The sequence below is a fragment of the Vidua macroura genome, chromosome 1, assembly GCF_024509145.1.
Source record: "Vidua macroura isolate BioBank_ID:100142 chromosome 1, ASM2450914v1, whole genome shotgun sequence".
NCBI lineage: Eukaryota > Metazoa > Chordata > Aves > Passeriformes > Viduidae > Vidua > Vidua macroura.
The window spans coordinates 44,813,089-45,389,804 of record NC_071571.1 but is presented as its reverse complement, the minus strand read 5'-3'; the positions used below and the strand labels follow the sequence as shown (position 1 = coordinate 45,389,804).

The 576,716-nt window shown below is 39.4% G+C and overlaps 4 protein-coding genes across 13 annotated transcripts; 2 read left to right on the top strand and 2 right to left on the bottom strand.

Annotated features, from left to right (window-relative positions):
• Positions 1–114,918: 114,918 nt before the first annotated feature.
• On the top strand, positions 114,919–137,138 carry CTNNB1 (catenin beta 1). Of its 2 annotated transcripts, none has more exons than XM_053974444.1 (16): positions 114,919–114,951; positions 128,879–128,939; positions 129,195–129,422; positions 129,557–129,810; positions 129,890–130,128; positions 130,213–130,414; positions 130,709–130,853; positions 131,334–131,437; positions 131,523–131,861; positions 132,122–132,280; positions 133,195–133,314; positions 133,467–133,617; positions 133,707–133,828; positions 135,036–135,096; positions 135,852–136,072; positions 136,364–137,138. In XM_053974444.1, the coding sequence occupies exons 2-15, from the start codon at positions 128,927–128,929 to the stop codon at positions 136,058–136,060; spliced, it is 2,346 nt and encodes a 781-aa protein (XP_053830419.1). In that variant the 5' UTR covers positions 114,919–114,951; positions 128,879–128,926; the 3' UTR covers positions 136,061–136,072; positions 136,364–137,138. The 2 variants fall into 2 exon arrangements, with proteins under 2 accessions (XP_053830419.1, XP_053830411.1); XM_053974436.1 differs by lacking the exon at positions 114,919–114,951 and adding an exon at positions 115,513–115,691.
• Positions 137,139–137,690: 552 nt separating this feature from the next.
• ULK4 (unc-51 like kinase 4) lies at positions 137,691–344,534 on the bottom strand. Of its 7 annotated transcripts, XR_008436500.1 has the most exons (37): positions 344,376–344,534; positions 342,065–342,164; positions 340,875–341,014; positions 339,424–339,583; positions 337,814–337,915; positions 336,906–336,989; positions 336,196–336,271; positions 335,480–335,575; positions 333,584–333,708; positions 333,396–333,465; positions 330,990–331,089; positions 330,441–330,545; positions 328,310–328,370; positions 326,210–326,391; positions 324,751–324,797; positions 323,854–323,932; positions 312,094–312,201; positions 309,274–309,357; positions 304,055–304,216; positions 297,042–297,224; positions 292,081–292,208; positions 284,915–285,048; positions 282,829–282,950; positions 282,455–282,511; positions 279,383–279,434; positions 279,198–279,292; positions 270,494–270,545; positions 270,250–270,394; positions 265,227–265,319; positions 255,341–255,389; positions 234,786–234,936; positions 234,471–234,697; positions 233,987–234,122; positions 232,695–232,812; positions 231,977–232,066; positions 230,544–230,623; positions 226,694–226,781 (listed from the first exon to the last, which is right to left on the bottom strand). XR_008436500.1 is itself a non-coding variant. In XM_053974409.1 (36 exons), exons 1-36 carry the CDS (start codon positions 344,511–344,513, stop codon positions 138,943–138,945), a joined length of 3,861 nt encoding a protein of 1,286 aa, XP_053830384.1. In that variant the 5' UTR covers positions 344,514–344,534; the 3' UTR covers positions 137,691–138,942. The 7 variants fall into 7 exon arrangements, 5 of the variants coding, with proteins under 5 accessions (XP_053830384.1, XP_053830364.1, XP_053830377.1 ...); XM_053974409.1 differs by lacking the exons at positions 230,544–230,623; positions 231,977–232,066; positions 232,695–232,812; ... (1 more) ...; positions 234,471–234,697; positions 234,786–234,936 and adding exons at positions 137,691–139,027; positions 141,976–142,064; positions 192,303–192,488; positions 200,452–200,550; positions 203,820–203,986 and having other exon boundaries at positions 226,676–226,781; XR_008436501.1 differs by lacking the exons at positions 226,694–226,781; positions 230,544–230,623 and adding an exon at positions 231,802–231,859.
• Positions 344,535–354,507: 9,973 nt separating this feature from the next.
• TRAK1 (trafficking kinesin protein 1) lies at positions 354,508–481,516 on the top strand. Of its 3 annotated transcripts, none has more exons than XM_053974772.1 (17): positions 354,508–355,007; positions 400,988–401,280; positions 416,449–416,643; positions 441,716–441,792; positions 445,000–445,116; positions 450,747–450,847; positions 451,631–451,739; positions 453,526–453,604; positions 453,996–454,126; positions 454,632–454,706; positions 455,939–456,076; positions 457,702–457,778; positions 459,793–460,029; positions 461,004–461,320; positions 465,524–465,739; positions 474,495–474,597; positions 478,539–481,516. In XM_053974772.1, the coding sequence occupies exons 1-17, from the start codon at positions 354,781–354,783 to the stop codon at positions 479,335–479,337; spliced, it is 3,291 nt and encodes a 1,096-aa protein (XP_053830747.1). In that variant the 5' UTR covers positions 354,508–354,780; the 3' UTR covers positions 479,338–481,516. The 3 variants fall into 3 exon arrangements, with proteins under 3 accessions (XP_053830747.1, XP_053830739.1, XP_053830755.1); XM_053974764.1 differs by having other exon boundaries at positions 465,524–465,853; XM_053974780.1 differs by lacking the exon at positions 354,508–355,007 and adding an exon at positions 355,369–355,573 and having other exon boundaries at positions 465,524–465,853.
• A 4,998-nt stretch (positions 481,517–486,514) lies between these two features.
• CCK (cholecystokinin) lies at positions 486,515–492,984 on the bottom strand. The gene is made up of 3 exons (XM_053985436.1): positions 492,821–492,984; positions 491,046–491,303; positions 486,515–486,894 (listed from the first exon to the last, which is right to left on the bottom strand). The coding sequence occupies exons 2-3, from the start codon at positions 491,299–491,301 to the stop codon at positions 486,758–486,760; spliced, it is 393 nt and encodes a 130-aa protein (XP_053841411.1). The 5' UTR covers positions 491,302–491,303; positions 492,821–492,984; the 3' UTR covers positions 486,515–486,757.
• Between the last annotated feature and the right edge of the window lie 83,732 nt (positions 492,985–576,716).

Below are 576,716 nucleotides of genomic sequence, written 5' to 3'. Positions count from 1 at the left end.
AAAGAAGAAATCCTGCTGATTCTTCATTAAAGTTGTTTTTTTCCTTTCTTTGTCAGTTTTATGAAGACTCTTTGAGCATTAATGCAAATTCTTCGCCCTTTGCAAAGGTGAACAAAATTGATCTCAAGTAATCTGCATGAGTTTAGTTATTTAAATAAAACCGAAAAGGAATGAACTTGTGCCACTTGGCAGAGGCTGTGTTTCTCCTCTTCTCTGAGTCACATTTTTGAAAATATGCTAGCTTGGATTCTCAGCTCTCCATCTGAGAGGCAGAGAAGAAACAGAGGTTAGAGAATGGGAAAAGAAGCACTATTTTTGACATTGAAAATTCACTTCTAGAGACACTATTCCTTGTTTACTACTTCTAGTCCTGAAGATAACCAGGAATGTGCAGTGTCCTAGGAGAATAGGATTGCTGTGTGTCTCTGGTCACATCTCTTCCTTGGTATCCCTTATGTTTTTTGAAATTCCCACTAAGGAAAGGAAATCTGCCTTCCCCTTAATCTTGCAAAGGTTTCTCTTTTCCACTCTAAAACCCTCAAATCCATTTAAATTGGTTTCAGGGAAAGGGGCAGGAGTATACCCTAGTCATCTATCCCACTGCTGGCCTGAACTTACAGGCAAACACAAAACATCTGCTGCAGTCCAGGCAGTGCAGCATTTTTAACCTTCTGCTGTAGGAACTCTGAAAGCAGGATTTGTATCCAGAGGTCACCAGCTGATGAATGGTGGCTGTTTCCTTCTTGTTTACTCTGTGACTACCTTCTGAAGTTAATCACCATTCGACAGACATGGGCAAATGAATCTTTCCCCATCTCAACAGCCTTGTGTTCTCCTTTAGTGTAGGTTTCTGTGACTCAGCAGCTGAAGGAAAACAGTGAAGTACTTCTTTAGGTTTTCCTACAAATCACCCCATCACAGAGAGGCATTTGACCACCCACAGCAGAGTAGGAGCTGGTCCCCTTCGCAGAAGCCCCTTGTCTGCATGCTGGCTTCACTGCCTTTAGCTGAACTCCTCAAAGGAGAGTTTTATAGACAAGTGCATCAATATCGACCAGATCAGCCTTAATTTAACAACCATTCCTCCACAGCAAGGAGAAAATGCTACCTCCCTGATTCCCCCATGCCTGCTCCTGCCATGTCAGGGACCTCCTCCATCTCCAGTGAGAACCTGCTGGCTGCAGCAGTGCAGGAGCTTTCACCTATTTTATCTAGCACAGACCAACCTCCACCTCCTGCCTTTGCTTTATTTCCTCATAAGAGTCACAAAACTTTTGTTGACCTTCCTTTTTGCCCCTGAAGAAAGGTTAACAGCCCTTGGGGCTTTTTGTTTTTCCTTCCACTTCAAAAGTCAGCTTAGTTTTAATGATAAAAATAAACAAGACCATTGAAATGTCCCCATGGATCCAAGCCTGGTTTAACTCAGCAGAAGGGCACTTCCCCTCCTTTCTTTTGTCCATTAGGCCTGCCACTGAAACCTATACTTGAATTTCAATGCTTTTTTTATATGGGCATGATTTATCTCCAACTTTATCCTGCTAAGTTTGCTTCTCAAGCTCATTCTTTATTGCATCACAATAAAAGCATTATACAACTCATGGCTCCCTACAAAAAAAAGTTTCTCAGAGCAGTTAACACAAGAAGTCATTAATGAATGTTACAGAAAATACTTGTATTTTCTGTGTATATACAGTTTGTATACTGTGTTGTTTTAATGACCTGTAAATAAAAAGCTGTATATTTCTCTACAGCTCGATCTAGAGCTATACATAGTAATGCCCATTCACCAAGAACCAGCCCTGTCAAGTGTGTGACAGATTGACATATACACAAATTCATTCTTATTTGAAATATCCAAATAAAAGTGCCTTCTGTACTTTCTGCAGAATATTCTACCTTGAAACGGGTCCAGGTAGTTTCACTGTAGATGCAGATGAATTTCCTGCCATTTGTATCACTGCTTAAATGTATTATTAATTCAGAATGATTGATTTGATGTTCTGTCCACGTTGCTAAAATGCTACTGTCTGTCTGTCTGTTAATCTGTTTTGGCATCTTACAGAGACAGACCTATAGAAAACACTTTTTGTTTCTGTTGAAGTAGTGACAAGAAAAGAAATAATAAAAAAGTAACTGCTTGATCTTTGAATTCATATGCATAAAAAAATCTATACCACTGAGATGACTGAATAGCCAAAAGGACAGATTTTTATATTCTGCCAGTGGTGTGCTAGAAGCACGGTACATTTGTTTCTGCCTGATTAGTGGGATGCTGGGGCTGGGGAGCCAGGAGGAGACGTCGCAGCAGAGGAAGGAGATGCTCTCTGTAAGATCATGACCTCCATTCCAGTGTCATTTCACACCTCAGGCAGTGATCCTGTTACATCTCATAAGCGAAGCAAGGTCAGCCCTGGTCAGGCTAAGCGCTTGAATAGGAAACTTCTAAAGAAAAGCTCAGGCACTGTGGAAAGCAGGGCTGGTGGCTGGGTAGGTGACATTATTCTGTTGAAGTTGGTACAAAAGATGTGTTCTTTTGAGAAGCCTCTGTGCATCTGTTGTGGCTCTGCTCCAGCAGCTAAAGGCACTGCCTCTCAGGTGAGCCAGACCCAGAGGCTGCAGCAGCTGAAGTTATTAACAGCATTTCTTCCTGTTTCCCGCTGGAGCAGAGGTGCTAACCCCACTGGCTACCCAAGCTCCACACTGGGTGATTACAGGTGTCTCCAGAGCTCCCCGCTGCAGTTCCCATACCAGAGGTCACACTTCGCCCTACTGCTTTGGCAAGCTGGCCCAGGCAGCATTGCTGGCAGAATCTATCCCCAGGCAACCTGCAGCTTAGGAGGAGGCAAACTGAACATATGTGCTGGGAAAGAAAACTCTTCTGTTTTGGAAAGGTGCTTACTCATGAAAGGGAAATAATGAAAAGCCAAGAAATGCTCATGTGAAAATCTACTTGGTGCCACCAGTTCTCCTGATCTCTTTCCTTGTGTTCCCAGTCATAGTTTGTCTTCTCTTCTGAGGAGTCTTGACTCATCTGAGACACAAGCCTCTGTGATCCCCACTGTCTGCTGCAAGAAAGAGTGTTACACCCCTCGTGTCCTGGCAGAAAGCTCCTTCTGCTGTTACGGGGTGAATGTATCCTATTGCTGTAGTTTTTGAGAACAACATCAGGATTCTGGAAAGAGAGGAGGACAACTGTGTTGTGCTTTGCTCGTTGAATGAGATGCAGGACACACTGCTAGGGAAACCAGATGAGAAAAAAACTCTCCCCAAACCCACAACTCCAATGCCAACTACGCTTGGAAGTGTGCAGCTATGTGGTACCATGCTTAGAGAGATGACTAATTTGGGTATTTAATGAACATGTAAAAACCTTCTCAGCCTTATTAGAGTGGTCTACATTTTAATGCTGCATTTCATGCCTGAAAGTGCTCTGCTTTCTGTGAATCTTCTGAAGTTGAAGGTGTATTCTAACCCCACTTTCCATCTCTCGGTTACAAAACAAGTGGTGAGATGAACACCGTCAATGTCCTAAAACTAAAAGGAATTCAGGCTAGCAAAACTAGAACTAGCCAAAAAATTTTGCCTGGTCTTCAGATTAAAGGCTTGTTACCTCTGTTCAGTGTAAAGAAGTCCTTCAGAAGACAAGGGCTCATTGCTGCTTCTCATTGCTGGTGTGGGCACTCCTCTGCCAGCTTGCCCTGTAACTGAATGTGCTCAGATCCAAGCAGTCGGGCACAGCCGTGGGTGCCTCTGGCTGCAGGCACAGCACAGATGGCAACATTGCTATTATGGACCTAAAGTCTGAAACCTTTGACTTCATGAGCATTTCAGACCTAGCTCAGGCTCCCTGGCTAGTGTCTGGAGAGGTTCTTAACAGCCCCACCGCTGGCACAACAAACAAACAGTCAAAAACAACCCAAAATTCCACTTGAGGGTCTCTAAAAATACTCTTTGTATTTGACGTCTGCTTTCCAGGTTGTCTATAACATGCCATGCCCCAAAATGGCATTAGGTGAACAATAGTCATTTTCTGTGATAGATACTCTCTCAAGTCCCCTACATTTGTGTTTCTTGCTGTTGTGATTCTTCACCTGCTGCCCTTTATCTAGCAAAGAGAGGTGAGTTCAAAGACTGCTGTAGAGGTCTGTTATGGTTTTAATGATGAGGTGAAGTTGGAAGGTCTTGTGTATTATGAACTTAATAGGGCATTCTTCTCATTTACGCTGACATCCTTTACATGCAGTTGTGAAAAGGAAAAGGTATGGACAACTGATCACAAGCAATTGATTTATAAAGAAATAAATGCCCCTTAGCTGTAAGAGAAGGTCTAATAAGGGAAACAAATATTTAATAAGCCCATATAATGCCACTGGAGTCACAATGACCTTACATCCTCATTGTCTTCTCCTGCTTGCTTTACTTTGCTCTATGAAGCTATCAGACAAAAAATGATTATGACAATAAATAACAGAGCTGTGTGAATAACTGAGATTTTTATTTTCCCTGGCTATGCTGAGAAATCATGAGAAAAATTCATTTGCAGCTGTCCTGCAATTAAATCTTTCCAACATTTTTTGGCAATCAATTTAAGTCAACTGCAGCATTTTCTTCAGCCTCAGATTAATTTTTTTCTCTGACTTAAGCATCTACAAGATTTTTTAATTACAAAATAAATTGAAAGAAGTATCAGAAGTGGCAGAAGTTAGCAGAACAGAAGTGGCACTAATTTTTTCTCAATACCAGAATGAAAGCTTTAGATTGTTTTTACTGAATTTTGTTTTGCAGCAGAACAAGTCCACTGAAATTTTCAAACAATTTTATTTTCACCAAATCACTTGTTTTCTCTGAGGAAAAGGTATTGCTATGAAGGGATTTGTCACTCAATACTTGTATTCCCAGTGTTAATGCTGTAGCTGTTTATTCCAGGCACTCCATGCTCCTGTAGAAAACCCAGAGTGATATGCATGAGACTGATACAGACACAGCAGGGAATTTTATTATGGGAAATTTTGGACAGGTATGGCTCTTTCTTTTGGGGTTTTGGGGCGAATCTGTAGAAATAAAACTGATGCCTGAAGGACCAAAACCACCCAATTTTTCTTTTGATGAACTTCTCGTGGTTTTGAGATTAAAGTACCACACAACTTCCACCACAGATATTTTCTGCAACAATTCCAAAGAGCTAAACATTTTGAGACAGGGGTATAAATCCATCTGTGCCTGCTTTCAACACAGACTGGGACACACTATTTTAACATTATGCTAGAAGTCAGACAATGCATTTGGGTTGGTCAGGAAACAGAGTCCTAGAGCTCCAGTTAGCATTGCCAGACAAAAATAAGTAGCTGAGTAGCTACAAGTTACAGAGGAAACAGTTTAATACATGCATTTTGTTCCAGGAAATGATGTCCAGCTATTGTAAATGGGAAGTGGTGAAACCCAATGGGGAGTGCAACAGAGGGTTTGTACAACTCCCCCAGTGCCTTCTGAATGAACTTGGCTGCTCACCTCCCCTCTGCTTCCACTCTCCCCTGCTTATTCCCGCAACACCCTGTCACGAGTGGACCTGAGACACTGAGACACAAAACAACTTTGTGAAAGTCATGCTGAAAACCAGGAATACAGCTGTCCCCTGGGCTTTCTCATTGTAGGCTGGCATGAGGAGACCTGTTCTTTTCAGCAAGATTTTGGGTCTTCCACACTGAATAAATAAGATTATTTAGGACTGCCTGCTTATTTGGCTTATTTGTCCTTTTACAAACCGGTAGGGAAGGAAAAAAAAAAAACCAAAAAAACCCTCACAACCAGCAGTTTGCCTTTTTCTTTTCAAAGGTGCTTCCTGCAATAAGAGCTGCCAGGTCTTTGTCTTCACTTACATATTCCTACTTGTAGTAGGTAGGCTGCCCCACTGTTTTGGTAAAGTAAATGTCAAGTTGAGGAGGGGCAGACAGACAGGCAAGTGAATTGAAGGGTTAATGCCTGAGCAGCTGTTTGATAGCATTAATGCATTATGACTGCAATAGAGTAACCTTTGAAGAGGGTCATCAGGAGCTCAGCCACGTAGGAAAAAACACAGCTGGACTTAGTATACCATACCAATTAATCTGGAAATGTCTGAAACAGCAGCTACCAAATGAGAAGAGGGAGGGAATGGGAGAATGGGGCTGCTTCTGTAGTGAAGACTTCAGCAGCTCTCCTGGAGTAAGAGCTGAGCCAATCCAGGGCTAAGCAGCCACCCATGCAAGGAGAACAGCCATGATAAAATTGTTAATTTGTGTCACAAAATAGGCAAATTTGCAAAAAGCGTGTCTGTCTCCTTGCGGTCACCATACTTAACATAAAGATATGTTTCTGAGCCTGAGGAAGAAGCAGAGCCCTGTGACAAAGTGATGCAGAGCCATGAAGAGAGTATTCTCTTTCCCTATGGACATTTTTTTAGATGCATTACTGGGCAAGGAAACCTGGCAGCCAGGCAGGCACTGAAATTTGCCGTAACTTTGTTCACAGTGGGACACACGCTCACGCTGACCAGCAGCCGATGGATCCACCTCTTGGTGTGCCTGAAACAGAGCTTTTCATGTTCAAAGGGGACAGAAGGTTTGAAGGTTTGGAAGCTGGTGCAGGGTATGAAGGTGCCTGCCTCTGATCTTCATATGCTTCAGTTCTTCCAGGAAAACCCAAGCCAATTGCTGTTTTAACAGGCTATTTAATTTTAAAACCTCCCCGATACCCATTATTAGGCCAGCATGATTTTCAACACAGAAAAGTTTTGTGCCATGTGAAGAGAAAGTAAGGAAACATGAGGAGGACCCTTGCATGTACTAAAAATAGCATGGGGAGCACCACCAAGGAAGTCACTTCACAGGAGATAGGAATTGAGTGGTTTCCACTCTGTGAGGCTTTGCTGAGCCCAACTAATTAATGTTTGTAAAACACTTTGAAGAGGAAAAGCACCGATTTATCGCTAAGTTTAATTATTTGGATCAAGTTACCTTAGACTATCGCTAGCTACCTTCAAACACCACCAAACTCTTCCCTCTAAATCGTGAGCAAGCTGAAGGCAGAGTTTCGGAAGTCAAAATCACAGCAGTACTTTGCGATGACGGCTCTTGTGGATGGAGGGTGGGCTTAATATATACACCTTGACTTTGACTTTACTGGGTCTGGGGTTCTCAGACACATTTAAAGAAGGGTTCCTGTTGAGTTCCTAATGAATTTCAGGTGCCTTTAAATTTACAGTGAATAATTAGGGTTTTTTAAGGCTGGCAATTAGAAGGAAACCAATTTTGGACAGAATCGCATTTACACTGCACAATCACGTTTCTAATACATGTGATTAGCACCAGTGATAGAACATGAACTCTTGATAATAGTGTGCGTGCTAGCTGGCAACAGATCTTAAACACATGAATACAAACGCAGATGTAGATGTACCAACTGGAGGAAATGCAAGGAAAATAATCACTTAAACAGCATATTCCACTTTAGGGAAGAGAAAGGCTTTAAATAGACAGGAATAAAATCTTTGGGTAGCTCATCAGGTGAGATAAATGAACATGATGCCTTAGACTGCAAACTTCACTTCAAAATGGACCAATATTGTTCACACTCATATAGCTAATATTCTCTCTTTCCTTTTCCAGATGAAGTAGTTAAAAGATTCCTTGTCAGATTACTACACCTGTCTTTGGAAGTGAGGCATTTTTCTTCTTCAAATAGCATCCCCAGGGGACATTTAATTCTGAATGATTTTCTCATTAAAAATATGGTTCTACTCATGAGAAACAGAATGTCCTAGTAAAATAGGGCATGTCAGGGTCAGAGATTTATGGGTTCAGCACCACGATTGAAATCTTGATTACTGAATAGAAGTATCTACAGAATTAATGATAATTTTGGGATCTCCCTCATCTCAGTAGGATGCTGCTCATCATTTTCTGATGATTAAATAGGAAAGTGTTCCTCATCACTTGTAAACTCTAATCACAAGCACAACATTAGCTCTAAGGATGAAAAAACATCATCAGACATAGATAACTCAGGGGTTTGCACAAATTGAACTTGGAAATAGTTCAGGAAATACTGTTTGCTGCATCCTCTCTGCACCTCCTGATTTAGCTGTAGACTAGAAAGCTGAAACATGGAGGTCTTCCCTAAATCTACCGTTTTCTCAGGAATATCCTAGGTGACTTCGCAAGATTTCCAAGCTAGTGTTTAGCTCAGCAAGGTTAACACGCACACAGTACAGAAGCTCTGGAAATTTTTGGCCCCTTCTCCTGCCATTTTCAAGAGACAGCACCCAGGGATGTTTGCCATGAAAGGTGCTTTTAGGGAAAAAGCTGTTTGCACCCACAGCACTCACGCACCTGTGAGCAGCTGCTCACTGGCAATTGACAGTCAGATCTGACCTTCTGCTTTTAGAAGGAGATTCAAAGGGTCTGACAGGGAAGCCTCCCTGAAACAAAGAAGGAAATTTGTGCACAGGAGCCAATATTTGTTATTTTCCTTCTTTAAGGAAGACCCTCTTCTGCAACACCATGGAGAGGATTCCAGTTAGGGAACTGAGACTGGATATTTTTTTTAATGCATACAGATTGTGACAGGGGTCTGCTCCAGCAGTGATGCACTTCTGCCATGGGCAATGGATCCATACATGTGCATTTTTTTTACCTCCTTTTTATCTGCAGTGCAGGTTTCCATTACACATTCTGCACTTGTTTCACACACACACAATTCCTGTAGAAATCAATGGAAGTCCTGTGTGCAGAAAAGCCACAGAAAGTGCAACAGAGATTTGCACCATGGATTAAGAGATTTTCAGCCCTGATCAAAGAAGAATTTTGTCCGAGGTTTGTAAAGCACTTTTGAATCCTTCTTGATGAAAGGTGCTATAAAAATGTAAAGCTGCTGTTGTTGTTAATGTTCCCTTGGCACACAACAGGAGGAAAGATGCTGAAATTAAAGTCACATATATTAATATTGATTAAGAAATAAGCAAATTCTTCAAGAATTTGATCTGCCTTTCATTATGTGCACTTGATCTTCCATTTTCAAACAGGGCATAGTTATGTCCTGGAAAATCATAGCCTTGAACTCCACCAAACCAGAACTACAGATTATATATTATTATATATAATTTTGGGAATCTGTCTGGAATACACCATAAAGCAGGAATAAAAGAAAAACTGTAAGGACATTTGTATTTGTCAGTGTCTCCCCAGACAGAGCCCCGAGGATATGATATTCTTAGAATAAAGCTTTCATTTCACAGCGCATCAGTGGGAAAATTAACAAGCTCTCCTCGTGCTGTTCCATAATTCATTTTCTTTGTTTTAGATATTGAGCTGAGTTGGTACAGTAACTTAAATAGATAGGGGAGATTTTAAGCACAGATTTGGATTCTGGCTGGTTTGGGTTATTTAGTTTTGCTTTGCTTTTTTCCTCCTTTATCCTGCAACTTCCTGGTATCTAAATAAGAAGTTGCCTCAATTTATTTTAGCACTTGCCTTTTAAATGGAAAGTGCCAAATGCTGCTATAATAATTTAAAATACATCAGAGCAGGCTCCCTTCAGTTAGTCTAAGGGGTGTAAGCTGCATCTCCTGCAGCACCACAAGCAGTGTTCAATCCTCAGAGAGAGGCTGTTTGTCTCCACCAGTGATAATAGGAGCCCAAGATACCACAAAACTCAAAGAGAAGTTCCTTGGGGAGAGATCAACCACCACTTTTGCTCCACCTGAACCTCAATTAACAGCAGGCAATTACCTTGAAAGACGGCAATTTTTGCTGTAGTTTTCTGGAAATGCATAGTTACATTTTTGCAGAAAATCACAAAAATACTTCTGAAGCAAAAGCGATATTCCTGACTCTTTTCTACCAAGGAACTCCTTCTGTCCTTAGAAGTCCTGTGACTCCGGAAACCAAAAGGGGAGGCCATTGCAAAGCTAACTTTTCTCATTGAGAAAACTGCTTGAACAGCAAAAACATCCAAAAATGTGAGAAAAATCTTATTCTTTCCTCCAGCTCTACTCATTCAGGTGTTGAGGAAAAGGAAACTCCAGCATAAAACTCCAGTTTGAATGTTTAAATATGTATTAATAATAACAGGAAGGGTGGAGAAGGTGCTGTGGTCCCCAAAGCTCCAACACTGCTTCAGTAGCATCACTCCTTGCAAGCCCTTCTGCCTGCATAAGAGCAAAGATCAGCATGTGGCTTCTCTCAAACATCCCCCGCCAGGTGCTTGCCTACTTGCCAATGAAAGCTCTTGTCATTTTAGGAAAAGATTACCTACATCCTTGCCCCTCAACAAAAAAAAAAAAAAAAAAAAAAAAAAAAAAAAAAAAAAAAAAAAAAGTAAATTCTGGGGGAAAGTGTGATACACCTGGTACACAGTAGCCTACTGGGGACTCAAGCAGCTTTGGCTTGGTTCTGACCTTGCTCCTTGGCTATGCCTGCACAGCCTTTCAGAAAATTCAATCCTCTAAAAGAACTGTCCTGTCCTGCTCAGCCACGAACAGCAACTGAGCTAGAAGGACGTAGTCTGAGGTGCTACCTGTCATAAAATAGAGTCCAAAACAGAATTATAATTTCATACTTTTAATGGTCTGGTAGCTGAAGGGAGGCATTGACCTCAATGCCTTACCACCCTTATGCAAAATTTTGTTAGCACTTAGTGAAAACTAACATTAGTGGCCAAATGTATAGAAAATATCTTTGTTGCGAACAAAATGCTCAGTTGCAGTTGAGACTAATGACAAAATTAAATGCATTCTTAGGGCATCTGTAGTGGGAAAGCCATCCCTGTTCCCCACAGATAACCTCAAAGACTTCCTTGCTGCATCCCCTTTTCCATCTGCTTGCTGTTGGTAGTACATCCCAGTGTCAGGCTGCTGGGTTTATAAGATGGCAATCTGAAACTGGATGAAGCCCATGTCACTCTGATGTGAGGAAATTCATTCAGCTGGTAGTTTTCAATAAGAAGTGATGCTATCTGGTCCAGAGAGATCTCTTTGCCTATGCCCATCTATACAGTGGCATTATTGCAACACAAATAATAGTGGAGGCAGTGCGTGGTGAAAATGTATCTTCCCTAGAATAAGCTTCCCCCTTATCACAGCTAGTAATGCAACTGTATTATTCTGGCTTTTGGAAGTGATAAGCCTGTTCTTGCAAAAAAGCAACTGCCCTTAGTTCCCAAGGGCTTCTGGCATCAGCTGGCATTGTTCAGTGCTCTGTAAGAGTGAAGCTCTGTGGGAGCTATCCCAAGGGAGGATGAGGATGCTCTGATGATGGTAACCCCCCTGGGTATCTGGCTGCAATACTGCTCATCCAGAGGGTCATGACCACAGTGTGATCCCAGTCCATGGTGGGGTTTGCTGTGTGCAGGATCTGGTTCTTCCCCATCCTGCCTCAGTCTACAGTGCACATTTCTTACTCTACAGCCATGTAGAGGACAGACAATAGCCTCTACTGTCTGATACCTGTGCTTATATAACTGTGCATACTTTGAGTGTTTGCATAAATGTTTCAGAACCCCATTAAATTACTAAAAACAAACAAACTCCAAAAGTTAGAGAAAGATGAAGAAAAAATACTGCACTGAAATTTTCAAGTTCAATGAATCTGCTTTGTGCAACAATCACAACTAGCCAATCACAAGCCCAGTATTCCCTTTGATCCATATAAAATGTATTTTTAATTTCACCAGGCTGCTGCTCACTTTTATTTGAAAGGATATTTGAAAGACTCTCTGGGAGTTACCGGAATCCCTAGTTTTGCTACCTTTGTCATGTCACTTCTTAATTTTCTCTTCTGTAAAATACAGTCTGGTCCTCCTGAATCCTTCCATATAGTGACCTTTCCTTGTCTCTGAACATTATCATCACCTTCTAGGTGTCTCTCTGACAGCCTGATTCTTTTACAATGCAGGAATGAGTGTAGCCAGACGTGAACAATAGTACTGAAGCCAGCATGTCCCTACATTTACAAATAACATTATAGTGTTTCTGATTACAAAATATTTATTGCAGCCTCTACTACAAAGCCATGTCTCTGCCTATACTGGCAAGGCTCTACCAGCAGCCTTATTTAAACAGGGGCTATTGGGACTGCCAGTTATTTTTGAGCAGAAGAGATGACAGCACCACAAAGCATCCATGACTTGATTGCTGGAATATCTCCTGTTAGTGAATGGTTCTTGTTCAGTGCTGGCTTCTCACTCAGAGCTTTGTGTTCCCCTCACCAGATGGATGTTGGCAGATGGCAACACTGTTTTGCTGTTTAATTATTTAAAATGCTGCATACAAATCTACCTTTGGCATTCAACAATAGAACAGGGTGTTTGTTGTCCATATTCTATCTTTGATAGGCTGTTTCATATTTCCTTCTTTATAAGACTGTGGAGATGATTCTGGTTTGGGTACTTACACACATTCCCTGTTCTGCGGTGGGTCTCCCATGCAGGGGGTTTCACACTTGCTGTTTTGGACTGGGGCTACCTGAGAGACAGTACCTGGCCGTAAATCAAAAGGACAGTCCATCATTTTCACTTACACAGCCACAGAATCCTGCAGGTTGGAAAAGACCTCTGAGATCATTGAGTCTGACCTTTGACTAAACACCGTCTTATGGACCAGATCATGGCACTGAGTGACATGTTCAGTCTTTCCTTAAACATCTCCAGGGACTCCACCACCTCCCTAAATAGCTCATTCCCAAGTCTAGTCACCATTTCTCTGAAGAAATTCTTCAAGATGTCCAACCTGAATCTCTCCTAGCACAGCTTGAGGCTTCATCCTCCTGTTGCTGGCTGCCTGGGAGAAGATGCTGACTCCCACCTGGCTACACCCTCCTTTCAGGGAGTTGTAGAGAGTGATAAGGTTACCCCTAAGCATTCTTTTCTCCAGGCTAAACAACCCCAGCTCCCTCAGCTGCTCCTCATGTAACTCTCCAGACCCTTCACCACCTTGGTTGCCCTCCCCTGGACTTGCTCCAGCACCTCAGTGTCTTTCTTGAAGTGGAGGGCCCAGAACTGGGTGAATTACTATATGTGTGGCCTCACCAGTGCTGAGTACAGAGGGAAAATGTGGTTTTGTGTTCATCTGAAAGGTCTCTTTGTCTTTAATCACCAAGGGACAGAAATGTGTCTTTTCAAGAAGAGCAGGAAACAATTTTTAGTAGTAGATGTTATTAAAAATTGTTGATATTTGAAGCTGTTGGAAGAGTTGGAAGTGATGCCAGTTTGTTACTGACCTTGGACTGGGCACTGTGCACCCTGGTTCTCAGGGCCACCTTCAGCAGAACTGGAAGCACAAGTCTGGACCATAATCTCTAACAGGAGGGAAGGAGCTTGTCATCAACACTGGAAGTGACGTGCTTTGATTTTTTCTGAATTGAGTTACTATTTTTACAAATTTTTGAGCTTCTGTCATCTCCATCTAGTCACTAGCCACTAGCATTAAGTTTTTGCCAGTTAAAAAATTGCTATAAGCCTCTTGTTTTCTTGGCTTGAGGGTTTTGTGAGACTGCAGAATGTCAACAGAGCCTGTAAAACTTAGGTCTCAAATTGTTCTCCACTTACAACAGTCCACAGGATCACGACCCATTCTGAATCACACCTTGATTTCATGTAGCCCCCAAACTGCCAACTGCCTGATCCAGATCAGGCGTGTCCCAGTGCTTGTGCTGTTGCCTGCATGATGAGCCACTCCCAGGATTCAGGTCTTGGCACACTGGTCTGTGCAGAGGCAGCTCTGCATGAAAGGGCTCAGATCCTCGGGGTAAAGGACCTCTTGTGCTCAGGGTGTTTTGGTTCAGGGAAGGAAGAATGACTGGGGAAATGGGAGGGGAGGAGCATTTCAAAGCATCACATCCTGCTAATTGGCCAATGGTCCAGTGAGGAATGAGAAGAGAGGAGATTATTATGTGCTACTGTGAGGCATTAGTGTTGGGGAAAGAACCCCTTGGAACAGCTTTTATGGCAAAACCCCAGAAGTTAAGGAGGAGAACTCCAGTTATCCTGTAGATTATTTTAAAAGGAAAAGCAGCAACAACAAACACATTAATACAACTTAGTGAGATAATAGCTACCCCAAGCTGCACTTATTGGAAACAATTGGCAGAGCCTGGAATATAAGGAATCACTTCCTGCAGCAATTTCCTTTTATTAAAAAAGCATTTAGAGCATTTACAGGCTTTTCATTTCTTAAGGATCTATTTTTAACTCTGTGTTCTCCTTAAAGACGCAGCTCAGTCCAGCTGAATGCATGGCTAGGCCAGGTGGAATTAGCTCAGAGCACAGATGTTTGCTATCCCAGCAGAGGCTTTTACCCAGAAGATGCTACTGAAATCTTCTTAAAGCAAGAAAATTCAGGCAAACCACCCTGCTTTCCAACCTAGGCACAGAATCACAGAATTACAGAATGAGTAAAGGTGGAAGGGACCACAGTGGATCATCTGGTCCAATTTCTCTGCTCAAGCAAGGCCATCCTAGAGCAATTCAGGTGGAACTCCTGTGGTAAAATTTCTGTCCATATCTGCAACAGCAAGGTCAATTCAAACACATAGGTATGGAAATTCAGTCCTTCAAAAACGCAACTACTTAAATGTTGCATCCTCATTTCCAACACAATTGGAAATAGTTAAATCTTCAAGGTCCATTCAACTTCAAAACATCACCGAAATAAAAATCATAACCACCTCAACTGAAGGCCTGGTATTCATTACCTGTTGGGGCTACCAACAGCAATTGTGAGTTGGCTTATTTTTATTTGTTTATTTAATAGTGCCTTGGTCCAACACAGAGATTTAAAAAAAAGTTTTCTTCTGAAATACTTGAAATGAATTTTAATTTCTGTTTTGTTTTCTCATGTGAGGAAAAAAAAAAAAAAGTGATTTGGGTCAAAATTTTGGTCAACTAAAAATAAAACATTTTCATTGTAGAAACAGCAGGCTACATATATTTTGATTTAAGTAGCCTTCCAGCCTAAGCATGAGTTTGAAACAAAAATAAATTGAACATCCCCTTTAGCTAATGTGGAGACAAGACAATTTGTTCTGGTATTCCCCCTTTTGTTTTGAAGAGGGACAAACTGAAACACTCTTGATATGTGACACAGTTGCACAAATGTTTCTGCCCAAGCTTTGATTTTTTGTTATGAAGAGAAACATTTGCCCAGCTCCAGCTTCAAGACTTTAAAGAACAGAGGTCCATTCTCTCTCTTTCCTGCATGGATCATCTCTTGTGGGTTATTTCTCTAAAAAAGCAAGCCTTTGGTTATCAACAGCAGGATGGGATGAGGTGTGCATTCCTCTGCAAAGGGACTCCTTTCTGCACCTCCACTTGTCCCCAGAAGCATCCCCATGCCAGCTGGGCAGAGAAAGGGCTGCCAGGACAAGGTGGTAGTGCTCAGAGGGGACAGAGGAGTGTCCTGTGGAGTGCCTGTATAAGCCAGTGTTCCATGGCCCTGCTACAGCAGCATTGCACCCTCTGCCTCTTCTGTGGTAGGGCTGAGGGGGGTTCCATCAACACTGCACTGGTGAGGAGCGAGGGCCATCAGCCAGCAGGACCTTCCCCTGCCACAGCTGGGACTCTTCTCCACCTGCATCCGAGTCTTGCTCCATGGAGGTCCCGAACCTTCTCTCTTGCTCTCTCCCAGGAAGGAACAGAGACCCAAGTACAACTTAGGTAGGAGAGGCCCAGCAACACGCACTGAGTCATTTCCCAGCTATGATATGAACTATCACAGGAGCCGGCCCAGCTGTGAGGGTGGAAAGAGGAATCAGAGACTGCAAGGCACACAAACACAGCACCTGGATAGTGCTGGAACAGCATTGCCAGGTCACTCTTTTAGGGTGTGTGCTACTCCAAAGAAAAGTTGGGTTGTTTTTTTTTTTTTTCTCATCAAAGATGAACTTTCCTTTGTGTAAAGTTTTGGTGTAACTTTAAAATTGTTGATTTGGTATCTTGAAAAAAAGTTGATCTGATATCTATTAGGATGGACAGTTTTTAGCTACCCTACTTTAGCTCAAACTGCCTCTCCTACTTCTCAAATCAGTGTCATTTAGAGAGGGAGATTATCCAAGTGGTGAAGAAGGGAATGAGAAGTCTAGTAACATGTTCATTTTATTGTCAACAGCACAACACTGTTCCCATCTTTACAGTCATAACTGGTCAGCTTTCCAGTGCGTGTGCCCAATTACAACTTGTAAGAAGCCATGTGTCTCATAAAGAATTCAGTTAATTTTCAATATTTTCTAAAGTCCTGTTAATGAACAATGCACTTTTTACAGGTCTTTCATCAAGGAGTTAATAATCAAATGAAGGTTCTCTTTTCATCAGTTTCTAAGTGATGCTCCATTCGATTGAAGAAGATCAAAAATGATCAGAAAATAAAAAGGAAGTCTTAAAGGCAGTCTTTGTACAACACTTTAACTGTCTCATTCCTGTTATTTCAGAAGTATTTCACTGGGTTTCTTTCAGGCTTAAAAAAATATAAAATTCTTGTGAAGTGCCAGTACTTGCCTTCTTCTTAATTTAATTTTAGAAACACTTGTGTTAATGGTGGGCAACATACCACTGCCAGATAGTAGTCCAGGCCTAAGTGAAAGCAACACCAAGGATAGCAAACCTATTCAGATTCTGCCATTGTCTACTATACCACCTATGGTCCTAATCTTACATCCTACCCCATGCCAGCCTGCAGGGTGCCATCCCACGGTGACCCTGACCCATTCACTGGCACTCCATCAGCTGCTGCATTGCTGGGGACTGGGTGCAGGTAGCTTCTGGGGCTCTGCAGGCCAAGGGAGGTGGGGAGAGAAGACAGCTCTCATGCAGAAGTTCCTTTATCTTTAGTGTAGGACAAGAATATTGTCCTTCTGTGTTTAGTTTTACCTGAAAATTTCCTCTTTTCTTCAATGGTCTCTTGAAAGCCCTCTGTATAAATTTTCTATCCCTGGCTCATTTTGCCTTTTTCCATTTGCTAAGCCCTGACTGACTGCTTTTAATTAGAAATGGGCAAATTTCCTGTGAAGATATGAGATGCTGCTTCCCTGAACCCAGCTCAAACATGCACCTGCTTTGCTGAGCTCTTCACAGCACAGCTTCACCCTTTCGTCCCCTCTGCCATTGTCCCCTCTCTGTCAGGGGAACCAGGCACCTCATGCATGCACTCCCCTCTCCCACCCTTCCATCTCACCAGGGTTCACTCCCTGTCTGCATCCCACTCTCACTGCAGCATCCATAGCAAAACCCGGTATAATTCTCCTGTTGCCACCAAAAGAAGCCCCCTCTCTGAAATTCCCTGCAGTAGTTAAATGCTGGGCCCTTGTCCCCTGGCAGGGATTTGCTTCATAGCGGGTCATTAATCTGTGGAAGCTAATAATGAGTATTTGTTGCAAGCTGGCATAACTAATTGAGACACTGGATGCTGTCATCCAAACACCCAAATTATAATTTCTGTACAGCCAGAAATGTAGCCCTGCCTTTCCCTTGCAGAGAGGAAAAATGAGGCAGTACGGGACCAAACACGTTGCCATCTTGAGCTATTCCGTCCTGTGGTTTGTTCCCCTGAAGTGAGTGCTGGCATTTAAGGGAGGTTTCAATCCAGGAGTAATTTGGGTTTCCAGAACTCAGTATTTCATAGCTTGTAATCATCCTACGTAGTGAAGCCTGCAGAGAATCAGAAACTTATGCATTTAATTTTAGACCAAGTTTATCAAAGCACTGGTCTTTAAGGGAAGCACTGTACTTTTGGGCAAACTCAGAACACTCAAAAAAGGGACATTTTATTGCAGGTGTTTTGCACGCTACCTTTGTCAGGATCAAGTATGATGAAAAAGGGGATAGCTAAACAGGGATTGACACTATCACACATTTTACAAGATGCTTGATCCCACTGTTCTAAGGACCAGTTATCTTAAGATCTGATTCTTAAAATTGGTTATCTCTTCAGCAGGATGTATAAATAGATCAGCAGAAGAACCAGCTAATGACGCACTCTTGTAAATTAAATGGAATTTGTTACGAATATGATTCATTGAAACTTTCCTAACAAATCAATTTGTTTCAATCACACTATAATTCAATAATAATATTTAGCATTTGTGTGGTGCTTTCAACAGCTCATGAACTTTCCAAGCATTCATTGTCTGTGTTTCACAATGATATTGTGAGCTGCTGAGTTGGGCTGTCTCTCCTTTAGGTGAGAACACTGACACCCAAAGAGCTTAAGGAAATGTTTTAGCCTCTTGAAAATGTTGAAATTGAAATTACTGTTTTACCTTTTTTGGTATATGTCCTGAGACATGGTGCACAGTGGTGGCTTGGAGTCCTGAGCATCCATGATGGTTTTGGTCTGTCATGGTAGAGCTAGCATTTAAAAATCACCCCCTTCTGTTGCAGAGCTTGACATCCCCTGTTTGGAAGCTTTGCTCACCACTGTGGTTCTTACACAATACGATCCTTCTTTCTGCCTTCCCCCATTTAAAGACTGAACTCTGGAAACCCAGTGTCACTGTGTCTGCACTCAGGGACAGTCCCCCTTGCTGCACCCCACGGACAGATCCTGCTCTGACCCTAACCTGCCCCCTTTGTCCCCTCTTCAATGACAAGTTCACATATTCCTTTGGCAGCTCACATCTGTCCAACTGCTGTGAATTTCAGCTTGAGCTGCTCATCAGATGAATCCTACAGATTCCTACAGAATCCAAATGAATCCTACAGAAAATTGAAGCATTGCATACCACATACAAGCAGGCCAGAATAAGGGCTTAGCTTTCAGGTAGTCTATGCCTACAAAATGGACATGGATGTCATACAGGGATTTTTAAAAGCAAGGAAGCAGAAAAGCTACCTAATGGTTACTCATTTCTAGTTCAGAAATCTGAAAATACCCCAAAGGCTTCTGTAGGACCTATGAAACTTTGCTTTAAGCAAGATGACAAAAGGTGAGCTACTTCTGGATGTAAAGGCACAATTAAGACAAGCTTTGTCCCACTCCCATCTCCTGTGTTCACCTATGAAATGATGTGTGAGAGGTGGCTACTGGAGTGCTGGTTGTTGACCCCTGTGCTGTATCTGACAGCACCATACGAAGAGGAGCACATGAACCTGGTTACATACACAACTGTGGGAATCTCATCTGGGTTTCTATTTACTACTGTGCAGCGCTGTAAGCCTAGAAGACCTGTTGCAGTGCTCCAACTACCATATCATAAATGAGCCGAATCTCATCTCTTCTCTGAAATCAGGATGTGGCCTTTCACAGAGCACACTATTAAATTATAGAACTCACAATGCTGCAGAGGCCAAAAGAAAAATCGTCTCCATGATCTGTTAAAAAAAAATGGAAGAAATTGTCACCAAGGGCCACAATGGTGTGGATAGGTTCTGTAGCTCAGGGTCTCACTAAATGCCAGACTTCCAGAAGCTGGATCTTGGTAGTGGAAAAAGGTCTTTTGTATATGCCCATTTACTTATTACATTCTTCAGGTGCTTGCTAGAGGTTGTTGTCACAGACAGAATGCTGAGGCAGACACACCTCAGGTCTGCCCCTGAATAGCTGTTCTTGTGTTATGTTTTCCATAAGGATTTGGGTGGAATCCTGGCTAAAATGGGGCTATGACTCTAAGAAACTGATGGTAATGATGTCTGTAGAGTAGAGAAAGAAAAGCTGTCAGTGTGCAAATAATAATTTATGAATCATCATTCACTGTGTCACATGAGAGGAAAAAAACAGAGGTTTATTGCCCATTTTGATTTAATTTTTAAGAAATCCTAGTCCCACCTCTCTAGTTTTCTGCCAATGCATATGGTCATCTTCAGTCAATAAAGGCTGGTGTTTCCATACACGAGTAAGGCTCTACCTGGAAGTACCTAAGGACTAAAACTCACATAGAAATCTTGATTACCATGTTTACCCCCTTACCCAGTATCTACCATTTTGAATTGCTGATGCACAGCATTGCTGGCTGCCCTTGGTTTCTTGTCTTCTTGCTTGCATCCTCTGTGCTGAGCACAGTATCACTTAGAGTAGAAAAACATGTTTGGCTCCCTGCTTATGGCAAAACACTGAACTGATGTCTGGTGCTTCCCACTGAGACCTTTTCACTATAAACTTCACAGTCAAATAAGTCACCTTGATGCCAATATTTGTCTCGGTTCCCTGATGCAATGCATAAATCATACTGCTGTTCCTTATCAGCTTGTAGCGCTTGCTTAATGGGTAGCTCTGCTGCTTCAGCAGGGAATTAACCAGAACAAAATTACAGTGATAAAGTAAAGAGAGCAAGCATCCATCACTGGGTCAATTAGTAATGTTAAAAAGGAAGCTCTGAAATAATTCAAACAGTAAAACATTGGTTCTTGTGCACATGTTCAAAACTGTTGGTTGGTGAGTATGAGGGAAAGAACAAATAATCAAGGATATGTTCTTTTTTTAGATACATGCCAAAAACCTCCCTTTAATAACAGTATCTCTCATGGCTGTAGCAGCTTTTATCTCTAAACTCTTTAGATGATATCTGCAGTCACTTTCAGTGAAGCTGGATTTGAAGCCTACTCTCAGTTCTTATCAACCGTGGACAAAGCTCGACGTGCTGACACCAAACAGGCAGACCTTTGAGTTCAAACTCCCAACCATAAGTCACTCCTCACACACTCACCAAAGAGAAGTCAGACCCCATTTGCACTCCTTGAAGCAGCAAGAGGCTTCCCAGGCAGTGGGACTTATCAGGGCCATGGCCAGGCAGCCAGGGACAGCTCTTTGCAGAGCTCCTGAGGGCCCATCAGGCCTTGGTGTGCTGCAAACTGGCTGGAGTTCAAAGCCTGTGAAACAACACCAGCTCCTGCTTCACACAAATCCAGCTAGAGAGCTCTAAATAGGCCTAAAATGGTGTTTTATAGTCACTGACGAGGATTTCTCTTACATGGAACCTTCATCATTTTGTTAGAAGGATTCAGAGTGACAATTTTATTCCAAGGGTACAGGTGACAGCATGCTCCATCAGTCAGCATCGTGATGCTAGAAGGCAAGGGAACGGTCAGCCAAGAGCAGCAACATCTCCTGGAAATGCCCTGCCCACCCCCTGCCTCACTGCAAGAGCAATGGACATCGCTGACATCAGTGGGGAGCTCAGCCTGTGTGTGTCAGCAGCTCTGGGAAGGAGCAGATCATTGACATAGTTTTGGTTGCAATAACCTTCTGGGGGAAAAGAGGTGACTTACATAAATGTAAAACAAAGAAAATCAGCTGTCACACTGTCACCACAAAGGTACAGATAAGCAGGAGGCTCCCTAAACTTTCTCCAGCACAAAAACCATTGGAATTGCCCCCTTTGTTGAACAGTTATTTTCCACAACACTTCATTAATGTTTTAATTCAGAACTCTCTACACTCCCAGACCCTTTAAGTATATAAATGACCTGAAATTTAATTGCTAATTTAGTAGACTATAAGAAAAAAATCAGGAGTTTAATTTCCAAGCTACTCCATGGTTATTATTCATTGTCCAAAAGCATCATTAACACAGCATCAAGACTGACACAGCAATGCCATGTACATTCCCAAAACATCAAATGCACTTACAGTTAAATGGCTGGAAACCAGGAAAGAGTGAGTTACAGCAAAATCAATGCATACTCTGGAAACAAGCTAGATCCACAACTGCTGTAAATTAGCGTGGCTCCAGTGACTGTAAGAGAGTTACCCCAGTGTATGCCAGCTGAGGGGCTGGTGTCTGTTTTTTCCATTTCTGGACATCTGTATGAGATGAAAAATACCTGAAACACTATAGTCTCTAAATGTCTAGCAACTTTAAAATGAAATGAATCAAGTTGTTGGTTATGTCATAGTGGCAATTACAGAGTGGTTTGGGATCAGGTCTTTGTCAGCAGTAGTGAAAATGAGCAAACAAAACCATTGAGTGCTCCTATAAATAGCTTCAGAAAAAAGAATACAGTATCCTTGTTGAAACATCAACTTTTGAAATACTTACGAATTGTCAATATTGCTCCTAAAGATGCCAGATGTGCCAGAGATGGAGTCAAGCATCCTAAGTCTACTAGAAAAAAATCAAATTAGAAACTAACCTGAGAAAACCTGGGCAGTCTCTGCAAATACAATGTGCAATATATATCACTGCTTGCTGCAGAAGAAAAATTAAAAAGGCAATTATTACTTAGAGGTTCAAGTAAAAATATATTTAACCAGACATTCTGGACACACAGGCAACAATTTTAGTCACGTCTACCCAGTGAATTACTTGAGCAGGACTATGAAGATCCTGGTTATCCTCACGGACCACCCCATGGCAACAGGGATATCGTGGCCACTAACCTTGCAGATACAGCAGCATACTACCAGCACCAACCACCAGTCCATGAGGAGATGCAAACTAGTCCTCTCAGAAGCTCAGGGAGTTCATAAAAAACCTGCTAATTCCTGCATGTTCAAAAATGCCTTAGCATCACCTGATATTTTTAATTCATTTTCTTAATAAAATTCCAGGTGGTTTGCTGCAGCACAGCACTTGAGGAATGTTTCCTAACAAAGCCATGAGGAAATGATAGGGAAACCATACTTTCTTCCTTGTTTTGAATACATGCATTCATTTTATTGCAAAACTTCCTGCTATGGTTTCAGAGCTGCTCTTTGAGTGGCAGTTTTTAGCCCTCTCTGTTTTACTTTTGTCTCTGCTGAGACTAGCACTTTAAAGTCCAGGGCCAGGTTTAGGCAGAGGCTGCGAGGATGGACAAGAGGCTGGGGAGAGCCCTGGGAACCCTGAGGAGCAGAGTTCATGGGCCTTTGCAAGGGCTCTTTTCACTCCTAGCTTGCTCTGGGACAAGCTAGGCAACTCCTAGTTATCAAAGATATGATGAAGAAATTGTCCTTTCTCATTCTACAGCCTGTCTTATTTTCTTTTTTTTTTCGCCTTTCATTTAAATTGCTGTTTTCTACAGTTTCCTTTTGGTGTGTCTTTAATCTTAATTTTAAATGCCAGCTTTTTTTTCTTTTCCCCTGTAACTCCTTACTTTATAGCCTTCCCAAGTCAGTAGCAGCCTAAATTTAATGAATTCCTGAAGGTCAGATGAGTGTTTAGAGACCCATAGTTTGTGATGTAAAGTGAGGACTGGGGAATAGCTTCCATGGTACCCCTGCCACTGCAGTTGGCAGTAATCAGCAAACATCTAATCAATGGGAACAGTAGCACATTCATGGGCAAAAGATATTATCTTGGCATATAAATAATGAAAGCCTCTAAAGTACTCCCAGATGTTGGAAACAAGATTCCTTCTGGGCATGTGAAGAATTTGCTTAGAGGAAAACAGAGGAGCCACACAGAAGTAGAGGGCTGTTTCAGTCTGATGAAGTTCTGTTTATGAGAAAGCTCTGCTAAAAAAAAAAAAAAAAAAAAAGAAAAGAAATACCTATATGGCTTGAATCAGCCAAAGCTGACCTCTCATCTGCCAGATACCTGTAAAGCAGACAATTGGTTTTATCTAGGGTAGATCTGCTAGATTGTCTTTCAAACAAAAGAGACCCTGCTTTCTTACTATTGCCAAATATTCAGTTTACAATCAGGTTTTCAATGTGTCCTGGAATCCAAGCTTCCCTGAGAAAAATGAGCTTTTTGATCTCATAATGACAACTTATTCCATGAGATAAGGCTACAAGAAAAGGAGAAAGAACAATTAAAACTAATTCTTTCTCATGAGAAAATGCTTTAATTCACAGTTGAAGCAAGTAAAAATTTTTAATTCTAATAACTAATGTTTTGACTTTTTAAAGAAAATCAAAATTCACAGAAGGTTTTCAGAGTTGTGACAAGTTTTCCTAGCCTTTTGGCTCTCAAGGTATAGTCCATTTACACAGATCTCTTTCTTCCTTGCTAGGGACACTAGCCTTGCTGCTCCAGTACAGCTGCTCACTGGAGTATATTACTCTTGGCAGAATGGACCAACAGCCTCTGAATGCTCTGACCACAAGTGATACTTGCAAACACAATCCTTATGTTGCCAGCCAAGTAGTTTTAACAGATCTCATTTAATCTGCAAATGTAGAAATTGTTATCAGTGCAAAGTCAGTGTAAGGTATCAGCGAGAAAAAATGAACTATTGTTTAATCTTGTTGTACAACATAAAAATAAAAGCCAGCCAGGGATGTCTCTCCAGGCCCTCATGGACAGAGCTTGCCTCAAAGACCTTACCAAGTCAATGATCATTTTACCAAAACCTGCTCAATATCATGTGCCAGGATGGGTACATTCCTCAAGCAATGTGACTTAGCTTTAAATGCCTCTTCATGTTTATGTCTCAACAAAACCACCATAATCTTCACAAATACAGTGGCAGGGGTTTGTTAAAGCACAACCTTTGTTTCTATAAACTAAAATGTTGCTATACAGCATTGATGAATATCTAAAGTTGTTGATTTTTGTCAGTCTCTTTCCATGCTGGAGGACAATGAAACAATGGGAGCTGCCTCTTTTTCTCTCAAAACCATAGAGAAAGGGTTCATCTGTCAGATGAAATACAGAACCACAACAGAAAGCAAGCTCACCAAGCAATGAGTGTGGGAAGGGGCAGGACTCAAACCAGCAAAGTGCAGTGCCTAACATGATGGGGACAAAACCCCTGATGGATACCACATTCTGGGCACTGTTACCACAATGAACATGATCCTAATGCCACATGTGAGAGAACTGACTGGAGCCTTTGCAGTTTTTAGAGATCTCTGTGGTTCTCGCACTTCCAGTAGTCGGGGCGTTACAAGGCACACCCTCAAACAGAGACTGTGACCAGACCCTGCACAGATGGATGTACAATCCTTTATCTCTTCTGGAAACTTCAGTGGCTCCAGCAAAGCAAACTTAGAATTCTGAAAGACTTTTCTGGACTGGGGTTTGATTTGGAATGGCAACTCCATTTTGTCACCTCCTAGTGTCAACCTCTCATTCATCTCATAGTAACCAAGGAATCATTAGCAACTACCAAATCTCTGCTTTCTCCCAAGCAGCAGATACCTAAAGTAACAGAAAAAATACAATTCTGTCAAATATAAATAAATCCCAAAAATTCAAGCCATTGTGAACAGATGGTTCTGGCATGGGGCTAATTTCTATGGTAACCTCTTGGTAGTGCCTTCCTGTAGGGCTCTGGGCAAGTTACTTAAACCTCTTTGTCCTTGTTTTTTTGACTTCCATAGTCACAATACTTGTCTCATAAAAGAGGCATGTGCTCTAAACAGTATTTAGAAAGTGCCAGGAGGCTCTCTGAAGGAATGTAATTGTGAATTAATGAGTGTATTGTCAGCACCTCCTTCAAAATTCTCTGGATCTAAGTCAAGCTTTATATACCCCATCACAGGAGCCTCAATGCATGCTGCCCCATGGAAGAAATGACTGTCATCAGTACACTGCCAATTATTTGACATGCAGAAGAATAAACACTAGGTAATGGTGTAATGCTTGGGAATGTGTCACAAGCATATTTCCTTTGCTGGAATAATCTGTAGGTGGCAAGAGGGCCTCAAAAATAGTTCAAAGACACTCAGGCACAAGACTTGGGGTTGTGGTTTGTATTTTTCCCAGCCTGAACTCTCATGACCTGGAGTGCAGAGGACAACCTCTGACAGCAACATGAGGAGTGCCCTGGCCCTGAGGTCACTCAGAGCAGACGTGAGGGGATTAGATACTGCCTCTGTTTGTGCTTCAGCCTCCATCGGCACACCTGGGGCTCGTCTCTGGCTTGGGGATGCACAGCCAAGCCTTACCCTTGCCATATACCAGTCTGAGTTTGGGGTTTGCCTCAACCATCCTTGTTGCAGTGGAAAAGAAGGGGTGGGATTTGTGCTTCCTTTCCAAGCGGCTTTAATCCTGGCAACAGGACGTCCTGGCCAGCCTGGCAAGCTGATGAAATATTCCCCAATTCCTTGTCTACTGCTGAAACAACAGCACTTCACTACCACACAGAAAAACAACAATAACAACAGCAAAAAACAAATTTAAAAAACTCGGCAGATTGATTTAGCTGTATCAGCCAGTAATTTATTTATTAGAGAAATTACTATAAGCCATACTGCAAATGAACTTTTGGCTTAGGTAGGAGAATTTCACTGTACAGCTGTACTAGAAGTCCTTTTCCCACACCTGTGAATACACACACATTTTGTGCAGCTGGGGACATGTTATGGATCTGAGCTGAAAGGACACCAGAGCTGTGGTTGTGAATGTAGTTTTGACATAAAAATTGGTCATTTTGAAGGAATTTTCTCTGAAGAGCCTGTTCAGTCTATCTCTGCCCCCCACCCAGCACATTGTGCTTGTAAGGAGAAGATACGGGTGAAGCCGTTTCAGAAAAAAAGCCCTGACTTTTGTGTACTTCCATTTCTTTTATACTGCTGGATAATTTGATGTGACACATGGAAAAAAATATAGTGTTTTATCAGCTCTGTGTTCAAGCAGGTGGTGCTGTATTTTGTATAAAGGACAGTGCTTAATTTAAGATTTCTACCATAGCAGCAATTCTAAATGACAGCATTTGTATTAAAAGAGCTGCTCTTCCCAGCAGCACTGTAATAAAAATACTGAAACAGTAGTGATATTATTATAGATCTGCTCCAGTAACAAAAGTTCTACTGTAAGAAAATCTCTGATTTAGAAAAATTCTTGCCGCCTTTTGTCAGTGATAAATGTTCCCTTGGTTTCCATACCGGCGCAATTTAATCCTCATGATTTGAAGGGCTCGCAGGAAAGCAGCTGTGTACAGTAAAAGCCCAACATGTTGTAAAAGCTTCAGTGAGAGCAAAGGTGATAAAATGGGTCCAGGAGCAGTATTCAGGGTGACAGTGCTGGGAAACCAGCTGGGAGCCAGGATGTGCTTACCAAAAGCCCTTTATGTGCACTGTGTGTGAGCACACCTGTGTGTGTTTGTGTGTGTCTGTGTGTGTCTGTGTGTGTGTTTCCAGCAGCAAGAGAGACATCCTCCCACTTCTCCCCAGGCCCCAGGCAGAGGATGCAGTGCCCCTCTGCAGGGCAGATCCCTTTTGCCTGGGGGAGGAGTTTAATTCACTGCTTGCATGAATCAGAGGAGAGCAAACATTCTATTAGTCTGCCCCTGAAGCCAACAGCTTTCCCATCACCGGTGATTCAGCAGTAAGGACTGGCATGGCTTCATCCCTTCCCCCCCCATCCACTCCATCCTGCCTGTGGCAGGGGCAAGGACAGGGCTGATACTGACCTCTCTCCGGTAAGATGGATTGAGAGGTCCTCTGCCCACAGACTGCATGGAAATGCTTTTCAGAAAACCATCCAAGATGAGAAATGACTGACCTCTGTCCCGTTCCATCGATGGTAACATACTCAGACATACTCCGTGCAATCAGAAGCCACAACAAAGTCATTAGTGTTCTGCTGTGTGTTGCAATAGGACTTAGAGTGGTTCCAACCAAAGTGACTCTGTGAGTCCAAGCACGTTTCTGGTGGGCTGGACGAGGGGCTGGGAGAGGCATTTTGTGCCAAAGTTCATTCATCCTTTCTCCTTGTAATGCATCTAAGTGATTTTTTAATTACACTAATGTTTTTCTCTCATGACATTGTCTCACAGGTCACCTTGCTCTCCAATTACTGCTCATGTAAGGAAGTGCTTCTTGACACTGCCCTCAATTTTTTTTTCACTTTATTTCCACTTGTACTTAGCTGTGGTGGAATGAAAGTACAATCTACAGCTGAAATTAATTTAGAATTTTTTTAAGAAAACCCATTTCTCTCTATTTTATTTTTTTTTTTTTTCATTTGGATCCCTATATTACCCTCACAAGCTTCATGTCTTAGTTTTCAAATTACCATTCCCAATTATTTCCTGAATCTGTCTGGTGCTATAGTGTTTTCCTTATAATATGGTGACCAGGAATTGATGAGTAAATGGTTTCATATTCCTCTGATGATATTTTGAGCACCAGTCTGTACAGGAAACAGTCTTTCTTTTGAATTAAGTGCTGCTGGTGGTCTACCTGAGATCTTCTGTGGCTGAGAGCTAAGTTTAGACACACACTGCAGGGTGGTGAGGAGAAAATTTAAACAAAGGCTGCATGACCAGACTCAGAAGTGGGTGCAGGACACCACAGGTCACTCAGCTCTTCTCGTCTGTCACCGTGCTCAGTGTTCACCTGGTGCTTGAGAGGGACTTCATGGAGGTAAGAATCAAAATGAATTATGCAGAATTTATCCTTATGGATATTTAATATCTGCCCTATCCCAGAAATTTTATGTTCTATATTCCCTGGTCACCCTAGAGTTCACACGAGAAGGCAGCTCTGAAGGATATGAGGGTCAGGGCAGGCTGCAGAAGTGGTTGCCATACACAGGTATGATTTTGATCCTTCCTGTCCACACCTCAGGGAGAAGAGGATAGGGAGGAAAGAGCAGGACTCTCCATCTCATCTCAGGCCACCTGGGGTTCTTCTCAAAAGGGTAGTCTGATGGTCAGTTCATCAGATGGCATCCCAAGGAGTTCTCTTATCCTCTTGATGACTCCTGAGCTGCAGAGCAGGTTAGACTTGCTTCAGCATGGAGGAAAATTGGCCAACACTAATTAAAAGTGCGTGTCAGCTCACACAGAAGCTCCACATTATTAGTTTAAATGAAAATACTTTCCATGGACAGCCTTGCATACCGTAGTACAAACTACTGCATGCAATTAGCTTGCAGAAAAACCCGCAACATGCCAAAGGAAATATCAGGCAGGAAAACAGCAGCGTCCGTGCCCTTCCTCAATAGGAAGAGGTGCGTCCTGTGAACCAGGTTGCCTTTCTGCTGACACAGGAATAGCAGAAGCTGGGAAGGCTCCAAGCCCAGGCCAGCCTGGATATACACAATGGATGTATGCAATCCTGGCTGACCATGCGGGATCTCTCTCCTTGCAGAAAACCTGAAATCACAGCCCTCTTGTTATAAATGGCCCAGCCCCTTCCCAGCTGAATAGCCAAGTTCACTTGTAGTCAATCAGGTGTATTCAAGGTCGGGTTAGCTATGTCCATGTCATTTCTGATGCATGTTTGTCTGAGCTGCTTGTAAGCATCTTACACACTACAGACTGCACCCCGTGCCCAGACAATCCACTCCCACACCTACAGCAGCTCTGCTATAACAAACCACTTTCTAATACCTAGATTAAACTGTCCTTGCTGCAATTTAAAACCATTTCTTCTTGTTCTACCTGCCATGGCAGTGGAGCACAATGGTTTTTTTCTCAGCTTTTCAGCACAAGTCATGTTTTCAAGACCATTGATTATGAAATCTGTCCTCTTTCTCCATTTTTTCACATCTTTCTTGAAGTGCCATGCTCAAACCTGGACAAAGTATTTCTTTAGTACTGAGGAAAAATGAACTTTGCATTTATTACATCTAATCTAATTTATTGCCCGTGTTTTGATTTGGGGAAATGTCTCATTTGTGATTTTTTTAAACCTTGGGCTGGATAACACTGCCTAGCACTGCTAGAAAGAGTACAAGAGTGTGAAGAAGAGGCAAGACCTGAGAAGAACAAAACCATATCCCATCGACCCATTACCATGCATCTTCTGTAAAGATCAGCTTCCACCCCCAACTTACTGAGCACAAAGTTTGCTCCTTCTTGCAGGGACAACAGTCATGCCAAGGCAATAGGAAGCAAGCCATAGTTTGAGAGAATTTATCTAAAGCAAATAGATGCTGTGAGACCTAAATAAGTAGTATTTGACCCACACTGCTGCCTCTGCTGTACAAGAGATTTACTGTGTAGCTATTGTGGCTGTAGCCTCCCCACATGATATGTAAATACACAGAAATGGTAGCAAAGGGGACTGTATGAACCCATGGACCTCCCATTCAGCCAAAGGCTGCCTCCAAGATCATTTCTAGGTGGACAAAGTCCTCAAAGAGAAGGCAAATGTCAATTCCAGTTCTGTGGTAGGCTCTTATATGCATGTTCTCATCCCAACATACTGTATCCTTCCTAAACATCTTGATAGCAGAAGATTTTTCTCCTCCAGTTCACAGACTATTGACTGCCAATTTATGTGTGTCTGAACAGAGATGTATCTGACTCAGCTTGTCTCCAGAAAACTTCTCTACTTTAATATCAAATTATTGCCCAGTCTCATTGTACATACAATAACACGAGTGTTAGCCTTCTTAGGTGGAACACACTACAGGTGACACATACCAAATACCTAGCCATTCTTATGTCACGAAGCAGTCACCCAGGATTTTCTCTTAAGTGAAACTGCATACAAATGCAAATAAATCCATGATACTTTAAAAAACGAAACAACAACAAGAAGAAAACCCCAAACAAAACAGCCCCTTCCCCCCAAAAAAACCCCCAAACAAACAAACAAACAAAACCAAAGAACAAAAACAAACAAACAAAAAAAAAAAACCAAAAGCACCAAAAAAAAAAAAAAAAAAAAAACAAAACACCAAAAGCCAACAAGACAAAACACTGAAGACAATAGTATTCAGGTCTTTATGTCCTTTTTCTCTGTTTTACATGCCAGTACAATCTGGGGACATAGTCTACAGCAATTACTAAGGGCATTAGAACAGCTGCTTTATAGCAGTGGATGGTTTATGAGTACTTGTGCAAAGCACTGCAGATAAAATGAATATGCCACTTGACTTGCAGATTATCCCCATACCTGGTTAGAGCAAGGTGACCCATGCAGGTTACTATGATCAGTATAGTAGTCTTATGGCAAAGTTATGTATGTACAGCAGCTCCCACATAAAACAAATTCTTCCCATGTTGCCCATGTAATTCAGCTGCCTTTAATTCTAAATTGCCACTTTCATGAACAAAATGGAATAGCATTTCTGTGGGTAGTGGATGTTTTTCTGCTTTTCATCACAAATAAAACAACAGGCCACCATTTTTGCTGAGTGAGCTGTTTCCTTGCATAGCCAAGTGTCCATGTTTTCATTGGCAGGGCTACATTGCAGATTTTAGGAGCCACAAGGAGCAAATCATACTTTAGACTCTGTAACATAAGCGTTAAATAGTTCTGTGCTGAAACACACTGTGGGTGCAATTAGATGCCTTTGCCATGCCCCAAAAAAGTAAACACAGATCTTGGCTGCTCACCTAAGCCCATGAGTAAGCCTGCACAGATTGGGGTTATTCATGTGGGGCAGCTCTGGAGCACAAGCCAAGCCAGGAACAATTCAGGGTCTCACACAAATTTGGCAGGGCAGAAGATGGGTCAGCCCTGCTCCCCGCCCTCTCAACAACAGGATCAGCAATGGCTTGTGGCCTCATTTCCCAGCCTGAGGAAGGGCTCCTCTTGGCTGGACTGGTGCAAACCCTCATACTAATGAAGAACACAGCTCCTGGAGTTGCACTGACTACACAGGAAGTTTGCAGTGATGTGTAGTGGTGGCACCTGCCAAATCAAATGTATGACACACTGTGGATGTCCTTGCTATCACTTCAGTCAACCTGCTGTGTTTACTTGCAGGCACCTCACATGGTTTGATGAATTTGTTTCTTAGCCTATTTCACAGGCAGCTCAGATGGGAATTATAAAAATTTCCTGAAATGTGCTTGTTCAGAGACAATATTTCATGAACTTTAAATTACTGCCACTGAGATCAGAGTTGCTTGTAATCTCAAAATGTAAATTCATGTTTTGAGGATCCTCAGGTTCTTGTTTTCCTAAAAGAGGCCTGTTTTCTAGAGGTTTGAACTTCTTCCTACCCAAAAGTAGCCCTGCTGCTGCTTGGCAATCCAAAGTTTTCAGGCATCTTAAACTATTTTAGCTGCAATATTGATTTTGCTGGGAAGGCATCTACAAGGATTTTCCCTCAACTCCCTTCCCCCATTCAGGCACTGCCTTCTCTTTTTTGTATGCTTCGTTTTAGAACGAAGCATTCAACAAATGTTTTAGGTGTGTTGTCATAGTTATTCTTATCTCCTTCCTCAGCAGAGGGAAATCACATATAAACCTTTCCAGCCTCACTCCCCTTTGCTTAGATTAACAAAGTGACCAGTACGTCACTGCTCTCGGTGATAAGCTTTGCTGCAGTTCAGGGCAGAGTAAAACACTCCTTCCATGAGAGCATTATCAGAGCGAGAGCCTGGTGGTGTATTACACAGTTTCTTTGTCTGACTGTAATGCTGTTTCGACATGAGTCAGTTTCTGGCACTGAGTCACCTACAAGCAGTGGAGACTCCTACCAAAAAAAACACATATATTTTGCTTAACACTGAAGCTATGCCATTGGCTCTTGGGATTTTGTCCCCAGCCTCACATGGTCTGGGTTAGTTTCAGATTTTTTTTGAAAGAGACAGTTATCCCAATTTCTTTTCTTTGGAGCTTGTGACATTTCACCAGTCCAAATAGGCTGTCACATTCCATTGCTTCTAAGGAGGTGGAAAAGAACTTCTGCTGGAGGGCCTGCCTGCTGTGCTAGTGCAGGCTGTGTACAAACAATGCTGCCCATGGTAGACAAGCTGGGCATCCCCCTCCATCCCATAGACACCATGTCTCTTGCTGCCCTATCATCATCAGACAGGTCTGCTTCACTCTCCTCTTCCACTTCTCTCTTTCCTTTAATTTTGTGCCACAAATTCAGACTTTGGACTGTGAGACAAGCTGTGCATTCAAAAGTGTTGGTTATCATTGTCCACAGAAGAATGTTCTGCCCAAGAAAAATTCAGATTGAAATAGAAATAGGAACAGAAATCTCTTACCCAGGATTATCTTACAGGACCCTTCTTCTGTCATTGGTGTTCAGCTCTTCAGCCTGTTATCCACCATCGCCAGCTTAGACCAAGCTTCAGCTTATGTTCAGGATTTCATTTGGGTGTTTCCCCTTTCATGTCTTCCCCTTATTTACATACTTATCTCTTTGCACATTCCATGGCCATCACCTCATTGAGCCAGGCAGCAGTTTGGCCCTTGGGAATACCTAGCAGTTGCTGGGCAGCCATAAGGGAGGTGGGACACATGTGAATCTCATCAAAGCTGCTGGCTATACTCCTGCTCAGCCTGTAGAGTCATTCATTATCCTTTTCCTCATGTCTCTAAAAAGGATATTTGAATAGTGCCAGATATTCCTCATGACTGTTCAATTTCCTGAGCATGGGTGCCCAGGTGTGTTTCCACAGGACCCACTTCCTCAAGTGGGGAGATCTCCCCATACATTCAGTATCCCAGCCTCACAAGACTTCTTTGAACAACTAACCTTTCCCCCATCCTCACCTGAGACTTCCAGTGTGAACCATGGGTGCTGAGCCCAGACCTGGTCAGCCTTTTGCACAGAGCAGGGACAAAGCCCATGGCTTCCACCATGTCCAAGTGTGAGCCACAGCCTTCAGAAGTCCAGGGATCAGCATCAACATGGTGAAGATAGTGTGCAAAGGTTATCTCACATCTTATGGGCACTGCCATCTGGCAGGGATGCACACATAGGAGATTAAACATGTAAAACCTGGCAGCAGCAGCAGCAACAACAACAACCATTTCCATAATAGTTCTTTTTTTTTTTTTTTTTTGAAGGAAAATACATTGGCCGTCTAATTTGGATTCATAAAGGAAACCTATTAATGAAAGGCTTCAAAGAACTGTCTCAGAACTTTTAATCAGTAGTTGCGTTTTAGCATGGAAAGAAAAAGCAGAGGGGGCTGGGTGGTGGGCTGTTTTGTTGTCGTTGGTTTTGTAGTTTTTTGTTTAAAGCATCAGACTATTTGAAAGCAGACTGGGTGAGGGAGCCCAGCGGGGAGTCTCTTCTCGCCCACCTGGAGAAGAGGCCCCCTGAATGCTTGTTTTCATTAGCATGGGCCTCTCTGGCTCTTCAAAACCCTTTCCACCCGTTGCCAAGGCAACCCGGAGCCGTATTGCGGCACATGGGTGTTGTGCATCAACTGGTGTGTTGCACTTAACTGAAATAAATAACCAAATAAACATGGAAAATGGCCACAGGCCAAATAAGGGCACTGTCTTTTATCATGGACATCTAACATTTATAGGGATTTCAAACACTCTACTAGGCGTATCGGCAGAAAGGTAGTTGATCAAAAAAGGAAAATGCATGTGCACGCACAGACAGTTCATTTCATCGTTTCATTTTAATGGGTCTTCTTGCTTGAATAAGGTGAAAGGAATCGGGTCTAGAGCGTGCAAGAGAGCCCTCAGTTACATTTTCATGCCATTTGATGGCTCTCAGCTGGGCCTGGCCTTTCCGAAGAGCTTGGCTCCTACTTCAGCATCAGCATCACCATCAGCAGCTGTTTTCCCATCAGGCCTGGACACATGCAGGCTACAGGAGGAGCTTCTGAGCACTGCAAAGACAGTCTCCACAGCAGGGGCTGTAAGTGTAGCTTTCAGGATCCAGCTGCTCCTGGACCCCCACCTGAGTCATTTATACTGCAGTGTTATCCACCACAGCTGCGGGTAGGTGAGTAAAAACCATGGGCTTTGGTTTCCAACCAACCTTGTGGAGAAGGAGGGTGCCTGGGGAGATACCACAGACTGCATTTGTGATTGAGGATCAGCCCCTGAAGTCGTGCTTTATGGGGCGTGAGGGGAATGGTTTCCACCACTACCTGCATAAGGTCCCTGGCACTGAGGGGTAACAGCTGCAACGTCCCTTCACAGTATCCCAGAACGGCCAAGGAAAAACAGTGTCCCCAGGAATATCTGTAACTAGTCCTGCTAAGTACAGCTGCAAAAATTGTTTTCATTTAGACTCAGGAAGGGAGGTGCTGACTGCAACTTCTCACAGGGGAACAGGGAAGGGAGTGGGGTAGGAAGCTTGGCAAGGAACAGCGTCCATTGCCCAGTACCACACTGTACCATGCCATACTGTGCTGTGCCGTGCCGTGCTGTGCTAGCAGTTGTCAGAGTAGGAGCTGGCAGCAGAAGCTTTGCAGAGGCAAGACAGTGAGCTATGTGCAGATCCTACATGCTGGTAGGTGCAGGTGTGAGTCAGGGGAAGCCAGTAGGGAGGAGATATGAGGGCTGCCATTCCTCAGAAAGGGCCACAGTACATTCCAGTAGTCTCCCATTGGAAAGAGAACAATGCAGCTCGTGCTTCCATCAATGTGTCTGAGAGGTGAAGAATTGCAAACTCTGTGGGGACTAATTGAATGATTTCTGAACATCATCCTGGTGATTGAATGTAGACCCAGAGCCAGATGCATGTCCAGAGTCAGTGCTCAATTAATCCCTGTCTTTAGCTAACACCTTCTGCCTCACAGTTTTGAAACAAAACAGTTTTGAAACATGGTGTGATACCACACCAGCCATTTTGCTTCTTCTTGCTTCACCTTGGAAACCCTGCTTGCACCTTTTCCAGGGTAAGTCCCTCTTCTCCAGCACACAGGACCCAAATACCTGTGATTGCCCTTTTTCCTGAGTACCCTCTGTCCTTTTGCTCCCTTGGGAGACTTATGCTGCCAAATGCAGTGTGAAAGCTGTTTGTTCCACCTGGGATCTGCATTTTAAGCACATGCACAGGCCATACTATGAAACTGAGGAAATTTTGACTCTGTGTGTGTGTGTGGTGTTTGCCCAACAGCTACGGCAACCCAGGGTGTCACCCTTCAGCACTTCCCATGTATCCTGTGGTGAATGGCAATGTACATCAAAAGGCTTCCTCCAGCCCCTCATCCCTCAGCACAGCCCATGGTTTTCCCTGCTGCTCTTGCAGCTCCCCTGGCATGCAACAGCATGGCAGCTCTGTTATTTTAAGCTCCCAAATATTATTACAACACAGACCTTCCAGATGCAAATATCCAAAAGTATTATGGTACAGAATGTATGGACATGGATGTACTCGGATGTTGGTGGTTGCACATGTATGTATAGACAGGTGTGTATGCACTTTATATGTTGCACTTAATATTTTTCTGTTCAATAGACACAGATGTATTTATATCTGCTTTACATATTTATGTTCAGTACACAAAATATCTTTAAAATATATATGTACCTATCAGACATACAAAACATACCAAGTATTTGTTAAGGGCTAAGTCTTCAGATTATTTGATTCTAGTTTATATTTCATTTAATTTTACTTCTTAAGTGAGCTGTAACCTGTTTATTTAGGACTTTCAAATATGTAGCTATATATAACTATGATTGCTGAAATAAATGTAAACATCATTAAAAAATGCATCACAATGCATCACAGTGCAAGCTGTCTAACTGCTGCAGTCAAAAATACACAAATGGAAAGGATGATCAATCATGGGTGTATTGCAAAAAAATATTTACTTATACAGCTATGAGAAACTGTCTTGGTGCTCAGATGCACCTGAATCAGACCCTGACAAATGCATCTCATGTAAGCCAAAGACTGAAAAATGCTTTTCCAATGAGGACTCTGACATTTTTACAAAACTCTCAGCACATTTAAAACCTAAGCCCTCAGAAACAGAAGGAGCACAAGGAAAGTGCTGTGGGAGGAGCTACAGCATGCACCCTATTTAGTGACCATTTTGGGTTTGGTTTTGGTATCGGTGTTTCACCCACATCACCTGAATTAATTCAAAACTGTGTTAGGAAAAATAGGGAAAATCTCCCACTGACATGTATGATAACACCTATTTGGGATTGATACCACAGCCACACATTTGTGGCACGCTTCTGGTGTAGTGCCCATTACTGAGTGGAAAAGTTGTGTCATAGTCTCTCATATAGCCTGATTTTCAGGATTTGGCACTGATTTGCTGAGGGTTTCCCAGTTCATGCCTGAAGACAGGGAACAGCCTGCAGCCAAGGGCATCTGTATCCTGAAAGGTAGAGGAATGTAGACCTGACCCCACACAGGAAGTGAAATTTGGGTCATGGGAGCTTGCAGTCCCACAGGCAGAGCAGAGAATTAAACCCTACAGGTGTTCAAAACAAAAGACTAAAACTTCTGAGCTGCCACAAGAAGCAGGATTGCCCAGATCCTCAAATGGTGAAAACTGTTGCAAAACACACTAACTGCACCAGAGTTTCACTGATCTGCACCAGCTGGGGACATGGTACAGTGAAAGAGAATAGACTTATAATATATGTAATGGGGTACACCTCATCCTCTTCCCCAGCTAACATCTATCAGGTTCAGCAAGGCTGTGGTAATACACATTAGAGGATGTCCAGTGTGATCTATGGAGTAGTTTAAATTGCATCAGACTTAAGGTGGCCTCTCACATTGCTCTCAATGGGGAAACTCAATAATTCTGAGCTGCTGTGGCTCTGAAAAATTGTGCCCATAAATCTCTTTCTCATATGGCTCATCGTGTATCCAAGGATGATCATGGCACAACTGTATTGAATATGCACCCTACAAAGTGTGTGTGGTTCAAAGAAGCAGACTTTGTTTTTTACACATGATACAGAAGCGTTTCAGTTCACCTTTAAGGAACAAGCTCCATCTCACCAATCTGTTTTTCTGGTAGTACACCTGTTAGGAAGGAAAAGGCATATGGATCTGCTCTGAGGAAAAGCAATCTCCTCTTGGTGAGCTCAGGTCCTGGAGCCTGAGAGCACCAATTCTTTCCCCCATGAGATGAAGCCCAGTTCAGCAACGAGGAAGAGCAGAAGTCCTATGCGCCACTTCAGCTTTATCTAAACTCGAGTGTGGGAACAGGCAGGGGGAAGAGGAGGAAGCCATATGTCAGCTGTCTGTGAAAGTATCAAATTAAGCTGATAAGTAATCTTTGCTCCATGAGGAGTGTGCTGTTGGTCTAATTAAGCCTCATTTTGAGATTAGGCACAAGTGAAGAATTGCAGGGCTTGGCAGTTTATTTGCTGATCGCTCCCTGGTTGTGTTTTCCAGGCATTTTATAGGTGGTAGGATGAGTATTCTCCATTTCACATGGCTGAGGTAGTATTTCCCTGGAATGGGAAAATTAACCTCAAAATCCAGTTAATCTCAACTAGAAGGGAAAAAACATTCGTCAAAGACCCAAACCCACCAAAACAAATCCAAATCACAGCCTTTGTGGCTCTGAGGAGGGTCCAAGGGGTAAAAAATAGCTTCCTGTGATTTCAACAAGCCATGGTTGCAGTCCTGCTTTCCTCACCCCCTGGACATCACCCTGTCATTGATGAAATCAATGACAAGTTTAAGGATTAGGACACTCTGACCAGCAATGTACTTAAATATTCAAACATCCGAACAATCCCTTTGAATTCAATGGCAGCACTCAGGGAGTTAAAAATAAGCATGCTGTTAAGTGCCTTCATCAGATCAAGGTCTAATTATTTACTCCATGTGAGTAGTTCCAGAGGAGTTCCTGTCTTTGCTGTTGGGGTTGCTAAACTTAAGAAAAATAGCCTACAATTCCAATTTATGTAGTGGCAAAATGAAGTTCTCATAAAATCTTTTTGTGCAATAAAACCTGTGTCAAACAGATTAAAATAAAATGGCAAAGACAAATTTCCTAAAAGAAAATAAATCTTCTATAGACAAAGAAATTTTGACAGAGACCTTAGGGATGATTTCAAGCTACATTTTCAGGCAAATCTTGTCTTTTGGGAACTTTAATTTGCAGACTTTTTGAAAGTCTGTTGCTACTTCTGAATGGATTTGATATGGCGTATCAATGAGGAAGCAAAAATGAATACAAAATGAAATGCAGAGTCTCCACATTAGTTTCTGAATATTGCTTCTGTCATTTCAGGACAATTTGTCCCCATAAATCAAGTTCTCCAAAGCCTTCTGCTGCATATTATGTGCCTAATTATTTAAAGCAAACTTTAAGGAAAACAACGCTTTTGTACCCCCCGTTTCATCTGGTCACCTCTGGCCCAAACTGGCAATCACAGTAGTGAAAAATCTCAGCTGAACAAGTGTGTTAAAGTGCTTCTTTGAGTGTTTAGATCAAGATTCCCGAGTTTGGTTCTAACTGAATGTTTTCCAATATCTTTTGTAGCCTGTGAAATCTGGGGTGAAGTCCTCAGAAGGAGGTACAGAGGAACCTTCAGCGGAATATCAGAGGAAGGATCAAGCTCCTCCAAGAGCCCCAGTACTACTTGCTTCTGGTTGAATTGGAAATGCTCTAAGGACAGGGTCTTACCTACTGAGCAGCGCTTTCAGTAATGGTCCCAAGCATGTGCCTGAAAGGGAAGGGTGGAGGCAAGAGTGAAATGTCCTTAAGAGTTAATGAAATCTTTCCTTTAAGTAACTGAGATGAGCATTTGACTTATATTTGGTTCTTTCTTGGCTGGAGGCTTCCAACCAAAGCCAGTTTGTCCTATCCTCACATGTCAGGGCCAGGATTCATCTCGCAGCATGTCAGGCACTTGCTTTGCAACAGCTGGGGTGAAACACAGGCTCTCCTGAGGGTGATTCACATCACAGGTGGGCTGAGGTGCCCTCGGGATGTGCCTGCCCTGTCTATAATGGCAACCAAGGGCTGACAGCACTCCAAACTTAGCCACCTCAGCTACATGCCTACAGCACAGTAGGACGAATCTGGGCTTATACATATATTTTCCTCCCTTCAGGTAAAATTCCACTTTGCATTGACCTTCTGCACTGTTCCTCTCTCAAAAGCAGTCTCCAGGGCAGCATAAGGGCTCACAGAGCAAATAGACACTGCATTGACCCTGCAGACTTTTGCCATTTGTGCCCCTCCCTTGGGGGCTTCAGAGGTGTCTTCCAGGGTTTGCATCCTTTCCTTGAGATGCTGGCACTATTAATATTCCTGATCATAAACTCCAGAGAAATACAAACAAAGCTCCTTCACTCCAAGAATAGCTCCAGTGCTAAATATAGGGGATTTTTATGAATCTATTTGCCACTTCCATTAGTCAGGGCAGAAATACATCATTGTAAGACGCCTAAGCATTTTGTCATTGCTCACTGGCTGTATCAAAACCTAGTCTAAGCAGTTATCACTGTATTTCGATTAATATTATAACAACCACTGGCTAATCACAGAGTCAGCAGTGAAAACTGCTGTAATCGTTATCTTTCTGGCTAAGTAACTTCCCCATTATTTGTTGTATACTGCAGATTTTGGCACGTTGGGGGGTTCTTTTTTTCTTCTAATGTTAAATGTGAGATTTTATCCTCAAAGGAGTGATTATCTCGGAGCAAAATTGGCAAGGTTAAACACTATCTATAAAAAACATTCAGCAGCGTGCCATGAAATGAATTACACAATATATCACTCATCTACCTGGCTTTTGTGTTTGTTCAGTCTGGGTGAGTATTTTATATTAGGCTTCTTTTTCATGAAGGTAAGAATGACCTTGGTCATTAGAAAGCGAAGATACATTGAACTGGATAGAATCAACACAGTTCCATTTCATTTAGTCCCCTCTAAAATTGAAAGAGAAATACAGATTGAATTTATTTTACTATATATTGCCTCATTTGAACTTTAGTAAAGCACTAGCCACTAAGGAAAGCCCTTTTCCCACCTCCCTTCCATAATCTCTTACAGATGGCATGTTAAGGAAATTGCCTTGACTTTATTGATTCCTTGCTATAAGGTTCAACTAACAGCTGGTGTGTTACTCGAGAAATATATGCTGTACTGTAGTTACAGGAATGTAGCTCTTTGACCTGGCAGCTCTGTGTACCTGTACAACAACAACAACAAAAAAAAAACCACCAAAAAAAACCACCAAAAAACAAAAAAAAAACCCCCCAAAAAAACCAAAAACCAAAAAAAAAAAAAAAAAAAACAAAAAAAAAATCAAACCCTTGACATTTTAAAATTCCAAATTGGTATATTTTTTCCCTCTTAGACATTAGTAGTTCTTATCTTTAGGGCCGTATTTTAAAAAGCAGCATCATAACAATCTGAGTTTTTTACAGAATAGAGGAAAACAGTATCCTGCCAAGAGGGAAGGACACAGGCAGAAAACTAGCTGCTATATTCTGCCAGGTCACCATAATTTTCCATTTCTTTCTTTCCAGAAATATTTATTTTGCGGATATTATCAAAAGGCCAATGTGTGATGCTGCATGCTACTGTCCTCTCACAGCTCAATAATTCATCAGCTGGAGCTTCAGACGTCTCCAGATTTAAATTTCCTGTTCAAGTGAAGTGATCAATGTGCACCCTTTCTTCTCTTTATTTCGATTTTAAGATTAATTGGTGTCTTAAAAATTCTGGCGAGTAGTTTCATCTGGCATGAACCACTCTAGTTCTAGTGGAGCCTAGAGTCCACCCATTTCTACCAGCTTAGCAGCTGGCCCTCTGAATGTGAAAATCTACATTATCACCTGTTTTATAGGTGATAATTGCTGCCTAAGTACTGCAAGAGCAGGATATTAGCACTAGTTCTGAGAAACTTCACAGCAGGTCAAATTCATCCCTCCACTGAGGAGCTGGTGGCACATCTTCCAACACATATAAACTCCCAAGGTTTTCCTCAACTCCATTACTCCCCTCTATTCTTTGTCTCCTCACCATAATGACCCTTTTCCGGCTTCCTGGGCGGCTTCAGGTTGCATTACAGAAATGAAAACCTGACTGGGAAGCTATTGATGAAGCAGAATGAAAGCATGAAGCACCCAACCTGAAACTCCCACAAGACTTCTGAAAATCAGTGTAAATTATGTGTCTCTTTTGGCCCAAATATTTCAGAGAGAGTGAGTTTTTGTTTGCTTGCTTTTTTAAGTTGCGGGAAGTGTAGAGTTGCATACAGTGTAATATAACCTTTAAATATTTCTTGTTCTCATGATCCTACATGGTTCCCCACAATATTTGCTGGTGCTCCCCTGGAATCACTCCATCATGGGATATCTCCGCTCCCATTAAAAAAAAATACATAATTATATTTCATCACTGGAGGGTTCAAAGATTGAAATCTTTAAAGTTTTACACTGTTTCTGCCTGTCTGCCGCACATTACATTTTAAATTAAGTTCATCTTCCTGTGGATGCTTGTTTTAGCTCACAATTTTTCGACATGTTGGCTAAATTTTCAGAAGAGTGCTTAACAGGGACTGATGCAATGCATGGAGCTTGTAGTGAAATGGGCTGTAGGGCTGGGAAGGAGCAGACATTGTGAGCCACACTCCTATGTGTCAATAGCTTGGTGTTTGTCATATGCTACTTTGGTGGGGTCCAAAACCACTCTCTGGGAGGATTTCAGTGGGGTGGATTACAGTTCAACGTTGCATAGGTATATTTCCATTGGACATGTCTTCACAAAATAAATATAATATATTAGTGGTATAAGATCTCCTAAGGGCCTGATATGGAATTCTTCCATTCATCAGTCAAATGGTGTTGCTAGTACAAAGTGTGGCTGATCTAGCCTACTGTCAGGGTCAAATTCAAAGGCAGTATAATATACAGCAGTGTAATTCAGATGTCTTGGCCTCATTCCTCACCTCTGCTGCAGAGCTCAGCACTGCAGAGCTCACTAGCACCAGCAGGGAGAGGCTTCCTATTTTGGATATAAAGCTGTTTTCACCCCCATTAATTCCCTCTACCATGTATTAATCCTAGGCCGAGGAAAAGTTTTGCAGCCATTTGATCAGGTGCTCCCTTGCTGCTCCAAGGCAAATCTTGGGTAGTTCCCAAGAACAGTCTGTACTCTGTGACCTTCTGCCATACCTGAAGTTTAAGCTGAGAACTTCTGTTGGCTCTGCTGATTTCACTAGCAAAATCCAAGATGAGAAAGAAAACCTTCAAGGTCAGCATGTGTCTGTCCTCACTCAACAACTTCCTTTCCTTCTACCCGGCTTCCATCTTTGTCCTCCCCAATTGCTCTAGGGCTTGAGTGCCTCACACTGGTACAGGTTTCTTTTCATCCCTTCCCACAGAGCAAAATGTTATTGCTTTAATTCTGCTGGTTGAGTAACTGATCTACAGTGAGATGAAACAACTCCCTGCAAGCCCTATAATAAGTCAGTAGCGGAGCAGGTCCCAGGCTCAGCTCCTGTGCCGCCCCTGCCTCCCAGCCTTCTCTATAGACCAGCTGCATACAGCCCTACCAGGCTGCTCCACCACAGCTTCATCTCACTGAAATCTCTGCATATGAGGGCATACCCCAATTAGTTTCCCTTTTCTTCTGCCAGCACCAGTGGAAGTCTCTCCATGACATTATAAAAGAAAGGATTCTTTTGAAACACTTTTTAAAGCTGCCTCAGACACTATGACACTGCCTGAAGGTAGAAGAAGGATTCACAATTTTGTCACCCCAGGGGCCCAAAACCAGAGGCCACTGTGGCACCTTCATGTCACCTTATTGCAAGACCTCTGTGGTCCCTCTCCAGCACAGCAAATGCCAAATAGTAGGAGCCTGGCTGGTTAAGGTTATATTACATTGTTGGCAACTCTACACTTCTCTCAACTTAAAAAAAAACATTTTGCCTTCCACTTTTATTTTATCTCTGCCTATTTGTGATGTTTAAATGTTATATGACATTGCACCAAAATTCTGCCAGTGTGGCTTTGTTCCCCTCCTTCCACAAACCCCGGCAGATTTTGAAGAACAAGGAACCCAACTCTGAGAGCTGGAGCTGCTGCAGGCTGTGATATTCATGTGGCATTAGATCATGTTAACGTTAGGTATAATCCAGTACAAATCCTCTTAGTGTCACTGGCACTGTAAGGGCTGTAATAATTGCTCATAGCTTAAAACAATTTTGCAGCTTTTCTTCACCTCCATGAGTCGGTTCCAATTAGAGGAAGGGAACTTTCTAAACCTGCAGAGTTTCTATTTAGGACACAGCCCTGTCCTGACAACACGCTGTCAGACCTGCCGAGCAGACAGGAAAACGTCCACTGTATTACAGAGACGTGACAAAAACAGAGGGAGAGGAGGAATATGTGTGCTCCAGTTTCTTTCAGTCTCTCAGAAGCACCTCCTCAGGAGTTTTTATTTTGCCTGACACCGCACTGGCGGGGCCACACGGCCTCCTTCTGCACCTCCTGTTTTTCAAATAATGTTCCTATTTCAGAAAGTTGGAGGAAAGAGAGAGGAGAGAAAGGAGAGCAAATCAAGTGGCAGCAAGGCTGTAAAAATGCCTTCGACTGGAGGGGAGGAAGGATTTTGACTAGCATGAACAGCCCCATGGCCCAGAGGCAAGAGGAACATGGTATGGAGAAGACAGTGGCCAGTCACAATGGCCTTGTGCTCCCCCACACGGCAAGGTGATGTGGGGTCACCCTAAGGGGAGCCAAGCACCAGGGCTGTGGCCAGAAAGGTGGTTGTGTGTGGGATGCACACACTGGTCAGCAAACCCACCACTACAAGGACAAAGACTTGGCCCCTCTGCCCTGTTGGCAACAACATCTCTCCATCCCACCTCTCCTGTCCCTAGTGCTCACAGCTGCATGTGTCCCATATCCACGGGTGAGCAATGGCAGGAGCAGAATGGCTCACCTGCTCCAGGCTTGCCAGGAACTGGCTGCCTGTGCATTGTAAGCAAGAGAATGTTTCTTACCAGGCTGTTTAGCTGCCAGGGTCCCTGATGCCATCAGTGTTTTCCCAGGAGTGAACAGGTACAAGCACTGGCTTTATGTGAAGGATCAGACAGCTAGAGAGAGCACCTGCCATATCTGGGTCTGCCTCCAGGATAACAAGGGATATCTCCTGTTGCCACATCCTTGTTTTCCAAGGAGCTCATCAAAACAGCTTCCCATGCTCATAAAAGAGTTGGCAGAAGGAATGACCATAAATATGACCCCATCACTGGCCAAATACACTCTTTCAGAGAGTTCAATCTGAGGCCAGCTTTGCAGTAGAAAGCTTGAAGTACATGGGAGCTGAAGCTTTGTTCCAGGCTGAAGGGGTGGTGTTTGAAATTGATGTGCCTCCTGAGAGCCTGGAAAACAGCAATGTGCCAAGATATAAGCTGGTTAAGTTATACACAAGGGTGGGAGCCAATATAGCAAAATGGGAAAACTCTTTGTCCTCCAATGGTTTCCCCCACTTTTTGCTGCAAGTGTCTACTTTCTCTCTCTCTCTCTCTGCTTTGCCTCAAATAGCTGAAATAGCTCTGCACCAATTTGGTTAACTCAGAGCAGGAATGGTTTTGCCAAGGTGAGCTGATTCAGTCTGGTGAAAGGTCCAGTTATGGGGGAGCTCATGCACCTGGCAGCAGGGATAGACAGAGTGAGGAAGTGGAGTGGGACACAGTGGGGCAAAACTCCCCATCCAGCAGAAACAAGGGTTTAGAGTGGCTCAGCCAGAACACATGCACAGGACAAGAAATGCACAAGTGAGCAGGTACAAAGTAAGTAAATAAAGACTCAGGGGTGTGAAATCTAAGAATAAACTGAAGATTTTTGCTTTCTTTTCTTCCTTCCTCCCTTCCTATCCACCCACCCATGGTAACAGAAACACATAAGAGGAAATGAATTTCAGGAACCAGGTCTGGAGAGGAAGACGCACTCCTTGCTGCCTCCTGTTATGCTTGGCTCGAGTTGAACGGACACACCTGGCCTTCCAAACAGGCACTATTTATATACCTCCTTCCCCACAGTGCTGTGTTCCTCTCCCCACTTCTCCCCCCACCTTGTCTGCTGGCAGCCTGCCAGGGCAGGGTGGAGAAGAGACCCCGGTGCTGTGCGGAGCAGGCGATGGCTGGCCTCAGGGAGGCCACTTTCTGCTGCTAGCACATGAAGCAGTCAGTGCATACATCACCTCCCAGCACTGGCTGAGCCTTTCCTTCTCCAGTGCTCCTGGTGCACAGATGTAGCTGGTGTAGCTAAGCTGCACCTTCTTTCCCTCTCTCAGCTGCACTGGGAGCATCAGAAGGGGACCTGATTTGTAAGTGCTTCCTGCTTGCAGCAACTCTCCCAAAGCTCTGCTTCCCTCATTTCCCTGGTGCTGGAACTTGTCCCCAGCACATGGTACCTTTCACCCTCAGGTGGTTTAGAGCAAAAGTAAACCTCTCCAGAGGAGATATTGGGATTTGGATACCCCAGATTGGGGGTATCATGCTGGTTTCAATGTAATGCAGCAAAACTGGAGCAGGTAACTTCATGAAAAAAAAAAAAAAAAAAAAAAAAAAGGGAGTTAGACCTGGAAATACTAGCTAAATGTGGCCTGTGGGATAGGAACAGAAGAGAAGGAAGTCAATAGGCATGGTCAGCTTCATTTCTCCTTGCAAAAGAAACTGGCCAAGTGGAAGTAAAATCTAGTTTACCTATACTACTACATCTACTTTCCTGATGGTAACAGAAGCCAGGTTTAGAGGTTTTTCATGACCAGGAACTGCAGTGGAGACATTCATCAAGAAATGGAGCTAGTCCTTCACATTGAGTTTGTGCCCCATTCTCAGCTTCCCTAAGATTTCAGAACAAAGTTGGCTAAAGCTGTTTCAGCCTCTGCATTGCAGCTGGTCCAGCATCAGGACTTTGCTGGTGAATCTGCAAATCCTGCTTGATATAGCAACCAAGAAAATTACCATGGGGGAAATTAGAGTGTGAACCTGCCAAGCCAGCAGCTAGTCAGCAGTATGTGCCCATTCCTACCCTATAGTACCTGCAAGGTGACCTCTCCATCAGTGGAGGAGAGCAGTTCAGTTTAATAAGCCAAACTAGATGTTTCAATCACCTTGCCTTCCTTAGCAGTGATATCTAGCACTAAAATGAGAGCATGAAGAATAAGCCAGTAAATTAAAATGACCCAGCTCTATGATGTTGAGAAAATCTGCAGTGGAGCTCTGACTTGCTGACATGCAGAGCGTCCTCAGCTCCCAGTAGCCTCTCTGGGTGTCTGAAAGCATGCCATGATAGACAACAAATTACTGGTTTCTTTCTGCACATCTCTGGAGATTTTCCAAGAATTCCTGCAGGACTTTGTTGACTTTACAACACAAAAGTTCACTGTTGAGGAAACCAGCGATTCGTTCTGGGAAGAGTTTGCTTCCATAAGATTTGTTAGTAAGGGGGAAGGGAGGCTGAAGATGGCCATGTAGGGAGACAGTTACTTGGGTTTGAAACATATCTGTTTACATGAGCAGGCAGAGTGCCAAGCAAGGATGTCCTCATATTCTCCTGGAATTTAATCTTTTTCTTGTGAAATGCATCCTTCCCTCCTGGCTCCCAGCACATCCTCAGCCATTGGGTATGAGATGACAACCCAGAGGATGCTCCCTCCCCTGGTTTCTCACAATCTCAGCTCCATCCTCAGCCCCTTTCAACATATTTTACACAAGGGAAAGTCACACATTAAAAACATTTTTTTAAAGCAGCTCTGTCATTTATACCAAAACACACATGCTGATAAATGTGGAATGATCCTTTCCCTATGCAACATGCATTCAAATTCACTTGATAGAAACAAATATGCTTAGACCTCTGCAAATGGGAGAAAGCTGCCTCTGAAATTATTTCCATTTTCAAGGTCAGTAAGCAAAGAGTCGGTCCATGTTCCTTGGAGACAGCCTCCAATCAGAGAAAACGGTTCCCCTGTCAGCCAGCTGTTATCTGCATAGTCCTTCTCTGCCATTTGATGTGCCACGGGCTCCCTGTCACTTGACTGTGAGATATTTTCATCATTCCTCTAGATGACACCCTTCGCGTTCCCTCTTCCCTGGTGCAGAAATCCCAACATCTAATAGCAGCAGGGGATTAGGATGCATCTAAACCAGCTCAGGCTCTTCCTTGTACTGTTACCACAATGCTATTTCCCCAGAACATATTTCCTATATATCTTACAGCCTCTTTAGCACTTTTTGCTGCAAATAAATACATTGATTGTAATAGCCACTTGAATTTGACCCAGAGGGGACTGATTAGGTTCTTAATGAGCTATGCAGGGCACATTCTCTATTGGCTAAATCTTGAGGTGCTTACTCAGGCAAATCACCACAGAGGCTGAGGCTGTGTAAAACAATTCCAGAAGTGGCCCCTTCAAATTAACTAGAAGACTAAGCATCATTTGTTTCAGCACCAAGAAAGGAAAACCATCCTAGCTCACTGGCTGATTTGCAGCCTCTGATCTCTCTTTCCTGAAGCCTCCTGCCCTAATTGTGAAGGAAAAGTTGAGGAAGCACAGACAGAGATTCTAGCATCATGTCCCCCCAGCTGCCAGTGTCTCCCACAGCTTAACTCCATGCAGGTTTGAAGGTGATGCGAAGTAGTTTCAAGAAAAGAAACTCCTCCCCATGCATCCCTTGGAAAATCCCAGAGTGAGCAGGGTGCCCACAGCAGCCTGTCCTGAGAAGAGTGACAGAACACCTATCTGGCTTTTTGGGAACGAAAAGCTGCATGAACACCCTGGCCCTGCTGTGGAGAAGTGTGTGTACCTGTGTATGTATAGGTTGGCATGTGCATCCCATGGGAATGAAACCGTAACTTCCTGGGTTGCCAAGCACTGGAATAGGCTGTCCAGGGAAGCAGGTGAGTCAACATCCTTGGAGAGAGCTTGGGTCTGTTTTCTCCACATAAAGAGAAGGCTGGATTACAGGGTGGCTTTTATGCTTTCCAGGGTATGATTACACCACACGTTTTCAATGTATTAGAGGCAACTCCCTGATGTGCTTATTTGGCCCTGGGTCCCCTGCCAGTTTCCATGTAGTGAGAATCATCTCCAAACCCCCCAACACCATGAAGTGACTCACCAAAGGCATCTATCCTCCTTCAGAACAGGGAAACTATGATATTGCAAGGGACTGTCTCCCTTGTGTATCTGATTCAAGAACCAATGGGAAAGGCAGCTTCTTATATTTACAGGCCTGGAAATATATGTAAATATGGAAACAGACAAATATCTCACTTCTCTTACAGAACTGTTTTAATATTGATAGATACCAGGTAGAAAATATTTCTCTTAAGTTAGATCACACAGTATTTCTATTAATATTATAACATATTTATATCTATATCTATATTTTCCACGTCTGGATAACTATAGCTGAATAGCTTGCACATAGAGCAGAAGTAACCTCTCTACATGTTATAATTCTACATGTGGTATAAACATGACAGATGTACTATAATACAGTATAAATCCGTTTAACACCATGTATAGTCTGGGCCTGATTGTCAATTGTCATATATAGCAAAGTGTGATCTTCACAGCTAACACAAGTAGAAGTGTCATGGAAAAGAGCAGTGTGAATAAAAAGGACAAATGTAATGTATGAAATATGAAATATATGAATATGGCCATGGGACACTCAATACAATTGCTGTGCTGGGTGCTCCTCACTGTGACAACCACTGCTGATAAAGCCACAGCATTCCTTGAAGCCAATGAGGCTGCTTAAAGCAACCGTAACACTGGGACTGTCTCAGAAATGCACAGGAAACTAGAAGAGATATTAATATATTGTAATGCAACTAGAGACACAAGCATTACTGTAGTAGCAGTGATCTTAATAATCCTAATACTGTCCCAAAGAGAAAAAGGAGAGATAAAGCTCTCTCCTGTCTGTTTCTTGGCAACAGAAAGCAATAGATGGTCTGAAAAGTGAGAATGAGACTGGTTTCTCTTACTTCTTCTTGCATGTTGCAATTTCCAAAGAGTACCTGCTAAGTCTGCCTGGGCTTTGCAATTTGTTGTATGAAAACAGCAACTATTTCCTCATGTACTTACTTTCCTTCGTTATTTGACCAGTTCAACCAAATCCTGCATTACTGAAAATTCAGATGAGTTCTGGTCAAGTGATAAAAACAAATAAATGAGTCTATAAATACTATTGAGAGTAAAGGAGCCAAATTTATATCTCTTGGATTTCTAGGAAGTCACATTTATTACTGGTTTTGAATTCTCAGAAACCTGTTAGCATTGGTGGGAATGCTCACAAACCCTGATCATCTTGTTGATTTCTGCAGGATTGCTGGTTGTGTTTAGTGAATAAACACATTGTGAAAATGCTCAGTTCAGCCCTCCAGTAACAGAAACAGGACTCTGTGACTTGTGTGTTCACTCATGGGCTAAGAGGACCATACTTTATCTCAGCTGTTGAAGGCTTGGTGCAAGTGCTCTGCTGACAGCTTGATGCATATTCTTATGTGCCATAATAATCTTGTCTTTCTTTGTTTTGGTGCCACATCAGATGATTAATGTAATACCAACGTAATCAATGACAATTCAAACAAGTGGAGGAATTAATCCAGAGTCTCCCATGACTGAAATCATGACTGGCTCACAAATGTTTTGTGTCAAAATGGAAAAATCCACTCTCAGCCTTAGCTGAAAAAACAAGCCTTGCTAGAATTCAAAATGAGTTCCTTCTTTTCAGACCCCAGCAATAAATAAGTCCCCTTCTCCCACCTCAGAAAGACCTATCTTTCTACATCATTCTTGGTTTTAAAGAGTTTGACTCATGAGCTAATGTGACTTCAGGATAAAGATGGAGGATATTTAGCTATTCTTTTTTTTTCTCTAGAAAAATTTTCTGTGGGTCACTGCAGCTTTAATTCAGAATTGTATTGACTGATTTCTTTCTGCATCCTAAGGAGTTGCTAAGCAACATGGATTCTCTCTTGCCATGCATTTGTCAAGACAGAGAAAAGTGGGAAGAAATAGGAAAAGATTTACCTCTTCTAATATATCTATCAAACAAGAGAGTATCACTTATTTCAGTATCACCCAGACTTAAAATATTGATATATTATTGAATTCCTGAGTGCTGTAGCTGGTTCTAGAGTCTCAGTTCAAAACCAGTGAAGGTCTGATTTTTGTTCTCATTGATAAGCCACTGTTGAATGATGACTTTCACGCATTAGAGCATCTTTAGCGTATGGCTCATAAATCTGCTCATAAATTAGAAATAGGCAGTGGTCTGTCATGCCAAATTCTTAGGTTGTACTTCTCATGGGGAGCAAAGGGTTAGGAAATGAAGGCTTGGCTGTACTCAGCCTGAAGGTCTCTGAGATCTTCAGAAAAGGCAAGTCATTCCAGGCAGTCAGCACAGCCTGAATGCTACAATTTAGCCCTTACAGACTCTGAACTTATGGCTTGTGAGCCACTGTAATAACATGATCAGTCAGAGAGGGTATGGCAATGCTGTGATGATCACCATGCGCTGTACCCTATATATTCAACGTAGTGGTTCCATGGCCATGCTGCTTGAAAGGCCAGTCAGAAGCCTTCATGTGGTCACCAAACATACTGAAAAAAACCCATATATTCAATTTTGATGTCTCCAAGACAGTGGTCACCAAATTTTATGGATGTTCTTATTTTCCTTGCTCTTTGGCAAAACGATTCTTTGCTGGTGGTTCTTCACTACACTGCATGTTTCGTGTCTACCTCACCTCAGAAAGGAGAGCTGGTATTTGCCTCCTAGTTCTCTTGCTCTTTCAGAGTTGTACTGCAAATAACTTGGAATACAGAGAAGTGAAGCCAAATTTTGCAATACACTGCACTAAGGAAAATTAAGAAAAAAAATACATTGATCTTTATGTCTTGATGTTATGTATAGTCAATGGAGCCATTCCTTATTCACTGAGAACAGAATTTGTGCCTCTTTGCTGCACTTGAAAGCCAGATTTTTTTTCCTCAGAAACATCTATTTGTAACTTCAGTTGACAACACATACCTGAGGGCTCTCAAAGTGGGCAGCAGATAAGCATTATTGATTGACTTTACCCCTGTTGTTTGTTATACAGTAAGCTCTGCTTCTCCTAAATAGCCTTTGGAGGGGCAAGACCAGCAACTCCATTTGCTTATTCTGAAATTAAGATCACAGTAATGTTTGGAATACTGTAATGAAAAGTTGTAAAAATCTGTTTGCATTTCATAAACTTTGTCAAATGGTGTATGTGGTACACTCTGTTTTGTGGGACACTTTAACTGCAATATTTGTAGTGTGGCTTCAGAAATGCATTTATATTATTAAATTTGTTTATCTTGAATGTATTTATAGCTCTTAATGTCTGTCTCCTGTTGCTATTCTCACATTTATTGTCAGACACAGGGGTAAAAAACATTTGATTATATACTGTGGGTTTTAATTATGTACCAGGAGACGATGGTGTATATGGCTGTATAATCACAAATGTGTACACTGAGTCCCTAACTATAGAAATTAACCTAAAGCAAGTCAGGAAAAGGAAGAATACAATCCCATGTGCAGATTCAAAAGAACTTGAAGTGCTTCCACTAGCCCACCCCACAGCATGATGGATGAGACAGAGATCCATCTTTCTTTGGTCAATTCAGTGAGTATTTCCAAATTGTCTGGAATTCTTCAAGGTGCAGAAAACTCCACCAAATTCGTCAATCTCAGTTGGACTGTAGACAGGTTGAGTGAGTCTGTAGCACAATCACTGCACACTGGAAATTCCCGTCAATCAATAAATAACAAAACTTCTCAGGTCTGAAAATATGAATACAATTTCTACAATCTCAGTTCTTATTCTTATCTTGAAAAATCAATATGATATGCAACTCCAAACTCTACTGAATATACAATTCAATTTACAGGTCTGGTGCAAATTTCTGTGCTTATGAGCCACTCTATTCTCAGTAGGTTTGAATACTCATATGAACAAGCCCTCCAAAAGTGATTTTGGGACCAGGATCTATTTATTAAAAATTATGAAATCTCATTTTTTCCTTATTTTTTCAATTGTACTGTCTTGGGCTGTAGTGTGCTGGTAATGTGTCTGAGTCACAGCCTCTGTGTATATATATGTATTTATATATAGCTCATAGTATTTATAGCTGTGAATCTTGAGTCTGGTACAGCAACGCAGTGAACAAAGCAAATTGGAAAAGCACTTTTCTTAAGCAATAAGAAGACATGCTATCAGTGCCTTTCTGCACAATTACTGCCTGCCCCAGGCACTGCTCTAAGGCACAGAGTCAAAGGTTGGCTTTCTCAACCACTCAATAAATACTTTAAATTTCATTCTTATTGCTACTTTGACATGAAAAAGGGAGGAGAGGGGGTAGAATTAATAGGTATGCATTCATTAGAAGTTGTCACTGGAATTCTTTACCTGCTCAGATCATCCTACATTTGAGAACCTCAGAGATATTTACAAATGCTATTGAATCATGTCTCACCACACCCGTGAGACTTACAAGCCTGATCTTTAAGCCAACAGTTGTCTTTCCGTGAATGTGCCTGGACTTTGGCTCAGTCACTCATTTTTAAAAGCATCTGCATTTTTACAGACAAAAAATTAGTGGGGAGGTTAATTGAGTTTGCCAGGTTCTCACAGCAAGCTGTACCAGCTGGGAAGAGCTGTATCCTGACTTCTGGTCTGAACTTCATGGCTGGGTTGATATTTGCCACCTCTCCTAGGAAAACAGACTAGGAAAATAATCTGGTCCAAAATCATACTAAAAGTCCCTTTTCCCCAAGCTATTTCTTTGAGACCCCTTATCTGCTGATGTATTTGAAGAGAACCAATTTTCTGTACTGCAGTTTAAACACATTAGTGGAGATATCTGTCAGCACTCCCTATTTCCTGAGACACAAGTCACTATTATGAGGAGCTGTTGCCAGCCAGTAAGAACAATGCTCTGTTCAGTCATCCTATGTCAAATGTGAAAGCTGAAGTAATTTTTCCAATACTTGAAAACAAACAAAAGCAGCCAAACTTGGTAGACACAGGATGGAAGATTTCAACTTCAAATGATTTGAAAGAAATGGATGAAATTGTTACCTTTGACAACAAAACAGGGAAAGAGAAACTGCTTTGCAACAATACTGGTAATATCTGGTAGTGCTTGCACACTAGGAACAGCACACCACAATGAAAAAGAAATATTCATTAAAACATTTAACATGCCCTATTCTTTGCACATCACATTTACTGTCTTCTTTTTCCCTCTCTTCATAAATTCCAGAATATACAATAATGCAATGATCGTATCTTATTCACTATGGATGCAGACCTAAACCACAACCTCTTATTCTGTTCCAAGCAGAACAACTCTGCATAAAGTTTCCTGGAGCATGGCTGTATCCCAGACAAGTGCTTTGAGTACACCATGGTTTAGCATCAGGGTGAGAAAGAGTGGCTGGTATAAAACATTTGCTGCTTCCCAGTGACCAAAGCGCCCTCTGATACTTCCCTGAAAACTCAAAGAGAAGTTTCTATCCTGAAAATAAACTGATTGGTAGATTAAAAAAAAAAAAAAATCTGTTTCATTTTGGTGCTTCAGAATGCTAAGCCAGATTTCTCAGTATAAAACCTGCTATGGAGCTACTGCCATAATAGACTCAGAATGAACATATCTCCCAGTTCAGTTCACTATAATTCTTCCCTTTTAAACCTTTCAAAACCACAGATGTGTGTGTAGCTGATGAATGTGTACTTTTTGCTTTTTGCAGAGGGACTTGCAACATTTTTAGGATGCAATGCCCTTTGCTGTCACAGAGTAAGGAGCTTTCCTGCATGGAATATATCCTCTAAGCCGAGTTAAAGACAAATCCAGAGGTAAGAGCCTCAAAGCAGCCCCTTTGCTGGACAGCAGAGTCTCCACCAGCAGTTGGTATGCAGTGGTGTGGCTCCATGGCCTTCTGTGCTGCTGGCACAGGGGCAGGGGCTGCCTTTGAGTCACCAGCTGACTGTGACATTCCTTGCTGTCTCTGCACCAGGTTGTCATTCCACCAGCTTATCTGAGTAATGCCACTATGAAAACGTTTTATGAAGATCATTCACAAGGTACAATAGCTGCCTTAGACCTGCATTTTGGTAACAAAAATCTCATTATTTACATAACAGTCTGTTTTAAATGCACCAAGACATACATATATGTGTGTGTATATTTCTATGCATATGTGCATCTGGAGGTACAACATCTGCACCCATGAGGGTAAGTATTTTGGGGTGCAGTCCAAGTTGAAATGCATTAGCCATGTGTCTCTACTGTCTTTTATGTGTGCCTGCAGCTGCAGCCTTGTGCAGGAGTTGCTTTGGTTGCTCTATTATGTCTAGGGTTTGACCACTGTGCGAGGCTGGACCCAAAGTCCTTTGAAGTCAGTGGGAATATTTTCATGGAAGCTGCTGGTCTTCTGGTTTGCTTGATGTGGCTTTGCAATCAGAACTGACATGGAGAAGGGGAGGGCCACTCCACAGCCACCAGGGCGGATGTCACCTCAAACCACAGCCAACAGCACAAGGAGACTGAAGGAATGATTGCCATGGAAATTTCCCAAGAGGCAGAGCGGGTTTTTTCCAGAGTTCTGGTCTAAGGGATTTACTGTAACAATAACCTGGGGGAAAAAAATAGTTCCTGCATTTGTGAAGAAGGAAAAAGCTGAGGAAAGAAATGCTGGCTCCTCTTCATCTCTCTCTGTGGTGGAAATAACCTCTGATTTTGCTCTGTGACCTTCCCATGAACTTCCTTTGAAATCGTAATTCACCTGATATCTACAGTGACTGCTGCCTTCCACCTCTGACCTCTCAAGAGGGCAGAGATGTCAAATTTTTCCTCTCTCTTGGTCTATAGGGATGCATCAATCTTTTTAGGGACTATGGGTGTTCCTCACCCAACACTTCTATGCAGCTGGAGCACTGGTATAAAGGGTGGGAGAAGCCATCTGGTGTACAGTCCCCCTGCAAGTTGAGCCACCTCCCCAGAGCTCCTCCTCTGCAGGGAGCACCAGGAAATTACTGGCAAAAATCAGTGCAGGTGGTTCTTGGTTCTGCCAATATACAATCTACAGTTCTTCTGTCAGCACTGGAGAACAGAATCTGCACACTGAAAAAATACATCATTATTACACATATTTTTTGTTTAAATCACTGCCTTTCTGTCTGGCCAGAACTGGCAGTGGAAGAGATAGAGAAGAAAACATTTCCCCTCTGACTATGGGAATTTCCCTGTTTTTATCCAAAATCATTGTAATAAATTGGAATGTGGAGGGAGGTGGATTCTTATCTCATGCAAAACCACCTCATCCTTTGGCTTCATTGGAGTGGCAAGAGTTCACATCCTCTGAGGATGCTGTTTGAGCTTGGCTGATCTTATGGCCAGAGCGGATCCCCTGGCACAGCAGATGAAAGAGCCTCTTTTAATGGCTGATGTGGGTGAGCTGCCATGCCCTGCCTTGCCATCTGGGCACAAGCTACAGGTGGGAATGTCCGTGCCCTTCCCCTCTGACATCAGGAAACCAGAGGAGGATTATGTGCAGCAAAACTTTGCTCTTGGCTTATTACACTGATGAGTTACACTTGTGATTTGGTGCAAACCTACACTGTTTGCTCTCAGATGGCCTTAAAATGCTTCAGGCCTCCAATTTACAGGAGCAGCAACAAAATGTTGTCAATATTGGTGGCATTCAGCTGCCATTCTGATGCCAGCTGCTGTGTGTGGATCTCAGTGAAAACATGGAATTTTGGGTGCCTCAACTTCCCTGAGAAAGTGGTTGGTATATCATGATGGATGATATGTCACGATATTGTGATAGGTGACAATAGCAGCCATACTGCCTACTCTCGGTGTCAATGCAATGGACAGCAATGATGAGGATAAGCTGATAAGGGGAAGTTTGGGTATAAGGAATGTAACCTGGCTAAGTTCTTAGTTAGGTGCATAAGCTAAGGTCATAGTAGAAGTGTGGAATATTTCAGAAAATAAGAAAATAAACCTGATAGGAGAGTTCTCTCAGCTACTTCCTTGGCAGCTTTAGGAACTGGAGAATTTCTATCTGCCCCTGTCTGCCCTCACAGGATGCAACGGGGTCTTACAATAGAAACAAGTACAGATTGATCAACATAGTCCTCTGCATTTTCACTCTGTATAGCCTCATTATCTTTTAACCCTGCTGTATTTCTGATTTAACAATGGATCCAGAGGATGACTTTCATACCTCACACCACCTCCTTGCCCTGGCTTTCAGTTTGCCCCAATAACTCTGCCAAGCATTCTGGAGAAAAGGGGTATCTGTGCAGCAGTGAGGGTCCCAGGAGGACACATTCCCCCTGGATCTGCAGCACCTACTCCTGTGGTCAGCCCTCACTCATGCTGGCAGTCTCAGCAGCCTCGTTGTGCTCACTCACTAATTGCAGTTCACCCCATAAGGATTTAGCCTTGTCACCAAATTTACTACAATTCTGGAGGGCCAATGACTGAGACAATTGTTTTGTTTTGTGGGTGGCTTCAATAATGCCTCATACTGGTTGCAGAGATTCAGGCTATTAGGAGCTGGCCCTACCTGGTTTGTAATGGTTGGGTGGAAGAGACAGTATGAACTAACTCACTCCCAGAGTGCATTTAGTGCATCACACCACATTATCTCCCATTTTCAGCCATTTGTTGTTGAAACCTTTTCTCAGGTAGTTCATTAAATATTAATATGAAAGGTCCCAGAAATCTCTCCTATTCTCCTTTACTGAAAGAAATAAAACAAAATTATTAAAGTGCTTCTCTTCAACCAGTGTTTTCTTTTGCAAGAGAAATATTTTATCTAGCCACTGAGACAATAATTTCTGTTTTCAAAAACAGGAAGAAAAGTATAAACAATGTGCAGCCAGAACAAATAATAGAGGGGTTTTGCCAGCTACATTCTGAAATGCACATACACAGTATCTGTGAACAAAACTGCTACAGGTCCTGATTCCTGACATTCAGGGCTGTCACACCATTTATTTTAGGCTTAAGATTTATGACACATTAGTGATGATAAATACCTACTGCTAGATCTAAGCAGTCTCAGGATCTCCTGCAATTTGGAAACCGTCCCCAGTGTTTATTGCAGAACAGAAGCCGGAGCGGTGGACACAGTACATGGGGAAGCAAACTCTCCTTTCTATCCTTGCAGATCTTTGTCACGCTTCCCACTGGTAGGAGTGGAACTTCTGCACATGCAGTGCAGTGCAGAGTCTGCAGTGGAAAAAGACAGAAGGATTTCCCTGAAGAAAAGCACTTCAGGACTTTGGTGCACAGGCTTTAGCAGATCCTGATGCAGGGGTGTGGGATGTCTCAGCCCTCGGCTGTCCCCAGCCCTCTGCAAGGAGGTACTGGCCCCACAGCAGCATCTGCACATCAGCCCCCGTGCCTGCATCCAAGCCACCCAGGTTCAGCCCTAGCATGTGAGAGCAAACTCCTGAGGAGGGTGAGTTTGTGGAGCTGAGAGAATGAGAGCAGCGGTGGGACTGGTGTTAACTGTGTCAGGGCAGTGATACAGGCAGAAGGGCAGGTACAAGAGGCAGGGTTGAAGACATTGCTGTCTCATCACTGCGTGCCAGTCCAGACCCTCACGCATTCTTCCTTCTGCTGAATTTGGCTGTAGCATAAGTTTTTTATTCAGATAGGGCTGCTTGCGTTTTCTGGGGCATGGCTCACTCTTAGATTTATGGAAAGGGCCAAATGCAGGAGGACAGGCTGGTGGGAAAAGCCAGTGATGTCTAAATAGGTGCTTGCTGCTCAGTCTCCCCAGTGGTGCATGTGGTAGCCTGTAAGAACCCTCTCTGTTTAGATCAAACTGCTTTAAGTGATGTGCCCTCTCTGGCCCTTCCTTGCCCTATACATGAGGCACATTGTATCATATTTGTAGTAACACTGGCTTGAAGCCTAGTAACCCGTAATGGGGCTTGGCATCATAAGGACATCCCTTAGTAGTGCTGGCATTGGTTAGACCCAGCCCTAAAAGAAAATCACAACTCCACACAAAATGGGCAAATGCAAAACAGTGTGATGATTCAGGATAAGAATATGTTCTCATCTCTTCAGTGGGTAATTTTCTTCTTTGTTTCTGTTTACCTGCCCCAGGAATGCATAGGCTGTCCCAGCAAACCCTGGTCACACTGGGAGGGAGCAGTGTCTCTCAGAGCACTTCAGTGCCTGTTGCCGCCACACAACATGCAGCCTGTCACCCAGGGGGTATTTGCCCTGCCACTGAGTGGGGACATTGGCGCTGGTTTAGGGACATCTCTTACAGAATTTCCTGACAGACAGTACTCACAGTGGCATTGCCGTTAGCTCCTGGGAAAGAGATGGAGGGGTGACCATCAGAGGCACACAAGGCCATTCAGTGGTCACAGCTCAGGGGAACAATTGGGGCAACTAATTTGAGATGAAGACGTTTTGGTTTGGTGTAAATGACAGAGAAAGAAAGAAAGGATATTTGGAAGTAAGAATTAAAAAATAAAAGTGAGGAAAAAGGCCTCCTCGGATTATTGTTTAAAGCTGAAGTGATCCTGGAGGCATGAAAACTATGAAAAGGTGAGTGAGCGCTCCTCCCATGCTCAATGGAAAATTGATCCTTGTTCTCAGCTATCAGTTGTGTATCCATAAGAAATATTGACTCACACCCTTCCGCAGGACTTACATAAGTGCTCCAAACACGTCTGTTTGCAGACATTATGATCTGTGTCTTTGACTCTCTGTACCAGTCTCATTATAAATGATGAGCCAATAAATACTCTTGGAAAAGTTTTTACGATGCCTCTGTTGACATTTGGGAGCTTCAAAGAATCACATAGGGCTGCCTTCAATCTATGTGCACTGTTCTTCATTGATTAGGTGAGCTCATTGATTTTGAGCAAGATCAAAGGTAGAAGACAACTACTGGAGAGGTTAAATATGGAGAAGACCTACTAAACCCATTTGCCAGTTACTTGCTATAGACATTGCTTTTCCAGTAAAGCAGCCAAAAGAAAAATATCACTTACACTTTTATGGGATTCCAGAAATGGTCTGAACATGTAATGACAGGGTGTCTTCTTCCAGCCCTGGCCCTTAAGCCCTGGCTGCTCCCAGGGTTAAAAATTTTCTTTTGCAGTTTGTTCTGCTACTGGTCACAGATTACTTCATTCATGGGATGCCACCATCTCTGGTCCTGCTTCTCTCTTGGTTTGGGCTGCCCATCTGAGCATGATTTTACTGATCCCCTATTGAAGAGGAACCCTCAGCTTGCAGGAAACAGGCATGTTCACAGGGAAAAAACAGCAGTCCTATTGGACTAAACCAAAAGGGTCTTATGAGAGTGTTCCTAACAATGGCCAGCACCAGATGAATTGAAGAAGCACACAGAAAGGGTAAATAAAAAAATATGAGCTTTTCCTCATGGCATCTGGCAGTCTGTAGACACCTCCTGACCTGCTGCCTGTGTCAGGAACTTTGAAAATGAAAAATTTGATGGAGTTTTACCCATGAGTCTGTCTGATTTTTGAAATAATTTGTAGTAATTGTTCAGCCCAAATAAGTGAGATGCATTTTGCCATCACATTGCAGTCCAGGCTCCTTTCCAGTCTGTGGCCACTCAGTATCCAATATTTTTTGAGCACCATCGCTGAGTGGGTTTTTTTAGCTAACATCTGCATTTGGGGCTATTTTCTTCAGCTCTATTAACTAGCATTTTTTGAAATGAACATCCTTAATTGGATCAATTTGAAAGGATATTACTCTTCTGTCCATTTATTCAATCTTCCATTCTCCCCACTGGGGTTCACAACCCTTCTGAATCTGAGTGCTGTCAATGAATACAAATAATATAGAGTACGCATATGATCTCAGATCATTAGTGAGAATGTTAAATAAGTTCAGGTCTAATACTGATCTCTGGAGCACCTAACTTTTCAGCTATTCCCCATCTAACCATGCTGATGAGCAACAATGCCTTATACAGCTAGGCAAATGAGGTTTTGGCTTACTGCCAATCCCAAAAAATCAGGAGAAAGCAAGAGAGGAGTTGGTTTCAGTCATGCTGAAAAGGAAAGAAAATCAACACTTTCTGGTGAGTCAAAAAAACACCTATATTCAGTTTGGATCAGATGGGTTTTTTTCTTACTTGATTGACATAGTGGTTTTACTTTTGTTTAAAACATTATCAAGTGTTTTAAAACTTGCTTAGCTGCACATTAAGAGGAAGATTCTAAACAAAAAAATAGTTCTGAATGAGAAAATAAAAAAGCTTTTCCCCAAGTAGTCAGATGTTGGATTTTTAAAATGTGGTTACTTTTGCAAGACCAAAAAGTTTAGGACATCTCAGTCAGTAAGTACAACCCGTAAATTCCAAATGGAAAAATCTAAATTTTTCATCCTGTCTAATTGTGGCCTGCTAGAAAAAGAATTTTTTTTTTTTTTGTTTAAAAATGTCATCCATTTCTGATCATCTTATACCAGATTTTCATTTCTTTTCAGTTTTAATGTTCGTGGCATGCAAATGGGACAGCTAACTACAGTGATTTTTCTGAGTTGTGAACCATTATTGCTTGCTGTTATAATTAATAGCATTTACTGTAGAAACATCTGAGAGCACTTTTCTGTGGACCAAGGGCCCTGTGGCTCTGGGCTCAGAAGAAGCACAGGAGAGTGGGCAGATGCTTCCACCAAGAGAATGAAGCTGGACACAGGCTACAGTAGGCTGCAACACACAAAAAGTTGAGCACTGGGATGGCAGCAGTTTGGTACTTTTTCCTACCTTATAGTTTGTTTCCATTGGATATAGTTAGCAGGGACAAAGTACTTGGAAAAAAGTAAAGAATGAAGGATAGTTAGAGTGTCTGTGTCAAGACAGAGGCTGCTGAGAGATGCAGGTATAAACTGAAGATGAGCTCAAAATCCTTGAGGTACTCTGAGTCTCTGCTTATTTTTGTCTTCATGTCTAGTGATATAAAATATGCTATATTACTACTGGTTTTGTATGAATATGTACTACATATTTTGTATGAAACATATAATTAAAATTTTAAAAAAAATAAAGCTGATGATATTGACTCACTTTCTGCCCAATCTGTGAATTGATTTTGACTGTATCTTTGGGCTAATGTCCTCTTCTGGCCTGGTGTTAGACAGCTTTATTTTAGCTCTGAGCTTTTGGCCCTTTGGTCCCTGTTCTTAGTGAGAGCCTGAGGATCAGAGCTAAATGAGCTTTCCTCAGCGTGGGAGTTAGCTGTGGGATAGAGAAATCAGCGGTGGCTGTACAGCAGCACTCTGCTCCTCATTATGCAGCACTACCAGGCTGCTCCAGGCTGCTCTCCCCCCTCTGGGGCAGAACGTGGCCCTGAGCCCCTTCAAGATGAGATGTGGCCTGAGCTGCTATCTCCTCTCACTCTCCTCGTCCTACTGCAGTCCCCTTTTTGCCAGCAGTGGAGGACAGCCCTCCTGCACAGGTATGACAGCTTACAGACTTGCAGTCTCAGAGCAAACAAAATCTAGGACACCTGTGTCTTTGTGTAAACTCATTTCTCCCTCAGCGGATGTGAGCGAACCCAGTCTTCCCAATTACTCATCCCTTCACATTATCCCTGCCCTCTCTGTAAAGTTTCCTCCTTGTTTTTCTCTGATGCCCCAGTTAAGAGGTAATGGGGTATAAAGCTTCAGGCAGAAAAAAGGAGAAAGGATGCTGGAGCGCTGTCCCAAATGGCAGACCAGAGCCTGCTGATTATACCCAGCCTGAGAGTCCTCAGTACGTGCGTGTGGAGGAAGGGGAGAAGGGGGATGCTTATTAGACCGAATGGGAGTTCTGTGCGCCGAAGAGGAGCGCTCTGCGGCCCTGAGGATGTAAGGAAGATTTGCTAACTTTGCTTTATAGTATTTATGCAGATAAGGAAGACTCTCAGTCTCCAATCATAAATCGGTATTATACAGTATACTCCCAAAGGCCATAATTACTTCCAGAAGCAGAAATTTGAATGACCCAGATAATTAGTTCAGTGCAGCTGGTCCAAAAATTATTTACATAAAAGCCAGTTTTACTTGAGGGGGAAGAAAAACAACCTTGCTACCAAAAGCAAATGACCCAGTTAGATTCATGCAATGAGTATGAGGAGACAGAGCACGAGTAGCGACGCAGTGGCCTGTGCCATCACTTCTTCCCTCTTGTTTTCAGAGGACAAACACTGACACAACGAGCCTGTCCATAGACAAACATACAGGAAGGCAGTGAAGATAGAGGAAAACTGCATGAATTTGACTTTACACTTTCTGTGAGAGTCTGTCTCGGGGAGATGTGAAGGTCCATGGCATCCAGGGGAAACCATTTCACTTGCAAGATGCAGGCACCAAGAGGCAAGGAGTAGCACAGCTCTGCTCCAGGCACTGGGGCAGCTAGCATCAGTCCTTCCATGCAGGGTACTGATACAACTGGAAACTAATAATCGTGATTATCTGGGTTAATTTTTAACCAAAACCTCTCTCCAGCTTAGCACATATCTGGGCAGCAGCAGGGGTGTCCAGGAAGGGAATGCCCAGCAGCAATGTGGTTGACTTCTCCAGAGGGCCAGTACTGATATTTCAGAGGTTTCCCTCCAAACTGCTAGGTTAAAAAGCAAAGAAAGGGTATGCTTTTAGAAAGGGTTTAATTTTAAAAGCATTTGAGTGATTCAATCCTTTGCTGGTGACTGTGAGCCCTTTTAGCATGCACTAATGGGCACACAAACCACTGCCGGGTTAACCACTGCCGTTTATTTACAGTTGTGTCCCGTGTGGAGAAACCTGAGTCTCAGCTCTGCAGTGCTCTGACCCCATTCCCAGGGCCAGATCCTCTGTCCCTGCCAGCACTTTTACCCTGCAGCCAATAAGGATGGTGGCTAACCCTTTCACAGATGTCCTGTTGCCACACTGTGGGGGTCACCCCCACAAGCACTTTGGAGATGGGCTGGTTCTGCTTCTCATTGACTGGGACATCCTCTCCTCTGGCCACCAGTGAATCAACATGTGCTGCCACAAGCATAGCAGGACACAGAGGTGCAGGTAAGTGTGAAGAAGAAGGAAACCTGAGCTGTAAATCCCCATTTATTGTGTCCTTTTATCTTTGCCATCTTTTCAATCGGGCTGTGGTCACCACAGAATCCGAATGTTGCTCCACAACAAAAATATGCCAGGAAACGTATCTGTCTTCCTCAGTGTGACAAAGGCAATCTACTGGCATCACCACTTCTTAGCACTCTCTCAAAGCCTAAGTGGTTTTCTGCTTGTGGTTCTCAGAAAGTTTGCTCACCCTCAGAACAGAGCTCTTATCCCCCAAAAGCAACTAGAAGACAAGCAAAATCTGTGAGTAACAGAATTGGATGACAATGATCTTTTGTATTCAAGAGAGAGCACAAACACAGTTACTTAAAAAAAAAGAGGCTAAATTGTTCTTCTAAAATGTAGAGTGTACAAATAATAACAGTAAATTGCTGTGCATCTCACCAGCACCCCATTGCTGTTTGGTATTGCCATGGATAGCACTTGTTACTTAACAGCATAGTAAATAATCAGATAACATCCTCATAACACCCCTGGATCCAATTCACCTTCCACTTACACAGCTTTTATGCTCGTATGTGCCCATTGCCTTAATGGGGTTAATCTTGATTTACAGTGTAAATTGAAAGGTGAACTAGAGACCACAGAAGGCAAGTTGGAGAGGATATGATTTGCTGCAGGCTGCATCCTGATTGCAGTAACACTCACCTGGGGTGGCAGGATATCTCTACCAAGCTTAAGAGCTTCACCATTGCCAGGATAGAGGCAATAGAAATTCAGGCCCTGCCATTCTTTGTTTACAATGAATATGCACATCTTGCACAGCACAATGTGCCAGCAGGTTCCTTTCCCCTTCCCTCACCCCACCCTCTCCCCATTTGTCTCAGGGACAGCAGGAACATTCCTCTTACATAGCCTGATCCCCTGGGGGTCTTTAATTCTGCCCCTTGCTTAAAGGCAGGGCACACGAAGTTCTGGAGAAGCATATTGCAGCGCAGAATCCTATGAGGTGGACATGAGCTGACCTTTTGAGGTGGGCATTCAGAAAAGAGTTTACTTGAAGGTTGATGTAAACCCTGTTGCATTCCTTTTTACCTGTGCTGCAAAGTCCAACAGAAGTCAGCCTCATCCATCAAACTGGAGCTTGCTCTGGTACGTGGCTCTCATGCTCCTGACCCCAAAAGGCTTAGCACAGGCCACCAGTATGGACACCTTGCACCTCATATAAAAGCTTGGGATCAGCAGATGCCAGATTCTAGAGAAAAAAATGTTCGTGAACAGAAGGTAGGGTAGCTTCTGGCAGTATCAGGGATGAGGAAGGGGTCTTCAGGAGCATTTGGGTGAGCAAGCACTGCTATTCTCCCCAAGCCATCCCAATTTTCCACTTGCTGTTTGTGGGTCTGTTTGTGGACATCTGCTGGGGTGTGTGTATTTGCATGAAAATTTGTATCTCAACACCTGAGAAGCAACCAGCTCTTCAGATGCTATCAGGCAACAGCAAATGAGCTCAGCAGAAGCACAGCAGCCCCCACCAGCAGCAGAACTGGTCCTCCAAGATGTCCCTCCTGGCGAAATAACACAGCTTGGTCTTTTGGAAGCAGCACTGTTGGTAAATATACCCTTGTTTATATTTCTGATACACGAGGGGAAAATTTCCTCTCCTGGCTCCTCCTTGCCCCATGCAGCAGGGCATGTTCGCAGCAGAAGAGGGCACGTGGGACAGGATGCAGGATATGCTCCCATACCACGGTCCCAGCCCTCCCACCACACTCTCATCCCCTGCCAGGGCTGCTGATGGAAAACCCTTCTCTCAGTGGGCTAAGCTGGCTCCCAGTCAGGGCAACAATTCCACTGCTGTAACAGGTATTCCCAAAATTAATCAGTCAATCCAAATTTCACACTAAGCAGGTCCTGAAAGCTAGGGCAAGTTTGGTGACTGCTGTGTGCCAGGACCCATGCTGGGGGCTGGTGAGTGCACGGGGCACCCAGATGGATGCAGGAGCAGATCTGGACCCTGCATTCACTCCAATTGCAGAGATAGAGAGCAGTGGATGCTTTGGGGCAGCTGCTTCCCTGATAAAATTCCTCCTGTCATGCAGCAGAAATAAATTCGCTCCTCTGGGCCAGCTGGTCCTCAACATGGGAAGTTCAGGAACCTCCCTGAGGTACAAACAGACATTTCCAGCCACAACAAAATATACATAAGCATTTTAAAAGATCACTTTAAAATTCCAGCTCTCCACCTCAGCTGCTTGCCACCATCTGATTTCTAAATGAGCAGGATTTCTCTTGTGTTCAGCTTCATACATATATATATATATATATACACATATAAGCATGCCCACCTCGTACACAAAGTACTCCTCATCTTCAAGTCAGTCTCACCTGAGTACAGAATTAGATCCTGTCCCCACTTCATAAACTTGCCCTCTCTGTTAGTTTATATAAAACCATTTCAATCCTGAAGGAGCTGGCATCTCACATTCCTGCCTTCTGAATGTACAGAGCAGAGGAGTAAGGAACAAAACAGTGGGGGTGAGAGGGGATGTTCTGATTCTGCTCAGTAACATGAAACATCATGGAGTTAAATACCCACAACATATTCGGTGTTAATGTTTAATATTACTGGGAACTTGTCACCTCCACTTACCATCTTGGAGCTGCCATTCTCTCGCAGACTCCCACATCTGAGCTCTAGTCCTAACATGCTTTCACATTATGTACTAGAAGGGAAAAAAAAAAGAAAAGCCAAGAAGTAGGGAGAGTCAGTTACTTTGTTTCAGCTACAAAGCTGGGTAGGGATTTTTTCCCTTTTCTCTTTGCAGGAATAAAATTACTCACATGGCAGAGCTCCTGAGCTGCTCCTTTTCAGAGGTTACCTCTTCTATTCACCCCTTCTATAATGTCTGTGAGATGCCTTTGGATATAGGCAGATTTGTTTTGCTGCGCTGGGTAACCAGTCTCATCCCCACTCTTATCCACCATTACTAGCCAGAACCTACGCAGCTATTCTGCAGACTCAGGAGCACAAAAATTGGGTGATCTGGGAACAGAACAGTTCCTAAAATAACATGAATTAAGACTTTGCCTGCCACACTTTAAAAACGACTTGAGGCTGATTTGCCTCATGAGGGTCCTCTTGAAAAATGCATGGATGCTGTTTCACAAAGCCCGTTTCCAACCCAGGGATTATTTCTTGGTGCAGCTTGGTGCCATCCCAAATGTTTCTCTTTCACCACTGGAAACTCAGGCACCACAAAAACAAGAAGTCAAACCTCTTCATGATCAGTGGAAATGCTCTGCATCACACTGCAAACAGAATCAGGCCATCCTGCCTGTCTCTCTGGTTTCTGTAAAATGACTTATTATCCCTCTAGGCTGAGTGGTTAATGAAAATTCAAACTCTTCTAGCTTATTCCAGTTAGGGGGAAAGATGGGTGATGCAATCAGGTATCTCTGCTGCAGTTGTGTTTATTTGGAAGGCTCTACAAAACCCTGCTTCTTTAAGCACTGGAGGAGCCAAAATAACAGCAAAAAAAATATTATTTTCTCAACCTCCTTTTGTCGCAACCTCCACCCAAAACTGATGCCAATATTCTGCCAAAACCATCAGACTCTGTTCAAACTTTCTTCTGCTTTTTTTATTTTTTTTTTCACTCTGTTATTCCCTCTACACCTTTAGCTTTTTTTCCCTACAGCAAAAAGCATGTTCACCACACCCCTGAAACAACACTCGGCCGAGGCACTGCTGTGCAGAGAAGACAAATCCCTAAAAAACACCCGGGCTGCCTTTTGCAGAGAGCTGGAGAGGGGGAGGTGACACATGCTTAATGCCTCTTACAGCTGTGTTAAATGAAAGATGCCTCTAGACTGTCTTTCTCACAAAGGCTTAACCCAGCTGTAACATCCCCCACATTTGTGTAATTCTCGCAGCCAAAACTTTTGGCTAAAGAGCAAACAAACAAGCAAACAAAACCAGGTAAACTTAGATTTTTGCAGCATTTAGTGACCGGGTCCATTAGGTTTATAACAATTGCTCAGGGATGTGCTGTCATGGCTCTGAGCTTGCAAACAAGCCGTGGCTGCGGGAGGATTGTAAACTACCTCTGCTGTTTCCATGCCTTTCGGCATCACTTTTGTTTTGAGCACAATCCAAGTGCCACTTCACTACTGATCATTTGGATACAAACCTGCAAAACATCCAGAGGGGTCAGACTAAATCACCCAGAAAACTGTCTCTGGCAGCCAGTGAGAGCAGATGCTTCAGGAAATGTGCAAGAAAAGGGCAAATTCAGATTCATCCTTCTTCTGCCATAGGCTTCCAGCCTCTGACAAACTGAACTGAAGGATGTCTTTGTATTGTTGCATTTAACATCCCTCAAGAGTCTTTTCTGATCTCAATCTGTCCAAGCACTTTTTGATTGCATTTTGATTTTGGCCTTCATGGCATCCTCTAGCCATGAGGCTTCATGGTTTAATTGTGTGTGATTGTTCATGGTTTAATTGTTAGAAATTTGCTAGAAATTTTTGTCACCCGAAAACAAACCCACCCTGAGTTTTGGACACAAAATAAAATACTGGGAAATAGTAAATGCCCATTCTTTGTTCATCTTCTCTCTGATGTAAATAGTTGCATTTCTGTTTATCATGTTTAATCAATCTTACCTTCTCAAATTTATGCAATAAACTGTCAAACCTGTTTATAGCTTTGTCATCTAAATATCTTGTGGCAATGAGTTCCCAGTGTAAGGCTCTGCTGGTGATTTCTTTCAATTTGTTTTAAACCCACTCATTAATTCACTGGGTATCCCATTTGCACTGTCAAGAATAGTAAGTAATCCTTCTCTTTATACCTTCTCCAGCCATTTGTGCCTTCATAGCAGCACGCTGCTGTAGTCCACCTTGGCCCCAGACATCTCTCTCTAGACTGTAGTGTCCTGGTCTCTTTAATAATAGATTGCTGCTAAACTTAACCATTGCTGCTGGAAGAAGTGGTGAGTGTAAAGGCAGCTTCTGTGGCTGTTCTCAGGGTTTCTTTTTCCTGCCTAGCTGACCTTAGACATAATGTCTTTCTGGAGAGTATTTAGGTCATGGGAATGTAAGATAGAGGAAAAAATGGGAAAGCCTATGTAAAGAAAGTATATTCTAAAACATTTTGGGAAGAGGAGGAAGTGAACTTTATTTGCAACTTTAAGAAACAAGATGTGAGAAATGTATTCTTTAATGACGTTCAAAAGTAGCACATACAGGTTTTGCCAGGCACTCATCTGAAATAATCACCAATCATTTTTTTATTAATGAACTTGGATCAGAAACTTGGATCAGTTATACTATACTTAAGGGAGCTGCTGATTGCTCTTCTGCTTGCATATCTTTAAAGCAAGTGAAAAGAAAAGTGGTAAGTATCAATATCACTGACTTGCAAACAAAAAGGAAGGTCAGGATGGAGAACTTTGCACAGGAACATACAGAGAGTATACAGTGTAGATGCAAAAGCTATTCATGTTTCCAGGTAGACAGAGAGACTACATATCAAATATTACACAGTGACTCAAAATATTTTTATATTTATCTGGACTAATTGGGAAGAAAAATCCATAGGACTATGAGTTCTGATATAAAAGTACTTCCATGGAAGTGTCTACAGAAAACTACTTCTGAAAGGATAAGCAGCACCAAGAGCATTTTGCATATAATTCCAAAAGTATTTCACTCTTTATTGCTAGAAAGGGTATTTTACTGTGGTTTCTTTTCAATTTTTTGCCAAAATTTCCAGATCTTGAGATAAAATGTAGCGAAATCTTATTCTGACAATTTTTAGGAGTCATCTAGGCTAATATATCCTAATTTATGCTAACTCACTAGGGAAACTGATGGTGTTTATGGCTGTTTCTGAATCAGTTGTTACAAAAACGTTAAGATTGTACACAGGAGTTTGAATGAGCAAGGAAATTTCTGCCTTGTTGGAGCCCTATAACTCAGTTACAACTGATCTATGATTGACACAAGATTGCCTTGAATTCCTTGGTTTGTAGTTGCCAGTTTCACAGTTTTGATGAATATCCATGGATTCATGTTTTCTTCATGAGCTGCTCAGAGTCATATTCTCTCGAGTATTTGATCATTCAATATTTAGGGCCTGAATTCCTGTGCAACACCGGGTATGGCTTCCCAGCTGTGTGATGCCAGGAATTTTTAGCCAAAGAAATAGAGGCTTGAAGAAACTACCTAAGCTCCCTCAACAAAGAGAGAGAGACCTCCAGCAGCCACTTTATCCCAATTTAAACGACATACCTGTGGGAGGTGGCTTAAAGTGCTGTGAGGCTTTGCTTCTCTCAGCTCACTGCAAAACTACCCCATCATTTCACACAAGGGATGTGAAGGAGATTTCTCACTTAGATTGTCCCCAAGGGTATGGGGTTAGGCAGATTTATTCAAAACAGTCCAAAGTGCTGAATGCTTCCCATTTACTTAGGCTTGTTAACTTAGGATGGCTGGGACTTGGCTTACAGTCATGATTCTCCTACTTCAGTTCAAGGGCAGAGAGGCATAGCTGATGGTCTCAAAACAAAGCATATTCATGGAAGAGATTGAAGCAGATGTTTTTTGTCTGGCATTTGTATGGTCCGCATTGGTTGCTACAACTGGGCTGGCACAGAAAAACTTGGGCCGTGAGCCTGATGGTTGGGTGGGTTGGCCTAAATGAAAATACACCAATCTTCAATCTGAGCAGCAGAGTTTGTCCACAGATATGTCAGCACTCATGTGACAGCACTGGTGGGAATAGAAGCACAGATCAGACCTTTAAACCCTAAGACCCTTAAGAGCTTAAAGTTATTTATGCTGTGCATATATTCTTAGTTCAAATTGGGAGGCACTCACTTTATCTTTCTCTGGCCCATACATTTTCTTTCCTTCTTGAGAAATGGTGAATATTGCCTATAAGAGGCAAACATTTGAGGTTTTTGAGACCTGCATGTATATGATAGCCCAATTTTCTGAGGAGAAAAAAAAAAAAAAAGGTGGGGGTTGAACAACTCCAATTGGAAGGCTGAAGAGAAAGCTAAAAGAGATGAAAAGAAGGCCTTACTGAACATTAGTGCTGTGCAGGAGGAGAGCTCTGGCACACTCATGTTGGTAGGCAGTGACTGCCCCTATTTGCCAATGCTAATATGTCATGAGGAGAGAAATGTGTCCCTTCACAAATCCTAGTGCGTCAGTGATGCATTTGAAACATACTCATCACCAGAGGACAAGTAAGAGAAGCACTTTGTTTTGCAGCCACAAATGAGATAAAACATAGCAAAAGGTTGCCAACAAAGCAAGCTCTGTGGTGAACTGTAGCTGCTCCATGGAAGATCTGGGAAAAATATGGGAACTCTTAAAATAGGAACTAAAGGGAGAAAAACTCTACCAGAAGGAATTACCATTAATTTGGGAATTACTGGTAGCACTCTGGAGGGGAAGACCTGGAGGAGGATGAGGAAGGGTTTATTGAGGCCATTGAATGAGCAGAGGGGACAGTGTCATGAGAAGAAGATGGGCTGGAGATCCATGATTTTGCCTCTCCTGTAGGTTACAGGATGTTCCTGGGGAGGCCAGAGGCACCTTCCCACACACCAGGAAATGTGCTGCTGCACTTTGGGAATGGGATGGGGTAAGTGCATGCCATGTCAGCCCTCCTCTTCCTTCTCCTCTAGGGTGTGCTACAGTTGCTTTTGCACACAGGGTTCAAGAACTGTGGATCCACTTTTAGGGTGCTTTCCTTCACAATTTAGGCTCACATAGCCTGCCTGAGTGCCCATCTGTGAGTCTTCCCTGGTAACTCTTGAAGCCCTCTGTTTTCAGGCACATTGACAATTAGGTGAGTTTTCAGAAATATCCCTACAGGTTTTGTGAAAATAAAGGACTAGGTAGAGAAGAGAGCCCCTCTTTGCTTATCCTCTGCAGGACTGACTACAAGAGCTCGGCTGCTATTAGGCATCAGAAACCCACATGGCTGAGTCCCTTCCTGGGCTTCATTGCTTCTGCTCTGCAGGAACTCACTCACGTATTAAGTGAATTTTCTTGTCCTTCCCTTTATAAAGCTAGTGCTCCACTCTAACAGGGATAATGACATATTTCGCCTGAAATGCAATGCTTATGAGAGCCTAGTTTGAAATAAAGATTATAAAAATGTAATGTCTAGCAATTGTAATATCATCCATGGAGTGGAAGAGAAAGAGACAAACAGATATATGGGCAGGCAGACAGGTAGGTTTCTTAATTGAACTTTCTGCTTGGCTGTATTTCCTTTAGGCAAGAACCACAAGTGACTAACAATAAAGGACCATAAGGAGGAAGACATCTTTTTTTTAACAAATTTAACTTAGCACAGACAGGCTTTTACCCTTGCATCAGCCTATACTGAAAATCCCTAAATAATTCAAAGCATTCAAACAGTCTAACATTAGGAAAGTAGTATTCTCCCCACAAGTGCTTAAAAGTAGAAAACAAGGTGGCAATATTTTCCTCTTTTAAAATACTAATAATATTTCATTCCTCTTCTCCAGAGCACTTAATATCCTATATAAATCAATACCTACCTCACTATCTATCAATAAATGAATAATTACATTTCTGCCTATTCCCAGATGCTCTGAAACCATTCATTCTAGTAATTTAATCACAAAGCTGTTATTGCAGAGGAAATTCATGCGGACGTGAATACATAAAGCCAAAAATAGAGAGCTAAGCTGAGAACTTCACCATAATAGCAGTCTCTTCCAAAGCAAGCTGCTGCTCATTTTCCCAGGACATGTAGTAGGTATCTCTTCACTTTTCAAAACAATAACTGGCACTGTAAAGCTCAGTCAAGCAAAACAAAACTTCACTCACTTTGCTTTTCCACAGCCAACATTTGAATGCAACAGGGAGTCCCTGCTGGTCTGATCAGGAACTCTCTTTCCCTGTCAAAGGACCTGGGGTCCCAAAATGTCCTCACACTGGAACCTCCATTTGAAAGGGAATTGTGTAACAAGACCCATCTGTCTCTATAGAAAAACACGTTCATCTCAAATCAGTGCTCTTCTTTTGTGCTTTTTTGAATGACTGTACATCTGGGAAAACTGAAAATATTCATCTTCACCTCACGAAAGTTTTGGTTTACCCACAACAACAGCATCACTCGTTCCAGTTTATTCACTGTCCTTTTGATGCCATGTGCCTGCTGTTAGGAGACCAGAGATATGCACATTAGAAGCAGGGGTTGAGGGGGGAAGTGTACACGTACAGACAACATGTAAGATTCAGAGGAAGAGTCTAGATTTGATGTAAGAGTGGTGGTTTCTCATTCACTGACATTAGAAGAGTTTTCCTACAATACCTTGGTGATCGCCTTGGAGATGACTAAATTAGGCTATGTCCGAGTCAAAATACTTAACAGGTATTGGCTGTATAAACCTCCCTCCCACCTCAATCAAATAAATATGTGCTTTCTGTCTGTGAGAAGCATCAGACGACTTGCCAGAGTTCAGAAAGCAACGTATGTTCTCCCAGCTCCCCATCCTATGCAAACCTGTTCTTCCTTCCAGACTGGCTGGGTATGTTTACCATGTCTCTACCTTTGTTTTTGCTCACCTTCCATCCCTACAGGGAGCCCTCGAGCATGTATTTATTTGCACTTTGAACCTGTGTTTGCTTGCACGGCTGTGCTTTAGCCCAAGCTGGGCCCTGATTGCTTTAGGGGAGCCAGGGACGAGATCGCCTGAGTGTCAGTAAAGCTTCAGTGCCTTTGCCCACAATTCCCCCACTCACCTCGGCACACCGGGTTCTCCTGCAGTTGATAGCAACAAGAGGAAAGAACCCTCCAGCAGTTCAGAGCAAAGGATGTGCAGCACAGATGCCCACAGGCAAGTGCAAAACAGTGTGATCAGACTAATGTGGACTGAACATAGCTTTCAACAGCAGAAACAGCAAAAGCCTTGATGCGTATTCTAATGTATACCATGGATGTTTCTGAATGTATAGATGGTTAGTATGCCGAATTTAGCTTTGGGAGGTGTCTTGAATCCTATAAATGTAGGTTACAAAAAATATTGACAGATGTATGTATGTATTTGTATAAATACAGATGTCTGGGTCTTTGTGAAAAATAACAGCCTAGGATGGCTGGATGGATAGCTGACTAACTAGCTTGCTATATACATCCTTGAACTGTAAAGAAAAGAAAAAAGAAAAGCCTTTAAGCTACACTCATCTTTTAACACCAGCTTGACTTGTAAACCCCTAAGTACACTAGGAGGGCTGCAGCCATCTCATGTTCCACCAGCTTTCCTTTTCATGGAGCGCGTGGCCCCAGATCCTGCTCTGCAGGTCTCAACTCTCCCAATACAGCAGGGGGGTGTGGTGGATCAATTGGGTAGCTTGGTCCTCCGTTATTTGGCTTTAACCTGAGAAGCAATGGCAAGCTTTGGTGGGTATGCTTTGAATGGTAGCCAGGTAAAGAGGAACTAATGTTAATGCAAAAGCCAGGAAAGGCTTGGCAATGTCTTTTTCTAGTTTCTGTGGTATCCACATTAACACATATTTTTCAAGGGTGAGCCTGAACACATCCTGTTCCTGTCACTCAGTTCCTGCACTCACAGGCAGGTGAGCAACAGCCCTTGCGTCCCAACAATGTCTGTTCAGACATTATCTCACTCTGAAGATAGAACTGGACAAGAAGGTCCTTTCTGACCTAAGCTATTCACCAGTGCTAAGTTCAAATAGGTGGATATTTGTGGCACCTCTCAATCCCAACATGGAGGGTGCCCTGCTAATTTTGAGTCATGGTGGGATACCTGTGACTCAGCAGAGAATTAACATCCAATTTGCAAGGAAGGAATTCTCCTGATATGAGGAGATTCCTGAACAGCTCAGGCCAGCTCTCTTCCCTGCCATCAGTGTCCACATGGATGAAAAAAGAACAAAGAAAATTTGGGGCACAACTGAAGCTTCACTACTCTTCTTTGGGAGCATGTGGCAGCTCCCATCTGTGCTGAGTCCAGGCTACAAGACCAGGAGAGCCACCATGGCTTTGCGAGGCCATAGTGCTGCTCCAGCTGCAGAGGGCAGTTTGGCAGGGGAGACACACCTGGCCTGTTGTCAGGAGCTGGGAGTTGATCCCAGTTCAGAAATCACCACACTGCACAGATCTGTCTGCTTGTGGGATTTGTGCTAGCTTGATGAAAGGGTTGGCTCCTATCCTCAGTTGAACTCTCATGGTTCAAAGTTGCGCTGGCTCTTTTCTGTATCCTTTGGGGTGAAAAATGTCTTGCAGCTGCTGCTTATAATTCCTTCCCCTATGTTTCAACATTCTCCAGATGAATGTCACCCGAAGCAGTGCTCCAAGAGACTGCAATCATGATTGCCAATAGCCAACATCCAAACTAAAAATAAAAAGCCACAGCATGGGACTGAGACACAAGCAATACATCCTCTGGCAAAAATCACCAATCGCTGGAAAGAAAAGGACTCACTCCTCCAGTCCTATTTTCTGTATGCTTAGAGAAGCTTCCACCTATAACCATCTTCTTCTGATATCATCAAGAAATCAAGATGGCTTCTAGAAAGCACTAAGTGAGTTGACCTTTCCTCTTGCCAAGTGTCCATGTTTAAGATCAGTGAAATTTTTGGTTGGTCAGAAAAGATGGTGGAGGGAAAGACCAGATTTTTCTGCGAAACTTGTATTTGCCCCTTGGAGGAATGTAGGAACTTATTTTTGGCCCCAGAGCCAGCCTTTTTTTTCCCCTGATGCTTTCAACAGCCACATTTTGTGGTGATTCATTACACTGAAAAAATCCCACTACAGAAAGGAAGGAAACCTAAGGAAAATATTTTCTGGGAGAGAGACACAGTTCCTGCCTTGCTTCCTCCCGGTGGCTGCAGCCCAGAAGGGAGGAAGAACTGGATGACAATGTCTGCAGGAGCACTGGTGTGTGGATGAGGAAGGGGCGGGAAGCAGAGCCCCAGGGCTGCCTTTTCCCTGTGGAGGTGCTCAGTGCAGTGGGTGTTTTGGGGGACACAGCCAAGCCGTGCTGCAGGAGAGGGACCCACCGGCTGCGCACCTCGGTAGCAGGCAACATCAGCTCCAAGCCTTCAGGTTGCCCTGCCTTATACCACATGTGCCACATTGCCAGCCTGGCAGAAAGAAAGTATGACAAGCTTGCAAGGCTTCCCAATTAGCTCTCCAAAACAGCTCAGGAATTGATACCTCAGGGTTTTGCCTAGCGCATTAAGTTTTGTGTATTGTGACTGAGAGGGGCTGTAATATTTATTTCCCTTCTTTCTGATTAGTGTTTAACACAAAAGGAGAATCTGTTCATTTGTCAGGCTGACCTTGCTCAGAATGGAGTTTAGAGACCAATCCTTTACACGCTGCCAGTAGCACATATACTTTGGCTAAGTGAAAGAGTTTTACGGCAGTTGATCCACCAGTTCACTGCAGTGTTAAGGCTGATCTTAGCCCTGAATTTTGCACACAGTAATCTCAAAAGAAAAAGACACTCAAAAAAATAATGTGACACTCTTACCCTTGTGAAAATACATAAAAAGCCATATCTTTGAACAGCAGTGGTGAGATGTTTTGTTTGCACTCATTTACCCCATGCCTGGAAGACATGAATTCTCAATCACTATTGCTACACAGTCTTAAATGTGAAATAAAGTGCTTCATGTGAATAATAGTAATAATTGTTTCAAACCAGACACTAAATCCCCAGCTGAGAAAGGAAAGAAAACTGCCTTTGAAATTAAAAAAATGGCTCAAGAGGGAAGGAGAAAGATTCTAGCTCTTGTTTTCCATCTTCACAAGTCTCCTGAGCTCTCCATCCCAGTCTGGACAGTCCTGAGCAGATCATTATCCTGACATCTTGCTCCTTGGGGGAACCACAAATCCTGGCACATTCTCATTCAATTGAAAGGATCCCCAGTTAATACCTGGGCTGGTTTGGCAACTTGTGGCCCACTGTTTTTTAAGAGGTTGCAGAGCTAGAAATAGGATATTTCAGGGGAGGACTTTTCTGCCAAGAGCAAGTAGCTGATGCAATATTATCTGATTCAATATTAGAAAGAATGAAGTCTTATTAAAGACATTCCCTTATTAAAAAATCAGAATTTTTACTTAGCATTTCCTCTCTGAGCTGTGAAGTGATAAGTATGAGAAAGAAGTGTCTAATATCTCAAGTCAAGACTCCTTACCACCTTCAGCCTTCTGTTCCCTCAGAGGTTTACACAGGTCCATGCATTTGAAGACATGCCTCCTGGGAAAAAACTTAAGATAATATTTGCAAAGTCTATAACTGCTTTACAGGGGTCTCCCTTTTCACTTGTGATAAGACAAGGGGATTTCAGGCAGAAGCAAGAGAAGAAAAAAGTTTTAGATGTACGTTAGGGAAGGAGCAGAAAAACTTTTATTTAGCTGATGTAGTGAAAACACCTCTTCCCCTTGATCATTGATGCACAGTACCCACAAAGAGCTTTCCTGCATATACTGCTGGCGAGAAGCATTGAGATTTCACGTTTGCAGGCTGGTGGGGCCCGTATGAGCCACAGGAAACCACAGACTTAGCTTTTGGTTTAAAAAAATCATGGTCATTTTCTTGAAGGTGTGGGAATTTCCATTAACTTTGCTGGCTAGATCAACACCATTGCAAGGAGGTAGAAGGGAAATATTGAGTCCTTTCCCACCATTCCCATTGGAGGCAGCATCTGAAAAACTTTTCTCTCCCAAGCACAGCACACACAGGATTTGAGAAGATCCCATTTCCAAAGAAATCCTAGAAGAAAAAAATGAAAATCAATAAAAAACAAAAGAAACAATATCCAAGATGCACATCTGACAGGTATTGCATGCTCAGAGCCAACAGAGTGCTTAGACTTTTATCTCTTATTTGTGCTCATAGGCTGATACAAGCAGAGAGAAATAGAAGCCTCTCTGAACCAAAAACACACAGAACAAACTCACAAGAAGAAAAATGGTTTCCATTGTCTCTAGGCCTGCATATTTAGTGACACTGTAGGCACACATATCATTAGTTCAACCCCCAAGAACACAGCACCTGTGCCCAAGGCCCTGCTAAGCCTGCCCCTACCCTCACAAAACAGCATCACACTGGTGTTCCATTGACCCAACCCACCCCTGCTGAAATTTCAGGCAAAAACTCTTGGATGGACCATCCTATGAGGCAGGGAAGTATCTTGCACAGCTAATGTGAGTTCTGGCAGACCATTCTGCTTGGGCTATTCTGATGGGAATCAGAGGATAACACATTCTAAAAATCAGATTTGGGTGCAATGGTTTTCACAACCAAGAGGATGTTGCTCCACAAAAATAGCTTACTATGTATAAATGCTCCAAAATAAGGGTCTGTTCATGATACAACTGCTGCTAATATTTTAAGCAGATTGGCTATTGCCAGACTATGTGATTATCAAATCTTAAAACAACCAGTGTTTCTAGTCATAATTTATCCTAGAACACGGTTATCAACTCATATCTATGCCCTATTTACCTTAGAATTTGAAATCATATACGCAAACTCCCCAGCTAAAAGCCAGGCGTCAGCATACATTAAAACACCTTCATCCTGTCTGGAATATTCTGCAGCTCTTTAACAGCATGGCAGTGACATGGCAGCTTCTGACCTGAGAGAGCTGAGGGCTGAAGCAGCACAGGTGAGATGTGCTTTACACAACTGCAGCAGGTTTCCCCAGATACTGCAGCACATCTTCCAGGCTTCTTTCTCCCATAAAGGCACAATGGAGGGGACAGGCTGTGCTTGTGCCCACTTTCAGTAGGCCAGGTGAAATGCAGAAATTCTAGTGACAAGAGGAGGAGCTGCCAGAGTAGCAGGAAATTCCACTTTCCCAAGTGACTCCTAATTAGCATCATTTCTGGAGGCAGAGAAACTAATCCCAGGGTACAGGAGTGAACTGATTATTGAAGGAAGAGATTGTCTAATCCTGGTTGGCCACTCTTTTCCCTGCTCTAGAATATACTTATCACATGCTGGCATAATCAGGCTCTGTATTTGTCACTCAGAAACAAACCAGGTGGGGCTCAGAGAAGCACTTCTGCCCAGTTGTGTTGTTTGATGGGCCATCCGTGCACAAATATCGGTGGTTTCATATAAATAAAAATATAGGTGCCACAGGGGAGTACTGCTCTGCTTAGGAAATACACCCCTACGAGTGCCCCAAATGCCCGCTCATGATGTATCTGCAGCCAACAGCTCGGTCAGGCTGAATACATCTTAATGCTGTCAGATAGCATGATTATCACATCTCAGAGATCACGTTTGCCTCCCTAGGCCAGGGATTATCAGCCCAGCGAGCCCATCATTACCACACTTTTAGGGGGCTGTTCCTTTTCTTCAAAGCTCTCTCCCTGTCTCTCACAGATGCCATAAAGTCTGCGCCTGCAGGTGGGGCAGCGGGAGGTGTTTCCCATGGCCCTACCCCGCCGCTTGGAAACACCCTTGCCTTCCCACCCCTCGCAGCTCTGAAGCGCTCCCTAACACAGCCCTGGTCCCTCCTGTCAGTGCTGCTCTGAGCAAGGCAGCCCCAGCCCCGGCCGCGGCTTCCCCGGCCCCTTAGACCCCGCCGACAGCATCTCCTGGCACGGCGCTTCCAGCGGCACCAGCGTATGAGGAAAAGCGCGGCGTGAGCCCTTCTGTGAGGCGGAGAAAGGCTCGGGAGGCTGCAAGCGTAACCAAAGGAGTCTGTGTACGTCTTATCTGGGATGGCAGAATGCCGCCTTTATGAGCGGAGCCCTGCATTATCAGAAAAGAGGCTATTTTCGGCTTCTTAGCTCACCCTCTGGAGCAGTGGGTGACCGATGCTGCAGGAGCTCATTTAGGAGTCAGGAGATAGAGCAGAGCAGCCGGGCATTTCTGGGAACGCGGGGTCAGCCTGCATCCGCACCCGCTTCTCTGCATGCTTCCAGCAGCCGAGCAGAGCAGGCGCCCTGGAATAAGGCAGGTGCCATTAAATCACGATAATTTAAAGCTTTTTTAGCCTAACTAGCTAAGTTACTTTTTTTTTTCCCTCCCTGCACCAGAGAAGAGAGTGAATGCAATGGGGATAAATAGACATAGAAGATATTATTTTAATACCAGGATTATTTTAACAAATTAAATTCTGCTCAAAAAGTTAAATAATTTACCTTGTTTCTATGCATAATACTCTAATAAATACACTATTACAGAGTAATTTGTTTTTTGACAACAGGAAACAGCTGATAAAAGAAAGCCTCTTTTGTTTGGGGTTTACAGACCATTTCCCATGTGTTATGTTTGCTTTGGCTGTCTTTCTGGCATCCGCTGGTAGAGATGAGAATGAGAGGAAAGCAAGGGTGTTGCTCAAAACACAGGACCCCCAAACGTTTTTGCTCCTGTTGTCCCCTTCATAAGTGCAGCAAAATTATTTCTAAACACTTTTCCTCACCCACAAAGTTTTTTTTTAAGGTAACTGTGTGAGACAGCTGTCCCAGAAGAGCTCCAGAAACTCTCTGGAAATGTATCACAAACTTCCCAGGAACACACAGGCTAGGAAGTCCATAGTCTGGAGACAGGGGGGCAAAAAAAATAGAGAATAGCCTAAATAAACCAGAATGCAATTGCTCCCATGTGATACTATGTAATTCTTTTGTGCTCAGCTGGTGAATTTATTTCCTAAAGAAAGCACTCCTCCATGACTGTCACACTTGTGTCACTGCCTGTCTAACCTCCCTTTCCCTACCTGAAGAGTGAGCTTCCATCTGGTTTGGGTTGTGCACGTCCGTGCTCTGCTGCATGGCTGGAGGGGCCTTGCAGATGCCCCCTCATAGCACCTCAGGTAAGAAACCGCTTCCTGTGTGCTGAGGTTGTACCTCTGCCCTCTGCTCCAGCGTTGGGCAAACAAGGCAGCCCAGTGCCTGGGGAGCCTGGAGTCCATTGCCTCAGACAGGGCTCAGAAAGGCAAGGAAGAAGGATTTCTTGTGTTTTCTTAATTATGGGCAAAGATGCTTTGAGAGTACTTCCTGTGTTCTTCTTACCTGAGGAACAGCCTGCTGTGGTGTTGGTTTTGTTCTTTCTTTTCCTCTAGAGAACCTTCCAGAGGTCTCAGAGATGGGAAAAAGCAGGATATCGAATCTTCTCTGCCCAGTTATCCTTAGAGCCTGAAAGAAAGGCTCATGTAAGCTTTTCTGTGCTTCCTGGCTCTCAAGCAGGTCCTGCAAAAGCTTTGACCTTCCCATGAAGGCAGGAACCACCAAAAGGTGCTGTCAGAACACTTTTGTTTTCCAGGCTTTAGGGATTTTGAATATTGTGATGCAGTGATAAAGTAACTGCACCATGTATTTAAAATTGTCTGAGATTTCCACTGTAGACCTTAAACACAGTGCTAAATAGGGCAAGCAAAAATAGCTGTTACTTTGACAAGTGCTTATTTAAAGCTTGTTTTGTCAGCATTGCTGCCCTGGTTATGACAGGGAAGTTGTCTAGAAATTGCATAATTACCAATATTAAAGGAAAAGCAAAACAGCACCACACAATTCAATAATAGAGCAGGTCACGTTTGCCATGGCTGTTGCAGTGTCTATTAAGCTGCAGCAGCTCCATCTCAACCCATGGCCTCAGGAAAATGCTCTGCTGCCGCTGCTCCGTGTCTGCCCTCAGCCCAGGAGATTGCTCTGCTCTGGGCACTCAGATGGCCACAATGGAGAGTCAATAAGGACCCTATTTTCTTGCTCATCCTCGTGCTGCTTAGAGAGAGCAATGTTACTGCCTTTGCTGCTCATTCTCCAGGTGTCCAGAACCTGTCACCAGAATCTCAGTGGACTCCAATATAATAGGACTGGGGACTGGAGATCGAGGGGGGAAACAGCCCAAAAAACATTAGGTGCTCCTTTTTGCACATAAGAAAATTTGCAACAAGTTCAGCACCTGAACCTCTGTGGAACAAAGAAAATATTCAGTGTTCTTTCTCTCTGTTCCCTTCCTCTTGCTTTGTCTTTCCTCATAGTGGAAAAGAGGTGAGAGAAGATGATCAGCTCAGAGATGCTTTTTTAGAGGCTTGATTTCTGATTTTGTGTTGCTTACATAGCACTCATAGTCCTTCTGACGTCCGGGGCATTTTCAGAGGGCTTTTCCTTCTATTTTCCATGAGCTCAGCAGGTCACTTGAAGGGCCTATCTGTGTGATTGGTGTATCGGTGCAACAGTAGAAGGAAGCTTTGCAGCAAGCTCCATGCTGCCTTTTCCCCACCTCCTTTCCTCCCAAGGTTTATTGTGCACCAGAGCAAGTTTCTCCTCACCAAAGCGTGTTAGACCTGTCCCACTTATCTGAACGTGAGCTTGGTATCGACATGCTCTGCACTTTGGTCCAGCTCCTTTGCTTTCAGGAAAAAACATAGGGAAATTGAGCACTGAGATCTGGCCTGCTGGTGAGGATCCTCTCACTGCTGCTTGCCCAGTGTCTTGCCTGGGAAGAGCAAAAGTAGGCACCCTGGAAGTGACAGCTTTACATTTAACATCCACCGGTAAAAAACCTGCTTTAAGTGACTTAGTCAGTGTGCCACATCCAGATGCAGTGGCGAGAGCAAATGTGCCATCCCATAGTCAGACTCCTAAGACACCATGTAATCCTCTCCCTTCTTGTAACCTGCTGCCTCATGGGTGGCACATTTTTGTTTTCTAGCTGTAGGAGCACTTGCGGTGAGGACCCTACAGCCAAGGACTTTCTTTACAATACAGTCTTCATTAATTTTAACAGCACAGACACTCTCTGCACTACATGAGCATGGGGACTTAGGGAAAAAAAATTAGCATCATCATTTAATTAAAGATGGATCATAATAATAAAATCTTCTCAAAGGGACTGGTGTGGGATTATGAAGAAAACTTTAATTGTGAAGTTCTTCCTATTTGACTTTCAGTCTCTGATTTTTCAATCACAACACAATCGTTTTAACAGTTTTGGGATGTAATTTCCTGTTTAAAAAAATTTAGGAAAGATTGAAGTGTTATCTTCAGCTTCACTGATGCCTATACATGCCATCAGTAGTTGGAATCTCTTCTATTCAAGACTGTTCTCACTTGACCTAAAGGATTAACTGGCTGCAATGACAGGTCACATTCTAGCCTGCTCATTGCGGACCAAATATCAGAGGAGTTTTGGCTAAAGTACTCTCCTCTGTGGTGAGGATGTACTAACTAGCAAATGCTAGAAATCAAATTTTAGTAAATTTAAAGTAAATTTTCTTTCGCTGACAATATAATGGTACCAGACTTTCAGTTCTTGCTTCAAATGAGGGGTACTGCCAATGCTTTTTAAAGATAAAGTTGCCAACCTTTTCTTTTCCCATAGGTGAAAATCCTTTTCTTTCATTATATCTGGGAGAGCTGAAATGTTTCAGCTGAAACTGCCAATAGAAGAAAAACCCAAAAAACACCCCAACAAACAAAACAAACCCCAACAGCAAGAACAAAACAAACCCCAACAGTGAGAACAAAACAAATAAAAAACCAGAACCAAACCAAACAAACAAACTAACCAGCCAACAAACCATGCTTCAGAAGACATGCTGAACACTCAAAGTTTAACAAAAGTTACACAAAACCGAAAACAGGACCTTCTAATCCAAAACACTGTATGCCTTTAATAATCCATAGTGATCCCTGGTTGCTGTTGGTGTACCTTGGCAGGCAGAGGATCATCATCCTCACTTCTTTCAGCAAAGCCTTTTAGACCTACTGGTGAAAACTAACAAACTGCCATCATCACCAGTCCCACTGACAGTGATTATTAATACCATCTGGAAGAAAAGCAGGGCTTTGTTCACACACAGGATTTCCTAACAATGAACCTGTGTGCAACATCCCATACGTAAGAGCAGAGCTTCCCCTTTCTCCTGGGCCGACAGCCACGCTGCAGCCCAGGCTCTGTCCCATGGGCAGCACTTGCTGGGTAGCTGAAGGTGCTCTAAAAGGTGCTTCAGCTCTGCTGTGCCAGGCACGTAGGCAGGGCTCAGCCCTCCTACTGCCAGGTGCTCTGAGCACCCCTTCGGTGCTGGATGCAGGTGGGAGGGAGCCAGGTCCCTCTGCCTCTGCTGGCATCCTACAACTGGATACCAGTGAAGATGTAAAATGCTGCCACTTGCACTTGTCTAGTAAAAAAACATAAAAGCAGGTGCAAATAATACTCTATTTTTTTTTTGGTACAAAGCACCTGGAGAGCAAACAGTCATTTGTCTGTAAATTATTAACAAACATGTTTCCAACAAAGGTGATCCAAGTATTTTTATTTTCGTAGCTACACAGATCCCTAGTTTTCTTTACAGTGCTTTTAAATTCAACAAAACAGAGGAAAACTGCTTAAGTTCAAAGTTATTGATGTTATTGTCCATTTATTGTCATGAAGCCGAATACTGAATATTATGAAACAGCTCAGGAATGCTGGACATAAAGGGAGATTTCCTTTTCCCCTCCTTCAGCTGAAATATCTTTTGGCAATAAATCCCCGCCGGAAATGTGCTTTCCCTGATTCCCCAGCTTAATTAGCTCAAACAATGTAAGATATGTAACACTGACCACCATGGGAAACCTGATAACAAAGGGCAGTGATACAATACAAGCCTTTCAAACAGATGCAGCCAGTACCCTGCTAAGACAAAAGTGGATTCAGTGTGGTGTCAAACCTTTTCTTCCTTCTCTGCTGCAGGAGACACCAGCACTATGGTGAGACAAGTTAATCTTAGCCGTGTTTTTTCCCCAGTAATGATCTAAAATTGCCAATTCCTCCATAGTATACAGGTCACACATTAGTATTTTCATAAAGAAAGAGACAAGAACTAATGCTGCAGCTCCTTGGCACTCAGGATGCATTTGCTGCTCTTGCCGTAGAACTATGAGAAAACTGACCCCAAAACTGGCTGCTCGTGTGGAACCAAGCAGCGCTCCTGGTTGGCGTGACTGTGTGCCCTTATATGCTCCTCTCTGAGAGAGCTGAGGCTGCAGCTTCCTCTGGATTTCTTTGCTGGGCTGTGTCCTCAGCAGCCCTACCCCTCTGTCCTTGCTGAGCACTCAGTCCTAGCCCTGCATCATCCTTCAGCAATGGTTTGTGCAATGGACAGTAAGCAAGAAGGATGTGCTGACTAAGCAAGAAGGCTGTGAATATCCTTCTTCCTTGTGCTTTTCCTCACTGCTTTATTGCTAATGGAGTGAATTTTCCAGGACCAACCCCTGCCCAGGCCTGGGGTACTGCAGTAGTTGCAAAGCTGAAGGAAAAGTGGAAGATCAGGAGCATGAGCAGTGGGTGAGCAAGGATGATGGCACTGCAAATAGAAATACAGCCTCTCCTGCAGACAGGCAGAACTGGCACCCCACCTAGGGCAGAACAAAACTGATGTAGAGTTGGGGTCTGCGTTGGTGCCCATAGCATGGATGGTCCCAGCATGCGGTAAAGCTGTTCTCCCCTGGTATTGTTAAAGATGCCAGAGGAGGAAAATTGCAATAGGCTTTTGCTTATTTTTCCATTTATAGTTTATAATTTTTGAGTTCAGACATATTTATAGATTTCTTTTCTTTTATACTTGTAGTAGAAGCGTACCACAGTCTTACCACTTCTGCTCCCCAAAATACTCAGAGGACACCAGAGAACTGGCAGTATTATAATGTCACAGAGACACATGTAGGAAAGTGCAGCAAACACAGGAACAGGGATTTTTTTAATCAGAGTGTTTGCATTTGCTGCTTTTTTTGGTTTTGTCATTAGCTGTGTAACTCAAATGCCTTCCAGGAGAACAGCGAAATTATTTTGGCCAGGTCCACCCAGCAGAGCTCTATTGACTCAGCAATGTCCATCGGGGACATGAAACCGGTCGGAAAGCCAGCCTCCATCCATGGCCAATGCTCCAGGGCCAGACAGGGATGTGCTTTACTGGCCCAACTTGTTTCACTCGCGCACAGGTTCAGAACTGCACTGCTGCTGAGTGCATGTGCCCTACCAAGGCAGACCTTCCCAAACACATCCGGCTCTTCTGAACAGCTGAGAAGAAAGAAATCTTTCTAAATCCAGAAAGATTCTTTCAGGAGGGCTTCTAGACAAAACAGATAAATGGCAAATCCAACCAGTGCAGGGCCTAATGGCTTACATATTCTTTGTATACTATCGAATGGAGTTAAGAAAGCCCAACAGCCACCTCTTGATCTTCTTTGTTTGTTGTGAATAACCAAAGGTCATGGGCTCACTTTTCTTCTGTGGGTTGCCTTTGAAGTGCAGGTGTCATCAGCGCTCTGCAGGGCCCCAAGTAGAAGGTCCCATTTGATCCAAGTCCGTAGGTGGTTGGTTCTTTTTGGCCTCTCTGGTTTCACAAGGCAAGTTGCAATCTGACTGATCTGTTAAACAAATTAGATTCATCCCTCTGGCTCTGCTAAAACTCAAGTGTAGCTCTCAGCTGGGTAAAGCACAGACACTCCAGCTTTATTTATATTAATGTAATTATAGATAGACCTATATTGTAATGGCCAACTTGCACCGTAGGCAGAATAAACAAATGCCTCTTTGGTGATCAGTGCATCATGCAGTTTTTTTAATTATAGCCTGCATGCTCACTATAGACCATACCTAGAAAATGTGGCAGTCTTAATTGTCAGAGATGGTAAATGTTGCTCATTTTCCAATATATTAAAGCAAGAGAGTCTACAGAGTATGAAATTATTTTATATGCCAGGCATGAAAATATTTCATGCTGCTATTATTAAATCTCAGTCCCACAAAAGTCATTGGCAAAATTGCCAGTAACCAGGAGAGACAGCACTGTGGTCTAGGAGGCTATGTTTGCATATGTAGTGAGCAAATGGGAGAAGCCTAAGGCAAGGAAAAGAAATATCAGGAATGTACAGGAGATCACAAAATCTACCATGTCAATAGTGAGTGCTCGGCAGCCACACATGGCCTGCATCTTGTTCTCCAAATGAGTCCCATACATGACTGCAGCATCACTTATAAAAAGATCTCACTTCATGGAGTCTTATTAAATACTGTTTACTAGGCACAGCTGTGCTTAATTTCTGCCTATATGGCCCTTGGTTTCAGCAGAGATTTTGAAGATGTTCCCATTATCACCACAACTCTGGAAACAAAACTTACATGAGAAAGCAAAGATGCAGAGCTCCTTCATCAACTTTTCCAGGCAAGCAACCCACTACACTGGCAGGAGAATAACACCAAAGCCCTGTTTTTATGCAGAAGAGCTGGTGTGAACATTTTCTTTGGTTTGCTTCCAGAGGGGATAACAGTCTTCCTGGGATTTGGGCCTGATTGTTCACTGTTTTCTCAAAAAGTGCTCCCCCAGGGCTCTGGCAGAGTTTGGTTTGTAACTTCTGAGACCCTGCCCCTGGAGATCTGCCAAGCCTCTGCATTTGAGTGATACATGCTCCCATTTAATGGGAATCTACTGCCCCTGTCCCAAATACACGCTCAGTTTCAGGCAGGGGGTACTACTCTTTCTTGGAAGATTTCTGCTTCACAGGCACACAGCTGTTGCCTCTGAGCAGCCACAGGGCTGTGGGATGCATCAGTTCCACCGGGCATGTGGCAGAGGCCTGGATGCCTCTCACACAGCAGAACCTCTGCATCCTATTGCTCGCATATGGGGTAGCTCTGAACCTCAGGGCCAGTGAGTTCATCTGGGCCCAGCCTGTCTGGAGCTGGTGAAGCAGCCAACCCTCCAAAACCCTGCGCAGCACTCTGTCAGTGTCACCAGACTTCCCGTGTGCTTGGCATGACGACTCAATTAAACCAAGATTTTCAGTCTGTTGCCTGGTGTTTCATTGGCTCAGTTTCACTTAAACGACATCTCCATAAGGTCAGCTCAGGAAGGGAAGGAAACACGAGCCAGAAAAAAAAGAGTGGCTGCTTAGGCCACTTTTGCCAACCTAATAGAAATGTGCACATGGCAAATTCACCCCTGCCTAATTCAGCTGGTTGCACAAAGTGGAAAATGTCAAGGAAGATTTCGGATACCTGTAGATATTATGGTTAAAAAAAAGGCAAGAAATAGGTTCCTAATCTAATAAACACATATCAGTATTTAGCCACTAAATTACATGATGTGGTTTTGCATTCAGAGGAATATAAATTGTTTTCTTCTTGAAGCTTGCAGCTGGTTAAAGGAAGACAAACACATTGAGTCATTTTAACTGACTTGTGTTATTGGGGAAAACACAATATTTCAGTACTTACGCACTTAAATTTACAGAGGCTAGTCAAGATAAAGATCTGTTGCAGGCTTACAAATAATCTTTCTGGAGATACACACATCTTCACCTGATATACTTCCGAACTTTATTTACCATGCAGCCAGAAAAAACACTTTGCTTGCTGGAAAAGTGCAGACAGCACCAAACTTGCACAAAAACATCTTCTCTGGTGGCACTACCATGGCACTGGTGCTGGAGGAGGCAGTGGCTGGTGTACTTAGGAAAGAAGGCCTCTCTAAAACCAAGTTACCTATCTGAATTTTTTCTTTCTCTGTCTTTCCTCTCAAAGGGATTCCTAAGGTTTCATGTGAGCTATGCCTATGGATTGGCTTCTTTCCCATGAGAAAGCCTCATCCTGTCCCTCTAAGTTTATGGTCCATCCCTAAGAATTTGCTGGGCTTAAACTCAAGAGAGGGCCCAATAGGACTGACACAACATCAAGGAATATGCTCCACTGGTATGCCAAGGAGTCAGTCCAAAGTCACTGGGCTGAACATCTCCAATCTTTCCAAACATCAGACTACAAATTATGTGGCTCGTGGCTGTGCTATATATACATATATGCATGTTTAGCTATTTTCTGTTACTGCCAACTTCCATGTCTTTTAATAACAAAGTCTTCCACTCTGAAGGGCAATCGATTGTCACAGAAATTATTTTCAATGTGCTCAATTTGTTTGTACCTGTCTCTGGGTAACTCCAGGACTCCATTTATACTGCTACCACTGTGTTTTCAAAATTAAGTCTTTTCTCATGAATGTGGCAGAAGGACAAAATCAATCTGCCTCCTATCACACTGTGTGAATAAATCTGAGGCTGTAGAATGATGCCAGACTGTGTATTTACAACAACATTTAAGCATTTTCTTAGCTCTCTTGAAATTCAAGCATGTGCTTAAAACCCTTTGCACTATTGCATTTTTCAAGGTCAAAATATTGACAGGGAAAGTGGCCAGAGAGCTGTACTCATGTAACAGGTCTTACATATGACTCTAAAAATTTTGGTAGATCAAAAAGCCTTTCACTAATTTGTTTTAACTGATGAACTAAATAATGCTATTCCTTTTGTCAGCTGACATTCTGAATAACTCATGAGCCCAAGATAGATGGGATGATGAGAAAAATGAAGAACGCAGTTGATGAGATTCAGGGCCCTCGACATGTAAGTTGCTCCATGCAAGCAAAATGTTAAACCCTAATGATATTTCAGTATGGACTGTACAAGCCCCTCTTCCCCGGAGCAGGTCTGAAACCATCACAGGATTCACTGCCTTATGGCATTGTATTCATGCCAGCAGAGAGTAACCTTAAATAAAATAGGGTACTCATTCTCACTCATTGAGTAAATATTGTTATTACCTTCCAGCTGTTTGTTACCACCCATCTGCCAGGCTACCATCTCCTGACAACAAAGTTGACGGGAGGGAGCTGGTGTCTGAGTCTCAGCCATTATAATTTAGCCACTGCACAGTCTGGCACCTTAGCATGAACCCTCCCAGCTTGGTGGCTTGAGCCAAATAGACAACGAGGCACAGCCTGGTGTGGCTGAGGGGTGGGTACAGCCTATCCACTATTACTTCTGTCCAGAGGGGTAATTGATGTCAACGTCCCCTTCTTATGTAGGGGAACAAATACATGTGAAAGGCAATGGAAGAGTTCTGTGCTGTACTTGCAGCCCCTGCCACTCAGATAAATAAATGCAAGTGTGACTGTGGGCCCTACCACAGCTCCCAGCAAGTAACATCCCACTCCTCCCTGCTGGGTGCCCAGCCCTGTCCACACCAGTGGAGCAAGCATCTGTGGGCTCCTAGCAGAGCTCTGCTACCCACCACAGCACCAGCTGCTGAAGGCACAGCCAAACTTGCACCAGCAGTGGAGACTGCACTGCTGCTATTTTACCCTAAATCCCTCCATTCCAGATGTGTCTGTTCCCATCAGGCCTTTCTCCCATGCTCACCCACCCACAACATCCATGGTAGCACTCAGTCATGTTTCCAGGCTCAAGGCTTGCCCTTCAAGGAGACTTCTGCCAATTGCTTCAAAAAATACAAACTCAAAGTTCTACCGAGTTTTGGATGCTGCCATACTTTCTGGAGCCACTACTAAAGAGTGGTTTAGAGGATTCTTATTACGGAACCCACATTTGGATTTTAAATGTTCTTTCCATTTTCCCAGCTCAACTTTGGAGTTTTATTATTATAGTTTTATTATTGTAGTATGTTTTTAAATTATTCTTGTTCACCATTACTTAGCTGTATTGGCTACTAGGTTAATCACTGCCTGGAAACTTCTGTCTTAGATCTGGTCTGGATAAATATCAAAAGGTTTTTGGATACTTTTCCAAAAGTTTTGAATATGCAAAATTGTCTATATTCCTGGAAAGGAATGGAAGTTAACATATGAAAGGGGAAGAAACAGACAAAGCAGGTCAAATTAAAGGACAGACTCTAGTACCTCCCATCTCTGGGAGAATTTCCTTAAAACTGAGACACAGCATCCTAGTGATTCTGTTTCTGCATAGCTTGTGTTAATTTACAGTGTTTGTGTTGTACCATTAGCCTTTGCTATCAGGCTTTCTGTAGTGGTCAGTGTTACATATCTCAAGCCATGTGAGCTAATTAAGTCAGGAACCGCAATTTTTAGAGCAGTATCATCATCTCAGACTCTGGCTGTGCTTACAGAAAAAGAAAACTAAATTCACTTTTGAAACTGGGTCTGATTTAAGTCTTTACCCAGACATCTGTGTGAGGCCTCCTGAACAGAAAGATCTGGGGAAGGAGGAAGACCTTTGGTGGGAATCTTAGAACAAAATACCTGTTGATGATCAGTGCTTTTCAGGATATCTCAAGTAACTCCCCTGGAAGAAAGCTAAATGGCAGTGTCAAAAGTGCTGTAGATAACAGCCACTTGTGTGTCCCTCCGTGGCCAGTGAGATGCCTCCATCTCCACCTTGGTGGACCCCGATGCAGTTGCACAGGACACCTGCACAGGGTAGCTGGGGTAAAGGAACAACTCTCCCCTTAGTACCCCACTTGGGCCTGGAATGGATTTGAGTTTGGATTTGAATGGATTTGGTCGTGCCAATGGCACACCAGATCGTCTTAAACACAACATTGTCATGGTAGAGTGGACCCCAGCAGAGCACTTGGCTGAGAATACAGGGATAGCACATGAAATGCTGAAGACTCTTAAGACAAAGAAAACCAAGTCTGAGAAAATCTTACATGTTTTGTCTTGAGCTTTTGTAAAGATGGGGGTGTGAGATGCGCTGGATCAACCCAGAAAGTAGATTTATTTGTAACAGTGAAAACTCTTACAACTAAATCTCTCTGTCTGTCTGGGGAATACCAACTTTAGCAACAGCTGAAGGAAGAAAGGGATGGGTCTTCATGCCATGGAGAGAGTCGCTCTCTGGAGATCCCCTGTTACAGTTGATGAAGTTACACAGAACTGTTCTGAGAAAATTTATGCCCAATTCTGTCCATTCACTACAGCTATAGAAGAACATTTGGACTTGAATCAACTTTTTGAAGAGCCATTTTTTGAATCATTCGGGTATTGTATCAGTTTTGCTTTCTGTAGAAGAAAAAGGCCCTTGAAGACTGGCAGTTTAAAATCATTTCGCACAAACCCACACCTTTTGGCAAAAAAAGTTTGCACCACAAATTTACCAAGGTCTAGCATGATCTAAGTGTAATTGTGCAATTTCCTTGTAAATTCTGGATTTATCTTAATTATTTCTGCATAGGAATGCCAAGCAATTAGCAGCACCATCCACTAAAGTATAAATGTTTATTTCACAAAATGCTCAAGCAAAACTGACATCAATTAACCATTTCAAATATTCCATAGCTTTTCTAGCTTTTTTTTTTTCCTGCCACACACACATATTTGATTCTTAATGCTGGGAAATGCTCCATACCAAGCAATGTGCACGCAGAGATTATAAACAGTTACTGTGTCATTTGCCTGCTGATACACAGTTAATTCTGCAGCCTCTTTCAAGTGAATTTACACCCTTCCATCTTCATGTAATGGCTTTGCATAAGAACTTAGGACACGTATCAGTTTGATTACATTAGAAAATGTAATCCAATCTGATGAATTAATCTGAAGTAGAGGAAATTTTGATGCCAGGACCTCCTCTGCCTTCTAAAACAGAGCTGAAATGTGGATTATTTGTGTTTCAATATATCCAGGCAAAGCAACAAACTGTGTTCAACTTCACACAGACAACTTTAATGAATTTTCCCTCTAGGTACAACTGAGTGGAGAATTTTTCCATGTGTAACAGACACTTTTTTTTTTTCTGCAGCAGTTTTGTAACTGACAGCATCTTTGTAAGCGATTTTAATTTTTTCAAGAACAGGACAGAATTGCTTCACCCATTAGTGAATGTATAGTTCAATTGGATTAATTTTTCAGTTTACATCAGTGGCAAATGTAGTTTAAAATAATTTGCATATAGCCAAATAGAGCATTCTGAGTTGAGAATGAATTGTAATTACTAAAGTTTTCTCCCAGTCAATCTTACACCCATCTTACAGAGTACTCCCATACTTGTTTTCTTTAAGACTTAATTATTGTACACCCTAAATATGCCATCTTCTAATTCTCATTTGGCTATGAATAAAAGTTTAAAGTATTTACTTTCTGCATTACTAAAGAGAAGATTCTCAATTTCTCAGCTGTATATTTACAAAAATATTTGATCTTAAATAATATATTATACATTAAGCTGTAATGAATAAAATTGCCATTATTTCTGCTGCTGATGAGAGAGGTGGAATTTAAATTCAGACATGTTAGTAATTTTAAATTCCTTCCTCCCCCTTGAAAATCAATGAAAATGAAATCCATAACTTATAATCCACATTTAGAATTGTACTTAATAGCTGATGACATATGATATGACCTATGGGAAGAAAATAACAGGACTCTCAACTTGAAGAAATTTGAACGTAGACATCTAGGGAAAATAATCCAAAACTCTGTTATTTCTCAGAAGGGAAAATGAGGAAAGTAATGCTGAAAGAAGCCTGAGGGTGATAGTAGAGAGTGAATTAAATGTGACTGAGCAAAAAAAAGAGAAAGGGAAATTTTTGGCTGCAAATTCAAAGACATCACCTCCTAGAAGAGGGAAAAAAAGATTCCACTCCATATGGCTTTGGTGTGACCACACTAGGAATACTAAATTCACTCCTGGGTACCTTATTAACATCTAAAAGGGCAGGTTCAGTGGAGAGCAACAATAGTGTCTAAGGGATTGTCTGGGCTGACTTTATGGAAAGATTAAAATAGTTTAGGGGTGGATTGGGGCACCTTTTATTCCCGTGGAGTAGCACTTTAATTTTTATTCCATCCTTGTCCCCTACATTTTAACAGGCCTACTTACAAAGCAAAATATTCTGGGCAAGTGTGTAAAAGTCTGGCCCTAAAGGTGTAAGCATTGGCTAAGCAATGAATGGGAAGTTCCAATAGACATCTGTGTATGTCAGAAGGGTTAGTAAAACCAGTGGGCATAACTTGCAACAGGATGATATTTGCAATGACAAAAATGAAAAAGAAAGAATGAAAATTTATTAACAGGTCTTTTAGGGTACTGATTACTCTCATAAATTAAATGATGCATCTCTTGATACATTTAAAACTATGCTTGCAAAGCACAAATGATTGCACTTAAGAGAATAATCCTGCTCTGGACAGGAGATGGACTGGATGGCTTAGTGGGTCTGTCTCTTTGTACTTACACTGTCTCAGAAATCTTAACAAGAGATAGGGTGTTACAAGACACTTAGTAATAAATATGCCCTGCTGTCTAATGCAGTATTTGGCCAAAGCCCAGATAATTCCTGAAGTACACCTCAGGGCATCATAATGACTCTAGTGCTAAATATCTTACAGCCTCACCTCTGCATAGCTGGAGCAGTGAAACATTACATAGTGTAAACAATAAATCAGTCAGTATTCCTAAGCTGCAGTCTCTGTTTGTAGTGTTGGGGATACTATTTGGATTTGCTAGAAATGGTGTTTAGATCAGTTTTGTGCAGGGTTTAAGACTACTCCCTGGAACTGCTGCTTTCAGAGTTTCCCTTCCACGCCCTCTTCGTGTAGCATCTTCCCCTTCCTCCTTATTCAGGCCCAGGACTTCCATCAGGAGATGGATCATCACCACTTCAGTCAGGAAAAGAAGTTCAAATCCTCTGGCTGGCAGGCAGACGTGGCACCCTCTGACACTGCAGACACTCAGCAGTGACTGTAGGTGTTGGTCAAAGAGAGCTCCTGCACCGAGCCCCGGCAGCCCCAGTGCACTCACTGCAGGACACTCATCACCTCCCCCAGAAAGCCCTCTCTCCTCCAGCACTCAGAAGGCTTGTTAGTACTTTCTGCTTTTTGGCAGAATGGTTTGTTTTACCTTCATAGATAGTTCAATCTCTATTGATTTCAAGCAATTGGTTCTCCATGCTGTGCAGACTTTGTTATAAATTACTGATCGGGGATGTGAGCTGGTTTGGCTCCCCATCTGGTGCATTTAGCAGCGATTTTCAGTGTACACTTCTCCCGTTACTCTTGTCCAGCCCCCACACAGCAGCAGAGCTAACTTAAGCACAAGGCAGAGGTGAGCTTCCACTCTGGTCCATTGGCTGGGGAAGGAGGTGCAGTTGCCTTGTTGCAGGTGGCAACAGATCTCTTGTTATCTTGGATATTAGACTCTCATAGAGGCACTTGCCCAGTGCAATGGTCTGATCTTGAAAAAGAAAGAGCTTTTCCCTGGAGCTCCTCAGGCAGCTGATCACCCTTTCAGAGAGGCCCACTGGGATTTTTCATTACTATTTAGAAACCAAAATTATGCAGACTGGACCTTAGTTTAATATTGTATGAGGTATTGTATTAGGTAAGTGCATTGTCATCCTCCTGCGACAAACATTACATCATCTTTTTAACTAGTAATATTTTTAATGTATATATTTTTCTAGGCAACAGACTGATAAAGTTTTTGGCCTTTTGAAGTCATACAAAATATTTACCAGCTTTGCTATCTGAGCACTACAAAGGCAGCCAGCCCCATGAACATGAAATGGTTCACATTCACTTCAAGTGGTGCTCTGTGTGCCCATTACACACACACGCATACACACACATATATATATGGGTATATACAGAAAATTACATACAAAGGCCTGCTATAGAGAAGGAGTGTATATGTATAAAATCATTATAAGTACTTGTCTCTCACACAATTCTCAGTGTGTCTGAGTGCCAGAAACTAGACATGACATTCCAGACTGGAATGATGCAAGGAAGAAATATATTGCATTTATGGAAATCATTCATTTTCCTTGTCTGGGAACCTCTTGAATATAAATAATATTTTCATTTATAAATTTCAAAGTGCTGTCCTAAGAATGGGTAAGAATCATTATCTTCGTTTGACAGCTGGAGAAACAAAGAGCAGACTGTTTTATGCAGCAGTCTAAGGTCACATGGAGCAAATGAAGTCAAACCTCATCTCCCCAGCCTGACTTTCCCTTGAGAGAGCACACCAGCGAGCACACCACTCACAACTTTATCAGCTGAAACTCTTCAGTGGGTATGCTAATAGTATTGGCAACCCTGAGCCTTCACAGATCATGACTGAGCTTTCAAAGGATCAAGAAATTTGCTTTAAATGCATAAGATTAAAACCTCCAAATAAATAAACTTGTGTTTCTTATACTTGTCTTCTGTTATCTGAGACTTTGGAGTATGCTAAGGAAATAGTTTCCAGGTATTTCTACCACCAGAAGATCCAGATTTCTTTCCTTAAAAAAAGAGGTGGGGGTGGGGAGTTGGGAGGGGGAAGGGCAGTAGTAAACAAACAGCTCTTAATACTGTAGACAAAATCTGGAGAGCTCTCAAAACAATGCAGACATTATACCTGTTTCTGGCACACACTGAAGGCTGCTCTCTTTATTAAGCGATCTCCCCACCCTACTCTAACCTAAAAGCAGATCTTGTTTTCAGATCCCAGTGATGACTCCAGGGAATGATCAACGTCCATTACCACAGTCTGGATCCTCCAGACCTTTTTGAAAGTGCAACAGCTTGGAGTAGAGCTCAGACTAACCCAAGAGCTGATGTGGCCAGGGCACAGCAACTCAGAGCAGGGCACACCCCAGCTTTCTTTTGCAATCAGAACCATTCTTCTTCCAGTATAAGACAAGTTATGATTTTCAGATTGGTAATGTGGGACCAAAGCTGCCACACAGAAAGATGGTCCAGCCTGAGCTCATTCCTCCTGCTGAAATTTGCTGGTGGGTTAAATCCATGCTGTGAAGCTTTACATCAGATACCATTTATCGGCATCCTTCTTAATTTATGTCAGATGAAATTCACAACTCTGAAGCAGTGATGTTCAGTTGAAGGGTTTTTTCCCCTCTTAAGACCTGTCTTTTTCAAATGTCTCCAAATTAGACAATCACTAGGGGCACTGATAGTTGTTTTCCTTTTAAGTCAGAGGCACTATTTGCTTTTTCAGTTCCTCAGTTGTTTTATCTCTTATTATGTTGAATCATTTTGAAAGCTATATCTTCCATTTAAAAGTCATATCCCATTATCTAGGAGGGAATTTGAAAAGGTCAGTGTTAAAAGAAAACACAAGCTAAAACAACCCCAACACTCAAGCCTTCAACACTAACTAACCCATAGGATATTGAAGGTTAATTAGACTTTAAGAAAATGTGCAGGCAATACATGTGGCGTGCTGCTGATAAAATGACATTGCTTATAATGAATTAAATTATTATAGAACCTCAGTGAGGCACTAGTCATGGGCAAACCACTGGAAAAATTTTAATATTTCTTCAGGCTGGGATCTCTTCTAGCTAATAAACAAAACAATACAATGTATTCTTGTGTGTGGTCTTCAACAATTCCAGTTCAGTTTTACTCAATCTTAATGCACTTGCATATATGTTGCACAAAATAACAACTGTATTATATGACAGCCTGGAGATACCGGGTGGTCTCTCAAGAGTGTGAATTAGCAGTGGGGTTGAATTAGTTGCGGGGTTTTTTATGGGGAGCCCAAGATATCCCAATTGTTTCTCCATGTCTGCCAGCATTGAGGTATTGAAACAGACACAGTAAGTACTGGGTAGAAGCACATACAGACATTTGAAAAACTGAAATCAAGTTAAACGTTATTCAGCTTTCATTCCTCTCTCAAAGTGTTAAAATTGCATGCTGTTACACACTTGCTGGAGCATGGAAAATGAAGTATATATTTGGCTGGATCTCATTTTTAGCAGAAAAGATCTAAGTGTGTGCCCTGTATATAATATGGGCATATAATGTTCTCTGCTAATAAATAAATCAATCTGATCTGAGAACTCAGTTCTTTTTCCGATAACTTGTTGGCAGACTCTGGTAAATGCAATTGCTCAGATTTCTTCATGCTGTAACCCTTGAAAATGTTACAAACGCTTTTACAGCAGTAAGTCTGAAGACATAGCAGCACACAGAATCCATATTGCTAACACATAAACAGCCTTTACCATCTGCAGAGCCTTCAATCAACTCCATTATATTCCTCTCAAAGACAGACACGAAATGCATTTGACATTATCATCGTTTCATTAGCTAAAATTTCACTCAGACAACTCTCACCTTTAGAGGAAAAACTCAGATCTCATCTATTTGACTTTGCTGTTTCTGACAATTCAGACATCCAGACAAATGAAAATCTTATATTTGAAATAAGTGGAAGGAGAAGGACTCAGGCAAATAAAGAATAATTAATTCTACAAACTTTAGTTTGATAGCACGTGGATACACTACGACATACGCTTCTTGAGAACCTGCTGGGGAGCAAAAGTCACAGATACGCACAGATGTGTAATCACAACATGAACACAGTTCTGCAAAATGCTTCATCAAAAGGAGCAGGCAACATGGAGTCATCACAACCTTAATTCAATCTCTTGAAAATAATGCATTAAAATGTCTTAAACCAGATAAGACATTCAGTTGATCATTAAACTTATTCCATCTGTTTGGGGTTGTAGCCCTGACTGACTCCCTCTGAATAGAAATTGATGCGTGAAAGCATCACAGAGAGAGTTCTGTCTGTACCATGATTAAAACACACAGAGAGATATCTGTTCAGAGTGTTACACAAAATAAAAACACCTTTTCTTCCTTTTGCGTACCTTCGAAACACATCCCTCTTTTAACCCAAGCCCTTAAAAGGGTCTCCTTGTCACTGCAAAACTGAAGAAAACACTGGAAGTTGGAGCACATCTTTTAACAGTTTCCAGGCAATGTGTTTCAGCCTGGAGCAAAGAAGGGTCTGGTAAGCTGCCTTCCATCTTCTCAACTATTCTTATCTCTAGTTCTGTTTCTAAGGTCAGTACAAAACACACAGAAGTGATTATGCAGGAACTAGCTCTGAGGGATTACACTATTTGTCAAAGTAGTAACAGTGAATTCAATATGTGTAAATCTCTTCTCCCTGTGCAGTAGAGCTGTGCTCTGGAATACCAGTGGGATACAGATAGGAGTCATTTCCTAGGCAGTTTACCTTTGGGGGAAGTTTGTAGTTGATATAATAAGAAACCCATTTATTTAAGAACCCACAAGTTGCAAGGGACAGTCCCATGGGCCCTTTCTGCCAACAAAACCAGCTGATTTACCTTGCATTTTTATCAGTGACCTGGAAAAAAAAATTAAATCCTTTCTAAGAAATTTTGCAGATGACAAAAAGACCGGGGGTTAAGAGAGAAGAGAGGTCACTGATGCGGGCCGAGCTATCAGTAAGCCAACAGCATATTTTCTAATCCACCCCAATACAAAGATGCAAAGCAGCTGTGACTGTAGTAGGTCATTACAGAATATGACTCTGTCCTGGAAAGCAAGGACAGACTGATCATGGAGAATCCCCAGTCCTTAAGGAGTTGTATTGGCCAAAAGACCAAGTCTTTAACACACAGGTGAGAGAACTTTGGGATAAGGAGGCTCTCTCCTGGGATATCCAAGGGCACTTAACAGCTGCCAGAATGTGGGCTCCCAGTGAGGAAGACCAACCTTCTATCCTGTGGTGTCCCAGAGGCTGCCATGTGGATGTGTGAGTCTGGTCAACAAGCCAAACAGCTTTAGCCCACCACATCACCTTATAAGTGTTTCAGGCACAGTCTACATGCAGCCAGTTCACCCCATCCTGGTGTCTGTGGGCTAGAAGGGTGTTAATAAGCTGTAAAGCAGAGTAGGTGCAGAAAATTTTCCTCATGTAGTAGAAGGCCAACACTTTATCATGGGGAAAACGAAGGATTGGATTTGATCAGCCTGTAAGAACAGAACTTCACACAGCACTGGGCTGTGTGGTACAGAACATGGAGGTTGACACCACCCAGAAGCTGCAAGTTGAAACTGGGCAAGTTCAGACTAGACTTTAGAAGTGCTGATGTTTGACTACTAGAAGAACCTCCCAAATGTTTTGCTGGGTTCCCTGGCCCTAGCAATTTTTAAATTTGAGATTAGATTCCTTTTAGAAGAGCATCAGATATGCTAAGCACAGCAATATCTTTGTATTCCTAGCCCACAATTTGATGAAGCTTTCTCTGATTTTTCCTTTCTCTTCCTCCATCCTTCCTAAAATTTGATTTAGCGGGGGCACCCCCATAGGAGCATCAGAGATGTTTTGTTGACTTTCTTTCCAAGTGGATGTTTCAGAAGACAGTCATAGGCTATGCTAGGTGAGGTGACAAAGGAATTCAAATCCCATGTGATACTTTATTACTGGGCATGATAAGGATTTCAGGCAGGGCTGAATGGAGAAATCAAGCCAGCTTTCTTCCTTCATACAGACCAGGATTAAATCTGGCACTTTCCACTTGAACAACGATGTATATTTTGCAAATATTTTTTAGATGAGAGCAAGAGTGCAAACATGCAATGGTCTGAGGGCCCCTCTAGAATGGGAAGTGTCATTTGGGGCTGGGGATCCAACAGAGGTTCACCTAATAAAATCAGCTGGGGATGTTAGTGTATATAGGAATTTAGTTGTCTGTATATGACTATATGAGGCTATAAATAGGCTTTTGGAAAGCTTGGAAGCTTACACAGTTATTGCTTGTTATTTTAAAATGTTAGTGTGGGTTTCAAGCTCATGAAAGAAACGCAATTTCTGGTGAAGACATGTCTAGCCGCACAAAGGAGGAGCAAGAAATTCAGGTTCTTCCATCCCTCTCAGCCTTGCCATGGAGGAAAGACCAGCTCCTGGTAAGTTTTGGGTTTTATGAACAATTTAGCCCTCAGGGCCCTCCAATGGTCTGAGCCAACTTGGATGCCTCCTTTGTGATACAGATATATGTTACCAGGCACTCATTTATTTTTCCTTATTTTCCTCCTTATTCTTAAAAAAAAAAAAAAAAGTGCTGTAGCACAGAATTTGCTTCAGATTGTCTAATGCTCCCAGGGACATTTACAAGACCTTCCACCACACCTGTAGTTACTGCATCTCACTGGAAGGACTCGAGGGAGATACTTCGGCAAAATACATTTCTTCAAATGTGCCTCTATGCATTGGATGGTGAGATTATCACTTTAGGGCTGGTGGTTTCTAAAGAATTTGACTTGTGACTCTTAGCAGGTTCACTCACCATCTGAGTGCCCCCTCCCAGCAGCACACAACTAGAGCCCAAATGGTTCCAGCCTGCCTCTGCAGATTCTGTGTCTTACTGTGAAATGTTTTCACATTAATTCCAGCTAGGAGGGAAAAAATCAAGCTGTTCAGGAAAATATGCTTTATTTTATCTTTACTTTAGCTTTTATCATTAGAAAAGGGCATACATTTGTTTCTGGGCTGGATGAGTCAGACGGAGCCGATGACCATTAGCACTCCATTAAAACACTGAAGTAAAAAAAAGCCACAACAGCTTCTTGTAAACATCTGATTTTTAAAAAGTCACACACCAGTGGTTAGGAGTTGACAGAAATTATTAGCAATAAGCTCTTTTGCATAGAAATAGGTTTATTACCATCTTTTCCAACCTAAACAATTCTATCATTCTATGCACTTACAGCAGCTGGCATGAGCGTGGCATGGTGTCAGCAAAGACCACCTCTCCACCTGATCCTAGGAAAAATACCAGCAAGCTAGGGTGTATTCTCTTCTCAATCCCTGCATAACATACTCCCATTGACCCCTGCAGGAGTTTTGTGCATGTGCATGTGTGCAAAATATGGTCCAAAAAATGAAAATCAGTCAATTTTGCCTTTTCAGCTGGCAGACCTGTGAGCAAGGATGGGCCTGCCTTTAAAAGACTGGGGTAGAAGGGCTGTATTTTGCTACATCACTGAAAGCTAATAGAGGCTACCCAACAAGGAAAGAATAAATTAATCACAAGTCACAGCCATATGAAGTTCTTGGGTAAAATCACATTTGTTAGAGGGTGTAGTGGTTTCTTTTGGGGTTTCTTTGTTTGTTTTTTAAAATCAACAGAAACTTGCTCTCTGCATGATACACTGCCTGCTCCTAGGTCTGCCCACACTCAGATTTCAAAGCACATTTGAGGCTTGTTGAGCGCTTGTTTTGTTTGGTTGCTTTTTTTGGTCAAGGACTTTTCCGTATGATTACACTCTAAAAGTGTGCCATAGATTACATGGTCCATAACCAGGTTACAAGGAGAGAACACAGGTCTGCATTTAGGAAAACATCTTTAGTCCCAATAGGAGCAGCTTCAAACATTCAGCCTACAAACTTTTGCATTATTGACTCGGTTAAATGTAGGGACAATTCCTGCAAATGTCACAGGGAACACGTGTCACAGGGAACAATGTCGCAGGGATGTTCACAGGGGAATAAAATTGCTCATAATTAAATTTAAAAGTGAAGCAAAAGAACCTGAAACAGACCCTGAAAGTTTGCAGGATTGGGCTTCAGGTATGAAAAACACAATGTTGAAAACTTGGTGCAACAAAAAAATCTAGTAATTTTTGCATTTATTCTAAAAGACCAAATCACGTCTGATTTTGTCAACTCTTTGGTTAAAAGAGGGTGAAAAATACTGACTATAAAGGAGGTGAATGAAATGGCCTGTGAGGCTTTATAGGTAATTCAAAAATCACTATTGAAACAATGATCCCCTCACAGTTGAAAATATTGACCTTTGCTGAAGAAATTCACAAGCCCTGAACACAGTGCTTGCTGCTTAGTCCAATTTCAAGTCAATTGAAGGAAGCAAAATACAAAGAGAAAGGTCATATTGACTTAGTATAACAATCTTAATGAATCTTGGCCCTCTGTTTTGCACTTCCAGTGGAAATATGAACTCAGTGGCTCATTCCCTTCCTCTCTCTTCTGATTCCAAAAATGCAGGTAGAACGAATAAGCTTTTGCTCAGCTTGATCCCCCAACGGCAACATGTCTCTGTTTAAACAGCCTCCTTATTTTCAGAAAAAACATTTACTAAAAGGAGCTGTTGTTGACAAGAAAAGTCACTCATATTTGAATATTAAACATTTCCAGCACTGTAAGTATTAAGGGAAAGGTAAGTAATTCAAGAGTCACAATCAATAAGGAAGAGACCATGAAGGATTGCTGTACAGGAAATATTTCTCTGCCTCCCAATAGCATTTGTTCTGTACTAAACCAGAGTATTTTTGGGGACTTCTGTTGCTTATAGGTGTACCAGTCATGGACCAGCACTCAGCTGAGTAAGGTACTGTATAAATGCAGAACAGAAAGATGAATCCAAGCCAAGAGCTCAGAGATGGATGCAGGGGGAATAGAAGGAAACAGCGACATTCTAATATTTGAGTCCTTATTTCAGATAAACAGTGACAGGCACAATGACAAAAATTTTTTGCATTTTTTTTAAAGCTGCTGCTTCCTCTGTCAGCCCCAACCCTGCCATCCCCCAAGCCTAAACGAAATAAATCAGTCTGTTAATAATGACTGAGCTGCACTGGCAGTCAAGGTCAGAACTCTAGTGAAAGACAAATGGTTAAAGTTTACTAAGCAGTTACAAACCACCAAAAACAGGTCTTAAAATGGGAAGTGTCAGGCAAGCCCTTAATAACAGGTAATACTACCAGCCCCACCCATAATTATGGTACTTGTCTCCCCACCCTCTGAATGTCACTCGTTTCCATCAATTGCAGGCTTCTCAGAGCACAGACAGTGCCTTGGCAATGTCTGCACACTGCCTTGCAAAAATGGGGTGATGGTTTTTATCAGAGCTTCTCAAAAGCTGCAGCAATACATGTATTAAACAATAACAGCACAAATAATAGCAATAATAACAAAACAGGAGTATCAGCTCTGTGCACATCCAGCTATGCCGATGCTATCATATCCCTGTACCATTTCAGGCAACCTTGAAAGACTGCGTGTAGATGCATTGAAAGGAATACATTTACAGAACATCACATAGTCCCCATTAGGAGATTTTTATGATCACATTACTCTGTGCTTTGTCTTCAAACGGAGACTTTGCTGGCTTTTCCACCCATAAGCAAGAAAAAAATACATGCCACACTCATTATCAGTCTCTTGGTTCAGATTTTCTCTCTGATGTACAGCTGCTTCGTTTTGTTTTTCAGTTCCAACAAGACGTATTATTGTCACCTTTTCCATAACAATTTCCTTATACTCCTGAAATTAGGCGACAGTCAAGGATAGTACTATGAGCCTGAAACTGGTACATACTAAGAAACATTTTAGATGTGAAGAAATAGTTAAATATTTTTGTTAAGTCGTTATTTTACACATTTGCTACCATTTGGGTTAGACAGGTTTTTTTAAATTGTATCAGATAATTATATTATCTTACTCACAAGCCTTGTAATTTGTTTCCTCTGTTTAGGGGGACCTTGACTGAATGCAAATCACATTGAAACTTCTACACTTGCTGATTTGATACAGGGTGCTTTTTAAACATCTGACTCAATGTTCAAGAAAGAATTTTTTAAAAGATATATGGGATGAATTTTCAAATAAATAGGGGGTTGTGAAGCAAATTAGGGAAGATTTTGAGAGACTTAGTGCCTCAGTGAACAAGCTCCTGTGTATTTGTAATAATATAACTCACAAGTCACAGTAAATCAAATGTGGTGCTTTGATTTGTGAAAATATGCAAGAATAGCCTTTTAACTATCTGATCAGCTCCATACTGAGCCCTCACACTACCAAAAGGTCAGAATCCAAAAGGGTTAAGTATTGACTGACAAGAGGATGAAAGGGAAAGCAACAGAATGTAGGTGTATAAAGGTCTGGAGGGACATTCCTAAAAGTCAGAATCAGTTTTTACACTTCATGCACAGGACCAGATATGAATTTCAAATAATGAATAGATTCAGATCATCTGTACTTTCCAAAAACGTGAAACTCATATTCATCTGTGCCCATGCCAAAAATTTCTCTTTTCTTTTCTTGTTCAAGCCTCCATTATTTTGAAAATTCATGCCAAAAAATCATTATTTTTACTCTTTTTCACCTGTTTCCACCTGTTCAGAACATCATACCCTCTCCTGTCTTTGACCATATAATTTGTACAGTCATTTACTGAATTACGCAACCTAAGAGTTTACAAAATGAAACACGGATTAAATTTGCTAGTCATCTGGTGTGAAAATTTGTTAAAAAGAAATGGGTTTGAAAGCAAAAAAATTCTCAGGTGCTGGCTATTTCCAGCACCACCAAAAAATTCTTTGGATCCTAAAGGCAACAAGCAGGTTAGTGAGTTACATAAATGGAGAATGTGCCCCTGCCTCTCAGTTCAGCTACAGCAGAGCCTTAAAAGGGACTATTGCCCTGTTAAAGGATCTTCCATGGTGGCAGTGGCAGGATGAGAGACTCACAGGGTGAGGGGCTGACTACAAAAGGCCCTTGGCGATTTGTGTTCCACTTTCCTTGTTCTAGGGGCAGGATGTTTCCATAAGAGAGAGTTTGCTGGCAACCTGATCCTCCCTGGAGTGATGGAGATCTTCAAAGGAGATGTGTCGGCAACCGATGTCCCCTCTCCCCCTGTTGGGTTTTTCCCCTTCACACTGTGGATCTCTCCCACAACAGGCCTCCTGATCAGCTCCTTCTTCTTTCCACAGCACAAGCTCAGCCATATTCAAGTCTCTTAGCAGCATGTACCACATCAGGAAGCCTCACCATGTTGTTTATGTGGCAGAATGGCTCCACTGTGCAGTGGTATTAACCAGCTTCAAAAAAATAATAATTTGAGAAGTTGTGTGGCTTCTAAATGGGAGCAAGAACCTGATGGTTGAGAAAGGCAATGGCACACAGAGCAAGACTAGGAAGACAAAGGAAGAAGCTTATGAGGTGAAAATACCTACTAACCCAGCCTTTTGACTTAGGGCTTCCCAGAAACTATAGAACCTTTGTCTCTGTCCCACAGGATTTCACATGCACCAGAGATAAATAATTCTGTTGGCAAAGTTGGCAGAGCCCTTTCCCCACTCCTGCTCTAGAGGTTTTGGTGCCCAGAGCTAAAAGCTTCACCCAAAGACACTTCCCAAGCCATCCCTCTGTACTACAGGAAATCTGATGCAAAGAAAGAGATCCTGCCTTGTCCAGCCCTGCAGAGGGGTGAAAGAAGAGCTCAGAAATTGTAAAGCCATGTCCCAGCTCAAAACCCTTCAGCCATAGAGCACCCATGGCCTGAGATATGGCACAGACCTCTCCGGACTGGCAAGTGAGCTGGCTCAGGATGGGTTGCAGGGACCCCTGGGCACACAAAGCAGTACCTCCACATGCTGTCTCCCTTCCAGCCCTGTGGATGTTGCCTGACAAATTATAGCTAGTGATGCTGCTGTAAATGGCAGTATCTCTGGGAATGGCTTCATTCAAATCACACTTCTCTGGCAGTACACAGGGAGAAAGGTAGGTGGAAGAAAAAAGGCAGAGCCAGCTCAGTAGCAAATATTGACACAAAACAATAACAAAACATTATTGTACAAACCCAAACAGTGAACAGGTGAATCTGTGGATGAGTATAGCCCAGGAAAGGGCTTCAGACTCATGCATTCATGTTCACATTTCTAGTGCTCAAGAATATGCTTGCAGAAATGGAACCAGCATAAGAACAGGTTGCAGAAACTTAGAGGAGGTAAATAAAAAAAAAGTCATTTATAATTATGCAGGAGGGTAGATATTACCAGATATAATAAAGCAGTAATGCAATTGCTCAGTTTGGTGCTTGTTTGTTTGTTAGTTTTTAATGAGGATACTCCTGCTGGCACCCCTTAACTCTCAACAAATGCTCTCTCGATTAGGTGCTCAGCATCAGCAAGGATTAGGCTCACACTCAACATTCACAGCAAAGCTTAATCTTGAGTCACATTAGCTCATGAACAAAAAATAATCTCTACTTTGTTACAGTCATATATACTGCAATACAAAGTTGACAGTGACACTGACAACATTGTACATGTTGTCCTACAATTAACTACCTGCATTTCTCCTCTTCTTCATTGTTGTTCTTTGCTGAATGGTTTGTGATGGAAAATCAACAGCTTGTTGTACCTTCTCTCCCCCTTCATTTAATTCATCAGGTTGCATGTGCTTTCTTAATGAAGCTAGCCATGATTTCCACTATGTAGTGTTTTGTTATGTGAAGTTGTTCTCCAACACTTGCATTTCTGCTGGGTAGGCCTAGGTCAACCATCGTTTCTGAGTTTTCCTGCTGAAGCCGTCTTCCTTCCAAGCAAGCCGTCTTACTTGGCAGAGAGCAAATTTGCAAAAGCACCTGCTAGCTCGAGCAAGGGAGGGTATGGAGTACTCCACTAGCTGCCTAAATAACCCAAAAACCTGTCCCTCAGTCCTGCTTCAGACCTCCAGTTTTGATTTGTATTTTCCTACCCTGTGTGATGTGGTCCTGATAACCCCAGCCAGGCAGTGCTTGGGTACTTCCAGCAGCATGAAGCAGCTAGACAGATGCACAAGTTATGAAATATTGATCCAATTCTCCCACTGAAATCACCTACCAGCAAAATATGGATATCCTTTGAGAACATGAATAGCACAGTGACTCTTAAAATACCAGGAATCAGAGGGAGAGAGCCTAAAGAACCACTCATTTGTGGCACCAGCTTTACTTAGGAGAAAGGAGACACTGACTGGGCTGTGGAAATACCTGCAAGGAAGTTTGTGAAAGCACATTTTCACCCTGTGCTTCATATGCAGAAAAGCTATACTATTTATTTACTTGGATGATGACTGGGAGACACATTAGCATGAACTATTATGGAGATGAATGCCTCAATTTTAGGAATTCATATCCCAGTTGTTACTCTGAGAAAATTGCTATGGACATAGACGGAAGCGGAGCCCAACTAATAACTTAAAAATCAGATCTCTGGAGTAGACATGAAAAAGCTGCAGAAAACGAAGCAGGAGTTTGATGCAAAAGCAGCCTTAAAACCAGAACTATTTTCACTAGCGTGGTATATACATCTTTGCTTAACTGATTATATGTTTTCTTCATTGGGCAAAAGGGATTTGAGACATGCAAATTCTAGCTTAGGCGTGAGTTGTGTAACGTCACATTTGCTCATGAGTAATCCCATTGACCTCCCCAGGCCGCCTCATGCGAGCAGGCGCTCCTCACCACCGCTGCGGGATTTCAGTGCATTTCTGCATCTGCACCACCCTCCCGGGCAGCACCGCGCCCGCCCGGCTTCGGCACCGGGGCTTCGTCAGGCTCCTCTGAGCGCCACAATGCCGCGCCGAAGCGCCGGGGAGAAGTGTCCTGTGTGAGGCATTAGTTTGATTAGTTCTCTTAGGATATGCACGATACTTGTTTTTTTCATGATCGTAGAAAGAACGTTTCAAGGTTACTCTGTGAGAATAATCAATCTTTTAAAACACACAAGTTCTCTAATTACATTTGCAAGAAAACAAAAAAAAAAAAAAACAAAACAAACAAAAAAAAAAACCAAAAAAAAACAGAAAAAAAAAAGCGGTGCGTGTGCTGTGGCAATGAAAAAAGCTAGTAAAGTCAGCACAGCTGAGCCCCTAATTTTGTATTTTCACCTAGTTTCAGATAATTAGGTCTCTGAACAGTAAAAAAAAAAAAAAAGGGGGGGGAAGATAAAGAAGCACGTGGTTAATTTTTACAACACGGTGCCCAAATGAAAAGAGACCACTTGGCTTCATCTAACTTCCCATCTTCGTAGTCTGGAGAATGCTGCAACACACTACTGGTACATGCCTGGAAGGTAACTAGTAACTGGCTTCCATAAACACTACATTTACCAGAAGAAAAAAAAAAAAAAAAACAGTAAAAATCCCTGCTTAGTTCACTGCTCATTATACAAGCCAAATTGCAAAGAGATTTTTTTTTTCTCTGCAATGAAGTAAATGGAAGAGCCAACACACACAAATATGCATCTGTTACTAATGAGATGTTTACAGCCCCTGCCTTGCCAATTGCACGTACGTAATACCTCGCTTCGTCCTTACCTATAGAGCTCTGGTTAAGAGACAATAGGTGCAAATTAATGTCTAAACAGACATTATCTCTTCAAGCCTGGACATTACTTGAAGCCTCCTTAAGTATTTTTAAATGCCACAGCTTTCTACTAAGGTTTTAAAACCCTTTCTTCCACTCTTTGCTGATGGTAAAAATGTTCGGGGGACAGGACAAGATATTTATAATAACAGGACATTTTGCTCTGCACTTTGTTTTAGCATGCGGGGGGAATAATAATTGTATTCAGACTTGAAATGGCTTGGGTTACGCAGTTCAGAGCACAAGCACCTGCAGCAAATTAATTTGTTGTAGCACATTTATTATCTCATAGCTTCTATTTAGGCTGCAGCTGTTGCTATTATGTTAATAATGTTTTTTATCACCACTGTATACAACAGGTTATGGTAATAGAGAAATTTTGGGGCGTGGGGTGTTGGTTTGGTCTTTTTAAAAATTTTATTTCTCAGAAAGAAAAAAGATGGGGAGAATATAACACATATGCATTGATCAGGCATTTAGCCTTCTGTTTATTAGCTGATTTGAAAGAGAATGGGCAAGAGAAATTAGAAAAGAGTAACAATAGACAAAGATGGCGCGTGCAGAATTTGTGAAAGCAAAAAAGAAGAAGAGATGGAAAAAAAGAAAGAAAGAAAGACCGAACACTGCAGTGCTGGGGTGGTGAGTGTTCGGGTGGGGGCGGGGAAAATGCTGCAGTTTTCGTGAAATAATAAGGTGGAAAAAAAGGCATACAAAGAGTAGGTTTTTCATTGTCTGTAAAATATAAACACAGATGAATTCTGTCTTTGGTTTGTTCATGCTTTTCACTCTGCACAGCAGGGATGTTCTTAAGAAGTTGCCCTCTGCGAAATTTCACTAAATGGAAACCGTGGACCCTGCATGATGCGATTATAATCACACCAGCCATTCTTTTTACATAATTTTTTGTTTAAAATCCAGTAATGCTTCTTGTTTTTAAAACATATATCTATATCTATACATGCATCTGAAACAGTGCTGGTTTACGTCCCCCCAGCAAAGTGCAAGCTGAAGCTATAACTGGCTGTATCCCATCCGCAAATCTCCATGGACTCAAAAACAATATGAAAATTTTTAGCTGACAAGAACATGTCTGCTGCCTGCAGTCACTGCAATAGCTCACCATGTTGCCTACTAACCAAAAGATCAAAAATTATCGATTTCATGGCGCTGCGTGCTTGGGATAGAAAAGCTACTTTAAAATTTGCATTATTTAAGAAATGAATTAAGAGAAAAGACTCATGTTTTAGAGCACTTTGGAATGTAAAAATGGCTTTATGTTTTAATCTTATCAATGATTTACTATAATTCTATTATTTTTAGCAGCTGGGGTCTGGAAATGATTTTTTTTTTGCCGATGAATTTAGGATTTTGCCGCAGTATACATCTGCAGTCCCAGAATCCTCTGGTAAGATAATCCCTCCTGCGATGGGGAAACGCCTTTAACCTTTTCGTGAATGAAAAATATGCAACCATTTTGAAATAAAAAGGGGGAAAGAATGATGATTTCTAAGAGCTGGAATGAAATTTACTGCGAATTGAAAGAGCAAGGAAAGGAAAACATACTGTAATCGCGTTGTGGCGTTGGAGTGTCTAGCTGTTGTCTCCATCGCTCCTACCCTTTCTCCAACAGTGTCCGTAAATATGCCTGGAGTATGGTGTCACCCATATCTCACGCGGGTGAGAAATCGAGAACCAAGGTGCTCAGAAACGCAGCGCTTCCTTGCCATAACTGCACAAATGTTACAACCACAACCTCCATGCTGCAGGCTTTAAGGAAAATTTTGATTATCGGTCATTGAAATTCATTTGACCAGTGGATTTGTAAGATGACCAGGCTGCATTAGGGGAGCCAAGCCTCTAGAAAGCATGAGGTGTTTACAGCTGCTCGGGGCTTTCAGCTAGAAAGGGAGAGGGAATTTTTCTGCGGCATAAGGAAATTCTGAAGCCCTAATCCATGCACAGCCTTGTTGAAATAAAACTAGTACTCTGATCGTCTCATATTTTCAGACTGCACAGTAATTAAGAAAGAGTGGTCTGAACTGAAAAATTGTGTCTTAATGATTTACTATCTTATGTTTTAAGATTATATATTAGAGCCAATTACTCGAAATAAGGAAATCTGGCCTAAAGCTATTGAAAGAAAAATGCAAAATTATAGATCAGCTACCTTCTTAAAGACAGCTTCCTGTATGAGTAACAGCTATGTATTTAGAGTATTGACAATTAAAGGGTTACAACTCTCGGAAACCAGGGGTTTCATGTGGACAGAGTTTGATTAGGGAAGAAGGAGGTCGGTGTCACACCTCTGCAACTGGTATTGTTTTTTCCTGTGATTTTGGATGCCTTTTCTGCCAGGGTACCTCAACACAACCATTGCAATTGTTTTAAATGAGGAGTGTGAGACCCATAACCATTAAGAGACAGACAAACAGAAATTTTAAAGGAAAACTTAGGTGCTGCCATAGATGCGATGATGACAACGTTTTGATCAGTATTGGGGATTTTTGCTCACACGATAATGTATTAAATTTTGAATATAAAGCCATCTTGATATTTGTTTGGCTAGTAGTAACTAAAATATATGCATTGAGAAATACAATGCTTCATGTTTAATCAGTTCCATTGCTTAATATGCCAGTAATCAGATACTCTGATGAGTAATGCCTCAGCTACTAAATCAGCTGGAGACTTTAATCTTAGTTTCTGAAATATACCTGATAAATAAACTGTTGTAGGAATTCATGCATACTGAATTAAATAAGGAAGTTTTAAGACATGTTGCATTTATTCAAAATGAACAGGAAGGGAAATAACAACTTTTGTTTAAAAATCAAATTGGGGGCCAATGAATTCTATTTCTGATGCTTGCAGCAACATTTATAGAAAACCACAATTTATGTCATTTGAACCAGTTAACAAGATTTTTTGATCACTATCTTCTGTACTAATTTATTACTAATTTTGGAGTCTTTCTTTCCTTCAAAATCACCTAGATACACATGCACTTTTTTTTGCATAATTTTTGAGAAAAGTAAAATCTCACCATTATTTTTATTTTGAATAATTCTGTTTTTCTTTGTTGATAAAGAACATTTTTTCCCACTGAAACTGAGCCTGAATGGCATAGCTATTTACTTTAGCAGAGTAAAAACCTTGATGCGTATTAATAAAACGTAGGTCTCAAGTATGAGGCAGAAGTTACATTGATTAGTCCTGTGTCTCTAAGAGTGCTTAAATATCGCAAGCATCCCCCTCTCTTTTCCCCTTCGCTCCTGTATGAAAGTGAGACTATGTGACTTTTTTAATACACTACAACCTCACTTGGCTGGAAGAGGACTCCTTTTATTTTTTTCTTTCTGGTTAAGAGGATCAGAATGATGTATCTTTTTGCTGACAAGTGAATATATATTTAGTCAGCATCTGAAAAAAAATATCTAGTTGATTCTTGAATATGTTCCTAGAGCATGCACAGTTAGAAGCCAATTATGCATACATTTTTAAGGTCCATATGGGAAATCAAAGATTCAGGCCCAGAGCCCTAGATATTTCTGTAATTGGTAATTTTGCTTTGTCCTCATATTAGTACCATGGCTACTCATTTGTTACTATGTTCCTTATAAACATAGTTAAACACCAGGATTTCAGAAGGAAAGGTGACCATCTAAGTTTATATTTAACTGTTTCTTATTTTTAATTAAGGGGCTTCCTACTTTTTACCGTACTATAAGTTCACTCTACAAAAGCAGTGCTAAGGATGAAAAAAAAAAAAGAGTTAACAAAAAGATTTAAATCATTATCTTTTAAAATTCAACCATGAAGCTCTCCTTTGCACTGAGGATTTCTTACTGCAAGGATACACAATGGACATGTTAGGAGACTGCTTGACCTCTTAAAAAAAAATATGTCTGCAGCATATTCTTCTAGTAAACTGCCACCAAAACAAACCTATTAAAGTACAAAAGAGCTCAGGGGAAACTTCTGAAGCTGCACAGACACACTCAGTGCTTCTTGGGGAGGAAAGGAAAAAAAAGTAGAAGAGGAAGAATAATAACTGGACTGTTTGGGAATTTACTGATGAAGCCCCGCACTGTAATATTCCATATAACAATTACTCTTCTTGTTTTGATCATGGAACTTGACACACTGTATTTTAGAAAAATTAGGAATATAAAATGTATTTTAGAAACATTTTTATAATTGAGAAAACACTGACAAGTTAATTGTCATTTCAATTCGGCTATTAAGGTACTTGTTTTTCTGAAGTACGGATTTGGGGATTTTTTTAAGGTACAATTTTAGAAAATGTTTAGCTGCCTAATAGCTAAAAATTGCAAAGCTGATATGAACCAAATTTCTATAAGCAATGTGACTAGATGCAAAAAGTATCCTAACCACTTTGCAGTGAAACAGAGATTCAAATTACAACAACCCATGCAGAAGTAAAGCATCCAAAAATCAGCAAGAGTTAATAATTAGGAACTAAAGGCCTTATAAAATTTATATATATATATATATATATAAGTTGTATGTTTTAAACCTGTTTTTAAAAGGTCTAGTTCCAGTTGTCCTCATCAGGTCAAACAGAAAAGCGGTCCACAGTTCAGTTCAGGGGCCAGAAGCAGAGACATGGACTGTACCCCTCCTGCTCCTGCAAAATCCAGGCTCCAAAAGCCCCATCCCTGCAGACCTCAGGGGGTGGGATGGCACACAAAGACGCTCTGAAAGGTATCTGGGACCATGCAATGCATCAAGGGCATTTGACTGATTCTACTGTTGTTATCAAGTACCCAATGGAATTGCTTATAGTGAATTTGGCAATAATGCCCTATAGAAACAGCACTTTGAACTTACATAGTACCTTTGATCCAGGGATCTAAAAGGAGGGGTTTGTCAGTATTACTATTCCCATTTTACAGAGGGTGAAACCGAGGCAGAGCAGATTTTCTCAAGGTTGTAGAAGAAGGCAGCTGAGAAAGGAAGGTGGACAAAGAAATTAACTCTTCCCTCCACACCCTTTTCTCTTTTTTTATTGCTCGACAATCTTCAATAATACTTTCTCTGGCTCTTATCTTAAATTGGAATAAAATTTCTGGTGTCAAGAACAAGGTCCTTCTGCTCATAGCTGTACCAAATAACTCCCCAAGAAGGTGATGAACACTCACAGTCCACTGGCCTGATCTGGCAGAATTTTCTTTGCCAGCTCCTGCCAACAGTTGCCCTCATTCTTGCCCCTCTTTTGACCAGTATTGTCAAAATGAGCAACTGTCCTAAAAGAAAACAGGAAAGCTGCATTTCTCGATTCTCCAACTTCAGGGTTGTCCAAGTAGCATTTCTTTTCTTTACTAGTGGGCACCAAAGGTTGCCCACAGCAGAGGGAGGCTGGTGGGTGAATGACTGCTATGCTCTGCAGTGGCAGGCATAGTGGGAGGAAAATAGGATTTTTTTTATTACCACTGCCTTTCCAATGTCATATGAGTAGTGACAGCTAACCCACCCTTGGAACCCCTCTCCTGCACTTGCCTCACTGGATTGTGGCCCCCTTGTCACCCATGCCAGTTCCACCTTGTCTCTTGTATGCAGCAAGCCTTACATTATCCTGCCAGCAAGCCCCCAGCCCAGGAGAAATCCCCTGTTTTAAAAAGCTCCAAATTCAAAAGAAAGCAGCTTACGTGAAAATCAAGCAGCACTGTGAAAGAAGTTCCTTTAGTCTAACACTACATCTGACTGAATATATCAACGGGAAAAACCAAATCTTTAATTGCAACTTTCTAACTAGAAACTTAGAGCCTGTTTAAAACAGGATTATCAGTGGAAAAAAACAGGTATAAAGGTAACCCCTCTGTGAACCGCACATCTCCCCGCTGCAAAAGCTGCAGAAACTGGAGGCTGTTGGGGGACAAGAGACTGGAAGAAGCAAAACAAGAATTCAATCTCCCACATCAGCCCGTGCCAAAGCAAATTTATTCTCCGAAGGGAACAAAATAATATCCATCTTTCACTCTGGCAACGGATGTTTTCCATAACCACGTTGTATATACGGTCCTTGTTTCATGTGGAGGGAGGTGTGAATGTATTTTTTCCTCCTGGTATGTTAAACACAGACTTTGCCATTGCAAGACGGTGCACGCAAAAAGTCTGTAAAACATTCTGCTGTGCAAGCCCCAGCACGCCGAGAAGAGGCCGCCGCGGACGTGCCTTCACACGCCGCGCAAAAACCTTGTGCAATTCGTATTTTCCTGTTTTTTACGAATCACTAAAGAAGCGACGGGAGGAGGAGGTGGGGGGGGGGGGGTGGGGGGAAGGGAAGGTCTCTTCTCCCATTTAGGGAAAAAAAAAAAAAATTGCATAACGAGATACTTTCTTTGGCAACTGCTTCCTGACAAATATTTACAAGGGCAGAGAGGGAGCGCGTTTCCGCCGACGTGAGCGGGGCCCGCCGCCACCTTCCCGGGCTGCCCCGGGCTCCGGGCTGAGCCCCGGGCCGGGCCGATCCCCGGGCCGGGTTCGGCGGCTGCCCCATCTCAGCGCCAGGGCCGATTTTCCGCAGTCGCCCGAGCGTCTCCCGGACGTGGCGACGCGGGCGTTTGGGAACACGGAGTTTCGCTACAGTTGGTGCCGTGCACTAAAGAAAAAAAAAAAAAAACAAAACAAAAAAAAAAAAAAAACAAACCAAAAAAACCCAAAACCTCAGGCAACTAAACTCCAAATTAACGGGGGAGGGGGGGAGATTTGGAAAGGAGTAGGAGAGAGAGAGTCACACTCGCCTTTTGCCCCCACCCCCCCCCCTTCCCTTCCCAAAGCGGGACCCCGGGTTGATCCCCTCAGTCGTATCCCCTCCCCCGCCGCCTCTACACCCCTCAGGGCAGCAGCAACTTCGTTCGCAAGCCGGGAACTGGGATCCTTCTTTCCCACCTCCGGAATAAGGTGTCTCCGCCGTGCTCCCCCTGCCCCGGCCAGCCCTGCCCAGCCCTACCCAGCGCCGCCCGGCCCGGCCTTCCCCTGTATCGAGCCGCTTCCCCGCTCCCTGTCTCCCTCCGCCCTGGGAGCCGGGCACTATTTCTCCTCCTCCCTCTGCCTGCCCTGAGCGCCGGGCGCCTATGGAATGCCGCGCGCGGGGCCCGGCCGCGGCGGCAGGATACACAGCCGGGCCCGCCGCTCGCTATAAGAACCTCCTTGTGAGCGACGCCATTTTAAGCCTCTCGCTCAGTTCAGCGCTGGGAGCAGTGGCGGCGGCGGCGCTCGGGGGACACGAACACCGCCGCCCCGTACGGTAGCCACCCGGGAGTCAGCGGCGGGGGCACCGCCGTGAGCGAGGAGGAGGCGGGGGGTCGAGGAAGGAAAGACGGACCGGACCAGGATCGCCCGGGCAGCAGCAGCAGCAGCCGCCGCCGCCGGAGCCCGGGGGGACCCTGCGCTCTCCCTTCCTCCAACGTTAGTGCCGCTTTCTCCGGCGGGAACTTGGGGCAAACCCGGGCCGGGCACCCCCGCGGCCGTGAGGGGGTCCAGGGTGTGCCCGGCGGGAAGGACGGGGCTGGGGGAGGGGGAGAGCGGGGGTGGGAGAGAGGTGGGGGGGCAGGAAAGGAAGAGAGAGAGGGCTCTTGTTTTTGGGAGGTCCGGACAGCTGCGTGGCTGCAGGAGCGGCAGCTGCAGCTCCCGAGGTGTCTCTTGGGAAGCTCGTCCTGGGGCGAGGGGGTGGCTGCTCTGGTCTGCGGGAGAAGGCAAGTCCATGCGCCCGGCTCTGTTCTCATTTGCAGCTGAGCCCGGAGTACTTTAATGACCCTTTATTATTATTATTTTAGAGGTTCTTCCCCCTCCGTTTTTAGGGAAATACTAACTCGCTGGTGGGTTGCAGATCCGCTTTGGCGATAGGAGGGGGAAGAGAGCAGGGTACGGGTTTATTTGTACGGAATATAATTAATCACGGTCACTGCAGTCAGCGGGAGATAACTAATCTGTTGCCTTGTGGGGTTTCGCTTTTAGTGGCATTGCATATTTGCTGGAGAGGCTGTGCTGCTGCTTCTGGGTGTCACCGAAATGAAGCTTTCCTGGAGCTGGGAGCAATCAAATTAAGTTTAACACCCACCTTACCAGGGTGTTGTAGGGAACGACTTGGGCTGCGGGCGGTGTTGGGGCTCCCACGCTGCGAGGGGAAGCGCCCGCTGCTTCCCGTGGCCGGCTGGGGGGACCACGGCGGCTCCAGCTTCCCGAAGTACCGCGTTCCTGAGGTGTGGGGATCAACTCGCGGTTACTCCCAGAACTATCTAGGGCACTTATTTCTCTAGGAACAGGGTCTCCCGGTGTGTTGTTTTGTGGTTTGTTGTTTGGTTTAGTTTGTTTTTGGTTTTTTTTAAACAAAGCTTAGTTCGTCTCTATCGTGCATGATTAGCTGCTCCTAGAGCAGCAAATTTTCTTAAATTTAGCAAAACCTTGCATTTTTCCCTAGTTAAAACTCGATGTAGGACGTTGGGCGATTTCTTTTTGTGTCTCTTTCCAAAAACCTCTGAAAATTATCCTAACTGGAAAGAAAAGACAGAATGTTTGAGGGTACCACGGGCTACTTACTTGTGACTTTAGGAATAGCAGTGTTGATCTTTGTAATCAGCTACTTCTTGATCTCTTTCTCATGGAGCAGCCATTGTTCTGACACTCTGTATATTCCAGACATCTGTGGTCCTCCCATCCCCCAAAGTATGCAAGTGGTGAATGGAAAGAGGCTGGGCTGGTATGCTGAGGTCGACGGACGGAAATCAAGGAGGGGTTTTAGTAAAACAGGATCTTTATGTGCTGAGACTATAGTAAAGGCAAAGACGAGAGAACTAGCTTGAAAGAGTGTCGGGGTTTTATTGATCTAAGTTTGGACACACCAGTCAGCAACTTCCTAGTTATGGTTTTGATTCTGAATGAGAAAAAGGTACTGCTGCAAGGATCAAAAAAAAAAAAAAAAAGCCTAAGCGGCAAAACTTATTGGTGTGTATTGGCCCAAGTTATAATGTGGATTTCAGTACCTAACAGTCCAGGAACCTAATGTTGATCTTGCACTTTTGATAAAAAGGTGCTGACAGCTGCAGGTATGTGACTGCTGTGTCGTTTGTCTAATGGCTGGTACTGTTGCAAATGAGGCTGCTTAGGTATTCAGGCAAGAGTTTGAGTCTCTCTAAATTCAACTGTTCAGTTCAAAATTACACTGAATGTCTCAGTATAATTGAGTGTTCTGGAGTTGTTCTAAAGAAATGTCATATTTGCTTATCTGGTAGTTCAGATATTTTCTATTTAGGTGTAAACTGATATCCAGGGGAATGTTCACTTTAGTCTGTATGGCTAATCATTTCACAAGGTCTAGGGGAGAAATAAGTAAAAATACCATGTTGGAAAGGACAATGCCATGCATGGTAGCTTCTAGGAGCAAGGATTTAATACAAAGTAAAGCTTGATTGGAAAAATCAGTTCTTCAAATGCTGTGTTACAGCCTTATCAACCCAAGCTTCCTTTTTCTTGCCTAAGCTATAAATAGAGTGGGCTCTTAGCATGGTGTATGTCTACTCTGGACACCGGCATTTTGCTCTGACTGTGGTGTATCACTAAGTGGCTTACCAAACCTTGGCTGTGAAACCTGGTTGCCCTTTAGACGTAATGATTTTTTTTTTCTGAAACATCTGTCCATCTGTAGTGACTCTACATCTGAATTAGCATCCTGAAATACCATGTTCTGAAGAGTTAAACTTGAGTTTTTGGGGATGTTAAGGCAAGAGGTTAGTACTAGTGGTGTTCTGATTTTGCAGTGTTTTCAGGAGTAGAAAGAATGGAGCAGGAAATATGGCTGCTGGAGGCTTCTGTCTCAGAAATTGAAGTCTGAATGTGCTGTCTGAAACTCCTGGATAAGGATGTTTCTGCAGAGTATTGTCTAGTAGGCAGACTGGTATGCAAATACATCAGTAATCAAAATCACTTACCTTAATTCATAGTTAAACTGGTAATGCTGGGGTTGTGGTGATCATGCAGTTGCCTGCAGCAAAACTCGTTCTGTGACTGTGGTAGCCTGCATACCATGGCAGGAAAATCAGGACTGACCTTACCTATCTTGAACATCATACTTTACAAAGCCTGATAAAACCTGTGAGAAACTGCAGGCAGCTGTGACTTGCTTCTGTGTCCTCAGAGCATGCACTTGCAAACTCTGAGCCCAGTGCCTTGCTGGCTGACTGGGTGGGAATCTAGAAATGGTAAACTCGTTGACAGGAAGTATTGTGTGTAATTCTTCTTTTCTCTTTAGATAAAATTATTTTCCTGGAAGGGCAACATTTCTGATTTTCCAGTTAAGCATCAATTGAATTGGCTAGACTTGCCAACGTAAGGCAGCCTGACACTGGTTAACTTTTAATATCTGTTTCTAGCACTTGATTCCATGGTAAAACTTGCTGTAGTCTGTGATCAGGCTTTAGCCTAGAAGGGCAATGTGTTAAACTATGTAGCCTGTGCTGCCTCTCATGAGAAGAAAGGAGCCAAAAAAATTATTTCAGTTTTTGGGGGTTTGTGCTTTTCTTTTTTCACTGACAGGTAACTTCAAGTGCAAGGGAGAGAACTAATAGAAGTCTAATTCTGGCATTTCTGTCTGTGTGGAACACCAAGTAGATGAGGTGAACAGGTGAAACATACCTGTAGCTTAGCCTCACCTTCTAAGTCTGTTTACTCTGATGTGAAAGCAAATTCATCCTGTGCTTTCGTTGCCTTGGGAAGTAGGAGTGCACATGTTACTTTACAGCAGAACTTTTTGTTCATGTTCCAAGTTGACTTTAGGAAACAATGTACATTGGCTGGATTGGTATTGCAGAAGTGAAGTGCTTGCTCTGTTACTTAATACTAAATTAACTCTGGAGCCTTGTTTGAGGACTGATGTGGAAGGGTGAAAGAGTTAATCTCATATTCTGTGTTGCTGCTTTTAAAAAACAGTATGAGGTAGCTGGATTTTGCTGGAGTTGGCAAATGCACTGTACATGTATTTGCTGGAACCAGCATTTCTGGGCTGATTTACTGCGCTAAATAGACTTGTATAAATTGGAGAAGTTTGCCAACTCTGCAGCAACTGTAGCAAGTAGTTCTGTATTGTCCTGGCAACAATTCAGGTGCCCTCCAGTGGCCAGAAATCTTAACATCCTAAAGGCACCGCTAAATGCGGCTCCCTTATCAGTTTGCCTTAATTAAGAGAGAGTTGAAGAAATGTCTTTTAGTGTCAGACTTCATTAGGATGTTTGTTGTTTAAACAGTCCTTTTTGGAGTATTGGTGTGACTTATTGTAAATACGGCGTTATTCTGACAGACAAGCAAAGACAGCCACTTTCAGATTCATAAGTACTTTGTCAGTGTAATTATGACTAATCACTCTGGTTTTTTAAACTGTAGAGATTAATGTTTAACATCTAAATTCAGGGATGACTATGTGGTTTCAATCTAAGAAGAAACTGGATTATGGGTAGATACTTCCTTGTCTGGAAGAGAGATGGTTTGCTAAGTTGTTCTGTGTTGGTGTGGAAGTGAATGTTTCAAGTTATACACAAACAAGCCAGAAAGGTATTTCTGTAACAGTGTCTGTTCTTAGTGATGCACGTGATTGTGTTAAATGACTGCAGAACCATTGTCCTTTTGATACACAAAACCATGTGGGCAGGGAAACTTGAGGGCTGGCAATGGTTTTGTCCCTGAACTTTGAGAACTTTAAATGAAATGTGGTATAATATTTGTCTGAATTATCATATGTTGCTTCTAAATGATCACAATGGCAACTTTTTTTCATGTAACTAGGTAAGACTAAAGAATGAATTTTGATCCTGTCTACTGCCAGCTGTCTACTACAGTCACCTTACTCAGTGATAAGTATGGGTACATGGACCAAAAGCTGTAAACCACTGCATATTTATGGAGTCCTGCTGGCAGACTAAACCTTGGATAGAAACACTGGCTCATCCCTAACCAAGGAAGATGGGAGTATGCATAATGTACATATCTGTGTCGTGCAAATAAAAGGTGGGAGCTCTCTAAGCTGTGATAAAACTCCTCTCAATGTTTTGACCAGCCATGAGGATACTCAAACTTAGTGAATGCTGTACAAAGCCCTAGTGGGAAGTGTGTGCCAGTGACCCAAAGATCCCAAATGCATTGCTGAACAGAAGTGATTAGTAACTGTTTTGACTGTTACTAATCACTTCTGTTAAACACCACAAACTGTTTATTTGTTTGTGGTAATGATACTTAGTTGGTCAAAATAATTAAGACAGAGTAATTGGGTTGATAATCTTGTTATGACTTAATGCAAGTTCATTAACTTGAAAGTGTCATACCAGTCCTCTAATACTGAGCTACAAACTGCTGTCATGGGATTGATATGTATATTGTGTGAGGAAGTTCATTACTTTTCTTCTCAAGTTGGATGTGTAACAGCAGAGTTGTATTTGAAGCAGTTTGCATATCATAATGTTTAACATTATGATCAGCTCCCGTCTTGGACAGTCAGGAAGATACTTAGGTGCTTGAGGTCTATTTTGCCAACTAATAAAGTTTCTGATAGTGCTGTGGTATACTTGCTGATGAAAAGCTCTCTTAAATCATTACTTTCAAACGTGACCTGATGATTTGTCAACTTGAACGCAGCTGCTGCTTATACCTCTTAAAAGCAACCAGAAGTTTCTAGAAGAACAAATAAATACATAGGACAGAGTGTTTTGTTTGCAGATCCTGTTAGAAGCTGCTGGTATAGTTGCCTGTGATTTTGAATGTAAAGGATTGGGTTGACAGACCCAATCCTCTTGTAACTCCTGAATGTTCTCTAGGTAAAGGGTGAAATAACTGTGCTGTAGATCCAAATACTTAATTTCTGAAGTGACAAGATCCAGTGCTGTGAAATTTCAGCTCCTGCAGCATGATTTTAATTAAGAGTATGTGACTCTGTGAAGAGGTGCTTTCTTTACATTGCATAGGATGCCCAGCCATGTGCCTCTGGCCAGCATCAAGCAAAATTATGTAGGGTACTGCTGATAAGAAATTATGTTGGTAGGTAGCTTCTACCAAATCCGTTTAGACATATCTGTGTCCCATCAGTCTGTAATTCTGCCAGAGTTTCTCTAGAATGTCTGTCCTACAGAGTGAAGTTCTGTGCATCTCCTTTCTTTCAAAAGGAAAACATTTATATAATATTGCCAGCTTCATGCTTGGAGAGGCTTCCTAGCAGGTTCTATTGTTTCAGAGTTCATCTTCTGGAATGATAGTGCAGATTGGTGCCAGGATAAAAACTTTTATTTCTTTTTTAATAACTTTCCTGATGTGCTTGTTCTGAATTCTCCTCCAGGTTCTCATTTTGTACTTTAGTTATCTGAGGTATTTGTTGGCTGATAGTGGCTCTCAGACCACTGATAGCTCTTGCTTTATTGAGAATTCTAATGGGTTGTTTTTAAAAGGGTACTTAAACCTTAGTGCCCGTGAAGACCCTGATGAATTGCACAAGCTGTTAGTGCCTTCATGCTGTGTTAGTTGCTCAGAGCACAGCACGGACAGGGCTGCAGCTGGAAGAGACCCATCTGCCTGTGAAATCTCTGACATCTACTTCTGATACTTTTTGTTACCTGAACTGTCAGTCTGTGTAAAGTTGCTCTTCAGCAATTGATTAAAAATGCCCACATTCTGGGTGGCTTTTTCTACTTTAGGTGAGCAAAGCAAAATGTGGCTCTTGCTACACTTACATTATAGTCTCAAGTGCACTTGAAATGTAATAGTTGCTGAACATTGCCAGCTAGGTAGGAGGAGGTATGATTATTTACTAGTCTGCTTTCTCTTTTAGGAGGAAGAGAAAGGTAAAACAGGTGTGTGTCCTGTAGTGCTTCAGAGGTGAAGTCTGGCAGACTGGAACTTTACAGCTGTTGTAAAGTTCTTGTGGCCCCTTTCCCTACTCACTCACATTTGCTTAAGACTGTATTGACTCCAAAACAAGCTTCACTTTTTTGGAACTTAAGTTAACGTAAGTCTTTCCTTCACTAGACATTTTTTGAGGAACATGTTCTCTTTTTAAATACAGCTAACCTAGTGTTCAAGTCTAGTCAAGGCTACCAGACTACCTGCATTTCAGTTGTAATCAACTTGGAGAACTGTAGCAAGAAGGAAATATTTACATGTTGTTTGCTTTAGCCAACGGGCATGTGAATAGAAACTCTGTACTCTTGGCCTTAGATTGCTGACATAACTGAAAATAGAGAGGCAACACGTTATTTTGTGTGTGGCATGAAGTGAACTCTTATTTAAAAACAAACCAAAAAAAAAACCCTTACCAAAGCTAGTGTAGGGAGGTTTTTCTGCCTTTATTACAGAAAGGAATTTTTAGGTAATTTCTAAGGCAGAAGACAAAGGCTGAGAAGCCAGGACAATTGATGTAATAGCAATCTGGAATGCCTGAAGGAAAAAGGAAATAATGAATTGGAAACGAAGCAACAAAGAAGAGTGGCTGAAATAGAGGTGACTTGCAGTGAGTGTTGGCAGATCTGCACCCCTCTCCCACTTTAAATCTGTGGATTATCTGAGCTAGTTTGTTGCCTTTTCCAGCATGTCTTAAGGATGCCGAAGGCTTAGAAATTGGAACATTTTAATTGAGGTCAGTAAAGCAGATATTCATATTTCTTAATTTCCTCAAGTTTGTTAGGAAAAACAAACCTTAGACTTTCAGTCTTAATAATAAGAGAAATTAAAGACTATTTTAACACTATTGCATATTCTGGGTTCAGAGTCTAATTTATTATGGTATGATTAGCTAAATCTAAGATAGAATGTATTGTTGTTTGCAAGGCATCTTCTAACTTTCTGCAGGCATCGGTAGAATATGTTGTCTGAAGTATTCCTGCTTGGATAAATTTGAGCTGGATGGATTACACAGGACAGAGTTTATCACTGGAAAGAAGAGAAATACTTTACTAAGCAAGAATAGCTTAGTGGTTGGAGGCAGTGATGCTAACAAATGTTGCTTGGAGGAGCAACCAGAGCAGTTTTGCCACAAGGTATAGTTAATAAATGTTTGTTCAGTAGCACTCTAGGATCAGTAAGATGGATTTCAGTGTGGGCGCATGCCGTGGCATTCAGGTCAAGATTACTGGTAGCTCTTAGTTTTCAGTGGAACTTCTGAAATAGTTCAAGTTGCTACATCTTGGCACAACACTTAAATATAGTAATACTGCTTAATCTCTTGCCATGGCACTTCTTCTGAAGTAGTAGTGAAGGCTACAGATGAATGTTTCTACCATGTAAACAACAACAAAAAAAAGTAGAAAAGTTTTAAAGCTGTGAAAGCCTATAGTTTTTTTCCCCTGTTAGAGGAAAAAGACTGTGTGATTTGACTTGTTTCCTTTTGATATTACACACTAAGTTTCTTCCACTAGGTTAAGGTGTCTTGTCATAAGCCACCTGAAGATATTTTTACATAGTATTAGAAATTACCCCATTAAAAGCAGAAAGTAGCCTGACGTTAATATGAAATACATGAAGTTTTATACTCCTGTTCCTAGTACTGATAATAAGGTATAAACCTTATTTTTTCTGTCTTTAAACAAAGCAATGCACCACTTGGATATTTTTAATGTGATAACTCACAGCCTATAGCCATTATTCAAGAGCCACTTTGCAGTGAGTTTCATAGTAGCTTTTGTCCTTTCAAGTCCTTAAAGCACTGGTGTACAAAAGTCAGTATTGGTGGGTGACTAATTTCCCCAATAGTCAAGGCCTTCTAATACTTGCATATAACTAACTTCAAAATAATCTACACTCACTCTATGTGGCTGTATCTTTTAGAGGGGACAAGGTGGCTGAGGACTGCAACTGCTACTATGGGAGACAAAATATGGGAATGCTCTTCAGTATTTGTTTATTGGATATAGAAATACATTCGAGGAAAACTGTTGTTTGTAATCCTCTGTGGTATCTTTGTACAAGAAAAATAAATCTTTTAAAAGTGCAGCCTTCAGAGTGAAATTCCAGCACATGCTGTACCTATTTTCAAATAAAGTGTCTTCTGTTTTTTGGTTTTTTTTTTTTTTTTTTTTTCAAAAAAATTGTAAACTCCAGCTGTCATTCCTACCACAAGCTTCTAACATTCCTTAAAATACACAACACCAAAACTGTCCTTCCAGGAATTCTTACCAGTCTTACAGAGGCATCTGGTACATGAAGGACCTCCAAAATTACCTACAGAGGTACTTTTACCAGAGCTCAATACAGCCAGATTAAAATTCTCAGTTTTCTTTAAAACCTGTGGGTGGATATGGGAGGAGAGAATTTTATCCACATTTGGATAAGGAATAATTAGAAGTTTACAACAGTTTGGATCATGTCTTCGTAAGATGAAGATCAGTAGAAGTAGGTCTCTGTTGCAAGAGTGTTTGTATCTGGGGCTTAGGTTAGACCAAAAATTGCTTAGAGACAGTTCAGCCACTCCTGCCTAAAGTGTCTTTATACCATGAAAGCTTTTTTCCTGATGTTTCCACTGTCAGTATTGTCCTGCTTGGATAATTCCTCCTCCCCCACATTTTGTTTTCTAGAAAACAGGCTTCCAGGGGAAGATAAAGGGTTGTTTTGTTTTGATTTGCTTTTTAATTCCTTAATTGGATGTATTTTTCAAATTCCCAACTTGAAAACTGAGGTTAATTAGGAAGCTTCTGCTGCATTAAGAACTGAAATACAAGGACTTGGGTCATAGAAATGAGTGCTCTCTGGTGTTACCAGCTGTGGAACTACTGTTGCCTGTATATTTTGGCTATGGATTTTTGTCATTGGCAAGCAGCTAAGACCAGTTATAAAATCAGACCTAAAGGATACTTTCAGTAACACCTTTGGAATTGTTGCAATGACTTCAGAGCATTTGGAGAAAAACTGTTTTTCAGTACAGATACTTCTCTTCCTTTGTGTGTAGGTGATACACATTTTTAACTGCTGTGACTGTCAGAAAATGAAGATCTACTTGTTCTGGGTAGTTTAAAGGTGCAGTTGCTTGGCCTGTCCCAGGTGAGACAGAGACAAAAAACAGGGTAACATGGTCAGGAGGGGTGTTTGTGTGCAGCAGTTCACGGTGTTAGGATGGATCAGTGTGGATTTCTTGTGCAAGTTTTAATAACATGCTGCTCCCAAACAACGTATTTATGGCATTCTTGCAGACTTTGACTTGCTTTATAAAAGTGGCAGGGGTGGGGAGGGAGCTGCTTATCAGATCAGTCAGGTGTAGTTTGAGTCAGTCTTAAAGAGAATTGTTCAGACTTCAGAACTACTGTAGGCTTGTTGACTTTACTGGCATATGCCTAACTATTCTCCAGAATCAGAAATTAATATCTAATAAAAACACATGATAAGAAATAATACTAATACTTCCCTCATTCCTTTTAAAAATCAAGAAAATTGAATTGTCTTCTGTGCTAGTTTGAAATTAGAAGGCTCATGTGCCTTCTAAGCTTGCAGATGCCATATAATACAGCCTAGTGCAAGGTCTTGAATTGATCTTCACATGAGTTGTTTAATACATAGTCTAAAAAACCCTAACCTTCATTTAAACCTAAAGCTGATAATGCTTGCTGAGCAAGTGGAGAGTCTCATGGGGCAGGAAGAGCTTTTTGAGAAGAGTTGAGTCCCATAACTCCTAGCAGTACATTTATGTGAACTGTATAAAGTAATATTTATCAGAATTCCCACTTCTGAGTGCCTGCTAGCCTTCAAAAATTGTGAAGCTTGCAGCTATGCTGAAGTTTTTTTGTGAAGTATACAAACAAATTCTGTCTCATCCTGATGGTTGAGCTGTGTTTGACTGACCTTGTACTGATCCATTTTGTCAAGAAAATGAGCAGCACAAGTGTTTGTACCGAGCCTGGTGGTGTTGCTGCCTTTGTAAATGTGTTGGTTAATCTTGAGAGTGACAAACGGGAAGACAAAGTCAGCAGCATGCCTGGACTCAGTTTACCTCTTTGTAAAATAAAAAAAGAATGTGAATGAAAAGATGAGAGACTATTTAGGTGCAGAAAACCTAAAACCAAACCCTGGCTACTTTGGTTTGGCAGTTAGTTTGAACTTTTAGGATTAAACACAATTCCCTATCTAAATAATAAAAAAAAGCTACCAAGAATTGCTGGGGGGCTACAGGTGTATGAAATGCAGGTCAGGATGTTGGAAGTTGCAGCTAGCAAGCTGATCAAGGGTCAGCATTCCAAAGACTGAATGTCACTGGTAATGCATTTCTGAACACTTTGTATTCTTGATTGCTATTTTGTAGATGTTCTTCAGTGTTGTTTTGGAACAGTGCTGCTGTTCACTGACTACTCTGGTCTGTTGGATTTTACCTAATGGTAGAACTGCTCTTCTGATCTCTTCACCCTGCTGAAATTGAAACAGCAATTTCAGAGTGCAGGTGCTATAGGCCAGTTGCCTTCATTGATGCAGAATTCAACAGTGGAGAAAATCATAAATGTTCTTCCCAACCCCCTTATTGCGTGTGGAAATCTCAGGTGGTAGTAAATGTCTCAAAGCATAGTCACTGCTCTTAACATAGTGGTAGATGAAACAGTCAACTTCAAAACCAGTTTGGTGATCCTTTTTTAATCATAGTCCTGATGGGAGGAGATGGGAAAATTTATGATAAAAATAATTTTTTTTTGTGCTAAACATATTGAAAATTTCACGTAGCAGCTAGAACATGCCAAATTTTGTATTGAAAGTGTCACATCTGACTTAGAATGAGGACTACAGGGAGCAAAGATAAAATTTTTACTGTTACTGCTATTCCCTTTCTGTTTGGAATGTGTTAATGGAACTCACAAAGTAATGCAGAAGACCTGCAAAGAGCTATCAAGCTTTTGTATAGGCACTTTCTCAACTTAGCTACTCATTAGAATTTTTTAATCAATGGTGAACTGACAGTGAGACTTAAGTTTTTCTTTCCCCTTGCCAGTACTACTCTCAAACTCCTAACAGCATGTTGCAAGAATCCATGGGTAAGGGCCTGGAAAGAGTCTCTGTATTTTCAGCACATCCTCCATGCCCATTGTCAAGAGCAGACTCTGAGCTGGCCAGTCTCTTCCAGGCTGTGGAGAAGGACCAGTTTAGTGTTTCCAGCTGCACAGCAGGATGCTTATTGTATGTTGTGTAATGTCTTATATCAGCTTAATGCTGTTTATCTGCTGCAGATGCAGATCTACTGCCTGTTTTAAAAGAGCCAGGGAAGGGTTGCTGCCAAAAGTTGTGGGAGTGCAGTCAGGACAAACAGCACTGGCATTTGTACAGCCAAGCAACAAGATTGCTCAGGAGCTGCTGGAGTATCTTGCAGCTGGCTCAGAGTCAGTGAAATATAAGCTTGTCCCACCTATCCAGTGAGACTTTTAAAATTGCAGGCCTGCCCTCTGTTTAATTATGATTTTCACAAAGGTGCTCCTGAAGGAAACTCTTAAACTGGGAAATCTGTCTTTACACAAATCCAGTGTCAGGTGGACTTTGTTCTCCTGATGCAGCACTGCAGACCTGTCCTTTCAGGGATTAGTGTACTGCCTTTACTTCATTGTGCAGGAATGTTTGGATCGGCACAGCTCTAACACCTAACAGCACAGTGAAAGCTGATTGCTGCAAGAGATGGTTTTGCTCCCTGCACAAGCTACCACTACAAATGCCTCTGCTTGGCTGGCTCCCAGAATAGGCTGTCACCAGCTCTGTGTCTGTGCTGGAAACAGTGTGGGACTGTGGGGGGAAGGGGAGCAAATGAAACAAAAGTGACATGTTGTGGAGCTGTAGCCTCAAATTTCTCTTTCTGGGTTAATGAAGAGACAAGTACGGATTTATGGTACAAATACTTTTAAACTGATTGATGATATGGAATGGAGGTTCATAGTGAAAATCTGTATAGGGCATTTGATCATATTTCAGCCTCCTTGCCCCCAGTTGTCTTGGTTTTCTGTGTATACAATAAAAGTGAGTTTGGGGACTCAATGTGTTTTCAACTGAAGGACAGCTTTTTTTTTTTTTAAATAAGACTGGTTCAATTTTTAGTTTTAACTTCAAGGAAGAATTTTTTGTAGGAAGAAGCCTTTATTCTTATGGCACAGGGAGGGAATAAAGGAGGAGGTGCAGTTATAACTCTTTAGGTAGTCTTTGTGCAGAATGATCATTTCAACTTTCCCCATGAAAATTCATGTTGTCGCCCTGTATCAGACAGTTTTTCCTAGTATCTTCTAATTAGTTTATCTTTGAGGGAAGTGAGGAAGTGTGACATTAAGCCATTGTCTTTGTGGCATTTCCAAACTCTGGAATTTAATGTCTGGACTTCATCTTATGGAAAGATAGAGGAATGAAAAGTACCTCTATCATGGTCAGTCTTCAATTCCTGTTCTCTTGCAGCTCTAAGAGAATATCTTACACATAACCTGACAGAAGTCTGGGTGATACATTGTGTTCTTTTGCATGTCTGTCCATGGGGGTTTGCTAATTAGCATTTGAGTATACTCACTGTAGTAATGAAATGGCAAGGTGTGCCAAGTCTTAGTTTGCAATTCCAGTCTTCTAATGTGAAATCCTGTCTTACTAGCTCTGAGTAGTGTTTAATAAGTTCTAACCTTGCTCTTTTTTAGGATCTCTGAAAGGGTGCAAGAAAGAGTTCTGGGAGCATAACAAGGAACATGGCAACTCAAGGTATATAATGCATTACAATTTCTGTTACTAGAATCTAGAAGACTCCTCATCCCTCTCTTTTTAACTTTTCAATGTCACTTAGGTTTACATTAGCTCAACATAAAGCCTCAGTTTAAAGTTGCTGCTCACTTGCAGTGCAGAGGAAGTTTTTTATAACAGCTTATTTTAATGTAAAATCTCTGTCATCTCTTGCAGGATTAATACATGCTGGAATAATTGAACTAAACTTAATTGTTCACCAATGATTTCTTACAGCTGACTTGATGGAGCTGGATATGGCAATGGAGCCAGACAGAAAAGCAGCGGTCAGTCATTGGCAGCAGCAATCATATCTGGACTCTGGTATTCATTCTGGTGCCACAACAACTGCTCCCTCTTTGAGTGGCAAGGGAAATCCTGAAGAAGAAGATGTGGACACAACACAAGTGCTGTATGAGTGGGAACAGGGATTCTCTCAGTCCTTCACCCAGGAGCAAGTTGCGGGTAAGTTCTTTTTTATTACACCGGTTTGCTTGGACAAGCACTTTAATAATACAGAAACCTAATTACTCAATTACTGCCAATCTGGATTATGAGCTTTTTATCCCTAGTTTGAGATTATCATGACTTATTTTCAGATATTGATGGCCAGTATGCAATGACTAGAGCTCAGAGGGTGCGTGCAGCTATGTTCCCTGAAACCCTGGATGAAGGAATGCAGATCCCATCCACGCAGTTTGATGCAGCTCATCCAACTAACGTGCAGCGCCTAGCTGAGCCATCCCAGATGTTAAAACATGCTGTTGTTAATTTGATAAACTACCAAGATGATGCTGAACTTGCAACTCGTGCAATCCCAGAACTGACCAAACTCTTGAATGATGAGGACCAGGTAAGTATTTTCTTTGCTGGCTTTTGGGGCACCTTCAATGACCTTAAAACTAAAAGCTTTATTCAAATACTTGTGTTAGGTGGTGGTGAACAAGGCTGCAGTTATGGTTCATCAGCTGTCCAAAAAGGAAGCATCTCGCCATGCCATTATGAGATCTCCCCAGATGGTGTCTGCCATCGTACGTACCATGCAAAACACAAATGACGTGGAGACAGCCCGGTGTACTGCAGGGACACTACACAACCTCTCACATCACCGTGAAGGCTTGTTGGCAATCTTCAAATCAGGAGGCATCCCTGCTTTGGTTAAAATGCTGGGGTATGTGCACTACTGAGGCAGTACTTGTGTTTTGCAATTGGGTCTGCTAGGAGCAGGTACTCATGAGGATTTCCCCTTCTTTAGGTCCCCAGTGGACTCTGTGCTGTTCTATGCCATTACAACTCTTCACAATCTCCTGTTACATCAGGAAGGAGCCAAGATGGCTGTCCGTCTCGCTGGTGGGCTGCAGAAAATGGTCGCCTTGCTCAACAAGACAAACGTCAAATTCTTGGCCATCACAACAGATTGCCTTCAGATTTTAGCATATGGCAATCAAGAAAGTAAGGTAGGTGCCTCTGGTGCTGAAGAAGTTAAAATGAGCAAGCTTGTGATGAATGGCCTGACAGTTCTTGTGTACTGACCTCCTGAATCTGACCTTGCAAGAGTGGAGGGATACAGGAATTATCTTGTGGAAATGCTGCTGTGCTTATAGTGAGACTATAAAACTCACAGTCCGCATAAGCAGATGGGAATGTTTTTTTAGGGAACTGTAACCATGAGGAGTGTAAGCCAGCAACATTTACTACCTGCTGATATGTGTAGGAAGTGACAGACAAATATTATTTTTGCTGTCTTTCAGCTGATTATTCTGGCAAGTGGTGGACCCCAAGCTTTAGTAAACATAATGAGGACCTATACTTATGAGAAACTATTGTGGACCACAAGTAGGGTGCTAAAGGTGTTGTCAGTCTGCTCCAGCAACAAACCTGCTATTGTTGAGGCTGGTAAGTACATTGTCCTCATTCTAACTTAAAAATCTGCATAGTACTTTGGGATCAGTTCATTCCATCAAGAACAGAAACTGCCAGCATCAAAAAATTAACTTGGGTTGGTCCTTAAGTCCATAACCAGGTTTGGAGGCCTTTAGTATACGGAAGTATAAAAGGGTGGCTGTTTTTAGTAACTCCACTGTGTTGTTAACTGGGTGGCGTTAGTAGCTGAGTGTTGTCAGGATGCATCCCTGAGAATATGCACACATTTAAAAGGCCCAGTGTCGCATAGGGAATTTCAGAGGGTTGTTATTTTCCTATGTGAAGAAGGGCTAGGCCCCCAGCCATATTGTGATATTGACAAGAAGGATCCAAAAGCTTGTGAGATTTTGTACTTAGATGTCAAGGAAGAAAAGGATCTGACTGCTCACAAGGTGAGCATCAGAGTGTGGTATCAAATCTGAGTAATGGTGTCGAATCTGTACCATCTTCCAGGTGGGATGCAAGCTTTGGGGCTCCACCTCACAGATCCAAGCCAGCGTCTTGTCCAGAACTGTCTCTGGACTCTGAGAAATCTGTCAGATGCTGCAACAAAGCAGGTAAAGGGCTTGTCTGAGGGATCAAGAGCAAAAGTCAACATAGTGAAAAAGAAGACTTAACTTTTTCTTCTCTCTTTTTCTGCAGGAGGGCATGGAAGGCCTTCTAGGAACTCTAGTTCAGCTATTAGGATCAGATGACATTAATGTTGTGACTTGTGCCGCTGGCATCCTTTCTAACCTTACCTGCAACAATTACAAGAACAAGATGATGGTGTGCCAGGTCGGTGGCATCGAGGCTCTGGTGCGCACAGTCCTCCGGGCTGGAGACAGGGAAGACATCACGGAACCTGCGATTTGTGCGCTCCGTCACCTCACCAGCAGACACCAAGAAGCAGAGATGGCTCAAAATGCAGTTCGTCTCCATTACGGACTTCCAGTGGTGGTAAAGCTGTTGCACCCACCCTCACACTGGCCTTTGATCAAGGTAAGTAATGGTTAAAAGTTGGCAGAACTGAAACTAAAAACCCTTGCTCTTTAAAATGTAACTTTAAAAGTGAAAAATTCTTTGTTTCCAGAGTGTTGGGGGGATACATTTTGTCTGCTGGAGAAGTTGCTCCACTTGAGCAACTTAGTGTTTTCTCTTAGAGATTTAAACATTTGAGATGAACTGGTTAAAAAAAGAAGTCACTAACAGCAAACACACCTGTCCTGCTCTTTTATTCCTCACTTGTTCCTTACCTGCAGGCTACTGTTGGCTTGATCCGCAACCTGGCTCTGTGTCCTGCAAACCACGCCCCACTGCGTGAACAAGGTGCTATTCCAAGGCTAGTGCAGTTGCTGGTTAGAGCACACCAGGATACCCAGCGGCGCACTTCCATGGGCGGGACACAACAGCAGTTCGTGGTGAGTGTCCTCCCTGACACTGCATCTCTCAAAGCTCTCTCCAGCTCCTCGTTTGTCAGTGCTGTAGTGCTTGGGCTAAAGAACTGTTGTCTTATTTGCTCTAGTTCACATTATTATCTGTGCGCTGATAGCTCTGTTTTGGCAGATCTGAGATTTTTCTTAAATCAGGATGCCAAAACAAACCTTGGTTCTTATTTTAATAACATCTTGAGCATTTAATTCTAAGTGTTAGAGCTCACAGAAATTCTGGTACTGCCTGCTCTGGCAAGGCAAGTAATTGTCAGCTAAGAAACCAGAAGTCCCCCCTCCTCAGAAGAAGAATGGCTTTAGGAATGCTGTCACAGCTTATTGCATATTTGCAAGGGTGCTTAGACCTGTAAAAGTACTGAGAAGTTGTGCAGGCTCCATACTTGTTACCTCTTTTGGTTCCAGGTCAGTGTAACAAGATCAGTCTCAATTGGGTTATTTTTATCGTGTTAAACACATTAACAAAGGTGGGGGCGGTGCTTAGCACAGCAAATGGAAGCAGCATCTACTAGTACAGGAGTGTAGTTAATTCATGCAGAGGCAGAAAGGGACCTCTTGCTACTGGTAACTGCTGTTTCCAGCTTAGTAACTGCCAGGCTAATCCAGGTTGTAGAAAAAGAGATGGTGTTTTCAGAGGGGTTGTTCATAATAAAAGCCACTGAATCATTCCACTGGGATGCTTCACTACTGAATTTGGGAGGGTACACTGGGTTGACTCATAGCAGGGGGATGCTAAGTTTGAAGGCCAGCACTTGGGGGAAGGGGGTGAGTGTAGGGGATGAGTTTGGATGATTAGCTGGAACTGCTGATTGGCTTTTTGACAGTCACTTAAGAAGAGAGTATACAATATCTCCAATTCAAAAAATGCCTTTTCTCTCCCTAACCAGGAGGGTGTGCGTATGGAAGAAATTGTTGAGGGCTGCACTGGAGCCCTGCACATTCTTGCACGTGATGTTCATAATCGAATTGTAATCAGGGGTCTAAATACCATTCCACTATTTGTGCAGGTAAGTGAGAGCTCAAGACAGCACTATAATACATATGAGGAAAAGAAATAAAACAGCTCTTACACTTCCTAGATAGAGCTGCTAAGTCAGAGTGTGCTGAAGAGCTCATTTCAAGTGGAAGAGCTAAAAGAGCCCTCATGTTTTGGTTGCAGTTGTTGTACTCTCCCATCGAGAATATCCAGAGAGTAGCTGCTGGTGTACTCTGTGAACTGGCTCAAGACAAGGAGGCAGCTGAAGCAATCGAAGCTGAAGGTGCAACTGCTCCTTTAACAGAACTGCTTCATTCTAGGAATGAGGGTGTTGGTAAGTGAACTTAAGGCTGGTTTCATACTTGTGCTAGAAGAGTTGATGGACGTCTTGACCTCTACTAAAATCACTCTTCCTTTTGGCAGCAACCTACGCAGCTGCAGTGCTGTTCAGAATGTCTGAGGACAAACCACAGGACTATAAGAAGCGACTTTCAGTTGAGCTGACAAGCTCCCTGTTCCGGACCGAGCCAATGGCTTGGAACGAGGTGAGTTCTGTGATCTATGTGAACAGTTCCCTGCGGAGAGCTCACTTCTTTGTTCTCCCTCCTTCCACCAGTGAAGTGTAGATGCCATCAGTGATACAGGCCCAGCTTTACACAGCTGTGTGGTGGCTGTACCTTCCTTACTCTCTCTTTGTGTTCATGTGCAGTGAACCTGTGGTAAGCAGCCTTCAAGCTGCTTTTTCACTGGCAGAGAGGAAGAATCTGTTCGCTGCTGCTGAAGTGTGTAATGCTCATTATGCTTGCTAGTGTGCAAAGCTGTATACAAGAACTTTGTACTTTTCTGTGTTGCTTGTCAAAACCTAATGAACTCTGGATGCAAAAATAGAAACATTAGTGATATGAGGGAAGCATAAATATAAAACATATCCTGTGAGGCTTCTATCAAGCCAACAATGCAGGATTAGTAATCTTGGGCTGGTAATGCAACTCCCTCAAGTCCTGAGAACTGAGATTTCAGACTTGAATATGTTTGCAGGCTCATTATCACACATGGCTTTTTTTTTTTTTTTCATTTTAAATGGACTACACAGTAAATTGAGACTGAAGTTTATCTGTGTGCATGGGATACAGGGAAGGCTTCACTCATTCTTTGTCTTCCCACAAATTCTTGAGATTCAGGAGCCTAACTTGTCTTGTCTTGTATGTATCTACTACACAGGGGGCAGTAGCCTTTAATTTGTACTATTTCAGATGTTACTTTTCTGTTTTCCTAAAATCTCTATCTACCACAAGAATACATGGGGGGAGAGCTAAAATGGAATATCTCTTTGAGATTGGAGTTAGGCAATTGCTCTGCAGGCAGGCAATTACTTCTGTAATTGAACAAATGGGAGAGGTTCCTTCAGAACTCTTAAAAGCTCTGTTGCTGCCTTGGGAATATCTGACTTGCAGGATCTGGACAGGTGTACCTACCTGAGGAGTGTTTCTAGACCCACCCCATCTTCTTCACTCCCAGGTAGAACCCTCCTTCCAGTGATCTGTGGATTCCTAAATCTGGCTATTACATGTTGGATGCAGATACTTAGCTAAAAAGGCATTTCATGTTGACAGCAGTGCTGCAGTGCTCACTGCAGAGGAATTGTTCAAAGGGATTTGGGGCAAGCTTCACAACTTTTTAAACTCAGAATTACTGGTGCTGACCAAAAGACCCGATGTTAAAACTGTTTTGTAATTCTTTGTGTACACATAGACAGCGGATCTCGGACTGGATATTGGTGCCCAGGGAGAGCCTCTTGGATACCGCCCAGATGGTACGTGTCCTCTGTTCCCCTTGACTAAACTTTCAATTGGATGAAGTCAAGTCATAGATTTTAAAGGAGAACTGCAAATGAGTGAAGAGTGAATTTTCTCTTCAGCGAGGTATTGCAAACTGACAGGCAGATGGGGAACTGCCAGTTCAAATAACCCGTTTCTGCAACACCACTGGCAGCACTGAAATGGGAGCCGTATGAACATGCAAAACCAGTGTCTCTTGTCTGAGTCCTGTGGGAACACCTCCTGCTGAGCTGTTGTTTCCAGAAATCTTTTCCATTCCTTACAAATGGACTTGACAATTCCAATAGTGCAGTTTTTCTTTAAAACAACAAAGCTGGTATTGAATGCATTAGTCTGTGAGTGTCTATAGATTTGAACACAAGCGTATCCCTAAGGATTCTGAGCTATTTTTGACTAGTCTTTCAGAAGCAAGTCTACAGTCTTGGAGCCTGGTTTTGCTGCAATATTGTTGAATTTTAGTACTGTTGATTGTGCAGACTAATGGCTTGGCTGGAATCTGCTCGTGCTTCTGACTGCAGTGTGCTTTGTCTGCAGAATCCTACTGGAAAGCTTTTCCAAACAATGGAATAGCTGTTAAGGGCAGGCACCAGATTGTGTTGAACTTGGCTGAACTAGAAAACAATTAGATGGCTACACGATCTCCTCACACACTGATACTTGCAGCTTCTGATGCATCTAACATCTGTTAACATTATGCTTTTTTTCCCTCTGCCACCTTTAACTTTCTTAGATCCTAGCTACCGTTCTTTCCACTCTGGCGGATACGGTCAGGATGCCTTGGGTATGGACCCTATGATGGAACATGAAATGGGTGGCCACCACCCTGGTGCTGACTACCCAGTTGATGGTCTGCCAGATCTTGGTCATGCCCAGGACCTTATGGATGGGCTGCCTCCAGGTGACAGTAATCAGTTGGCCTGGTTCGATACTGACCTGTAAATCATCCTTTAGGTAAGAAGCTCCAACCTTGAATTTAAAAACAAAACAAAAAGAGAAAAACAGCTGACTGGACCGAGGACTTGGTTGGCAGGGAGGGATTGACTCGACTGGGTCCCAGTGTGCCACAATAATGAATAAATGCTCTGGAAACACACAATGAGCACACTCCAAACTGACTTCTGCCATGAAGTGTGGAAGTAATTAACTGTAACGTCTTGTGCACCGGCTTCATGCAGTCTTGATGTGTTACAACAGCCCTTTACAACTCAGGAGCACTGACACCTGTGTTTTTTCTCTTTGCAGCTGTATCATCTGAGTGAACTTGCATTGATTGGCCTGTAGAGTTGCTGAGAGGGCTCGAGGGGTGGGCTAGTATCTCAGAAAGTGCCTGACACACTAACCAAGCTGAGTTTCCTATGGGAACAATTGAAGTAAACTTTTTGTTCTGGTCCTTTTTGGTCGAGGAGTAATAATACAAATGGATTTTGGGAGTGATTCAAGAAACGAAGAATGCACAAGAATGAATTGCAAGATGGAATTTATCAAACCCTAGCCTTGCTTGTTAAAAATTTATTATTTTTTTTAAATCTCTGTAATGGTACTGACCTTGCTTGCTTTGGAAGTAGCCTTTCTTTTTGCAGTAATTGTTGTTAGTTTTTTTTAAAGTCTCTCGTAGTATTAAGTTATAGTGAATATGCTACAGCAGTTTCTAATTTTTAAGGATTGAGTAAAGGTGTAGAACACTAATTCATAATCGCTCTAACTGTATTCTGAATAAAGTGTAACATTGTGTAGCCTTTTTGTATAAAAAAACTAGACAAATAGAAATGGTCCAATTAGTTTCCTTTTTAATATGCTTAAAATAAGCAGGTGGATCTATTTCATGTTTTTGATCAAAAACTTTATCTGGGATACGTCTGGGTAGGGGCCAGTAAAAACTGTTTATTTGGAACCTTGTATTGGACAGTTTACCAGTTGCCTTTTATCCCAAAGTTATTGTAGCCTGCTGTGATACAGATGCTTCATGAGAAAAATGCAGTTATAAAATGGTTCAAAATTAAAGTAAACTTTTAATTCATTCTGTGTCAAATTATTTCAGATCACAAAATATATTTGTGTGTTAAGAAATAGTCCTGGACTTGCACAACCACTTTAGTGGAGGGAGACAAGAATAATTTGCCTCTTTGATCCCACTCTGGCATAGTTACCCTTCATAGCCTGGAGGTTTCCTGCTGCAGCCCTCTGAGGCACCATTCTGCCCCTGCCTTGCTTTGGCAGGGTCCTTAGCATGGGGCAGGTCTAGCTAGATGTGAGGCAACTCCACTTTGTGCCAGGCCTGCCAGCCCCACATCTCTCTGGGCTTCACAAAGGGTGACCAGCCCCAGCTCCCCTCAGAGGTGCCCTCAAGCACTAAGGGACAGTAAAAGATCCTTTGCCCACAAGCTCTCGGCTGGTTCAAAGCCCTTCTCAGGTGTCCTCAGTCTTCAGCTGCTGTGCAAGATGAGACCTGTGTGTAACTGGCTTCCCTTGAGGCAGCACCTGTGTGACTGCAAGGGGACAAAGTGGTTCTGAGACTGCCAGCTCAGCTGCAGACTGCACGTGTGCACTGTGCAGCTGTCACCAGCTCTGTGGGAGCAGCACTCCCAGGCACATCCACTGCAGGCAGCAGTTTGCCAGCAGGAGATCAGAGCAGGCTTTGCTGCAGAGGCTCCTGGCTCAAGATGTTGAGAGCTGAAGGGAGCCACACCAGCCTGCTTCCCCTTCTGCAGCAGAGGGAGAGGGCTTGCACAAGGAATTCAGCCTTGTTCCTCTCAGCCACTTGGCTACTCAACTCTTACTGTAAAACACTACACCAAATAATAGCATGCACCTAACTCTTCCCTCTTTCTAGTAACTCCACCTGTTAAGCTGTGAAAGATAGTGGTATTTGAAGTAATGTAAGAAAACAATTCCTGTAAGACACTAGGTGAAATCTGTTTCCCTGGGGCTGTTTGCTTGCATCCACGTACTCTGGGTAACGGGGCTGTCCGAGAGCAGGGGCATAGCAGCAGCTGTCACAGGCACCTGCACTTGGTGGGTGCACTGACAGACTGACAGACATCAACCACAGCACATGTGGAGAAGAATTTAACTCTTTACACTCTGTGGGATCTGCAAGCTCTAGAGGACCTTTTCTAGGGTACCAGCTTTTACTGGGGATTTGACAAACTGCCAGGGTCATCATCACACCTGTTCTCAAAGAACTGCAGCCAGGAGAATTGGCAGCTGAGAACACGTCACCTGTGTAGCTTAAGCTGTGCAGTGCTAGGCAAAGGAGGGGCACACACAAGGCTGCTGAGTAGAAACCTGGGTAAAATCTATCATCCTTACATGCCACACACACAGCCTCTGTGTGATCACAGTGGTTGGTACTGGTTGCTTGAGGTGAACAATATTGTCTGTCTTGTTAAAAAGGTATTTTCCAGTGCCAGTCACAAGCATGAGGTGACCCTTTAAGATGAACAGCCAAGCCAGTCACCGGTCCAAAAGATAAATGAGCATTTCTAACAGAGCTTGAAATAGTGAAACACTTTATATTGTGAAGTAACTCTACTATTCATTTAATTTACACTTTCAAACTATCAAATACTTGAGCTACATCATGTAATGCCAGCAAGGCAAACTAGTAACCAAGAATTCATCCTTACAGGGGTTTAAAAAACAAACCAACCCCCTTCCCTGCCCCTGAACCGGCTTCCCTCCCTTCCTGAGCCAGCCCAAATTCTGCATATGCTGCAGCTCAGATTGTTAAACGCTCAGCTCATCTGAAGGTGTTCCTGCAGGACTGAGGTGCTGAGCAGGGTACACAACCTGCACATTTCAGAAGGCTCGCCAAAAATTGTTCACTTGGGAGTCTTGATATTTTCATGTTCCACTGCTCTCAGAATTTCAAGTGCCAAGGAAGCAACAGCAATGTCAACGTGAGAGCTAGGAATTAAAAACAGTAAAATTTATTAGACATTCTCAGAAGAAAAAAATGTTTTCTTCAAATTCCACATTTGCCTTTACCTATGCTAGAAAATTCTGAGTAGCCATTAACTGCACTCTCTACCTGCTTTTCTTTTAAGCAGTAACATATAACCAGTGATTGCCCTGTAGCAAATCTTGAGTAGAAATGAATCTCAGCTCAAACTCCCAGTAATTGCTACCTCACTCAACCTCCTCTGTAAAAAAAAAAAAAAAAAAAAAAACAGATAGAATTTATCACACACCCCATGACTCCTCACACACACACTTCCAGCTTGGCAGAAAGATGTATTTTTACACACACACAGCCCTCTGCCTGCAGCGCTGCTCTGCACAGGCAGGCACTTCCACTCCAGGTGTTGCCCACCTCCTCCAAGGGGGAGCGACTGCCCCTCCAGACACAGCGCTGCACTGAGGCCCTCTGCTTCCTCACCTGAGGTTTTATTATATATATTTTGCCTAATTTTTTCTTCTGGAAACACATTTTTTTCCTAGTATTGGAACAGAGGCTCTAACACATTACCCCTAGTCCACAGAATCAAGTCTTTTTAGTTTTTTTATGGACTCCCATCCCTCATCTATAGCTTAGAAAGGACATCAGCAGATTAATCTGCAACTTCCTTTATTGCTGCTAATGACAATATCTACTGGTACTCCACACTTTGGGAATACAGAGCTAACCAGAAAATCCAAATGATCAGTTCACACTACATAAGCCAATGTCTATTTTAATAAGCAGCAGTTTAAATCAGTTATCTGAAACAACTTCATCTTAGCAACTGCCTTTACTGAAAAATAAATGTCCATGATCCCACATTTAAAAGCATGGATTTGATTCCAGGTCGTTACTAAGCAAAATGGGTTGGTCATGTCATTCTTAAAACTGCCTGTCCAACTAGCTCAGGAAGCATCACTGAGAGAGAGTTTGGCAATCCATGGCTGCTACAGGGTGGCAGGGGAGCACTGAGAGCAGCTTTCAGTCCAACCAATGCCCTTCTCTTAGCACTCGACTGCTTGGCTGGACACACTTCCCTTCTGACACACAGGAAGAGGGAGAGTTTAGAAACCTGTCTGTAAGAAATGAGCAAAGCAAAAACACTCCTCAAGCAATTCAAACCAGTGGTAGGTAATATGTGGGTAGAAGGGCCTGGGAGTTTGTACTACCCCAAGGACAACTTAGATCCAGGATCTCAGCTGTAGCTGCCTCTAAAATATTTCCAGTTCTGCAGGAGATACAGAGAGGCTTCTTAACCACATTCAAAGCACATGTGAGGAGACCAAGTTTATCAGGTCACAAGGAATATTTTGGGAAAAACGCCACATAAGGAAATCTGAGAAGGCAGAATATCTAAAACTTCCCTAAATAAATGTCTATGCAGCTAAGTCTGATAAAGTCTGATAAAGCTTCCTAACTCCAGCCTTCCTCTGCCTGCCAATTTATGCACATCTGAGTCCAGTACAGCCCCAAGAACCAGGCTCAGTCCCTCTCAGTCTCCTCTGGAGGCAAATGGATAGGGACATGTGTTCCCTAAAGAAGGGGAGGAGGGGAAATGAAATCCATGAGTTCTCAGGGGCTCCCTTGTGGCTGTTACAGTGCAGGAGCTTGGCACAGCAGAGGAACATGGCTCACCTTACTGTATCAGAACAGTCCTCAATGGCATCAGCTGGAATTTTATCTACTGAGCATCTTGTGTTAAATTAGGGTGAGTGCTCTTGATTTGGGCTCTGTAGCATGTGTTTTTCTGCATACAGAAACGTACAGACTGTAGCAGACTACTGAGGAAGCCAGAAAAGCAGAACTCAAAGACAATGACTGGGCTGTCTGGTGCATCTAATGCTGAAATGCTATAAACAGAGTGAAAGTTGTTTCTAACAGAGGAAAACCCTGTCTTCCCCCACTCTCATTTTCAAGGGTGGTGTCTGTGTCTCCCTTGGGGAGAGCTGACATTTTATTTCAGTGAGATAATTTAATGTGTCATACAAAACCCTGTGAGTTGGCAGCTGAGTGTGTGAGGGGGGTGCTGACTGCTCTCTACAGGTTTGGCTAGTCCTCGGTGTGCATCTCCTTGCACTTGCCACATCCCATTTCCTCTCCATGTCTGCCTACATCCCCCCTTCCTTCCAACACATGGTACACTCTGCCATAATGTTGAGGAGCAGTTTTCCTGAAAGCCCGCATTTGGGAGGACAAAGAGCACTGCAAATATTATCTTAGTGTTTCAAAAACTGACCTTGGAACTACAATTTCTCTATGAATTTTAGTTTCAGCCAGGAGTGAAATGAAGCCAAACAGCCCACAGCAAAAGCATAAAATTTGTTTTGAAAGGCAGAGAACAGCCTTTCATTCATTAATATGTCTAAGGGGGATTAGATAAGGGAAAGTCTATGGGAGATCAGCTAAACTTCGGCCAATTTGTTGGGATTAGCACCTCTGTTCTTGCAGAGAAGGCCATGGCATTCCCCTAAGTCTTGTGCCTTCTGCAGAAGCTACAGGTATTCTTAAACAAAAGCAATTCTGTTCTTCAGCTGAACATTTGAAAGGAATCAGCTTTCAAGTGCATCAACCACAGCTACCTTAACACGGGGCACAAATGTTGCATTGTGCATGCAGCCCACTCTGCCAAGAACCCCTGACAGAGGGACCAAGGTTTGGAATAAAATAATAAATTTAAAATTAAAAAATCCACAGAACTGACACACGCGCTGAACCGGACTGTGCAGCAGCTGGGGATCAAAGCGTGCTGCAGGCTCTGACAGAGAGGACTTTGGAGGAGAACAGTATAGGGAGGGGGGCCAGGGGCAGAAACCTGAGAAGTTCTTACTGCACAGAATTACAGAAGATCATTGCAGACAAAAGAGGAGGTGAGAGCTCCAGCCCTGGAAATTCCTGAAAGCCTGAGGGAACTCACCTGGCAGTTTGGACCAGGCTCTCTAGAGCCTGGATAAGAGCAGCACCATCATTCTTCAGGCTTTCCAAGTGCTTCTTGTTTGAAGTTACCTGGAACAAAAATAAAGGACCTTTATCAAAGGCTTAGCAAAAGATTCTTCTCTGTCATTTTTGTGGGATAAGAGAGAAGGAAACAAGTTACAGCATTTATTACAATTGTAAATGGAATGTGACATTGAAGAGACTGATGAGAAAGTCCCTTTTACTGAATTTTTGGCACAGACCATTTAAAATATCTTGGCTTAGTTAACAATATTCACCCACATTCTGAGTCCCTGTATGTGTGCAAATTCACATATCACAGTCTGCCAATCCTGATTTCATCCTTAGTATCAATGCAAATACAAGCCCCATTTAGTCTGAATCCCAGGGATATCTTGGGGAGACAGTTATTTTAATTTCTTACTTCAGGGAAAAAGTAACCAAGCTTCTACCAGCCTTCAGATCAGGACGTGTGGGGTTTCTCTGAGACAAATCCGGTTAAATCACTGCAAAGCTGGCAACTGCATATGGAAATTTTTCTCGTCTCTCATCAATCATTAGGAGTGTTACCTGCACAGGACTGTCACCTACAGAGCAGGGGTTGGAGTGACCAAAGCTATTTGCCCTTTTGTGTCAAATGAATCCTGATTATATCTGATTTTGCTGCTGGTGTAGTTTATTACATGAATCCACAAAGACTGGTTTATTGTTTCTCCAGCCTTAAGTAGTACAACTACACAGCTACAGACAGCCACACATTTCCTGGTGGTTAAGCAGGTGAACAGGAAGGTCACAGGGAACACGACATGAAGCCTCATGCACTGTAGCTTGAACAGACACTGAATACTTGGCAACTTGCTGAAAAGCTCTTGTATCTCAAAAAAATTACTAAAAACCCTTGTTTGCGTGTCAGTTCCTGCTTGCAAAGGTAAATAAATCTTGGCTGAAGAGAAAGGAAAAGAGGAGGACCAGACCAGCTGATTATTTTGATACCGGAGGAGTTAACGCTAGAAATGATGACTTCTAATCCCAAAATCTGGCAAGGACTTGTAAGCTTTAGCATGCTGTGGCTGGCCCTACTTACCATTGATCCAGCATCTGGGCAACACGCCTTCACATCTCCCTCTTAAATCACAACAGAAGCTGTATTTACAGCTGCCATCCCACCATAATTTATCAGCAGTGATTCTGCAACAATGTCACTACATCTATAATCGTAACATCCTGTAGTTTAGCACTTACAGGGAATAGGGACCTGCCTGAAATAAACCAAAACATATCCTGTGCGTTGGAAAAAAAACAGTGATGCCATTACATAAGCACAAATCATTGGTAAATCCTGATTACAGATGGTTAAACCTTTTTACTCTCTTGAGGTTTATATCTGATTCTCTCAGTTTGTATTTCAGAAATCCAGTCTTCTCTATATGTTACCTGCTAGACACAGAAAATGTTTTGTAATCTGGGTTCTGAATGTGAGAATACCACCACGTATAATAGGAGCAACATAGGACATTGCTTTCTGTTCCTAAAGAATGGTCATGCCTCAACCAAACATTTCCCTGCAACTCCTGCAGCTCACCAGCTATTGCCACATTCCTTGCACTTTTCACATTCATGCCCCTTGTTTATCCTGCACACTTTAAAATGCCAAGAGGCCACAGGGAGGAAAGGTCACTAGGACTGAATCTTGCTCCATAAAACTATCAGATCAGATAATGGTTACAGATATCTCTCATTCTACTACGTCTTAAGTTTTGCGTGCTGACATTTGTACAACCTTCATGGTCTCTTCACAAAACAGCCAGTGACATCATACAGAGAACATTTGAAATATGCTCAACTATAAAATCTGGTATGAAGAAAAAGGTTTAATTCTAAAATTATCTATTTCAAGCAATAACTTAGTCCAATTGAGTCACAGGGTCTGACGATAAGCCTGCCCATGCTGCAGAATGCCTTGTGTCACTATTAAGAACACATTTCTGTGCATACAATGCATTTGAATAAAAAGGATTAAAATGGCTTTATATGCACAGAAATTGTAAAAGACTGAAACAGAAACACCCATGAGATCATCTCATCACCTCCCTGTTAGACTTCACTGCGCAGAGCAATTTTCAGCCACAAGCAATGGACTCTCATGGTATCCATCCACAGGGACTACTCCCTGAGCTAACAAAATGCTTCAGTAAGATCCTTTCAGCAGTAAAAGTGGAAGCACAAGGAGGGAAGGGATCAGTATGAGCTGCCTCCTGTCCATTTGAATTAAGTATAACCCAAATTTAGAACACATTTTCTTGAGAGTGCCAACTACCAGCTTCATCCAAGCCAAGGGGTGTTGGTAAAGAACCAATCTGTCCAGTTGACAGTGCCACCTATGCCCACAGAGAACTCACCCAGACCAAACAGGGTTGCACAGATTTACGTGGGTGGCTGGGGCTTCCCCACCAGCTCTTCCTCACCAGTGCCCACAAAAATGTTTCCTATCCACCACCAGGTACCCACTCCATGGGCCTGGGAGGGGACCAACTCAGTGCTAGCAGGTTGAATACAGGGTGAGCTGCCAGCACCCAGGAACCAGCTCAGCCACAGCTGCCTATGGGTTTTGTCAGCACTTCCATGCTCTGATCACTGGCTCTTATTTGCTCTTTATCTCAGTCTGAGTAGATCTGATTGCTCCCTGAGCAATTTGAAGGTCTCTTGCACATGACAGATTGCATCCTGCTTCACAGGAGCTTGTGAGAAATAGTATCTGAATCACTGTTCATTTTCAAGATTAAACTTTACTCGTACTTCTTACTTAACAACTGTTCCAGTTTCATCTTCCTTTTTGTTCCATAGATTATAATAAATTATGACAGGATATAAAACTACTATTTGCCAAAATTTGAGAAATTAATGTATTTTTCACTTGGTTATCTTTTTCTTCTACCCAACATTGTTGCACCTTTTATCCATACCAGTTCTAGTTCTCATTCATTTGGAATTTTAACAACTAATTTAATGACCTCTTGTAATATTGCTGTTTGTTAGGGCTGGCTGCAACACAGATTCAATGACATAATCAATAGTTATTCCTTTAATTAAAAATGTAATTAAATCTCGGTTTAGTTGTACACTCACTGCAATTTAACAAGAATTTAAAAATTACTTTTCTTTATTATACCCACAACCATTCAGCAGCTCTCCTCTCCTCAATCCTGTTAAACAAGAGTGAGCCATAAGGAATATCATGGTTGATACGTAACAATCGGTATTTCCAAAAAACTCCAGGAAACTATTCAGATATTATGGTGCTGCTAAAGATGAGTGCAAGAAAAGTTATTCCAATCGAAATGTTTTATATTATATCTACTTCACTAATAAACTGAGGAGTTTTGCATTCTTACTCTAAGCAGGGATTTTTGCAATTCAAATTTCAAGAAAACCTAGAAACTTAAGGGCAAATTACTTCTGTTAAGGTTGGTTTCATAATGCTGAACTGCTTTCTCTGATTAGTCCTAAGTCACATTTTGTAATTTACAATGGAGAGAAAGTAAACTACTTGGCAGTAAACTACTCTCTCACCATTTTTAAGAGGAAGAAACTCTTCTTTGTTGAGGTTTCAAGTGAACCATAAACTTGATGTCTGTGAAGTAAACTAGAAAATAATGCAAAATAAGGAGCTTTATATTTGAAACTTTTTCTTAGTTGAAGAAAGGTTTTGGAAGCATATTCCGCTTCAAGTATCATCTTCTTAAAGAAACGACTGCTGGGGATGTTCACCATTTGCTCAACAAGCTACTACCTTGCCTGTATACACAGATACAAGCAAGACACCTCAAAACATACCTCTTTCTCACATACTGTTTCTTTGTCTTTCCCAAACACACATATTTTAACCTCATAAAGCAATGCTTCCCTACATTTTCATCAAAATTTAATATAATTAAGCTAATTACAGGTACTCAGTTCTTGCTCAACTTTACTGGCACAGGTTGAGAGCAGCCGCATGGGTAAGGCAGAAGCTGATGTGGGCTGGTTTATTAGAACTACCAGATCCTCACAGGTTCAATGTCAGCATAACTTGAATATTGACACTTGCTGTGAATAAAGTATCATTTATCCCTTGTTGGAAGCTTTTCTGTGACTGGAACTTGTACCTTCAGCTAATACTGCAGTAATAACAACCAGCAAAACATTTTTTCTATGGACTAGCTGGGACCCCATGTAGGACATGAAATATAATACTAAAAATTAAGTTTCCAGACTAATAAACATTAAAGAGTTGAGAACACTCCTAATGCCCTCTAGACACTTTTTCAAATAATATCTTCATAGTAAGTGCTGTTCCTGCAATTTTAAATATGCATCTCAGACTTCTCATTCCTACTTCCATCTTTGACTGGCTGAAGGCACTGTCAGTAGGACACAGAGCCTTTCATCCCCAACCAAAGCTACTGTTTCAAATGTCATCCAGGCTGGTGGTGACTGAAAGTTGATGGCTATTCACAGCTGCTTAGTGTGACCTTATTCCCATTTTTTAAGGAACAAATGTCAAGAAATACAGTGGTGTTAAAAACATTGCTATAGCTGATGTGACAGCCCAGCAAATAAGTCAATGGGATGTAACTTCAGAAATGAGGCACGATGCCTGGGCTGGAGGGGAAAACCTTCTAGTGTTGTGACCCATCTTATGCCTATCCCAGGGCATCCAATGGTACTTCTCCTCCCAGGCTGTCAATGCTGAACTATTCACAAGCACTGCAGTAATCAAATAAATCATGTCACTTGGTTTATTATTGACTACTCATGATGATGTGGCCAGAAATATGCAGCCATTCCTTCTTAACAGAGGAGTACAATAACTCAGGAAATACTGCAATCAGGGACTCACACAGGTGAACTAAAGCTAACAGATCCATTGGCTGTGGACTTACTAAATATATGCATTTATTTCATTATAAATTGCTCTCCAAAGATACACACTAAGCTGGCAGTGCCCAGAGGAATTATAATAAATGAACTCATCATTTCCCATGACGGGTCAGGTGGATCTCTCACTTCTGGAGGCCTGCACTACTCTTACAAAGTAACGTAGCCTTACCTTTGTGTACTGAAGTGGCAGAACCAATAAAGCAGTTGGAGCCTATCAAGTGGAGGCTGTGATGATGCCGTTTGATTATCAGTCCCCAAAGAGGAATCCCAAGCAGGGGCCCAGACACCTGCACAGTGCATGGGGAGTGCTGCTTTCGAAGGGCATGGAAACCTCACGTTGAGAATGAAGTTACCCAAATTCACTCTCCTCTCTGGAGCTCAGGTTGCTAACACAGCCAGTGAAAGCTCCCAGTCCAGACAGCACAGACCACAAGGAGGCTACGGGGTCCTGGGCTCTCCTGTAGTCCTCTCCCCTTTTCTAGGCAAGTGAGAGTCACATTTTGTTGCTGCAGCAGGGTTTCCACTGGATGGGGAGAGGCAGGGAGGTTTGGATTGCTCCCACACAGGGAGTGAATAACATGGGGACTTGGCAGGGAGGCAATTGGCAACATGGCTCTCCGGGTAGAAGAAGTTAAAAATGAACTCCCATTTACCAGGGAAGCACTCTAGCTATTAGGGCAATTTTACATCTGTGGCTGCAACTTTCTAAAATACAAAAGCAAAACAACTAAAACTAGCAATGAAAATCCCAGATATATACAGAGGTCTTTTGTGAGTTGTTTAATCTGACATTAGTTACAAGTGCTCCCAGCAGGTCAGTGGGATAAGACCCTCTAAAGCACTAAGGTGCAACCAATTTACAGGTTGTTTAATGAAAATTAATGGTTACTCTAGCCAGGATGTGCTAGTGTAGCAGAGGAACATCCAAAGGCAGTGTGCTTACAGGGACATAATATGCTCACTAGGATGGCCACAAGTTATTTTTGGTCTCCATAGTGTAGGAGAGCTCATTCTAAAAGGATAAAAACCTTCATAGCATTGCTTCCTTGCTACTCTTCTCTCTACACATGGTTCCAGCTGGAAAGAGACACAGAATGTGTGTGTGGGAAGAACAAATCAAGTCAGACAAGTTATATTTATGTTACTAATTGCCAAGTCATTTGAACAGGCCTGAGCAATGCTGCTGGACCATAAAAACAAGAAATGAAACTTACAAAAGCATGAGTGTTCCAGGTGTGCTTTGGCAAGCATATTGCAGTCAGGGATTGCAGACACACAATTACAAAGACTTTGTGGCCTTTAGATCCTGCAAATACATGTGAAAACAAGCAGGTATCTGTGACCAAAAAAAAAACCTAACCCCACACTACATCAGACAGCTTACCTCTGATTTTAGCATTCAAGAATGTTTTTTTACTCTTTATGGATAAAATTCGTGTTCCACTGAAGTCAGCAAACACCTTTTGATTTTGATAAGGCCACGATTTCATTTGAGGTGTTTTGTTTTCTTCTAATTTGTAAATGCGTTTGGAGGTTTATTCTAAGTTCAAAGCCATTCCTGCGGGTAACTTGGAACCGTCCCAGCTTCCCGGCAGTCTGAGCGCCACACTGGCTTGAGGACTATTCACAGACTGACAAGGAATGTCTCCCACATGATAGATAATTGTTAATTGATTTTGGATGTGTCTTGACACCTATTCACTTTGAGGCTATTCTCTGCCCTTCAGCACATACATTTTGCACACAAAGGCATGCTCTGTGATTGTTGTAAAATTACCAACTCTAAGGGGCATTGTCTGAACATAAGTGAAGATTCATAAAACTGCAGGGTAATTATTGAACAGAAGCCACTCTCTGTCTTGTTTGATTTTTAAAGTTTGATTTTATTGCAAGTGCTGTTCTCAGCTCGCTTTCAGAAATGTCTCTATAACCCAGAAAATATTCATTATTGCAGTTTCCACCCTCTTTAATGAGTGAGTTTAAAATATTTGACTTAACAGAACTGGATAGGGCAACCTCTTCACATCCATTATACAACCAGCTGACCACAACAGCTTTATTAGCAAAAGTAAACTGCAGTTCTGTCTGGCAAAACACGGCTCAAAGGTGCTACAGGAGACTTCCATATAGGGCTGCAGTGTTGATAAGCTCATGTTCAGAAGCCAGCCCAACATCAATATGGCATTGGAAATAAGGACTTGCCATCCTGTTGCTGGTGATCTCATCTGCAAACACAGGTTCATCTGTCACCTGCATGCCAATGACTCCCTGAGGTACTACTTCAGACCAGTTTTGCTCTGTCCAAACAATGATCCCAGCTGGCCCCAGATATCAGCTTTAGCCAAATTGGACCACATACTAAGCTTACACAAAACTTGCAAGCCCTTGATCCCTCTTCCTGCAGCTTCCCAGCAGCTCCCTGTCCTCACCTTGCTGGAACTGGTGAGACCACCACCTCCCAGGTATACCTCACCCTGGTAGTCTCTTGTAACTTCCTCCTTCTAAAAGAAAAAGGGAAATCCACTGGAAGAATTTTTTATTACCACAGCTCAGATCCTACATTTATGTTCTTTTAGGAGCTGTTATAGAGGCTCCTGGTTGTCGTGGAGTAAAGTAAACTAAAAATAGTTAAGAACAAACACTAAAACAACACACAGACTCATTGCACATCTAGATTTCCCCTCAAGTTAATAATTCTCTGAATCTCTTATGTTCAAGTATCCTTCACAGTCTTTCTCTAATCAGATTTTCTCCTAAAATAGCTTCTGACAAGTAACTCCCAATACTTCTTAAATGTTGATTCCCATAACTCTTTTTCCAATGATACTGTCTTTTATGGCCTACTAATTCAATCTGTAATTAAGATCCTCGAATTTCAACATGTGTCAACATTTATGTCTCCCTGTAAAATCACAAAATAGTCTACTTGCAAAGATATATTGAAGATATATCAAACTTTCATTGATGTGCTCCATGGGTTAGGGATGACCTTCTTTACTTTCACATATGTGTTCTTTTCATGTTCATCCAGTACAGCTAAATCAAGATCTTTCATTCACACATTTGTGTGCATGCAAACCTTTGCTTTTGCTTCAGTGAACTGCCTTATCTCAAACTATGACTGGTTTTCCATCTTACTTTCTCTCCCCTGTCCAGCTGGGGAGTGATAAAGCAGCATGGTGGGCACCTGCATCCAACCAAGGTCAGCCCACCACACATGCTTTCACAATTCAAATAATTTCAAGCATTTATATACTTGCAAGGGTAAGAATCATTACCACAGATAACTCATCTTCTTGCTATTAGGAGAGCCCATGACACCCAGAACATATTGGAAAGTGCTGAACTTTAAATGGCATTTACCATAGAGGAGAAGCATGCAAGCAACCAAGCAATTACCAATTTAATAAATGCTGTTATGTCTAAGGACACAAATCCTTGAACAGCCATGCAGCGATGCTCAGGTGAACTGGGCAAACACCTAGGAGCAGCTAGGGGTTAGGAATTTGAAGTGTAATGCATACAGCCTCCAAAAAATGATACCTACAGAGTGCCATTGTTCCTTGTCCTGCTTTAAAATGCTCCTCATAAAGATAAAAGACTACTATGCCTTGATGAAGGCAGAGTGATGTGAACAGAGCTGTCCAAGTTGTCTGTGCAATTCAAGTTTGATCTAGTATGCAAAATCCCTAACTGTCCCTGAGCAGAACCTCATTGATCAACTTCTATGAAGGATGAAACTAAATTAGATGGCTCATGCTCACATTTGTCATAATCTGGACTTGAACACAAGACTACAACAATTACACATCTCTACAACTTGGCTTGATAAGTTAGATTTATTATTCCAAGAAAAGCAGGAATATGATGAGTTAAATTAAGAATTAACACAGATTATGAAAAGCTCATTTGTAAAGATTAAAAAGAGTAGCAAAATCATGTTAGAAAAATCATTCTGAACTATGATTTTGAGCTAAATATTAAAGCACCAAACATTAGTTCCTTTGTAGGTCCTACAGACTTGATTTCCAGGGACACATAAAACTCAGACACCTTGAGGTCTTCCTTAAGTACCAAACACAGACAGTCTTGCATATACAGGATAAAAACAAAACCACCCTCCTCCTGCCAAAATCCAGAAAAATGCTCTAAAGATTTTTGTTATTAGGGGAAAAACGATCAGTATATTTATGCTTCATGTAAAATGCAACTAGGAATGTAAATGACTGAACAGGGATATAAGTCTATAAAACACCAATTTCTGAGGAAAATTATGCTTTATATAACGGTTAAATTTCCATAAAATTGTGAAAACTGTCACAAAAACAAATGGACTTCTGAAATTGATGCTTGCTTATTGTCATGTGACAGATGGCTCTGGCTGCCTGGCAGAGAGCAAACAGCTACCTTGTTGGCTCTCACTGGCCTCAGAGAGAATAATTTTAGTCTGTTTTTCATTTAAAAAGTCTGGTTGCATTTACGTATCTTTACAGCAGCAAGTCACTCATCCATGTGTAATTACACAGAGGAGGTCAAAAGGAAGTAATAATGATGAGCCCAACAGATGACACAGCTTGGCAATCTCAACAGTATTGCACTATGTAAAATTACAGTGCGCTAAAACACCAAATGAGTCCAGCAATACTTTTGTGCCCACAGAAACAATGAATTAGGACTCCATAACAAAAACAACAGTGATAGTCATTGGGAATTACACTGGCCTCGAATTTTGAATTGAATAAACAGGTTGCAGGTTTCAGAACTGCCAGTTTCACTACACAACCCAAAGCCAAGCAGCTGTCTGTGTGAAAAGATCCTATTTCTCATTGCTGACCATGGCAGTATTTCTTTTTAGACAGCTCCTGTACCTATTCATAACCATGCTGGGCTCCCAGTACCTAAATAAGCACAGTGATAATTGCTTCAGGGGTATCTCAGAAAGTGAACGTGTTCCGAACTTGAGCCTATAATATGCCAGCCACTGGAATAAAGACTTCTCATTCTTGGTGCTCTCCAAAATTAAGAACAGGTCCCATTTTTTTATTTTCCCATCCCTATCAGTGTCATTAAAGAGCAGCTGTTGCAGACTGGCTGAAAAATGCCAGTTGTGAAAACAACCATCAACCAAAATGCCAGTCCAAATGTGCACTTAACACAGACCCACATATACTTACAGACTTACACTACTTATTCCAAATAAACATAATAATACTTAACACAAATGAATGGTTCAGTAGGCCAAATTGTGAGCAAGCATTCACAGCTACTTCAGAGGTTATCCTCCCTCACTGCTCCTCACACTGCAGATAACCACAAGTCGTCAGTACATTTGGGTTTTGTCAACACTTGCCTGTTCATTAAGTTGTGTTTGGATTCCATACACTTTGTTTATGAGCCCTGCTGTTTTAGTGACATCTAGAAACAACTGATTTGATGAGTTCACATCAATTTTCTTCTCTGCCTCAACTCACTCTTGGCTGACTGTCAGTTTCATCAAGGACTGGCAGGAAAAGGTTCCTGGGAGAGCTTTCTTAAGCTTTTCTCAATTTGTTGAGACTTAGCTCCTGTGCATAAGAGAAATTCTTGAGGATATCTCCAACATAATACCATCCTATTGTCCTTTATAATTATATTTCAAAATACAGATGAATATAAACACAGTGGAGTTGCCTTGCTCTGACTGCAAAAACAAATGAGCTTTAAGACAAGGTTAAATGATTTCCAGCAGAAACTTACAAAGAGAAGATAAATCACCCTTTTCTTTCAACACAGAGCTGTGCAGTCACCTTCATCTTTTCTTATCAACTGCCATTTCCACACATGCATAAAGTGCTCTTATTATGTTAGAATCACAATCTTTAACCTGGCAGTCTTCTATCAACAATAGAAGAAAAAGATAGAAAGGCCGTGAGTCCAACATGATGTCTCTAACTAGTGGCATGAATGGCAACATAATGCTTTACTGTTAATTACAGAAGTCAGGGAAGACCAATGCCCATTTTATTTAAGGATAGAACTCAAGTAGCTGGTAACTTATCCCTGGTAGTACAAGAAGAAAGGTGATGCATGACATTTCTGCATAATACTTGACAGAGGATGGAACGAGGGGAATGAGACTGGCTGTCTGTGCAGGCCATAGCCATGGCAAGGACAATTTTGTCCCAGTGCAAATGCCCAGTTATGATTGCCAAAGTGGAAAAAGGCAAGGAAGAATACACCACAGTGTCAAGAAATGAGTGTAGAAGTTATAAAATATCTGTTTAAATTGTTCATCTTCTCCACATAGAAAGCTCTGTCTGGCACTGTTATCAGAGATACTCCAGCTTATCTCCCTCATTGTGTAGTTAAATTTAAGCTAAATTAAAATAATGCAATTAAGTAAAGAGTCAAGCAATCACAAGCACTTCAGCTAAAACAGTTCAAGAGATTACCAACTACTTAGCTAGAATATGAAATCTATGTATATATGCACTCACTACATGGCAGTATCAAGTGGGCTGGCTTGAACCACCTCTGTTGGTGATTTACAGTGATCTATTTTAGTCTGTGCCATAAAAGATGGGGGGAGCCCATACAGGTGGCTGTGTTACCTCAGCAAAGGTAGCATTAATTTCCAATGGAGCAAGCAACAGCTTCTTCAACTCTTTTGCCCTGATGGTACCCTGATGGATTATTTTTTAATGTATCCTTATTTTCATAAAATATATTCTAATTGAGATTAGTTATGTCATTAGTTATGTTGTCCAAAGGGGTTTTGCTTGGTTTAGTTGCTACAGTAAAAAAAAAATCCCTGTTCCAACTGTCTGCTCCATTTTTGTCAGTGGTTCCTGTCCCCAAAGCAGAAAGGGGAGAATAAGATCCCTGTTTTAATCTCACTTGCCCTGGTTCCCAATTTAGCTAGAACAGTCAATGAAGACTGCACAAATGCTGGCCTGAGACAGGTTTCCAGGTCTGTGGAGTAGGGACAGCGGAGACCCAGGACAGTGAAGCAGAGGCAGTGGTGGACCGTGCAGGGCAAACTCCACTGCTGCCACCATCTCGGAGCCTTAAGCATGAGCTCACAGACTTTGTCATTAAAAGGTGGAGATAAAGAGGTAGAAAGATGAAAAGAAAACTTTCAGCAAAGTACACAGTAAAGGCAGAGTCAGTCCTGTAAACACAAAATCTGCTGAATTTCCAAAGAAAGCCCTTATTCTATAGGAAGTAATTTAATTTGGATTGGAAAGCATTCTCTGGAAGACAAACTGACCATTTCTCTTTGTAACTCTCTAATACAGCAGAGATTGACCTTTGCATTCTCATTTTGATGCTTATCTTGAACAAACAGCCTAGAAGTCAATGTCTACTGAGAAAAAATTAGGGAAGTGCCTTTTCTCTAAAGGTGCAGAGCAAGTCCTAGGAAAATAATTTAATAAATATGAGGCCAGCAGCTGTGGCTGAATGTTAACCAGCTTTGTGATTCTGTGTTTATTTTGCCATGAAATGCTTGCTGAGACAAGTTAAACTTCAATCTTGAATTACATGATTAAGTCTTTCAGGGAGAAAACTTTTGTTATCTCAAAATACCTTCTATTTCAGTATGAGCAGAAGAACAAACATCTTATTTTAAACATTTTTGCTTTTATCTCATGGGTGAATGTAGTGTTCAAGGAATGGATAGCACTGGCCAAAGGCAACCCTACTGAATGCAAAGGTTCTGACAAACTTTGCCCATGCAGATTGGGCTGTGAACCTCACACCTGGCTTACAGTGCCGTCACTTCTGCAGACTTGGCTTCACCTGAAAAGACAGTCCCTATGGAACTGTGTAAAAAACAGCTACCTACAATCCAGCTTTCAGCTATGATCTAATCAGGCTGAGAATTGGGTATTTTTCCCTCTCATTTTCACTTTGACTGTGGAAAAAAAATTACAAAGCACTATTATCACATAAAGGTATTCCATAATAAATATGCACAGGTTACAAATAAAGCATTTCTAACTTAATAAAGCTATTTGTTTTCTTTTAGAGGTTTAAAGTGAAAATTCCTCAGACATTTTTGCTGATGTGCAGCTAATTACACCAGTGTTTTGCATTTGCCGTTGCACAATTACCACTAACAAGGTGTGCCTTAAAATTAGATGTTGCACACTTAACATGATTAGGTCAATAATTTAAATATTAACAGTTACAGAAATGCAGGCAGGGAGATTCTTGTTAAACAAGAAGTCATTACATACTCTTACACTGTATTCTTTTAAAAACACAATGGTTTCAGATGCAGAATGAGCACCTGGATGCCTGCCACAAGATCCTGCCTTTTGCTCCTATGCCCACCAATCTTACAACTTTTTCCTCCAGGACAAGGTAATTGAGTCACAGTGCAAACTTAATCATGTCACAACACAAAGCTGATGTCATGATCTCATTGCTGTTCCAGGAAAAGGAATAAACTCAATTCCTGTTGACACCAGCAAATCCAGCTTTCAGCAAGGACCCACAAAGGCCCTGACCACATAACAGAGAGAACAAGTAACATGAGCGGTACTCTATTAAGGAAACCATTATCATAAGAGAGATAGTGACAATGAGACTTTTAAAGAAAGTCTTAGTGCTTTGTCAGAGGATTTTTGAATTTTAAAGGAGATTTTGAAGGATAGTTGATTCAAACAAGTCCATGATAATTTTTTGGTAAGTCTTAGGTACCTGGAGATTGCCTTTATGTCAGGATAAAAATAATTTTGTATGTTAAAGAATAGATTTATTGCACTTTTTCAAGCACTCAAGCCAATCTGAAGTAGCTAAGAGGTTCATTTTGAAGCTCTGTAACCTTTTTTTAATACTATATTTGGATGACTGCCTAGCATAGTATAAGACATGTAGAAACAAAATCTAAAATTACTAAATCTGACTTAAAAAAATACCTGTCTGATCAAAGTCCCTAGCTCACCTGTGTTGCTTTTTTTGGTTTGGAGTGTTCTGGGGTTTTTCTTGGTTAAACTAACTAGCAGGAAGTCTTATCTTCTGAGAGTTGTACTTAAAACTGATTACTTATAAAGATTGGAAGAATTATTGGGATTATCATTCTAAAACAGCACCCAGGGGAACTGGGTGGATCAAAGGATTGCTAATGAGATATTGAGTCTTTCACATCTGAACTGCTGATTTAAATTCAGCCCAACACAAACTTCCCCCAACTGGTGGACATCTGATGATCTGTAAAAAACGAGGTGATGTTCTCACTCTATTCTTAGAAAATACACGTTGAACTGCCAGGAAAATCATCACTCTTTGCAGTGAAACCAAGAAGCGAATTGACAATGAAACACTTTAAAATAATTTTTATCCCTCAATACAGTAATATAAGACAAGGCTTTGGCTTTCTGGATCAGGTTTACTTTACCCAACCTGCTCAAAATAATTTCAGCTTCTAAGACTACTATAGTAAAATCAAATAAAACATATTAGTAAGGTAGAAATTTTTATTTAAGTTCCAGAGTAGCTATATTGGGCTTTAATGACTTATAATTTACAGAAAGGGCAGTGGTAGATGTTAATGAGTGACTCAGATGACTTTCTATTATGCTTTTCTGACTGCAGGAGCAGTCATTATCACATGTCAGTTGCTCAGAACACAGCACTCTCTAGTCCTCCCTCTCATTTAGTAAAAGCCAATTAATCATTTCCAATCATTTACGTACTCAGTGAATTTAGAATCTGGTTTCATTCACTCATAAATTACAGTAAATCTATCATTTTAATTAACTAACTAGCCATCACTGCTCTACAGACATTTTGTTTGTGTGAACATACTTTAGCCTATGAACTATGTGCAACTCTTATTAGTGTGATTCTTGGTTTACTAATTGGATTTGTGACAGATCAGCTGTATGACATATTACCTTTTCTCTGTGCTGACTGCTGGGTCAGATTAAGTCTCCACCTCCCTGGCCTCAAAGTCCTTTGCTCTTGGTACATGACAGGACTCAAATAGCTACCATGCAAACCAAGCCCACAACCTGCATAGGCAGATGGACTGATCTTACCTGCATATGAATCAGTGGGTTGGGCACACATTAATTGATATAACATGACCAGAACCTGTTTCACTCATACAGCCTTCTTCCCTCTTTCCTTCCTCCCTAAAAGTGCTCTTTTCCCCCCATAATCCAAGCCCCTTCTCCCTGCAAGAACTTCCCTCACCACCCACATGCACAAGGGGAACCCACCAGTTATCAGAGCAAAACCCAGCCATGTGCTGGCAGTAGTACATGGAATGGGCAAGACTAGGTAAGTTCTTTGCTGTCTTTTCCCTCTCTAAACTTCATGTCTCACCAGGGAAGGTGCTAGGTCCCAGGACAAATCCAAAGAGATTGTCCCTCACGCCAGGAAGAAGGGATGTGGTCCTTCTAAATAACGGAAGTTGCTGACTATCCAAAGATGTTTCCCTCTACAGAACCATCAAAAAGCTCCAGTAGGTTCTAAGGCGCTGCTTACAGCAGGTATGCTTACGGCTGGCCAAAGCCACCAAACACAAGAAACGTTCTTTAGCAGGGATAAAGAGGGACATCTTGAGAGAAGATACCATTTCCTCTCCTGCTAATCCTTTCCTACCTTCTTCCCCTTGTGCACTGCCTTATGTATCCTGATCATTCTATACTCAGTTTTCCCAGACATCCTTCCACAGACACCCATGAGCTGGTGCTGAAAATTTGTCCTAGGGGACAAAATCAGCCAACTTAATTCATGACAGGGACAGGTTTCTTCACATCATTAGAGGAGGTCACTGCTGCACTCATCGTCTATGTGTAGAGACAGTGATATAAGAGGGTAACAACCACCAACATCAGCACTCTTGAGTCCTTGAGAAAGTCTTGGATATGGTCCTCTGGAATGCAGTTGGTGAGAAGGAAGAGACCACCTTAGAAGATGCTGGAAAAAAAGACATACAAGTACTTGGCTACCACCTTTCAATAAAATCAAAGTCCTGGGTCTGATTTCTGTCATCTGAGGAAGGAAAGATTCCCTGCCTTCCAATCAGGTCTTCACCTAGATGCTGAAACAACACCAGCACTCGGTGTTATATTCCCTGCCTAAACCTCTTCTTAGAGCTCCAGCTGTTTCCAGTCTCCATTTGTGGTCAATCGCACAAGGCTTGGCAAGAGATAGAATGAACTGGATCCAGAGAGAAAAGGCGTACATAGAGAGCCCTTTCTTCTTGCATTGCCTGTGGAACTGTTAGAGGGGTTCAATTCTCTGCCAGGAGGCTGCTAACAAGCTTCCCAGTACCCTTTTACTTTCTTAAGGAGTAGATGTACACACATGCTCCAATCTCCTCCCAGAGAAGTTGATGTGTGATCAATGTGCCTTGGCCCAGTGGCCTTTCTGGACCCAGACCTTACACTTTCCTATCACTCAAGGATGGATAAGGCAAGTGCCTTTAGGCTCCTGGACTACAGTTTTAGGCACTGGATTACAGTTTGCCAAAGCCCTCCACCAACTGGTCCTTTTCCTGCTGCTGCAGCACAAGGACTAGCATATACCTTCTCCCAAACTTCCAACAAGCCTATCTCATCTGACTGGATATTATAGTAATGACTGAAGGCTGACCTTAGCCAAAATTAGGAGCTTGTGCCCATTACACCAGATAGCAGTCCACAAAAGGGCCTGACCAGCCACAGGGGAGCTCCTTACTCATTTCTGGCTTCATGGACATTTTTCTTGAATCAGTCTTCAGCAAGCCTCAAGGCCTGTATAAGAGTTAGGAGGATTTTTCTCTAGATACATTATTCAGTATTTATCATTACCAAATGTTACCGCAATTCTGTCACCATTCATCAACATTTTGATTTGTCTGCAACTCTTCACCATCAGCCTTAGTTTTGAATAATTCTGTATCATCAAAACTTCTTTGTCCTATCATCCCACATCTCTTTTTCCAGGTAATTTATGAAGGCATTGCAGAACAAAGATCCTGGTGGGCTTATGAAAATAACCTACATTTATGGTGCAATACTGTCCATTTATTATTTCCTGCCATTTAAGCTACTATTAATCTGTGAGAAGAACTTCTCAGTGTCATGGCTGCTCACAGCTTCTTTTGAAAGTTCTACTGAGAAGCCTTAAGAAATGCCTTTTCAAACTCCCAATCCACTATATCAAATGTGTTACAATTCTTCTTACACTATTGACTCATTTGAAGGAACTGGATAAATATGACTTCCCTCCACAGACATCATATTGACTCTTATGTAATCCACTGTATTTATCTTTCTGTTTACCCATCCCTTCCCTATTATCATGCCTAATAGTTCAGCCTTACAGAAGTCAGAGTTAATTGCCAGAATGATCCCTGGAGCCCTTTAAAAAATGTTAGTCTAGATAATGGTTTACCCGATAGGCTGTATATCAGAACTACAGGCTCAACAATTTCTTGGACAATAACCATTGAGACCAGCTGACCTGTAATTACTCAATTAGTCAAATTGTTCTAAAATATCTTTTTGTAACACCTTAATTTTTTGTCAGACAATTTTATATACAGAAAAACCAGATTGAGATGATCAAACTGTGTGACAGGCAAAAATCAGAAGTCTGAAAAGTGATCTTTGTGGTATAAGTCCAAGACTTTCCCTCTTCTTCATAAGAATACTTCTTGTGTCAGTCTAGTGACACAAGTGAATTCCTATGCAAAATTATAGTAATTTCTCAAAATCTTTGTACATAGTGATGAATTAGTACCTCTATTGCAGATAATGTATGTTTATTTGGTGAACATTTGAGCTATTAATGAGAACTACCCCTAAACATGAAGAGTGGCATCTTTGTCTCTTACGAGACAAGTTTTTGAGAGGTACACACCTCAGAATATAACCTGGATGACTGACTTTGCTAAATAACATATACTAATCAACTTGGTAGAACAACACAGACAATAATCTAAATTACCACCACACATTTCCAACAAGCTTTTTTTAGCACCTCAATATTTACAGACATAAACATTCTAAGACAAATAGAAGATTGCAGACAAGAGGAAATCCTCTGATAGATACCCCATATGAAGGAAGGCTATTTCATCAGCTTGAAATTATTTCTTATAATTTTGCTTGAAACATGGATAATGTTTCCTGCATAACGTTTCCTCATCTCCAAGAGATGGACCCCTTCTAATTGGGGTCCAGCCTTTATCACATTTCCATCCAAAAATTTCATACACCAGAGGGACTCTCCTCAAAACTGACACTTGGAGTGACATTTCTTGTATGGTGCCATTTCTGAATTTGCTCAGGTAAACAGAAATGAGGGAAGTTTTTTAAGAGCATGTTCCCATTTATTTGTAGCATATATATGACATGGACACAATTATATAATAACATTATATCTTTTGACTCTGAGAACAAATTATGGGTGTATTTGCTCTTGTTTAATGTGAGCACCACTGGGAAGCACTTTTTGAAAGGATAATTAGGCAGTGGAAAGGACTAAGATACACAAAACTATGAGAAGAGAATAATTTTGTAATGGGTATATACTCTGGGAGTCCTCTGAATAGATGCTTAGAGCCAAGAAAAGCAGAACCTTTCTTCATTTTCTAAATGAAATTTAGAAAAAAACTTCTAATAAAGACAACAGATTAAAGAATATTATTGCCATAGGACATGCCAGTGCAGTAAAAGTAGAATATGATAGCTTTTCAATGAGAAACAGAAATCACAGGTTTAGAGTTGAGAGAATAATAAAATATAGGAAGTTAAAATTAGAAATGTTGCAAACACATCTGAGAACATAACCAAAATAGTCTTGAGTACAGTGTGCTTACCAGATTAATGGAGGAAAATTTGCATAATTAAAAGGCATTGACAATTATGTCATGCAAGTGAAGGAGCAAGAACCTCATGGCATCATAATTAGGAAAACTATTTGTCAGTCTGACTTTAAATTTGACTCAGAAGCTTCAGACACATCAGTGGCTTTTATATGAGTAAAAGTTACTGGAATGACCATATTTAAAACACATTAGGGCCACAAACTTGTGGTTTATCAGTTAACCAAAGACTTGTTGAGTACATCACCAACCAACATCGGGGGAAAAAATGAGGGTAAGTTCTCTAGATAGTCTTAAAGGCTGTGGTACAGAAAACACTAAATTAGGGGAAATGCCAAAGAGTGGTTAGGGTATGGAAATAGACAGCTGATGGGTACATAACAAAAAGTGAAAATATCAGATTGCTAACAAGGAAGTCTCCTGGGTGAGACTGCCATAAGAACAAGCTGGAAGCTGCCAACTGGGGAGGGCACAGAGAGATAAGCAAATGGAGGTTATGGCCTTTCTCTTCCTAGATCACAGGAGAGGATTTAATTAGTGGCTAGGGTTATCCACAGAGCAGCTTCTCCCATGGAGAGCAGGGGGATTTGAAAATAGGATGATGGCATTTTAGTAGGGCACAACAGCTGAGAAAGGATTCTCCAGTGAATAGGGAACACTGGTTCACAGCTTCTCCTCTCCCTCCTTATTTTGAATGAACTCAGATCTTGGAAACTGAGCCGCTGCCTGTGTTCAAGTTTGTTTACATGGCTGACTGACAGGAGATAATATTTCTTTACATCTCTCTTTACAGAAGCCTGCAGCAACAGATGGATTTTGCAGCATAATCTAAAGGTCAACAACTTCTGACCAGCAAAGTAATGGAGAACAGACCAGGCTGCAGAAAGTTCAGCACAGGGGAAACCTAATTAAAAATTATGTTCATATTTAACCTGCATTTCAGAATTGCAGAGGGACTACTTGAGGCACCTAGTATGTGCTCAAACCAATAAATGTTTTTCCTAGAAAGGAAAGCTATGCATAAATGTAAATCACATGCCAAATTCACTAGTGAATTTTACAGTGGTGTGTCTGAAATGGCTGAAAATTATTTTCACGAGTTATAGATTTGGAAACTATATCCAAAACTCCCTCAAAATCCCCCAAACAAACAAAACACTGTTAACATGAACATTCAGAAGGCCTTATGATTAAGACTTCCATGCCATAAATGTGAAATGTTCTACTTCTCTTCCAATGAGAAAGCTGGTTCAATCCTGCCATACTGCTCAGCTGCCCTCACTTTCACTGAAATTTCTTCAAATGCCCAAGGTTGTATTCCTCAGCTCTTGAATATCTGTCAGACTCGTGCACAAAGCAAATATGAGCTATGCTTAACAGTAATGCATACAACCACAGCATCCCACCCAGAATAACTGAAAGATCAGTCAGATACTATTTTTTATAGCCTTTCAGTAAGAAATCAGTTTTTAAGACTGATTAAAACATTAAGTTTTCAGCTACAAACTTTTAAACCAAGCACAGAAAATATACATATAAGAAATGAAATGCACATTATAAGGAGCTGGCTAAAACACAGACTTTGCTCCAGTTGTTGCTTTGATTCCATGAGACCATGAAGAAGACCAACCAGTGGGAATTCAAACATTAGATGACAATAAATCAAGAGACATGAAAACATTAGCTCAGGCATTAAATGTACATTTTCCAGACCATTGGCTCTCATGACCCAGAATATAGTGGGAAATTTGAAGTTCTGCTGTCAGTTCTGTAGCTCTGTCTCACTTTAGCCCAAAGCATGAATCATGAAGTGTAGGTTCTTGCTTCACTCCCTTGCCCTATACTGGAACACACTTATTTTTAGGTATGGCACACTTACTACACTGAGGAGTGGTGAAGATAAGGTGCAGGCTCAGACTGGGATGATGCACGCAGTGTTTAAATGGAAGCCTCAGCTGTTGGGGGACCGTACAACCAACTGCTTACTGCAAGAAACCTTAACATACTCAGGGAGAACAGAATTTCCAGATACTTGTTTCTAATATGGAAGAAATCTTTAATGAGCACATAAGAAGCTGCCACTTTTTTTTAAGGGTTTCAAGCTTTTTAAACATTTCAAATAGGGAAAGATTTCAAGGGATGGCAAACTCACAGTGTCAAAACAGAAGTCAAATTCTTGCCACAGGCAGCAAGCTCTCAGAAAAGTAGAGTTAAACAAAAGCCACTAGGATTTTTAAAACTACAACCAGATAATAATAACAATATAATACCTTTTTATAATTTTCCAGAAAACTGAAAATTTCATCAAGAATAGCTTATGAAAATTTCAACCTGAGGACAACACCTTTTATGAAAAATCACAGATGAAACATTCTAAAGTTACAGGCAACTGCTATACAACAGAAAAAGTCAGAAAATCCCAATAATAAGTAACCACTCATGCCATATTAATCCCTTTCTATGTCACAAGACAAAAGAAAAAATTGCTATTTTGCTGTCTTTGTGGCTAACATGCTTTTAAGCACGCTCTGTCTCAATAGCATCACCACAATGTTTCTCCTAAGCCTTGTGCTGCCATATAGACTTCCCAGCACAGCTGTCTTCCCTGTCCCTCTATTATTTTAGAAATCAAACTAGAATAAAACTGATGACAGATGTTTAAATATGTTTGTTGCTACCACAGTTTCAATAGCAGTACACAAAGGCTATAAAGCACCTCCTGCCCACTACCACTCAGCCGACTGAATGGACCCAATGAACACACCCAGAAATGTTCCCCTTTTTCTATTCCAGTTGAACAATGATTCTCCTGGACTTATAACTTTACTTCTCTTGTAGGAAATTCAGATAAAAATCAACATAATTTGCAAGGTTGTGATGGGAGTATTGCCCAAGTACACTGTTTCATACTCTCAAGCAATATTGAATTAGTTATGGAATACTTAAAACAAAACACAATAAAAATGCAGATTCTAAGTTTTCTCATAATAAATTCCCAACTATATGTGATAGAACACCTCTAATGCAAAAAATATTCTACAGATAGAGTCTCAAACCCACTCATACCTCTTCATTTCAACTTTCCATGAGCCTGTTTGATTTGATTTGCTGATATAATTCTACTGAGAGTTAAGAGTTTCTCTATTGCAGCCTCACCTTAGCTGAGACTAAGGAGCAGAAGAGCCTGTCACTGATGCACACTATGAGTGGTTATCCCTCACCAATCTGTCCAAGCCAAACTCAGTCATACAAGGTTTGGTCTTCACAAATTTCTCAAATTAAATTATTTTCCTTTGGATCAAGTAACTCATGTTGTTAATAGCTGGCTCATAAAAGTAATTGTAAACAAAAAGTAGTTACTATAGTTATTGGGATATTAGATAGCTTCTAAGGTTGTAGAATAAGCTGGAATCACTACAGAAACTTTCTGCAGGAGATTTACTTATTTTTAGAGATAAAATTAAATCAACAGGGATCTCATCAAGTCAGTATAAATGATTTTTTTTCTGTGAAATCATATCCATTAATACTACTATCACATACAGAAAAACTGATTACAACATGTAATAACTTTGGATGAGGATTCACACCTACACTGGGCAGGAAAAATACACCCATGTCAGTGGCTTGTTCTATACTATGTAAATTACTCTAATGATAGCAAGCAATTTTTTTATTCATTCATTCTCCTAAACACCAACTTTTCAATTTATAAAGATAAATGAAGGAGCAGAACTACAATTCTTGGGGGAAAATTTAATCACCGTTTTTAAGTAAATTTTGATTTTGAACCATAGTGCCATACCACACATATAATGCATTCTGCACAATGTTTAAATGAGCTCCAATTAACATAGGCTGTAATTCATTTTCCAGTTCTAAAGCTGCAGACGTAGATGCTAACTACTCCTCTTTTATATCTGCTTACAATAATTTTGCCATGACTGAAGATAAATAATTAAGATAATTTTCCACCTTCTGTCACTGAAATACACTGTTTGTGACTTTACCAAAATGGATTGCTTCTAACACTGCTAACAAATTGCTTAGGGAAATTATTCATTCATTGGATGTTAAGCTTTTATTTTTTGTCCTGTTAAGGACTCTTAACTAAGGACTACAGATCATAAAAGACAACATTCTGAAAGATACATTTTCTTTAACTGTGGTTTCCAGGAAGACTTCTAGAACACTGAACACCTTCACATACTACAACCTCCTGCTGTAAGTAGTAAAAGTGGCGTTTTCTAAAGCACCACGCTCACACTAAGAAAACAGCTTACCTATTATCATACTTAAGGTAACTGGGAAAGAAAAAAAATATTGTGCAACCAAACCAGCTAAATACTGCATTAGTAGAAGCAGAAACTGGGCAGATGCTCAGGGTCATGGTTTACTGGTGGACTTGGTGGTCTTGGGCTCATGGTTGGACTTGATTATCTCAATGTTTTTTTCCATCCTAAATGATGCTATGATTCACCGATATAACAGCCACTTATATTATTTATTTGAACTCTGAACAGTGGTCAAAGGCTTACAAGAACTAAGAACTAGGCCAAAGCATGCAAGACCAAGTATAGGTCTGGCAAGTTCTGTAGAACCTAGACAAGACCCAAGGTATGGAGGGAAAAAAAAGAAAAAAACAAACCTGAACCAACCAGCTATGGAAAGGAGAATCAAAACATTGGGTTAACTGTATCAGAATAGCACAGTAATTAGGCTAAGAACATATTTGAATTGTCAGCTGCACAGGTAAATTAAGGGCAATTAAACATTGTGCTTTACGTGGTGGTGAAACTTATTTTGTTTTTGTGCACAGGCGTATCGTTACCACAAGATAAAATACCTGATTGCACCCGGGCACTTTTACTGGAAAAGTATATTCCTGATTATCCTGATATCAGCTTTGACATCAGCAGAATAATTCTCATTTTTCTCTAATTAAAGGAGGGAAAAAGTCCATATAATAGTATGTTTTAAAGTTTCATCAGCAATTTGTTTTAATAAATAAGTAAATAAAGTTTTGGAAGAAATTTTAGGGTGATTTTGAGGGAATGGAAGGTTATTGTTTGGGCTATTTAATTTCTAAGATAATAGTAATAGTGGAATTAATATAACCAGGCATCCATAATACATTGAGAACTGAGTGGTTAACAGATAGCAATCATTTTAGCATCAGGTCAACAGTGAGTGTCCAATAGGTGTTCTTTGAGCCAAAGAAAATTCCCCAGTTACAGAGTTGAAGTAAAGCAGGTGTTTGTATAAGACCATCAACATTAGCTTTAAGAACTAAAATCCTTAAACTGCAAAAGGACTTTTTAACAAACCCAGTACTTTTTAAAATAGCCAATAACACGTTAATTCTTGCTCAGAGAAGGAAACATTGCAGAGATGGAAACTGAATGCTGTATATAGGCATGCTGAAAAATACAGTGCAGAAACATCTGAGATAAAAGTGCAGACTCCCAAAAAGTTGAGAGCACTAACCTAAATAGGATTGTGTCACTTTCTGTTCATCTATGTCACTCGCAGCTTATATTTCTTCTTCAATGAACTTAAAATGGCTCACCATTAAGACCTGATCTAGCAAAATCACCTACACATGATGCAGGTAACTACTAATTCAATTTAAAATTAATTGATCATTCTGAAATTTCAAGGTCCAAATATGAAGATTCCATGAATCTTTCCTAAGATTCATGGAAAAAAACTCAGAAAAATGGATATCAGAATATACAGAAAATGAGTTTCCATTAACCTTTTCCCCTTATATATAGGTTGCAGTTTAAGAGCTGAGACTCAGACCAGGACAACTTCTCCAAGATTAATGGCAGCATCTGAGGGAGTAATGGCTCAGTAAACATGGACCGGCTGTTTCCACAGCCAAATCAACCACAGCCCCTGGCTGCTACCTGCGAGGAAGACAAACAAAAAGGTAAGTTTCAAAGGGAGAAGTAGCCCTGCAGTTTCGGTTACTTCTTTGAGATGTTTTTGCTCACTGCCAGTTACACAGTGGGTTGATTCTTCATAATTCAGATTATAATTTACTTTTAAAATTTTCCCTTCAATGTATTTAATAAGCACAGTAACACTACAAAATGTGGATTAGTCAGCTAATACACCCACACCCTGGGTGTGTTATAGCCCTCAGCAACACTGCTGCCCCACTACATCCAAGATGTATGCACGCTGGCTGACTAAAACACACCTTGTTGTGTGTTATTGCTTACATAAGACAGGACTTAGCATATGTAACTGTATATTAATGACACGCCTTGATACACTGTTAAACTGGAAACTATGGTTGTGCTCCATCAGAGGCTTAGGTGTGTGCTGTATTACACGGAGCAAAATTAATTAAGAAACCCTGCGTTCCTGCTGGCAGGAGCTGTACTGATATGCTGGCAACAAGAGACCGCACTCCTCACTGACCTACATGGAGCCAGAGCCAGACCAGCCTCCTAAGCACCGAATGCCTCCCGGACAGAATCTCTATCCTGAAATGTGCTACAATGATATGACTCATTTAGAATAATAACAATACAAAAATTCTCACCCCCTGCCTCAGACTGTGTGCATCGCTGTCAGACAGCCCGAGCCAGAGCTGCAGGTGAAGGGCCTCTCTCTGCTCCGCCCCACAGCCAACCTCCGCCGTGCCAGCGCTGGCATTTGTGCAATCAGATGGTGAGAAATCAGGGATGCGATCTGGCCAACCCCTCCCATGCTTTTTTCCCTAGGTTAGTTTTACAGTTTACCACTCACGCTCACACTGGCACCAGAGAGGCGGCAGAAACACATGGCTGGGACCTCCCTTTTTGACGCCAGCCCACACACAGGCTGGCTTAAAGCAATCATGAAACTGTATCATTAACAATGTTGGCAAGAACTTTCCCACAGACACAGTTGTCCCCACAAAAAGTTGCCTTGCCCCAGTGACTATTTCTATTTGAATATTGAGTTAAGGCGGCTCTCTGCTACGGAGCTGAGGAGGAGACTCCCCCAATGAGCCCTGCTGGCAAACCTCCTTCCAGCCTGCAGTGCAGCAGTACTGCCTCCAACAAACACACGCCAAGTGATAGCAGCAGTGATCCAGCCGCTGCTATTTTAATATTGATTTTTATTCATTGCCCTATTTCAATATCTTACACTTTCTCTTTTCAGGACATTAACCAAGCGCTCTTCCTTTATGATTTTCCCCCCTCCCCACTTTCATGCTGCAAGCTTACTTGCCAAGAAAGTTTTGCCTCCAGCTGCTACAGCTCCATCAACTCTCCTACCAACTCATTTGAAAGAAGAGTAAGGTGTTAATTAGGGTGTTAATGGCTATAGAAACACTTTTTTTTTTTTTCCTTCCATTTCAAGGAAAAAACACAGGGAAGCTCAGCATTCCTTGCAGAAGTGTTAGACTGAATAAAAAATTTAACAAACAAAAATTCCTTTACTCGGCACACAGTGTAGGCAGTCTGTGGCTCCCAACACTTCCAGACCCCAATTCTATTTATTCTGTTTCACCTTTGACTTGGCACCATCAAACTCCACCAATTGGGGGGGGGGGGGGGGGGGGGGGGAGAAATGCATGTATTTTCTTAGTATCTTAGAATGAGAGAAGATTTTTTTTACTCTTCAAAATGAATTCCATACCAGAGTGTATCCTCACAATGAGAAAACGCTTGTGTTACTGTGTGAAGTTACATGGTTTCACGAGCCAGCTGAGCCAACCCTGCATTCCTCTGCTGCTGAAAGAGGTTTCCCTCCTCTCCTCTTCCCCGCTGAGTCTACCCAGTGCCAGTCCACAGCCATGCTGGCTCTGGCACTTGTCTGATACCTCCCAGTTCAGTTCACTGAACTGACATAAAGCTGTTCACACTTTTGCTGGGTTCATTTTCTGCCAGTTGAGTGAGCTGAGCCAGCTGAAAAGAGGGGCAAGCACCAAACACAGGGAAAGCAGTAGGAAACGTGTATCTGGGGGATTCTTCTTTTTGACAGCAGCAAGCTGCAAAAACAGCTTGGGCATCCTGTGAAACCTCACCCTAAGGGCCCAGCTTTACTAAATTGCTTGATATAAATGATGATTTTGCTATTACAAAAAGAGATGGGTTCTAGTAGTCACTCAATTTCACATTAAACTCAATAAGCTTGCTAAAGTGGCAGAAAACTACCTAGGGTGGCAGCTGTTCTTTGCCAGGTCAGCAAGTGGAACTGACACATCTTCTGGTCCATGAGCACAGAAGCTGATGCAAGGCAAAGACAGAACTGCGTGGCAGGGGCAGGAAGGAAGAGAAGAGCCAGAGAGAAGAGTCACCCACTCAGTTTCAGCTGCTGTGATAGCTGAAATCTTGTGAAATCACACTCTGGTTTATGAAAACTCTTAGCATTAAAAAAACTCTTATTTCTCTATTCCTGTTAACAGATAACTGTGAAGCAACTGTTCCCTCAATGTCTTTATATAAACTTGTTGACTTGTGTAGAAGCTAAAACTGTTTTTCTTTTTAAATCAAAATTTTAATTTCATGTAATATTCAGTCTAACAGTCATTGCAAAAATAGATGCAGTGATTTGAGATACTGCTGTATACCAGGCTGTGTGTTACCATTCTCCCAGCCTGATGATTTAATCATGACTATTCTTCATTCACTGCAACACAAAATCAGCACAGCAAGTTCAAATTAGCCTCAAAAGCAGATTATATTAAGCAGAGGAAATTCTGTTGTAATCTGAAAATAATTTTTGGAGATATCAGATGGATAGGAAACCTTTATTTCCAACTCTGCAGATAGGTCCCCTCAAAGTCATGGCAGCACACCAATATTCTTGATAGGCATACAGCACCATTTGTCTTTTTAAGCCAGCATCTTTCTAAATGGTGATTTGTTTTTAACTTCCACTAGCTGCTGTTTCAAAACATTTGTCTCTCTTGGGTGGGACTTCTGGGATTTGGTTGTTTGCTTGTTTTTCAATGGAGCAGGTTATTTGGATCCTTATGCTCTATGTTACAGCTAGACTGAGATAAGAGTGCATTTGTCAGGTGGCTTATGTCACTCAGAGATTTCATGCAGCTGCTACCTTTGCCAACAAAACCAGGTTTTTTCTCTCAGCATATGCTACATCAGTACTTGGGGGGTTTGCACCACAACTCTTCCAACCCAGTTACAGCAGAACATTTTTAAGTGTGGCATGACAAGACCTCAGAGTAGTGATTTTTGTACCCTGCTCTGACATGAATTATGCTTGTGGGATAGAGGGATGTTTTCCAATACTTCTATTCAAACATACTCATATCTTTGGCTCTTGGTTACTCATAACTATTTTCTGATCTGTTCTGATAAAAACCTACTAGAAAAGACACTACACAAAAATTTCAGATCCAATTTTCAGAAATATCTGCAGTGATAACTAAATAATAGAGTTAATGAAATCTGATCTGTTACAAATACAAACTTGTGACCTATTTCTGGTTCTGGCAGATGACTTCTCCTAAGAAAAGCTGTTGAAATTCTCAGAATCTGAATCCCACTCCAAACTTAATTTAAACTTCAGCTTTAATAAATCTGGATCATTACATCATCATTACTTTTAACTACTAATAACAAGTAACTTTATGGATTGCTACACCTGACAAATTGTTAAATATTTCAGCTATTTTCCAAGTGAAATGAAACCTACATGTGTTTCTTTAGTCCCCATGTTCTTTCAGAGAAATAAATACATTTCCCTGTACTAGTCTTACTTTTGTTAAATAACCTGGTAGCTCATCCTTTCTTATCTTCTCAGGATACAAAATAAATCAGTACGGTCTCTTAGTCTACTCTTTCCTAAGGAACACAGTTCTCATAGATCAAATTCTTCTGAGTAAATAAAATCCTTGAGTCTGAATCATTATGGTTTTATAATGCTTCTCTGTAGTAAGAAAACCAGGATGCAGGCACTACCTCCCCTAATTCACATTCTGACACTTGTATTGGTGCAGGAAAGCCCGCAGTACTGTATTTGGACTAGGCTGTTCATAGAAATGCAAGTATTTCCCTTCTGAAGTTACAGTTTTGTTGTCTTGCGTAAAAAAAAAACATTGTTCACTGAAGCACTAAGTTAAGAAAAAAATACTGAAGGGAAAGGAATGAAAATAAATTATTTCTCCAAAGCAGGTAATTACATAGCTAAGCATTATCTATGGAGAGAAAGAAAATCCTAAGTACCAATAGGCCTTGTCAGAGTTACTTCCATGTGCTGGACTTCTTACAAATACTAACCTACAATTTCCTGACCAATTTAATTACATGTTTCTGAGAACAGTACAGTTTGGCTACAGTGTGTCATACATATAAAATCCTTGCTGACTGAACAAAAGGACATAGTAATGCTATTATGACAGGCTGGAAAAAATCCTTACAAAATAAGTTCTCTTAAAAAAACCCCAAAGTTAACTTCCTGGTCTAAAGAAAGTACTTGGCACAATCTCAGATTCAAACTCAGTTCCCAGTCTCCATTATTACCTCCACCAGAAAGACCTAAATAATCAGTTAAAAAAAAGGCAAGAGCAGGGAAAAGCCTTTTGGATGCCAGAGGCCTGCAAAAGATCTGACTGCACTCCTAGAGGACGGAAAATAACCAAACCAAATATTTTGACCAGAATTAAGAGTTAATGCTTTGGCAGCTTCCAGAAAGAACTACAACTAAATGGAGTTAAAAACCAAATACTAGAGAAGGAAAATAGTTTTCAAGTTATTATGCAAACCAGACATTTCCTATGCAAATTCAGGCACTGAACTTGTATAATCTGAATTTTAAAACATAGGTTGATGTCTTGATTGTAAATGGTGTTTGTTTCTTCTTTCTGAATGTCATGTTAAATTACTGTGTGCATATGCAGGGTGTGTGGGTGGAAGGGACTGATACAAGGAGGAATTAATTCTTGTAAAAAAAAGGTTTTGTTTTTCTAAGAGCATGGTTGAGAAGAATAATATTTCACATTCAATAAAAATGGAACTAACTACTGTTTGTAAACACATCACTGTGTAAATGAAGAAACATTGCTTCCTAAGTCTGACAATATTTGATTCAGCCCATGCATATCCCAGCCAGTTGGTCTCCCTGGCCTCAGTCCCAACCTTCTCACCTCTCCAAGTGGTTATATTCTCTCCATGGGAATAGCAGGGGGCCTCACAAGTCAATATGGGCAATCTTCAGATTGGTCTTCTGAACACATCTCTGCTAATGTAATCCATTATTAGAGTGCAACTTAGATATATTGACCAAAATGTTTGGCTTCTATAATTCCCGTTTGCTTTATCAACCACAGTAGTGAAATGGCCATTAAAAAACTTTCATATTTAAAACACTGTTGTAGACTTACTGCATATTTTCAATTTACAAATCTATGATAAAGAAAAATGAGAAGTAGATTGAAAGTCACAACACATTTCTAAACACAGCCAACTCTACTGGCACCTCTATATTTGCAGCCAGAGCTTTCTCTCATTATCACAAAGTAGCAGTTGGTCTGTATATCTGAAAACAGGAACACTGAACTTGTGGGCCTCATCAGGCAAGGCAGTAAGCAAGCTCAAAGACTACTAACTTCAGCAGGATGTAGAAGTTCCCTACTGTTGGAATTTTTTTACTAATACAGCAGAAGCTTTTAGTTTGTACAAGCTAGGGCAGCTCTGCTGTGTTACTAACTGTTTATACAGGTTCAGCCTTAATCTAGTAAACATGAAAAATACTTAAATAAATAAGAAAGCCTATTTAATGCAGCATCTGTGCCTTGGAAGATTATTAAGTGGTTAATTGTACAAAAAACCCAACAGAGCTGTGCTACCAAAAAAAAAAAAAAAAAAAAAAAGAGATGAACAAGCTTCTCATACTTATGCAACAACCTCTCAAAATACAAATTAATCTCTAGTTTGCATCTCAATTGCCAGATTAAGATGAAGGTATCTCAGCACAAAATATGTTTGTAAAAGATACAATATTATTGTTCTGTAGAGCACATAATTTGATAAATGCCTTCACTGGAATAGTTTTTAAATCTTCATCCCACCAGAATATGCATTAAGATCTCTTCCCTGTAACACTCATGCTGTTTTGCAAAAAGATACCAAAATGGTATAAACAAAAGAGAATATGGAGAACTGTGTTAATATTTGCTGATCTTTTCAGGTTTACTGAAATCACATTATTTTCATTTTGCTTGAGATAATGGCACTTTGGATCAATATGTGTGTTTGATCTCAATGATTATTTGTAATTTCCTATTGAAAGTAAACAAAAACTTAGTTCTGTTAAGTTTCATCTTCTTGCATGCCAATTCTTCCAATAATTGAATGGAGAACATTTACTGTCCAACAGCATCTGTAAAGATTAGTACTCTATATCCAAAAGTTTAACACCAGTTTTATATGCCTTTCTCCCCCTCCCCTTATTATAAATGGCTTTAAATTTCTTTTTAATATAGCATTATTTTCTGTGGTCACATTATAGGACTAAGAATCAGGAATTTAATTTCTGATTCTGTCAATAGTCACTTTGGCTAACGCAACCAAAAATGAAAGAGTAAAATACTCTGACATTAGGAAATCAATTACCAGAAGGCTCAGTGTGAAATATTAGTTTAAATAATTTTGTTGCTTGAAATTGATGGTGTCTTTTGAAAAAACAAAAGCTCCAGAAGTAGGGATAAAGGAAAAAAAAGCTTGGAAGTGAGATAAACAGAAACCAAATTAGTTTCATTTTTCTGAATGGAAAATGGAGCAAGTTAAAGTAATCAAGAACAAAAATAGCCTTTCAGATTAGTATGCTTTCACTAGACAAGACTGACTGTTTCCAGCAAAGAAAAATGGGTCCTTAGATGGGTTAGAAGTTAATGATGGTTTGGGACTTACTCAATCTGAAATCTTACGAATAAAAATCCAAAATCATGAAGAAGTCCTCTCCATGCACTAATCAAGCTGCCTCATTCTGTGCCAGAGACAACCCAACACTATGGTACTGGGAACCCAAGCATCTGGATTGGAGTATATTCTTAGAATTGTGGTCAGATTTGGAATTGTACAGGTAGTCTCTGTATCAAAAAATAGGAAGCCTACGGAAAAGCTGTGCAACTGAAGACGAGTTTTCTCATGTGTACATGTAGAATGAGCAATGGGATGCTGATACACACAATTCAATCCCTTTGTTCCCAAGGATGTGCTTTCTCACAGCCTCTGTTTGCAGGCAGAGACTAAAACTGGCTCACATATTCCCATTACAGTTGTCTTGACCATGTCTAGAAAAGTTCCTTTTTCTTTCCTCAAGGGCGACACAATGTAGTATTTGCCATAAAATGGCATTTCTGCTCAGAATGCACACGGTAGTACTCTGGCCAACTTAATTCCTCTAGAATTTTATGCAGCAAAAACCCAAGTTGCAGCAGTCTGAAAAAAAAGATTTGCAGCAACTGCAGACCAGCTGTGACCCACAGACAGCTTGAATGCATCATTTCACCAAGAAACATCATGTGGAAGCTGATGGTCCTAGAGGAGAGCTGAGCCCCGGTTCCTTGCACAATGAACCATGTATCGCCCTCTGTTGTTCAATTGTACAATAAATACTTCAGTACCTTATGTTAAAAGGCAAGAATAAACCTTCTTTATTGATGCACAAAAGGATGAAATAGCTAAATGAACAAACAGGTAGTATCAAATGGTTACCTCAATTAAAAACTGGTATTTTACAGAGATGATTCTCTGGTATTTTTTCAGATTAATGGTTTTCATGGGCAAACCACTGTTTGGTTTCCATAGGGGAAATTGGTTTTCATCCTATTAGAAACCCAATGTCTTCTTCAGTTTCTACTTGCAGTAATATTCAAACATACACAATAATACATTTTGGTTAGAATCCACTAGTTGAAGGCCAAAAATGGTCATACAGAAACAAGTAGCCTTCATTTCACTAATGATAGAAATAGGAGTTTGAAAGTTATTGAAGATTCATTCAATTATTAACACAGATCCATATAATTGCTAGCACAGATTAATTAGTAAAATGTGCTACCTCCTTGATAAGAACCATAATAATACTAATGGAACAAAATCAAGCTTTGAAAGTCTCAAAGTCATTTGCATGCAATCTTTTCTGTGAGGTGTCTCAGTATACCATATATAAAACCAATTTTTGTTTGAAATTTGACTGAATTTCATGAAGGACAAATGTTTAAAATAAATATAAAAATGAGACAAAACTTTCATTTAGGATTAAAACTTTCTCTTTTCTGCTGAAACTTTTTCCCTCTAATGATACTTCATTTGGCTTGATCCCCTTCCCTCCCCAGTCCTTTTCGTCGATCAATAAACCAATGTTGGTTAAACATACATAAAAATCAGGGTCAGAAAGGCAGACTTGCCAAATTCAAATATGTACACTAAATATTTCCTTCCCAAAAAGTTGTGTTCAGCTTGTCAAGGCTGAAAACTTCAGAGGTGAAGTACCTGTATTAGGTATGTAAAGGGAATATATTTTGTCTTAAATATTTTTGAAGTACTACAACTACTATTCTGCCATTCAAAATCAGAAAGAAAATTATTTGCTAAAAATGTAAGCTGTCACAAACACATTCATTTCCTTTCTTGAAACTTTTCTTAACTGCAAGAAAAAATTCTGCCTTCTCAAGACATCAGCTTCAGTAAAGAGAAACACTTTTATTAATGGCCACTGCAAAAGATTAATTTGACTCGCATTGCATCCTATCAATATTCACTGCTGTTTCCACAAGCACTGCAAGAAAATTAACATTGGCTTTGATTTTTGTTACCAGTTCCCAAGTTTTAACCAAATCTATTTATCTCCATCTTCAATAAGCCAAAACATTTTTCTTTGATATGATTGTTCATCCAGACTGAAAAAGTAAGAAGTCAAAAGGATTAAAACTATTAGACTCCCTCCTCAGTGACACTGCTAACATGCACATAAGTGGAGGATGCATTTCTTGAGAGATGTACATGAAATCTCTCATAACACCATCTCACGTTGCTCTCTTAGCTGCATTTCTGGGCCATTTGAGTGGAAGCACACCAATCAATATCAGCCACATTTATGAGCAGAAGTGGATTTTGAGGAGCTAAAAAAAAATCCCTGTGATAGAATAAAAACATGAAAGAAAAAATACAAATTCAACTGAGAAGTAAAAGATAGTAGGTCCCATTTTAATTAACACTATTTAAAATTCAGGCTTCCAAGAACTACATCAAATTCTTCCAGGGCTCAATAACACTATCAAATTCATTTTCTTTTTTGAAAACTTCAGGATATGAGTGCACTTTCTGAGTATCATACCTATCTAATTTCTGTATGCAGAATGGATAGTACAAATCCTCGTCAAGAAATTCTGCTATTCAAGGTTAAGCTCAGATGCTCTTGTACAGGGATACTTCTACCTGTCTTCTATCTTGCACCTCCTCTTCCTTCCTTCTTTGCTTCAGATCACAGTCAGTTTTAAATCTATGATTAAACTTTCATGAGTGGTGATTTCTACAATGTTAAAACTATAAACCTCAGTTTTTTATAAACCTCAGTTTTCAAATGTAAGAACATTAACATATTTGTGGATTTTTTACTCTGGGACTTCACAGGAGTGTGTAATGATCATTATGAGTTGCTCCACATTTTAAAATTAATAATCAGATTTGAGCTAGAGCTGCAATGGTAAAAACACCATCTGAGGACAAACCACTAAAGTGTCACGCAGAAGAGTCTGCCCACATACTCAGCTCAATGGCTTTGAGATTAGAATTTGGAAAGTACTGTAAGGAGATTACTATGTGGTAAGTGGTAGAATTCTAGAAAACTATTGAAACCACTAATTAGTTAACTAGAAGCACCATAATTTTTTGCATTAGAATATCAAGATATTCTTCCATAAATTATTTTATGTAAATGAAACAATAATTTACGAGAACATAATCCATTAAAATCAATGTCAATGATTTTAGACAAAAACAGCAGAAATATGACATAAAAATCAGAAGTGAATCTAGACCACAGTTGTAAATGCTGCTTGGCATTTAAACTGAATTTAAAATTCATACAGGGCAGTGAGACTTCATGGGACTTGGGAAACTTTTCTCCAAAGGAAATCGCAGCAGAAATAACAGAAAGGAAAGACAGATCCCTTTCCTCAGAAACTCCTCCCAAATATATCAGTAATTGAAGCAGTGCATCCTGAAGCAGCAGGAAGCATTCAATTGCAGAACATGCTGGGTTGCCTACTATCATAACTCTAGCAGTACCTGAACACTTCCCAAACAAGTAAGAGTTTGCTACTTTTCCACCTAAAGCAAAAATAACAAATGAGGTGGTAGGCATGCAAAGAAACTTTTAAAAGATACTAACAAGCTGAAGAGAGGAAATTTGCTTCCCATAAGGAAAGTCAGAGGAAAATACTTCAGCACAGTTCTTTCTGTTCACATTAATGAAATATATACTTAAAGTGGTAATTTTGTTAGTGAAAGTGATTGTTCATTTATTCATCCTGCTCCTGCTCCAGAAGATTCTGGTCAAAGTCATGGACTATGACTTTGTGTCTATACACAGTTCCAAGTATGAGAAATAAAACCCTCTAAACAGAAATAACATTGACAGCTATAAGAGACATGGAGCAAGCATGAAAGCTGAGCAAGTTGATACCTATCGTCTCAGAAAGTTCATACAGTAGCTAGACTTGCACATAGTGACAGAAAAAAAAATTGTGAAATTTGTGACCAATATTGTGACCAATAATTTGTGAAATTTGTGACCAATTGTGAATATTGTGACCAGTATTTTCTCTGACTGGAGAACAGTGCGAACCATGCAGTACAAGTTAATAATACTGGTATATCAGTCTCCAGGTACACTGACAACATGATGACCCTATTTTGCTCCCAAAAGCACAAAACTTTTCAGCGTAGAAAGGTTTCTAGAACTTTCTTTTAAAACTTCGTATTGGGACTTGCTAACAGCTTCTCTATGCTTGATCACATCTCCTCCAGGCCAGAAAGAAGTATCTTGCCTTGCTTTCCTTTAGGATGTTGTGTTTCAGTAGGGTACTAATGACAGAAAAAACTTTTGCTTTCTATTTTGTAGACTCTGAAATATCACCCATCCAGTTACAGGAGCTGGAAAAGTGTCTTTTGCTATGACCTCCCACCATGGCTTATCTATGCCAAGGAATATAATACTGAAACTCCCAATAATGGGATTACAAGTACCAAAGATCCTATAATACATAAACTAATACGAATTATTATACTGCAGAAATCACTTTGTATAATGACAGAATTAGGAAAAAAATGTGTCTGCTTTTTTTTCTGACAGGTTTCAAGTTGTTTATTTGCAGATCCACTGAAGTTGTCAAAATAAACCAGGAAAATAATCTACATAAATCACCCTAGGTGCTATGTATAAACAACACTTATTGCAAGGAATCAATTAAAAAAAAAACCAAAAAAAACAAACCCAAACAAAGCCAAAACAATAAAGAGATGAAACAAGAATGTATTTTTTTTCCTGTCGGTATATAATCTTACTTCCAGATCTAATTCATTAACAAAGATTATATCAGATATATTTTTGCTTTGTATATTGTGTAATCAAACTAGCTTAGACATCTCCAATAATGAACATGTTGCTATTACTATAAAGTCATATAAAAGTAGGTGAGCAGCTGTAGCCTAATAAACACACAGTTGAACAAAGGAAACTGCTGACAAGCTGCGATCTTGTTTTAATGTAAATTCTCATGTGTTCACATCATATTTTAATTGTACACAACAATAAATAAGTTTCTGTCAGTAACAGTTTCTCGTAAATGGGCTAATGCTAATTATCCCCCTATTTTCAACTACATAGTTTTAGTGAAAAGATTAATGTCAGGAAAATAACACAAAAATAATGAGCTTTGCCAGCCATTTGAGTGGCAGTAAATATTATACTTTTCTTGATTTGATTTTCCTATTTTTATATGAAAGCTGTGACAACTCTCTCATAAATTACCTCAATATTTCAAACATTACATCTAGCAATATATTAATTATGGAAGAAATATATAACATGTTTCCCTAGATTTTTCTTCAGGTTTGTTGTAGTGGTGAACTGAAAGCCAAAATTTGCAGCTCTAGCACCACCACTGAATTTAAGGGCTGGTCTTTCTTACATCTGGAAATATATAATTAAGTATGTACAAGTCTACCTTCTCTCCTGGCCTTTTTTCTGCACTTGGTATTAGGAAATATGTTTGTTTGGTCTGAAATAACTTGTACTAGTCAGACGAATTATTTTAGCTCTGACTAATGGTAATATACATCATCAAAAGGAATGGTTATTCAGTGAACAGTTAAAAATAAAGAGCTCCTTGAGCCAACCGAGTGATACAAACTCACTTTTTTAATCAGATTGATCCTTCTAGTTACATGTCTTAAGTTTCCAGACAAAACCAAGACCACAAGCTTGAGACAAGCCTGAGACACAAAGCTTGAGACACAAATGTGAGGCTTGCATTCTGCAGTGGTCCCTAGACCAGACACACATACTTTCTGTACTGCAAGTGTGGTCTCAGGTCTGGCTGGAGCTCAGCTCCTCCTGCATGGAGGAACCTGGATGCTGGAGCACACTGCATGGGTGAGTGCACCTGTGCTGGCAGCCTTGCAGAGCAGTGGGGCTCATGGAAGACTGAGGGGTGCAGAGGCCTCTGCACCTACAGCTGCTTTATTAGTGCAGGACCAACAGCTGTCCAGCTATTTCATGTATATTGGTTGGTTTTCTGTTTGAAACAGAAACATTCCTTTTGCTTTCCTTAAAATAAATTGATGGGCTGTAACATTTGTGTCCCACATGACATTAGCACGATACCATTAAATATTGTATTATTGAGTCTTTTGGATCAGGGTTCAAGTAACTTGCTATTCTCACTATAATTGTGATTGTGGCTAGAAAACATCCCTAGAACACCTCATCCAATGATGACACTATAATTCATGGTGGTTTTGATGCCCCTTCTCATTCCTTACAGCGTTTCTGAATAAACACTGCTTCACTGAAGTGCATTCCCCACTTTGGACTTTTTTTTTTTTTTTTGCAGCAGAGTGGGAGATACATCCCTGCTCATCAGAGGGGAGAAAAGAAAGCTACATGAGAAGTACCATAACCTCTAACCTCTTTTCTTCCTTTCTTCTGGAACAGAAAGGCTGCAAGCTGAACCCCAGTAGGTTCGGTGGGAAGCTGGATCAAAGCAGCACTACGGAGAGGACGGGCTGTACAAAGCAGGACGTGAGATTCTTCTCACATTAAAATCATTATATTCAGCAGTCTCAAAATCTAATGTGTTCCATATTGTTTAGGAATTACATTCAGAACTGCCATGCTGCCAAGATATTAAGAGAGTGTTCATCACTCATTTACATTTCTCACCTCTACCCATTTCAAGCCATCATTATTTTTCTTTCTCACTTACAGATGTTAAGCAGTAGTCAGTGCTGCTCCTTTCACATTCCAATCCACATCCTGCCACTGTTCCCTTCACCTGGCTTTACTCCCAGATGTTCGGGGTCACTAAATCACTGTCAGAGTGATTACATTTGTATTCCACCTTCTCATCCAAGTTCAAGTAGAAGTACCATAATTTTTCAAGTTCTGAAAGTACTCTACAAGGTATTAGGTAAAAGTTGAATAAAACAATCTTGGCAGATTGATGTTTGGCTGCTTTTATTTTCTAGTAGGGATAGACAAATCTGGTTCATCTCATTTCAAAGCCATTTGAACTTAATGGGTCAAAAGCTTGATTACATTGTTACTGGCTTCATCTCCCAGTTAAAACAATTTGTTGAAAGGGAAGTGAGGAAAAAGACAGATACAAGCTTCACAACCCAAAAGCCAACTGATTCTAGTTTAGTTTGTAGGAAGACTATCAGGCTTCTCACATAACTTAGTCTCATATTACAGCATCCTAATTCATTATATTTTGTCTTCTTCAAAAGTACAATTGAGGGAACTTTAATATAATCAAAATTCTTAAAAAAAATGTGTCATATTCCATGGAATTTCTGGTTCCTCATCAGTTCTTTGGTCTCTTCTTTCAATCCTTTTATAAGAGAAATAAAGGACTAGGACTTAGAGTACCTAATGATTTTGTCACCCAAATCAGAGAAACTTTTGTAGATGTGACATTCATAAGGAAGTAATTAGTACTTCCAAGAAAACAAATTTCCTTAGGAACCTCTGTAACTAAATTTGGAAAATTAAGCTATTTTAAATCCTTGCAATTTTAAAAACTTTTAGCCATTACATAGATGGAAATACTAAAATCCAGGATAAATTATAACTTAATGAGAGAATTTAAAAGGATTACAGAAGAGCATATAAGCCTAATAGGTGCACACACGCAAGCCCATAACAGTATGGTAATGCAATTATGTGCTCTTGAGATTATAAATAGCTATGCAAACCTTAAGTATGAAGCTGTAAGAGGGAAAATAAATTTTTGAAATATGCAGTGGTCAAAATGTAAGATGAGAGAAGGTATTTTACCACTAAAATTGGTCATCCAATCTCCAACATCTATTGCTTTCAGCTTCATTAAAAAAAAAAAGTTTCAAGAAAAAAAAAAAAAACAGGAGCATCTGGAACTAAGGAATGGAGTGAAGAATCAAAACCATACAACTAGAGGTGGAAATGTAGAATAAGACATGTTAAGAAAAAGATCCTATCAAATATAATGGTGATATACAGACTGGAAGATTCTATAAAATCAATCATGATTAAATAACATCACTTCCAAAATGTAATATATATTTAATCTTGGAACTACAATTACACGAATAAATTGCATGAGCATCTCTCTGATGCCATCAGAGCTTCTCAGTGGAGCAACAGTCTACTTCAGCAATTCTGAGAGCATATTATTTAGGTCTTTCAATATTATCTGTAATTTCTTTTTCAGTAGTGAGAATTTTCCTCACCAAACTAAAAGAAATATTGCTATATTAGCAGAGTCGAGGTCTCACATAACCGACTGATACGTGTTGCACAAACTACTCCTATCTGTCTTAGAGTTATGGACTTTGAAAATAAATATTGTGTGCCATTTTGTGAATACACCCCCATTTATATTGCAAATACTAAACAGTACTAATGGCTTAACATTACAGGAGCCCTGATCTTTATAAACCACAATTCCTTTTATGCTTTATGCACACCTGCTGTTTTATCACATATGCTAAAACTTACCTTTTATAGTATTTAAATACTGGTAGTACCTTGCAAAAAAGTAGCAGTATGAGGATGTGTAAATATACTCATTTTCATGGGAATTATTTGATTTTTAAAGATTAATGTTACATTGATTTTAACTCTAACATGCTTTGTGCAGACTGTTGCTCTAATGAACATAAGTGACATACAGTTACTCAGTAAGGACTCTTAAAATTTTACAGCTCACAAAATGCTGCTTTACTAATAAGCTCTGCAGAGCTTTTCTGCTCCAGTACTCAGGACAAGCAGCCCTGTGCCCAAGCTCCCTTGGGAAATTCTGCCTTTCTATCTCCTCAAGCCCATTGCAGGGAAACCTCTGCCCAGAGCACACATAGAGAGCCCTGTGCTGGCACTTCCCTGGAAACACTGGCCTCTTGCATGAAAAGCCGCAAAGGAAGCATTCAGTCAGAATGAGCAAAGGGTATTCTACCTTGACTCTTTCTTCTATTTTTAAGTGATAAAATGGGACAATAGTAAATTGCAGTTACAAATAATGTTTTTTTTTGTTTAAATTATTATTCTGATAGATTCCACTGTTTAGCATACCCCCCCCCCAACATCGCATATCTATACATCACATCCTGTATATATGGCAGATTATATGTTCAATTTGTTTAGCACAGGCAGGGCAGGTTTTGCTTTAAATTATCTTTTTCTGATCTGATTCTAACATGCAGTAACTCTATACATTACAATTTCAAAGGATTTACAGCACAAAAATCAGATTTTCATCCATGAGGTAAAATATGCGCTATGGCACATACCATTTTGACTTTTCAATGTCTACTGTACTTATGCTCCACAGTAGTTCTCTTGCAATTAAGTACACCAATATAATTCCTTTAAAAAATTATTTTAGATCATTGGAACGATTGGATGATATGAAATTACATGCACCTGTTGACTCATTATTAATGAACACTCCATATTTCTGGAAGAAGTACTCTTTTACGGATATTAAAGAATTTAGGAAATCATAAGTTTTTGACAAGACTGGGAATTGTGTGTCTACTTCAACACTCTCAAAATGCCCCCTGAGTGGTCTAAAAAAGCAAGCTGTATAAGCAGAGTAGAGCTGGAATGTAAATAGTGAGATATTCTTATGCTGCATCATATGAACTCATCAACTAGGCACTGCATCTCAGAGAAAGCATCTGCTGTGTGAAATTTAGGACAGTAATTCGCACCCATAGAACACTGAATTACCACAAATTACATTTGTTATAAATTTATAATGATGTTCATATAAAAACATTACATTTTAATAGTTTAATGAAATGACAGCACTGGGCACTTTATAAATGTTTAACTAGTAGAGTCTTCATAATTTAAAATGCTGATGTTACATCACTGAAGATGCTGGGTTGAAACACTTTGAACTTGGAAAGGAGGGTAAGTTACAGTAGAAATCTCCTGAAAACCTAACCTCAATACACACAAATGCTATTTTTAAACTTAACTTTGTTTCATTTACATCGACCACAGTCATCTGAAATTGTGCAGCACCATGTTCATAAAGCACAGATGTGCTTTATGATAACATTGAATGATAACATTGCAGGGATTAGCCTGTGAGCATGGGCTCTCTGTTAGGGAACCTTAGAAGTAGGTCCTTGTTGTTAACAAATGCCTTAACCAAATTTTAGATGCATGAGATATCCAGGAAAAAAAATTAAGTATTTTGCTTTCTTCTATTGCACTTATGTTTTGACTGATACTTCTAAAGTAATTTTCACCTTTGATCTTTCCAACAATCTCTAACTTCCTAAACAGTGCCTTAATTTTGCTCTAAATGGTCATATTTCTCGGTCTCATTGCCATGACCAGCATACCTTTGTTCTACTTCTATATATTTATTCACAATTTCCATCAGATAGATAACCCTATATCTGAAATTCCCTGTCAGGGTTTTTGTCTCCTTTGTCTAATTTACGTGCCTCAGAGTCCCCTATCTTCACAGCCTGATGGCCAAGGACTGTCTCCCTCTCCAATAAAAACACTCCAACTATATTCCCTGTTTATCTGCATCCACACACTGCTTTTAAAATCAAGCTCTGTACGACCTGTAAATTTGCTCATGGCAAGATTTTGGAAAACACCAGCTTTTCAGCAACGCTCCAGCCTTATAAGATGAAGAGAACAAGGATACAGACAAGTGAAATACAGCTAATGATTGTGGGATGCCTTGTAAAAGTGCATATATTGAAATATAGTTTAAAAATCAACTTTTTTTTTCAATAGTTTTATTATTTTAATAGTTTTTTCAATAGAAAGAAACATTAGCAAGGTAAATAAGGGAGCAATGAGGATTAACAAAGAGGTTATGTCAAGACCTTTTACTCTGATTGTCCACTACTAGGTCATTTAGAAGTCAAAGGAAGGAGCACTCCTTTTCAGTAGGGAATCTAACTCCTACATAAGATTTCACCCTGGTACACCATAGTTAAAAATTTCTTGTCACAATGTAACAGACTATTTCACCTTCAGTAAACTTGTCAGCAAGAAGATGGAGCAAGAGAATGGATGTAATGAAAAAGGGAGGTCTTGTTGAAGGGTTTACAATATAAGTTTGCAAAAACTAATTGTAAACCATTTTACATGTAACTGTATCTCATCTTCAACACTGGCAACCAAAATTTTCCAAAGCTCTTTTAGTTTCTGGTAGCAACTTCACATGAAGACTAAAGATTTCAAAATACTATGACCATAAGAATTTAAATTTTTAATAAAATGAAGATTGAATGAAGATTCTTTTATGTTAGTAATGAACTAGTCAAATATTCATACTTGCTTGCACAAGAACTGATCATTGTTCAATGATCTGTTTTACCCAGAATGGTGATTTTGAGTCAAAATATTTCCTATTAGGAAGAGTCACTTTCAGGCCATTTCTTAATCCTATTTTGAATACAGGAAACAAGCTGGATTGTTCTCTGGAGCAAGAAATTATTTTTTACTATGCTTGGATTGAGCTAATCACAATGAGGTCCCAGTCTACAGACTAATGAAATTCAGTTATAATAATAATGAAAGCAGCACCTACAGCTCATATGCTCCCATTAATGCTACAGAACATGGAAATATGTGCAACTTGGTATTAAAATTCAAGCTGAGAGAAGATTTTTAATAATTCAATCCTATTTGATTTATGTTAATAGATTCTCTGCAGCAAAATGTTATGTGAGGACCATGATTTTAGCACAGGTTCCATGAAGCCTAGTGTTTCTGATACAATAGGCTTTGGGGCTCCAATGATCAGCAATTAAAAAAAAAATCTCTCACCTTAGATCCAATTAAAATAAAATTTTGATTTTCAGAGTTGCAAAAACATTCTTGACACTTTGAATTAAGAATATCCCAAGACACACACAAAAAAAGAAGATACATTGTGTTTGTAGTTAGAGATACACAGGGCTATAAACCATATTACATAAAGTGAATTAGTAGCCCTACCATTCACCATCCCAGCCTTCTCAGCCACAGAACCGATATTATTCTACATCTCATTTGATACAGCAATTGTAGTCAGAGACGTACTAAATTCACTCAGCAGAACAGGATTCTGACGTAGGCAGAAATATGTGATCCCATAACCATGGACAATCTTATCAAGATTTAAATATTTGTGTTTAGTATTAGCAGAGGAAAAAAAAAAAAAAGAAAAAGAAAAACAATAGAGCATTCCTGTACCATCTAGTGCTTTGGGTCACAAAATAGCAAAGTTTTCTCCAATCTGGTAAGAGCTAGAGAACTCCTAGACAGGATCCAAAGTGACAAGATGGAGGAAGATAAGAATTCCAGGGACTGCATCAGTCACTGAGACTTATTCATGGATACTCATTCTGTTTCATTTCATAAGACAGAAAGATAAACACTGGAATAAACCCCATCAGTATTTAATTTTAAAATGCTGTGCTTAAGAATTCTGGCCAACCGAAAAAAGGTTATTGTAAAAATCAAAAAGGTAAATTAAAAGGAAGGCAATCAGAAATGGAAAAGGCCTATTAGAATTATATCAGTGCTCTAACCAAATGTGTAAATCTAAATATCATACTATTCTTCGTCCTCCTCCAGTAGAAAGCATAGAAAGCAAATGTCAAAAAAAGAGTAAGTCAAGACATTGCTAACATATTGTCCTACTACGCAGCATCCTGAAAACACTCCATGAGTTTCTCAAAGTGTAAGTGAGTCGGAATTTAGCCCTTCACAAACTCCATAAGCCAGGCATACAGATGAAACATGCACATGCCCCTTAAGGTGAAACAGTAGCTAATAATTCCAGATTAAAAATGAAAATTCTTATCAGACTTATAGTGGAAGAACTGTGTCTGGGATTTCAATACTCAGAATCTAGTTAGACCAGGCAAAATTAACCACGTATAGTACTATAAAGAATGCCATGGGATCTCAAATGTAACTAATCTTCAGGATCCCTCTCACATCTGGATAGCCTAAGTGTTACTACACACACAAATAACATCTTCATGCAGAACTTTAAAAAGTGTTTTTTGAAAAGCTGTGTTATGCTTAATAGCAAGTATATAATTATAGATGAAATAATACATATCTTAGGACCTGGTATTGCTTGTAGAATGCATGACAACAAACTGGATTAATAAGTTTTGATTATACAAAAATCCCACTGATTAACTGTTTTCCTTCCCAGCTATTGAAAATGCCTTACTAAGCTTAAAAAAAAAAATCTGCTATCAGGTTTTAATGGTGGAAGTGCACTATTTCATTTCCATGAGCATTTGGTAGAGCCTGTATGACATTACAAACTGAACAAAAAGTTCAAAGCTTCAGTACTACTTAACACAACAAAAAAATCCAAATTACTCAGATAAATTTATTAATATTGGCTCAATTTTCATTCTGGTAAACAATGAAGTGCTGCATGGGGGCTGTGCCACAAGAGAATTATGCCCATCAAAAAATGAAGTTCTTTAAATTACACTAATTATACTCTTCATATTTAAATAATTGTTTATTTGTTGTTTAAATTGTATTAGAGTAGTTGTGATTAGCTGCATACATCTTCTGAGTAATTTAAACCAAATTTTTTTAAACCTTTGGTGTAAAATCGAATGTACTGCTTCCTGAGCAATGGCAATGGCCTGGCGCAGCAATCTAACTCACAAATGCCTCTGCAGACTATTCATATTCATTAGGAACACTGTAGCATTTTTTATTTAAAAAGTGTTATGGCTTTGGTCAAACCATAGGCAAAACTCAAAAAGCCATACTTAGAAGCTTACTTTGCAGCTAGATGAAAACCCAGTGGAGGAGGAGGGGAGAACAGTCTTATTTGCCCCTGGAGACAGGGTGATTTTACCACTCTGCTTGTTGCCCCTGTGTCAGGGTATGGCAAGGCCTGAAAGCACCATGGCAGAAGGCTGCCAAGTCACCGTGGGAGCTGGAGGCCTCCCCATCTCTCATCTCTGGAGATCCTCTCCAATTTAAAAAATTGGATCCTCTCAAATTAAAAACCTCCTGCCTGAGTGTGCAAGCAGAAGGAGCTTCACCACACAGCAGGAGGGTAAAGGTGCATTTTCCTTCCCATGTATTTATTTCAAAGGATTTTGAGCAACACATCCTGTTATGATCTGCATAATGTATCCTAATGCTGATTAGCTTCTTCCTATTTGGGAGGATCTAAGTTGTTTGTATCTAATGAAATGCTCCCTTTTAACATATATACAAAGGTAATATCTTAAGGATTTTATTATTGTAGACTGAAGACAAAAAAAGATGGTCTGTAAAGAAGGGATGCAGGCTTGGTAACAATTTGAAAATAAGAGATTAACACTAATGAAGGATAGAAATTGTTCCTGTAAGAGCCACCCAAATTTTAAAAACATGTATAATTTCAGGAAAACTTGTTTGTACTGAGTATACCTATACATGTCAGCAACCCACAAATGAGTAGTGTGTTCACAGTCTAACAACCATAGCTGTCATAAAATTATTCCTTAGAACAATAGCATATTATGGATTATCTTAGCAACTAATAAAGTTAATTAGTTAAGGCCACTTAAAAGATTCAGATCAGGAGTAAGATGCGTAAAAAGTTTTCTCCAGCTGATTTGAGATTGAGTGCTGTGTTCCCTCAGCAGGAGATTTGCCAACAGGTTTCTGCCTTTTAAGACCATGGGAAAACAGACCTCTGGGAATTGCTGCACAAGCACCTCCTTCTGGCACTGAGTCTTTGGAGCTGAAGCTGCAAAAAGGATGCTATCTGAGAAACTCTTGGGATTTTGCTTTACCTTCTGTGAGGGAAGTTCCCTATAGATGTACTAGTGGGAATCTACTGAGGAGCAAACCTCCAGCAAGAAGTTCAACTTATTGAGGGATTGCAGAACTGCTACTCTAAATCAAACAATTGTGTACTTGGACTGCTTATCTCTCCAAGCTCTAAATGTCCTCATAAGGCATGATCAGGGATTAATGTAACAGGGATCTAATCTGGGACCTATTGCGATAAAAATTTACACATATATTTTCATATACAAACATGGAACTGTCTATTCAAGAGAAGCAAATGCAGCAGATCTTTGTATAAAACTGAGGATGATATCAATGCTAATCTACATGACAGAAACACTTAAGGACTGCATGATTTGAATGACATCTTAAGACACAGTGATCAGTGGTTCCCCAGGCTTTGGTACATTTAAAACAGGTTAGTAAACTTGCCTGCAGGTATATAGTGATGCTCTTGCTGTGACTCAAATTTGCAGGGAAATGAAATTAGAGTTCAGTAGTCCTACAATGAAGTTAATGAATGTAATGGAATTTTGCCACAGTTCATGTATTATCATTCTAGCCTTAATGTCTTACTACACAGCGTAAAATGATTTGAGAAATTCTTATACATATCCCCATGGGGTATAGGACAGACAGATGACATCCTAAATGTCTTAGCTGCTCACAAAAAAAAAGATGAAAAAACTTTTTGACACTTGTGAAACACATATTAGTGAAAATGAGATTCTAGAAAGACAATCAGGAGAAAAAGGTGTAATTTAGGTAGAACTCAATAGCCTTTCTGACAACTATACAAGGGAACATAAGTTCCCTCTTCACTGTGAGTGCAGAAAGCCTAATATTTACTCATTTTTCTCAGAGGAATTTTTCCTTATTACTGTATGGAAGTAAAAAATAGTGTTCTCTTCTTCTGAAAGCTGAAATAATTTATTTGTGAGCTGCAATCCCACAGTGATTATGTGTCCAGTAGAAAGATATTGGCTAGTTCTATAAAAATGCCTTTACATTACATACTAGATGATAAATTGGGATGGCAGAGAATTTTTTTTCTCCCTGAGGAAAAAAAGAAATTAAAAACTTCTCAGTAAAGCAGGCAAACCTCAACTACTTGCTTCCCAAATGAAAATTTCTTCTGCTTCATTAAAAAAATATTTTTTTATCTAGGTAATTTACGGGACTCATAATCAGATGCACTATATCTTCACAGAAGAGATGGAATGATGAGATAGTGATTTCCATGACAAGTGGCAGGAGAGATTTTCAGAACTAAAAAAGCGAGAGATCACTCTTCTGACGTCATCAATCAGTTACAAAAATGCTTCTAAAATAGAGGAAGTATATCTGAATAGCAGCATTGTCTAACCCAGGATGAAGCAATCAGAACAAGAGAGTTAGTGCAAAGGCTGAAGGAAAAAAACCTCCAAACCCTGTTCCTCGATTCAATAATTTTATTCAGTTTCTGTTCATTTTATCAGTGGCAGTGAGAGAACATTCTTGTAAAAAAATGAGTTAACCTGTGCTTGACAGAACCCAAAGCTTTGAAATCTAAGAGGTAATTACAAAGAAAAAAGAAAGAAGACTGTCAATGCTGCCTCTTTAGAGCTTTTAGATATCTTTACTTACACAGTTACAGAAGTTAGCTCAAAGCATATTTTCTCTCCTAATGATTCTTCTTTACAGCAAAATAAAACTTATAAAAGGTTGTGTTCATAGTGATTTCAGTATTAAGTTTGTACAAAGTCTGGCCTATATCTTTATTTCTGTTTAAGAATATGCATGCAACAAAATTGTAGGAAAACAATTAGTGAAGAAAGTGCTGCAAGAAGTTTATATTGCCCTGCAGTCAATTTGCTGGTCAAATTTGACAATGATCATTAAAACACCTGAACAAAACAAAATAAAGTCAAATCTCCCAACTTTTTTCAAAAAACCTTCCACCCACTGGAGATAAAACACAGTGGTTTAATCATTAAGTTATAAGAACATATAGATATGAGATTCCATTTCATCAAGGTAAGGTAATCTTGTACATCAACAAATCCTCTGATATGCCTTAAACTGAAGGCTCTGAAATTGTTCTATCTGTCTCCACTGGCTCACTGCAATCATGTAAAACACTTGAATCAAGGTTAAGTAGTCACACTGCTATGCCCTTCCACATTTCCAGCAATACATGCCACAAAGGCATCTGTAGCACAACCACATGGGGCTCTTTTCGTACATTCCTGTCTTACACAAGCAACACCTGTGCCTGTACCAGCAAAGTCAATGTAACCACAAACTGAAAAATTGCTCTGTATAAGCACTGATTTGCAACAATGAAAACTGGTGCATATACTGATCTCTCCATTAAAATATTGCTCAGATATATAAAAAGAAAAACACTGCTCTAGGCTACAAAATTCAACTGATGTGGGCTGAATCCTTCTTAAATGGATATGATTATATTTCAATGTCTTTTGTGATTACGACAATTTTGACAAGATAATAATCTCCTCTGAACAGGACTTTTTAAGGTTTAGAGAAATAACATATGATTTATTAAATAATCTGTCAAATTATCTATGAACCCTGCTTTCAAAAGAAATCATATGATCTCATTACAATAATTACTGAAAATCTATGCCTGATGTTATAAATAAGAAGTACCAGGTATACAAAGGAGAGAACTGGAACCTAAAGTACAGGAACTTGCAAGGTTCAAAAGGTGACTGCAGAGCTTTGTTCTCTTAAAATAGTCAACAGTATTTTCCATATTAAGTATCCTGCACACTAGGTTAACTTGTGAATGCCAGGCTTCAAAATGGAGAGAAATAACAAGTCTGTAGCTATTCTAAAATGTAATAATCTAGATATGTATATTGCAGCCTCATTTCTCTTTCCTTCCCTCACACTTTGTTTCCTTTTTACTCATATTGCCTTTGGAGAAAAGCAAAAGCCAGTTCTACATATCACAACAATTATTCAGAAAGAGTAGCAGAGGTACAAGCTAAAATCAATAGGAAGTATCTTTAGAATTTTAAACATCACATACACTTTATATATTCATGCTTCTTTCAGGGCAAGATAGGGCTGGGCAAAACAGGTAAGAAGGGTATGGTGTTTACTTTCCTGTGATGTAAGTACAGCAGGCAGGAGAAAGAGGACAAGATCTCTGAAATCTCTACAAGGGAGTTGCTTCCTTTTAATTCCTGCTGCCATGGATTACAGTCTTACTCTAGTAGTCAGCACTGCACTTGCAAAATTGAAGGATCTCCTGCCTCTTACACTGGGCAGTTATCTTCTTTTAACTGAAAGCTCCTGCTTTTGGAGAGTAAAGGATGAAGTACTCAAACAATGTGAGGTTTTTGACAATGCAGGCAAAGCTTCTTATTAAGACGCTTCAAGATAAAAGCCTATAGTATTATCTGAGAGAATGCTACAGATACCAAAAGATTTCCTTCCTAAGCTACCTGAAAAACACAAACTGCTATCATTCCACTGTGTTGGAGCAGGACAGAAGTGAACCTTCTATGTGTCAACATCATCACCAGAAGCCCCTGCGTAATTCCCACTGCCTGGCTCTCTACATTACAGCCACTCCAGCACAAGTGGTCCCTATAGCTCCGTGAGAATGAAGACTCAACAGCCCATGCACAAACCTATTCCAAGTATAAAATAGCTTTTTATTCACTGTGAAATAAGCCACTATGTGTCTGAACAGATATTTAATACTAAAAGGTTAGTTCTTTCTGAAGACATTCAGAAATTGGTTTCAATACCTTATAGAGCTGAATTACTAAACAAGTATAAAAATAGCATGAGTTATTTAAACTGCTGAATGGTTAACTGAAGTAGGAGAATTCCTACATCATTTTTGTAAGAGGTGTTAAGTGTAGAAAGCTATCTTCTCTAGAAAAGTGGAATTTAAAGATATGATATTCAACTTAGCATATTTTTGTTTTAAATTTATTTTAAAATATTTTTCCCTTGAGAGGGAAAAAAACAGTCCAAAAAATGATCAAATTATATAAAAGAAACATGCAGACTTTGGAAAAGGTTAGATGTCAACTTACCAGTCTCTTAACAATTTTCAACAAACGCTTAAGTTCTCGTGGGTCTTCTTTGGACTTCAGTACTTCAGCAAAGCTGTTCATGTTTTCTGGAGACATACTCTCCTGATTGCTCCCTCCATACAGCTGAACCAGCAATAATAAGCTCTGTGAGGCACTCAAAAATATTTCAGTATCTTCACTGGGAAGCTAAAAATGAATAAACAAAAATCAAATTCCAATTTCAGAAAATTTGCATTTCACTGGGGATTTGGAAGAGTATTAACATTTGCATTGTGACAGTGAAGAATAATTTCTAGTTGATTGACTCAGAATTCCACTAAAATAAGCTTAACAAAGTGATGAAAACATAATTTAAATATATCTACTCTTAAGCAGCAGTATAACGATACCTGCACTCTGATTCTGTCAAGTGGTGTATCTAGAGTGACATCATAACAGCACCAGAAATGTTGCTCCCAACTATGTTACTTTATTCTACTTTAAACACAAGCAGTAATAGGAAAAAGTATCATTACAGCCATGATGTCTAATCTTTTACATCATGCACACCATAAAATTTCATTTAATTATTACTAAAGCAAGCCTCTTGAGGTAGAGCACAGGCTATCTAGTTATTTAATGGATTTTAAGTAGTCACATTAGGAGGTACATTTTGAAGATTTTAAATATTTTCCTGAATTCTAACTTTTCTACACTCCTTTGAAGATCAGACACTGCAGCAGGCCCTAGCAATAGGATGGAAAATTATTTCCTGGGAAGCAAAAAAGACTTAGGGACATGACTAGAGATCATCTTTAAATGAGCTTCTGATAATATGACACCATTATCAAAATGATTTATATATTTCCTGAAAGTACAATCTGGAAATAACAAGTAGAGATATTATATTAGGCCAGTATTTGGCACTGACAATGACATTTTGGAATGACAACAGGAATGCAATGCCTAGTGTCAGCACAGAGAGCTCACAAACGCTTGTGAAAAAAAATCATAGAGGTTTCTTGGGAACAGGCAAGAGGATGACAGATTGGAAAATGTAATAGCCAAGGACTGAAGGAATTTAGTGTCTATAGCATATCAGAGGGAGGGTTAAAGTGGATTTGATCATATCCTCTCAATCATATGCAGGAAAATGCAGGCTGAGGATAGGTTAATTCCTTTGCCTGAAAAAGGACTGATAAGAGATGATAGCTCAAAACTTTAGACAAAGCAATTCAGATTAGAAGAAAGATAATACTTCGATTTCCTTTTTTCTCTTTCTCTCTTTAATAAGAACAATTAACTGCTGAAACAACTTCCTTAGAACTGAGTCAGTCTCCATCAAAGACAATTCAAATATCACAAGATTTTTTTTTTAAATAACAAAACTGTTTACTCTAATGAGGAATTAATTTAGCAAAGTCCTGTCTATATATATCCCTCAACGAAATAATTGTAATAGTTTTTTCTCCCCTTATAATCTCTGACCTGAACAAAATGTCAGTGGTAGTCTTAACCATTAGGTATAGAAGTGTAAAAAACACTTCATCATGCCCATTCATTTTTTTTTATTCTGAAAGTATTATTTACACCAAATAAGCCAGATAAAAATACAATAAACAGACTATTCTTACAGACAATAAAAGGGAAAAATATCATTTGTCGAAACACTTAATGTAATATGCCAAATCATTTCAATAATGATTACTTATTTAATTGGCAGTATGAAATCCCTAGATTTTTTTAATTTTGAGGAAAACCCATAGAGTTACTTTAAAGCAATCTGAACATATCATCAGACATACATCTCTCAAATATAATATTCCAGCAGCTATTCCCAAGGGATCTGCATGCAAATACAATCCTGTTTTCTACTAGCTTCATAGAGTTGCTGTTTAAAACAGACTGAACTGAGATGAAATCTCTGAATATATAGCCCCAAGACATATCACATTCTATTTGGCCTAATACTATGCAAGTGACAGGACCACAACAGCTATTTCTTCCTCGGTTTTGCTGTATGTTTCTTCTTCATTCCAATCTAAATGCGACTTATTTGATTATTTCCTTTCCATCATCCAGACTTCTCTAATAACATCATCAGCATAAATAGCAAATGCAAAAAGCAGGAAAAGCTACAAAGAGTAACAAGCTTTATAATTCCATTTATATTTTTAATCCTTAACAAATTGAAAAAAAAATCTGCTAATTTTGCTTGGGGCTTTGAGACAACTTTCATTTCCTTCATTGAACTAAAATGGCATTAGAGAAAGGAAGGACAACTCCTTTTTTTTTTTTTTAATGTGTCTCTCACACTTTCTAAAAGAAGCATTCCAAGCTAATTTGTTACTATATCAGTGTAGGCAGCTACATCAACAACCTCCTGAAGAACATCACAGAACAAGGATTATATTCAATTTTCAAATGTTTATTGGCTAAAGAAAGGTAAAAAATGAAAAATCTGTGAAAATTTTGGTCATAGATATATCCTTGCCTGGGTACTGCAGTGGAGGCTAATTCCCTGGGCTCTGCAGGCACAAAAGTCCCATGTTTAGTCAGTATCACAACAACTATACTTGGAAGTGAGACTGATCCCAAGGTTTTTTTCCACGATATTCACTAAATATCAGAGGAGTGGAAAGCTGTCAGTCTCCATAGAGGACTGCTCCTACAACAAATGTGAAGAAATCCATAAAGCACCACAAACATCAGCGGTTCTTCCCAACACCATGACTGTCAAGGAAGCAAACAAGCAAGTCCAGCCGGTTAGCGCTATTCCCAAGGGAGGCTTATTGCAGTAGGAACACCCAGTTAGTGAGGCAGTGGAACACTTTGCCCTAGGAGGAAGAGTTGTGCTTGGACCAATGGCCTTGCTTGGGCCTTGATTCTCTTCTGTCATGTCCAACCTTTTATCATTGCTGCTGTTCTTTGTCATCCAACAAGAGAAAGGGAAACCCTTTCAATCCAATTAAAGGAAACTTTCTGTCCAATCTGTCTTGGCATCATATAGTCTTGCTCCTCAGAGGCTTTCAGTGACCATGTTCCAAGTATCACTCCTCAGTTCCCAACACATGCCGGTTATGACATCACATTACTCAATCACCAATGCCAATCAAGTCTTTCATCCCTTTGTTGTACTTCAGGTTCTTCTGCTGCTCTGCTTTCCCAGAGTGTTAACTAGACTTTGGGGAGCAAGTTGCTGTTACCCTGGGAAAATTCAGGGCAAAACAATAGCAGGACTGGTCTTGTATGAAGATAAAAACAAGCTTGGAATAGGAAAGGCCACATTTACTCTGAAGGGAATGAGAATCACTGGCCTACAGTCTAAGTCATCAATAATTAAGGTGGAAGAGGAACTCTCAGCAATGTCCCTATTTAAGTATGTCCGCATCAGCATTTTTCTCTCACCATTTTGCCATTTTACTTCTGACAAGTAGTGATTTAGATGTCAAAAGCTGTAAGCTGGTAACCTGAAATTTAGCACTGGCTGCCAGTCAGTGTTAGTACTGGTTATAAAGAGTAGGGGATCTGAAGAACATTATAAAACAAAACCAAAGGCTGAAAATATAATAAATATCTGTAAATACAGAAAATCAAGAATGAAAATTCAGCATTCAAGTAAGTATCTCGTGTTTTATAAGAACAGGAAAAACAATCATGTTCAACAATGAATATAGATGGATGGTTCATTTCTTAATTAGATGGAACAACATTCTGATTATTTTTTTAATCAGAACAATTCAATTTGGTATGAAGTATATTTGCTTGAAATGTATTTATAGTTTTTGTTCTTTCAGGAGAGTAGAAACCCATGAAGAAACTAATTCTAACACTTTAAAAGAGTATCTGCCCCTTAATATTTCATAATTACATGAAGTTTCCTTTTCCTTCCTCAGTCTTAAGGGGGGATTATGGATTCAGCCCTTCAGCAAGGTAGAAAAGTCACCAGTACTTCTCTTGCAGCTGTTAATATTCTTGGCTAGTGTATAGCTTGAAGAGAATCCAGCACCTTAAAATAAATTTCTGAAGAGCTAAGGTCATGAATTCTGCCATTCTCTAACTGAAAACTGTAGATCTATTTTTCACTCACTTTAATATAATACCTCATGACAAGACTTCTGTGCAATGAAAGCAGTGTATTACTCTTTGCTTAATTTTTATGGCCATGTTATAACTTCCTGTAAACAAGCTTATAACACAAAATTCTATTTTCTTTTCTTTTCTAGATGGAACCTGCTCTGTGTATTTTAGAGTTACTGTGGTAAAGAGCAGGAAGTTTCTTCTTGTTGCACATCTATATTTCTGCAGTCTGTTCTCAAAAATTCCATCATTTTAAACTGAGTTGCAGTGTGTTCATGAATTGCAAACCACTGCAAGAAACGTGTGATCATTTGAGCTGAAGTGGCAGTTTTCATACCGTTGGAATTGTTACAGCATCTAATTTTAGAGCTACAATGAAACTGCCTGGATTACCCGGAGGGGACACTATTTTGGTGCATTAATGAGGTTATGCACATAGAGAGTTTATTACTATATGAGATAGGTATTCATTAGATCACTAATGTGATTACAGAACACACTGTAAAGGAAGCACCATGGGGATCTATAGTGAAGATGATTTTGCAAATATTTTACAAAATGTAAAAGCAAAACATCACTATTAATCTGCTAGCTTTACTATGGTATTCTTATTAGCAGATATGCACAGTTTTAAATCAAAAAATAAAATATTATCTTTTTATTTCAGGCCATTCTCCTACCTAAAGGAAAAATATATATATATATTCTCTTCATTTTAATCTAGGATAATTGTTGAGAAACTAAATCCCTGTTCTGAAATTTTGTGCATGTAACAACATTTTCTTCTTTCCTTTGGTTTGTTTGTTTGCAGACTTTCGGTTTTTAGGATAAGAGAATACTTCAATACTGTATAAGAGAATACTTCAAATATAGGATATAAACATATGTCTTTCCACTCTGATCGCACAGCAGTCTGTATTCCTAGAGAAAGATATGTGAAATAAAATTCTACAGTAATCATTCTTCGCAGTTATTTTCATTACTCATTAGCAAACAACTTCATATACTCTGAAAATGAAGTCTGGGTACAGCCTTAGTGTCAGTGCAATACAGAGAAAAAAAATGCCTAGAAAAGACCATCTGATTCATCCATGTGCACTGAGGCTTTATATTTGTCCTCCTCACATTTGGATATGACTAACTGGACGTTCAACGGTAACATACAGAGTACAGTAATCAAGCGCAAATTTTCCCGGTAATATTATCATGGGGAAGTCTCCCACCAGAAGTCAAGAAAAGTTCTCTCCCAGCAGTTTAGAAGACTCTAGAAATGACTGGAAGATCTACACCTAGGAACTGAATCAAGGACCTACAGAAAACAAAATATTTATAGGTATTGGCATGGTTTCTGAAACTTTGTGAAAATCCACACTGAAGTGATTTCAAAAGTAATTTTTTTTTCAGTATGAGTATAATAAAATTAGAAGGTGTTTTGTATGTTCTACAATTGCTGCAGGTTTCCGAACAATATTCAAATTAAATTTACATTAAGCAAAGAAACATTACCCAACAAAGCTAAGTTAAACACAAAAGTGCCAAGGAGAAGACTAAATGCTCAGTTTTTTCCTGTTATTGATCAATTGTGGTCATAATGATCTTGGGACTAAATACTGAATTCTCCATATTTGCAGTGTTTGCTGCATGACAGAGTTTGTAATTATTTATCCTTTTGCATTGTTAAATCACTGAAGTTTCATTTAAATGCAATCTAGGTTTCCAAAACTTGCTTTGCTATGCCTTTAGTGACAGACTAAATCACAACCACAGAAGGGAAAATTGATTCAAGGTTTTTGAAATTTTGAAGTTGAACTCACGTTGATTTTCTGAGGGTTTATTGAGAGAGAAAAACATGTGGAACTCGAGCAAAATATAAAGACAAATAAATGAGACATGGAATAATAATCTACTTGAAGGATATACATTTAAATAAGGGAAAACAATTACACAATGTGTCTAGGAAACTAAGAACTAGGAAACAATGTGACTATGAAACTATGTAAGTGACTATAAGAAACTATAAATATCCTAAGATAGAAAGAAATAGCAAAGCAGAGAAAACAATTTTAACTCAATATTTTAAAGTAATTGTTAGTTCAAAATGTAAGTCCTCCATTATCTCCAGAAAATAAAGTTTGCAAAGAACTGAAAGCCTTAAAACAGCAATAAGGGGTTATGTACCCACACAGCTCAATGAATACAGAGAACAACCACTGGCAGCTTCACAGAATTTCAGTTTAGGTAGGCCTGAGGCATTTTGAGGAGTAGGGAGCACACACATCTTGAGATATGCTCTAGACTTCACAAATAACTTATTTCTATTTAAAGAGATCAGAGCATAAACTATTTTAAACAAGTGATTCCTAAATGCTAAAATGATTATTCCATTGCTCAAACTCTTCCAAGCTTAACAGGAAATGCTTAATAGAGCAGCAGGAAAAAATTCTGAAAAATCAAATCTAACAAACCTAGATGAAATAACTTTCACAGATCCAAACAAGAGAAAACCCCTCACTCATGGAATCTTTAAAAAAACTGAAAACAAAACAAGACAATATGTATGTATGTATGTATGTATGTATATGTCTATCTATCTGTCTAAAGAAGTAGCACTGGTGGTCATTATCTTTTACCTGTATGTTAAAATCAGAAGATTTAGAATAAGCATTTGAAACAAACCAGAATCTGCAGAAGTACAGAACAAAGCAAAACCTACTGGTAATTTACAGCCACTGAAATACAAGGACAAGTCACAATCTAATCAGTACCTGTTAACTATACCTGTTATCCTATCCTTTAATTAAAAACTTATAAAAGACTTCCAGGTGGTATAGGCTCAGGTAAAATTTGGCTTCTAATTTTCTGTTCTTTAAAAAGTTAATATAATTTAAAGTTATGACTAGTTTAATTTTAAAGGAACATTTGCACATCTTCATGTCATACTATTTATCATATATAGCAGTTTTTAAAAAATCAATCAAAATAAAATAATTTATAAAGATGAAATATTAAATAGCTGAAATTCATTCACTTTTTTTAGGTAATTCAGAGAACATTTCCAAAAAGCCTTTGTCAATAGCTGGTTTAAATAAATCCATCAAAGGAGGACTTAGTACCAAGTATAATGCCAAAAATTAATAAAAAAGGAATCACACGCTTCCCTGAAATAGATGACTGACAGTGCTAAAGATAGTAGAAGGATTGCAGTACTGATATCACAAAAAACCTGAAATCCTCTATTTAAATGAAAAAAAAAGGGTCTGGAAGAGAACACAGTGAATCTGTAACACCTCTAAGTGAAATATGCTGGAAAGGATACCATGATACACAGGAATTCTCACATACCATTTAAATGGCTTTATGTTGACTAACAGGCTGATGTAGCCTCTAAAAGCACTGTCCAGCTCAAGAAGCATTCTACTACAAACTATTACACACAGAGTAAATATACATCTCTGTATGACAGAGGTTGAGCTGATGGGATGCATTAGGGCCACAATGCAGCCCTCTGTGGAGATTTCAATGCAGTGCTGTAGATCTAGTAAATCCTGGAAAGGACTACCTCTAAACAGACACACTTCAAAGATGTTTACAGATCACAGGGACCACTCCCACTTGTAAATCCTTCAGGATCATGTTGACATAAAACCCTTGAGAAAACTCAGAAGGCTCAAACCCTGGAAAATAATATTAAAATGCATCACTTGCTACAAACCAATTTTGCATTTACTGACTTCTCTAAAGGAAGCAGTAGTATTAGTTTCAAATTTTGAACACCATCCTTTCCCTATGCAGTGGTGACTAGTCCATTCTGAAGGACAAATGTTGGCTATACATATGTATCCAAACTGAGAACCTGCAGTCTGCTCCTCATCCCACTTCTATGCTCTGGACAAATAGATTTACTCTGACATCACTGTCAGAGTAAACTGCAAGTCACTGTGACTTGTAACTTCTTACAAAGTGTTAGAGTACTAGGTGGGAGCTTGTAAACAATTAAAAACTAGTAAAGAGAGCTCTAGTATGTTGAATTCAGTTGCATAATTCCAACTTCAGCAATATTCCAAAAGGTTACAAACAAGCAAACTCTCACCAGTTGAATAAGCTGGCTAATCAGGTCCGTCAGGGGTTTATTGGTAAGCAGAAGGTCTTCGGCAGCCTGTGTGTCCCCTCCTGCTCCAGATTTCTGTGCCTTATCAAGAGAGAAAAGAAATCAAAAGCAACACTGGTGATTGTTCTGTTATGAGGAACAAATTAGGTCCATTAAGTGGTCAAAGTGTGAGTGGAAGTTTGAAGGAAACTTACGCACTCTTTTCTAGTTAAGTATTCCTGGGCTCCCAATGAGCAGTTATGCTCCCTCTGTGACAATAAGCACAAAAGCAAAGGGACCTGTGCTGTCGTGCCATTCTGTACAGGCTGAACATACTGACATGCATGACATTTCTTCAGCAAAATGCAGTAAAATGTACATGCAAAAGATACCTCAAACCAAGATAATCAAGGTGACTGAAAATTTAGGATACTCAGCAATATTGTCCAATTTTGCCTGCCCGCCTTACTCTGTACCTGAAATATTCACAATATATTATAATTTAAATTATTTCTGAAATTGGAAAGATAAAGTTTTCAAGTAATAAGATCATTTACTACTTGTAATTCTGACCATTGTCGTCCCCACATCATCAAGGCATACTGCTATCATAGACAGTGCTATTTATGACCAATCCCTGCCCCAGGGCTCCCAAAAAGTTGGCTTGCAGGATTTTTCATTTAATGTCATTACCTCGCACCAGCTTTGGACCATGAACCTATACAGTCAATCTGCTAGAGGAAAAATAAACATTTTGTCCAAAAAACACATTTAAAAATAATTTGTATTGTGTTTCATTTATAGCTCAATCCTAAAAATCACTGTCCAAGTGTAATACTTGGAGGTTTTCATTTGGTTAAGTGAACAGAGGAGCAAGTTCCCTGAGACAGGTGCCACTACTACTCAGACTCAAACTGTTGATACTTTTGAGTTGAAAGGATTATGCCCTTCTTCTGGAAAGGATTTCTAAATAGAAGAGAACTGAAGAGCTGTTTCTCCAGGCAATAAGTCCTATTGGTATGTCCGTCTCTGAGACTCACCACAATGGCCTGAAATACTGAAGTTCAAAGAAGGACAAAAAGTGCAGAAAAGACAAAAAACTGAATGTTTATATTAATGAAGAAAAGGGAGGTAAGCCACCTCCTCTTCAGCAAAATTTAAAATAGCTTTTTCTCATTAGTACACAGATGAGAAGACAGACACCTTCCATCAGGAATCCTTGACTGCTTTCTTTAACTTTTATATATATATTAGTGTCTTCGGAAAGAGAATGAACAACAGCATTAAAGAAATTACATATGTATATGAAGGATACACACTATACCATTGTTAAACCTACATTAATTTGCAGAATCATATAATCACAGAACCTTAAGGGGTTGGAATGGACCTTAATGATCATCTAGTCACACCTACACCTTCCCCCAGGAGGGGATACATGCCACTAGACCAGATTGCTCATGGTCTTATGTAACATAGCTTTGAACACTGCCAGAGTTGGGGCATCCACAGCCTCTCTGGGCAACCTGTGCCAGAGTCACAAAATAGAGTCCATATATTAAACTGAAATTGCAAATTCTTTTCAGCTAATGTGGATCACCTCTGGGACGTATGACAAAACTTCTCCAAAACAGACATGCAAATTAATCTGAAAGTATTTGGACTGCAAAGAGTGAACTCTTCTCCTGAACCAGGAGACAGTTATCAGCACCATCCAGCATGAGTACTTCAGTGCAATGGAAAAGTGGTGATATGTATTGCCCATGAAGGTGGATAAGGTTATCACTTTACACGTAAAATATTTAAATAAATAGGATTCAAGTGAAGGTACTACCATCTGTAAAAGATAACTTAAGCCTCAGAGATGGATAATACAAGAAGATTTTATTCTGTTTTACAAGTTCTGATTTAAATGGTATCTTATTCAAAACATTCCTATAAAAACAGTCCAAGAAAAATATTTGTGATGCATTTAGTGACACATGAATAGTGGAACACTATATAGTCAGTAACTGATGGCCACAATTCAATAGGGTATGAGTACTGATGTAGAACTCTCAGGGATCTTGTGATGAGTATTGTCAAGACACATAAACCAAGATAAGTAATGTGAAATTAATATATAGGCACTGAATAGAACTATTCAAAACTCATTTTTCCAGATGCTCCTTGTTACTCATTAGACATTAAGAGCAAAGCAGATTACTTTGACAAGAGATAAACAAAACTGGAGTTGGAGTTTCAGTGCATCAATCAACTGTTTTATTCAAGTAAAGCCAGAACAGAATTTGGCTTTGAACGAATAGATTTAATTTTAAATCTAAATAAAACCCATCAATTCAATACTAGCAATCCATGTGCAAGATTCTCTCTCCTCATGTGTTCTTCAGAATAATTTACCTCACCACAGCTGTATGGTGCATATGTACAGAATTCAGCTCTCTATGATTACATGGAGTGATGCCAAAAATATGACAACAAGCAATTAGCCTACACAATTTGATCTATGAAGTGATTCTTAGATGAAAATATCATTACAGAACCTGATAATAAAGGACTTAAAGACAAGGTATTGTGCCATTACACATCTAAACCAAAAACCTTGCAGTGAAATGTGGTTGATAACATAGCTGCTTGTGTAAATCAATGTAGAAAAAAAGAGAAAAAGCTCCATTTTCAACATCAGCTTCTTACGTTAAGCCTACTTAATAAACCACCCCCAAAAAAACCCAAAAACCAATCCCCCCACCACAAAACCCTGCAAACCAAAAAACACAGAACCAAAACCAAAAAGAACCAAACAACCCACAGAGGATGGCCTCTGGGGATGAAAGAAGCCATGTCCTGAAAGATATTACAACCTATCTGCAATCTTTTGAATCTCTGTCCTTTAGATATATTTCACCTGACAAATATCTGTTCTTCAGTGAATAATACCAAGAACATAAAAAACCTAACATGAAGAGTATGTGTTGTTGTTTGCAGTGTAAATTCAGAAGTCATTTCACTTGACTAACTTAAAAATTTGGCAGATCATCTAAAAAGAAAAGCAATTATTTGCTAGATTTACATCATGGCCAAAAAATTACAAATGCTTTTCCTTTACATGTTACTAAGAGGGCTATGTGAATTTCTTTGCATTGTATTTTGTGCTCCATTTTTAAGGAGGAGGATGTCTTTGTTGGAGGAAAAAGTCCCACCAATGCCATGACTTGCAGTGGTTCAAACAGTAACTTGGAAGACAAATTGAGTTTTCACTACACTAAAAGTCCCATAAAATCAGAACAGTAGGAATCTCATTATTAAGGATACTAGGAAGTAATCTAAAAAATTGTTTAAGACAGTCAAGACCCCATGAGTAAATGCCATACCTGCAAAGTCTGGCGCACAATGTTTGCTGTATACGTCAGCATGTATTGCAAAATGTCAAGTAAGGACAGAAGCAGCACATTTGCTGTCTTGGTACTCCTTTTATCATCTGCCTCCAGGTACAGGGCCACAGCTTCTGTTAGGAGATTACAGACGTGATGAGTCAGTCCTATGTAGAAAGTGAGAAAAAAAAAAAAAAAAAAAAGAAAAAATAAATAGGCTATCAGGACAAGAACAGTGTGGAAGGTGACCTAGATAAAATAGATTATGATAAAAACAAATTTTACATACTTTATGACTATTTATTACATTTCGTCTTTTTCTTCATTATTATAATTACCTCCTCTCCTATTCTCATATATTTGGACTGGCTCACAAAGAGAGTAAAACCAATACAATCAAATTCGCTAACTGTGGGGATTCATTAATTAAAACCTACTTTGAATCCTAAACTTTTCTGTAGCTTGGTGACAAGTCTCTTTCACAACACCCCTAGTCACAAGAATTTAGCAATTTCAGGCTGTTACAAAGTGACACTTTAAGGTCACTTAAACTTTCTTAACTGGTCTGTCAATTAGAACCATAGCCGTATGCTGTAATTATAGATCAAACAGTGCTATGATTAACAAAAAAAAAAAAAAAAAAAAAAAAAAAAAAAAAATTAAAAAAAAAAATCAGGGAAGCATTAAATGAAATACTGCATACTACATTAAAATGTTATTAAGATTTGTTTTACTAATGGTAGTAAAAACTTTCCTGAAAAAAACCTTCTTCTTTTGAAGGGGTTTTTTAAAGCTCCTTTAGAATTCAATAGCATCAGCTCCTGTAGCTTGCCTAACCACAAATCAATTGACATAGCACAAATCAATTGATATAGCAGAAGAATATAATCCTATTCAAGACAATATTAATTCAATTCAGAATATTTTTTACTTCCAAACACAAAGTGACTGAGTTCATTATATGTGATCTTAGTGTATTTCTTTCAGATTTTCATAAAGGATGAAACATACTTTGCTTCTTAACAAAACCATAATATCTTTGCAAACCACCTTTTAAACTTGCAATTCACTTGGCTGCATATATGTAGTAACACTGCAGTGTATCAGTATATTAGCATCTAGTCTTCATGTCAAAAAAAGACTTAAGTATTTCACCGATTTCAATGAAATAAAAAGTGTTCTTATATAAGTTCTCTTTTTAAAAGTCATTGTACATGATTTCTACAAACATCAACACATGATTTATATGAGACATTGTAGAACACATTATATGCTTACACCATTCAGCTTTTGAGAACAGTCAAACTTTTGAACTATTTTAGCTTTGAAAGATACTCCATCAATTAACTAAACTTCTTACAAAGTATTTTCTTCTCCTATTCCTCACTGTTAATACTTTCCTCAGGAAATTAAATACATTTCATTTAGAATACAGTTATAGGTCTAGATCATTAAGATTCTTACTCTGCTTCTATCTCACATCTTCTGTGGTTTTGTGATTACTAGCATTATTTTTTCACAACAATTTATTGATGGATGACAGCTCAGGACAAGCTTTGAATTTCCTGGAGTTTTGTCTAGATAAACCAAGCTCTCAAAATGAAATAATTCTAATCTCACACATTTAATTTCCTTCTCCTTTTTGAGAGTGAAATTTCTGCTGCAGTTCTGAACACCTCATACAAAAATCAGATAGCATGCATCTGACAGCGACACATTTAAGTGATGTCACCAATACCCATGGAGAAGAAGAAATTACATAATTGCATGTCTACCCAACACAAAACTTGTGGTTGTCTATGACTATTTTCAACAGACTAAATCAGAATAAACCTAAGGAAACAGTAAGATTTAGTCCCTATCAAAGTGAAGTCTGGAAAATTGCCTGCAGGAATATGACCAAGTACACAATGTTTCTCCCTCTATATGGCCACAAAACCCATAGCCACATCAAAATGAATGAGTCATCCCATTCTTTCCCGTAGGACAGTGACTTGGAAATGGTCGCTGAGAAGGACACTTTCATAAGCAGGCATTGCATTGCCTGGATCATCACTAAGAATTTTTAGGCAGTAGTCACTCACAGCACTAATACGGTTGACTAGGGACTGAACAATGGGGAACGACTAGTAGTGAACAAAACACCAGGATCCATGACTGTGATTTGCAATCCTTTTGCTTTCAGCTTTGAACAGAACCACTTGCTTATTCCCTTGGCTGTACCAGCCTGAGTCTCAGAACTGACTCATTTCTGTTGTTTGGTGAGTAAGGAGGTGAAGCAAACACTCAACCTTCTCCCCATCCATTGAGACATAATATAATCACCTAGATTTTATTTTCTTGAAATGCTTACATCCTAAGGGTATGCGTATTAGCATCCCTACCGCCAAACACCGATATAGTTATGTTTACCTAGTTAACTAAATCATCATAACTAATGAATTTCATTTAGGTAGATACATGCTCACACAGAGCTATACGTACAAAGATATACAAGCCAAATTTGAAAATTTTGTGGGGAAAAAATTTCTTGGACTTAAAATACTTTTGGAAAATTTAGCACATCCAAACTTTATATAAATATGTCTAGAATAAAACACTGGTGCACCTAATGCACTGCATGATTCATACAGAAACCTGATAAACACTTGGTTCCACAGAAAAACAACAGACTGACCTCTTGCCCAAGTAAATAAAGTTCCAGACATACTCTTTAAAATACTCCATCATGTCAAAACAAAATGAAAACTGGAGGCCACAGTTGTAGACATGTAAATATACTCCTTGTTTACACCACAAGACAAAGTACACACACTTTGTGCTCAGAAGAGAAATTTGGATAGCTGGTGTAATTTACAGTGACCATGACAAAACTCCATAGAAGTCTAATGGCCTTGACCACTGACACTGTAACAAGTTTGCTCAAAAGGCAGCTGTAAAGATCAAGACTGACATGTTTCAACATTCAAAACATTGACTTGCAAAACAGATAGTTTGGAAAAAAGTATGCAATTTTATACAAAGGAAATTGAATTCATAATTCAGTAGATCATAATACAAAAATCACATATGTATCTCAAAGTTTCAGATGATACCTTGAAGGTTTTCTCCCAAATTTTAGAACAGATTAATGAATGACAATTAAATTTCCTAAATAAAGCCTAAACCAGTATGTATCTTTAAAAATTTCAGACACTATATTTCAGAGTCATATATAACAGACATAGGTTTCTTATGCATAAATTCTCAACTCTTGATTGGAAAGTGAAATAAGCTCCGATTGAAAAGGCACACACTTCATGCCCTCTTGAACTTTGCAAGTGATGGATCTGAATAAAAAATGTGTCATAGAGGAGACTTAAACCAAAGCCAGTTGAGAAAGGTTGTTCTACTTGGACAAACAACCTACATTCAAGTATTCTGGTGCTTCCAAGTATGTTGGCAATAGCTTACCCTCCCAAGAGAAAGATGTTAGTAACAGGTTACATGAGTGAAAGTAACCATAATTTCTTTCAGCTAGGTATTTCCTAGTAAGAGAATTAAATAAAACTTTATACTTTAACCTATTACAGAGGTTTTTAGTTACTCTATTAATTTGCATATTTCTGCAAAAAAATATATATATATCACAATGTACTGTAGCTTTAGTTACAATCTGAATTTGGTACAAGACTTCATAGGGCATTAGCCAAGCTTGTATTTATCTGTAAAAGGAAGACATTCAAACTATCAAGCCTCACTGCAGTTCTCTGCTATTCAAATTTTGCTGAAAAATAAGGCAAAACTTACATTTTGTATTAGAATTATTGTGTTTATAAATTAATATAACTGGAATTAAACAAAGAACGGTTTCTAACTGTGGTCCAAGATTTACAATACATGTTAAAAGGATTGTATCCAAAATTTCTAGTCATGGATTTACAGCACTTGATAAACCTAGTGTTCACAGCAGAGTATTTCTCTGCCCAGAGACCCCTGCAATGAACTGAACATGTTGCTCATAGTGCTTTATGAATGTGGACTGTGATGACTATGCTTGTGTTTTACACACCTTTCAAAAGATAAAAGGAGTCTTTTGGCCCATGATACAGCTAATCACACTGAATGTGCCATGATACCTTCTGGAATGAAAGCTGAAAGGAGATTTTTTATTCTCACCTATTAGTAAGATGGATAAAGGAAAAGAAATCTTCACTTCCAAATCATACGAAACATCAAAGGACAGCCTAGGAAGCAATCTTCTAGGCAATCCTTTCATGCCTACCAGCAATTAGAGCATTCAACAAACCTGTCTGCTTCCAGCTGAAGAAAATGTTAGAGCAGGTGCACTTCATCCGAACAATGCTACCGTGCAGCCAAGCAGCCAGCAGCAAAACCCTCAGTCCAGCAAAAAGCCTTCTCTTTGTTCCTCTCTGCACATTGCTCTCTGGAGAGCCTTTTTTCCCATTAGTACCACACCTACACAACTAATTCCCCGGGGATATTACCAAATGTACATGCATTAGACCTTTCTTCCTTCTTTTACTTACAGAGTGGACAAACAATATTGACAGATTAAATAGAAACCATATTTTATAGTATTTTAAATTTAAATGCTGAAACTCAAAAATATTGCTAAGTAGAAATACAGAACTGTATAGATTCTTTCACACAGGAATGAGCAAACATACCTGAGCACTTAAGATACTCTATGATGACACAAAGATTCTTCATAAAACCTTATTTACCTACCTAAATCAGGGACTCAATTTGCATTCTTTGCATCACAGCCTTACTAAAGTTTTCCTGTTTTGAAGAACTGAAAATAAGTGACATTAAGCAAATGGTATTTTTAGGGTAATGGCATTTTTAAAAAAGGTTCATTGCTTTTAATGTTATTATTTGTCACTGTTTATGTTTTAGGAACTATTTGTGTTAGTACAACAATAATATTGAGGTAAGAATAAGCTAGGATAGAAAATCAGATCACCAATGTTTTCAAAATTTGGTGAGTTATGAATGTTACATCAAGTGGAAAAACAATGATTTGGCTGTTGAGCAGATCAATTGCATGACTCCTGCCCTGAAAATTATTTTATATTCAGATCTTAAAAATGAATAGCATCTAAAGAAGAAAATCTTGCAAATAATGACTAGACTATTCCTAGCCCTGGTAGAATGACTGGACATTTTATGACTGAAGAAAGAATCACTAGGTTTAAGGGACAAAATTCTCATTTGAATTTATCATATTGAAGCAGTCAAGGCTCTCCAGAGCTTCCCATTGTGGGAAGAGTGGCTCAGCTTTTTCTACTCACATGGAATGTAGGGCACTCACCAATGGTGCCCAAGCAGGCAGTCCTTCCCTCACACCCAAGAAAATAGATGTGGAAAGGATTATTACAACCAGGGAAGAAAAGCCAGTTATCACCTTCACTACAGCTAGGTCGAAAGTAGACTGGGAAGTTCTATGTTATCTTGAGTGTGACTGCCTGAGAGGAATAAAGACCTGACATTCTCATAAGCAATATGGTTCTGCTTCAAGTCAAAGCATGACATAACTCTACTTTTTCCTGGACTGGCAGTGGACTTTTCCTGGACTTTTTCCTGGGCCGCTATTGTTAGAGGGCAGTTTAGAGGTGGCAACTTTTTCTTGTGAAAAAAGGCTGCACAATTGGAGACTCCCCAGGCAAACTTTTCTGGACCTAAGAGAATACCGCCAAAACAGAAATCTGCTTTTTTTCTATAATTGAGTCTATGGATCAAACACATATTTGATTAAGACCAGCAGGTGTATAGATTAGCCAACTAAAAGATAGAAAACCAGGAGGATTCTCTCATAAGTATATAAGTGTAATAAAAGATAGTGAAAATGCAACTTGAACAATTTAGAAATAATAAAATCATGTACTGTTGAATATGCTTTACTGGGCAATATAAAAAAATAGAATATAAGAAATGAGTTAAACTAGGCTAGACTGTGGTTGCTCTCTATGAAAAGACATGGTTAGAATTACATACACAGAGCAAGAGTATTTCTGAAAGTATAGTCACTGATACCTTGAGAGTTCCTGATTTGTTGCTGCTTTTGAAAATGAAAAAATAAAAAAAATAAAAAAATAAAAAAAAAAAGGAGTTTCCCATCGGTGACAAAATTTCAATTGAATTCAGGTTTTTGTGCCAGATTGACTCAACTATTATATAATTCATTCAGAAAAGATATCCAAGATGTTTGAAATTCAGTTCACAGCACATATGGGTACACAGCCCCAGAGTTCTGAAGGCAGGGGGCTTTGTTCTAGTCAAAACTTACCAAGATAGTCCTCATTCCTAGGAGTACAATTCATGAACATGAACTAATTCAACAGGGATGGAATAAAAGATCAGAAAGTAACTTCCCTTGGAAAATAATATAAGAACATTCAAATGCTTTCTAGCTACAACAGAATTAATATAAATCTTTTCTATAATTTTTATGAGTGAATGCTACATAACTATGGATTGTAATAATATTCAGAGGATCTATTCACAGAATTGATAAGACATTAAGAGTGTCTTATGTGAACAGCCAATTTTGATATATTTGGATACCATGTTGCTGACACCCTGGTTTGCCTGAAGCAAATTCACACACCCAAATGACCCTTTTAGTTGGAAAACCTGAGAAGGAATAGAGGTGGAGGTAATACAGTTGCTTCCCAGGGTATACTTTTAAAATATTTCTGTCACCAACTGTGCATATATTAAACACCTAACTTGCATTCTTTTCATGTGGATTTAAGTATTTTTGTTGCTATAGCTTTTTAATCTGATGATTGTGCAGAATTTGCAAGCACAACCTTGCATGATAAAATACTAAAAATTAAATAAACCAAGACTTCAGTAGGATAAAATCATGTTGTTTGGATTGACTATCACTGCTATTATTAAGCAAACTTTATAGCAACTTTTCAGTTAGATGTCTCTCCACATGTCAGAGATACATTAGAGCTTGTGGTTCATTTTATAAATCACAATAATTCCACAGCATGGTACTTCACATCAAAACTCAATACACCCTATTTAATTCCTACAAGGTGTCAACTAAAATAAGGTCCCTTGGTTTTGTCAGGCAGAAGGTAGATGATGCTTAGAAGATTTTCCAAACAGCAGGTTTTAATGATCTGCATGAGGAACAAGAATATCTAATGGGACACTTTAATCTTTGAAAGATAACAGCCTTTAAAATCTCCTTTAAAGCCAGTCTGAGATATTAGCAGTTGCTGCTTCACACCTACATGGAAGAATTTCTACTTGCACATTGTGAGTTTACATGTAGTGTATATTTTTTAGAAAAACAAAGACTGCATGAGGTCCTCAAATTAATGGCAAAAGCTAGGCAAAGTTCTTCACTAAATTACATGTGTTATTTGTGTAAAATTAGGAATGCTGTGCATTCAGCAAGATTTGAAGTCAGCAAAGATTCAGTAAAGACTTTTGACTTACTGCTCTGAAAGATCATGCCTGCAACAATTACCATGTGATAAAATACACAGGAATTTATATCCTGGGCTTAATTTAGAACTAGAAACTCTTCTAAAGATATTTATATTTTAGTAATAGACTTCCTGTCACACAAGATTAAACCCTGTTTAATTCTTTCAAATATCTTAACACACTTCTGCTTTGACATCAACTTTCTCTTCTACCAAAATCCTTGAGAGACCAAATTCAAACTTAGAGAGCTGTCTTTTTAACAAAACCCATACAGACCAGATGTGAACAGCCTCAGAATACAGATACAGCCCTAAACTGTTGTCACAAACTGACAGCACTCAACAGCTTTAATTGCTCTAGCGTGGCCTTCATGAGGCCCTGGGCTGGGAGTGATAAGGACCAATGAACCTTGGCTTCAGAAAATTCTCTGAAGTTTTCAGTTCTAAGTTGCAGAAATACCCATGGTTGAATACTGTTCCCACATATACTCAGCAAAGGATAAGGGTAACAGCTCTACACATTTCTCTATTGAAAAGCCATGTTATGTAAGAAAAGATATTAAATATTTATTTATATTCCTATTGGTCTATTTACATCAGTCTGCCATAAGATGAAAAAATAGAGTAGAAGTACTTGGATTTTTAAGTGAGTCTTTTACTATTGTTACAACTGCACCAAAGAACAAGAGTAAAGGCTAGAGTATCCCCTAAGTGGAATTTGCTGCTGGTTATTACAACAGAATTGAATCTATGCCACAGTTTCCTGTAACATCCTGTGTTATTCATCAACTACATTTTCAACAGAAATGAAAGCAGACAACTAGTAATTGCAACTGTCCAAGGTGGCCTTCATGTATTTGCACTTAAATGATCAAAGGGCTTAAACAGAGGTCAGGATGTTACGCGATAGCAAATCTCCTTTAGCCCTTATGACCAGATTATATTTTGTAGCCCCAAATTACATTTGTCTTAAGCCTACTCTTTTACATCAACTGTTTTCCAAAAAAGCGTACTGTATAACTTTGACAAGCAGACCCCATTATTTGCTATCATATGGCCATACCAATAATGACACACCTGATTAAATCTCTAAAATTATTCACTTCAGATTATGCTATCCTTCTTGTTAACTGGCTCAGACATATGTCTTGTATTGTTTGCATGGTGTGCTTTTTCTACTCTGACCTAGCCATGATTTTCAACCTTGCCGCTAGGATCTTTGAGCTGGAACCCATCACACTGGGATCATGCTGTCATTGGGTATATGCTAGCTACATCAGAAGTGTCCTACCTAATGTTTGATATTAGTATAACATAGGTCAATAGAGCCTTCATTTTCTGTCAGCACAACTACCTGATCCCAACTATCTCGACTTCAAAAGGTTACATTGAATTAGGTCAGCTGGTACCAGAGCTCAGCTTACTCAATCAAGAGGCTCTGAAAGAACTACAAGCCTGCATGTGTTTGATTTCTGTGCTACATACCTCTTTCCCCTATTTCAAGTAGATCCACACAATGGGAACATGGCTCTAATGACACTGTGTTGTGGATGACCCATACCTTTTTTATGCGGGTAGCTGTTGCTGGGAGTAGTGAAGCCTGTGTCCGTATGTTAATGGACTGGCTCAGACTCCTGGCAAAACTTCCACATAAACTCTGCAAGGAGATCACACAGAATGGTTTGGCCTATTAGGCTGTCTTGGTCCCAACCACCCAGCTGTAAAACAAAAACAGTGAACTATACTGCCCTCCCCAGCAACAAACTGAAATGAATCCTGCTGCTAATCCGATGCTTTAATTGAGAATCTGGACAGTGGTTTGTTTGAGGGCAACCAATTTCTTCACAAGTGAAAAAGAAGTTAAGACATTGATAAAACTATAGAGAGAGACATGGCCACAGAAAATGGCGACTTAGACAGAATCTAACCATGTGCCTTGTAAAGATGTGCAACAGAATAGCAGGAGAAACTTCATGTGCAAGCACTGGTTTAGTACCTGCACTGGTTTTGGCTTGGATAGAGTTAAATTTCTTCACATGAGCCCACATGGGGTTCTGGTTTGGTTTTGTGCTGAATACAGTATTGAAAACACAGGGATGTTTTGGTTATTGTTAAGCAGCACTTAAAGAGAGTAGCTTTTCTACTCCTCACCCCACCCATTAACAAACAGGTTGGAGGTGCACAGAAGCTGGGAGGGGACACAGCTTACCAGAGGGATATTCCACACCATATAGCATCACACTCAGCAATAGAACTGAGGAGGAGAGGTTGGAAGGGTGGATGCTGCTCCTGGACTGTCTGGGCATTGTTTAGTTGGTGTTGAGCAGTTGTTTTCATTTGTATCACTTGTCTTTTGTGTGTTTATTTTTCTCTCTCCCTCATTTGTTTGGGATTTTTTCTCTCTTTTCCTTAGAATTTTTAACATTCTTCTTAAGATAGCTTTTAAATTATTAAACTACTTTAATGTTAACCCACAATTTTTTTCTCACTTTTTTATGCCTACAATTCTCTCCCCTCACTGGAGGAGAGCTGATTGAGTGGCTGTGTGGTGCTCAGTCACCGGCCATGGCTAAACGATGACAGTACCTTTTCCTTTTTCTCTACAATGCCTGCTCTGCTGGGCATGGGTGGTTTTTAGGCATTAACGTACTTACAGGATCACAGTAGGTTTACCAACTTGCTTCAACACAAGGAGCCTTCACCATCCTGCCCCAGGTTGTGCTTCATGTTTCACTTCTTATGTGCCCTGGGCAGTACCACTATGCACCTACATCTCACTACACACCTGTATTTCTCTTTCAGCCTGCTTATGCCCAGACCACTGATTCTAGAAAGCAAGTTCAGACAAAGAAATTCAGCTTGACAAGATAACGGGGTTGGGGAGAAAAGGGGAGCTTGCAATGAAGGACTCATGTTCCTTTGTTTCTCCCCACCATGTTATCCCAAGTGAAGAGACAAATATTAAGGATGAAAAAATTTAACTCTAGCTTGACACTATGAAGTAATATCCACAGCATTTTCTAAGACAAAATACTCTGCAACAAATTCAGACAACAACAAAGCAGGTCACTGCTTCCATCTAGGATTCAGGATTGCAATAGGTATCCTATAGTATAGTGGTATCATGGCACATTTAATACACTTTATGTGAAGAAAGATTTCTGTTTCAGAGAGACAGTTAGCATGTACAACAGATATAGGGATGCCCAATGTGTTTCATTACAGGAATGCATGCTTTTCCAGATGGAACCAATATGCAGTTCCTACCGGTAAATAGATGAGACTTGCTCAAAATTTTCACGCTCCTCTGTTCGAACTAGCTTGTCCTTTGCCTTTGTTCATCAACATTTTTAGAAAGAGAGAACTGACTAGCCTTAATGCACATTCCCTGTGCTTTTAGGAAGAGGGACTTAAGAAGTAGGCTAGAAAAAGTAGTCTGGACATAGTGAATCTGGATCTATGTCAAGTAAATGCAGCTCTGTTGGGAAAACTGGAGGACTCTCTGGAACTGGACTGTCAACAAATTATGCAAGAACTGGAGAGAAGGTGCAGCAAGTAAACACCAGAAACGAGACACATATTTAGTCAAATTTTCAGGACACAAAGTTTAAACATTTTGCACAGTTTGGCCTGCTAGAAAACTGCACTGAACTGGGAGAGTGACTACAATTCAGCCTGGGATCCTGGATGTCACAGGGAGCACCCACACTGGCCAGGTCCATGGAACCAAATGAGGAAGTTACTGCCAGGAGTTGTCATTTTAAGCTTTCTGGATGTGTTGCTGTAGCACTGCATGCTGCCCAGGACTGCATGCACACCTTTCACAAACACAGGTTTTCTTTCAGGGTGCACAACAGAGCCCCGCAGTCAGTTCTTGCACTCAGCTGAGACTGGGTATCTCTGCATCCAGACTGATCCCAAGATCAGTCTGGACTTGGTCTGAGTGACTGCCTGACCTATAGCCTAGGCAAGCAAAATCCTGTAAGCAATGCTGTTCTTCTTGTCTTCTTCTATGTCTTCTGTCAAAACCTGCAAACCTGCCTTGAAATTCTATTCCTTTGGGCGTTCTGCCTTTTCTTTACCTTGCTTATGACTTTTCCTCACAGTATAGACAAAATGCTACCTCTAAATTCACACTAGAAAGTGTTGCTGTTTGAACCACATGTTCTTTTAACAACATTCAAGGTAATTTCAGAAGAAAATGCATAGTAAGTAACAGTTTGAGCTTTTTTCTTCTAGTAAGATAAATAATGGCATAAACCCACAATTCATGTCATTCTGGGTTGAATGATGGAACCAAAATACATTATATCTGTCTTTGCATATTTAGCAAAAATATGTATTGGAAAGCCTCTTCAGCCATCATGGATAATTTTACTGTTCTTTCAGTCTTTACATAATACATATGGTGGCATTAGTTCTGCTGTCATCCACGGAAATAAGTTGTATTTCATGGATACATCATTGGCTAAAAACTTTATGTTACAATATGGACATGTTAGCTAGGAAATAAGATCTTTTAAAAGTGTGAATAAATCCATTAACAACACTTTACTGGATTTTTTCCACAACTCAGTGGATTAGGGATTAGAGGTTTTTGACTAAACAATCTGAAATACGATAAGTAAGGAAAGAATGGCCCTCAGGAAAGACTAAACAAGTTGAAATTGGATGGATGCAGGTGAACAAGAAGTTTCTTATCTTTTTCAAAGGTGGGTAGTAGAGGAAAAAAATTTTCCCTGAGTTTCCATTCTCTTAAAAGATAGAAGACAGCTTCAGACTTTATATAATTATCTTATTTCTTCTCCCATTAATCTGAAAAATTCAAAGGGAAACACAGCGTTATCCTTGACCAAAACAAAGGAACAACTAGCTGATGCAATATCTTCTAACAACATGGAGACATCTGTGGAAACATTTAAACCCTATTTATAAAACAAAACTCCCCAATGTCTATCAAATTAGAGCCTCTTTAAGAGAAAAGTAAAACTGATTTGCTTAAACCTCAGATTGGAAACCCATGACATGTCCTCAAACACATGCCTTTGCTGACAGATTTGTCTTCATAAACCCATCTTACATAAATACCATATTGGTTCAATTAGGAAAAAGCTTAAGCTAAGATGAGATAATTTTTTTAAAGCATGGAGAGACAAGTTTGTATTACATTTATGCAATGTATTTTATCAAAAAAAATAAATAGCATCATCTACATTTTTGTCTCAGCGGTTTAAATAACCACTGTCCCTCAGCTGGAGGTTTCAACTGCACCTCAAACAAGTTCGCCTATCTGCTGACTTACAAAAACTGACTACATGCAGATACATTGCTATAAAATGTAAATGATCATGTGTAACTACACACAAAATTAGTTACCCTATCAGACCTACAAGGCATTGATGAAATGCCACAGGAAAAACCTACCAGTTGGAGGGTGGTAACTTGTCTAAACTTGTATGAGAACACAAACACTCACCTGAATATATACTGCCTTAAGATGGTGTAAAATCCATATGCAAAGACTTTAAAAGAAATTTAACTATAGAATTGATTTATTTAATATAAAAAGCACATTAAAATGTAATTTTAAATGTTTGGAAAAGCTAAGCTAAACAATATTATAAAATTAGATCCTGAAGAGCAAAAGAAAACATCATCCTAAAAAGACTACATCTAAATATTATTTTTGGCAAAAGTCTGAAAAATAAGATATTTAAGTGGAAGAGGAAGAACATCACAGGAAAAGTCTCAAGTAATACAGGCTACTGTTTTATATTTGTGTAAAAATTGGGAATTTCAAAAGGCTTTAAAAAATATAAATAACTTCAGTTTATCCATTTTAATGTAATTCCCTTTCTGATTTAAAGAGGAAATTATTTTCAAGCTAATTGTCCACAAATTATTTAAACAAAGCTTTCCTGAAAATAACTTTGAAGACAAAAACATCTGGCTGCATGGAAGCTATGACAACCATTGAAGAAATTTAAACAAAACAAATAAAAATCCCAAATCATTCTTCAAAGCAGTGAAAAATCTCAGATTTCATTTATCTGTCCACTAGATAGATCTGGTTCTGCTAAAAAGAACTTCTTTCAGTAGGATCATACAAGTGCATCTGAATAAGCCTTTTCCCTATGACAGAATGATTGATGTAGTTTAATTTTGTGTATAGTACTTTGTACTTTTGTGACTTTACAATTACCTCAGATTGGCAGTGGTACAGTGCTTTCATCCCAAGACTGTTCTAACTGCTAGAACAGAACATATGTGATAGCTCTACAACCTATGGATGTAGTAATACAGTAACTGTAACTTATTTAAAACATAATTAAACATAATTTTAAACGGGTCTCTTTTCAAATATACAATTACATTTTTAATTTCATCTCCTAAAATGACCTTTCAGCTTACTAATTATATCTGACAAGATAGACAGGGATAGCATCATAATTAAATTTATTTTCTGTAACAAATAGTTTGCATCATCAATATTTAACCTGTAGCAAATATGATAGGTACATGCTTACTTAGTTATTAATTTTTCCTCAAACTGACCCAATCCACTAGTGCTAATACATATTATTTGAACTGCAGTTCAGGGGAATACTAGCATAATGTCAAATGACAATGTTTGAATCAAACTGCAGGAAAAGCAGCAGCCAGAGTAAACGCAAAGACCACAATCTCTAGAGAGGAAGAAAAGAAATGCCATTTTCATGACTGAGTGGTGAGAAGGAACATAAGGCTTTGAAGACTTTCCTGGTTTATAGTCCTGAGTTTGGTATCAGGAAACCTTTGGATACCTACAACCTCAACCTGACGGGAAATCTACGCCTTTCATTTTAACAAAAAATTTTACTTTTTCCATTTAGGTTTCTGCCTCCAAGTAGTATCAATCAGAGTAGTCACTCAGTCAAAACCTTAAATCTTAAATTTGTCTAGGTATTGGACAGGTTCAGAGAATGTCTATTATGGTTGGCATCTTAGAAAATTAAAGACAGTCTAGGCTTTGACATAGCAATATTTATTAAACTAACCTCTTACCATTAAACTAAGCTGATCAGTTGTACAATCAGATGTCTGCATAAAGCATCTCAGATGACAATAGAATGGAATTCCAGGACTTTGAATATTTTTTGTTATTATTCTGTTCTTTTCCATCAATCAGGTGTTAAAATGAGACATCCTCGGTAGCTCAAGCAGCCAGCTATGCTACAAGATTATCTGCTTGGCTGGCCACAGGGATAGAAAGCACCAGGACACCTACCCCAGTCACAGAAATGCCAGTTCTCTTTTACAGTACAGCACTAGAGAGACAAGATGTAACAACTTGTTGAGCCCTTACTTATTTTATCCTTTGAAGTTCTAGCAAGCATGCTGTGACATTTTGTGTGTTACGGGTATGACTCTCAACAACAACAGGCTTGGTTCTATTTGAATGGCATAAGTGTTCCTTGCAGCAATTACCATTTCTATTTTCATCCTTTTCAGATGGCTGCATTGATGAATATCACAGGATGACACAGGTTATTTCTTCCTCAAAGACTTCACTACTACCATGCTATTTTGACATGATTCCCACGTATCTTTTATGACACTAGGCTTCTAAGTTTACCCATGTGAAGTTACACACTTCCATCTCAGTGACTGGCATTTTGGGTCAGAAAAGTAAGTCTTAATACTGCTAAAAAGCATTCTGAGCTTTGTAACACAGAAGAAACTTCTTCAGGCTCAACCACCATTGAATTCTCATATAAACTGTAACTCAAATGAACAAAAGACACACAACACAGGACTGCTATTTTTAGATGTTCACAGAGACACTTTCATGCTCAAGAGCTGAACTAACTACTACAGTACTGGCAAGGAGCTGTGAAAGGCTTCCATCCCGCATGATGGAGGCTGCAAGGTGTACTACTGGAACTACTCAGACAAGATGATACATTTTTTTTTCTATTTTAAAATTATTTCTTATTTTACATTGATTTAATTAAGAGCATTTTGTTTCTAAACACTGACTAAATACAGAAAAAATGCTTTTAGGTTCTCACTCTTACTGATTTCACTGATTTATTCTCCCTGTCAATCTCTCTATTCCAAAACACAATAAGTTGCACATGAACAAAGTTTTATAGCAAGCAGATATAAAGCACTGCCATAAAACACCTTCTCTGTCTTCAGTCACTAAACAAATATTTTGTTGCAGCATATGTCACAGTTGAGACAGCCACAATACACAGAGCATCACCATACAATTTCAAGAGGTTTTAAGCATTCACCCAAACAGAGTAACACCAAAGCACATCAGAAGGCTTCAGGAGTCTGCCCATACAGAGTAACATCATTCCACTTCAGAAGGCTGCAAGCAGCTGCTCTTTCTTGTTCTTCAGCAGAACCTTTTATACCCCTCATGGTTCATGCATTGCACCTGTGTGCCTTCTGTACCCTTTTGTGATTGGTGAGTGCACCTCAGCACTCCATGTCTCATTGCTTTCAATGCTGGTCAGCTGTCCCGCACAGATGTAGCCCACTGGGGATGAGGCTCAGCCGCAGCCCCACTCCCAATTACCACAAACTGTATACCTACAATAGTTCTACATTGTATCCTGTAAGACTTCTTCAGGAGACTCCTGGGAAAAAATAGAAGCTAGTAAGGAATGAGTAAATTACTTCAGAACTAGTCTGAATGTGTATCTGATTTCTTCACAGACTAAGTCTGTGGCTTTTATTTGTAGTTGCTTTTTTTTTTTTTAAGGGCATATTAATTTAAGCAACGTATTCTATAGAATTTTTTAAGTACTGCCTTTTCCTTGCAAGCAGATTTCTTCTGTATGACTAATCCATGTTCCTCTTCTTGATCACCATCTTAAGAGATAGTTAAATTCTCCCACCTTGGAAAAAAATGCTGCAACTTTGAAGCTAGCTACTCTAAAAACTCAATTTTACCCCTAAAATCCAAGTCACATGTAATGATACACCAATGCCTTCTCAGTGTTGCACTGTAACTCAGACTACTGCATAGGTGGATGCAGCAGGGAGGAAGATCTGGGTAACCAACTTACTGCAATCTAATGTCTAATTTAATGAACACTGGTGATGTAGCTGGTGAGAGCTGGCTAAGAAGCTACAAACTGTTCTTTAAAAGTGTGCTATGGGCACCATGATCAAATGTCTTTTGGAAGACTGAAGCTGAAATCTGAGGGAATGAAAGGTGGAAGAATATCTTCCTAAGGCTTAGGTAAGTTAGTAATGTTTGGGGTCTATCTAAAGAGCTCAGAATTCATAGTTATCATTATGGTAGTAATAACTATTACTTTGTTAAGACCTGTGTATTCAAAAGACATTTTTTTCCTTTATTTTTCAAGAAAAAGGTTGAAATTAGATGTTGGCCTCAGGAGTATCATTTTTTGGATATGCAGGTATTTAACAGACTTCAACAATACAACACATAAAGACATTTGAAATCGAATTAATCTCTTGACATTTGACTATAAGTCAAAGCAGTGGACCACAAGATGAATAAGGATACTTCAGCCATGAAAACTGATCTTTTTTTCATGAGGTGCCAATAGTTATGATTATCTGACTACAAACTTTATTGTAGATCTATTCTTTTTAACAACTGTCCCTGCTTTAAGCACCTAGCATGCTTTCTTAGTAGGATATTGAATATTATGACTGCTGTAGCTGACATTCTACACTTCCACCAAAGGTCCTTAGGAACTTCAGGTTTTACACAAACTGCTTAAAGTACCATGTACTACTAATAGCAGTCACATTTTCACACAACTCAAAGACTATTTTTGTTGCACTAAACCCCATAATTCCCCTTTAGTTTCTGAGATTCAACATCATTAAGACAAAGTTTAGGATTTGCTCTACCATATAATAGAAACTTGTTTTTAACATTCAAACGAACATCTCTGCTTATACTACTAGTGATAGTTACTTCAGTACGGTAGCCAAATACAAGATCACAGCAGTACATTCTGGGAAAGGCAATTCAATTCAACATGACTGTATTGAATTTAATATATAAATCATCTCCTTACATGACCATCATAAAAAATATTGGTGACTGATTTATGGAGTATAATGGGATTCAGAAAAGCTAAAAATGTAAACTCACTCCTAAGTACTGGGCTGAAAACAGTATACTAGTTCAGCCTTGAAAAACAATGGAAACTTGGAATTACTTTTTAAACATGCTGAAAATAGCTTTTTATATAAACATAATAAATTTGATGCATTATCAGGAATAAATAGCTGCATATATCAGAAGTCATCCACTTCAGACTATCAGAAGTCATCCACTGCAGCCTATAAGATCTATTTTCTAACAATATGTTTTGTTCCTTTCTTCAGAATGAAGATCCTTGTGAAGCAATTAAAGTCTTTGAAAGACATTTCTCTACAATCTAATATGATATACCCAAACTCTTCCTATAAACAAAATGATGCAACAGTAAGAATGAAGACATTTCATGCCTTTGAATATTACCCATGGACAAACCATACTCAGAGTTGGAAAGCACTGCTAACTAGACAACGGTGCAACTCTTTCTGGTTTTAATTTGTACAAACTATGTGAAAAACAAGCCAAAACCCCCCAAAAAATCACAAATAAAGAAAGAAAAGCAACAAAGAGACTGAACTGAAAGCAAAATAAAAAGTTTATATATGTGTTAATTGTACTTGAGTACAAGAATTTCACTACATTAAGTGCTGTGGTGCACTTGGCTATTTATTAATCATCACATCCACGTAACAAAGCAGCCTTGCACACTCACACCACTCACCTATCAAGCAGCCACCCCTGACTTCGTGGTTTATCTTATGTATAAATTTGTCAGCATGTCAGTGCTTGTCACTAGACACACATCTAAGAGAGACAATATGTCCTTTCAGTAGACTGCTCTTAGTGCCTGTCTATAGAAACAGATGACCAACCACTGTACTCCTGCAACATTTGCTTAGGAACTCATAATCTTAGCATCTAGAACACGGTTTTCATTTTAAAGTCAATAAATGTCAACCCTTTTAATATGACAGGCACAAAGTAAAGTTTGGCTGTTTTTTTGACCAGTAGAACTAAATATGTCAGTAGAACTAAAAATACCTGTCTTCATACAGATCTGCATCCTGTATCTCTGCCTACCTCTATGCCAGTTAAGTCACCATCCTCCTCACTGCCCCTATTTCTGAAACCTTGGTGCTGCTTTGTCCTATGTCACCCAACTATAAGCACGCCCTCCAGTGTGAGTTGCTCCCATGCACTGACTGAGCCTGTGGGATCATTTCATAGATACCCTCCTCAGGCATTGACCAACACAACATTAAACCATTAAACTCAGTGGTTACAAAGCCAAAACAGAGACTGCAGGCATCTTAGAAAGAAAATGGAAAGTGAATACTGAAAAGGCCAGAGAGACATATTAATTAATAGATCTTTATAGTACATAATGTGTAAGTACATATCTATACTTTGCAAATGTCATGTATTGCACTATTCTTTTTGCTGTATGTTAGTGAAGAATATTTAATTGATAAACCTTTTGTCTTTCTCTAAATTATGGCATTAACTTGGGTCTCTGTCATCAGGTACTGATTATTATAGGTTGAATACATATTTGGACCTCTGCTCTCTTAAGTTAAACTTAAAATTGCCCAGTATCAAAAGATGGGGAAAGGGAAGAAAGAAAGACTAGCAGCCAGAAACCAAGACAGAGGAAGAGGTGTCACTCTCTTAGAAGACATTCCTGAAAATGACCACAATTGTCTTGGCTTTTTAATATCTTTCCTTAACTATTCACAAGGGACCCTATTTTAATCCTACTCTCCTTATTGAATTCCAGTCTCAGTAATTAAACTGAATAATATTATTCCCTGCTGATTATTAAGTAGAAATTGTCATTAATATTAACAGAACAAATGTTTAATAGCTGATAACACAAGTACAGGCCATTTTAAATTCCCTCTGTGACTTCAGTTGCATATATTACTCTCCATTTCACCTTTAAACATTTTAAGTGGTTATCAGTACATGTCTGATGTATTTTAACACAAAAGGACACAGTTCAGGGAAGAGAGAAATTAATACCAGGCAATCCACCTTCTATGAAAGTTGCTGAAATACACAACCATATCATTTTTAATAACAGGAAATCACAGAAGTAGTAACGCAGAAAGTGCCATCATGCAAGATTTTCTTGTGAAAGGGGAAAGTTCAACATGTAAGCTACAGTCCTTTAAAAAAATCTATCACCTCACACAACTCCTTTGAGCAAGTGAGAGTTCTAAAGGCTAACAGGCACAAAAAGAAACAGTGACGTGGGTCTCTAAATGCTCTGTCTGCAAAAATACAGCTTCTTGGCAGCTGAAGAAAGGCATGCACAAAATCAGAAAGAAGTCTTCATTGCTAATACCTTGACTCTTAGATACAAAAATCTTCACAGGACTGACCACCTAACCTGAGTTCCTTCTAATTTTCAGCAAGTATCTATGGTTTTTAATTTCTAAATCTCCACATATACATGAATTAATTATCACACTGTAACAGGGAAATAAGGGAAATTGATGAAATTATGAAATTGATCATACACTCCATCTTCAGGTTTTTTTTTAACAGAGGAGAATAGCTCATGAATGTTGAATATCTTCATTAACAGCACAGACACAGTGTTAATAGGATATATGAACATGCATGTTCAGCGAGTTTACAGATGACATTGAAGAAAGCAGCTGATGTGATGAAGGATTGATGGATTCAGAAAGAACTCAAGAAGCTGAAGAGCTCAAAAAAAAAGGCTACCAGAAACCTTTTATAGTTTAACAAAGGCAAATACAAAGCTCTGCACTTGGGAAAGAATACATTCATATAATAGTACAGGCAGAGTCTGAAAATACACACACATCATGTGGTCCACTCTCCTAAATATCTTGGTTGCCCTCTCTCAAGCAGGACTTGCTCCTGCTTGTCAATACCTTTCTTACAGTTTGGAGCACAAAATTAGACACTACAATGAATGGAGGAGAATAATCACTTTCCTCAACCTTTCAGTTTTTCTTTCTCATTGCAGACCTCTTTTGCCTTGATGGCTGCAAATGCACACTACTGACTCATGTCCAACTTTTCTACTTGGACTTCAGGGTATTTTTCTGCAAGAGGAAGCTCAGTTTTCATTTTACTAGATTGCATGCTTCTCCATCACACAAAAGTAATTAAAAATGAGAAGTCAAATGCCAAAGATATGGCAGTAGAATTTTAAGGTATTTTCCTTATGTGAACACTATATATTTACAGATGGTAATGCAAAGGATATAAAGCCCTCCAATCTGCACAGAATAACTTCTTTCCCCTTTTAATTCAAAGAAAATCTAACAGCCTGCAATTACAAGATCGATACTCATAACATCCTTGGCAAACCAAATTTTAGAAGTTCTTTACTTGACAATTAGGCCCTAAATCAATAAAGCACTGGCCAAAATCCAGGCTTCCAGTACTCTGAAGATTAGCTAGTGGGGGAAAGGGATGAGAGAATATGGGGACATTTGACTTGAGATAAATTATTTTTGGCTGCTATGCTGCTTTCTTTAGTGTGGTTGCTGAAGTTCGGTGAGCCCAAGTTACTGTTATCTAATCAGTATTAGTCTGAAAATATTACTGGAGTCATTAGGACATAGTGCAAGAAAAGGACTTTAATATTCTTTCTTTCCTGCTTCCTTAATTTGGAAACTAGCATGACTGAAGAGATGTGTTTTATTTTTGGAGCAGATGAGAAGTGAAAGATCACAGGCATACTACCAGCAGCATAAAAAGCACACAGGAGTTTGCCCTGTAGGAAAATAAAAGAAGAGATATTTAGGGAATGGAGGCATTTCTGCCATGCTATTAAACAGTTTTGCACCTAATTTGCCACACCGAAAGGCAGAGGTGTATTACTTTAAGTAAGGCATGCCAATTATGTGGTTACAGTGCTTGTGGGACTAGAACAAACTTCTTCGCATTATGCAGTTTTAACAAGTTGCCCTGCTGCAGCTCAGGTCAATGCCAACTTAGGATTTTGCCTGACAGAGAGCAGATGTGCCTAAAGATAGTAAAAGCAGCACATACATCTAAATCCCAAGAAACTCCAAGCAGTTCTAAGTGTGATAGGTAGTTTGGTGAGAAATAACCAAATACCCTACGAACCAGCCCTTTCCAGATTAGTCATAGTATTCCATTCTTTTTTTTTTTTTTCCTGGCTCCATTCTCCACTAATACACCACTAACTTCAGAGTGGATCTGTTTGCAACAGAGGAAAGGAACATGCTGTTTAGCAACAATGTCAAGTTCCAGTTTGTCTCCTGAACAATGGCATTGCCCATTCAATCCCTTAAGACTAGAAAGGTTCATGAATTCAGCTCTCTTGCTTTCTGGGTCAGTGTTTTAACTACTGTGCTAATTACGAAAATGAGGACATGATTCCTACTACCCACCTTGATGGATTCTTAGGCTGGTATGTGTACCAACAAATATTAAAAATGGTAGCATAGACCTGTATTGTTAGATGTCACTCACCCATTCATGATAAACAGAAGAAATGCTATCAAAATGTATGTCTCTAAACAAGCTTGTAATTTATATAGATTTTCAATAGCAGAAACCTTTTCTTCAGAACCAATATCTAAATAAAAGGAGCCTAGATAATAAAACACAGTGAAATTAATCATGGAATCATAGAACAGTTTGGGTTGGAAAGGACCTTTAAATGTCATCTAGTCCAAACCTCTTGTAATGAGCAGGGACATCTTCAGCTAGATTAGGTTGCTCCAAGCCCTGCCCAACCTGGCCTTGAATGCTCTCAAGGATAGGGCATCCAACCACTTTCCAGGCAATTTGTGCCAGTATTTTATTACCCAACTTAGGTGGCAAACATTTCATGAAGACATGCAATGGTTTGTAGACTAAGACTTTATAGTCAGCTTGGGTTCCACCCCATCACTGGACTGGAACAGAAGCTATTTCTTAAAAGTATGCACAAATATTGTACAACTTATCCTTTCACAGGTATAACCAGTGAGAAAAGGAAGAATTTGCAGAAGTCTCTCTACACTCTGCACTGTTATGGTCAGTACTCTAGTCCATCCCTTCCTTCCCAAGCCGTTCTTCACAGGGATAATGTAATTTTCAGTTGGTAATTCTTTTTTAAGTCCATTTTCTTGGAAGAACAACGTTGTAAAAGGTAAATTTGTAATCAAATTGGTAAGGAAGGAAGAGCAAGTGATGAGGAGGACATCAGCTACAATGTCATTATCTAACAACCACTACAAAATCTAAATAGATAGAAGTTTAGTTTCGCACAGTGCCAGACACTACACACCGGGAAACATCTGAGAATAAGGAGAATAAAGATGACATACCTTCTTGAAAGAGTATCATCATGTTCATACTTTTGTTAGCAACGATATTATTCAGTAAGGCAATTGCAGTTTGCATTGTATTCCCAAGTATACTGTCCTGATATCTCTGCAAAAACAAAACAAAACAGTAAAAAAAAATTCCAGTATTCCTTTTGCACGGTTAGAAGACTACTACCTTAAAAATGTGGTAATACAAAAGCAGTACTTTCTCAATCCCTTAAAATTCAACATTTAAAATACCGTAAAACCAGCCAAATATCTTAGTAGATAACATCAATTTCAGGGACCCTGTTCTACAACATTAGACCAAAACTTCTCCTATGTTATTTTAAACTAAACCAATTCTAATCTAGGTCTAAAATGTTAGGACTTCTTAAAATGGCATAAAACTTTATCAATCTCATCTCTATATATTCAGGACCAGAAATATTTCCCTTTGTATGAAATTTCTTTTATTAATGGCATTATTGTTACTCTTTTCAGTCTCAGGTTGATAACCTCACCATAAGTCTATTTGTTGTTTTTCTTTGTATACATTCATAATTTCACAGACACATTAAAGACCTATGACTGTATTGAATTTCACCACTTTTTAAATGTCTTTCTTATGTTTGAAGATTGTTTCAGCGATTTTTCACAATTATTGAGACTACACTGAGAAGAGGAAGGCACCAAGGTTTATAAAGAAATTTATTTTCTTCTGTTATATTCACTACACTTGCACACTCAGACTAGAAAGGGTGGATAAGGAAATGCAACCAATATGCATTTATGCACACATATGGGACAGTAATAACTCAGATAACTTCCAAGAAGCCAAAATAGGAAAAGCCTTGACAAATCTGAGTTTAGATGTAAATATAAGCCTGAGTATTTTTCAAATCTCCTTAGAAGGTTCAGGAAATATTTTGTCCAATTTTCAGACTCAAAGCCAAATAGATACATACATCCAAAGTGAAAATAACAACTAAGAAAAAATTGTCATGTTTCATGCATCATAGGTTTCTCACATGCACTTAGGAAACTTTCATGCATCCCTTTCCCACCAAATCTCTCAGTATATTGCTATTGCTCAACTACTCCACTGCCACAGAATACACCATTTATTGTCCTGTCTAACAGTTGAAAAAAGTTTAAAGTTGAACATGATGAAACTGGTCTGAAGGTAAGCATTTCAGATGGCAAAAATCGCTTCAGCTCTTGAATACTGTCAAAGGAATATTTTCTGTTTCTGCACTGAAAAAATAAAATGCATTATTTCCTACAAATACCACGAAATATATATATTAAGGTATAATACATTAACAGAAAATTAAATACACAAACATACACAGTCTCCTATTCAGCTTCACGTTATATGAATTTTCTATTCACAATAAAGAGCTCTAAAATAGATCATAAGAAGAGACAGGGAAGAATGCCTCACAGTCTTTTGAAGGACTGTAGTTTCTTACCTAAGCCTTAAAAATATATATCCAAGAGCTCTTAAATTCTATTTACTTTATACAGCATTTTGAGATGTTACTTATGATTTCCATAAAGAACAGAATAAATATCTGTTCCTCTGAAGGTTTGAAATACAGCCTGATAAATTCAAAAGCAAAGTGGGAAAGTATAAACACCAGGTTCCTCAAAGGTAAGGTAACCAATACAGGAAACAGACACCCTAAAGCCATGGTACTAAAAATAAATTTAAATTTATTTTCCTACAGATAGCTGAAACATAAGAAAAACATTATTTTCATAAGATAATGTGTTTATCAGGTAGTCTATCACCACAGTATCTTATTAATTCTCCTAATGAACACCTAGAAAACAATACATTAAATATCAAGAATGACTATTTCCACTACTGAGGATAGTGATACATACACTAAAAACATAAAATTAACAAAAGCAAAAAAAAAAAAAAAACCCAAATGTCAAAATGAGATCTGGCTCAAATATTTTCTTTGCAAATACAATATTTCTGTTACTGCTTCGTATGTTTGAAGTAAACATCTTCTAGTAAAATTCCCCTTTCAGATATGCAGTTAGAAGAGAAGCTGTTAGTTGTTTATGATAACAATCTTTCACATTCACCAGGTTAGTAACATTTCAGTGAAGCCATTTTTGCTTTTAATGGACATCAATGGCGCTTTGCAACCCTCTGCTGAAGACCAGCACTGATGTTTTTTACTTATATCAAAGCATAAATAACAAAACTTATCTTACCCTAAATACATACAAATTAGAATTCAAGATGCAATGGAGATATCTTGAGGAAGGAAAATGGTATCTTAATGAATTAAATAACCATATAAATGGTATACTCAGCTGTACTACTAGTGATTCAACATATGTTCCATTATGGGTTTTGACAAGATATTAGGTTCCAAGAAGCTACAGGTATGCTTTACTTATCTAAGTCATCACTGATTGCTGTTAGACTCAATTTTAGAGGTTTATATAAAAATATTTAACTTCATAATCTATCAAGGAGTAAAGCTGATCTAATTTGTGTGCACAGCACCACTGACTGAGGACATTTAATGAACAGTGCACTTGACAGCTTTAATAAAACATAGCATTTGCCAGCAGAGATAATTAGAATTGAAGCAGTAAAATTCTAGTGTTTGGCAACACAGATGAAACAACTTCATTAAAATGTACAGCTTCGGCAAATGAAAGGCAGGAAAGCACTGGACCCTGAAGAATCAGCCTTCTCAAAACTAATTGCTTCAGTGCCTAAAAAAGACAGCTATGAAATAACAAGGGCATAACAAGGAAATACTAGTATTAAAAAAAGCGAAACCACAGAAGATAAATCAAGCTTTTCTAATAGGACTGAACTGTATTTAAGCCATTAAACTTTCCATTCTAATTTTGAAGGGTTGTACTTTCACAAAAGAAATCAGTTGAAGTATTTATTTAAACCAGTAAGGTAAAAGGGTGTGAATTAGCAAAGAGGGAGTAAGAATGTTGGCAAGATACTATGGCTAAAGCTGCCTTTTCTCTTCCTTTAAGGAGATTAGAACTTAGAACAGTACTAGGCAAACTACAGCATTTTAATTACATTTTAGATAACAAAAGAGATTGCACTTGTGATAAGAGGTTTGCAATCTGGGAGACTTTACATACATGTATCTGTCTTAGATACATGTGTATCTAAGAACCCAGAAGAGAAAGCCCTAAATGCTACGTTTAGAGATGTGCTGTAATTAAATCTTACACTACATACCACAGTGCTCCTGCTCATTCAATATAATCAGAGTGATTAAACTTTACATTCTCCTTCTCAAACTTATATATAATCTGTGAACACAAGTTAGGTAAGTAAGGGGACATAAGAATATAGAGACTTGATTTTTTATACACTAAATCCATTGAAAGATGAAAATTATAGAAATTAATCATATTCAAAGTATAGTTATTAAAATATGCCAGTCTTATCTGATGATTCTTTGTCACAGTACAGTTGAGATGAAATAAACTAAAACATTGATGCTAACAAGGACCTATTTACAGGAACATAGTTTAGGATTGCATTCAATCTAGCTTATTTTGATTTGCTATTACTTTATGAAATATACAATCAGAAACTTTGATTAATTTAATCTCTAACATTTTATGGCTTTTGATTCATAAGACCAGTTATGCACAAACTGAAAGCATATAAATATGGATCTCTAGCATCAAGGTAATACTGTTTTCCTTCTTAATTATCTAAATCAGAAGTAGGAACAGTCATATCTCTTGCAAAAATCAGACTTTTTCAAAAGTACAGTTCTACCAGAACTAATATTTCCAAGTATTTCCCTCATACCCATTGTATGGTAACACAAAAAGGAGCAACTAATCTGACAACCAATTTCTAGAATGATCATACTTTTCAGATGTAGCACAACGGTGAGATATTCAGTTCACACACGAAGATTTCAAGTCTTGCAACTTTCACAGAAATTCCTGCTGGAATATTGAAAATAAAGAGCATCTGCATTCTTAGTCAGTATGTGCTTAGGCAAAGTCAATTGAATATAGGGGGAAAGTAGTGATTTTGAAGGATTACCTAAGGGGAAAGAAAACCACTAATAAAAACCTAGAATATCAAGCATCAACCAAAAGAAAGCAGTATAATTAGTCTTAGATTTTGTTCTAATACCCATTGCAGCAGATAAAGTAAAATTTCACAATCTTACATTCACTGTTACAGATGAATTGCAAAGCAATTCAGCAGCAGCTCTTAAAATGGAGTAACATTTCTTCTTTCTACAAAATTGCACCTAAATTTCTAGCAGCAATGAAACCTCAAAGCTTATCCTTTTGCACCTAAAAATCTTACAGAAAGAATTCCATTCTCGTGGAAAATTTTATTTACGGTCAACAGAGGGAGTCTGAGTAGGCTCCTCCCTCAAGCAGTCAGGCTTCTTCACAGAGAGGACACACAGAAGCAATTTCATATGAAAACATACTCTCCCATTACTTTGAAAAAAGTAGCCAAGCAAATTAGTTTCCTGAGGTTTAAAACTGTTCATTGTGAATAACACTGAGGTTTCCTAAAAAGAAAAATTTGCATACAGCTGAACAGACAGTATGGGAAAAAATCTATACAGATATCTCATTCTGGAGAATTCCAGTATTCTGGAAGAATTCGTGCTGGTATGCTCTGAAGCAATGAAACTCTACAAGTAATAGATACCACCACAGCAGTAACTTCGTATTTAGACTTATAAATCTGGAGATGCTATGGAAAGTCTCAAGTAGCAGTGAAGCATTTGAACTGCAAACTCACTCGGGAGCTCAATCAAATATTATGCCAAAAATTACCATAATCAAAATATTCACTTGTCAGACTTGAATTTCCAGCATTCATGAAAAGCTACTTCTTCAAGAACTCAGAATGACAGATAACAATCAGTGGACATTGTTTCTCTACATGGATTTTGCTTTGATGCAAAAGACACTTTGCCAACCACAAGGAAAGATGTCTCCTATACTCTGTTCATTAATCCATCATCAGCTGTTAAGAAATGGGTCTCTGTCTCTTCTCCCTCAGAACCTGCTCCCATATCCATAGCTAACTAGTTGCTAAAGCAATATTTAAAAGCAAAAACTGATACTGACTCAGTTTCCGCTGCCTACTGAGGTGTGCAAGATCAGGATTGAAAAGCCTTTCCTGACATTTTCCATAACTGAAAAAAAATCCTGACAAAAAAACCAACAGAGGAAAAGCTATGCTTTTACAAGGAAGTAAAAAGGATAGAAAAAAATATCCACTGTCCCTCTTAATCTCAAATTGAATGTTTTATTCATTGTACTCACAGACTTCCTTAAAATCCAGCAGTGTTGGTGAAAAAGAAGTTGAATGAGAAGCCACGGACTGACAAAGAAGTACAGGGAAATTGAACCTGTCTGAATGAGGAAAGAATGCTTTTCTTTACCACAGTTTAGTTGGGTTGAGAGATATATTCAAGCTGACAAAAGGGGCAAGAAAAACACATTTACATGTTTAAGATTTTTGACTTTGTGCCTTGCTTTATGCCTTCTAACCTCAAAATACTATTTTGTTTGAAAAGCATTGTTTTTCCCACGCATTCTCATTTAATCAATCTGTAATTGCAAAAGAGAAAGTTGATAACTACTTTATTCAAGTTACATTAAACTTGAAAACAATGAAGGGCTGTTAAATCATAAGGAAACATCTGCTGAATCTTCTGTTGCTAGAATCATGGTATAGTCTGATTATATTTGGCACTTTCAAAATACATAATTCCTCAATTTCTTATTATTTATTCTAGGGAAGTTATTACTTATTCTAGGGATTATTTAAGTAGCTGATCACTAATCTGAAAGACATTAGGAAATTCTCTTTATATTTTATATATATTTTTTTAAAAAGTCAATCTGTACATCTCATTTGTAGACACCTGTTCATAGAGATTTTGCATGTTCCCAAGAGACAAGCATTTAGAAAACAAGCTTACTCAACAACCAGGCTCTACCAGCTATCAATCTACTCAGCTCAAAGTACACATCCTACTGTGCATGAATGTCCTATGAAACGCATATTCCAGCCTTTCCCCACAAGGCACCAAACCACATGGCAGGAAACAGGGGAGCACTAACAACATTCCTCAGTGAACAGACTGGCAGAAATGCTGGAAAGTAACACAGGCAGAATTATTATCCCATGAGAAAGAGGGCATTTCTTTCATGTTTCTGTCCCGGGCTTAGACAGACAAGCAATTATGCTCTAAGCAAACTATATTCCTACTAGGGCACTATGCAGTCAAGGCAAGAGAAATTATGAACTGATTGCTGCAAATGAAAACTCTACATTGTAAAACACTGTGTTTATTAGGTATAAAAAAATATTAAATAAGTCTATTAATGACTACAGCATTTTTTGTGGTGCTATACTCAATAAATATTATCTCAATAAATTTGTTTGCTTAGTAGTGAAATTCATGTGTAGTCTAAAGAAATATTGTAGGGGGATTTTACTTGGCATGATTTTTCTGTGATTAATATCCATGGAAAGGATGAGACAATTCATGATTGATTCAACACTTAAATTTCAACAACTTCCAAATCACTAGTCTTGTCCTTTCCTTCTGATATTGCAGAAGATTACAGAATTGGGTATCTCCTCTATTTCAGCATTTTTGTTTCTAGATGACTAAACACTGAAAAAAGTAGAATGCATAGTACACTAACTTATCTGTTGGGTTTGTTGGTTTGTAGTTTTCTTGATCAGATAATTAAGGACCATGGACATTAACAAATCTTTACCATAATCACACTATAAAATACTTACATTCAGAAAACATACATACAGAAAACAAAGAACAGCGATAGTATGTTACAGTATTTTTGTTAACTACAGGAATGCAGTTTATGGGCAAACTATCTCTATAAAGTTTCTTCTTCCATAAATTAGTGGTATATAATCTTTATTCTCAATTCTATCTCAAGTTAATGTTCCTGATAAACAGTATTACACAAACACACTATCATACCCCATGCATCACAGTGTTATCTTGGCACTTATTCAAGAACTTGAAGATAAATGTATTTTCTTCTTATGCCAGGCTGTGGATATGAATTCCAAGAATAAAAGGAGCTGAGGTGGATTCAGTGGTCTAAACAGAACTAACTGTGATAGTAGAGCAAGGTTAGAATTCAGAGTAGTCCTAACTTTGTGTGTGCACCACAGTGATTAAAACTCTTCTGAGTGGATTTGATACACATATTTAAGCTAAATAGGACTTGAAGCATTTGCTACCTCTCTTAATGTCAGTTTGCAAACACAGGTATTTTTACAATCCAGACCTTAAGAAGACTGTTTATATAGCCATCAAAAGCTTCTTCGCTTTCAGAGGAAAAAGGAAATGAGTCTGGTATTAAGAGCCATGTTTGGGGACATTTGGAAGGAGCAGTTTGTATTCACAGCCAGAGAACTTCTCAACTGGAACAAACAATAATAATAAAAAAAAAGATAGCAAAAGGAAGTACAGTTTCTTATTCTATGTAAATACTAGAAACACTCTTTCTCTTGTAGACACAACAGGAAGGAAATTTAGTGTTATCCAAAAATCTCCCACAGACATACAAACCACCGATCAGCTTAACTTCGTGTCCAACAAACAAGCCACCAACCCCATTCCCTAATTAAATTCTGTGTAAGATTAACATAATTTTGCTTTATTACTGTTTACCAGAAGGAACAAGATGTAGTCAAAATGAAAAATTAAAACGAACAAGTAAATGAATCTAGAGACTAGAAGGAGAAAATTTCAAGGTTAAATGACAATACCTTCTCCTTGCTTAAATTTTTCCAGGATATTGCTGCAGTTTCCAGACTCTACAGAGTTTGCTTTTATATTAGCTCGACTGTGGCACCAGAACCAAAGACAGCATATGTATCTTGGTTATGTTGGTTTGGGACAGAAATAACATTTTTTCATTACATTGTGAATTTGATTCTTTGATTTGTTTTCTTCCTGCTTTCCATTTAATTCTTATTTATCTGTACCTGTGACCCTAGAAAAAGTGAACACCAAGTTCACTTTAGTAGGTCATATTACAGGTACATACATTTCAGAAATATAAAGTGACAGCCCCATTTTACCTCTATAAAATACTAACAGCATAAATGCAATGTCAGTCATAGGAATTAATATCTTCCAGCCACTGGAATTCACTGATACTGAAAGTCAACTGTTCCCTTAGCCAGCAACAGTCTGATAATGCTAGGCCACAGAACAGCATCTGAAAGAGAACTGATGACAAACAAGTAAAATGGAGAAAGAAATGACAGCTTAGCAATAATAGTAATTATTATTACTCAAAATATACTTGCAATATGAGTTTTATAATAAATGTTCATGTGCTAATAGATTACTATTCTTGTGAATTTAAGACAGGATCTAAGTAAAGGAGAATAGATATAGATTGCATATAAGGAAGAAATTATTTGCAACAAGGGTGCTGAAACACTGGCACAGGTTTCCTAGAAAAGTTATAGAAGCCTCATCCCTCTAACTGTTCCAGGCCTGGCTGGACAGGGCTTTGAGCAAACTGGTCCAGTGAATGACATCCCTGCCCAGGACAGGCGGGGTGGAATTAGGTGATGGTTAAAGATCCCTTCCAGTCCAAACTATTCTATGGTTCTTTGATTTAGTTCTTACCACTCAAAATATTAAACTGAGAAGAAAAGACAAAAAAAAATTAATTGCTCCACTGAGTATATAAATAAGAATATAGCAAAATGAATTTTGGACTAGCCTGAGCCTTGCTCCCATGGTGGCAGTCTCAATAGCACCAGGCAGTAGACAACTTGAAAAATTTATAGTCACTCAGCACTACAGGGTCACCTGATACCCCACTGATCCTCCCTGAAGCACTCTGTGCACTTGTCTAGCAGAAACCAAGCACCACTTCTGAAACTCTTACCCTCGCCCGTTCTAAAGTTAATTCTTACATTGCAAAGAAGAGGAATGGCATAACTTACAATTTAAAAGCTTAACTCACATCTAGAAGAACACAAGGAAAGGAAGCCAATTCTGCTTCTCATAAGCATTTGTGAAACAGTATCAGATGCTATGACTTGAAAGAAGTATACCTCTTTCTGCTAAATATGAGATTGCCTTTAATTTATTCCATTTTCATCAGAGATTAACAGATGGTTCAAAGACAGAATCAGAAATGGCTAAGTTCAGCAAAATAGGAGACTCTCCTAAGCAAGTTCTAATTATTTCTCAAAGACAGAGGAAGTTATACTGCATTTTGTTATTACAATTATTAACAATATATTGAACAGCATTTTTCTTTTTGCACATCTTTCCAGGGTAATTTTCTAATAATTTATTATAGTTTTCTTCATGGTCTCACCCCATCACTTTCCCCATGTCATTTCTATTTAAATACCCCCATACTGTTTCAAGAAATCAACTTTAAGAATACAGGTTTGCAAATTGCTATAGTCTTTGAAAATACACCCCACTTAATGACAGAGATATATATCAGTCATCAATATGTAGGGCATAGGTTCAATTCAAATCTTCCTGGTTTTCCTCAGTGTTAAGGTAATTATTGCCTGGAAACAGGAGATTCTAGTGCCTTCAGAGTGTAACAAATTGCCTTCAACCCCCTAAAGAGTGAGGGTTTTTTGTCCTTCATATACCTTCATTTCAGTGGTAAACAGGCACTAAGGGATTATATGAGAACTTACATCTATTGCTTTATAAGGAGGACAGGATCCATTAAATATGGATATACTGACACATGAACATACACACATGTTTTCTTATAAACTATTTCAGCTATGACATATGAAATTCAAATGAAACTATTCTAGCAATTCTGGAAAACTGATGACTTGAGACTCTATGCTGTTTCAGAATGGAGCTAGACTTTCAATTTCCTTAAACATTTAAAACTTCAAACAAACATTCCCACTGTGCACTGACACACTTGCTAGGTTATCACACTGCCTGTATCCCACAGTAGTTTGCTATCTTACAAGAAATGTAGAGGACTTCAATTCTTTAATTTCTCCTCATTTTTAGTGAAAGTCCAGATCATCACTAGGCTCTGTGACAAAGAAAATTTAATATATACAAACTGAAGCAACTTCAGTAGGAGATGGTGAAAGATGTTAGTAAAACATCTTGCTTAGTAGTCAAAATATTTATTTTGAGCTTCAGAAACCCAGAGTCAGCAGTTTCCTCTAGGGTGATTTTGAACTTGGATCTGCATGTGGGCCCTTCCCCTAAAGCATTCCTGACTGACATGCCACTGGCTACCCTGAGATCTCCCTTTCTCTCTACCTCCCATGCAACTGTGGGCAGAAAATTCATCCTCAGTGAAAGAAGCCTTTCTCAGTGAAAGATGCATCCAACTTGGAATAACATGATGAAACCCTGAAATAACCCCTATATTTCCTCCCCCAAACAACAGACTGGAATCCTGAAAAGAAATGGAGCCGTGATCTCAGAATCACAGAATATTCTGAGGCGCAAAGAACCCACAAGGATCATTGAGTCCAACTCTGAAGTGAATGGCCCACGTAGGGTTCAGCCCTACAACCTTGGTGCTCTTACCCACTGAGCTGATCAGCAAGGTTCTGCTGCTCTACCTAAGTTGTCTACCAGCAAAGAGCAGCTTTATTCTCCTATGAGTTGATAGCCTGAAAAGGAGTTGGATATTTTTAGATCAAAGTAGCATTTTGATGCTAAGAGAGAGTCATAAAATATCATCGAGAACTAAATTTAATAACACTAGAGGCCAGACAGAAATTTTAGTCCATATGTGGTGGCACACAATGTGTCATTGCACTGTAAAAAGACAGAATAAAGAAAAATAATAAAAAATAAACCAAAACCCAACTAAAAATCCCCCCCAAAAACCAAACCAAAAAAAGCCCACAAAAACCCGAAGAATTGTACCACTGGATTAAAACAGCATAGAAACATATTTTATATGAAGAAATTAAAATATGAACTTTGTTAGAACACAGAATCCTAGTAATAACTAAATTAACAATTTTTAATTACTCATAATAAGCCACCTCACGATTATTAGGTAGCTATATTAGTCTTTTATTTAATTTCATTCAATCTATACTCCCTGAACAGTTATTCATACTGAAAAATGTGTACAATAGATGTGAGGGAATAAAAGGATCAAAGAGGAAAACAGCTAAAATATATCTGAAAAGCTGGTAACAGAAATTTTACAAAAGCCAGGGAGAGGAGACTAGAGTATCATTAGCCATTTTCATATCCTAATGGAACATGCAAGTTTCAGTCTGTTACTAAGAGTGGGTCCATGGCAAAGAGCCCAAATGAGGTCTGAGAAAGCATAATGTACCTTTAATGATTGAAATAGCAAGAAAATTAAATCTAATCATGTTTCATTAAGCATACTTTAACTCCCATTTTTACTAAATTATTCTATTATGATTTCCCAACTGTCTGTTGAAATAACCTTTTACAGCAATCTAATTCACCATCATAAACAAGTCTCATTTCTCACAATGAAGCCCCCTGGGATTAGTGAGAGGAGATGGAAAATCTAAACCTTGCCAATCCTGCAACCACTAAGGTAACCACTCAGGGAGACAAAGATTTTTGTTTTCCTATTTGTGGCTGAGATCATTAAGATATAATTAGAAATGTATTCATGAGTATCAGAGCATCTGTTATGGAGATACCATTCGCCCAACAAGCATCCTCTATACTAGTCTTTAAAAAGCACAGGAGCAGGCATAATCCCCACTTCACTCTCAGGAGAGTTCTGCATTAAATGGACTGCATTAGACATCTCTCTCACTCCCTGCTTTTTAATGGAACCTTATACATGCATGCAGTATCTTCTCAGACTCCATTGTTACCATCAGAACTGCTAGTCTGTTTGCTTTCAGCAATATGCTCCTGCAGTGCCATCCAGATGTGAGCCCTAAAGATAGCTACGTGCAGGGAATTTAAATCCTGCTCCAGAACTTGACACAAGGGCAAGCAAATGTAGAACTTGAGAATATACAGTAAGAAATGGATTGCTTACAGAATAATCCCTGGCTCTCTGCAGCAGTGAAAGGAGCAATCAGCTCCAATACACGTCCTTTCTGCTTTAGTCAAGTGAATGAAATATGCACCATGGAGAAATATTGCACTTTACTCCAGTAGGTAACGGAAAGAAATCCGCTTTTCCTTTGTAAAGACCTTAATTATTGCTAAACTCCATACCAAATAACATGACAACAACAGAAAATTAAAAGCAATGTCACCCACCAAACAGTGCTTAAGGATCTGCCACAGGGATCAATTTGGGGCCCTCAGTTAAACTGCATAATGTAGACTGTCAGTCACTGTATTTCCGTATTTAGCACCACAATGTTTGAACAGGTTATTATCTTATTTGGTAGTCAGGAGTTTGAAAGGAACACAGTATATGAAATAGAAAGAGTTGTGGGGTGCAACTTTTCTTCCTGTACCCATAAGATCAGTAAAGAAATACTTGATCAAAATATCCAGTGGGCAGAAACTGAACCTTGTAATATAGACAGGGGACTCAAAAGAGAAATCTGAGAGGAAAGAAAAAAAATTACCAAAATTTCAGCTCAGTCTTTGAGATTATGCTCTATTAAAATTGTATTATTATTGCATTGTATATATATATATATATATATATATATATATAATTGTATTATTATGTATTGTATTATTAATTGTAATTAGAAAGTTAGAAAGATTGTGTCATGGTGGGCTTAATCTTTTTGCATACATATGGCTAATGAATCTACCTTAGCAAAGTAATGATTTTTAAGCTTGCCTATAAAACCATTTTACAAAACAAAATATATTTAGAACCTAAGCATTTAGTACAATGAGTAAATGACTACAGGTAAAAACAGAAAGTAAAAAGTAGAATATTTTTGCTTTGTGGAAGACTGACATTCTAAAATCTAATTATCACCCTGCAACACAAACTCTTCCGGAAGACATTAACACAAGGAATGCATAAGGAATACATGACTGAGGCCAAACCAGACAAATTTCTAGATAAATGATCAGAGTTCAGATGCATAATGCAGAAACCTCTGCCAGCCAGAAACCATTCACAGACATTCAATATTTGTTTACAAACTCTATTGTGAAGCACACAATAGCTCAGTACCTTAGTCATCAGAGTGCAGCTGGTCAATAAAGGTACAGTCAACAACTGCCACATCCCTATGTCAATATTTATTTAGATGAGATTAAGAGATATACCTCAGCTGTTTGACAGAACAGTGATAATCACAGTAAAATTCTGGTCACAAGATCAATGAATTTTACTCCGAAAAACAAGCATCTCAGATTTGCTTCAATACATATTTTCCCTTAAATGCTTTCTCTTTGTCTTGACATTTACATTAGCAGGAACAATAAATTAGCAATTTGCTCTTAATCAGCCTGACAAACATGAAGTGTGGAAGAAGTGAGATTTTGCATTCATATTGCTTCTACAGAAAAAATAAATTAATTTTAAAATGTAGACATTAATCTTCTTGGGTGAACATTGATGGTGACTCCTTTCTGTATAACCTATTTAAAAATTTTCATAAAATTCAAAGCAACTATTGCAAGGTCCTGATTTCTCCCTATAACATGATAGATGAAGGTCATAGAGGACACACTTTGGCACTAGACTTGTGAAGTCTCATGTTAGAAATAATCTTTTTGCAGCACCTGCCTTTCACACATTTGCATCGTGGTGCTACAGCCCCTCCTCTTCCATAGGTCTCCAGATGCCCCTCAGCTCCAGCCATGACCCAGGAGTGGGGTAGGAGTGAGGGAACGCTGCAGGGCTGAACTCCAGCCAGCAGTTACAGACAAAATTAGCCCTGCCAGCTTCCCCAGGCTGTTCTCCCACTCCCTCTTCTGCTGCTCACAATGAACTGTCACAGAACTCTTGGTACCAGGCACATTTCTTCTTTTTTACATCACACAATACAGTATGAAGAACACTTACAAGGTCACAAAGACTTTGAGATTGCTAACAGAAATAATTTGAGATTGTCACACACTGGTGTATATATATGGGCATATTTTATTTATCACACCGATGCACACATATTACAAAATTACAATCTGACTACATGAAAAGAACTAAATAAACAAAATTAAATGTGTCCAAGGTGTGGGCACTGCAAGGCTGTGAGAATAGGAAAAAAAACTGAAAGAATGGGAGGTTAGATTTATCAGTTACTGATAAAAGTAGGGTAGGATGAACAATGAAAGATAAAGAATTTAATTTGTTTAATCTTATTCACAGCAGAACCAGTCACCAATCTAGAAGATTAACCACTTCAGTTGCATTGCTTAAATTAAAGCGCAGGAGAAAGGCAGTAAATGCTATGAACTTTTGGAGGAAAGGGGTGTGAGAGAAGTAATATGGATTCTGAAGATGATGATGCCAGTTAAATCTCTAATTTAAAAAGAGCACAATTATCTCTTTACCCATCCCAAACCACCTCCCAGATATTTTTTCCCTAAGTGGGAAAATCATCTAATTATAATGACTGAGTGATGTTTTGATGTAATAAAAATTCTGCAAAAATGTGCTACATTTAACATTGACAACTCTGAAACTTGTTCATAAACAATGGCTAAATACTAATTCTTAAAGAAAATCCAAATTTCTTTGTGAATTCCCCAAATTTGTGTTAATTCTTAACTCCACAGCCAGCCAAATAAAGCCAAAAAATTAACCTCATAACTCAAAGCTGTGTATTTTTAACTAGCTAATTTCTCTAAGAAACAACTTGCTTCAGAAAACAGGTCAATCTATTTAAGTCATAAAAAATTAAACTGGTTTCTCATATAAAAATGGGAGTTTTAAGACAAATTTCTGCAGCTAGTAACTAAAATCTCACAATACAGAAAGGTTTCCATGCATTCATTTTTAGTATATAAAGCAGAATCTGACTCAGTTCAAATAGAAGATCTACCTACCTTAACAACGTATTAAAAACACTCAACAACAGAAGAAGCCCTACATGACAGGTATACTGAACACTTTCCTTAGCCTCCAGGAATTCACAGCCCAAGGACTTTGAGCCAGAAGCAGATTTTATACACATAACAGCTCTCAATGGATTTTTGGTCCATTAATTTGTCTGGTCTATTTTTTAATTTAAGTAAACTGAGGATGCCATGGAGCACAGCTGAAAGCTGAACATAACCCTGTAGGAAATACAATTGACCTTTTGTCAATTTTTCAGATCCCAACTGCAAGTTTTCTTTAGTTCTTACAATACAGATCTTGTGTGAGTGGAGACAGTGAGCAGCAATAATGTCCCCTATTCACCTGACTATGGTACGTATATATCAACCACTACCTTACAGATAAAGGATACAGAAGGATTATCTCTTTCACAGTGGCCATTCCAGACCTTTAACCATCTCTGTTTTTTTCCTTTACACTATTTGCAGTTCTATTGTAAACATTTTGAGATGAGGAACCCAAAATCCATACATGGAGTAACATGCACAATGTTTCTCTGCCAACCACTGCAATACTTCATCTTGCAATGAGTAACATTCAGTGTGTTTTCCAGATCAGGACAAAGGATTAAACAGATGTTTTTATTAGACTGTGTGTTTATCTAACCACAATATTTCATCCCTGAGTGATCATGGCAACATCGCAACACATCTTGGATCACTGCATATGTAGAGCTGTGATCGCAGATAGCAGTCTCACATCGTGCAGATTTTGTATCTGCTTTGAAAAGGGGTGCAAATGAAACTGAAAGTGAGTAGTATTAGGTGTAAAAAAAACTTGAGAGGATTTTATTTACATGAATAATCACAAGATTCTGAAGGTTATCCACAAAACTTCTATCAAAAAAGGCACAAATCAAGTGTGATGAAACAATATGTGAACGCTGTACAGGTTTATGACTACAAAAAAAACCTAAACCAAAACTAACCAAACCAGATACTGTTTAAGGAGAAAACCCTGCTTTAGATCCTCTGTATTGTGAACTTTGTAAGTTCTTAAAAGACTGTGTTTGCTGGAAAAGTGAGAGGGAGAGAACATGAGCACCAATGTCCAAGCCTTAGGGCTGTCTGTGGTGATGGTCAGTCCAGACCCCTCACTCATGCTGCTGTCGGTGAAATCCATCACTAAGGAACATAAGCTCAATACCCTTCTGCCTTAAGTTCCCAAGACTGACAGACTCATCTGTCATCTAAAATGGAATTCCTGATAAAATGTTCAGTGAGTATGGAAAAAGGTTATAAACTCTTCCTTCAGGCTGAACTGGGGAACAATAACAGAATCATTCCTGACAGAAGAGGCTAGACAGAAAAAAGTACTATAAAATGAAGTGCTGAAGAATTTTTATTAAAGTTTTCTATCAATATAAAGTGACAAATAAAATAAAAGATTATTTCCCTATCAGGGCAAAAAGTCATGTATTTTCCATACTTTTAGAAGTTTGGGGGTTTTTTTACACATCATTCTTCACCTAAATACTATAGAAGTCTTCTTACTAATATTTCAAATATTCTACAAATCTTAACTGTCCTAAAGCTCATAGAGTTAAAAAAAAAAAAAAGGTCTTCATTAACATTTAAGTAAACTTGTTTTCCAAGAAATAAAATCTAATATCATCAGCTTTATCTGTCATGTGGAAAGCTGAAGTTAGCATGTTCCCTTAAAGGTCAGAGCTGCACTGTTTGTAAGTAAAAATAAAATCATTAGGAAAAATAATATTCAATAATATTCAAACTACTCGATCCCAAAATTTTAAAATCCTGTTTAAAACACTGTTTAAAAAAACACAAGACTCATATTTCAGATAATCTTGCATAAATGTCTGAGTGTATTGAGAGACAAAACAAGTTGGCAGAAACACTCAGTGACTTTATACACCCATCCATTCAACCCTGACCTACAGTCTGCCTTGGATTTGGTTCATAAAACACCACCTTCATGCAGTATAAAATGTAGATGGCTCAGATAAAGAAGAAATGGCAGTGGAGCCAAGCCAGCTGAATAAGCATTGCCACTTCAGTCCATCCACTTTGCTTACTTAAAGGTCAAACCATACAAGTTATTAGGAAAAAGATGAAGAGCTCAGAAACCCAAACTCATCTGAAAAACTACTGACTTGGATCCTTGTCTAGAGGACTTAATGTATCTAAGTTCAATAAGGCTCAGTGTATGGTGGCTACCATGCTAGGAGATAGCCTGTGGGGTAATTTTTGTCCAGTTGGTTGATTTTTAGGAAGATGGACTGGACTGGGACAACCAAATCACAAAATAACATATAGTTGAAGGTGCCTCTGGAGCTCTCCAGTCTAGCTGGCTGCTTGGCTTAGGCTGCATAGAGTCTCCAAGCATGGAGATGTTACAACCTCTCTCACCTCTCATGCCAGTGTTTGACCATCCTCCCCACAGCAAAAAGTTTCTTTCTATATCAAGCTGGGATTTCCCATCTTCCAGCTTGTATTCATCCTGTCGTCCCTCCATTGTGCACTGCTGACTCAAGTCTGGCTGCATCTTCTCTGTACTGCCCCATGAGGTAGATACAGGCAGGAAAAAGATCCCCCCAGGATTTTTTTGCAAAGGTTGTATGAAACTTGTTCTCTCATTCTCTCCATGTGTGCCACGTGCTCCAGACCCCCCAGTCATCAGGGTGGGCTTGCTCCAAAGGTTCAGGGTAAGTACTACTACATCTTTTACAATATATTTAAATCTTTTCTCTGAACACAGTATTTGAAAACCAGGTATTCCAAACAAGTTTAGCCGTCTAAGAAATACTAATTTTAAGAGTTGTTCAGAATAACCACTATTACTACATTTGTAATGGGAGGGGGTTAAACAAAGTGCCAACTACCAGCATTCAGCAAGGTCCAAAGGACAACAGGCAGTCTTCTAAATACAGGATAAACCTAGTGGATTTTGAGCAACAGCCAAGGGCCAGCACACAGTAACAAGAAGATGCTCTACCCTTTGTAGGTGTAGAGACCTTTAAAACAACTGTTGTATTGGATCTTAAGTCATCCCTGAAGGGATCATTCTGCACTTCATACCATAACTCTGGGTAAATATTATAGTTATTAATTAATTGCTTTGAATGCAGCTTAAACTGCATCATCACCAATTCATACCTGCACCCTGTTTGTCCCAGTCAAGAGAAGATGCAAAATGACCAGAGACCCCAGCTAAGCTTTAGATCATTTTAGAGCAATACTGTGAAATGTTCTTGGGATGGTCAGAGCAATGATGTGATAAATACATGGATCTGCCATGCAAGGAACAACAGAGATCATTACTTTAATGCGACAGCTTTTTCTTTGAAATTGTGAATGTATTTTCTTTCAAAAGACAACTTGTAAGTTATTATACCATAATAACTATCTACTATTATACAAAATAACTATCCACTCTGGACTACTGCAGAAACATTTATGAAAAAACCCACCTTCACAAAACCAGTATGCTTGCTTGCTTATTGAAGACCAGTAATACATAACATGAAGAGTGAGATCAAAGAAATGGAAAACAGTCACAACATCATAAAACTCAGAAATGTGTTCTAGTATCAGCAGTAATCATGGTCACTATTTTTGCAAAGTACAGATACCTATGCACTTCACTACCTGTCTGTGATTTTCTTACCCATTATGTTATAGCTAGCTTTAAAATCTTGCTACAGTCTTTTAGATTCATATTTATTATCTGTACAATTTTCAACTTTTAGGACAGGATAAATAAATAACTACTAATAAACACATAGAGTATTGTTTTTACATGAGTTTTCTTATGTCCCTTAGCACTGCATGTAAAATAGGAAAAAAAATAGCTGGGTAGCATACACTGTAAAATGTAAGTGTCTAGCATTAGAAAGCAATTCCTTTAAGATGTAAATGGCTAAATTTTCTTCCGGTACAGGAACATAATATTGTCACAAATGCTGTGGACTCAATTTTTCTCTCAGAAGTGGAGCTCCAGGTGATTTAGTAAATAATTTTATTCCCTCCCCTCACAGGAGCACTGGTTCAAAGTAATTTTGCAGATATGAAAGCGAGTGATAGAAGGATAAGCTTTATCAATACTTCTCCTTTCTTTAAAGCCCATTTTATTATGCAGAACATCAATTTATACTATTAAAATTATTTAAAGGATGGCTCTGCTTCCTCTCACTTCTTTCTCCATCAGCAATCCTATTGGGGATATATCTACTCAGACATACAACCATAAAAAATAGGCTGCCCATATTTACTTAGTGCTTCTCATAAAAAACACTGAATACCTTCTAAATATTAATGAATTCATCTTCCCTACATTCTTGTGATGTACATTTATAGTTTAGACATTACCTTACCATAAGAAAAAATCATTGAAGACTTTTGTTTGAACAAGGTCCAGCTGGGACCTTAAACAAGCTTAGTTTCAGAATGATGAGAACCAACTGCTGTTTTCCCAGAGTAAAGGTGTTCATTGGACACCCAAAGGACAGAAGCACAACACACATATGGTGAAAAAGAGGGCTTATACAATTTTCCCAGAGTCAAGAATAAATGTGGATCAGCAGCAGGAATAGGAAGCAGTTCTCTCAATTCTCTCACTACTCTGTCAACAAGCCCATTTTTCATCCCACAAATCATGTACTTCAAGTTTTCTGTTTTTTCATTAATCTGTTCTACAATATTTATAACAAATACATATTTAACTACTTCAAAAAGAAAGTTGAATTAGACAGCCAAAATTATTTAACTCAAGCAACTCTACAAGAAAGGGTGAAAAACAGCTCTTAATACCATTCAAAAAGACCAATATCAAACCCCAATAACAATAATTTTCTCAATGTGACGAATGGAAAGCAAATAATTCCAGCTCTGCTTAAAGCTGGCAGCTGTTAGCTCAGAATTAGGTGGAAACATCTTCATGAATTGCTGCCACACACTGACTGCAGCACAGACAACTCTGAAGCTCTGTCGTTGTAGCAAACACTGAAAGTCTAGCATACATCACAATGATATTGAAAAAGCAGAATGCTTCTTCCATTGCTGGCAGGAAAATGCCTCTGCAAAGGGAACTTCTGCTGACCTTATCACTGGGGAACAAAGGGATGGAGACTAGTGCTATGGAAAGGGACCTGGGGTCCTGACTGACGGCAAGTTGACCATGAGTCAGCAGTGCCCTGGCATCCAGGAGGGCCAAACGTGTCCTGGGGGGCAGCAGGGACAGCATCACCAGTTGAACAAGGGAGGGGAATGTCCTGCTCTGCTCTGCACTGGGGCAGCCTCACCTCGCATGCTGGGGGCAGTTTTGGGCACTACAATGTAAGAGGACATCAAACTATTAGAGTGTCCAGAGAAAGGTGAATAAGATGGTGCAAGGTCTCAAGAGCAAAACCTACAAGGAGCAGATGAGGTCACTTAGCTTGTTCAGCTTGGAGGGGAAAAGGCTGAGGGGAGATCTCATCACAGTCTATGACTTCCCCAAATGAGGCAGCAGAGGTGAAATGCTGATCTCTCTCTGGTCACCATCAATAAGACAGGAGCAAATGGAATGGAACTGCATCAGGGGAAGCTCAGATTGGACATTAGGAAAAGGTTCTTCACTGAGAGGGTGGCTGAGCACTGGAAGAGGCTCCCCAGGGAAGTGGTTGCAGCACAACACCTGACAGAGTACAAGGAGCATCTGGACAACACTCTTAGTTATATGATGACTAAGGTAGTTCTGAAGGTAGCAGGAGCTGGACTCTATGATCCTTACTAGTCCCTTCCAACTGCAGAAAATCTATGGTTCTGTGATTGCTTTATCCATATGCAAAACCACTGCACATTACATGACAACATCTGGGAAAACAAATCAAATGTCATGGATTCTTGTTATTAATCACAATCAGAAATTGTTTTTATACCAAGCATTTTGGCTTCTAATAGTTTTGTTGTCATCTGTTAAAAACACAATAGTTACACATGAATAACTGTTAAGAATTCATTCCATGTACAGTGTTAATAATTGGAGAGATCAGTTGACCATAACAGATTAACAACCCAATTCAGCACTAATCAAGCATTTGTATATATAAACACTTCCTCTGAAATTCCTGACTAAAAGATCACTAAAACAAAAGAAAAAAAAAACTGTTTCTGAAAGTAGAACTTTCTATCAGCAGGACTCCTCTTCCTGCTAAAAAATTCTCAGAAGAGCTCCACTTAGACATGTTTATTTCCAGGAGTACAAATTCAGATGTGCAGGCTTATCCCTTTTAAATATACAGTATTTTCAAGCCAGCAATTTAAAAGAAATAAGTAGTCTCAGGAATCTCATCCTTAAACTGAAAGTGCTTAAGCAACTTAGCAGGGTAATGAAAAATCCTAACATTCCTACCAGAGGAGCCATATTTTATTCCTGGAAAATTGGAAATTAACATACTGTATCCTACTGCCTTTTACAATGTCTTCTTTGGTGTATAGAAGCACTCCTATTAATTTAATTTTACATTAAAAAGAGAATAAATATAATACCTTACTGAATGTTGACACAAGACTTCAATGCATTGGTAAGAAATTTGTCACTTTGGAAAGGATTTAAACAATTCTCACTGGTGAAGTGTTCTACTCATAGTAAATTTTACACTTGCATTACATTTATCTTCTTTAAATGATATCTCATATTTTTTTCTCATTCCAAATACGTAAATTCTAAGATAGTTCAACACTTTTTCACTAGTTTCTCCTAAACCCATCTTTGGGTATTAAATGCCTTTCCAAACTAGCAATTATTTTGCTTTATAAAATAGGGTTTTGGCATTTTCACTTTCAGAAATCCTCATAGATTACACTCCTAATCTGTCACAGCAGTTTTAAATATACTGCCACAGCATACAATTTGACTATTACACATAGTAGATTTGAAAAAAAAATGCATACTTCAGAGAAAGACAAAAAATAGAGATATTCATTATGGATACATTTAAGGTTTCTAACTAATGTCCATCCTGTAGAAGCCATAAAAATCACTCCTAGAATCTAATTTCAGATACCTTAGAAATGCAGGTTTTCCCTAACAGCAGTAATGAACTGGTGAAATACACGAAAAAGAGCCATTGCATTGAACAATTTTGTAACAGCATTGAAAATACAGTGAGGAATAGGAATACGTCACATAAAGGTATTAAAATAAATAGTATTTCCTGTTCTTTAAAACATGTGAAGACTAAGCATTCCCAGATACCTTTGTGTTCATTTTTCTACTAGAGAGCTGATTCTAAATTAAGAATTGAGTATGCCTACAGCCTAGAGCAAGATGACCAGAGCAATCAATCAGCATCAATCTGCTCATGCAAGCACTGAGCTGACTTTAGGTCAAAGCTCACTTACAGCATAGAAGACCAAGGGCCCATTCACATTAAATGCTAGAGCTTTTATTATCTGCCAAATTTACTATCTTAATTTTCTCTAGCAGATGAGTTCTGCAGCATAAACTTGTACTCTTTACAGAATATAAGAGAGAGAGTCTCCTAACCTTTTGTTTCAAGTACTCATCCTGATGGCTTACAAGTACTTGCAAGAGTTAGAAACATTCTTCCCATTCTTTCAGACAACCAACAAGATGTGCACTACACTGCACTAGGAGGTGCTTTCTTTAACAGACTTCTGAAAGTAAACTAATGCTTCAAATGCTCCAATAACCTCTGATCCATGTTCTTCTATACTTATCATCCATATGGCTGCTAGACAGCAAAATACCTCTACCTCTTCCCTTAAATGATATATGATTGTAATCTCTCACCAGAACATAGAAACCAAGCAAAAGAGGAATGATAAGGCTCTTCTTTTTCCTCTCCAGTGTTCTTTTTCTCCATTTTTGTAGTATTTTCACAGGTAAGATTGGCCATAAAACAACTATTATTTTTAAAACATTCTAAGTGGATGGCTTTGTTACTTTAACTGAATCACAAGGAGTGGCATCTCTGATGATAACCATTTCCTGTGGCTTTTTTCTTCTATTAAAATTGAAAATGAAATATAGAATCCAACCATTGTTTCCATTTGGATGCTATACAACTTCTTTTTCACATCTTTTTTTTTTTTTTTTTTTTTTAATTGAAGGACTTTGGTTAGAACTAATTAAAAAAAAAGGCAATCTAACTACACCAAAGGAATCTAGTTATACATGGCTATGTATCCTCTACTTAGACAAAATTTCTACAAAACTTTTAGCTTTCTTGAAAAGAAGTTGTTACACAAGAAAACTAGCATGACTTGTTTCTTCTTTTAAAGTGCATGTTTATCTATTTTTTATGTAAGTATTACAATTTTTCTTTTAATTATGCTCAGCTCATATTCTCTCCTTTAATGATAATATTGAACTCTATTTTCAACTGCAATTACAACAAAGTGAGAAAAGTACACCTTCTAAAAGGACCAGTGACTGCAACCATAACAATGTTTTTGAAACATTTTTTGAGCACTCAAACATAGGTTGACTGCAGTCTATCAAAAACACAAGTAGCATATGATCCTTTAATTTAAGATGTCCAATACAGCCATCCCAAGATACACAGGGACAGCATAGAGCTTTCAAACCTATACGCAACTACAAAAGATAAACAAAAAAATATGAACAGGACTGCAAAGGGAAATTTATTTTGTATTTTCATACTAAAAACTTTCCATGGTATTTGAAGGAAAATAATTTAACATATACAATTTTCAAATTAATTTTAATTATTTCATTAATGCAAACAGAAGAGGTGGACTAACTTGTGTTAAGAATAGAATGACAGTATAAATAAAACAACCACTGTATTTGAATACCCTCTGCAGTTTAGACATGAACATGCTATCTACTATAGGTCATATTTAATAACATCATTTTTAAACTCCAATATTTGATCTTACTATAAAGTAATTTTTTATTGAAAGAATATGCCTTAAACTTTAACTGGCTGTTAAGATACAGAAATACGCAAAAAGAAAAAAAATTACAGCAAAAACTAATGGCTGTGATAATATGCTGGTGTGACTAAAAGCTACACCAGAACTTTTAATAGGATAAGCACAGAATTGACTACTGGGCTTTAAAAACAGAGTAGCACTGAGCTCCTAATCACAAGCATCATTAACTTTAGTTTTAAAATTCAGCGGCAGAAAATAGAATTTCACCAACTACACGGAATTTCTTTTCTATGCAACAGCTTACATTGGGTAACACTAAATGAAAGCTAGGCAATATTTATTATGTTACCCTTTTAAAAGTAACATAATACAGAAAATAACATTTATGTCAACTTCATTGCTTGCTACTCATCAAAATCTTGGTATCAATCTAAAATACAAATAGCCATAATTTACAAAAATGGCAGTAAACACTTCCAAATCCTTCATCATTCTCATTCCAGCGTTGTAACATAATAATCAAAATCAATACTTTGTCAATTATAAACTGATATTGAAGGCAGATGACATAGGTTTGACATTGTAAAACATATCAGAAACAAAATACTAAGGATGTAGCAGTAAAAGGCAGCAAGAAAGTACAACATTAAATATATCCCACTGTAACTTTTCCTGCTACAACCCCTTCTTCATCAACAGCAGCATTTTTACTTACATTTTATATTTATACTTTATACCAACTCAAGTTTTGGCATTATTTACATAACCATGGAATTTAGCTCATTACAATTAATCTTGCTACCAAGGGGAGTTTGCACCTTTTAATTTTTCACATTATAATATCAGCTTTCCTTCTGCTTTTCAATCCCTTACTGTCCTGAAAATACTCATAAATTGTCAATATGTCTCCATTTTTCAACAGATACACATCACTACATTTTCACTGACTACATTAGATGTTATTGCAAGATTGAGGTCTACTCATATTGCAGTCATACCTTCATATTGCTTTGTAGGACTACTCATAATCTATGTAACCTCTAGCACCAGGATCTGGGATCATGGCATTCATGAAATTAATTTGCATTCAGGTAAACCATGAAATTCACCTCTGAAGGTCTGTAATGAAGAACTGTATTCAGGTTTTTCACATACTCGCTAACCACATCATTAACGTGCACTTCCTAAATGCAACTGAGAGCTGAGAGATGAACGAGTGCAGAGGGTTTCCAGGGGAACTGGAACTCTATTTAAAGCCTCTTACTAATTAACTCAGTGAATAAACCTTAGTTTAGGTGAAGATAAATTATGGCTATTGTCTTAAAACAACTTTTTAGGTAGACAGTAACAATTTTTTTTTCACTGATCCCATTCTTTTTGCTTGGCAACTATAAATTGTAGTCATAAGTGACATGAAAGGATACTTTTCATATGCTTTGAATTAATTCAGAGATCTAACTGGTCCAGAGAGATGACAGAGGATAAAAAAACTTGTCAAATCTCAGTGTTACTGCTTAGACGACAACATTGGGTAGCGTGCAGTATAAGAGGTAATATAAGGCTACACTGATGAGCAGTGAAAAGCACTCATATTAAAACTTATTTTTTGTGAACTGCTCAGTATCTGCAAGCCATCATGTCCTTGCTGTGCTAGCTAGATTAAAGCTAGTACGTTCAATCCCACTTGGATTGCAGCACAGCCTAGAAACAAAGACTGCTCCTGGAAATGATTTTCAATTTTAAACCCAAAGTATTTCCCTTCAGAGTCTTAACAGAGTCGATATACTGTCAGTTGCATTGCAGAAAATAACATGAACTATATTTAATGGACAGAAAATACACATTGGATAGGAAGTCTTAGCATAGAAATTATTAAGTACTAGTAATAAACCATGGACTAGATAGTAATAGCTCTACATTAAATTACTGTCAGAATAATATGGAGTATTGACTCTGAAGTATAATTCAATAGTTTAGAGTCCAGTAAAGGTCTAGGTATAATAACACAGATCACAACATTACTATTTATGCTGATCCTTGAAACTGATAAAAGTATAAACCTAGACAAAGAGTAGTTTATAGAGAATAATGGGAATCAAATTATATGCAACTCCCTTCACCCATATGACTGAAAATTATTTCAGAAACCTGTAATGAAGAAGTTTGTTAATCTGTCCTCTTCAATCTATTCTGTTCAAAAGAAAAACAGCCAAATGATTAATCCTTCCAGTCTGATTTAGTCCTGGCTCCTGAGTTTTCCCAACTGCCTATCATTCCATTGCTGAATTCAGTTTTCTGTAGGGAAAACAGAGGAAGGGGTTACCACCCTCCTTTGCTGTTTCTGGTGTTACACCTCGCATCCCTTGATCTAAATAAGACCACAGCTCACAGTTAGTGTGCCACTGCCTACCAGAGCCCAGGCTCTCTCTCTGTTGTTCTGGAGCAGTGACGAGAGTGAGGAACTGCCCTGGCTGGGGTGAAGCCACGGACAGAACCTAAGAGCTATCGCAGCTCTAACCCGAGAAGCAGTGCTCCAAGGTGGCAAGGCAGGGACTGGGTAAAGAAGGCAGAGGAGACTCTCTGGGTCTTGAAGTTCCAACTGGTTTACTGAAGCCAGGGGGACCAGGACACAGAGAGAGAACCCTGAACACCTCTGTGCACGGGATTTTAAAGCATCAGGAAATGGGGGAGTGGATACAACTGGATAACCAATAGGGTAACACTTGAGGTGGGGGTTTGGGGCAATGACCAACAGGGATAGGGGGAGGAGAGAAGTCTTGGTTGGGGATTGGTCCAAATGATGAGCGGGGGGGGGGGGGGGGGGGGGGGGGATGTTCCAGAACAAGAGGCAGGGTTACCTTGACAGGCGGGGCAAAAGGGGCAGGGTTGCCTTGATAGGCAGGAAAGGGTCTGGAACAAGGGGAGGAGATACCTTGAGGGACAGCTGGGAAGGAGGGTACAACTTAGGGAGAAACCAACTTGGGGAAAACATGGGGGATAACGGAACATACCATTTAGCAATCAACTTAATAAAACTTAATAAAATAAACACAAGCTGCAACACCAGTGCACTATTAAAGCTCAAATGCTGTATGTGGCATCTGAAGCAATTAAAGAGTCCTCTCTGAACAAAGCATGTTGAAAGGGGAAATTTTTTTCTCCCTCAAAGCTACACAATTTTTCCCCAGCTCCAACCATAGGCTCAAAGACAGCCATAGAGGTTCAAGAGGTGTGAAACCTTGAGAGACTACTAGTCATGCAGACAATTTAGAGCTAAACTGCTTTGCTCCCTAAAAAAACCACAGAACTATTTCTAGAACTCCTGAGGTCAAACTGTATGTGGGGAGGTAAGGAGAGAGCATTTAGAACTGACTACAGCTTGTCCTACTTATATGGTATGACATAAACACCTTTTAAATTCCATTACTACAGATACATTATACAAAAATTTTCAATACCTGGAATATTTTGAGAGATCATAACCATGTTCAAATGCTTATAGCTATAGACTAACATATATATTTAAATTTCAAGATTCTAGCACCTGAAGACATTTCAAATATTAACTAAATATTTAAGGATATTAATATGAAACGTTTGACTTCCATATTTTACTGAGTTCTTTTATTAATACCGAAAATTAATACTCATCCTAGGTCAAAACTATCTATGAACTACAGTAAAATGTATGATTTTATTCTCAATACTTATCACAAAAAACAGATTTGTAGATATATGTACACAAAATATCATAAAGCCTGTGTTCTGTATGCTGCTGGAAAAATCTATCATCACTAACAAGGTTACTTTAATAAAAAATGGCTTATCTGGGTATGCAGTATTAAAGAGATTCAAAATGATAGGAAGTAAAATAAATCACCGCAAAGAAAGAGTGAAGATTAAAATACTGAAACTAAAGAAAGGAATATCAAAGTTGATTCAGAATCCTATTTATGAACCTCATCTACCCTGAATAAGACTGAATTTAAAGAATGATACAAAAGCAAGTATGCAATCTGCCTGCACTACATAAATTATGTGTATTTACTTATAATGCATATTTAGTATTCATCAGGAGCATGCTTACAAGACAGGACACTTACCTGATACAACTTCATGACCTTAGAAATTTAAAAAATTAGTAAGAAACTGGAGTTTAACAATGAGAAGGCCAATGGATAGCATAGTACCCAGCTTCCAAACTAGCCTAAAGATCTGTCTTCTTCATTAACATATTTGTTTTGCAACATTTCAGAGAAACAAAACCAACAGTTTTCATGACCTTTCTAAGTGGCAGATTCTATTTAGGGATAGAAGTTCCATGTGTGACTATCCCAAAATCATATCCTTGACACTTAATATTGAAAGAAATTCTAAAAGCAAATAGTGGGATTTGAGACTACCATGCCAGCAATATCAAATTTGTATTTGATGCTATTAAATGAAATGAAACTTCCTCAGCATTTCTTGTATGGACTCTGCAAATACATAGCTCTAATTAAGAATCAAGCTCATTAATTCTCTTTTTAGGAGATATTTTGATAAAAGAAAGAAAAAAATACTTATCTTGAAGAAACTTCTTATAGAGGTGGACTAGTTGGTGAGACCCTCCTAAATGTCCGCTTACTCTAGATTCTTTTGTTTTGTTACACTGTTCCATTTGATTTTATTTTATCAATATTGCTAATATGAAACTTACTAGTTAGATATGATTTGGGAGATAGGATATCTATCTATTAGAATATATATCTGTATTAAAAATTATTCTTACCGAGATGACTTGGAAAAGAACTGGAAAAAGATGGATTTCTTCCATGAGGCTGTAAAAACATATTTTAAGATTTATTTAATAACAGAGGAAGTGATTTCTTATTTAACACACTAAACTCACAAGAGGAACAGAGCAGTAGAATAGCTGTTGCCAAGATCCATGACCCAGAATCTTAGCCTTTGACTAGCTCTCAACAAAAATGACCTCCATTTCAGACATTAAACAGAAACAGCAATGTTATATACTGCTTTGGAAATTAATTCTAGGTCTGCTTCACTGATGCAATTCAAGTGAGTAGAACAGTAATTAATTTAGCATTTTTTAATGGCAGTAATTAATAAAATGCCACAACTATACCACTATACATACTATGAAACGGAGTGCACCATTAACTGTTTGAATTAATAGACTCAGCACACATAATGAAATTATAAATATGCTGTGTTTTTTTAAGAATAATTTATTGGGTTTAACAGATTTATATATGACACTTTTGTCAGATACTTGACAATGCTGAGCAGTAGTGGCCCAAAAGAAGTCACCTATATTCTTTTGCATCTCAAAATCAGACAATCCCAGCATATATATGCTTAAAGAAAGAATATTCTCAAAGTCAGTAATATTTTACATTAATGCAGTGTTTTCTATTGTTGGAGCACAAAATACTGTATTAGTAAAGCATGTGTGTCTCACACACTACCATGACATATGAGTCACATGATTAACTGTATTATATTTTATTGCTTTTTACTGTATTATATAGTCTAATTGGAAGAATGATTGTCACCATTTCTTACACACTACACTAAATGCCTATTGACCAAACACCACAAAGAACACCCAGTTGTGTGTCTCAAAAATTTCTTCTCGTGTCACCATAATGTCACAGAAGTGCTTCATAAACAATTGTAGGTTTGGCTTTGTGACACAGCAAAGATAAGACTGCATTAAGAAGCCCATGTGATAAATGCAGAACTCAAACACAGAGAGCACGTCTAGGATCTCAGTGTACAACACTCTACAAAATTGTCTTGCCAGTAGTATGCCAGTTAAGAATACCAAGTTATATTACACAGGTCACTGTGAATAAACAGCAGTTATATTTGACTAAAATAAGTATTTAATTTCGTGTTTGACACTTTACTGTGTAAAACTCTATATTGGCTTCTGGTAAAACAATAATCAGATAATTCTGTTTGGTAAGTTATTTGTTAAAAAGAATTCATATACACCTAGAATCATATAGTTCCATTTAAGAGTTTTTATTCTTGTCCAATAAGATAAGAGGAGAAGGTGTTATTTTTATGGAGAGTATAAGCTAAAATACTAGACTGTGAACTGAAGCAGCTAAAAGGAATTTCACATTCTCCTCTATGAACTTAATGAAAAAAATCAGAGGGGGCTAGAACAGACATCCAAAAGTTATGAAAGAAATGCTTCATTTAGATTAATGTCACCTGTAAGAGCCCTGGTTGTTCATATTTGCTGGAATCATGTCTTGTAAAAGAAATACAATAAGGAATGAAACCCATGCTTAGAGAACAACAGTATCTATGAATAACTCAGAATTACTTCTAAGTAACGCAGATATATGCATTATGTATGAATAATGGTTTACTTTTTCATACTGTTTTTCTATTTCTCTAATCCTTGCCTTCACCTAAATGTAATAATGATTTTATGATATAGAATCTATATGAGTTAAGGGTGGGAATAAGAAGGTCTGTTGCATTGTACAGTACTGACATGTAGACCTGGAGACAAACTAAAATACATCCACTAAACTGTTTAAAACATAACAAAACAGTATCCTTTTATGCATCCACATACAGACATTTAACAAAACTAAGTAATAGCCTTGTTCAAATAAATGTGTTCATTTTTTCTTGCATACAGAAATGCTACACTCAACAGAGGGACAAGAGTTTAGGTAAGGAAAGAAACTCATTATTTCTAAGTTTAGAAGCTTAAATTTAAGGACAATTTTTCTTCTTATTAAATTGAGGGAATTTTTTTTTTCCATATGCAATGGAAACAAATTACTTTAATAGGTCAGGAGAACATAAAAGCTAATATCCTCTGGGCATCTAATAACCCTTATATAGACAGTTATGGCAGCCTGGACACAGCGAGGTCATAAGAGAGTCCCGGGATTACAGACAGGAGGACTTATTATTTTTGAGGTTCATTTCCAGAGCCAAATCTACTAGTTAAATTAAAAGCCTAGTCCATGCCTGCAAAACAGAATTTTGCTGATGTAGATATAACAATACTGAATGTAAAGAAAGTCATTTAAACCCCACAGACTCCCAAAAAGAGCAGCTACTGTAACAGCAATCATACTGACAAAATGAAGTTTTGCCAGCACAAGCCTACTTATGCTTAGGGCTTATTGGAACTACTTATCCCAGCAAAAGCTGCTCACTTTGCTACATAAGCAGCATTTAAACTGTGAACACATTACTAGTAAAATACAATCAAATACCAAGAATAGCTAACCAATCCTAGTTTAGGCAGAACCTAGAAAAATGCTTTTGTGGTAGAGGGTAAATTATGAAACAATAGTTTTCAAACACTGGAAGTGGTCCCGATTGTTACAGCACTACAAAGTCAGCTATACTTTCTGCTGAGATAAGCTAAGACAAAACTAGAGCCAATAGGTCTGTTCTTAAAGGTCACCTGCCAACTTTTATGATTGAAACAATAAAAAGCTGCAGGCTTGAAAGAAAATTATACACATAAGTTAGATAAAGCATAAAGTCACATTAAGCACCACATTACGACAAAGCTTAAAGCTGATTTATCCCAACTTTGCATATATGTGCTCAAGTAAGAGAATGACTTTATCACACTCTTCATTGCTGTCTTACATAGTTTTACAAAGGAATTGTTTTAAAGCTGGTGAAAGAGGACTTTAGCTATGGGATTTATTTCATAGAATGTTATTCTAAAGCAAAAATATTTTGGTTCTTCATAGACTGTTACATAATTTATATTAACTTAGGTCCTGTTTGGAAAACACACAGAATCATCATGAATCATAATACTAAGTCATAACCATCATGAATCATAATACTAAATAACACTATTTCCATCTCATTTAAAACTACACATAAATAAACAGTGTTGGCTCAAAATAACTGGTGATCTGATTTTAAAAGACTTGCTATCAGTACATTCTGAATTTTTAATATACTAACAATTTCCAGAATAAGATTGTGCCTCCAGTTTTGTTTTCCAGCAATATGCAACATCTGTTTTCCTAAGAAATCCTAAATTACTTTCTTGCAAAACAAAAACCTACTCCAGGATACTAAGCACAAAAGGCTTTTTGTTACAGGTTTGATACCTTAAAAAGACAGAAAAAGTGTTGTTATCAGAGAGAATCTTTAGGGAAAAGTTGGATGGGAGGGTGTGGAAATCTGGGTATTACAGACATTCTAAGCTGAACAAAGTGAGTAGAAAATATTCTGCAGAACAGAACTGGTGGACATGCACAAAGCAAGAACCAAGACATTAATTTTAAAGGGATGAAATGTCAAATCCATGAGAGATTTTTGAACCCTACTAAGGGCTCTTAAAAAATAGGCATGACTGTTCACATTGCAAAGGCTGGGGGAGACAGCTAAAGGAGAAAATATTCCAGAAACTTATGAAGTAGTGTGCTTCTTCTTAACTGTAAGATGATGGCATAAAATTAAATGGCAAGTGATCAGATCAGACAAAGAAAAACAAAGAAAATACCTGAAGATGATAAATCTTTATATACATGTGGAAGTAACTGGTGAAATATTTCTTTCAGTCCACACAAATGAAATGAAGATTATTCCTCAATAGCTACCATCTACAGAACACAACATCATCTTACATGGGTTCTGAAAAAAACCCCAGAGGTGGCTGAGAAAGCCTCCAGAAAGTATTCTCACACACTTGACTTCTTCCTGTAGTCTTCTCTGGGCACCTACTCTTGAACACAAGAGAATGGACTGGACAGTGGCTTAGATTTGTTTCATGCTGAACAGATGATTCATGGCAGAACTGAATTTGCTCAAGTCTGCAGCTCCAGCTGTAGCAACCCAACCAGCTGACTCTTCCTCATTTGGTACTTATATTTACAAAGCAAAACATTCACTATTGAAAGTAAAAAAACCCAAGGATGAATGGTATCTGCTCCTTTTTAATGCTTTACATCATTTGAACCTTCCAACATGACTCTCTTCAAAAATTCACTTAACAGTAACATCAAATATTTTCCTCACATTTTTACAAGTTAGACATTTAGTAATTGATCAGCAACACAAAAAAGGAAACAAAATTACAGGTTTAAGGTTAATAGCTTATTTCTTTACTAAAGGGGAGCTTTTATAAAATGTAACACTAAGGAGTTGTGTTTTACATTAAAAATGGTGATTAGTATTACAGTCTGTACATGACTAGACTATGAGAACTCCCTTGCAATAATGAACTCTGACCACTGCCTTTGATATGAATTACAATGATGTGCGGCTTGACAAGAGTGTTATTAGCTGACACAAAACTTAACATTTCAAGAGTCTGTTTCTGGGCAAGTCTTCCTGCCTGATGTTTTTCAATAAAGCAGCATATATGCAAACATTACACCAAACAATAGAAACAGCAAGATCATAAAAAATCTCTGCTGTGCTGTTTTATATTAGCATTACTTCTCTAAAAGAAAATTCTGGGTTTTTACAACTCAATTTCCATAGACATGAAACTAGCATAATCAAAACCAAAATCGGGTTCTAAATCTACATAAATATTCCCTAAAGTTCTAATAAAACAGTTTAATCCTCTGGCAATCTCTCTCAATCCATCTGGATTGTGATTTTCTCACTAATGTTGTACATCTCTAACATGTAGTTCTACTGCTCAGTTCAGCTGGTCTAGGCCCTAAGGCTTACCTGTTACCAGAACAACTCCATTTTATTTTATTCATATTCATTATAGAAAGTAAAACAACACATAAAACCAGAGAAGTAATATAGAAGGAAATAGACCTACTTTTAAAAGTGAGCATTTCAACCCTAAACTAGGAAATTAAAATGACTAATGAGAAGAACAAAGTATTTTAAAGCAATTAACATGAGCTTATATTAATCAAGGAAAGCACTAAAGCACTAGACCTCTAGTATAATGGCAAAGAAACTACATCAGGTTCAAAGACAATCCATGCACAACACCAACAAATGATTAAAAACACCACACCGAACTCCAAAAAGTTTGGGTTTGGTTTGGGTTTTTTTTGGGGTTTTTTAACTGTTTGTTTTTTGAAATCAAGGGCAAGAATTTAGACCATTTCAAAATATAGTGAAATGTAACTAAACTACTGATCTAATGTAACTAACGTACTGATGTAGATCATAATAGTGTATGAAAAGACGATCAACTTATTCCTAACACCAACCCTAAAAAGTGTCTTTAATGGTCTTTAATAGATAATGCATAGGTACAAAAAGTAGCAAAAATGAAGTTTGAAATTTGGACAATTCTTGGATGGCTCCAAAGACACTACGACAGTTACTTTGATTAGTCAGGACAATATGCTGCAACGTATGAGGTTGATCCATCTATCATCTTCACAGGTAATAGATCTATGGCATTTAGAAGCAGCAGATTTTTTTGTTGTTGCTCTTCAGCACCTTCCTGTTTTGGTTTTGGATGCCTTTTCATCTTTTTTAGTGCAGCCTAATGTTTGTCTGGAGGATTTATTTTTAAGGACAGAAGGTGAGAAAGGTTACTTAATTTGGTCCCCTGTGCTTCATCATACATCTAAGAAGGGTGCCTTACTATTAGTTTTTAGTTAGGTGTTTCTCCCTCAGGAAATGCCCTTAATAGAATACTGGAATGTGTCCCACTTCCATGATCATTATCTGATGCAATATCTGATATTCCCTCCACTTCTATTACCTTTACTGTCTCTCTTCCTTGAAACCAAAATTGTCTATTTTAGGAAGCCATAAAATTCAGACTCCATAGTTTAGAAGGTTTAGCTTTCAGATGTATTAATGTCACCAAATGCTATGAGTTTCTGACTAAAGGTAGGCCAAGTAGCTGCCTAAGAGAGCACACAGCTACATTTCGTAAGGTTCTTTGTAAGGCAAAAAGGCAGCTTAAGAATCATGATCCAGTAAAAGTATCCTGGAGTACAGATTCTACCTATAGAATCCAGTATAGATTCTATTACAACAGTCAAAACATTTTAGAGCAGTGAATTGGTATATCATATAGGTTTAGGTATACCATAGTTTTAAGAGAAACTAAGAAATTCACAAAAAAAACCCTCACTACTATGAAAAAACCTAGCAATCTGATCATTACAGACCACAGCAAAGAGCATAAAAGACTCAAAGCAGGAACCAGAAAAACCCCTAACCCATTATAGATTATGTCTGACTTCCTACCATGCATATAACCTATACATTAAGTTGGCAAACACACAAAAGGTCAAACGATCTATGATATTGTTCTTTCTGAATGCAGACTTTGTGCATAGTTAAATCACACCTCAGACTGCTGCAGACATTTGCTCCCACTGTGAGAAGTTCTATTCCTCCAAAAACTCTTTACACAGGTACAATTCACCAAGAGCAATTAATGCAAAGGGGAAAAAAAATTAATGCAAATTTACAGTAGTCCAGAAATTAATCATTCACTGAAGCTTAACTTTCCTTAACTATCCTTAATACCAGTGATTTCTTTTGAAATCAGCAGTCTCAATATAGGTAAATAAGAACTCTGCTATTAATTTTCACACTGGTTTTAATGTTCACAATTTTTCTTGTCACAAACCACTAAAAATTCTTGAAGAAGACAAGGAAATAGGTATGTAGGAGAGCCACAACAGAATATTGCTAGAAAGTTTAAAGCCAGACTATTTGCTTTGAGCCAGGTATAAAACAGGCAACTCATGGACAAATTCAGTTCAGAGCTCCCTCTTCCAATATCTACTACTTTTTTTAGTAAAAAACCTCTAAGTGAGGTTATATCAGACAGCAATTGTTGTGTGATGTAAAAGGGTACTTGATTCAATTATACTCTAAGCCATTCAGGTCAAAACAGACAAGAAAACCCTCATCCTTTTCTGAAACTGGATTTTCTTCCTGTGGATGCTCATATGATCAGATGTTCAAATAGTTTAAAATGTCCTCAAAAACACATTAAAGTTGGGGTCTTTTACAGCTACCATTTTACACAAGAGAGAACTTATGTTGGTGAGAGATCTAATTCTGCAACATACTAATGAGATATCACTAGAGTTTTTCACTGCTAAATTGAAAAGCAATGGGGTCGAAGAGCTCCCACAACAGAGAATGTTAAAAATTACTTCAGCAGTGGAGCAATGGCAGATTACAAAGTATTTTTTTGTGTTCTTGTAAAATGCTAGTTAAAGGAATTCAAACCACCTATTGTAACTACAGTATTTTATCATAAGCTTAAAAAACATGAAATACATAACTGTATTTGAATATCTGTGTTTATGCTATATATAACAAACAACCTGCAATAGAAAAGAGAAATGTCCAAAAATAGTCGGAAGAAGATGAAATGTCTTTCCTCTGATATCACAATTTAGCTAGTTTACAGTATCAGCTGTGGAAAAAAAAAGGAAACAAAAAAAAATGGAGTGCATCTGTTTCCTTTCAAGTGCTAAAATAACTGCTCAACTGCAGATGCCTCTGTCAGGATGCACACAGGTAAATCCTGAGCTGATGGTAAGAAGAGTGAGATGCAAGAAAATTTGTAGAATTAATAAAGAGAGAGCAAGAAAGAATCTGTTACGTGAACATGTCTGAGAACAAGCTATTACATGGAACAAACTAAATAAAAGCACACTAGCCTTTGTCCTACTCCCAATTCACTCTGTACTTCAAAATACAGAGTGCAACAGCAAGGTAAATACTAATTTAACATTTTCCTGTTTTTCAATCTTTTTGCTACTACCACTTTCATCCATTTAAAATTGCAGGAGAAAGCATCCATCCTTGAAAGCCAGGCATTATGCATAAAATGTAAGCTTGAAGAAGCCATAGAGATTCAATGCAGTGACTCACATCATTCTCATCAGTACTAAAATGCAGTAGAGTTTTTCCACCAAGAACAAATTAAATCCCACAGGATTTGTGTCCAGTGTTACTTATTTACTCCCCATCACAATTTTTGCAGATACTTTCCATCTGTCTAATGAAAAGAGCAAAAGAGAGCATATGCCTTGAGTAATTTTGAGCTTCATGAATACTGATTAATTACTCATTGAAGCAAAACAGAACCAATTGTGATATAGTGTTCACTATAGCATGTACCTGGTTTCCATTTTGTTCACCAGCAATTTGTATGAATATGAATATATTATTTACCTTTCTTGTGCTTTTGAAGCATTGGCTACTTCCTGTAAAATCAATTGGGAAGCCAAAGAATAAGGAAAAAGACAGACCAAGGGAATTGCCTAAAATGTGCTCCTTTAGAAACCCAGCCAAACAAATGATTTAGTGAAAGTAAAAGAGGGCCTGTAAAGTATTTGAGAAACATAACAATTACAAATGGGTTAGAATCTGGAATCTGATAGCCAGTCCTTAAATAAGAGTGCTGGACATATTGGTATTTCAAATTATTAATAGTTCATTGAATATCCACAGCTGCTCTTAAATAATATTAAGAAAAAAAATCCTGTGTGATGCCAGATGACCATGAGGAAGAGTGTGCATCTACAATCTACCTACATTGGTAGATTGTGCCATAAGTAATGGCAAATACATATGATTTCTCAAACAAAGCAAATTCAGTAGGGAGAGGAAATGTGCTGCTAATATAATCAGCATTCTGGTTACAGAAGTATTCTTTATAAACCTTAAAGTACTAGAATATCTGTGGGTTAAATCTAAAAATGAAAATCTGTTGTACTTGTTTTTAGAATACATAAAATCCTACAGTAGCATAAACAGCTTCTTTACAATGAAAACTGTTTTATACAATTCCAAACATTTAAAATCTCAAGCCTCCCTATTTCCTAGTTAATTTATAGTCTACAAGTATATTAAAGCACCACTCCCAGTAGCATCATAAAAGATTAAAAGAGGATGTTTCATCTTTTATAATAAAAAGTGGGAAAGCAAATTAAATTTCCTTGTTTTTTTCTTTTCCTTGTGCTCATTTCAATCAATCAAAGCAAGACAGCACAATGCTTAGCAACCTCTGAGCCATAACACTATCAGACATCAAAAATAGACAATGGCCAATGACAAGAATAACCACATTTTTGGGGCATATCCAGGAAGACAGAGAGATCCTTCCTTATTACTTTAAGTTTTATGACACAGTTGTTTTTTTTTTTTTTTCTCTCTCCATCACAGTCTAAATTTTGGAACAAGAAGGAAGAGATATTAAGATACTTCTAAACATACTGAGTCTACCTACACCAAAAATTAAAATTGGTATTCAGGAATTTTAAGGGTAGATATATTTGCAGGAGAACTGACCAGTTTTCAAGTGAATTTACTGAGGTAAACATTTAACAAACACACCACCTTTGTCTTAGTCACAAATATGTTTAGTTGAACAACAATTTTGATAATGCTTTAGGTTTGGTTTGGGGTTTTTTTACATTTTTAAAGATAATTTTAATGTTAAAATTCTTCAGATTTCATCTCTAGTGTTTCATTGGCTAAATCCAGATTAAAATAACCAGGATCATATAAAATTGACACAAAAGATATGTGTTCTATAATAAACACTCTCCAATGATTTTTCTAAATCATAGTGCTAGTCAAAGAAGTACAATAGTGAGCTCTGTTATTGCTGTTCCCTAATAGGAAAGGAGAAATTGAAACAGAAGGAACTGAGAGCAACAGAGAATGTGTATTTGTATCACCTCACAGAAGCAGGGCTGCGCTCAGTCAGGGTCACCAGCAGTTTCAGAGCATACATTGGTACTGGGTCTGGAGCCAGCAGAACGTGCTCATACCTGAAAGACAAGGTGGGAAAGGGGCGGAAACAGTGGGGCGAAAAAAATCAAGATATGTACATCAAAAACTGATATCAAAAATTCATCACTTCCCATTTCCAAACTTTATAACTACAAAGGAAATACAAGGCTGTTTCAAATTGTACAAAGCAACAAGAAACAGTATTTTAAGAGAATACATTTTTAGAGAGAGAGATACAATTATAAAATATGTTTACACATGCTTTTGTGCATGTATATATATATATGTACATATATAGATGTGCAGGTTATAGATATAAAACATTCATGTTTTATAACTATAAATTATAGTAAAATGTATTTATAAAACATTCACCTTGTGTACATACGCAAGACTTATTCATTGATCTATATGATTTGATACATTAAAAATCTATTCTTCAAGAGACAAGTAGTAAATGAGCCTCAAAATATCAGGCAGAAGATTTATTGAGTGCTTAGGAAGATTATCAACCAAATTATATATGATTAAGCTCAATATTTTGTATACAGTTATTTTTCTCAAAATTGAGAGAAACTCATATTGAACTCATATTTATATTTTATCTCAAATTTCAAAAAATATTGCTTTCACTGCAGCATACTTTCATTCTCCAAGTCATATAGACCAGAATAATACAGAAGTACTCCAAAACAATGTTTATTGAGAGCTGTGGCAGAAAATAAACCAAGAAAAACCTCTTTGAAACATTTCCAATTATCACCTCATGGAAACCTTGGTAAGGGAAAACAGGCTGTTGAAAAACAAAATGGACTTTGCTGTTGCTACTAACATTCTAGTGATGCCCACCCAACACAAGTGGCTAATTTTACTGCATTTAAACAAAAATGTATGTGGATGGCAGTAGGATACAATGAAGGAAGTGAGAAAGATGCAAGCATAAAAACCCACAGACTCAGCCATGTCAAAACAGTCTTTGATTTCAACTAGTCCTACTCCAAATACGTGGAAGTAATAGAACAGGAAGTGTAAAACTCTTAATTTGCAAAAAAGAAAACATGGTATGTTACCATGTTATAAGCAACAAACTGCTTCCACAGAAAGAAAAAATTGTAGTGATCTGGTAAGAGGAAGGGGGAATCATGCAAATCACTGAAAATTTTACTTCACATCTTGAGATCCCTAGTGTTGTCTGAACTGAGGTATCTGGATCACTTCCCACCACCTTCATGCTAGCCTACTATGTTAGCTCTTCCCCGCTCTCTAGGCACCACACCTTAGCACTCTAACACGTGCAGGAAGGAAATCTAGAGGGAGATGTTTGTTTGAGGAGGGACGAGCACACCATCTTGATGTAGCCTGTGGGAGTTCCCTCACAAGAGCTAACACTCCTACACAGGCACACACCCTATGGACAATGTGTCATGGCTACTACATACTTCAGTGTGCCACTGTAGGATTGCAAACCACATTAGAGTATCTTCAGAATTATCAGTTAGAAGTCAGTGATGGCTTCAGGTCTTTAGTGATTAAACTCTCTCTTAGAAAGCAATTTCTCACTGATCAATAAAAAGTCTCTTAATAAAGGAAAAAAATACTGTAATACATAAGCAGACACTGATTCCAAGAGCCCTACATATGAGCAATACAAATTCCTACCAAACATAATGGGACTTGCAATTTTATTTTTTTCAAGAGTCCATAACTAAATCTTCTGAGGCAATCAAAGATGCTATCAGATGACTCAGATGCCAGAAGTCATCTTTCACTGCATAAGACCTGGATTTAAGTCTTCAAAACTGTAATTCCTAACAGCAGTAACAAATGAATCAGCCATGCTAGCTTAAAAATCTGATACTTGGCAATATTCTTGTTTATATAAACACATCAATATGAACCCTAAACAGGGTTCACCTTAACAGTTTTAAGCTTTCTATGTATTACACTTGAGCGACAGTGTTGTTACTTAGCGCACTTAGCATCCTAATTTCTTGAGGCTTAATAAAAAAGCCTCACTTCCTTTCCTTTTCCTTGAAACTCTCTTCTCCCCTCCCCCAAGACAATAGTAGGAAAGGATATTTCTAAGGGAAAGTGCAGTGATCCATCAAACCAAATACCACATGAGAAAACACAGATAACTAGAGTCAATGTCTTAGCAATTAATATAAACACATTGACTAAATAAAGGCCATTAGAAGCTATGAATATATGAATCTTCTCAAAAGGGAAAATATGCCATGCTTGAGATACTTTCTTAAATGAATGAGTCATCAAATTATTTCACTGCCACTTAACACAGAACAGTTTAGTAACAGTAGCTGTAGAGGGCATTTTTTAAGGGTTTTGTGAACTTCAGGTACTACATTGTAAAGAGTTATTTTGTCAATCTTTTCTATAAACAACCTTGAAAAAATAAACTAAAGATTTAGGGATGTAGACTCTCTTAAGCTCTTAAAAAAAGAATATTATGTCAAGTATCCTGGATTTCATACTTGCAGAACTGGCTTGGTAGTCTACTGAGAACAAGCTACACAAGCCTTCAAATGAAATATAACTTTATTTACACAATTCACTCTTTTTGCTGATTCTGGCTTGATTTTTAATGACAGATAACTAGGAATATTAGAAATTAAAATTAAATAGAGCTGATGTTTCAATTTTTGATTAAAAAATCTGGATATAAAGCATTTGCCTTCTATTCACTGTCTATAGCTGCAGGTTTCATTTTGGTTATGAAACGTTCAGGAAAATAATCTTTCAATGAACTGAAATTTAATGACACTGTTTCATTCAATTCAATCAAAACTGTATGAGGAAGCTAACATTGTGATCTATAAATGCACAAATATTTAATGAAATTATCATTTTATTGATGATGCAGAAGATGAGAAAAAAGTAGTAATCACTGTAGTCCTGCATTTATCACAAAATGAAGTCTACTTATATTTTATGCATAGTGACCCACATTCTGTTTCAAGGGTCAGTTTTACATTTAAACAAATTAATTTGAGAAGTATATTTATAGGAATAAAATATACACACAAATGTGTAAGATTACAATCTTCCCTAAAAAGAACATCCCATATTAAAACCAGATGTCACTCCCTTCTACATAAAACAGCTCTCAGTAGATTCAAAAGGGGTGGAAATATCTACTTCCCTCCACAGACTGCCCATGAACAAATGACCATCTCATACTCTCCTCTTTTGACTGTCCTCCAGCTGAGTCAGATTCTTTCCCATCCCCTACCCAGCAACAGAAAGACTAAACAGTATCAGCAAAAAGCTCTTCAGCCTCCAATGTTCTATCTCAGTTTCAAGAGATTTCAAGTTTTCAAGTAACCCATATTTCTTGGGATAGAGCTTTACATTATCTTCACAAGTAGATTACGCTGACTCTTAGAACCCCTCCCTTCTCATCTCTACTAATGAGATGGGGAAACTGATTCAGGAATTACTTAAACCCTGGATTCAAGATTCTGAGCTGCTATGAGACCCTTTTTCATACATCTGCCACACAGCACATGCTAAGATGGCACAACTGAAGTCCCCAAAATAGGATCGTATTTACCCTCCAGCCAAAAAGCCCTTCCACTCAATTGAGCTAGTAAGCTTGGACACAAAAGTCTATTGGCTGGTTTCCTTCTAGTTTGTAATTAGCCCAACACATCCCTCCAAGCACACATCCCCCTGTTCAAATGTATAAGATGGACGTGACTACAAAGGGCAAGCTTCAGAGCAAGCACAGAACTCCTTCTCCTTTGACTTCAGGTCTCTTCCCCTATCTGAAGAAAACTATCTGACAGCTTTTAATAATGCATATACTCTATTTTAAAAATACTATTTCCAGTTGCCATTTTAATTTGTACTGATACATCCTACATTTGCCAGAGGAAAAAAAATTGAAGAAAGGTGTTGAAGTAAGTTTCTCTACAGAACTGTAAGATTTCCATCCAATTCTCTGTCAGAGAGAAAAATCTACACACCTTACATGGATAAAACTTTGGTCCACAAACTGTAAGAACATTACTCAATTAGCAGAGAAAGTCTCATATTTGGAAAAGACATTGGGTTTCTGATCATAATCCAGCATTCATTCCTCCAGCCTTTTCCACTTATTTAATGTAGGGGTGGCAAACAATTTTCTCACTTAGGGCAGCTAAGTATTGACCACTATAAACTTTTCAGGACCACATACACTGAGGAAAATATACTGCAGCATGATTAGAATAATGTAAAATGCAACTGATGACTCATCAATACTGTACTTGTCTTGTGTTCCTTCGCTCTACTCACACGTTACCAGCTCACAGTCAATGTGTGCATAACAGAGAGCTCTCTTTATGTTCACCTGCAAGGCAGCATGAAATGAGAGGCATCATTTGACCATAAAGCACGTAAATGAAGCTCCAGGCCACATCTGGCCTACAGGCTGTAGTTTCATCTACTCTGCTGTAGGGTTTTCCTGTTGCTTGGGGCAGCAGGAAAGGACAGCAATTTAGAGGCAATAACCTCTGGGTGGACCATAAAGGATTAATCCATGATGTACTGTTCCTTTAAAAAAGTTGTATGTCATTCCATATGCTTTCAGAACATCTTAAATAAAGGTACAATATCCAAAATAGACAAAAAAGATGCAGTTAGAATGTTCTGACTTTATTAGAAAAACAAAGAGAAGTATTTAAATCACAGCCCAGAAGGTAGAGGGAATCCTGTTTTGCTCCAAAAGAAGCCAGAGGCACAGCATCATAAATGAGTGTCACACAGAAGTTGTGTTTGTGTTGCATATGACAAAATACTAAATAAACCTAGGAGGAGATGTTGCGGAAAGAACTCTGGCAGCAGTTAATTGCCATTCCCCTTTTGATTTAGTCATTTAAACATAGGAAGGATGGCTAAAACAAATACACTGTCAAAGTGGTTTGCATATCAAGTTATTCCCCATTACAGGAGCAATATTATACTTACTGAGGCAGGAGTAAATCTCTAATGAGAGACAGAAGCTTGTTGTTTGAGTTGAGGCTCTCCCCTTTCTCCTCACCCATGACTTTGTGGCTTAAAAGCACTGATGTGGTTTCTGAGAGCAACCGCAAGCTGAAGAGTCTCCATTCCACTTGAAAATAAAGGTGCCAAGAATGTGACCACACTGAAATATAATTAAAACAAACTGTGGAATTCATGGAAACTGTAGCTGATGTGTCTGTATACTTACCATTCTGACTGTGGACCAAAGAAACAAGTGGTGGGACGACAGAATCTTCAACCTAAAACAGAGAATTAGAAAGATGTGGCTTAGATCATTCACAGAGGAAAAAGATAGAACAGAGATACACTATCATCTATGTTTATTTTGCTGCTAGAGTCCTTAAAAAAATAGTTGAATAATCATGGAAATTCAGGAGTAATCACTCTTATAAAGCCACCAAGGTAATTTTTCTCTGGTAAACTGCCACAAAATCACAGACATTAATGTACTTTTATATAAAGAAAAACAGTAACTTTGGTATAATTCATTGACAGGGACTTTTAATTTAAAGTACAGAATTCAGTGCAGATGTAAGATATTAAGAAAAAAGAGTATTAGTGCATCTAATCCTCATGCTTTAATCCATAAACTAATCACTGAATAGAGTTCAGATGAAAAACAGAATGGCATAGAATTAAAATACATCAGAAAAGATGTATTACCTCTAAGGAAATATCCCTAAGCTTAATATAGAGTCTTGAAAATATTTTAACTTCTTCCCTTCTAGTAATACACAGTCTTCCACTAAAATGTAAATTTACATTACTAAAGACTTGCACTATAAAAACTATAATCCAGTCAACTTTCTATTGTCCTTGAGGGTATTGTTACAAATCTATCATCTGTCACAGGAGTAGTCAGCTTAGCTCCATTTGAAATCAAGTGATGATAAACTAGGCTATGGCTCAGTTACGAAAATAGTATATTATTAGTCTTCTCTATAAGAGAGTTTCTCTTGAGAAGTATAGATTAGATTAGATCTCTATAAGAGATCTAATTCTTAAATCACTGTTAAAATAAAATTTATTTAGACATGTCATGCTTGGGTTTTGGGAAGAGGATGGATGGACAGCCCTGCAATTTTTAAGCATGCATCATGGATGCACACCTTGTCCAAGGATTTACTTACACAAAGAAAATTGCTGTGTAGATTCTCACTGCACCGTGGACAGGAATTGGCATAACAAGACTGCGTTACAATCTCCCATGTGTTTTGTTTCAGTAATTAATATGAGAAGATAAAATTTCCCTAGATACATGCGGCTACTAATAAGAAACATCTATTTTGAAGTTGAAAGTACGTATGGAAAGTACGTATGGAAAGGCTAACTGAAGTTAGCCTCTAGCCAGCAATAACTGCAGTTAGCAACTATTTCACTGCTGGTTGGTGGACTCTGTTAAATCAATCTCTGACATTAAGGGACTCGTCTACCTTAGCTTTTTTCATTTCTGAAAAAAACTACTACAAAATGCTTTTGTTACAGACTTCCAATAAAAGAAGTAAAAGGATTCTGCTTGAGGTATGGAAGCCAAACTACTCTTGCAAGTACAAATAGCCTTTATAGATAATGTTATATACCTATATAGATATTGTTATATATCTAGATGCAGTGAATTTTGTAACATTTCATAGTTTTGAAATATTTCATTGTCTTTTCATTAAATAATAAAACTGCACTGCATTCCAACAACTCCATTAGTGCAGGTTTCTAAGGTAATGTATCAGGTATACATACCAGTGAGGTAGGAAAAAAATTGTCTGTACTTGAGATCTTTCAGTTGAAGAAACCGGTTCAACTACTGCAAAGTTTCTCAAATGAAGAAGCACATGTAAGTGGTAAATTAAAGGTGTGAAACAGAAAAGAGGAAAAGAAGCAGCTCTTGATTATCTGAACCAACCTAGAGTCCCTGGATACAATGAATCACTCAACAGCAGGAGCATTGACTCAGACTTACACTGATTAAGATGACAATATACAACAGTACAATGCAATCTCAATTTCTAAAACTTAACATCTTCTTTCACTTTAATCTAGCATTAACAGTAGTTTTTCCACATTAGTGAATGTAGTTAAGGCAGTCATAAGTCTTTTCTAAGATAAAAATATTTTCAACTGTCATTGTAAAGAAGATTCTTTAGGTCCTACATGACTGTAGTAGCTTATCCTGAACTTTTTCTAACACAAACCTTAGTTTTAGTAAACAAACTGTTTAGAAAGGAATTCTCCATAGAAGGTGTTTGCCTTCTTGTCAGTTCAGTGTGGTGGGGAAATCAACTAAATGAAGCACTAATTTTATGGAAAATTATTTTGTTATACAAAAACATATAAGAATGCATATGCTGAAGGGGGAAGCATATATTAAATTTTATATGAACCTTAAATTAGATACTTCCTAACTCCACAACCCTAATCTTCTCTCCATGCCATTTGGGTCACTGTTTTTCACTAATGTGTATATAAATTTGTAAACAAGGTATGAACTTTGCACGTGATTATTAAGGTGAAATAAACTGAAGTGCAACAGTACATAAAATATTTTTAACAAATTCACCAGTAAATTGCAAAGGTGTCTGTCATTTATGTTTAGAGAAGAATGGTACTAGTATTTTGGCACTGAAATAAATAGAAGAATATTCAAATAAGGATTTATTTCTTCCTCTTTTGAATGGCTGCTGATATCTGTGCGGAATCAAATCTCCATATATGCATGAAGATAAATCAGATACAGGTTTTTTTGTCTCAGTCTTTATCACTAAGATTGCTTAACAAAAAAAGGAAATTATTCTTCTTTATTCTCCTTTAAGGTTGAACATGATTATAGCTCTAGATGAGTTCCTAACCCCTTTTAAATAGCCTGATATTCAGTTCATGATGCATCCCTAGCTGCACAAATTTACCACTGCATAATTCTGTAATGATGGCATTCCAAGGCTGTGCAGCCATAACTGCGCTGTTATCTACCCAAAACAGCAACGAAATTCTAGAAGCTTCCATATACACTACATTCACATCTCCCAGCTACAATATATACATACAGAACCAAAAAAAAAACCGTAGCTCAAACCTGGTAATCCTGTTTCTGACAGCTGGAATGGAGTAGAAGAAGAGTATGAGAAATAGACCAAGCATAAAACACACATCTAGTTTCTAGAAAAGTACCTCTTGAATTAAGAAACTTCCTAAGCTAATGTTATATCTGTATGTTTGCATTTAACCTTTTCTCCCATATATTTGTCCCATCCTATCTTAAATGTATTTATACTGTTAGCATGCGTGTGGATATTCTCAGCTCAGTCAGAGAGAAAGAGAAAGGTTTTCTAACCAGGCAAGAGCCTGGGAAACAGTTGGGAAAGAATGTAAATAATTCTCTAATCTATCTTGTTATTCACATTGTTTATAGATATGTTCTGCCACTGTGCGTCATTCACTGCACACCAATGGTGTGACATGTTTTTACTCTAAGACCAATGAAATTAGTCTTCTCGATGTTCTCTATATATAGAGCAGTATATTTGAAATAAATCAGAGCTCATTTTCTTTGCCTTCTGATCTGGAGTTCTCTGTTCCCGTCCTGCTCGACAGCGACACATGTGCAATACTTACAGCACGGCATCTTACACTTCATTATGCCTTATGAAGACATCCTTGCTTATTTTAAAGCAGCTAACTTGATACCTACATATTCTTACTTTACACAAAGCATGAACGATTATTTCCAATTCATCTTTCCCATGCCATTCATGCCAGACACTACAGAGTTTTTTGCTTCCAATATGAAGTTCTTTTCTACTCAGACCCTCCTTGCATCATTGAGCTGTACTTTTTCTTGATAGACTTCATTCCCTTTGAGACTGAATGACCACAACTGCATTCAGTATTTGAGAGCTGAGTGCACCATGGCACAATGTTTTCTGCTTTTTTGTCTGATCATTTACTAGTAATTTCTAATAATCTAGTTGTCTTTCTCTTTACTGCTTAATATAAAGATATCATTTCCATAGAAAAATAATGCCGAAAGACTTCCAGAAGGTACAAGTAGTTTAGAGTTGGACACTGCATATGTACACTAGAAATTACTTTCCCCATGTCCATTACTTGTCATTTATCAGTACTGAATTACACGTCATCATTTTCCTTTCACTCAAATCTAAAAACCTTCTGCAACTTCTCTGTCAGTTTTAGTTTTCACTGCTGTGAATAATTTAGTGTCATCAGTCAATTCTGTCACCTCCCTATTAGTTTCGTTTTCTGGATTAGCAGCACATTTTGCAACAAGCCTTTGTAAGACATCACTCTTATAATACCTAATTTTTTTAAAACTGATCTCTATTCTCCACTTAGTAAGTTTTAACTAGTTAGAAGCTGATTAGCCTGTGGGTAAGAGGGAAAGGCTACTAATGAATTTGAAGTCTTTGGTGCATGACTTTGTCAAAACCTTTTTGGAAATACAACTATTCTATCCAGAACCAGAACGTCTGTCTCCATAATGTTGAGTAATTTCTGCAAAGAGCACTTGACTAGTGAGGTATGAGCATCACTGAGAAGAGCCTGGCTCCATCCTCTTGACACCCCCCCACTTTAGATATTTATACTCATTAATGAGGTTCCCTCTCAATTGTCTTCTCCAGGCTAAACAGGTCCAACTCCCTCAGCCTTTCCTTATGAGAGATATGCTACAACCCCAGATCATCTTTCTTCCTGCCTTCAAACTTCTCAAAGCATTTGCTTGAAGCACAGCACACTCCTCAGTGTTTTAATATCATCCGTAATGTCTCAGAATGTAATAGAAAAAATAACATAATGCATGTAGAATGGGTTGGGAAGAAAGATGACACTTCTGTATTTTTTATTTAAAAGTCTTCAGGATCTTCATTGAGGATTTGGCTTTTTTCTTACTTCTGGGAAGAGACAGCACTGATTGACTGACGCAATATGTCAATTAGCAGAGAACAGGTTTCATGAAGAAGTCTCATGTCATCTGGATTAGCTTAATAGACAGAAAGCCACATGCAGTGTAGTATTTTAATCTACTTGAAAAGGGAATGTGATTGAAAAATTTCTGTAGAATGTGTTCATATAGTCACATCCTACACTGACAAAATTAAGATGTCAGTGGTTAGATTAGAATAGCCTGTGGATGAAGAACATTGATGCTGAATCAAGAAAAAAGTACTCACTTGCAGAAGTTTCTAACCCTTGTGTTGTCATCTTTTTTGAAATTAATAACTCTCATATTGTCAAACAGTAGGTTTCCCTGTCATATGACTTTTCCCTTGACTTCCCATCAAGCAACTCATCATGCTCTAGGTGCTTTCATTTTAGTCTGATTTTTAAAACTAAGTTTTAAAACCTTGAGGAAGAGAATCACTGCTGACAACTTTGGCCTTAACCAGAGAACAACTTTAACGTTTTGGGTAGAAGATTGTATGTGCAGTATACAGATCATTTTTGGGAGCTAGTTGGAGTATAGAAAGGACTCCCACAGGAATCATCTGCCATCATGAGCTTCTTCATTGTTTTAAGTACTCTGAATTTGCATATGTCCTTTTTTCAGGCAAATAAATATACTTAATACAAAACAGAAAGAAGCAAATTATACAGTCAGCACGAATTCTTCCAGTTAATTATATCTAAATCTTAACCAAAATTGGAAAATCAATATTATTATAACACTTAGTATCTGAATTTAGTACGTATGTTCACATTTTAGGTAGGTGGAAGAAACAAGTAGCTGGACTTGTACCAGTTGAGAAACTGAAGTTAATGTGCTATATTTCACTCCAGTCTATACAGACTCTTCTTAATGATCTTCAACATCGTATTTGCATACCTGAAGATCTGGTTTTGTAAAAATTTACCAAGTCACACTTACTGTTATTCTTTATTTTATATCTTGTAGAAATGCACACATCTGCATGCAAAATGAAATTACTGCTCACTGCTGGTTTTCATTTAAGCACTGTCCATTAACTTCCATTGACTTTATCACACTTTGCAATATCTAATACAGTCAGTCTCCACAGAAATTAATCTCCTCAATAATTGACTTCAGGTTGATGGTCATCAGAAATTTAACTACAAAACCCCATAATTTATTTTATTTTCTTTGTTAAAAGTACAAATATAAAAGTGAATCAAACATGAACTAAAACCCAGAACAAGTAATTCTTCTCAAAGTGGGAATGAAACTGAGATGTTGCTCTTAAATTCCTATTACTTTAAACAGTTTTCATTTTAGTTAAACTAAAAACAGAACTCAAATGAAAAACTTTCTGGTTTTGCTTGCTCAATATAGCCCCACTTTTTATTACATTAATTAAACTTTATTAGAAATGAATTTAATTTCTGATTAGAGACTTTAAATTAATGTCACAGTAAGAGTAGAAAAAAAATTGCATCCTCTCAAGAAAGTTTTGGCCTTCACCTAGCCTCACTCCCAAAAATCCTGCTTGAAACAACTTGGCCTAAATGAGCAATCCAGGCTCATCCTTCCAAGCTCAGCCTAGGATTTCAATTTCTCTCCAGTAAAAGAGTGCCCTATTAACCACTGTAATACTTAAATATTGATCTGGAAGCTTGAACATGTCTTGCTTCAACATTTTAAAAAAGCACAACATTCTGCTGTGTGCTGGAATTTATATTCATAGATTCCAGTCATGCTCAGCCAGCAGCAATTAGAAGATATCCCTCGAGCAACAGCAATTCCAAAAATAGTCTGTATGCATCATAGAAGATGAAGTACCACTTTCCTCTAAAGTAATGTATGCTGTACATTCAAGTATAATTAGCACACTAGACTTCGTAAATAGTATTAAACTAATTACTGTTTGCACCACTAGTGGCAGATGTGGTTAGAGATTATTAATTACAATGGACAATTTCTTGAATTTAACATACAAAATGGAAGGCAATTTCTCCACTTTATTTTATGTCTGAATGACTATTTGCTGAGTGTCAAGAGGGCTCTTTTAAATTAGCAAGAACTGTTATTTATGAAAATCAGTGAGTGAAGTAATAAATTTTCTTTTAAAAAAAAAAAAAAAAAAAAAAAAAAAAAAAGCTGTTAACTGAAAAGGATACAATTTTATACCTAAACCAGGGAAACTACAAAGTGGTATGTGTCAGAATTACTGGACAATCACTGGTCAGGAAGGAAGTTTTATCTCTAACTACATAACTGATATGTTGAGATGGATTTTTAAAAAAACATCTAAAATCTCCTATATAAGAACTCAAGTAAACTGAAACTGCTCCCCAGAAAGCTAGATATTTCAAACTCCCCTACTGCGGGCCATGGTTTACTTAACAGAGATTAGGATAGTTCCCCCCTGGCTCCCGGAAAAAGTTCTGCTAAATGTGGGGATGGGCACAGGGGAAGAAGATTTGTAAAGAGAAATTGTCTCTTCCAGAGAAAATCCCCAGACCATTAAAGTTGAAACAGGTAGAGGAATTTTATTTCATGTGCTGACACAAGGTATCACAATTTCAGTCAATGCTGATGGACCCCCATAAAAAATGGTACATATATCTGTCAATATAAGACACACTGCTAACTCACAAAAGTAAAGCAATTATTTTTTAAACTGAGGTGATTCTAGAAGGATACAGATATAGTGAGAAGCAGGGTGACAGACATGTAGGGGGATATCAGAAGGCACTCATACTTCACTTACACTTGACATTTATTTCTAGGACATTGTTGCCATATTAAAGTAAATTGAACAGTACTATCTCCCTTCTGACTACTAATTGGTTAGATTTTTTTGCATAAGGATCATTTCCTTGAATACCACAATTGTGAGCATTCATGAAAAAAAATCCTATTTAACTTTTTTAAATTACAATTCATATTTTGGATTCATTTTACTATTTTCACTTATTAAGACTTTATAATCTAAATAGTCAACTAACATACACACCAATTAGGATTCAACTTCTAAAAACACTTGATTTCTAAGATCACCTATTCTTATCTAGCACAATCCCTAACATCCCTCATTCTTATTTATTTGCCGATGTCTTTCTTGATCTAAGTGCTATATTGAGTGAGTGCCCTTAACTTAATTGCAGTACAAACACATAAGATTCAAATTGAATCAAATGGTCATCTCAGTGAGTATGGTGGATTGTATTTTGGTGAAAGTTCAAGCACAAAAATGCATTGGTACAGGTTATGATGATTTGTCAAACACTGATTCAACCATTCAGACCTATTGACTTGCTGACAACCATTTCACAACTTAATTGTTCTGCCTTCAACTAGCTTAGCTTACAGTAGAATGTTTTAACCAACAACTTCAAAGAAAACAAAACTCAGTGATGTAAGAAGCTTACAGTATGGTTGATAATTCTAATTAAATTTTTAACTAAGAAATCTGTTAGACTTAAAAAAGCAAGTAAACAAACAACAACTGAAAAACCCCAGCACCAAACTGCTACTCATGACCTCATCAATAGATATGATATGATATCTACTGATAACCACTACCCTCCTCATATGATAGAATGGGATCAATCCTGAGAGGTGGTATTTCCAAGCATGTTGTTCTTAAAAGCATATGTTTATGTAAAAAGCATAAATAATGGTGATAGCTTCACTAATATATAGCAACATATTTGCATTGAAGCTGAAGAAACACAGAATCAAGAACTACTATTTCTAAACTCTAAGTCCTTCTCATTCTCCCTCTAATTTCTCAACTAAATACAGCACACTGAATGTCTTGCTGCTTCTTTGAAAATTCTGTAGAAAGTATTTTTCCTATCAAATAGAACCACAATATATTTTAAACCATATTTTAACCTGTTTCTAAATCTTCAAAATTTTCTATTTATAAATGTAATTAGGCCTATCAGCCTGCAACTATTTAAATTGTTGTCAGACTTACAGTCAAGTGATGGGTCACCAGCAAGCTGGGATGCTGTGTTACTGCTTCAAAGGTCAATAAAGTAGTCTTAATCAATTCTTCTGATGCAGCTTGCCCTGTTGGCAAAAGTAATAATATTCCTTCATAAAATTCAATAGTTAGAATATCTGTGTTGAAAAGTACTGTGATATCATAGGTTACCCCACCTATTGCTCTATCCAAGATTGTTTCTCCTGAATCTATTGATCTGATGAATTCCTGCAAAAGAAGCAGCATTAATGTTAAAACACTTTATGAAAAAAAATTTAAAAGCATAATCACTGAATAATTACAACAAGAAATTCTTTGAAAAACTGTGTAAATACAAAATATTACTGCACCTACATGAGGATAAACTTTCGTAACAATTAACTAAAACTGAAAATACCAATGAACTAGCTGTTATAATTTTGCAATTCTGTAATGCTCTTGGAACCTTGAATGTGGAGCATAGTAAAGATTATTGCTCTGACTAGTATCAGAAATCATAACATTTCTAGCTAAATAGACAGTAATTAAATGTCCTCACTGTTAACAGAAAACTGTAATTTCTTAGAAGACTTTGAACTACCTTGGATGTGGCTATTTCAAAATAACTCACTAAAATGACCAAAGACCATTCAGAAAATGCAATTTTCTGTTATTGTACCATCTTTTTGATCTCCATGCATACTATACACGCTATGGATGCAGTTACAGTCAGGAGAACATGCAAAAATGCACATATAACTTTCTATTAAAAATCACCTAAATTAGTCATTATATTAAGGAATAGAGTCAATAAATTATTAATAATCTAGATTAAGTAAATATTGTGCAATTAGACCCACTGTTATTCTGCTTTCATTTCTATGCATAGCTGTTTATTTCTTTGGGATGCAAAAGATGTTATTAAGACTTGCTAAGGAAGGAAAATTCTCAGCAGAATGTGTAGTATGCTCTTTTTTACTAATGTAGTATTCAGGAAAATGGCATTCGTTTATATTTCACTACCAATTTAATTTTCCTTATTACATATTAAAATGGAAGAAGTTTCTACATGGGTTATCTTTTTCACAATATGTAAGAAACATCTAAAGGATTCTTCTCTAATTAAAATAGAGTTAGAAACCAATTATATATTTCATTATTTAAAAGCACCTCGGAAAGAGTAATAAAAAAAGTACTTCTATTAAAAAAGTTATCTTCCTGATCATTTGAAGAAAATTACTAGGTATTATCTAATTAACTTGATTTGGAAGAGAGCAAATTATTTTGTTTGCTCATTTTTATAAAGTTTCACACAACCATAGTCTCAAGACCGATTTGAAAACATCAAAATAGTTAGTGCAAAAACTGTTCTGGCTACTAATGCTTACTAATTGTATATTAGAAACACAGGGAAAAGATGTGTGATTTAAAGAAATGTAACTATCTGGGGTTTTTCAAGCAATGGAGAGAAATGGTGTATGTGTATTTCACTACAGGTGAGTCTGTGCCCTGTGCACACCACCAGGAGCCTGCTATTAGCTGTGCCTTTGGGGCACAGCGTGTCCTCCATATATTTCTGTTCACAGCAGAAAACTTGAAAGGACTGTCCCGACTCCCTCTCAATTTCATTGCTCAACACTACTGAAAATTACAGTGATGATGGAAGTAACTTCAAAGCAGCACAAAAAAAAATTCTCAATGAACAACCACTACAGGAAAATAACTCTTCTTTTCCATCCAGATCCGAAGCACACATCTTTCCACTCTGCATAATTTCTTACTGTAAAGAACAAAACTATTGAATAAATCAGGAAAAAAAAAAAAGTAAAAAACAAACAAAAAGACTGCCTCACTAAAGTCTTAGGGGCCTCCGTTATAGCATAGTATTTTGAAAAAATACAGGATGATGATTGAATGTCCCTTTATAGGTGTCAGTGGGAATGTTGCTAAACACAAATTTCCAGCGTAGATTGTTGCCTGATATAATGGATAGTTACTCTTCCAGATGTAATTATATTAGTTATATCATAACACAGTTACATAAAATTGATTAAAATTTGATATTAATTTTTCAGATATACTGCTGTCCCTCCATTTTTCATGTGTAAATTTAAACAGAGTAAGCAAGATCCTGAATTGCCTTTTTCAATGGAGACAGGATAAGACGTAGGAAACACTGAGTAATGTGCTCCTCCTTGATTTCAGAGGAAAGCTGTGGTACTATAACTAGCCTGCCTTCCTTAGTCAGTAGTTCAAACAACCTGGAGTAACATCAAAAGAAAACTTTCATTGTACCTATATTGTTGACAGAAGAATTTCACCTTCTAGAAGGTTGATTGAAAACTACTAATAAATCTACTGCCTAGTTAGAAATGCTTCAAAGGGAGAAAGGGCTTTGTAATTCAACATCTACAGTTTCAAATTTTTTTCATCATTCTAATGCTAATTTTTACACAAATATTTTAGTAGAGCTAAATTAAACCACATTTTCTTGGAATAAAGAGTCAAAGGAGAAAGATAAATTAATCTGAACACATAACTTGAATGTTATCGTTTGTAGCAAACGATTTCTTCATGCTATTTGGAGATAAATACCTAGCTGTCATTTATGAACTCATGCAATTAAAAGTATTGGCTTAACTCTGATATGCAATTTAGAATATCCCTTTTTTCCTCATTTAGCATAAAAAATTGTTTTCATATAAGGAAATTACGTAAGAACTGTACTACTTAATTTCTCTTGTACTATCCAATGGCACAGCTAAAACGTTCATTTTCTATGGGTAATGTCAGAAATAGGTTGTAAATGTCAACATGAGTTCAGTATCTTAGCCCCACAGTTTTTCATAAACTAAACACAGTTTAAAAGTACTGGCAAGAAGAAAAAGGCGACAAGAAGAAACAATACCTTAAATACAGATTAATTATAACTTCTCTTTCATTTCTGCTCATAAAATACTAGTAGGAAATTACAGAGAAAATAGTCTATGTAATTTAGAACTAAACTTTGCTATTCAGAAATAAAGCACACACGAAATTCTCAGTTTATCAAATATGTACAGTTTCCCTTTGAATAAATATATTACTATGGAAAATATTTTCTGATTATATAGAAAGTTTTGAATACAACCAAAGCCTAAAATATATATTCAGAATAAACTTCTCTCCAATTTAGAAATGTAATGTAATTTTATTTCATTAAAGTAACTTCCAAAATTTTATGCATAGGTATACCTTGTAAAAATATTTATCTTGCATTTTATACTCACAAGTAAGATGCCATAGTTGAAAAGAAACTCCTTTGTGACAATCTGGGGACAAAATACCTATTTGAAATTGGCCAAAAAAAAAATTACATTAAATGCTTATCTTTTGACCAGAAAAAGTAAAAAAAAAAAATTTCACGTATTAAAAAAAAACAAAAAAAAAGAAGAAAAAATATGCATTTGTTTCTGTCATTACCGTTGTTACAGAATGCACATTTATCAAATGCTGCTTCACAGCTTGAATACTTATCAACATATCTATGCATTAACAAAATCTCTATTTCACTCAATCTGACCTTGATTGACAGAAATTAGATTTTGGGAAACTGTAAGAGTTTGTCCTCTGTGTAACAAATTTTGGGGGAAAAAGAATCTACCTGGGATGTCACAAGATGAAACACTACAGGCATCATAGGAAGGCACATCTTCAGCTGTTTGGCCTGAACTGTTGATGGGTGTTTACGTCCAGAGACATTAGTTAGGGCACTGAGAATGTCACCTATAGAAAACAGCATTTCAGGCTGATCCAACATAAAAACAGCTGCTCAAAACTGTAAAAGGGAATTCACATATATGTTAAGCAAATAAAGAATGGGACTCCATATTAAAATGATTTTTCAGGCTAGTAAAGGCCTTTTCTTTCACAGTAAGTCAGAATTTAATCATGTTGAATAATACTAATGCTTTTCTTCTGTTCCCATGGAGTTCAGTTTTCAATATAAGCAGAAATGACAGAGCCTGGCATGAAAGTAGGCCTTAAAGATTTGACTCATTCACTGTTAAAGAAAAGAAAGTGTTGCTTAAAACTCTTCAAATATATAAAACACAAGAATTTTTTCATTAATACCTTTTTGTTTTGAATTACACACAATATTGTAATTCAACAAGACCTCTCTTTGTTTAGTAACTGATTTAGTGAACAGTCTATCTTTCTATATTTTAAAGAATATATAACCATCACATTTGGCAATTTCGCATTTGATAAATAGATAGATATGGCTACCTTTAATTTTAGCATGATCTAAACAATTTATATCTACTTCCTAAAAATATATTAAATATTATAAATGCAGAAATAAAATTAATTTCTTATTTACAACAACCAAACCAAAAGCTTTTAAAATTAACCAGAAGATGAACAATTTATTTCTTTTGTTCAAATGTATCTTTAAGGTCAATTTCTACAACTTGTTAATCTATTTGGTTTATAGCTACATCTGGTGGAAGAAGATGGGATCAGTAAAGGGCTTACATGAATGCATATTAAAAAAGCCAGGTAGGATTAATTCTAAATTAACAGCTAAACTGCTTTTCACTGTCACAATTTTCAAATCTGATTATTATTCTTAGGTGCCCAGAGCTTTCACCACCTCGACCAGTACATGCTCCTTCATCATACAGCAATGAAAGGAAAAAGACATCTGACAAATATGGACAGAGCAATAACTTCAGGTTACAGAAAACAATCAACACATAGATCCAGCCTGGAAAAGAAAACAAAGTGTAGAAATTATGCTTGAGATCAGTTCACAGAAACGCATTCTAATTGTAAGATCAGTAGTAATTACATGTCTAAGCAATTGATGTACTATGTAACTATGTATTTGAAACTTCCAGATTCTGAGGAAATATCAGAGCCTACTATATCAGTTGTATTTAGTATATATAAACAGTAGGAGGTGAATTTGTGCTTCAAACATTTATAGTCTGAGACTTCTATCCTGAAATATAGCCAATATGCAAACCTGATATTTAGTTAGAAAAAAAGGGATCAGGTGTTCGCAGCAAGGCAAAAATTTGCATTAGCACAGGAAGCAAAGTTTCTTTTAAAATAGCAGCATGACATTTAGGTCTACTAACCTCTGCAGTGCTACCATTACATTTTCAATATCCTAGTGATAATGTAGAGAAAATGAAAAATACATCAGGTATCCTCTCATCAGAAAATAATTTTATGAAAATAAACCTTGTGTGCATGAGCAAATCGGCTTCAGGCATCTAAAACAACTGAACTGTCTAAGCTGAAATTTTCCAGAAATATTGCCTGTAGCAGATACTCTAAATTTCAGCATAAGCGATTAACATGTACTCAGAGATACACCCTGTTGCATCTCTCCTAGGCCTCTGGTTTATGGGGCAAATTTGCTCTTAGATTGTAAAATGTTTATAGTCTTTACAATACCTTTGAAACATTGATAAGACATCTTGTATCTCTGGGCTTCATTCCTTACTGACCTGGTGAGGCTTACCATTCCACAAACACAAAACATTCATATAGGAAATCATGCATTCCAATACAAAATATCTGATCGTGACCCATCTAAAAAATTTCAGGAAGCTGATATCGTGCAAGCTTTAAGCAACCAGAAAATACAGTCTTTCCACCTGTATGCATAGGGAGATACCTGTTTCTTGTCAGAGTAAGCAAAGGTAAGATCTGTTTGGTTAACAAACTGAATTTACCTAGAATTCCTGGCAGCTCCCGCACAATGTGATAGATGAGAAGATCCAGGCATTTTGACAGGTATTCACTGCCACCTTGCTGCTCTTTTCCTGGCATGGTCTTTCTGCTGTCTCTTTCAATATACATAATGAGTCTACATTTAAACAAGTGCAAAACATTAACTCTCACACCAAAGAAAATAACACTTTATCTCAAAAAAACTATTGAACCAAACATTTTTGGTATCTGTATCTGTGGTTACAATGAAGATGATACATTACTTTTGGCTCTGTAATTTTGTTGAAATTTTAGTATTTTCTTTTAATCAACTATAAAACCAACACAAATTACTGAGTCAAGGAAAGAAAGCCTTAAGCTACTTTAAGTAAGCACAACTCTACTAGTTTAAATGAATATGTGATGTTAACATAAGGAGTGAATCTTTCTGCAAACTTAGTCAGAGAGAGCCTAATTTTACAATCCACTTTATTTTGAAGTAGGTAATCCATATATGCAATATAAGTGAAAGACTAAAGACACTAATTTTCAACTCATAAGAATTCCAAAAGCATGGATAATTAAAGTCAATGTGATAAGAGATCAATCTTTCAGTCCAGAAAAATCATACTACATAGATCATGCTGCAGCCTATTAAAATGTCAGTACTAGTTGGAATGGCCATATTGAAAGACATAAAAGCCCAAAGTAGTCTTACATCCTTTCTCTAGAAATCTGGTGTTCACAATTTCTAAATACAAACTCAGTGCACGCATTCCAACTGGTAAGTGCTGTGGCTGTGCCATTCTGAAGAATGACATTTCTCACAGTGAAATGGTAACTGATTTATTAGCCACTGGCTAACTTACAAGAGATTGCTTTAATAATACACCTATAACAGAATGCTTCAGGCAAAATTTTAAAATGCTTATTTGAATAGACAGAAGGGCCAGACTTCCCTTTAGGGCCATACTATTGACATCTTTGTTTCACATTCGAACTCCCTCCGGGTCCTGTGCAAAGAACCATCAATCACTGGTGACGGAAGTCCATGATCTGGATTTTAAGTATGTATTTCAGTACTATCTTTTTAAATAACTTTCTGATAATCAATTCTCTTTTACAGAACTATGAAAATTACTTATTTACCTCAAGTGTTCATAACAATACTACTAGGAAATACATCTTTCTATCAAAAAGATTATTTACTCAACGAAGTTAAAAACTACCTAAGAATACATTTTACAGGATTGTGTCTCTAAACAATACATTATTATGATTGAATACTACACTTTTATCCTTCCTAACCTATTCTGCAGAGACAAAGCAAGAAATCAAAAGACCCACTGAGTAACTACTTTTCACCTGTGCAATAGCCCAGCTGCAAACACATTCAGCTGCACTTCTCAGAGAGCATGAGGACATCTTTTATTCTTGTAATGTGTGGATATTGCATTAAATTACAGGAATTTTGATTTGTCTGTTAGAAAATAACTACTTAAAAATCTGGCATTGTGCTACAAATAGAATTTTACCTTTATAAGCTTTATACTTTTCAATATAAAAATTTGAATGTTTTAAATAAAACAGCCTTCTAGCCTTTCCAGACAACCAAGTAATTTTTATTCCAAAAAATGTTTTTAAAAAAAAAAAGACAAAATATCAGAGCTTTAATTAATTTTTTTTAAGAAAACACTTCCATGATTTAACAATCATCTGATTCTATACGGAAATACATTTAGATCTGTTTGAGTTTAACTTAAAATGGGCCAAATACACTTCAGCATGAGTGGTTTTATTTCTTTGGTTGAAGGAGGTTCTTTTATTTTATAAAAGCATGTTCTATTACTTAATCACATTTAAGAAGGATACAAAGTAGGTTTATTTATTCTGAGAGAGGAAAGATACATGAGTTCCCTCCTTTATGTTGTTCTTCCATTTATAAAATTGTCTTACACATAAAGATTTTCTAAAAATATGCACAACTATTTCTTCCCTGATAGTTTGGTTCAACTAAACATTGTCTCAAGAAAACTGTACAGATATAAATTGTGTAGGCAGTAAAGCATTAGCATCTCTATTTTCCTTTGACAAATTCCTCAGTCATATGTAGAACAATTCGTTACTTTTATTCCTTGATGAATCTCAGTGTGCTCTCTTGTGGGCAAAACCAGGCCTATAGAAACACATTTATTCAATTCATTTAGTGGCACATTTGTCTTGCATTCAACAATACATGAAAAAATACGTAGATGTTAGTATAAATAAGTTAAATATGATGAGGAGTAAACCACTGTCTATGAAGCAAAGTTTGGTTTAAAAAAATAAATTCAAGTGTCTATATTGTAAGATATAGCCATCAGTGAGCTTTTACACTAAAAAACAAAACAACCCAAGTCTTCTGTAAAAAAATGTTAAAGAGTGGAGAAAAAAAGGGAAAATTCTAGAGTTAACAGTCTGGAGTGACAGGAACAGGGATGAGGTCTACTACTTAAAAGAATAAGAACTGTTCTCTTAACAGGATGACCAATATGAAGAAAAGAGACTAAGTTCACAGAAAGCGACAGACCTTTATGAAACTAAAGAAGGTTGTGCATATTCTGAGGACATATACAGTCCATTTACCCCAAGAAATCAAGAACTATTTCTTAGTTTTATTATTATTTATTATTGTTATTAATCAATATCTGCTTGCAGAAAATGAAGAAGTTTTTTAAAGAATACTTAATATAGATAAAGAGTTTATTTTATAGAGATGTAACATCAGATGGCATACCATGTTAATAGCAGGCTCAATCTCTACTTCTTGCCTTCTATCACTTTTTTCTATTTTTTAATTTGATACCAGCTTGCTGGGCTTTTTCCTGAAATCACTAACTTACATCATTGTTCCCTCCTGCCTTCCATTTCCATGTCTTCCCATCTGACTGAGCACTAAGCTTTTTAGTTCTTTTCCTCACTACTTTTCTAGATCAGTCTTAAGATGTAGAAGGCAATCTTAAGATGTATGCTAGATGTGAGACTGTAGTAGGCTTCCAGGCAAAGCTTTTCCTTTAAGGGCACATATAAGATTTGAAAATTTAATAAATATGGGAGGTGGCCACAGGAAACAGAGAAAGATTTTGCTCAAATGTTATGCTGTTGTACATAGTTACATTTCTGCAGACTGTGAAATGTGTCAGGAATACTATCCTATCTTTCCACAAGTGTCCATCTCTGCAGACAGTAGAAAACAAGAGGTTTGAATAAATTCTTTTGGGAGGAGAAGTTCAATCTCCAAGTCAGTCTCTGTTTACCCAGGAAATTCTCTGAAACCATCTAGATACAAAAAGAAGAATTCAGTGAGACTAATCAGAAATTACTGCTAGCTCAGAAAAGGGTGAAATGAAAAGTCTCAATAAAACTTCAGGGTGTGTCTCTCCCCTGAAACACAGGTAGCCTGCCTCTGCAAATCAAGGAGAAATTAAGAAGACTAGAAAACTCAGTGTGATTAGCAAAATAAATTAATTTGCACACTGTAAATAAACAAGTGCTACTTCAGCCCAAAGGATCTCGTATCTTCTCTACCTGTATCACATGTGGAAGAACCAAAGGTATGTAACTGACTACCATGGAACAGGTAGGAAAAAAGAGTACCAGGTGAATTGTCTCAATGTTGTGGAACAATGAATTCACTTCAAAATTACATTTCTTATTATGCATCAATACTTTTCATCCACAGAACTCAAAATCTGCACAAGCAAAGCAAAACAAGGAATTCATTCACCACTGCCCATAGGCAGACAGGTATTCAACCATCTCCAGGAACAAAGGGCTCCATCACATGTAATGGTTACTTGGGAAGACAAGTGCCATCACTCCTAATGTCTTCCCTGCCATTCCTTTCTTCTTTCCCCCATGAGGCCATGTAGTATGGAATATCCCTTTGATCAGTTGGGATCAGCTGTTTCTCCACTCTTCTTTGAAGATATAAAGGTCTTTGAGTAAGTAGAGATTTTTGAAAAGATACAAAAAGAAACATGCAACCAGATTGTGTAAACTCAGCTAATCAATAGGCATTACAGGGACATGCATATGGGATTGTGTGTAAAAATACTCAAAAAATGAATGGCAACTGCTGGTATCATGGCCAAACCAATAGGCTCTGTAAACAGTAAAAAAGAAAATAGGCAGGTAGTCTTAAGATTGCATTCCAGGAATTAAGACTTGCAACACTGGATACTTCTCACGTTCCCAGCCCTGAGGCAACATTATTGCTTGCAATAAAAAGAGGTTTTAGCAAATGCCTACTTCTGCTACCTTTTATTTCCTGGTACCTGTGCACAAACTGGAAGAAAAACACAAGGAAATCCATTTTGGTAACACCAGCAGAGCTAAAATATGCTTGCCATTACCCTTCCCTTCCACTTCCTCTTTCCCTACTCCTCCTTCCATTTCTCTTTCTCTCCCCTCCTTTCCCTGTCCCATGGCCTTTCCTCCCAATGAGATGAATGAAAACAGATTAAACTGTTATTTTCTTCACATGCCACAGTTTTTTCAGCTCAAAAACCACTTCCAAGGACAGATATCACAAAGGTTACCAGTGGGAACAGGATTTTACTGTCTGAATTATCAGTGAAAAAAATTTTCCTGATCTCAAATCTCAGTCTCCAGTGGCACAACTTAAGCCCATTTCCTCTTGTCCTATCACTCATTACTTGGGAAGAAAAGGACGAACCCCTGCCTTGCTACAGTCTCCTTTCAGGTGGTTACAAAGAGTGATAAGGTCACCCTGAGCCTTCTTCCCTCCAGGCTAAACAACCTCAGTTCTCTCAGCTCCTCCTCATAAGACCTGCACTCCAGACCCTGTCCCAACTTTGCTGCCAAATAAAGGAAGAACTGCTCTCCAGAGCAAGGCCTTTGGGATGCTGGCCCCGAGGCAGTCCCCATGCTCATGAGGCCCAGGAGGCTGTTTTCAGCACAAACAGCCTCATAGTAACTGCCATGAAGAAAATCAACACTAACCAAGACAAAACCAGCATAATTACCAAACTAAACAAAAGCATTTTTCAGTGCAGTGATACCATGAAACAGTTATTATTGTTTTATCATCTGCATCATCCTTTAAGAGATGCACACTGAAAAATTGGCTTATATGGATTATCATTATCATAAACAGATTTTATCATCTAAAGCAATATAAATCCTACTACAGGCTTTAGCTGCAGCTGCTGAAGACAAACTGTTAACCAGGAATTATATGCATTTTACTACAGGCTCTTTATATTTCTCAAATCAAACACCTCCAGAAGGAGATTTTAAGTATATCAAATATTTTCCATAGTTATCCAACTGATTTCTGCTTCCTGTGCTAGCAATTTATAATTTATGAGTCTTAATTTTGAAGAAACTTTTCTGTCAGACAACTGAAGACGTCTAACTAAATTCCACACTATAAGTCAATGAGTATCCAGTATCTTTGCTGTGTTTAAGACTATTCCAGAGTTACATAGTGATATTATGAATACAACTGTCTCCAGATTTAATGGGTCATTTCTGCTCTCTGTAGCTATCTTACCTTCTGGATGTAAGAGAAAGGTTTCAGGTGATCTATTCTGCTAAGAGATACGCTGTTCACTAAAGAACAATTACAAAGAAACCTCAGCAAATGAAGAAAAACAGTTTACCCGCTCAATAAAGCTGCTATAAGGCTTGCCTATTGTTTTACCTAATGTATTACATTATGTATTGGTCTCTAATCAGCCCTGTCTGGAGCATGACAATAAAACAGCAGGATAAAGCCAAAAGTCATAATACAAAATCATATTCCAAATTCACAACACATTCTCTTCAAAAAGGCAGTTGGTTGGAAAGTATTATAAATAAAGAAAATAGTTGATAAAATTCATATTCTCTTTCACATAATATCTTAGGTATATATATAAACAAATAGTAACTGTCAGTGCAGGATTTCTGTCAGACCTTTCTCCAGACACAGGGGAGAGTTCTATGTGGTACATCAGGCACATGAACAGCAGGAGTTACTAAAAACATAACCATTCAAAAAGCCCTTACAAATCATTAGAGGCATTTTTCACTAACAGAACACATGATCTGATAGAACATTTCTGGAAGTGTAAAAAGGTACACATGAAAAAGTCCCTTGGATTCAGTACTTATTCTCCCTGATTCTACAAATATTGGGATACCTACAGTGTTGCGAGTGGAGGAATATATATATAATGCTATCACCCCACAAGTGCAGCGGTGCGTTGTTAACACACAAGGTGTTCTTTCACAGTGGCTTCATGGTGTAATTCATCTGCCCCTTCCTTTAACCCTAATGTATACATCCTCATTTTTCTCAAACATGAATATAAGGTGTAATGTTATATTTGCTGTAGGTATAGTTAGATTTACAGCTACCCACAAGCTTCATCCTTTTTTACTTTCAGTTCCAAACTTGCTCTGTTTCAATATTGTAAAAACTACGTTTACACTTCATTTTACTCTTCTTCTTACAGAACAGTAGAAGATATAAATCCCAACTAAAATTTCTTTAATCCTATTTCTCCGATCACCTCGAAACATAGTGACAATTCATATTCTAACACAGTCTAATTTGCTCCTCTTTGATACAGGAATGCTTCTGTCCCAACAGAAGACAAAAAATTTCAAAAAACAATTCCCTGGTGATTCAGTAATTTCTTGCAAAGTGTTCTAAAACATAGAAGAATTAAATACGTCATGTAAAAGTCACAGGAATTTATTGGTCATTCTGTAAATCACTCCCACACCACATATAGCCAAAAAATATTATTTTTCCTTGGAAGTGACTATCCAGAAGAGACTATGGACTATAGCAAACCCCAAGATGAGGAAGGTACATAACAGAACCTTTAATTTTACTTTATCACCATAGCAGCAACTCACTGTTGCAGTATATCTTTTGCCCTACCCAAAAATGCAAATGCTCATTGGAACCACAAGTCATTTTAAAAGACATTCTCCTTGCAAGACAGTGGTTTCCCCTTGTGAGTAATTGTCACCTGATGATCCCAGACAAAATATTCTCATGAACAAAAGGATTACTGTTACACACAAAACAATTAAATTCTAAACCATTGGCTCAGAAATACCACACATTTTCACGTATTTCAGGTATAACTTTAAAGACTGTATCTTTGATTATCTTCCAATATTACCTTACCTTGTTTGACAAGTGAGGAGCAACATCTCCCTGTTATTAATTAAAACTTGCAGCAAGACCAGAAAGGCTTTTGCTCGAATAAAAGTTGAAGGACTTTCAAGTAGATGAGTAATTGTGGTCACAAAATCCTTGGTGGAAATAAACACAAAGACATTAAGGTTACTTGCACTGTATTGTAAGACTGTATACACTTAAAGTTTGCTTATTTCATGTCACTCATAGGAAAAAAAAAAAAATCCATAGAACACTAGCAAATAAATTTTGTCCAAGACTAACTGGTCCAGTGTAAAGCTGCTTTGAACATCTTCAGAAGTGGTAAAGTAAAAAGTAAACACTATTTAATGTACCACATCCAAAATAGTATGAAAACAATTACAAAAGATGATAAAACTTATATTTTTAAAGGACTTACCTTAAGCATAAACATAGGATATTTTAATATATTTATTTTAAAACAAAGCTGAACTATTTTCAGAATATATATGTATTTAAGCACAAATATGATTAAATTTTTTAGCTATTCATTCCCTTATATGCAGGAATATTAAAAACTACCTTTTTTGGATAAAATCTTATCTACATCAGATACCAAATTACACACCAGATGCCCCAAATAGATGGTAAAATAGTTTCCACCTTCTCTGATTGTTCTTATCTAATCTAGTCTTATTTTGAGTTCAGAAAGTGAACAACATCTTTTCAAGGAAGAAATAAAATTAGGACTTGAAAAGAAAGAAGAAGGATAAACAAAATCAGAACTAAAAACTGAATCCCAATTTACAAACTGTTTCAACTAGCTCTATGCAAAAATTAGACTGAGCACATATAGCCTCATCAATAGAACCTGCCTTCAAACAGTTGAACTGGATTCTCAAGGGAGTGGCACTACAGGATAGATAAGTAGTGTATGCATGTTATGTACAAAGTTAAAAATCCCGCTGTGTGATACACATTTAACATACATATTACTGTTCAAATTCCTCATTTGCTGACAGAATAACTGCAAATCAACACTGACTGTAATTTATTAGAGACATCCTTTGCAACAATTAACTATACATCTTTACCAAGAATGGAAAAAGAGCAGGAGTATAAGAGTTGGCCAAGAAATTATCAGATTTTATTCTGACACCACTTTAACCCTGTCTTCAAAAGCAGTAGTCATTCAGGAACTACAGAAATCCCAGAAAAACAAACTGCTATTAATTATTCTACAACTGTCCTGCTGTACTTCAATAATTTATTTCATAAATAGAAGAATTTCTCAGTCTTGGGATTTAAAAGTTCACTGCTTTAAACACTTCAACAGCTCACAGAGCATGACTTGTAGCTCCTCCAGTATGAACTTGCAGCAGTCAAGTTCTTAAATTACAATCTAATAAATGCAAAGGTTGAATTTTAATTGTGGTTTGGTTTGTCAAGGTTTTCTTTAGTTAAAAAACCAAAGCAACAACAACAAAGTTTTTACATTCAGCAATCCCATAAAACCTCTGACATAGTCAAAGAGTATATATAATGCAACACTGACTGTGCTAACATAAATGGACTTGATAAACCATGCACAAGGCAAAGACACATGCAACTACAAGCCAAAGCACATCTATTTTTATTACTCATACTCTGGAAAGCAAGAATATCTCAATGCTACATGTGGGGATTAACATGGTTTAAGACAGACAGACTTATCTGGGAATGTTCTAATAATCTGGTTTAAGAAATAAATGTGACCTGTTGGAATTTGCTTTTCTGGCTGGTTTGAGGACTGCATAGCAGCAACAGTTTATCCAAAGAAAATCTCAAGCACATATTTTCTGACCTGCAGGACTTAGTGTATCAGAAAAGCCGAAAATCACTCAAATACTGCCAAATACATTATTTATCATTTCTCTGTTCTATATTTCTTCCCTCCCCTGCAAATGTTTGATGTATCCATGGAGACTCTGCAGGATAGGACAGCCCTTTCATTTCAAGTGAACACACTGCAACAAGATTATGACTTTATATTGGATACACTGAGTAATACTGCAAAGCAAGTTTAAAACAAAAGCAATGATGTTTTTGAATTGGCTACACAAGAGGAAAACAGCTAGACCACTATCTCACTATACAAGAACAGAAATTGCAATAGCAAACATTTGTTGCATCTTTATGTATTTTCAAATTTCCCTTCTGTGCTTTGCAAATATCTCCATATTATAAGTTTGGAGTTGCAAAGATTTTGCTAAAGATATTTTTATCTTTTTATTCATTCATACTGATATTGACGAAACTATCATCTACAGTGGTAGTTATTTGTCCACATTCAGGTAAAAGACAAAGAATTGAAAACAGTTACTGAAATATGAGGACAATGCTTATAATGTATTTACAATGCCGTTGTGACAATATATTGCTGTAACTATTTGAATAATTTTACTTATGACTAGTTGAGCAAGAAAGAAACCAAATAAAAAACACCCTGCTACATTATCTGACCTTTGGAAGAACCTAATTGCATTCAAAAAGTTGTGACTGATTTTCACTAATCTAACGGTGAATTTTGACAGCCAGATGAAAGAAATTAGCAGGGTTTGGTTTTTTTTTAATTTTCTACTATAATGCGTTCAAGATTCTTGATTTTGAGTTCTTTTTCCACGCTTTATTTTAAAAACATAATTTCAACTATTCTGTTTCCAAAACAGTAAACTAAAATGGAAAGTCTCTGTATCAGAGAGGGACAAAACCCAGTCCCTTCTGGCTATGGTGGTTCTCTGAAGTTTTCTATTAGTGTAGATGATCACAGAACTGCAATTCTGGCTTTTGTTTTGTAACTGGCTTTTACTACTGTTCTTGAAGACTGAAGAAAACAAGGGCAGTCCTAAGTCTTACAAGCTAAGGGTGTTTCCAGATAACATAAACAAAGCTAAATTATCTCCATCTTGAATTTATATCTTTAAGTATCTTTTAATATGTTGCTTGCACCTATATTAAACAGAGAGTCACTTCTTTGTCACTACCTTCTGTGTGACACCGATGTCCTTCTGCCTCTTAAGCTGAGCTACACAAGAATTTTACAGAATGCAAAATAATCCATAGGCCAACACTACTCACTCTTCCCTTCTCTCATTAAGGTGGACTTGTGCATCACGAGCATGAAATATTGAAAAGTGCATGGACTATTAAATTTTATTTTCAGAGCTAAAATAATATTACTCCATGTGATGTGACAGCACCTGGCAGTTCAATACAGGAGCATGTTTGTATTTTTAGATTCTATTCAAGAAAAATAGAAATTTCTTTTCAGTTTTCAAAACCCTACAATCTAATTTCCATATCACAGAACATTCTGAGTTGGAAGAGATCATCAAGTCCAACTCCTAAGTGAATGGCTCACACAGGGATTGAACCAACAACCTGGGTGTTATTACCACCAGGCTCTAACCAACTGAGCTAATCTCAATTAAAAAAAAAACCCATTCTATGAGATTTGAGTTTTTCTGAGCTGTAATGCAGGTACAGTTACCAAATGTGGGCACATGCAGTAGAACCAGACCTACTTTATCAGTTTTTACAGTACGGTGTTTTTTACTTACAGCTTTGGGCACTATTCCCACTTCTATCATTAGTTTGATGTATGCTATTAAGAGAATGTCTACATTTGTCTGTATTTCAATTTTCTAATCTGTAAAATTTAATTAGAATTGTTCATAAGAACTGCAGTATCAGAAAGGGAATTCTAGTCACTGTTCATAAGAAATTCTGTATCGGTAGGGGAGTTCTTTTAGCAATGTAAGTCCCATATAAACAAGAAATTCTTCAAAGAAAACATCATGCTGTAGCCATAGGCTAGCTGCACATTGCATTCTCTTGCTAGATGTTCAAGTGAAAGATTTTTGACCATGCTCCTCTGACTATACCATCGATTCACTGTTGTGAGTTGCACAATGTGCACTGTTAGTGCAGCATTACAGGACAATTTGCCACCTGTTAGTGCTGTTGTTGTGGGATCGGAAAGTTTAAGGCCAGCTGACATGCACTCACAAAAACACACTGGCAATTCTGACATAGTACCGAAATTAATTTTAGGAAGAGAATGAGTGATTTCAGGCCACATAGGTATGACTATGTTTTAATTTAAATATAATTGTTAAAACAATACATAGGGAAATAAAACTCTCTCAACTAATGCCCAACAAATTATTATAGTCAAGATGATTGTCAGATTACAACATACATTACAACAGAGTATCTGAGGAAAACAAGAACTATAGTTCCCTCTTTCTTTGTGGTTTTTATCCTTTCCAAACAGAGGGAGATTATTACTTTCATTTATGAACTATGCAGATGCACTGCCAAAAAAGAAACACTTTTTCTCTAAATACAAAATAATTTGGGGATCAAAATAGAAAACCACTTTAACCACTTCTACCAAAAATTATATTACACATAAACCAAAACCAGTTGTTTTATTCAGTGACACTAAAAAGAAAAACCTAAGGTATTAAAATGCTAATTCCTGCAAGATATTTCAATTACAAATTGACTTAAGGTCCTTTAAGGAGAGCATAAAATACAGTATCAGATTTAATCAGAACATTCCTCATTTTCTCTTTTAAATGTCTAAGAGAACTATGTAAAATATCTGTCCTTACTGATTCATTACTGATTTTCCTTAGGGCCTATTATCAGTTACGGTCAGGCGAGGGTATTCTGGATTGATTGAATCCTAGCTGAAGGAACAATTTATACACCCATTAGTACCATTTCTCAATGATCCATGAGAGAAACAAAAACTATACACCTTATAATTCAGATTTTAAGCAAATATAAATATAAAAGAAACACATTCATCATTTCCTGCTATTCAAATATGCAAATGTCATTGAGATGTATTTTGAAAACCCAAAATCACTAGCAGTGCCTATTTTAACTTTTCCTTTCATTAAATTCCATGCCAGCGAAATATTAATCTGAATTCAAACCTTTTCTTGAATTAGCCTCTGTAGATGAATCCCACATGACAACATTGCTGAAAACATTGTGAGCATGTACTGCTGAATTTTGCATATTCCATTTGCCAAGGAATTTAGTACAGCTGTTAATCCCACTTTTTCAATAACACTCTGGAAAGCATTAGGTGAGGAACGAGTAATTCTGCACAAAGCCTACAAAAGTGAAAAAAAAATTAATGAAACTATTATCTTAAGAAAAATCCTGGAAAATAAAAGCATGTGGTGAGTTTTCCAATAGTTTAGGAATTTAAGGAATGCATACAGATTCATTTTTAAGATAAATATTAGGGGAAAACACCACTTATTTTTAGAGACCTGGAATTCTTCTAAATACATTGCTATATACTCTGTGCAGCTGAAATTCAAATATTTCATACACCAACATCCACATCAAAAAGTCACATTACTCTTTTCCTCGAGAGAACAATAATGATGGAGCATCACAGCCCATGCCTGTGTCTTTTGTCAAGCATGGAATACAAACAGCATCAGTTAATACTGTAGTAGAAAGGAGTACAGGGAAAGAAAATACAGACATAGCACATGCCACAGAATTTATGGGCACCCATAAAGGTGGGTAACTTCTCTCTCCCTGTTCATGGACAATAATGAGGTATGTAGTATTTCAGTGTCTAAAGTCTATCCTTAGCTCTAGATACTACTTCAGATCTAGGTTCTTATTAGGAAACAGTGATTAGTATAATTAACTTGCAAGTTATTCTCCAAATGGTTGATTTTTTGAGTATCAGTGATTAAAATGCTTTTAACAGAAAATGTAGATAGTGACCATGCTCCAGTAAAGTGAGCACAAACCTGTTCAGTGCCTACTAAGTCAGCTATTTCTTAGCAAACATTACCAAACAATCTTCAGTGTGGCCTCATTTCCAAATCAATCTCCTTTTGATACCTGTAAAAAAGCAACCTTCACGATATCATAACTGCATTTGTTCTTTCCAGATAAAGAAAATAAGACTCTTTAAACATTAAAAATTTCTTTTTCTTTGGCCTAAATATACTGTTAGCATAGAAGAACAGCTTATGTTAAACTTAAAAATCTGAATTGGTTTTCAGGAAAAACTTTGAAGGTGACTCCCTTTTGTGAAATATAAGTAATATTTATGATTTCTTTGTTCTCTTCAGACCAGCTATACTTAGAAATTGCTGTTTACTTGGTGTGCACTCAATAATAAGGTCTCATTTAAGAGAAACTATAGTCAATTACACAGAATACTACCACCAGAGAAAAGCTTTCCATGTAAGAACACCAGAAACTGTCCAGTTCACCAGCGCCCTTAGAAATATTAATCAAAACAAACTAAAAAAGAAGGAAAAAGAAGGAAAAAGAAGAAAAAAGACATAAAAGACAGTAAATCACAAACTTGACAGACATTTTATTGATGTTGTTCATCTACTCTGCTCCTGTTCTTCCTTGGCCTTTCTGGTCCAGGAACCACATTGATTGTAGCCTTTTACTTTTCTTCTTTTATTATTATTTTACTCTCTTTTTAAACACAGACACCCAATCTCAGTTCCTTAGTACAAGCATGCTCTATTTCCCCCAGGATACAACCCAGCTCTTTACCTCTATTCAGAGTTTTCAAAATGAGTGGGCAGGGCAAAATGTGTATTCACTAAAAACATTCTTGAGGGTTGTACTACCAATGAACTGCTGGGACCTAGGGACAGTCTGTGCCAAAGCAACATGGAGCTAACTCAGTGTGCTAACATGGTGTGTGCAGATTTTCCACTGCCTTATATCTCTGCTACAGACCTTGCTAAACAAGGGTGGCCATCCAATTACTTCCAGGCAAATCTCATAGGAAAGACATCATAGGCTGTCTTCTAGTATAATACTGCAGTTTTGGAGGTAGCAGAAAAGCTCCAGCCCACCAATAGCCAAGGGGAGAAGCTTTAAATTCCCATTAGTTTCTACGTCACAGAACGCTCTGCTGTATGAATGAACTTAATACTTCAGCCGAAAAGCAGAAGATAAAATTGAAATGTGGGATAGAATACAAAGCATTTTAAATCACTTCAGTAGATCCAATACTGGGAGAAAACAGATAGAGATAGGTCAAAAGGTGGTGGGGCAGGAACTGGAAACAGATGATGACAGACGTAAGAGTAAAGTTCACACCATCATCTCCAGGCAGCAGTCTTGGAACATGAAATGTTCTTAGTGAGAGTAAGGCTTCAGCAGAACCTCTGCTGGAACTGGTTTCTCCACCCCTGCTCTCTGCACAGACTTAACCAGCACCTCTTCTCTCAGCAGCTCCAACCTTTGCCTCATGATTCTTATCGGTCACTTCCAACTTGAGATACTCCAGGTGTCTATGATCATCTCTGCCATATCCTTCTAGTCGTACAGGCTACATGTGACTGGGTAACATTCACCCTTTCAGGATATCTTCCACGACTCTCAAGATTGAGAATGAATGCACTAAAGTATCTGCAATACACAAGTCTCTGAAGGAAACTATTCAATACCAATTACTTATTAAAATAACAAAAGAAACCAAATCCCCAAAAAGACTGTGTGAGCTTTCCCAAATTAGTTTCCATTTAAGTGGCTTATGTTTTGTTACTTCTCTTCCATCAGAAAAAGTTATCTCCTAGAATAGGAGATAATTATTTGTTATCGCCTATTGTAGATAACTATTTGTTATCTCCTATTCTCTTAAAATTTGAGAGAATTTTTAAGTCATTTTAAGTATTTTTTTTTTTTAATTTTCAGTCATTTTTTAAAAAAATTAAAAAACTTTCAGTGTACTGGAAAGAAATATTCTTCTTGCTGCTGAGCTTGTCAGAATATCGCTGTGACATCTTACAGATTTTTTTTTTCTGAGTCTAGCAAAATGATAAAAAGACACAGCTTTCCTACAGGCAAAATCTGTGATATTTACCTGAGGCATGTTGGACTCCAAAGTAAGAAAAAAATGCTGAGACACAATCCCCATTTGCCACCTCTGATAGGCAGGACAAAGTGAAGTGTAATTTCTTGACTCCAGAGACTAAAGACAGAGAATTTTCTTGATATATTTTTATTATTGATTGAAATAATCATAAGTAGAATTCCATAGTCCTTTACTGCTGATACACTTTGCAGACAGACTCCTAACTCTAAGTATTAAAGATATGACAGATGTATTTCTTAACAGAAATGTATTTTTACCTTCTAATATAGATGTCAGTTAAGAATAAATTCTTCAGGATACATTCAAATAAGGCAGGAATGACTGCATAATAAAATTAAATAGGACACTGATGATGTCAATTTTTGTGGTCATGCAGGATAAAAATGCCTACATATCTGTAGCAATAATTTAATGAATGTAGAAATTATACAGTACACTATAACTGGAGAATACATTAGTATTTTATTTTTCAAATTAGCATACCACTAAAATCTCCATAAACTTTAGCTGGGAAAAGATCTTCCTGCACTAGATTTCAATATCAATTGATTGTTATCAGATGAAGTTAAGATTATATATCTAAATGCAGCATTAATACATAACCATGATTTATATCAGGCATTGAGTAATAAGTTTATCTACTTCTTACTTTAGCATTTCACTACAAAGCACCAAAAGGATTAAAGTATCACCTTAGTGCATCCTACTTTAGAAGCTTCCTTGTTCAATTCACTTCATATAAAAGCAATAAACTTCATTCTTCTGATAAAGGAAACAATCCCCACAGGAGTGGAGGGGAAAATCCAGGAGCCCATTCAGACCCAAGAACACTTGTGTAAAATGATCTGACTGAAAAAAGGAGATGGATTCAGCTACATGGATAGCAATAATTTCCATGAAGAGCAGAAAAACTGGAAGAAAGCAGATTCACCAAGGATATCAAACAGTAAACGTGTCTTAGTCTTGCAACGCTCCTCACAGCTACTTTCACTCAAAGCTCGCCAATATGTGAATTTGGAACAAGCCCTACCTCCAGCATGACTGAAACTTCAGTAAGTACAAAAGAGAAAAGTATGATTTCCAGTAAGCCTATTGCCTTCACAGGAAACAAATAGTAGTTGGGAACAGTTATGGGTTTGTTTCTATTGCCCATATGTACATTTATACCACAGATATGCAAAAAATGTTGAAGAAATTTTTATCTTAGCAGATGTCACTGTGCACACTCAACTTTGTTGTCTTTTTAAAATGTTGGCCTCAACATCCAAGCACATATTGCTAAGCAACTTTGAGAAAGAAAAGGTAACAGAATGATAAAAAACATCTTTCTTACTTAGATTCTCAATTGCTATTGAAAAGATATCCAAAAAATCAGCTGAGTTTCTCTAGGAAATTCCGGTAGTTGCAGCTATTATGACCTCCTAAAACACACTGCTTCATCCTAACAGATATCATCTGTAAGAAGGCTTCTCGAGTAGCTTCTGAAGACTAGTATGTTTTATAATAGAAAGATTTCAAACACAAGAAAAAGTATCAGGAAGTAAGAGCTTGGCAAAACCAATGTCATTCCAAGTCCCAGTGTCAAATGACTGCCAAATGATTCAACTTTGGAGTATAAATATTGCAGTAAAACTCACTGCACTTAACAGGCCTAGCTGAACAAGAAACCCATAAAGATCAAGCTGCTGTATCACACCTACAGGAACAAGAGGTGAAGGAACTGAGAAACTCACAATCTGTGATACTTTCAGTCTACTCACTTGGAAGAGATTACACAAACACCAGCACTGTCCAACTGCACTGAGTAATTAATAAAGCCTTGCTGACTAGTACATGGTGGTAGTTATCAAGGGACACAAAGAGAAAAAAAAAAAGGGGGGAAAAAAAAAAAAGGGAGCAAACTAGGCTACAACAAGCTCTTCAGGTTTTAGCTTCCTCTTACACATTTTTTACAACCTCCCAGTTTTCCAGCAGGAAAATTTTCTTCTCATCAGTAGTACTTAAAAGAGGCTAGATACCCACAGCACAAACACTATGACAAAGAAAAGGCTTCTTAAGTGATTCACCTGAACTTTACAGCCTTGGGAGGATCCAGTGACCTGGGTTCTCAAAAGAAGCAGAGGGTACAGAGGGACAAACAACAACCCACTCCTCTCATAGTCTCTTGACACTCATCCATGGGCAAAGTGAGCAAACCATATGGCATTGATGACAGTAACCTCTGAGCCCACTTCTACAGAAAGCCATAGTGAATCTCCACTGATGATAAGTTTATTCTTGACAATCAGATATGTAATGTCTGCATATTATCGAGCAGGGAAAAAAGCTCTGCCTACCTCAAGCATACTGTATTGTCCAAGAAGAAATTGACTTTTCAGGAGGGGAAAATTAAAAAAAAAGGAAAGGCCCACCGATAGTTCCTCCTGTGATCTCTTTTAACTCAGTGTCTGAATGCCATTGAGACAGACAGGTTCTCCAGAACATGCTGTTTGTTGCGGTATACAGGGCAGGCATAACTGGCCAACTGGCCCCTACAAATGGAGCAGGCTCTAGGAGTCTGCTGTAGGAATCAAGGGAATGGTAAATGAGGAAGCAAAGTTCTCCAAGCAGATAGCAGAGAAACAAGAGGGAACTTTCAACATGAGTTGAAAGAGGTAAAAAAAAAAATACTATGACCTAGTAGCAAACAAATTACAACTGCCCAGTTATTGGCAAGAATAGAAAGTACATGATACCCTTTGAAAGTACATGGTACCCTTACAGTAAAAGTAGTAATAGGAGAGAGGATCGAGCAGTTTAAAAACTCAGTAAGTAAAGGAAGTCATAACTCTTATCTCCAGTCTTTTCCCATACATGCAGTTGTGACCTAAGCATAAAATTCACAGACCAAATGGGTGAAGTTTCAAAAAGACCCTTTCTAAAAAAGCATCCTAATAGCCAGACTCACACATATACTTTACATATTTAGAGACAGATTATTCTGTACCCATGAAAGTTCTAAGACTGTTTTTGCCAAGAATTTCAGATGCTACAGGGCAAAGGTTTTTATTTTACTAAATAGGTTTCCTGTTCTAAAATGTCAAGACATTTTCCCAATATTTGAGCTGTTTATATTGCAGGCAAGACTCTGACACAAATATACACTAAGATAAAAAAATCAATAAATAGATATATTTTTAAAAATTATAAATTTATTATACCACTTACCTCTTCAGCCACACTTCAAACAAAATTTTATTTCTCTCTCTTTTATTACCTTTATGCTAGATATGTCTGTGTGCATACTGCTGCAGCTGTGACACTACCATTTTCCATTTGGAAAGCAAGAGCTCCATCCAACCTGGCCGTGAACACTGCCAGGGAATGGGGCAGCCACAACTTTTCTGGGGAACCTGTGCCAATGCCTCACCATCCTCACAATAAAGAATTTTTCCCCAATATCTAATTTAAACCTATTTTCTTCTAGTTTGAATCCATCCCCCCATGTCCTGTCACTACATGCTCTTGTAAAAAGTCCAAGAGATATGGTTAAATGCACAGTCCTGCTAAGTATTTTCTACCTCATAAATCCTTTTGTTCCAAACCTTCTGCCTGCATGGCATTTGTCTTGTTATCATTCTATACTGCCTTAAAAATTCCAGGCAAAGACTAGGCCCTAACAATTTTATAAAAAGAAATTTGATTAATTCAACTAAGTCTTCTAAACAAGTCTTTGATAAAGAGAATAAACAATTCTCATTTGAAACATCATCGAAAAAGAGAAATTTCAATTTTGCAAGAATTTAATAGATTCTTTGGAAAGTTAAACTTTTTAAACATAACTCATTATTACCAGCATAAGGAAATATATGTTCTGGAAAATGATGAATCACAAGAACTATTCATAACCACTGAACTGTAATAAATGCATTTTTCAATTTCAGAAATTATTCAAATACATTTTAATAGTCTGAAATATAAAAAACACAAACATACAGCAAACATGCTCAAATATATTTCAGTTCCAAATAGGAAGGTTTTTCAGACTAAATGCCAAAGCTTTACATGATCATAAATTAAATTCCTTACCGAAATAGGAGTTATCTTCAAAGAATCTCCTGTAGAGTGTGTGAAAAGGTACCACAAGACAGGTCCAATTTCTCCTGTAATAAATCCTTGTGCATGGCATGAACGAGTAGTACAAACATTTTCAATTATCTTTGCTGCTATATGGTTCACTACCCGCTCTTCCTATAGGAAGGAGAAGGAGGAAAGCACATTTGCAAATATTTCTGATTTCTTTGTAAATTACTGCCTATGTCCACATTTTATTCAATGTATATTGTCTTGGTGTGGTTTCTTAATTCCTTTTGATAATTGCGAAAGTAAGTTTTCAAGAAACCACACCTGATGACAAAGTTACGCTCACAGATACTACGTCCCCCACTTTCTCTTCTACTGCAAAGACAATTTAATACAAAACCTTTCATCTCCAAATAATCACCCCAAATTAAATGTAGTCATTACAAATGAAAAGCTTCTGTTATGTTAGAGGCGTTCCATGATCAGTGCTTTATAAATGAATGAATTTGTGTCAACACTCATCATTAGAACATGCCCTGAATAGACAGATATGAAATACTCAGTTACATTAGGAAAAACAATTTACATTAAACCCTCTTTGTCTTTATCCTATGATTTGTTGATATTTCTAAATAAAAGCTTCTTACAAATTAAGTTGTTCCATAACTCCCTTCTAAGCAGACAATCGTGACCAATGCTTAAGATAAATTATTAAGTCCCATTGATTACAACAAGTCCTAAATTTCCATATGAGATTCTGAATCCTTCATATTTTTAGTAGTAACCAAATAATTTTCACTTAAAATCAGAGTCTTTAACAGAACTGGAAGATACATCTCTCGTGTTATTTTGGCTGTGCATTGCCTCACCTCATCTCGGTCTTAAACTACAAAAAAAGTGAAGTCTTTCAACAATGTCTTTAATATCATCTTGAATTCAGCAAGAATTAATTTTAACATAATTTTTATAATTCAATTTGTCCTTATAGTCTGGCTTCACAAATAATTCATCATAATATCTAATTTATTTCTTTCTTAAACTGATTTCTATTTTAGCCTACTAAGCTTAGGATTTCTGATAGCTATCTTTACAATAGAGCCACCAACAACTGTGAACAATGATAATGAAACCTTTCAGCCAGTAGTACAAAAGCCTTGCAGAAGGAGAGAACTTCATTAAGTATATGTTTTTTATATATATATATATATATATATATATATATATATTCAATATCCACTTTTCCTTCTACGGAAGGAAAAGTAGATATTGAATATCCACTGCCTTAAATATGAAGTGATTAAGATTGCCAATTGGGACTCCACTCCTAATTTAAGCGGGCATAAAAACTTAGTAAATGAACTATAATCCCATTAATTAATCACAATCAAAGCAATATATAGTGGATTACTAATGTTCACAAATTTCCAGATGCACTTACAGCTTTTCTTTGCAAAATTTGGTCCTGAAGATGTGCTTTATTTCCTTTCAGCCACTGATGGGATGAGTTATGCCTTGCTCCAGATTGTCCTGCTACTTTGACTAGAAAATGGTCATGCATCATCACTGTGCTCTAAAAGCTCAATGATGCTGCCACCTGAGACCTTCCATTTCAGCTCCTCTGATATCTGTTCCTGAGCACTATCTAAGCAACAAGACTTGCTCCATGTTCTGCTTAATTAGCTGACTGCAAGGGAAGTCTGATCTAAACTAATATCTGGCCTCTTAACTAAAGGAGTCATCCAGTGATGTTACCAGGACATAAGCTATTTTAGTGAACAGAAATGGATCTTCAAGATATAATTAAAGCAGTTCCATCTATCAGTAAGCCTCTGTCCACATCATGAACTAAATGAAATCTAAAACTATGAATAGAACTGTATAAAAGAAGAAGCACATACTTTATTTTCAATAGGTTCAGGTTTCAACTAGTTTTATAAAGCACACTTAGAGCTCCTAATTTCAGTCATGTTGAACACTTGCAGATATATCTGTTTCCAGTGAAGTCAGGGATGCTAAATGAAAAAGAGTCCTGAATGAAAGTGCAAATACCAGAAGGATAAAAAGTTGCAAATTACTGAAAGAAAACTCCTTTTAATCAAGTCTTTACATTTTAATTGGGGGGGGGGGGGGCGGGGATGAGAATCAACATCGTAAAAAAATCTACTTCCATGTTTTTGAAATAACTGAATCTACTGGATATTTTTACTTACTGTTATAAATTTAACAGTGCAGCAAACATTTTGGAAGCACTGAAGTCACAGTACAGTCACTATGCTAACTAACATACTACCAAAAATAGCATAACTTCATTTTATTAGAAGTTAGGATAAAATATTTTATGATCTTTTTAAAGTAGGTTAACTGATGGAACTAAGTTGCGAGCAGTTCTCTCATTGAAGGGAGAGAGGCCCTGCAGAGAGACCTCAACAAATTAAGAGGTCTGGGCAATCACCAACCATATGAAATTTAAGGGCAAGTCCCAGATTCTGCACCTGGGTTGGGACAACCCTGGATGTACGGATAGGGTTTTGAACAAGTGAAGCAGTTTTGAATAAATGAAGCAAAATATGTAAAAGGAAAATGGTTTTCACACTACTATTAGGTACTCAATATTAAATAGGAATATCCATTCTGAAACAGAAAGTATCTTCCATGACTGGATAACATAGGAACTCTAACAGCTTAGACAGTTTTGCAGGAGAAATCAGGACCTTCCTGTCTTAGAGATTGCATACAAACATTTAGAAGTTGAACTTTAACAAATACAAATGCCTGGAACAGGCATTTTGTTTCACTGTTGGAAACAGATTAGCTGTTGGAAAAGATTAGCAAATAAACATTGGAATGTTTACTACATCCATTCTGACAGACCACAACATTAAACCAAGATTAAACATGTCAAATCAAGCCTATCATCTACTTATTTATGAGTCTACCAATTCCCTTATTTTGACACATAATTGAACTCAACTGTTCTTTGCCGGAGTTGAAAATCAGTTTCTATCTCAAGTTAAAAACACTGAAATGCAGTAAATCTGAACTTGTGTTCCCCTACAGATAAAAGACTTTCCCAGTCTTCTACTTCTATCACCCTAAAACTCCTTTCACTGACACATACACTTTTTTTGTCACTGTTAGATTTTCAGGCACAGAAAGTATGTGGAAATGACACTACCTGAATTTTCTGAACATTTTGTTCCTTTATAGGCAAATAAAAGGGACACACACATATTTCAAACTTCTTCCTGTTCTACTGTTCTGTTTTAGAGGGCAATTCTGCTTTGATAATGACAAATCTTATAAAACTTCAGAAGTCCAAGAACACTTCAGAGTAGTTCATAATAAAACTCAAGAACAGTGAACTTTGCTTACAAAACTCAAAACTATATATACCATAGTACTGAATGACATGAACTAGATTTATTTTCTTGGATTTTTATTAAACACATCAAATAAAGCTTCTTAATTGGAAATTATAACTAAAAGTGAGTATTTATAATGCACTGAGGTAGTTCAGACATTATTACTAAATGTTAGTTTGCCATTTTTATAAATACTGAGACAATATGCCCATAAACACTTCAGAAAACATCCTGATGTAAAATTTACTTAACTCACAACTGGGCTTAGAACAATTACAATTAACTTATTATGTAATTATGTATTTTTTAAATTATTAATATAAGAATGTATTAAGAATGAAAAGCTTACGTACTTGTAATATAGAAAAGCTGGTGGCAAACGTTTTCAGAGCTGCATAGCCACAGGACAAAAGGCAATGGCCAGGAGTGAAAACTCCAATCATAAACAAGTAAAAACTTTTTTCTATGAAGGAGGTACAGGCATTGCTGACAGAGATTGTGGGACCATAGCTATTAGAGACATTCAAAACTTAAATAGACATGTTCCTGAGCAACCTGATCTATCAACAGGAGGTTGGATTAGATGATTTCCAGAGGTCCATCCCATCCTCAAGTCTTGTATAGTTTTACAGCTTCAAACATGTTTTAAAAATATATATGTCTTCATTAAAAATGAGCATCCTCACAAACAGAAAGTATAGAAGTGCACAGATGTAGCTGGCTAACCTACACATAATTTTAAATTTATGCTTAATTAAATTTAATTTGAACTACTGCGTGGCAAATGTAATTTTATTTTGTGTCATTTTTTCAAGAAAAAATATATCAAGATAAGTTATTAAGAAAATTTTGACATGTTTCAGGACTAAGGAATTATTTTATTTTATAGGAATAAATTAGTGTCTTATGGATGTCTTGATTTAGTTTCTGCACACTGTATATTCAGAAAAAGCAGGTCTTCCATTACTAAATTTATAATTAAATAGCATCTCACTGCTGTGCCTTAGAGTGACATCTTACTCTAATTATGAGCTGAAAATCATCCACAATACAAACTCAGTTCTGTGTTCTTGGTCACGTGAAGGTTTGAAGATATTAAAATGCATCTAGGCTCTTCCTTTATTAGTCACAATCTGTAGGCAATAAAGAGCTCAAAAAGGAAGGAAAAAAGGTATTTCCTCTTGCTTTCCAACTTCTAGCAACCTCTGACATGTTTTCTGCCTTGAGCTTTGCCTTGGGCAAAAATAAAGTGGTCTTATACAAACAGTGAATGTAAACCCTCCACTCAATTCTTTTTCATTTTCGAAATGGAACTATATGCATATTTTTTTCCCTTCTTCTAGCACAGCTAAGCCATCACCAAAACCAATGAAGAACATAGTAAAGCACATGTACGAGAACATACCTAATTACTACTTTTCTGCCTCAAAAGAATGCTGATAAGTCAATAGGAAAACAATGCAGTTTTAAAAAACTGTGTATCATCCACTTCAAGATAGAAACTTAAATCATGCTCAAAGATTTACAAAGATGTATGAAAATTAATTTGCAAGAGGACAGCACAAACTGTCAGAACATTTCTCAAAAGATGCCTACATCATTAACAAATTTCACATTTATTAACAGTAATTTATATTTACTGTCCCATTTCCCCCAACACAAGCAGCAATACATAAATGTTGAATGTACAGAGAACAACGCTGCATTAATCTTCTTCTTAGGTCATGGTCTTATGATTATTTAAATTCAAGAGCAATGCTTGGTCGACAAGGTACTGCAATGCTGCAGGCTACAATCCTCACACAATGCCTAAAGGGTTATTACTGTGGAGAAATTCTACTGAGGACCATGAAAGAGCCTTACCCCTTCCCGAAGACACCTCATTAGCACAGTGTAAGCAGCTGAGGGAACAGCCCAACATTCCCTGGGGTACTCCCCTTTTTCCTCCTGAAATGAAGCCAATGGCACAACTGATTAAATCAAAAAATCACAACAATCTCAGTCACATAAAAAATGGTAGCATGTTCTTAATAAGGTTCATATTATACACATTTCAGATTAACATATGCAATCAAATATATTAAATTTCAGGACATTGTTACTATTTCATGTGCAACACAGAGATTGATATTTTATTAGCTTATTTAAGAAATCTCCAAAATCCATAACAGAATTTTTCCTTAATTACATAAATATAACGTACAGCATTTGAAACTTAATAAACTTAAATATATCACCAAACACTGGGGAATTTTCCTACTTTTTGCTCACAGCCCATGTTGATTTTGATTAAACTTTAGGTTCTGCACCCTAATAACACAAACAACACAAAATTAATAAAAATATTACATAGAACTTGAAAGTTTTCCCCCAAGGCAATCCACTCAAGAGTATGAGAACATGCTCCCTGGAGTCTGCTCATGCTACTTGTGAAATGCTCTTGGCTTCTGTTTGGAATAAAAATGCAGAGATGGAGTGTAAGATCTTACTTATGAGATTTCATAAGCAAGTACACACACAATTCAGAATTTAGGGTTGCACAGGACCGTTACGATCTGGATATTTCCCTGTATTTTCTAAGCAATAGAAGTGCAAACAATGATCTTATATTTTACCTCATTAATCATCCTGCACCTAAACAGCTGAACTTGAAGTATTTGATAATTTATGATTTACCAAATATTCACATGAAAAAGAAATAATCTTTACCATTATTTCATATAAAAATTGTGGCTGGACCTAGAAACACTTCACAAAACCCCAGAGGGAATAAATTAATAAGTAAAATCGGCCATGCCCTCAAAAACTGACAGCTTAAATGAAAATATTTAACAGTTTGATAAAACAATCAAGCAGGCCAAAGAAAGCACAAAATGGATGGAAACAAAAAAAACAAGTGTATAGTCCTTAATTAATTAGATGCAGTTATGATTTATTTTTCTGTATTAGTCAAGTCATAAGGCTTTGCTGTTTAAAGATATAAGTTGGCAATAAACTTTTTGGTTTCATTTATTATATTACCCCTAACTTGCTATATGATCTTGGCAAGGTCATTCAGCATAACTGTTCAGCAGTTTAATAAGCAACAAAATGCCTACAACACTACAGTATTCTGAAGTTAAATACATATAGAATAGAAAAATGAGAAGTGCTTTTCTTAAAAAAACCTGAATGGTCAGTATTTCCAAGCATACAAATCACACTGATATTTTTGAAATTTTATCAAGACATAGTATCTTGAGCTCATATGTGTCCAAATATTTGTTCCTACACTCTATTAATTTCTTAGTTATAACATAATGCAACCCATTAATATTTGTATGTGTGTGTGTATATATAACCAACCTTGAAATGTGACAGAGTTGCCACTTACATGCAAGTTGTAATGCTTCAAACATTGTGAAATTCATACACAGACTAAAAAATTTATCAGGTCCCATTTTCAGATGGAAAAAATCCGTGCAAATCATTCTGGTGTTATACACCAGTGTTAACAGAATTGTTTAAGCTGTCAGAGTTTAATCTCAAACTAAAATCAAGCCATGCAAAATAATCTTGCCAAATATAATTTTCAAGTTAGAGTTTTAAGTTCATTTGTTTGATGATAGCAGGTACAAATCTTTCCTCCTGAGGAAACCAAGCAAGTATTAAAACATATAAACTGTGACTGTGGGTACATTTTTCAGAACATAATTTCACATTATAAGTTCTGTGAGCATGTATTTGACAAATACTTTGGCAATTGTCCAACAAAAATAGGACAATGCTTGTTTTTCTACAAAAACCAAGGCAACCACTACATCTTGTGGAACATGCAAAGGACCTAGAGGATAAAGAAAATAAAACCTGAAAATTCAGCAGAAAGCCATAACTAAAGCTAAAGTAATGATTCATTTGCCACTTTTGCTCCATTACCAACTGCCTTGTTAAACTAACATGTCAGCATTCAGAGCTATTAGATGATGCAGATAATACAAAGGCTTCAGAGAAGCCAAGGTTAGACTTTTTCTGCTTGAAGACACTTGTTTCTGTTAAGTAAAAGATTATTTTATTCTTAGAATAAGGAAAAACCAATGTGATAGTTTAAAGGATCTGTCAACTCCAATTCTTAATATTGACAGTATTTATTTTCTACAAATAACCTCTGATTACTTTTAATGCAAATCTACTATTTCTAGACTGAAGGTTTAAATCAGTTTTAATCAGGAATAAACACAAGTCAATTTGAAATTAGTCAGTATGATTTCATTTCCTTTTCCACTTTGCTGGGAATCCAACCATGCTACAATAAGATTTAATATGGACTAGACATATAGATACACTAATATATTAATTTATTGATATTACAGACTGTCCTCATTCATCCTATTTAATCAACATCTCTAGCTTAGATGTTTGAACCCTTAGATCTGCCATTTGGAGGTCAGCAGTGTTCATGGTGGTTGATTAAATCCTTTTATGAAGTTAAAATTCTACACTTGAAGTATGCTGTTTAATTAATCTCAGATGAAGTAAACTATTGGATTAGCATGTTTCTTAAAGTAGAGTAAGTATTAGAGAAGACAGAACAAGAAACTGTTGACTATACAAATGACTAAGTAATTTGATTTTTTGGTCTAGTTTTCCATGGGAAATTTTTTCACCTTTGCCAAATTTGTAAGGATCACTTTGTAAGGATCTTACCTTGCTGGCTATGAGGTAAAGCAGCTCCCCAAGTGCTGGTAGAAAGCATTGCTTCAATTTGCTGTTTCTGAAGTTCTCTCTGATTAGCTCAGTTAGAAGTGTAATTGCCTAAATTTAAAAAATCAATCAATAGATCAACTCACATATTTTGTCAAGCAAAATGTACTGCTAAAGGTAAAAAGCTTTGTCTCAAATGCCGTCTTACTGATGCACTCTTCACTTATGCTGAAGAGCCATTTGCAAGGGATTTAGTAAGCATGGAAGGAAAGAAAAAATAATTATTACAAAACATTATATACGAAATATGGAGAAAAATGCAATAAGCAATTAGTCAAATTATCAGCTTTCTGTTCTTTCATTTCCCTCAGGACAATAGAAATAGATCTGCCAGGAAAAGAAAAGCCTACTTGCAGTTCCTGTGTTTCTGTCAGAAGAGCTGGTAACAAAAAGAACAAACAACAAGAAACCTCTAATGATGTCCTTTGAGTAGTAGTTCTTATCAATGGATAAGAACTGTTTAAGTTTTGTCTTCTGATCTCTAAGTTTAGAGGTGACTTACTGAGTAAGAACTGGACATAAAATTTTAGTTTTTTGTATTTCATGAACTTCTGTATGCAAAGCATTTATACATATACACGTGTGTGCACAGATAGATAGATAGACAGATAGATAGATAGATACATTATTTATAAAGATGAGGTGGAAGAAAATTAGAAAATTTGATTCGTCTTGTGCAAGTGACCTAGTAAGAAATCACTTTCCCATGCAAAAGTAGTTGGCAGAAAAGCACTTTTTCTTCCTTGGAGCACCAAGGAGTTTTTATCCTCAACTTCCCTTGTTTTACTTCACCTTCTGACCTTAGCAGCTTCACAACTCCCATCTTTGTACAGCAAAATCGTATCAAAACTGGAAATGCAGTCTTCAAATCAAAGGAAAAAGATGTACTAAACAAACTTTGACCTTCTCCCCATTTTTTTTAAGTAGTGCTCTGCTCGTTAACTGTTTTTAACTGCTTTCAGAGCATTTTTACAGATTTTATTCAGGAACTTTAATTAGCCTGCCATTCCAGAGAGAGTTTTACTTTCATATTTAAGAAACAAATGTATCAGTAGGTTTCAAGGATTCTAATATGTCATCTTGAGAAAGTAGCAGTCAAGTTGATTCAAGTGCAATTCTGCACAAAATGATGCATACACAATGACAGCATTTTCACCTTTATTATACTTCCTTTCTACAACTATACAAAATTACTCTTGCTTTGGTGATGAAATATATTTTGAGAACTACTTTGGAATTCCACTACTTTGTGGAATCAATACCATTAAAAATACCTTGTCATTGCGGTATTAACAGAGATTACACATACCCAGTTAACATCTCTCAACTTAGCCTATTTAGACTGAGGGTGAGAGAGTATTTAACTACACAAAATTGATGAACTGTATGATAACACAAGCTGCTGACAATATTTCCAGCTAGGGTAGGTAGGGTAGATAGGGTAGGTAGGTAGGTAGGGTAGGTAGGGACATCAAATCATCATGACACCTAACTTACACTTGTTTGTTTGCAGGCAGAACTTGAAGAAAATACAAATAAAATTTGTACATCTGCTGTAGACGATAAAGGCAGTCTGCTCAAAATTAACAGTTTTAATGATGAATCTCAACCAGCAGAAAACCTGTATCAATACTAATATCGGTTTGCATCTGTAATATTTGTTTTCTCAAAGCATGGTTAATATATTGGAAAATTGTGATGACACATTATCTAAATACATTTATGTGTGCAGTCCTATAATTCTCTAAATACTATATTCTATTAAATAAAACCATGAGTTAACCTTTGTGTGTAGTAAATTATATACTCACTATATTCACTTTTACTAAGTTGTGTTTGGCTGCCTTACTGTTCAATCGAAGTTTAACAAAACAGTCATTAACATTAAATATACTGGGTAGATTATCCATCTTCTGTGTTTTGGGGTTTGTTTGTCGTTAAAATTAAGAATTTAAGATTTAAAATCAATAAAGATTAAATCCAAGAGCAATATTTCATATTGGTGAACAGAAATTATTGTTTCTAACTCTACTCCAAGATTCTAGGACAAGTTATTTTTATTCTAAAAAGATTCTAGTTATTACTTTTATTCTAAAGTGATAAGAAAAGGAAGGAATCATAATCCAAGTCCTACTCTTCCACCAAAAAATGACTGAAAAAAAGAGGTAAAACTGAGTTAACAAAATTCAAATTAAAAAGTAATTTCCCTTCTTGTGCACTAAAAAAAATTGCCAAAAAATCTAGTCAACACTGCAATAAATTCAATTTTTTATTTGAAAAAAAACTTTTATTAAACAAGAGGGAAGATATGTCTGAAGAAATCTGAGCTATTAGTGATTGACTTGTGCTAAAATTGTTACATTTTTTTAAAGAGAAACAGAAGTTGCATGAAATCCTATAGTTCTTATCTTCATATATTATAATTAATTTCTTCATTAAGGGTTAATTTTGGTAACTGTAAAAAGATCCACAGGAAGAATTGAGTACTATGGCAGAAGGCAGTGAACATGAAACAGTCACCACACATTACAGATGACACTCATAATCTCTTATATACAAGACTTAATTTACCACATTCAGATAATGGCCTCATTTTTTCTAGAGAGCACACAGAGTACAGAATTGCCCTGTAATTTCCCTCCCTTCACAGAACACAATTTAATAATAAAATATTTTACAAGTGCAGAAATTGGGGTTCACTGACTATGTCACGTACTGAACTGGCAGACTGTCTGTGCCAATAACCTATTTAAGATCTTGTGTCCTCTGCAATGGAAGCTATGGAACAGGAAGCTGTGATTCATTTTCTGTATTATAAGCACATTTATATGGAAACACAAATATTTTTATAAAATAAATTTAATGTTATATAATGTAAAGTGTTCATAATTTCACAAACACATTTCAAATGACCTAAAATGAGGAAGACAAACTGTTTCCTGCTCTCGATAAGACACTTCTAATCTTGACAAGAGTGATTTGAACAAGATTTGAAATATTCTTTCATCCTTTCACAAGGAAAAATATAAGACTTGGAAAAAAAAAATCTGCTTGGACACTTTGAATCAATATTAAAGGGTATAAATTTTAGGTAAAGAAAGTACCAAAGTTTATGTGGGAAAATGCACAACAGAAAAATCAGATTTATTTTTAACTACAGACTGACAAAGTCTCCTTCTTACCTAGAGTACATTTTTTTTCTTTTCAACCTGCCTACATTTTCCCTTTCATAGAAGTAAATAGTAATGAACTGCAAGTCCTACACTGTCTATTAAAAGCATCTTAAATTTAATAAATTACCTACACCTTCTACCCTAGCTGTCAAACTGAGTAGATATAGTATGGTTATAAAAAGAAAAGAAAGAAGAAAATGTCATATCTGGACAGTCATTGCCTTAATTTACAACAATAGTGTGTGGAATTGATCTATTACCTGTGGCAGATTCTCATTCTATTTCAAGCTGTATCCAGAAGTTTCCCTGCAGTTTCAAGAGCCCAGAAGTGAAAATTACAGCATATTCCAAAAAAAAGATATTTTACAACTTAAGTAGTAGAGTGGCAATGTACAGATTTACAATATTACTACATCTTTGATCTATTAATATGATTCAGTATTAAGTCTGCAAGTATTATTGGAAATTAAAATATTTCTGTAATTCTCTGTAATAATGCAAACCCTTACAGTGATAAAAGCTGTCTATATCTCAAGCATAATGGAAATTATATTTTAGTTCATTTTCTTGTGAGTACACATACATCATATTATGGGCAAGTAATGGCAAAGCAATCTGGCTTTCCTCGGAGAAAAGCACTCTCACTAGGTTGAGAAAGTATGCCAAGGTTTTAGTGCCACTAACCAGAAAAGAATCTAGAGTAATATACAAGTACTCATCTTTAAAAGGATATATGAAAAAAAAAAAAAAAACAAAAAAACAAAACTACCAGCTTTCTCTGAACTCAAACTGGGTCACGAAGTAAGGAGGACTGAAGAGAAATCTGACTACCGGACTATGGATGTGGTATTAATGCTGTCCAGAATGTAGGGAGAAACACAATAACAACAATATATTGCAACTCCTCTAGAACTGCTCTAGGGAAAAATATAAGGTGGAGGTGTAACGTTTTTCCAGGTGGATACAATGCAAAATTGACTCATTACAAAAACTCATATCTTTTCAATTTTTCTGTAACTGCTGGAGGAAGAGGTCTTAGTAGATGAGTAGTCAAACCAGACATCATGAACTAAAATGGAGATTCAACTTGCTTTGGAATCAATTCAAGGTCGCAAAGGGATAAAATCAGAAACAAATAGAAGCAATTAACTTATAAATCAAATACTTTTACTAACAAATCAAAAACGGATGTAAAAGTACCTTTAACAAGTTTTGGAGTTCTGTTTGGGTGGTGGGTTTTATTTTTAAGGAAAAAAAACCCATTATTACTTCTCCCAGTCTCTCATGACAGTCATATGATCACATGAGCTCAGCAGCAGATGTTCATGAATACATCTGATTTCTACCCCAGCCCTTATGTTTGAAGCTTTTTAATCACAGGAAGGACCAGGTGAAAATATTTGCCTCTAACAGCAAAGAGATTCTGTTTTCATTTTTGTCAAAGGCAAGCAAAGAAAAAGATTGATTAGGAGCCCAAAAAGCAAAGATTTCTGCCTTCAAAACTTGAGTCAGTGGCACCCAACTGAAGCTGCTTTACATCTAAAAATGCAAACTGAAACTGGAAATCAGTCTCCACAGAATAAGGAATATCCAGGAATATCCAAGGAAGTGGTATTTTTCTTTCTTTTTTTCTCTTCTCTTCCTTGTTTTTACAATTTGAAGTTACTCTAAGTCATCTTCTTCCAAGCAGTAGGCCTTTTATCCACTTTTTAGAAGCCGTGCTGATGACACTCCAAGACCAAGCCCATTGATAAACTATACATGTAGAATATTTTAGATTGATTATTTCTATATATATCTCATATGTATGATTGATTATTTATACAATATCTCATATTTTAAAAAAATATATAGGGGATTTTCCACAAATGTTCTTTGAGATTAGTTCCCTTTGAGTACTACAAGTTACTTCACCCTGCTCACTGAAGATAAACTGGACAAAACAACAGTTCTTCCCTAAAGAATTCTTCTTTAAATGTGCTTCATACTAAAATAACTTTTTCACCCCAGATGATAGCTAAAAGGTCTCGTACTTAGAAGAAAAGCTAAAACTACAACTAATATACAAGTGATCTTGCCTGACACTGAGCCTGCTTTGAGTGTTTTTTAGTGCAGTAATCAGAAAACAGCAGGAAATTAGGCTTTTCAGCTACCATCAGTGTGCAATTTCTATCACAAGAACATGCTGTAGCCTAATAGTGCCAATCAAGCAAGTGCTTTAGAGGAAAAGGCTGGATTGTTTTCTTCAGCTCCTAGCCTATGACATGATCAATTCACAAGTGCAAGACAAATGGAGGTGGAAGAAGGGCTCTCTGTCAGGTTAATTCTTTAAGGCATGCACTTAGTTGTATGAAGTGAACAGTTCAGTGCAAATTGTACAAGAACTTACATAGACATAAAGTTCCTTGGTGTAAAAGAAAATTAAAGTACCAAAAATATATTAAAATCAAATTCTCAGCTGTGTCAAAATCTAATAAAAAAAAAAAAAAGAACTTACAGCATGCCACAAAGAATTGCAATATTATATGACGTGACTTTGCAAACATCACATAAACAGTATCAGAATAATGTCAGGAAATATTTAAGGCCTTACACAGATTTGTGTCTTCCAAAGCTAATGGAAAAAATAACTTGTTTCATGTCAAGAAGCTTAGGCACAAAATTTTTTCCATGTGTTCTCTCTTGCTCATGGACAGAGTGACAGCTGCACATTTCTTTTTCTGTTCATATTTGATGCTTCTGATGACACTGTAGCAATGTAAGGAAAGCAAATATTTCACGTCTTCCACAGAAAAAAAAATAATGTTCCTGCTAAGTTATTTTAACTACAGAAACTCTATTCCATGTAGTTCACCCAGCCTTTCTCACCCCAAACATATCTCCAGTGTATATGACAAATATGACATATACACCTATCACTTCCAGAGACATAAATATTTATCTGCTGAAAGAAAGGGTCCTAGAGGCCCAGATCATCATCCCAAAAATAAAAGAATTGTAGAAAAAACTAAAAACAACACAGCAGTTTAACTATCATAAGAACTAAACTGAAGATAAATACAAACATATCTACTGGCAGCACCACTGATATAATTTTAATGGAAAAATGTACTATTTCACCCGTCAAAGAAAATAGAGTAAGTTTAATGGACTATGAAAACAGTGTCAGCTAAATATCTTTCAGAATGGTAGAGTCTTTGCTTCAGACAGGCAATTAATTTAAGAAAATTGCAGAAAGTGATTTAATCCTGCAATCAGTAATGTACGTTTTCTCCTTCCTAGGTGAAAATTTCCTTGTTTTCTACTACCAGCCTGCTTTGGACTTCAAACATAAAGCAAGCCCAATTAATTGGATTGATAAAAACAATTTTTTGAGAGAGGAAAAAGGAAGGAACTTCAGTTATGATAAAAGGTCTTAATATTTTCTCCAATAATCCAGAATTGCCATGCTTGATATATTCACTGTTAATTTATTTTCATTTTCTGTTTATTAATTCAGAAGAACTTTTCTCAAACACACCATGAGTTTCTGTTAATTTACCTGAGAAATGTCAATTTTTCATTTGTTTTCCTGCTACGTGCCCCAGGCAAGTATGCAAGTTATAATTCAATGAACCAGGTTGTTGAAAATAAATTGAATAAATTCATTATAGAGATTGAAAGTTTACTAGAAGTCACTCAAAAAACTTAAATGGAACCCCTCTCACTGTTACCAAAGTATTAAGTGACAATCCTGATTATGTCAGAAAGATAACTGTAAGATTTTAAGCAAGTTACAAAATACGTGTGTATATGAATATGTGTAAATACTCTCACACACACTCTCCTACAGATTCTATCTCCTGACTACAGATTTTTTTAATTCAGGTGGGTTTTGTTCTGTGTTGTTTTTTTTTCCATGTAAGACATATCAGATCAAAACAAGGAAAGCGCCCTTGGAGAAAACAAGGATACACTAAAATTATAATAATTTTTGAGAAGACTTATAAAGTCATTTTACAATAAAACAACATTAAAACTAAATAGGTGTGGAATAAATAGCCTAATCAAACCTTTTCTTTTTTTTTGAAATCGCTACAATATGAGCAGACATGATAGGCCCAGAAACAGGAGTTATCAGAGAGGTAAGCTAGGAAATTGACTTAAAATTGGTATTTTGTAAGAATTTGAATGACAACTGTAGACCTTGAGCAATGTAGACACTAGAGTATATACAAGAGTTACAGGTCATAAAACTACACCTGTAATAATACAGCTGCTTTCCAGCTGTGGAAAACAATCACTAAATTGTACTTTAATAAAAAGTCAGAAATTAAAAGGCTCAAATTATATGGAGTTTCAGCTCAGATGAAAACAGAAGTCTGGATATTTCACCACTTCGACAAAGGAATCAAAGCTCAGTATTATGGAGATATTCTGATATGCTGTCATCTTTCATGGGCTATGTAATTTATTAATTTAGCCATGGAATACATTAAGCCAAAGGCTTTGCAAAGAAGCTTGCAGTGTGAAGGCTGCACCAGGTTCTCTGAACCCTTTAAATACTCAGTAGAGCAGTGGATCGAGGTCTGTTAAAAAACAGGCACAACTGCCTAGGCCATAGGGTGAGATTGATATTCCCATTTAGCAAATTTTAGAAAGGTAAGGAAAAGGACTAGATTTTGCCACCAAAAAGGCCAGGCAGAGAACAACTCCAGGGTGGTGTCCCTTCCAGACAGAGAAGGACACTGCTCCCTGACATGCAGGCAAACTGTTAAGTTGTTCTATCATCTCTTAGTAAAACAATAGACTGAGTCCAAAATGTCACATCCAAGTGGCTGCATCTCAGGTGGCAGAGGGCCCAGTATATTCACAGAAAGAAAAGGACAATAGCTTCTGTTAATAAATACACCAAATTAGATATACATCGAAACAAGCCTTCCTAACTATGGAAGAATTTTTTTCCTGTAAGATGAAGAACAGAATCTTGGAAAGAATGGGTTTTTTTCACTGAATTTTAATAACCAGTTTCAAAATCTAAATACAACAGCATAACTTTAAAGTTCAAGTGTTTTCCTAAGATAACGAGCAAAAAACAAGGAAATAATGTTTCAGATTTATAAAGGGCAATTCCACGGGGGAAAAAATTATATTAAGTCAGGAAAAAACATATGACCTATTAAAATCTTTTAATGCAGCTGCACAATAGAAGAAATTACACATAAAATGTCTTCATCTGCAGTTTTACAAGAGATCAATTCCCCTATTGTATTCTAAGATCAGTATCATTTTTTCTAATCAATGCAATGAACTTCTTAAAAATACTTAACTGGAAATAGATCAACAGCAATTGAATTTACAGATATAAATATTCATTTATTCTAATTTTTTCTAATATGACCTACATACTCGAATACATCAGCAGAATAAAGATAGTACACAGTTCCACACTTCTCTAGTCTGTAAAACAGTAGTTTACTTGCATTTTATTTTGTGTTTTAGTGACATCTGGTGGTTACATTCAAAGGAAACTGCTGTTCCCTGCTTGCTTGAAAAAAATATTTTAAAACCCCAAAACATTAACTTTTCAAAAACAAATAAATTAAAGGATTTTGGCATGCATTATGTAAAGCTTACTTTAGCCTGTAAAAGGAGGTTGAGGCTTCTTTTCTTTCCTAAAGTTTTTCTGCCTCTTTAGGGATTAATGCTACTACTATTTATAAAACCATTTTAACAACAACAAGAACAAAAATGTAATGGTACAGATTCAACCTCAAGGATAGAGTAACTATCCTTAAATAAATGTCTAAGTGAGTAGAAGGCAGTAGGGGGTAGAAATAAAGAGTTAGCTTTTTAATATGTAAGGACCAGCAGTAGCAACCTGCACGAGTCTCTACCAGGTCCTGTGCTACTTTCAAAGTACAAAAGAAATCACAAGTGACGACTGTATAATGAGGTAACAAAAAAAACCTGCAAAGGGGCCATGACTGAGTGATAACAACTGGAAAGAAAACTTGATATAAATAGCAAGGTACACATATGGGGCAAAAATAATTCCAGAATTGCATGTTCACAAGCTCTCAATTGACTTTTCACACTCGGGAACAAATTTAGGAGCTAAAGGAGATCACTTCTATTTAACAGGTTAAAAAATCAAACAGTTATCAAATCAAATTAGAAGGTACTAGGAAGAGAAGAGGAAGGAAAAAATACAAAAATCCCTACCATGCCCTTTATCTTCAGACTTTAAGACCTGGATCACAGAGTGTCATTTTAGATTATGTTGTTCAGCTCAAGACACTTGATTCTGACATTTCCTATATCACAACAGCCACCAATAAACTTTACTGGAGCATCAGATGGTTCATATGAGAGGATAAATTACAGCATTTTATTTAATTCTGTATATAATGCTGATAGAAAGGTTTGCTTTGTGGAGGTGTTTTTTAAGCATCATACAACATAAAATAGCTGACAGTTAACAAGAACGTTCAACTAACTCACAGATTCCTTTGAAGGGAGCAGAGGAGAATACATCTCTAGATGAGAAATTCCTAAATTACTCCTTCCTATTTTTCCTATAAATGAACTATTGAGTTTTGTGTACTGCCTACAGTTATTTGATTTTATATTATATATGCAAAAATAAATTTGATCACATGAAAATATTAGAATCCAATGTTTTTTTCCTCGTTCTAATTTTGCGTAAAAACTAAAATATTTTTTAGGTCAGAGATATTACTTAGAGAGAAAAAAATTTGGAATGTATGTCATTAAATAAAGCACAGCAGATGCATTTTTAACTCAGACCTGTTAATTTTTTAAATTATTTTTTTAATTAAATTTTTAAATTAGTTTAAATTTTAAATTAATTTATTTTTTTAAAAAAATTCCTTATTTTCTCAATGAACGTATATAAAAACTAATTTTAATTAACATAAGAATGGGGCCAGGAAGTCAAAATGAAAGTTAATTTTCCATTCTAGTCCTTCAGTTTAAATGCCAATGGTCTTGGACTTAACTTGGTTCCTGACATAGATACTTCTAAAAATGCTAAATTCCATTTGTGAATGACCTGTATGTTCAAATAAAAAAAGCACTGGAAACATTTTGAGCAAATAATATTACAGGTCAATGTATAACTATTGTTTTTAAATACATTAATACATTGCTTTTAAACACATTTTTAAATACATCAATCTATTGCTTTTAAATACAAAAGCTGACTCAGATATGTGTTTTCTGATGGAAACTGGGAAGCTAGGGAAATATGTTTAGCTATTGCTATATTTAGCTATTGCTAAACATATTATTGCTAACCACCTGAACAAACACCTGAAGCCAAAAGCCACACTGACATCTCAAAAATACTTTTGAATATTTTAATTTTAAAAATTTAAATATCAGAAAAAATCTGCCACATAAAACAGCATACTTAAATTGTGATACAGAATTCAATTGCTGTGAAACTATCAGTATTGAAAGACTTTTACCAAACTTCAGTGACTGTAACTATAAGGACTTTAGTCCCACTTTGGAACTTCACAAAACAAACAGCAAACACTAGGTAAAAACAATAATGTTTTGAGTTCAGTTTTCACTACAGAATGGCAATGTTAATGGCAATGTTAACAGCAACATAGCAAGTTAATCACAATAATTTCTAATATTCATTAAGAAGAAACCAGAGTTACCTAAACAAGCAAAAACTTCCTTAGCTGCATTTCCAAAAGTGTCAGATATTAACCACTAATTGTACTTTCCTACACCAGATCTGCACAGCACGCAGGCATATTTACAGCTTGTGTCTAGCAGTTGAGTCTTACATTCAAATGCCCACTAAATTGAAGTTCTGGCTTCACCTCATGAAGAAAATGATGTCACATTCACACTTATAGCAGACATTAAATAGCACATTCTGTCAAGATTTTGCAATCTGTATGCATGTGTCACATGCAACAAAAGGACAGTAAGACCACTTAATCTAATCAGTCTCCTGTTTAAGTCAATTACTGACTATGTAATATCAAACAAGAATTAAAAATGCTTTTCTTCTCCCAAGAAAATTACTTCCCCTTCATTACACACATTCTTCAAGAATAGTAAGAAACCTCAAATTAATAAACTCTTTTTTGAAGAATTCTCAATAAATTTTCCCATCTCAATAAATTCTTTTTTGAAAAAAAATCTCTAAGAATCAGTTGTACTATTTTATACTAATGACAATAACTATATTTCAGGATAACTAAATGTGTCAACAGTTTCTTTTTCTACATGCACAAAAAGTATGATAGTGACTACTTGATTTTATGAAAATGAGAGAAAAATGCTAATTTTATCATTGGTGGCCACAGGTTAGTAAAGATCAGAATTACAACTACATGGAATAAGCTCATAAATTTATACATTTAATTAATTTATTACATTACACTTTACACATTTGAATTAAAAATAAAGCAGAGGTCAAAACAAAAAATGCTGTGAAAACTTCTGACATAAATAGTAAAAATTAAAAAACCTCCCTGCTGGAAAAAAAAAAAAGGATAGTTACCTCAGAAACAGGTACATTTTCTTCAAGTTCAGATGTGTGTAACGCCAGTAAACCAATCACTCGAGCAATGTTTGCACGTCTGTGTATCAAATAAATATTTTGTAGGTGCAGGAAATATATTTACAAAATTCTACAAAAACAATTATGTCTTGTTTATATTCTACATAAGTTGCTAAGGGCAGAAAAATTTGACATCCTATTTACAGCTCCGATTTTCTTCTTATTTCTGTTTTCTTGGTATCAATTTCAGTGTTTCAGCCCAATTTAGCAGTAAATACATGCATAAAGACATTTCTTTCCTCTGGCTCTGAAGTGTGAAGTTTCTTTAGTTTGTTAAGATTACTAATAGTCATGCTCATGTTCAGTTTTTATATAATCCAGAAAACCCCTACAGATAACCCCTACAGACTTTTCAGGATAGCTGATAAAACAGAAATTAAATCTGTATCAGTAAATCAGTTTTCAACGTTTCATTAAAAGAAAAAAATTGGAATAATAAAATCAACGTTTATGAAAGAAACAGCAGAGGGCACTATCACATTGAACTATTCCTGACAGGTATTGAGGGGGAAAAAAAGTTACCATTATAGTTATTTTACTCTATTGTGGTATGGAGTTATTTTACTCAGTGATTTTAAGTAACTCTATTTGATACACTAAGTTCCATGTTATCTAGATAAAATTTTAGAGATTATAGAAAATCTTTGGTCCTGTAGAATTAATATATTAATTCAATGCTGAAAAAAATCTATTTTATATCATCACACTCCCAGTCAGATACCACAGCAGTCTGACAGGCTAAAAAACTCCTCAAATAACCTGTTAACAAACATCTTTAATAAAATTTGGTGACAAGTCTGTATTTGAACATATTAATTTAAAATAGTTGTTACTTACATATCCCAGTTGGCAGCTGCACGCAACTGCTGTATCAATATAGGAAACTATAGTTTAAAGAAGACAAATAAACATCAGTGAATTTCAATGATCTGATAGTTCCAAATAATAAACAAGAAATCAAAATATCAGTAATTTCAAAAAAGTGTATTTGGATAACATTTGCTAAGAGAATTATCACAGAAAAATACTGCAGATATTGTGCAAACATTGATTAAAGAAATAAAAATAAAAAAGCCTGAATGGAAAAATACTAATATTTTTCTATATTTTTGCCTTAAACTAAACTACTAAACATATACCTGAATATCAGATTTTTTTTTCATTCTGAATGACACTAATTAGAGAAAAAAGGCCTGATTCTTTCACCTACAAGCACAGAGATCATCATAAAACAAATATTAAATGATTTTGTGAGTCTGTATCAAAATAGCTGGCAAATACCAGAATAATGAATGTAAACATATATAATCAGCCATTTAAGAACCAAACTGCATAATTACTAACTAATTTCTAAACTATTATGTTAATTGGCTATTCAGTTACTGGATTATTGTTCCCCTTGCTCCAAATTCTCCAGTGATAATAGAATACACATTCCAGCAATTCTGTTTCTGGTTTTCACAGGAATGTTATGGCTCAAGACCTACCACTGCTTCCAACCTAAATGCTCTTCATTCAGTTTTTTGGTAGTGCAATTTTGCCTTTAGTATCTTATATTCAACAATAACACATCTCAGCTTTTAACTTAGGTACCTTATTACAAATGTAGGACAGCAAAGTATTTTACTTCCTATTAAATAAAATGAAAAGTACTCATCTTAGGATAGCTTCTGTAATATCTTTATATAAGGCAGGGGGGCGGGGTTGGGAAATAAGTCTGTTTCTCTTCTGCACATGCAAGACTTGAAGAAATATGTTAAATCACTACAGAGCATACTAGTAAAATTGTTTGTCTGGTAGAAAATGGTTTTTGAAATGTGACACCCCAAAATAGATTCTTCAGAGAGCATGGTCACTCTTTGTTTACTGAAAGTTTTACTGCCTGTTTTTTAGAAAGCTTTCTTGCTATTCTTTACAGACATATGACCAAATAAAATTAATTTAATAATTCATACATGAACTCTTTACAGTATCTTCTGCCACTTAATGATTTACGAAGACTAACTTTTCATCATAAATTATTTTACAGTCTTCATAAAGGTTAGATTTTACCCCAACATTTTCTGTAATACAACAAAACTATATGCAAATGCACTTGAAATCTAAGACAAAGAATTAGTTTTCCTCAGCTCTTTTAAAAAACCTAACATGTAATTTAATGTGTTTTGGCTTTTTTACTTTAATCAACATCATATTTTTGCCATTGATTTTTTCAAGTATAACTAAAAGCAGCTAATTTTTGATACAACGGCAAATATGTAAACCATGTTGATTCCTTCAAAGCTTTATTACTTACCAGCTGAGAGCTAATTAGCCTGTTTGCAATCTCCTTGTGGACAACCAAAGTGCACAGATAGTACAGTAAGTTCAGTTTAGAACGTGCTGCTCCTGTATTCTTCTCACTGGATTCAAGCAGGGAACACACTCTTTTCACAAAGTTATTCCAGTCCACGTCTTTCATAGAGGACAACTTCTCAACTAACCGTGAGAGGAAAACAAATAGTTAAAGATAATGGATCTTTAATGTAGCTTTAACACACTACAAAGTAAGATCACCATAAATAAGTTCTAGCGTTTGAATATAATTATAATTTTAGGACTTAAAATACTAAAGAAGCATGTTAGAATTCATGTTTGAAGACAACAAAAATCAAAAATTAAGCAAGAAGAGAAACAATGGATAAAAATTCAGCAATGGAAGCCTCAAAACATTTTTAAAAGTGCAAACCTGCTAAGTCCTTCATTTAAGGAAACATTTATTGGCATTATATTTAGGAAAGGTAGCAGTTGTCCTTCATCATTACTAACTCTTAATAACTAAGTGCAGTTTCCTGTAAGTAAATTTGAGGCAAAACCGAACAAAAATCAGTGAAAATCAGTGAAATCTGCTCACAATAAATAAACTGAAAACATGTATAATCACTCCTACAGGCAGGTGTCCACTAGCTAAGCCTTAGCAAATCAGGACATGGATGACTGCCAAAAGAGCACAAAGAAATCAAGTCACATGGACAATTAACATATATCCTGTGGTTCAATTAACTGACCACTGCACATGAATTGAGATTTTTTCAGACTTCCTTATCAGTCTAAACAGTTAATTTCAATCTAGCAGCCATACATTCTCTCAGCTTTGGTAGTTATTTATTAATAACTTACCTGCCACCCTGATGTGTTCTAGTATAGACTATTTAAAAGCATATTTTCTGTCTTTTATGCCAATTTACACCAAAGTAACAACACCTTCTAATGCATGCAAATATATATTAGTAAAGGTGAAAACAGGTTCAACTTTCAGGTATTCATTGAAATTTTTCCATATTATTTTTAATCATTACTGATGAGCAGCAGCAAATTCAGTATCTTCAAAAACAATCAGAAAGTTGTCCAGAAGACAATCAGAAAGTTGTCCAGAAGAAAGCTACAACTCTGAAAGCATTACAACCATAAAAAATATTGTCCCATAATAAATAAATACTGACAAGAGTTAAACATATCAGAACATCATTACTTAAATGTAATATGAAACATAATATTCCCCTTACACAGTGGAATCTGATAATTTTTGGATGAATCAAATTTAAAATATTTTCAGTTACAGTCTTGACTGGGAGATTGAGGGACATTGTGTTCCTTTCCAAATATAAAATTTCTTCTACAAATTAACTCTTCAAAATGCATACTTTATACAAAGCAAAGATGAACTCTTATGCCTATGCTATGTGAATTCTAGAAGGACTACATATCTGGTTGATATCCCTTTTCAAGCATAGTCCGGTATTTTCCTTAAAAAATAGTGCAAATGTTCCACGGGAAGAATTGCTACACTCATGACAATAAGCTGACTTTCGTTTTCAGAAATATTTCTAAACTTTGAAAATTAATAACAAAAAGAGAAACCCCAAACAACTTCACATTATCTTTTGGGACATGAGTGCCATAACATTTCATGATTAAAGGTGGGACTGGCAAGGCTGCCTAGTATTGTAGCTGATCAACACTGCACATTTTAAGATCTTACTGCCACTTGCTCACCTGCATTTGTCAAATTGCAATATATTTGGTTGAATATTTCAGTTTAAATCTCTCAGTTGGAAAAAAATATGCTGGTTTTCCCACACTAAACACTGATGACTGCCTCATGGCAGAAGTTTGAGCACGGGCTTGTAACTCAAGAAAGCAGAAGAGAAAGGAATATCATTTAAGTGTTTGTACTTGAAAAGGCTACTCAAAATTGTTCTAGGTAAAAACATTGCATACGCAACAATAGTTTCAGAATAATTAAGAGATCTGAAACTGTGACTATGTATAAACTACAAGGGGAGGCTACAGGTCTTACAACAGTGAGTTACAGCAGCACATGCAGAACTTGTTAGAATATTCAGCAGATCCATACCTGAATATGCTGGTATATGTAAAGTTTTCGGGTCAAATCTAACTGGTACTTGCTTCATTATCTGGAAAATAACCCAAACACATTACAACTAGTTTTAATATATTCCTAGAAATTCTCTAAGTTAAATGTGAGAATACAAAGATGCAAAATTTGTACTGGATGGGTGTATATGCTACTGCTCATTACTGAGGAATTTTCCATTGCTTTCTGCTATGTATTTCTTCCAAGAAAATATCTGACATTTAACTCTATGTTTTTAATATAATTATATTGCTAGTATTTCCATTTAAGTGATTTTTAAAATGGGATTACAAAATCACAGGATTTTTTAAGTTTACATCTTTATCTTGCTTGTATGCAGAAAAATACTTGCATTTGGGATTCAAAAGCTACAGAAAGCAACTATGCAGGTAATAGCTCACAAAATGTTTTAGCAATTCATTTCCATAGAGTAAATATCTGTATACACTAGACCTCTCCTGAATATAAAAAGTCGTATTATCAACAGCTAATCATTCATAAGGTATAGGGATTTTTTTCCCTGCAAAACCATCATTTTCTTGTAGATCACAAGATGGGATGACTGCTCAGTAACTGAGCATTTGAGTGTGATTTTCAGTAAATAAAGGACTTTTAAAAAGGCAACTGTGTAATGGATTTTAGCCTTTGACAGAAGAAGTCTAAGCTGAAGTAGAGAGCTATTTTCTTAAAAAGGTCTTCAATTCCACAGATCTGCAGAACACAGGGAAATTTTACAATTTAAGCTGACATTTCAGCTTTTGAAATTCTGCCAGCATCTTGCAAATCCCTTTCCAGAAGATTAAATTGCAAGCTCTTCAGATTTACCAGGTGTCAGTATCATCCTTAAGTCTGAAAAGCAGACTACAGAGTCATCACCAAGCAGGCAGTGACTCTGATTACATGTCCCTGGGACTTAGTGGGCTATTTTGCATTAATTCTGAGTCTGGCATTGCATGGTAAGGAGATTAGTCTACATGGGCACATCAGTATGTGCACCTACCCCTAATCTCATCTCTTATAGTTGTAGTAAGAAAAGAAGCAGTGAAGGACTAAGGCTTTGTGTCAGAGTCCTGAGACAGAACTGAGAAATTAACAGTGGTAGCATTCAAACATATAATTACCTTTGAAAGTCTCCACTAGGAACAATGTCTCTCACCCCAAACATATTAAAAGAATATTATTTGGTAGTTACTTATCTAGCTGTGTAAGATTTTTAGTTTTTGAAAGTGTTAAGAAATCCATTAAAACAAACCAAAAGAATTGTTAATACTAAAGCAATACAACAACTAAAACCTGTAAGACATTCCTAATGAGTTTAGATGCTCACTTCCAAGAAAAAATCTTGCATTCCCCACATCAGCAAGTTACTGAGTAAAGTTGCTAAGACTTCTTCATTTTTTCTGGCACAGAAACAAAAGGAAGACTAAAGGGGCTCTTGCCTATCATTCTTTCTACCAATACATCTACCTATAAAAGCACATTACATTGCCATTGCAGTGCAGAGCATTGATTCTTTTTTTATTTGCTCTTTACAGTCAAATTTAAGTGTGGATTCCCTGCTCAGGAGACTCATTGCAAACTGTTAGCACATTAGAATCCATAAACAGAAATAGGATGGACATTTCTTGCAAACTCAGGTGTTCTTTAAGAGGGGAAAAAAATTATGTTGAATAGAAACATTATCACACTAAAGAGTAACAAATGTTATTCTGTAAATGTCAAACTCCTAATCTAGAAGGCTTCATAGATGGCTTTGTTTTGAGTATAACAAACTGAAGTTTTGTGCTCATTTAAATAACATATATCAAGGCAAGTTATCAGAAAAATCTACAAAGCACTGAACACAGCATTTAGCAGCTTCTATTTCTTGTAAGATATTATTTAATACTATTATTCAATACCAAAATAACTCATTCCTCCAAATAAGCAACACAATAGGATTATAAAGACTGCCAAAAAATTGCATGACATCTTGCCAGATAACTGGGTGGAACTGCTTTAAAATAAGAAGTCTAAAACACAGGAAAGGAGTTTCACCCTGATTAAAAATTTATCTGCAAAAATAGTCTCAACCACAAGTTCCTGAACTTTGTATTTTATTTTGCTATACCTTTGGATTGTCAATGATTGGTGTCACGATAAGATCAGATTCAGTGTAAATGAGCTCTTTCAATTTTGACTCCATATCCTGCTGACTTGAGCACGCATTTTCAACCTAGAAGAAGAACAAGGTTTTTTTAAAAACCTTTTCGTACCAAAAAAGAATTAATCATGTTTATTCACAAAATATTTCATTTCAACATTATACCAAGCAGTCTGGCCATGGAAACATATTCTAACTTGATTTTTATTTATGTAATAACAGATAGGACCAACTACAAATTATGGTAATAGAAACATATTGGAAGAAAAAGCACTAGGTCAAAATGTATATTGAGAAGACAGAAGATAACTTGTCTTTTATGCTCTAGGGCAAAAAAAAAGGAGACCAAGAATCTTTCTTAACTCCTACATCTGAAGTTCTGCAAGTATTTTTTTCAAACAACTTGCACACTTAATTATGGAAGGATGCAAAAGAAAGTTAAGTTTGCCACAGACTTCAGGCTAATATTCTAACTGTAGAGATACCATCATCTCTCAATATAAACTTTTTACTCACTTTTTTCAACCACGAATCTCCTTGTGAAGAATTTTGGATTGGGACAGTAGTAGCATCATGTACTTCTACTGCAGAGTTAGTTCTAGGCGTGGGACGAGAACTTCAGCAGAAGAAAGAAAAAAATACTATAAAAATAGTAAAGACTACAGATTAAATTTCATTGCAAACTACTTTTTTGTTGCTCTTTTGAAACTTTCCTGCCATACAGCAAATTTTCAAAGCTGACCAACATAAATTACACTATATTCTCCCTGATCCATTAACTAAACATGAATTTTCTGTCTTACAATGTATTCTGACAAGGTTAGGATTTCTTTGCTGGTTAGAAAAAGGAAGATGGTATCTTGTAATACGTATGAAATGAATGTAATTTGATTATTTTCTCAGCCCTAATGACTCTACAAACTGGAGCCTAAACCATTATTGTCTTAACTCCTAATATAAACAACATACAAAGCAATTAACTTGACAAAAAAATTGCAATTTATTTTATGTTATTCTCTTCTGACACCCAAGTTTTGGCTAACTAATGGGAATTAAAAACTTCCTAATTTTTGTGTATCATTGTGAACTGGGTTTACCTTTTCCTTTTCCTTTTTAAAATTCTGTCTGCTAATTAGAAAATAAAGAAAGGAGAGACCAGAATACTGCCAAGTTGCAATTGTCATAATACTACTAGTGAACTTGGGGTTTATAGTACACAATAATTTAAATTAAAACATGTAAAATCAACTTCAGAATTATCATGATTGGCAGGCCAGGAAACTAGTTAAATCAACAACTTCAACTGAACAAGTTTTCTTGATTAGCAGAAAGAAATAGACACATTTAGTTGCAAATCAGATTTCTTTATTAGAAAAAACAATTAAACTAAAAATACAAACACCAAACAAAATTAAAAACGCTCAGGAAATCAGTGATCAAATTATTAACATAACTGTTCTCATCTTCCATTTTCAACAGAAATTTAAATTTAAAGGGCACAATGAAGGAATGCCAAAATATTACCTACATAAAAACATATTAAATATTTGGTAAACACATGAAATTTATGGTAAAAAAAATGTATTGGGATGTGCTTGGAATTTTAGCTCCTAAACAAAAGAAAAAAAAAAAATTCCCATGATTTCTAGATAGGAGGCTGGACAAATGATTCTAAGTTGACACATGCTTCCAAACATGTAGATTTGTTAAATATATTTTTTGTCAATCAATTCAGCCAGTTTGCTGACATATATGTTTGAGATACAGATAATAGTACCTATTTTTTTCAGTTCTCAGATGGTTTCTCAGTTTAAAACAAGACAGATTGCTGAACTAAACTAGTTAAAATTAATGAAATCTATTCCATTTGCACAAGTAGAAGAAGCCACTGCTGTTAAAAGCTGATTAACCACTCCAGCAGCTAATTAAATTCTGATGCCAAGTACCCGGTAAGCAAGTTTCTTTCACTTCAATGTTTTAATACATTACTAAACATCACATACACTGCTTTCAGATGTTATATCATTGATGCAAAAAGAATTTCAGAATAGATCTTTTTCTGTTGTTTGCACTATGTTTCAAATTTTGTATTTAATGTACTTATAAATAAATTACATTGCTAAGAAGATATTATTTGGATTCCATTTTTAATACCATTGTAGCCTTTCTTTTGAGCAGCTTGCTAAATCAAATGCTACTTGAAATTACTAATAATATATGTTTAGTTGTGATGATAAAAATTATAAGTGAGATGAGAATTAATACTTTAACAAAACCAACTAAAATAACTTTTGTACACAGTATGATGTACAAAAGCCCTATTTCAGGTTATGCAAGAAGCTTAAAAGAGTATTTTCAAACTGGAATATTTCTGCTTGATGTTGACAAGAGAAGTATTTCACTAGACAATCTTCTTGGCTTTAAAGTTAGTACAAAGTTTCAGAATCACGCCTCAACTAAAACAAATCACTGTTAAATCAATCACTATTTTTTTTTACTTAATACACATGAAGTACTTAATAGACTCTTACCAATACCTTACAATGAAAAGCTGCAGGAAGAATTTATTAACAGATCATATGCTGAATGCTTATTCTTATGTATTTAAAGCAATTGTACTCCAAGAGAGAGAAGAGAAAGAGAGAGAAAGACATGTAAACAAATTTTAGATCAGAGCTTTCTTTTTAGACAGACAGTTAAAGTAATCAAAAGTTTACTTTCAAAAATCAGAGTAATAAAGTCATATAAGCTTTAACTACACACATTGCTTTCACAGCTCTTCAAATGTATTTTAGTATTTATTAACTGGTAATAGAAAATTTAAAAGGCAACACAGACACAGTGTTACAGTCATAATAATAAAAAGCTTGAAGAGACAAAAACCAACACCAAATATACAGGATTACAAGGAGGTTTTCATACCTGAGAAGAAATATGGATTCATTTGATTCACCATCAACTACACTTTTGGGCCGCAATTCAGTCTGAGTTTCTACCAAAAAGAGGACAGGAACTTGTATTCAGAGGTTAAAATCAAATAAAACATAGGGAGTAAATATGTTGGTAGGATTGATAAAATGGTTAAAAAATAACATAATGAGCAGCATTACCTATTTTGAAAGAATTGCTTGGTGGTTTAAGACCTGCCCTTGAGGATGACAGGTTATCTAGGTTTTCATGATCATCCACTGACTCTTTGGCACTACAAGAAACTGATGACTCTGTGTCTTCTCTGCTGTTTAATAAATGATATTAATTACAAATTAAAAAAAAGAGGATTGATTATAAAAAAATTGATTATATCCATTTTCTATTGCAATTGTTAGCATACAGTTTAGCTGTCATTCTCTAGAACAATATACTCTTTAAATATGTGTTGCACATACTTTTCATATTGGTAATAGCAATGATGAAAAATAAGTTTACAACAAATAACTTGGAGAATATTAAAAATTATATCATTAGAACTTAAATGAAGGACATTAAAAAAGTTAAATTATTACCCCATAATACAAGAGATACTAAAGAAATACTAAAAGCATTACAGACATTTTAACCTTCACAGGAAAAATCTCAAGAAACCTATCTCCTATAATGAAGTCTGTAGCCAAGATTAAAACCACGTTTTTGTGTGTGTAATGATTTACTGTCACACTTGAATGCAATTTTATTGGTTTTGGTTGTTTGGGCATTTTTTAACATGTCCTTATATTATTCACATGGAACTTGGTCATAAAACCTTAATGAAGGCTCTCCAGGATATCAAATATTAATCCAATCCACACTGTGAAGAAAATAGATACACAGGTCTCACAGCTGGAAAAGAGAGAGTACTGAGCTTCCTTTGCATGTCAAGCCAATGTTTTACATTTGTCACATTTGTCAGTTAGTGCATACATGAACAGATATTTCCGAGGCCTTAGAAAAGCCTCAAGAGTATGGCCAGCTAGCCCAATATTTTGTAGGAGATTAAGGTTCCTCTGGTTCTTTGAAAATTCTCCAAAATTAGCACTATCAGGATGCTGAGGTAAGCCTTACTAAAACCTTGAATAAAATCTTAGTTCACAGTATAAACTTTAGATATGAATTTTTTTTTGCAGGTGAAAGCAGTAATAAAATTAGAAGACAAAGAGCTGTATCTCAAACTATAAGAAACATTAATAACAAAAATACTGCAGCACTGGTACCAGAAATAGGTATTAAAGAACATGAGAGAAAATTTTGAAGTAGATATAACAAAAAACATTCAGCATTCTAAAACTATTTTGACATTAGTTCTCCAGATTGGAACCTGAAGTATCTTTCAAACATTTATAACAAAGAAATATAAAAAACAATGCTAAATGTCCTAATTCAAAATTAGAAACACAAAACCCAGCAAGGTAACAGGAGTCTAGAAGAAAAATAACTTTTTAATACATAAAAACCATTTGTACAACAGGTTTGGGCGTTTCTGCATATGTAGCAGTGTAGAGCATTAAATATTTAGAAAAAAATCTCTACTATTAGATTAATGCATCATGTCATAAGCAAAGAATATGGGTCAGTTGCATTTGCAGGATTATAAGGCTGAACCACAGCTTTAAGATGCTGCACTGCTAAGCTTTGTGAGGCTCTAAGCCTAATGCATAAAAACAAATAAAAAATTTACTAGAGATAAATCTGGCCCATATTTGTAAGATTCTAAAAAGCGTTAAAAAGTCAGATTCATACAACAATATTATATAATATATAAATAAAAATGAGAGCATTTAGCTTAGAAGTGAATTTCAACACATTCTATAGCCAGCAGGGAGTCAGTTGAAAGTGAATGGACAATGCAATACACTAATAGGATAATACAATTCCTAAACATCCAAAACCACCTACTGAATGGTGTAAAACTCCATTCATTATTTTGTGAAAATTCTAAGAAAAGTTCAAAAGTTATAAAATGTACAGACAATAAAATATTTTTTATCTTTGCTTATATTTACTAAAAGAAACCTTCCTTGAACTTTCAGTACCTCAAGCTTGTGCCCTGTCTGTCCGCAGAACCACCACCACAATGGCTAAGGGATCCTTTCCAGAATGGATGCTGCAATAGGTCTGTCCAATTCAGCCTTTGGAAAAGCAACAAACAAATTGTAAAAGCAGTGGCTAAGTACAACTGCACAGAGACATACCAGACCAGGTTTTGAACACAGTGACACTACAGAGCAGTTAATCTTGTTGTTTGTTTTTATTTCGACAAGTAAGCTTTCTTACAGAACAAACTTTTTTGCCTTAAATCATAATGGAAAATTCACACAACAGAGGTATGAGAGTAAGAGTGAAGGAAACTGCAGAGTCAATCCCACATGTAAATCATCTGACATACCCTAAAACTTATAGCCCTAAATTATTTAACAATGGAACTGTACCAGGTATAAGTTAAAGCCTAATTAAATATATGTGCCCATTGCTCTGGAAAAGCAAAGCTATCCAATTCTAAACTGCCTATCATTCTTTTACAAAGTTATCTATTTGGCACCAGGAAAAAAAACAAAAAAAAATGCATTTAATGAAAGCATTAATTCTATATATCTTCATCTAAGAAAATGCATAGTTTGCTCTTTTATATGAGACATGAAATTCTTTTTGCATTCTATGTCATTTACAAAATACTATACATACAGTATCATAATAATTATTTTCTGCAGAGGTGACAATATAAACAGCTGTCATGGATTAGACAGTTTACCTTTTCTGAGGATCCTTTTGAAGTAACCCATCAAGCAAACTGATGAACTCAGCAGAAGGTTTGTGAAAAGCAGAACCTGTAAAGAAAAGCACTTAAGATCAGTATTGGACAGCAAAAACAATCATCACCCAATGTAAACCACACTATTATCTACAGATCATGCTAAAAAGCTTTCTTGATAGTAATTTCGTCTATAAAGAATCTTAAATATACACTCTTTGCATTTCAAAGAATTACCCCCCAAAAAAAACCAAAACCAAACAAACAAACTACTAACACTCCATCACCAAACTAACAAATTTTTTTTAATTTGTAAATTAAAAAAAAAAAAAAAAAAGCACCCTCCAATTATCAGATAGCCACCAGGAAGAAATTAAGTAGAGCTGAAATCTGCTTAAATTGAAAAAGAGACACTAATGTATAAGGATCTCTGTGAATAACACTGATGCCCAGAATGATCAAGATCAAAAATTCCACTCCAGTAGGTAGATTTAGTGTTAACAATTAAAAGTAAATTACATACGTCACTGTCAAAAGTGAAACAAGCATTCATCACTAACAGAGAGTTATCACAGGAAAGCATTACTAACTTTCACTTTGGACAGCTAACTGATTCCTGCAACCAGCCTCAGAAGAAAAAAGGCAAACCAAAGCTTTAACTTTGTAAGTATCACTGTGCCTTGATCCATTAAAGAATAACAGAACCCTACCCTTTGGCTCTGGTCGCAATGGATCTTCAGATAAAATCTTTTCAATTAATTCAAAACGGCTTTCTGACAGGAATGGTGGTTTTCCTACAAACAAACAGAAATATATTTCACAGATTAGGCAAACTTCAAAATGGTTGTAAGGTACAGTGATTTATCATGAGCTCATTTTCCTGAGAAAGTGTCCAAAGAAATAAACAACCTCAGTCTGAGTACTATTTATCAAGTTTTCTTGTCAATTTAAATTCCAAATCTTTGATTAAATTCTTTCATCATGAACAGCAAAAGAAACCACAGACAGAAGAGGTACCAAAGATAGCTTGATGGAGGTGACCTTGATAGCCCTGTATGAATCACAAATGATACAACAAGAAAAGACAGAAATCTCTGTATCTGTGTTACTGTGTTGATCCAAAAGATCAGTGTTTTGCTTAAGGTTTAAGAAGACTGCAGTGTAATTCTCTTCTGTGATGAAGTTTTCTTCTAGCTGAAGCTAATGGGTACTTTATGTGCAGGGAACCACATTACTCTAGTTTTACAATAGTGAGGCAATTTTCTCTTTCAAAGGTTAAAATAATGCACACAGAGTTTAATACCAAGGAGATTAAAAACACTATACTGTCAGAATTTGAGGGCTGCCATAATTTTAAATAATAGTATTTAAACCCTACATGTTGGTTAGTACTGATGTCAATAGGATCACTTAACAGTATTGTTTCACCTGATTATTGAATAAAGACATTTTTTTTGTCTTTTAAGCACAGTTAGTATGTTCTTCAAGAAATCTCCAAAACCTGTCTCAAGTTTTTCTATGTCCTAACTTTCCTAGAAAGTTCATAAGAATTTACTCTGGGACCATAAATTATGTTTCCATTATCACAGATATTAAATAGATACACAAAACTTACAACCTGAGAACATTTCATAGAGTAAACACCCCAGGGACCACAGATCACTGGCTTTGCAGAAGTTGTCTCCCTTTATTGCTTCAGGAGCTGTGTATAACGGAAAGCCTAGAAAATACAGAATGTATAATTAATGCACTTTGATTCTTCATTCAGCATTCATCTTTTTCAACACCTCAAATTTTGTCTCCGAACTTCACCGAGCCACAAATTATCTTCACTCAGCATGAAAGAAAACTGAAATAGCAAATATAAGTAGTTTCCAAGGAACTTCTCTGCTATACTTTCACTGGATTATGTAGGATTATATATGCTACTTTGTTGTTTATTTCACTTCAATTACCAAACTGACTTGTGCTGCACTTTTCAAACACAGTGATTAATGCAAAGAATGTTTTGATTTGCTTTAACAGCTTTAAGAGTCAAGCAATTTGAACAGAATGGTAAATCATTCTCATGTGAGTAACAGAAATAATTCCATTATATTAGATTTGGGATTTCTTTTTTTTTAAAGCTATCCCAAGAAATAAACCTTCACAAACTTAGTAAACTCTGTTACAAAAAACAAGGTAGCCAATGAAATCACTGATCTAAAGAGTTATGGCTCTTTTCCCACTAAAACATTATTAAAACATCACATATCAAATTGTAGCAGCTTATTCATAAATCTCTTTTGTTTGATACAGGAATAAAATATACAGTTCCTATTTCTACAGCAGTTCCCAACAGTTCTCAAAAATCTCTAAAGAAATTACACTAAGTAACAGTAAAAGTGCCAATTCCATAGTCCCTTCAAAAGTTTACTTTGGGTTCTTTTCTTCTTGGGTTTTATTTTTTTAAGTGACAAAAGATCATTACCATACATATCAAAACAGTTCCAAAGAGCAACAAGAAAGAGATTAGATTTGTATTTCTTCCTGATTAAAGACCTGATCTTTGTCTTACTATTTCCAGTGTGGACTTTCAGAAGGAGACAGCAAGGAGAGCTCGCTTTGTTCCCATAAAATATTACAAAAAATTCTGTTGTTTCTGATAAAATAACTGATATATGGGACATCATTATCTTAGAAATAGAGGTCTATGAGATGTTCCAAGATAATGACTAATAAAAGATTCAGAAGATTAAAAACAAGTTTCTGAATTTTTATTATTCAATGAAAAAAAATAACAGTATTTGCAGTTTACTGCATTTGTATGGATTTGCCTGTTGAAACTGAAGCACAGTAACTTTCTCAGACTTTAAAATGAAATTATCATTCTTTAAGGTAGTGAAAGAGTTGACCTCAAACTAGAAATAACCTAGACCACATGCACCAAAAAGGACAATGAAAGTACAGCAGTGCAGTGCCCAATGAAAGAAGCAGTAGTTCTGTGTAGTACTTCCCGAATTTTCTGTCTACTTTTAACTTCAACTTAGTGGAATTTAGTTCCAGACCTTACAGAGGTCTACAACACAAACTTTTTAAAAGTCCATAAATAATTCTACAGCTCAATTTTTTTTCTGAGACAAAACAGGATTAATTCTAAATAATTTCTCTTTATCATAATCACTGATATTCCGACTTTCATTCTGTCTCTTTGGTATAAGTTAATTCTGGCTAGTAAAATTCTCATACCTTGAACTATATTTTTAAAATATCTTTGTGGAGTGTTTTCATTAATATCTTCACCTTCTTCACCTCCAGCTAAAGCAAAAACTTTTTCCAAGTCTTCACCATCTGCTCTAGCCCAGCAAAAACTACTGAATTTCAAAGTGCCAGACCCTTCCAGTAGAATCTATTGGAACAAACAAAATCCAATATGCTAGTATCATATACTAAAACTGAAATTTCCAACATGAAATAATTTATTATAAAAATAATCATAATCTCAAACCATTTAAGTACATAGAGAGGATCACTATAATGAAAAACACTTAAGTTTTTCTTTAAAGTCAATGCCAATACTGTCTTTTTTCTTATAACCAAATGTACCCCAATAGAACCCTTAAGAGGTTCAATGTGCACTTTTGTTCACTCATTATTTAATCTAAATAAACAACGATGTTACTAGAGTAAAGATAGTTAAAGCAGAGTAAAACTGCATAGGAAAATATAAGTCCAATAAAACCAAACAGGGCTTCATTTGAGGAAAAAAAAAAAGGAATTTTTCTCAATTTACCTAGCAGAAACTTCCACAGATTTTGTCTGATGATGATGAGAGTTTTCCCTGGCCAGTCACTACTTATTCTTGCAACTAAAAACTTCATAATCCCAAAAACCTTGTTTAGAGAAATAGAAGCCTTAACTTTAGCATTTTACTTTCTGTTGAAATGAGCATTTACAGCAGCATTCTTCTTCGGAAGACTACTGAGTCATCTACACTATGCTTTACTCATGTATTTTTAGTGCTTTTGGGTCCATAAATGACAGGAATTGAGTAGAATTGTAGAAGATTTTACCAAAGATTCAGAGAATGGCAACTTGATCACTTACAGATCAAGGGCAAAACCAATTACGGTTAAGCAAATTTTTTTTTATTATAGTCATGTTCTGGTGGATACATGAATTAAAAACAAACACAGACTTTAGCAAACCTCTACATAAATGACACACACATACACAAAATGGGAAACTAAATAAAGACTTGTATTTTTATACGGGAATAAGATGATAATTTCTATGGTATGTGCAAACGATATAGAAAGTTACTAAGAAACTTTAGTTAAATTTACTCCCTCATTAGCATTTTCTATGACTACAAAATATTCTGCAGCATGATAGAATAACAACAAATTTATGTCTCCAAGGACAGATAACTAAAGTCTTTTATTAAATTAAACCAGTATACCAAATCAAAAAGAATATATCACATTGTATCAGATATATGCCAAGGAAAGAAATCAATTATACCATAAAATATTCAAGCTACAGACTTGTCTCTGACTGTCTTCACATATATTATAAAACTCAACTGACCTCACAACTGAGGTAAGCTTCTTCCAAATGATAAAACACAAATAATAAAATAAATGCTAATTGCATGAAAAGTAACATCCAGTGTCCCTATAGATAATACCCTTCCTCACCTTTCCAGGCTTCAATTCACAATAGATAATTCCATGCTTATGAATATGGTATAAACCAGTAACCAGCTCAACACCAAATTCTCTCACTACATCTTCTGGTAGACATTCATCCTGAGCAATGACAGATTCTAGAGAACCACCTGAAATACACACAGTCAGCAAGTGCATACAAAGAAGAGGTCAAATATGTAATGCTCAATTACACAAACTGCTTCAAAAGATGTCAATCAAAAACCAGTATAAGTAGATATTAAAAATATTTCTTGATATCAAATAGTTACAAAATCTAAGATGTACAAAAAATTATTTTCAATACTGTGACAAAATCTTAATTTTATCTGGAATAAAACTGACTGCATGACTTCAAAACTACTTCAATATTATTTTACAAAGGAAACAGAAGGGAAAAAAGAAACCCACTGTGTCACTTCACAGTGTAATAGTCTCCCATGCTTTTATTACAATTCCTTAACCAGATTCCTTCTGCACAAGTTAAAAGAATAAATAATACATTCCTTCCATATGGAGGAAAGCATGCTGTCAGAAGTTTAAAACATGCAGTCATCACAATTAAAGAAAGCTTTACAAGATTCCTTTAATAGATTGATAAGAACTTATCAAAACTAAGTGAACCATTTAATGCAGTTCTGGGTTCTCAGAGTTTCCAAATTATAATTTTAACATAGAAATCAAAATACTTATACTGAATAGGAAAAAAAATTAAATCATTCACTTTAGCTGCTGAATTGCTCTTTGAATAAAAATCAATTTGAATAATATTGTCATTAGAACATCATAACTTGATTTGCTCCTTGATGTGAGAATGTCAGAGCTGCCAGTCCTTAGAAAACTTCTCAAGAAATTTTTACTGAGCTACATTCTGACTATTCACAATTTGCTTTTATATTCCCTGATTGGCCTTTTCTCTTCAGCTCTTAAAAACCAGCATTATGTAACTCAACTAACTTTTCAAAGATGCATGCAGTCAAGTAGGGGAGAAGCATGATTTCAATTGATTTCTAAAAATGTTTCCAAGAGCAAAACTACTTTTACATATAAACAAGATTCTCAAATTAATAATCAGATAATTACGCTTTTTTTCAGAGATCTAAGCATTTGTTGTAAAGAAGCTGTAAGAAATCTCTTATAAATACTCATTCTATAAATGTTTACCTTTGGGCTTATCTTACCTGTGCATAATTCCACTACAAGCCAGAGATGGTTGCTTGTTTCATACCATTCATAAAATGTCATTATATTCTTATGTGTGAGTCCCTGGGTCAGATGAACCTAGAGTGGAGTTTTTAACATACTTAAGTGGGGGAAAGACATAAATGTATATATATGGACTTGAGGCATGGGAACAAGAAACAATACAATCTACTCTAACTTAGCTACTTGTTCTCTTGCCTTTTCTAGTGCACTAATATTATTCTTCAAATATTTTAGTGTTACATGAATGTTGAGAAAAGACAACTTTCCTCACAGACCCTGCCCAACTCATCTGTTTTTAAAACACAGAAAAAAAAGCTAGTAAGTTCCCAACTCAAAATTATAAATATTATTTAGCCAGAAGGCTAAATACCACTAAATAATAAACTAGAAACCAGGATTTAGAGTCAAACTTGCACTCCTACTTTTTTTTCAATAAGAATACAAATGAGGGGTAATACAGGAAGAAGAAGTAAAAAGAAGCTTTTCCATCACTCTTAATCTTATCAGATAAAGAAAACCATTCAGGAGACCCTGAAATTCTGTATTTCCATAATACCTACATGGCCTAATCTCTACAGAAGCCTGTTTCTTGCTAGAGTGGTGTGTAAGGTATCCCCAAGAGATTTGTAAGGCCAATACACTCCTAAGAACAAAAAAGTTCCCAAGAAATGATCTTTGAAACAATGAGAGGGAATATGAAACTCTATCAGTTTTGCATGGCAAGGTTTCCGTACCCAGGTGGGGAGGTCTACAGGACTGGCTTCTGTGAGAAGCTGCTGGAAGCTTCCTCTGTGTCTGACAGAGACAACGCCAACCCACCAGTGACAGTGACAGCACTTCCAGGATAACACTTAAAAAGGGGGAAAACCACTCTTGTGTAACAGCAGCAGGGGAGAGGAGTGAGAATGTGTGACAAAAACAACCCTGCAGACACCAAGGTCAGTGCAGAAGGAGGGGCAGAAGGTGCTCCAGGAGCCAGAGCAGAGATTCCCCTGCAGCCCCTGATAAAGACCAGTGAGGCAAAGCTGTCCCTCTGCAGCCCATGGAGGTCCATGGCAGAGCAGAGATCCACCTGCAGCCTGTGGTGGACTTCACTCTAGAGCAGGTGGAAACCTGAGGGAGACTGCGACTCTCTTGGAAGTCTGTGCTGGAGCAGGCTCCTAGCAGGACCTGCAGACCCATGAAGAGAGGAGCCCATGCCAGTTGCTGGCAGGATGTGTAATCTTGTGGGAACTTACACTGGAACAGCCTGTTCCTGAGGAACTGCACCCTGTGGAAAGAACCTACGTTGGAGCAGTGCATGAAGAACTGCAGCCTGTGGGAAGGACCAACACTGAAGAAGGTTGTGGAGGACTATCTCCCATGGGAGGGACCCCACACTGGAGCAGGGGAAGAGCATGAGGAGAAAGGAGCAACAGAGACAGTGTCTGATGAACTGATCCCACTCCCCATCTCCCTGCATCGCTGGCAAGGGAGGATAGAGAGAAAATTGGTAGTAAAGCTGAGCCCAGGAAGAAGGAGGGGTGGGAGAAAGGTGTTTTAAGATTTGCTTTTATTTACCATTATCCTACTCTGGCAATAAATTCAATTACTTTCCCTAAATCGAGTCTGTTTTGCCTTTGAAGGCAAGTGGTAAGTGATCTCTCCCTACTCTTATCTTGACCCATTCATTGTATTTTCTGACTCCTGTGCAGTTCAAGAAGGGAGTGATAGAGCAGATTTGGTGGGAACCTGGCATCCAGCCAAGGTTAACACACTACAGAAACAAAATTTACCTACTGGAAAAATAAAATATTTGAACTGTATAACTGCATCAGTTTCCTTTCTAGACAGTATGATATTTAAAGCTTTGCCAAGGTTTTACAAAACAAAATTGATTTCACTTAAATGATATTCTTTCATCAAAAATAATTTCTTCTTGCTAAGCAAGAAATTGATTGTTTATTGGAAGTTACTGCTACCACTAGGTTTGCACAACTAATAACAAAAAAAAAAGCAAACCACCACAAGTAACTATTTTTACAAGTTCACTAACACATCACAGAAACAGTAAGACTGTAAACATGTGTTTATGCATGTGATCTAAAAACCAATAAAATCACATGAAATATATACATTAAAAGACTGTATTTAAAGAATAAGAACTTAAAATCTTGAAAAGCTGGTCTAAATGTGACAAACTCCATCTAAAGAAGCACCTGGTACTTTTCTATAACATGCGCAACCGGAATTTTGTAGGCTGTATTTTTTCCCAGATTTAGCAGGAAAAGAAACTCCATTACTTACCCAGTTTGCTACTCCAGCTCTCTTGCATTTATCACTGCAAACAATGGCAACAAAATTAATTGTCCCCTTTCTTCTTCCTTTATAAACAACTGTCGTATTTCCTCTTCCAATCTCCTCATACAAAACAAAGTTCTCCATGCTTTAAGATGCTTCACAGGCAACAGAATGGAAACATGGCATTAGTCTCACAAACAAATAAACATAAAGAAAGGAGGAGAAAGGGGAAGCCTTCAAATTTAATGGCCATTCATGTATAGTAGTCACCCTCCCCATTACCATGAATAGATATTCCATACTTCCAGAAAGATTGAATATACTTTACAGAAGACCTCCTCTCAGGAAATGTGATCAAAATTTTGAAAAGGTGAATTTTACACTTCCAAAGATCTTATTCAAAAAGTAATAGATAGGCTAGTAGATGCAAATTCTAAATAGTATTATCTGTAAAAATGCAAGAAGCTACAGGGGAAAGAGAATAGTCTCTGATTCTCAAGAATAATGGCTATATCTTTATTCCAGTACACAAACCAATGGAGCATAGAATCATAAAATCAGAGAATGGCTTGGATTAAAATGGGCTTCAAAGATCATCTCGTTCCAATGCCCCTGCTGTGGGCACATACCACCAGAACACTGTACTCAATGTCCCATTCAACCAGGCCTTGATCGCTGCCAGGGATGGGACACCCACCGCTTCCCTGACACACAAAACAGACTTTCAACAAATGGATTTTGAGATAAAGTAAAAAGAGATCAATTAAACTGATACAAAAGGTGAAAAGATGAGGTAAGAAGGCCATCATGGAAGCCTCCCAAGCCACCACCTGTAGGGCAGAAGGTGTGAGCCTCCACAGAAGAACCCAAAGCGGCAGCCTCCAGGCACCGAGGGAACTGATCTGCTCTGGGCTGGATACAGGACCAGCGCACCAAGGAGACGCGGTTCCCTCTCTTTACGAGGGAATAGCCAAACCACTCCGAACGGAGCAGCCCGTGCACGACCCGCGATCTCCTGCCCTCCCAGCTCTGTCGGGGGCGGTCAGGCCTGAGGCACTGCTCGGCGGCTCCGGAGACACAGCCGCCTCCCGACACTTGCAGCACAGGAGAGGGGGCCGTGGGGTCTCAGGAGCGCTCCAGCGGGGGGTTCCAGCCCCGCCCCGGGTCCGCTCCCGCACTCGGACCGAGGGACGGCGGCAGAGTGAACGGGAGGGCGGTGAGGAATGGGGAGGGGAGGGCGGTGAGGAATGGGGAGGGGGGGGTGGTGAGAAATGGCGGGGGGGCGGTGAGGGGCCGCTGTGCGCGCGCGCTCCGCCAGGTAACGGCCGCGAACGTGCGCGGGAAAGGGGGAAAGGGACGAGAGCCGTACCTGTGTGCGGGGATGGAACCGGCGGGAAAGGGTGGGAACGACAGCCGTACCTGTGTGCGGGGGATGCACCCGGCAGGAAAGAGGGAATGACAGCCGTACCTGTGTGCGGAGGATGCAATCGCTGGGAAAGGGTGGGAACAACAGTCGTACCTGTGCCGGGGATGGACCCGGCGGGAAAGGGTGGGAACGACAGCCGTACCCGTGTGCGGGGATGCAACCGGCGGGAAAGGATGGGAACGACAGCCGTAGTGCGGCGCGGAATGGATCACCGCCACGCCGCCGCCATCAACCGAAACGGCGGAGCCCCGCCCCCGGGACGGAGTTTCCCATGCCCCGGCGGCAGTGTCCGGACGGGACACTCGTCCGTGCGTGCCACAAAATACAGGCAAGCGGAAAAGGCACGCAGGCAAGGTGACTCCGGGAAGAGTTTTGTTGTCCTTTATTCCAGCTGGAACGCACCGCCAGGTCCCACCGGGCTGCGTCCCCGCCACCCCCGCACGCTACTCGGATGGTCGCCACCCCACGCCCGTTTCCAGGAGACGGCGCCGGACGCCGGAAGCAGAGTGGAGCCCCATTGGGCTAAGGGGCGCCTACGTCAGGGCGAGACCACCGGGCAGCGAGCGGGGAGGGTGGCGGGGGAGTTCCCGCATGGTAATGCGGGGAGCACCGGGAGCTGACGCGTCCGTCGGGAAAGGTCCGGCTGCCACCGGCAGCCTGTGTTGCTGGGGCTTCTCTATGCAGCCTTCGCAGTCAAAACGGCAGATAGCGTCCTCAGCCCTGCCATGGCCTTCTGCAAGCGCCTAATTGAGGGATACTTTTCTTGTGACAAAATTTAGCCCTTGAAACAAGCGTTTTCTATGTTTAACAACAGCATGGAGTTTTCACTTGTTTTTTCATTCTATGGGGATCTGGAGTTTTTGTTTTTTGTTTTTTTTTTTTTGTTTGTTTGTTTTGTTGGGGGTTTTTTTGGTGTTTTTTTGGTTTTTTGGGGTTTTTTTTGTTTTGTTTTGTTTTGGTTTGGTTTTTTTGTTTTTTTTGTTTTTTTTTTTCTTGTCTGGTTTTGTTTTTTTAAGACCCTTAAAAAATCTCTTTTCTTTTGGGCAACACCTGGAACTGTGGTTACAGGACAAGGGCCTTCAAACTGGAAGAAAGTAGATTTGGATTAGATATTAGGGAAAAAAAAATCTTTGCTGTGAGGGTGGTGAGGCACTGTTGCCCAAAGAAGCTGTGGATATCCCATTCCTGGAATTTTTCAAAGCCAGGTTGAATTGGGCTTTGAGAAGCCTGGTATAGTGATAGGTTAGGCATGGCAGGGGGTTGGAACTAGATGGTCTTTGAGGTCCCTTCCAACTCAAACCATTCTATGATTCTAACAAAGCATTTAAAATGTTTGCTCTAGAGCAAGCTGTAAAGATTGTCTCACCTTTATTTTGACTTTCTAACAGGTTTGAACCCATTGATCCATTTCAACCTATATTGATAAAATAAGTAGTACACTTACAGGAAGGATTCAATATTTCTTCTAGGCAGAATGGTAACAGATGGTCAGTTTTTTCACTCCCACTCTCAAGAAGACTTCAGCATGATTTTAAACTCCTGTAATATTGGAAAGGGAAAAAAAAAACCTCAAACACCTCTTTATTGTTGACCAAAACCTCAAGGTGAGCCAGCAGTGTAGGCTGGCAGCCCAGAAAGCCAGAGGTATCCTGGACTGCATCAAAAGGAGCGTGGCCAGCAGGGCAAGGAAGGTGATTCTGTCCCTGTACTCTCTGTTCTTGTGAGACCCTACCTGGAGTGCTGCATCCAGCTCTGGTGCCTCCAAAATAAGAAAGACATGGAAGTGTTGGAGCAAGTCCAGCAAAGGCCATGAAGGGATAAGGGGACTGGAACACCTCTCCTATGAAGACAGGCTGAGAAAATTGCTGCTCTGCCCCATTTTATACTGTAAGTATTGAGTAATTGCAGAGGTGACTTGTAATTATCAATGAAGCTACAGCTTTGAAGCTGCACAAGTAAGATAATTTTTCCATTCTGTTTTTAATGTAAATGAGTAGTTGACTAGATATAAATAATCCAAATGCGTAAGTAGACATCACTTTCTATTAATAAGCACAAGAAAAGTATGCTTTGAAGAGGGATTTATTTAGACTTCAGAAAAATGTGTATTTTATCTGTGGTTGTGATAAGAATGACTGATATAAAGAAGGAATAGAGTATTAGTTCTGTTGCACACAAGTCCTGGCAGCAGTTCAATGGCACATGTTAGAATAAGTCAATTTCATTATCCCTGTCTAAGAAGATAAAAATAAGCCACAATAACTTTCAAGTTACTGTCTTCTTCCAGATTTCTCATGTTTCGTCCTATGTATGCTTTCTGTTAAATTAGTCCAGATTAGGGATTGTTTTTGTGGTTTTGTTTTTTCACTTCCCCATTTTGGGGGGAGTGAGATTGTATGAACTTTAACATTAATGAAGTCTGTTGAAATTTTTGTATAATTGTGTCAATAGAACTACAAAATAGAGCCAGAGAAACACACTAAAATAAACATTAAAAAAAGTTTAGTAACACTTGAACCAGAGATTTATAGCTTTTGAAATTAAATGTCTCCATGATAAAAAATGTTCACTATAATTAAAGGCAGACATAGAGAGATATGTTGACTTATGCCACCTTTTTTTCCAACCCCTCCTTATTAGGAATTATGGGCACCTTTTTATTGTTGATACACATTTCATTACACGTCTGTATATTTTTTTACAATCTGGGTGCACAGTTTCAATATACTCCAGATGGGGAATTTTCCCTTTCATTTGGTGTAAGAATGGAGGAGTCTCTCTTCAAACATATTTCTTCAGGTATGAGAGTAGTCTTGCAGAAATAAAGTATTACGAATACAGATCAGGGTTGTAATTAAAAGACTCTTTGGCCTTTTACTTACTCTTTCAGTCTATTACTCCTTTATCCTGTTACTGAACATTACTTCAAGCACTGTACTCAACTGCACTGAACTTTTCTATGGGAATATTTTCAGCATTCAAGAATGGAATGCAAAATATTCTTTGTCCTGTTTGCATCATTTCAATATTCCTAGCAATCTGCGCAGCAAACTCAGCCTTGCTATTTGCCTGACTATTAGACAGGACAGTCAGATGTAATCAAATTCTTGTTCTCAAATAAATAGATGATCTAATTTAAGGCAAACTAAGATCTCGTGATTGCAAGCACATAGCTCAGGCATGCTTAAACACTTCACTGCTCTACCCTCAATGGGTACTGCGTAAGCCTCTGACATTTTGCTTGGTTCTCAAAAGTCTGACCAGTAGGCTATAATTTTGAGGTGTGTTTCTGTATTTTTTAAGATGTGTTCTTCAAGTGTGCTCAAAATGCCTGTTGAAAATGCTATACAGTTGTTTTATTTTGCCATATGTACTAGCTTTTCTTTTCTTTTTTTTTTTTTTTTTTTCAGATGTCATGATTACTCATGCTCTATCCCATCTTGTTAGTACACAGTGTTTATTTCTATTCCAGACTGACCCCATTCTCAAGAGAATTTCTATTCTTGGCATCTAGGGTATGATGATTCAGTTGCTCAAATAAAATATTCTTATGTTCCATTTGCCTTGACAGTACTGTCATTCCTGGGAAGTGCACAGAGACACTTTTCTGGTTTGACCTTTTTGGCAGATTGGTGGACATGGGCACATCTTTATCTTGTGCTTTTTATTTTCAGATTATTTTCCAGCATCCTCTTGAAACTGGCATAAATTTTCATCGTTTGAGTGAATCTTTGTTCTTCTCTATTTTTTTTTTTTTTTGTGGTAACATCAATATGTGATTATGATATTATAATTTTGATATAATATTATAATATTACAATTTTGTCATCTTGCTTTTCTGGTACAACTCTGTTGCACTTACTGGTCCATCTCAAATTCATTGAATAAATTCAAATGTTACTGTTTTAGTATCATATATTTCTAATATTTGAAAATAGCAATGACTTTTCAAATTCTTAGGTGGCTTCTGGGATTCTTGTTTGAAAATTTTTTCTCCATCAAAGAGTTGTCCTCTACACTTTTCAAACATTATTACAAGCAGTTTGTGTTTTGCAATAATGTTTCAAAATTTGTCTCACTGGTGAGGTGGTGTTTCAAAGTTTTGCCTCACTGGTGATGCAAAAAACCTATTAGTGGTTTCTTGTAAGATAACAAGACTCCAAATCTCAACTCACTGGATCAACTTGCAAGGTCACCAGTACTACATGTATGCTGTGCTTGTGTTTCCTCTTCCTCTGTTATGGTTTCAGTGCTTTACATATGCCTACGGTTGGAAAGAGGTGTGATGAAATATGCTCAAAATTTTAATACTCTCTGAGTTAATACCTTTAAAGGTTGGCATATTACAAGGTATTTTTACCTTCCCAAAATAATTAGGTTTCCCTGGGAAATCAGCAACTGCTCTGTATATGATACTGCAGTCAGGACCAACTTCCTTTTTGTTTGTTTGTTTTTATTAACTGGTAAGGAGATGGAGTTAATTGTAATGGATTGCCACAGCTTCTGCCAGGCATTTCTCATATCACATTCCTGAGTATAATCAGCTCTGATACTGGCTTTGTGAGCCTGGCTGGCAGAGCTGATACTCTTTTGCTGTAAGGTTCACTACTAAAAGCCTTCTCAACACCTAAGCCTACTTGCTGGCTTCCAAATTATGATGATGACTGTATTGCTGAGATAGGGAAGCTGAATAGGCCTTGTCAACATTTTGCTTTTTCAGTGACTACCATTCTGCTTATGTAATTTTGAGATTATGTAAAATTATTTATTTTTATGTGTATTTCAATAATAAAACATTTTCTTGTTCTAATGCAATAAATAGTGTGTAAAGCATGCTATGCTGGTTGAATTCTTTTCATCTCTTCTAGGTGCAACAGATGAAACAGGCAGGAGAACATAACATGGCAGGAGAACATCTCGTTTTCTTCAATTACATCCAGCAGTTTGTACTCACACAAGAGTCATGCTTCTTTATCACATATACAAAATTACTGTTTCAGCAGCAAGCAGTGGCTTTTATGTTGCATATTCTGAAGATTCAGACTGTATACTCAGGATATCTTTTGCTTTCTCATTAAAATTCATAATGTCAGAAGTATTATCATCATTCCATGGTGTAATTTTCATTTGACTTCGCTTGATTACATGGGTTTTTTTCTTTTCTTGCAAAATGCATGCCTGGCACATTTATCATTATCCCACTGTCTTGAATTTCATTTCCTCTTTGTTTGTGTACTGGACTTCACTTATGATGCTAATCTGAGTTTTACAAACTATTTATTCCAACTTGCATCTCATTAATGCAAAATATGTGCAAAACCCCATCCTCTGAGTCACTGTTTGCCTCCATTTTTTTTTTTCTCAAACTGTAAGATCTGGAATAATGCTTCTTTTGCCATAATTATTATTTATTATCCACTATGAAGGAAATTTTTAATGAGTTTTCTCCTTAAAATCTTTTCATCTTAATTTTATTTCTCTCCTCAGCTTGTGTTTATGCTTTAGCTGGTGCATAAAGTTACTTTTTTATTTTATTTTGCCTCTCATTTTCCATGTGTTTTTGCTCAAATCGGCATCAGCTCTCCATAGGTCATAGTCACAATAACTCTTCAGCTCAATTCCATAATTTGGTACTGCTCCTGAAAGATGCAGTCCCTATACAGGAAAGAAATTTCCAGCAGAGATGCAGTTGAAGAAGGGGAAGGCATTGGTCCTGCCTGATGCTAGCTGAAAGAAGCACAAAGCTCTGAACGAGAAAAGCTTTTCTGCTGATTTGATTCTTCCAGCAAAGTTAGCATTGAATAACATCCTGTAAAACAAAACAAACAAATAAACAAAACAAAAACCTTCAAAACAAACAAAACCCCCAAACATCAACAAAAAAAAAATCAGTCAAAACTACGTACATTTTTAATTTTCATGTGCTACCATGAGATAACTTGCAAGAAGCTGTGTTTTGATATTCAGATAAAAGCAATGACAGCTTTACAAAAAACACCATTTAAACGAGAAACAATGTTGTACAGGTAGTGTTATGCAGACACTTCATAGATATTTTTAAAGAATTTGCAGCATTACCTAGTTCATGCTGATATAGAAGTGTGAGAAATGGGGCCAGCAACACCAGGTACCAGGAGGAAGAACAAAAAGAGAAAGCATTGCAATTCCTCTCTTAACTCCGTGGCAGCTATTCAGAAACACAGGGTATGTTTTAGAGATTTTTTTTCCTCTCCAAACACTTGTTAATGCTCACGGGAATTAGTTTGTTCTCTGAGATTAAAATCATTTACCCCACAATTGCAGGTGCAATTGGAGTCTTCATCTGGCAAACTAATCAGAGATTTCTTAAACTGGTTTCAAATGCTTTTAAAGCTTTTATTGTATTCTTTGATTGCTCTACAGGGCCTGTAAAGGAGGTTCTATGGACAGACATTGGTGAGGAATACAAGAAATACAACAGCATGCTCACTGAAAGTACATTTGAAAGGTGCTGTATTTCAGCAGGGTGGAAATAAAGTCTCTTCCAGAGATGTAATCAAGGAAGCAAAATTGAGAATTAATATGAAAATATAATGTGAAGATAATATAATATATGATAAAATCAAGAAGAGAGGGGAAATGGAAAAGATAATGAAAAGAGAAGGAGAGCAGAGAAATCTAGGAAACTTTTTGCAAGTATTTGGTTACCGCATCAATTGCCAGCTTTAGAATTATTAGGTCAATAAATTGAGCTGGTGATAGAAATGCAGTGGAGTATGCTTATGTGTACTGTAGCACCACATGACCAAAAAATCATCAGGAGGATTTGGCACAGCAGTAGCAAACAATTGCTACCATATCATATGACCTGTGTACAGATGCACACCTTGCATGCAAGGGCTTGGCAATCCCATAGCCCCAAGTTCTCTTTTCTACATACTGTGTTTGAGTAAATAGTGCGTGTCATTGCCATTTCTCCCACTGTGAAGGACTTCTGCTCACTTTAACAAGAATCTTTTCAGTCTCAGCAGTACATCTCAAATCCTTGTTCCTTACAGACGTGACAGGTCAATTGGTTTTTCTCAATAAGAAACCTACAACCATGCACACTTGTTTCTCGCTGTGTTTGGTGCAAATATTCACTTTTCTACTTCCTGGTTTTCCCTCTGTCTTCTCTCTCTCTTTTTTTTTTTTTTTTCCCTCAGCATTTGATTTTCTTCCTGGGCTGTATTCCAAGGTGCTTCTGTTCTGTGTCTTCCCCTGTTTTTCTGGAACTGAAAGCTCTTTTTTTTTATCTCTCTGCTTCTCATTTATAGTATGTAAAGCACAGAGTAAACTTTTCTTCCTCAAAATTATTTCTCCTTCACTGTACAGACCATTAATCCTCACTGCTGTATCAGCCTTATGTTACACATTATACCAAGTTCCCAGCTGCTGCTTTGGGGCTCCATCCACCTTTTGCAACTTCCCAGTCTTGTTTCCCCTCTTGTGCAACCTCTGTCACTCATCTGACTTCATAGTTAGCTGTTTCAGTATTAATCAGAAAGCAACCCTTTTTTAAAGCCTCCTGATTTAGCTTGCTCACTGGTAAGGGTCACACATATTCAAGACCGGGCACAAAGGGAGCAATGGGAGGACTCAGCTAAGGGTGAGAAGTGGAAGGCACCAACCTTTTTAGTGATACTGTGGTGTTAAGACTTCTTAGCAGTAACATGAAGTTTCTGTTTTGGGGAAGATTTAGATGAGACTGCTGCGATGATTTAAGAGTGCAAGGTTACCAGAGGGGTGGGTCCCTTTCCTCCCAGACTAATGGTTTCAACTCATCTTTTGTGCTCACTCCATATTTCTACGATGTTAGGGTGAATCAGTTCAGTTCAGTAGAGGGGCAGAAAACTCACAAGGAAAAAATACAGTTAGTTCTGTGTGAGGTTAGTAAACTGAGTCACTCACTGAAGAATTCTAAGCAGCAGAATCAGCCCTTGGGAAAACCAGGAGTGCCTGGGTCCTCCACAGAAGTGGGGAGAGCAGCCTGTTCCTTTTGGCAGCAGCTCCAAGCTTTTAGGTTGACTCACATGCCCCATTTAAATCACTAGCAGGGGATTTGCTCTGTAGACATGCCTGTTCGCCTGTTCGGAAGGCGGCTGCCTGAGAATCCTGTTGCCTTCACAATACTTCACCTCTCTTTTCTGTCACCCAAAACCATACATCCCCATCAGGGATTCTCTTTGTTTGCATCTGTGAAGGGTTGGATCATTTATTGTTATGGGTTATTCGGGGTCAAGCCCTGAATTAATTTACACTCTCTGGATGTTATTCTATGCTTCTGGAATCCTGTCACCACCACCAGCACGACTGCAGGTTTTTTGGTGGTGTTTTGTTTTTTGTTTTTTGTTTTTTGTTTTTTTTTTTGTTTTTTTTTTTTTTGTTTTTTTTTTGGTTGTTTTTTTTTTTTTTTGGGTTTTGTTTGGTTTTTTTTTTTTTTTTTTTTTTTTTGGTTTGGTTTTTGTCTTACCAGCTGTAACCTTGAACACTGCTCTATTCCTCCCTTGCCAGCAGACAAAAACAATCAAACTTTCCTTCAATAAATAGCTCTGTGAGCTGCAGGTATATGAAGTCCTGATTTGTTCTGGGTTTCTCACTTCTTTTTTTTTTTTTTTTTAATAATTATTACATTTATCACAGGATAGGTTTGGAAGGGACCTCTGTAGATCATCTTGTCCAAACCTCCCCTGCCAAGGCAGGGTGAGCTAGAGCAGGTTACACAGGAATGCATGCAGAAGGGTTTTGAATGTCTCCAGAGAGGGAGATTCCACGACCCTCCTGGGCAACCTGTTCAGTGCGCTGTCACCCTCAGTGTAAAGAAGTTCGTCCTCATGTTGAGGTGAAACTTATTGTGATTTAGTTTATGGCCATTGCTCCTTGCCCTGTGGCGGGGCATCACCAAAAAGATTGGAAAAGAACGTGGACTTGAGACATTTCTCTGTACATGGGACATTCATACCAAATATGAATTCGCCTCTCAAACCAGCCCAGGTCGGTTGTGCGTGTCCCGGGAGCCGTGAGAGCAGTGCCGGGCAGCGCTGCCCGCGGCCGCGCTCGGGCTGCTCCACGCGGCGACAAACCTCTCCCGCCGCAAACATCCTCGTCCCCTGCCGGCCCAGCCCGTCCCGCGGCAGGGGGCCGGTTGCCGGGCGACGCTCGGCCCCTCCTCCGCGGCAGGGCTGGGCCATGAGGTAATGGCCTCCGGGGGGCGGGAAAGGGAGCGCTGCGACTGCCGAGCCAGCGGCCGCCGAGGTAGCCGCCGGCGGCGTTTCGTGCTTCCCGCCCCTTCCTGCTGCCCCGCCGGCGGCGGGCGGCGCCGCAGCCCCCGAGGTGTCCGCGCCGCCCCGCCTCCTGAGGAGGCTGCGCGGCCGCAGGAGCCCCGCGCCCGGCAGCGGCGGCGGAGAGCGCCCGGCAGCCGCCCCACGTGCGCTGCCGCCCGGCCGGAGGGGTTCGCAGCGGTCCCCGGGCGCCGCTGGAGAGCGGGGAGCTGGAGCGGCGGCGGCCTGGCAGGAGAGACCCGGGAGGAAGAGGGCACATGAGGCGCCGGCAGGAGGAGGGAGAAGCAGCAGCAGCCAGCCGGCCACTGCAGCCCCTGCGCTCTGCCCGCCCCGCACGCCGCGGCCTCTCAGCGGCGCGGGTCGGGGGCGAGCCGTGAGGGGGGAAGCAGCCCGGAGGTGGCCGCCGCCGGCAGCGAGGTTCCCCCGGCCCGCGGGGGCGCCGCCGCCCGCGCCCCGCCGCCCGGGGGGCCCGGAGCGGGGTGAGTGCGGCGGAGGGCGCGGGGGGACGGTGCGGGGCGGGCGGGGATGCGCGGTGGCAGCGGCGCGGCCGCCTCTGCCCCGCTCGCCCCCAGATGAGCGAGCGGGTGCGGGGGGCGCCTGCGGGGGTTGCGGTGCGCGGGCGAGGCCTGCAGCGCTCGGCCGGGCTGCGGAACGGGGGTGAGCCAGGTGCAGCCGCTCTTCCTCCTCGGGCCCCTCGACCTTCACAGCCGGCTGGCTCGGGGGCGGGCGCTGCGCCTGGCTCTGCTGCCTGTGCTCTTTTGTCCATTCGGCGCCCTGAAAGGAAAGAAGCACACGAGTGGAATTGCGTACCGAAGGTCAAGAATCGCTCGCAGAATTGTGCCTCTGCATTATTTACAGCTGAACTGCTGCTGTTCTCAGATACAAGGGCCCCTGCATGCAGACGTCGCTTTCTAGCCATCGCAGAGGGACCTGCAAATACTGACTTGGTTTCTTCAGCTTTGGGGATTATGGATAGCTTTTGGCACTATTCCACTGTTTAAAATTACTAAAATATTCCATTATGGTTTTTAGCAAGTTTGAGGTCTTGGTGCCTCTTTTGGTTTGCATTTGTCGATTTTGAAACTTCATCTATAGGGGAGGTTTTTTTCAGTAAAATTAGGGAAGAGTTAGGAAATTTCCAAACAAACGGAGTATCTGTTAAAGAGTGGGAGCCAGGGTTCATGTTCTCTCTCTCTCCGACTTTAGAAGAAGTCTCCGTGTGGACAATTTTTTCTGCCTTGCAAACTGTAACCTTATTTGAACCTTTCAGTCCACTGAGATTAAGTCGTGGGTGTAATGGTTTTTGCAATCAGGAAAGCAACAGCAAAAAAACAAAAAAACAAACAACAACAAAAATTAAAACAAAACCAAACAACAGTTATGATGACCGGTTTGCCCTATGTGCCTGTTTTACTGCTGTGTGTACACAGTTGCATGTACTGTTTGTAGTGCCCTGGCTTCTACCTGTGCTGAAATTATTCCGGGTTTAAACGTGTTTGTCCTAGTAGGGCTCTTTTGGAGTTACCAGAAGAAGTCTGGAGGAGGGAGTGTTGTCTCCAAGCCCAGGGACTATATTCACAAAACTGTGCCTTCTCTGAGGCACTGTAATCTGTTTTGACTGAGTCAGAGCAACGTGTGATGACAGTAAGAAAATTATATTAAGCCATTAAGCTTACTTCGCTGTTTTTCAATGAGCATCATAGCAAGTGAGGAAAACTAGGATGGTAAAAATCCGAGTGGAAGGCAAGAGTTTTCAGCTTTTAATGTGAACTACTGAGTGAAGACTGGACGGCTGTATGAAGAGATAGAATGTAAATTTCTGTTGAAGTAAAACAAAAGTTTCTGTCAGTTGCATGAATGAACTTCCACTTGCCAGCGGATTGAACTGAATAATGGATGACAGTAGTGGAAAGAAGTAGGATTTCTGGCTCTAGTGTAAAAAAATCCCATGGCAGACAAAAATCATCTGTTCATCTTTTGTTCAGTTATGAACAAAAAATTCATACGGGAACTTGGTGCCTGTTCCAGAGCACTGGGCAGCACAACAATATGCCAATGGAGCATTAATGTGATTAGGTGTGTGCATTTCTATATGTGGTGCCCCATGTTTGATATGTGAGTGCTTAAAATCCAAGTGAAATATCCAGCTGCTGCAGCAGCCTCTGAGTGTCTGACTAGTTTAATCCAGAGTCCTGACTGATGAGGCAGGACCAGGATGTGATACACAAGTTTTGCCATGGATATTAATGGATGTTAACTTGGCACTCTGACAGTTTGTGGAACACAGGTGAGAGCTGGTGGGAGAAGGCAGACTTACACGTACCAGAGAGCAAGATCAGATTGGAAGGATTTGCCTGGAACTGGTGGGAACTTCTGTTCTTCCTCTCTGCTGCGGTTCATGCATGAGCTCCTTGCTGCTTCACACATTCTGTCTCCTGTAACAGATTACCAGCTGCTTTTGTAGAAGTAATTCGATCCTAATCTTTCAGTGTGCTCTGAGGATTTTATTTATACTCTAGTCAATCTGCTTTGGGATAGAATAATGAGATTAGTATTGCAGAAATTAATGCAGGTTAAATATTTTTGTTTTAAATGCATACTTGATCATTATAGCAACTGTTGTTGCTGTAATACTGAAAAGGAGAAATGTTAAGACTTCTCACTGTGTCTGCTGTGATAAGACTGTAAACTGAATGCAAGATACTTTTTTTTTTTTAATAGTTCTGTAGAAAGGATTCTCAGAATGAGTGCTGTTGAGGCAACATCTGCAATATTGAAAGGCAAGTGGTTAAAACCAAACCTTTTACCCTTTCTAAAAGATGTACACATTTTTCTTCAAAGCAGTTTCCGATGTTATTGAAAATTTTCCTTGGGAGAAGAGAGATAATTAAGCAAGAAGGCAGTGTATAAGTTACATTTATTTGAAATACATTTCTTCCCTAAATCTTTAAATTTTGTTGATTTCCAGGGTTGGGGTTGGTTTAGTGCTCCTTCTGCCAGGACCTATGCAATAGCATTTGTAGGACGTAATTTGTTTTGGGTTGTCTAGGTGTTGTATAAAGTGATACTCAAGTCAAGGTTGCTAGTTTCTTGTTAATTTGCAGAGAATTGTGTATTCTTTGTTTAAAATTTTGAATAATATAGCTTTCCCTCTGCCTCAGTAAAAATGAGTGCCTGCTCTAATAAGTCTCCAATATTAGTCTCAGTACTTAATTGGTGTATCTTTGAATAACCCTGTTTTAATTCTTACAAAACTGTCATTTGACTTGTCACACTACTTATTTCCCAATACTTCCATATTAATGCAGGAACAGCCAGACCGGTAGAACTGGTCTGTATTACTGGGAGTCATGATAACCACAAAATGGACATAGTAGCTGTGCTTTTTCCTGTTCGTCAGAAAAATGTTATTGATAGGTAGGCTTTTACAACTAGTCCTGTTTTCCTTTTTGAACTATTCCTTTTCTCCAGATGTACCTGGGAATTCTGCCTCTGTAAGAAGCTTAGTGTTGTCACCAAGATCACCATTCGAGAATAAATACATTTAAATTGCATGTAAAATGACCAAAAGCATACCAGCATCGTCCCCTGGGATGCTCATGTTGGTCCTTGATTCTGCTGGGAGTGAGATTGTCACTTGTATTCTTCTTTCACAGAAAGGCTACGGAAAGGAACAGGTTCTGGTAGTGACTGCACACCAAGTGGCTTTCAGAGTTATCATAAAAACATGGAGAACTACTTTCTAGTCACTAAATGACAGTGATGGCATGTCAGTTGTAGGCAGCTCAGTTACTGTATGAAGCTTTGAAAGGCTGCAACTGTAAAACTGGTGTGTGGTCTGCAGTGCCTGTGCTGTGAAGGTATGTTTCCCTGGTCATGTATGTATCATTAAAACTCCACAGGCAATGCCACTGACACCTTGGAATGCTGCACCTGTATGGAGGCCTCAATTTTGTGTATTCAGTTGTGGGATCAGTGCTACTTGGAGAGATAAAAATCTTGAGAATGAACTTCCTGTTAACATAGGCTTTCCAAGATACCAGTTGGTGTCTGATTCAAAGTCTTCCTGCTTACTCTGTGGTTTGACTGAAATAGCTGTGAGTTTACAAGCACTTTTATTTTACTTTGTAGTGAATAGCATGATGTTTCCCAAGTAAATTTCAGGAGTTCGCTGATACTATTCTTTGTCTAAAACTGTCCTCTATGTGAACTTTGAATCATCAATACTTCTGTTTTTGTTGGAGCCTATTGATTAGGGTGCAAAAAGTCATGCCATATAGTCAGTCATCCTGCTTATGTTAGACCAGCTAAGAGGCTTATTGATAGTACAGACAGATTAGCTGAGAGATAATTCTTAGATTCAATTATGTTGGCAGATTTGCTTTAGTTAAATCAGTGAGTGGCTGTACTGAAGCTGATTCTTTGCCTTATCTTGCAGCTTCTCTGGACAGGATTGTCTAACCTTGCTGTCCATTAGATGCTGAAAACCCAAATGAGACTGATGCTCTATAACTGTCATATTTTATTGTGTACATATTTGGGTTTTTTTGGTAATGATACTGATAGATTAATATGTTAGAGTCCTGTTGGTTTTGCTTGCATTTATAGCAAAAGTTCTGAGCACTGTAGCAGAGTATTAGAAAGAAGAAAGGAAATGTGGGAAGAGCTTGGTTTAAAAGCCCTTGCAAGAGCTTGGTTTAAAAGCCCTTTTTCATTATTGGCTTGTTTTAATATCAGACCATGCTGCTGCCCAGTAGAGCAGATTTTCCTGTGTCTGTGGATTCCCTCTTCTATCCCCTTCCATATTATGGTGCTTGGAATTGAGTCCTTGACACAGGCAAGAGCTGTTTTTAAGGTTAATTTTTAGACTGTCCATCCTGGGCAGCTGAGCAGCTGTTAGCAGGTAGCAAAGGAAGCAATAGTAGTAAGTGGATGGGACTTTGGTGTCAGGAGAGAATAGTCCTTAGTGAATGTGAGCTGATTTTGAAACTGCTGCACTCCAAGCTCTGATATAACCAAGACTAGTTGTGTGTTGGTAGATGAGATGCTGAAACTGACAATAACTTGCTGCAGATTTTTGTGCTTATGGCATGTTCTTGGCTCCAAGCATCTGTATGAATAGAAGAGAGAAATACTGAGCTCTGTAGAAAGGTTGCTTCTTTGGTGGATCACAGCATGGTTAAGATTGGAAGGGATTTCTGGAGGTTATCAGGTCCAACCTGCCTGCTCAAGCAGGGTCATCCTAGAGCACTTGGCACAGGTCTGTGTCACGACAGCATCTGAATATCTCCGAGGCTGGAGACTCCATTGCCTCCCTGAGCAACCTCAGTTAGTGCCTGGTCACTCCCAAAGGAAAAAATGCTCCTGGATGTTCAGAGGGAACTGCTCATGTTTCAGTCTGTGCCCATCACTCTGGTCCTGTCTAGGAACCACTGAAAGAGCCTGGCTCTGTCCTCCCTCTGTGCAGGTATTTATACCATTGATGAGATCTCCCTGAACCTTCTCATCTCTAGCTGTCAGTCACAGCTCTTTCAGCCTCTCCTCATCGGAGAAATGCCCTGGTCTTTTTTCTTTGTCTTAGTGGCCAGTCACTGTCCTCTCTCCAGTATGTTCATCTTTTTCTTGTACTGGAGAACCCAGAACTGGACACAGTACCCCAGGTGTGGCCTCACCAGTGCCCACTAGAGGGGAGGGATCACCTCTCATCTGGTTTCCCAGTTAAAGGAAAAAATGTGTGAACCCCCTGCTCTGCTATTTAATAATTCCATGCTTCAAACAATACAGAGAAAAACTGCTCATCATTAGTTTTCAGTGAAGCTTAATGCTGAGTTGACTTGTTCCATCTTTTAATAGAAACCAAAGGTTAGGAAAACGTTCATACTGTGGAAACTTTTATAGCCTAGAGAGGAAGAATGAAAACTATGGATACATTGAATTAGTTACATGTGCCTCTTTGAAGAGCTTAATTGACTACAGCAAATTGGAATCAATCAGGGCATTTTTGTATTATATGTTCATGTAAATTCTAAATTTCATCTTTTTAAAGGCAGCTGCTGGTAGTGTCAGATTGGAATCTAATTCCAGACAAATCAGGAGCCTGTATGAATTATGGCCTGACAGCAGCCACAATTTGGTGTCCTAGGGGGACTGAAGTGCAGTTTTGTTTCAAGAGAAGGGTATTTTTAAAAAAAATCTCATCAATGTGTGCTATGGGAAATGAAGACTTTTACTTTCCTCTTTAATGTTTATGTAAGTGGAGCTTATGTCACTAACAACATTGCCTGTCCCAGAAAGCCTGATTTCGCTATTAGATACTGCACAGTTGCATACTTTGCAGGGGAGCAGCAGACACTCCTCTGCAGTAAGCAGAAACCTTGCAGTTCAAGTCCACGCAAACATTCACTATTGCCACAGTGTAAAATGTGTAAAATTAGCAGAATTGGAAGGCATTGGAACAATGTCCAAATCCTTAGACTGTCCTTTAAACCTGTTTTAAATTGGTTTTTTTTCTCTGCAGCCATCTGCTCATAATAGCTATTTCTGAGAAGGTATTCAGTGCTCTTGATGTAAAGTGATGAGGTGGAAATCAGTCTTTCTTTTAACATGTGTTTTTGTGATAGATCTTCTGCTATAGTCACAAATGGCAGTACTGTCAGAAAGAAATTGTGGGCTTCTGTTGTGTTCAGGTAATACTGCAGTAATGATCACTTCCAGGTATTTATGGAGACGGTGGAGACCAGAATTAACCAAAAATATTACCTTCTTGGAGCTTTTGGTCTTGTAATGAATTTTGCAAACCTGCATGTGTGAAGGCCACATTAAGATCAGTCCTTTATGCCTGTATTTCCTAAGGGTCATGTAATATAATCAGGTGGTAGATAAGCATGTTATGGCTTGATCCAGCGAGTTGTGTCTGACCTGAGAGCCACACATTTCCAATATAAGGCAATCTCAACTAAAAATGCTTTTTCTGATTGTCTGAAATGTTTGTAACCTTTAATTACTCTTGTATTTGCTCACGAGAATTTTACCTTTTAGTGGCTTTCTCAAAAACTGTCATTTTGCAAGACATCAAAAGACATTAGAATGAAGAGGCTGAAAAAATTAAATACTGCATTTAGCTTGCTGAGTCCTTTGTCCCAAAGTCCAGAGATGTGTGTACTGTCAAGTTATTGGATGTATGTTTTGCTATTTTTTTTTTTCTGCAGAGAATATTGATTTCTCCATGACATTCACTTCTATTGCTTTTATCTATTAAATGAGGTTTCATTTAGGAGCTGTTGTACCTCAGGCAAATGCAACTTTCCTAAATACTTTGCCCTTTAACATTGCAAAAGCTCCTCAAAATATTCAATGTGAACTTCTAATGAACCGAGTTTGTTTCAGCATTCATGAATCACAAAAAACAGTTTTCTCTTACTGTGCAATGGATGAAGGGGGCAGCAAGATCAAAATATTTGAGGTAATTCAGGAGTTCATGCCAGTACTAAAATGAAATCCAGTTCTTATGAATCTCTGTTTAGAGGCTATCAGTCTCTTGGGGTCAGTGGATTGGCACATTCTGTAGCTATTTAGGGCTTGACAGGGTATGTGAAACAGGCAGCAGCCTCAGCAGACATGTGTGCTACACCTGCACTTTTTTTTTTTCCCTACGTTAGTAAGGTTGATAGTGTGCATTACTAATTCTCTTACAAAAGAAAAATTCCAGGTGGCCCAGAAGACTTTCCCTGAGGAGTGTACGACTTGCTCAAGTAATTTGAGTGCATTTTACAGAAGTTAAAGTTAAGAAGTTAAACCAATTAGATGGCGCTACTTTTGCAGTAGTTATTTTAGTAAGATAGGTGGACTGTTAAGCTGACAGTGGAATATTGCTATGAAAAAGATCAGTGTTCAGAATGGGAGCCTGGGATTCCACAGGCTGGGAACAGAGCACTTCCAAGACACACAGTTATCTCACTTTGCTCACTGATGAATGTTCAAGGTAAGTCAGTCTCAGTTTCTTGAGCCTGACTTACTAACATCCGCCCTGCAAAAGTAAACACTGCACCCATTTTGTACTATTTATCAGCTTTCAGAGGACATCTGCTGTATGTTGACATAAAGGAAGAAAATTGGAAGATTTTCTCATTGATGTCCCTCTGTACTATTGTACTGAATAGCAGGAAAGAGAGGCGGGTAATAGGACTTTTGACTTGGAAAAAAGGACAATAATTTTTTTTGTTTTGTTTTGTTCATGGGGGTATTACTGTCTTTAAAAAATAAGTACAGATAATTTTATGGAATGAGTAATGTATTAAATCTAGAAATGTTGGTATGTAAAGGTGAAGATCATAACCAAGTTGAAGACAATCACAACCAATTTGAAGACAATAAACATAGAATTAACAGTTCACAGTGGTTACCTAACTAATGAAGAGCTGCTCAGCCCCGGTGGAAAAGGCAGACAGATGTCACTGCATGTTGGGTGTAGATCCTGAATACAAGAATGGATTTCTTAAATACAGTGTGCGTGATTTTATTATGATCTTATTTCATTCTTAGAGGAATATTTTGTGTCTTATTCTGGCTCCTAAATGGTGGTTGAATAGACCTCATGGCAGGGAATTTATCATAATGATAGGACCTTAAATGATACACACAGATAAGCTCTGGATGCCCTCTTCCTACAAGAAATCAAGGCCCAGTTGGACGGGGCTTTGAGCAACCTGGTCTAGTGAAAGACGTCCCCACCCATTGCAGAGGTTTGGACTAGTTGACCTTTAAGATCCCTTCCAACCCAAAATATAGCTATGACTATGAAGTGTGACTATGAATGTTTTGGGGTTTTTATCAAAAATAGTGTGAAATGCATTATGTTGAGCTATATGAATATTTACAGTAAGAATTAAGAACTGAAATAAATTTATTTGTTAAAGTAAAGTTAAAAATTTCACATGACTTGTCAACTGGTCTTTAGACAGTTCATTTCAGGTGGACAAAACTGTACTTTTAAGTACTCCTTATTGTTCATCATAGTTAATTATTTCCTTTAAAAAATCTTGGGATTAAAGCTGAACTTTTTTCCTTTCTACCAACTAATAATGGATTATTTCTTGGATTTGTGAATCTAGCAGAGCTGCTCTTCCAATACGTATGAATACAACAAGAACAAAGATGGCTCTTGGCTCTTCTGTTACCAGTCAGCTTGTAAGCATCAGTTTCATATGGCTATGGGATTCATCTGGGCAACCAAACCTTATCTGTCTTATCTGCACAGGAGGCCTTTGCTATTAAGTCTTCTGTTGACTGATACTTGTGTATGATCTGTAAATTCTGGCTCTGGGCGTTTACCTAGTGGTGTCCCTCAGCCCTGTGATGTCCTGGATAAGCACACACACCAGTTAATACACTGATGGTTTGAGTCCCACCAGGGACTGCTATTTTCATGGCAGTGACGCTTGGAAGAATGCATTGCAACACCAGTATTTGAAAACCCACACAGATGAAGCCAACGCAGTGCCTGTGAGTGGTTTGACTTCTCCATCCCCTTGGCTTAACCTTTCCAGACAGGTTGCATTTCTGATCACGTTGATGTGGGGTGGTAGAAGCACCAATATCTCTGTGAGGAAAAAGGAACGAGAGGGATATATGGCTCCAGGGTGAGTGTGCAGTAGGGTGACAGTGTGCTTTAAGTACAGCCTACACTAATATTAGCTAGAGGTGCCTGGGAAGGCATGAGCCTGAAGGCTGTGTCTGTGTAACCTGATTAGCCTGGGCTCACATCTCCTGGGGATAGTCCTGCCTTGTCCTACCAGCTGTGTGTTGTACCCTTTGTCCACACATCTTTCATACTTACTGTTATCCCCTGGGAAATAAGCCAGGAAGGCAAGCTGTAAAACATAGCTTGAAAATCTGGTTTGATTTCCTTAGTTTTAGTTCTATTGCTAGCTTGTCTTTCTTAGGAAGTTAGATGAATGGTGGAGATGGCACAATGATGGGACAGGAATGTGCAGGCAAGGCCAATTAGTGTTTAGTTTGCTTTAGGTGTATAATACCACACCTTATATTCAAACCGTGGGGATTAAGTTATATATGTCTTTAAAAATGAGAATTAATAAAAGTTATGTAGGTCTCCTTAATAATGTGAGTTAACGGCATAAAATGGAATGATTTGTTAGTTATGTGGGAGTTTTTGTTTTGTGGTTTGTTGGGGTATTTTTGCTTTGGATTTTTTTTTTTTTTTAATAAAAGAAAGCAACATCATTTTAGTACTCTCGGTTAGCAGATTTGCATGGGGAGGATTGAATACCCAGTCCTGTCTCTCTTATCTGTTAAATTAGCACTAATTAGTTTGTCAAAAAGGCTGAGAGGAAATTCCTAAATGCACCTAGGAGCAAGCCTATTGTTTTGATCCAATGACCAGCAGGAATAACTTGAAGATAAAACATGATATAATGTTGCAGCGGGAGAAGTGAGTAAGAGGAAATAGGAGGGGCTGCATAGTCAGGAAAATGATCAGTTTGTAACATGACTTGTTATAGCATATGTAATACTGTTTTCTCTTCCTTCCTCAGACCTCTCCCTGGAAAAGGTAAGAAAGCAGTTGTTACACTGTGGGTAGTAAAAGTTTTTTATTTTTTTTATTTAGTGAACCCTTAAACTAAAGAGCTCTAAAATACTTTGTTTGAACTTCAGATATTGGGAAAGAACAAACAGGGCTTCAGGCTGTTATGGCTCTGATGTAAATCCTACAACAGATAATTAATTTATCTTCTGAGTGGGAACTAGTGGTTCCTGATTGCCCTGATTTCTAACTGGAAAGTGTTGTTTGCTTTGTGATAGAAGACCTATAATCCAGCAGTGTGCCAGCTTGGAACTAAGTATATGTGAAGCTGAAGAATAGATTTTGGTAAGGAGTGCTTTGGATGTTTGGTTGTTTAACACTTTGGACATGTTTGGTAGTCCATTACCACCAGAGAAGTGAGTTTGAGATCTCAGAATGTTAAGGCATTGATTTTTCTTTAAGGGTGCTAAAGACATTTGCAAGCATCTTTCATGAATTCTTGCATTTTGGTTGATCTACTTTCTCTCTCTCTCTCTCTCTCTTTTTTTTTTTTTTTTTTTCCCCCATACTTTTTCTCTGGCTTTGTTTTGTATGCCAAGTGTTGTGGAGTTTTCTACATCTCCTCATTTAAGAGACCTCCAATAGAGAAATTTGCAATCCATTTATTTTTTTTCCCTTCTTTTTCTTCAGGATATCTATTAATGGTTTGTAAAGTTCTTGGAAGTAGCAGACTTTGAGCATGAGCAAACAAGGTTAAATGGAACTCATAATATGCATATAAGTTCTTATTTAAGATTTAGCTCTTAAAAGAAAGCCCAAACCCAAATAACTATTTTATAAATGTCTTTTCTAAATACCTTTTCACAAAAGATACCAAGAAGTTGTTGTGGTGGCTAAAAGAGGTTGTGCTACCTAACTGTATTGCCTGTCTAGCAAAATCTGCATGAAGTTGCTGCTGAAACTGACCTTAAAAAAAGCATTTCTGAAGAAGTGGATTAAATAATATTTTAGAGAATAGATTTTAAGAATGTTTCCAAGAAGCTGGAAACTGGGATATTTGTAGATGTAAATGCCTATCAATTATGAGAAACAGAATATGGCCCTGTAACTCAGGAATGATTCCTCGAGTAAAGTGCAGGTCATGAAGATGTGAATTATTGGTTTTAAAGGAGCTGATTGATTGCTTCCTTGCTTTTTGTGTCTTGAGGGTTATCTTTACTCTTTGGGAAATAATTGCAGAAGACAACAAAGTGAGTGTAGATTCAGCATAGTTTGCCACTTACACTCTGTAATGCCAAACCCAGACTTGAGTCACAAGAGTTAAACAGATTGTTACTTGCTTCTTTTTGTGTGAAGATCCCTCTTATGCTGCTTGAAGTGAAAAATGTGGAGAAGGAGAAAGGAATACAGTGATTGGGTGGGTGGGTGTGTTTTGAGAGAGGGGGTGTAGAATTTTGAAGGATCTATTACAGTATGTAACCAAACATGATGTTTGGTCCAAATTGACCAGTATTTGGCTTGGAAGCCTATGTTAACCTCTGGGCTTCTTGGTTTTTAATTAAAAACAAAACAAAAAATCCCAAATCACTCTTACTGGATACAGTAGGGCAATTAGGCTGAGTATAGGTAGTATATACAGTATCTCATTTGTGGAGGTAAAAGAGTGGAATCCTTGACAGGGAGTCTGGAATCCTTGACAGAGTCTGGAATCTTTGACACCTCAAATGTGTCTCTGACTTACAGTCTCCTAGATCTTGCATGCTGCAGTTTAGGGACCATGTCAAAATGTCAGCAGCTGCTTCCACATTTGTAGTGTTGACAATATGACCTTCAGGTTAAGAGATCTCTGTTGACGTGAGCTGTGCCCAGTGTATGTTTGTTTTACTCTATTTGGAGCTTTTGTAGTTGCATACTTCCAAATGACCACAAAGCAAATGAGAGCATGAAATAACTGTCTTTTGTACTTCCAAAAGGCTTTTCTAATACTTAAGCACTGATGCTTCCCCTTTTTTATTGTGCTCTGGGGTATAATACTTCGTGGTAAGGCACATGCAGCTTAAATGAGAAGAAGGTAGGAAAGGAGCGAATGTATTTCTAGGCAACACTGTCTTCGTACTAGTTAACATTTGTACCTGGAAGGGTGGGTTTGCAAATGGGGGAGTTTGATGGGAGGTGTTTTAAACAAGAGGGTAGATTTAGTCTCTTAACCTGTCTCAGCTCAGTGCTGGTAAATTCAGCTGAGCATAGTGATGCTGCCTTGGGTCTTTTGTCCAGGTCTTGCTTCTTGTATGCAGACAATGTTCAAGTCAGTACAAAGTTTCAGTAATGTGAGTGTGCTATCCACTTCTGTTAACCCTTTTTTTTTTTTTCTTGGATACTAATTGAAGATGGGGATAGCAACTGGCACAGGATTCAGACATAGTGATATAGGTAATTATTGCATGGTGTGTGCTTCAAGAGCTTATTACTCATTGAGCTAAGTTTAGCCAAGTCACTTTCAGTGGAGCCTAGCACCTCTTTATATAAAATGATAGCTGGTGTGAATCAAACTGTAATTCTGAATATTAAGGTTGCTTAAAGTAGGGGTCTGTCTCATTAACCAAATTGAATTGTGGCTTAGAAGGCCTCTAGTCTACTTCATAACTGCACTGCAATCTGGTGTTATTTGTGAACTTTGTGATGAGTTTATCATGTTAGAACAGCTCCACCATCCACTCCTGATTTTGGGCAGACTGTGTCAGACATACTTCTAGAGAGATGGGAATCAGGCCAGGCAGGAATTATTACAGGTCATGGTAGCTGTGTCTACCAATGACTGCACTTTGCAGTTATACAATGTTTTCATTGTTTCTGTCTTTGTCCTGTGACAGACTTATTTGTCTTGCACCCCAGCCTGTAGCTTCCTGAATAGAAAAATACAGGTTTTGTCAGGACAGCTGCTTAATAAAGGCACGTGTTGAAATACTCAGGAAGAGAAAACTGTTTTCTGGGAAAATTACAAATTGCTGAGAGGAAGGACATAGCATACAGATGGGCTAGAAGGTGTGCAGGTTATGATTCCTGGCTTTTTCCTGATCAGTAGCCTGATCTTGTGAGTAAAGCAAGGCTGAGCACCTGGAAACTTTATGCAGATATAATTGTATTGGCTGAAATAGTGCAGATAGCCAGGGTCAGTCTCTTTGAAGTGTGGAAGTACTAACCCACTTAGAAGGACTCCTTGTCTCTACCTGCTTTCTGTCACAAGAGATTTGTAGCTACAGCATGTAGCACCAGAAATAAAGGGGAAAAAAATTGGCTGGTATCAAGTGAGGAAATAAAATCTGGAGACATCAGTAGGTATGTGCCTGCTCCAAGCCAGCAGTTACGGGCTGGCTTACACAGAAGAACTTTGTTAGTTCTGCAAATTGTTTGTGCCTCTGAGAGTTTATGCTTTTTTTGTGAACAGTGGCCCTTTCTGCCAAGTTGAAGGACATCATGTGTCTTATATGTGGCTACTGTATCTGTTACACAAGCCACAGCACAGCAACAGTAGACTTATTTAATGTGTCTGATGTCAAATTTATTTTTAAAAAGCAGTGTAATTCATTACTGGTGCCAGCCCAGATACTTGCTATGACCACAGTCAACACTTGTGATACAGCTGTTGCTGCCATTGCACAGTGAGCTCCCCAGTTGGAGTGTAGGGTAAAATTGAAGCAGGTTTTTCTTATTTACAGTCAGAAGTCTACAGCATAACTACATACATACAGCCTTCTGTTAGTACTTGTGTTGTATAGTTGTTGGAATTAAGAATTTATGGTCAAACTGATGTTGCTTGAGGCTGTATCTTTTCTTTCTATAGATACTCTTCTTCTGCAGGTTTTTGTTTCTCCATTGATAGTTTTTGCTGATGTTTAGCCTTTGTTTGAAAAGGTGGGACAATTCGCCTAGTTCCTTAAAATACACTTTTTTTTCATAGTTAAGTCAGAAATAAGAGCATATGTGTAGTTTAATGGCTCAATTATGGTCTTGATTTAAAAATGCTACCTAGAATGTGTCTTTATCTTATAGCTCTAAGAGGAGTTACAGATCAGAGGGTAGTAGAAGGAGTAAAGCATATAACTGATGCATGACTCTTAAGTATGTTTGTCACAGCCAAATTGATTACTGTAGTTCTGCTAATCTAGTGTTTTTGTCCTTTCTCAGACTTTGGTGCTTTTATATAAAACTAATACGTAACTTGATTTGTATTTTCTCTTTCCTTTGTTGCTCAGTGAAATTAAGAACGATTATCTGCTAAATGTCTCTTCTTTTAAGAGGGCAAATATTGTTGGACAGTGTGGGAATTTACAAAGTGTTGCCTTTCTCTGCTTTTGGGATTTTTTCTCCCCTCTCTCCCTCATGAGAAACAAGAAAGAAAACATTTTCTGGTGAGGATATTAGAGTCACATTGGCATTTTAGAGTAGTCTGATTAAATGGGTTGTTCTTAGAGTTTGGGTGTCAGTATTCTATCTGTTGTTACTGTGGATACAGCAGTTTGCTGAAGTAGGCACCTCTTTGTGCCTTGCCAGTGACTAAATGTGCCTTTCACGGGTCCACCTGCACACCTTATGTTAAACTGAACTCATGCCCATTGACTGCTGGAACCTACCTACATTTCTTTTATAGATGAAAGAATAAAGGGGGCAGAGTGTGGACTGAAGTAAATTAAAGTCTCAGAAGCCTCACTCCCACGGAAATACGGCTTTCTTTGTTCCCACCTTCACAGAGTTGCATCCTTTGGGCTTGGAAAATCATAGACATTTTCCTAAAACATCTGGGTGATAAATGCCTGTTAGAGCCCAATGCTGATTCTGTGTGAACTTAAACATATGTTTCCTGTTTCATATTCTGAGTTCTGTGTGCTCTTCTGTGTTCTTTTTTTCCTTCTTTGAAATGTGGGTTTTCTTATTGATAAACCAGCACTTTTGAACACATTTAAAAGCAAGCTAGCGGAAACATTCATTTGTAAGTAAACTAAATGGACAGGAATGAAGATAGTCCATGAGTTTAGTGGAAGAAAAAAAGGCAAAAACCACCTCTGTAGTACAGTTAAATGCAGTTAAGCATTAAAGGCTTCTAACCCTGGATCCCTGAGATTTGCAGTTATTTTGTTGAGGAGCTTCATTTTATTGAATACTGCTAAACTGGAGTTAAATGAGTGTGGGGAAATCCTATGGAAACAGTGACTGTTGAACTGCACAAAATGTAAGGATTTCAACTTGCTTTCTGTGTTGGTTCTTTAGTGAAATGCAAATTGAGTTAAGAATGAATGAACGAACATGTCCAACCCTTGAGGGTTTTTATGCTTTGCCTGGATTGGGGGCCAGAGTCAGGAGTGGCCACATGAGTCTCTGCTGAGATCATTAGGCTGAGGACACCAGCTGTGCTATTATTAGGGGTTTTAAAGTCCATGGCAGATGTTCTTAGTCTCTGTACCAGCCCCCACATATGGTGAAGTAGAATACATGGAAAAAGAAATTCTGACAAATTGTTTTCCCATCCAACAAACAGATTTTTAAATTTTTCCCCCTGTGTAACTGGACAAGATATTTATTAACTTGAATGTATTAAAAACCAGTTTGAAGTATTTGAAACAAGAAAAAAAAATGTGTTCATATGAGAGCAAATACAAGTGCTTTCCTTGAAAAGGAGGATTTGAGGGTCTAGCCAGAACTCAAGTTTGGAAGTGTATTTGTTTTGCCATTTAAGTTTTTGTTTTCTATTTTCCTTACCACTGCTATTTAGACAGAATCCTTGCTGGATTACTTTTTGTGTACGTAGATAGTGCAAAGCTTTACCTGCGAAGATTTTGAATGATGGTGGATGATGAGGAGATGTAATACACACAGAGCAAAGAGGTATTAATAATGAGATTAAAGTCTTTGAACAGAAGTACTGCTTATTATGTTGTGGTGATACAGCACATAGCAGGAAGAAAAGCATGATTTTTCTTTTTTTTTTTTTTTTTTTTGTTGTCATAAGAGTAGGTGTGTGTCTTGTTTTGAATCTGTAATTTATTTTCTCTCTGGAAGTCACTTAACCAGTTTAAATACCCTCAAAGTATAAATCAAAAGCTGCTCTGGAGTTCTGATATGCTCTGCATTACACAAAATGCAAAAGGGAGTTATCTGCCAGGAAGATGCGAGTCTGGCTTAATGGCAGACAAAAGTACATAAGGAGCTGAAGAATGCAAACTATTTATAACAGGTAACAAGTATGTCTCTGTATCTCATGTGTTACAGGGTTTTTAGCCATGGAAGTGTGTTGTTGCTAAGCAGAACAACAAAGGTGTAAACAATTCCCTGTACATCATCCTTTCCTTTCTGTCATCCAAATATGTGGTGTTTTTTTGAGTTAAAGCAGCTGAGATGATGCATGAGTTGTCCTGTGTTGAGGACAAAGAGAAGAAAATGCAACACTTGAGAAGTTTATTATTCATGAATTTTTATGTGTTCATCTCTCAGCTTCTGAATTATACAAGGCAGCTCTCTCATACAGAGCTTTTTAATATGATTAAAGAGAAAAGGACTTAAATTAAGCAATCTAACATGCAGATCCTATTGAGGCTCTTTTGCATGCATTTTCTCTGTGCATGTTTCTTGCTGATGTTAGAAGAACAGACCATGCAATTGATCAGAATATCTGAGTAGTCATTCTCTGCATTGTTTTATCTGACACCAAGGAAACAGTGTGGATGACCTAAAGTTTTTTGGGTTTTTTTGTTCTTAAGTCAGTGAGCTGGGATTTTAACCAAAATGCTCTGATGCACTTGTAGGTGTATATTGCTGATAAGGGATATGTTTCTAGATCTAGTCTGAATGTGATTTTTCCTTTTGATTTTCCTATCCCCAAACTGTTAATTGTTTTACCTTCTGGTAAGGGTGCTATTTTAAACCATTGGAGAGCCAGGTAGTTCTTCAGGCTGTTTCCACAACATGGTCTAAAAGTGCTAAGTGTATCTGTGTACTGCACTGTGTGGAGCAATGAGATGTGACCCTAGAAGTCTGTGGTGCTTGATGTGAGTGCTGTTCTACAGCTTATACTTGGTCATTTGAGAGTACTGCTCTGTGGTTGTACCCCAAGTAAGCAGAACTGTGTGCTGAGACTTGTGTGTGGATAACTCAAGTTGATAGCAGTGCGTAATCACTTGCTATTTGAGTAAGATTGTGACAGTTCACACAGTCACGTAGCTCCGATGAAAAGAACAGTTTCTCCTGTGTTACTGAGATTACAGTGTGGGACCCAGAGAAAATTTAAGAGGATTAGTCATGGCATGTTGCATTAAGCCTGACTGCTTAATCAGAAGGATTTTTTTCTGAAGATTATTTTGTTGGTAAAAGTGGGAAAATTGGGATCTTGATGAGCTCCAGAGGCTTGTTTTGAGGCCTGGAGCAAGCAAAGTCCTAATGTGCTAATATGACTGGTTAGAACATGTTTTTCTCAGGTAAGAGGTGAACTATCACATCTGCATGATGGGAGGAGACTGAGCTAAATGTGCTTTTGGTATTAAGCTTGCCTTCATAGGTGGCAGCCCTTGTTTGACTAGAATTGAGTATTTATATAGCTTTTTATTGTGTCAACTACTTTCTAACTGAAAAATAATTGCTTGGATTAAAGTGGTTGAGTCTTGCACAGCCTTGCACTGAGAGTATTGAGCTTGGGTCAGCTCCCCCCTCTTCCCCTGCTTCTGAACTTTAGCAACCTGTTCACTTCTCTGTGCATGTGCTGGGAGGAGAAGAGAAGGAATATTTGTTACCACTACATTGCAGAAATGCATTTTCCTCGTCCAAGGATAAGCTTAGAGGAAGCAGTTGTGCTTGTTAAATCTTAACTTTCAGGATGCCCTGCAACTCCAGTGATGCCATCAGTGATGTTGGTTCACATACCTCTTTTGGTAGAAAATGCTTCCATGCAGTGGGTTTGAGCTAACAGTTGACAGTTATATTTTAATTTCTCTGTAACTCTAGATTGCTTTAGACATATAGGTTCTCATGTGGGTGTGTATCTTTGTGGGTAGATGGAGCAAAACTCATCCTCTCACTGAACATATGTTCTAAGTCTCTTCTGTGAGAATGTTCAGGAGCCTACTAGTTAGTTTCACTCCTTCTTCAGCTTTAATCAGTATATTGTAAATAGTGTGGGACCTACCATGTTAGGGGTATGTGTGTATTTATGAATGTTCATTTTGCTAATTGATAGGCTGATAGATTAATGCATACTTCTTGGATGTATTGAAAATGGACTGTGGATTTGTTTGTTTACTTAGTAATTTATTTTTTAAATAGCCCTCCCTTGTGCAAGTTTGACATTTCCTTTTTATTGCCATCTTACAGTACTGAGCATGTTTCTGCTTCAAGTCAGCAGTAGGAAGAGAAATTTGTGTTCTAAAATGAGTGAAGTTCTGAAGAGGCAGATCTCCCACTCTCTCTCCCTTGTCCTAGTTTAAAATTAGATCTGCTGGCCTAACAAGAAGGGGCTTGCATTTCTTGCTCATTTTCCAACTGTCAAGCAGAGCATGTAGTCATGCTGAACAAATCAGCAGCATTCCTGGATCCTTTTAATGATGTATTCAGAACTCCAGTGCCTCCTGATTTAATGAGTACAGTGAATGTATTCACAACTAACAAGAGCATGCTCATTAAACAGCAGTAAGTTAACTGTCCTATTCTGTTGTAGCAATGCAGTTAATAATTAAATGGTGCCATATCTGAGCACAATACTGGGCTGCCAAATGGAGAGGTTAAATGTTCTGTGGATATGTGTGGTTATTGTTGGAGTATAAGTAATTTAGCTTAGCTTGTCTCGCTGATAAGGATACTTTTCTTCATGGAGACTTTGTGTGGAGACTTTGTGTTTACAGCTCTCAACTAACTAAAAAGTTTAAACTTAAGTAGTCATAGTGTTAATTTAAGTTGTCTTTTAGCTGGTAACTTTCAGTTCTATATTCTATTCCACTGCACTACTACTGTTGTATAAATCCAAAGTGTCACAGCTATACTAACTGGATTTACTAGACTGTAACTGAGGGCAGAATTGGACCTTTGGTTGATTTTACTGCTACATAAACTTAGTCTTAACAATCCTGATGGTTAAGCGGTGACATTTGAGAAATAAAGAGATGAGTTTACTGTTTTGGATTGGCAGATGCAGGCTGAACAAAGGTTAGGCTGCTTACAGGCATACAGAAGTTTGTTGGAATTGTCTTCACTAATGTCAAGATAAAATTAGCAGCTGAGTTCTCACCTAAGTTATCTATCCCCTAAAGCATACTTTTTTTTGGTAGAATTGTGGGTGAAAATGTAATTACTGAATTCTTATCTTTGCTTTTAATCTAAGGTCTATTCTGAAATATTTTGGTTTTAATAGTTACAGCCAGTATTTAATAATGGATTTGGAGGCAGAGGAAATTTGGGCCTGAGGGAGGGACAGCATATGTATGCTGTCTGCTTTTCTACAGGGAACCTCCTGACACTGTCTTGGGGCCTTTTAGCATAATCAGGATGACACCAAGCCAGTTCTTGTTTCAAACCAGCTGACAATCTATTCAGTTTGTGCTGTCTGCCTTTCTTTAAACTGATTTCAGAAAAAAGCCACAGAGCCTTTGGTACCTGTTTGCCATCTGGAGAACGAGGCTCCCACGTGGGGAGGGGCAGATGCACAGAATGTTTGATGCAGCTCTCTGCAGCTGCTGCCTCTTACTGCAGGCTGGCTGTACCTGTCTCTGATCTCTGCTCCTCAGCCAGTCCCTCCAGCTCCCTGGCATGGGCTCCTGTGAAAGTCTGTCAAATGGATGCTGAACTCACTAATAATTCCTCTTTTCCCCAAGAGCAATTTTCATTCAGATATCCCATGTAAGCATCACTGTTTGTCTTCTCCTCTGCCCCCTTTCATGCTAACACTGAATGGTAAGGTTCCTTTTAAACATGAATTTCCTGCTTCATTCATGCTAGTATGTGTTGTAAAACCTAGGCAAGAATTGTTTGATGTAATTCAAAGGAAGAAAACTTGCACACTCCAAAGTAAGGAAGAACCTGTTCTTTCCATCTTTAAATAAGAAGAAAGACCCACAATGGTTGATTCAAACTGGAAACCCCTTGTTTACTTGACACATCCCATGGAGGCACACAAGTGTCTTGTGTAGTGTGGGTATGTGGAGTGAGCACTCTATGTGTAGAGAAGGAGGACAGAGGCAGGGAGGAGACCTCAGCGTGTCTTTGGTTTGTTTTAATCGTCAGTAAAACTTTCTCTGCTGGTTATCTGGAACAGGTGAATTCAGCTGGTTGACATTTTTGTGTAACACACTGATGGAGGTGAGTTGGGTAGTGCCATAGGAATACCACACAAACGGAAGCAGGGAAGAATCTTTCGCTTTCTACTTCTGCCCACAGGGTTTTTTTTTTCTCTCTATATGGTGCGGATTGGTAAAAGACCTCTGTGTTTTTCTTCAGTTGTGTGTTTGGTAGAGGAGAGTGAGGATGGTGGTTGCTTTGGTTTTTGTTTTTCAGGGTGCAGGACTGCCAGGACAGAAAAGGAGTATTTGGGGAAAATGCTGCTTTTGTTTAAGTTTTATTTCTGAGGTTGAGTTGCTTTTAACTTACTTTGATACTAGATCACAAATGTGCATTAGATGAGGAAGAAAATTGAGAGTTCCTATGTTCCTCAAGCCTATTTTTGCAAGGTCTTTAATCTGTCTAAATTAATTCTGAACTTCGTCTGTATTTAGCTTAAATGTTTTTATATAAATTCTGAACTTTGTATTTGGTTTGCAGCTTTCTTATAGTAGCCATATAAATTATTTTATACTTTTAATATTAAGATGGTCTACAACTCTGCTCACTTGCTCAGGGAATAATCTGCTCTTGACTGACTATATCTGGGTATCTGAAAAGCTGAGACACATTCCAAATGTTCTAGTTCTGAGTAATAATTTTTCCTGCCTACATACAGTGTTTTCAGAGAAGCTGCAGGGGGAGGATTTCGGGCTGAGCACATAGTTGCTTGTGTGGGTATGAAAGGGCAGTGTAGGGAATATCCTTCTCCAGAAAAATGATCTACAGTTTTCTCTGTAAACTTTCTTGGTTCATTGTTTCGATTTAGATGTTAACACTCACTGGGCCCAATACCAGTCACTACAAAGGACAAACTTTTATTACCTTGCATTAGTAAAACAACACTAGTTATTAACACAGGCAAGTGACTCCTTCCTCCAGTCTCTCTTGATTTTAAAGACAATGATCTTTTCTCTCCTTACCACCAAGCTAAGATGGTAGTGAAAGTTATATTGCAAACTAATAAAATAATCTGGAAACATTGAATTGAAATATATTGTAGGTAAAGGAAATAAAGAATTTTTTTTTGTGCTTTGCATGTAGGCTTATTATAAAGGTGGGGTTTTTTTTTTTTTTGCTTGGGATATTTTTTCCTGTAGCAAATGGACTATCAAAGAATAATGTGCCAGACAGCAGATTAAATTTCTTGAAATAACTTTGCTGTACTATCACAAAGCAGACAGTCTTGAGGATGTGCAGTGTGAGTAGATGGATGGTATAGGTCATGCAGTGCTGAACTGGTGCTACTATGTTGACACAATGTTTTATGGGTAGGCAGGAGACACCTGGTTAATGTCTTGATGCTTTCAAGGTTCTATTGTGTCAGTAAGGTGACCTCATAAAAATCTGTGTGTAAATAGCCTTTATCTGTCTATATCTATAGAAGATTTAGTTGCCAATCAACTAGAGTTAAATTCTAATTTATCTCCCTTGATATTTAACAGTGGCACAGTCTGACAGAGGATAAATTATTTTACTGCCAGTTCATTCTTGATTATAGTGTCAGCAAATGTTCCTGCTGCTGATGATATGTGGGCAAGACAGATGGTAATTAAATGGAGTCTGGGAAACCTAAAAGAAAAGTGTTGGTTGAAAAATTCTTAGTTATCAGAAAAACTGTTTTGCAACTTAAAAAATAATGAAAACAAAAAATAGATTTTTCACAATATACTTTATTGCCTCCTGTGATTTTGGGGAAACATCTCTTGAAATCACAACTTGTACAGAAAGGGTATGAACAGGAAATCTCTCTTAGTTCTGCATGTTGCTGGAAAGAAAGAGTTTTCTCTGCAATTTCAGCCTTTAAAAGAGTATTTTATTCCCTTTCTTGACCACTGGAAGTGCTGTATTTGCATATTGCTGTAAATGTGTGTTCTGGGTTGTCTTTAACGGATTGCTGAAGGTCTACTGCTGTGTTTCTTTCCTTTCTTTTTTCCTTTTTTGCATTATTTGGGAAGAAAGGAGAAAACTTTTCTGTTTGAAAAATTTTTATTTGTTTTTACTTTAAATCTTGTTTCACTGTCAGGCTCAAATGTAATTTCTTTTACTGCAGGTGTTTCAGTTCATGTTTATGATGAAGTATAGAAATGCACATGGGAATAGAATTATATTTGCAAATGTAAATCACCTCATCAAATCAACCATTCACCATATGGTGAATTTCAGTCTGCTGTAATCATAGCCTGATGCTTCTTCTCTTCCAAGAGTTCTGCACTTTAGTATGTTAAAACTTGGAGTCAGGACTGTTGTGAAGCAGGAAAACAGTGGTATGAAAAGGCACTGGGAATACCTGCAGCTTCACTGATCAAGTAAATGACAGTTCATGTATCTTAAAGGCTGGATGTTATCCAGTCATACATTTATGCTCAATTTAGAACTGAGGAGTAATCATAGAATCAGAATGGTTTGGGTTAGAAGGGACTTTTAAAAGGATATTTTTTATTAGAGTGGAGTTGCCAGGAGCCAAAAGCTTGATGCAATAGGAAGAACTGTAAGAACCATTGATGTAAGTGTGAATCTTTTGATTATTTACAATCGAACTTCTAAAAATCTATTTAGTTAGACATGACTTCTAATAAGCAAAATCAGATGAGAAATGCTTAAAATTGTGTTATTTGTTCTTATGTCTGAAGGAGCATCTGGTTTGGAATACTTTTTTCACAAAGGGAGTTGTATTTCATATCTACAAAGATTCAGAAGTTTATCTTTGGTGCACGCTTGCCCCTGGAAGACAACGTTTACACATCCTTTGTTTTGGCACTATGTTTTCAGTTGGATCAGTCCACAAAAAAAACATGGTGCTTGGAGAATAGGTGGCTGCAATGCCAAACTTGTCCTTAATGTGAGGGAATAGGAGGCTAGCTGAGAAGAACTGTTGTGGCTTTTTTGGAGGAGAAATTAAGAAAGAAAATTGCTCACAGTTTTCTTGAGGAATGATAAAATATCTCCAAATTCTTAGGAGTCTGTTGAGGTGACAGATCATACCCTACACAGAGAGGCCATTTTGAGAAGGGCAGAGTTTGTGACTGGCTTTACCTTGAAGGGTAATTTCAGGAAAAAGGAGTTTAATTTGTTGGAGTACATGTGTGATTGCCGGATGAGCTCCTAGCTCTGTTCTTTCATAAGTGTTTCAACACATGCACCAGAAAGCCTTAGTCTTTTGAGATGTATGCAGTTCTAAAGTATGGCTTTATTTTGCTCTGTAGATAAATCTTACTACTTTTGTGAAGACTCTGGAAACACTCTGCAGTGTTTTCCTGATGTTTAGAAGGAAGAGATTTGCTACCATCTATTCTGTCCAGGGGATTTTTGTGAATGGTTGTCTGTACAGCTTTGTTTGGAAATTAAAAATTTTGGATGCTGTTACGAATGTAGATATTGTAATATGCATTTAAAAGATCAAGATTTTAATGCAGCAGACTGAGAAGAGGAGTAGGCTAACCCTGTTTGATTCAGTTTGGTAGTTTGTGTAACTGCTCTGCCAAGAGAGGGTGAGGAAACTTGTGCATGAGCCAAAGTTAGCATTCAAATGACCTTACCGCATCAAGAACTGTTCATGTGCGGGAAACACAAATAGAAGCAACACTTAAAGCAAGCCTGCTGGCCAAATGGTGAGATTCTGGTGGGGAGAAGGAGACACAAGAAAGGAAGAATGCTATGCAGATGATCAGGAGCAAAAGGAGTTGAAAACCAGGTACAGCTGGGGCTGTTACAGAGCTGTAATCCCCCAATACTGTTTTTTGCTCTTAAAGGTGGGCTTTGACTGTAGTGTGTATGTAGTGTGTATGCAGAGGCATCGCTGGCCATGCTTTAAATTAACTCAGACAAAAGAAAGAAACATGGTAAATGCTGCTTTAGTACTTTTCATTTTCCCTTACTCAGCAGTTTAGTTGAATGCTGTTTTTCGGCTATTGCACTGCATAACGCTGCCTGCCGTCTTTCTCAAATACTGCTGAGCTGAGCTGCTCTTGTGTTCTCAGATGCAGCTTTAGACTGGTGGGGCAGGAGTACAGACTTAAGCTTTGGTGTTCAAAAGTAGGTTAGTGACAGTGTACTCTGCTTCAGTGGGTCAAGGATCACTGTTTACTGTGGTTGCCTCACTCCCTGCTTCTACATCTAATGTTAGTAAACTGGCATGTTATTTACCCCCATGAGATTTTTTTTGAGAATAAACCAGAAGGAATCTGAGCTAATATTTTAAGGTTACAGATAAAACTGCTTTGGGTGTCAGGTCTCTTTAAGTTGTGGTATTATTGTTAAGTATGTGCTATGTAGGAAATAGGCAGATCGGTGCAAGAGGAATTACTTGCACATGTTTGCAGGTTTTCAGTTGCAAAGAAGTTACTGTTATTTGAGGTACTTGCATTGTCCTATATCTGTAGGACAATTAATTTGTCACCAATTTCTGTTGGCACTCCTGGTGTTAATATTTATATGCTATATGTATTAATCTTTGTATATGCTGTATAGGTAATTTGGTAGCTCTTAGTCCATTTATTGAAGCATGCCATTAGTGATGTCTAATTGATATCCTGGACTTCATTCTATTTAAAATGAAAATTCTTACAATATAAGGAGCTTAGATATGAGAGTTTCTTTTGAAATGTGAGGGCTTGGACTAAGGGTGTTGTTATTTTATTAAGCTTATTTTCTGGATGTGATTTGAGTTTGCTTTTCTTATCTGTATGTAAATTCAAAACCAGAACTTTTAAAACAGAAAAAAAAGTAAACCAATTCATATTGAATTATGAGCAATATGAACTGTTTTCTTTGTAGAACTTTTTTTTAAGAACAGTTTTTCTTTTTAAGTCCAATGGCTCTGGAATATTAGATTGTTGTTGGAGAGTTACATTCTTGTATTCTGGTGGCTGGAAGTCTGGAAAGCTCTTTACAGTCTCTCCCCCCGCCCCCCCCAATTTGATCTTCATTGCTACAATCAACCAAGGAGCAACTTTTTATAATTTGCTAGTTCTTTTTGATATTGCACAAATTGGCTGTGTCTGAACTCCATGAAAAGAATGAGAATGCTTGGTGGATTTGTAAAAAAACCTTGCAACTGCTTCTAATCAAGTTCAACTTCATGTTTTACATGTTCTTTGTTACAAAACCCATTTCAACTTCCAAAGTAGTTTAAAGGGCCTTTCTGTCGTTGGGAGCTTTTGAGTTTTGGAACAATGTCCATAATAGCTTCCTTGCTCTGTGATTGACTGACTTGAAGGAAGCTGACATTTCTTAATGAACAGCTTTGCATTTTAAAGCTTTATAAAAATACTTTGGATGTGTACTACCTGCAATACTTAAAATCTTTAACACACTTAAAAATCTCAGTGCTACAATTGTTTTCAGACTATTGTAGGAAAGCAAAGGGAAGGAAACAAGATGTTTTTGTAGAGCTTTTAGCATCTCTGACATGACCTTGCAAAGTACAGGAATGCAACTGTAGTTGGGCAGAGATGGAGCTCCTATCAGGGAGAAAGAATACCCTTATTGTTGGTTCTTTTAAATTCCCCTTCCACCCCCACTGGTTCAGGTAGGATTATATTGCAGCAGAATTGCACTTAAATTCTAGTAGAAGCCCATGTCCTTAGGGAGTAGACTAAAAAAAAAAAAATCTGAAGTGTTCTTGATTGAAATGCATCTGATGGGTTCTTCTTGTTCATTTCTGTATGGCTCACTTTTTTTTCCTCTTGTAAATTCGCATTTCACTTCCTGATAAAGAACATACAGGTACAGTGAATACAATTAATTTTTCTCCCTATTTACTTAGCTTACCCGCATTTGTTTTTTCTTTGAGATAAGTCTACATCCAGTAAGGTGCTTGCATTCATCACAGAGTGGCTTAGGATTTGTCCCCACTGTTTTTTGTTTATCTCTAAAATACAGAGGAACAGTTGCCTTGCACAGGTGTTGAGCAATTTTCAGTTCGTAGAGAGAAAGTCTTTTTGAAGGAACATGTTAAAAGAAATATTTTCAACAGACTTACTTCTTCTCAAACCCTAAACTCCTTCCCACACCCACCTTTGTGTATTCCCAGCTGTTGCTGTTAAATGTATGTGCTATGAAATGGAGTGCAATCAAAAGAAATGTTTCTTTCTGGTTAACTGTGTACTAGAAGGAAAGTTGAACACAGATTAAATTTATGTCAAATGAGTATAGCAAGTCTATACTAAAACTTGCAGTCTGTACAGACTAGCAGGGAAATAGAATAACTTAAATGTTTAAACAGAAGTGAAAGTATAGGGACTGATGTATAATACATTTACTAGTCTTCCTAACTAGGATAATTCAAATATGAAGTTAAAGGCTGAGGATGTATGGCCTTTTAGAGCAGTAGAGTTTGCCTTCATGAGGCTGTTACAGGAATTATTGGGAAAACCTGAGAATTAGAAGTGATAGGAGTGTATTTCACCTTTTGGGTTCCATGTTGTTAGATTTTTAAGTACTGAAACTATTTTCTCATCAACTGTGATAATTTTTTTTGTCTTTGATCCCACTTAATTCTGAAATCCTTTTTCTCTAGAAGAGATGAAATGTGCTTCCTGATGTCATGTGACTTCTCACATACAAGGTTTCATCAGAAAACTGGAACTGAAGGTGAATAAGGTAGCTGACAATGAAACTTTCAATAGAAGAGATGCAGAAAGAATAGCTGCCTAGATAGGCTCTAAAAATCATGTGAACTTTAAGCCACTCAAGAGCTTAATTTAGTGGAAGACTGGCCTGAGAGGCTTAATATAGACTGCTCAGATATCATGTGGAAACTCTAATATAGACATGTATTGATATAAGAGACCTTGAGCTTATTTTTATTTGTTCCTGATCAGATCATTTGTTTGCTTCTCTCCCTTAACCCCACTCTTTATTCTCAGGAAATGCAGTAAAATGGCAGTTGTTACTGCACAACTACACCTGACTGTACCAGGGAGAGTGAAGGAAAATTGGCCTTTTGGGACTTTTTTTCATTTGCTCAGCTTTCATTGGAGTTTCCAGTAAACTTTTTTGGTGCTCCTCCTGATAAGTTTTACTAAGAATAAGTGAAGTAGTGACTCTGGTCAGGATGTCCTTCTGCTTGCTGAGAAGTGTTTGTGACTTCTGAAAGATGCAAAGTCACTGGGATTTCTACTCTTTTTCCTTTCTTTTTTTCTCTTTGTGTCTTAGAACTAGTTTATTTCTATGTCTCCCAATATTGTAGTTTCAGATTATAGCTATTACATCAACAGTACACTGATTTTTAACTCTGTTCAGAAAACTCCTTGTTTCTTGCCTGGTCATTAACAAAACATCAGTAGGAAGGTCACAGTGTAACTGATGTGGATTGCCCTCTGATGGAAGTGTCATGGGAAAAACAAATGCACGGGTGGATTCCCTCTGTGTTTACAGTAGCCATGGAAAGTTGTGCTTTGTTAAAATATCCATTAGGCTTAGGAAAAAAAAGCCATCATACTCTTAAATCTTTACTTAAAAAAAAATAGGTTTTCAAGTATCACTTCAGCTCTTACCAGAAATTTATTTGGAATAAAATCATGCTGTTGATTTGGAAGCAGCTGGGGATTTTAACTTACAAGAAAAAAATGTATCTGGAGTAGGTGGTGTTGATATCACTCTGAGTCTTCCTAAAATTACAGTCCTTAATGCAATCACCATTTATGACATGTAATTGTACTTACAGATCTGTAATTTCATAACTGGTGAATTTAGTTTGGGAAATAATGTTAGGAAAGCAAGAGCATTGTCCTCCATGTAAACATCCTGACAAAACCAGAGTAAGTAGGACACCTTCATGTTCAAAAACTTTTTAAACTGATGGTGAATATTCCACTACTTAAGCTCTCAGTGAACAAAGATAACTTCTTTGAACGATGTAGAATAAGGGGAGGAATAAGAGTCAGACCAAAGCTTTTAGCAGTTGGTTGCAGAGTTTTTGCTGTCACGACACAAAGAACCATGTTCATCCTTTCTAAATAAGTTGCAGTATTATTTTGTGGTAGCGCTGAGTGGTAGAAGTTGCAGAAGTTTGTGATCTTCACAGGGAGGACAGTTTTGTGTATGAAGTTTCTAAGTCTTGCTTTTTCTGTGTCTTTCTGAGAGACGGCAATTTGCTTTTGAATTAAAAAATCACAAATACAGAGTTGGTAAGATGAACAAGTGTAGTTTTGATGTTGAAGCACTCTTTCAATTTCATAAAGTGCCATTAAAATTATTCTCCCTTCTCAAGGCTTGATAGAAACATGCTTTGCATACCTTTTGGAGACTAACTGGCCTACTTTGATTCTGTAGTTCAGGACTTTGGGTAATAAAGGATTTTATGTGCATTTTTCTGTAGTGATCACAGCATGCAGTGAAGCAGCAAAACCCACAATGCAGGTATCTGTACAGATGTGACCTGGGCAAGTTTTTTAATCCCCTGTCTGTTTTATTACTGTTTTATAGCAGGAAAAATAACTTTGAATGTGGAGAGCCTTCCACTTCCTTACAGAATGTTACATATGTTATTACATGTTCATTCCAAAGACTTCCACAGAAACAATCATGGAAGACTGCCGAATTGCAAAGCAGTGTATATTTAAGTGTGTTAAGTTCAAATTATTGTTGCATCCTGCAAATTATCACTATGATTCTAACATATTTAGATTTTACAGTAAGTATTGCTTATAATGCAAAACCCTCAATTTTCTGAGATTGTCTGTAAAATATCTGTCACCCGGGGAAAAAGAATGTGTTCTGTCTGTGGCGGTCATGGATGGGCATGCAGTAAAGGCTTCCCTACCTCAGCAACCATTCTTTAGTCTGCCTTTTCAGTCTCTCTTGTAATCAGACTGAGCTATGGAGCTGTTACTGAGTTTGCAGAAATGTTTTCCACTGATAATGTGCATGTCTTGTAGTTGAGAAGTTATTTTTAGCAGTCTGGTAAGATTCTTAAAGTCACTGAGGGACAGAGCCCTGGCAGAGATCTGGAAAAGGGAGCTGCTTGCCAATGGATTGGAATGGGAGAGGGGAAGATGGTACCTTTCATTCCCAGCCATCTTTTTCTGTTTTTGACTACATTATTCTTTCCTGGTAACTTGCAAAGTAAAGGCACATTTCCCAGGTTTGTGTTTGGCTGGGAATAATCTCTATGTTACTGAGGCAAAATTGGTAGAATTGCATGAGTGGAAACTTCCATTTTCACTGTGATTATTTTCAAGGGCTGCCCAGATCTCAACAGACACCTTCTAAGTAGGGTGATTCTGAGAGGTGCTGCTCCTTACTCTGCCATAGTGGAAAGGCTCTGACCTGAAAGAGTTTGTATGAAGTCAGAGTTATATTAATCTGTTCACTGCATTTGCTAATATAACAGACTTTTCCTGACTGTGTAGTTAGTACCCAAGAAAAGTTAATGCAGACAACAGTGCCACTGAAAAAGCAAATTGTTTTAAATTATGGAACCTTTAATTGACTATAATACTCGGCTACAAGCAGCTTTTTCATGTTTAAAATTTAGTAAAATTCCTGAGAGGCTCAATTTGACCTATTTTATTCATAGAACTATTATGTGAAAAGATTGCTGAGGTAGAAAAATAGCAGAAAACACAAGAGGGTCCACCAGTTTACACTTTCAGTATGCACTGAAAGCTGCTGTTTTTTCCAGATGGCAGAATAGCTACTGGGACTCACCTAAGTAAATTGCTGTGCTTTTCCTCTCTTCCAGCCTTTTCTTACTTTTAATGTGTGTTTTGTTTTAGTGCCATAATGAAAGGTCACCCCAGTCTTTCAGTCTCCACATGCATGGCTGAGTGAATGCGTTTTTCTTTCATGTTCATCTTTGCAAAGACAATCTGTGGGTGGAAAATTTAACATGGGATTCAGAGTGCTTTGGGACTTCTCTAAATGACATACCTGGGAATGCTGCCACATAGCAGACACGTTTCAGTGATGTGTATTTCACTGCTGTAGGACACCAAAGATGAAGTAAGGTAGGCTGTGACAATTGCTACTGACAGTGTTCATAAAGTAGCACTCCATGCAAGAGAAGGTCTGCAGGCATGCTGAAGAGCATCCTTCTTTCTTATTACTATTCTGGGATAGGTTTTATATGTTCCACCATACTATTTCTTTATACTGGAGTAGTGTCATTTATCTGATATGAAAAAAACTTCTCCCTTTCTTACTGGAAAATAACTTCGAAAGACAGATATTTGTCTGTGTTTCCTCAGACCAGTCAGGATGGGCTCATGGTGAATGTCATCTCTGTTTTGACTGGTTGGCATTGGTCCTTCTTACAGTATTGTGTGATGGCCAGCTTTTGTGCTATATCTGCAGTTGTGTGGATTTTTTGGGGCTTCATCCAGTGGTGCGCTATAGTGTCTGTATTGTCTGTATAGGATGTTTGTAGGAAAGTTTTGCATATGGCACTTCAGTTTTGTTGAGTTGGATATTTTCTGCCCACTGTCAGGTAGAACATGTGATGTACTCTGGGTAATTTGCAAACTTGCTTAGCTGAAGTTCAGTTTTATTTTTGCAGCTGTTTGTAATTTGTCTAAAGAGCACAGGCCATAGTAGTTAAAACCTGGTGGCTGTGGTGGTGTCCCTTGTCTTGCAGCAAAGGAAATTGGTGATGAATCCAAACTGTACTATGGTAGCTAAACATTAAATATTTGGTTTTAAAGACTTTCTGGCATGTGTGTCTCTGCTGAGGCTGATGATTGTGCTGAATAACATAAAAATGATGTGGTCAGTGTTCTCTCTAGTTGCCTTTAACTTTGCTCAGTGAATGTCCTGGCTGCACTGTGCAGCTCTATTACCTGCACGCATGTTTGGACCAAGGGTGGGGCATGCTCAAATTCCCTTCCAGCTTTCATCTGTAGGAGTATATACTGCCACTGTGCACTAATGCACATTCTACATTATTTTGACTTGATTTGTAAATAGATGTATAAATTCAAAGAACTGAGCAGAATAGATTCGTATCTTTTCAGTGACGTAGTTGTGATGCATGACTGCAAAATCAAGCTTCTAATTGAATGAGAATAATCTTGTACAAGGAGAAAGATGAAAAAATCTGTCAGAATTCAGAAACCTGCACTTAAACACCCTCCAGTAAGTCACTAATGCACTGCAGCAGCAAGAAAATAGTAGTCTTTGTTCTAGCTGTGTGTTTGAGGTTTGTGTGGTTTCTTAACTGCACTATAAATTGATATCTCTATATAAGGCCCTTTGAAAATGAACAGCTTTGTTCTTCACTGCATTCACATCTGAATACAACATAAAGATTGAGAAAGAATGGAAATCTGTGAAATGGCACTATTATGCAAAAGTTTTTTGAGAACTTGAAAAAAACTAAAACCCACCAAAAACTCAAAGTGTACTGCCAGTTCTTAAGTGATCTGTTGTCTGTGTCTGGACTTGTTTCACATTGTTCTTTCCTACCTCACTGTAGATTTAACATGAATTATCAGAAATCAGTGGGAGCTGTAAAACACCCTTCTATTCCATATCAACATGACTGTATGAACACTAATTTAGCAGTAGGATTCTGTGGAAGACCATATGGGTGTATGTTGTGGTGTTTGCTTGGAGTTTCACTGTCTGTTCTGGCAGAACCAGTCTCTTCCCTGACCCATCTGGCATATTGTGCAAGTGATCTTAGCCTAGGAAGTTGTGGATCCAAGTAGAGCTGCTGACCTTTTCCTCCTGCTTATTAATAAACCTTCATGTTTCTCCTGCAGTCAGTGTACAGAGCGAGGCTGGGGAAGAGCATTTCAGCAGCATCTCGCCTTGCTGAGAAGGTGGCAGTGTGCCTTTCTCGGGTTGCACAGAGACGCTTTGGGCTGCAGGCTGGGGCTGGGCAGGCAGCTGCTCTGGGTGTCAGTGCCTGTGGAGTCTGCACGGAGCAGCAGCTTTGAAGAAAGGGCACAAGTGGTGGAACTGCAAACCTACCATGGAAATCTGTTAAAAGAGAGAGAGGTCAAGGAAGGTTCTGGTGCAACTTGTCGCTGCCAACACATTCACCCCAGAGGGGCTGTGCTAGACTGACTGCTCCTTGAAAGCTGGCTGCCTTTCTAAACTGCAGGACAGTGGCTTATTTTGGCCTTGACTTGTCAGTTGCTGGTGTTGGTGATGATGGAAGTTTACAAGGGAGTTACTGCGAGGCTTTAATCACAGGAAACTTATCTGTGCTTCCTGTTTTGGCCATGGAGATTCCAACCTAATGATGAATATCAATAGGGTGTTTTTATTCAATAGTGTAAATGAGGTATATACATTCTATTTCTTCTTCCTTTTCAGTTTCCATGGTGAGGGACAGGTGTGTGAAAACTGAGTCATGGGACCTTACAGACACATTAAAATGCAGAAAAGAGAAATGTAATATTGTAAATAGAAGGTTTTAAAGTGATGGCAGAATGTTTCACTGAAGAACAGAAAATGTTTCTTGGTGGAAATTGAGGGTCTTGCTGAACCCTGCATTTGGTACAGGTGAATAAACAGTGCATTTCTGAAAACTGCATCTGGATCCAGAACAGCAAGGGATGTAAGGGTGATCTAGTGTAGCCACATTTCTACCATGCACTAGGAATAGCTACAATATTTAATTCCATGTATCCTGGTAGAGGCAATACTACAATTTTCACTTTAGAATACAGTCTTGTTTTCTGCTTGAACTGCTGCATGAACTGTCTGGACTGCTATATTCTTCTGACCAAAGGGATTACCAAGAATTTGTGAAACAAGGCTGAAACTTATTTGCATGAGGCAAGTGATAGCTCAGAGATATTTGCCATTATTCGGCATACTTTTTAATGTTATTTCAGCATTTCTTACTGAAAACTATGTTCGAGCCCAAACCCCCAGGCAGATGCACTATAATATTTCTTATTTGCTTAAAGCATGACTAAATTTAAAGCAAAAGCTTTTCTACATGAACTGTAAAACAAGTTAAGTAGATTGAGTTTTCATTTCAGGGAAGTCAGTGCCTAGACAGAATATAAAAGTATTTTTCTAAAATTTCTCTCTTTTGTCATATGATATGAGTCCTTTCTACACAAGTTCCTTTTTTCCTCCTGCCACATAAAGTTGCAAGGAATTGCTCTCCAGACCTTCTTCAATATCAAAGAGAGCTTCATAGTCTCTCTTGACAGTAAAAGAGATATGATAAAGCTTTGAGGTCTGCTGTAAGAACATACTGGACAGAGAACTGAAAATTAATGAAGGCTTAAATAATGAAATTGAGGGTGTGCTGTCTCCAAGCACTTTTTAATATTACTGGCTTCAGTTGTCAAATCTTTGCTTCTTTTCAGCTTTTTTAGCTCAAATAAGAGTTTATATATCAAATGAGCAACCTGCACAGGAAATTTAAGAGTAGGTAGAGAGATCTGTTCCTTTCAGGAAATCATGTGTTTATATTAAAGATTGTACTTGTAGGCCTTGCTTTCCATTTTACCTGTTACTCTTGAAATCTGAATCTTCCGCAACATCCTTGACAGAAGCTCGCTTCTTCGTGCACAAACAAAAAATGTGAGTCTTTCAGATAGACAGACTATTATGTTGGCTTTAGTGATACTTTCCTATGATCTCAAAATGCATCATCTTCTTCAAATATAACCATGGGTGCTTAAAATCCAGATGATGTTCCAGTCTTATTACAGTTATTTTAAGAAAACTGAGTATTGGGAATGATAACTTTCCTTGTGCTAGAATGAGTCAAGGGAAATGAATTCTAATTGTGGTTCCAAGGCTGATAGGGCTATTGCTCTGCCAAGTTAGGTCACGAAAAAACATTTTGAAGGAAGACATTTCTAGGCATCATAATACTTGTTTTGAGAGAGGCTTTCTTTTAAACTGCAGATGAACAACATTAGTGATTTTTAAAATATTTTTCAACTGAATAAAGAAATGCTTCAAATGCTGAGCTTTCCAACCTTGTAAAGCTACGTGTTGTTCTCTGCACTTTTACAGTTAGCATGTCTCTGTAATATTTTACTGAATTGGTTTAATTCCTTTTATTGCCCAAGAAAAGGTTGCTTTTGATACCGTAGTGAAAAGGTCCACTTTCAGAGAAATTTCAGTTTTGCACACAAGGAATAAAATCCTTAACATATAGGAAAAAGGTTTGTCTAAGAACTGTTTTCCTCATGGAAAGCTGGCTGGGTTGCTTGCCTGAAGCTGGTGGTAGACTCTGAATGCTTTCTGATTGGGTACTAAGACAAATAAGTCACAAGGCATGCTGATAAGTGGGGAACTGAATTGGCTGATGGTAGAGCAGGTCAGCTTGTCTAGTCCACTTACAGTAGTTTTTGGTCTCAGAGATTTCTAATCGAGCAGAAGCTGTCAGGAGGCAGTTTGCTTCAGTGCTTTCTTCTGCCTGTGCCATGAATCTGCTAAGTGAGGTTCAGTGTCCAGGACTATCTGTTGTGCATTTTGGAGAACATGCATGCAGGAATTTATCTAAGGACAGCTTCAGAAAGTGCCTTGTCTAATGGTTATCACAACTATTTTCCAAAGTCAGTTTCCAAATGGTCTGGAACCATTTGATCTATCTGCACTGAGTGAACCCAAATTTCTGTTTTTGTGGTTCTTTGGGGAAAGCCACAATGCAGGATTTCAGCTTCAGTCTGTATCTAAGTAAGACAGTCTGCAAATGAAGCAAAAACTGAGCTTGTATTTAATTTGTATTTATAACCCCTAGCTTAGGCTCTTGTGTAGTTCTCCCCTGTAAGGAGAACTTTTTTTTCTCTTTTGTTTTGTTTGAGGTTGGTGTTTTTGTGTGTATGTGTAAAGACTGTATCACAACTTTGCTCTTGCTATCTTCATGTTAATGCCCTTGAATTCTAAAACACTCTGTTTTAAAATCTTTGCTTGTGTGACTTTGACTTTAATGGCACTAAGCCATGGATAATTGGCTCAGTTTCCTAAAATTCCACAGCCTGTTGTTAAGATAAACATTTCTAGGTTCCCAAGAACACAGACACATGTATATGGTAATATACTGATTATACAGAGCAACCTTTAAACAAAAAAATTCTTATTTTCTTATTTTATTCTTGATGTTTACACACAAGCATCAGAAGCAGAAAAATTACTTGACAGAGTAATTGTACCAGTTTTTAAACTACAATGTAGCCTTTTGAGAAGGGCTGTGAAATGGCTTTTTTTTTTTTTTTTGCTGTAGCTCCAGCTCCTAGGGGAGCTGGGAGCTGGAGGGAAGCAGTCCTGCATGGAATGGTGTGTGTTGAGATGCACCCTCATTAGTCAGGGGCACATGTCTCAGTTGCTGGGAAGGCCATGTGACCAAGGCTTTGGTATAAGGCCCTGGATTGTTGGTTGTTCAGGAGCTTGTGGTCTTCTTGTGTCACTCCCCAGCACTAGTACCTAAAGTGGCTTGTAAGGTTCAGATATCAACAAGTGTTGGAGATGTGGCTTTCTCTGGGCTGAAAAGGGCTGTGATCTGAATTCCCTCCAGCCCAGAGCTTTAGAGAGGGGCTATAATTGTAGAGCTCGTGACAGAGCTGCATTCAGTTCACTCGTGTCCTCTCAAACATAACAATGTATGGTTGGAAGCATCACTCTCATACACACCTAATCAGAGATGGCAAAAGCAAATGGATATGAGGCCCAGGGATATTAACAGCCAGTTAAGAAATTGTGGGATAGGCTCTGAGAAACTCTGTGCATGTTCAGGATTGTAAGGCAACCTTGAAGAATGGTGGAGGCTCTCATTGGATTGTGCCAGTTGCTTGAGCACGTGGGGAGGTTCGCTGCCAGGGAGTGAGGGCCAGTGATGCTAGTGAGCCAAAGCATATTGACTTAGCATCTTACTCAGAGCAGGGCTTGGTGGTCTGACTGTCCTTGGAGGTAAGCTTCCCAGTAGCTGTCTCTAAAATTGCTTCTATCAGCAACAGGATATTTAAATTTCTTAATTTCTGAAAAAAAAAAGAAAAAAAAAAAAGGATGTTCTTACTCAACTGGTGGGGTTTTGATTTGTTTGTTGGTCTTATTTTTTAATCATCTTTTTATATAATTATTCAAATTAGTCCAAAGCAATAAACACAGTCTGAAAGTAAATGGGTAAAGACACAGGAATTATGGTGTGTGGGTTTGGAGTTTTTTGAGTTTTGTGCCTGTTTTGTTGGTTTGTTTTTTTTGGTTTTTTTTTTTTTTAGGGCAGTTTGCAAATAATTTTGTTCCTCTTATCCCTGCTCTCACTGTGTGCAATAAGAAACAGTAAAGAAAAGCAGCAGTCTTGTGTTATGAGATTTTGTGCAAATGTTTTCAGAAGGTCAGCTATTGAAATTTGAAATAGTGACACTTTTTTCCAGTCCTGTAAATCAGTACTTTTTAAAATTTAAAGTGTACCGACTCCATGTAGACCCTTAGAAATCATTGTGGAGGGTGAGAAATGAGAAATTCTTCCTGTAACAGGAGAAGAACAATAGTAATGCAAAACAAGATTAAAATTCCCCCCTCTCCCCCAGGTTTTAAACCATGATAAATATTTGGTTTGAGCCAGTCTGCTCTTTGTTTAGAGTTACTTGACTAAAACTCTTGGCCCTGACTTGCTGGCAATTAGTTGAATTGTATTTTTGATTAAACAGTAGTGTAGTGGTGATGGGAAACATACTAGCATGGTCTTTTGGCTGTCTTCCCCTGCTCTTTTGTGTTGCCCTGAGAAACAGAATATGGCTGGGCTCATCAGGGATTTAGCTTGGAATGGGAACAGATTTTAATTTGAATATCTTTACCTACTGCCTGCTGTCTTAGGCCCAGCCATTTTTCAGTGAGTTCGTGGGGGTTTTTGTTTTGTTTCCCCTGTATAAGTAGCTAGTTCATGTGTGTGTAGTGCATTTGTGACTCTCTGCTCTGCTTCTGGGCAAGTGCTCCCACTGCTCTTTACTGTGGATGGGAAATGAGCTCAGCACTCAAGAGCAGGGACAGTGGTGTTACCTCAGCTGCTGCAGTTCAGAGAGTTTGTGGTAATCAACAGCTCTCCCCAGCTAGCAGAAAAGCTGTACCCAAAACTCATTTGAAAGTTTTGTGGAACTTTGTGGAGATGTAAAGTGGGGAGTTCCATTCTCTTGTGGTGCATAAATAAAGAGAACTTTTCATTTTTCTGTTATCACTGTTCCCACCCATCTTATTTGAGGACCTGTTTTGCTGTTGATGTAGTCATTTTCCCCATACCTGAACTCTGACAAATATTTGATACCTTCCCTTTTTTAGTGGTACAAGGAGATATGCTGGCAGAGATGGTGTTTATGTACCAAAACTGATGCTCTTGTATTCTAGCTTGTGTGTTCACTGTTTTTGAGGCTGGAATTCATACTAAATATAACAGCAGCCTAATCTGAAATGATTAGGTGTTTTTTTTTGTTTTGTTTTGTTTTGCTTTTTTTAAGTCATGAGATCTTATCTTCAGCAAGTGTTGGTCTATGCCTTTTGGACCCATCTTGTAGAGATCTACCTCAGTGAGCATCCTGCACACGTGTGGGTGTGAAAAGAAAATACATGTTTGGGGTGTTTATACTTTGCATTGCCATACCTCTGAGCTTTGTTTTCTTTCTTCATTAATTCCTTGTTTGCCTGCACATGCCATTCTCATACGCTCTACACTAGTGGTGGTGGTTAAGCAGCTTTCCCTTTCCAAGGCAGGTACACAGCTGAAGATCTCCCAGCCAGGAGCACGAGGTGTTGCAGGAAAGGGAACACACCATTTACATTTTGCAGTTTTGTTTGTTCACTGAGAGAGGGGTATGGTGGGGAACACATGGTTTTTGGCCTATATTTATTAAAAGGAGAGTGAGCTGTAAAAAGCTCCCAGTGTAATGTGAGCCTTACACAAGGAAGAACTATTTATAGATGCCTGCAATATTTGCCTGAAGGAACTTGAGAGCAGAGTGGGACAGTGTTACATAAAGCTGTGTGAGAGCACACTTGTGCCCTCACAGCTGCGAAGGTCAAACCCAGGACTTGTCTTACAGTAGGCTTCCACTCTCCCTTGCCCTGAGGGGAGAAGAGACTGATGGGCCTCTTCTGAAGGCCAAATCCTAGTGGTGAGAAACTTTGGTTTGTGGAGAGCAGTGGTGTGGTTTTGTTTTAAGAGGCTTATGATTTTGATGTTTTGCATTCATAGTTTTTTTTTGAGAAAATATGACTGACTTGATTGATGACTTAATTGTCAAATAAAGCTAAATGAGGTCACAGTGGCACCTTTGGGGACCTTGAGAGTGAGATTTCAAGCTGTACATGGTTATATTATGCTTTAAGCAGTTTTTTGGTTATTGCTGCTGCTATTCTGACTTTTGTTCTCCTGTGGTGACCTTTTTTATTCTAAATGACATTACCATGCCACTGGCAGTTAACCAGATATTGTTCTGGTTTTGGATGCCTTCATCAGCTTAGTACTTTTTCATTACGAGGCTTTATAAAAGTGATTTTAGAAGCCCTTCAGATCTTCAGCTTCAAAACATTTTTTATAGTTTCATAGGCAGAAAAGCCTTTCTTCGGGAGGCATATACCTTGAGGAGATCCTTCATAGTGTGTGGCATTAACACTGGGTGTTGACACTTTCCTGAAAGACTATTTGGCTAGGTCAAGGCATTCCTAACACCACTATGAAGGAGAAAAAAAAAATCCAAAACCAACAAAAAGTGTGGAATATGACCTGAATGAACTACAAAGCTGGGAAACTTAAGTAAGAAGTTTGAGTAAAAGGGCCTTGAATGGCTTTAAAATGTTGGATAAGGGTGTAGTCTGGAGTTGTCCAAGATGTTTGTCCTTTTAGTTTTTACTGTAAAATTATTTGAACTCTTGTAAGATGAGAAATGCAGAATTATGTAAAGTGTATGAAAGTAAATAATGTGCTTCTCACATTCTATCACTCATCTATGATGCTTAGACTCTTTATGTCCCCTGAGTTAGAGGTTTTAACTAAGCAGTCAGCATTCTGCATGTTTAAAAGGCAGCTTCTGAGCAAAAGCTAACCCACATGGTTTATAAGAGGGTATATACTAAAGCACATAATGAAATCAACTCAGTAAATTTTTTGGGATCATATTCAGCCTTTATCTAAAAGTTAAACAGTTAATGTTTATGTATGTGTGTGTGTAAAAGCCAGACCTTCTGCAAATGGTTGTTTCTTCAAGGTCTGACATGTATTTAAATGGAAGAAGGCATTTTGACTGGCTTTTGAACCCACCCACTTAGTGAAGAAACTGTTTTTAAATTAAAAAAAGCAAACTTTTACACATTCAAAATGTGCATTACGTAAGAACTAAGAAGTTGAATACTTCGAGCAGTTCTAAGTTGCTTCAGTTGATTATTTTCCCAAACAACAAGGGCAGGTAAGCATATTAATCTTGTTACAGATGAGACAGACATATAAAGACATATATAGCTTTGATTTGCTTCAGTGTCTACATGGAGCATTTTGCATCTGAAGAGTTTTTTTTTTGGTGGAGGGTAGATAAGAACCTTGAGGATTCTTTTTAAACAGCTTAGTAAAACTTACTAGACTTAGTTTAAAACAGAGGTGCTTAGTAGATTTATAACGTGATGCACAAAACAAGGAAGGATATTTCTGGTGGGACTCTTTCAAGTACATAAAAGGGTGGAATTTGCACATTCTAAAACCCTCTGATGTATTTAAGCAGCAGTTAGTACTTAGTAAATGAGAATTAGTGAATTAGTAAATGAGAATACAGGATCAGGGCTCTGAAGCTCCAGGCAGATGTGAAGAATAGAAAGCTCTCTCAGTCCCTTGATATCTTGTGGTTCTGTCTAAATTAGCAAATACTGTGGTCAGTAGGGGTGGGTAACTTGATCAAAACACTGAAGCTTCATAAATCTTCTTTACTGATTTGAGGGGGTTACTTTAGATTAGATTTAACCTATCACCTTGGGCTGAATGTCCCCACTTATCCGTGCACTTTGAAGCTTCTTGAAGGAGAAAATTTAATAGGTACATGCCAGATGACTTCTCAGTGATGTAGCCCATGGGGCTACTTGGAGCTTCATGTCCCTGTGAGACAGAAAGTAGCATTTGAAGTGCATCTTGCAGCAGAGTTTTCAGATGCTTACTCAAAAGGGGATTGATTGTTCATATGTACCAAAGCTGTTATGCAAAACCAGCCAGCTCACAGTAAATGGTTTTGCTTCTGCTCTAAACCAGCATGGTTGAATTACGTATGAGAGTATGCATAGCAAAAGGATGACCTGGAAGATTTTAGTCAGATATTCTGGAAAGATATTTTTTCCCTCTGTTAAGGAAGTATTTCTTTAAATTAGCAAACATTTACCATGTCCCAGTTGCCATTTTAGACTATTGAATAAAAGTAGTGTGTGAGTCACAAAATCTGGGCTGGATAATTAAAAATGGTTCAAAGCTTAATAATCACCAAAGGGTGCAGCATGTGGCTGTTGGGTAGCACATTAGGAGTTCCAGATGTTTTGTGACTACAGTAAATTGCTGTTGCTACAACCCAAGATGGTGGTAAGAATAATGTTGCAAAGTTATGGATAACTTAGCTTTGCTGGGCTCTAGGTAAGCATGGCTGAATATCTCTGTATCTTTTTCTCCTTTTGATGGAGGAAGAAGGATTACTTAAAGTCATTTGAGTATTTAGATTCAGAGCTAAGTTCCATTTAGTGCTGAATGTTGAAAAGCTTAATCTCAAATGGCAGTGAAAAAGCAAGTGGTTTATTTTATTTGCTTGTATATGAAATTTGTAATGTATGAAATTCAGCCGTTTCCCCACAAAACAAACCGCAAATGAACAAATTTCTTTTCATGTCCAGAACCCAGAAATGGCTGACTGTTGTGGAGTTTTTTTATCCCTCTGCCTCAAAACCATCAAATTTTGGCTTTTGTCTAATGTAAATGTGTCTGTTAGCTTTGAACTGCTTTGCCTAGATATCTGGCAAAGGTGGATGGATTTTTTTTTTTTTTTTTTTTTTAAGTGTGGAACACAATGCTGACTAATCACAGCTCAATTCTGGACTTGCCTTTTGTAATCTGGGCTGCCACAGGTACACTACATTCAGTACCCAATGTACTTCTTCATCAAGTCTTGGTTACGTTGCAGTCATAGTCCAATCTATTGTGTGGATGTGCTATTAGATTGCAGAGGTGTTGGCTGTATGTAGAATTTAAGGTCTTGATATAGTAATCATGCCAGTACTCTGTTTTAGGCATTTATTGGGTTAGACCAAAATCTGGGCATTCTGCAGAAGTGATGTGCAGAAGCAAGTCTTTGTGCTTGTTGATCACTAACAAGGTGCAAGGTTGGAATGATTGCCTTTCAACAAATAACTGACAAATTAGGTTTTTTTTCTGGTGTAGAATGACCTTTGTTAAAAAGATATAGATGATAACTGTAGAGAATTTTGCTCTTTCAGCAAACAGTTTTACACCGAAGGATTTTGTTCAAACATTCCAAATTACATATTTCTTTAGTTCCACATCTGTCTATTGGCCTCAAACTTTCATTGTATTTAGACTGGGAGAATTGGCAGAATACAGCCAATGGTCCAATATAGCTTTTACCATACTGAGGCAAAAGCTGAATTATGTCACATTAGGTAGGAGAAGAGTTATTGAAATCCTATATACAGGCTGCTGTTGACATATGCAGTAGAAAGAATGAAATGTGTTGAATTTTCATTAAGAAAAGTTAACATCTGATTTACAAACTCTGCAATTTTTTGGATGTCAGATTAGGTACAAAACTACGATAATTATTTATATCCTCCTTTTTGTCAGAAGGAGTGAATACCAAGGAGTTCAACAACAATTTGTACTGTCTTGTTTGCAAATATTGTGCAGGTGACACTAAACTAAAGAATAATATTAATATTGTGTGTTTTCTAGGGACAGTAGCTACCATGTCCATTTCTCTTTATGGCTGTTTTGACAATCTGGTAAATAGTGTTCAATTGCAGTTTGTTTTAATTTCTGCAATAGGAAAACTTAGAAGTTTAAAGAACAAGTGTGCACTGCCTGGATTAGGTGGTAATACTTGCCTTGCAAGAGATGCTATGCAAACAGTGCCTCTGTAGGTTTTAGAAGAGTGAAGAACATTTCTCCCCTGTGTTTATGGAAACTGAGGATATTTAATAAGTCTGAAAGGAAGCAGACACACACATTTATGCTGGCTTTCTTTCCTCCATGATACCAGGTTTTAAGATAAAGGCAACTTCTCTTCCTTAAACCTGAACGTGGCTTTCTCATGTAGATGCTCCATGTGTTTCTGTAGTAGACCAGGCAGACTGACTATTGTGAATTTTGGGAGGTTTAGCTTTTGTTCCTTCTTTGTACTTTTAAGCCTATTTTCCTCTAGTTTCCATAAGTGCCAACAGGGAAACAGTCTGTGTGAAGGAAGAGCATTTATGACTTTTGCTTCTGGATGGGTATCTCTATTTGCTCTTAACACAGCCAAGGGTTGGGCTGGAGCTTACAGGAGGGGGAGAACTGGTTCCATGGTACCTCAGTGGAATGAATATTAAGAGGTGAAACTCATTCAACACAAACTTCTAATGCAAATTGGAATGGTATGTTCTGGCCAAGAGTATTTTTGGTGAGGATTGTGCGGGAGAGAGTCAGAAATGGTGGTCAGGTATGTCAGATGTTGGATGTCATTTGTTCAGAAAAGTTACAAGATCTTAAATTCCCAGAACTCACTTGAAGGCTGCAGATAAATCACACCTTGGTTATCAGTGTTATTTCATTCTGGGGTGCTGTTTTCTTACTGGCTTCCTGAGGTTTCTAAGGCAGGGCCTGGGAAGGAGGGGAGAGGAGGGCAAGAAAAGCGCTGTTGGAGCTTTTAGTTACTTAATCTTAGTCAAGGCCTTGTTCATAACAACTGACTTATCTAACAGTTTCCCAAAACAAATGTAATTCACAGATGTGTGGCAGCAGCTAGGACAAAATTGAGCCCATCTAATCGGTCAGTCAGTGCATTTCCAGTACTTTTTCTTGTTTATAGCTTAAACTGTTTCTCTCTTCAGTGCCGAGGGGAAAATGAAGATTTGCATTGTGGTTCCAACTTCATTGGAGCAACTAATTTTTAATATCAGTAATCTCCCTCTAGTTATTTCTAAGGAGCCACTTGAAAGGGGACCATTTTAAAAGTAATCAGTACAAGTAACCCCATTGTTCTTTTCAGTATGTACTGTGATAGTGCAGGAATAATGGCTGCTCTGCAGGGGAACCATAACACTTTCTGTTAAAGCACTTATGTGAAACTTTCTCTTCCTGCGGCTGCCACAGTAGAGTATCATTTTTATTAGGATATGGTATAACTTTATCATTCAATTTAGTGTGTTCCTGTAGCTGTTATGGTCCCTACAAAATACAGTTTTTGAAACTCTGAGTGTGAGAACTATTTCCAGGTTAAATGATACCATGCAGAAATACAAATCTGTGTAATCGAGGAAAACTTAATGAAATGTTATTTTGTGTATAAGGGTGTTTTTTCCAAGAGTTAATATTGCCCACCTGTTTTCTAGGTGTGGTGTTCTGATTTCAGTGCAAATGTATCCTTGTTTAGATCCTCTGAAAGGGGGAGAGAATTTTGCTTTTTTGTTTTTACACCTGTGCTGAAGGGGAAAAATAGGTAAAGAAAATGGTGCTGGTGTGGTGTTCCAGCTTTGTTGCAAGACTTTTCTGGAGCTTACTCTCAGAAGGTCTAAACACCTGATCTTTGTCTTGACAGTTTAGAGACTGATATTTGAGTCTTGCAGTGAGTTTCTAGAAACAATGTCATGTTTTGTTGGAGCAATAATGTTATTGGTTAGAAATGCCAGAAAACAAGCTGCTGAAATACTGAGTGTAACTTTAACAGCAAAATAAGATTATCTGGACATGTTCCAGAGATTAGAAAGAGCCTTTTTCACATAGAATTCTCAAGAAAACTGTTGTTCTGGTTCTCAGTGAAGCACTGAACATAGCATGTTCTGTTGCAGCACTTGCATATGGACTTGCATCCACACCTGCTGTTTGCAAATCAGTGCAATTGTGTTTTCTTGTTGTCTGTCTTCCTGTTTTTCCCATGTTGTCTGGGTGTTCCTGTGTGGCTTGTTCTTCAGCTGCTGCTTATGCGTTGTAGCTGTTACATATATAAAGTCTTTCAAGTCCTTTCCCCAGTCTGTTTTTCTGCAATCCCACGATAATATTTTCCTTTCCTAGCAGTAGGGAGCATTTGCATCTTTCCTTACACTGCTGATGACCAAAAGCAGTACCATACCATCTTTTTTTGCCTTGCCTTTAGCTCCTTATGCAAAATGTTTGGTTAAGTTTTGGGAGAAATGTGCTCTTCTTCATTCCTTCTCTGGCCAATTCCATCTTGCTGGGGACATCAGTATCCAGCATGGAGGGACTTCATTCCCAGTTTTAGACTGAGGCACTGGGGAGCAGCAGTGTGGTCAGTCCTTTTAACTCGGGGCACTTTGAGTTTTGTTTTCTGTGTTCTCTGTAAAGGGAGCTAGAGGTGCCAGCTGCCAGTCTGTCAGTGAGGGGCTGGGTGTACAGTGGAGAGGAAAGTCTAGTACAGTTATAGTATAAACTTGTAATCATTGCTGTTTTGTTTGCTATCAGTTGATTTCAAATTATGATGTTATTAAAGTTCCAGTAAATCAACCAGGGATGTGCAGCCTGTCTGTATGACCTGGCTTATACAGATGTTGGATTACACAGAACTTTGGCCTGGCTGACATGAGAGAAAGTTGGTGAATGAGCCAAGGTGAATGGACTGTGCTTACTGCATGTTGGGATAGGCAAAAATATGGATGTTTAATTAGCTGTTAGTAAAAAACACAGTACAAGGAGTGGCACTTTGCTACTGTGCAAGGTGCAGAGTGCACACGACTGGGCAAAGTGCAGAGATAGGCAGCTGCCCTGTGAAGAGTGTAGGGGTTTCAGTATTTGCTGAATTGTCAGGTTAAACTAATGTTTAAGGAAAAGAAAATAATCTGTCCTGCTATGCACTGTTTGGAATTGCTTGAATTGAACATTTGTTCCTTTTGTGTTCTGCAGACTTCTTGAAGCCAACTCTAGCAAAGACAAGGAGTTCCATCTGTGCCAGCCAGCCCCGGTCTCCAGTGCTGGTTCCCCTGATGGCACATTGTACAAGCCTGTGAAACCTGCCAAGCTGGACGCCACAGCTTTGCACGACTGCACTTTGGCCGCCGCTGTGCCTCCCTCGGAGCTGTCGAACCATGCAGTCCTAGCCTGCGACACAGGCATTCACGAGGAGCACTATGTAAGCGAAGGCGTGGAAGATGATGTGCCAGACTGCAGAGAGTACAGAGATGCCTGCACCATTACTGGTAAGCAGTCAAATCCTTTACCTTGGTGAGCATGTGGTGCTAAAGAGTTAAGCTTCTGTTCTTAAGCTCATGGTGGGGTATCTGCTTCATGGATGGTGCTGCCATTGTGCTGCACATTTTTTCTTCTTTAAGAAGTGATTTCCCAGGCACCAGGATTTTCAATGAAAGTACTTTGTAATGTTTAAGGTCCTTGCTAATAGGCTAGACCAATGACAGCTGTGAAACCAGGCTACTATATTTACATACTAAGGAAATTGAACCATTTGAAAGTTTATTTGGAAAATAACAAAAGTCAGGGATGAGGAGAAGGGAACACTGCACCTTAAAGTTTATGGAATGCTTCTCCTAATGTTCAACATAATTTAGAATTCTGTATTCATATAACAATTGCTTTCTCATATGAAGAATGTGAGAAATAGGGATGGGAGAAATAGGATCTAAGATTTTTACTGTACATATTTGTGCTTTTCAAAGCCATTTCATTTTTTCACATTTGGTCTGGAACAGCAAAATTTCATGTATATGGAATAGCTTCTTCTGCATGCTTTTATGAAAGGTTGAATACCCTGTTACAGATTCATACAAATAAATGGAATATGTGTTGAAGTATGGTATTTTAAATAGAATTAGATTCTTAGTGCTGTGGTCAGCTGACCCAATTTTTTTGTGTTTGAATAATCACTGTAACTCAGTTTAGTCATGGTTATGGCCATGAAATGACAGGAAGCTTCCATTCCAAGTGTATAGTTTGTTGGCTGAGCTGTGAGGTTTCTTTTAACCTAATGTGACCTTGTGAGTTCTAAGTCCTTTTGGGAATGTTTGAGGAGTCAGCTGAGTTTTTGGAAGGAAGAAATGAGATGTCTGAGAAAAGCAGCAATAAGACTAAGGCCGTTCTAATTGGCAGCCAGATACTTTTATCCTGAGTTACTGTCAGCCCTTTCTAGAATTGTCTTTAAATCAGAGAACTAGCGAATGGTGACTGTCAGCAGCTGCTTTAGTAGCATGCCTTAGCTTAGCTCAGCGCAACAGCTGTATAGTAACTAAGGGCTGATATTCTGAAAAAAAAGAACATAGAAAGAAGGGCTGAAGTGCTCTCAAGTCCACCCTGATTTCCTTGGGAAGGCAAGCAGCAGGATTAACACTGGAGTCACTTTGTCAGGTATGCATCTACATAAAATATTTTGTTTAAATAAACAAACTTATTTGCCATCCTTCCTTCCTTGTTTTCATGGATTTAGAGCTCATCAACTGGTTAGTTTAAAAATGGTCATCCTTTTGACTTCCATGTAGTTAGGTAGACTAGAAACTGCTCATCACATAAATGTATTCTTGGTAATATACCTCTGTTTTCCAGGCCCCTTGTGGAAGGATCTTGCAATCTATTCTGCTGGCTGTGGCCTGTCTCCCCTTCAGCCCCTCTCCTCCCTCCCCTATTAACAGGAATTTAACTTTGTTTTTCTGTTTCTGACTACAAGCCAGGACAGCCAACTTTTTTCATGAATCAAGATGCCTTCTTGATTATGGTTTCTTGAAAATCAAGACAAACTCACTTTTTAACATTTAAAAAGTTTTTATTAAATGGAGGCCGGCACGTGTTCTTGCTGCTTCACATTCCTTCAAGCCTGATGTAGTTTCTGAATATCTTTCTACTTGCTTAGCTGTCAGTCAAGTTGTTTAGAGGTTGGTCCTAAATTGCTTTTTAAAATGGATTTGCTATTCTGCCATGTCAGATTTGTACTGTGACCTAAGGACAACATGATGTGACTTGCAGTAGAAATAGCAATGGTTTTGTTGATTGTTTGGTTATTTGGGGGTGTTTTTTTTGGTGTTTATGGATTTTTGAGTTTGTTTTTTTGTGCATTTTAAAGATGTCAGAGGGCATAGGCTGGGAGTAAGGAATTGGTCTCATATTCCCTCCATAAAATCTTTATCAGTTTTGTGTGCAGGTATGCAGCATATACACTTGAAACAATCTGAAAGATATATACTTGACTGAATTGTCAGAGACTTTAACATGAAGACTTTGTTTAGTTCTGATTGACAAGTTATCACTCTTTACATTTTAAAATTGTTTAGTGGGGAAAAAAAAATTTCATATCAAGTCTGCATATATTATACTTTTTCTTCTGATACCAAGCCTTGACTCATCCTAGAGTCCAAATTCAGCAATCAGGGTGATCTATATTTTTTTTTAGTCTTAAATTAACACCTACAGCCTATAGTACAAATTATCTGCAAAAATTCTTGCGAATAAATGCTTGGGCACATTTAAGAAAAGAATGGGAAACTGAGGCACAGTGTGGTGTGGTGATGCTTTCTGGAATGCAGCAAGCTAATGGTAATTGGAGCTATCTCTGATATAACTAATAGTAAATTGTATGATGTGTCCATTTTGCTATTTAACTTTTCCAGACCATTGATGCTCAAAGAATTTTTAATGCTGCGTCCTTTTCTTTTTGTTATTGTTTTTATTTCCTGTTGTGTTTGCTGGCAGTAGAGAGGTACTTTGGCATTCTCTGTCAGCAGCACTATCTTTCCTGCCTGGAACCTAAGAGCAGATTCAATGTAGCTGAGAGCATTGCACATTCTGATTGTACTAAGTGTGTAGTCTTGGATATAGGGTTGGCTTAAACATTTCTTGTCCCCAAACCATCTCAGAATTGTGCTTGAACAGATTTCTGTGGGAATGCAGCTAGAGGTATTTTAGGCAACTGGTCTGGATAGAACTCTTGCTATGCTTTTGTGTCAGAGAGGAGATGAGGGTTACTTTTTAATTAGGTCACACTTCTAATCATCCTATTGTGTGGCCTAAAAGCCACACAACAGAGGCAATAAGCACTGTAGGGCTGGGCCCAGGTGACAAAAGCAGTGTGGTGAAAAATTTCCTCGAGCCAGTGTCTGAGAGACGGATAGCACTCTAAAAGCACCTTTCCCAGTGAATTTGATACTAAAGTACCGTCCAAAACTCATAGGTGCTGCAAGTGAAGTTTTGTGCAGGTAAATGCATTTGAATCTGTGCTGACTTGAGCACAGAAGGGCAGATGAAATAGGATAGTTGATCTATTGAAAAAAATTGGTTTTGAATATTTTAAGAATTATTATGAAAAAAGTGCTGGTGGAGCACATACTTTCTAAACACTAAGCCTGAAAATTGACTCAGTAGAGGTTGTAATAGATATCTCTTTTTTTTTTTGGTAATATTTCATTCTAGGTTTTGTTAGCAAGATTTAGGAGAAAATATCAATGTAGTCTGACTCCAAGTTTTCTATTGCTATCGATTGTGGAGCTCCTGCAGGTAAATGGGCAGGAGACCCAAGTCCTGGGTTTGGTGGACAGTAGGGCAGCACTATATGGAAGTGGCATGGTGCTGCTACATGTGGAAGGCACCTATCGTGTCCTAGTTGTTTTTCTTTCCTTTTAACTTTTCTTTCTCTTGCTGTTCTCATTCATCTGAGAGTGTAGAGATAGGAATACGGATGTAGCACCATCTAGTGTTCTTTTTGCTAGAAAGGGAGTGGAAATGCTTTTCAAGGTGTGTCTTTTCTGTAATTGCAGTGCAGATCTGAATACTTTCAGTGCAATGTTAATGAAAACAACTGGAGTTGGGGACTTTCTTCTCTAACACCACCACCAGAAGCATCACCACCCTCATCCCATTTTTTGTAGAGCAGGAAGGGCAGTAATCTTGACATGAAAAAGCAGAGTATCACTAAATTGGTCAGTAGTCACAATTTTATGAATTACAAAAGCCTCTTAGTTGATTGCCTTTTTCTTACCTGTTAGCTGCTGTCAGACAAATCCTGTCCCCCTGGAAATGGGGAGTACAGTGGGGACAGAAGTCAAATAACACTGGATATTACTCTTGTGATAGCTGTCTGACTTCCAGGATATTTTTGTGAGGCTTTTTGAGGTTTTTTTACTTTTTTTTTTCTCTTAAAATATGCTTAACACAGTATCCTTAGACATCTTCTGTAAGTTAACTTTGTCTGCTTTTGCATGTCTGAATATTCACCATTTGCACTGATTTTGGTATGGTGTACTTTGTGATTCAAGAGCTAACTGCTTAATATGCCATGTAGGTTTCCTTCATCCTTCTCTGGAAAGGGAGAGAATGAATGGACTGTAATTTAAATTGCCCAGCTCCTTCATTAGTTTGCATAATTCATTTGTTCATTGTACTAATTACTCTTACTAAATGCATGTAGGAGTGTGTTTTCTGGCTGTTCAGGACAATTTCCTGAGGGTTGTTGAATTATTGGGAAATGCTCTGTGGTAATAACCTGTTCTATGTCTTGCTTTGTTTGCAATTAGCACAAGTAGATATTTTTTTTTTTATTATTTTCTAAAAACAAAGTCACATTAATGGAGGGGTGAAACAAAATGTTTTTTTTTTCTCAGCAGGAAGGTGTTAGTGAGAAGAGTTTGGGTATTGTTTGACCTTCCTTGCGGGTTGTGTAACTTGCACGTTACTGCAGTGGAAGGAATCATAACGTCCAGAGAAACCCATTTTCTCTTGCTGCCAAGCCTCACTCACACAATCTCCTAGCAATGTTTGGGTGCAGAAAGTTTTCTCTGTGTTTTCATCCTGTCTCTATCCTTATTCAGGCTTTAAATATGTTCCCATATGAAACATAGATTCTGTTCTCTTTCACCAAATTACCATCTTCATGGAAACACCTACCAATTTTGTTAACTGACTGATCCTACAGATAAGTGGTGTCTTCTGACCATTTCTTCATGTAATCACTTTAAAAGACATGCTTAGGGCGCACAGAATTTCCATTCCATTTTATGTGTGTGTGTCCCCCCCCGCCCCCACCAAGATGCATGTTTTTGTGTTGAAAGGCTGAATTTCTATTCCTTCTGTTTCAAGCGTGATAAACCATGATTACCCTAAATTAACTCCATAGGGATTTAGGTATTACAGGTTGTTGTGAGATTGCTTTATTGTTGTGTTATGCAGGTGATGTGGAGAATGCTGTACCTGTGGCTGTTCTGTCCTAGATGTGTGTGTTACCACCAGACACCATGTGCTTGCTATTCTGAGACTGTTCCAACAGAGTGCTCTGGTTGGTTTTGGTACCTGTTACAGACCTGCTGGTAGACTTCTAAGCTTTAAATGGTTAAAAAAGTATTGATAAAATATTAACAGTTTTCAATTGCTTAATGTTATTTGAATCTCTCTGAGTTCTGTTTGGATTACCTTTCTCTTTTACTGTGGTGGTTATATTTCTCTTTTAATGGAGCATAACTTGCTCTAACATTTGCTTCTTTTTCTGCTCCTTGTTTGGGGTGTGACTTCCATGTTTTTCTCAGTTTTGTCAATATGAGAGAAGAGATGTTAAATATTGCTTGGTGGAACTCAACCAAAGAGCATAAGAAATGCTCCGCTGTGTTGGACCAGCCGGCTCAGAACTGTGTTTCTGACTCCAGAAACTGCAGATACTGGATAGGGAGATCATGTACTCAGCCACTCTCAGTAGTTTAGTCTCAGCATAAGTACCATAATCACGCAGAACTATTTAGTGTTGGAACCTGTCCAAAGCTTTTTCTTATCTGGATGTGCTGATTGTTTTACCCTGGAAGTTCAAGGCTGCTACTCCCATGTGCAGTGACACCAATCTTGCAATTTCTGTCAGTATTTGTCCTAGTTATGCAGGATTTTGGTGAATATCAGGTCTTCTTTCCCCTTATGAAGTTACCTTCATGATTTTGAAAAATCTTCATAGTTTTTATGCCCCTGTCTACTCCTCTCCCAGCTGTCTTAGTCTCTTCTTTAAATAAAGCTATAAGAATGTTAGTCCTTTCCTCAGCCCATTTACTTTATCATAAGTTATTGTCACCAGTCTTATCCCATAAGCTTGATCTAGTTATGATCACTTGTCCCTCTTTACCGACACTTCTGTAAGCAGCAATTGCTAAATTCTGAACAATATTCCTTTCTCTAAAGCATTCAAAAAATGCCAGTCCTGTTAACAAGAGATAGCTCCTTCGGCATGACTGGAACAATTTTATGAGTCTGACTATTTCTGTCCAGCATATTCTGAAAAAATGATCTTATTCTCTGTGCCTGCTGCATCATTGCCTCCATTTTGAATTTTCTGTCTGGCTTTTGGTACGCTCTCAGTCAACTTCATGCAGATTCCCCCCTTGCCTCACATCCTCCCACAGCTGCTTTCCAGCTCTTATCCTTTTCAAGTTACCTGGTGTTGTTTTTCTGATTCCTCTCCTGTGTCAGGTTGTCACACTACCTCTTAATCTGTATCTTGGTCATATGTTTTTATTTTATCAAGTATTGTCTTTTTGTGGCTTGATGACATTTGCGTGGTTGGTATTCCCTTAAGCAGAATTCTGCCGTGCTCCCTATATAGCCTTATTTATGCTTCCTAATATGATCCATGTTTTTTAGTATAAACTGTCAATTCTGAAGTCACTATGAAAGCAACTGTTGGAATTAGAAGTCCAGTGTGACACTTTTAAAGACATTCTTCTTAGATTTCCCTTGTTTTGAGAAGCACTTATCATTCCTAAATATATACTTTATTCAAGGTAGGGGTGCATGAAAGCAGTAAGTGTTGATCAGTGTTCTGGATTTGTTCTTTGGAGAAAGTACAGAAGGCAAGTGCCTAGTAGATTTTTTGGGGATTTTTTTGATTTACATTTTTTGTTTTCCTGTTGTGGTGCAATGAATAGTGAGGAAGACTAAATAGTTACATTACATTTAAATACGTTAAAATAACATTCATTCAATCACACATGAAGTTCAGCTTTACCTTTCTCCCTCAATGTATGTGTGTGTGTCCATAATGAAGCAACACATTTTTCACTTAAAGTAAGGATCTGTAAAGAGCAAGCTACATAACATGTAATTCTTAAGTTTTGCTTGTTATTCTGTGAAAGCTTTGTTGACAGCCATTCTTTAGTGGCTGGCACATTTTGTAGCTGGGCTGAACAACAAGGAAAAGCAGGACAATTGCTTTTCAGGGTTTTCGTACTCAGTGATTTATCAATGGGTTTTTGAGACATTCACAGTCTCTCTTGGCAGCTGGAAGATCCTAATGGTTAATGAATGTGTTTATTCTTACTGCTGCTGAACAGTGCATGTCCAGCATGCTTTTGGTACATGAATAGTTTCTGTTCTTACTCTAAAAGAATAGCCATGGTGGCAGGGTTTCCTTTTATTTTCTGTTTAATATAAAAATCATGACTATGGGTGCATTTATCTACAGGGAGAAACATTTCCATACTTTTATTAAAAGCAAACTTCATTTAAATTTATGACATAGTGCACTGTAGGGTCCTAATATTTTAATGGACCAAATCACCAAATCTGTCTCAGGTTTTATTCGTAGCAGGAATGTGTATGTAAGATGGAACCAAAGCAGGGAGACTTCAGCCTGGTAAACAATGGCAATCCTCACATTGGAACTGTGGGGTTTCATCTTCATTAGCTTTGACATTCTCAACTTTATCCTAGTCTTTAGCAGGTGTGTTTGGCCAAGCTGAAAAGAGGTTGACATGGAATCTTTTGTGGAAGCCAGGATTTTGAGCAGTTTTTTCTACTTTCCGAGGCAGAAGAACCACTGCTTAAACAACTTTGATTAAAGGTGTGGCAGAACTTGCAATTTCAAATCATGTCAAGCCATACCAGTCAAGTTACAGAAGCTGCCATGGCTGTTTGACGAGTCTGAGTTTGAGATATGAGATAGCTTTCATGTTGAAGAGTTTTTCTTCCAGATGTTTGGCTTTGCAGCCAGCAGTGAGACTTCAGATGTATAAAGATGCTAAGGCTATCTTTCCCTTTAGACAAGTCAGTGAACTGGATTTTTTTTCTTTGCCCGAGAAGCTAGCTACTTGCTTTACATTGAAACACATGTCCTGAGTTCAGCAGTATTATTTGAAAGGCTTCAGTACAGTTTCAGTACCATTAGCCACATTCTGGGCATCCTAGAACTGAATAGGAAATTGAATTGGATTGAAATACAAATTGAATAGGAATATGGTAAGTTCTGGGGTTTTGCCTATTGCTCTGTACATATCCATGTAATTGTTAAATAATGCTCAAGAAATACTTGTAATTATAGACCTCAGTCAATAATGACTGTGTCTATGTTGGCCTATCGAACTCAAATATTGGATGCCTACAGGCCATGTTTTCCTCTTCAGTAGCATAGGTAGCAGCCTAATTGTGTAGTAGAACTTTCATCCCTCTGCTTTTAATTTTTATGTGGATCTGTTTGTAGATAATGATAATGATGAGTTCATTCCATCACTGTCTAAATGGACAGAAAGCATGGGAAAGATGAGGTTATTGGGCTGTTCTAAGCAGCCAGGAAATATCTGCTGGAAAAACATTTAGAGAGACCATCCTTCTTGCTTCCGTCATTGGAATACAGTTTGGCTTGTGGGCCTTCTGAAAAAGGAGAACGCTAATGTAGTCATGGCCTCCTGGCTGCTTGTTGATCTAGACTAGGTGGCTAATCTCAATGTCACATGGAGCAAAATTAGCAGTCAAAATCTGACGTGGATTAGCCTCAAATTTGACATGGAATAGCCTCACCTTGGTGAACTTTGATTTCTTGTGTTACATGTGGCTGGACTTTAGCCTCCATGCTGTAGCCCTTGTCTGCAGAGAACCTTACTTTTACTTAACTGGTATGGAGCCAGCACTGGTAATGACCCTGTGCAGGTATTGTGTGCTTTTTGTTATTTGTAATTGTTATTTATTGACTGTCCATTCTCAAATATTTAAAACAGGAGAATTTAAAGAAACCTCTGAGAGAGCTAAGTGTCAAGGGTGAATGTAATATGTGTGTGTGAAATAGGACAGAATTGAAAACCAAAGAGAGGACTATGTGGTCCCATGAAGTAACGTAGAAGATTTCTTTATTCTTCCAGCTTTCTTCAGAGTTTCCTTGTTTCTGTTGTCTCTTTTTGTTACTGTGCTTGTATCTACTTCTCTTTTCTCAGCTGCCTCAAGAGGTAGCGACAAGTGATGTTGTTTTAGTTCTTTTTCGAGAAGCGAAAGATTTGCCTGAGAGCGCTACTGAGGCGTATTTTTTTTTTCCTTTGTTCGTTTGCTTTGTTTGTGTTTAAGAAGGAGAGGATATTTAGACTGCCCCTTTCTGCTGTGGGCTGAGCACCAGCTGCTGGGGTTTGATGTGGTGGAGTTTCCCAGAAGATACTCAGGGTAGGCATGTGATACAACCTGATGACCAAAGCTTGTGTTTTGAAGGTTGCCAAGCAGCCCAGCACTTCCCTAAGGTCGCACCCAGAGTGGAGTTGTTTTGCTGCACACACTACTTTTGTTCAGCAGTTGTTTCCATTTGCTCAGAGGAGGCATTTCTGGGTAGCACAGGCACTTCGTGCTGTTTGCAAGGTGTTTGCTTCCATCAGGACTGCAACTCAGGGGCACTGTGCTCTGGGAATGATACTGTCTCTGGGTAGTTTTCTTGTGGTCTTTTCTGTCATGACTTATGTGTTCTGGCACACCCCTTCTTGATCAGAGCCCTGACCCTAGCATGGTTCCTGGCAGGGCTGGGTTTGTGGGTGATTGTTTTTTCCACTTACAGGAGTGGGCTGAAAGCAGGAAACTGGCTGGCGAAATGTCCTGTGGGATTTGGGGTTCGGGTACTAAGGCAGTTCTGCCGGCAGGTGGCAGTTTGTACTGCCGGCAGATCTGTGGAGACCTGGGAGTACTTTTGACTTTGGGAGGAGAGCTCTGCTCACAAGCAAAGCAGTAAAACCATGAAGATCAGGGATGGTTTGAACCAGAATGCAGACAGGCAGAAACTATATATTTTATGTTCTTTGTGAGGACTGTTCTGATAAGCTGTTTGCATTGTGTTTGTAAAGGCTCCTGCAGATACCAGGCTCTGAGGTTTGTATACTTCCTTTTCTCTGCATGTTTTGGGGTGTTCTTTCTTGGCCGCCACACTCCCCATGCCCTTGTCCCTTCTCATTGTTCTAGGTTCATTCTCTGAATTTATCATTAGTTCTAATGTGAAGTTCATGCTGAAATTGAGCAAGTGCTCCTTCTTTATCTTTCCTACAGTAAGATACATCTATAGCCATAAACAGATGAAACCAAAAAGCCTGGTAGGGAATAGAGTTTGACAGATGAGATGCTTTTGGGTGACCACGTTAATGAGATCTTCAAAGCTGTCTACCTGTGGTTCGTGTTGTACTTAGCTGGAGTTGAAGTTAGTTTGACTGAGGCTGAATTGCTTGTTTGTGAGATGCTGGCATAGTTCCACCCATCCAAGTAACACTGACAGCTAAGTATGTATGTAACTCTATATGGGAAGTGACCTAATGTATGAGTGCAGGATACAAAGGACAGTGGGTGACCACCCCACACAATGCCTTGTGATTTCTGTGTTATGTGCCGAGGGGGGGAAGGCATTCCTTTAGGAGCTGTGCTATCTCCATACAGTCAGCTCCCATTGTTTTAGACTTCTCACTCCGTTTTCTCTATGATCAACTCCTTGCTCACTTGTCAGCAAAGATCTAAGTGTGCATCTGAAAATAACCAAGTGTACTCTTATCCTCACATGCACATGGTTGTCCTGCAAATTCTTTCTTTCTCTGAATGTGAAAAATTAAAAAAAAAAAAAAAACAACCAAGAGTGGGGGAAGGAAGAAGCCATCCTCCCACCCTCACTTCAGTCTCCACAGTGAAGAGTTAGTTTACTATATTTAGAGCATTTTGTATGGCTAGAGATGTGCCTAGAAGAAAGGGAACTGATGAAATAATCAAAGTTGCCTAGATCAGCAAGCATAATAAAAATTCCTTTAAGGAAATATAAGCAAGCTGAAATAACCAGTGAAACTTGAGTGGCTGTCTTGAGAGACATGGGGTAGAGAGATTTAGTATCTCCAGAATGGGAGAGACACACCAGCCAGTCAAATGCCAATGTATGAAAAGGTACAAGACATGCTAGCAGGTAATCATTAATAACTACCCAAGGGATACTGAAGTGGGAAGAAATATGCAGAAGAGAGCTCAGCTAGAGTGTTCTGCCTGTTTTGCATCTTCTTTATGGAAAGAAAAGATTAGAAACTGTAACAAGAAATTAACCAGGACAAAAGTCTTTGAAAACATTTGTTTTAATCTCATTTAGAAAACAGAGAGCATGAGGAGGAATGTTGTCAAAAATTACTGTAAAGCAGACTGAGCACCTTCATTTCCTGAGGAACAGGGCATGGAGAAATACATATTTGCAACAAAACAAGTGAGGTGGGGTGTTCATACATTTAAGCTAAGAAGAAACTAAAGCAGTAGAACATGTTACTTTCAAAAATAGTATGAAAAAGGGTGAAATTTATTCATTTTAATAATATTTAATTATTTCTGTGAAGTGCTGAAAGCTATAGAGTTGCGAGAGCATAAGCAGAACCAGGAATGATCCATGCTTTATTAAGAATCATGAGTTCATAACTTATTAACTATTTAAGTTGGTTTTGATCTGCTTGTAGAAATTTATTTGCCAAATGTGTTTTCCAGAAAACTGAAAGTTGAAAATTGGTTAGATTACAAACCCCAGAATCCATAACAGCAACTCAAAAGGATATGGTTCACTATATTTTGTTGTATAATTTTTAAATTAATTATCAGTTAATTGTTTTAAGTGTAAGGTGTTACATTTTTCTCAATAAAATAGAGGTACCACCTAGGAGAAGAGGACGTGCTTTTCTGTCTGTTGGATATCAGTTAACTTAATCATAAATCACTATCACAGATGACGTCTTGGGTGTTCTTAGCAGAGAGGTTACTTAATTGTTTATCTTTGCAGTTCTAATCAGAAATAATTAAAAAACCTTTGTGGAAACACAGTCAGGGTCTTATAAAAAATATACCTGGTGTCTGAGCATGGGGGATGGTATTAATCTGCATATTGTCTCATAACAAATGTGTGCATCTCAGAAGAGCGAGGGGAGGAAGAGTGAAGGGGGAGAGATTGTGTAACTGTAGCACTGAAAATATTGCTGCGATTTAAGTGGTGAACTAATGTCTAGCCATGAACAAGTGTAATTATGGTGTCCTGTTTTTCTAAATAGGCAACTGCATCAGAGCCTGTTTGTATTTCCTGCTGGTATACAGATTTTAAACTTGCAGTAGAAGTTAGTGACAATAGCATCATAACAGCATCATAAAAAGTTGCCTTTCCAATTACTCATTAATATATTTTCCAGTTAGTAGGCCTTTTGAATTGCTTAGAAATGCTCAGGATTTATTATATGGTAGAGTAGAAGAATTTTCTTGGTTGACTTGTTTTCCATGATAATTCTTATTTCTTTACTGCCTAGCCTTCACATTCTAGTGGATTTCTTTTCCACAATAAAACTGTATGGTGTTTTTTTTTTCTGTGTGTGTGTGAATGAGGGGTTTTTTTTTCTCCCCACATTTTATTGGTCACTTCCTTTGTGTTCATTTTTCACTTGTTTTTGGGATAAAACAAGCCAGTTTACTTATCTGTACAACTGAAACGTCCTCATCTCATCTATAAAGTCTATTTCTTTTGGAATCCTAATAAAAAAGAGAAAGGCACTGAAGGTTTGAATTTCTCAGATTATTTCTTTGTTCCCAAGACCATCATCTTGGGCTGTGTAGATTCTTGCATTTTTCTGAAGAGAAAAACAAATATTTTGGCCAGGAAAACTCCCCCAAAACAACCCCAGTGAAAAAAAATCAACTCTGTTTCCTTGAGATTGAGAGCAATTAGGTAATCCAAAGATAGATGTATAAAAGAAAAGTCTTTTATGTGTACATGTACACAGAAAGGTTTTTGATTGTCTTGTGGATGTCAGCGGTGTTTTTTTTTTTTGAAGATCAGCTGTCTTTTCTGCACTCAGATGGTTACAGGCACTGAGATGATGCTGTCAGCCTTAAAAAGATAGCCAGGGAAAAAGAAAGTTTGTAGTTACAGGCTTACTCTTGTCTTTCAAAGCATGGGAGGCAGATCTTGTTTCTCTGTGTAAGCCAGTAGTCCCTCTGAGAAGGTTGCAAGGACCTCTTAAAATGATATGTGCAGGTTGATTCTCTATGAAAACAGATGCACATGTGGGCATCTAACTGAGGGAGGCTTGGAAGACACATATGTACAGGAGCTATGTACAAGAGCATATGTACAAAATAGTGTGGATGAAGGCAGAGGAGAATAGCTCCTGACTGGTAATAGCAGACTCCTTGAACCACAAAGTACAATGCAATTTTCCCAAGTGGATTATAGTTCCAGTTATCAGGGTTTTGTAAAGTATGTAGTCAGGAGATTGACAGTATGAGTTCATCTTGGTATTCTCTGCCCCTGTTGTCTGATAGAATAGTGATGTTCTTGAAATTTTTAGTGCTTGGGATGCTTTTGACAATGTAACTTCTGGCTTAGAAAGGTAAAAACAAGGTAATTAATGATGTATAGAGAAGTCTGTGTTAGTTCCCCATTCTCTCCTTCCTCCCCTTCTTTGACAGAGGTGAGTTCCACTAAGTTACAGTGGAATTGCAGGTCTTCCTCAATCCAGCAAGAGTAAGTTTCTCTTATAAAGATTGGTGCTCTTGTCAGGAAGTAGCAAGAGCAGGGCTGCCTTGTAGGCAGCTGACAGGATGGGAAGGGCACAGTCCTTGTTGGCACAGCCCAGTCCCTTTGTTCCCAAGCAGAGCAAAGGCGCTGGCAGCAAGGGTTCAAATTGACTCTCCAGGGGTCGATCATGAGACAAATGGCAGCAATCCAGGAAGCCTGGACAATGAGTCAGTGTCAGCAGGGAACAGAACTGGGCACAGGCCTGCTTACAGCACCGCACAGGGCAGGACCAGAGGCTGGGGGGTGCATGGGGCTCCTGGTAGAACGTGCTGGCTGGGGACCATGATCAGCCTGATCATGGCAGTGTAAAGGTACAGGGGAGCACTCAGGGCCTCGACAGTCTTTGCTGTTTACTCTGGAGTGAATCTCAGCAAGAGTTGCAAGAGCTATGAGAGTGGTTAAAGAGGGAGCTCTGGTGTATTGCTCTTCCAAAAAAGGCTTAGATAGCTCTTCCTTACTTCTTGTCTGGGGGTAGGGGTTGTGCTGAACGATGGTGTTTTCTCTTTGTACTGATGTGGAAATGGAAAATGTGCAGATTGATGCACTAAGTATTTACTGCAAACATACCATGGGTTGTTTAGTTTCCTGATAAATATTTAACATGACATTGTATGTAATTGTATATGATAATTAAACTTATATATTTAGAACTATTGTGACCGTTTTGGGTATTGATACACTCTCAAAATTCTTCATTAGTAATATAGGTTAGAAGGTACCTCAGGAGGTAATCTGTTCTGACTTCTACTAAAAGCGTGTCTCTTAGATTAAATGCTCATGGCATTGTTTACTTGATTTCTAGTTTCCCTGTGCCCTTGTTTGACTGTCCTCAAGGTAAAAAAGTTTCTACCTTGAATTGGGTTTTTTTTGTGTTAAAACTTCTCAGCTACATCTTGGCCTAAATTTAAAGCTCTAATTTTATTTGTAACATTTTTGCAGTTCTTGTTGGCTGTTGGTATCCATTTTTAGAACTGTGTGCAAACTTGATATGTTTGTGAGCATGAGGGGTCGCAGCACAGAATGCAAGTCAAGATTGTGTCAAAAGGTGCCCTGGAAGTTCCTGTAATCATCTTTACCAGTGTGTCTTAGGTGTGAACTGTGACACTGTTTGCTATCGCAGTCCTGGATTTCTGTTTCTTGAGAAAAATCTGTCAGCAGCAAAGGCAGAAAAATACAGTGGTAGTAAATTGTAGTCCAAGACCAAGTTAAAGAGATACATAAGGCTTGCAAGCTAAAAATGATCTGTTAAGTAGAACATCAAAAATGTACATTCCTCTGTGCACTAATGCTTTCTTCATACTCCAGTTGTAACTGGCTCTCTATTCCCCACCCTAGCCCACTTATTCTTCAATAAACGTCCCTACTTCTAGAGGTGAGGCCTTTTGTCAATAAGAGAGCATGCCCTTGTATTACTAGTAAATAAATATTTTGGGATAATTTGTGCCAGGCATATCTTCTAAACTTACTTGTATTGAGCTGTTCTTTACATGCAGCAAAATCTTGTTGATATCAAAACAAACTAAAGTTTTTGAAAGCTTGTATGTATAATATTCATGGTAACTAATACAAATTGTTCCCTTTCCCTTAACAGATGTGTGCAATAGTACCAATCTTCCTGAAGTTGAAATCATCAGTCTCCTGGAAGAGCAGCTGCCTCATTATAAGTTAAGAGCAGATACAATCTACGGTTATGACCACGACGACTGGCTTCACACACCTCTCATCTCCCCTGATGCGAATATTGACTTAACAACTGAGCAAATAGAAGAGACCTTGAAATACTTCCGTAAGTCAAAAACTCAGAAACTGTACTAGGAAACAAATAAAATAGTGCTATTTTTGTTACCTTCTTTGAAGTTATCTGAACAATTCTTTGAAAGCTGTGGAGAGCAAGAGAACTGTTTGTGATTTACTGTTAGGTCTCCAAGATTATGGTACATAGAAAACAAAGGGAACATTTAATCAAGAACAGGCATTGCATTTGTGATTTGTGCCTACACCTTTCCACATTATTAAATACTGGAGAAACTGAAATACTTCTTTTTGCTTGTGATCTCTCTCAAAGCGACTGAAGTTTCTGTATCTATGCAGCTTAGAAAGCTTAGACCTCTTTCCACATCCACTTTTTTTGAATGTGTTCTCTGACACATTGCACTGTTGTCTGGTAACACTATGTGCCAGCATCACAGAATGACTTTAAATCATTTTACTGCAGCTTAAGCTTCTAGAAAAGCCTTGTGAAGAACCAAACTCTCACCATTTGGTTGAGATGGTTTGTCCCTTCATTCTTTCTTCTGTTCATATTCATATACTATCAGAGAAAAAAATATTTGTGCTTACAGAGAACATGAGTACAGTTGTGACCTTTGTGGTTGTTCTTTCCTTTGTTTGAACCTGTAGATACTTTATCGTGGTGAATGGATTCATGTCTCTGGTTTCTTCCTCTGTGAGTATTGACTTACAATTAGAGAAGACTTCTGTGATTCATCTTAATGACTGCTATGCTAAATCAATAGCAGTGGATTTACATGGGTTATAGTAGTAGGTAGATTTAGGTAGACTTACTGAGGAACTGTAGAGCTTCAGGAGAGATGAGTTACAGGGCTCAGCACAAACCTGTGCAAAGATGGCTTAATTGCATTTTGAAACACCTGAACAATCACTTTGTAAGGAGCACAGCTGGTAAAGAAAAGTATGAATAATATGAACTGAGTTTCTGATAGTCATGCTTCAATAAATTGCTTGAAGTATTTTAGTAAAAAACTTGCATATGCTTTCCACCTGACCCCAATCACACAAAAACAGTGGGAAGAGGGTGAGACAAGCTGAAGCTGATCTGTGGAATCAAGTGTACTACAGCTGTTTTTGTAGTAGCCCATTGGTGCTGTTACAGTGATGGCAGAAGCTGGCTTAAATAAATATTTTGAAATCTAATGTTTTCAAGGTCTTTAGTAACCTGATTAGGCCTGTCTCACAAGTAAAATTGTCTGTGTGGGTGGACTGTTGCGATAACCATGGGAAACATGTTTTGCTAGTGGGACAAGGAACTCAAAAATCCCCATGGCAGCGTCCTTCTACCAACTGAGATGATAGTAGGTGTGTGACTGCTGGGGATGGATACAAAATACAACCTGTGCAGAGGATGAATTGACACAGCCCTGAGGAAAGGACTTGGGAGTGTTGGTTGACAGCTCAACCTGATCCAGAAATGTATACTTGTAGCCAAGAAAGCCAAATGTATCCTGGGATGCATCAAAAGAAACGTAGTCAGCAGGTCCAGGGAGGTCAAAGTCAAGGGAGGTAATTGTCCCCACCTACTCTGTCCTTGTGAGACTCCCACCTGGAGTGTGTGTCCAGCTCTGGGGCCTCCAAAGAAAGCGGGACGTGGACCTGTTGGAGCAAGTTCAGAGGGACACAAAGATGATCAGAGGGCTGGAGCAGCTCTGCTGTGAAGACAGGCCAGCAGAGTTGGAGTTGTTCAGCCTGAAGAAGAGAAGGCTTTGGGGAGACTTCGGAGCACCTTTCAGTACTTAAAGGGGGATATAGGAAAGGAAGAGAGGGACTTTTAAGCAGACTTTGTAATGATAGGACAAGGGATGATGACTTTAAACTGATAAGAGTGTCAGTTTAGATTAGTTATATGGAAGAAATTCTTTACTGTGAGGGTGGTGAGGCACTGGAACAGCTTGCCCAAAGAAGTTGTGAATGTCCCATCCCTAGAAAATATCAAGGTAAGGTTGAATGAGGTTTTGAGCAACCCAGTCTAGTGGAAGATTCCCTGCCTGTGGCATGGTGTTTGGAACTAGGTGACTTCTAAAGGTCCCTTCCAACCCAAACCCTTCTATTATTCTCTGAAAACAAAGCTGCGAAATAACAGAGAAATTGGATAGCACAGCTGCCCGAAACTGAATGCTTAACAATTTTATCTAGCTTTTAGCTTACAAGCATAATGACTGCAAGTTCACCATGTTGCTGTGGTTGTAGATTTCTTCCAATCAACTGGCTTGAATGAAAAAAAACCTGAGTATAATTCCTGCCACAGTATATATTTTCTGCTTTTATTAGGAAATAACTTCTTAAAAAGAGGAAGCAAGCAAAGAGATTTTCGATAAAGAAACATTTATTTCTTACTGCTTATAGACAGACATTTTTGTATAGATAGCAATTCAAGAAGTTTAAGCAAGTTTGGGTCTACCCTTAGACTGATACCCTGGAAACTGAGATCTGACTTAACCCTTGTTCAGTTACTGTGAACAAGTCACAGACTCCATCTATATATGAGAGTCCAAGAACATAATAAATTTGCATGTTTCAAAATTATTGCATTGATTGCAAACATTGGTTTATGGCACAATGAACTATGAAAGTAAAAATACTATTTTAAGTAAGTTGGCAGAAAGGTTTTGTGAATTATGCCACCACCACTGTGTATTATGCTACCACCACTTTGGAGGGTGTTCCAGGGTGTGACTGCTTGCGCAATTTTCAGTGCTGCAGTTAAGCTACTCCTCTTTTACCTGTTTAGTTTGTTTCAAAAGACTTGATGAGGGTATGAGCAAATACTGTAGCTTATCTCTTTGCAAGTTTGATTTTTCAATGTCTTATGAAAATTTCCTTGCAGTTGTTTGCATGTTGAGATTGATGGTGGTTTATAACCTGTTGGTGGAAACGTGATGTGTTTCCCACTGTGTTGATCCATATAGCAGAAGAATCAGCAATTACCCTTAGGCATACTGTTGTGGCTTGTTAGAGCAGATTTTTCTGGCTTCCTGTCCAATTCACAGCCACAAAGGCTCAGAATCAGTAAGAATCTTCTGGGCCATGTAACACAAGAGGGTGGACATAAGGCTACTTAGCGCTCATTTTTAATTAGTTTTTGAAGATACTGGTAGAAAAATGAACAGTCAAATATCCAAGCATTTTAATTTATTCAGTGCTTTTTGTGGGGATTTAAGCCATAACATGGGATAGGTGATGTAGAGAATTGCTTAAAATTTAGTTTGTCATTGGATAAGAAGGCAGTTGGGAAGAACTACATAGTATTAGGCCTACAACTGTTCTTTTATGTTCTGAAACTCCAAAGCACATCTTTGTTATTATTTCCTTCAGATGGAAGGCTGAGCCAGTTATTGCCAAATGAATAAAATAAAACTGATCTCATCCTAAAGCATAGTCACATAAATTCAGTGTCACCTGACCAGTCTCATTATACAGTTGAGGCAGAGTGTCTTTTAAGTAAACCTAAATGAAAGTATGATACAGCAAAATGACATTCCACCTCCCTGCCCCCAGATTAGGGGCAGTCAAGCTCACTTTTAGCTGGGGACTGTGGGGAGGCCTGTGTGAGAGCCAGGCCTATAGCACAGCTACCAGAGACAGTGAGCAGGAACAGCAGTCTCAGTTTTTCCTTGGCTACTTAGGGAGACAGGGCCCATCTGGGAACTCTCTGAGAAACTGAGGGTGCCTGCTGCTGTGCATAAGGTGAAGGTAAGGTGAGCCACAGGCATGTGGGCCTCAGGAAGTCCTAGTGGCTTCTGAGAAGCTGTCAGCTGCTCTTGACCCAAGGGTATCCTTAGCCTTCTTTGGAGCTGCTGCTCATTAGGGATGGTCAGACACAGCCAATAGTTGTAGTAATGGTGCAAAGAAGGGATCTTCATCTGAGTTCAGAATAACCTAAGTCTTTAGATGTGGTGGCATTGTGACACAGGGTGCATTCTCCAGGTTTTGGAGTACCTGTCCCTTAGAGCAGAGACTTTAGCCCAGACAGAGCTTCTGATTGGGAAGGCAGCCCTGCAAGAGTCAGGTTGCTGGGAGTGCCCAGAGCTGCTCTGTGTCTGTGGTAGAGAGAGATGGCCTCCTTTCATGCAGGAGGTGTGCATGTGGAAAAGCTGTCACCAGGTGGAGAGGTTGAGAGGAAGTCAGCAGGCTGTGCAGCATCAGGGAGGGTGAGGCACAGGCAGAGGATCTAGGAGTGGTTGAGACACCAAAGGATTGTGCTCCTATTGAGAGGGACCTTGACAGGCTGGAGCCATGAGTCAAGAGCAGCCTTGTGCTGTTCAGCAGAGGGAAGTGCAAAATCCTGCACTCGGGAGGAACAACCCCATGCACCAGTAGATGCTAGGGTCCAGCTGTTGGAATGCAGCTTTGCAGAAAAGGACCTGGGGCATCCTGGTGAACACCAAGGAGGACATAAGCCAGAAATATGCCTCTGCTGAAAAGCAGACTAATGGCATCCTGAGCTGTATTAGGAAGCCGTACTGGGCTCCCTTATTCTATATTCCTTCAGCATTACTTTCCTCTCCCGGGAAGCTGCAATCATATCTCTCAGTGGGTTTTTTGCCTTGTTAGAAAAATAGGTCATAACCATGCAGCTGTAATATTTTTGTCTAGCCAATTGAGCATGGTATTAAGCTCAACTTCATTGTACAAATGTTTTTGCTGTCTTCATGAAAAATAAAACCAAAAAAAAGGGAGGAGATTGTCATGTACATTATTTCCATCTGGCAAAATGGAAAATGGTTTGCAAATTTGTTTGCAAAATGGTTTGCAAAATTTGTTTCTTTAAAACTTTATTCTTGATTTCCTTAATTGTAGATAGGAGTGTATCCTCTTAAATGTCTGGCTCTTGCTGTTATAGTCTTACTTACAGTGTTTAAGTGTGCTCAGTCATACCTTAGTTAAACTACACAGCTGGTTTTGCAGGAAGGTTACCAGAGACATCAATTTTGATTTTATACAAATGCAAAAATAGTGCTCTCCAGTAATTATCTGGGGGAAGGGAGAAATAATCCTTTCATGTGGAAAATAGCTTTTTGTGATTATGTATTTTAATTTCATCCAACTGCCCCTGTCTCACGTTAAATAACTTTGTTTCAGTGGGAGAGCAGTTTGACCCTCTTCTGCATCAGAAGAGTCTTTTCCTTGTATCAGGTGAGGTCAGTGTGCCCTTAGGGTGTGAAGCTACGAGCTATGTCCCACCTGGAGGAAACACTTGTACTATTTTGAAGCCCTGGATAGTCATCCCAGTTTGATGAAAAAGAGTCAATCAAATCTGAAGCACCCATTTTTCTAAATACCAATTCTGAAAGCTGCTGGTAATAATGCCCTCAGTGCTCTAGGTTTTACTCTGGGTTCTACTCTTTCCAGGTAAAGCAAGACTTCTTGTTAAGTAAAATACTGCCCTAGAAGAGATCACTGTCCTAAATTACAGAGTTGTTTGTCCTTACTAAATATGTAGTCACAGGATGACTCCTATTCAGTGTTCTTTTAGAAGGTGAAAACACCAGTAAGTCTTCACTTCAGTAAATTATTCCGGTTTAGAAATAAGTGTGACAGCCCATCCTTGAAAATCAGTTGGGCTTTTAAATATGTGGTTTTTTGTCGGTTTGCAAAGTATGTGTTGTGGCAATGCTTGATTATGATTAATATGTGTTGCATAGTGGAGGCCTGTACAGCTACTGCTCTGATAAAAAAGGACTCCAGACGATGCTAATGGGATGGGCAACTTTATCCTGAGTGGTGGTGACTGTACTGGTGTCTGTAGAAAATGATGATGCGATATGGTGTGTAATTATCTGAACCATCCTGAGCCTGTAGCCAAGAGAAGAAATGTGACCCAGAGGTAATCAAATGGGAGGTAATCCATTGCAGCTGCATTGGAAATACTCCATTCAACTCCAGTGTTCAGTTTCAAAAAGCATCCTTACAGAATTGTAAAAGGTTGAGAGAAAAAAGCTGAGAATGACTAAGCATGAAAACACAGGATTTATAGTGGCATACTATGTAATATGACATTCTTTTAAGACTTTGTCAGCAGAGATGACTTGCTGAGGCTTTGCACTCTAGCAGCACAGTGCACTACAGTCTTGAGTGTGCTGTTGGGTAGATGAAAGTACCTTTGTGAAAAAATTCTCTTCATACAAAGGGAAGGGTATATGTGGTTTTTATAACCTGGGTAATTTAGGCACATCAGTTCAATGCTGACCTACAGCATGGATTTATTTCAGCAAAAAGGAAGGAGAGGGCTCTTGAGCTTTCCAAGCCATCTTTTCTTGCTAATGAAACCCCTTTGTAACCACAAACTTAAGGAATGCTTAGTCTAGCTGTTCACAGTTGGCTACCAGAATTCTTTATCAATCTGTATTTTGCCCTGTGGAGAACAAAGATAAAGGGAGGGGTTTGTTTAGTTAGAAGTAAACATTAAAAAATAGAACACAATTTAGCAGCTGAAAGGGAATGCTGAGCAAATACGAATAACTGTATTTAGGTTTGGAATAGGAAAATGCAGCTTCATTATAGTCGCAGACTTATTACCCTAATTCTTTTTTAAACTTTTAGGTAAGTAACACAGTAATGCCCCAACCAAATGTAGTGTTGCAATATGGAGATTGGAATACACGGAGGTTCAAAGTTTGTAGAATCTGTCCACCTGAAAAATGTACTGTTCTGATAAGTTTACTATAAAATGAATCTGATACACCCCTGTAGGAAGGAAAAGTAGGGCTGCAAAGGTTGAAAGTAGGTTCTGCAAGTGTGCAGCTGCTTTGTCAGCTTGGTCACAAATTCCCATTCAACTTGACAACCCGTCCAGCTTTATAGAGTGCAATTCCTAATGTAATTGAAGGGATGCTTGGGAGTGGATACCTGGATATATAGTATTCCGTCTGCCCAGGGTTTCTGTCTTCATGCTGGGAAGATAATACACTTATTCTATATTTTCAAGTCTCTTGAGGAGTTCTAAAATTGTTTGGCCATACAAGTGATTTTCTCCACAGAAAAGTGATGCCTTTCTGAATTACACCAGTATGCTTCCAATCAGATCTGTAAAAAAAAAATAAATAAAAGAAAAAAAACAAACAAAAAGGCTCTAAGCCCCTACCTTGAACTATTTTTATCCTGTCTCATTGAAAGGGAGTGTGTGTGCCATAAGAAGGACAGAGAGAAGAAAATTCTAGCATGTTGAAGATTGCCTTTGTTTAAATGTCAGCAAATAAAAAAAAAAGGAGATTGTCTCTGCAGCAATTTAAGGTGGTAGCCAGTGTTAATTCTTCCTATTTTAAATGCTTATTTAATAACATTAACCAGACTGAAATTACCTTTTGGACAAAAATAATACAAGTAGAACAAATAGATTATATGCAGAGCAATTGAGTTGATGTTGCCATAGGAACCTTCATTTTTCTCTGGCAGTATTTTAAGTGTAGCCTTAATTGCATTTAATAGCATGTATAGTTTTTTCCTATGCATAACTGAAACTCTGCAAGACTCAAAGCTACTGCAGTGATAATTTCTTATACCAGAAAAGTTGAATACTGGTGTGGTCAAGAAACCAAAGCATTTTCCTCTGCATAGCTTGACTAGGCATTGCCTACTTCTGTTACAGTAAAGCAAAGTGGTACCAGGTGGGGAGTAGAATAAGTGTTCCAGATGCGTGGAACACTTTGGAAGAGAATGTTGGAGATGCTAAAAATGTATGTGGGCTCAAGAACAGAGAGGACAAGTCATTCAAGAATTCCTAAAAGTAGCAGTAGCTGTATCTGTCTCAGACTGTCTCTGAAGATGAAGAAATTAGAGGTTGGGAGGGCAGTTGTGGGAAATGTTGGACAGTTCTCTATCACCTGCTCATGGCTATTCTTGTGGATGTAGTCTTTGGCTAGACAGACACCAACGACTTCCCTGGTCAGACCCAATATGGCCTCCTACCTTAGTCTACTGGGATACATTAAGTCACAATCTATCCCAGTGCTTCTACTGGTGTTTGCAAAGTATTAGTATTTCCTAAAAGAGGAGGAGAAATGGGTGAAGACTATGTGCTGGTTATGAACAAAATGGATGTCAGTCCACTTGGTATCTGTACCTGCACATATTCAGACATACTTTTTGAATTGCGGTGTTTGATGATTTAATGCCATCTATTCCTCAGACAGGTTCTCTCCTAATAGCTTAAACATAATTTTATTGGGGGATGCAAAAGTATTTTCTTCCGTTTCCAAAACACTGAACACAAACATGAAGTTATTCTGGATGATGACCTTCAGCATTTTTAGGAATAGAGTAGTGAAAATTTGGCCTAACCTCCTGTCTTCAGCTGTGGAACTTAGATGCCTAGGAAGAAAAAAATACGGGGGAAGTGCTTCATGGAGAGGGCAAAAAGAAGAAACAGATTAGCTTTTTTTTTGCAAGGAGAAATTTATTGCTGTCCTGATTTTGCTGATTATGTCCTTTTTTTTGTTTGGCATTTTTCAACAGCAGGATGCAGAAAGGGTTCTATTATATCAGACCAAAATAGTGTAACAAAGCAATAACATAGTTTAATTTTCCAAGGGGAAGTCAGGCTTTTATCAAACTGTATGGAGGAGAGTAGTAATGGACAAGATTTTCATTATTAATGTACCACATGTCCCCAGTGAGTTGCAACAGTGTGATGTTGTTGTTCTGTGAGCAGTAGCAATGGGTTGTATCATCTTTCTTAGCAACGATTTTTGTTTCCAGTATGGAGGACTCCTTCTAGCCTGTAAAGCCAGAAACAGCAAAATGCATTTTCTTCATCTCTGCATTGCTTTTGGAGCCAGCTCGTCTCCATGGCAACACATTAGCCTGAAAGAGATGTGGAGACTGGGGAGGAAAGGAACGAGTTAGAACCAGCCGGGCGGTGGTGTGTGTCCCCAGCGTCAGCGCATCAGCCTTTTGATAGGAGGATTTTGTTAACGCCCATCCAAGGCTCCTGTGCAGAGCTTCTTTATTAGAGGAGCCGCCAGGGCATCTGCTTCCTTTCTGCATCCTTTTTATATTTTTTGGTTTTTTTTTAATTTGAAATACACCCTCTACACTCCCCCTCTTTTATTTTAGTTGTGACCTCAGTGAAGATGTGCAGCTCATTTTCAGCTTCCCGTGAGCTGCCTTGTGCTCTGGCATTTTGCAAAGGCAGGAAGGCATGGCTGCATTTCACTTGACCTTAGCAGCGAAGTGAAATCTCCTGTATGTCACTGAAGGATACTGACTATGCAGAAATTCATTGAAGCAGATTATTATGAACTGGACTGGTATTATGAAGAATGCACGGATGGTAACTATTTCCTTCTAGTCTCTTGTTGCAGAATTTGGAGCCTGTAAGACTGGAGCATCATTATTCAATGGTTTTAAAAAGGAAATACTCAGAAAAATGCAACACCCAGGTGTAGCAGAGATGCCTGCACCTCCTTTGCACCTCAGCATCTCTTGTGAGTGTGCTGCAAGAGACTGCTGTATAGCTTTTTCCTCTCTGAAGGGAGTGGCAGAGCAGCATATGCTCTGTATGAGCAGTCTTTGGGCAGGGGAAAGAATATTCGAAAAGCTAACTGTATCTATAATAACTGTGGTGAATTTAAATATACTGATGGTAATACTGATTATTGGTTCAAGTTTGAAGTCTGTTTTTTCTGCATTACCAATATCCTGCATTATGTATATATTTGATGTGTTAGTAGGCAGTCCATGTTTTCTCTCTGGTTATTTGTCTGTGAAAGACATTAAAAATGTAGATTTTTAAAAGTGAGCACGTTGGCTTTTTGAATTGGAAGAATTACAAACTCTGGCAAGCATTATCTTTCGTGCCGTTTGCAATTTTTATGTAATGTTTGCTAGGGTGATTATTTCTGTATCAGGACACCGAATATTTTCTTCTTCTGATAGAAGGCACATAAGAAAGGGTAAGGAATTGCTAAAACTGTATTCTCTGCAGCAAGAAAAAAATCAAGATCCCTTATTGATGCCACTCTGAAGCAAGATGCAGCCTTTGGGAATGCAGAAGTTTTACAATAATTTTATTCTAGCTGAAGAGCTTAGCTTGAACAAGGCAAGTCCAAAACCACAGTGAAGCAAAGCACAAAAACCAGTAAGGATCGTAGGCCCAGGGGGTAGTGTACATATGTAATACACAAAGATATTTCTGTCGTAGTGCTCTACAATACCAGAGGGGAATGTGAAACGTAAAGATAAGGGTGACAAAATTCAGATGTTTTTTTATGGTTCTTTTGAGTGTCATGTGCCTCCATTTTGGAACTGAATGCAGTTTCAGAAGCTTGTTACACTTGAACTTCTATTATGTTTAATTGATGACTTCTGTCCAGGTGTTCAAAGACAGAGGTGCATATTTATTTGAAAGATCTGACCACTTTAAGTTGGATTGAATCCATTATGTAACCTTTATCCTCTCGGTTTAACCCTAGTAAATACTGTAGCATCTGATTAATCTGTATGATGTAAGAGCCTGAGTTGGCCTGCTTTTAGAAGCTTAAGAAACAGACCCATTGAATGGTCAATAGAAGCTGTAGCTTTCCCTAGGTTAAAGCTCCCACAGGTAGCATTTTTTTTTTTCCAGTTGTTCATTTTTATGATCTTTCGTCTGTCTGGTCAAAGTGTCATATGGAAGGGTGGTGTGCCTGAATGTCTGAGCTAAGAGCTGATCTGCTTATCCATTTTGGCTTAAGCTGTGTGCTGCACTGGAGAAACTGTGGGAGTTCCATGGTAATGGAATAAGCAACAGGTGTTGGGCAAACATTTAAATACCTTGTGGGATGAGGGCCTCAGGTACACAGTAGTGGTTGGTTGGATTCTGGGCTTACAGGTTTTCCTGTCAGTGCTGAGCCCCTGCCCAGAATACTTCTTCCATGAGCTGAGATCTGCAGAGTCAGCTGAGTATGTGCTGGCAGTCTGCTTGAAATATTTGGGAAGTTCTTCCCTAAGAGAAAGAAGGGTTTAACATCAGATAGGGAAATAATTTTCCAGCAGGTAAGGCATAATGCTTTTTTTGCATTTTTTTAAATTGCTGTTATTTTTTAAATTAAAGTATTAGTTTTTACTTGCTGAAGGGTAGTGCTGTCAGTCCTGTCTCAGCCTCTCAGGTAAATGGCAGTCTCGTAGGATTCATAGAATTTTATGGGGTTTAACTTTCTTTTGCCTCTTGGAGTTCACGTGTGTGTGAGAGAGGAAGATTTGAGAGATGCAGTGGAAGACACAGTCTTTGGCCTTAGATACTGGAATGTTCATTTGGGTTTAAAATAGTGTTGGCCTTTGCACTTGACAGAGAAAGGTATTCTAATTGTGATAGCAGACAAAAGGCATCATTATAGTAGAAAACAGAGCTTTTTCCAAACACCTGAAGCAGATGACATATTAAAAGAGATGTCTGTCTCTTGATAGGCTTTTTATTTTTCTGCCATGTGTTTCTTGATACCAGAGTCATTTTCCTGAGATTCTTTTTACATTCAGTATAGTGAGATAGGCAGTTGCAGCTCAGCTGACCTGTTTTGATTATCTATTTTAAGACAAATTGAAGCACAGTTAGAGAGCCAATTTCTCTGCCATACATGGGCTCTTCAGAACTCAGATGTATGTGTGCATTCAGTTATGAATCCCACCCAGTTCACCCTTCGTGATAAATATAACATTGGAAAATAGTGGGTGGTACATTAAAACTAATAGGAATCTTCACAAGGTAATAGCCTGTGGAATTATTTTTCTGATGAAATTGTTCATACATTCTTTGTCAGGGCCTCTGGGACTCAGATTTCCATTTAAAACACATGACTTCATTTGGTTTCCTTTATTTAGTAATTTTAACAGCATATGGTTTCTTGTTCTTCAAGGGAAAAAATAGCCTAAAATTATATCAGGATGTAAAGTTTTACTGATATTATTTAACTTAATAGGTAAAGCAGTAACTGACTATTGCCTCAGATGTAATGAATTTCTGTACTGACTGACAGTAATGATGTCTTCAACTTGCATTTGTTAGTGGTATTTTTTTTTAATATCTTGCAAGAGAAAAAATGCTCAAAATTTACAATTTATAAGTCTTGACAGAGACTTTCTAGGGTTGGAATAATTAATTAATTCTTTTACATAAGGTCCTTTAAAGAGTTTATTTTTGGTAGGAGTAGGAGGAAATAGACAATAAAATGTCACACTCTATTTGAATTACTGATGTTAACTAACATTACAGTAAATTTAAATTTATATAAATAACTACTACACTATGCTTTTTACATATATTTTCAAGTATAATATTTTATAATATGAACGACACTTGTCATCTTACTTGGTGCTAATAAAGTATATTGTGTAGGTGGACTGGGGAAAGAGCTGGGCCTCTATTTGATTAGGAAAGTAGCTATTTTCATAGCAGACTTGGACAGAACCAGTGATAAAGAGGAAAAGCTGAAACTTTTCCACTCTTATTACAAAAGATAACAGTATAAAAGTTTAGGATTATCTAAGTGTTTTTTATAGAAAAAAATACATTCTTAAAAATCTTGCATGCAACTTGGGTGAAAAAAAATAAAACTAAACCTCCAGCAAACTACCAAACAAGTAAGCAAAAAGTATAAATTTATAGAAATTTTTATGAATATGCTTGTTCCCTGCCTCTCCCTTAGTGCAATATTTTTCTAATGAACAGTGCTTTCTAGAGAAATCCAGACTGACTTTAGAGCAAATTTCTTGTGGTTTCTTCCATTACTTGTTTATTTCTACCTCAACAGCTTATAACAGTGCATGAGTTCAGTTTCCTACAATTCCAGATGACTTTGTGAATGTGCAATTGGATCTTTTCTCCTTCTTTTGTTGGCCCTGAGTTTTTGCAATTTCTTGTGGAGGAAATGGTGTCTTATTCTTTTTTCCCCTGTCAGACTCTTGGTGTGCCTGGTTTGTTACACATGCCGAACCTCCTAACCACTTTTATGTTTGCCTGAGCCACTCCATCTTGTTCCAGCATCCCTTCCTGTGTTTTCTTCCCACTCACATTGAAATGCATTTACCACCTGTTATGTTTGCAGTTATTGTTTAGAGCTTCTCTCCTCTATTCTATTTTCCTCTCCACTGATACAATTATCAGCAAGCTCACTAACTTTCTTTTTAACAATAGTAAACAATGTTATCTTGTTCTCCTTATCTCTTATGAGTGATTACTTACTGTTGCCTTGCTTATGTTAGTGTGGTGACCCATCATCTCCCTCGTACATTGGCCCCTTTTGTGTCCATCCCTGTGGACAGAGTAACCCTGGTGTTACTCTGAATCTCAGTGGATGCTGGCACTGGGTATGCTACTGAAGTCTAGGAGAAACTTATGAATACCTTTGGCATGCAGCTTCTGAAACAGCACTTGCTCTATAGGTATGCAGCTAAAATGCTCATTCAGGTTTCTCGTTGTGCTCCCATGTCTTTTATCTCTATACATGATAAATATAGTTGAACCTTGTTTGTATTCATGGAATTGTTGATACCATTTTCCTGGTTTTCTGCTTTTTGCCATGCCACTTCTTTCTCTTTATTCCTTCACTGACTCCCTTTTCCTTATCAAGCCACATAATCCACATAAGGCAGCACACATTGCAGCATAGAGATATTTTTTGGTTTTATTCTGTTCAATTGCTAAGATAGCAATTCTAGATAAGTGTTTTCCCATTCATTCCATTCTTTCCCTTTCTGCAAGAGTAACATGCTGTCCTTTTCGTTGAGTGATAGAAGATATTTTGTGTGGGATTTTGAAAGAGTGGGAAACATAAAACCTATAAAAATTTGAACGAACAAACTTTGCTTGACTGTACATATTAACAGAAAGCATACATTCAATAACCAATTTATCTCCCTCCCTGAAGAGCCCACCCCAAAATACCCACATTTCTTCATCAGCATATTTAAATCCAATTGCTGCCATTTCATCTGCTGTTTTTAGACTTGTTGGCTTACACAGAATCTCTTTGTTCTAGATGCAGCATTGTTAGTAACAGTTAATTGTGCAGATGTTAGATATTTTTATTGATAAAGGAAAGTTAAAATGATTTGAATGCATTGGAGTTCCTTGGAAATAATGAGTCAGGATATGAGGGTTTGTTTGTATTGTGTCCAGCCTCACCCTTCTTCAAACTAGCTCCTGGTTTGTGTGTTTCCTGTTTCATGGCAGAGCTACTGAATATACCCTGTACCTCAGTGCAGCCATTGTACTGGGAGTGTGCTCAGAGCACTGCAGCCCCCTTAACAAGCTTCCTGACAGGAGGTAAAGCCTCCTAATTCAGAGTGGGGTTTGCAGCAAATACACCAAATTTACTTCCCAGTGACAACCCATTAAAAAGTATCTTCATTCTAATATACTCTTAAAGTCCCTGAGTATGTGTTTACAGGAAATGTTAAAAATCTCCTTTGAATCTTTCTAGTGTAGGGTGTATATTTTCAGAATGAAATACAACATACCTGCTACTTTTTTTTTTTTTTTTCATCTGTAGCTGCTTATTGTTTGGTGTTGGTTGGAAGCCTGGCTCATAATCTTTAGCAAGTAAATATTCCTGCATTGCTTAAGGGGGTGTAGTGCAGAATACATGAAAAATGTGTTGATAGTGTGAGGGTGGGGCATTCATTCCTTCTCCACCCATTATAAATTTGCTCCAGCATTTCTCATATGCTGATATCAAAATAGGAATTACAATGCTTTCTCTCAGCTTTTGAATGTCAGAGTCCTCCTGTGTGGTACAAGTTGATATTAGTCACAGTTCAGAAGCCAGCTTGTGGGAATGTTCAATTACTCTCCTTATATTGTCATGTGTTTTGAACAACAACATGCCTCCTTTCAGTGTGTCCTTCATAAACTGTAGTTACCTGTAGTTGACCGCTTGTCAGGATTATTAAAACCATAGCATCTTTGGCAGGGGTGGACTTTTCTGTCCCTAGGCTTTAAAAGGTGCTTCCTGCATTCTTTTAATATGACTTATTGTTTTGGTTACTCTCTCAATTTCCATTTTCTAGCTATTACTGAAATGTGATAAATGGCCACTGAATGGCAACTAGGTATTTAAGACCCTTACTGTCTGATTGTAAGTATTTTTTAAAGAGTTGATTCACTATTACAGAGAAGAACTGAAGACACAAAAACTCTAAGCATCAGAAACTAGAAGCAGTCCTCTTTATTATTAAAATTACATATTTTAATGTAATGATGTGGGGAGAAAGAGGCAATCCTGTTTTTTCCCCTGAGTTCTTGAGGTTATTGCTGCTGCTGAATATTGCAGTAAATTTTGGCAGTCAAAGATCAAGTTGCTTTGAGTGGCAAAATCTTTATTCAGAAATTGGTGTTTCTTCCCTCAGCAACCACTTGCATGTATTTAATATCCTTTGGCTGTTACTTATATAAACATTGTTGCATTGTTTTCATATAAATAGCAGGAATTTAAAACATAGAACAGAATCACTTATCATTATTGTGTAAAAGTAGTTGCTTCCAATCTCATACTACCCCATTCTTCCTCACTGCTAAAGAAATGGTAATAGCGAAATTGTTCCTACATGATCCAAACTGTTACATTCTGCTGGCTTGTAATGTAATGTTTGTGTCTCTGTTCCTAGCAGTTATGCCCCCTCAGAGGATGATGAGGTGCCTTTGCCTTGCATTGCCCCCACTTTGCCTGCAAATGTTTTGCCTTGTGACGTGGATAGGAATGCTTCAGCAGCAAAGGGCACCTGCTTGCCACTGCAAGTAAGGGAGGCAACTTAGCAAACATTAAATATCTATGGCTACAAAAAGTTAAATAAGAAAGTTAGCCTGCCCTGTGTGTGTAGTCAAGATTGGCAAACACAGCCTGTTGGAAACAAAGAGGTCTAAGCACAGGAGATTTGTTTCTTGTTGAACAAAGAAGAGATGCATGCACCCCTGAAAATTCACTTGGGTGCCATATGTGGACTTGGGAGGTATTTCTTTTCCCACATCAGACTGAAGAGAAAAATGACTGTGGAAAATACGGTATTTGACAGCTAATGGGATATGTCATTTAAGTTCTTTGTACCAGTGTAATCTCTCCTTTGTAGAAGCAATAAAAAAGCTCCTTTCCCTAGCCCAGTTCTTCACTTAATGGTTCTAGCATGTGGTGGAAGCTGCAGCCAGACTATACTGCACAATAGCCCTGGGTATGAAGATTTCTCTGCTGGGTGGGATTGGCTGTGTGTGCACAGGCTCAGGCTATTCACAACTCCAGTGAGGCCTTGCTGCATTGGGCAAGGTGAGAGGTGATTTATGACTCTGTGCTGGTGCACACCCTTCCCCAGGTATGACAGACAGAGGCTGGGTCAGACTTCCGTGTTGAGACACTTGCAGGGAGCTACCACTTCACTCGTAAGAGCAGGGGCAGAGGAAAGGGAGCCTTGTTGGTGTGAGGAGTGTCAGGGAAGGTCTTTCACCCCACTGACTTTGTCTGAAATATGTTAGTGGGGCTTTTGAGCAAAAACTGGCTACTGTCAGAGCTGGTCTGAGGAGCAACATAAGCCTTCTAGTAATTATTAGACAGATGGTCTCTTCCCTCCTCCACCCCATCTGTGCAACTCAAAGCTGTTGCACTAAGGACATGTACTCAGTCTCTCCAGAGTTCCCTGGCTGAGCATGTGAGTGAGGAAAGATGGTATCCTGCTTTGTGGAGACCTTGCTCTACTCTCCCCAAAAATACAGCCTCCGAGGGAATGACTTCCCATCATCTGTGAGACTAAGGCATTATTTTGTGTCTATCCGGGATAACTGCAGCAATGTCAGTAAACGAAGAGGAAAGTTATGAATATGACTATGAAAAGGAAAATGAGAGGAAATGCACTTTTAACAGGCAGAGCCTTGATATCTTGGAAGAAGGTACTTCTCACCTGTTATTTTTAATGTTTCATGGTGGTAGCACGTGGCAACCTACAAGTGATTTGAGTGATATTTGTGGATTAAATAGACAAAATTTTGTGTTTTACATGTGTAGCCAGTATGTTTGGATGAAGTATTTGTCCAATATCTAAATAAGATAAATCTTAATTTATGTATACTTCTTTAAATAAGAAAGGCATGATCAACAGATGAAGGCTGTGCAATATGTATTTTATAATGAAATAGAAACTGGGGAATCTTCTCTGTCTGGAATTGTAGTGCATTTTTTATATGCACAAAATGTGTGTGTCTTATGAAACTCTATATTTTAGGTTGTCATTCCCAGCAGGTGCTTCTAGAACAGAGCAGCAATTTTGTGCTTATCCATGAATTTGAAAGCACATAGACAGAAATAATCCAAGTGTGGTGTCTTATGACTTGAATTTTCAATATAAAAACCAACCCAAAAATGTTGGAAATGGGAATGTACATGCATTGAAAATCCTCCTGTGCACCTGCTGTATAGAGAGGGTATCTATCCTAGGGCTGCTTCCAGCCAATCTGGTAACCTTCTCCAGGGTTTCAGGTAGCAAAAGCTGAATGCCCCATTCCTGTTACTTCATGTAAATTGTTCTCTGAAGCAGTAGTTTTGTGGTAGAGAATTGTTACTTCCAAATAAACTGTTGTAAAGCCGATGTAGGGATGGTTTGAAGGATTGTTAGCACAGAAAATGTGATGTGCTGTGAATTTACATCTTTGCTCATCTCATGGTTAAGAGTTCCTGTGTCCAGGGTTCTTGGTGAATGAACCATGCTCTTTGAATGCCATTACAGAGGATTTTCCTGTAAAAACTGCCTCACAATCAAATATCCCACCTGGTTTTCAGATTTGTGTATCCATGCAAAAAAGAAAGGTGCTGAAGAAAATACTGATAAAAAGAAAATTTAAGATTGGGGATTGGGATGGAGAGGAAGCTTATCAAGAGAGGCCAGCTGACATTTTTAATATTTTATTCCTATTATTTTAGCAATTAAATTATTACTGAAGCATACATCATGCTGTTCTTGTTCTTTCTGCTGACTTTACCTTTCATCCAGATCTAACAGTCTGAAGCTGCTCTTGTTGATTTTGAGGGGGGGAAAGAAAAATTTGAGTTCTATCTGGGATAAATTTAGCCCTGTCTTTCTACAGTGCTTTCCTCTCAAAAGCTCAGTATGTGTTTGAAATGTCTTCTAAAGATGCCTTTTCTTCTCCACCTATGCGTTCATACCACCTACACACTCAGTGTAGTGGAGGTACAGATACACAAAACCTATATATGGTATTTCTATGTATCTTTGCATGTGGGAGTGCTTGCAAAGGGTAGTATTTCTCTAGGAGAATGGGTGAGTCAATCCATTCTGTAAGTAAAGCAGATGGAAACACCAGCATGTAGCCTTTTCATCCTGAACAAAGGAAACATTTTAGCTATATCTGGCTGTAAATCTGGTACCAGAAATGGGAAATCAGAGGATATGCTTCACTTGAACCATTTATAGTTATTGAAAAGAAGAGGATAAAAACTGTATAATTAAGACTCTTTAACTGTTTGGCCTATTCCATATGCAGGATGTGTACTCACTTCTTGACTATTATTTCCATAGTCATTTTCATGTAGTGAGGTTTTTCTCTGTCCTGACGTTTAGATGCTATAACTGCCCTGAGTCCTGTTTCTGGAGCCTGTCATGGAACTAACATTATGCCTGGCAGCATTGCAGTCAGCTCTCCTGGTGACAGTGGAAGGCACCTTTGGAATTGGCATTGCTTTGAATTGTAAAGTTGCCTGACAGCAATATGTTTACTTTTCATTTGATAAGTAAGGTATGGCCCAAGTATGGCCTTGGGGCTGACTACAGTGAAACTTTGCTCAGGGATATCTGTTGATAGTGTCTTCTCAGATTTTCTTCATAAAGGAACCTGAGAAGGATAACCTGTCAACTTCCTTTGATTAGTGATTTGTTGAGTCAGCTGGTTCTGAAAGGGAGCTATGTTTTGATTCTTGCTTTTGCAGATGGGACACAAAAAGACTCTTGCCTATATAGGACCTATGATGGCAGCCATTTCAATTTACTAATGTGGTAGTTTAAAAGTCCTGTTTATCTAAAGTACTTAGTAAATGCAGGCAAAGAATCTAGCTCAAATTGAATTTAAAATAAAAAAAATAAGTCTTGGGATCACTATTAAAATTTTAAATCAGACACTCCAGGGATTTGACTTTCCTAAAATGTAAAATACAATAGGATGGAGGCCATCCAGAGCTCTGTGAATGCTAGAGCAAAAAAGATAGAGAGGAGCCATTCTTGAAAGCTTTGGTACAACCATTCCCTCCCAAAGATTTGGAATATAAATATCTAGATATCTAAATGTCTAGAAAGGAGACAGCTGACAATGTGTGGCTTACAAGCTTGTAGCTTCATTTTAGGATTTTTAAAGATGTACAGTCCAGATCCTGATTTAAATCTTTCACACATTTGCTAGTTACATTGACTACAGTCTAGACATTTCTTGACAAAAAATGAATGGAAGAGAATGTCAAGACTGTAACTCAGTGGCATGTAGTAAAAAATCCTGCAAAAAAAGTTTTAGCTTTGAAGAGCTATCCTCAGCTGTAACTGTAAATAATGTATGCATTAAGGCAATTAAGAGAATTAAGGTGTTCTTTCCAGAGACACTTTCTTAGTTTCACTTTGTGTCTGTATTTTCCAAGTTACCACATTTGATCTGTTTATGCTCAGAGAAGGAGCAAGTGTCTGATGCTCTTTTTGAAATTTCTTTTAACTTGATTTTTCATTCATCACTAGAAAATTTGATGCAGTTCATGTCCTACTTAGAGGACGTACTTTGAAATTATTCTCTGCCTGAGGTTTCAGGCAGAGGCTTTAGGAAAGAAGTACAAGCAATGGTTTGTTATTTTGTGGTTTTTTTTTTTTTTTTTCTTGCAAACCTGCGTTTAAGTAGTAACAAAGGTTTGTATGTAAGGCTTTAATATTGGATTTTCTAAGCTGTTTGAGTACCCTATGAGAGAAATGGCAGTAAACAAACACTGCTTGAACCATAGCCTTAAACAGCAAGATAAAATCTCATCTTTCAGAAGAATCAGAACTTGCAGCTTAATATTAAAAGATGATTTTGCAAATGGTGCCATTGAAATTACAGTAAGCCATGCTGTGGCATTTGAAGAAGACAAAACCCAAATCTATTGGATTGCCTGTTGAACTTCCTGAGTATGTGTCTCTCACATCATGTTCTTCCAGGCTTCTGCACAGAGCTCGCCCACAGTGTGACCTGACAGCTGTGAAGCAGTTGGCACGCTGTGATCGTTCCTTATCCCTCTAACCAGGGTCACGCCACCGCTGACCTCCCTGTCTACCTTCTGGAGAAGCAACTGGCCTGCTCCCTGCTTTGGGAGTGCTGGAGGAGGCTGGGGGAACTGCTGGGCTGTTCTGTTAGGAGTTGGATTTCTAGCAAGTTGTGACTCAGAAGCACATTCTTCAAGCTCTGGGTGACAGTAGTATCTTAAAATTTTTGAGGTGTTTAGATGGGTGTATTCTCTTAGGGTTGTCTCAAATGTGGCAGGCAACAGTGGATCTGTAGCCTCAGCCCCAGTTTAGCCAGGGCTGCCAAAAACACCTTTGCATTGGAGGGGAAGCCACCATGTTTATCTTTAACTGTGAAAAATCAGTAGCAGCTGACAGCATATTTCAGATATAATTTTCCTGAGTTTATTTGAAAGGTGATATACCTATGGCAGTTTCAGAATTCCACATGTGTTTGGCTCAAGTTGATGTAGTGCTCACAGTAACCTGTGCCAGAGCATAACTATCAGTGGCTCTGGAACTGAAACTGTAATTTTTAGTGGGTGCTTTATCCTTGGAATGTAAAAATCACCTTTGAGGAACGAATCCATCAAGAGCCGAGGAGTCCAAGTCTGCCAGGGTCTTTGATGGCTCACATTTGCCAAGTGGCAGCAGGGAGCGTCACTCAGTCAAGATTTGCCATGTGTGTTCTGTGTGGCTCCATGTGCAACCTTCAGGATGCAATGCTCTTGCCATTGTATCTTTGGTGTTTGGACAGAGCTGTGAGCAGAAGGGAGCAAGACAGAAGCTATTTGTGAGGCAGGGCTTGTAATGACTGAGCAAGAATATAGCAGGCCTTGCCATAGTTAAAGGCTTTGGGTAGGGAACTGTTACGAAAAAAAAGCACTATCCCCTCCCAAGACCTTGCCAATAAGAAGCATGGGTGTTTAAATGGCAAGAGATCTGTGCTCCATGAACAGTATTCATTTCCCCTGATGGAGTTTCTGATGAAGTAAATTTTGGTAGTAGGGAAATCTTCATGCACTAAGACCTTCCCTGTTAGACTCTATAATTATACAGGTCAATATTACCTGCCCCAAAAGTGAAACTTTACAGTGGCATGTCACCCCTCTTATGTTTCCCATTAGTTAGAAATAGATGTGAAGAGGAGCAGTGAGAACTGGGCTTTCCTCTTCAACAGCTGCAGCTCTCTTTTATTTCATTAGTATATCCTTGGTTGATAGGTCTCAAAAATGAAGAGGGAATATGTGTTGAGGGATGCAGGGAACAGAAGCTGAGGATACCTGTGACTGCTGGCACTGGTGATGCATGTTTTTTTCCTCCTTCTATTTGAATCCTGTGTTTGGCGGGTGGTGGCTCATTGAAGAAGCTGCCAATAGTGGTATTCTTGTTCCCCTTTCCTTCTGTAGCTGTCTCCTGTTCCTGCAAACATCCTTTAAGTAGCATACTTGTTGAATAGGTGACTTTCAGGGAGCAATCCAGAAAAGTGCATGTGTTCCTCCATGTCCTGGCACATCTTCAGCTTGGGAATCAATACTCCATTAACTAGATGACAAGAAATAAATGCAGGGTACATCCTTTGAGCTGTACTTCATTGGGAAACACAGGAATGTGGTTACCAGTAAATCTGTAGGCTTTAGGATGGTATAAAGATGGTGCTAGGTACTTTAAGGTAGAAGAAATGTTTGATCTGTCTAGTGTCTGTTGTCTGCGTGTTTAGCTTTAAAAAAAAACCCCAAATACTTTGAATTGCAAATGTGTCCCCAGTACCATGTATTTAGCGCTGTCATGAAAATAACGTGAAGGGAGCTTTCTCTGTTGTTTCCTGTTTTGGATCTGTGACACTAGCTTCAAAGCACTTATCAAAATACGTGAATTTTTAAAATTATTCATTATTTCTTTCTTGTTGTCTATTAGCCTTCTCAATAATCTGAGAAGTGCGAAGTATATTTGATTTGGCTGTTTGCATGCATCCATGCACTTAGACACAGTGCTCCCTATCACCCTCAAGCAAAAAACTACTGATGTGTGAGTGAGCAAAAAGAGGTCAGTAATTTGGCACTGTAGGTTTTGCATTACACAGCACTGTCCTTCATTTGCTCTTGTTTTATCTTTACAGCAGCGTTACCAGGCTCTCATCAGAAACTCCAGCAGGCTAGAAACCTATTATGCAGGATCTATTACATATATGACATATGAGGGGATGGTTTTCCACTGCATACTTCACTGATAACACCTCTAAATAGTTTTTCAAAATAGTCTGTCTTTTTCACCGATAGATTTTTTTGATCACTAAAGAAATAAAAACTGCTGTACTAGGAATTGGCCAAATGTTATCTGTGGAGGCTGAATAACTAGGTATTTAGACACTTTATAGTATTTATTTTTAAATGATGCTTCTGAATTCCACCCTCCCCTTACTTTTCACCTTCTATTCCCTGCAAGCCTTGATTTCTGAGTAGGAGTGGTAGTACGGACAGTAGTTGACTGGCAGATTTTATTATATGCGATCTACTGAAATTTATTTCTACTTGGACATAGAGGATGTATAAAAGGACACTTCTGCTTTGAAACCCTCCTACACTGGCAGAGTAGTGTATGAAGATCTCTGTTTTGACAATCACCAACAGAACTTTGATGGAAATTTCTAGATATAAAAGCTGTTGGTGACCAGATTCTACTTTGCTGCTAGGAATGTCTATTGTTATAATGCTGTGGAATTGCCTTGCCGGGTTAAAGTTTAAATGGCAAGTTCTGTAGGAATTACCAAAGGAGTTTCCACACAATCAACCTTTATCACTCTCCCAGCTGAATGACTTTGTTCTGTCTGTGGGAACACCATCCTTTTATCAGCCTGGCTGTTAGGAAGGTTATACATCTACCTGAATCAGGATGGTGTGAGGTTACCATAGTCCGGCTCATTGGTGATTGTTAGTGCTAGGTACAGAATTTAAATGAACTTGCTAATCACAATGTCAAATATTATTTTATAGTAGTGATGGAATGTTGTAACCAAGGAAACTATTTAGTGTGTGGTTGTATTGGAAACCTGCTGGCATCAGGGTTTCTGATAGATGTTTTATGGCATGACTTATGGACTCACTATATTTAAGACCAAATTGAGTTTATGGTGATGTCAGTTTGTGTGTGTGGATGAATAGTCTTCTGAACACTATACCTTCTGGTTTTTTGTGAAGTTTTTATGGCAAACTTTCTGGAAGTTACTGCATTTTTTTTTTTTTTGTGGAATCCTTATCAGTCTGCTTTTGGGTAATATAGCTTGTAGTCTACAGATGTACTGTGTTTTTACTTCTGCAGTGGTAGAGTTATTCTTTCTATTGATATGTCATGTTTATCAGGTTATTACTTTGAAGCATAAACTTTTTACTGTTACCACTTTCAGACTTACTATTTGGATAAATGCAATTATATTTTGAATACTTTTGTTTAGCATTCTTTGGAGTTCACTGGCACTACTCATGTCAATAAATATTATAAATGCTTTTAGGATGTGATCTGCAAAAGTAGGATTAGAGAAATGGGAAAATAAATGAAGAAATTTAAATTCTTGCCATAATTTAAGCAATTTTCTGATGTTTAGGGAAAACAATCCTCCAATGTTTCAAGAGATATCTAAGTAATATTGCATTTGATGTATTATCAATGTGCCTTAGTGGTGATCAGCTGTATATTTATACGCAGATTGTGCATTTATGAATTAGGTAGTGTTATTTCCTTAGTGTGACAAACTGTCTTCTGCTAATATTACTGTACAGTTCTGTTTTTTTTTCCTCCTCACTATATAAATCCTATTAGGCCTGATCTGTCTCTTCCTCCACCTTAGTGTGCACTGGAACAACATTAGCTTATCTGCCAGACGGAGCCTTAAGTGACCTTGCCAAGGGTAAATCCCCTGAAGAGCAGTTCAGCCTACAGCAGCCTGATAACTCATAGTCTGTGTGATCCACTGAATTTCATTAACAGTCCTTTTTCCAGAATTACAGGGTTTGGGGAAAAAGTGTAGTTGAAAAAAAAAATAATAGAAGGGTTGAGCAGAAAGTGGTGTTGTTTCCTGTGACTGTTGGTGAATTTTTTGAAAACTTGTTGACTTAGAGATAAGTCAGTGTAGCTTCTTAAAGGATCACCTATGGTGATAGACTGAACTTCTGCATACTTTCTTCAGTCTGACAAAACTCCTGGATCCACCTTAGTGATTAACAATCTCAACCAGTCTAAGTAAATATTTGTTATGGGTGATACTATGGTCACTGTAGTGTGGCTGGGTATTACAAAAACCATTTCTTATTTTGCATGCATACTTTGTACCATAAAACCCAGTTCTTATCAACTTAATATGACACAGTCTCTTTCTGATGAACGGTGCCCCTAACAGTATTGGAGTTGTGACATGATGGAATCCTAATTATGTATCTAAGAACATCTGTTTTGACTTCCAGATTTTTTGTTTTTAATAAATTCAAGATGTTGTTCTTCAGATACGAAAGTTTTAAGTTTGTTCTGCCGCTGACAAAAGCAAGTGCTTATTACAAGAGGAGCATTTGTATTACCAGTACCACATGAATCTTGTATTTTTTTGAGGGGTGGGGGGGCGGGCTGAGTTTTATTTGTTTGTTGTTTTGTTTGTTTTGACTTTTTAGCTCTTGATGTGCTCATCCAAAAGTTGACATAAGCAGGTTTTTAGATGAAAACTTATGTACATCTAAACTTAGAAAGATAGTTCTTGAAAAGGATGGGACTGAACTTCAGTGATCCTTCTGTGTGTCTTCCAGCTCAGAATATTCTGTGATCCTCCCTCAATGGTACTGCCTGTCTGATTAATGTTTTGCTTTATTTCTTTGCAGTTTTATGTGCTGAAAGAGTGGGCCAGATGACTAAAACATACAATGACATAGATGCTGTAACACGTCTTCTTGAAGAGGCAAGTACTACATCTGTTTAAGGACCTGTACACAATGTGACAAAGTAGTACTGAAATTAGGTGGTACCACTAAAAAACATTGTTGCTAGATTGTCCTTCAGTGTGGAAGAATAAGGGCTCTAAGTGTATGTACACTTTATCTCATTGATAAGCTAAATATTCTTTCTAAATAAAGATCATTTGTTTACCTCAGTCAAATGGATTCATTACTTCTGGTTATTTTTCAGTTGAGGCCATGTAACTTGTTCTTGGCCACATGTTTGCCCTAATGAAGGAGGAGGAGGAGGAATCATCTTAAAATGACACATATTTTTACAGCGCATGTAAAACTGAGAGTATCATTATTGATGGATATATTCTCTTCAGAAAATAACAAAGGTTACAGACTTTTTTTCATAATAACTTGTTCAGATAATTTCTTTCCAGAGAAGTACATAGACACAAAATTAGAAAATACCTAGTACTCCATTTGCCTTCTTTCCCTTATGTTTGGTTGATTTGTGGGGTTTTTATACCGTTATTATGAAAATTGGTATTCTTGTAATCCTTAGCACTCAAGAAATATCAAAAAGCAACTGTCATGGTACTATGCTTATGTTCAATAAATATAATGATAAATTGTTTGACTAAAATTAGCTGGTTTTCTGCAGTAAACTTGAGCAATAATTTTCCAAAGAATGCTTATGAGTAATTCTTTAGGTGAAAACTGTTAAAATAGTATTAGTTCATGGCTGACTGCAATTTAGTCCTTTACACTCAATTGCTCGCTTATTGCAAAAACAATGTTGAAAATGGTGTCTTTCTAGCCAATTGGGTGGTCTGTTATTCCTCTAATTCTGCAAGAAAACAAGCATGGGAATTAATGCTCACATCTCCCACCTGTTCTGGATACCCCTCAATGCAGCACAGTCTTATATTTTGTGCTTTGAGCCAAACCCATTCAAACACCTCTGTACAAATTACCTGTTAAAACTGATGTGTTACCCAAAAGACTTCTGGAATAATTCATTACCTTGTAGTAACAGTCTGTTAACTTGTTTGTGTCCTGTTCCCTTTGCCTTGTTTGGCTGAGATTTACTGCATTTGGTCTGTGGTTCCTTCTAGTAATGATGGCAGCATTCTGCTGAACTGTTTACTCCCCAGAGTCCTTGTAGCCAAATGTCTATAGATCCAGGCATCACACTCACAGGAGGAATGCTTGAAGGACTTCCTGAGCCAGTGTTTTAAAGCTTCTTGTGTACTTTCCTATCTGGATGTTTGGAATGGAAAAATAAGAGAATGTATAGCATGTCAAACTTTATTAAAACAAATACTTTCAGTGAGCCTTTTTGTTTTATTTGACCATTATTTCCGATGAAATTACTCTGTTCATAGGGTTAGATGCACTTACAGCACCTTTCTTTGTTCTCCATATGATGGTTATTATAAGAGATTGCAGCCATTTGCAGAATTTAACACTTTCTGTTACTTTCACACATATGAGTGAGAGAAAAAACAAAAGCTACCCTCCTTGTCTGTCCTTTATGTTTGCAAGCTTCAGATGCTTGCATTACAACATTGAAAGGTGCAGCATTTGGGAAGATAGGAAAGAGAAGATCTTGAAACAGCATGTGTGCAGATATTTCAGAAATCTGTGCCTATAGCCCTGAAACTAAGGAAAGGAAGTGGCACCAGGCCTGCCTGGGTATGTGGTAAAAATTGGAGCAGATTTCTTCATGAATCTGCTTTCTCATATTTTTCTAAAAATAGTGTTAATGAGTCTTGCTTCTCAGTATTATTTTTTTTTACATATTGCTGTAATAAATTAGTTCCTTATCCATTGTGTGAGTAAGAGACCTGTCCCCAAACTGAAATTTAGAGCTGAATTGCTAAAAATTGTGTAGGAACACTAGGGAGGTTATTTGAAGAGCCTGGACATGGACTTGCATTCCTCAAATTGGAAGTTGAAAAATATTGCTACTAGATAGCTCCTCCTCTGTAGAGTCAAAATCGCAGCAATATATTTTTTCCACTCAGTATTTATGAAGTGAACAATAGTTAGTGAACAATAAGTTGGCTTAAAATATATCCAAACATATTTTGGATAACTTCGTGACACCTATTGTTCTGAAAGATTGTACGTAAGATTACATAAAGATTTTATGGCTTGATAATGCCAGTAGCTTTCAATGCGAATGTAAGTCTGACCTTCAGAAACCATTTGGAAAATGCTATTTGCAGATACAGCATTGATCAGTTATCTGTCTTTTTATTTACTGGTTATTATATAACTTTTTTTTTTTTTCCATTATGAAAGCCTCTTCATTCAAATTCATTGACTTCAAATCCATGTGAACAGTAGCTGTATGTTTTGTACATTAATGTATGCATGACATAAGGTAACATTTAGTCATAAAACCTGTGTGGTAGTCAGGGACAGTAAGTAAGCTCCAAACAGTATTTTCAGTGACAGGGAGAAAATTCTTCCTCAAATGGTGTTGAACTAAGGGTACGTTAGGGACTTAACCACAGCACCATTTTACCACTATTTAAAAAATCTAGTAGTTAAATAAGAAAATGATAAATAGAAATGCTTAATGAACAGTGCAAAATTTTATGCAGTTTATCATCCTCTCCCAAGCAGATTACAGTTCCATGTACCAGCTTCTGCAAGGCTGAGACACCCTTAAGTACATGTCATCAACAGGATAAGCATCTAGTTTTTTTGGTACCTGTGATGAATTGCCAAGACAGGTGATTTCCAGTACTGTGCTCATAGAGGAGGGGGAGGAAGAGGGCAAGTATGACATGAGAGTAACCACTTAATGTAGTTTAGGGCATCTGCAAAAAGGAAAGAGTTAGGATTTTTTTTTTATACAAAAGCACTAATGGTTGGCATGCACAAAAATAGGAGCTGAATATTCAATGCGGTGGAACTGGCTTCTACTCCTGCATAGCTCATTGCCTTTTATTTGTAGATGGAGCAAATGGAAACTGAAGAATGCTTTGAGAGAGGGTCAGTCATTTCTGCATAATGCTGTTCTAAGATATGCAAGAGTAGAAAAGGAAAATCAGCAAAACCTCTCGAACAAATAAACAGAAGAAAAAAGTCTTTTTATTGTTAAGTGCTTGTTCCTTCCCTTTCAAGGCAATTTTACCTTCCCTCTATCCTTTAGTGATTAAAATAATATAAATTGTAATTGTCTTTCTGTTCTTAATGCTTCACAGAAAGAACGGGACTTAGAATTAGCTGCTCGGATTGGTCAGTCACTGTTAAAGAAGAATAAATCACTGACAGAAAGAAATGATTTCCTGGAGGAGCAAGTAGAACACATCAGAGAAGAGGTAACATTTTTATGCCTGAATACTGTATATGCAATGATGGGAGGAATTTCCTTCTAGCTTCACCTTGTCCATGCCTTTGGCTGTGGGCAACCTGCTCCTGTGTCTGACCACCCTCCCTGCTAAAAATGTCTTCCTTATATCTAGTCTAAATCTGTTCTCCTTTGGTTTAAAGCTGTTACCCTTTATCCTGTCACAATAGACCCTGCTAAAAAGTCTGCTCCCATCTTCCTTATAAACCCCCTTTAAAGTACTAAAAGGCTGCAATATGGTCTCCCTGGAGTGTTACCTTCTCCATGCTGAACAACCCCAATGCTCTCAGCCTTCCCATATAGGAGAAGGAATATTTTTATGGCCCTCCTCTGGACCTGCTTGAAGAGGTCCATGTCTGTCATGTCCTGAGGACTCCAGAGCTGGGTGCTCACCAGAAGACAGTTGAGGAGAAGAATCATCTCACTCAACTTGTTGGCTATGCTCCTTTTGATGCAGCCCAGGGTATGGTTGGCTTTCAGGGCTGGGAGTGGACACAGTGATGTGATCAATAGAACACACCAGAAAGCTTATTTAATTTCAAGTAGCACCTGTGCGTTAAAACAGCTCTTTAGCTGTAAGTACAGCTGTCACTAAACTCCACTTAATAAATGAGCTAGGAGCCAATGTTGTTTCTACTATTCTGAGGCAGTGGCCTTGCTTTTTGAATCTCACTTATATGTGGTTTTGAGCAAGACAGAGAGCAAGAGAACAATGAACCAGTGGAGTAAAAACTTTTTAAATGGTTCATAATTAACACTGCTCAGGGATGTGAAATGTTGCATTATGAACATCTCACATAAAGGATAAAGTGCAGATGAAGTGATCAGTGATGTGTGATAAATGGTGGAGCACACACGATGAAATAATATCCTTTGATGTGGCCCACCATTTTTGGTATGGAAAACTAGTTCTGTTCTGTCCCAAAGGAGTGCTGTTGCTTGCTACCCAAGTCCCATCATGAGGCAAACCAATTTATTTGTGTATTGGTCAATATGACATGTACTAGGTATGTGCAAGGTGACTGAGCAGGACTGTGCATTCCTATTATCCATGTAGAGTGAAAAATTTGATTGAGGAAGGTGGAGGACAGGGACAAGCTACCTCTGTCCACATCTGTTTTTATTTACTGGGACTGAGGAGCAGCATTAGGAAAAGTGCCACCAAAAATAAGCCTCTTACCAGGTGGCTTGGTATGTTGGGCCATATGTTCTGTCAACACCCCTCTTTCACACTGTTATTTTGACTCCTTCAGAAACTGATGCCTTTGAGACAGAGCTCATCAGACTTTAAGGTCATGACACTTTTGTGTATTGAAAATCTGCCTTTAGTAAGTTGCAGATTTTCTATTAAAACTGAATTTTGAATACTTGAACAAAACAGTAACTTAAGACAACTGCCTTTAAGTGCAAAAGATAAGAGAAAAGAATTTATTTGATGCTTCTAAAATTCTGTAAAAAATGCCTAAAAATGGTTTGTCTGGGAGATATGTGTTTTCTATAATACAGGGACAAATTCTTTCTGATGTGTGGTGTAAAATTAAGGTTTTATTGGTATATGTATCATGGTATGAATAATTTAGCTTTATATCTCTTTGACCTTTGTGATGACAAAACCTTCTGTCCATTCCATTAAGCAGACTGAGTTTTTCCTTTGTGCTGTGGTAACATGCCACGTTGATAGATACATATCAAAGTTGTAAAGACCTGTGCAAAGTGCATCAGATTCTTGGGTTTGTCTTTTGAGTTTGTGTTGTTAGGCGCTGTTTAAGTTTAAGAAGGTGCTGTGATTGTGTTCAGGAAAAACTGATGTAACTGAGGTTTTTTTGCTGTACGAGAGAAAAAAAGGGTGAGCGGACTGAAGCAAGCCCTTTATTGTGTGCACAGACACTTCAGTGTCAGCTTACTGTTTCACTACTATATTCTAGAAGCATAAACATTATACTGAGGAAACATTCTTAATTGTGAAGTATTTTGCTTTACAGAGAGGGGTGTCTGCCTTTTCAGCAGCGGAGTGTAGTTCCCAGGTACAGTGTGTCTATCTGCTGTTCAGTAAGAATGCTGCAGCTCCATGTTCCTTTTCTCTGGGATGGTGCTGCCTACACTTTGGTATTTTCTCCTTTGACATTACAGCTCAGTATCAAATAAATGCAAACTGTAAATCAATCTGCACAATGTGAATTGTATTCAGAATGGAGTAGCTCACTTAGTTTTAGGTTCTCCTAATCTTTCTAAATTTTCCAGTTTCTGCTTCTTTTGCCTTTATGTATTTTGTCCTATGTTCTGAAGGTAAAATGGCAGCATTTGCAATGTAGTGTCAGTCCTCAAATAACACCACCTCAAAGCTGTGTTAACTTCTGGGTAATACAGCCCTCTAGACCTGTTATTCGAGTTCCAGGTCGCCTATCAGAGTTTGTGTTTTGATGAGAGCAGGTTTCAAAGTCCAGGTTTGATTTTGTTCTGTGTAAAGTGAGAGGAAAGGAAAAAGTTGAATTATAATCTGGAATGGTGGCTTAAAAAAGGGAACATTGCTTTTGGTCTATTATGAGTAGAAAATAATGTTGGAAAGACAGAAATGCTCTTCGATTGGTACTTGTATGCGAGCTTAACAGGGTGTCTTCCTTTTGAGTAATTCTAACCTGTTAAGCACTTAGTTGCCATCAGGGAAAGCAAATCAGCTCTATTCTTGAAACAGTTGTTCATGATTCAGTAACGATCAATCCTGTGAATTAGGTCCCAGGTCTTTAAACTGTTGTTCTCTGTGTGAGGATACTTTTATCTTCTACTTAAATTATTTTAAGATAGGCGCATCTATTTCATGAATTAGTTCTGAAGCTGAGTAAAGCTGTCAGGCCAGCAGAGGCAATTAAAAGCCTGAAGAGATGAGTTATCACCATGCTTGGTTCGTGGGATGTTGTGGGCCTTGTCCCATGCACAGCAAGGGCTCAGTCTCTATTGCTTGGTAAATACCATCATTGCACAACAGTAACGTGGCAGCATTAGCTCTGGAGGGCACATGTGGCAGTGGCTTGTGAAAATGTAGAACTGGCTATTTCTGTTCATAAAAGAGGTTCAGTGTTTTGCACTGTGAAAATGTGTACTGGGTCTGTCTGGGATGCTGATAATACTCTTCACCAGCCTACCTGGTGCTGTGCTTTGGGTTTGGGATTAAGTCAGTGTTGATAACGATGTTTTGGCTATTGCCAAGCAGTGCTTGCACAGCATCCACCAGGTTCTTTTCTTTTCCTCTTGTGCCGCTCCCAGCATCCCTAGCATTTTTTTTATCCCCTCTCTTCACTCTGTCCACCATCAGCACAAGATGCTGGGAAGCTGACCCAAACTGACCAAAGGGATGTTCTATACCATATGTTGTTATGTTCAACAATAGAAGGTCAGGGAAAGGAAGAAGAATCTGGGACATTCATGGTTATGGTGCTTGTCTTCACAAGTGACAGTTCTGTGTGCCAAGGTCCCACTTTCCAGTAAGTTGCTGAACATGCACCTGCTGATAGAAAACAGTGAATAAATTCCTTATTTTACTTTGCTTGCATGGGAAGCTTTGCTTCACTTATTAAACTGTCTCAGCAAGAGGTTCTTCTTGCTCTCGACCTTCTCAGTCTCTCCTTCATCCTATGGGGATTGTGGGGCAGACTGTGTGCTCAGCAGGTGGGTGCTTAGCTACCCACCAAAGTTAACACACCACAAAATGCTGCATCAAAGGGAGGTGTTGCTGGAAGTTACTGTAGTGAGTGCTTCACAGTTTTCACAGCCTGACTGAGACTGGAAGTGAGCTCTGGAGGTCATCTTGTCCAAACCCACTTCTCAAGCAAGACCCCCTACAGTCCATTACCGAGGACCATGTCCAGATGGTGTTTGACTATCTCCAAGGTTGGAGACCCTACAAGCTCTCTTGCCAACCTGTGCCAGTGCTTAGTCACCCTCACAATTAAAAAGTTGCACCCAGTGTTTAGGAGGAACAACCCATGTTTCAGTGTGTGCCTATTGTTTCAGACCCTGTTCCATTAAAAGATCAACCTTTCTGACTGTTCACCCTCTTTTGAAGGATTGGAATGCTCAGAAATGGCAGTATAAATAGTATCCTCGGTCTTTTTAACTCACAGAAAAAAAAAACAGTAGCAAGAGCTGGAGATGATCTAGTGTCCACCCACAGACAGTATCTGAATTCTTGCTTCTTTAAAGAGGCTGAGTTATAATGTGCTGAAGGGAAGTAAATTGTTATTTTTGGTTCAGCATTTTCGCTCTTCCTGAAATGGAGAAAGTGAGCCTCCAAAAATTAATGCACAAGTTTTGTTTAATAGTTTTCTAAAATGTGGTTGGATGGGGATGTTTTTTTTTTTCCCTTGCTATTTTGAACCCATGTCTCAGGAGGACTTGGTGCCTTAGTACTTCTCATTATGCAGAACAGACATAGTTAAGTAAATGACCTTGTTTGCTTCAAATTCTGAACAATTCAAGTCTTTTTTGGATTGTGTCTGCTCTTTTGTTTGATGAAAATGGAGTTCAAATCTATGTAATTGATATTCTGTTTTTTTCCTAATAATAACTACAAAGAAAAGTATGCTTACAATATGAAAAGCAGAAGTTTAATAAAAATAAATGTACTGTGCATTTTTTACATGTGAAAGTGCAAACTGAGGGCCAAGTCTTGCAGTGCAAGTAGAAGGGAATGGATGTTTCTGATCAGTTATGCTGTCTGTAGTTGTGCAAGGCAAATAAAAGTAATCTCCTGCTGCTGTGGCATCTTAAATCACAGCTGTGAAGTGGTGTACATGCTACTGTCTGATTGAGCTTTTAACCCTTTTCTTGGAGAATAATAATATAAAGTAACAAAGATTACATTTGTGGAGCTCACAATTATAAGGAATCTTAATCACCCACTTCTGATGTTTCATTCATTTTTGATGTATGCGTGTACTAAGTATGAGAATCCCACAAACTACTTTACTAGAGCCAAAAAAACCCCGAAACTGACTACAACCTTCACTGCTGGAACAGCCTCAGAACAGCAGCCTCCCACTGTGTGGTGGTATTCTGCAGCTCAACAGGCACTTGAGTCACAATTGTAACCTTACTACACAAGCATTTCAGTAATTTTGTGTAAGGCCTCTTGGAGAGGAGGAAATGTCGGCATCTGAAGCCTGCAAGGTCAGCATCCATGCCAGAAGATGACAGTCATCACACAAAATGGATAAATGCAATGTTTGGCTTGATTGTGCCACATTAATTTCTTGCTGTATCATTGCAATGTATCCATTACCATGCATGTGAATCTAGACTAATGCAACACTGAGTCAGGATTGCTTATCTTAAAGAAGGTAAAAAAGAAACATGCCTAATAGCAGTGAAGAATTGCATATTTGGACTTGTAAAAAAAAAAAAAAAATTAGTGGCTACTTTAAAAGGTACACTTTCCCTTCTTTCTAAGAAATAAAAGAAATGGTTCTGGTCTGTTTCAGTCTTGGACACTTGATTTAGTCCAAGATGATACCTGGAGGGTGAATAATGAGCTAATTTGTGGTGGGTTTGCTTAAAAATGTGCCTGGAAAATCAGCTTGCTGATCTATGAGCTTTTTCTTTGTGTAGGTTTCTCAGTTGCGGCATGAGCTGTCCATGAAAGATGAACTGCTCCAGTTCTATACCAGTGCTGCTGAAGAAAGTGAGCCAGAGTCCGTCTGTTCCACCCCGTAAGTCAATCGATTTGCAGCATTGACCATTATCTGTTGGACGATTTCATAACTTTGAAAAGTGGTAAAATTGCCCCTGTATCGGCTGGAACTATAAATTGGACTTAGAACTTGATGCAAGGCTCCAGCTGGAAGGACTTGCATGAGCCAGCTGGCTATCCAGGTGCCTACAGGAGCCAGGAGGGGAGAGTACATAGGGAGGCTGCTGACACAACACTGCAACTTCAGAGGAACTGGGTCACTGTTGTGGTGGGGCAGCCGTGGGTGGCACTGACAGCAGCCCAGTACACCACACACATTTGCATTGCTAGGACATGCTACATGAGTGACCTTTGTGCTTGAAGGACCTCTGAAGGCACTGTGGAAAAATTCCAAGCCGAGGGAAAGAAATAAAGCATGGCTTACAGCATGGGTTTCAGGCAGTTAGCTGGCTGAACAGCATTGCAGGCTCTGAGGGGCTGTCTGCCCTTGCAGAGTTATTGCTGCATTCTGATGAAGCATGTGCAGCATTAATCAGGAGCTATTGGATTGCTCCCTGTAGTAACATGGCTTCTTTTCTCATAACCTTAGCTGAACAACTTTTCCATAGGAAATGTGCAGAATAATAAATAAAATTTTTAAATGTTCTCTTTTGAAATTCACTGCAAATGTATTGCTGCCCAAAAATACTGGCATGAATAAGCTGTAAAAATTGCTTTTGAGACCTGTATTCAGTCTGTGCTTCTGTGAGATTGGCCATAGTATATGTAAAAATTATTTTAAATTGTTGCTTTTCCCTACAAGGCTGAAGAGGAATGAATCATCTTCCTCCGTCCAGAACTACTTTCATTTGGACTCTCTTCAAAAGAAACTCAAGGACCTTGAAGAGGAAAATGTTGTGCTTAGATCTGAGGTGAAATTGCTCCCTTTGTTTGTTCATCTTAATATGGTTGTTCATCTAAATGCCAGAACACAGGTATTGAGAAGCTTGTATTAAAAGCTGAGAGTCTAACTAAGAGCATAATTCCACATATAACAGATCTCTCTGTGATTGTTTAATCACCATCCTTTATCTTTTTAAATGAAGGAAAGGCTGAAGTGTGGAAGCTACATAGAATCACAGAATTGTTTAGGTTGGAAAAGAGCTCTAAGGTCATTGAGGCCAACCTTTGACCAATCAATACCTTATCAACTAGACCAGAGCCCTGAGTGCCACATCCAGTCCTTTATTGAACACCTTCTGGAATGATGACTCCAACCCATTCAAATGTCCTATCACCCTTTCTGTGAAGAAATTCTTACCAAATGAAGCTTCATGCAAAGCAGTGTTTGTGTAGTAAGAATGTGCAGGAGCATGGGTGGATTTTGGAGTCCAGGATTGCACTTTGAAACAGGTTGTAAATGGCTGACTTGGCAGATACATGTGACTTGAGCTGCAGATCTTAAGTTTGTAGGCTGGCATGGTCTCTAATACCAATTCAGTGTTTGTCAAAATGCAAATTTCTAGCCTAAATTTGCATTACATTTCTTCATTTTGTGTTTCAAGTCAAGGCAGTTAATATTTTAAATTGAATGTGCTTTTCTTCTCTTTATTTTTAAAAATATTTTGTTTGTTTCACAGATGACACAGTTTTTAAAAGTTTAACAACTGAATATGAAGTGAATAATTTTATATTTTTAAACCATGGGAGTATGTTACCACTTTGCAAACATGTAGCAGAGTTTAGCAGGAGAGATACTTTTGGTCTAAGAGTGAATACATGAAAACAGAATGTTACTACCATTTTCCACTTCAAATGCAGGGCCCATTGTAAATAGGTAGTGCTACACCTTTGCACAAGACACCTGGTAATGGAGACCGCTGTGCTCCTAAGTGAGAAGGTGCACAAGGAAGATGAGCAATATATGGTCTGAGAAATAATGAATGTTAGAACTGAGAGAGCCACTGCATCAGGAGCTGGTAGGAAACCCCATGCAGCACTGCCTTCCCATCCAGGGAGATGTAGTCTGTGCCAGCAAGACACAGGATGAAGCCAAATCTGAAACCTGTGAGCTGTGCAGTTCTCTACAGATGCACTCTGGGTGTCTGTGCATGCCTCCAGCTTTGGGAATAGATTGCAGACCACTGAGGTGGTGTCAGACTGAACCAGTTGGCTGCAGCCATGCTGCTCTTGGCACTCCCAGAGTCAGAGTGGAAAAGACAAACCAGGGAAAGAGGTTGCACTAAGGTTTTTTATACCATATATGGCTACAGTGCCAGAACTTTTCAAATAGGATCAAATAGCATGTTTTTTAAATACTTGGATGTTTAATTCATTTATTTAAACCAAGCATGTATTTAGTTTTTGATGATACCTAGTTTTGCTCAGTGACCAGATCAAGTTCTGCATGCTATTGTTTTGTATGTCCAAGCCTTTCTTTTTCTTTTTACTTTTAGTGCAAAATACACAAGTGACATCTAGTGGGTATATGGTGATAATGATGCAAGTTTCTCCATACAGTAATGTCTCTGCTGAATGTTCACCTGGCTTCTTTTTCCAGAACATGTGGGAGGGCAGGCAAAAACTGTAGTTTCTCACTGTCTTCCTGAAGGAGTGATTAGAATAGCTTGTTTTTCTGAAGCAGATGGAAGTGCAACAACAGACTGGCAAAGAACAAATGTGCTAATGTAGCATATTTGATGTGGATTTCTTGAACAGGCCTGTCAGCTGAAGACTGAAACAATCACTTATGAAGAGAAAGAACAACAACTTGTCAATGACTGTGTAAAAGAGCTAAGTATGTCCCTACTTCTCTATACTTTTTTGAGATAGATCAGTACAAAAAACCAAAACAGATCAGTCAGACATGTTTTCCTGTGGTAATTATTTTCCTTTTATAAATGGTTATGAAGGGAAAATTTCTGGCTGAAATTTCACAGCAGAAAATGTTGGCTAAAGCTAAATCTTTCTCATTTAAAAAATAGTTTTGCTTTGAAAGTATTCAGTCTCCTTTGCAGCATGAGCACTTGATGCCTTTCTGGTTTTGTGTCCCACTGTTTTTCAAAAATACCTTACTGTGAATTGGGGGTAGGATTCTGCTGAAGCAAGTGATGTTCCAGAAGAACGTCTTTATGTTTACTTTTCCAATTTTGTGTTTGTGATGTTAATTGTAATTACTTATCTTAAAGGGGATGCAAACATCCAGATTGCCAATATCTCCGAAGAGCTAGCAAAGAAAACGGAAGATGCTGCCCGGCAGCAAGAAGAAATCACTCATCTTCTCTCTCAGATAGTTGACCTGCAGAAAAAGGCAAAAGCTGTAAGCAATCCAATTGAGAGACTACTGATGTTATTTGCTACTAATGTAATTGGAGGACAGATTAAAATCCTTTCTGTACTAGAGCCTAAAGGAAATATTCCACCTTTCTTATGTGGATGACCTTGTTTGATGTTTAATATCTGGCATACTTGACTAGAAAACATCAATTTATTAAGATACGTATATATAGTTTCTCAAGTGCAATAGTTAAAATTATTTTAAATATTAGATACCAAACTTTGCTCTGAATTATTTTGGTGAGACAAGAGTGTCAGTGCAAGTATTTCAGTGGGCACATACTTGTTTGGAGGTACTTTTAGCAAGGTGCATTCTAATGCTGTGTGTTCTTGTATTAACATTTTAAACATTTTTAAACTAATGTGTAGATTAATATTGCTGCAGAAAAGTGAGAAAAGTTACAATGTTCCTACTTACCTGTAGTATATGATAGAAATATCACAGGATAAAACATCACAGTCTTTCTAACATATTTGGCATATTTTAGTGTGCAGTTGAAAATGAGGAACTTGTCCAGCATCTGGGAGCAGCTAAAGATGCCCAGAGACAGCTCACAGCAGAGGTGAGTACATTACTTAGTAATACAATAATTTAGTAGCTGAGCAACGGCTGTTCGCTTTGCCATGAAAGATTTAGTCTGAGTTGGATCAGAAATATTAAATAGTTTTGCCTGTGTATATACAATGAAGGAACATTTATGTTCCTAGTAGAGTTCAAACCCTTTTCTTTCCTATTCTCTGCTCCTTAAAATGACACACATTTTGAAACACAGAGACTTATGGGCTGTACAGGAACACCTTTAGAAGTTGACTTCTCTAGGCTGGTAATTTCAGCCTATTTTGACTAGTGAGATAACATGGAAGAGTTAATTGAAGCTCTGTTTGTTCAGTGTATAAACATAAGGCAGTCCACTATTTCTGGTTGTCTTATGGGTGCTATATTTGCATGAAAAAAAAAAATGGACAAGATGGAATGAATAGGGCTTGATCCCTTTAGGATTTGTCTTGTACTTGCATTGCTTGGTGATGAAGGTGGGAGTGGCCAGAGAAGCTTTTCCAGTGGGTGGACCTTTTGTAACTGTGGTGCTCAACAAAGACTTGGCTCATGCCTCACCATTGCTTTCATGGAAAATAAAATGAACCAGATCTCTTTTTCTGAACCAAATAGCTGATTTTTATGGAAGTTGTAGGAATGTGGTGTTTCAGACTTCTGCCCCTTTGCCAAACTTAGTTGAAGTAGCTGATGAACCCAAAAGCTGTGAGGGTACACAGACATCTGTAGACAGACTGATTACATAAGATGTGTTTCCTGAGAAAGCTAAAAATAAAGCTTGGTCTTAGGCTGTTGAAAGCTATAGATGCATATGTATGTATGCATGAAAGTCCTGGCTTTAAAATTCCTAAGTCCTTTGGACCATTGTGGAATGTCTTGTCCTCAGACCATGGTGTTTGCCACTGTGGTCATCATGGCAGTGATTAAGCACTAAACCTGATCAGACTATAGATACCTTTTTAGCTCTGTATCTTCTCTTTGACAATGGCTTCACATGGAAGGAACGGAAGAAAATGGAGCAAACAGTTCCTTTCGCATTGTTACCCTCCCTACCTGCCTTCCCATCGCTAATCTATGTTATTAATGATCCTCCAGTGATACTCAGTTGTTGGAGATGGATTCCTTTTAAGTGGGATATTCTTCCCTACACCATTATTGCTTACCAGTATTAAAAGAATTGGCAGGATTTTTGTGGTAATAGTGCACCCCATAAGGTCTTGGGCTGTTTTCTCTATGTTACAGTTGCGAGAGCTGGAAGACAAGTATGCAGAGTGCATGGAAATGCTTCATGAGGCTCAGGAAGAGCTGAAAAACCTTAGGAACAAGACGATGCCAAATGCTATATCACGTCGGTACCACTCCCTTGGTCTCTTCCCTATGGTAAGCAGATTTAAGGAAAAACCTGCACACACCAAGCAAAGGAAGTGTGTTTGCATCTGACTTGCAGCTTCAGGGATAGGATGCTAGGTTTGACATAAGCATGGGTGAAATGTGTATTTGCATAGTCTTAAAGGGGTACCTGAGTGATCAGTTTTGCATACCTGCTTCTGAAATAATGGTGCTGTGCAGCTCTATTGCAGTGTTATATACAACCTGCAGCTGTCTGTGCTTATGCTGTGAGACCTGGGTAGCATTAACTGGATCTTACACAGTTCTGTACATCTTTGTTAGGCATCTCCGGTACTGTGGTGGCTGATGTTCATTAGGAGCTTCCTGTTTATCTTCAATATCCTTGGAGATATAACTTCCTAATAACGTAATAATGGTTTCCAGACATGGTATCTTTCTAGTCATTTATGGTACACATTTTAGTTCTTCAGTCTAAACCCTTGAACAGGGTTAAAAGCATAACTTCTTGTTGTATGGTGACTAAAAATTCAGTGGTTCATTAAAAGAATGTTAGTTGCTAATCTGTATTATGGCAGCAAGTTATGGTGGTTTCACTGGTGTTATCAACTTTCTTTACCTGATTTCATGTGATTATGAAGTTTAAAGCTCAGGGAATATGCAGTACCCTCAGTGAAGTGAGGAAAAAAGAGTGGATAAGAATGCGTGCAGTGACTTGCTCTGCTTGCCTCTCTAGAGTAGTTAGATTATTTCTGAAGGCAATGGTATCAGTGGCTTCTTTTGAAATACATTAATGTAATCAAGCAGCAAAATCTGGCCTGCCTTGTCTTGTCTTACTGCTGAAGAAGAATATGTTTTATTTGTGCTCACAAGAAGTAAATTGCCAACAAAGGCTTAGCTTGCTTTTTTGTGCTCCTTTCTGAGATTGAACACAGGCCAAATTAAAGTGCAGATGTTTAATAATATAAGTTGAGCATGCAAAAATAATACAAATTGCGCTTGCACAAATACAGCTGAAAGCTGTGAAAAGTATGCTTGTGCTGAGTTAGGTTTATGTGTTTTGTATGAAAATGATTTTCAAATGTTGAATCATGGGACAAAAGTTCATTTAGGTTTGTTAATGTTTGACACTTAGATCCTGCACCCAGCAGTAAAACTTTCACCCAGCAACAACTTTCCAGCTGTGGAAAATTGATGGCCTGTTCTCTCTAACCTTATGGAGAAAGTATATAGTGTTTTATGCCAAGAATCATGTCAGTTTTGTGGATGGGTGGATAATACTGTGGGTTTTATGTATATTTTAAATGAGAACATAAAGACAAAACTTTATACATGAAAGGTGAGTGTTACTGAGTGTGGAATTCAGTCTGGGTAGCTGGATCATGTTGTTGCCTACAATGCTTTTTTAAGGTTCTTTGGTAGATATTATGTATCCTCAGATGGTACATACTGCAGGAAAATGAAACTAAGCCATATTTTGTCAGTGTTTTAAATATCTTCATTAGTTTTCCAGTCATTTTTTGTATTTAAACCTTCCTTTTTTCTTCTAGAAATACTCTTCATTATTTATTATTTTGTATAAGTAATTTATTATTTTCTGTCATGCCAACCTATTAATGCTATGATATTTGTTTATCTTTTGTGTTTATTTTTAACAGGATTCTTTGGCAGCAGAGATAGAAGGGTCAATGAGGAAAGAACTGCATTTGGATGAACCCGACTCTCCTGACTTGGCGTACGACTGAAAAGAATTGGTTCCTAATTGATTGGTTATATCTGAATTTAATTATTTGATGAGAAAAGAAAAAACAGGAAATAGTTCAGCTAGATATGTAGAAAGAAATATTTGTAGCTGAATGTGAATGATAGAGAGAAAGGAAAACAAATTGCCTAGTTTTGGGGGTGTTTTTATTTTCTCCTAAAGCTGCTAAAAGGAAACACCTATATACTGGCTTTGCCCTGTCTTGTAAACTTATTTCCTCATTGGTGAGTGCTGAGAATGAGAAAAGATTTGTTTTCTTGTGTGTTACCATGCTAGACTTCTTCAGTTACCAGTTAGAGGAGGAGTTCAAGTTCTTGTTGAGTTTTATAGCATAAGTTACCAGGTTGATCTAATCCGGTTTTTACAGGAAGAACATCAGGGCAGTAAGGGATTTGGAATGGTTGGGTATTTAGTGTGATGCCCATTACACCTGTGCTGAAGTTCTGTTGAATTAAACAAGAGAGTAGTTTGAAACGAGTTAAGTGCTTGCGACAGTCCCAAAGCTATAGATAGATACAGCTTGGCAGAAATGGCCTTGCTGATGCCAGTTGCACGTGTACTCCAATAGGTTTATCTCACAGATTTGTACAAAGCATGGATTGTTTAATTTGAAATAAGTTAATCCAGTTTACAGGGTCTGTTACAGAAACAGAGTTTACAAAACAGGACAGTCAGGGAAGGTACAGTAGGCACTTACCAGAAACCTTCTAATTGCATTTACAAAATGCCTGACGCATACACTGACCTTTTCTGAGCCTAAGCCAAGAACTGCAAATGAGGCTCTGAAAGAGTGAAATGTTGGTTAGAAAAATGTAAGATCAGAAAGTTGTGAGCATGCTCAAACCCCATAGGAACCTTTCATACTTCCAGTATAATCTAACTTAAAGGTAGTTTAACTTCTTTAGAGTGTCTTATTTACTTTGCCTGTACCAGAGGATACTTTTTTTTTTGGTTGCATGACTTATCTTGGTTTTATTTATTTGTGCAGTGGTAGTAACTGCAAGCTCCATGGGACTGTTTATTGATAAATACTCTTAGATTCAGCCTCAAAAAGATATACAGCTATAGATCTGGAGCCTCCACACAAAGGGTGCAACTGTTGAGCACCCATGGACAGAAGGAAAGAAATTTAAATGACATTAAGTAGCCTAAGGCATGCAGTCCCTGTCACAACCTGGCAGTGTTACCTTTCAGATAGAAGGAATGCGCTATTCTTGTGTTCAGCCACTGTTGAACTGTAAAACAAAGCAGTGGTGGCACTGCTGCAGTATGATATAGGGTAATTCTATTTTGTCAAGAAATTTCTGCTGAAGTGTCATCTGATGTCAGTCTTTAACCAGGTGAACAATATTTGTTATGGTATAAAGACAATGGTGATAAAGAATGAACTGTAGAAGTAGGTCAAATACTAGGTTTCCAACCTTGACAGTCTCTCTCTCAAGTCTTGGTCCGTTATATTTCTGGCATCTTTTTCCTTTTTTTAAAACTACTATTTAAGGGGATTGGAAATTGGTTTCAGAGAGAAAAGATACAGGACTTGTTTGCATGGAGATACTCGGGAGAGCAAATTCAAACTCTTTGAAAATGGATTAGTCAGTTCATAGTTAAGAGTTGAATGGAGGTCAATTCTGTTTTTTAAAATCTCGTTTTTACATAATGGGTTTATGGCACTTTTAGCTGATGTAATGAAATGCTTTTTCACTTATTTTTATTAATATTTGAAAGGATCAATACATATGATTGTCAAATGTTCTGTCAAAAATATTCTAAGGTGATGGAAGAATTATGTTGATGGATTGAATGTAATGGCCAGACTGTAGCTAGTATGGCACCCTATGCATACTACATTACAGAACTATGTATAAAACCAAAGTGTTTGATAGGCTTGTGAATAGGAAGGGCTGTTAATAAGCTGTTACCTGTTTCTCTGTTCCTTCTCATGGTAATAAGTTATTTAGTGATTATTAATTGTGTGTGTGTTTTACAGCCATCAGAAGCGGGTCTTCGAGACAGTGAGAAATGTCAATCAAGTTGTCAAGCAGAGATCCATGACTCCATCACCAATGAATATCCCAGGCTCTAACCAGTCCTCTGCTATGAACTCAGTCATTTCTAGCTGTGTCAGCACTCCACGTTCCAGTTTCTATGGGGGAGACATCTCTAACATTATGATAGACAACAAGACCAATAGCATCATCTTAGAGACAGAGTCCTCAGACAATGGGTCAGTACCAGAGCACTGGAATTTGCTTTTGCTTTGTTTCTGACATAAAGGCAGTGTTCCTGATTTCCTCCTTTTGTCTTACGTAGCGCAGTTATCACAGTGGCATACATCTTCAAAATCTATTTTGTGCTTATGGTTTTTGGGCACTCAAGTTTATTTAAAAAAGAAAGCTTTTAGAAAAGACTGTGTATCAATCAGTGTCTGCAGCTCAGAGATGCAACATCACCAGATAATGTAAAACCACCCTTTTTTTTTATGTGTCAACACTTAAAAATAATTAAATTTTCACCATGTTACATAAATGCCAATGAGTTGTGATTCCAGATGCAGCTACAGTGAACTGTTTTGATCCTAAAAATGACTAAAGTGTGCATCTATAGGTTACCTAATATGAAAACTTACGAATGAAGCTAGTCAGAACTTTGCTTTTTTAGCTACTTGTCTCTTCCCCCAGTACAGCTCCCCACTATATGCTGTATATACTTTTAATTAAAAAGGTTTAATACTTCAAAACAATGTATGTTTGTCAATATAATATACTCTTGTGGCTCACTGTGGTGTTCTTACAGCATTGGCCCTTTAACATGGGGCCTGCTTACCTGAGTTTACATAACTGTGAGAGACGCACAACAAGTAGACAACTCTCACCTCTATGTAGAAGGAAGCTCTTAAGTAAAGTGAAGGTTTTCAACCAGGAGTTTCCAGGCAGGAGCTAAGGACTCAAAATTTTTACTATGAAAGAGAAACAAAAGACTGGTGTTAGCCTTTGAGCTCTTCAGATGAGAGGAGCAAGTTGTTCCCAGGCACAGTAATGTAAAGGTATTGATGAGTTTCTCAAAACTGTCATATGGAAGTCTTAAACATTTCTAAGAATGTGGTTTTTTTTTCCCTCCCACCTTTTTTTTTTTTTTTTTTTTTTTTTTTTTTTTTTTTTTTTTTTTTTTTTTTCTTCTGTGTCCTCCTTTATGTTTTAGAAATGAAGACAGGATGAAGAAGCCTGGAACACCAGGGACTCCAGGCTCCAGTGACCTAGAGACTGCCCTGCGTAGGCTCTCCCTCAGGCGGGAGAATTATCTCTCGGAGCGCAAGTTCTTTGAGGAAGAGCAGGAAAGGAAGTTGCGGGAACTGGCAGAAAAGGGAGAACTCCACAGTGGTTCCGTTACCCCCACAGAGAGCATCATGTCACTGGGAACTCACTCCAGATTTTCAGAATTCACTGGATATTCAGGAATGTCTATCAGCAGTCGCTCCTACCTGCCAGAAAAGCTTCAGATTGTGAAACCACTAGAAGGTGATAACAAAGGGCCTCGGCCTTTATCTGTTGTTATTAGTGACTCTTTGTGGTCCCTAATCCATCACCAGAAAGCAGGAAATCTTTGCAATACATATTCTTTTTACTTTAGAGACAGTACTCCACGCTGCTGGTTTGAGATCTTCTAACTACTATATTCTTCCACAAGCCTTAAAAGTGTTAGGAAACAATCCCAGCCAAAGCAGTAAAATAAATATTACAGGCCACATGTGCACATCATCAGTGCAGCTTTACATCTGACCTAAATGTTACCATTTCATAATTGGGAAAGGAAGGTGGATAAGTCTATGAAATCTAAACAGCAAGAGTTCTGTAAATTAGTATCTGGAAAGGCTGTTGCCTACTTCAGTTAGTCCAGTTGGTCTAATAAGACTGTTATAGTGATTCAAAATTATCTCTGGACTTAATGGGTTGTTTGAGTGATCACATGATTCACTATGGCTTTGTGTTTCATGTGTGAAATAGGTGGGGTTTTTTAAAGTCAAATTTCCTTCATACGTTGTCTCAGTAAAAGACAAGCTAGAAATAGGTGGTAGTCAGGGCTAGAGCTGTATTTCAAAGTTAATTTCAATAGACTGTTTAAAAAAAGCTGTCAAAGCAAATGTAGTATAATCTGCCTGGCTTTCTTCAGTTCTTTCAGGTTGTAGTTGGAAGTTAGTTGAGTCAATTCCTTCAGGTTTTAAACCAAATGAAGTTTCCCTGTAGTACTTCACAGATATACTAGGTAACATCATTTAGCTTTGGCTTCTCTCTTTCTCTCTCTCTCTTCCTTTAACAGAAATCTTCTATTACATTGCATTGTGTGTGTTTCAATTGCAGAAGTTCCTTTTTTTTTAATCTGTTCAGAACAAATTTATTTCATTTATAAAGAGCATATAGCATGACACGTTCTCAGAAGCAAACATAAGCGTTCTTATGTCCTGAAGAAAGTGATGTACTGTATTAGAAACTAGAGCCATAGCGCACAAACCCATACTGTTGAGCAGATTTTAATAGTTTGTTTTCATGGCTGCTTTTAAATAGTCATAAAAGTTCTTGTACCTCATGGGGGAAAGGATGATCCCACTTTGTTTCAGTTTCCAGTTGCTACCACTGTAATAGATTTCTGTCACCATCCCATTATATCTGCTTTTGTCTTCCAATAAACTCTTAAAGTCTTTATCATCTTTCTATCTGTCTGGGTTTTTTTTTTTTTTGTTTTGTTCAATGTTTTCACTGGGTCATTTCTCTTTTGAAATTATTGCACCTTTTAAAGTACTTCCCATGTTTGGTTTTAGATCTTATTTGTAGCATGTTTGTGTCTGCCTGTTTCATAAGTTTTGTGTTTGTTAATTTTTATTAACTAAATATCTTCATGATTTTGTTTTTCATTTCAGCTTAGTTTATTTTCTGAATATTTTTCATGAGCCTTAGGTTTTTTTTCAACTTCATGGATGCCTTCAGACTACTGGGGAAAAACGGTCTGCTATACCTGCAGACTGCTATAAGCAGCTGTGTCTTTGGTTTTTTTACTGTTTTGGGTGCTCATGTCATAAAACAGAAAAAAAAAAAGTTCAATAATAACTCTATGATAGGTTAATGACTTCTGCTCCTTTAAAGCAACCTTTTAAATCCCCCAGAAAAAGAAGTGGCAGAAGCACTAAGAAATGCATGTTTTGCACCTTTAAAAATCAAGATATGCTTTCTTTTAGTCAAACAGAAGGATTGCTTGATGTGACTTCTTTCAGTGGGGGTTTTTTGTTTGGTTTTGTTTTGTTTTTTTTTTTTTTTAAACTATGCACCTGTGACTTGTTGTGTCATAAGCACAAAACAGCACTATCTGTAGGAAAACTAAAAACTTGGACTGACTATGTCTTCACCCATTTCACTGCAATTGTGGGAGCAGCACACTGTGAATTTCTAAGCTTTCTCTGATCCTCCAAGCCTATGTGCAGTCATGTATAGATATCAGGAATATATGAAAAAAAATTACTCCATTCATATGCTTATTTTGTTCTTATATTCCTTCTTCTTTTAGTGACATGTGTCACTGTTACACAGTAATTCCCTCATGCCAACTGTTTCTGGTAATCTACAAAACCATCTGCTAGGAACCTGGGATTGAATGTAGGCCAAAGAAGTGTTGTATTTCCCTCTTCTTTTGACTTCTGCAGCTTTCTCTTTTTTCTTTTTATTGGGGATTTACAATTGTTGGATTCCCTTGTACATTTGTCTTTATTTTCTCTATAGGAAATTAAAGCTCCCTTGCACACATTTTATGAGATCAAGATTAGGCTTAGATATACTCTTGTTTGTGATGGACCTAAGGCCATTTTGATTTCTGTAGTTTCAACAGAAATATTGAAGTTCAAAATGCAGATATTTTGGTAACTATATTTCTTATGGAAAAGTATGAGATATATATTGAAAATGAAGTGTTTGTATTGTACCAAGTTTAAGTTTTAGTGTGCTTTAAGGTGAAGAAGATTACATCTGCAGAAGCTAGCATGTAGAAGTTGATTAACGTTTTTATACTTGCATGCAGTGCAGAAAGAAATTTTGATTTCCTTTGTTTTTTAATTCTTGGAGCAGACTGACAGAAAACCTCTGCTCCTAGGTTAAGGCTTGACAATATTTGTAACTTCTTCATATTCTGGGGTATTTCTTTTATATAAAAGCAAAAAACTTGGCCTTTATGACAATTCAGATGTAAATACAAGTTATAAGGATGTCTCTTCCCTCATTGTGGGGTTTATTTACTCCTTGAGCCTGTAGGGTGCAAATTTTCTCTAATCCCTCTAGACTTATTTAAATAAAAGAAAAAAAATAGATAGGATCATTAGCCAAAGTAATCTAGCAGATCCATTTATTCTGTGCTAAAAAGCTACAAATCTTAAAAAAGTGAGACAGGCTTAATTAAAATGCCACTCATTTTTCCTGTCATTCTAGAGAAAGAGTTTTTCCCTGTTAATTTCCTATTTACAGTGAGTTTCCTCAAGTGCAATATGTGAAATGGCAATTTTTCTCATTCCATAGGATTTTTCTCAGATTGAAAATGTATATGAGAGCCACCCCATCTCTAGTTATTACAGTTGTTTAAGCTTTTACATACACCATGTAGCAAATTGAATATTTTTGGTCTTTGAATATGGGTGAGACATTTGTGTGCCAGCTTGTTGAATGAGTGGGTATTCTGCTTTGGAGAGAGGAAACAGAAATAAGACTGCAAAAACTGCTCTGATTTGCAGGCAGAGGAGAAAAGAAGGATGTTTTGTTTGTGTCATAGGACATGTGTGATTTTAAGTCACATTTTTCAACACAGTGATGGTGGGCACACAGGAAAATGTAGGCCCCAGTGTTTAATTCCTACTTGAGGAATCAAATAAATTCTCCCTTGATTTCACTGGGTCCATCTCAATGTAGATATGAATTTTTCCTGATCCATTGTTGTTTCTGACTGTCTCCTATTAAACCTTGAATATTGAATGCTCTTCTCTGTAAAATACACCTCCTTTTTCGAAACATTTCTCTGCCAAGGATGAAGCTACAGGTACAGTAGCATTTAGTTATGTAGTAGTTGAATTCCTGTAGCATAGGGCCCACACAGGTATTTAGCCTTGACATGTAGTTCAGAGTTGTGTATCTGCTTACACGTGCCTGAAGTTGATGGGGTTTTCTAACGTATGGTTCCAAGCTAAAATTGCTGCGCAGTCTGTGTGACTACTGTCCTCCCGTTAGCCACTAGTAGAAAATTCTGGCATGTTTTCAGCACTTGTTGTAGTTTGAGCTTAATGTGGGAATGAATATGTGGTATATGTTCCTCTTAGAGCTTTCTGTGATGGTGCTCAGATCCACTGTTACAATGTAAATTCTTTCTACTCCTGCTTAATCCTGTGAATTGAAGAGGATGGGGATATTTACAGGGTGGGGATGTGCACGTGCACAAGTGTGCTGCTTCTCACCACCAGGCTTTGCATAGGTGCTGATGTGATCAGTTTATTACACACTGGTGTGGAAATGCTGAAGCATAGGTGAAGCAGTTTTGTGCTGTAGCATGTCTCCCTAGGCACATTAAACCCAGAAACATTAAAGGTTTGGAGCTCCCAAACCTTTGGTCTTCTGGATAAATGAAGTGGGACTTTGTCTTTTAGGTCCTGGATTGTTTACTAATTGATTTTGATTGTCTTTCTGTTCAATTTCAAGGTTCTGCCACTTTGCACCACTGGCAACAGCTGGCTCAGCCTCACTTGGGTGGGATCCTGGACCCGAGGCCCGGGGTTGTCACTAAGGGCTTCAGGACCCTAGACCTGGACCTGGATGAAGTGTACTGCCTTAATGACTATGAGGAAGATGAGACAGGTGACATTTCTTACAAGGGCCTAACTACCTCGACGCCAGTTCAGCACACAGAGACCTCAGGTGAGAGGTCACAAGCACAAGTGACTGTTTCAGAGAACAAGAATAACCCCCGCCAATCTCAGGCTTTCACAGAGGAGATGCAGGAGTCCGCGACTGACGATGATGAGGGGTCTGGTGAGGGAAACTCATTAAGTCCAGTAAAACTGACATCTTTACAGGATTTTGATTACTGGGCCATTCTCACGTCTCTTCAGAACAGCATCCATAATATTGCTTTGTGTGTAGCATCTGCACGATAGTGCGTGCAGTGGTTAGAACATAACCATTCTAACATTGGCTCAAAAATCGTTTCTTTTATAATATTTTAATTTGTTTTTCAGTAACAGCATCTGTGGTCAATATTTTACTCTACTTTGATAAGAGAAGGCTGCTAAAAGGAAGTGGTTCAATCACAAACCTTTGTGTGGCATGTATTCAACTTGTGTGTGTATTTAGTGCGCACTGTTAAGTGTGTGTAATGTACAGATTACATATATTTTGTATTACTGTAGTGCAGATCCTCTTCTGACAGTTCATAAGAGGTGATGCCATGTTTTAGATGTTTGTACTTTGGGAAAAAAACAAAGACTAAATGATTGGTGCACTAAAGGTGCCTCCACCTTGCCTTTGCTGAAACAAATGGAGTGCCTTGAAAACCACCAAAGAAATTCTGAAAGTTTAATTCACTTACCTCAGATACAGCTACCTGTTTTTAAAGTCCTTCTGAGATAAAGAATTAAGGGAATGTTTTTATGCAGTCACTAATAGCATTTCCCTTACTCTATCTCCACCACACTATTAAACCCTGTCCTTCCTATTCATACCATATTAAGACGTAAACATTTTTAAGTGACAAATTACTGCATGAGATATTAGATACTCTGAACTGACACTAGCAGTCTATTATTGCACAAGATTGCAGATTCTCAAGACTATAGATGTGTTTTGAGTTTGTGTGGTTTCTCTCTTGTTCTTGGGACTTGGGGGGTTTTGTTTTAATAAGCTATATAGTCTTCATTAAGATTTGCCTCTGGTAAAAAATTATATTTAGTCCAGAATCAGAAAATTGCCAGAACTCCTTTTTTTTCAGACTTCTTGTGTTTGTATAACTACTTTAAATGAAGACACTTCCTTCCCTCTCCTTTTTCTGGGATAAATCATAATTTAATATTTGGCTGGTCTTTGGAAGATTAGATTGTCTCAGGGCTAAATAATAATATTTATGTTATTATCATGACATGCAGAGTATCTTCAGCTCTCACTGCAATGGCACTTCAGTGCTTTCAGCTATTGAATATAAGCTACTTTCTACAGTCAGTCGTATTAAGGTTAAACTTCGAATCATAGAATCATTAATGCTGAAAAAGGCCTCTAAGATCATTGAGTCCAGGCATTAACCCAGCACTGCCAAGTCCACCACTAAACCATGTCCCTAAGTGCCACATCTACAGATCTTTTAAATACCTCCCGGGGTAGTGACCCAACCACTTCCCTGGGCAGTCTGTTCCAGTGCTTCAACATCCAAACCCTTCAACTTCCCTTTCCATTGGCAAAAATTGTCCTTGCTCTATGAGATCCCAGAAAAAAAGTTTATATTATTTTTTTATATTAATATGAAAATAAATAATGCCTCTTCAGGCAATTGTGAACCATTTTGGATATTATCCAGGCTTTTATAATTTGAAGAGTCTGAGTAACAGCCAGCAAGAAAAGCTGGAGATATAAGAAACATGGACTGAAATAATCAAAGCCTGAAATAACTGGCATTTTTAGGATCTAGGGAATAAAAGATTAAACAAAATATATGTTTAATTTTAAAATGTGTTGCTGTAGAGAGAAAGGGAACAAGCAGTTCTTTGTGTACTCATAGAGTAAATGTGAAAAACATGTTGCTTGGATTACATTTTTAAGAATTTTCTAATGGTAAGAGTGTTCAACACCGGAACATGTCAAAAAAGTAAGACTCATTGTCATGGGCTAAACATAGATAAGGATATAGTTTAGTTCCTTGTTGGGTTTTTTTTTAAAGAACAAATTACTCTAACAATTCTGGATAATAATTTGAAAGAGTTCTTTCTTTTGAGTAGAGCAATAAAAGTAGGCCTGCTCTGTGTTTACAAACTGGTAAAAAAATCTAGTATTTCCTTTCATTTTCTCCATTATGATTTGATTAAAGGTCACTGTTCATGAACAGGTTATTTACTGATTACTGCTGACTTTTCCTAGGGAAAAGTCTATTTAGACAGGGGTTTTAAGCAAATTCCTCACCTTATAAATTGACAAAGTAGATAAAATCAATGAAATTGCTCTAGCAATCTTATTTTACCTTGTATTATTTGCTGAGTAATTTTAATACATTACAGAAATAAATAGGTCAAAATTAATAACTTTGTGTAGAATGAACAAGTGCACTGAAAACTTTAATTTCCCATTCTTTTGCCTTCTTTCAAATTGTCCTGTTCCATAGGATTTAGGAGTATCCATGAGCTACCATATCATTACTGGTTGTGTTGTTCAAATGGAGTAAAGACACTGTATCTGCTTTTTGTTGAAGCAATTTGTTGGCATTGTACAAGGAAGAGATGATTGTGGATTTTTTCAGAATAGGCACTTACTAATGGAGCAATATTCTTAGGATCCACAATCTGCCCACTGAAGAATATCTTTTGGGAGAAGGAGGTGCATGCTTAGCATATTAATTTATTTTGTATTTAAATATTGTGCAGCCATTGATTCTCATTGCTTCTCCTCAGCATTCTTTCTTCTAGATTTCTCTGTAGGAAATTCAAGGCAGGTAGGGGTGTGTATGGACATGCGGCACCTCATCATGAGCACAAGGTTACAACAGCATTGCTTGCCTGATTCCAGTTGGGAATTGGTTCCAGTTGGCAACATACAAAATAAACTCTTGCTAGAGAATGTGGAAGTAAAACAAAAGGGAAGGAAAGAAAAATCTTGCATACAGTCTCTAGCAATAATGCCTTTGCTTGTAATCCAGGATAGCTCCATTGTGGAAAAATCTCATTCAAGAGGTCTGTAAAAGCCAGGAGGTATCTTCTTACACTTGGTGTTGGCAGGACATAAAGCATGCCAATCTAGAGCTACAGGTCTTCCAGCCTCAGACCAAAAAGTCTTCAGTAATACAGTGCCTACAAGGACCTTCCCAGCAGGTGTAGATCATCTTAGTCTGTTGGGCAGGTTTCTGCTTCAGTTGATTGTATGCGCTGAAGTTTGTATCTTGCCTTTTTTGCACTGGGTATGTTCTCTGTCACAGTACTTACAAGTACAATTCATATTGCCATTTTATGTGTGCAGAGTGCTGCTCAAAATGAGCCCAAGCGCTTACTTTAACTTTGCGGCTCAGGAGAGCAAGCATTGCTGGTGCCAAAAATACCTTGTAGCCAAAACAAGTATATTCAGAACAATTGTGATAGATATTCTATTCTTGGGATAGTTAGAGTCAGAAATCATTCTGACTAAAAAAGGAAAATTTATGTTCCTTATATTTTCTTGTCTATATGTTCAAACCTGTAGTACCCATTGATCTGTAAAATAGCTTCTTCACTATAAATGTATATTCTATCCCAATTATGGCACTGAACATTTCAGGAGAAGTTAGCACACATATGACATATGGTCTGCAGATAGTCTGTTGGAGCCACATACTGTGTGTGAGTAGAGTTAACTTTATGGAGGATTGTAAAGTTGCAGTTCTAGCAGTTCTAGCCTAATACACAGGAGTAGATTGAGTTTTATGTATCACTTGTGTAGACTCTGAGCATAAGTACAATTGTAGAGAAGTTATAGGACACAGTGTTCTTAAAATCATCTGTAACAAGTAATTTTTGCAGCACAAATTTTTAGTAACCTCAATATGGGTTTTTTTGTTCTGTGAAAGAAACTACTATATTATAAAACTGTACAGAATCTGTTTTGGAGGAGGGGTTGTTTGGGTTGGCTTTTTGTTTGGTTTGTTGTGGTTTTTTTTCACTGGCTTTCATGTTTCCTTTAAAGAAACAAACGAAATACCAGCCACTAAAAGCACTTAATAATGTTATGCATGTTCTAATTTTGAAGTTGGAAGGGCTACACTTGATGCAGTGTATACTTAATTGCCTGCTAGTATTGGGTGCATAAACTGGTCTTTCAATACTTGTGTTTGTTAGTTCCGCTTATTGATTGCTTTGAATAGACATGTGCACAGCATTACGGGATCAGCACTCTTGTACTTCATGCTTAGACCTTAACCATGACATGGAGGGCTTTCCAAATAGAGGCCCAAAATTGCAAGAACACATAATGAATGTATTATGTTTGAGTTGTTTTTAGCAGCATTACTACACATGCTTCTAAAAAGTTATCATTGTACAGAAAAGCAATAAATTTTGTAACTCTTCTAGAACTAAGGTATTGATACATATTTAAATATATTTTATTTTCAAATGGCATGAATATTTTCACAGTAATTATTTTTTTAAGAAAAGCTATCAGCAGTTGCTTTCTATGCTCTTAAAATGCTTGAATTTTTATTTGGGGATCCTAGCCTGCATAAACTTATGTTAAAGCCACATTGAATACTTTGAAATCTTTTTACATCTATGCTCAATGGTTATAAACATATGAGAAAGTGATCTCAGCCAGAACACCCTGTCCAAAGAATACCTGCCTTTGTTCACTTTTCCCACTCTTTCTGTTTCCAGAGGCAAAATAAATTAAAATTTTGGAAAATCAGGTATTCAGAAAATAATTTTGTTGTTTAAGAAACATAACAAAAGCCATGCTCCTGGTGCAGATGTATGAATTCCTGGAGGTTTTGAGTATTCATGGTTGCACCTTTAGGAGAGCATCATGTTCACATTTTACAGCTGTTTTTTTAATCACTTATCTCTTTCTTTTTGTAGTGGTTCACCCAGGCATCAGATTCAGCTTAATCTATATTCCCCCTATTCTGTCAGCCAGGCATTCTCAGTACAGGTAGCACTGGATATCAGAGCTCTCACCTGTAGCCACCTGAAGGGGATGAACTCTACTAAATCTAGACACTGCATGAAGCCACTGTCTTGTCCTGTGGGTCCTAGTGGGGGGTTGTGACCTAGTTTCCAGTAATTTCACCTCACCCAAGAATGGAATTAGTGGCACAAACTGGCAAAAGTGAAGTCCATAGCCTGTATTCTAGATGATCACACAGTAGGAAAAAAAAAGTCACCTAATGGTCCTTTGTTACCCTCTTTTAAAGCAGGCCGAACTTTTCTATTCAGCAATAAACTTCTAATGCTTTAAAACACCATCTGTTGCTCTAAGGATGCCTCAGTCTGATTGTCATTCCATCCATGTTTCCACAGCCTGTGCTAAAGAGATGCCCTAATTCCAGTGCGCTCCCTGCCCAAATAGCAGGGAAACAGGTTCCCTCCTTTTCTTGAAACGTGCCAAAAAACTGATGGAGTAGAGTGGCTTGCTTCACTGTTATACTAAAGTGTTGACTTTGTGCCAGTCTGGATCAAACCATACTCTAAAGATTTCCCAACTTTTTTTAAGTTAATTTCCTAATAAATCTGTATGTGCCAGAATATATGTTTGTATAAAATGGAAAGATTTATTGGTCACCTTGAGCTCTCTGCCTTCTCACTGTTATTTCAGCATAACAACAAATTTGGATTTTGATCCAATGGTACAAAAGTTAATGGTGTCTTAGTATAGTTACCTCTTACAAATCTTCCTCAAACTGAATTTGTCTTGACATCTTCTCTTGGGTTGGACAGGCTACTTGTTTACTTACTGTAACTTTGTAGCTTCCTCTGCACAAGCTGGTTGAAAATCTAGGTAGAATGGCCTTTTGAGAGTTCCCTGGGCAGAAGGTCATGCCCTGAATATATCTATTTTGCTGTTTACACCTAGTAGAATGGCCCACAGGCTCCGAGTCCTGAAGCTGGATCCGAGACAGCTCTGAGATACATAAAATCAGCTTTGTGTTTTGTGAGCAAAATCCTGTTTGTTCTACCAGAAGATGGAGCTCTCTGCACTCAGTTTGACTGCAACCTGCCTTTTTTTTTTTTTTTTCTCAGTATTTTAAAAGGTGTTTTTACAGTAGTGTTTGTTCTTACAGAAGAGTCCCTTTCAGCTATGATGGTTTGCAATTTTCCATAATGCCTGTGAATTTTTTGAGAAAACTTAATAAGGTGAAGAATCATTAATTCCTCAGTGCTAAAACATGATACAGCAGAAATCTTAGGTTTAGATTTAATTTTAATTTACGAGGAAAATGCACTAAGAGTTTGCACTGGGTTCAAGATGGATGAAATTACATGTTGTTTCTGTAAATTTTGTTAAGCACTGGATTATGTACAGATTTCTTTTCATACAGATATGAAGCCTTGTTCTTAAACTATAACTATTTTGGAAAAGAGGGTATAAGTAAAACATCTGGTTTCAGACAGTTACATGCAGCAGATGTTTATATTCAAGAGAATACTTTGACATATGTAAATGTGAAGATAGTCTTTCTCATTAGAAAAATGTATTACTCCCTCATGAGCTTGTACCACCTCAGGAGATACCAATTTCCGTGTAAAATTACTAAGTTAGAAATTAATAATTGTGTTTCTATTTGATAAACTTTGTTCATTTACAGCAACAGGTTCTCACTCTTTTTACTGTGTCCAAAGGATGGAAAATGCTACAGCAGTATGATACAACCCATTGTTGACTGATGAAGGATGAAGCTGGTACAGGACTTTCTTAGTGGTATTTGAGGGTGAAATACATCTTTGGAAATTGATAGATTTTTTTCACCACTTCAGTTTGTCTCCTCTGATTAGAGTTAGTGATTTCTCTACTTTTAGCAGCCTTCTCCTATCTTTGACTCATTAATAGCAATGAGTCTTGCTTTTGCTAATGCAGCTATGTTTCTTCAGTGTGCCTGTCTCCAATCTGAGGGGATGCCCTGTGGATATTACAAATGGGGAAAATGCACTGATTGTATTACAGCTATATGCCTTGGGTTGAGCTTGCAATCTTAAACCAGCATTGCTTTATTCTGTTCTCTATTCATCATCCAGGGGTAATTGCTTTGTTTCTAATTGATTTATGTTAAAGTCCTGTGTTTCTCTAAATAACCAATTTTTTCATGTCCAGTTATTTGAGTTTTTTCTCCAGATTTTCTTATAACTCTCTACAATATGGAGAGAATCATGATTGCTAGGCTGTGCTCCCTTGTAATAGCTTTTGTAGTGCTCACACTAATCTCTAAAGCAACTGGATTCCTGAAGCATCCTAATTACCATCTCTGGAGGTGAAGTAGAGCTTGTTGTTATGTTATGCCGTGCTAACATATTTGAGTGTGTTAACATGACACTCCAGTGGGTCCTCAGAAATATCCTTCTCTAATGTACAGCTGTACATTCCAGCACTGACTAGAAATTACCTCACACTGTATGCTCAGCCACTTCTGCTTCCACTATCCACACTGCCCATGCTCTACCCTTCCCACACTGCTTATTTGTGTTCTTAAAGGGCTACCTAACCACACACACTGTTTTGGAGCTGTGATACTTTATATATGGAAAAGGGAACACAGCCACAATTAAGACTTGCCTTGCTTCTGCTGAGCTGCTCTGGGAGTTTAGAATGGTGTCTGGTCCAGCTGGTCAATCTGTCTGTCTTTTGCAATGTGTTGAATAGTTGTGTACTGTGGTATTAAAATGTGGCTTAATCAGGGAATGGCTCAGAGGGTTGGGTAGGACTGGCGGGGAGGGAGCTGCACATGGTTTTTATTGTGCATGTTCTTTTGACCACTGCTAAATTTGGTTACTAAGTAAGAGAACCTATGCAATCATGATATCTTTGATGTAATATTTAACTCTGGGTGTTTTTCAACCAGCTTTTCAGATGCATGGCTCTAAAATTCTGTAGTTATTTTGCAATGACCACAGCTGCATTATATAGCAGGCTGATACAGCCACAGAGGTATTTCTACTAAGAAGAAAGAAGTCGGCCTAAGTCCCTCATTTTTAAATCTAAGCTGTATTGCTTCTTTCCCAAATCACTGATCTATCACCAGAGTGGCAGTTTTACAGCCACATTTATTAGGAAATTTGCTTACTACACTGTCTACAAATATTCAAAAACTGCTATACTATGCAGCTGAGGACATACATTTTTAAAGAACCTAATCACACGCACAAGAGAAATGTCACAGATGTACAGTAGTGGATCCAAAAAACTACCACTTTCCATATTGTGGATATGAAAAGTCAGAGAAACAGCAATTAATGTGTGTCCCTCCCCTCCCCAACCCAACAATCTATATTCCTGTAGCATTAGCCAGATGGATCCATTACTGAGAAGTAATGGGGATACCTTTTTGTGGATCAATCTAAAAGCTGAAAGGCACAAGCATTTAGAAAATCCTGGTGCTCCTGAGCTGGTACTAGAAAATTTTGCTTGTAATTTCCCACTGATGCAAGTTGCTAGTTTAGATAAGGACTAGCATTTCAAGCACTGCCTGGCCTAAATTTGGTTTGAACAAGACTTAATCTGCAGTGTTTGTGATCATGGGCAAGTTTCAGCAGACCTTTTTAGCACTGGCCTTGGAGTCCTAGAGGTGTTTATCTTGGAGAACAAGTGTCTGTTTAACACTCATACTTGGCCATTTCACTTTTCTTGCATTGATCCCATCAAGGTGCCTCGTCACTTTTTGCATCTGTCTTATCAGCACACAGAAGTTTGGTTTTCCCCTTTTCTGTGTAAAATGCAAAGAATTTGCTTTTTTTTAATTTAGTACCTCATCCTGGGAAGTGCATGTCACAAACCAACTCCACCTTCACCTTCACCACCTGCCGCATTCTGCACCCCTCCGATGAACTCACACGAGTCACACCAAGGTAAGGGATTCTCATGATGACAAAGCCTTCAGCTCTATCAGAGTTTCCCCTCTAAGAAAATGCAAAATAATAGCATAAGCATAGGCATTGACTGCGCTGGTGAATTACAACACACCCACCAATTATTCCTCCCATTTTGAGTTACCACAGCCTGAATTTGGGAGGCACGTGTGATGTTTTAAAAAGCCAATCAAAGTTTCTTAAATTTTGTTGTCTCTAGTTAAGATATTGCAGGATCAGACATAAATGTATTGGCTTCTGATATCCAAACCAGGCTACTCCTCATCTTAGACTAGTTGTAGTCCTCATATATGAATGCACAGGATGTATCTTTCTCTTACCAAAAGAGATGAGAGGTTTTTCCAGGAAGGAAGTCTAAATATTTCCTCTCAGAAGAAGAAGGGATGTGCAGGTTAAGAAATCCAGGAGCTAGGTAAAGTATGGAGGAGGACATATGCCTTAAATGGAAACAGAGAGATGTCTACTTTGTTTCTTGGTTTAATTGTTGGAAATTAGTTCATAGTTGCCAGACTGAAAGTAATGAGCTGGTGATACAATAGGAATTGGCAGTATAGACACTGCACGCCCACAGAAGGCGGTTCCGTGGCCTTAGGGAACGTGATTATCAGAGAACCAGAAAGGGGTGGTGTGAATTTCCTACCTAAAGAGGAAGCTTTCCTCCCTTAGCTAATCAGGATTTACAGAATGTTCTTTTCTATTTATAAGGACAATGTCTCATGCTTTCTGTACCCCTTCCTGCGCCTCTGTGGGAGTGTACCTCGGTGTAGGTCCCCATGCAGAGGTGTTGTGCCTACACTGTTTAGACATGAGACAGGCACTGACTGCCTATGAAGAGCATGAAAAGTAAGGGTATTGAATATAAAAACCTGTCAGGTGGAAAGGAAATATATGATGTTTAAATGTAACTTTTTTGCTTCACTTTGTGAACTAAGGTAATTATTAGTGGCCTAGCTGTTTATTCTTTTCTGTCTTTCCCTTCAGCACAATTACTGAAGAGATCCTCTTATATGGCTGCAGTTCTATTTTAATTTTCTTGTTATTGTTGAATTGCTGTCAGTTGTGATCATAATAAACTCTTTGGGTGTTACATCTAACAAATCAGTCAGAAAAGATAGCTAAATTCAGTGCATTTTCAGCTGCCTTAGTTAAATGGAAGTTCATAATTTGTTCAGGAGAACAAAGAGCAAAATAAACAAAATTATGTTTTCAGCAGATGTTTAAGGAGCTCCTCCTTACCAACTATAAATGATTCTTCACAGGTCATGTGAGGAGGACGAGAAACTGCGTTATGTCTCATTGTGATGAGAGGAGGTATAGGGCAGACACTGTGACCCAGCGTGGTCGGGGGTGAGCAGTACTGCCAGCAGCGTCTGTGTTGGCAGGGTCATGTACAAGGAATGCTAGTGTGTGTGGCACCAGCTAACCCCAAGAGGTTTGGCATTTACCTACCTAGTTACATTTTAACCTGTGCTACCCCAGGTGTTGCTCTAACCTGACTAAATTTCATCCAGCTAAACGAAATGCTCCTTTATTTGTTTTTCTTCTCAATCTAACTCTGAGACCCATCACTGGGCTGAGCTGCTGAGGCCACTTTGAGTCTGTTTCTGCGATTGTGTCCAGGGCGCCCTGCGGTGTTGTTCAGTTTGATGGGAAAAATATTTCCCAGTTAAAGCAATGCCAAAATGATCAAATGGAAAAAAAGGCAATATCTGCAACTGCTTTCTTGCAGGGATGGCTTGTTTTTTTAATTGCACTGTAGTGTATAACTGTGCTGAAAAAATAGTAGAAATACTAATCTACATGTCTTTGCAACTGAAATCTGGAAAGAGTGAAGCTCTCTAAACTGTTGGAGTCCTATAATTTTCATCTTGTGACTAGGATATCTTGGAAGCCTGGTAATTAACACCATATGTCTGGATTTCTGAAATGTATATGGTCATACCTTGTAGAAAGTCAGTTCATGCAGTAGCTTCTCTTTCTTTTCTGTCCCTCATGCTTTTCAAGACTTCTGTATTCTGTATTTAGCTGTATAGGAGATGCACCACTGGGGTGGGGGATGCACAGTGGGATGTCACTGCATTTTAGTTCCACTGGAATCAGAACTATGAGGGTCTAGCTTTAGTCAGTGCTTAAGAGATGAATTGTGAACTAACTTCTTTCCACTTAGCCTTGCCTTCAGAGTGTGTGTGCTGCTGCAGTTGGGTGTGCGTGGCCTCCTTAGCTGTGCTGGGAGAGATCCTTCTCCCCTGCTGCTGTGTCAGCCTAGGCAGAAAGGACAGGACATCAGGATGTGCCTTAGCACATCTGCCACCTGCACTGACAGCCACAGCACACACGGGGGTGCAAGGAGACTGAGTCCAGAGCCACTTAGCAAAGCTGCGTTTCTAATTACATCTGCCAGTTTTCTCAAATAAGTGTTTCACTAGAGTACACTTGGAGGAATATATGGGATTCCTCTTGTTGAATTACAGCTGCAATTCAACTTCCTCAATTTCACTTCCTTATGGTAAAGGCTCCAAATCATAGTTAGAGATCATTTTGGTCAGACCTTTTTAGTCTTGGAAAGAAGACATGAGATTTCATAGCATCAAGCTAATATTTTCATAATTAAGAAGTGCCTTAAAGATATGCTGGTTTTTAGACCACAGGACTAGAGTTTCCAGTGTTATGTGGATTCACATCACCTGGTCACTGTAAACCATGGATCTAGATGATGTTTTAAGCTCATCAGAAGCTGCAGCTCAAAGCATTCCAGGGTGTCTAACTTGATATGCACATTATTGTTGGCTAAACAGAGTTCATTAATGTAAAGTGAAATGAGACTGAAAATTCCAGTCAAGACATCATCTCAGCCTCTTTTGTTCATATGGGAAAAAAGATGTAATTTAGTCATTGGCCAGAGTCTTCTCTTAGAAATCCAACTAGATTGTCTCAAAGTGGCTCTTTGAAATGCTTTTCTTGGTGCAGAGAACCCCATTTAAGTTAAAGTCGCATGTTATGGCTGAGCCAATCCAACAGCATGGCTCTGCTGAAAAGGGAAGATCTCACTCTCTCCCCTGTTCCTTCTCCTCCCAGCTGCTTAGTTTTCCCACTGTCTTGCACTGGCTTTACTTTCTGAGTCTTTGCTGTCTTCTACTTGCTAACCTGGCAAGGTGAGGGAGTAGATTTCCTTCTTTGAACAGTGGTGAGCTCACGTCAGTGAATCCTCTGTTAGCATCAAGTCCCTTTAAATGCTCAAGACCCTTTAAATGCCATTAGAGGAGATGAACCTGTGCTTAGGAGATATTACTGTGGGTTTATTTTTTTTTTTATTTGTGTGTGTACTTGTGGCAAAGACCATAATTTGTGCATGGTTAGAAAAAGTTGGATTTTTTTTTTTCCGGAAGGTGCATGGAGCTCTTGGGATTGTCTCAAACAGACATGAATTTGGAGTGTCATAGATATTCCACATGCCTTGTATCTGGAATAACTAAGTACACGATGCCTTAGTGAATGAGTGTTCAGTTCTGTGTGCTCAGAAGTGACACTAAAAAGTAGATGTCTTGCTTGTACCATTGGTTCAGTCTCCTGCATTTCCTTGTCTCTTAGAACTAATTGGGAGTTGTGAGAGCCAGTAGATCAGGAAGAAAAAGTGAAGGTGTTGATCACAAACCTGTAAATAGTTTATGAGGAGAAATGTGGTGCTGGGTGTTCGCAGCAGCATTAATCCTGTGAGACTCTGAAGTGTGCAAAGTGGAGATTTGTTTTGTGAGATCTGATGGTTTTGCACTTGTAATCGCATTTGTGGGGGGCTGGGAACTGCCAGTGTCCTGTGCACTCTCCAAATGGATAAAAGGCCCTGCTCAGGGTTAAAAATTTTACCTGTAGTAAATTTTTATTTTCTAGTGGAGAGAATAATTTGAGTGCTCCTTTGCTTTCAGCCTTAACGCAGCACCTACTCCAGCTTGTGGCAGCATTAGCAATCTGAAAGGCACCCCGGTGGCTACTCCCTGCACTCCTCGGCGTCTGAGTTTGGCTGAATCCTTCACCAACCTCCGGGAATCCACGACCACAATGAGCACGTCCCTGGGACTGGTGTGGCTGCTGAAAGAAAGGGGCATCTCAGCAGCAGTGTACAATCCACAGAGCTGGGACAGAGCCAGCAGGAGCACCCTGCTGAACACATACTCCCCGAAAATGGCAATCATTCCTTCCACTCCACCAAACTCACCCATGCAGACACCTTCTTCTTCCCCTCCATCTTTTGAGTTCAAGTGCACCAGCCCACCTTATGACAACTTCTTGGCTTCGAAGCCAGCTAGTTCAATCTTGAAGGAGGTGAGAAATAAAAAGAACATCAGGAACAGTGAGAGCCAGACTGACGTGTCTGTTTCCAACCTTAATCTCGTGGACAAAGTCAGGAGGTTTGGTGTTGCCAAAGTTGTGAGTTCAGGGCAAACGTCAGCTGCTCCTTTAACTGATGACCAGGGACCTCTTCTCTGTGGGGCACAGGGACCAGTGAGGGCCCTTGTTCCTGGAGGCCTGGCACCTGACGGTCTCCCCTTGGGCTGCCCTGCCGTGACCAGTGCCATCGGGGGCATCCAGCTAAACACTGGCATCCGACGGAATCGGAGCTTCCCCACTATGGTGGGTTCCAGCATGCAGATGAAAGGCCCAACGTCCCTCACTTCAGGGATCCTCATGGGAACCAAGCTCCCCAAGCAAACTAGCTTACGATGAAGGACTTTATTTTTACAGCTAGTCTTTTTAAATGAAAATACTCAGATTCTTTCTCCAATCTCCTTTTCCTTTCCCTACCACCCCTTCATTGCCTCTTGAGTTTGACAAATCAACTTTGTGCCTAATGGGAGAAATGTGTAAACTTTGTATAAAATGTGTAAATATGTACCAGATCTATTGTAACTAATTGGATTATTTTACTGTTCAATCGAGTGCAAAAGGCTCTATGTTATGATTGCTGTATTAAGGTTAACTTGCTAACCTTTTGAAAAGTTTTTTTTTTAAGATGCACTGAAAAAAAAATGAAAGAGCAAAACCAACAAAAAATAACTTGACTAGAAAAACGTGAATTCTGTAGCTAGCCTAACTTGAGTCAAAGGTGCATGGGAAGCTATTTGAATGTGTTACGTGAGACCTCCCATTACATCACTTGAAGCATGGGAGCATTTGTGCTTCGTTAAATACTGAAAAAAACACTCAGTTTAACATATGGTAGTTTTAATTTTGCCTCTGTAGATAGTTGAGCTGAGTTATTGGAGTGCCTGGCTACTATGCCTGAATGGATGAAACCTTATTTTTATTTTCCTGTTCTGTATTTGCCTCCTGCCCAGGATTTATAAACTTGAACTAATACTGTGTTGAGGTCAGCAGGCCTACTGGGTACCTGGGATATTGACATATTCCTACCATGGCTGTTTCCTTTGGCACACTTACACTTTGTGCAACTTCTTTCTTTGTTGTTCTTTTGTTCTGTTTTGTTTTGTTCTTCAGTGCTGCACTGGATTGTGGAAGGGAAAATGCTTTACTATGTGTTGCTGCCACTGAAACATGCTTTGTCAGTGCGCCCAAAGAAAACAGTTTTCACAACTTGTGAGGTAAACATGGCAGTGACTTCCTATAAGTCCCAGTTGCGGAACAGATCGACAGATAAGAATGTTATAAAAGAACATGTAGCAAAACCAGTATTAGGAAAAGGTGAGTCCTTGAAACCTCAGCAGAGAAGCACAGAAAACATTTAGTAAGGGAATGGTACAGGTGGAAAGAGCAGCTTGCAGCCCTCGTGCTGATTTTCGTGTTTCATGCATGTCAGAGACTGTGGCCTTGAAAGCAGTGTGAGAATATTCTCCACCCATTTTCTGTTTTATTTTTTCAGAGAAACCTTCTTCATCCAAAGTCGGACCCTAACATAGGTAAAAGTAGGGGGAATGCTTTATTATCGCAGTGTTTTTAAAATGCGGAAAATTCCCGCCATACAAACCTATAACCCCCTACTTTTTCAGAAAGGAAACATAAGACTTCACGCAACCTTTAGCTGCCAGGCAATCCTAATTGTATCGCAATTTTTTCTCTGTTTCTCCCAACCTTATGCTGGGTGCTTGTAGAAAGAGTTGAAATACGTTGGAACTGGAACAGACTGGAGGGAACTTGTGTCTAGAGTGGAGCTGAAACATAAATATTTTTTGGAAGAGGGGATGGAGAGGAGCAAAACAGGGAGGGTTTAGCATCCACTTTCTTTTCCTTGCACTTCATGTGGTATCTAAAGTCAAGCTCCCCGTTTGTTACCATTGTCACACTACGCATAATTGCCGTGAATTGCCATTTGTACCAGACTGTTACTAAATTATTAGCACTGATAATTTCTTGTATAAATGAAACTGTCTTCTAGTCTTTGTGACGAGAGATAAGTGGGTGGTTTGTTTTTTTCTGAATGAAGTAGTTACTGCAGTAGTGCTATGGACACTAAGGAAATTTTTTGAGAAAGAAAAAAAAAACACATCGGTCAGTTACAGCATGTGTTTGAAGACTTCTATTTATTCTATGAACTTACAATGTTTTAGTAAAATGCCATCAGCTCTGTTTGCTGTTGTATGTGTGCACTTATTGCAAGTAAATTTAAGTATCTTTTTATTTGAATGTATCCTAAACCAGTAGATAGAATAACAGTTGATTCTGAAAAAAAGTCATGGACTTAATGGACCATTTTATATACCCAGAGGAAGAAAGCAATACCATAAGAGAACTTAAAGTGTAGAAGGTAATCATGCAATCGGGAAATATTATTTAGCCTTTAAATAAGCTGTAGGAGCTGTCCACCCACCAGAGAAAGCAATTGTAACACATCAGAATGATGAAATTTAATTTTTTTCTTCACTAATATCAATAAAATAACAGAAAAGTTGCACTGTTGTGTGTTATTCAACTTTTTCCTCTTCTTTTAAGGTGATAAATCTTCCACCTTGATCTCTTGCTGTTATCTCTTAGTTAAAGCAAAATAAGAGGCCATCTTTTTTTAAATTCTTAGACACAGAACTGGTTGGAAAGTTTTCAGATTTTAAGTTTGCTGAAATCAGTGAAACTTGAGTCAAAAGAAAAAAGAGAAACAAATGTACCTTTTGATTTTTTTAATTTGAATTTTCAGAATGCAGAATTGGATGTTGTATGGTTTCTGTATTTTGAGGAAGATTTTGCACTCTCCTATGCTTAATGCAGTGCAAAACCTGTAGTAACAGAATGTGAAAGTACAGAATAAGGAGGAAACATCCTGTGTTTTTCAGCAGGACTGAGGTCTGCTGTTAGCCAATATCTTCGTTACTGAGGGAGGGAATATTACAGTGATGAAACATCAGGTAGTGAGGAACTCAAAAAACTTGGACACGTGGTGAAAGCTAAGTAATGGAAAAAGCTCCCTGGAGGAGGGACTAATCAGGCAGTAACTCAGAAAGATTAGACATTAGGAGAAGGATGTGTGTGTGTGTATGAGGTGGAGAGGGAAATAATAGCATTTATATCACATACTTGCTACAGAGAGAAAATGGGACAGCAGTAATGCCAAAATAAACTTGTAGAGGGCTTGGATTAGTGTGACGCAGTGCCCTACGCCAGCTGTGAGGCTGATGCCAGGGGCACAGCCAGGGACTGTCAGTGAGTACAGACATTCATCCTTCCTCTCTGCACAGCTCTGAGCTTGAGAGAAGCTCGTGGTTGGAAAGTTAAGGGTTAATGGGAGGGATCCAGGGAAGAGAAACATTTGTGCATCCAGCCCTCCTTGCCTGAGAAAAGGAGGAGTTAAGCAAGTGCCAAACTGGGGAAGGTGAGAGCTGATTCTGAGATGTGCAGAAGAGAGAGTGCTGAAATTGTTCTCCACCCTTGCAATATTGAAGTATCTCAGAAACTTTTCTGGATGCATCTTCGCTTCCGGATAATCCTCCTCTGAAAGCTGGGTTGGGGGAGAGGAAGATGAGGTGCTGAGGATTGTGACTGGGCTGTAGATGGATCCTGGAACATAGGAGAGCCAAGACTGGCTAAAAACACCTTTTGAGACTCTTCCCATTTTCCTTTTACATGTATCCTAAGCATTGGATGGCCCCACAACATACTGCTATTGTGCACAGCGGTTTAAGAGCTCTTCCCAACTCCCTGAACACATTTACTGGCAGCTCTCTGCATTGAATTGAATAGTCCAGCCATGCCAGCGAGATGTGTCCTGCCTTCCTTTGGTACAGACAGCACCTGCTGCCTGTGGCTTGTATTCACAGTGAAGAATTAGCCTCATTCAGCTGTGCTACCACATCTCACTGGGTGCTGCTCAGACCTGCCTTAATTCACTTAACAAGCCAATTGAACCACAGAATGCTAAGGAAAAGAAAAGGCCTGAAAGTTACTGTCCTTGGCTATAATGTAGGCAGTGGGCTTTCGTGTGAGGACTGCATATGCTTGAGGAGCCAGTAATGTTTGTGTTTAAAAGATGACAGAGATCTTTGTCCTGCTGAAATAGATTTCAAGCTGTGCTGAATCCAAGTGCTGTTCAATTGACACAGGTACTTAGAAATGATTAAAGCTTTAACAAGCACACAGCACACAATTTTTTTCTTTCTTTAAGGGAATTTTAATGAACTTAGGGGATACAAAAATTGAACACACATAGAAGCCTTTCGCTGCTCTGCTGGGACATGGAAACGTTCATCTTGTTTGACTTGCAAATTCCTCTGCGAAGGCCTTGGAGAGGGGAGTGCCTGGTCTGCTGTCAGGCTTGCTGAAATGTGCACAGCTGGGATGCAGCTGTGAACATCTGGCTGGGGCATGTTGCCAGCCCACATGCAGCAAGGATGGAGCAGCTGGGGATGCATCAAAGCCAGGGAAAGGAGAGCAGGATCCACACACATTCCTGTATGAAATACCAGGGGAGATGAGACTGCTCAGGGTCAGGTGCACTGGTGCAGCTGAGGTTTCCCTCGCATGCTGCCCTGGCTCCCAGGGAGAGCTGCCCCCTCCTCAGGCATGGGTGCTCCCTCTCTCTTGCCTGGATTTCCCTTCATCCCCACAAGGAGCACTTGATGTTTGCACCATTTTCACAGCTGTTGTATGCACAACTCCACACAAGCAGAACCACAAGCTTTTCCCAAATGATTTATGTGGAGTTTGCAGCAAGCTGCTCCATTCATGGAGATTTGTGCAGCACCTGTTTTGAAATCAAGTTAATGAAGCTGGAACAGAACTAATTGAATCAAGTTCATGGAGGAAATAAACTGCAATTAAACACAAAAAGGTACTGATTTGCTATTTTGCCAGTTTAAATTTAGCACCTATGCATATGCTTTCATAACGATAAATTTAGATAAAGCTAAATTAAATGTCAAGAGAGTTGGCAGTGCCAGAAATCTAATGTCCCAGACAGCAGCACCAAGAGGTTGTGTCAATGCACTGCTGTGTCTGCTGGAATCTGTGGGACACTTCTTGGTCCAAAGCCCTTGCTGGATGCAAGGGGCTCCCACCCACCTGCAGACCCTCCATTCCTAAGGCTGCTGTTTCCCTTGGATTAAAACAGGGCAGCCTGGAGGGTGGTTTCACTAATGCCACTAGGTAGGGTTGCAGCTACCAGGGCTGTGTGACTTTCCCAGGTTTGCTGGCTCCCCTGTTTAGCTCAAATTAGCACCTCCAGGTCACCTGGCAGCTGAGTGGTGTCTCAGCAGCCTTTACAGCCCTTTCCCATCTGGGGAATTTCTTCTGTTCCCAGAGGAGCAGGTGATGGATATTTTTATGATAATGAGGATTATGTTGCTGAGCTGCCAATAGCCTGCTGCTAACAGCCAGCTCCCCCTTGCCTCGAGGAACAGCATTGTGTCCCAGAGTTACAGTCTCTCTTCATAAATACTGCAATTGCCCCTGTAATTCTTTATTCTTGACCCTCACTTGCGTCAGTCAGGTTCTGAAACCATTTTTGTGTGTCAGGCAAAGACACCCTTGTCCTAGGGGAGCGACATGTAAAAGCTGCCAAACCCATCACTTGACTGCATTGAGGGCTGTGCACTTCCATAGACATCTTCAGAGACCTTCAGAAGAGAGGAACGGGAAAGAACATATTTGTCTCTCCATCCATCTGCCTGTAGGAAATGAAACAAATGAGAAAAAGAAAAGGTTTGCTTTTTTCCTAATGATAACATTCTGCAGTAGTAAGGCTTGATTTGTAACATCACCCACTCCCAGACCCCTGCAATATATTACAATATTACATCCTTCATCAATTTAAGCCAGGAATGGAAACATTTAAAAATATTGCTTGAATGTTCCTGACATTAATTTAAAAGACAGCAAAGCAGAAACTGAGTTTTCTCTCAAGTTACTTTTAAAGAAACATATTTTTGATGGCAAAAGTATAAATAAATGTGTTTTTAGATTTATTTGTATTTTCCTGAGGTTAAAAAAAAAACCAAAATAAATGGTTTTAATTTCTTGTTTGAAAGTTTTGGAAAAAATGGGCACTTTGCACTATTTTGCTGTGAGCAGTAACCAAAACCAATGAGAGAATTCAGGTGATTTAAGACCCAGGCTAGGTGGCTTGGAAACTGGTTGACTGGGAGGGGCTTGAGAGGAAGAAACACAGAAAAGCATTTCCATGTTTTCTGTATGAGATGCACCAAAAGAAAAAAAAAAAGAAAAATTGTGTTACTAGAGAAGAAAACTCCCTGTTACTGTTTGCTGAATTCTTCCTTTCACTGCAGATTCTGCAGTGCTGTTTGCTCTCCCAGCTGCTGCTGGGAGCAGCTCCTCAAAGTGTTTTTGTGCTCAGCCGTTGGCACAACCATTTTGGTTTGTTTCCCAATGCTGGTTTTAGAAAAATTTTGGTATAGTGCAAGTATTCTCTATGTATTGTTCTCTACACTTTGTGTTTGCCTATCAAGTGCTGTAGAAATTGCTGCTTCTTTCCTTTGGCAAGCACCTGCTTTCCCACGTGTGACAAATATATTCCTTTTTGTATTAGTGCATACCATACATTCAGGAGAAACTCTGTGAATTATGCAATGTGAAAATCACCTCCTTTACAATTTAAGGCATTCCTCAGATGTGAGCTCCAGCTGCTGAAGGAGACCCAGGATCTGCAGGGAGGTTGGTTACCTGTGGTGGAGAAGGAGCGTGCAGGTAAAACAATTTTTTTGCATCCTGCCCATGGGCAGACAGGAATGACTGCAGCACCTGTAGTGTGCTGGCTTTGCACAAGCTGGGATCACTGCCCAGCTCTGAACCTGGGGCCCTCTGCCCTGCTCTGAGCCAGGTAAGAGCTGGGTAGAACCTCCCTCCTCTCCACATCGGGGGGCAATGGCCAGCTCAGCCTCTGTGATACTTGGGAGCCACCTCTTTCCTGTAAGGATACTGTAACTAGACTGCTCAAACACCTCTCCCTCTCAGGATCACCTTCTGCTCTGTTCAGGAAGCTGTCTTCACCCCCTCCCAAATGAATGTTTAGCTCACCATACAGCTGGGAATGCTCTGTTTATTCTGTGATTCGCAGCCATCAGCAGAACTTTCACATTGAATTCACAACATAGAACAAATAAGCCAGGACAATGAAGCATGTTGGTGTCATCCCTCTTTTTCACTGTTTTAGCACTGTTGGCTGTTCACTGGAAAGATGTGGGCTCAGTGTATAACTCAGTCCTTTGTAAACAGGGTCACCATGAAAATAGCTGGTCTTTTCTGGTAGTATTGTGCTGCTGTGTCTATATTTCGACAAGTTCCCTAGAGTTCAAAGCTATTGGGACTGACACAAGATTTCTCTGAAAAATAGATAATCTGACAATTCAACCCATGGAATATATTTACAGTGCCAAATAAAGGCTTTATGATATCTCTCTTTTATAGTAAGACACCCAGCAACATAAAGTGGCAGGACAAGGAGAGATAAGTGAAATCATTTTAATATAGTATCAATGTATGAGAAACCACAAAAGAAAGAAAACATTTCCTGGAAAATTCTGCATATGTATATATTGCATTGTATAGTCTTACAGACAAACTTATGTCAAATACATGATTTTAAATACTTTAAAACACTGATTTGAAGAGGACAACAAATTGATTTATCTTTTTTTGTACAGACATGGGAGTGTGATTTTTTTTCCTCATTGCTATAGTTTGGTGTTCTTCAGGAAGAATACTCGTATTCTTCAGCACTGCGGCGTCCAAAATCCATCCAGCCCATGTAGTCTCTGTCATTTATCCTGTGAGTAGGATCAATGCTCTGTACCCTGTTTCCCATAACTGAGAATCTTCCAGTGGAACCTAAGAAAAAAAGCATTTGGGAGAGCAGAGAGTAAGAGGACACATTTTCCAGGTTCACCTATGTTCTGATCTGGCTTGTGCTCATTAGCAGATGTCTGCAATAGTTGAAATGGACCTAATACAGGTCATGTAACACCACGGTCATGTCACTGGGGAAAACATCAATAGAAACCTTATAGGTAATGTCCTGGAAGTGGCTTGGATTTTTTCAGTGCAAAATAAACAGATCATTTTCTACCTCCTGCTGTAAGAACATTCTGCTCCTGTCTGACAAAAAGGAATATAGATACATTTTTCCGTTTTTCTTCCTATTTTACTAGAGGGAGAGAATCCAAACTATTTCTCACTATTTCTATAAAGCCCCACATTTGCTGTCTCATATTGGGAGAGCTGCTCTACATGCAAAACAACTTTTCTTGAGAGCAGGCTCAAGCCTGAGACACCGTGGCCCTGTGTTGCTTAAAGGACATAAACATAACTACAGGAGATCTTACAGTGCAAATTTGGCAACAAGCAGGGTAGAGTTATGAATCCTAGGTTTTGTGGAAAAGTGGGAATAGTCCTTAAGTGGAAAAAGTTGTGTCTGGAATTCACAGTTATTATATGGAATTATGCAGGGCTTTTCACTACGTCAGGGATTTTTTCATTGCTTATCCAAAGCCTTCATAATTCTTTTCACAGCAGAGTCGGATGCTGAGTTCTGATCTTGCCTCATCCTTTCTGTATGCCTTGCTTAAGGCATCAAAGAGACATAAATTATTTGCAAGGAGAATTTATGCTTTTAAAAAATGGGCTGGAATCCTCTGTTTTCACAGCCTCACATAATGTAACTGAAAAATACAGGGACAGGTAAATTACTTCTCTCTGTACTCCCTGAAAACAGACAAAATTGATACATAACAATAATTAGATGGAGGTAAGCTTTGAGTGAAGAAGGGACAGATTTAATATGTTAGTATTCAATGCAGACTGAGGCTTGAGGAATTGATCAAAAAGGAAAAGGAGCCCAAATTAAATCCCATATATCCAAATCTATACAATTGCTTTGCTTTCAGTTTCTTGTGTTTTGAAGAAACCTCTATTGACTCTGCACTTTTATATTTTAAGGTCTTCCTCATCTAGTGCTTTATAATGAACATGACCCACTGAAACAAAAAGCAACTGCATTGCTTTGTTAGTGGTTGCAGGGAGTTGAAGGTACAACGCACAAAAGCCATTAAGATATTTACCTATAACAAAATGACAAAAAAAAATTAATTTTCCCTAGAATAGAATGTCTATCATTAAATGCTCATGAAGTTCATGCCATTAAATGCCATGAAGTTCACATTCATAATTCAAAAAGTGTAATTAAGGCAATGACAATGACTCCTTAGCACAATAAGCAGGCAGGGCTCAGGCAGTGCAGAACCATCACTCAGATGTTGGTGCTTAAATTCTGAGCCTGCCATGACCTGAGGGCTGTAAAGGCTCCCCTGGTGCCACTACTGTCTGGCCAGTCAAGGGCTCCTTAGAGGACATTAAATGTGCCTGTCACTGGCTTGAGAGCCACAACATCTCTTCTACATAGTACCAGATTCAAGCTGAAAGCCTGCAGATGAACATAATTGAAAGCCTGGGTCACAAATTTCCTAACATTACCTTAATTACCTCTCCTAAACCCACTAGAGATGTCATGTGGGTATTGCAGAATCAGTGTATGACAAACATATTCAAAGTTGTAGCAGTTCAGCTATGGGACTGCCATCAATCCCTAAGCCCCTGAGAGAACTTAGCTCTATCACTGTTTTAACTAGAAATAATTTACAAAACCAGCCCTTCATGAGGGCAAACGCCACTACTGGTGACTGCTAACACTAACAAAAGCCCAGACTCTCTCTGGAATTTTCTAGTGATTATTATGGTTTAGATAGGTAACTAATACAGTAGATGTGAGTGTTCTGCAGGGATTTCTGAAGTATTGTCCAGAGACTTCACATTAAATGAGAATATAATGTTTTGATAGGAACACTGTATGTATGTTACAAATTAAGTAAATACTGGTTTTCCTGTGAATTTTCTTTCCTGTAACCAGCAACTACATCTACAAACTAGTCTAACTAGCCTAGTCACATCACAAGAATCTCATCATCTGCTTCCAGACTATTTTTAGAATTAATTATATATGTCAATAACACATATTCAGGAAATTGTCCCTCATATTAATATTTACAAAAAAAGACATCTTAAATCCAAAGGTTTTTTTGTTTTTTTTTTTTTTTTTTTTTTTTTTTTTTTTTTTTTTTTTGTTTTTTTTTGTTTTTTTTTTTTTTGTTTTTTTTTTTTTTTCTTTATCTGGTTAATCTATTTGGAAATGTCAACCACATATTTAGGTTGACATTTCCAAATGTATCCAATAATGGATACATAAACTAGAATGAGGAGTTCAGTTTCCATGTGGGTAGGCAACAATGATTATGCTGGGGAAAGGTAATGAGGATTCTGCTTCGCAGACTGCTGCAGTAACATTCTTATTCCATAACAGCCTTAAATGTAGCACTGAATTGTGGAATTTTGTATCTGAATTATCTCTCCATTAAATTGCATGAACAGCTAAAAGTTGTTTCTTAATAGATATCGTGCAAATTGCTAACATGAGATGAAATCTTTCAGGCACTATTGGAAGTGATTCATTTTTCTGTTGTTTCTAATTTGGCTGTGTTCTGAGTACACAGAGGAGTGTGTATGGCTGCACATGTAATGCACAAAACCAGATGCGGCATCTCTTAACTGCATACCAGCATCACAGATAAGCATAGGACTTTGCTGAGCATAGAGGTCAGCAGGGAAGCTGTCAAGAGGTGAGGGTTAAATGATCTGCATTATATGGAGAAAGCTCTTACTTATATAAAGTGAACTTTATCCTAAGCACAGTCTGGGGCTGGGTGTCAATTAATTTCTCAATGTCTGTATGTCCAGGTAATCCTAATCCTAATTACTGGCTTCTCTTCACACCCTCTTTCCTTCTTAGATGTCTTTTCTGTGTAGAACAGGGCAAAGGCTGGAGTGAAGCTTTCATGAGTAAACAGAATTTCTCTAGTGGCTCTCACTGAGGTTGGCAGCCAAAAGGCCACAGCAATTAGGGTGCCCATGGTGTTACCCTATTGAGACACCAAGCAGTATAGAGATGAGACAGCTCAAAAGGAAAAATGTTTTCTTGGGGAAGTTTCAGTGGTCAATGATTTTGAGCCATCATTTTTACTGGTAGCACCAATGGCATGCTTTTCTGCCTATATAAAATATATTCTGTAAGGTGTCAACAGGGATAGCTTTACTCTTTCTCTTATGTAATACAATTGTTTCCTCAAGTGACTAATAAATCTCATTATAAGAATGCCCTGTATTCCTACTGCTCTACTGATTCTTCATGTCCTTGTTACACAGTGCCATGGAGGTTTTGGATAACTGCAAGATTGTGTTCTCAGGCTGCCTGAGACCAAATACCTACCAGGAATCAATGTGTGTGGAAGCAAATATGCTTTTACTTATCATTGATTTTAATTATTGCACTAATAAATATGAATATGATTTATATGAATATAAATATGAATTCAGTATTTTGAAAGCTTTCGTGCTATCGTCATTTCCTCTGGGAACAAATATATGAAAAATCCAATACTCAGAATATTTTCTTGGTACAGGGATTTCTGACTGAGGTGAGGCTAGCCATTTGGTCTGCATTTATCCTCAGAAAAATCTTCCTGCTCTTCTAATTTTAAAAGAGGGAGGGAGGGAGGATTTTAACTAAATTGAAAGACTTCAAGGAAAACATAATTGTTTTATCTGAGATACAACATACTGAAAATAGCACCAAAATAATAAGGCAATGAATATAGTTAAAAATAAAAGCTGAACTACAACCTAAGAGGTCGGTGACATTCTCTCCAGGTATCTTTATATGACTCTCAGTCAGAGGCTGCAACAAATAAACCCTTTTTTTGGCAAGGGTTTGGGAGAGAGCATTTGAAATGCTGTCTACTTCAGGGACAAGCAGGCAAAATCTAAATCCTATCTTCTCTAGGAATTCATGTTAAATGATAAAAGGGTTATCTCAGCTCCTAGGAACCCCTGCAGGAAATCCCAGCAGCACAGAAGCAGGCTGTAACCAGTACCTTTTCTAGCTTGCTGGAGATACTTGGCCAGCAAGGCTCCGATGTTGGCTCTTTGGTCACTGCTGGCATCCAGCCGTTGCAGTGATTTCAGGGGCCCGGCAGACGACGGAGCGCGGGAGTGCCGCTGATGTTCTGTCAGGCTCTGCTCCAGCTCAGCAGGCAGAGGATGCCCATTGTGCGAGCCCAGAGTTTGCTGTCCAAGGGAGCTCACCGAGAGCACGGCGAGGAACACGCAGATGCATAGCCCGCTGTACATTGCTGGGGAGAAAGGGGACAGGGGGCTGTTACATGACCAGATTTACTACGTTTTGTGCAGTCCCTAACCCATCTTCCATTGGGGATGGTGGCTTCTGAGCAAACTGGGCTCGTGTTGGCTTTTTTTTACTGTAGGTACCTGTGGGATCTGTCTTAAGTTGGAAAACATATATGTGAATAGCTAAATATCCTTGCTATAGAGGAAAGTACAGGTAATTCATTTTGTTTCTTCCAGCCTAGTATGTGCTGTATCTCCCTGATCTACTCAATTCTTATTTGCTTTTCTTTCTTTGGAAGATGTATTTCATAAAAACTTAAGGGACTTGAATCCATCTCCGTGAAAAAACTCATGATTCAAACATTTCAGTATTTTACTATTACATTAAAACCCTACTGTTATTACAGATACTCAGTTTTGACAAGTTCTATGAAGAGCCTTTATTCTACCAGTCTTCATTGATTTGATCTTTAGTGTTCAAGAGGTTTCATCCCATCATACACAAAAAGAAGAAAACCAAAATCTTGCCACAGTGAAAGAAAAACCAAAATCTAATACTCCTGCCCAGAACATTTGATCTAATAGCTGGAGTGGTAAAAGCTGTATAGTTAAAAGCTGTAAGAAATAAAGTGCAACTTAATATCTTCTTCATATTAAACAGAGAATTTAAATTTCTACTGCTTTCTTACTAAGCAGTGTACTAAAACAATCTTGGTTTACTAAATCATTTTATCAAATAAGCTGAAATGGTATTTTTTTCCTGGAAACAGAGAAATCACTCTCAATTCTTAGAAGAAACAAACTACCTAGTACTTCATGCTATGGGGTAATTTTCACTTATAATATACATGGATTATCTCAGCTACATGAGATTTTTTTGAACTGCTTCAGTTCTCTAACAGTACACTTAAAACAAACATTTAAATTTTAAAAGGGGATAAAATTAAGTTTATTTATCCAACACACACACTAGATCAAAATAATTAACAGTATATAAACCATGGGAGTTTTAAAATATTCTCAGGAGATGAGTGAAGTTGTTGAAATGTCAAAATGTCACTCCAATGTGGTTATTAGTGAGGTATCCATCTAGGTTTGGGTACTTGGAGACTGATGGTGCATTGCACCTTTCAGCTGTCCCGAGTCCTGTATTTTTTAAACACACACACACACACACACACACACACACACACACACACACACACACACACACACACACATAAATATATATATATATCACACACACATATCTAAGTACTCATGTCCTTGCTATGGTTTCCAAATCCCACGTCTCACCGCGGTGGGAAGCCCAGCGCGCCGCTCCCCGCACCCCGCTCTGGGGTCCACCCGGCTGCCCGCGCTCATCGGGAGCGGCCGGAATTCTTCTTCCCCGCCGGGAAGCGTTTCCTCCGGCACTGAGCGGGATGCCCTCCGAGCCGCCGCACAGGTAAGCGTCAGGCATCCCCATTTCTTTTGCCTCCCCGCCCTCAGCAGTGGCGCCGTCAGAAGAGGCGCTCCCTACCTTTCCGCTGCGCTTTTCCGAGGTCCCACTCGAGTTGGGAGCAGTGAGTCCCGAGTGTGCCCAAGCAGGGAAGTCGGGGGAGACTCAGCCTCGGCCCCTTAAATAGCGGCGGGCACCGAGGTGGTGTTTACACATTTCTGACGCAGCCGGGGCCCCCGCCCGCTCAGCCCCCCGCTGCCGCGTCTCCCCGCCCCGGGGACCGGCACCGGGGGTGTGTGCGCTCCGCGGGGGGAGCGGGGATCCTTCCCCGCCTTCCTTTCCTGCCGCCGGCCGGCGCCGCGGTGCCGCTGGGTGCGGAGGAGCGCGGGCTCCGCGGGGCTGCCGCTTGGGCACGGGCCGGCCCCCGACGGGCGCTCCCGGCTCTCCCCGGAGGGAAGCGCCCGGCTGGCTTGCAGCTGGGCAATTAAAATGCTCCTGACCGGGGGTACTTCCCTCCCCTGCCGGAGGCTCCAGGTGGGGCTCATGCCCTCAGCACCGGCAGCTCCAGCAGTCGGGAGTCGCCCGCAGGCGGGAGGGCTCGCCCTGGCCGCGCTTACCGGCGCTGTAAGGTGCGGGGTCTGGGGCGTTGGGTTCCATTCTCTGAGGCCTCCGGTGACCTGAGCCCGGGGTCACAAATGCCTCCATCCTCCCCTTCCTCTCCTAAATATCTGCTCGGGAAGACAGGACACTCATTTCATTTAAAAAGCAAAGCATAAAGCCACGGATGATCCCCACAAAAGCCATGGATGGAGATGCCTTAGGCGTGGGTTCTCCCTCGCTAACCACAGAACTACTAGAGTCTCCTCCGGCCGCTGCAAGGGAACATTGTCCCTTATCGCGCCCTCGGCCGGGCCGGTGCTGCCCTGAGGCGATTTTCGCCAGGTGTCCGCAGCAGCCTCGGACACTGTCCCGACCTCCCGCCTCCTGCTTTTCGGGAGATGGAGGAAGTGCCCTCAATCTCGGGCTGCCCGGGCTGCCACGCCGAGGCCGCAGAGGGACGGGCAGGATCGGCTGCCGTGCTCCCGAAACTCTCCGCAGCTCAACCCCCGGGAGCAGCCGCTCCTCAGCTCTGGGCTCAGGCGTCATTCTGCCGAATCTGTGCCTTAGAGTATACAGTTTGGAGGCAAGTGAGTGGGCGGGTTGCTTTTCCCTCTCCGGGAAGGCAGCTGGGCAGCCCTGAGACACCGAGGCTCTCCGGTGAGCCGCCCGTGCTGCGCGGACCGTGCGGGGGTGCGGAGCGCCGGCCGGGCCGTGCCCAAGCGGCAGCTGAGAGGGCTCCAGCCCGCCAAGGCAGGGGACGGACGGGGGCGTATGTGCTCTTAATCTCTTAACCCAGGGCTCCTGAGGGGGAAACTGCGCTGCTTCCCGTCCTTCCCGCAGCGCCGGGCCCGCCTCACATCGCCCCGCGCACCCTCCGCGCCCTTCCCGTCGTGGCCCGCAGAGGGCGCCGCGGCCCCGCGCACCCCGGGGAGATCCAGCGGCGCGAGAGACGGAAATCCACGGGAAAATCACGAGATCCCGCGGCAGGACGGTGCCATGTGGCGTGCGAGCGGGGAAAAGCCAACCTGCTGCCACCTCCTCAGCGCGGGGAGCCCTGGCTGCCGATGCCCAGCCGCGCCCTAGCTGAGGCGCCGGTGATGATGGAGCGGGAAGGGTGGGAGAGGGATGGCGTGGCTCCCGTGTCCCGTCACCCCGGTGGTGCGAGGCTGGGAGATGGCGGAGATGGCGATGGATAAGCTCTCTCACCGCCTCCTAGCTGCTGACAGGGTGTTACCGAGCGGGATGCGGCACCTGAGCTGCGGGCTGCCGTTCATGTCCCACATCGGTGCTGGCATCGGGCAGAGTCGTCATCCCGAAGTGCTTTAAAAAAAAACAAAATCAAAATCTCCTTTGAAAAGGGAAAAGTTAGTCGAAGCAGATTGTTAGGGAAAGGAACAACCCTGAAATTATTTCAGGAGTACCTGTCCAACAGCTCTGTGTGTCTCTGGAAAAAAAAAAAAAAAAAAAAATCGGTAATATTCCAGATAATTCAATTTCACTACTTTGGCTCAGTGGGAAAGATACTCACTGCTATTAGACAATTAAATAGTCGACTCTGAATTGAACTGTAGGTGTCTGGGAAGAGTTTCACACTCTTTCTGGGAAGGTAAAATAACAATTCTGGTAGAGTCACATCAAGCCCTTGTGAAGTCCACTGTAGATAATGAGCTCCCAAGGGACCAGCTCAAAGCTTAACAGAAGAGAAAGAGAGAGTGCTTGCTAATATACGCTCATGAATAATTCACAGCAGACAGATATAAATGCAGGCATTTAAGTCTGACATATTAGCCTGGTTGAACAAATACGCACTACATTTACGTTGAGCTGATTTGGAATATCAGTTCACTTATATCTGGGATTGGACAAATGGAGTGAGAGGGAGTGTGTATGTGTGTGCATATGTGTGACAACCAAACTCCCTAGCTGCTCTCATGAACAGACAGAAAGGCAATGCCATATGAAATGGAATAAAGGAAACAGGAATAATGTCAGGTTATTAAAGTCAGCAGTGCTGCACGATCTATAGCCTTGCTAATTGACTTTTGAACACTGGATTTTCCTAACTTAATTCCTTAATACCTGTATGTACAGTCCTTGGTGATTATTTTCTGACTTATTTTTTATTTTTTCTTCAGTGAAAGTTTGAAGTTGTAGGAAAGTTTCAGTCCTCGCTAAATATATGCTAATTAATGGCATTTTAGAATTGTTTTGAGCAGAGATAGAAGACCAGAAAGCCTGTTTTTGAGCAAATATGACAGCAGGATTCCGATGTGAATTGCCTGCAGAAACTCAAACTATATATTACATTACTTATTGATGTGGTACAAAAGGTAGGAATTGGGATTTAATTTGCAGTGACCTCTAGGTTCCAGGTCCAGTGTTTTTGTCAGGTGCTGGGCCTAGGTTTGCAACATGGATTGGAGAGTGTCAGCCACAGGAGGGCCTTGTGCCACCATCACAGGTGCGGTGAGACAGAGGCTGCCCTAACACAAGGCTTCAGCCTTAGAGCACCAGGAAGGAAAGTGCTTTGACTGCACCAGAGCTTGAGTGATATTTCAAGAACCCAAGTATATATGCAAAACAAATTTAAACCTAAAGTGAACCCTGCAATGCAGTAAATGCTAATATAGATACATCCCTGAGGTGGAAGCTGAAAGATGCAATAGTTTAGATACTGCAGGCTTTTAAAGATTTGTCTTCTGGCAAGAGTCTGTTAAAGGATTTGAGTTTCTCTAACCTTTCCTCCTGACAATCAAGACACCTCTACCCTCAATTGCTTTCTCTATTTATCTGCCAAAGGTTTTCTCCTGTTCAGCTGAGGAGGCAAAAGAGTGTGTATGGTTAAGTATGCATTTTGTGCTGTGCCAGCACAAAGCTGGGAGTTTTGGAGCAAGAAGGCAGCATGAGAACAGAGGGATGGAAAGATTTCCTTATGTCTGTCCTGCAATGGGGATGGCTGGCACCAATAGTTGGAGCACCAGCCATGGTGTTCATGTCTCCATCCCTCTGCTGAGAGCTGGAGCAGAGCCTGCCTGTGAGTGTCAGACTGGCAGCAAGCTTGGAGATGCAGCCTTGGAGATATCCTGTGTCACCAGGGGCTTCATGTCCAGGTGCATGACAAGAAACACCATCTTTTTTTTCTAAGTATTATTTTTTTTTCTGATTATCACTATGCAGGGTGTTTTTACTTCCATATAGACCCAGACACTTACAGGTAATATTCTGTGCTATGTTCAGTCAAATTAATGTGGGGTTTTGTTTGTTTTTTTGGTTTTGTTGTGTTTGTTTGTTTGTTTGTTTTAATGTGAAGATGATGGAATGTCACTCTGGAGGATTACAGTGAAGTAAGAGTAATTGGCAGAGGATAGCAGGGAATGGAATGGTATGGTTTTCTGGAATTACCAGGTGAATTAGTGGAGATTATTAGGACTAACAGGATGAATTGTAGATGTAAAGTAGAGAATATATTTTAAGACAGTACATTGTTCTGCTGTATTTTAACATTGATTCAGACATTAAATGCTTGGTATTTTGCTTTTCCCAAATATTTTAAATTTTAATTCAGTAATTTCTATGTAAATGCTTTCATGGTAGTCTCTTTTCTCCCACTTGGGAGGAACGTAAACTCTGCTTAGAGCCAACCCAAAAACTAAGTGAGAAATTTTGGTTTTGGGCAAGTGACCAGCAGTAAGGGATCTGCGTCCTCTGCCTGAAGAGTTCTGACCTCCTTTCACAGAGCAGTGCCTCAAACTAATATATTAGTCCCTGAATAATATACCTAAAGAAGGGTCCCATAGAAACAGATCAGCAGAGCTGGTGCTGAGGATGTTTGAACACTCACAGACTGCTCTGCAATGGAAACAACATCAAGTGGGAATAATCACAGTAAAATAAACTGGCTTGTATTGGAAGGGAGCTTGAAGACCATCTTGTTCCAACCCCCCCTGCCACAGGAAAGGACGCGTCCCATTAGATCAGGTTGCTCAGAGCCCCTCAGCCTGGCCTTGAACACCTTCAGAAGTGGAGCAGCCACAGCTTCTCCGGGCAACCTGTGCCAGTGCCTCACCAGCCTCACAGTAAAGAAGACTGTTTCAAAAGAGTACTCCTAGTGTGAACTATGTGCACTAATGCAAATTCACGGATTGTAATTAGAGTTACCCACTATCCTGCAGTTGTGTGAAGAAGGAAAATAAGAAGAAAAATCCCTTTTCCAAGGAGAAGGGTTGTATTTTTTAGAAAATCAGATTTTAACCTGTGTGCTGTGAAATTCAGGCAGTTGATATGCAAGCTTCCTATAGATCAACTGGAAAACTTACTTGTGTGATGTCTTCAAATTTTGTTCCCTGTAGTTTCCCGAAGATATGGCAAAGTGGAACAGAAAAAAACACAGTCACTTTCTATGAGACCACCCAATCCCAAATCACTTGCTTTTTTATATGTTTTGTGTGTGTTTGTTTGTTTTCCTCTCTGAAAGATCAAACTGATTTTCTGTGGGAATTTGTTATATGTATCTTCCAAACTGACCACAGTATAGGGGCTTTTGTGCAAGCTGAAAACTGGAAACGGAAATCAATGTGCTAGATAAAAATAGCAAAGATATGTGAAGTCCCTGCTGCTGGCAAATTCTCTGTGCTTTCAGCAGTATTTTGAGGGTTATGTTGGAGCTTCTCTTGCTTGTTGTTACCACATATATATGTTATGCATCTCAGGAGAGTCTTTGGCCTTCTTCAGAGAAGTTTCTAACAGACTTTGAGTCCCCTGCCATTCAGACTTGAAGTACCTGCTTCATCAGATTATTTTTTTTTTGAGCAAGTTGCTGTGATAGTGCTATTATCCATGAAACTAAAATACATATTCACAGATACTGGAATCTGATGTCATTGTTTATGGTTTAAACAATTATACTTTATTCCATAATTAATATTTCCTTTTATGATTATGTAGGAGAAGCCAGTCCAGCACATTTCAATATACATTTTAGTTAATTTATTAAAAAATAGACTACTACAGAAAGGAAATACATTGTACCTTTTGTACCTTTCAAAATACTTCGTGCTTTTCATATGTGCTCTCCACCTCTCTGCCTGGACCTGGACAAAATTGTCTTTTCCATTGTGTGGAGACAACAGAATACTGTAGAAGACATTGTTTGCTCCACACTACTCTCCTTGGAACGGGGAATATTTCACTAATTGAGGTTGTCAAACAATTTAAAACCTAAAAAAGGAAGTTCTATAAATAACAATAGTACAATGTTTTAGCGTTTTTATTTCCAAATATTTGCATGTTTTCATCTATGCTAAAACTAGAATCAGAACATAAGAATAGCACAGTAATTTGACACTGGACAGACTGGACAGCCAATAAGGGTTTTTTTGTGTCCTTCAGAGGAGATAGTGTTTCTGTTTGATGTATAAGTAGATAGGACAGCTAGAGTCTTGTTATTTCACTTCTGCTGTTAAATTATACTTCATAATATGGAAGAAAATTTAATTAACCTAGATGCAAAATATGAATTATTATTCTGACAATTCCTATTTAAATAGAAATGTCAGAAACTTCCATGGAAGGTGTAAGTGCTACATGGTTGTTCAAATTGGCTAGAGTGGAATAAAAAAACGACAGTGTACTTTGGACACCAACTCTGATTGCCTTGCAGTGAGCTGAAGAAAGGAATTTGATATAAGAGTGGTGTAAAGAAGATACTTAGAAGTCCTAGAAATTGCCCACTGGATGAACCCAATATTCCCCATTTTTGGCAAGGCTGCTCTAACACTGACTGCCCAGCAATATCTCTTCGATGTAGTGAGGTAGGGTTACATGTCGTGTGCCATGTCCAACACTTACTTATTTGTGCCCGGTATCACCATGTTCAGAAACACCTACCTCCGTGACCACCATATCATAATCATAACCTCCAGGAGGTCAAATTGTTTCAACCTGTCCAACATCTTCAAACTCTGAGGAAAAGGAAACAGTTAACTCATAGCTCTTTAAAAATCTCCCTACTGTCTCTTAGTGAGTGAACCTTCCCTGAAAAAAGCAGACAAAACATTTCTAAACTGAGATTTCTTTTTTCTGAATTATTAGGTATAAATGTATTTTGAAAGCACTGGGGACTAAGAACACATATTGATGTATATATACCTTGATGATCTTAAAGGTCTTTTTCAACCTTAATGATCCTATGAATCTACAACAGACAAAAATTATCTCCCAGACAGAACAACTAAAGCTAATGGGAATGATTCTTTGGAAGCAGACAAATCTTGATATACACTGCTTACTTTTAGGAGCAGCCTGCTGGAGTTGAGCTGAGCTAAGGGTGTCAAGCACCTCTCCAATCTGTGTTTAAGAGGAGCAGACTGGGTGTCCCCTAGTGTAGCCATCAGGCCTTTGTCCTGATCTGATTGATGGTGGTGGTGGCTTGAACGGCGACGTATGTTCCATGTTTTTTGGGATTCAGTGACATGATCTAACTGCTCACATGATTGCTGGGGTTCTGTGTGAGAACACAGTTCTTAGGGAGATAATGCCAGTGGGAGAACAGCAATGCAGATGCTTTCTGACCATCAACCTCATAAGAGCTGTACACGTCATCCTCTTGTTCTGGCATCCACTGTTTGGATGTTTGTAGGCTCTGTTAAGTGGTTGTTGGTCAGGGCAACCCATACCTGAAATGTTCATCCATGCCAGTGTAGTGCTGGATCTGATGATGCTCTTGTTAGAAATGCCACTGACTGGCATTGTTGGGCGGGCATTGTGTGACATCCTCATGAAAGAGTTCAGGTCATGAACAACATGGTCTCAGATCCTTATTTCCAGGAAATTTGTGTCAAATCTCTCCAGGCTTGGTGGGGGGCAAATATTTCAAGTGGGTTACCAGCCTATCAGAAAACAGTCTAGCATCTCCAGCCATAAATAATACAATGATAAACTGTTTGATCAAAACATTTTGAAGTGGAATTGTTGCATCCTGGACTTTGGGTTTAGATCAGGGTTCTAATGTGTCTTAGCAGATTCTGTGTACCCCCCGTGTATCCCCCGGCTTCCCTCCCCCCGCAGTACCCGGTTCCCGGGTTGCCTTACCATGCAGGCCTGACTCCCATCCCCTCCATCCCTGCCTGTGGGTCCTTTCCTGGGTTACCCCTCCCCCGTGGCCGGGACCGCCCGGGACCCCGGCACCGCCCCTGCCGTGCCCCATTGGCTCCCCCAGGCCACGCCACGCCCTGGGACCGCCCCGAGCCCCGGTGCCGTCCCCTACTGCATCCCTATTGGCTTCCCCAGACCACGTGACACCTCCACACTCCACCCCTCCATAAAAGCCCCACGCAGCCGAGGCCAGGTGGCCATATTCCCCAGTACAGGGGTTGGGAGCTGGCCAGTAAAATGCACTCAGCTCCTGCCATGGGGAATTTGGTCCTTCCTTCACCCCCTTTATTGAGGTCCCTTGCGCGTGGTGGTAGAAACGGCCGACCCACCTTCCCGGAGCGTGCGGCGCCCGGGAACAGTGGCGGGACTGGGATTGGAGGAGCCGCGGTGCCCCGCCGGGCATGGCGCTGCTTCGGAGCCGGGGGGACAGCAGAACGCCTCATGGAATCAGTCACCACATCCTAGGACATTACTGAACATAAAGCCCACACTTCACTTTAATGCATGTCTAATGCTTCAGATAACATGCTTTTAACATAACAGAGAGATAAGCTCAGGTTGGTTTGTTGGTTTTGTCTAAAAAAACTCTTCACTCTTATGAGTTTGAGCCACTATCCTGAATTGTTTCAAAGACAATCCTTTAATCTTTAAAAAATGCTATTAGTATAATTACTAGAACTGCACAATAAAATTGAAATGTAGATCTTCATGTATTTATATTTTTTATTTGTTAGCAGGAATAATTCCTGAATACTTACTTATCTGGTGAATTTTTATTCACTTGTTTATATTTTCATTGCTAGCCAAAATAAAGACCTAAGAACTCTTTATAAAACTAACAGAAATTCAATTGATCATGTTTTATGACAATCATGCTCTTGCTAGATAGATAAAATTTAGTTTGTTTTTTTTAATACAAATTATTTGTGTATGATTTACCTTGACTTTCATTATTTTTATATTGCTTTCATTGGCTGTGATATTCAACAGTGAACAGGGTTTCTGTCCAAGCCGCCAAGCATGGCTCAGACATATTACAGTTCTTCAGTGATGCTACAGTTCAGGTGAGTTCAGGTGAGTATACTTCTCTTATCTCTGTGAAATATGTCCACAAGAGGTTTCCACCAAGAGAGGAAAAAGAGACTGGCAAAAGTCTGTGTGCTGTTCCTTGATGGAGTTGATGACCAGAGCAGCATGACTGATATCTTCTGCACCGCCTGCCGTGTCAGGATAGCAGCAACCACAGATCCTTCCAGACTGTGCTGTGGAGTGTGGAGTAGCCAGATTTCATGCTACACTCTTTTTTTTTGGCATTTCTAAAATAATTTGCATATAAGATTTGACCATATTTTGATTAAGGGCCAAATCCTGCTCCTTTAGAACACTGGCAAATTGCAATTGTTCATTAAGGCTAAGTGATGTGTGTGTGTATATATATATATGTGTGTGTGTTTGTGTGTGTGAGGTCAGGAAGGCAATAATGGAGTTTTCCTTGGCACCATTCTTTCTTTCCACTCCATGAGAGTAGTCTTGTTGCTGATTCTTTCCTCATCCTTTTATTTTTTTATCTTAAGCTGAACAGTAGTATATGTGTTTTTTTCCAAGCCAAAATTGATTTTCATTTTCATAGACGGTACAAGATATTTCAAATTAAGATGCACTGGGAAAGGCTTATAGAATTGAGAGCTTTGCAAGAGCTTTTTATTGCTATTTCACAGAATTGCTAAGGTTGGAAGGGACTTCTGCAGATATCTGATCCAACCCCCTGCTGAGGCAGGTCACCTTGAGCAGGTGACGCAGGAACATGTCCAGGAGGGTTTTGAGTGTCTCCAGAGAGGGACATTCCATATTTTCCCTGGGAAGTCTGTTCAGTGCTCTGCCTCCCTCAATGTAACGAAGTTTTTACTCATGTTGAGGGGGAGCTTCTTGTGGTTTAGTTCATGTCCACTGTTTCTCGTCCTGTTGCTGGACACCACTGAAAAAAGTCTGACACCATCTTCTTGGCACTTACCTTTAAGATATTTATATAAATGAATGAGATCCCTTCTCAGTCTGCTCTTCTCCAGACTGAACAGGCCCAGCTGCTGCAATCTCTCATCATAAGAGAGATACTTCAGTCCCCTAATTACCTCATGGGCATCCACTGGACCCTCTCCAGGAGCTCCTTGTCTGTCTTGTACTGAGGAGCCCAGAACTGGACACTACTCCAGATGAGGCCTCACTAGGGCCGAGTAGAGAGCCTTTGTACTGTCTGCCATTAAACATTTTATTCAAAACAAAATGAAATTAAAGATCCTCAGCTGGACTTTTGCCTTGTTGAGTCTGTTGCAATGTGGCTAGAGTAAGATATTTTAAAAAATGCCCTAGTGATGTAGGGGCCCACAAGCCATTTGTTGCAGTGATGTAGACATGTTGAAGCTTTGATGCTAATGGTTAAGATGGTTTGATGCTGAAGATGGATCCGAGGCTTCTGAATCTTCATTCTGGAAAATTTTGGCCTGCTTTGGTTTATCAAATTGCAAAAAATTACAAGTAGATCTGACCTAAATCACTACCTTTGTAGGCATTCTTAAATTTGGAGGTGTTTTAAATGCTGACAAAGTTTCAGCATGCTTTATGAGAAGCTGCACACAAACCTTGAGTGTGAATAACAGGTATTCCAAAAGTGAGTAATATTTTTGCAGCTGTGGCTACATTGTCTATGAAGTGGTTTACACAGTGGAATAATAGTTTTAGTTGAAAATAGTGTTTCATAGTTGAAAATAGTGTTAGTTCTTCTTTATGCCTTAGCCAGAAAACCAGAATACCAACAAAAATGTAGCACCTTGTTGCGTGCTTATCTTAGAGATAATACTGCAGTTCCTCAATGTTTGCAATTGTAAAAGTTTTGCTGGGCTTTTAGCTGTATCTGTTCTTCCTAAGTATCCCCTGTCCCTGGGGATACTTCTTGTTAGGGTGGATTAGGGTGTTTTCTTCCAAGTACAATATTATTCAAAAAAACAAGCATTCAATATTCATGAGACAGACCCATAGACAAACTGAAAAACACCCTCCTAACAATAACTCCTTGGGAAGATAGATGCAGTGTACATAGTATCATGCATTATGCATTTTGTTCAATATACTGCTGAATAATGGGGCAGAGAATCTATACGTGCTTTTGTTATACCCTTTTAGGGACAAACAGAGTCATATGTTCTAGCCAAGTACTTGTCTGTAAGACCTTACGCTGCAAAGCATATCCACTCATATGCATTTCTCATAAGGCCACTGAAAGCCCTAACTCTTGCAGGAGTCCCTGAAAAAATTGAGCACCTCTAAATATGGGGCTGTGAGCCACAGGAGAGAATCTGAATTGTCCATGCTCTAGAGGCTCTAGTGCATTTTCACACAGATCTTTGCTGGAGACTCTTATTTTCCCCTTTCCTTTTCTAAAATCAAATATAATGTTTGTGGGTTTTTTAAAAAAATATTTTTCATAGTTCTTTGACTTGCTTCTTAACTTCATTAAAAGCGGCTAATTAGAGAGAAAATGTCACATACATATTGTTACCCAACACAGTGAAATGTACTAAGTGAAGAGAAATGGAAGGAAGATCTTTATAAATGAGTTTTGTATTTCTTGCTAGCCCAAGAATGATGAAGCGCATCTTCTTCTCACAGAAAAGCAATGAATTACCTTCTTTTGATCTTGCATAGTTATTGTCTGTCAATCACAAGTAATCTGCTTTGTCCCTGGTACAGCCTACTGAACATAATGCCAGACTGTGCTCCCTATCCTTAGCTTAATATGTCTGGAATTACTTGTTAGTCAAAGAAGACTAACAAGTCTGAAGAATGGGTATCACTGCCACATCCAGTCTGTACACAACTTCTGCACATAAAAATTTGCAAATTTCTGCCATTTGAGTTTCCATCTCCAGCTCTGCTTCAAAATGTGATCTTATCTTTTTGGCTTTGAGATGAAGTCCATACATAGGAGCTGGGTAAGGACCGTAGATGCCAAGCTACAGAAGACATCTGTCTGCCACTTCTGAGAAGGAAAAAGTTTAAAAGGCACCCTTGTCCTTTTGAATTACATTGTTCATATGCTCAAAAGAATACAATGCTGACTTCATGTGGCTCTCTACTCCTTCTGGTTGCTGCAGACTGCTCCCTTTGCAATCTCCACATGGAAAATAGACATCTCACTGAGAATTTTAGCTTCTTCTCTAGAAACCAGTAACTTTTTATCAAACAATATTCTGAGGCATCATTTTGAGTTACCCAAGTCAGTTGTTACTGGATCAAACACTGCACTAGGCTGGAGTCAACAGATGATACCAGGTTAAGTTTAAAGTTCAGCTAAAACAAGACTTGTACTCTCTTCTACACAGGCATTTTGCTCTGTTTAATATGAGCCTGGATTAGATAGTAAAAGTAATCTTTTTTCTGTAACAGGATATGAATGACTGGACATGATACATAATGAAATATCTCTACATTAATATTTCATATTCTTAGAGCTATGAATTTATGCCATGTCCAAGAATTCTCTGAAGTATCTGACAAAAAATAATTGTTTGCGTTTGCTCCATCCCCCTCGTACTGATGATAAAAGTGCTTGGCTGCTGGAGATCACACCATTTTTCAAAAGTTCAGTGTGACTGCAAGTGCCTGGAAAGCTGAGGAATAGGCTGTGAATCTTCACCCTTTCCTTGCAAATCCTGTAACAGTGGAAGTGGAAGGAAGTGAGTTAAATTGGTCTCGTCTTTCACTTTGGAAGTCTGCTTTTGTCTTTCATAGTATTCATATAGGGATTAGCTGCAACAGAGGCTAAATGTGAATCCTAGCAGGTAAGCAATATGCCGGGAATTTCACAGTGTACACATAGTCCGAGACTGAGAGATGAGGAGCCAGTGCTAGGTATGTTTTCAACTCCAAATGGGTAAAAGCACTTTTTTCAGCAGTTACTTTTTGAGTAACTTGAAATTAATAGATAGATCAAATGTATGGATTTGATAATGAAATTACAGCATTTCTTGTCTTCGAGGAAGGGATAAAGGAGAAACAGGAAAATCAAAATTGTGTTTGAGAAGGTGGATTTCAGTTATCTTTGGGAATTCATGGGGTGTTTTATAAGGCTCAGATCTGAAAGAAAAACAAGATGAAGTTAGCTCACAACTCTTTGGTGGATTAATATTTAGGGTACAATTGTAAAATAAGTGTGGAAATAAACCAACTTGGCTAAATTGTAAGTTCTTCGTTGAACTTCAATACAAGAAATAACAATAGAGAAGTTGGAGTGCAGGTCAGGGAGCTGGGACAAGTCTCAAAGTACAATGTGGGTAGGCAGAGATAAACGTATCAGAAGGGTCAGTGAACACAATGTCATGCATTTAATGAGGGGCATAAAAAGTAACTGGAAATCACTTGAAAAGTACATTAATGATAAGACAAAGAGCAAGAAAAGTTTGTGCACTACTGAGGATAAATATGTTAAAAAGTTAAAATATGTTAAAATGTTTCTTTTGTATCAGTCTTCACTTGTCACTCAATAGCAATCTTTCACAATTAATACTAATGACAACTGAAGACAATCTAGGCCTTTAAGGGAGTACACCAGACCAGATCATCTTAGATGTGCCCTGATATTTTAAGACTATGGCAAAATTTGCCTCTGTTGAACAACTGACCAAAGCTGTTTCAGTAATCTTGCAGGTTCATGAGTGACAGAGGACACACCAGATAACTGAAACAAAACTAAATGTAGTGCTTCTCTTGCTGGAGGACAAGAAGAGTTGGAGATTTATAACTTAACTTTAATTCCCAGAACAAGTACTAATTCTGATAAAGTTTTGTAAAAGCCTAGACAATAATGAGGCAGATAAAAGCCTCCCCCCTCCTCTTGCCATCCCTCTGACTCCTCACAAATGCAAGAAAAGTAAGTGCAATTTAAAATGTGAAGACATGATCTGACTCTACACAAGTAAATACTTGGTTATTGCAAGCCACCTAATTCTGCTTTCTAGCAAAAAAGCAAAATTTCAATCCTGTAACCATCAGGAAAAGTTTCTGTAGCTTCAGATGTGGAAATTACTAGCATCTTATCCAACATGAATACCCAGCTGGTGCTTCAAACAAGGTTCCTGGACTGTCTTGTGTAAGATCATGGTAGTAGTTTCTTGCTGGAGAATGTCTTCCTTCCTTTGATTTTTATTTCTACTTCATATTAAGTATTTCCAGCTTGGTTTTAAATGCAGAAAGAGTTCCACACCCAGGAGCATGTGTTCAGGTTTCTCTGTGTGTGTATGTGTGTGTTTGTGTGTGTGCAAAGAATACTGAAGCGTATATAAAGAGGAAATCTGCATTCAGGTATTACCTGCTATTGAACAGAGGATGTGCCACCAAACTTATAATCGATGTCTCTTGAAGGAAGTAATAAATATTGCATGATGTTCCAGTCATTGATAGCGCTGTCTCATTCTATTTAATAAGCAGAGGAGGCTGGTAGTGTTTGCCCAGCTATTTCCCAAGATACGTTTTTTTACTGGGCTTTGTCACAACGTTACTTTATTGCTTCTTGCTGTGTTAAGGTTCTGCCTTGTCTTGTCTATTCTCCAACTGAAACACATTCATCAGAAGATCAACTGCTATGAATCAATGGACCTGCAGGGAAACTGCTGCAGGAACATTGATTTACAACAGCTGAATATTGGCTCTTATTCCTCACAAATTGCCAATGTCATAAACTATTATGAAGTCAAGTTTAAAAAAAAAGTATCCACGACACAGACTGGAAAACCACACTAATTTTATTTAATAGAAAATGTGAAAAAAAAAAAAAAAAGGTTTAGCATGAAATGAAGGCAAGACATATAAAAGGAGACAAGGTGATTATTTTAGGAGAGTGAGCATTCTAGGAGAATGAGTATTCCAAATTATAAGAATAGTGAACAATGCCATGATTTGGTCATTTACATGAGATTTGAGAAACCTCTGGGTTTTGGCTTGTGTTTCAAATCAAATACAATGGGTTTCGGACTTTCTATCCATTCTCGCCAAATGACCTAGATGCAGAATTATTTTGTTATTTTGTCCTTTTCCAGATTCCACCCTGGATCTCAGGCATTTTAATTAAAAGCAGTCTTTCCATAAGGGTCATTTTTGACTGAACAGCATTTTTCAGTGGAAAGCAACTAACTTGGAAAGTGGGAAGTAATTATCTCTACAGTGTAGTCATTATTTTTTTGGGAGCTCTAATTGTATCCAAATCAGAGCTCATGTAAATCTGGTTTGAAGCAGTGTATTTTTGCTCCAAAGCAAGGAAAATTTGCACAAATCACCAAAACCTCTCGTTAGACTCCAGTCTCCTACCCAAATATCAAAATTAATTGCAAAAAGATTGATTAGATCTTTGTGCACTGAACTCTTTTTGTCTACCACTGAAAAATAAGGTAGAATTTGTATCCTTCCTGTGTTGATACAAATACAAATCTTCCCCTAGCCTGGTTTACTAAATATAGCTGTGAAAGGGATTTTCAAGGACATCTTTCTAGTTTGTGTCTCAACTCAGTAATTTTCTTCCCCCCCCTTTTTTTTTTGCCAGTAAAACTAAAAGTAACTTGAAAAAATTTATGTTGCATTTCATTAGTAGGTGAGAAGCTGCTGTTTGAGTGCAGATAAGTGAAGGACAAGACGGGGGCATCTGGTGTTCTCTAACGGCTGCAGCTTCTGGTCACTTTTCACTGTACTGATGTAGTGCAGAAATGGGAATGTATTCCCACTTACCTGTAATGAGAGGTAAGTGGAACTTGCTTTCTCACTCTCTTATTGAAAGAAGCTGCTTAGCTTATCAATCCTGATCTGAAGTACCAGGCTTTGCCTGTTGGTTTCATTTCTCATTTGCTTTTCAATTCATTCACAATCAAGATGAAAGTCAGGATTAGACAAAATGCAGTCCTGCCCTTTTCACAGGCTTCTCACTGTTTTAAATCTGCTGCCACACACTTTTAGTCTTTCTTTCCTGGAGAAGCTATAATTTGGTTCCTATCTAGTCAAATAATATAGAAAAGCTTCTCTGTTTTTGGGTTTTTTTAAGACTTTATAATTTATCAGAAAAATCAATATCATACAGAAGAGGCCTCCCTTACTTATTTAATAATACATCTTTTAGGGTTGACTGTGGACCCAATATGTTTGTAAGCAAGAACGAAAACATATACATGACCACACAGAACTTCCTTTGAAATAAAATGAGATTTTGAAGGTGGAGAATTTGGGAATGAGATAGATAAGGGCCTCATAGCTAGTCCTTTTTGATGGGTGGAATGAATTCTGGTTTTTGAATGCTGAAGGTTTAGTTTAGTTGTCCAATAAAATGGTGATGGTATTAGGTGGGTAATTTAGAGATCCCTTGCTGAGATTAGAGTGGTTTTTTGTTAAGTTCTGGTAAAACACATGCAAGAGAGAGAACAAATGTCCTAGGGACCTTATAACAAGGCTATGAAGAAAATCTATATTACTTCAGGGGTTCAGGAATTGAACAGAGACCTGAATAATATGTGAAATTCACATGCTGAATGAGATAAGTTCTACGAGATTAAACAAAAAACAATCAGTGAGCAGAAAGAAGAAAATTGTTTTTAAAAGATTTAAAATAAATCAAAAAGTGAGAACAAATCTGCCATCAGTAAAAACAAATCTCTTAAGATCATAAAGCTGAAGGAAAAAACCCACCTTGTCAGCCTAAACCCTGCCTTTAGCCATAACTGCAAATACCTGAGCCTGTCTCTTTTCCCCACCATTTCTCTGCCCTTGTGATGGTGGTAACCATGTTAGTCTAAAGATCTCAATTGAAAATCAGGTTTTGGCAAGAAAGATGGAGTGTCCTTTCAGTCCCTTGAGATGAAACAAGATAGAAACAGAGAGTTCCTCACAAAACTCCCACCGGGGCAATATCTGTTCTCATTGCTGTTCATTTTATTTTTTCACCTTGGAAAAGTGACTGGGGAAATGAAAAAAAGACAGATTTGGTGCCACTGAAAGGGATGACTGTGCACCTAAAAGTGAGGCCTATCCTCACATGCTGTTTGGTGTATATTGTTATTTTTGCCTCATTAATACTCTACCGTGCTGTAGATTGCAGACCACAATAGGACAGTGTGTGAGTAATTTTGAAAGCCAAATGTTTTCCTGCAGAAGTGGGAATCTACCTTACACATATCTGCATATGCTGATCTTCCAGTAATTGCAAGCCAAAGCACAAATCTTTTGATGACTTTACTTCTGTATCATGACATTCCTTTACAGGATTTACAAGATGATCCCAGTTTACTGGCTAAGAGTGCAAGTATTGCAGTACTAATCCTGCTATAACTATTTCTGGAACACTGGAGAAGTTCTGCTCTTGAAATCACTGAGTGTATAATTAATTCCATTGTGTGGTAAGTCTGCTTTAGTTACTGTGTACCATACTGCACCCAAGAAAAAGACAAGTGTTTTGAAATATAGCATGTGTAGAGAATGTAAAGTTATTATTAATCATGTCTTCTTCATGTGCTAAACTGTATGTTTGATATACTTAATTCTATACTCTAAGTATAAAGGCATGCAAGCAAAACAGATGCTGATTTCCGTGTCTACAACATGATCCATCACCTAATTGCATGAAGAAAAGGCTAGTTTTCAGTACTTCTTTGTTGTAGCACTGGTCTGTGTTTTACATTCTGCCCATCTTAAAGGAGAAAGACTGGAAGCCACAGTGGGATGCATACTCTTGATTGCGTGCTCCCTTACCATTTTCACTAGCTTTGTCTCCATGACTGCAGTTGCAATACCAGAGCACAAGGCCAGATCTCAGTTCTGCTTGTGGTGCATGCTGTATGATATCATCCACCTTTTATCACTGTAAACTTACTGTTTTCTGAGTCAAATCTTCATAATGTTTAGCTTCAACTATCTTTTTATTTCACTTAGGATTTTGCCTTTTAGTATTCTACACATTATACTTTATAGACATGACCTCTTTCAGAGTTGATGTCTTAACACCAGCTTGACCTAGCTGCTTCTGTTGCTCTGCTGCCCAGGGAATTCTAAGAGCCATAAGTGATACAATTTTTTTTTTTTTTTTTCCTTTCTCTTTGGTATTCTGGAATATCCTAGGAAAAAAACACTTGTATTTTCCAGTCTTATCATACCAGTACAGTGTTGCAGCTGGAATGCAGCTGTATCTTCTGAGTAGCAGCAGCACCATGTTGGTGTGAGGACTACTGGAAAACCCAAGCCCCCTGTTAGGAATGTTATTCTTTAGGGTGGCTCCAGGAGACAATGCCATTGTATTGCCTGGGGTCCTTGATACACATCTCTGCTGGCCCAGCTGGCTGCAAAAGGACACCAGGGTTTTATGATGATGCTCCTGGACTACCCCTCTCATGAATTAACTGGGCCTTGTCCTGGAGGATCCTTGCTAATTGAAGACTTTGATTAGTGGTCTGTAGTATTGCAAGATTTGTTTATCTCCCATTGAAATGGATTCTTTCTTTTGGGTCTTATGTCTGAGTTAAGGACAAGGATTTGGAAGGTTCCTTCTTTGGGGCTATTGCTGATCCTCTACAAGTGAAATTGGCCCAGGTGAGCTCCCCCACCACCATCCTGTCCTCCCTTTTATTTTTGTATAGACCCTCAAAGAAGAAAAAAAAATCTTTATGGATATTCTCGGTGAGGAATAAACAGGAAGAGACAGTAACCTCTAAAAGTTTATAAAGTCTTATATGATAAAAGCATCAAAGAACAGTGAAAGAGGTGTCTGCTTTGATAGAAAACTACATAGTGTCAGAGTTTTCCATTAGTTAACAGCTTCCAGCACTAAATGCCTTAAATCAGCTTTTAAGGTAGCAAACAGTTGAGTGCTTTTTAAAATTTAACATTAATCACTAGATCTTGGCTCTATTCCCAGCAAAGAAGCAAACAAAATAACTTGTTTGTGGGCTCTAAAAAAATACAGATTTGCTTTCTGATGCTTGATTTCTACTTGGGGAAAAAGAATAATTCCTCAAGTCATCAGTTTCATTCTGAGATTAAATGGAATAAAGACTGAATCCTCTCTGAGATACTTCTCTGTCCTTGCTCTTCCTTGTTTTCTGCAGGGTGTGTGGATACTGGAGATGTGGGCTGGAACCCTCACAGCGGTGTTTCTAAGCATGAAACTGAGGATTTGTTTTATGTGCCTACAAGGCAGTGCAAAGGCTGAGCATGGTAAATAGTGTGATAGTCTGGGAGGACTGGGGAGGGCCCAAGGCCAGCCTGGTGCAATTTTGCCCCTGGTGCCTACTGGTTGGACTCAGGAATGATGAAATTTTCATGCTACATATCCAGTACATGGTGGCCTTCCAGATGGATTCCAGTTATGGGTTCTCCAGTACAAGGTGGATGTACTGGAGATAGTCCACTGAAGGACAGTTAAGAGGATTAGGGGACCAGAGCATCTCTCCTAAGAAGAAAGTCTGAGAGACCTGGGATTGTTCAGGCTAAAGAGATGGCTTGAGGGGATTTTAATAATCTATGAGTACTGAAAGGAGGGCACACAGAGAATGGAGACAGATTCTTTTCAGTGGTGCCCAGTGGCAGGACCAGTGGCAGTGGGCACAAACTGAAACACTGTTTTTGCTGCTGGGGTGACTGGGCACAGGTTGCCTGGAGATCTTGTGGGGTGCTCAGTCTTGAACATAATCAAAAGTCCTCTGGACATGGACCTGGGCAACTGGCTCTACGTAGCCTTGCTTGAGCAGGGAGATTGGACCAAATGACCTCCACAGATCCCTTCCAACCTCAACTATTCTGTAATTCTGGGATTTGTACTAGTAAATAAAAAGTTCCCTGGCAGTTCTTTGGCTCTTAGGCAAGTGGTATGCCATAAGTCATGTTCCTACCAGCTGAATTCTCTTTCCCCTGCTGAGCACAGTGCCTTTGTCTGTGCTGTGTCCTGGAGCAATCTGGACCTCCTGAGAGGTATGAGAGTGGCTGATACATGGCCAAAGCCAAAACTTTGCCTGGCAGTGTATCAACAAGCATGACTATGGCACTGTGTTGAGCCTATGGCCAGTGCATGTTTGATTTGCTAATAAAAACACAGCCTATCAAGCCTATTCTCCATAGTCCAACCACATTAAAGGAAATCATCATAATCATCAAGAGATTTTATGTATAGGTTTCTTCCCTCTGCATTTGTTCGTCATTCATAGACATTGAAAACATCCTGCACTCTGCCTTGCCTTATGACTCTTTTGACTCCCACTGCAACCTGTGCTTCCTGGAGCTTTCCTGATCCGGATCCTGTCCAGGGGTTTTTCCTGTGCTTTCACAAATCATCATTCGGTTCAAGGGATTTTACTGGAAATTTGGTGCTGAGGCATCTGTTTTCCTTAACAGATACCTGAGACTGTGTAGCTCTACCCAGGGACTTAATACCTGGTTTCTGCTGCATGGGGAATTGATTGCAAAGGTGTGAAGAAAGTCAATTACATTCCTAATAGGTGCTTACTGTGGAGGCTAGTGCTGGCACAGCTTCCCAGCTGCTGCTTTGACTGCAGGGAGAGGGGAGGGGAGAAATCCAGGAAGAGAAAGATAATGAAAAGAAACCGTGGAAAAACTAGACAAATACAAAAGCAGGAGGAGCACAAGAAAGAATAAAAAGAAGAAGGAAATATTATAAAAACGAAGTAGTTCTAGGAAGAAACCTGTGTCTAGCAGAACAGAGAAAGGAAACAGAGCAATGTGGTGAAATAAACAGAAAAATAGGAAAAGGGAAAAAGAAAAATGTGTTCTTTCTTTACATTCTTTTTCCTACTAGCACTGCTCTAAGAACTGTATAAATAGCCACATCCCTAGATTTGTGTTTTGCAGTAGTTGTACTACACATTTTATAGCTTTCAACAGTATTCTAGATGAAGCAGAAGGAGCTTGTGGCATTTTCTTCCTTTGTGTCCCCAGTGCCCTCTCAACATTTCCTATGTTCTGCTGACAGAAGGCAGTAGGGTTACTTGGCACCCTTCACCCACTAGATTAAGTACAAATGCATTTTGGCAGTGATTCCTGGTAAACTGCATATGTTTTGCACATGGCTTCTTCCCTGTAAAGTTTTGGGTAATATTTTGCTAGTTTTCTCTCACATTTATGTTTCCTTTCCTTGTGCAGCTGGAATGTGTGAGCATGAGCATTGGTATAGTGCTTATCTTTTGCTAGTTTACTGTATGTTTAAAGCTCACCCACACTGGTAAGTATTTTTGCCTTCCTTTTCTTTGCCTTATCTGCAGAATCTTTTCTCCCTGTGTTACAGACAAATACAGGTTAGAAGCTTCTGCACAAGGCAGCATGTTTTACCAGGCAACAGCAAGGCACTGAGAAAATGAGAGTTATGTTTATTGAGTGCACCAATTCCACACTATTTGCACCCAGGCTGTGTACCCTTCTCATTTTTGAAGAGTGTGGGAGGTTTTGATTCTTTGAAGAAAGGGGAAAACAAAGAGATTATGTATTTGCTTACGATTCCAAACCTCTCATGCAGCCTGTGTTGTGCACAAGCTCTTCTTTCAGTGCTGATCCAGTCTGTTTCTGGAGCCTGGTTTTCAGTCTGTTTTTGTGGTTGTCTCCTTCTTTCTCCATTTTTCACTCCTCGCTTGGCCAAAGAACAATCAACGCAACACCTTTGCACAGAGAGTTCAAATCCAGGGGATCTACAGATAAGGACAACCTTCAGGGAATGTCCTCCTTGTACCATTTCAAACACTGCTTCAATGGTGAAAAAATGTTACAAGCTACAAAGTGATGTCTTTTAGTCTTGAGAGATGTAGGCAAGGCATTCTGACTGATACGCTCTGTCCCTTAAACAAAGAGTTCTTCTCTGTATATCTCACTTTTAGTACAAAGATTTTAGGAATCCATATTTTGATAAGACGCTTCACTTTTACCATCTTTATTGCTCATTTGCACTTTGAGAGGTACAGCAACAAAAAAAAAAAAATTAAAACTTCCCACTTCCCAAGCTATTCTTTATGTAACTTTTAAGAGTACTAAATGAATATCGGGTAGCTCATCATATCTGAGCTTTTATTCAAGGAAGGGACTACTTCATTAACTGTCTAGCTCTAAGATTTCTTGTAGCATTGTTAGACCAAAACCGTTTCATGGTTACACTAAGTCTTCCAACATATTGTTGTTCTTCTTGAAGAATCTTCAAGTGCCTAATAGGATTGTTTTCTGATGTGCATGCTTGTTTGAAAGGATCGCCAGCTGTCCTGGAAATGGCAGTCACCTCCAGTGTGGTGATTAGCAATGCACAGGCTTCTGCTGTTTTCCTGTCCTGGTTGTGTTAACTGGGAAATGTAACAACAGCATAGGAAGACAGAAAATCTGTCACACCAGCAGAGATGCAAAGGTGCCTGTACTGGCACGGCCTGAGAATATGTGCAGGATGGAATGCATGTGTGGGACAGCTCTTCCTGCCCAAGTAGTGTGAAGGGAAGGAGCTGGCCAGGACACCTCTGGTCTTACTTGTGTAGCTGTGGACACCATTCTGCTGATGTAGCCAAAGACAATGTGGAGTGACTTGGCAGGTGAGAACACATTCCACACCTGCTCCAAGAGGTGGTAAGCTGTAGTTAGAGGGTCAAAAATGCCACAGAATGTCTTTGAGAGTTTGGGGTCTATTTGTCTTTGGACCATATTATATTTATTAATTTTATTAAATAAGTAATAGCCCACTGGAAAAAATATACATATTTGGCTAGGAAATGGTTGTCAAAAGCATATAAGCATTTTAAACTCACTCCCTCTGGGACAAAATTGGACCCCAAACTCCTACATTTTTTTAGCTCTCCTACTCAAAACCTGACAAAGTAGTTTGTTCCTGCTGTATTTAAATATAAAGGAATGAGAATTCATACAGAATATAGTTGCTACTGCCAATAATTTCCCTTGAATCTTTCCACTGTTCTCAGTGGAAATTATACCAAGCCTTTTTAAGGCACATAGCAGATTGTGGGACCTGTCACTCCTGATACTTGAATTTATTTTGTTTCTATCAAGTATGTATATTGCTATGAAAAAATATCTGTTAATTTTGTCCTTCCCAGAAAATGCAGTTCTGATGAGGCCTGTACATAATTCTTGATTGTATTACTTTCTAAGTCAACACCTTTATGGAAATAACACTTTGAAGATTTGCAGTAAACAGATGTACTAGACAAGAGTTGATGGCAGTTAGAAATGTGGTGGTCTGACCAGCCATGAATGTGTTGTAGATCTCTGGGTAAATTTGATGCTACAGGCTGATTGCAGTAGCTGCATCATTTTGTTTTCAAATGACAGTCCTCTTCTATACTGTAGGGATTTTTACTTCATTCTCTTTTGTTTGTTAGCTGGTGTTTTGGTTTTGTTTTTTTCTTTTTTTTAACAGAAACAATTTACATTGCTAGTGTATTGAAATGACTTGATGCTAAGTAACAAGCATTTTATGGCTTTTTTTTTTTTTTTTTTTGGATTTACTTTCACAGCACTAAAACATAAGGATATGACTGAATAATTCATATTTGTTTTACTGAGGTATTCTCACAAGCAATCAAAAGCTTTCTTAATGGTTTGCTTAGACAGTGATCAGATTGCCTAGACAGTCTCTGCTTGGAGTCTTTGATTTGCAATGCCCTACCAATGTGCTAATGTGGTTTTCTTTCTAGCTGTCTCCGTCATACAAAATCATTTCCCTACCTATAAACTCATAAATACTTTTTCTTCTTTGGCTCTGTCAATTCATATGAATATTTCCTGCTGCTGCAAGTGGTATTGATCCGCATGATTGTATTTGAGAACATCCTTTTCTCTTTGACTTTGCCACTGATAAGCAATCATCTAAAGAAAAACTCTACTTAATTTGCATGTGTTTCTCTGCTGGAGACCAGCCATATCTATATGATATTATGCATCTTATTCTAGCTGTATCTTCCTATCTGCACTGTCTGACCATATTGGTTTTATGAGGGAAGATTTCAGTATCAGGGTGGTTACAGGGTTGAATTCTGTGAGAAAGGACCAGGAGCTTCCCCTGTATTGGACAGAGACAGTTCCAGCCAGCCCTTAAATGGACCCACTGCTGCCCAAAAGGTGAGCCCATCGCCCATCACCAGCATTGGTGTGATACATGCTCAAGAAAGAGTAAAAAACATTGTGCAGCAGCTGTGAGAGAGGAATAAGTTAAATGGAAGAGGAACAGTCCTGCAGTACCAAGCTCAGGTAAGGAGAGGGAGGAGGTGTTCCAGTCACCAGAGCAGAATTTTCTCTACTGCCTGTGGCAAGACCATAGCCAAGCAGGTTCTGTCCATGCAGCTCACAGAGTAGATGGATGTGTTCTGAAGAAAGCTGCAGCCCATGCAAAGCCCACACTCTCCTGGCAGGAGGTGAAACCCATGTAGAGGAACACACACAGGGTCTGTGATCCATGGGGGGACCACACTGGAACACTCTGTTCCTGAAGTACTGTACCCTATAGAAAGGACCCATGATGAAGCAGTTCCTAAAGAACTGCAGGTCATGAGAAAGATCCACATTGGAGCACTTAGTGAAGGACTGTATCCTGTGGGAGGGATCCCATACTGGAGTAGGGAACAGTGTGAGGAGGAAAGGGCAACAGAAATGAAGTGTTATCAACTGACTGTAACCCCTTTTCTCCATTCCTGGCATCTCTCGGGACAGGGAGAGTGGTAGAAGAGTTAGGAGTGAAGTTGAGCCTGGGAGTGGAAATGGGAGTGGAAAATGGGTTTTATTTCATTCTAGTTTATTTTTTGGGAGAAGGGGGGAGTGTGGGGTGATATTCTTTTTACCATCTTACTCTATTTTTACTTGTCAATGAAGTAAATTAATCTTCTCAAGCCAAGTCTGTTTTGACTGTGATAGTAATTGTTGAGTGATCTCCCTGTTCTTAACTCATAAGATTTTTTCATCTTGTTTTCTCCTGGTCATGCTGAGGCTAGAAGGAAGGGGTGTGAGAGAGTGGCTTGTTGGACACCTTGTCCTTCAATCATGGTTAACCAGTCTTTTACCTGAAATTGTCCCTTGCGGTCTTTTGGGCAGACCCTAGTTAGGGTTTTACTTTACTGAGTATTTACAAAGAAATATAACCAGATGTCAAGAGAATATGAATTCTTTCTCACTCCCTGGTTTGCACTTTGTATTTGAATACACAGGAAAGATGAACAAAAACTCGTGGGTTCTGGCACTCGATTTGAGCTTGTGTAAAATCTGACAACCCCCTCCTAACTTCCAGCTGTTTTCTTGAGCAATAAGCAGAACAATGTGGCTATGAAAGGTCTTCTTCCTAAAGCATTTGTATCTGTTTCAGCCAGAAGTCTACCTTTGTCTGCCTACTGGAACTCATTATCTGGGCTGAAATCTCAACTTGCATTTTTTAAATCCTCTATCTCAGACCCTCAATGAATGACGTTCCTTTCACTTTCTTTGACATTCTCATACAGGGCAATGAGCAGTGGTGGTGCAATGTTTGTTGACACATTAACTGCTAATAGTAATGTCTACTTTAGGCTGAGACAACCTATGCAATTTCTTAGATGAGATGAGATGAAAACTATATTTTAAAAGGGGTCTCTGTTCCCAATAAGCTATATTTGCTTGCAACAAAGGCGGCAGTGTGCCAAAATACTGTCTGAAACAAAAGTATCCTTGTATTGCTTGGTGGGGGAAGATTTGCTGTTCCAGGCAAACAAATTTGCTAATGTTGTATATCTGAATTACAGCCTTTTTCTGCTGAAAAATAAGGTTTGTAGATGCATGTAATTAATGAAACCTGAAAAGTCTGCTTCTTCCCTTGCAAGTCTTGGAATGGAATGAGAGGATATCCACTGCCTTTCTCCTATTCCCGTTAGCTCCACCTAGACTGATGGCTTGTAAATCCAAATATCTCCATTTGCCACTCAAATTGCAGAGCAAGGGATTCCATTCAGTGGGCAGTCTGAGCAGCAGAGACAAAAAACATCTAAATGCCTCTGTGTCTAATTTGCTGTGAATTCTTGAGTGCCGAGTAAAGGCAGAGCCAAACAACATTTTCAATAGGAAGAGCTAAAAATCAAGCTCAAATGAATCTGCAGAACAGATCTGCACCTGGCTTATCTTCCCCTCAGTGAAAGCCAGTCCCTCAATGATATGTCCATGGTCTTTACACAGTATCAAGGTAGAATGAAGTGCTTTAGCTGGGATAATTTCTTGCTGTGCTGTGATGTAGTCTATCTGGCTGTTGCCTGTTGTCAAATGCTGAAAACAGAGGCTCATTTTTGGAAGTACCTTATTCCTGTGTACTAGCAAGTATTTACATGTCTGAAAGCTACCAACAGGAAATTACTGCTGCTGAATGGAGGGAGAATGAGCATATGGCAGGTGAAGCAGTTTGTTCCAGGATTCTGCCTAATTTAATTGCACAACTACATGCAAGAATGAGGCATTAAATCTGAGGCTCTAACTTCATCAGAGAACTTCCACTTGTGATGTTGGTGTGAGATAATGGCTTCAGTTGCTTGAAACTGAGCACATTTTGATAAAAAGTGAAATGAGGGAAAGGTAAAGTGGGCTGTTTTGTATGAAAGCACTAATATGCTCCAGAAGTCCTGGTGGAGACTTTTAAATATCCAGTTCACTCCCAAGTGACTTGATTTTAATAGCCTGTCCAAACCAAATTGATATTCCTTTCAAGTCCTTCAGAGTATTCAGATTCCACAAGCATTTGTTATGCAACCTAATTAATATGGCTGTACTTAATCCGAAGAATAAATGGATGAAGTTTTACAAAGGCTGACACTTGATAGCAAAGCCATTGGTGTTTCAAATAAAACAAGTATAGAAAGTCACAAGCACATTAATTTTCTAAGAGAATCATTACAAAAGACATGTGCAGTGCTCAGTGGCCTTTTATATTATATCAAACCATTGTTTAGAGTAGAAACTGTTTGACTTTATTAGTTCTGAGTATGGTGCAGCCACTGGCCTCATGTCTAACTTTCTCAGGCAGATGCTTCAGAGGAGCAAGGGAGCTGAATTCCATTTCCCAATTAGTACTACCCAATGCAGTGTGGGAAAGCTCCTCACACAACTTTCTATATCAGCCAGCAGGTATGGAGTGACTATATCAGTAGATGAGGAAGAGTTAAGGGTGTCATCTATCTGGACTCATATAAATAAGGCCTTGGACACAGTCTCACACAACATCCTTCTCGCTAAATTGGAGAGATGGATTTGATGTGTGGACTGTTCAGTGAGTAAGGAATTGGCTGGATGGATGCATCCAGAGAGTAGTGATCAGTGGCCCAGTGCCTGGATGGAGACCAGAGATAAGTCGTGTCACCCAGGGGTCCATATTTGAACCAGTACCATTTATTACTTACATCAATGGCAAAGTGGGATCGAGTGTATCCTTGGCAAGTTTGCCAATGACCCCAAGCTGTGCGGTGTGATTGACATATGTGGGGAGTGGGACGCCATTCAGAGGAACCTGGACAAGCTTAAGAATTGGGTTTGTGTGAGCCTTCTGAGGTTCAACAAGACCAAGTGTAAGATGCTGCACCACAGTCCAGGCAACCCCTGGTATCAGCACAGGCTGGGGGATGAAGAGGTTGAGAGCAGCCCTGGGGAGAAGGACTTAGGGGTGCTGGTGGATGGGAGGCTGGACATGAGCTGGCAGTGTGAACATGCAGCCAGAAAGCCAAACATGTCCTGGGCTGCATCCAGAGCAGTATGGCCAGCAGGGCAAGGGAGGGGATTCTGCCCCTCTGCTTTGCTCTCGTGAGACCCCACCTGCAGTGCTGTGTGCAACTCTTGGGTCCTCACTACAGGAAAGACTTGGAGTAGTTAGAGCAGATCTAGAGGAGGACAACAAAAATGATCAGAATTTTTGTTTTTTCCTCTCCTATGAGGAAAGGCTGAGAGTATTGGGATTGTTCAGCCTGGAGAAGGGAAGGCTCTGGGGAGCCATTACTGGCACCTTTCAGTACTTAGGTGCAGGCAAACTTCTTAGTTGGGCCTGTTGCAATACAAGAGGTAATAGTTTGAAAGTATCAGAGGGTAGATTTAGAGTAGATATAAGAATTCATTTATGATGTGTGTGGTGAAAATGTAAGAGGTTGTCCAGTGACATGGTAGATGCTCTATTCAAGGGAATATTAGAGATCCAATTGTGTGAAACTGAGCAACCTGATCTAGTTGAAGATGTCCCTGTTCATTGCAGGGAAGCTGGACTAAATGTCAGCCCAAGTGATTCATGACTCTGGTCTATATTTTATCTTTAACTATGTCTGGAGTCTTTTCTCTAAACAGTTATTTGAGTATTTTACTATGTTAGCTTGGAATGTTCACTGTAACTTGTCTCAGTGGTCCTACATCAGCTGTGGAGCATTTATATTTTGTGGGGTGCTGTTCTGCTTGCCACACAGGTGAGAGACATAGTGGAGTGCACCAGACAGCTTCCTTCTGCTTTCTGCCTCTTTAAACCATGAATACAGAAAGGGAAGGGGATATGGTGTCCACCTGGGTCTCACCGCACATAAGATCAAGGCCTACTAAAATCCTGAAGATGGGAAGCATGGCCATGCTCTGCAATTTAGCATAATCTGTGAGAGCTGTATATTTTCCAGTGAAACACTCTTCAGATTCCATGGCACAATGTCTATGGCACTTACTGGGGAAGCAGTACAACCAAGAACTGAGTTGGCCTTGAGTTGCTCCCAGGACTTGTTCATGGTAGACTGAGATTTCTGCCCATAAGCAGAAATATGTCCCTGGAGCAGCAGGAGCTTATGCTTTTCCATAAGGGAGAAAAAGATGGGTGTTTCAGTGTGGCAGGGAGCAAGCACAACTGCAGCATAGGTAAGGGCAGGAGCCTTGAGACAAAGCTCAGCAGAGCTTCTACTCAAACTCCTTGCAGCTGAGCTCCAAGGCTGACCAAGGCTTCTCAAACAGTTCTGTCTTCTCAGGATGATGGAGTTCAGTGCAGGCAGGAGCTCCATTTAAGCTGGGGCTCGGCACTCACTCCTACTCTGAGCTATGTAACAGGTATACCCGGTTCTAGTCTTGTCTCTGGTCCTGTTTCTTAGAGCATTTCTGGGTCAATATTTTATGTGCATTGTCCCTAGTGGTTTCTTTTGGATGGATATTGGACCCATTTTGCAGCATTAATTCTAGCCCTGTTTGGCCTGATCTGCTGTATGTGTTCCCAGGTCATACCCTGGACCTAGTTCACTACCTTGCTTTGTCTGAGACTATAAATAGACTCTGGTATTATCACCATGCCTGCCTGCTGTGTTCAAACCCTCTGGGAATAATGCCCTGATGAGTGAGGACACTTCAGTGTTGTGGTCACCTTTGGTTCCTGGCTTATTATGCCTTGTGGAGCTGCTCTCCTCTTGCTGCTCTCATACAAATAAAATGAAATTGCAGGGCTGTCAGTTTTATTCTCCTTTTTTTCCCTGTGAGTTCAGGAATAAACAGTTCAAATAATTTTGGATGTCCTTTTATATAAAAAGAACTACAGTGACTCTAAGTGAAGGACAAAAGATAATACTAAATAAGAGTAACAAACGTTCAAATTGTTACATACTCACCACTCTGAATATAGTCTGATATTCATATCTAAATATGATACTTGCTTTTTTATACTTGTCAAAATTCTTTGGCAGTAGGTTTTTGACAGCATTGTGTACTCCAACAGTCTCTTTCAAGCAATTTTTTCTGTTATTTTATTCAGCTGTGAAGATTCCCTGCAGGAAGCCTCTCTGAACTATGGTAGCTAAGGTCCAGAAGGAAAAAGAGCCCTTCAAGAATAAAATAAGGGATGAGATACTTTATTCTACTTCTGTTAAAGGTAATGGTAATTATTATGGAAAGAACTATACTGAAGGAGATGAGATTTTTTTTTTAATTAAAAAAAAAAAAAAGGCTAAAGCTGGCAGATCCTGGATCCTGCAAGGTAAGGAGGATAAGAAGGATGAGTCTGTGGTGTAGGCTCACAGGGGATGCTGACCATACAGTAGATCATACTGCAAATATACAGTACACTCCTTTCATTTTTGGCTGTTGGGTTTGTTTGTGTTTTATTTTTTAATGCTGAAATTTTTTCACTGATTTTTAAAAAACGGTTTCCTACTGTGCAAAACTTGCTTATTGCTCAGTCGTTCAAAGCAGCAACCTAGTTTATGCCTTCAGTTTTGAGCTTTGACTGTAAGCTGTGATGGACAGAATAATGGTGGTAAAGCTTGTTTCTGAAGTAACCTCTAGTCTTCAAGAGATAAAAGAGAAGCAAGAAGATATACCAAAGATTTTAAAATGCTGTTTCCATGACATCAAGCTCAAGTAGAATTAACTGAAAAAAGAATGGCCACGTGCTGCACAAGAATGTGCTCAGAAGGGCAGTTGCTTTGTACCAAAAATTGCCCTGAGAGGTTTGCAAAGATAATTAGCATTTTTGCATTACTGAAGTTGAGGGGTAAAGCAGAGTTGGGCTATGTGCAGCTTATTGCACATAAGAACTTGTAGTGATACGGGAATGTTGTTGTTTTTCACTGCAAAAGGTTTATACTGGACTTTGAGAGACAACAATTGTACTCTGTATCAGTATAGCTTAAGCTCTACAACCCAGTCCCTGTGATTTTTGCCAGTAAAACTGACATTCTGTGAGGAAATTCTGCAGCTCATCATGTCTCTAGGCTAATGTCTATATTAGCTTCTCTACTGCAAATTTTCAGGGAGTGTTTAGTGTCCAACAAATTTGCTTTACAGAAAAAAGGTGGGAAATTCTAGTGATGGTGAAGGACTCAGGTGTCTTTTAAACATTTGCTTTAGCAACCTCAAATATACTTTAATGCTCCAAACAGAAAAGCACAGGCCAGGAGCGTTGCAGAAATTCAGAACCTTAACTTAAATTACATGACAGGAAATCCTTGGTGAGGCTGAGTATGGAGCCTTCACAGTGCCTTCTCCTGGGCAGGAGAAGGAGATAACGTGTATGGAATGCAAGGAGAAAGGGCAGTTGTGGAAAGGACATAAAGAATGGCAGAGCAAAGATGGGTTTGGGGAATACTGGGGGATTTTGAAGTAAGAAGTTCCCAATCTTCTGGGAATATGAGCCTTACATGGGAAAGATTTAGGGAGTTTCTGAGAGAGACTTAGGGGTATAAACTGGTGAAGGGGAGAAGTTGGTGTATAGCAAATGGGCTTCCACATGGGCATCCCTCCACAAGAGGGAGGAGGTGAAGGTAAGGGAATCTTGTTGAGGAGAGGTAGAAAATGTTTGTTACAGGAGAGGACTGGGACATAAGCAAGGCTTTTTCTGGGAGACTTAGTGGGAGCAAATTCTCCCTCTAACTTGATGGACAAAAAATTATTTTGGTGTGAAGTGCATGAGCACAGGGAATCTTGATTTCAGAAACTGGATTTTGAAACAGGGGTCTGCTCTGGTCATCCTTCTCCACTGCTGAGGACACATCTGGAGTGCTATACCACAGTCCTGGGTTTCATGGCCTAAAAGACAAAAAGCCATATTGGAACAAGTCCATGGACCATGGGTATGAATCAGGGCTTGGAGCACCTGTCGTCCAAGGAGAGGTTGAGAGCTGGAACTGTTTAGCCTGGGGAAAAGAAGGCTGAAGGGTAACTTATCAAGTTTTTTATAAACATTTGGTGGGAGAAGAAAATATGGAGGCAGACTCTTTCCAGTACTTTAAAGGACATGAAAACAAGACAAGGGGAAATGGCTGAAAAATTAAATAAAGGAAATTGCACTTGAATGTAAGAATAGTCTGTTTTGCTTCTAAATTGTAATCAAACACTGAATAAGTTGCTCAGAGGTTGTGGAATCTCTGTCCTTAAAGATCCTCAAAGCCCGAGCAACCAGCGGCAGTTCACCCTGCTTTGTGTAGGGTGTTTGGAGCTTCTACCCTCAGCTGTGCTCTGACTCTGCAAGTGTGTTGTGTATATCTATTTTCTACACTTGAACATTTTAAAGCCTCTTGGGAAGGACCTAGAGAAAATACAGTGAACAAGAAGACAACTTCAAACCTTATCAATATGAATGGGAGCTTTCCCCCTGAATGAATATATTTATTTCCTTCATTATTAAAATCATGCTTAAATTATAGATAAACAAATGGTAACATGTAGCCCTGATAGGGAATGGAAAATGGTTTGGGAAATGGATATTACTGTGTTCTTATGAATCCTTTATTCACCTAAGTGAATTTGTGAGTGTTACTCGCAGTCAATTGCTTATGAGCAAATTTGATATAGTTAAGTCAATGTGTGCAGAATCTGGGAATTGGAAGACACATTCCTGTCTCTGATTTACTCATCAACCTCCCTTGGGCTTAGCAGGGGTGGCATTTCAGTCATGATTTTTTCTGACTAATAGCACACCTTATGGAATACACCGAACAAATTAATAACAAAATACAAAAGTAATTCAGAGTTCAGTTTACCTTCATGGTCACTAAGAAATCACATCTGGACTTGGATAAATAAGGGAAATTCACTATATTTGTCAGAGGAGAATGAGAATTTTTCTCTTAAGGAGCTAATCTACTCCATATTTATGAATATCAAAGAACTGCTGAAAATACAGGAATTAAGAGTGGTGCAATTGTGGATTAGAATGTAGGTGAAGCCTTTCAGTGGGACACGTCAGATGATAGCATCTCCTACGTAAATTTTAAATGAGTCCAGTGTACTCTGGGACCTAAATTTTATGTGATTGATTTGAACAGAGCCTAATTGTTTGGTGCTTTTTTGACTTTCTTCTTTATCTGTTCACCTGCCTAGAGATCCTGCTTTAATATTATGCAATTAGAAGTGCACTCAGCATGAATAAAATGAGTTCTGATTTACAAAATCCCTTTGTTTGTTATTGCTTAAGAATCCTGATGAGCTGTAGCAAGCCTGCTTTTAGATGGATGGCAGTTGTAGTGAGAAAGAACTAATTGGGAAGATAGAGAAATTCTTTAGCAAAATTAGTGACTAAGTAGAGTTCTGCTCCAGCAGTGACTTTTAGCTTTGTTTCTTTATATGAAAACATCAACATTAAGGTACTTAAATAAAGAAATATTTCAGTGGATTTTTTTTTTGATTAATTCCAGAGTCCTTTAATGGCAAAGATGTTCATAACAGCTGGGTCACTTGCGGGGGGTGGGGCGGGGGGGGAAGCATTGGAAAATAAATGTGTTTGTATTGATACATGTGGTTCATATCATACATGGTTTATATACCTACTTATTGCTCACATAAACCTTTAAAATAGTGCATTGCCTATCCCATACCCATTGTATAACATCCTTCCCACAGGATTCTTATATTCTCAGTTTCCATTTATATCACCCAAAATTAAGAATGGCTGATATGATGTCCAGCTGGTATTTCCAGAGATGAGTCTCTCCTAAGGCTCCAAAGTTGTTTTATTTCCATCAAAACTCATCTAAATTTGGTGAATCAATAATTCCATGCTTTCCAGATGTGCAGCTCTTCATAAAAGCACTGTTCAGCCTCTGTGTCAGTGACAACTTGTGGCCAGATGTGAGAGTTGCTGAATTTTCAGGATTCTGCAATCACCACCATACATGGAGGACGGATCTATCAGAGGGGATGGTGAACGCAACTCTGAGCACACAGTGCAAAGGCCTGGACTAAGAGGAATTTTCCTCCCAAAGATCCATCTCGACAAATAATTCAATTCAATAGTGGCCGTTGTCCTTCTTAACTCTCCTGGATTATTTTGCTCAAGAAATTTTAAGGAGGAAAGGCTGATTTTCCTGGCCTTGAGATGTAGTGCCTTCACACAAAGTTAAAAGCATGGCAAACTCTCAGTAGGGTGTTCGAAGTGTTCCTGCTTTGCAAACTTTAGTGACAGTGTTTGGCCTAATTTTAAACTATGAGTTTTGTAAGAGTGGATCTATCAGCTCTTATAGGACTTCAGTCTTAAAGCATTTTAGTATTACTTTAATATCTATGTAATTTTGTTACTATGTGAATGAGAGTTGCAGAAACTAGGCTACAGGAAGATTGAAGCATTTTTAAAAAATAATTAGGCCCCAGTACTATATTAGTTTAATCTGTTTTCTGTGGTTGAGTTCCTGTCCCAATTACTTGTGTTCCACTTAAAGATTGATGTGAGCATGAAGCTGACATCCATGTGTATTCCAACCTACAAATCTCACAAAGATCAAGAAATTTTCAAAGTAATGCATTAAAGAACTGAAGACTGGAAACAACAGTTGTTTAATCAAAACTGGAATTCCATAAGGATAATCAGAGACAATGATCCACAGATATTTAAAGCAACTGAACAAGCACTTAAATATATTTTTAATTTGATTTTCAATAGAAATATTTAATTTTAATATTTATTGAATATTGCTATTTTTTCCTTGACATCTCTCCTTGTTTGGGTTTTTCTGGGTTTTGTTCTTGCTGCTGTTGAGTTTGTTTGTTTGTTTTCATCAGTGAAAGAGATAGAAAATATTATTTAAGTAATTTAAAAAATATTTTTGTGCTTTTTTCCCCCCCTCTCAAATTTTTTTTACCTAGGAGGTGAAAAATGGACATAAATTAAAACCTTTACAAATTAAACTGTGGGTCGATAGCGAAGCACTAGCCTAAGTGCTTGTCTAAGCCACTGTATTAGTGTATAAAGAAATGCCTTCAATATCCTGTCTTGTTTATTTGACAACTGCGAGTGAATATTTGTTTATTTTCTGTAATTATAACTGCCAGGAAAACATTCTGATAACCTAATGCAGTGGCTTCAGTCATTAGTGTGCTCTAAATGGTGAGAAATCTCATTATTACTCATAAGACTCTAATAGGATCTGTGACTGCATCTTCAACTCAGCTTCATGCACTTCAGATATGCAGCTCTGGGAACCTTTGCAGAGCACTGTCGCTGAAATTTAAATAACCAGACTGAGTCCAGTTGTTTCAGTGCTGTGCATTGTGCATCTCCCAGGGCTGTGCAGAGCACTCAGCACCTCACAGCATGGAGCTCTAGGAGTGTGGGGTCATCATATATAATCCTCTGGAGCACCTGAAATGGTCTGTTTGGTTTGTGAAAGCACAATCCTTAAACATGAAAATGCATCCAAGGTGCTGCTGGAGTGCTGCCTGCTTGAAGGGTGTTTTCCTGCTTTGAGCCCAAATTCCTCTTCCATTAATGGAGAGAAGCCTTACAGCTTCCTGTGACTGTCTTCATCCAGTCTTGCACAAGTGGGGAAAGCAGCTGAAACATTCTTCTCTTTTCTCTTCTCTTCATTATAGCAAGAGAGAGGCAGTTTATTCCTCTACCAGATTAATACTTACTGCAGCTATGAGGAGTTAGAGATGGGGCTATATATCCTTGTACAAATACATAAGGATTGTGACAGTCTTACCTACTGGCATTTTAATCTTTGAAACCATTCTACTTGCTGTAGAAAAGAATGTGAAGGATTCAAGGTGAGATGGAACCATTAGATTATTAATTCAACCCTCCTCACTATATTAGTCCATAAATCATCACCAATTGAACTGCATTGAAGTGCTTACCAATAATGTATCATCTGAGCAGCATCCATTTTTAGTCAAAATTACTTCTGAAATATAGTCTGAGTCCTTTAGTTTATTTATTGTGTTAATACTCTTCACAGAGAGAGATTTGGCCTTAAGCTTCATTTTGTATTCATTTCTGTCAGAGCCAACCACTGTGTAGTTGACAAAATCATACAAAAGCACAGAATATTCTGTATAGTACCGGGTTTTCCCTGCAAGTTATTTCCCTCAATTTATGAATAGATTTCTGAAATTATTCTATGAATTTATTATTTTTTTACATCCTACAAGAAAAAATTAAGGAAAAGAACACAATAGTTCAGTGCTGATCACCACAATATTGTACAGAAAGATAAAACTGTTACTTGAACCCCAGGATGACCCTTAATGGTCACAATAAGCCCTTTTTGCCCAAAACCACAGTAAGAGCTCTGCTCAGTTACTGGTCTGAGTCTCTCCACTCAGTCCAGCACTTCGTCATACTCAGTTAAACTTTGTCATCAGCATGGTTTTAATAGATATGTTTTTTAGATCTGTACTAAAGACTCTGTCAGATCCTCACCTCTGTTGGCTTGGTGGCTGTCTTCTCAAATTTTTTTCTCCATTAACCAGTTCATTCTTCATTTAACACAGGCTTTGTATTGCTGATTATTTTGTTTTTAATGAGGCTGTAATACAATACTAGCAATTCTTCACAATGGTCATTGTATCTGTGTACCAACTTCTAGAATCTGTTTTTTGTGATTTATGAGTGTTTAACTACTAGAGGTGAGGCTTGAACAAAGTCCCAGACTTTTGAAGTGTCAGTATTACCTTCTTTTCATGATGAGGAAGTTAATGGGAGTAAACTTATCATGCCTATCATAAAAAATTCAGAGCTGCCAACTGTTTTAGCTTGTATGTAAACATCAGTTTCCCAGTGGGACCTATGTCTGCACATGTTCTGTCAGAATTCATCTCATGCTTAAGAATAGCGTTGTGTAGCAACAGATGATGGTGTTCTAAGGACAGCACTTTATCTTGATGTGGATTTCCACATGCATAAAAATGATAAGGAGTAGATCAATAAAGAAGAAGCAAATGTCTCTCTCTTAAATGGTCTTTAAAATTTGCATGAGAGAAAATGAATAAATTCTAATTGAAAACCAAAACGCTGTGCTGATCAACATTCTTCCCTAAGAAGGAAAAGACAGTGAAGGCAATATGAGGCATGAAATGGTAGGACTTTGATAATGGTGTAATAAAGATGTGGTAGAGGAAGCTCTACAGAGTAGAACAGCTTCTCAGTTTTAAAAATGTATCAATGTTTCATTTCTAAATGCTTTACCAATGACAAACACACAAATAATAGATATTACAAACCTGAGCACTGCACATTGTCAGTTGTAAGTATAGCCGAAGAAAACTGTAACAAAGCAATAGACTTTTTGTACCTTAATAACAAAAACAGTTGATTGATCATTAAATTGTGTATTAAGCATTTATCAATACTTTAAAAGGATTTATAATTAGGACTTTTTGATGAAGCCTGTAAGGTAGCACAGTGTGTCTGTTGTAGAAGGCATATAGTTTTAATGGGTTATTTACTGTTCAATATATTCAGTGAACCTGACTTTCTGAAATGGCAGTGTCATAGTATATGATCTTGATAGAAAGCACTGATCTGAAGTTTTTTTACATCTGGGGATGTTCAAATCTAGGGTCAGATACAGATAAGCCTTTGATAAGCACAGGTGGAACTAAACTGAGTTCTGAGATGGCAACGTTGCTGGCGGTCAAGCCTAATTCTTTTCCACATTGAAGTTGAGAGGGTAGATAATTATTCTGTATATATGTTCCTGGAGCTATATGAGACTCTTCAGGCTCATTTAGAGTGATCCTTTTCATAACAGAACAAAAATTACCTAATCCAAAACCAGACATGACCTCAACATAGGTGGAAAGGAGACATATAGACAGCAGCATTGGTACTTGGTTACAATAGGGCTCCAATATATCCTCATTCCAGATTCCAGTAAATTTCTGGCAAACCAATATAATCATTATCATTAAAACAGAAATAACACCACTCATCATTTAAGTCTTAAACACATCATTAGATATTTCAAGCATAAATACTGCTTGCTGGGAAGATTCAAATGTAGAGTCAAATCCTAAAAAAGCAGAGGACCTGTCATATTTTGAAGTGCCGGGATCCTTGTTTGCGTAGCATTACCAAAGAAGGAAAAATGTTATAAACACAAGCTTTAGACTGTAGCTAATGTAATAGTAGGGCATATGATTTGCAGTTTCATAATTGCTCTGCGGTGGAGAAAAGAGATCCTTTATCATTAGTCTGTGGTAATTTTCTAAAGAGAAAACAGCACCAGTAATGACAACTCAGCACCAACACAACCAATGCTGTGCACTGCAATTGAATGCTGGTTTGCTATATCATCTTCTGTTTAATCTCAGCTGTGAGTATTCTGGCTACCATAAAATTCTCCCTCCTGGTCCTAGGAATGTAGGAATTGATAGATTGAAACATCTTTCACTACACAGAAAGGAGCAGCAGGAGTGAGGAGGCACCTTTGCCCTGAAAGGTGACCAGGGCCAGGCTTCTTTAACCGGTCTGATTGTGTGCAGACTGGGTTAGTAGTGAAATTACCTAAAGGGAAATGCTGTGCATAGTGCTGAGAATTTTCTCAGTCAAAACAGACAACTCCCCAGTGTGAGATTTTGTAGAATCCCTTTATGAATGAACACTATTGAATGTGCTTAACAGTCCTCATATTCTGTGTAAATTTGACCAATATGAGACTAAAATCTCTCCTAATAAAAGATTAGAAAACAACTCCAGGAAGCCATTTGATGCTGGTGTAGTAAATTGTGATTATTACACCACTCTGTGAACTAAGAACAAAGCTCTTTTGCGGGTAGGACAACCCTGCTGTGTGTAGGTCTGAAGAACATTAGTGATATGCTGCAGCAAGTAATGATATTCATCAAGACAGTCTTTGCTACTCCTTCCAATTAACGCTTGGGAGTAGAAATAATTGCTTTTTATATTACTTGTTTGAAGATGCTGGATGAGTCATTGAGCCTAGTAAGAGCACTACACACAATGCTTTATTCCTTGTCTAGTTCAGACCATCTTATGACCACAAGCAGGTTTCTTTAATGTCTTTGTTGCAGCCCTGTGAGAAATCTGATCTACTTCACAGGACTGCTCAATAGCAGCCTACAGGTGGCAAGAGCATAATGAAAAATAAAGCCTACTTAGGAAGGACTTCACATATTTATGTGGTTCTTTTTACTGCTACATGAGTTTGCATTAGTCCTCACTGGGCCTTTCCTGAGGTCTAGAACATTCATTCATTTGATGATGGAGACTCAGGAGGTGAGACCATGTTCTCCGAGTCTCTGTTGGCTTTTAACACTGGATTCTTCTGTAATCTACCTGGAAAATGTCAACAAAATAGCCCTCTGTCTCACAGTGATATTGACTTTATTGATTTATTAATGTAATGGATAAATCAAGTAGTGGGCTGTGTTTGATCACCAAATCAGACAAGTTTTATGAACAGGGGATTGAAGGAAACCTGGTTTCTTGTGGGTGTCATCTGTTCAGTGGTATAGCCTGTGTATGTGATGTTAGATTCACAGCTGTCTAATGAAAAGAGAGTCCATACTACTTTTATTTCTCACAGTGAGGACTCTAAATATATGTTTTCTTTTGCTACCTCTCCTCGTGAAGTGATGAACTTTTGAGGTTTGCACTACACTGTGGATTTTGATCAGAACTACAAAATTTGTGCAGGCAGAGAAATGGACACACTCAGATATATATCAGTGTAAATAAGCCCTGAGTATTAGTTACCTGTAAATTCATTTGTTTCTAAGAGAATCTCTGTTTCATTCTGCTAAAAAAGTTTGTGTTGCCATGAGAGAATGAAGAGAGCTGGTCAAGGATGCAGTCTGCCAGAATTAAAACTTATTGGGTGTTGTCTGTCCAATTGAACCACTGACACTCACATTCTTTACTGAAGCTGGAATTCTTAACTTAGAAGGTACCTTTCCTTTTTTTATTGCCTGAGAGGCCTCATGTACTTTCCTCTTATTCTGAGAAATAGAGAAGCATTGGTATCTGTGTGTTTTTAAATCTACACTGACAAGAACAATTCTTATATAGAATGTTCTTGTTTGTGCAGGATTTTGCTTTCTTGGTTCTAGTTATTAGGTATAAAACATCACAAGATCTCATAAGGAATTATGTATTCCTATTCTCTTCATGCCTAACATTTCTTGATTTAAGTATTTAAATTATTCTGTCAGTCCTGGCTTGAGTCTGGCTTCACAGTCACTGTCAGACCTTGCAGTAAGCTTTAAAACTACATGTCCAAAAAAATAACAGACAGGCACAGTCTCACTTTCATTTTTCTGAGTGACACATAGTGACCCTAGGGCATATGTGAGCAATGACAAAACATGGAATTTTGGTTGGGATGCCTTGAATCTACCTCACAACTACTTATATCTAGAGGAATCCCTTTTGCTGTTTCCCTGACCTGAAATACAGTTCCCTCCTCAATGTTTGTTTCAACACAACATACCTTTTCCCTCAGAACAATTTTGCCAACAGATTGTGGCAGAACATTAGTGTGACAGGATAATAACAATGTTGATAGGAATCAGCTTTTTTCCCCAAATAATTATAAAAATTATTAGAGGAAAACAAAGCACTTATCTTTTATGAACCAGCCTTTGACACAGAAGCTGATGACTTGTCTTGGAAATTGAAAAGTAACACACAAAGCTTGTTATGTGAAAGAGATTTAGAGTGTATTAAAAGCAGCCTCAGTTTAGTGGCACATAGTGACAATCATTTGAATTATTTGACAGTAAAAATACTTATAATACATTGTTTATATTGTTCAAAGCTAATAAGATAATGTATATCAGTTTAGTAGAAAGTTAAGCAGAATATCTAAGACCCTGTAATAAGTGGAAAAAAGCATATAATCCCTTTCATAGGGTATATGATGAATTACTATGACTAAAAGATGGAGGTGCATCATACATGTGTACATAAGGACACCAGGAAGCCTGCCTGGATTGCGTAGAAAAGGTGCTGAGACAGAGGCCTATGCAATGAACTTCCCAGGCTTCATGCATGCCTTTAGGACACCTCTGGAGAGGAGGTGGGAATAAGCCACAGCTCAAATCTTGTTATTGTTTGCAGGTGGTGTTTAGAGACAAGCATTATGGACCCATCAAAGATAATAAGAACTTTTCCATTGGTTTCTTTGGGATGTCAATTATTTGTTAAATACAGCTTTGATCTGGGTTCTGAAGTCCAATTTGCCTTGGCTTCACTGTCAGAAGGTTCTAAAAAGGTGTTAATTTGAAAGGTTCTGCTGAATTTGCCTTTTGTATGTTCTTTCTAGAAGATACAAGATGACATTGCCATTGCTAATGATGTGTTTGATTGTGATTTTTTCACATCTGCCTCATCATTGTAAGTCAGGAGCTGCATAACCTGGGTGCTCTGGAGTTTTAGTAGTTTTTAGCTGACAACTCAAGGAGAAATGGCTCTGATATTCTGTTGACACCCCACAGAAATTTATTCATTCTGTCACATAAATTGTGTTCTGAATAGGTTAAAATTGCATTATTTTACTTCAGTGTGGGATTGCTTTTATAATGAGAAGACTGCATGTATTTTGGCTTGAAATAGGACTACTGGTTGGTGAAAAGGCACTCCTGATCTTAATCTTCCAGCAGAACACTGTTCTGGTTATTAACTTGAACAACCTTTTATCAGGGCATTTTACCTCCATATGAGGGCTAACAGACTCCTTAGATGTTGGTGGAAGTGAATCAGAATGCAATCTCAGGAAAATTATGCCCAGATTACCAGCAGAGCAAGACACAGATATGTAAGTTTTTCTGTACTGTCCTGCTGTGGGCAGTTCTGTGTAGCCTCAGTCCTCTCAGAAAAGCACATGTGTATTTTGCAGGCGTAAATAGGTGGATGGCACTTAGATGAGCTGCTCTGCTTTCTGGATATCCTTCCAACCTCAAATATTCTGCAAGTCTGTATGCACCAATATTGGCCACTCACCTTGCAAGGAAGGCAATGGCTTCCTGCCAGTTGCTTCTTTCATGTACCAGTTTTATAATTGGAGATATCAGCACCTTTTACTTACAGAGCTTTTGGACGTTTCCCATATCTTCAGTTTCTCTTGGTTTGCTAAAACCTACCTTGTAGCTGCTGCCCTACTCTATAGAAAGTAGACTTGAATACAAGTTGAATATTGCTTCTTGATTTTATGGAGTCCTTCAGACCCCCCCAGTGAGATCTTGGTTGGAGAATGCGACTGTCTCTATCATCTCATCTGTCATCTGTCAGAACTGAGCAACAATGTGATTTCAAAAGGCCGAGGGAGAAAATGCCCTTTTTTTTTTTGTTTTTCTGTGGTTTTTTTTTGTTTGTTTGTTTGTTTGTTTTCTCCCCAGAAAGACCCTGGCCTGTGAAGGGGGTGTGGTCCTGTGGCTCCTCCCAGTCTTTCATTTACCTTTGCTCTGGAGTCTTATTCATGGCAGAGTAGTTGTGGATGCCCCATCCCTGGAAGTGTTCAGGAATGGGTTGGATGGAGCTCTGAGTCACCTGGTCTAGTGAAAAGTGTTCCTGCCTGTGGCAGGGAGATTGGAACTAGATAATATTTACAGTTGCTTCCAACCTCCATTCTGTGGTTCTATGACTTCATCCTTCTTCCTTCTTTTATTTTTCTACCAGACACACAAATTCTTGACTGATGAATAAAAGGAAACAGCCTACAATGCTTGTGAATAGCTCGTGAGTGAAAGGGCTTAAATATGGCCAAAATGGTTAAACTACAATATATTCTGTTAATTTTTATTTTTATTCCATTCATTGTGAATCATAATATCTATTTGAGCAACCTGTTTAATTATTTAATTAATACTTTGCTGTGTACATTATGGCCAGACTTGTTCCAATGGTTAGCACATTGCCTGAAGAACCAGGCTACACAGAAGGAACTTGACTGACAGTTCTCTGTAATTGCTTCAGTGGTGTTCTAAAGAATCACACACTGTTACCTTTGAAATAGTTCTAATGAAATCAAACAAGCTTGCATTTCACTTGGTGTCTGCGTGGGCTCAAAGGCAGTGTAAGGCACCCTATGGCTGAATGTGCTGTAGACTGTGCAGGTTGGAATATGATTTACTCTTGCTGTGCTCCAATAAGCAGTCCTTTAAACTAGTACAAGGACAATGTTGTTGGTGCTCTCAAAAGATCTGTCTCATAACTAGCACTGTGACTGGCTTCTACAACTTAAAGTGCAAAATGCCACAAAAGTCTTTTCCCTTTAATTAAAATTTGAACAGAAGAATAAGCTGTCTGGAAGGGCTTGTTCTTGCCCCAGTTTAACTAAATTATCGCATTAGCAGGTACTGTTGGAAAGTTTGGTAACTTAAAAGGACACAGAAATTTTTCTAACTTTCTGAACTAATGTTCCAAAAATAGGAATGTATTCACTATCTGCCTATTTCATTTGAAATGCTGGGAGTTCATATCTGCATCTGTTGGCTTCAAAGGCAAGGTTTTGGTACAGCAGAACCAATTGAAGAACTGTTTTCTCCTTGAAAAAGCATGGAACCTACCACTCCATTTTTCAACTAGGATTAATTCTCCCTGTCTTTACAACACATTTGTTATTGTGGGAATATTTGTTCAAGAACAGGGCCGAAGAAGGCAACCTCATTACCTGACCACCATGAGACATTAGATAAATATTTTCTGCCTTTATCTGTGTTGATCAATATAGCAAAAATTCCTCCAGATAGAATTTTCTCATGAAAGACTCTTTATTTTGATTACCCAGAGAACTGAGTAAATCTGTAACTATGTGTAGGTGTTTGAGAAAAGCACAGTTTGCATGTCTGGCAGACTGTCTCACTGGAGTGCACTGAGAGAAATTGGCTTTGCTTTTTATTGATCAAGGCGAGATTCTTGCTCAAAATGCCAAGGGCAAATTTTTCCCCAGGAACAGCCTTAATGTTGAAGTCTCATTGCTGGAAGCAATGAGACAGCAGCTACTGAAAGTATGGCTCCAGTACTACAATGCCCTATTCTGAAGAGAGAAACAACAGCTTACCAAGGCAAAGTCACGTTTACTTAGCAGATGGTTCTGGTAGCTAAAGATGTAATCCTCATCAAAAAATTTTTTGCAGCTGTCCTTTTACTGGATTTTTTTGCATCTTTTGGCCTATCAACAGAAGAGAACTTCCAAGCCTTCTTTGTGTAATTCTTCCTTGTGTAGACTTAACCAGTTTATTTTAGATGGTTGTGAGAGCTCTGATACTTGCATGGTTTAAGTTGCTGGGAATATTTGCTGACCAAATATCTACCTGTATCTAAGTTAGTGAGGCTTAAGAATATGAGTGGTGCCAATCACAACCTCTTCTAATGCACTCTGTGTTTAAATAACAAAGTTAACCCTCAACATTCCTGGAAATGTATTTATCCTGCAAAAAACTTCCACTTGAACTCTGCTCAAATATAGAATTATCTTTCAGAATGGTAAACAACTGCTCTCTTGAAGGTAGCTCAGATGAGAGCAAAGTGTCATGTAGGAAACAGACCGAGTCAAGAAAGGCAATTCACCTACTCCAAATGGTCCCTTGAAGATAGAATATCGTTAGAAAGAGGCTGTTGAGGATGTTTGCAGATATTTGGTGCTTCAAGTACTAGGGAAAGAATGATGATATGTCATTGAAAATATTCTTTCCTGTCTCTAGACAAATTTCTGCACATTATTATTATTGAGATATTGAAAAAAAATATCTCTAAATTAAGCTCTTATAGGAAAGTGCTCATCTCACTGAATTTCTGAATGAAATTAATTTCACGGAATGTTGAATAGTTCAGCCAAGAACTGTCCAAAGTAGGAGCCTGTAGCTGGATAAATCCTTTGTGTTGAGCATCCAGTAGAATCCTTTGAAGAAAATGGAAGCAGACTCTCATAGCTTTGGAAATTACTTATGTGTATGTCTGTGTTGGGAGCCACCATTGCATAAAAATGTCACACTTCCCAAGAGTTTTGATCTAAATTCTGAAGCCCTGCTTGTGACCCTTATTTTGTGGATGCCGCCATAAACTATTTCTAGCTTTTCCCAGAACATCTCTGCAAAAAGACACTTTTATGGCATTTTGCACGATGTCAAAGACGTAATCTGTATTGGTTTTTTATACTCACTAGTGACCCCTGTGAATGTGTGCATAAAGTCCAATTAAGCATAATAAACCCCATCTGCATTCTAAATGTGAGTGTACACGACAGAAGGAAACCAACACAAGAACATATTGCTCCCTGTTGATTCTGACACTCTTCCCACACAGTGATTTATTGAGAAGAGCAACCTTGTAAGACTGTGTCACTGTCAATCTGCTCACATCATGGAAAGACAAGTAACCAATCATAAAGGGTCTAAGGCAGAGACATTTATCATCTCCAAATCAAGTAAATGTCATGACAAAAGGTATAGGACTTCCAAGTAAGTTTAAAAAAACAAACATGCATCTTAATATACAATGTAGTACAAACCATAAGAGAGGGACGAATCATTCTCACTGTGCTGACCGAACTTACAAATATAAACAAGGAGAATCCTGAAACTTTGGCTTGTGGGCACTCTTATCCAATTTTATTGATCAACCATACAAGAAAGGGCCAAGAGTGTCTGTGTTTTAAATGTTGCCTAACCATCCGCCTTACCAGATGTTAACTGAAACTGTTTTGTCTACTTCAAGCATAAAATTTTCATAGAATCTAAGAGCATGAAATCCAACCACTAACCTAACACTGCCAAGTCCACCCTAAAGCATGGATAAGTGCCACATGTACATATCATTCGAATATCTCCAGGGATGATGTCTCAACCACTTCCTTGGGTAGCCTGTTCCAATACTTGACAACCCTTTCAGTGAACAAATTTTTTCCTTGTATCAAATCCAAACCTTCCCTGGCACAATTTGAGGCCATTTTGTCTTGTCCTGTTGATTGTTACTTGGGAGAAGACACTTACCCCCACCTCACTACACCCTCCTTTTAGGTAGTTGATAAGGTCTCCCCTCAGCATCCTTCTCTCCAGGCTAAACACACTCAGCTCCCTCAAATGCTCATCAGACTTGTGCTCAGACTCTTCCCCAGCTCTGTTGCTCTTCTCTGGACATTCTCCAGCACCTCAATCTCCTCCTTGTTGGGAGGGGCCCAAAACCGAACACAGCACTCACCAGCACTGAGTACAGGGGGACAATCACTTCCCCAGACCTGCTGGCCACACTGCTGCTGATCCAGGCCAGGATGCCATGGCTGCCTTGGCCTCCTGGGCACGCCCTGACTCATGTTCAGTGGCTGTTGAGCAGCACCCCCAGGTCCTTTTCTGCTAGGCAGCTTTCCAGCCACGGCACCCCCAGCCTGTAATACTGCATGGGGTTCTTGTTTCCCAAGTGCCAGACCCAGCACTTCACCTTGTTGAAGTTCATGTAATTGGCCTCAGCCCATTGAACCAGCCTGTTCTGATCCCTCTGTAGAGCCTTCCTGCTCTCCAGCCAATCAACACTTAGATTAAACTTTATGTGTTGCCTGCAAACTGACTCACAGTGCACTTGATCACCTTGTCTAGATCATGAATAAAGCCCAGGGGGCAGGTCACCAAGAGAATGTTACTCCATTCACCATCAGCTCTAGGCTTGGTCATCCAGCTGGTGTTTTTTTAACCCAGCAAAAAGTGGACCTGACCAAGGCATAAGCAGCCAGTTCCTCCAGGAGAATTCTGTAGGAAACACTGTTAAAGGCTTTTCTGAAGTCTAGGTAAACAACATCCACAATCTGTCCCTTGTCCACTAAGCTGGTCACCTCATCATGGACAGAGATCAGGTTGGTCAAACAGAACCTGCGCTTCATAAACCCCTGCTGGCTGGGTTTGATCTCCTGCTTGTCCCATACAAGCTGCATGATGGCACTCAAGATGATATGCTTCCCTTCCACTGCAGTCAGACTGACCAATCTATAGGTCTCCAGATTCTCCTTCCAACACTTCTTATAGATGGGTGTCACATTTGCTAGATGCCAGTCATCTGGGAGCTCTCTGGTCAGCCAGGACTGATGATAATTGTTTGCTGAGCACTTCTACCAGTAACCTTAGGTGGATCCAGCCCCATCTGACTTGCAATCTTTGGAAAATAAAAATAGCTAGAAATAGCAGTTCAATGCCATGGAAACAGAGAAATCGGCATATTTTGTTTCATCCTATTATAGAGTGAAATTAATTTTTTAAAAAACTTTTCCCTCTCCTTCTGTGTTTTTCTGAGATTCCACATACACAGTAGTCACAGTGATTTGGGCTGATATCTGTGTGTGGAAGGCTCATGTTCTCCTGGGTTCAGTAAGTTCTCAAAACATTACCTAAGCTATCCTCCTTTCTTGGCAAAGTGGAATGAGAATTTAGGCTGCTTAGTGTGACAGCTATAGATGGTCTATAGCTGCACAAATAATTTGGCCATGACAGACATTTACTGGACCAGCCTAGTCCCTTAGATACTAGAAGTAGACAAGTCCCTGGGTGTGTTACTGATAGGCTCAAACAAGGTCAAACAAGGGAATCCTAGTCAATCCCTTTCAACCAAGGATGCACCCACATCATTGGCCAGTGAGCTGGGCAGCGTTGGGACCTTTGTCCAATCTTGTGTGTGAACCCGGGAAATTCAAAGCCCCTATAAAAGGGGGCACCCGACAAGAAAATCTGACCGTTGCTGATGATCTCGATGTGTGTATGTATTGCATTCCTGTCTCTATCAACAATGACAGCTTAGCTGTCACTTGGCCAATCTGCTTCAGCCTGCAGTATGGAGTGTGTGGCACAGTGGTCGAAGGTCTTGCATTGTGGGGAGAAGGCTGCTGTTGAACAGAAATCCCGCCATGGACCATGGAAACTATCCTAACTGCACTGTCAGTAGCTTTAGCACACCTCTCTGAAACATTTCTGCAAAAGGTAAATGTGTCAAGAGCTTTTATTATTTTTGGTTTTGACTTGATGTAAAGTTATGTTGTAGTTCAACATTTTTTCTCACTTATATGTCTTAGTAGTCCTGAATGCTAAAAAATGGAAACTAAAAGTAGCACCCTGTACTTGCCTGTGCCTTCCATATGCTGAAGTTACAATTGCTTCTAATCTGGTGTTTAAAAACAGCTCCCAAATGCAAATTTGACTAAGTGCAGACGCATCATTAAAGTGTCTTTGAAGTATGAGGTCAATGCTGTTTAGGAAAAACCGGAATGAGACTGATAATCACCTCTGTTAAGGACTTAATTTATTCTAGTGCTGTAACATGTTCCTGTCCATCATTTGTCATAACCACTGCCAGCTTCAAAAGCAAAGTGCAGTGCAACTGCTTATATTATTGGATGCCACTTTCCCTCACAAAGGAAAAGCCTGTATAAAGCAGACAAACCACTGAAGGAAAAATGTAGGTCTATGGAGTTCATTGTGTTCTCAATAAAACCAGCATTAGATACAGGTTTCAACACATGATGGTTCTTGCCAGCTCTTTTGGTATGGGTCAGTTTATCTTTCTCTGTCTAAGACTCAGTCTGCAACTTGTAATAGTGATAATGTCATGAGTTCTTCTGCAAGAAATAGCCATATTTTCAATGTTACAACTGTACAAAATGGCAAAACCTGCTTTTATTTCCTTTACTGTGCCTGTTTCATACTCCTTTAACAATCAGCATAACCTCACATTTTGTATGGTCTGGATATAGTGTCATAAAAAGTTGTTTAGAGTTCTCAGAGGAAGCAGATGTTAAAAGGGGTTGTCGGTGGTTAATCCATTTCTTATGGTGATTAAACTGCTGGTGACACTGAAACCAAGACTGAAAGGTGTGATGCTGAGAAGTGGCATATCCATCACTAGCTCTCTGTTAATGAGCTAAAACCTGAGCTGATATCAAAACTCATTAAGGAAATGATCACTTGAAATTTCAGACTATATTTCCCTAAGTCACGGAATAGTTGAGGATGAAAGGGACCTCTAGATGAGGGACCTTTGGATGAGCATCTCTAGGAGCAACCTCCCTGCTCAAGTAATGTTGCTGGGAACCAGTTGCTAATGGTCATGTTCAGACTGGCTTATGAATGCTTCTGGGGAGGGAGATTCCACTATTTCTGTGTCCAACCTGTGTCAGTACTCAGTTACCCCTGCAGTGAAAAAGTGTTTCCTGCTGTTCTGGGGAAGCTTCTTTGTTTCAGTTTGTGCCCATCACCTGGGCACCTCTGGTCACCATGTCCCAATGAGTACTCCATTGACAGAGCCTGCCTTGTGTATTCCTTGCACATCTCTTCATGTATTTATACATGATAAGAAGGCCTTGAGTCTCCTCCAGGCTGAGTAGTGCCATCTGTCTCAGCCTTTCTTCAAAGGAGAGATGCTCCAGTGTCCATTAATCTCCCTGAGTAACAGTAGCCCCTTTGCTGGACTCTGTCTAATATGTTCATCTTTCTCTTGTGCTGAGGGGCCCACAACTGGACACAGTGCACCAAGTGGGGCCTCACCTGTGCTGAGTAAAGAGGATCTGCTGGGAATACTTTATCTAATGTAGCCTGGGATACTGTTTGCCTCCTTTGTAGCAGGAGCACATTGCAGGACCCCCAAGTCCTTTTCAGCAAAGCTGCATCTGTAAGAAGAAAAAGACCAACTCTACATGAGTTGTATTTTGCTGTTACTTTGATGTGAGGCTGTCAGGTGTAATTTGGGGCCTTGTTTTGGTTAGTAAAAAAAATATTTTCCTTTTTTACCCTTAGTCATTAGATGAAGTAGGCCAAAAGAGAAAGGCTAGCACTATATTCATTCTGTGGCAGATGACAGAAGATTTACATAGAGGAAAATATTAGGTGCTTTGACTTCTCTGTGTTTACCTTGTGTTCACTGGTCGCTGTGATTAGAGCATGTTCTCTTGCCATGAACAAAGACCCGGCCTTAGTATTGGCCCCTCTTGAAGTGGTGACCTTAAGGGCAAAAAGGCCTCTTTGTAGCAATTGGCCTGCATGCGCACAGTCAGGCTGAAATAAATGTTTTTCTTCAGTGATTGGTACTGCACAAGGTTTGTAGCAGCACTTTGTGTCATGGTAACATACTAGAGATATTGGAATTTTTAAAAGTTCTGTATCATAATTGGTTTCATAAATGGTTCAGGTTGTCTTATACATAAAAAACAAAACCTACCTTAAAATTAGAAATGAAATCTATATGACAGTAATTTTACATTTTGATTTTTCTATGTCACAGCGCATGGTTCATTAGCATTTGTGTTCCCTTTCAGTCAGGATGATAAAAGACCTATAAAGCACTGTAAAACAAAAAGCATAACTAAGCCAAAATGCCCTTCTTCAGAGTAGCTACTGTATATTTTGAAATGCTTCAAGAGGGATAAGGTCTTACCAGGGCAAAAACAAGTATGTGAATTAATGATGAGAAATCCTCATGTAATTTTCTAGCCCAAGGAAATCTTCAGAAAGAATGAAACTGAAATGTGGAGCAGAAGCATTGCTGCCATGTTGTTTGATATCATCAGCCCTCACCTGATTTTTTGTAGTAATGCTTTCTATTATAAAAAATGTTGTCTCAGTCTCCTATTACTCTGGTGACTCTGGGAAAAAAAAAAGTGCCATAGCTCAGGGAATCACCTCAGTTCAAAGGTCTAATCTCAGACAAAAAGGAAAGAATTAACATGTGAGGAATGACAAATTTCTATCTTTTAACTTTGGCAAAAAAGATGTAAATAATGCTTATGGAGTACTGAAGAAACATTTGAATTTAGTTTAATTTTATGACAAGTTCTACAGGACTACGTAGTGGTTAAGCAGAAGTGGGGAAACTAGTAAAAACTGGTTTTGGTTGAACAATGGAAAATGTATCTATCATGGACATCTAATGAGCTAGTAATGAGGAAATGCATTATGGGATGGACTTGGGAGACAGTGCAGAGGAAATGGAGATAAAGCCCACTGGACTTAAGGTCATAGATAAAGCACTAATTTAAACCTACGTGGATTTTTGAGCATGTTCAGGTATAATATAGCTTCTGCAGGAGTTCGGGAGGTCTTGACATGCAGAAAATCAATATATTCTTAGTGTGGAACTGGGAGATCAATTACCCACAGAGAAAAAGCTCAATTCTTAGTGAAGATAAACTGAAGAAGTGCTGTTCGTAACTTGACATAGTCTGTGTAGTGTTGCATGTGAAAGGGTCTATTGTAATCCAATTTGCTGGGGTTATTTGTGTCAAAGGTAATTGCTTCATTTGTGCCAGTGAAGCATTTAGAGAACGAGCTGCTTGGATTATGTTCTACTGCTAAGATAAGATATATTTAGGGAAGTATGAAGACAGTACTATTTTCAGACTCAATGTTTGTATTCAATTAAGGTCAATGCAAGTTGCAATGACCTCAGTTGTTCTCAAGATTGGGTCCTTACCGATTAGAATCAACCAGCATATTGCTTAAATTCTGCCTCAGTGCTGGCACTTTTTCCACATCCCGCTTAAGGTTGTTCTAGTGCAACATTTCTGTAAAAACTATTAATCCCTAAAGGAATGAATTGGATAAAGGATAAAAGAGACAGGCTGAGTCACATCCTTTCATAGAATGTCCTTTTCCTAAAATTTGCAGAGAGAGAAAGAAAAAAAAAAAGAAGGAGAGTGGAAATAAAATAGATTTTATTTTAGTATGTCCTAGGGGACATACTAAAAATGTTATAGTCACTTCTGGTGTAAGCATAATAAATAAATTGTGGCTTGTTGCCAATGTTTTCTTCTCCCTGAGATTAAATCAGAGCAGCTGTGAAATTACTCTAATATGAGCATGAAGTCAGAAAGCATTCCTTTTAATTTTTTGTATATATAATTTCAGTGTACAATAAAATGTAGTTTCAACTAAACACTTCTACTTCCCTATTTTTTGCAAGGCAACAAATGTGTCAGGAAGAGTTCTAAGTGTCTAAATTATTTTCTGGATCATTTGTAGAGAAGTAGATCAACATATTGCCTTTTACTCTGAATCATAATGAAAAGAACTTGGCCTAAAGATGCAGCACTGTAGTTCTGAAGATTCCACTGGGTTGTGACCCAGCAACAATGAAAATAAATTCAAAGATTTTGTTTTGTGGTGAAGTAGCCATGGCACACACCTGTAAAGAAAATGTAGCAATTAAAAGATTTTCACCAATTATTTTATCATGTAAAATGTATTTATTTATCATGTCACTTATCAGCTGAAATCTCTTGATTTACATGCCTCTGTGCTGTTCAGGGCAAGGTAATATGTCCTTCAAGTGGTAAACAGAAGATCCATGTGAGCCTTAGACAGAGATGGCACTGCTTGTTTCATGGGTGGTGTCTGTGCAGAGGATAGTCCACAGATAACCTGTGAATGTCCAATTTGGAAGAGTGGACATCCACATCTTCTTGTAATCCCTGTAATTTTTTTCCAGTATCCAGAACTGTAGCTGAGGTCTGCTATTCAGTGTTTGTTTTTATTTTTAAATAGTATTTGTCTAATGAATTCTAAAGTCATGACAGCAAAAAGAAAAAGAAAAATATCATAAAAAATGCACAACTGAGCAGTAAATCAAATTATCTTTAGATTATTCCTGGAGTTACTTTTCCAGCAACTTTTCTGGGATCCTGTTTCCTAGCAAGTATTTACCTCTAAAATGCTATGTAATTCCATTTTGTGTTCAAAATATTCAAACCTTATATGAAGTTTGTAAGATCCAAAGTCAGGCTCTGTGAGTATGAAGAATGAAAAGATAGAATAGGCCCAAATCTCATTTACTGCAAAGAAAAAAGCTTCAGCATAGAAATAAAGTCAATTTACATCAGCTTTACAATCACTTTAAGCCATCAGAGTGAAATGAAAGGATAATGGTGAGTAGTATGAAGCTGACTGATAGAGTAAATGAGGCCATGACAGTAGGAGATTTGGTCTTACAAAAAGATACTCTTTTAGCTAAAAGAAGTTAAATGCTTGTCTATCCCTATAAATACATGGTGGTGAATTAGTTTCTTTTAGAAGCCATAATGGCATACATATATTGACCTATATGACATATATTGAAATAGGGTTATGCTGTCACAGTGAATTACCAGAAAGGCATTATTGCCTTTGTATTAAACTGCATGACAGTCATACTAGGACAGCCTTAAAGGAAACTTTTTGAGAGGAGTGTTGGGTGGTGGGAGAATCTGTACAAACTTCATGCTCCCCAGCATTAGAGGCCACTCAATGAGGAGCCTTGCTGAAGTCCTTATGGATTGAGGTACTGCCTACAGCGGTAGGAAACTGTCCACAGTGTCATCATCTGTCATCATCTGTAGACATCACAAGAGAAAACATATTGTGTTTTCTTTTAAAGAAAAAATGATTTTTTTTGGTGATTTTTTAAAGAAAAAAATCAGCTCAGCTTGTAACTCCAGGAGTCAGAATTTGGAAATGTCTTGCACAGAATTTCCACCTTATGTACCATCTGTAATTCTTGCATGTATATGAACATTGTTTGATGGATCATTGATCAGACAAAATATGATCAGAGAGGTACTGAAATTTACTCTGGGTAATAGCTTTTGGCTGATTTTCATTTGAGATTTCAAGTGGCCTGATGCTTTTCTTGTTGAGCATAAATACCAGAGCAATCAATTTCCTAATCTTTCTCCTGAAAAAATTGTAATGTACTGCACATAAAAATAAAAATAGGGTTTTCATATCTTTTTAATAAGCTTACTGTCTTGCAGATAACGTTCATACTCTTTGCTTAGAAATATTCATCTTAGAAACTCTGTGCTACCTCAGAGAGATTGTTGTGCTCCAGTCAGAGCATGTATTTGTGAGTAGTACTTCAGCTTCTTGTAAATTAATGTCATTTTCTAGGAATGTGAAGTACAAATGCTAATCTCATGTAATGCTAAAAGAGGCAACTGCAATGTTATTATCATGTGACCTTTAATGGATGTAAAAGGTTCCTAGCACTAACAGTGTTTCTGGACAAGTCCAGGTTAAACTATTTGAGGACAGATACTAATCTAAAGTTGTATTGATTTCTGTCTATAAGCCAGGCTGTTACCTTCGGTAGTTTGCTCCTCTGCTGCCCTTGGAAAACCCCATCCTATTGAAATCAACAGGAGTTTGTAATTAACTTGGACAGAGCCAGAGGACAGGCAGCACTCTGAATCTTTTTACCTATTTTCCTTGGGTTTCAAGCTATGATCAAGAGATATTTCAGTATGTCCTGCTGTAGTACATCTGCTTTTCATTTCTCTTTAGCTATAAAATCTAAAACTATTTTAACACTGTTTGTGGTGTGGATAACTACTGAGCAAGCAGATGGCTCATCCCCCATGTAGCCTATTTTTTTCTCGAAAGTCCCAGCCTGCAGGGCTTTTCCTGGCCTAATATTATGCTTTTCTAGTAACAGCCCATCACATATAATAAAGTAAAATTGAAAATTTCTTAAACCTTTATGAAGTGGATGTACTGGGATTCATTAATCCTCTCTTACTGCAACATGGATTTACCTGAACACAGTACAAACTATAATTGGCTGTCTTTTTCATTTGCTTCAGATACATCTTTCACATACACACACAAAATTGCTCTTTGGCCAAAGTCATCTTTGTCTCAATCAGTTTGAAAACTGAGAAAGAGGAATAGTTCTGTCACAGTTGTATTGGTGAGGGTCTGTCTCATCTCTTCTGGTAAAAGTGAGCTTTCAAAGGAAAACTACAGTGAAGAAGTTCAGCTGACTGCTTCCAGCTTTTGGCTTTATTATGAGAGGATTAAAGACTGGTACTGTTGTAATGATAAGCTTAAGAAGGAAAGAGACTAAGTAGTTCTGGCAGCTGATCAATAATATTGACTGGAAAATACTGAGTGAACTGCATGAAGCAGGCATATCATGGATAACTGGCATCATCATAGATAAATTTATCTTTGTAATTTAAAAACCATGAGTAACTTAATATGCCTTTGCTTTGATGTGAAGTGAGAGTATTTTTGACCTATTTATCTGTTAGTGGTGCAGAAGAACTGAAAAAATTTCATCTCAGTCTGAAAAAGGCTTTGTTTGAAACACATTCAAAATCTAATGCTACATTCAGTGGGAAGAGGAGAAGAAAGCGCTACACTTGCTTTCCAACCTTTCTCCTAGTAAGGACCAAAACTGCCCAGAATTTTTGATAATGTTGTAATTCCTTTACTTGTGAAGTAACAAAACTCCTTGCCTAAAACAGTCTCTATACTAGACTCTTTAGATGTAGCATGTCTCAAACCACATCCCTAGGATCCAAGTCACTTGTTGGATTTAGGGTGAATACCTTTGCTTGCTATAAATTAAGATTAACTCTACATGAACATTAAATGTAAAGAAGACAAATAAAGAGTCTGCTATTTGCACAACATAGTGTCTTTTTGTTACATCTGTATGCATGAATGGATAGCCTCAATTGAAACCTTTTTCCTTTAAGTGTTTTAAATAAATACCTCAAGCTGACTTTGTAAGACTAGCACAATGTGTTTACCAATAAACAGCATGAGCAAATAGAACTATGATTTCTTTTTCCCCTAGGGAACAATATTTAAATTATGAATCAGAGAGCAAGTGATGAGTTGAAGCGCAAAGGCACTGTATGGCAGATCAGATTTAAACACAAGACTAACAATATCTAGGAAGTTACTTTTATGTCACTTTAGACAGCAGCGATAGCACTAGTGCTTTTGTGCACTTCAAAACACTTGAATATTGAAAGGACAGCTGATTGATCCTTGATAGTGTTGAGAAATATGAGTTTCCATGTGTTTATCTTATTGGTTGGAGCCTTTTCTTGGTTTCAGAACAAGACACATAATTTTTGCAACATTTTCCCTATGTTTATGTTCATGTGACTAATGTCTATGAAGAAATTTAATCTTTACCTTTCCTACTGTTGGGTATATTCAGATGACAAAATTAATGGTGCATACCAGAACCTGGTAAGAATAATTTTTTAGATCACACCCTTGCCTTGAACCAAATTAGGAATTTCTCCGTGTTTTATCAGAAATACACACCCATTCACTAGTAGTCTCTACGTTTACATCCACGCCTGAAGTAACCTGTTAAAAATAAAAGTTTGTCAACTCTAGCAAAGGATGAAATATACATTTCCTTTATACAGGAGAGGACTACTCAAACGGAGGAATCTTGTATCCAGTTTTAACTACCTGAGGAGTCTGTGCCTCTATGGCTTTAAACTTTGTTCTATGGCTGTACCTAGATCTTCTACACTCCTGTTTTTCCTAGTGTGGTCTGTCTCCTTCTTCTTGTCCCAGCTCTTTGCTTACATAGATTAGACTCTGTTCCTTAGAATTCTAATGCCAGATTGATTTTTATAGTCTAGTTGCATAACGTTTTCCTCTCAGAGGACTTCTGAGGTTGATTCCTATAAACTTTTTTTCAGCTCACTTGTCCAGCTCATTGTAGTCTGCTTCTCAAATTTTGTTTCTCATCCCATTTTTTGCTTGCTTTGATCTCCTCTTGAAAGGAGTCCCAGAGCAGTTATCTTTGACCTCTTATTTGTTAACAAATGCATCTCATCTGAAGCCTGATGCAGGGCCTTTTCACTACATAGTTTAGGATCAATATTCCTTCTGTTTCTTGTGTCTTCTGTCTCCTTGGTTTTTCTGTTCTCTCTTTTTCCACAGGTCTATTTTCAGGCATCCCTCTTCATCAGTTTCTTCCCCGTTTCCCTCCTGCCCTGTTCTCTCAGATAACTGAAAATTGGAAGTTGTATATTAGAACAAAAAGTCCTCAGGATGGTGAAGATGGAGTGCAAGACAGGAAGAGAAGTTCAACAAGATGGACCAACACTGGATTCACTTGTTTGATATGACAGAGGCCTGAAAACTTGCCCTTCTTTTGGATTTTCACAGTGCACATTCAGTACCAGTCAGAAGCTCATGGCTGCAGGCTAATCGTTGCTATGCCTACATCTTTCCAGAACAGTGCTTCCATTGGCAACTGCTCCTTTTCTTCCTTTAGGCTTGCTTCCTCTGCGCCATTTCCTTTGCTCCTTGCAGTTTCAACTTACTACAACCTTTCCTTTGTCCTTGCAATCTCTAAGACAGCCAAATGGTTTTGATGAAGTCTAGGATGGAAAGAATAAGGGAAACAATAGTGACAGTAGGAACTCAGAGCTTATGGTACTGTTTGTCCATATAAAGGAGGGAATGCCTATCACAAGACCTTGGGAAATCATAAAAGAAAATGCTACAGGGAATAGTATTGAACCATGATCATAATGGATTAGATCAGGGCCAGCAGTGACATTTGTTTCATGTATTAGTTTTGTTTCCCATACTAAAACTGTGGATGCTGTTAGAGCATCATCAAGAGATGTTGTTTACTAGAGAGGTAAGACACAGCTTGCCATCTGGGAACTTTTTTCTCTCCCAGGTGCTTCTAACAGTGTTTTGTGGACTTTACGTTGATACAAGGGAAATCTCATCTCATCTCACATGGGTGTTGGAAGCTTGGTTCTCACATTCACTTACTATTTACAAAGCTGGCAAAATTATGAGGAACTATCAGGAATTTGGTTGATAGCTCTATAACTCCCAGATGTTTCCTTCTAATCAACACAAGTGTCACTACACAGCACAATGTTGCCTGATCTCAAAGTAGGGCTAAGAAGTGCCATTGCCCAGTTTCATCTGCTTTCTTATGAGCTGAGAGGAAGTTTTAACTTGCTTCAAGCAAATGAGATAATTTTTGGGCAGTAGCTCTAATCACTAGGAGGTGAAACACCTATCCCATTCAGCCTGGGTACCTGGCTTGAATCATGACTTCCACCCCAGATTTTCTTGAGTACTTTTGCTTGATGCATTGGCAAATGTTAGAGAGTAACATGAAGAGTTTTATTCTCCACTGCACAGGACAGAAAGATTCCAGTATTCACTTCTCTTTGATAGTCTCCAATGGTCTGTGCATGAGTGATCAAATAAGCAAATGGAAAGATTTTTTTCCTTGTAAAGCCAGTAGCCAAAATTAATTTAGCCTCTGTGGAAGTTCTGACCTTTGCTTGTTGCCACTTGTGTCCTCTGCATTCTATATACAATCTGCTTGTAGTGTTGTGTGTATCTGTAGAATAGGAATTATCTTTGAATGATCTTTTTTGCAACCTCTTTTAAAAAGAAGTCCTTTCATGGTTGCCAGATTGCAAGTTTTAATTATATGGGGAGTAATAGTCTTTAAAGTTGAATCAAAATGAGGAGTCTACTACAGGGACAGTATTTATTGAATTGTATTTAATTTGTTTTCCTGATTTAAGTAGGTTTTTTTTCTGATTTAAACACTTTTTCCCCCATAAACTTCCAAGACTGGTATGCCTGCTAGAGATTGACTTTTCCATTAATTCACTCATTCTTATGCCAGAGGCTAGGATTGAGAGAAAAAGCAGCAAATGACAATGTTACTTGCTCTGTGAAAGCACCTAGAAAAGATGTTCTCAAATTCAGTGTCACAAAAACATAATTGGAAATGATGTCATGAAACCATGCATTAGGGGAGGAGAGCCCTTCTCTCAGTATTGCAAGGTTTTCAAGCTAATAAAATTACTGTGGTAGACTAATGCAGAAACTGCTGGGAATGGTGTCTCATATTTGCCTGGTTTTTGTATTTCTCCCTGGATGTTTAAAGTTAGCCAGTGTTGGAGACCATATATTAGGCTCAGGCTTTGAACAAATATGAAGTGGCTGTTCTTGTATTCTTTTCTTCTGGACAGTTCCTTTGTTGTATGGTCAATCATTTGGGCTACTTACAAAGCTGCCTTTGGCCTTTGAGTGTCTGAGTTCTTCTGTGCTGACACACACACCATCCCTAGTGAGGAAAGCAGTTCTACCTTTTGTCATGTTACTGTTTGGTTCTTTATACATCAGAATTTGAATTTAGAAAGTGAAGAAGAGCTGAAGGCAGCTGAGTAAGGTGTCAGAGAGACAGTGTGTAATGTGAGACAGATAAAAATGTAAATTAGTAATCCAAATATAAATGAGGGGTTTTGTCTCAGGAAGTGTTCATGAAGGAGGGTGAGGGCAGATGCCAAAACTTAGGCAGAGTTTGTAAATATGGCAGCAGAAGATGGTAACCCAGTATAGAATATCAGGCACAGGGTAGCAATGATGATCAAGAGATATGAACATGTGAAGACTGAACTGATTTAAGTTGAAATTTTTCTGTGAATTGCGATAGAAAAGACAGAAGGATATATTTTGCAGTTTCATTTGATGTCTCTTTTAAAAGATAATTGATGTCTCATAAAATCATGTTCTGTGACTGTGAAGAAACTTATGTAGGAGAGTTTCTTAAGAAGAGATATAGAAATGATCCAAAAGGTTACATAGTGAAGAAGTTAGCTTTATGGCCAGGAAATTAGTAATGACAAAAATGAGCCATCGAAAAGGTGATGATTCCTTTAAACTTCTTGACTTGGACACTAATGTCTGACAAGCTACAGGCTTCACTCCCTCCACTTTCAAGCCAGCAGAATTGTCTAAGCCCCAGTCCTCTGTCAGTCATTCATCAGCGCAACATAAAACTTTGGCAGAGTCCAGTCCTGTGCTGTCCAGCTGATGCTGTGGATCAGCCCTGTGGCAATATCATTTTGAAAGAGCCCTTAGATTTGATGGATGGGAGGCTAGAAGCTCCCATCCAAGCTAGAAGGGACCTGAGGCTGGGAGGATGCCTTGACTTTGTAATAGTACACTACACTTGAGTTTAGGGGAGACCCTCAGGAGATACTGTCACAAGCATATAATGAATTTCCTTCATGATGTCCCTTGCTGCTTTTTCTCTGATCAGGATGTCAGCTTCCCTGTAAGATCACAGCACTGTCACCTAGAGTAATAATGCCTTGAGTTATCTTCTGCTTAAAATTATTTGGTTGTTCATTTATCTACTCCTTTTCAGAGTTGCCCTGATTGTTTTGTATTTGTTTTAAATTCCTGTCTTTAAACAGGAATTAATAATTTTGGTTTCTATGATGCTCAGGTCATTCATTTAGGAAAATCATTTGCTCTCCTCCTTAGCTGACTTTTTTTGTTAATATGAATAATTCATTTAGTCTTAGAATCTACTATCTGGAGGATGCCATTAAACTGAAAGTTTATTCTCTTAGATAGTAATGATCTAATTGGCCTTTTAATGTTGTATTATAGATAGTGTAAGTGATTATTCCATTTGATTAGCAGAGCAGGGATCTGCTCTGTTACCAGAGGGACCACTTTTATTTTTCCTAAGGGGTCACGGAGGGGCAAAACAGGCAGAACAAAGTGTCAAGGAAAACTTAAAAGAAATAGATAACATGAAGATGGAACTCTCCTGTCTGAATTAAATCAATTTCTAAGTAAGATTTTTTTTTAATACAGTGTCAATTAAAACCAATGACTCAGTGCTTGCCTTGATGTTCAGTAGAGTATGGTAATTCAACTGTAACTTGGATGGTAACAGCAAGAGAGGAGACAATGGGATGGGAAAACACAGCAATATTTTGCAGCTTTGGCACAAAAAGGCTAGCAAACAAGGAGTTGAGCTTCTTTTGGAACCAGAAGTTAGAGGAGTTGCTGAAAAATTTATCAAATTATACCACATGTGAAAAGTAGAAGAAAAAGCCCAATGGGAAAGTGATATAAGGGAGTGAAAAGAGCCTATTTTTAAAGTTGCTGTTCATCTTATAAATAAGACCCCACCACAGATTATAGCCTGTTCTTTGCTCTTGCTTTGTGTAATACCTTATATCAGCAAGTGTTTTACAGCTCAGTCAAGAAGAAAGAATCCTAGAATTACCTTATGGGATTACAGGCTGTGAGCAGTTTGAGTGCAGGTAGACTCCAAGTCAACAAATTGGGAAAATTCTTTATAAAAGTTACAGGCAAGTGATAAGATAAAAGGCTGTATTTTTAAAGCTATATTGAACACATTTGATAGGAACAAGTCAAGTACTAAGAAGTCTATGTACTTTTTTTTCCCCCTGAATTTCTCCTGTACAGATTTTACAGTCTACTATAAATAGTTGTATTATCATTACTGGGAACTCTAGGGAAGGTTTTGGACATATAAACTTAAAACCTGCCTTCTGGGGGTGCCTGGGGCTGTGAAATTCTACTACATGTATCACATCACAATAGTGAAAGGTAGAGCAGTTCTGTGGCTGTTTAGAGAAGCCTGAGCTGATAAATATTAATACATTTAGTTGAAATGTATTGTCATTCAAGCAAGTCTAATATTGTTCAAGCTGGTGTTTTTTGATGAGGCAGATGTAGAATACATATCTTCAACACCTCTAAATGTTACTACAGCTCTGTAACAACAAATAGATATAGGAGCGCATCCATTGATTTTACTAAGAGCTAAATCATGCCTTGCAGCAAGACTGCTGAATTTAGCGCAGCCTGAGAGCGAAGAGGCAATAAAAAACACCTTGCTTTTGGAAGAGCAGGAAAAACTTATTTGTAGCCAACAAGATTATAATTGAAAGAGTAAGAAACAGAGTTGCGGCTTCAGCATTTTTAGAGAGACAAGATGTTAAGCTCTCTGTCACAGTGCCGTCATTATGGAATGCAAATCAAAATTAAATGCCCTTATGGCAGGAGAGTGTGCCCTGACAAACAGCTAGGCTAGAATTCAGTTTTCAATGAGGTATTGCCAAGGGAAAAAATAATAGAAATGCTATTTCATGTAGGAATTTAGCCAGTATACTTGGGTTACCAGCCTCAAGACTTAAGAAAATAACCTTAGGCTGGTGAAAGATGGCCTAAAAATGTGCTAATACGGTTAACCATAGCAGTGTTAAATGCAATATGACCTGCAAAGGAAATTTTTAGCTGTGAAAGACATCAAGTGGTATAACTTTCTCCAGATGAAAATTTTAAAATCTTATGAAAATAAGTTGGGCTTTGCTGTGCTGGCAATCTCTCTTCCTAGCCCAGGAAGCCACAAATGTCCTAGGCTGCATGGAGATGAGTGAAGATCAGCACGTCAAGGGAGGTGATTCTGCCTCTCTACTCCATTTTTGTGAGACCCCACATGCAACACAAAATCCTTGTCTGGGGAAACCAGCAAAGGAAGAATGCAGACCTGTTAGAATGAGTAGAGAGGAGAGTGATGGAGTTCCTCAGGAAACTTCACCACCTCTGCTATGAAGATAGGAAGGACAGAGAATGTGTAACAATCTGATGAGAGAGAGGTGACTCTGCCAGAATTAATGTGCAACTAAGATAATATGATGAAAAAATAGAGATATAATGTTGCAGTGTGCAGCTACGCAAACAGAGCAAAAGGGCTTTGTGAATTTGAGATGGGAGTTTTTGTTTCCTAAACCTAAAGCTGGAGTTTCTATTCTGTATTTTTACGTGTATTCATCTTTCCACCTGGAGTTATTCCCATTGGATTTTACCTATAATGTATTCACACTGGGCATTGTTCTATTGGTTTCACCTTATCTCTTATTTTTGCCCTATAAAACCTGTGTCTGGACCCCTGATCATTGTCACTTGTACGTGCGGCGATCGGGCAAATACAACCTACTTTGGACTGCACAACAAGTGTCCAATCTCTTGAGTCTCTTTATCCTGGTCTTGATCGTGCTCTCTAAACAGATCTGTCTGTATCAAATGAACCCACAAAGGTGTTTGTTGCCTCTCTCCGGCTGCTCCCGGAAGCGCCTGGCCAGCACCCCGGGAAAGAGTAGCCAGGCGAAAAAAAGGAAGTCGGAGAGAGAAAAGAACAAAGCAACAATATAATTTAAAAAGAAATGTTAGGTAGAGAGAGAGAGAGAGAGAAATAGGAAAGCGGTCTCAGAGAGAGATCAAGAGAGCAGAAGGTAATCAGGTAAAGAACTGGATGATCCTTAAGGCCCCTGCCAAGCGAAACCATTCCATGATTCTAGATGATGAGTGGATGTGTATTTTAACTCGATATGACCATAATTATTATTATCATTATCATTGTTTTATTTATTCACTACCTCTACTATTTCAACTTCTTTGTCTTCTTCTTCTTCTTCCTAGACTTATTAAGACTATTACTTACTACAACTATTACAATTTTTTTCTAATTCTTCTAATTCTTCTAATTCTAATGCCTCTAATTCTTCTTCTAATTCTTCTTCTTCTACTACTACTACTTATTTCCTACTGTTACTTTTATTTCTTCTTCTTTACTATTACTACTTCTTAATCTTCTTCTAATTATTATTCTTATCCTAGTCTTTTTTGTTTTTCTTTGGTGGTTTTTTTTGAGTTTTTGGGGTTTTTTATAGTTTTTTTTGGTGGTTTTTTTTTTTTTTTTTTTTTTTGGTTTTTTTTTTTTTTGTTTCTTCCTACTACTCTATCTTAAAGGCAATATTCATTTGTTTTTGAAGAGTTGGGTGCGCCAGAGTCGTGCAGTGTGCTGTGGGGTCCAGGCAGCAATACCTCCTGTCCGTTGCCATTCTTCATGGCTAAAATGCCAGAGGATCAGCACGCAGTCCTTTCCGAGTTAGAGGAAATAGCCTTAGATTCCAGCAGGGGAGGTTCCGATAAAAGATCAGAAACCCTTTTTCCCTGCCTGAGTGATCAGGCATTGGAAGACGTTGACCTGGGATGTGTCGGAGTCACTACGTCTGGGAGCGTTCCGGAGTTGTCTGGATGGGGCACTTGGGGACATGCTTTAGGGCTGATGCTGGTGGAGCCAGGCTGCCAGTGGGAGCGGATGACTTCCAAGGTGTCTTCCTAGCAGGATGATTGTCTGTGATTCACCACTGAGCCACCTGGCCCCAAGTGCCGCCCATGGCTGCTGGTTTGGGGCCAGCCCCGTGGGCAAAACTTGGTCTTGGGGAGATGCGCTTGGGATGCTCCGAAGCAGCCGGGCATTGCTGAGGCTGCAGGGACACGTTGAGGGAAAGGCAGCCCGTGTGGCTCCCTCAGGACTCTGGGAAGGCTGCGGGCCTGCCACCATCTGCGGGGCCAGTCCCGGTGCCAGCAGCGGGCACTAATCCTCGGGCTGCGGTGCCAGGCAGGGGCAGCGGAAGAGGCTGCGCAGCGCCCGCAGTGCCCGCCTGAAGTGGCAGGGACGTTTCATGCGGGGGCCCAGCTGCCGGATGAGGGCCAGGGCTTGCACACGGCGAGAGGAGGCTTGAGGGCACCGCTCAAATTCCTGGGGCTCAGCCCAAGCCTCCTGAGGGAAGGGCACTGGGAGCCTGTCTCCTGCAAAAGCAGGCGGTATTGGCTGTCTGGGTTCTTCACACAGCTCGAGGACGCTCAGGTCATCCCATTCATCCTCCTCCTGTAGCAGGGGCTTGACCCCGAAGCTGCGGGTGGCCACACTTTCCCAGTTGTCCTGCTCGAGCTCTTTGTCACTGTCATCTTCCCAGCTTGACTGCACGGAGGGTCGGTTCCCATTCCCTTTGGGCACCTCCTGGCCGATGGAGTCTTCGTCTTGGGAAAGCTCTTGGCAAATGAACTCTTCCCAGTCTGACACTTCTTGGTAACTATCGACTTCTTGGTGGGACAGCTCTTGCTTGCTGTATTCTTCCCAGTCCGAGAGTGCTAGGGAGCTAACGACATCTACGGGGGAAAGCCCTGGCTCCAAGCATTCTTCCCAATCAGAAAATGGTTTGTAGCTCCTGGCTTCTCCGAGGGACAGCTCTTGCTTGTTGTATTCATCCCAATCAAAGAGCTCATGATTGCTGCTGGCTTCTACTTGGGACAGCTCTTCCTCACTGAAAACTTCCCCTTGGGACATGTCCTTGTAGCTAGAAGCATCTCCTTGGAGCAGCTCTGTGATTTCCTCATCATTGCACACGGAAAGCTTCAGCTCCCCAGCCAATATTCCCTCCTTAGCCTCTTGCTCTGCCTGGGCCGACGCACTCCCTGCCTCCTCCAGCAGTTCACTGAGAGCCCGGGCTGGAAGAGGGCTGGGGACTGGGCTGTTGGGGGAGCCAGGACTGTGTGGGGGAGAGATGGGGACCAATTCCCTTTCTCCTGGAGCTGCTGCTTCAACTTCTGCAGCCACGCTTTGCTCCAGTTCCCTCTGTTCCTCTGGCTGCCAGCCAGATTCTTGCATCTCAAGAAAGGCCTGGCGCACGCTCCCACAGCTCTCCTGCTGGGCTACCTCGAACTGAGCCTGGCTGCAGCCTGGGCTGGAAGCAGGGGAAGAGATCGGGACCAATTCCCTTTCTCCTGGAGCTTCTGGTTCTTCTTCTGCAGCCATGCTTTGCTCCAGCTCCCCCTGTTCCTCTGGCTGCTGGCCATCTTCCTCCATGTCAAGGAAGGCCAGGCTCACAGTCTCACAGCTCTCCTGCTGGGCTAAGTCTACCTGAGCCTGGCTGCAGCCTGGGCTGGAAGCAGGGGCAGAGATCGGGACCAATTCCCTTTCTCCTGGAGCTGCTGCTTCAAGTTGTGCAGCCATGCTTTGCTCCAGCTCCCTCTCTTCCTCTGGCTGCTGGCCAGATTCCTGCACCTCGAGGAAAGCCTGGCTCATGCTCTCCCAGCTCTCCTGCTGGGCTGAGTCTAACTGAGCCTGGCTGCAGCCTGGGCTGGAAGCAGGGGCAGAGATCGGGACCAATTCCCTTTCTCCTGGAGCTTCTGGTTCTTCTTCTGTAGCCATGCTTTGCTCCAGCTCCCCCTGTTCTTCTGGCTGCTGGCCAGATTCCTGCATCTCAAGGAAGGCCAGGCTCAGACTCTCCCAGCTCTCCTGCTGGACTGAGGCCAACTGAGCCTGGCTGCAGCCTGAGCTGGAAGGACGGGAAGAGATCGGGACCAATTCCCTTTCTCCTGGAGCTTCTGGTTCTTCTTCTGCAGGCATGCTTTGCTCCAGCTCCCTCTCTTCCTCTGGCTGCTGGCCAGATTCCTGCACCTCGAGGAAAGCCTGGCTCATGCTCTCCCAGCTCTCCTGCTGGGCTGAGTCTAACTGAGCCTGGCTGCAGCCTGGGCTGGAAGCAGGGGCAGAGATCGGGACCAATTCCCTTTCTCCTGGAGCTTCTGGTTCTTCTTCTGTAGCCATGCTTTGCTCCAGCTCCCCCTGTTCTTCTGGCTGCTGGCCAGATTCCTGCATCTCAAGGAAGGCCAGGCTCAGACTCTCCCAGCTCTCCTGCTGGACTGAGGCCAACTGAGCCTGGCTGCAGCCTGAGCTGGAAGGACGGGAAGAGATCGGGACCAATTCCCTTTCTCCTGGAGCTTCTGGTTCTTCTTCTGCAGGCATGCTTTGCTCCAGCTCCCTCTCTTCCTCTGGCTGCTGGCCAGATTCCTGCATCTCAAGGAAGGCCAGGCTCAGACTCTCCCAGCTCTCCTGCTGGACTGAGGCCAACTGAGCCTGGCTGCAGCCTGAGCTGGAAGGACGGGAAGAGATCGGGACCAATTCCCTTTCTCCTGGAGCTTCTGGTTCTTCTTCTGCAGGCATGCTTTGCTCCAGCTCCCTCTCTTCCTCTGGCTGCTGGCCAGATTCCTGCACCTCGAGGAAAGCCTGGCTCATGCTCTCCCAGCTCTCCTGCTGGACTGAGGCCAACTGAGCCTGGCTGCAGCCTGAGCTGGAAGGACGGGAAGAGATTGGGACCAATTCCCTTTCTCCTGGAGCTTCTGGTTCTTCTTCTGCAGGCATGCTTTGCTCCAGCTCCCCCTGTTCCTCTGGCTGCTGGCCATCTTCCTCCATGTCAAGGAAGGCCAGGCTCACAGTCTCCCAGCTCTTCTGCTGGGCTAAGTCTACCTGAGTCTGGCTGCAGCCTGGGCTAGAAGTAGGGGCAGAGATCGGGACCAATTCCCTTTCTCCTGGAGCTTCTGATTCTTCTTCCGTAGCCATGCTTTGCTCCAGCTCCCTCACTTCCTCTGTCTGCTGGCCAGACTCCTGCACCTCGAGGAAAGCCTCGTCCGTGGTCTCAGAGTTTCTGTGCTGGGCCAAGTCCAGCAGAGCCTGGCTGCCGTCTGGGGGGCTCTGTGTAGCAAAGACTGACCTGTCTGTCTCTGCTGTTGGAATCTCCTGGCTGAGCACAAGAGAACCTGGTTCCTTTTCCACCTCGGGAACCAGCAGCCTGGTGAGCTCCTCCTCCTCAGCAGTACCAGGCAGGGCAGCAGCAGCTGCCGGCTCCGTGTCCGAGGGGCTCCTCGGAGCCGGAGAGGCGCTGGGCAGCTGACGGGCTGCCTCTCCCAGTACCGGGGTGCCCACACTGCTGGGAGAGCTTGGCTCCACCTGAGCACCAGTCTGGGCATCCTCGTCCTTCTCTGGGCGGAAGGTTTTATCCCAGATCTTGTCACTGATGCCTTCTGCCCACTGGGACAGGCCCTGGCTGCTGCCACAGTCTTCCTCTTGGGACAGCTTTTGTTTGCTCATGTCTTTTTCCCCTTGGGGCAACTCTGGGAATGGTAGTTCTTCCCACAGGCCAAGCTCTTGGCCATTAACAGCTCCCCATCGGGAAAGCTCTTGATCCACCTCGTGTTGCCACTCTGGGTCCATGCTGACAAAGGGCCCCTCCTCCTCCTCAGTCTCCAACAGGGGTAGGACTGAGCCGCCCCCTGCCGCCAGCCACTGCCCGCTGAGGGCCTGGTTTTCAGCCAGCTGGGCAAGGGGCTGGGTGCCTGGGAGTTGGGCTTCACCTTATCCTCCTGCGTCTGGGACGTCGTCTAGCGCAGAGAGATCCCAGGAGCTGCTTTGTTCTGACACAGCGGCTCTCACGGGACTGGGCACGCCACGGCTCTGCGCCCCTTATACAGCCCTCTGGCAGGGCGTGGCTCTGCCATGTCACAAGGGCCTCTGGGCACCACTATGGCCTGCGTCACCGAGGGCCCTGATCCAAGGCGCCTGTGTCACCAAGGGCCACACCCGGAACCCCTTCAGCAGCCAAAGCCACTGGAAGTGTCATGGAGCAGCCCCTGGATTTTGGGCTTCCAGCCCCTTGTTATGATCCGGTTATTAAAATGATCAGAAATGTCTCTGCCCAAATTAAGGTGCAAGCGGCATCAGATGCCCGAGCCAATAGTACAGGTTTTAATGAAGAGTAAATGAGAGAGAAAGACAGAGAGAGAGAGAGAGAAAGAGAAAAAGAGTGACAGAGACAGATGAAGTAGAAAACCTCAGTGCTCTGTGGATCCCAGTGGCGTCCCGTTGATGCTGTCCATGAGGCCTTCTCGGTGGCTAGGGTCCCCCGAAAACCTAGAGTTGAGTGGATTGATATACGTTTGGGCCAGGTGGGAACACCCAGGTACCTCCCATGGCAGGGGCCAAGTTTGACAGAGTTTCTTGCAGCAGACTCTGGATCTGTTGCAGCACTTTGCATTATGTGCAAAGAAATGTGAGGTCGAGAGATGGAAAGAAATAGGAAAGCGGTCTCAGAGAGAGATCAAGAGAGCAGAAGGTAATCAAGTAAAGAACTGGATGATCCTTAAGGCCCCTGCCAAGCGAAACCATTCCATGATTCTAGATGATGAGTGGATGTGTATTTTAACTCGATATGACCATAATTATTATTATCATTATCATTGTTTTATTTATTCACTACCTCTACTATTTCAACTTCTTTGTCTTCTTCTTCTTCTTCCTAGACTTATTAAGACTATTACTTACTACAACTATTACAATTTTTTCTAATTCTTCTAATTCTTCTAATTCTAATGCCTCTAATTCTTCTTCTAATTCTTCTTCTTCTACTACTGCTACTTATTTCCTACTGTTACTTTTATTTCTTCTTCTTTACTATTACTACTTCTTAATCTTCTTCTAATTATTATTCTTATCCTAGTCTTTTTTGTTTTTCTTTGGTGGTTTTTTTTTGAGTTTTTGGGGTTTTTTATAGTTTTTTTTGGTGGTTTTTTTTTTTTTTTTTTTTTTGGTTTTTTTTTTTTTTTTTTTGTTTCTTCCTACTACTCTATCTTAAAGGCAATATTCATTTGTTTTTGAAGAGTTGGGTGCGCCAGAGTCGTGCAGTGTGCTGTGGGGTCCAGGCAGCAATACCTCCTGTCCGTTGCCATTCTTCATGGCTAAAATGCCAGAGGATCAGCACGCAGTCCTTTCCGAGTTAGAGGAAATAGCCTTAGATTCCAGCAGGGGAGGTTCCGATAAAAGATCAGAAACCCTTTTTCCCTGCCTGAGTGATCAGGCATTGGAAGACGTTGACCTGGGATGTGTCGGAGTCACTACGTCTGGGAGCGTTCCGGAGTTGTCTGGATGGGGCACTTGGGGACATGCTTTAGGGCTGATGCTGGTGGAGCCAGGCTGCCAGTGGGAGCGGATGACTTCCAAGGTGTCTTCCTAGCAGGATGATTGTCTGTGATTCACCACTGAGCCACCTGGCCCCAAGTGCCGCCCATGGCTGCTGGTTTGGGGCCAGCCCCGTGGGCAAAACTTGGTCTTGGGGAGATGCGCTTGGGATGCTCCGAAGCAGCCGGGCATTGCTGAGGCTGCAGGGACACGTTGAGGGAAAGGCAGCCCGTGTGGCTCCCTCAGGACTCTGGGAAGGCTGCGGGCCTGCCACCATCTGCGGGGCCAGTCCCGGTGCCAGCAGCGGGCACTAATCCTCGGGCTGCGGTGCCAGGCAGGGGCAGCGGAAGAGGCTGCGCAGCGCCCGCAGTGCCCGCCTGAAGTGGCAGGGACGTTTCATGCGGGGGCCCAGCTGCCGGATGAGGGCCAGGGCTTGCACACGGCGAGAGGAGGCTTGAGGGCACCGCTCAAATTCCTGGGGCTCAGCCCAAGCCTCCTGAGGGAAGGGCACTGGGAGCCTGTCTCCTGCAAAAGCAGGCGGTATTGGCTGTCTGGGTTCTTCACACAGCTCGAGGACGCTCAGGTCATCCCATTCATCCTCCTCCTGTAGCAGGGGCTTGACCCCGAAGCTGCGGGTGGCCACACTTTCCCAGTTGTCCTGCTCGAGCTCTTTGTCACTGTCATCTTCCCAGCTTGACTGCACGGAGGGTCGGTTCCCATTCCCTTTGGGCACCTCCTGGCCGATGGAGTCTTCGTCTTGGGAAAGCTCTTGGCAAATGAACTCTTCCCAGTCTGACACTTCTTGGTAACTATCGACTTCTTGGTGGGACAGCTCTTGCTTGCTGTATTCTTCCCAGTCCGAGAGTGCTAGGGAGCTAACGACATCTACGGGGGAAAGCCCTGGCTCCAAGCATTCTTCCCAATCAGAAAATGGTTTGTAGCTCCTGGCTTCTCCGAGGGACAGCTCTTGCTTGTTGTATTCATCCCAATCAAAGAGCTCATGATTGCTGCTGGCTTCTACTTGGGACAGCTCTTCCTCACTGAAAACTTCCCCTTGGGACATGTCCTTGTAGCTAGAAGCATCTCCTTGGAGCAGCTCTGTGATTTCCTCATCATTGCACACGGAAAGCTTCAGCTCCCCAGCCAATATTCCCTCCTTAGCCTCTTGCTCTGCCTGGGCCGACGCACTCTCTGCCTCCTCCAGCAGTTCACTGAGAGCCTGGGCTGGAAGAGGGCTGGGGACTGGGCTGTTGGGGGAGCCAGGACTGTGTGGGGGAGAGATGGGGACCAATTCCCTTTCTCCTGGAGCTGCTGCTTCAACTTCTGCAGCCACGCTTTGCTCCAGTTCCCTCTGTTCCTCTGGCTGCCAGCCAGATTCTTGCATCTCAAGAAAGGCCTGGCGCACGCTCCCACAGCTCTCCTGCTGGGCTACCTCGAACTGAGCCTGGCTGCAGCCTGGGCTGGAAGCAGGGGAAGAGATCAGGACCAATTCCCTTTCTCCTGGAGCTTCTGGTTCTTCTTCTGCAGCCATGCTTTGCTCCAGCTCCCCCTGTTCCTCTGGCTGCTGGCCATCTTCCTCCATGTCAAGGAAGGCCAGGCTCACAGTCTCACAGCTCTCCTGCTGGGCTAAGTCTACCTGAGCCTGGCTGCAGCCTGGGCTGGAAGCAGGGGCAGAGATCGGGACCAATTCCCTTTCTCCTGGAGCTGCTGCTTCAAGTTGTGCAGCCATGCTTTGCTCCAGCTCCCTCTCTTCCTCTGGCTGCTGGCCAGATTCCTGCACCTCGAGGAAAGCCTGGCTCATGCTCTCCCAGCTCTCCTGCTGGGCTGAGTCTAACTGAGCCTGGCTGCAGCCTGGGCTGGAAGCAGGGGCAGAGATCGGGACCAATTCCCTTTCTCCTGGAGCTTCTGGTTCTTCTTCTGTAGCCATGCTTTGCTCCAGCTCCCCCTGTTCTTCTGGCTGCTGGCCAGATTCCTGCATCTCAAGGAAGGCCAGGCTCAGACTCTCCCAGCTCTCCTGCTGGACTGAGGCCAACTGAGCCTGGCTGCAGCCTGAGCTGGAAGGACGGGAAGAGATCGGGACCAATTCCCTTTCTCCTGGAGCTTCTGGTTCTTCTTCTGCAGGCATGCTTTGCTCCAGCTCCCTCTCTTCCTCTGGCTGCTGGCCAGATTCCTGCACCTCGAGGAAAGCCTGGCTCATGCTCTCCCAGCTCTCCTGCTGGGCTGAGTCTAACTGAGCCTGGCTGCAGCCTGGGCTGGAAGCAGGGGCAGAGATCGGGACCAATTCCCTTTCTCCTGGAGCTTCTGGTTCTTCTTCTGTAGCCATGCTTTGCTCCAGCTCCCTCTCTTCCTCTGGCTGCTGGCCAGATTCCTGCACCTCGAGGAAAGCCTGGCTCATGCTCTCCCAGCTCTCCTGCTGGGCTGAGTCTAACTGAGCCTGGCTGCAGCCTGGGCTGGAAGCAGGGGCAGAGATCGGGACCAATTCCCTTTCTCCTGGAGCTTCTGGTTCTTCTTCTGTAGCCATGCTTCGCTCCAGCTCCCCCTGTTCTTCTGGCAGCTGGCCAGATTCCTGCATCTCAAGGAAGGCCAGGCTCAGACTCTCCCAGCTCTCCTGCTGGACTGAGGCCAACTGAGCCTGGCTGCAGCCTGAGCTGGAAGGACGGGAAGAGATCGGGACCAATTCCCTTTCTCCTGGAGCTTCTGGTTCTTCTTCTGCAGCCATGCTTTGCTCCAGCTCCCCCTGTTCCTCTGGCTGCTGGCCATCTTCCTCCATGTCAAGGAAGGCCAGGCTCACAGTCTCCCAGCTCTTCTGCTGGGCTAAGTCTACCTGAGTCTGGCTGCAGCCTGGGCTAGAAGTAGGGGCAGAGATCGGGACCAATTCCCTTTCTCCTGGAGCTTCTGATTCTTCTTCCGTAGCCATGCTTTGCTCCAGCTCCCTCACTTCCTCTGTCTGCTGGCCAGACTCCTGCACCTCGAGGAAAGCCTCGTCCGTGGTCTCAGAGTTTCTGTGCTGGGCCAAGTCCAGCAGAGCCTGGCTGCCGTCTGGGGGGCTCTGTGTAGCAAAGACTGACCTGTCTGTCTCTGCTGTTGGAATCTCCTGGCTGAGCACAAGAGAACCTGGTTCCTTTTCCACCTCGGGAACCAGCAGCCTGGTGAGCTCCTCCTCCTCAGCAGTACCAGGCAGGGCAGCAGCAGCTGCCGGCTCCGTGTCCGAGGGGCTCCTCGGAGCCGGAGAGGCGCTGGGCAGCTGACGGGCTGCCTCTCCCAGTACCGGGGTGCCCACACTGCTGGGAGAGCTTGGCTCCACCTGAGCACCAGTCTGGGCATCCTCGTCCTTCTCTGGGCGGAAGGTTTTATCCCAGATCTTGTCACTGATGCCTTCTGCCCACTGGGACAGGCCCTGGCTGCTGCCACAGTCTTCCTCTTGGGACAGCTTTTGTTTGCTCATGTCTTTTTCCCCTTGGGGCAACTCTGGGAATGGTAGTTCTTCCCACAGGCCAAGCTCTTGGCCATTAACAGCTCCCCATCGGGAAAGCTCTTGATCCACCTCGTGTTGCCACTCTGGGTCCATGCTGACAAAGGGCCCCTCCTCCTCCTCAGTCTCCAACAGGGGTAGGACTGAGCCGCCCCCTGCCGCCAGCCACTGCCCGCTGAGGGCCTGGTTTTCAGCCAGCTGGGCAAGGGGCTGGGTGCCTGGGAGTTGGGCTTCACCTTATCCTCCTGCGTCTGGGACGTCGTCTAGCGCAGAGAGATCCCAGGAGCTGCTTTGTTCTGACACAGCGGCTCTCACGGGACTGGGCACGCCACGGCTCTGCGCCCCTTATACAGCCCTCTGGCAGGGCGTGGCTCTGCCATGTCACAAGGGCCTCTGGGCACCACTATGGCCTGCGTCACCGAGGGCCCTGATCCAAGGCGCCTGTGTCACCAAGGGCCACACCCGGAACCCCTTCAGCAGCCAAAGCCACTGGAAGTGTCATGGAGCAGCCCCTGGATTTTGGGCTTCCAGCCCCTTGTTATGATCCGGTTATTAAAATGATCAGAAATGTCTCTGCCCAAATTAAGGTGCAAGCGGCATCAGATGCCCGAGCCAATAGTACAGGTTTTAATGAAGAGTAAATGAGAGAGAAAGACAGAGAGAGAGAGAGAGAAAGAGAAAAAGAGTGACAGAGACAGATGAAGTAGAAAACCTCAGTGCTCTGTGGATCCCAGTGGCGTCCCGTTGATGCTGTCCATGAGGCCTTCTCGGTGGCTAGGGTCCCCCGAAAACCTAGAGTTGAGTGGATTGATATACGTTTGGGCCAGGTGGGAACACCCAGGTACCTCCCATGGCAGGGGCCAAGTTGGACAGAGTTTCTTGCAGCAGACTCTGGATCTGTTGCAGCACTTTGCATTATGTGCAAAGAAATGTGAGGTCGAGAGATGGAAAGAAATAGGAAAGCGGTCTCAGAGAGAGATCAAGAGAGCAGAAGGTAATCAAGTAAAGAACTGGATGATCCTTAAGGCCCCTGCCAAGCGAAACCATTCCATGATTCTAGATGATGAGTGGATGTGTATTTTAACTCGATATGACCATAATTATTATTATCATTATCATTGTTTTATTTATTCACTACCTCTACTATTTCAACTTCTTTGTCTTCTTCTTCTTCTTCCTAGACTTATTAAGACTATTACTTACTACAACTATTACAATTTTTTCTAATTCTTCTAATTCTTCTAATTCTAATGCCTCTAATTCTTCTTCTAATTCTTCTTCTTCTACTACTGCTACTTATTTCCTACTGTTACTTTTATTTCTTCTTCTTTACTATTACTACTTCTTAATCTTCTTCTAATTATTATTCTTATCCTAGTCTTTTTTGTTTTTCTTTGGTGGTTTTTTTTGAGTTTTTGGGGTTTTTTATAGGTTTTTTTGGTGGTTTTTTTTTTTTTTTTTTTTTTGGGTTTTTTTTTTTTTTTTTTGTTTCTTCCTACTACTCTATCTTAAAGGCAATATTCATTTGTTTTTGAAGAGTTGGGTGCGCCAGAGTCGTGCAGTGTGCTGTGGGGTCCAGGCAGCAATACCTCCTGTCCGTTGCCATTCTTCATGGCTAAAATGCCAGAGGATCAGCACGCAGTCCTTTCCGAGTTAGAGGAAATAGCCTTAGATTCCAGCAGGGGAGGTTCCGATAAAAGATCAGAAACCCTTTTTCCCTGCCTGAGTGATCAGGCATTGGAAGACGTTGACCTGGGATGTGTCGGAGTCACTACGTCTGGGAGCGTTCCGGAGTTGTCTGGATGGGGCACTTGGGGACATGCTTTAGGGCTGATGCTGGTGGAGCCAGGCTGCCAGTGGGAGCGGATGACTTCCAAGGTGTCTTCCTAGCAGGATGATTGTCTGTGATTCACCACTGAGCCACCTGGCCCCAAGTGCCGCCCATGGCTGCTGGTTTGGGGCCAGCCCCGTGGGCAAAACTTGGTCTTGGGGAGATGCGCTTGGGATGCTCCGAAGCAGCCGGGCATTGCTGAGGCTGCAGGGACACGTTGAGGGAAAGGCAGCCCGTGTGGCTCCCTCAGGACTCTGGGAAGGCTGCGGGCCTGCCACCATCTGCGGGGCCAGTCCCGGTGCCAGCAGCGGGCACTAATCCTCGGGCTGCGGTGCCAGGCAGGGGCAGCGGAAGAGGCTGCGCAGCGCCCGCAGTGCCCGCCTGAAGTGGCAGGGACGTTTCATGCGGGGGCCCAGCTGCCGGATGAGGGCCAGGGCTTGCACACGGCGAGAGGAGGCTTGAGGGCACCGCTCAAATTCCTGGGGCTCAGCCCAAGCCTCCTGAGGGAAGGGCACTGGGAGCCTGTCTCCTGCAAAAGCAGGCGGTATTGGCTGTCTGGGTTCTTCACACAGCTCGAGGACGCTCAGGTCATCCCATTCATCCTCCTCCTGTAGCAGGGGCTTGACCCCGAAGCTGCGGGTGGCCACACTTTCCCAGTTGTCCTGCTCGAGCTCTTTGTCACTGTCATCTTCCCAGCTTGACTGCACGGAGGGTCGGTTCCCATTCCCTTTGGGCACCTCCTGGCCGATGGAGTCTTCGTCTTGGGAAAGCTCTTGGCAAATGAACTCTTCCCAGTCTGACACTTCTTGGTAACTATCGACTTCTTGGTGGGACAGCTCTTGCTTGCTGTATTCTTCCCAGTCCGAGAGTGCTAGGGAGCTAACGACATCTACGGGGGAAAGCCCTGGCTCCAAGCATTCTTCCCAATCAGAAAATGGTTTGTAGCTCCTGGCTTCTCCGAGGGACAGCTCTTGCTTGTTGTATTCATCCCAATCAAAGAGCTCATGATTGCTGCTGGCTTCTACTTGGGACAGCTCTTCCTCACTGAAAACTTCCCCTTGGGACATGTCCTTGTAGCTAGAAGCATCTCCTTGGAGCAGCTCTGTGATTTCCTCATCATTGCACACGGAAAGCTTCAGCTCCCCAGCCAATATTCCCTCCTTAGCCTCTTGCTCTGCCTGGGCCGACGCACTCTCTGCCTCCTCCAGCAGTTCACTGAGAGCCTGGGCTGGAAGAGGGCTGGGGACTGGGCTGTTGGGGGAGCCAGGACTGTGTGGGGGAGAGATGGGGACCAATTCCCTTTCTCCTGGAGCTGCTGCTTCAACTTCTGCAGCCACGCTTTGCTCCAGTTCCCTCTGTTCCTCTGGCTGCCAGCCAGATTCTTGCATCTCAAGAAAGGCCTGGCGCACGCTCCCACAGCTCTCCTGCTGGGCTACCTCGAACTGAGCCTGGCTGCAGCCTGGGCTGGAAGCAGGGGAAGAGATCAGGACCAATTCCCTTTCTCCTGGAGCTTCTGGTTCTTCTTCTGCAGCCATGCTTTGCTCCAGCTCCCCCTGTTCCTCTGGCTGCTGGCCATCTTCCTCCATGTCAAGGAAGGCCAGGCTCACAGTCTCACAGCTCTCCTGCTGGGCTAAGTCTACCTGAGCCTGGCTGCAGCCTGGGCTGGAAGCAGGGGCAGAGATCGGGACCAATTCCCTTTCTCCTGGAGCTGCTGCTTCAAGTTGTGCAGCCATGCTTTGCTCCAGCTCCCTCTCTTCCTCTGGCTGCTGGCCAGATTCCTGCACCTCGAGGAAAGCCTGGCTCATGCTCTCCCAGCTCTCCTGCTGGGCTGAGTCTAACTGAGCCTGGCTGCAGCCTGGGCTGGAAGCAGGGGCAGAGATCGGGACCAATTCCCTTTCTCCTGGAGCTTCTGGTTCTTCTTCTGTAGCCATGCTTCGCTCCAGCTCCCCCTGTTCTTCTGGCTGCTGGCCAGATTCCTGCATCTCAAGGAAGGCCAGGCTCAGACTCTCCCAGCTCTCCTGCTGGACTGAGGCCAACTGAGCCTGGCTGCAGCCTGAGCTGGAAGGACGGGAAGAGATCGGGACCAATTCCCTTTCTCCTGGAGCTTCTGGTTCTTCTTCTGCAGGCATGCTTTGCTCCAGCTCCCTCTCTTCCTCTGGCTGCTGGCCAGATTCCTGCACCTCGAGGAAAGCCTGGCTCATGCTCTCCCAGCTCTCCTGCTGGGCTGAGTCTAACTGAGCCTGGCTGCAGCCTGGGCTGGAAGCAGGGGCAGAGATCGGGACCAATTCCCTTTCTCCTGGAGCTTCTGGTTCTTCTTCTGTAGCCATGCTTTGCTCCAGCTCCCTCTCTTCCTCTGGCTGCTGGCCAGATTCCTGCACCTCGAGGAAAGCCTGGCTCATGCTCTCCCAGCTCTCCTGCTGGGCTGAGTCTAACTGAGCCTGGCTGCAGCCTGGGTTGGAAGCAGGGGCAGAGATCGGGACCAATTCCCTTTCTCCTGGAGCTTCTGGTTCTTCTTCTGTAGCCATGCTTCGCTCCAGCTCCCCCTGTTCTTCTGGCAGCTGGCCAGATTCCTGCATCTCAAGGAAGGCCAGGCTCAGACTCTCCCAGCTCTCCTGCTGGACTGAGGCCAACTGAGCCTGGCTGCAGCCTGAGCTGGAAGGACGGGAAGAGATCGGGACCAATTCCCTTTCTCCTGGAGCTTCTGGTTCTTCTTCTGCAGCCATGCTTTGCTCCAGCTCCCCCTGTTCCTCTGGCTGCTGGCCATCTTCCTCCATGTCAAGGAAGGCCAGGCTCACAGTCTCCCAGCTCTTCTGCTGGGCTAAGTCTACCTGAGTCTGGCTGCAGCCTGGGCTAGAAGTAGGGGCAGAGATCGGGACCAATTCCCTTTCTCCTGGAGCTTCTGATTCTTCTTCCGTAGCCATGCTTTGCTCCAGCTCCCTCACTTCCTCTGTCTGCTGGCCAGACTCCTGCACCTCGAGGAAAGCCTCGTCCGTGGTCTCAGAGTTTCTGTGCTGGGCCAAGTCCAGCAGAGCCTGGCTGCCGTCTGGGGGGCTCTGTGTAGCAAAGACTGACCTGTCTGTCTCTGCTGTTGGAATCTCCTGGCTGAGCACAAGAGAACCTGGTTCCTTTTCCACCTCGGGAACCAGCAGCCTGGTGAGCTCCTCCTCCTCAGCAGTACCAGGCAGGGCAGCAGCAGCTGCCGGCTCCGTGTCCGAGGGGCTCCTCGGAGCCGGAGAGGCGCTGGGCAGCTGACGGGCTGCCTCTCCCAGTACCGGGGTGCCCACACTGCTGGGAGAGCTTGGCTCCACCTGAGCACCAGTCTGGGCATCCTCGTCCTTCTCTGGGCGGAAGGTTTTATCCCAGATCTTGTCACTGATGCCTTCTGCCCACTGGGACAGGCCCTGGCTGCTGCCACAGTCTTCCTCTTGGGACAGCTTTTGTTTGCTCATGTCTTTTTCCCCTTGGGGCAACTCTGGGAATGGTAGTTCTTCCCACAGGCCAAGCTCTTGGCCATTAACAGCTCCCCATCGGGAAAGCTCTTGATCCACCTCGTGTTGCCACTCTGGGTCCATGCTGACAAAGGGCCCCTCCTCCTCCTCAGTCTCCAACAGGGGTAGGACTGAGCCGCCCCCTGCCGCCAGCCACTGCCCGCTGAGGGCCTGGTTTTCAGCCAGCTGGGCAAGGGGCTGGGTGCCTGGGAGTTGGGCTTCACCTTATCCTCCTGCGTCTGGGACGTCGTCTAGCGCAGAGAGATCCCAGGAGCTGCTTTGTTCTGACACAGCGGCTCTCACAGGACTGGGCACGCCACGGCTCTGCGCCCCTTATACAGCCCTCTGGCAGGGCGTGGCTCTGCCATGTCACAAGGGCCTCTGGGCACCACTATGGCCTGCGTCACCGAGGGCCCTGATCCAAGGCGCCTGTGTCACCAAGGGCCACACCCGGAACCCCTTCAGCAGCCAAAGCCACTGGAAGTGTCATGGAGCAGCCCCTGGATTTTGGGCTTCCAGCCCCTTGTTATGATCCGGTTATTAAAATGATCAGAAATGTCTCTGCCCAAATTAAGGTGCAAGCGGCATCAGATGCCCGAGCCAATAGTACAGGTTTTAATGAAGAGTAAATGAGAGAGAAAGACAGAGAGAGAGAGAGAGAAAGAGAAAAAGAGTGACAGAGACAGATGAAGTAGAAAACCTCAGTGCTCTGTGGATCCCAGTGGCGTCCCGTTGATGCTGTCCATGAGGCCTTCTCGGTGGCTAGGGTCCCCCGAAAACCTAGAGTTGAGTGGATTGATATACGTTTGGGCCAGGTGGGAACACCCAGGTACCTCCCATGGCAGGGGCCAAGTTGGACAGAGTTTCTTGCAGCAGACTCTGGATCTGTTGCAGCACTTTGCATTATGTGCAAAGAAATGTGAGGTCGAGAGATGGAAAGAAATAGGAAAGCGGTCTCAGAGAGAGATCAAGAGAGCAGAAGGTAATCAAGTAAAGAACTGGATGATCCTTAAGGCCCCTGCCAAGCGAAACCATTCCATGATTCTAGATGATGAGTGGATGTGTATTTTAACTCGATATGACCATAATTATTATTATCATTATCATTGTTTTATTTATTCACTACCTCTACTATTTCAACTTCTTTGTCTTCTTCTTCTTCTTCCTAGACTTATTAAGACTATTACTTACTACAACTATTACAATTTTTTCTAATTCTTCTAATTCTTCTAATTCTAATGCCTCTAATTCTTCTTCTAATTCTTCTTCTTCTACTACTGCTACTTATTTCCTACTGTTACTTTTATTTCTTCTTCTTTACTATTACTACTTCTTAATCTTCTTCTAATTATTATTCTTATCCTAGTCTTTTTTGTTTTTCTTTGGTGGTTTTTTTTGAGTTTTTGGGGTTTTTTATAGGTTTTTTTGGTGGTTTTTTTTTTTTTTTTTTTTTTGGGTTTTTTTTTTTTTTTTTTGTTTCTTCCTACTACTCTATCTTAAAGGCAATATTCATTTGTTTTTGAAGAGTTGGGTGCGCCAGAGTCGTGCAGTGTGCTGTGGGGTCCAGGCAGCAATACCTCCTGTCCGTTGCCATTCTTCATGGCTAAAATGCCAGAGGATCAGCACGCAGTCCTTTCCGAGTTAGAGGAAATAGCCTTAGATTCCAGCAGGGGAGGTTCCGATAAAAGATCAGAAACCCTTTTTCCCTGCCTGAGTGATCAGGCATTGGAAGACGTTGACCTGGGATGTGTCGGAGTCACTACGTCTGGGAGCGTTCCGGAGTTGTCTGGATGGGGCACTTGGGGACATGCTTTAGGGCTGATGCTGGTGGAGCCAGGCTGCCAGTGGGAGCGGATGACTTCCAAGGTGTCTTCCTAGCAGGATGATTGTCTGTGATTCACCACTGAGCCACCTGGCCCCAAGTGCCGCCCATGGCTGCTGGTTTGGGGCCAGCCCCGTGGGCAAAACTTGGTCTTGGGGAGATGCGCTTGGGATGCTCCGAAGCAGCCGGGCATTGCTGAGGCTGCAGGGACACGTTGAGGGAAAGGCAGCCCGTGTGGCTCCCTCAGGACTCTGGGAAGGCTGCGGGCCTGCCACCATCTGCGGGGCCAGTCCCGGTGCCAGCAGCGGGCACTAATCCTCGGGCTGCGGTGCCAGGCAGGGGCAGCGGAAGAGGCTGCGCAGCGCCCGCAGTGCCCGCCTGAAGTGGCAGGGACGTTTCATGCGGGGGCCCAGCTGCCGGATGAGGGCCAGGGCTTGCACACGGCGAGAGGAGGCTTGAGGGCACCGCTCAAATTCCTGGGGCTCAGCCCAAGCCTCCTGAGGGAAGGGCACTGGGAGCCTGTCTCCTGCAAAAGCAGGCGGTATTGGCTGTCTGGGTTCTTCACACAGCTCGAGGACGCTCAGGTCATCCCATTCATCCTCCTCCTGTAGCAGGGGCTTGACCCCGAAGCTGCGGGTGGCCACACTTTCCCAGTTGTCCTGCTCGAGCTCTTTGTCACTGTCATCTTCCCAGCTTGACTGCACGGAGGGTCGGTTCCCATTCCCTTTGGGCACCTCCTGGCCGATGGAGTCTTCGTCTTGGGAAAGCTCTTGGCAAATGAACTCTTCCCAGTCTGACACTTCTTGGTAACTATCGACTTCTTGGTGGGACAGCTCTTGCTTGCTGTATTCTTCCCAGTCCGAGAGTGCTAGGGAGCTAACGACATCTACGGGGGAAAGCCCTGGCTCCAAGCATTCTTCCCAATCAGAAAATGGTTTGTAGCTCCTGGCTTCTCCGAGGGACAGCTCTTGCTTGTTGTATTCATCCCAATCAAAGAGCTCATGATTGCTGCTGGCTTCTACTTGGGACAGCTCTTCCTCACTGAAAACTTCCCCTTGGGACATGTCCTTGTAGCTAGAAGCATCTCCTTGGAGCAGCTCTGTGATTTCCTCATCATTGCACACGGAAAGCTTCAGCTCCCCAGCCAATATTCCCTCCTTAGCCTCTTGCTCTGCCTGGGCCGACGCACTCTCTGCCTCCTCCAGCAGTTCACTGAGAGCCTGGGCTGGAAGAGGGCTGGGGACTGGGCTGTTGGGGGAGCCAGGACTGTGTGGGGGAGAGATGGGGACCAATTCCCTTTCTCCTGGAGCTGCTGCTTCAACTTCTGCAGCCACGCTTTGCTCCAGTTCCCTCTGTTCCTCTGGCTGCCAGCCAGATTCTTGCATCTCAAGAAAGGCCTGGCGCACGCTCCCACAGCTCTCCTGCTGGGCTACCTCGAACTGAGCCTGGCTGCAGCCTGGGCTGGAAGCAGGGGAAGAGATCAGGACCAATTCCCTTTCTCCTGGAGCTTCTGGTTCTTCTTCTGCAGCCATGCTTTGCTCCAGCTCCCCCTGTTCCTCTGGCTGCTGGCCATCTTCCTCCATGTCAAGGAAGGCCAGGCTCACAGTCTCACAGCTCTCCTGCTGGGCTAAGTCTACCTGAGCCTGGCTGCAGCCTGGGCTGGAAGCAGGGGCAGAGATCGGGACCAATTCCCTTTCTCCTGGAGCTGCTGCTTCAAGTTGTGCAGCCATGCTTTGCTCCAGCTCCCTCTCTTCCTCTGGCTGCTGGCCAGATTCCTGCACCTCGAGGAAAGCCTGGCTCATGCTCTCCCAGCTCTCCTGCTGGGCTGAGTCTAACTGAGCCTGGCTGCAGCCTGGGCTGGAAGCAGGGGCAGAGATCGGGACCAATTCCCTTTCTCCTGGAGCTTCTGGTTCTTCTTCTGTAGCCATGCTTCGCTCCAGCTCCCCCTGTTCTTCTGGCTGCTGGCCAGATTCCTGCATCTCAAGGAAGGCCAGGCTCAGACTCTCCCAGCTCTCCTGCTGGACTGAGGCCAACTGAGCCTGGCTGCAGCCTGAGCTGGAAGGACGGGAAGAGATCGGGACCAATTCCCTTTCTCCTGGAGCTTCTGGTTCTTCTTCTGCAGGCATGCTTTGCTCCAGCTCCCTCTCTTCCTCTGGCTGCTGGCCAGATTCCTGCACCTCGAGGAAAGCCTGGCTCATGCTCTCCCAGCTCTCCTGCTGGGCTGAGTCTAACTGAGCCTGGCTGCAGCCTGGGCTGGAAGCAGGGGCAGAGATCGGGACCAATTCCCTTTCTCCTGGAGCTTCTGGTTCTTCTTCTGTAGCCATGCTTTGCTCCAGCTCCCTCTCTTCCTCTGGCTGCTGGCCAGATTCCTGCACCTCGAGGAAAGCCTGGCTCATGCTCTCCCAGCTCTCCTGCTGGGCTGAGTCTAACTGAGCCTGGCTGCAGCCTGGGCTGGAAGCAGGGGCAGAGATCGGGACCAATTCCCTTTCTCCTGGAGCTTCTGGTTCTTCTTCTGTAGCCATGCTTCGCTCCAGCTCCCCCTGTTCTTCTGGCAGCTGGCCAGATTCCTGCATCTCAAGGAAGGCCAGGCTCAGACTCTCCCAGCTCTCCTGCTGGACTGAGGCCAACTGAGCCTGGCTGCAGCCTGAGCTGGAAGGACGGGAAGAGATCGGGACCAATTCCCTTTCTCCTGGAGCTTCTGGTTCTTCTTCTGCAGGCATGCTTTGCTCCAGCTCCCCCTGTTCCTCTGGCTGCTGGCCATCTTCCTCCATGTCAAGGAAGGCCAGGCTCACAGTCTCCCAGCTCTTCTGCTGGGCTAAGTCTACCTGAGTCTGGCTGCAGCCTGGGCTAGAAGTAGGGGCAGAGATCGGGACCAATTCCCTTTCTCCTGGAGCTTCTGATTCTTCTTCCGTAGCCATGCTTTGCTCCAGCTCCCTCACTTCCTCTGTCTGCTGGCCAGACTCCTGCACCTCGAGGAAAGCCTCGTCCGTGGTCTCAGAGTTTCTGTGCTGGGCCAAGTCCAGCAGAGCCTGGCTGCCGTCTGGGGGGCTCTGTGTAGCAAAGACTGACCTGTCTGTCTCTGCTGTTGGAATCTCCTGGCTGAGCACAAGAGAACCTGGTTCCTTTTCCACCTCGGGAACCAGCAGCCTGGTGAGCTCCTCCTCCTCAGCAGTACCAGGCAGGGCAGCAGCAGCTGCCGGCTCCATGTCCGAGGGGCTCCTCGGAGCCGGAGAGGCGCTGGGCAGCTGACGGGCTGCCTCTCCCAGTACCGGGGTGCCCACACTGCTGGGAGAGCTTGGCTCCACCTGAGCACCAGTCTGGGCATCCTCGTCCTTCTCTGGGCGGAAGGTTTTATCCCAGATCTTGTCACTGATGCCTTCTGCCCACTGGGACAGGCCCTGGCTGCTGCCACAGTCTTCCTCTTGGGACAGCTTTTGTTTGCTCATGTCTTTTTCCCCTTGGGGCAACTCTGGGAATGGTAGTTCTTCCCACAGGCCAAGCTCTTGGCCATTAACAGCTCCCCATCGGGAAAGCTCTTGATCCACCTCGTGTTGCCACTCTGGGTCCATGCTGACAAAGGGCCCCTCCTCCTCCTCAGTCTCCAACAGGGGTAGGACTGAGCCGCCCCCTGCCGCCAGCCACTGCCCGCTGAGGGCCTGGTTTTCAGCCAGCTGGGCAAGGGGCTGGGTGCCTGGGAGTTGGGCTTCACCTTATCCTCCTGCGTCTGGGACGTCGTCTAGCGCAGAGAGATCCCAGGAGCTGCTTTGTTCTGACACAGCGGCTCTCACAGGACTGGGCACGCCACGGCTCTGCGCCCCTTATACAGCCCTCTGGCAGGGCGTGGCTCTGCCATGTCACAAGGGCCTCTGGGCACCACTATGGCCTGCGTCACCGAGGGCCCTGATCCAAGGCGCCTGTGTCACCAAGGGCCACACCCGGAACCCCTTCAGCAGCCAAAGCCACTGGAAGTGTCATGGAGCAGCCCCTGGATTTTGGGCTTCCAGCCCCTTGTTATGATCCGGTTATTAAAATGATCAGAAATGTCTCTGCCCAAATTAAGGTGCAAGCGGCATCAGATGCCCGAGCCAATAGTACAGGTTTTAATGAAGAGTAAATGAGAGAGAAAGACAGAGAGAGAGAGAGAGAAAGAGAAAAAGAGTGACAGAGACAGATGAAGTAGAAAACCTCAGTGCTCTGTGGATCCCAGTGGCGTCCCGTTGATGCTGTCCATGAGGCCTTCTCGGTGGCTAGGGTCCCCCGAAAACCTAGAGTTGAGTGGATTGATATACGTTTGGGCCAGGTGGGAACACCCAGGTACCTCCCATGGCAGGGGCCAAGTTGGACAGAGTTTCTTGCAGCAGACTCTGGATCTGTTGCAGCACTTTGCATTATGTGCAAAGAAATGTGAGGTCGAGAGATGGAAAGAAATAGGAAAGCGGTCTCAGAGAGAGATCAAGAGAGCAGAAGGTAATCAAGTAAAGAACTGGATGATCCTTAAGGCCCCTGCCAAGCGAAACCATTCCATGATTCTAGATGATGAGTGGATGTGTATTTTAACTCGATATGACCATAATTATTATTATCATTATCATTGTTTTATTTATTCACTACCTCTACTATTTCAACTTCTTTGTCTTCTTCTTCTTCTTCCTAGACTTATTAAGACTATTACTTACTACAACTATTACAATTTTTTCTAATTCTTCTA

Bases quoted from the DNA above. Each gene is read 5' to 3' on its own strand.
- CTNNB1 (XM_053974444.1), top strand. The intron at 130,854-131,333 runs GTAAGTACATTG...ACCATCTTCCAG, and splicing joins ACCTGCTATTGTTGAGGCTG to GTGGGATGCAAGCTTTGGGG. The intron at 131,862-132,121 runs GTAAGTAATGGT...CCTTACCTGCAG, and splicing joins CACACTGGCCTTTGATCAAG to GCTACTGTTGGCTTGATCCG.
- ULK4 (XM_053974389.1), bottom strand. From the start codon at position 344,513: ATGGAGAACTTTGTTTTGTATGAGGAGATTGGAAGAGGAAATACGACA. The intron at 335,576-336,195 runs GTAAACTGTCTA...GCTTTTCCAAAG, and splicing joins CAAAAGGATCCTCAGAAAAG to GCTGAATTGGACAGACCTAT. The intron at 203,987-226,675 runs GTATGTCATCTT...CTTTCTACATAG, and splicing joins GATGATACTCTTTCAAGAAG to GACTGACTCATCACGTCTGT.
- TRAK1 (XM_053974764.1), top strand. From the start codon at position 354,781: ATGAATTCGCCTCTCAAACCAGCCCAGGTCGGTTGTGCGTGTCCCGGG. The intron at 441,793-444,999 runs GCAAGTACTACA...AATGCTTCACAG, and splicing joins TAACACGTCTTCTTGAAGAG to AAAGAACGGGACTTAGAATT. The intron at 461,321-465,523 runs GTGATAACAAAG...TTCAATTTCAAG, and splicing joins GATTGTGAAACCACTAGAAG to GTTCTGCCACTTTGCACCAC.
- CCK (XM_053985436.1), bottom strand. From the start codon at position 491,301: ATGTACAGCGGGCTATGCATCTGCGTGTTCCTCGCCGTGCTCTCGGTG. The intron at 486,895-491,045 runs GTACTGGTTACA...TTTTTTTCTTAG, and splicing joins TCTCCAGCAAGCTAGAAAAG to GTTCCACTGGAAGATTCTCA.